This window comes from Globicephala melas, chromosome 6 (assembly GCF_963455315.2).
Source record: "Globicephala melas chromosome 6, mGloMel1.2, whole genome shotgun sequence".
Classification (NCBI taxonomy): Eukaryota; Metazoa; Chordata; class Mammalia; order Artiodactyla; family Delphinidae; genus Globicephala; species Globicephala melas.
Genome location: NC_083319.1, coordinates 56991189 through 57567904, shown reverse-complemented (window position 1 = coordinate 57567904; position 576716 = coordinate 56991189). Strand labels below are relative to the sequence as shown.

The 576716-nt window shown below is 40.2% G+C and overlaps 2 protein-coding genes and 2 pseudogenes across 7 annotated transcripts; 1 reads left to right on the top strand and 3 right to left on the bottom strand.

The window, feature by feature from the left end:
* Nucleotides 1-117956: 117956 nt before the first annotated feature.
* Nucleotides 117957-527918, bottom strand: KDM4C (lysine demethylase 4C). Of its 6 annotated transcripts, none has more exons than XM_030877155.3 (22): nucleotides 527666-527918; nucleotides 488499-488659; nucleotides 482543-482718; nucleotides 470700-470814; nucleotides 445413-445606; nucleotides 424591-424640; nucleotides 411865-411968; nucleotides 407915-408052; nucleotides 316709-316902; nucleotides 313528-313766; nucleotides 310823-311136; nucleotides 307034-307142; nucleotides 286132-286313; nucleotides 284215-284428; nucleotides 282220-282296; nucleotides 264746-264801; nucleotides 262417-262525; nucleotides 205419-205604; nucleotides 179373-179543; nucleotides 134943-135062; nucleotides 131561-131653; nucleotides 117957-119036 (listed from the first exon to the last, which is right to left on the bottom strand). In XM_030877155.3, exons 2-22 carry the CDS (start codon nucleotides 488640-488642, stop codon nucleotides 118860-118862), a joined length of 3162 nt encoding a protein of 1053 aa, XP_030733015.1. In that variant the 5' UTR covers nucleotides 488643-488659; nucleotides 527666-527918; the 3' UTR covers nucleotides 117957-118859. The 6 variants fall into 6 exon arrangements, 5 of the variants coding, with proteins under 5 accessions (XP_030733015.1, XP_030733016.1, XP_060156897.1 ...); XM_030877156.3 differs by having other exon boundaries at nucleotides 310892-311136; nucleotides 527666-527788; XM_060300914.2 differs by lacking the exon at nucleotides 488499-488659 and having other exon boundaries at nucleotides 527666-527788.
* Nucleotides 228827-230554, bottom strand: LOC132597455 (protein SET-like). Its single transcript, XM_060300433.1, is given in 2 exon segments — nucleotides 228827-230120; nucleotides 230494-230554. Coding segments are annotated over 2 exon segments (978 nt in total). The 3' UTR covers nucleotides 228827-229203.
* A 26570-nt stretch (nucleotides 527919-554488) lies between the features above and the next one.
* LOC115863922 (ubiquitin-conjugating enzyme E2 D2 pseudogene) lies at nucleotides 554489-554930 on the top strand (annotated as a pseudogene).
* A 7814-nt stretch (nucleotides 554931-562744) lies between these two features.
* Nucleotides 562745-563294, bottom strand: LOC132597406 (cell division control protein 42 homolog pseudogene; annotated as a pseudogene).
* Between the last annotated feature and the right edge of the window lie 13422 nt (nucleotides 563295-576716).

Genomic DNA, 576716 nt, shown 5'->3' with positions numbered 1-576716 from the left:
AGACACAGACCTACTAGAGAATGGACTCGAAGATACAGGGAGGGGGAAGGGTAAGATGGGACAAAGTGAGAGAGTGGCATGGACATATATACACTACCAAATGTAAAATAGATAGCTAGTGGGAAGCAGCCGCATAGCACGGGGAGATCAGCTCTGTGCTTTGTGACCACCTAGAGGGGTGGGAGGGAGGGAGACGCAAGAGGGAAGAGATTATGGGGATATATGTATAACTGATTCACTCTGTTATAAAGCAGAAACTAACACACCATTGTAAAGCAGTTATACTCCAATAAAGATGTTAAAAAAAAAAAAAACAGGTTGACCATAGCTGAGTCTTTTCAACATTTTACCACAGAAAAGGTCAAACGTATGCCCAACAGAATACTAGAATGAACATGTACTCATCACCCAGCCTCAGCAATTATCAATATATGGCCAAGCTTCTCAATCTATACCCTCACTCACTTCCCCCATGCACACACTATTATTTTGAAACAAATCCCACATATTATTTCAAATGTGAATATTTCATTATGTAGCTATTTAAAAACAGGGCTTTAAAAATATAACTATAATGCCATTATCACATTTTAAAAAGTTAACAATACCTTTATATCAAACATTCAGTTAGTGTTCTCCTATTGTCTCATATATTTTTTTTAGTAGTCGGGTTGTATAAATCAGAATCTAAAAAAGTTCATATACTATATTCTGTTCTTATGTCCCAATATTTCCTGTAAACCAGAAGGCTTGATTATATTTCAATTCAATTTTTTTGGCAAGAAGACTTCATAGGTGGCGCTGTGTACTTCCTATTGCATCACATCAGGCGGTACATAAGCCTGATGTTAACATTGATCAAGGAGTTCAGGTGTTGCCAGCCTCATTCATCCATTACAAAGTTCCCTATCAGCTTTTCAACTAATGGTCTTAGCAGGCATTGATGTTAATTGCTTAGATCAATTATCTCATTAAGGACTGGAATTTTGATATTTAAAATCTATCTCCATTCATTAACTGGAATTTTTCTAAAAAGAAAAACTTTCATCAAATAGTTGGTTGCTCTGAGGTATAGGTTATGCAGGAAAACGAAGTTAAAGTGCCCTTATTTACCTATTTTCAGAATAATGGACTGGTTCCCTAGCTTTCCTCAAAGGTGACTGATTATTTTTTTGTTTATTATAAATTATACATAATATATCTTATGTATTTCAATCCATTCACAGTTATATTCTTTTTGATTCTCAAAGTGTTCCATCTTTGGCCAGTGGAAGTCCTTCAAAGACTTTGGGGATTGTGTTAAAAAGATTCAGGAACCAATGTGTTGGTTTCCTTATTTTCTGATATAAAATGTTCCAGGCTCACCTTATACATTTATTATCCCAAACATGGATTTCTCCACACATCCTGAGGGCTTTTGTTGTGATTGCTGTTGTTTTCTTCTAGAAAAGGCTATGTTTTACCTCTCCCTACCTCCCATTTCTCCTTATTCCACCAGGGTACCCTGGCTAAGGAACAAAGAAGTTCTACAAAGAAGACATCAAGTACCAATCAGCAGCCCTTTGGTGAAGACAGGTGAGTAGGCCTGACACTAAAGTTAATGTCCAGCAGAACTCAATTCCATAAGAATCCAAGCTCTAAGCCTGGGAGGCAGCTTTTGCAGCTATCTTGCTACCACCCTAGGGATGATCCCAACCCAGAAGATAGCAAAGGAGAACTAAAGGCATTTACATCCTTAATGATACAGTTGAACTAATGAATCAACCAACCGGAAGTCACCCTACCTCTGTACCACCTAACGTGGGAGATAATAAACTTCCTTGTTTAGTTCCATTTGAGACAATGTTTTCAGTTAATTAAGACCAAGTCCTGAAAGTATATACATCCTTTAGCTAGCGTGGGGGTCTCTTCCATCAGTTTCCAAGTGAGTCTAACTTCTGTTTGTGTCTCTGCTGCCACCTAACTCAGACTCACCCCCAGCTCTGGCCCAAGTGTCTAAATCTTTTCACTTCTGGTCAATGCCTAGAAAGCCTGGCCCATGTCCTCTCTCTTTACTCCTCCAAAGCAGTATGCTGAGTGAGTAGCAAACTTATGTTGCAGGTTTGAGTTCAAGAGAGAACAGTTATAACATGTGCAGAAACAACTTCAGCTATCCTAGTTCCAAGAAATTTGTTGACCGTTCCCTCCAAGGGGAATTTGTCAATGACTGCTTTCCTTCAAGGAACCTAACCTCCCACCATATTACTGAGCTCCACTCTCTCTCTTCCATTCCTACCTTCTTCTCTTCCAGGTCCTTCTACCACCTCAAGGTGTCAAAGGATAACTCCAAACTTCCTATTACTTTACTCTGCAGAGCAGTTTCCTCATCTATGTTCTAACTTCAATTCCAGGCATGCCCAGAGACCTTGCTTCCAACAACAAAACAGGCTCCTTAAGGCATTTTCCTAAACAAAAAGAATAATTGTGTCTGAAAGAGGAACAAATTTACCTTCCTGTTGGGTCAATCTGCTCAAATTCAGTGAGCTTTTCAAATATCATTGATTTTCTTATGATTAACATTTAAAATAGGAATAATGTTAGCATTGCTAGAAAGCTTTATCAGTGGGTGAGGTTAGTAAAGTTATTTAACCTCTCTGCCTCATTTTTCTCATGTGTGAAATGAAGATAAATAATGACACCTTCCTCACAGCTCATACGGTTGTTGTGGCAATTAAATGAATTAAAATATGCAAAGGGCTTTGAACAGTGTCTGGTGCAGAGTAAGTACTCAATCACTGGTAGCACCTGCCACTGCTGCTTCTGTTGTTAATTTATCAGACATCTTTGATCTAAACAGGGTGTTGGGACATGGTGCCACGGGAAAGATAAGAGCCCTACAAAACAGGGTTATCATGAGAACGGAACGATCTGCAGAACCTAAAACAGCACCTGGGATATAGTGACTGGTAAAGGCAGGCTCTCAATGCTGAGAAGACCGGTACTAGTGTATGTGAAGTACCCACACATGGTAGATCAATAACGTGAGCGCCTAGCATTTCACGCCTCAGGAAGGTTATGAATGACGTTAAGATGGAGGGTTGGGAGAGCTGGTGTTTTAAAAAATCCTGGCAAGGGCTTCCCTGGTGGCGCAGTGGTTGAGAGTCTGCCTGCCGATGCAGGGGACACTGACTCGTGCCCCAGTCCGGGAGGATCCCACACGCCGCGGAGCGGCTGGGCCCGTGAGCCATGGCCGCTGAGCCTGCGCGTCTGGAGCCTGTGCTCCGCAACGGGAGAGGCCACAACAGTGAGAGGCCCGCGCACCGCAAAAAAAAAAAAAAAAAAAAAAAAAAATCCTGGCAAGAGGCCCCATTTTGATTACCATGGAAGATATCATTTGTTCCTGTTGTAACCCTTATTAGTATTACTAGTAGAAGGTAGCAGTGGGGAATTCCCTGGTGTTCCAGTGGTTATGACTGGGCACTTTCACTGCTGAGGGAAAGGGTTCAATCCCTGGTGGGGGGAAATAAGATCCCACAAGCCCCAAGGCGCAGCCAAAAAAACAAACAAAACAAAAAAAGGTAGCAGTAACCTGGAGTGATGGCTGAGCAGTTGCTTATTCCAAGTCCTGTGCTCCTCTTCTGTGGGGAAGGAGAGGTGGACACAACTCAGCCTCTGCCCACAGACAAGCAGGGAGGAAAAGCTCTGGGTCTCACTGCCCACTCCCAACCCCCATGTCCCCCACTTCGCTTGCCAGTGGGGCCCAGGCCAGCCTCTGGGAGCGTGTGCTGGGGATCAGCTTTCATTCCATGACTGCCAGGCCACCACGGTGAGAGGGTCAGCAGCGAGTTTACAGCACTAGGGCCCTGGGACTGGACCACTTTCCACTGCTACAGGGGTGACGAGAACACAGACGACCAGCCTCTCCCTCAGCTCCTTCCCTGTTTTTCCTAGACCCGAATGAGCCAGCAAGCCCCAGAAGCGGCCGCAGGAGTTTAGAATCCACATGGAAGTAAGAAAACCAGAAAACATAACTGAGCCCTAGAGCCCAGACACCAAACATTACCGAAGATGTGGGTCCAGGTGACCGAAGGTGTTAGAATCCTTCAGAAGCAGGGACTGGGCCGCAGGGGTGCGGAATCAGAGAAAGACATTCCAGACCCTTCCCAAGGACGCGCTGAAACTGTATGGCGGCTCCTCGGAGATTGGCCAATTCTAGCCTGCTAGGAGCAAGCGCGTAGCAGCATCACGTGCGCACTGGCGTGGGCCCTGAGCAGCAATTGGGATCAGCTGGGGGCTAATCACAGGCCACCCGTCTCACCTGGTGAGGCAGAGAGCAGCCAGGCCTGCGGTGCATGTGGCGGGCTATCTGAGGAGCAGCTGGGCGATGCGATCCTACCTCTACATAGCAGAAAATAAAACATCGGGAACTTGGGGCAACTAAAACACTGAGAATTGGAGAAAACCTCTGGAGCTGCCTGCTCAGAAACCCAGAGGCCCATTTCTTAGAAACAGAAACCCTATGGAGTTAGTTTGCTTCAGGAATTTCTCAGTCATTTTGCTAAAAATAGACCCAGGCAGGAGAGAGGAAAGCCTGATGCAAGGATCTCTGGCTACTCAGAGGACTGACCGTCAGGTGATAATAGAAGCCTCTTAAGGAAGAAGCTAACTAAATGCGCCTGCACTAAAATGATTACATGGCTATTATCTGCCCACTCAGGGAAAGTGAGAACCACAAAGTTGGGAACATGGCAAGCAGCAGGCTTCATTGTCTTCTGTAAGAAAAGGCTTTTGTTTGGCTCAGTGCTCCATCAAAAACACTAAGTGTTAATGTACTCTGTATAATCTACCTGGCTAGCTAACTAGTTTAATCCATCACACACCATGTGAAAGGATAAAAGCAGGTTGGTAGTGACAAGTTAATAGTAGAGGCAGGAAATAAAATGGAGAAACATACTTTGATTGTATGGACCTGGAATTGTTAGGTGCTGCTATAGATGGACTCTGGTTTTATATAGTGGCCAAAGCAAAACAGATCTAGTAATTTAAAACTTTAAATATGGGTCTTCAATTAAAAATTTTAAAGGCCAGTGGATATATTGCATTCCGATTGAACAATAAAAATTCAATTACAACCAACTCTCAAACATCTACAAGTAGCTCCACCATAACAAATCTTAATTTCATTTTCTCATTGACCTGATTGTCTGCTCTCCCAGCCCAACCCTCCTTGTTACCAAAATCTCTACTTTGCCTCTTTCTTATACCTGAATGAAAGGGATGCCTTTGGAGTAGGAGCATTTAAAATTAAACATCTCCTTTACCTGCTGAGACTGTGGGAGGGGGAGAGCACCAATCTTAGAAGATCTAGAGGTATCTACTCAGGCTGCTATCTCGCTACAGACTGAAAATAACGTCATCCATCCCCAGACTGTGAGGGAAAATTAGGAAGTCTCAGAGAGGCAAGATGGAAAACAAACGAGGCTCTCCAGAACTTCTTGTTAACCGTTATAATGGAGTCTTTTAGGTTCAACTAAACCCAATAACTAAAGCTGGTGTCTTCTTGGTCTCTTTAGTAGCTGTAGAGAACAGAGTCAGGATCCTTATAAATAAATCTTCATGTTAAAACACATGGTTGTCTAGGAATTTATTCTAGCAAGACTCTCTCTCACACACTCACACACACACACACACACACACACACACGATATACATTCAAGATTAATCATTGTAACACATTGGCAACAATCAAAAATGTCCATAAGGAGAGGACTGGCTCAAGTGTGGCACAGCCAGCAACAGGTTGTTTGCAGCTCTAAAGAAAGAAAAATGAATGGCAAAGCTCCCTCTGTACTAATATGAAAAGATCTCCAAATCATATTGCTAAGTTTTTTAAACAAGATACAGAAGGCTATATATGCTATAAAACCAGTTGTGTAAAAACGTGCAGCTACACATACACACACACATATACTTGCTTATATATGCATAAAATATCTCTCCAGAGGTGTGTAAGGGGCTCGAACCTTGGTGGCCTCTAAGACAAGGAACTGAGTGGATGGGACAGGAATGGACTCATTTTTATTATACACTTTCGAACCATTTGAATTTTGAACATGGGAACCTATTACCTATTCAAACACAAATAAATTACATGATTAGCCCCATTAACCTCTGCTCCCAGCTCTTCCACCCCTTGTTTCCTATCAATTTAGTCACTCTGTGTTCTCTGCGTGAACACACACTCTGACCCCCCGGCTTGTCTTCCGTAATCTTCATTTCTGTCTTGTCAATCTGCATCAGGAATCACTTCTCCTTAAAAAGGTGTCTTCATTAACATTCTTCTCTACCTCTAGGTTCCAGACCCAACAATTTAATACCAAATTATCTAGCTGTACCTTTAGTTGCCTCCACCTGAAGGCCTAGAAAAATCTCAGTTCCTCAGCAGAGCCTCAACTTAGCAGTATTTTTATGTCATTGACTTTCGTGGTATTACCTATGTACAATACTCTCTGTAAAATACAGTTGCTTTCTTCTCCAGAGCATGACTTCAGATTCTACATTAACCCTTTGGAGCTGCAAATTGGGGGTTTCCTTCTTGGATTCTCACAGCTCACCCCAAAGCTCCTGGGCTCATCCAGTCCACAGGGAAGTTGTCATGACCAAACCCTAAGCAAGCAGAGAACTGTAGAATTTGACAGGCCACTCCTGCTGTTGCCTCCCACAGCTGTAGGATGCTGCAGAGGAGGGCCGGCCCTGCCAGCTCTATCAGTGCTTTGCATGCCGTGGTGAGTCCTCGCGCTCCCAGTCTCTACTCATTTACTCACTCTCGTTCCTCAGATTAGGACACCCTACCAGAGGCCTCCTAGATCTGCCACATGCTGCGTTGGCTCTGCTCACCACCTCAGACTTCCCTTGGAGGAGCTGTTTTTGATCCCCTGGTATCTTCTGCCAATGGACCAACGAATCAGTTTCCTTAACACGAATCTCAGTAGCAGGGGTTGGAGTCTCAACGCTTCCTGCCCTGAAGGCTCTGGACTCGTGCCAGCTCTCCCCAGTGGTCAGCTCTGCAAACCTGGCCATCCAAAGGAAGCAACCAAAGGTCCTTCTGCCCTCCTTGAACAAGGAGTATGTATTCACCTTCAGTTTGCATAACTAAGAGGCCCCATGCAAATGAAACTTCCCTGAACAAAGTCAAATCCAACGTGATGTGCTGCCTCTACCCCTAGATGTAGCAGGACCTGGCATAAACCTTACCTCTCACTCAGTCCCAACTCTGGCAGTCCACCTAACCTCTGCTTAACAGACATACTTTTTCAAAAACAAATGCAGTTTAGAACAACTAACTAATGATGTCACAGCCTATTACTTTATCACAGAAGGTCATTGACAGTATTGAGTTAGACTTTCCATTTCACAGTTATAAGGAATATCAAGAATGTGCCAGTATACTAGGATGATCTTCATATCAAGGTGATTTGAATCATTCAATAGTCAGTGTGGTAGAGAATAAATAGCTTGGGGGCTTCCCTGGTGGCGCAGTGGTTGAGAGTCCGCCTGCCGATGCAGGGGACACGGGTTCGTGCCCTGGTCCGGGAAGATCCCACATGCCGCGGAGCGGCTGGGCCCGTGAGCCATGGCCGCTGAGCCTGCGTGTCCGGAGCCTGTGCTCCGCAATGGGAGAGGCCACAACAGTGAGAGGCCCGCGTACCACAAAAAAAAAAAAAAAAAAAGAAAGAAATAGCTTGAGCTTTGGCCTCAGATCTGTGTTTGAAAACCATCTTTTCACCTCACTAGCTACAGCCTCAAGCTTCTTAATCCACATGAGCTCCAGTTTTCTCAGCTATAAAATGGGGATTGTTCTGAGGATTAAATGATTCAAAGTATGTGGACTGCCTACTAGCACATCACAGGTACTCACATTAGTTCCTTTCCCCTGAACACCTGCAGCAATAAGGCCAACATAATAATTACTAAATTGGATTATACTGAAGTGATTTCATCTGTTTGAAATAACTATGCAGTTGAAGGCACTGTGTTAGGGCTACAGGAGATTCAGAGAGATGACAGAGGACTCGGTGGCAAACACTGCTGGCTGGTCCCTCCCAACCACCTCCTGCCTTGCCACCATCCCGCATTAAAGCCAGAAGCGATAAATACCCACTTTACCACCCCTTGTTGCAATTGAGAGTGGCCAGGTCATGGCTCTGGCCAAGAGACAATAAGTCAAACTCTACTAGCAGGTTTCTGAGAAATAAAAGGGATAGAAATAGCTGCTGCTTACTTCCTCTTCTTTCTGCCCTTACTGGTGACTTGATGGCTGGTGGGATAGTCGCCCTCTTGCAACCATGAGGTAACAAGCATGAGGAAAAGACCAAGAAAATTGCAACAAAATTTGCTGTGATATAATTAACCAACCCTAGCAACTGCTTTCCTCTGGATATATCATTCTATGAAATAATTCAACCCCTATTTGTTTTAGCCCCTTGGTAAATTTTGCTGCTACTGGTAGCTAAACACAATTATTAATGTTACAGATGTTGCCCTCAAGGAAACCATATTCCAGTGGTAGAAATAAGATATGTTTTCAAATTTCTAAAATACAAAGTAGGAGTTATGAGTATGATTTGACAGAACACAATAAATTATATAAAAGTCACAACCACGTTTATCCAAATAGTTTAAGGAATGTTGGTAGAGGTACTGTATATTTAAGTGTAGTACTTTATTCCATAGTCAGCATTCTAAAACATAAATACATTACTGCATATAGCTGAGCTCTTCAAGAACTACAAATGAAAGACACATTGCCTGGAAAATATCCAATTTTACATACACTTATCTTTTGCCGATATATGAAAACCATAAAGCAAAAGGATTTAGAAGCATTGTAGAGAATCTGACAAAGCCTAAGGTTATAAAAAGTCAGATTTCCAAATTTACTGCACAACATGTATTTGGTTTGCTATTTTCCCAAGCATTTCATTGTTAAACATTGCATAGATATGACAAAGTTTCATATTTGCCTAATACTATAAGTAGAGCAAATACACAAATTGAAGAGGCTGCAGATATCTTCACTTACTGAATTTTTCCATTGCTCTTATGTTAGGTTTAAGTCAAAAGTTTAGAGTATATAGCATGCTTTGCATACACTGTACCAGCAGAGAGCTAAGAATATTTTAGTGGTTCTGTTTTGCAGTAGGTGTACTATTAACGTTATGCTTGAAATACAAGCATATCTTTTTCAATGATTTACTACATAATTCTTGGAATAATGGAAAACACTAACACTAGTCTCGTGTTTTAAAATATTTCAATTAAATTTGCAACCAAAATTGGTATTGCATTACCATCAGAGACCTCACTAGGCCCAGAGGTTACTAAGCTGGGAAGGCGGTGTATTATATTGAAAAGAACACTGAGTTATCTTCAAAAGACTGAAGTTCTAGCTCTGGCTCAGGAAATTGCTAACTGTGCAACTTCTGGGGTGTCACTAACCTCTCTGAGCACCAGTTTTCTCACTGGTAAAATGTTGAGAGTAACACTCGTCTCACGGGGTCATGAGAAAAACCAAATAAGAGAAGAGGTGGTGACTATGCTTTTTAAACTATGAAGTACTCCACAGATGGAGGGTATGAAATCTTCTGGTTCCAATTGCAAATTAGGGCAATCTTGAAAAGTGTGCTAAGTTTTGTGTTCTTTTACTTAATCTAAAATTTATAGGGGCATAGTTTTTTCCAGGAAAATTTGAGGAAACTTCATAAACATAGTATGAGGTAGGAAATCTGTATACTTTTTATTTAGACATTTATTCAACTAACATTTATTGAGTGTTGACTATGGTAGCACTATATAGAGCCCAAGGATATAAAGGTAAATAGGATATACTTTCCTGATGTCCAGAAGCTCAAAGGTCTCACAGGGCTATAACCATACAAACATGTGATTATAATACACGGTAAGGCATATTAATAATCAAAGGTATTCAGAGAGTCGACGATCTTCAAAAGGAGCATCTTGAATCTCTTAGTTACAATCTGAGAGATCAGGGTGGGAACCAGAGAGGAGGAAAAATTGCTGGGTAAAGGCAAATTTGCTCTGTGTCACAGTTTGCTTAGAATCTGCCCTTCAAGCAAGGCTTCTCCAGAAGTTAATTTCAAGAGCTTCTTTGGAGCTTCTCAGATGAGGGTGTAGTCTTGATTGGCTGACTCCCTAATGGCAATACAATCTCTTTAAAAGAAACCATACATGATGAATTACAATAAAATCCTTTTCCCAGTTTTTAGATGGTGATAATTCAGTGGTGCCTTTGACCTGAACTCAGGACTGGACAGCACCATGATCTTTCCAATCCTGAGCTGAAATCTTTCTCCTCAGCATAACACATCCAGCTTACTGGGAAAAAGCTACCTGGCATCACTGTTAAACTAGCAGTACTACAAGATTTTTGCAGAAATCGAAGCACATTGCATTTACTCAATAAACACTTCTTGAAGGCCTATTAGACAGCAGGCATTAGGAACACAGAGCTAGCTGGGACATAAGTTCTTGCCTTCAAAGTTCTTATGATATAGAAACGGTGAGAGCCACATGACCAAATCATTCCAACAAAGCCCTAAAGAGGCTATAAAACAGGGTGCAGCAGAGGTATAAGGGATATAGAGTTGGGATTTCTCAGAAGTTCAGGGAAGGATTTAGGGAGGGGGTGAGTGTTGAAATACGAGTGGGTATTTACCAGATGGACAAAGGGGAAGGATATTCTGGTACCAGTATGAACAAAAGCACAAAGGTGTGGGAAAACCTGGTGTGTTCCACGAACAACACTCATTTCCCCATAGTTGGAGTATCGGGCTATGAGGGGATGCCAGGTAAGACCTGGCATCAAGGTCAGCTTCAACTAAGGAAGCCCTCAGTTGCCAGGCTAAGGACTCTGGACTCAGTGGGGATCTACTGAAGGATTTTAATCTGGTTTTAAGAGAAGATGACTTTTTAAGAGGATGACAGGCCTTGGATCTGCCACAGAAAGGATGCTGACTGCTTGCTTCAGCAGGACAGGAGAGCATTTCCAAGCTACTCATCACTTTCATTGCATCTAACACCTAAGACTCAGAGACCATATTTAAAAATCAAAATTGAGATATCCAATTGATTAGGTTCCCAAGTGCTAAAGAGATGGCTTTTAAAGTGTTTCCATGGCCCAGAAACAGGCAAAGGTAAAGCATCCTCCCAGCTGTTCCCTAAACTGGGAACTTCTCACAGTAACTGACGAGAGTTCAATGCAATCAATCAGAAGTCCAATGAAAAAGACTCTCCCCCTGAGTGTCAACTGAGAACTCAGTCATCACTTATGTCTCTGAGGATACCAGAGACTGTGCCAAGTGGTTTCTAAATTATCAGCTTCTCTGTAAGAAAAGAACGATTTGCAAAAACAGCTCTCAGCACCGAAGCATTCCATCCTTTCAAGGAGAATCTTTCACCAAAGCTCTCTAAGAGCAAAAAGCCTCCGAATCCTGCACCAAAACTTTCAGTGCAAATAGAGGATAGGGCGCAAGTTTAGGTTAGGACTCAGTATGACACATTCTTCTGCTAAGTGGCTTGCAAGAACTCCACACAAGTGGCTAATGTTGAATCAGACAGCAGAATCTGCTGCTTTGTGGTGTCTGGTGGCCCCTAGTGGAGGCTCAAGTTTCCACCTTTCCACCCCCCAACTCAGCTCACCTCCAAAGAGAACTAATAGCTGGTCAGGTTTAAGGGCATTTTAATAGCACTTGTACTAATAATAGGTAGGGCTCTTTACTCCGCCAGTAAACGAGGACACACAACACTCAAGCGTATACAATAATTTGTATAGCAGATATGAATTGTTTTAGGCCACAAACTGAGATGAACAAATAAATGTACCTTTCTTTAGTTTTATATTTCTATCTCAAACCCCCCTTCTTGGTAAGAGAAGCTTCACCTTAGGATAAGCTCAGGCAAACCAGGATTTTCTTTCTATGGTGTTGTCCAGATATTTGTGTCCACATCCCCCCGAATTACGTAGAGATCCTTTGATGAAGAGGAGGTATCGCATCCTCAATTACCATCACCTCTGCACAAGGTCCTTCCCTGGGATGAGTATGCATTGGCTCCAGTCCTTGTCACCTGTATGTCTCTGCCCTGGCATTCCCGGAAGTGTCACATGTCCCTATGTGATGACCACATTCAAGTCCTCTTCTGGCCCACTGTTCTCTCTGATAAGTGAGAGGCCTTCTCTAAGGTAGTATGAGGGCAGAGGGGTGTTTTGTGGTGTTTTCCCATGCCACCCTGGGGCTGTGGGAGATCGGTGGGCCCATCTCAGGTTCTCTTTGCTGAGAGACATGCCATGTGCCAAGCTGGGTGGGACAAGAGAACTGAGAAGCTTGACATTTTCCTGGGCTTCACCTGAGAAGCATGACACAGATCCACTCTATGCTAGAACCCCTACTGAAGAGCTGCACTTCAGTCATTGCCCAGAATCCAACTACCCAGCTCCCTACACCTCTGCTGCCTCGTGCCCAGGAGTCTTTCTCTGGTCTAGACAGGTGGATGAAGCTGGCTCATCTCCCCAGCCTCTTACTTCTGATTCACACAGACCCTAAAGCTTTCCCTCACTTCCATCTCTCATGACTCTTATTTCTGTCACGAGTTTCAAAAAGCCAAGTACTGCTTCTTTGGTCTTTGAGGTTCTCATCTGTTGGAGTACTAAAGCAAGGTCAGCCACTGGCTGACTGGTAAAGAACCAAAGGTCACAGGAATTAACTGCAGGAGAAACACAATAGCTGATATGTCCCAATATTTCATTATTCTACCGCATTGGTTTCTATCATGAAGTTGGAAAAGTGGGATGCTTTGGACCTGCCCCCTCCCAGCATAGGGCCCATCCCAGCCTCTTTCCCTCTGACTGTCTCTATCTGTCTCTCTCTCTCTCTCTCTCTCTCCCCCCTCACTCTGTTGCTCTCTTTCTGTCTTTTACTCTGTCTCATTCTCTCACCCTCTCTGTCTCTCTCTCTCCTGTTTCTCTCCCCCATGCCTTTCCCTCCTACTGTGGGCCACAGGCCCAGGATTCTTGTGAGGAGACGCACATCTACCGCTTCTAATTCTTCCCACCAAACAGGTGAGGTATGAGGGATGACCAACTGGCCTGAAAATGCCTATGGTGGAGGGTCAAATGAGTCAGTTCAGCTCTGATCTTACAGGGGAAAAGAAAACCTTCTGTTATTCTCTTTTCTCTAACCCAGACAAAAGACAGTCTGCATGTGGTCCACCCTAGATCAACTAGAATTTTGCAAGTAGGTTTAAGCCTCAGAAGTTAGTTTGTACTGAGGACATCAGGGAAGTCTCTGTGCAGAAGTCGACATATGACCTTGGTCTTGAGGGATGGGAAGGATCAGGTGGAGAAAATTCCAAGGGGAGGAATCAAGGCCCAGAGCTGGGAACACATGTAGGGAACAAGGGAAAGGGGTAAGTTAAAGATGACCCCAACTTTCTATTTCTGGGTTATCAGGCAGATGGTGAAGCTCTGAACACAACCGAGGCTTCTCAATTAGCATTTATCTTCAGCAGCCATATGTTATATTTTTCTGTATGCATCTTGCCTTCTTGAAAACAGAGATCACCTTTTATTCATTCATTTATTCATGTATCTTCCTTGCAACCTTAAAGAAAATAACCAACATACACTGTGATACCTGAAAATGTGCCACGGAAGATAGCCTTCGTCCCATTCACTGGCTTTTCTCCATTTAGGAGAAAGTTGCCCAAATCGCATATTGTTATATTTTCCTCAAACAATTTTTTAAGCTTTGCAAATTAGAGAAAATCTATGTTGTTTCTTCACTACATATTTTGAACTATAATCTGGGTGAAATTAATATACCTTAAATTATGAGCATTTGACGATTTAACTTTCAAGATATTATTGAAAACCTTCAAAACGTTCTTTTTCAGGGTCCTTGGACTCAATTGCTATTTACCTTATCAACAAGGTAGTTTTTCCTAACATGAAAAAAAGGGACTTCACCTGCTGTAAATAGTTCCTAATAAATTATTTGCCTCCACCTGGAAGTATAGAAGTCTCTAACTGCCAAAGCACGTCCTGATTCTATTTTTCTGATAGTCACAAGACATACAAGAGAGAAGCAAATAAAACTGCCCTTTAGTTTTGTCTGAAACACTACACTACTCTCAGTTTTTCTCATCGTACCAGAAAATTCCCTCCAGCTGAGCTGATTACAGTTCAGCTCAGCAGGTTGGATTGATCCACAGCCCCTTCAGAAACCCTCTCTTCCCATCTTCCCCACCCCCACAATAGGATAAATGCCCACTACCCGAGAGACGGGGGCTAGCTTCTTGCGGGAAATACAGCCCTCAGTTTTATCCTCCTGCTTCTGCTTCTCTATTACCCATGCCATCAATCAAATCAAATACAATAGTATCAAGAACTAGTGCATATTATGTGCAGAGTAATTACTGAGAATTTGGTTAAAGACCACAGTGATTTCTGGAGACCTTTGAAATCCTAGCCCATGGACAGCTGAAGAAACTATCTGAAAGCACCCACCTGACTAAGCTTGCTTACTTGAGAGCATCTGAAAAACTCTTGGTATCTTCAGGAAATATAAAAAAATCATCTGTCTTTCTCAACACAGAATATTTGCCTGCATGGAATTTTAAAATCCAACCCTTGACATTTTTCTGCAAAGTTTCTTTGCCTTTGCTCATTCTCTCCCAATCTTTTCTTTCCCAAGAACCAGGGAGAAACACCGCACAAGGTTGTCTTAAAAGCAAGATGAGCACAATTCCCGTCAGAAATTCTCCGTGGTCCTTCCGTTTGGATTAACCCATTTGTCTCCACCTGAGAGAGAACTTTCTTTTTTCTTTGAATATCCTGAAATCAATTTTTCCCATTCTTTTTCCAGAGCCAGTGAAGCCTGTGGCCCGACCCAAGATCAGGTAGGACTAGAGGGGTAAGAGGCAGCAGCTCCCAGACCAGCTATGTTTCCTCAGAATTTGTATCACCTCTTCATTCAACTTAGACTCACAGATGTTTTAGAGCTGTAAGAGATCTGAGCCCCGTGTAGCCCTATCCTGAGAGCTTCCACCCCCTTCAAGGACTTCTCCCAGACCCAGAAAGCTCAGACAGAAGACGGATGTTGGGTAGATGGGCCACCTGCATCGAATTAGTTCTTACATAGCTCATTTGAGCCCGGGTACTGTGATTTCTGGCTACCTCAATTCCAAACTTGTTTCTCCCATTTCCTCTGCAGCCTACCATCTCTAGCCCCACGTGCTATTTGTCCTACCTTGCTGGCTCTCAGCTTTTCTGCTCCATTTCCTAGATTCCACCCAGCATTTTGCTATGGACTCATTCCTTTCAGTGGATTCCTAACCTGCCAGTAAGCCCATTTTGGTTCGTTCATCCTGAAACTCTCCACATCCTTGATCCAAGGGAGCCCAGCCTCATGGTCTGGTTTTTGGAAAATCAAATCCCTTTGATGCATAAATGAGGAAATTGAAGCCAAAGGTCACGATGATGACCAAGTAAGATGTGAACCCAGCATCCTGCCTCCAAATGTGGGATCACACATTTGTGGGCTCATTCTTCTACATACACTTTAGAATAAATCAATAAAATTACCACTTCATCTTAGTTTGATCTCAACTACTGGTCATCACTGTCATCTCCCCAGCTTCCAAACTGTTTCTTTCTAACAACAACAAAGTCGGAGTATACCCTTCCCCTTCCCCACAGCGTTGCCTAGAACTCAGATCTGATGGCTAGGACAGCCATCCTAGACCCTGAGGATGAGAGCCTCATCCCAGAAATAGCAGAGTGATAATCTAGAAGGAGTCTGATCCCTGGTGATATCAAGGAATCACCAAACTGGACTTCCTGCCTCCAGACTTCTTTCTGGAAGAGAAAAAAATCACATATTTTTATTTTTTTACACTAAATGCAACACACATAGTCCCAGCTAAAACAGGGTCCACACACTAAAGAATGGAAGAGCAAAGAGGTCAAAGGTGCCTAGGTCTCTGATGCTGTCATTAAGCTGACATACCTGCCCTGGTCTTACTTTACTCGGGAGAAAAATAAAGCTTTAAATTATTTAGGGCTTCATGGAGGAGGTAGGGATTGAGCTGGAGTTTCCATAGGAGAAGCTTGTGCACTTGGGCTGCTCCTTGAGCAATGGAAACTCTCCTTTCTCTCTGGGGGGGTTGGGTTGCCACGTTCAAGGCCGTGTGATTCGCTGGCCTTCCTGCTCCCACAGAGGGGCCAGTTTGCTTGAGCTGTCATCCAACACCAGTTTCCTCAAAGAGCCTCTGAAAATGCCTACAACTCTCAAGCCCTAAGCCCGAGTTTGATTCAGTGGTTTCTCTACGTGTTCTGTGTGAGAAAGGACAAGAGAGGACCCTGGGGAAAAGCACAAATCCCCAGGCCTAACCCAGTGATTTACTGGAACCAACCTGGAACTGTTAAAGCAAAACACAAACACAGTTCAGGCTCCATTCTCCCAACTTCTCACCCAGCGCTGGGCCTTTCCAATGTTTACTATTCAGCCATCTGTGAGTATCTTTGTGAAACTAGTTAAAGCCTTTTATGAGACCCTAAACTTCTAGTTACACTAACTTCCCCCCAACATGAATTAGGACTTGAGTCAACAAAAGGCAGACTCCTCGAGGAAGGAGGGTGCTTGTAACAGGGCCGGCCCACTAATCTTTCCCTTCCCATCCCTGGGCGAGCAGGCAGCCCCGAAGCCCGTATAATGGACTCTTTATGTGGTACTAGGTTAGAAAAACGTATTGACAAAGAATCACAGACAAATCATAGCCGTGACCTTTGGTGCTCAAACAAGATTTTCCTCGGGAGTGATTTAATTACCCATGCAGCTCGCTGCCTGCACACATGAGTGGCCTTTCTGCTTTTCCAAAGGCCGCAGCCAGGCCAGTCTGGTTTACCTTTCCTGGGAATGTCTGGGCAAGTGCCGTTCCTACAACGAGGCTCCGTCGTGCCATACACGGATAAACAGCGCATGGCATCCAGCTGGACTCGGCGGGCTTGAAAGATTGCTTCCCAAGCACCTGTTGCCCAAGCCGACCTCGGATCTGATGGTGCCCCAGGCCTAGACTCGACGTTCAGATGCCCGGCACAGATGCCTGTGGCAGGCCTTGTGAGCCCGCAGCAACAGGGCTGGACGTTGACTGCCAGGCATAAAAGTGGGGACCTGGGGCTACAGGATGAGGCCAAATGTGTTTGTCTCTGCCCTTCTCAATCCCTTAGTGCTTCTACTGCCTTTCTTTCATCTAAGCGCTCCTTGGTCCCTTCATTGCTCTGAGCTCAAGCAAAACAGAAGCCAGAAATAAAAGGCCACGTATTACAGAATTCCATTCATATGAGATATCCAGAGTAGGCAAATCTATAACAGCGGAAAGCAGGGTATTGTTTGCCAGGGGCTGGAGGGAAGGGAGAATGCGGAGTGACTGCTTCACGGGTACAGGGTTTCCATTTGGGGTGATGAAAAATTCTGGAGCTAGATAATGGTGATGGTCGCACATCATTGTGAAGGTACTAAGTGCCGTGGAATGGTGCACTTTAAGGTGGTTAGAATGTACATTTTACGTTATGCCTATTTTACCACAATTTTTTAATGTGACTGAAGGGTTGTCCTGGAGGAAGGAAAAAGATGGATATCTGTACGCCGGAGGCCCCAGAAAACAGAACTAAGACCAGTTTCTTGGAGGCAAATTTCAGCTCATGTAAGTAGAGGGGCCTACAGTGAGCCAGGCATCCCTCAGTTCTTATTTCCTTGAAGCCCACAACTCAGTGGGGGATTTTATTATCCTTATTTTATAACTGAGGAAAGGATGGTTCCCACAAACTAGAACTATTTTTCCAAAGATACAGAACTAATAAGAGGTTGAGGTGGGTTTTGAACCCAGGTTTTTCTACTATATAATCTGTATCCTTTTTAATACACTGGTGCCTCTGCAACTTTTCTATCAAAGCACCCCGAATATCCCCCAGGACGTGTGAAATCGTGCGTCAGGGTGAATGGGCAGAGCCCAGAGGAGCTGCCGAGTGTAAGCTCCATGTTTTAACTTACAAAGTCACGCAAATTGTACTTGCTTGCTCTATCATCATATACGAGATTTGTTCTTAAATATTCAAATAAGTTTTTGTCCAAATCTCCTAGCAAAAGTATCCCAAGGAAGAGGGTTCTTGTTGATCCCAGAGCCTCCCATCCCTCTTCCCATACCGCAGGGTTCTGCTAACTGCAGTTTGAGAAGCTGGCACTAAACTGGCTGCTTTCTAAAAGGGAAAGTGGGGAGCAGGGGGAGGGAGGGAGGGGTTCTCTGGCTGGACTCTTTGTGCACAGGGAGGGATGCTGTAAGAACTCACACATGGGAGGGGATGAGGCTGGACCTCAGTGACTAAACGTATTTAGTCACAGACCCATTTTAAGAATCTAATGGAAGCTATTAACCATCTTCTTTATCAAAAATTGCCCAGACCTATAAAGTCTGCATATTATTTTAGGGGGGTTGTAAATCCCCTAAAGTCTAGACCTTAAATTAAGCATCCCTGGGCTACATGGTCTTAGGCAGAAAATGAAACAAACCTAAGATTCCTTTAATCCTAAGAGTCTGTGATCTTGTCCTGAACTGTGTTTCATTCAATCATCACCATTATCAAAATGTATCCAGTCTGTGGCCCATTTTCCTACCACGTTGAGGGACTCAATATATCAGCTGATATTATAAACAAATTCAAGCTTATATGATGCTGAGTTGCTATGTGTCCTTCCTCTCTCTTCCCAGATGACAGTTGGATTTTGCTTCCTTTAGGGATGTTGCAACTTCAGCTGCTTATGGGAAGATGGAAAGCAAGAGGGTCTTGTAATTTCTTCTTGAATCTCTCCAGTTGGGTAGCTGTTTACCTGATATGTATGTAAAGCCAGATCCAGTGTCCAGTTAAAAGACATTTTTGGTTGAGAGACTCAATAAAGCATGACAGTAGGGTTACAGAAGTTACATACAAGAGTGGACTTCGCCATTGCCTGCTTCTCTCAAGAGAGCCTGGTGACATTGACTTGAATGATTTTAAATAATGACTGAGCCTGGATAGGGAAAGAAATTTCACAGGCTTCAAACTGACAGCCAAGAAAATTCTGCCCAGCACTGTCCCTGACTCAGCTGATTAAATAGGACAAGGCAGTCTTCCCTTTTAAGCCTTCTTATCTATACTTGTTGCCCTCTTCTCATTTAGAATACAATCTATACAGGGTAAGTATATTTAGTCATGAACATTGGTAATAAGTGACAGAAATTAAACTCAGACTAACTTCAGTAAGACATGACTATATTGGCTATGTTATGACAGCAATGAGACAGCTCATAGGATAGAAGTAGCATTCTGGCTTGGAAAGGAATCCAGAACTGCTGTCTGGAGGCTCCCTGAGAAACAACCCTCTTCCAGCTAAATGGAGGATGAACAGTGTGATGGAAGAGGTCAGCAGCAGCAGTGAAGACGACAGGATAAGTGCAGAGTTTCATGATGAAGTTGCAGGGCCAGAACCTTGGCCAAAGGAATCTAGAGCAAGGGCAATCAGAAAAAAATGCCAGCTGATTTCAGGAGAAGAGGAACTGTCAGGGCACCAGCATACACGAATGAAGATGGGTACATTGATGAGCAAGATGAAAATGACAAAGAGGATGAGGGAATGGACCAGGAGAGTGATGATTTGAATCCATCTCATAGCAGTCTCAGAAGGACCAATCCACAAGCAGCAACAATGTCACATGGACTTGCCAGTCACCATCTTTGGCCCCATTAGACCCAAAGACAACAGAAGAGAGCTCACTGGTCAAGAAGAGTTGTTAAATGACAAACTCAGTAAGACCTACCATGAATTATAGTACCTAGCAGTTTTCAAAATTCAATGTAGACTGTGATAAAAATATTAGAATACACCGTTACACAAGGTGTCCCCTTCTGTCAAAGATAGTTTAACATGATCAAAGATGTGGGGAGGTGAGTTAAAGGTTTTTAAAAGTTATCTGGATTATTCAGAGTCATTTTTCAGAGTAATCAATCATGGAAGACACTGTTAGTTGCCTCCCTTCTTCTTTTGTAAATCTTGATTTTTTTTTGTGCCCACAGAAAGGAGAGAACCACAATGGGTTTAATGCAACTGTGGTAACTCTAGTTCCCCTTGACATGTGCCTCAACCCTGGTCTCTAGGGTGGGAATGGGCTTTGGAAAGGGTTTTCCCTGATAATAAAGAGAATCACTAGAGGATAGTCCCTCCATCATTCAGGTTGTGTGTCTACATAAGGTGCCTGGAACCAAGGCAGCTGTCTCGTAAACAAGAGAATAGAGGCCTAAGAACAAAGTTAATATGCTGAGCATAACACGCTAAAAGATGGAAAGAGCCTGGATCTTGAATGACATCTGTGAGGCTAGAGAATGATTCTGGAACTGTTTGTGTATTAATAATATAATCATATTCTTATTAGCTTTGTTATAATTATAATCATTCTAATTAATAAAATACTGAACCAGATTTCTGGCTTCTACTCTTTCCTGCCTATAATTATTTGCTGTATAGTAGCCAAAATAGTCCTTTTGAATGAATTTAAAATAGTCCCTTTAAAATTCAAATTTACTATTGTCATCCTCTTGCTTAAAACTCTCCAAAGTCTTCCCTCAGTTTCTAGAACAAAATCTCATCTCCTGGCCAAGGACTGTAAGCCTCACTAGTCTCCAATCTGATCTTACTCTACTTTCTCCTTCTTCTATTTTTTCCACCATCACTTTTTCTTTTTTTTTTCTTTTAACACACTGAAGTTTTCCTCATCAATGTTTCTGTTCTGGCTGTTTCTTCCCTTGGACTTCTTGCTCTCCAAATCTCCACATGGTCAGTTTTTTCTTGTCCTTCAGTGAAGCTTTCCCTGACCACTCAAGCAACATGAGCTATCCTCTCCACCTGGAGTCAGACTTTATCATGTCACCTTCTGTTTTATTTCCTTCACAGCACTTACCACTATTTGCAGTTCTTGTAATTATTCATTTGCTTACTAATCTGTTATCTGTTTTCTCTCCCTTGTACATAAAGACCAAGAGAACAAGGACTTGTCTGTCTTGTTCACCATAATTGCCCCCTCGCTTAGAAATGTGTCTGCAATATCGTAATTCTCAATAATAATAATAGCAATTGTTGGAAGGAAGGAAGGGAGGGAGGGAGGGAGGGAGGAAATGCTATAAGAACCAAAGCCTCAGGGACTGAAATTAGGGACTCAACTATGCTGAAGTTACTTGTCTGACTCTTCTCAGCTTTTGGTGTCTCTGCAGATTGCAAAAAGGATGGCAGCAGCAGCCCTGGAGTCACTTCCTTCCAGCTTATCTTCTCCAACAGAAAGATAATTCCCTCTCCCAATTTACCATTCCTAGGAAAGAATTCTGATGGGCCCTGCTTGGATCATGAATCTACTTATGGACCAATCACTGTGTCCAAAAAATATGGTATTATGACTGGCCAGAACCTGAGTTACAGTCCACAGCCAGAGTTACTGTATCATGATTGATAGCTCACCTGATCCACAGGAGATGGTAAGTGGGTGATGCAGGAAGAGATGGGGAGAGGAAGAGGGGAGAGAGGATACAGAAGAAAAGAAGAAGAAAAGGGAGTTCTCAAAAAAGGGGGAGAGGGGCTTCCCTGGTGGCGCAGTGGTTGAGAGTCTGCCTGCCGATGCAGGGGACACGGGTTCGTGCCCCGGTCTGGGAAGATCCCACATGCCGCGGAGCGGCTGGGCCCGTGAGCCATGGCCACTGAGCCTGCGCGTCCGGAGCCTGTGCTCCGCAACGGGAGAGGCCACAACAGTGAGAGGCCCGCATACCGCAAAAAAAAAAAAAAAGGGGGTGAGGAGGTTCCTGGATAAACAAAATCAATAGATGTTCCTTATAGAAATAAGCAACCTACATAATACTGTGGCCTTACCAAAATATTTTTCTAGTTCTCCAGGTTTAAAACACACTGATCTCTAATTTGCTATATCAGGACTTAGTCCTTGTCTACACAACCAGAGTAACAGAAGAGCAAATTGGAAACTATATGTGCATATGTGGCTTCATGATGGGGGAGGTGGGACAGTAGAATTTCGCTGTCTACTTTGATTTGAAAGCATCTCTTGCTAACCATTGGGCCAAGGTAATGACTTTCCACCACTCCATGCCGTGCTCTACTGTCTATTCAAAGTCCTTTTTACCCCAGTCATCAGGAAAGGATGGCTGCTTCTGGCACAAAGACAGCCTCTATCTCCTCTTTTCAGACAATGATTCAACCATATGAGCAGCCACCATGATCCCCACACAAACGCACAGTCAGGCCAGTACTGTAATGGCACAACAGAGGAAGATCCATTTTGGCGAGGAGAGGCCTGTCATCTATGCTGCCATATAAAGGCACAGTAAACTTGCAAGGAGAAAATTATGTTCTTGGTTCCAAATTGCTCTCTGCTGGTGCATTTTTGAGGGATGATTATATTCATGGAGTTCCTTTCCCCTAATAGGTTTGTTTACAAAAATACTGAGCATGCATTTCACATCAACATAAATAATTCCCCCCATATCTTTGTCATCCAAATTTTGCAGTTAATTAAACTAATTTGTCTGTTTTTGTGAGTTGGAAACTCTTACTGTCATCCTTTCCAATCACTACTTATTTAAATTTCATCCTTGGCCAGTTTCATGATAATGTTTATCTGCTCCAGAGGATTTGAAATGAGAGTAACACACAGGGATTCCATTTAAATTCTTTCTTGAAGCCGAAAAAAGCCAAGAATCAACTGGCCAGTTAGATAACACAATTTCCCTTGCAGGATATTTGCTTAAGATAGCTGGGAGCTAATTTAATTCCAGAGTTGCTTATTTACAGGTTTCTGTGTGGGATTCCCTGCAGTTAACAGTGAACTGGGTAGAAAGATTCTAAAGAAGCATTCTTTGAGACTGTTCTCCAAACATGTTAAGTATGTTTTTTTTTAAGGAAAATGAAAATCTATACAACTTGCTGTCAACATTCCACTCTGGCCACTTCCCAACTAGAAAAACATTCTAAGACCACTTAGCCTCATTGTTTGGCATTTCATTAATCTATTTAGAAAGAAACGTTTCCTTGACTTGACTCCTTTAAAATATTAGCTTCAAGCATTCATCAGCTCTATGTTTACCCTACACAGCCTTGGATTGCCATGGAGAGCAGAAGAGAACCATCCGTAAGACCTAAGGGAGGGAAGACTGTTGCTCTGTTTGGTTTGTCCTATCAATTCCCTGGAGATGCCTCCACAGCAGGATCTAGCCCCTGCCTGCCTCTCCTCTTCAGCTTCCTTAAGCCTCTCTTCTCAACAGCTCCCAACCACCCAGACCACCAAACTCACCCCCAGTTCCCTCAACCCTCCCCCCCCCAATCCCACCCCTGTCTAGCTACAATGACTCTTTTCAGTTTCTCAAATGGGTCTCCTCCTCCCACTCTTCACCTGGCCAACTCCAGCTCGTCCTTCAGGTCTCAACCCAAAGCCACTTCTCTGGGGCCACCCTTCCCTGCACTGACGCTCCAGTCTACACCAGCTTCTACATCAGGTTCCACTGTACTTGCTTGCAGAGCACTCACCTCTCCTCTCTGCCACCTAGCACAGTTCTGATTGATCAGTTATCTGCATAATATTTGCTTAAAGAAAGCCTCTTTCCCCACTAGGTTATAAGTTCCACAAATGGCAAGAACTGGGTCGATACTGTTCAGTGCTGGATCCCAACTCTTGACACAGTGACTGGCACATAGAGAATGTTAAATAAATACTTGTGACTTGATAACAAGTTGAAAGATGTCTGGTAATTCTCTTAAATTCTATGATCCCTTTCACATCAAGGAGTATATGAATCTGTAATTCTGTGCGACATAGAAAGGCTAGAACTGTAACAATAAACCCAGTTAATACTTGAATTAGGAGTAAAAGAAATTGACCCAGTGAGAAGGAGAAAAGGGTAAGAGGGGAATAAACTAATCAGCTTTAGCAGATACCATCGCTCGGCAGTGTATTAGGTGTTTTGGATAGCTTATTTCAATCAATTGTCACAAGAGTCCTTCAGCTCCACTTATCATTCTTCCCATTACTCAGATTAGAAAATTGAGATCACATAGGTAAAAAGTGAGGGGGCTGCTTGAACCCAAAACTTGATCTTTTTACATATACTGTAAGTTAGATCTGTGCTTTTAGTTTTTTGAAAAATGTGTGTAGAGACTGAAAAGAAAAAGAGGAAGTGGGCAGATGACTGATTTGTTTATTTTTTCCCCAATCTGTGTACTCAGCCTGTTTTCTCGTATTACACAGCTCCCACACTCTCTTCTCCCCCTAATTGTGCACCCGTAATACTGCAGACCTCCCTATGAGAGGCTTCTTCCTTGAATTCTTGGTGATAACCTTCACAGTTGATTAGGTGTGGCTTTAATCAGAAACTTTGGTCCTCTCTCTGCACCATTACCCCTTCTCCACTTTTATCTTGGGCCCCCTTCTCAGCTGTGCATGATTTCACACTCATTTATGTGTCTGTTAAGCCATTATCCCCATTTCATGTTCTGAATAGAATTGCACTTTTAATAAATTATAACAATCGGCTTCAATTAACTTTGAGGATAGGTCTCACTTTTTGTTTCCTGCAAAGCCATCTCTGTTCCCGCCTCCTGGAGGAGAGGTAGACAATGTTCTATCCCAGCCAAAAAGAACTCAACCCAAAACAAGACATCACAGAAAAGCAGACAGCATTCAGTGCTGCTGAGACAAGCTCAGAGCAGGCTGGGGGGGGACAGGAATGCAGAGATAAATGCCCTCCTCATGTAGCAGCCACCGTGGCCAGAGGTGAGACCTTCTCCAACTACCCCCAGTCCCTCCAGCCTGTGGCCTTCAGAATCTCTTTGTGGATAGTAGCCTTTCCCTTGAGTCCTGGAAGTCTTCACTTTTCTCTTTTACCACTTTGTTTTTTGGGTTTGTTGGGCTGTATCTATTCTCTAAAAATTCTACCCAAGGAGCAAGGTTAACTCTGCCAAAGTTTCCAAGGCCAGTTATTTAGGACAGGACACATGGATCTTCATAATGAACTCAGGAGTGAGAGTAGCTGAAGCTGAGTTCCAGTTCTTCTCCGGCTGCTCTCTGAGAACTGATGGAGAACAGGCTCAGAGGGACCACAGGCCTTCCAGAAGGGAGACTCCCGATATGTTAAAAACTGAAAAAAATCCCGAAACAAGTTTACCAAAACTGTGACAAATACTAAATATCTGTATTAAACAGATTAACTCTGTAAACATAGCAGGTAATACAATTTCATGGATTTAAAAGATAGATGCTGAGTTTCCTCTTCTGGTAATGAATGACTGAAGAGCTTCTATCAGAGCAACCCACCCAAAAGCATTAGGGTCGGCAGAAGCAGGCAGAAACAGAGGAGTGTTGACACTTGAAAGAAGGGTCTGGCCCTGGTGTGTTCTATGTTTTACATAGTCTTCTGCTAGCCTCAGTAGGCACTGCATAGGATGCTGAACTGGAGGCTACTACAGAACCTAGAAAACGAAGAGGCTTCAAGTAGAAAGACGTGAAGCCTGGGGAGGACTCAGCTAGATCCTGAATCATCTTAATATTCACTTGTCTGGTTCCTGGGCTGGGAGAACATGAAAGCTAGGACCATCCCAACACATACACACGGCTCGGCTTTCTCACAGCATTAAGCCCTCAGGGTAATTGGCCTTCTTGCATGAAGACTTGGGTTCCAAGCATAAAACTGACTGCTAACAAGGCAGAAGCTGCATGGCTCTTTCATAACCTAACTCAAAACTCACAGCATCTCTTCCACTGCATTGTATTTGTTACAAGTGAATCACAAGCCCCCCATCGTCAAGTTCAAGGGGAGGGGAATTCAACTTCACTGTTTTTTTCTTTTTTTTAATCCTTCTCTTGTTTAATCCTTTCAATGAGTTTTAGTTTAATAATGATATCTTACTTCCTTTTTTTTTCTTTTTTTGCGGTACGCAGGCCTCTCACCGCTGTGGCCTCTCCCATTGCGGAGCACAGGCTCTGGACGCGCATGCTCAGCGGCCATGGCTCACGGGCCTAGCTGCTCTGCGGCATGTGGGATCTTCCCGGATTGGGGCACGAACCCGCGTCCCCTGCATCGGCAGGCAGACTCTCAACCACTGCGCCACCAGGGAAGCCCTCAACTTCACTCTTGATAGGGTGTAATAAATTTCCAGAAGAGCAGGTGGGATAAGAGATATTGTCATGACCAGCTTTGGAAAATGCAATTTGTCACAAAAATCAATGACCTCATATTTTCCCATGAGAGGTTGAAAAAGAAAAGAAAAATAAACGCAAAGTAAGTAGAAGGAAGAAAATAATAAAGATAAGAGTAGAAGTAAATAAAAACAGATAAATTAAGTAAAAACATGATTGTTTGGAAAATAATAACAAAATTGATAAATCCCTAACCTGACCAATTAAGAGAAAAAGAGAGAAAACACAAATTTCCTTCAGGAATGAAGGTAAAGGAAGGGATATCATTACTGATCCTACAGACATTAAAAGGACATAAAGGGGATATTATGAACAAGGTAAAGGAAATTTTTTTACAATTTAGATGAAACTGCAAATTCCTCGAGAAATATCTTACAAAAATTATGAAAAATAAAATAGGAATATGAATAGTCCCATTTCTATCCATTAAAGAAACTGAGTCTATTGTCAAAAACTTTCCCACAAAGAAACCTCCAGGCCCATATAATTTTACTGATGAATTCTATCAAAGATTCACAGATTAACTAATATGAATGTTAAACCCTTTCAGAAAATAATAAAAGATTGTTTCTCAACTCATTTTCTGAGGCTTGCATAACTTTGATACAAAGCTTGATGAGAAAATTACAAAAAAGGAAAGAAATTTACAAAATAATAGCCCTCGTGAACATAAACAAAAAATCCTTAGTAAAATATTAGTAAATCAAATACAGCAATACATAAAAATGGTACTATATCATGATCAATTGGAGCTTATTCCAGATATGTAAGTTTGGTCTAACACTGGAAAATCAATGTAATTTTATATTAACAGATTAAGGGAGAAAATTTTATCATTTCAATTGACACACAAAAAAGCATTTGGCAAAATTCAATGCCCATTATGCTAGAATCTCTCAGCAAGTTAGGAGTAGACTCGTATTACACAGCTCCCACACTCTCTTCTCCCCCTAATTGTGCACCCTTTACCGCAACCTTTACCCTTAATTGTGCACCCTAATTGTGTACCCTTTACCTCAACCTTTCCCCCTAATTGTGCACCCTTTACCTCAACCTGTAAAGGGCACTTAAGGAAAAAACAACAGCATTATTATTATAATTAATGATAAAATATTGAACACTTTCCCCACAAAATCAGGAAAAGGGCATTTTTATTATTTCTCTTCAGTATTGTACTGAAGATGCTAGCTAGTACAGTAAGGCAAGAAAACAGAAAGGCATAAAGATCAGAAAGGAAGAAGTAGAACTGTCTATAATCAAAGATGATGTAATTATTTACTTGGAAAATTCTAAGGAATGTACAAATCAACTATTAGAACTACTAAGAGAATTCTGCAAGGTCAACATACAAAAATCAATTGTGTTTTTATATACTGGTAGCCAAAAAGCTGGAAAATAAAATTCCTTAAAATTCTACATCTTCAAAAGACATAAAATACTTAGGAATAAATGTATCAAAGATGTACAAGACATAAAAACTACAAAATATTGCTGACAGAAACTCAAGAGGAAGACTTTACTATTACAGAAAATTTGGAAATATTTAAAAATAATGTTGAAAAATGTATCATGTTCATGAATTGGAAGACTACATTTTTATGATGCCATTTCTTCTCAACTCCCAGTAAATATACCATAGCCGTCTTTTGTAGAAATTAGCAAGCTGATTCTAAAATTTGTATGGAAATGCAAAGTACCTAGAATATCCAAGGTAATCTTGAAAACGAGGAGCAACTTTAGAGGATTAATACTAACCAACTTCAGGGTTTACTCTAAAGCTACAGTAATCAAGACAGTATAGTAATGGCATAAGGATAGAAAAATAGATCAATGCCAGACACTTTAAAATCATTTGATTTCCAACCAAAGCAATCAATGGGGAAAGAAAGTCTTTTTAATAAATGGTCCTAGAACAACTAGATATCAATATGGGGGGAAAATATAGTAGCCTCTATCCCCACTACACACCATCCATAAAAATTAACTTCAAACGGGTTATAAATCCAAATACAGAAGTTAAAACTGTAAATTTTCTATAAGAAAACAGGAAAATACCTTCACAAGTTGTGGATAGACAAAGATTTCTTAAATAGGACACAGAAAGTAATAGCCATTACAAAAATACTGATAAATTAGCATCAAAATTTTAAACATCTGCTCACAAAATTTAACATTAAGCAAACATAGGTAAGCCACAGACTTAAAAAAACATATTTAAAACCTAATGTCTAATGAAGACTTGTATCCAGAATATATAAAGTACACATAGAACTTAATAAAAAGACAAACCAATTTTTTTAAAGAGGGGGAAGGGTATAAGAAATAATAATTAAATGCAATTGGGAACCTAGACAGAATCTTGGAAGAGAAAAAGGACATTAGTAGGGAAACAGGTATATTTGAATAAAATCTATAGTTAGTTAACAGTACGGTGCCAATGTTAATTTCCCAGTTTTGATAATTATGCTATGGTTATATGTGATGTCAGATTAGAAGAAGCCAGATGAGGCATATACAGGAACTCTATACTATTTTTGCAACTTTTCTGTAAGCCTAAAATTAGTTCAAAATAATAAAGTTTTTAAAAACTGAGTAAAGGATTTGAACAGACACTTCACAAAAGAAGCTATGTAAACAGCCAACAGCACATGAAAAAGCTCTCAAGTAATTATTCAATAGAGAAAATCAAATTAACACCCAATTCCAGCTCACAACCAATGAAAATAGCTAAAATCAAAAAGACTGATAACACCAAACAGTAGCAAGGATGCAGAGCAACTGTAAACACTCATACATGTTGGTGGGAGCATAAAATGGTTCAACTACTTTGGGGAATGGTCTGTAGTTTTTTATAAAACTAAACATACACGTATCCTGTCACCCAGTAGTTTTACTCCTACATATATAGCCCACGAAATGAAAGCATACGTCCACAAAAAGATGTGTACTAGAATGTTCACAGTGAATGTATATTCGTAATAGACCCAGACTGAAACTCCAGTTGTCCATCAACAGGAGAACACTAAACAAACTGTTGAATTCAAACACTGTAATACTACTCATAAATTAAAAGAAAAAGACCTACTAATACTTTCAACAGCATGGATGAATCTCAAAAACATTATCCTGAGTGAAAGAAGTCCTACGTGAAAGAATAAATACTTTATCAATCCATTACATGAAGTTTTAAAGCAGGCATAACTAATCTATAGCAAGGGGAAAAAAAATCAGAGCAGTGCTCGCCTCTGGGGGTCATGGAGGTGGTCTTTGACTGGGAAGGGAAACAAGGAATTTTCTGGGTGATGATAACATTCTGTGTTTTAGGGGGGGACACCTGGGTTACCCAAGTGTATGCATTTGTGTTGGTGCACACACCAGCCCCCCATACATGGAAGGTAAAGAGACATGGAAGACAGAGGTGACCACTCCAGATGAGGAAATGGCAGTTCTAAAAAGCAAGGGAACTTACATACCAGTCTTGCCTTGGGTGTCAGAAAGACAAATCTTAAAAGTTTATAAAGAGGCTTTATATGTGTCTGGGTTCAGACACATATACTGTCCAGGTGGTCTCAATGACACCTTACTCCCTCAAAGCTACGTCCTTAAAAATGGTTCCCACTGTGGGAGCAGTGGGCAGAGTGTACATTCCAAGGGTAGAGGTGGGGGTGAGGAGCCTCCCCCTGCCCGGAGTTGGGCTCACAGGTCGACCTGTGGTCACATCCTCTTGTCCTCTCAATGACCTTCTCCAACAATTTGTCAAAACTTACCAGATGGCACACTTAAACTTTGTATATTTCACTGTATGTAAATTTTACCTCAAAAAGGAACCAGAAACAAATATTAAACTCTAGTCAATGATATGCATGCTAAAGTTTGAGTGAAGTATGCTGACACCTTTAACTTACTTTGAAATGCATTTTTAAATGAATTGGTGGATGGATAGAGGGATAGGTAAATCGATATATGATAAAACAAATACGGAAAAATGTTCATGTTTAAATCTAGATTGTGGGGACTTCCCTGGTGGTCCAGTGGTTAAGACTCCACACTCCCAATGCAGGGGGCCTGGCTTTGATCCCTGGTCAGGGCACTAGATCCCGCATGCCGCAACTAAGATCCCACATGCCGCAACTAAAAGATCCTGCACACCGCAACACAGATCCCTCACGCAGTAACGAAGATCCCACGTGCCATAACTAAAGACCCGGCGCAGCCAAATAAATAAATACTTTTTAAAATAATAATAATAAATCTAGATTGTGGACACACGAACGTTCAATGTATAGTTCTTTCAACTTTGCTGAATGTTTGAAATTTTTCAATGCTGGGGATAAAAGATAAAGGCAGAATTTATTTTTTAATGTGAATTCATTTTACACTGCAGATAGTGTTGTACAACAACTTTCGAGTTGAGTGATACAGAGCTACTTCTTTGCATGCTGTGAGTGTGTCAGCATCACTTCATTTACAGAGAGAAATCGCTAACCTCCACTGAGGTTTTTCTAGACACCTTCATTATTCTAAGCACACGGGATGGGTTATCTCATTTAATCTTCACAGCAACCAGCCCCACAACTAACCCATATGGCAACACACTGCAAATTAGAAAAAGGCATTCCTTCCCTGAGAGAAAGACAGAATTCTTTCTGTCTGCCAGAAAACTGTCATTATAACTCCACACATCTACAGTGGGTCCAAGGTGAATGATACCCCTAGGGTTGAGCAGGACATGGCTTACACAACAGTAACTAGCAGATGTGGTAAGAGCTCTGTGAAGCACAATTACCATCCCCAGGGTTAATATTTCGCCAATCCCACAGGAATAGCAGTACAAAATATTGAAATTTTTACTGGTGGTAAAACTCAAAACTTGAGCCCCTCAATGTGTCTGCAGCCACCCTGGTCATTTGGACCTCCCTTAGGACCATCTGGACTCCCACGTTCAGCAACTAAAGGATTAGCAGAGCAGAGGGCCCCAGATCCCCACTCCAGGACATGGCCAGTGTCTACTGTGATTGGTCTAATTGGTCAGTACCTGTGAAGATTATCAGAGTTTAACATTATGCCTTATTATCCTGAATTTACTGATCAGGAAACTGAGGCACAAAAAGATACAGTAACTTACAAGAGATCTCAAAACTAATAAGCTACAGAAACAAAAATTGAACTCAGTAGTCTGACCTCAGACTTGGCCACCATACCTCATCAAAATTCTCAATGGGAGTTCATCCCAAATTGTCCTCCTGACCCACCTTGATCAACCCTGGTGAACAGCTCCATGGACTGCCCTAAAGCAGAATGGCCTTTGAGTGACTGTAAGTAGAAGGCCCCAGGAGAGATACTGAGTGAACTGTCTCCCTTACTAGGACCAGGCAGAAACACTGGAACATAATAACTACCTTGAATCTGGGTTCATTGGTGCCACACCATTGCTCAGGCCATCTCTCAGACCAAAGAGGAACAGAGTAATGCTTGCTGATTCCAACTTAACTTGGAGTGGACGTGCAGCAATCTCCAGGGGACTTGGCTACAAATGGCTATTGACAGTATTTGAAAACCCTGTGGCTTGTCTCCAAAGAGCTCTGGGATCTCAAATGAAAGCGATCCCAGTGGCCCTTCAGGATCTCTTTCCTGGGAGTGGGTGTGTCTAATGAGCCCTAACCTAGCTCTTCCTCACATTAGTTAGGACCAGACCTGATCTAACAGGAGAACACAAGTTGTGATTGCTTTCCTCAGGGACTGCATATTGAGCCACAGGAGATAATTAACACAGAATAACCAACACAAGAGTCTTTTATCTTTTTCAAAACAAGACTATGTAAATTTTTTCAGGACAGCCTTTGTAGTGGTTACTGTTCCTGTCAACCCAGTATTCAATGCCCCTTTCTTATAGTAACAGGCCACAGAGATGGTTTGGGATTCTGGCTGGACCAATCAGAAATCTCCCCTGGGATCTTTTCCTTCTCTGATTACAAAGCCATAGGGTGTAAGTTCAAAGCTTATATACGTCATAGTTCAACTCCACCCAATGGTCCAGTAGTGTGCTCTAGGAGTGAAAGAAAACAACAAGAATGTCATAGAGAAGCAAAGACGGAAATAGAGGAAAACAGAGAGAGATCCCTGAGAGCCTTAGACTTCCTTACTCCAAATAATCCAAAGGGTCAGCTCCTGCCCTTCCCACAATTTGGTTCTGAAAGTCTATACAACCCCTTTTGGCTTAAACTAAGTTGAGTTGGGTTTCTGTCACTTACACTCAGAGAACTCTGTCTTACCAATATAGTTGCACCACACCCCTACAGACATTCAGAATCAACCCGTGAATGTTGGAGGGGTGGAGGGATTAATTCCTGGTAGTATTTAAACTAGAAGTGGGCCTTGAAAGATGATAGAATTTAGATAAGCAAATTGATTAGGTGAGAACAATCCACATCAACTTGAGTAATGGCACCACAACTATAACACAAATAAAAACTCAGCAGCTACCACAATGCCTGGTGAACAGAAAATTCTGGAAAAAATAGTGCTTATTAGAATAATAAGTGAATGAAGGAATGAGTAGCATGGAGGGTAGAAGTACATGCCCACCCACTGCCATGAAGAAACATGCATGCACACACACGCATACACGCATGCACACGGGCACACACACACACACATCAGAAAACTGATAGGGATGGACAAAATACATGAAATAATCCACATGAAAGACAACACAGGCTGTTATTCTATTTAGGGAGGGGAGGCAAATTTTTAAATTAACAACTTTTTAATCAACATAGAAAATAAAGCCTAGGCATGCCATCTTACAGAGAAATCTAACACTTCTATATCTGACTAATCTGTACTTCCGTACCCCCCAATCACATTTTTATTGTTATGCCTATGAATAAACGGATAATTTCATGTAAAAAGAGGAAGTAGCAGAAAGGTTGTGAGCAGGTGGGGAACAGAATGAAAAATATATTTGATGAAGAGCTATCTGCTCTGGAGGGTTGGTAGCTTAGTTAGCATGAGAGGATGCATGTGGGATACTAGTTAGGAGGTGGGCGGGACAGTAATCTAGACCTGTTAGCAATATTACCACAGAGGAAATGATGAAGGCAGGAGATCCTTGAAAGAAAAAAATACCCAATGTTATTGATTAGATGGGTATAAAGGATAAAAGAGAAGGTGGTGGAAAAGATCTTGAGCCCTTATAGCTGAAAGTTCCCACCTAGAATGTCATTATCTTGTCCCAGTATCTTCCAGATAAGAGAGATGGCAAATAAAATTCTATTCTGAAATTCTCCAGAAGTCATGAACCATGGTGCTAGAACAACTGTTACTGTAAAGGACTCTGTGTGTCCTTGTGTTCATAAAAGAGGAGGAGAGCTGAGAATTACTGCTCAGAGCTCCTTTGTGTTCCCCATAACCCAGCAGTAATTTATCATGTGTGCCCAGCTGCCAGCCGGACTGTTTGATTTCCATAGAAACCTTCTATCTCCTACACTGGACCAAAGAGAACCTTGAAAAAGTCCCTTCTGCAGAGCAAAATATGTTCATGCCCAACTAACTGACAGAATAAAAATACAAAATGCCAAGCTTCTGTAGGAAAAATACTCACCTTCGCTTGGACAATGTTCCCCCACTCTGACCCTTTGACCCCTATTCCCTGTACCCATCCAGTCCGGATTGTTGCCTGTGGCAGAAACTGCAGGTAATCCACCCAATTTCCATCTTCTCCCACCATGCTGCCCTTCCCTACTAATGGAACACCTGTAGTCTAACTAAAAGATTACATTTCCCAGCCTCCTTTGGAGCTAATATGCTTAAAAGGAACTGACTCAGGTGGCATGTGACATTTTTGCTCTTCCTCTCTTTCTTATCTCCTGAAAGTCAGAGGAGAAGACAGGAGCTCCAGCAACATCTTAGACCAGGAGGTGACACTGGAAATGGCAACCACATGCTGACAAGACTGGTAGGGCGCCCAGGTCCCTGAAGACAGTGCCATTGCCATAACAACTTGGGGCCGCCTACCATTGGGTATGTATTATCAGACATGTCAGCTCATGGAACCTACCTCTGTTGAGAGGGCCGCTTCATGGATTTGGAAACTGGGTCTCCGAGAGTTTTAAGCAATTTGCCCAAAGTCTCACCTCCTTTCAGTGACTCAAACCCAGTCCCAGACCGTCCAATGCTTTCTGTATCAGAAAGACTTGACTAAAATGTCCTAGAGGTAGCTTTTGGCTGCAGAGCACCATGGATGCATTACAGTTGAGTTTTCCTCTGTCACCACGCCCTGAGTTCCCTCTAGAGGGGTTTTACCACCACATCCAAGTGCTTCCCAGCAAACACCAAATGTCTCTTCTACCCTGTGAGAATGATACATAAACCATACCACCAAGAGATGAGAAGTTGTGAACAGTATTCTGGCTCTACAGTTCTGTGACTAAGCTTTAGAAACCAGGGCAGAACTTCTCCATCCGCATCAGAAAAATGGGAATGCTGAGCCATCTCCTTGGAAGAGAGTTGAGGAGATGCATCACTACAGCATGTGACTGTCCCGTGGACAGGGCCCTGAGGGCCTTTCACCTGAGAGTGAAGATCAAGGAGAATGTGTTCTGGAGGAAGTAATATTGGGCCCAAAATGTACCCGAAAAGCAGTGGGCCTATGCTTCTTGTGCTGCTGTAAATGTGCTCTAGAAGCTTTAAGAAGTTCTCAGAATGCAGGGTGCCCGTGAGGGGGGCCTAACTAATACTTGTCTCCTCAATACCAGCCCTTTTAAGGACTTTGACTTCCCTGGGTCAAAGGATGGTAATTCCTGAAGGGCAAGAGCAAGTTTAGCAATTGCTAGCTACCAGCTGAGGGGAAATTCTGAGGTCCCCGTGGAAGGTCTGTTTGGGGTAAAACTGCCTAATGGGTAGACTGATGTGAGGGAAAACAAACAGATTCAGTGTGTGACCTCAAGATTATTTTTTTATTCCTCATTGGTTTATTCATAATATAATTTTTGGAGTAACTGTACTGTTGCAAGGCACTGTGCCCAGTATTGTGGCACCAACGTGAAAAAGGCCTGGGCCATCCTCAGTCCTCTGAGTCTGCTGGTGTTGAAATTTTACCAATTTCTACATCATGAAGTATAGAAATTTTACCCTGTCCCATGTATGACATAATTTTTAATATTTCCTCTACATACATTTAGAACCACATCAGACAGCATTTTAATTTTTGCTTCAATAGGCAAAGATAATTTAGAAGATTCCAGAGTGGCCAGGCAACACGGAGGGAGGCTAAGAGGGTCTTTGCATACCCATCACCATCCCAAGTTCCTTCACTTTTATCTGCCAAAATGACATATTTTTGAAATACATAATTTTTGTGTGTGAACCTGTCATTGGAAAAAAATGATAAGGAAAACTATTATTAAAAAGGCATTCAGAGGCTTGCCAAAGTGAGGAAATCAAAACCCAGCCCTGGCACCTGACTCAGCCAGGCCCCTACCCCCTACCTCATTCCCTCACTACTTTAAACTTTACACAGCTGTGGGGAAAGGGTGGCCGTTACATGGCCCCACGCAGTCTGCAAAAAGGGCAAGAGACAAACAGCTTCCATTTCATAAAAAATAGAAACTAGAAGTTTGAGGGTGGCTCAACCCTGAGTTCAGAAGTTAGGGGAGCAGTCTCAGACCCTGAATCTTTTCTTGGGGAATAGCTGTCACTGGTCCCCCAAGAACCTGACCCCTTCCTGATGAAGTCTGGCGAGATAGGATCTGCCCCCTATCTCTTCCATAATATTGATGAAAATGAGTAGCAGTCCGGCACCTTGTCCTTTCTCTACCCTTCTAAATACTCTACAGCAGTAGGGAAGCATAGGATGTCCAGCTCTGTGGGTGCGGAGGTGGGCGGAGCTGTCAAGATGGCAACTCTCGCCTTGTTCACCTTCTGCCCCGAAAGAAAGGTGTCTACCAGTGACCTATCTTTGCTATCTCAATACCAATGAGCCTGCAATGAGCCTGCAAGCAGCTCTGTGTGAGTGATACTGGGCTCTAGTCCTACCTGCATTTGTGCCAAGAACTGCAGAAGGTCTGGGAATTTACCCTACTTGCAAGCTATTAAGTTATCCTGCCACAGTTTCATAGATGTAGGCAGAAGACACGAGATTCGAGGATCAGAGATAAAGAACTTTATTACTCACTGCACAGCAAGCAGCATGAGCCCCATGCTTGCATTCTTTCCCCAAGTCACAAGTCCCATGAGGGAGATGCAGAGTAGCCCAGGTGGATACTGTGCATGCAGTGGGTTTACACCACAGCTAAGGCACCCCAATCATAGGAAACCCCCAATCTTATAAAGGGGCTGCTAGAAAACCTGCCCACTCTTTGCCCAGAGGAAGACATTTTTATTATACTGGCCAGAAAACAACGCTGCCATCTGCCCTAGAGGAAGATACTATTTCTATCTTCTAAGGCTGCTTGCTATATAAATACCCTTGAAAACATAGTCCAGAACAAAAGCTGTTATAAGACATGCAGAAATGTGAAGGACCAATGAAGAATGCTCTCCCAGCACTCCTTTGCATACACTCTCATGACACCATATTACTTTGCTTCCTAATTTAAATTTCAGTTTGAAAGTACAACTCACTGTGATTATGTGATGAATGTCTGTCTCTCCAAAAAACTGCAAGGTCATGAAAGTTTTGACTTGCTATTTTCATGCCATCAAGCCCAGATCCTAGTGTAAGTGTCCAGCACAGTGTAGGTACTCAGTGGATCAATGTACAGCCTAACTAGGGGCAACTGGCAAAATGCAAAGTGCCTAGTTTGATGTTTGCTTGTGACATAAAGGTGCATGGGGCTTTAAGTACGGATGTGGAATTTGCATCACTACCTGGCAAAATCTGCACAATCCTGGCTTTCTTCCGTGCTTTTTGGTGTTCTCTCCATCAATGTATCAAAGCGCACAATAATGTTTTTTGAGGGTTACATAGGAAACATTCCTCTCTACTCTGAGCAAGCCATCGCCTAATTAAACAATTTAGATTAAATATGCAAATACAGAAGATCTTTTTTACAAAAAGAATAATTACAAAGGGACTCCAAGAGGATAATTACAAATGGGAAATGTTGAATCTGAATAAAATTTCTATTTTCTTTAATTACTGAAACCCCTTCCTAATGAGAGCCTGAGACCATCTATATTTAAGTACTGTATGCCACAAAGATCTCTCCAGGCATCAGGGAAAATATGATTAAGTTATTGGTGAGGCATTGCCCCCATTGCCTATCCAGGCCTGCAAATTCAGGGACTTCTGGGCTGCAAGGCATAATCCAAACTGTTCCACGGGACCTAATCCTGAACTAGGGTCCCTGAGGAGACTGGCTCCACCCGCTGACCACTGCAGTCAGCGACACAATTGCCCTGCCTTGTTTTTGTAAGCTAAGCAAATTCCCAGTCTTCTGGCTGGAGAGTTGTTTCTACCCAGTTCCTAGGGATCTCACCAGTTTGGGTACTAGAGAAATGAGCTTTCCAGCAATCCTATATGTCAATATTTCTCAAAGTAACATCTGGGGCTCCTAGGAATTGTCTGATGGCTCTGAACACATGTAAAAACAGCAGGTCAGGGGCTTCCCTGGTGGCGCAGTGGTTGAGAGTCTGCCTGCCGATGCAGGGGATGCGGGTTCGTGCCCCGGTCCAGGAGGATCCCACATGCCGCGGAGCGGCTGGGCCCGTGAGCCATGGCCGCTGAGCCTGCGCGTCCAGAGCCTGTGCTCCGCAACGGGAGAGGCCACAACAGTGAGAGGCCCGCGTACCGCAAAAAAAAAAAAAGTATGACAGAGCGGGGCAATGGGGCCCACCTGCTGCTCAATTCAAGAAACTTCCAATATTTACCTGCATCAAAGAGGTCCTTAACAATAATCCATTGAGTGAGTTACTGAGGGTGACTAAAGTTTGGTATCCACAAATCTAAATTAGCAGATCACTAGAGTTTATGAAACACACTAATTCAGCATTCTGAGAAGTCTGGCTGCCAAGCAACACCTTAAAAAGTCACAAAACTTCTCCTGCTAAATCAGTGAGGAGAATGCTCTGGAATCAGGCATTATCAATGCTTCTTTGAGGTGGCAGCAGGGTGTGGTTAAGATTAGACAGCTCTGGAGTCAGCTTACCTGGATTTGAAATCTAGTCTCTCCTGTGATGTGTGACCTGGAGAAGCGACTTGACTTCTCTACGTGCCTTCATTTCCTCGAGTGTAAAGTAGGAAGAATAATAGTACCCACCTCATGGGTTTTGGGTGAACTAAAGGACATAACCCATGCAAAATTCTCTGCACAGTGACTAGTGATGATGTTCAATAAATGAAATTATAAATACGTGACTTTCCAGTTGCCGCTCTTCTTATGTCTTACCCTTATTTTAATATCGTTACTATTAGGTGTCATGTTAGTCCATGCTTTTGTTGTGGAATTGCTGCATAGTTATTTTGCTTTTACATGCTTGCTGTGTTGTTACATCTTGGTCCTGCTCATTTGTTCTAAGGAGTTCTCTTCCCACTGGGAAGAGGGAAAGGGTGGGGTCGAGGGACTCAGGAGGCCATTGCCCCAAGGCTGCCACCCCTATCCTATCTGCCCCACGCTGATGAGTAGCACCAAGCTGCCTGCGGTCCCCTGGTGTGGCCCCCGAGAACAGCCCAGGACAAGAAGCACAGGTGTGACAGGCCAGCAGTGCATACTCGTGGCACATCCACACACACGTTCTTAGGACATGGAACCAAGTGCCAAACGGATGTCAGCACAAGGAGGAAGCAGAGGAAGGTCCTGATAAAGGCCAGAGGAATCAGTGTGACTTTGGCTTCACAGAGATACTGAAAATGCATTCCTTTCTACTTTTGTGCAGGAAGATTCCCTGACACAGCTTTTAGTTCCACAGTCATTCAAACCACCAGCTTAAAACTTAGGCTCAGAAAGGAACAAGTCCTTAGGTTTCCTCCCCTATCTTGCTTCCTGCAAGTTCTCCTTTGCAGGTAAGCACTCAAGAAGACCTCCACATGTTGAGCTGGAGGCCCCAGAGATTTCAAGGTCAGAAAAAACTGGTTTCTATACTTCTGTGCTACTCTCCAGTTATGCGACCTAAGGCAAGTCACTTTACCTTTCTGAACCTCTATCTCCCCATCTGTAAAATGGGAATGACTCCTAGGATTGTCATGAGAATTCATTGGAACGATGCATGTGAAGGCACTTAGCCAACACCTTGCTGACACACTGCAAATGTGATTTTTATGCACGCACAGGCACACGTGCATGCACACAACACTCACGCTCACTCAATAAGTTCCTTCACTTTCATTTGATCATGTGACCCAAACTGGTTCATTCAGGGCTGCTCACATCCATCCTGGGGTGGTGTCCCAGGTTCCCAAGATGCTGGAGAGAGCAGGCAAAACCACGTATGAGACCCTGCAGAACCACATTTTTCTGTCTTACACAGAGCCAGGCTAAGGTGATGAGGCTGACTGTCTAACCAGCCAAACCAGGTGATGAGAAGTCCTTCCTGGGAGTCCTGGGAGGCTGCACACTGTCCTGGTATTGCCACCTCTACCCCAGGAACTTCTGCAACTTTTCTTTCAGAACTGCCTTCATAGCATAGGGCACATTTTTTGGAATACTCCCAGTGATGGTAAACCTTTAACCTTTTGGGGTAGATACAATTTTTTAGAGTTATTTTGAGATAATGGTAGATTTACACACAGTTATAAGAAATAATGCAGAGATATCCTGTCTATACTTTACCCAGTTTCCTCTCAATGGTAACACCTCACAAATCATAGTACAACATCACAACCAGGGTATTGCCATTAAAGATAGAAGACATTTCCATCTCCACAAGAATATCTATCTCAAGTTGCCCTTTTATAGCCACATCTACCTTTCTCCACCCTCATTCTCTCCTGGCAGCCATTTCTATAATTCTGTCATTTCAAGAACGTTATATACATGGAAGCATATAGAATGTAACCTTAGGGACTTCCCTGGTGGCACAGTGGTTAAGAATCCGCCTGCCAATGCAGGGGACACGGGTTCGAGCCCTGGCCCGGGAAGATCCCACTTGCCGTGGAGCAACTAAAGCTCGTACACCACAACTACTGAGCCTGCGCTCTAAAGCCCGTGAGCCACAACTACTGAGCCTGCGGGCCACAACTACTGAAGCCCGTGTGCCTAGATTCCGTGCTCCACAACAAGAGAAGCCAGCGCAATGAGAAGCCCGCACACGGCAACAAAGAGTAGCCCCCGCTCACTGCAACTAGAGAAAGCCTGCACGCAGCAACGAAGACCCACCGCAGCCAAAAATAAACAAATAAATGAAATAAATTAAAAATTAAAAAGAATGTAACCTTTAAGAATGGCTTTTCTCACTCAACAAAATTCCCTACAGATTTATCCAAGTTGTTACATGTATCAATAGCCCACTCTTTTTATTGCTGAGCAACATTCCATTACAAAGATGCACCTCCTCTTGTTTAACCGTTCAGCTACTGAAGGACATCTAGGTTACCTCTAGATACTGACTGTCGTGAATACAGCTACCACTAATATTCATGTACAGATTTTTATGTGAACATAAATTATAATTTCTCTGGGAATAATGCACAAAAGTGCCATTGCTAGGTTGTACAGTAGTTATATATTTAATCGCATTAAAAACTGCCAAAATATTTTCCAGGGTGGCCGTACCATTTTACATTCCCACCAGCAATGTAGTAGTGATCCAGTTTTCCCTGCATACTCACCAGGGACTACTTTTTATTTTAGCCCGTATGAAAGGTATGTAGTAATATCTCACTGTGGTTTTAATTTGCCTTTCCCTAATGGCTAATGATCTTGAACATCTTTTCTGTGCTTATTGCCCTCTGAAGATCTTCTTTGGTGAAATGTCTGTTCATGTCTTTTGCTCATTTTCTAAATGGATTGTTTGGGGCTTTTTAACTGCATGTAATTTTGTATTAAGTAATTTGAGTTAAGTGTTGTGAATCCTGAGTGGTTTCTCTGACTAGGATCGTTCTGTACTCCACAAAACACACCAATATACATACACACACATACAGACGCACACACACAATCAAAAGTGTGTCTATAAATCAGTGAGCCTTCTTTTCTTGTAAGGATCTTAAATGGTTCAGAGCAGTTGCCAAAACATACAGTGCCAAGGTTCTTAACCTGTTGTAATCATGGATCTCTCTGTGAATCTGATGCATATAAAAGACCCTCTCTGCACAAAAGCAGACACACACACAGAATTTTCCTCCAGTTTTACAAGGTTCCAGGGCTGTTGGAGCCAGCAGTGGACCCCGGGTTAAGGAAACCTAATTTAGCGCAACGCCTAAGTGGTTGACCAGAAGTGGCCTTGAAGAACTCCACACTCCCTTGGAAATTATAGCTTCAGAGCAGGTTTAAGACTTCCAGCAATGGACATCAGTCTCTCAGAGGCAAAATCACATTGAGCTCATTACTCAGATGCCTGGGCCTGCCTCTAGATCTGACCCAAAGTCTGTCAAGGAACCCGGAAGTCTGTATTTCACACAGCTCACAGGCTAGGGCTGGGAAGCCCAGACAGAGTCAACAGCCTCAGTATCCACCCTCCTTCACTAACAGGTGACTTGCCTATTTTACTTAAAGGGCTTGGGGAAAGAGATTATACAATCTCCAGAGTGTAACTCTCTCTGCAGTGAAAAAGGAATTTTCCCCTTAGACTCTGACCTAAATATGCTCTGGAGTCCCTCATCTCCTATTCTCAGGACAAATGCATCTTTAAAGTGCCACCAAGGAAACGTCTAAATCCTTAAGGCTATTATGGACACAGCTCTCCAGGACTCTTGATCCTAAACCCAATCCCTGCAAGGTGCTTTCAACTTTCCCCATAACGTTCCCTTTTAAAGTGAGCATTTTGGTTTCTCTCTGCTATAACCTACCCTGTAAAATTCCATCTGTCGGTTAGATCACCCTGCCTGATAACTCTCAGGTTATCTGCACAGATCAGTGAGGTGTGCTGTTTACCTGTACAGATCAGTGGAGTGTGCTGCCTACCTGTACAGATGAGTGGGGTGTGCTATTTACCCACACAGACCAGTGAGCTGCGCTGTCTACGTGTACAGATCAATGGAATGTGCTAGTTGACCTGTCCTGAGCAGTGGAGTGCACTGGTTTACCTGCAGAGATTAGCAGGTGCCCTGGCTTTACCTGCACAGAGCAGTAGCGTGCACTAGCTTAGCATCCACAGTCAGTGAGCATTAAAGGCCAAATCCCAGCTCTGCCCTTAACTAGCTGAGCATCGTTGGGTATGTTTCTTAACCTCTCTGAACTCCAGTTTCCTTATGTGTAAAATGAGAACAATAAAATACCAATACCCTCACACAGAAGGTGAGAAGACTGGCTCTGGGTGGGTTAAACTACCCCTTGGCTTCTATCCCCACAAGGGGATTTTTTGCTTCACTCCTTCTTACTTCCCTGGTGCAGCAAGGTCCCTGTAATGCAACACTGAGCCCTCCTCTCCTATAGTGGTGAGCTCCATACCTCCGTGGCACAGATCAAGTAGGACTCTTGGCAATTCAGCCTCTCAGCCTTCTGTTAATGAATTCCCCAGCCGGACAGAGAACAGAGTCTCAGAGTTGGGCAACAAGATGGTGTACTTACAGCTTAATCATGCCACTCCTCCCAATTGGCCACATCTGCTGCCCCTTTGGCCCAAAGGGAGTTATTTCCTCTGACAGAGCCCAAAGTAGAATCTTGAAACAAGGGAACCAGACTGCTCCAGAAAGCAGAGGTGACTCACATATGCAGATCCCCCATGGACCCCAGCAAGCTCCAGCCACAGGTCCCCATTCACGTGTCATGCTCTGCTGCAGCACTATTCTCCTTGACTTAAATGCAAAATAAGGTTTCCTCTCCTCTGCTCGTGTGCTGAACTCTCTCTAGCTGGGCGCAAGGACTCCTTCACACTCATCAACCACCGTGACATCTCTCAGATGGCAAACCCCTGACGGTGGCTTGAGCGCCTAAAGGCTTGAACTCCAGTGCCCCGCTGCCTGAGTCAAACCTAGCTGTGCCCCCTTCTAGTTAGGGGACTTTAGGAAAGATACTTAACCTTGCTGTGCCTCTATATCCTCATCTATAAAGTGGAAATGATAACAATACCTACCTCATAGAGTTATTAACAGGATTAAGTGGCTAATATGGTGAAGCACTTAGAACAGTGCCAGCATCCAATAAAGCACCACATACATAGTAGTTTACTACTATTACAGTATTTATTATCAGAACTTGACTCCATAGGAAGGGCCCCTGATGAGAAGAGCAGTAATTGGACCAGATTCTCCCCACCTCCCTGTGCTGCTGCAGCTGCCTGTTCAGGTTCATCTTATTCCAGGCCAGCCATTCTGAAGACTCTGGGAAAATTGTCTAGGCTCCCTACCAACCTAATCCAAGGAATCTATCTTCAGTAAGTGGAGAGCTAAGGGGCGGAATCATTTCTGCAGAGTCAGCGAACCCTTATCTACATCATGCTCCCGAGTGAGTCAAAGACCCAAAGGCAGTAAACGTTCTCTTTGCTCAGTTCCACTGAACATTCTAGGTCCTGCTTTGGTATTTTCCCAGGAGCTGTGGCTGGTTTATCCCTGCATTTCTCTATTTGCTGCTACCCCCTCTCCATTTTGCTGCCTGCCAACAGAGTAGGAAATTACAAGCTCTGGAGTGAGAGTGCCGAGCTTCAAATGCTGGTTGTGTTGCTTCTTCTCTGTGCCTCAGTCTCCTCCTCTGTAAAATGTGTGTAAACAATAGTTCCTACATCATACGGTCGTTAGAAAAACTAAATGAAACATTATATGCAAACACTGCAGGTAACGCGCAGTGGCTGGCACACAGGTGGATCCGTCAACGAATGTTGGCTCTTTTTATATATTTTCCCCAATTTTTTCTCAGTTCCATCTACATTATGGTAGCATGGAAGCTCCTGGATTTTGATGCCAATATGAGACAGGATCAATCACATTCCATATCCATTCCGCCAACACACACACACACACACACACACACACACACACACACACACACACACACACACACACACACACACACACACACACACACACACACACACACCACGGCCCAGGACAGCCTATAGAGGCTGGATGACCCCACAGAGAGATGATGCGGAAGAAGGTGCTCAGGAACCCAGTACTCCTCCTTCCTCTGCTCTTGCCTGTTTGGAGCTGGTATTTCTGGGCCTGTGGAGGGGGAGGTAGTCGCTTGCCGAATGGGCTCTCATGATAGGGTCTATATCTCATGTACCCCTCGCAGGAGTGCACATAGCACTGTGACTTAGATAAGCTGCTGTTTTCCAATTTCTTCAGTGCCCACCTGCTGTCTAAGCTAATTTAACAGCCTCCACAGTACTGGGGAGCCGGATGTTCAGATGTTCACAGGAGGCTCACAGCCAACCCAAGTGAGGCAAGTTAGCACGGACACAGCCATACACACAGGCGTTAAATAAAATAAGCACACAGATCACAAACCCTGGATGATGTTCTGCTAACATCCGATTAGCAAACATGCCCCTTGAGGGAAAATCTCCCTTTCCATGTTTTCCTGTAAAGCGATCCATAATGTTAGCGAGGGAATTTGAGACGTTGCTCTGTGTGTGCTTATGGCCACAGCTCTGTGTTCCTGACTGGGAATTGGAGTGTGTGTGTGTGTGTGTGTGTGTGTGTGTGTGTGTGTGTGTGTGTGTGTGTGTGTGTGTGTGTGTGTGTGTGTGTGTGTGTGTGTGTGTGTGTGTGTGTGTGCGCGCGCGCGCACATGTTCCTGTTAGGTGGAGGATTGCTGATGGGCAGTAGGAATAAAAGATGCATGAAAAATACTAATTCTCGAGAAACGGCTTCCGGGAAGATGGCGGAAGAGTAAGACGCGGAGATCACCTTCCTCCCCACAAATACACCAGAAATACATCTACACGTTGAACAACTCCTACAGAACACCTACTGAACGCTGGCAGAAGACCTCAGACCTCCCAAAAGGCAAGAAACCCCCCACGTACCTGGGTAGGGCAAAAGAAAAAAGAATAAACAGAGACAAAAGAATAGGGACGGGACCTGCACCAGTGGGAGGGAGCTGTGAAGGAGGAAAGTTTCCACACACTAGGAAGCCCCTTCGCGGGCGGAGACTGCGGGTGGCGGAGTGGGGGAGCTTCGGAGCCGCAGAGGAGAGCACAGCAACACGGGTGCGGAGGGCAAAGTGGAGAGATTCCCGCACAGAGAATCAGGGCCGACCGGCACTCACCAGCCCGAGAGGCTTGTCTGCTCACCCGCCGGGGCGGGCGGGGCTGGGAGCTGAGGCTTGGGCTAAGGTCGGAGCGCCGGGAGAGGACTGGGTTTGGCAGCGTGAACACAGCCTGCAGGGGGTCAGTGCGCCACGGCTAGCCGGGAGGGAGTCCGGGGAAAAGTCTGGACCTGCCGAAGAGGCAAGAGACTTTTTCTTACCTCTTTGTTTCCTGGTGCACGAGGAGAGGGGATTAATAGCGCCGCTCAAAGGAGCTCCAGAGACGGGCGCAAGCCGCGGCTAAAAGCGCGGACCCCAGAGACGGGCAAGAGACGCTAAGGCTGCTGCTGCCGCCCCCCAAGAAGCCTGTGTGCGAGCACAGGTCACTATTCACACTCCCCTTCCGGGGAGCCTGTGCAGCCCGCCACTGCCACGGTCCCGGGATCCAGGGACAACTCCCCTGGGAGAACACACGGCGCGCCTCAGGCTGCTGCAACGTCACGCCGGCCTCTGCCGCCGCAGGCCCGCCCCGCACTGCGTGCCCCTTCCTCCCCCCCCCGCCCCCCGGCCTGAGTGAGCCAGAGCCCCCGAATCAGCTGCTCCTTTAACCCCGTCCTGTCTGACGAACAGATGCCCTCCGGTGACCTACGCGAAAGGCGGGGCCAAATCCAAAGCTGAGCCCCTGGGAGCTGTGAGAACAAAGAAGAGAAAGGGAAATCTCTCCCAGCAGCCTCAGAAGCAGCGAATTAAAGCTCTACAATCAACTTGATGTACCCTGCATCTGTGGAATACCTGAATAGACAACGAATCATCCCGAATTAAGGAAGTGGGCTTTGAGAACAAGGTTTATGATTTTTTCCCCTTTTCCTCTTTTTGCGAGTGTGTATGTGTATGCTTCTGTGTGAGATTTTGTCTATATAGCTTTGCTTCCACCATTTGTCCTAGGGTTCTATCCGTCCGTTTTTTTTCTTGTTGTTGTTTTTTGGGTTTTTTTTTTTTTTTGCTTAATAATTATTATTTTAATAATTTTATTTTACTTTATCTTCTTTCTTTCTTTCCTTCCTTCCCTCCTTTAGACAACAAATCATGCCAAATTGAGGAGGTAGACTTTGAGAGCAAGATTTATGATTTTTTCCCCCTTTTCCTCTTTTTGTGAGTGTGTATGTGTATGCTTCTGTGTGAGATTTTGTCTGTGTAACTTTGCTTCCACCATTTGTCCTAGGGTTCTATCCGTCCGTTTTTTTGTTTGTTTTACATTTTTTTCTTTTTTTCTCTTAATAATTATTGTTTTATTTTCATAACTTTATTATATTTTATCTTACTTTATTTTATTTTACTTTATCTTCTTTCTTTCTTTTTTTCCTTCCTTCCCTCCTTCCTTCCTTCCTCCCTCCCTCCCTCCCTCCCTTCTATCTTCCTTTCTTTCTTTCTACTTATACTAATTCTTTCTTTCTACTTTTTCTGACTTTTATTTTGAGCCATGTGGATGAAAGGATCTTGGTGCTCTAGCTAGGAGTCAGTGCTGTGCCTCTGAGGTGGGAGAGCCAACTTTAGGACACTGGTCCACAAGACACCTCCCAGCTCCACATAATATCAAATGGCGAAAATCTCCCAGAGATCTCCATCTCAACACCAGCACCCAGCTTCACTCAACGACCAACAAGCTACGGTGCTGGACATTCTATGCCAAACAACTAGCAAGACAGGAACACAACCCCACCCATTAACAGAGAGGCTGCCTTAAATCATAGTAAGTCCACAGAAACCTGAAAACACACCACCAGACGTGGACCTGACCACCAGAAAGACAAGATCCAGCCTCATCCAACAGAACACGGGCACTAGTCCCCTCCACCAGGAAGCCTACACAACCCACTGAACCAACCTTAGCCACTGGGGACAGACACCAAAAACAACGGGAACTATGAACCTGCAGCCTGCAAAAAGGAGACCCCAAACACAGTAAGATAAGCAAAATGAGAAGACAGAAAAACACACAGCAGATGAAGGAGCAAGATAAAAACACACCAGACCTAACAAATGAAGAGGAAATAGGCAGTCTACCTGAAAAAGAATTCAGAATAATGATAGTAAAGATGATCCAAAATCTTGGAAATAGAATAGACAAAATGCAAGAAACATTTAACAAGGACCTAGAAGAACTAAAGATGAAACAAACAACGATGAACAACACAATAAATGAAATTAAAAATACTCTAGATGGGATCAATAGCAGAATAACTGAGGCAGAAGAACGGATAAGTGACCTGGAAGATAAAATAGTGGAAATAACTACTGTAGAGCAGAATAAAGAAAAAAGAATGAAAAGAACTGAGGACAGTCTCAGAGACCTCTGGGACAACATTAAATGCATGAATATTCGAATTATAGGGATTCCAGAAGAAGATGAGTAAAAGAAAGGGATTGAGAAAATATTTGAAGAGATTATAGTTGAAAACTTCCCTAATATGGGCAAGGAAATAGTTAATCAAGTCCAGGAAGCACAGAGAGTCCCATACAGGATAAATCCAAGGAAAAATATGCCAAGACACATAGTAATCAAACTGTCAAAAATTAAATACAAAGAAAACATATTAAAAGCAGCAAGGGAAAAACAACAAATAACACACAAGGGAATCCACATAAGGTTAACAGCTGATCTTTCAGTAAAAACTCTGCAAGCCAGAAGGGACTGGCAGGACATATTTAAAGTGATGAAGGAGAAAAACCTGCAACCAAGATTACTCTACCCAGCAAAGATCTCAGATTTGATGGAGAAATTAAAACTTTTAGAGACAATCAAAAGCTGAGAGAGTTCAGCACCACCAAACCAGCTTTACAACTGCTAAAGGAACATCTCTAGGCAAGAAACACAAGAGAAGAAAAGACCTACAATAACGAACCCAAAACAATTAAGAAAATGAGAATAGGAACATACATATCGATAATTATCTTAAATGTAAATGGACTAAATGCTCCCACCAAAAGACACAGATTGGCTGAATGGATACAAGACCCATATATTTGCTGTCTACAAGAGACCCACTTCAGACCTAGAGACACATACAGACTGAAAGTAAGGGCATGGAAAAAGATATTTCATGCAAATGGAAACCAAAAGAAAGCTGGTGTAACAATTCTCATATCAGACAAAATAGACTTTAAAATAAAGACTATTAGAAGAGACAAAGACGACACTACATAATGGTCAAGCGATCAATCGAAGAAGATGTAACAACTGTAAATATTTATGCAGCCAACATAAGAGCACCCCAATAAATAAGGCAAATGCTAACAGCCATAAAAGGGTAAATCGACAGTAACACATTCATAGTGGGGACTTTAACACCCCACTTTCACCAATGGACAGATCATCCAAAATGAAAATAAATAAGGAAACACAAGCTTTAAATGATACATTAAACAAGATGGACTTAATTGATATTTATAGGACATTCCATCCAAAAACAACAGAATACACATTTTTCTCAAGTGCTCATGGAACATTCTCCAGGATAGATCATATCTGGGGTCACAAATCAAGCCTTGGTAAATTTAAGAAAATTGAAATTGTATCAGGTATCTTTTCTGACCACAACACTATGAGACTAGATATCAATTGCAGGAAAAGATCTGTAAAAAATACAAACACATGGAGGCTAAACAATACACTACTTAATGACTAAGTGATCACTGAAGAAATCAAAGAGGAAATCAAAAAATACCTAGAAACAAATGACAATGGAGACACGATGACCCAAAACCTATGGGATGCAGCAAAAGCAGTTCTAAGAGGGAAGTCTATAGCAATACAATCCTACCTTAAGAAACAGGAAACATCTCGAATAAAGAACCTAAACTTGCACCTAAAGCAATTAGAGAAAGAAGAACAAAAAAAACCCAAAGTTAGCAGAAGGAAAGAAATCATAAAAATCAGATCAGAAATAAATGAAAAAGAAATGAAGGAAATGATAGCAAAGATCAATAAAACTAAAAGCTGGTTCTTTGAGAAGATAAACAAAATTGATAAACCATTAGTCAGACTCATCAAGAAAAATGGGAGAAGACTCAAATCAATAGAATTAGAAATGAAAAAGGAGAAGTAACAACTGACACTGCAGAAATACAAAAGATCATGAGAGATTACTACAAGCAACTCTATGCCAATAAAATGGACATCCTGGAAGAAATGGACAAATTCTTAGAAATGCAGAACCTGCCAAGACTGAATCAGGAAGAAATAGAAAATATGAACAGACTAATCACAAGCACTGAAATTGAAACTGTGATTAAAAATCTTCCAACAAACAAAAGCCCAGGACCAGATGGCTTCATAGGCAAATTCTATCAAACATTTAGAGAAGAGCTCACACCTATCCTTCTCAAACTCTTCCAAAATATAGCAGATGGAGGAACACTCCCAAACTCATTCTATGAGGCCACCATCACCCTGATACGGAAACCAGACAAGTATGTCACAAAGAAAGAAAACTACAGGCCAATATCACTGATGAGCATAGATGCAAAAATCCTCAACAAAATACTAGCAAACAGAATCCAACCGCATATTAAACGGATCATACACCATGATCAAGTGGGGTTTATTCCAGGAATGCAAGGATTCTTTAATATATGCAACTCAATCAATGTGATACACCATATTAACAAATTGAAGGAGAAAAACCATATGATCATCTCAATAGATGCAGAGAAAGCTTTTGACAAAATTCAACACCCATTTATGATAAAAACCCTGCAGAAAGTAGGCATAGAGGTAACTTTCCTCACCATAATAAAGGCCATATATGACAAACCCACAGCCAACATCGTCCTCAATGGTGAAAAACTGAAAGCATTTCCGCTAAGATCAGGAACTAAGACAAGGTTGCCCACTCTCACCACTCTTATTCAACATAGTTTTGGAAGTTTTAGCCACAGCAATCAGAGATGAAAAGGAAATAAAAGGAATCCAAATCGGAAAAGGAGAAGTAAAGCTGTCGATGTTTGCAGATGACATGATACTTTACATAGAGAATCCAAAAGATGCTACCAGACAACTACTAGAGCTAATCAATGAATTTGGTAAAGTAGCAGGATACAAAATTAATGCACAGAAATCTTTGGCATTCATATGCACTAATGATGAAAAATCTGAAAGTGAAATCAAGAAAACACTCCCATTTACCATTGCAACAAAAAGAATAAAATACCTAGGAATAAACCTACCTAAGGAGACAAAAGACCTATATGCAGAAAATTATAAGACACTGATGAAAGAAATTAAAGATGATATAAATAGATGGAGAGATATACCATGTTCTTGGATTGGAAGAATCAACATTGTGAAAATGACTCTACTATCCAAAGCAATCTACAGATTCAATGCAATCCCTATCAAACTACCACTGGCATTTTTCACAGAACTAGAACAAAAAATTTCACAATTTTTATGGAAACACAAAAGACCCCGAATAGCCAAAGCAATCTTGAGAACGAAAAACGGAGCTGGAGGAATCAGGCTTCCTGACTTTGGACTATACTACAAAGCTACAGTAATCAAGACAGTATGGTACTGGCACAAAAACAGAAAGATAGATCAATGGAACAGGATAGAAAGCCCAGAGATAAACCCACGCACATATGGTCACCTTATCTTTGATAAAGGAGGCGGGAATGTACAGTGGAAAGGACAGCCTCTTCAATAAGTGGTGCTGGGAAAACTGGACAGCTACATGTAAAAGTATGAGATTAGATCACTCCCTAACACCATACACAAAAATAAGCTCAAAATGGATTAAAGAGCTAAATGTAAGGCCAGAAACTATCAAACTCTTAGAGGAAAACATAGGTAGAACACTCTATGACATAAATCACAGCAAGATCCTTTTTGACCCACCTCCTAGAGTAATGGAAATAAACCAATGGGACCTAATGAAACTTCAAAGCTTTTGCACAGCAAAGGAAACCATAAACAAGACCAAAAGACAACCCTCAGAATGGGAGAAAATATTTGCAAATGAAGCAACTGACAAAGGATTAATCTCCAAAATTTATAAGCAGCTCATGCCGCTTAATAACAAAAAAAAAACAACCCAATCCAAAAATGGGCAGAAGACCTAAATAGACATTTCCCCAAAGAAGATATACAGACTGCCAACAAACACATGACAGCAAACACATCAACATCATTAATCATTAGAGAAATGCAAATCAAAACTACAATGAGATATCATCTCACACCAGTCAGAATGGCCATCGTCAAAATATCTAGAAACAATAAATGCTGGAGAGGGTGTGGAGAAAAGGGAACCCTCTTGCACTGTTGATGGGAATGTAAATTGATACAGCCACTGTGGAGAACAGTATGGAGGTTCCTTAAAAAAACTATAAATAGAACTACCATATGACCCAGCAATCCCACTACTGGGCATATACCCTGGAAAACCATAATTCAAAAAGAGTCATGTACCAAAATGTTCATTGCAGCTCTATTTACAATAGCCCGGAAATGGAAACAACCTAAGTGTCCATCATCGGATGAATGGATAAAGAAGATGTGGCAGATATATACAATGGAATATTACTCAGCCATGAAAAGAAACGAAATTGAGCTATTTGTAATGAGGTGGATAGACCTAGAGTCTGTCATACAGAGTGAAGTAAGTCAGAAAGAGAAATACAAATACCGTATGCTAACACATATATATGGAATTTAAGGGGAAAAAATGTCATGAAGGACCTAGGGGTAAGACAGGAATAAAGAGACCTACTAGAGAATGGACTTGAGGTTATGGGGAGGGGGAAGGCTGAGCTGTGACAAAGCGAGAGAGAGGCATGGACATTTATACACTACCAAACGTAAGGTAGATAGCTAGTGGGAAGCAGCCGCATAGCATAGGGAGATCAGCTCGGTGCTTTGTGACCGCCTGGAGGGGTGGGATAGGGAGGGTTGGAGGGAGGGAGACGCAAGCGGAAGAGATATGGGAACCTATGTATACGTATAACTGATTAACTTTGTTATAAAGCAGAAACTAACACACCATTGTAAAGCAATTATACTCCAATAAAGATGTAAAAAAATAAATAAAAATACTAATTCTCCTTTGTAACCCATGTAGCATCCCCCAACACTAGTACCTCTTTCTACCACCTGCCCATGGAGATATTTATCACATGAATGTCTAGGAGCCTGTCTTGGGGATATAGAACAGATGATGTGGAGGAAAGTTTAAATGGCTGGTCTGGCCATGAAGTCTTCCCTGCCACTGACGTGCGATTCATTGTCTTCCCTGGGCCAAATATGCATCAGGCTTAGGCTCTATTTTATACTTCCCTGTGACTCTTCTGAAGTCCTTTAGACACAGGTATATTAAGCTCAGTTTTCCTGTTGTCGTACAATGTGTCCCAGGGGGTCCTCTCTTCTTCCTTCTGACTGGAGGAACCTTAAATCTAGTCTTCTACTCAGTTATTTCCTCCTCCCTGGATCCCATGGCAGTGGCTATCTCTTTCCCCCTTTGGGCCACTTGCTGACCTGGCTTATTTGACTCTTTCTTCTGTACGTGCTTCATCTCACCAGTCAGACTGTGAGTTCACAGGAGGCAAAGGCAATGTCCTGAACCACTCTCCTTTCCCTCATAGCATCAGCATAGGCCAGGACACTGAGTAGATGTTCAATGAGTGTAGTGTCCAGTGCGATGACCAGTTCCTCTTACTCTTGTCCTGATGCTTTTGTTTCCAGAAAAGGCACTAACAGTCCTCTGTGTTAGGGACCTGAAAATATATCTCTCATCTTAACACAGTACCCCTCCTTCCCAAGATACCTCAGGGACCTACCTCTCCACCCAGAAGTCATCCCAGTCAGAAGCCAGGCATCACCCTTGAGGTCTCCTGATAACTCAGAAGAACGGCCTAGCTTATGCTGTCCATTGTGGATGAGCAGAGGGCTGATACATATTTCATATAGCACGTCTAACTACAGCCCATGGGGCAGAATTAGCCACAAGTCCCCACCTAGCTGCAAGGGGACAGGAGAATGCAGCGACCAGATAAAATTCTGAGTGACCAACCTTTGCTCAAAATGTCTGTCATATGTCTCTCCACCCCCAGCTCCCCACCCCTGACCAGTCTGTCATCAGTGCCTACTCACTCTACCTTGCCCAGTTTTAGAAAATATGCCCATTTCTTCCATCCCCAAAGACATTGCTTATTTCAGGCCCTCATCACCATTGCCTTCAGTGTTATCCCCAAACCTAAACTCCTCTATCTACAGCAGATACAATGATCTTCTTAAAACACAACCTAATGATGTTGGACCCACCACTTAAAACACCTTAACAGAGCCCTTTGTGTACAGAATACTTCTCTTAGCACGACCCATATGCCCACCTCACAACAGCTCTGCCTACCTGTCCAGTCTCATCTCACAAGGATCAAGAGGAGGCTGAAATCCAGCCCAACCCACTTGCCAAGCCTTAATCTCTAGGGATAGGCTGCATATTTTTGGAAAAGGGGGTGCCCTTTTATCCCTAGGCACCTTTTTCTAATTCAAACACACTATGCTCCCCAGGCTGCATTTGCATTTTTCGATTCCACACAAAGGCTTGTACTGGCTGGCAATATAAATGACTAATGGTTCACCAAATTTCCCCGCCCCCCATTTCTCTCCTCTAGGCATTGACACATGCTACCACTCTGCCAGCAATGCCCATCCCATCCCATACAACCTGCTGGCCTGCTACATTTCTTCATCCTTGAGAACCCTCCTCAGACACGACCTCAGATATTCCCAGTTAGAGTTAATCATTTCTTCCTGGTCTTAGTTTGGATTCCTCCAAAAGCAAGCCCTGAGACAAGAATTGTGTGCAGCGGGTTTATTGGGGGGGATGATCCTAAGAAGTGTAAATAAAAGAATGATGAAAGTGAGATCGTTAAATGAGAAAAGCCAGTAAAATATGTTAATGGGTAGGTTATTGCTGTTGACAACTGCAGCCCATTCCCACTGGGCAGCCTTCGAGGAACCATGAAAAATAGCTCACCAAGAACTGAACACACCATTGTAAAGCAATTATACCCCAATAAAGATGTTAAAAAAAAAAAAAAAGAGTTCCTTAGAAATATTTTTTTTTTCTTAGAAAATATATATTGTGACTCAGGGGTTTAAAGGTGGTGTTTTAGAAAATGTGACCAGTGATTGCTGTGTTGGTGTCAGGTAGCAGTTACTCAGATGCTTACAGATGTTTGTTTATATGCCTGTGTCCCAACCTCCTATCCTAACAGTTTTAGATAAAATTTCTGCTTATCAATATCATCCAATAATCCCTCTATGCTGAATTTTAAGTATGGATTATGGGAGAAGGAATTAAAATAATTTTTTCCCCTTAAAAAAAAAAATGAAGGGATGGGATAGGGAGGGTGGGAGGGAGGGAGATGCAAGAGGGAAGAGATATGGGAACATATGTATAGCTGATTCACTTTGTTATAAAGCACAAACTAACACACCATTGTAAAGCAATTATACTCCAATAAAGATGTTAAAAAAAAAAGAAAGAAACACGGAAGCTGAAGCCTTTATGCACTGCCTCCTCCTCCTCGTTGCTTGAGGGTTGTCCTTGAGAACACGAAGTCCATGACACATCTTGGCTTTCCTGAGGACTGAGCAAGCTCCGTGTTACTGGAAAAAGCCATCAGGTAAAGACGCAGGCATATAAAGTGGCTCTTGGCTCTATCCCCTGGGCAGTCAGCTCCACTCTCTTGAGTTATCCTTCCTTTTCCATCAGAAATAGCTTGTGTTTACAGTTGAGTAGCCTTCTCAGCCTGCTTCCTGCCAGAAGGTTAAAGACTCAGAGTCCTCTTTTCATTTTGAATTATCTCTGTTCATTTCAGTTCAAGTTAAGACAATTCCTTTAAAATTTTATGTTTCTTATGTATCAAATTATATTCCACTCTACTGGGAAAATGGCACATCCAGATTTCTTTCTGAGATAATTCCTTTTCTATCTTGTGCCAAGAAAATATGAGACCCTTAAGAGTCTTAGAAGCTCTGTTTTCAAACAAAGAACATCTAACAGGTACATCAGGATTCTTAGAAGTCCTATTGTTTATCTGAGGTCTACAAGACACACACTTGAGTACTTATTTTTACACTAAGACAATGTTTTACTGCCCTAAATTTGTTCCTTGCCCTGAGAGCATTTCTTTCTTTGAGGTCTTTTTGCTGGATTTTGTTTGAGCCTTCTATATTTCTTCTAAATTCCGCTTGAAAACCTAGTTCCTTTTTAAGCTCATCTCTTTCTAGCTCTACCTTATACATTGTGAAAAGAAACCAGCTGACACATTCAATATTCTTCCTGGAGATCTCCTTACCCAAACCTACCAGTTCATTGGGTATATTTTCTATTTTTCACATGACTCCATACAACAGTGTGGCCAAACTTTTTACCATTACACACTATGGGTTGTTTGCCTTTGCTCCATCCTCCAATAGCAACTTCCTGCCTATCCTCCAAACCTTCACTTCTAGTCTCCTTGAGATCCTGCAAACCTCTGCCAGTCTCAAAACCAATGTCATATGAGTGATACGGAATAAAGGATTGATTACACAGATTAGACCTTACATAACTGTGGAAGAAACCAGTGAAGTACAAATCCAGGAGAGAGAGGATGGCTGGAGGATCAGAGAAAAGTCACTAACAGGTACCGCAAAAGAAACAACAGTGAAGAAGTCTGTGCAGGGCTGTTGGCTCTATACCTGGGGGTGGGTCTGAAGTTGCTATACATAGGTCGGTAGGGTCAGCAATCAGAAAAGCTTGCTATGAAGTGGGGAGAGGGGGAAAACTGGAACCCATAAGGACAAACTTGAACCCACAGGACAAACTAAACCCTCGTGTCTCTCATCACCTCTACCACAAAGACTTGATTCCCTCACCACAAAGATGCACATACAGCCGGGTCAGAAGGCTGAAGGACGAGATTCTATGGGAGCCAGAAGATCTGCAAGCTCAGCTGTCACCCCATGCCAGCAAGGCATGCGCAGATTGGTGACAACATGCATGGGCTGCAGCAGCACCTGGTGCCCTGCCTGGACCTCCAGAGCATACTTGCTGCTGCTTTAATTCTACCTTCCACTCCTCATGCAAATTTCTCTTGTAGTCAACCCTAACCCACAGCCATGCCAGGAAGGAAATCTGGGAACCACAGTTCCAGTTTAGCTGAATTGACAAAGAATAAAATCATCACAAAGGCTTTTAGCTCATGGTTCCTGTCTTAAAGGAAACAATAAATGGTAAATATTTATTTGTATTCTTACCACCTAGCCCAAAGCTTACCACATAGCTATGCCTTGTTCTCTAAAACGTTTCCCCTAACTCAAATTATATCTTTCTTTTCATAAAGAGATAAGAATCTTTTGTACCACCCTAATATTTGGTTAATGTCCCTCTCCATGGGACAGTTTATTGCTTAGAACTAAAGCCTTCTACATACTACTTACTTCAGAAAACAGCAGCATTAAAATTCAAACTTAGCAGTAAAAAGAAAGATGATCTCATGGTGTTACCATTTTCAATGGGACCTGAGTGAGAGGGCAGGATCCACACTTGAACACTTTCTCCTCATTAGCACTTCAGTTCCTGCACTCAGCTCTGAGCCCCACATCCGCTGACCCTACCCAGACAAGGGGAACTGAGTGATGAGGTGATAATGAGGAGAAAATGTCCTGCCCTGTTCTGCATCTGGCTGGTACAAAGCAGGACCAGGGATGAGACTGTATCTGGCTGTTTTAAGATGTTTCCTCATTTGGGCAGCAGCGGGATGAAAATTCATCATCATAATGAAGAAGGGGAGGCTGCAGTAGTAATGACCATAGTGAAGAGTGCAGGTAAAAATGTGCTGGCCTGGGCTCACAGGACAAACTCACATTCTTCTTATGATGTCTTTTATTTTAGAATTGTTATGATAAGTCTTCTAGCATTGCTTTCTGCTACTTAACAACACTGGCTACATGATTGTATTAGGAAGGAAGAAAGGAAGGAAGGAAGGAAGGAAGGAAAGAAGGAAGGAAGGAAGGAAGGAAGGAGGGAGGGAGGGAGGGAGGGAGGGAGGGAGGGAGGGAGAGAGGAAGACAAGGTTCTCCCCAGGAGATAAAAAGAGATCTTTTCATACCCTAAGCCATAAAGAGGCCCAGTTTCATGTTATTTAAGCTCTGTTCCAAACTGATTTTTCAGGAGAAAGTTCACAATTGCTCTTTGGCCACGCTGATTCTCCAAGGCACACAGAATGCCTGCAAGACACAATTGCTTTCCTAGGCCTCAGGCCCAAGACTTGAAAAGAAAGCAACATGTGGAAAAAAAAACTTGCTTTTTCCAAGGTGGCACCCTGTCACAATATAGGGGTTCTGATAGTGAAGAAGAGGGGAGGATGACATTTTGGTGGGCAAACAGCAATCTCTGATACAGCCCTTAGGAAGACTTTAAGAAAGACTCCCTGGTGTCTTTCAGATGGAAGAGGGTCCCCTCCACTGATAGTGCCTCTAGGCCAGTTTCTGGCTCTATTATACCATTCTTTCTCCCACCAGACTTACTGGTGCCTTCTTATTATTCTCTTTCTCTGTCTCCTTCCCACTAACCTCTACCCAAACTTCCCCTCCTTTACTTTCAAGGTGTTCATCCCTTATTTGGCCTCTCAGCAATCAAATGGGGCAGAAACATGATCATGACCCAATTTTTAGATGAGGAAATCAAGGCTCAAAGAAGATAAAGGACTTGCCTAAGGTCACTCCTCTAGTTGGCAGCAGAATCAAGACCAGAGAAACCAGGACTCTGGACTCTTAAGACCTCTGTTCTTCCAACTCTTCTGAAGGGACCCCCATTCACTACTGAGTGTACGTGTGAAGCTACACATTAAAGGAAGGACATACCTTTCTCGTGCCCACAATTCAGCATTGAACTGTGACTTGAATGTGTCTTGACATGGTATTCCTCCAACACTATAAATGCATGTGTCTCTAGGTTTATAAGTTGTGCTACTAAACAGTTATGACCCCATGGACTGTCCACAAGAATAGCCCAATCTTGAAACTCTCGCAAAATTCCCAGATATCTCTAAAAGGAACTATGTTTTGTTTTGTTTTTTTCTGTTTTGACAAATAGCGTGTCTACTGTGAGTGCTTCACTAATTAAAGAATTTATTCACTGTGTTGGCATCTGCCATAACCAAGTTTCAATATTCAGTGATACAAGAAGAAACAAAATGAATAGTAAGTCATGGTCCTGTCCTCAAGGAGTTATAGTTGGGAACATAGTTGGAAAGATGTCTCAGCAAGCCATTATGCAATAAGTACTCTCAATGCCAGAGAAGATTTCAGGTGATGAAGCAAATATTTCTGCAGAGTGTTATTAGAAAAGTCCTCACTGAAGTAATGGAATCTGAATGGAGTCTTGAATGATGGAGAAGATTCTGGGAGAGAGAGGTTAGGATAGATTCCTGCAAGCATCTCTGATAAAAATAACTAAAAAGAGTTTTCTGGTCAGAGCAAACAGCAACTCTAAGCATCTATTCTATGCAAAACTGGAAACAACCTACTATCAATATGAAAAATTCTGAATAAACTGTGGTATAATTATAAAATAAATAAAATATATCCCAATTGTAAAAAAAAGAAAAAGAAAAGGATTCCTGCAAACAGAGAGAATAGCATAATGAAAGGCCAGAGTTTAAAAAAAAGAAAAGCAAACATCGCCATCTGGTAGTGGCATTAGAGTATTGGGAATACAACTGGAAAGTGGAGCCATAATGTGGAAAGCCATGAATGCTAGAGTCCAAGGTTTGGAATTTTTCCTATGGACAATAGGAAGCCATTAAGGGTTTCTGAATAGGGTGATGAAGCTATCAGAGCAGTGTAAAAGCCAAGAAGATAGAAACAGAGACCAATATGATTCCTACAAAAGTGTGGCTTTTTAAATTCTAGCAAGTGTGGGCTTTTAAATTCTAGCAACTATATATTGAGTTTGTGATGGTTAATTTTATGTATCAACTTGACTGGGCTAAGGGCTGCCCAGGTAACTGGTAAAACACTATTTCTGGGTAGGTCTGTGAGTGTTTCCAGAAGAGATTAGCATTTGAATTGGTAGACTAAGTAGATCACCTTCACCATTGTAGGTGGGCATCTTCCAGTCAGTTGAGGGTCTGAATAGAACAAAAAGGCAGAGGAAGTGTGAATTTGCTCTCTACTTGAGCTGGACATCCACCTTCTTTTGCCCTTGAACATTAGTTCTCCTGGTTTCTAGGCCTTCAGACTGCAGTGAGACGTATGTCACAGGCTTCCCCAGTTCTCAGGCCTTTGAGTTTGTACCACTGACTCTCCTGAGCCTCCAGCCTACAGACAGCAGATCATGGGACTTTTTGGCCTCCATAATCATGTGAGCCAATTCTTCATAATAAATCTTTCTATATATCTATATAAATCCTGTTGGTTCTGTTTCTCTGGAGAACTCTAACTAATAAATATTGTAAATGGAGAATAAGCGTAAAATACAGCAATGCTGAAAGTGCTACATAGAGAAAGCCAGATGATCAAGCAGATATGTCCCCAATGGGACTTACCTTGGAAAATCTACCATTATCCAGGGTCCAGGGGCTGATAACTCTCTGCTTTTCAGACTCAGAAACTTGGATCTCATCAGTGTCTAACAGTGGGCTAGATTCAGGAAAACCAAAATTCCATTTATTAATTCACAGTAAAAAAAATAAAGAAAAGAAAAGAAAAGAAATGTCCACCTAAGTAGATCAGGATTTTCAGTTGCAAACCGTAAAACCTATACTAACTAGTTGAAATAAAAAGGAAAATCACTACAGACACTATGAAACTTACAGGATTTCCAGAAACTCAGAGACAGTGAATTAAGCTCAGAGTCTCTACAGCCAAGAAGAAAACCCAGATGCCAACACTGGACCACTTATTGGTCAGTGCCATTGGCATTGTGGATGTAGCACCACAGCTCCCCTGGTGGACACAGAGTGTGAGACATGGAGGGTGGTATGTTGGCCACAAGATTTTACTATTAGGAGCTTTGCTGCTACTACTACTCCAGTCACTTCCTGCCATTTCCTCTGGAAAGGTAGTTTCTGAATGTGACCTCCTTTATGTGGCCCGTTTCCCTGGTGGAACCTGGTTCACATGTCTGGCCTCAGCCTCAGCAGCGGCTTGGAATGCAAGTTTTCTTGCCTCAACTGTTGGAAGGTGCAAATCTCAATGAGAAAAATCACCAAATGTACTATGGGAGTCCAAAAGATATAGGGTGGCCATGATTATGACAAACATCCCTGCACAGCATGACCTGGAGACAGGCTTATCTTGTACCATCAAAAGGTTTTTGTTTGACATTAAGTTAGAGAAAGGGAAGTTATATATAGGACTTGAAGTTTTCCATAGCTCTAATTTTTAGGTTCTAATAACCTGTTGAATTCAGTGCCACAATTTCTTCATTCAATGAGGTATACTGGCATTCACTGGATTGCCCCATACCATGCATGCCCCGCAGCGCTGTGGAAAGGGACACTACCTGCCCTTTGTCAGCCTTCTTCAGTCACAGCAGTCTCTTCCTTTCTTCTTTCCCTCCCAAGTCTGCCTCCCAGGCCATGTCTGTTCTTTTATTTTCCTTTTGCAATCCACAGAGCAAGTATAATCTTTCAGAATTTGGCCTGAAGAAAATCAAGAGCCTTTTTCCTATTAGCATATACATCTCCAGGGCAAAGAACTTGAAATCACCTTCCACATGTCTGAATGACTCCAACTTTGACACCTGCTCTCCCAAACCACCAGTAATAACCCCAATTCCCTGCAAAAGCTATAACTTTAATAAAAAACAGGTCACACATCAGACACCAGTATTACCAGAACGTGCAAACACACACGTACACTCTATCACCAATAACTCATAAAAGAAAATGAAATCTCCAACAGTATCCCCCCACCAGTTTCTCCAAGTAATTCCCTAGGGAGAGGGGAAGGGAGTGTCTAAATGCCCTCAACACTCCAGATGCAATGTGCAATGTTTTTCAGTTGTCATGGATATCGTCCTGATCCACAGAGAGAAGTTGGGACGCATGGTCTTTATCTCATTACTGAAACACAGTTGGAGGATAGGTGATGACGGGGTGATAGAAAAGGTACACATTTGAAGTCACACAAACTTGGGTTCCAGTTCTGGTTCTGTCTTTTACTGGCTGTGTGACATTAGGCAGTTACCTCTTCTAGCTCAGTCTCAGTTTCTTCCTGTAAAATGGGCATGAGATTCCTACCTTGCAGAGCTATTGTAAGAATTAAATAAAAAAATGTATGCAGTGAACCTCATATTGTAGCAAGCACATGGTAACTACTACTAGCACTGTTATTACTAGCTATTACTAGTAATAACTGTTATTACTAGTGCTATTATCATCACCTTTATTATGGAACCAAAGGGTCCTATTAGCTCAGAGTTGAAAACAGAAAAGAGTTTTATCAGACCAATAATAGACGCTCTTATCTGCATACATTTCATCTCAAGGCACTTCTGAAGGTATGCAATACTCAAGTGGTTAATTGTTCTTCACACTCCTGACATATCAAATTACAGCTCAGACTAGGGAGGACCCATTGGTGATTGAGATGATTGGCAGGAGCTCACAAGGGGGGCATCTTTTAGGCCTGAAGGAGGATATGGACAACATGGGTGCTGCATGTCCAGCTGTGAGCTCACCTCTAATAAATGGAAAAGCCATGTCCTTGCCATTTGGATCATGGAAGCATTCAAATTCTGCTGAACACTCTGTATGACAGACTCTAGGTCCATCCACCTCATTACAAATAGCTCAATTTCGTTTCTTTTTATGGCTGAGTAATAGTCCGTTGTATATATGTGCCACATCTTCTTTATCCATTCATCCGATGATGGACACTTAGGTTGTTTCCATCTCCTGGCTATTGTAAATAGAGCTGCAATGAACATTTTGGTACATGACTCTTTTTGAGTGAAGTCAGGAAGAGAAAGACAAATACCGTATGCTAACACATATATATGGAATTTAAGAAAAAAAAATGTCATGAAGAACCTAGGGGTAAGACAGGAATAAAGACACAGACCTACTGGAGAATGGACTTGAGGACATGGGGAGGGGGAAGGGTGAGCTGTGACAAAGTGAGAGAGTGGCATGGACATATATACACTACCAAACGTAAAATAGATAGCTAGTGGGAAGCAGCCGCATAGCACAGGGAGATCAGCTCAGTGCTTTGTGACCACCTAGAGGGGGTGGGGTAGGGAGGGTGGGAGAGAGATGCAAGAGGGAAGAGATATGGGAACATATGTATATGTATAACTGATTCACTTTGTTATAAAGCAGAAACTAACACACCATTGTAAAGCAATTATACTCCAATAAAGATGTAAAAAATTCTGCTGAACATAATGATTAGCCTTCAAGGACAGGTGATGGTTCAGAGAGGAAAAAAGCAGAGCTGCCACTTAGGAACTCTGTGTGTAGCTTGACCTCTTCTCACCTCTTCTCATCCCTCTCACCCCAACTCATTGCTCTCCCCATCTCTCCTTACCCAGACACTCACCTCCTCATTACAAGCAGTCCGGGGGGTTGGTGAGGGGCCCAGTAACTCTCCCCTTCTCTCTGCAGAAACAGTGACTGTATTTCTGCATTGCCCTCTAGAAAGTGAAACTGCATGGCTGAGAGAATCCCATCATCATTCCACTCCCTAATGAGAGGGATTGTCTGCAGGCAGATGAAATTAAATTTTAAGCTCTATTGACCTCAACAACAGGTGCCATTTGGGCAAACCCAAAGGGGGCCATTGAATTGTCAAAAAGATTTGACTTCCTGACACTGCAGCACTGGGTAATAGCCTCTCACCAATTCTGCTGCCAGAAATGTCACCACTGGAGGTCCATTCCACTGGGTTCTTGCCCTGAAATCCTTTAAAAAATGTTAATCCTCGGGGAGAGGAAACAGACAACTCAATCATGCTGAGGTGTTAGTGTAAAGCCTGGGTCCCAATCCTGGCTGAGTTCTTTGGCCAAGTTTCCTCATCTGGAAAATGGAGGAATGCTGAGAATTATAGCTGCCCCCTAGGGTTTGGGGAAGATAAAATGAGAACTTCTAGGGAAGACAGCATAGGACCTCACATTATGAGTGTTTCACAATTCATTCGTCATTTAAGGAATCTTTATTGAGCTTCCTCTCTGGAAAACACTCACGTGCTTGGAAACCACAGAGCCCTCGAAGGTCCTGCATCAGTTACTCTGGGCTGGGCCTGGGAATGTGCACTTTTAACACCCCTCCCAGTAGTTTGCTGAGGCAGGTCAGATCATTATCCTCAGAACTCATCCACCTCCACCAAGGGGCCAATCCCTGGGTCTAGCTAATAGGATTTCAATTTCTCCCAACAATCAGGCCCTGAGTGGGGGAAGAGCTGCTAAGTGGTGGAAGGGGTGAGTAGCAGAGAAGGTCAGGGAAGGAGATGGGAAAAGTGCTAAGCGTCAAATTTGAATCAATTGCAGTTTTACCTCCCCCAGAAGTAGATGGGTGAGGAGAGAGCTGAGTGTTAAAGTGGGTAGGGAACAACCATGGGAACAAGCAGCCTATGCAGAAGAGAACCTGTTCAAAAAAACATGGGGGGAATCCCACACACCAGCCACCGGCCCTGAAATTCCAGTTTAGAGCAACTCAGCTCCGTTCCATTCAGCAGGCAATGAACTGCAGGCATTTGCACTTCTGTGGTGCCTTTCACGCCAGAGCCTCAAAGCCCTTTTCCAACACAAATCTGTTCAGCCTCATAACCTCTCTGAGAGATCTAGCAAAGGGACAGCAGGATCACTTCCCTCCTTACCTCCAGGGCAGCCTCCTGGGTGGTGGGAAGCAGAAGGTAGGAGGCAGAGGCTGCTGAACTGTCACTTAACCAGGTATCTTGACAGCTCAGAGAAGGAGCCACTTGGGATCAGACTTTTCTGGGACACTTCGTCTGAGACGCAGGATTACAGAAATACCCGGGTATCCGCTACTGCCTTTACGGCTTTAGCTTTTTCCTTGTTTAGGCTGAATGGTGTCTGGTGATTTGGCAGACAGTGAGAGTGCCTACCCAATGTCTCCACTCCCTCCTTGTCACAGAACCCCAACTTTTGTCTGGGGTGAAACAGCCCCAGAGGGCAGGCCATGATTCATTTAAGCCAAATTAGCAATCCTCTTCCCATTTTTCCTAGCTTTTCTTGCAGTTATGAGTGACCATATAACTTGTGTTTGGCCAATGAGATGGAAGGGGAAATCTGCTGGGGATGTATTTGTCAGAATTCCCTAGGGTAACGAATTAACTCTACCTTGGTGACCTAACACAACAAAGATTTATTTTTCTCTCACATTGTAATTCTAATGCAGTCGGTGGGGAAATTGCTCACCACTCACTGGGGAATCCAGGCTCATGAAGTGTCCATCCTATTAGAATGAAACAGTCTAAAACTGTGGTCTCCAAGGTCCCCATGAAACAGACAGAAAAAGTTGGAGTTGGGGACACTGGGTCTCAACTGCCTCTGCTGGGAAATAACACCTACCACTTTCTCTCACAGTCCATTGGCCACGCATAGCCACGTGGCACTAATCTGAGGGAGGCCTCAAGTACAGGGTTACACACAGAACATTTGGTGACACTGTTTATGCCACAGAGGCGACTGCATCTCAAAGATGACCTCCAATGACACCTCACATACCCTTGCAGGAAACCCACTTGACAAATGGTAATCTGGTGTGTCTCTCACTTGAAGCTCAAAGTGCCTAATGGGGCTGGCGTTCACGTCAGCTCAGCATCAGTGTATCTACAGAATACGCTACAGCTGTGTGGGTAATATTAAGAACTATAAGAAGAATGGCATGTATGATCAGGCCACTCAAGATGGCTGTTCTCATGCTCTCTGTACACCCCCTGCCTGACCAGTGTCTGCTTCACCTACACCCTACTCACGTGACTGACCTTCCTACATACTTTTCCCTGCCCCAGCTGCTGATTGTTCTAACCTTGAGATCAGAACATCTGAGATGACCCTGATGCACAGAGGCCCATCCTTAAGGAGTTTACGATGTCATCCCCCCATGAGCCACCGCCAACAGCCAGGTGATGGGCAGTGCCAATTCCACCCTGCCCTGAAGATACAGACGCAGCCCAGAGCCACCAGGAGGTCGCACTGCCGAAGGAAGGCAGGAACTCCCAGGTCTTTAGGGTCTTTAGAAACCCCTACTCGTGGGACTGAGTCAGCACCAAGAGGAGGCTGCAGATTTGGGGAGGGCCCTTGGACCTGGCCCGGGTGAGGGTCTTCCCGGGAGCCGGCACTCTCCCTCCCCCTCCCCTCCCCTCCTCTCCTCTCCTTGCTGGCTCAGGCAGGTGATATGCGTCAGCTGTGAAGGCTTCTGCAGCTGCCGGTGTTCGGATGGCTGTCCCGGGGCCCGGCCCCCCGCCCCCCTTCACTCCTCAGTGTTTGTGGAGTCCAGGAGCTAACTCCGCGTCATGCCGCTCCAGCAGTCATGCTCCAGCCAAATGGTGTTCTTCTTGGGGTGGTGGCCAGTCAGCACCTACATTCTCTGGAATCTTCTGAGAGATTCCTGCAACCTCGAGAGATTTTGCAGGCACTTCTATCGTGGGTCTTGCTCCTCTGTGAGGAAAAAGGGTGCCTAATAAACACATTTCTGCTTTAAGGAAGAAAAAAACCCTCCACCATGAGCGCTTATCAGAGGGGGCTGTGAGGGGCGTGAGGGGCGTGCCCCTTTGCTAGTTTCCTTGGTAACCAATGAGCTAACCTGACGTCAATTTCCCCTGTAACTGGTAACCTCCCGCCGCACCTCATTGTGGGAGCCTGCAGCCAGGTTCTGCCCGCCGCTCTCTGCCGCTCGTGGTGGGCGGAGCCTGCCGCCAGGTTCTGCCCGCCGCTCTCTGCCGCTCGTGGTGGGATGTCGCTCCAGGACCTCGCTTCAGACATGTAAGCTCCCCCATCCATTAAAGCGTTACGTCTCTGTCGCCGATTCCGGGCTCTTACTTTGGTCTTGAGGCTGGGCAAACACAGGCCTAGCAGGCCCGCGGGGTGCAGCCTCACAACTGGAGGAGCAGCCAGGAGACTGAGGAAACTCCCGTGAGCTCAGAGATGTTGGGAAGTAAGGGTGGGGAATGGGGCTTGGAAGTTGCAGGGGTAATCTCGAAAGTTGCGGCAGAAATCCCGGGGGGCCGTCCACTAGTATGTGGGGCCCTGTAGTGGCTGTCCTTGATGAATGGGGGCCACCAAGAGAGTTCACAGAACTCTCACAGACACCCCAAGGCTATTGTGGAGATATTGGCCGCCGTTTTAGTGGGAAAACAGTGGCCACAGCTGTGGGCTGGGTGTTGCTCCTTTTTTTCTTTTTTAACTGAAGTGTAGTTTACTTTCTTTTCTTTTTTTTAAAATTTATTTATTTTCTTTTTGACCGCGTTGGGTCGTCGTTGCGGTGCGCGGGCTTCTCATTGCGGTGGCTTCTCTTGTGTCTCGTGGGCTCTAGAGCGCAGGCTCAGTAGTTGTGGTGCACGGGCTTAGTTGCTCCGCGGCATGTGGGATCTTCCTGGACCAGGGCTCGTACCCGTTTGCCGTACATTGGCAGGCGGATTCTTAACCACTGCGCCACCAGGGAACCCCAGTGTAGTTAATTTTCAATGTGTTAGTTTCTGGTGTACAGCAAAGTGATTCAGTTATACATATATATATCCTTTTTCATATTCTTACCCATTATAGTTTATTACAAGATATTGAATGTATTTCCCTGTGCTATACTGTAGGACCTTGTTGTTTATCTGATACATAGTAGTTTGTATCTGCTAATCCCAAACTCCTAATTTACCCCTCCCCCCTTCTCCTTTGGTAACCATAAGTTTGTTTTCTGTGTCTGTGAGTCTGTTTCTGTTTTATAAATAAGTTCATTTGTATCATATTTTAGATTCCACATATAAGTGATATCATATGTTATTTGTTTTTCTTTGTCTGACTTACCTCACTTAGTATGATAGTCTCTAGGTCCACCTATGTTGCTGCAAATGGCATTATTTCATTTATGGCTGAGTAATATTCCATTTTGTGTGTGTGTGTGTATATATATATAATATAAAACATCTTTTTATCTGTTCATCTGTCAGTGGACATTTAGGTTGCTTCCATGTCTTGACTATCATAAATAGTGCTGCTGTGAACATTAGGTACATGTGTTGTTTTGAATTATAGTTTTGTCTGTTTATATGCCCAGGAGTGGGCTCATACGGTAACTCTATTTTTAGTTTTTTAAGGAATCTCCATACTGTTTTCCATAGTGGCTGCACCAATTTACATTCCCACCAACAGTGCAGGAGGGTTCCCTTCTCTCCACACCCTCACCAGCATTTACTATTTGTAAACTTTTTGATGATGGCCATTCTGACCAGTGTGAGGTGGTACCTCGTAGTTTTGATTTGCATTTCTCTAATAATTAGCAATGTTGAGAATCATTTCATGTGCTTATTGGCCACCTGTATGTCTTCTTTGAAGAAATGTCTATTTAGGTCTTCTGTCCATTTTTTGATTGGGTTGTTTTTTTGTTACTGAGTTGTGTGAGCTGTTTGTATATTTTGGAACTTAAGCTCTTGTCGGTCACATCATTTGCAAATATTTTCTCCCAGTTCATAGGTTGTCTTTTTGTATTGTTTATGGTTTCCTTTGCTGTGCAAAAGCTTGTAAGTTTGATTAGGTCCCATTTGTTTATTTTCGCTTTTATTTCTATTGCCTTGGGAGACTGACCTAAGAAAACACTGCTACAATTTATGTCAGAGAATGTTTTCCCTATGTTCTCTTACTGGAGTTTTATGGTGCGCTGTCTTATATTTAAGTCTTTAAGCCATTTTGAGTTTATTTTTGTGTATGGTGTGAGGGAGTGTTCTAATTTCACTGATTTACATGCGGATGTCCAGCTTTCCGAGCACCACTTGCTGAAGGGATTTTCTTTTCCCCATTGTATATTCTTGCCTCCTTTGTTGAAGATTAATTGACTGTAAGTGTGTGGGTTTATTTCTGGGCTCTCTATTCTGTCCCATTGATCCATATGTCTTTTTTGTGCCAATACCACACTGTTTTGGTTACTGTAGCTTTATGGTGTTGTCTGAAGTCTGGGAGGGTTATACATCCAACATTGTTCTTTTTACTCAGGATGGCTTGGCAATTCAGGGTCTTTGTGGTTCCCTATAAATTTTAGAATTATTTGCCATAGTTTTGTGAAAAATGTCATGGGTGATTTGATAGGGATTGCATTAAATCTGTAGATTGCTTTGGGTGTTATTGGCCATTGCTTTGTATATTAAGAAAGACCACAGAGGCTTAGCTAACAGCTGAGGCAAAGATTAACTTGAATGCTGATCCTTGTTCCCCTGAAAGTGAGGCATGTGAATGAATGAGATGTACTGTTTTCTATTACTGTTGTTTGTTTAAACTGAATTAGCTATTTAGAAACTGAAAAAAATTCCTGAAAATGGCCAAGATGGGACTCCTTTGACATTCTAAAACTGGTTTTTGAATATGTCCTTAGAGGAAGTACCTGGGCTTCCTCAGGAACTTTAATCCCTGAGAGTTTTTTTTTTAAAAAAAAAAGAGGCCTTTTAAAGTCTAGCAGGAAAACTGTGTGTCTATGTAGATACATGTATGTCTATATGTACCTTATAAATATAAGGTGTCTCTGCCTCCAAATGGCATTGCCAAGATTGGTTTGTGGATGAGCTCTGTTTAATTGGCTTAAAATAAACTAAGTGCTTATATAAATTCTCAGAAATATAAAATAATTCTCAAAAATATAAAAGAAACAGTCCTGAATGAATTTCAGGTTCACGTGATACGGGAGATATTCAGTACTGAATTGACATCGGGTATTGAAGCTACTTAAGCTTGTTGGTTTGATTTAATATAGACATGTCTTCAGAGTCATCAGTGTTAAGTATAACACTTCTGTTGGACCTAGGTTTACTAGAGGTCAAATAAGACCTTGTTATATTTGTTGCAAATTTTTCAGCAAGGAAAATAACTTGATATGATGAAATTTTAAGTAAATGTAAATGAAATAGGAACTTTTAGGCAAACTCTATAGGCATAATTATGTTTTGGGAATATCTATCAGGTTTTGGTAACTTGAAACTAAACTAAGTTAAATGAAGAAAATTCATTGACTATCTGGGTCATTTCAAATAGGATAAAATATTGGAACATTAATTGCTGGGTGGGTCTAAGTTTACCTAGCTTTGCCTTCTTAGGAGAGGAAGACTAAAGCATCAGTTTTCCAATCAGAAAGTGCTGATATGACAAGCAGTTCACAATTATTTGCTTCTTGGTTTTTGCCAGAGATTAAGGTTTTTAAAGGTTAAGATTACAATCAGTCATAATTCTAATTACTGTGACCAAGTTTCTTTATCGATTACACTGTAATCAGGTGTTTAACCATGACTTTTTAAGTCTTTTGTCATTTATAGACATTTATAGACAGTTATTATTGTACGCTGATACTTTTGCAAAAGTACTTCATCTTCAAGAAGATTCATAGGAAGGACCTTATGACAAATACAGTCCTCTGATAAATTTTAGATTATACTGCTGAACTGGGTGAGAAATTAAAGAATCCTAATGGAATACCTGATGGCTTCATAAAAAGTTAACAGAAAGATTGGTTATTGATTGAATTTTTATGGTTTTTGTCTGGAATATTACTGGCTTTGGTCTCTGTTTTCCAGATATAGGGAAGCCCTTCCTCTCAAGTTAGTTATGACTTACAGCAATTTGTTAAACTATACCTGTGGGTAGAATTGAACATTTTTCTTTTCTCTCTGGCTGGCTCTCCAGAAATTGGAGACTCTTGGGTTCTAAGCAGCTTTATCAGGTGAATGGGAAAGACTGTCTCCTGGCAAGCAGGAATCTCAACATTTTGGGGACTGCTAGAAGAGAGAAATCCACGGAGGCAGAGCCTGATGGCAGGCCTTTGGCATGGCTTTCCTGGCCTTAAGAGGCATTTTGGGAATTCAGTCTGAGACTCCTTCCGAGGAGTTCCACCACAGACAGTTTGGAAGAGCCTATGTGGTCAGTTGACCAAACTCATTTTATAAACAAATTAGTCTCTATTTGGCTGTGTTTGGTGGAGTTGAGGGTGATTTTAGAGAGAAAAAATATTATGTTTCAGTGGATATTAAATTCTAGTTCTGCTAATTGAGGTCTGTATTTATGAAAGTTATTGTGTTAGCCATACTTATGCCCTGATGTTCAGGATGGAAAGAAAATTATCTAGTGAAATTGTCACAGAGTATAACTACTCATGATGTATCACTGTAAGTCTGCTGCTAAAAGCGCATATACAATGTTTGTGTAACAATTTGGTATAAGTGATAAAATGTATAGCCTATAAAATGTTTCCCCATTAACATACCTCTGAGCTTTTTCACAATATCTGATCAGTTTTCCCCCAACATGGATAACTAGGCAAACATAAAAGAGGCCTAGCACCAAGGTACGTCATCTGGACCCAGGGCAGGCAGCGTTCCCCCTTCGAGGGATATTTACTTTGGTCTATCAAAAGATTTACAATCAGAAGGGAAAATGATGGAAAAATCTTCACATATGGAGGTATGGGGAGGTCATTCTGGTTTATACATGATTTAACTTAAACTTTACTGACCAAAGTGGCCTGTTTTGTGGCCTGTCAAATATGCATTTACATCTGCTCTGGCCATTGTGGAGGGGAATGCATTCAAAAGTCAAAGTGGAGTAGCGGTGATTCTGACATCCAAGGTAAAACTAGGTGGCCATTTTAGAGGTTATTTTGGACACGCTCCTGTATTACTGAAAACTTGAGTTTTCTGAACTGTATTGCAGAAGAGGACAAAAACCACAGGCAGGTGTGGTATCATCTCAGAATGTGGGTACTGCTTATATTTTGCTTAATGGTCATGATCTCCCTTGTGCTGTGCCTGTTAGACATCTTACATTTCATCCCTAGTCTGAGCAGAAGAAATCTATTTGAGGACCGAGCAGCAACACTGGCCTCACTGTGAAATGAGTCTGTTTGCTGGGTCTATAGTGAGATGCCGTTGTCGTCCTCCTCGACTTCCACGAAAAATTGACCCGGTTACTGTGACTATGTGGGGTTACTGACCATGAGGGAGAAAGACTCTCACCACCTTCTTTGTCCCACATGCCAACATATCAGAAGGACCCCCATCGGTAAACATTACTGTACAACTGACTGCCCACAAGCCCCCCGGTCTATGCTGTGTGGAATAGAATAGGCTGGCTTTTGGACACACAAGTCCAACAAGTGGGGTTAATTTTTTTTGTTTGGAAAGACCTAATGGGTCCACAACTAATGGCCTGTGACATAACATGGGGTGGTAGCCCTGTACTGTGACTGCTGACTGCTGGCTGGGCCAACAGAATGTTTCTTTTAGAGCCAGGGCCTCCCTGCTGCCACCATGGAGGTGGCTTTGCGTTTGTGAAAACCCAGAGTGGCCTTACCTTCATTATAAACTGGACAGGATGCTGCCATCACTGACTCCCTCTCCATTGACCCAGTAAGTGCTTGGCTCCAGAATTTGCCCACATGCTGGCAAATGACTGTTCCTAACCTACTAGTTATCTTTCAGTTGATACTCTTTAGCTGCTCATGTCTGTATTGTACTTGTGTTATCTGTTTGCAGTGCCCCTCTACATACCTGACCCCAGGGATATCTCAGAAGAGGGGTGGACCAAGATTGTAAGGCTCATGCAGGGTATGTAGGCGTGGAGTGTACGATCAGGCCACCCAAGATGGCTGTTCTCTTGCTCCTTGTACATCCTCTGCTGACCAGTGTCTGCTTCACCTACACCCTACTCACATGACTGACCTTCCTACATAGTTGCCCCTGCCCTAGCTAGCGACTGTTATAGCCTTTAGATCAGAACATCTTCACTGTGATAGCTTATAAGAGAGGTGGTGAGGGGCACATCCCTCTGCTAATCTCAACTACCTGGTAACCAAAGAGCCAACCTGATGTCAATTCCCCCTATACCTGGTAACCTCCCCCTCCCCCCGGCGAGCAAAGACTGCTGCCATGTCCTGCCCACTGTCCACTACACACAGTGGGGTGTCACATCAGGAGTTTGCTTCAGACATGTAAGATTCCCTAGCAATTAAACCATTGATGTCTCTGTTGCCAACTCAGGGCTCTTTCTTTGTTCTTGAAGCTGAGCAAGCACAGGGCTTGTAGGCCTGTGGGGTGCAGCCCAACATGGCACCATGGGAAATGAGCTAGTTACTTCTTTACTCAACGAGGAAGGCATAACATTCCCACGCCTGCCTCTGTGCTGGGCTTGGGAGGCTCAGAGTAAATAAAATGGAGTATATTCTTTCTTGAAGGTCCCCTGGGATTATGAAGAAATCAGGGAGGATTTTCAAAAATCAGCCTACTGACATTACACCAAGTAAACACTGATTATTAATTCCATCCACAGAACAATCTCTGAGACCAGAGACCTATTCAGTAAGAATTCTGGGGGAGGAAATGGAATCAATGACAACTTTAGAGGCTATTTCAAGAAATTTAAGTCTTTGATGAAAAGGGACAATTAAAGCGAAAAAACACTAGCATTTTTGTCACCGTTGAATGCCCAGTTGTTTGGAATCATAAAGCATGGAGAAAACCTATTTTAAGTAAAATTTGCAAAGTTCACCTTCTTCGTGGGAACACTTTAAAAGGCCTAGCAGCACCCATGTTGTCCATATCCTCCTTCAGGCCTAAAAGATGCCCCCCTTGTGAGCTCCTGCCAATCATCTCAATCACCAATGGGTCCTCCCTAGTCTGAGCTGTAATTTGATATGTCAAGAGTGTGAAGAACAATTAACCACTTGAGTATTGCATACCTTCAGAAGTGCCTTGAGATGAAATGTATGCAAATGAGAGCGTCTATTATTGGTCTGATAACCATTCTTTAATTCCAACTTGAAAGAGGAGAGATTTCCAGACATTGTGATACATTTGATCCAACAATATATTCAAACTAGCTTTATATCACTTGGGTGGTAATTTATCTTCTCTGCCTGGAGCAGAAAGAGGTTTCAGTGCAGTAATAATGAATTTATGTCGTTTCTCCCAAGTTGGTGTCTTTCAATTGGAGCACAAACATTCAAAACTGTGTAGTCTTTTTAGCATGGAGTTGCTCTGGGCATGGAGCCGTTCAGAGGATCCTGAGATGAAGGTTGCCACTTTCCCCCACCAACTGTTGTGGGGAGAAGAAGTCACAGTTCATGAGAATGGAAGCCTTTTCTTGATGTCAGTGATATGCAGTGAGAAATAGATGAATAAGAGAGGAGAAAGGGGATGGGAAACTAGTGGGTGACCTAATGGGACATGATGGGGGAAGCTAAAGAGAAGAAGCCAGAAAGCCACATTTGTACTTTCAGAAGATGGAGTCCTCCTTGTTAAAGCTACCATCTAGGTGCTTTCCATTCCTCCTCACATCCCCTTGGATATCTCTGCTTTTCCCAGATTTGCTTTCAACCACACTGCCTGCCAGAAACTAAGCATCTGCCAAAGCCTGACAAGAAAAGGCAAGAGAGTCACGGACCTGGTGGGATAATGCTTGTTTTGTTCGAATAAGGAGGAAAATGTGTTAATAAACACCTGTGACATTTAATGATGTGCCTTCGTTTTGAACACATCATTGCTCGATATTGAATCCATCCATTTTGGTCATAAACAGCAGGACCACGGAACTCTCGCTTTCACCCGTTAATGAATAAATAATAGGGACTTACTTTGCGCGCTGAGAAAGAGGAGAGATTGCAACTCCCCTGCATGCCTTTGCATCTTGTGAACCCTATTCAGCCGCATGGCCTCCCATTCGTCTCTCTGGAAATCCAATTTCCCTCTTGCAGGTTCGTCTGCCAGTTTTCTAATTTTCACATCAAACTGCATATTACTCATTGTCAGGCTGGTTGTTCTTGAAGAGTCGTTAGAGACTTAAACCCTTTACCAGTATTTTCAGTCCAGCCACAGACAGTTGCCAGGCATCACATTTTCCAGAGAAGGTCAAAATTTCAAGCCTGAATTTCTAGGCCCAGGTCAGTGCCAGTGAGAATAATACTTTTTGAAAGATAAATCCAAATTCTTTAATACAGCAAAATGGTCCATCCCAGCATCCCTAGAAATGTGTGATTCATTTCTCCATCCCCAGTACTTTGCACACAATAGACGAATAAATCATTGATAAGAAAATGAATAAACGGTTAAATGAATGGTATATTTTTATATATGCACACACATTTTTGCAAGATTACTTATATATTATATATGTTACACATGTAACAAATCAAACTTTATTGCCTCTAGTATAAATTTGTATTTAACACATGTATACTAACCAAAAATATTTCTCTATTTTAAAAGGATAACTAATTATGCTTTAAATTGTAGCCTTAATTAACATAATTAATTTTAATTTGTATGAATTTGATTCTTAACAATTCATCAGGCTCAGATCCTCCCCAGATCTGCAGCTTCCAAGTCTATACGTTAGGTTCCAGGGTCCTTGTTCATCCCCACATTTCCAAATTCTCAGAGTGATAAAGAGATCAGTGATCTCTTGGTTATTTAGTAGCATGAAGAGATCACTGAAATAACCAAGAGATCACTGAACCCACCTCAACATAATAAAGGCCATATATGACACACCCACAGCAAGCATCTTGCTCAATGGTGAAAAACTGAAAGCATTTCCACTAACATCAGGAACAAGACAAGGACATCCACTCTCACCAATCTTATTCAACATAATTTTGGAAGTCCTAGCCACAGGAATCAGACAAGAAAAAGAAACAAAAGGAATACAAATTGGCAAAGAAGAAGTAAAACTTTCACTTTTTGCCAATGACATGATACTATACATAGAAAATCCTAACAATGCCACCAGAAAACTACTAGAACTAATAAATGAATTTGGCAAGGTTGCAGGATACAAAATTAATGCACAGAAATCTCTTGTATTCTTCTACACCAACAATGAAAAATCAGAAAGAGAACTTAAGGAAACACTCCCATTTACCATTGCAACAAAAAGAATAAAATATCTAGGAATAAACCTGCCTAAGGGGGCAAAAGACTTGTACTCAGAAGACTATAAAACACTGATGAAAGAAATCAAAGATGACATAAACAGATGGAGAAATATACCATGTTCTTGGACTGGAAGAATCAATATTGTGAAAATGACTATACTACCCAAAGCCATCTACAGATTCAATGCAGTCCCTATCAAACTACCAATGGCATTCTTCACAGAGTTAGAACAAAAATTTTACAATTCATATGGAAACACAAAAGACCCCGACTAGCCAAAGCAATCTTGAGAAAGAAAAACGGAGTTGGAAGAATCAGGCTCCCCAACTTCAAACTGTACCACACAGCTACAGTAATCAAGAGAGTATGGTACTGGCACAAAAGCAGAAATATAGATCAGTGATACAGGATAGAATGCCCAGAGATAAACCCACGCACATATGGGCACCTAATTTACAACAAAGGAGGCAAGAACATGCAATGGAGAAAAGACAGCCTCTTCAGTAAGTGGTGTTGGGAATACTAGACAGCTACATGTAAAAGAATGAAATCAGAACACTACCTAACACCATACACAAAAATAAACTCAAAATGGATTAAAGACTTAAATGACCAGACACTATAAAACTTTTAGAGGAAAACATAGGAAGAACACTCTTTGACATAAACCACAGCAAGATCTTTTTTGACCCACCTGCTTGAGTAACGGAAATAAAACCAAAAATAAACAAATGGGACTTAATTAAACTTCAAAGCTTTTGCACAGCAAAGGAAACCGTAAACAAGACGGAAAGACAACCCTTAGACTGGGAGAAAATATTTGCAAATGAAACAACAAAGGATTAATCTCCAAAATATACAAACAGCTCATGGAGCTCACTATCAAAAAAACAAACAATCCAGTTAAAAAAATGGGTGGAAGACCTAAGCAGATATTTCACCAAGGAAGATGGCCAAGAGGCACATGAAAAGATGCCCAACATCACTAATTATTAGAGAAATGCAAATCAAAACTATAATGAGGTATCACCTCATGCTGTTCAGAATGGCCATTATCAAAAAAATCTACAAACAATAAATACTGGAGAGGGTGTGGAGAAAAGGGAACCTTCTTGCACTGTTGGTGGGAATGTAAATTGATACAGCCACTATGGAGAACAGTATGGAGGTTCCTTAAAAAACTAAAAACAGAACTACCATATGACCCAGCAATCCCACTACTGGGCATATAGCCTGAGAAAACCACAATTCAAAAAGAGTCATGTACCACAATGTTCACTGCAGCTTTATTTACAGTATCCGGGACCTAGAAGCAACCTAAGTGTCCATCGACAGATGAATGGATAAAGAAGATGTGGCACGTATATACAATGGAATATTACTCAGCCATAAAAAGAAACGAAATTTAGTTATTTGTAGTGAGGTGGATGGACCTAGAGACTGTCATACAGAGTGAAGGAAGTCAGAAAGAGAAAAACAAATACTGTATACTAACACATATATATAGAATCTAAAAAAAAAAAAAGAAGGTTCTGAAGAACCTAGGGGTAGGACAGGAATAAAGACGCAGACATAGAGAATGGGCTTGAGGAAACCGGGAGGGGTAAGGGTAAGCTGGGACGAAGTGAGAGAGTGGCATGGACATGTATACACTACCAAATGTAAAATAGATAGCTAGTGAGAAGCAGCCGCGTAGCACAGGGAGATCAGCTCGGTGCTTTGTGTCCACCTACGGGGGTGGGATGGGAGAGTGGGATGGAGACGCAAGAGGAAGGAGATATGGGGATATGTATATATATGTATAGCTTTTTCACTTTGATATACACCAGAAGCTAACACACCATTGTAAAGCAATTATACTCCAATAAAGATGTTAAAAATAAAAATAAAATAAAAGTAAGCAAGCAAACAAAAAGGCTGGAGCATCTAGTGTGACTGACTTTGGAGATGAGTGGAAGAAAGTGGAAACAGAAAGGTGGAGGTCGGCCCCTGGGCAGTTCTCTCTGACCAGGTCCCCTCACCTTTTCTTACCTTTGTCTTTCAGATTCCACATAGAATTGACAAGAGCACCCACCGTTGGCTTGGCAGACAGAGAGGTGACTAGGACAGATAGAGCCCTACCCCATGGAGCTTCCCTCTGGTATGGGGTCCAAACAGTAAATAGGCAGTTACATTAGAGCAAGCAGTGGTTCTCAAACTGAGTGAGCACCGGAATCACCTGGAGGCTTGTTAAAGCACAGATTTCAGGGCCTTACACCAGAGTTTCTGATTCAAGGGGCTTGGTTGGGGGGCGCCGAAAATCTGCATTTCTAACAACGTCTAGTGAAGCTGATGCTGCCCGAGGGCCAGACTCTGAGGACCATTGCATTATAGTGTGATTAGTGTCAGGAAGGTGAAAGTATGGGGTGTGATGGGAGCATGTAAAATCTGTGAGCAGACTCAGGTCAGGGAAGGCTTAAGTGGGAATACGCCAGGCAGAGAGAAAAGCACACGGAGAGGAATGACAGCAAAACTGGAGTATCTATGGGAGGCTGCAATCAGTACCATATGGCTGGAGTTCAGACCAAGAGGGGCTCTGGTGACCACGGTATTAAGAAAACAATATCTTCTTCTACTAGGATTTACCAAAATATCTGGTGAAAGCACATTGTAAAAATAGGAAAAGCAAATGTCCATTTCTGTATGAGCCTAGAGGTCTCTTTGCAAAAAAACAACAACAGAACAAAACAGAAACCTTAGGCTGTGGGGATTGTGCTTTCTTCACTCCTGAGATTCAAAATATGGCACCTAATTCCACTCCCTTTGAAAATGAGCCAGACGAATGTCTCAATTCTAACAGAAAGTGATGCTATGTCATTTTTTGAGGTTGGATCATATAAAGGATAGCTTTTTCCTGGGTTTCTCTTTCTCTTGGGTCACTCACTCTACGGAAAGCCAGCTGCTATGTTGTGAGAATGCTGAAGCAGCCTGTGAAGAGGCCCCCATGGGGGAGAAACTGAGACCTCCCACCAGCAACCAGCCCCAACTTGCTAGGCATGTGAGTAAGTCACCTTGGAAGTGATTCTCTAGCTCCAGTCAAACCTTCAGATGACAGCGGCCCTGGCTGACAGCTTGACTGCAATGTCATGAGAGATCCAAGTCAGAACTAAGATACTCCCAACGTTCCTGATCCATGCAACTGTGAAGATAACAAATGTTTATTGCTGTGTTACTAAGTTTTGTAAGTTAAGTTGTATCAAAAAATATCAAGAATCTAGGAATAAATGTAACAATGTATCTAAGAATTCTACAGGGAAAATTATAAATCATTATTAAGAGATATTAAAGAAAACCTAAGAGAATGGAGAGAACTATACGACATTCATAAATATGAAGACAATATTGTCAAGATGTTGATCCTCCTCAAGTTGGTCTATAGGTTTAGTACAGTTCCAGTCAAAAGCCCAGCAAGATTTTCCTTGGAGCTTGATAAGCTGATTGCAATGTTTATATGGAAGAATATGGCCCAAGAGTAATCAAAACCTTTTTGAAACAGACAGCCAAAGAAAGGGACCTCGTGCTAGCAGATATTGAGACTGAATAGGTACCTGGCTTAAAGCCGGTTTAATTTGATTGTGTCTCAATGCTTCTGCCAGGAATTCCAAGCTCTTGCTACAGGATGTGAATCTGGAAGAGTCTAGCCTTGGTAGCTGGTGGCAGCCATTTTATGACTCTGAGAAGAGAAGTTGGTTGAGAATGCCCTTTACAGAGGAGAATGTGAGCCCAAAGGGGAGGAAAAAAGAGAAGTCATTCAGAACTTCTCCTAAAACCAGTTCTACCTCTAGGTTTTCAGTTATACAATATAAACAAACAAACAAACAAAATTCCCTTTTGGCTTAAACAAGTTTGGATAGTCTTCCAGTAGTTGCGACAGTAAGATTCTGATTGATATTCACCCACTTGTCAAATAGCCTGAAATGCCATCATTAGAGATTCAGTCCTTAGCATTTCTACCTCTTCACACTTTTCATCCATTGCAGGGATCAGCAAACTACTGTCTGTGGGCAAAAATATGGCCCACCTCTATTTCTGTAAATAAAGTTTTATTGGAACACAGCCATGCTCATTCATTTACATACTGCCCTTGGCTGCTTTTGTGCTTAAAATGGCAGAGTTGAGCAGCTGTGACAGAGATCCTATGGTTAAAACATTTACTAGCTGGTCCTTTATAGAAAATATGTGCAGACCCCTGTCTAAGAAGTCCTCTGATATCCTGCTCAGTACAGTGTTTTAGAGTTGCCCTGCCTATTTAAATTTAGCCTGCCCAGTTCTGCCTTCTGAAGAGCTGGAGGAGTATGCAGTGTGGAAGAAATTGGTTCCTGAGGGTGACTGCAGGGACATCTCTTGTAATCTTTTAAAATGAGTGCCTAGTGGTATGGGCTAATTCAACAGTTGTCCATCGTTTCAGGTTGGATTTCTTTAGACAAAAGTCTCTGAACTGTGTCCCTGGATCCCTGCTCATCCCCTGCTGCCTGCCCACCCTCACCCCAATCTATTTCTAATTAGCAGCCACTGCTCACTTTCCCTGAGCCTAATGACTGGGGCAGGAAACGTCACTAACAGGATTGGGAAAGCAATTTGTCAGCCTTCCTATCTATTCCACAAGGAATTGCCCAGAGCTGGGGAGAAGGCTGCTTAAGCGCAAAATATGACTCAGGAATGACCAGACAGTTTCAAGATCAAACAGCCCATCCTGTTCATCTGATGCAGAACTGCTTGGAGGAAGCCAGCTTCCTGGGTGGGTGAGAGACTGGGGTGTCGGGTGAGAGATTGGGGCATCCACATCAGTCCATCTCCCCAGTATACAGATGGCAGGAACTGATGAAAAGACCATAGCTGAAGATTTTTCTTTCTTTTTTAAAAGCTGAGTCAGTCATTCATCCCCAGGCATCTCCCTCTCCTCCAGAATTCAGCACAGGCTTTAAAATCTGGCAATACAAGGGAATTTCATGTGATCAAGATGGACTTCTTTGCACAGAAAAGGATATTCAGAAGTTACTTTTTAAAAAATAATATTAAATTTATTCAAGTTAATTGAACCTAATTTTTCCTTAAGCTTTTAAATTCAACTTACAAACATCGTTATTTTATATATAATATCAAGAAACCTGACAATCACTTTTAGGAGCCTTTGGTTAAACTTGGACCCATTTATAAATGTATTTAAGCATTAAACATTTTAAATAGTATTTATAAATTTAATATATTCTCTTTTATTAACTTGTTTTTATTTTTGTTAAAATAACTCATGCACATAACGTCACAAATAGTACAAAAAGCCTTGTAACCAAAAAAGATAGTTTCCTTGCCCCACTGCTCCCACTTCCCCCTTTCCACTTTTCCAGAGGCAGCTACTCTTGACCCTTTCACCCATTCTTTTGGAATATACACTTCTCCATATTTCTAAATAATACGCATCTACTGCTAACTTTGGCAGCTCAGTTTGACTCATTTCTCCTGACCTGTAATAACTGAGGAGGATTGTGCTCTCTCATGCCACCTTCCCCTTTGCTCGTCCAGATCATTGTCTCACTACAGTTATATCGAGATCTTTGGTTGAAGTAATTCTCAGGGGTCACAGTATTTGTCTATATAAATGTAATTCTAAGCTAAGCATTGTATGGCACTATGACTTTTATTTCTTATTTTGTTTTCCCTGAAGTTAACAATTGCTTGCTTTTTTAAAAAATTTGCCTAGAGTTTTTGTTTGTACATTTTGCTAATTTGTCCCATAATTTTCACAAATCTCTCAGTACAGTATTTCATAAATTTTATCATGCCAGGATCTAACACTGCCATTTTTCCCCCTGAGACTGCCCGTCAGGAGAAATTCATTCTCCTTCTACCTGTGCTGGTCTAGGCCTACCACATACAGTCAACCTGTGACTTCTCTTTACTGTCATCCCAGGAATTCCCTTTGTCTTCTCATGAAAAAAATCCCTGTTTCCTGGAGCTCATGTCTCCCTCCTTCTTGGTTTAGTCCCCTGTTTTATTGGAGCATATCCTTCAGTATTTTAGCTGATTTAGAAAGAGGGCATGATGGCCAGTGATGTAGTGATGAGAATCTGTCTACGTCTGGAGTCTTACTGCTACAATTTTTTTTTTTTTTTTTTTTTTTGCGGTATGCGGGCCTCTCACTGCCGCGGCCTCTCCCACTGGGAGCACAGGCTCCGGACACACAGGCCCAGCGGCCATGGCCCACGGGCCCAGCTGCTCCACGGCATGCGGGATCCTCCCGGACCAGGGCACGAACCCGCGTCCCCTGCACCGGCAGGCGGACTGCCAACCACTGCGCCACCAGGGAAGCCCTTATTGCTACAGTTTCAATACAGTGCCTATGTAGAACTCCCTGATACCTCCCTGCACTACTATCTTGGAGATTCCCTCCACCTGTGTCATGTGCTGCACACCAGTTTTCTTGTCCCTGTATAATTTATATAACTGTTTAGAATTATCTCTTCCTATTTAAACCCGAATAATTCTTAAATGTCCCACATTCTAACATGGAGCTGAGTGACCCACTTTCTCACCCTAAAAGAAAATCAAAATATAGGAACTCACCATTTCCAGTTGTTTCCTGATTAGGGCAAATTAATTTCCTCGTTTTGATAATGCACATCCTCCACTAGCTTCCCGAGTATGTGTGTGTGGGAGCTAAATGTTTTTATATTTCTGTTCTTGAAAATACTTTCTTTCTATACTCACACTTAATTGTGGTTTGGGTAGAAAATTCTAGGTTGGAAATTATATGTCTGCCCCCCAAATTTTGAAGTCATTGTTCAGTTGTCTTCTACTTTCCATTATGGCTGTTGCAAAGTTTCATCCCATTTCAAATATAAATTCTTGAAACTTAATTTCTTTCTAGCGGCTATGTATCGCCACAATTCCAATATTCTACGATGCTGTGGCTTGGTGTGGATTATTTTCAACTCTCGTGCTGGCAACCTGATGAGTCCTTTTAATACAGAAACTCCTGTGTTACAGATCTGGAAATTTTTCTTAATCATTTCCTTGATGATTAACTCAGTTATGGTTTTTTTTTTCCCCTTTCTTTCTATTTCTGTTTCTCATCCATTATTTGGATGTTGCTTGTCCTAAATTTGTCCCTTATTATTTTTCTTTTATCCTCTTCTTCCGTCTTATTTTGCTCATTAACTGGAGGAATTCTTCACCTTTATTTCCTAACTCCTTTGATTTCTTTCATTTGTGCTGTCATGTTTTTCATTTCCGAGAGCTCTGTTTTGTTCCCTGAATGTTCCTTTTATCCCATCTTGTTCTTGTTTCATGGGTGCAATATCTGTGCTTATTTTTGATTATTGTAACAATCATGTTTTATGTAAGTGTCCTTCCCTTGTAGAGTCTCTGCTCCCACTCACTGGTTTGTCTGTCTTGGTCTCTGTCTTCCATATTACCACCTTTTCTCAGATGTCTGGCAAACTTCGTTTGTCTGCTCATGTGTAAAAGTGAGTAAAAGAGCAAATTGGAAGTCTTAAGGATATGGGTGGAGTTTGTCAACTTTGAGCTTCACTTAGATGGGTCTAGCTGGGCCATTAATGAGGGATCCTTGATGCCACTGTCTCTAGATCTTTCCTCTTGGGCTGGTGCATTTTCCCAATTTCCTGACTGATGGGTAGAGGCTTAGTGCTCAGTGGTTCTTAGATACCACTGAGGGAAAGACTGGGATGGGGGTGGGAGAAGTAGGAGTGTTGGGGGGGTCTCAGCACGCCACGTGTGTACGTTCATTTCCTCTCCTTTCTTCAGCACAGTCACCTGAGGCTTGGTGTCCTCCAGTCTGGAGCCCCTCTGATTCTGCTCAGAGAAGAAACCTCCACGTTTATTCTGCCAGGGATGGGGAGGGGCACTCACCTAGAGACTTGCAGGGGCTGGGCGTGGTGGGGTGGGATCCAGGGCTCTAACTACTATTAATCAATGTTCTTTTTTGGCCATATGCCCCACCTCCCTCCCCAGTTTCTGCTCTGAGTCTTTTGAGGGTCCTGTGGTTTAGATCAGGATATTCTTGGCGTTCTCCATTTTAGGCTTAAGATTCAGGTTTTTTGTATCTGCTAAGTAAATTAACAGTCATCCATCTGCTTTTTAGCTTCCAGAATTTATTGCCATTGTCTTCTTGCCTTTTCTCCCCATCCTTTTGGGCTTCTATCTTTAAAAAAATAATAATGATGATCCCTTTGCTATTGTTTTAGTGGAGTTGCAAGAAAGAGGGAAGTTACGTGGGTGTTAAATCCACCATTATTACCATCCTATGGCTTTTTCAAGAATGCCAGTTGTCTGACTTAGTTTATAAAACTGACTACTTAACGCTTGTAAAGCCACCAATCAAACTCATAAACTCAGTGAATGTTAATTTTTACATGTCCCAATACTATTTATAAAGTAACTTCAACTTAAGACCATACATTTAAATAATTCACTGAAGCATAAATGAGAAATTAGGATTACCAGACATGTCTTTATTCTAGCAGGCTAAATTATTTTTAAGTTTCGGAAATAACAAAATATTCACAGACTCCTTAATGCAAAAATAATAATGTCTATTTAGTTTTCTTAAGAATTCTACTCTTATTTATATACCTGAGGTGAAAAGATGCTAATTATAAAATCCCAAACAATTTTGGGATCATCTTCCCAAATATTTTTGGACTTGCCATCCATTCTTGCCGTGATTTGTGAGCTACAGGAGAGGGTCCTCATGAGGTGATGACTGGATTTTTGCCATAACACTGAGGGGACACTTAGATTCCCACGTGTCTATGGCAGGGGCCCTTTTCCCATTCTTTCATCTTTTCAGCAAATTTGCTACATCTACTCAAGCTTCTGTATTGATTGAATTCTACATTTCTTAACTTTTAAAAGATTTAAATTGTTTTTATGTGTATCCCTGAAAACCTTTGACTTGGAGGGAATTCTACAATCTTTTTATCTTCTCCCAATTAGGGCTAAGCTTCTTTTAGGAAATAAATAACCTCCAATTACCCTCTTGATCTCCTCATTGATTACAACTTCTGTGGAGTACTTAAAGGCAAAAACTGGAGGAGCTAAGGCAAAAACCAAGCTTTAATATAAAGCAAAGTGCCTGAGGAGATTTGACCTCTGTCGCATACTTTTTTCACACATAACCCCTGGGGGCTCTATTACCAAATGTAAAATGTGTTGGCTGGGCTGTGAATCCACTGGGGCTTCCCCCTGGGGGAATGTGGGAACACATGAAAGGAGGCAAATATGCCTAATTGTAGACCAAATGTGCTCTTAGAGCCAAAGAAGAAAAATGGAAACTACTTCTCATGTCATCTTCATGTGAGCCTCAAAGGAGCTTGATGGAAAATAGCTATATGGACGGCCAAAGGTGGTCAGAAAAGAGCAAGGCTGCCAAGACTGATTTTGAACACTAAGAATGTGCTAGTGATGTTTGCTGGAAGACTGAGGACCCAGGGGGACACTGACACCACATTTTCCATTCACTGGGAAAAAAAAAAAAAGATCTGGCAAAACCAGCTTCAGCCTTTCTACTACAATTTATGGAGATGCTCAAAGTTATGACTGTGTAACTATCAAACCCACAAGCATTTCCTCTGAGGACAACTGATTCCCAGTAACCGTGTTTGTGTCTACTTATGTCCACTCCTCATCTAACAACCCAGCAACTGCCTCAAAACCTTTAATATATATCTTCTCTATATTGTGCTTTTTGCTTTCTCATAATTTTGGTTTATCCCAATTTCAGCTGGTTAATGATCCCTCTTGGTTTGTGAGGTGCATGCTTTCAGCCTTAGATCTTCTCTATTTCAAATTCCTGAGGGCAAAACTCCCACTGCCCCTGCTCTTTCCTATTGGAGTAGAGTTTCTAGCACCACACCATCTCATGGGCCCCTGGCCAGCCAAAGTTTTACCTGCCCTTGGGTCAGATCCCCACTCCTGGTCCAATCAGCTGGAGCAGAGGTGGAAGCATTAATGCTCAGTTAAACATGGTAGGTACTAAGGTTGGGCAGTTTCTTTTGGAAAGAGATATGGATATGACAGAAACCATGATGGACATTTTTTTTTCTTTTTCTTTTTTCTGTATGATGGACATTTTTGGTACACCTGGCTTAAGAGACCTAAGAAGGACAAACTCATTTCCTTGCCCTCTCCCCTTTTCATCAAGAAGAGCATTCAAAAGACTAGGAAATGGGTTCTTTGGGAGCATCTCTAGATGAACCAGAAACAAAGCCTTCTTTATCTGCCTTTAATTATACCCAGGGATGAATAATGGGGGCTCAAGGTTTGTGAAGAGATACCTTTTGGATTTGAAAACACTTGCTTAATTAGAAATTTTGGCCAATGACCATCTTTGTACTTCTTGTTGCTACTCTTTTTGTTTTTTTAATTTTATTGAAGTATAGTTGTTTTACAATGTTATTTTTTTTTGTACAACAGAGTGTCTCAGTTATATATATATATATATTCTTTTTGATATTCTTTTCCATTATAGTTTGTCACAGGATTTTTTTTAATATGGAAAAATATTTGTAGCATGTTGTTAAGGGAAAAGAGGAATTTACAATCCAATATATACAATATAATTCTTACTTCACTTAAATATATGTGCAGATATAATGAAATAGAACAAATACCAAATTATTAATAGTAGTTATCTTTGGGTGATTATATTGTCAGCAATCTTTTACATTCATGCCTAATACCATTTTATGTATTTCTTCAATAAAAAATTAATTGATTTTTGGACATAAAATAATACATATTATTATTTAATGCTCTAGAAACACTTTTTAAAAACACTTTTTAAAAACAATCTGTTTGGGCTTCCTTGGTGGCGTAGTGGTTGAGGGTCCGCCTGCCGGTGTAGGGGATGCGGGTTCTTGCCCGCACCTGGGGGGATCCCACGTGCCGCGGAGTGGCTGGGCCCGTGGGCCATGGCCGCTGGGCCTGCGCGTCCGGAGCCTGTGCTCCGCGACGGGAGGGGCCACAGTGGTGGGAGGCCCGCGTGCTGCAAAAAACCCCCCCAAAACAAAAAACAATCTGTTTGTAATATAGACTCACACCTAATTCATATCTATACCATTTCTTTTTCTTTCGTTTTTTTTAAATTTTTCAAAAATGAAGTATAATTGATTTAAAATGTGTTAATTTCTGCCGTACAACAAAGTGATTCAGTTATATATACATCTTTATATATATTCTCTTCCATTATGGTTTATCATATGATATATATTTCTCTGTGCTATGCAGTAGGACCTTGTTTATCCATTCTACTGATACATATAAAAGCTTACATCTGCTAACCCCAACCTCCCACTCCATTCCTCCCCCAACCTCTTCCCCCTTAGCAACCACCAGTCTGTTCTCTATGTCTGTGATTCTGTTTCTGTTTCATAGATAGGTTCATTTGTATCATACTTTAGATTCCACATATAAGTGATATCATACGGTATTTGTCTTTCTCTTTCTGACTGACTTCATTTAGTATGATAATCTCAACTTGCATCCATGTTGTTGCAAATGGCATTTTTTTCTTTCTTTTTTATGGCAGAGTAGTATTCCACATGTACCACATGTACCACATGTACATGTGGTACACATGTACTACAGCTTCTTTATCCATTCATCTGTCAACGGACATTTAGGTTGTTTCCATGTCTTGACTATTGTGAATAGTGCTGCTATGAACATAGGAATGCATGTATCTTTTTGAATTATAGTTTTGTGTGGATATATGCCCAGGAGTGGGATTGCTGGATCATATGGTAGTTCTATTTTTAGTTTTCTGAGGAACCTCCATACTGTTTTCCACAATGGTTGCACCAACTTATATTCCCACCAACAGAGTAGGAGGGTTCCCTTTTCTCCACACCCTCTCCAGCATTTGTTATATGTAGACCTTTTAGTGATGGCCATTCTGACTGCTGTGAGGTGGTACCTCGTAGTTTTGATTTGCATGTCTCTAATAATTAGCAATGTTGAGCATCTTTTCATGTGCCTGTTGGCCATCTGTATATCATCTTTAGAGAAATGTCTATTTAGGTCTTCTGCCCCTTTTTGTTTTGTTATTGTGTTTGGTCATTTTTTTTGTTTGTTTTTTGGTTATTATGAATCTATTTTTTTATTGGAGTATAGTTGCTTTACAATATTGTGTTTATACTGTACAGCAAAGTGAATCAGCTGTACATATACATATATCCCCTCTTTTTTGGATTTCCTTCTCATTTAGGTCACCACAGAGCATTGAGTAGAGTGCCCTGTGCTATACAGTAGGTTCTCATTAGTCATCTATTTTATAAATAGTATCAATAGTATATATATATGTCAATACCAATCTCCCAATTCATCCCACCACCCCCCTTTCCCCCTTAGTATCCATACGTATGTTCTCTATATCTGTGTCTCTTTTTCTGCTTTGTAAATACGATTGTTTATACCAATTTTTTTCAGATTCTGCATATACGTTAATATACAATATTTTTCTCTTTCTGACTTACTTCACTCTGTATGACAGTCTCTAGTTCCATCCATGTCTCTACAAATGACCCAATTTCATTCCTTTCTATGGCTGAGTAACATTGCATTGTATGTATGTACCACATCTTCTTTATCCATTCCTCTGTTGATGGACATTTAGGTTGCTTCCATGTCCTGGCTATTGTAAATAGTGCTGCAATGAACATTGGGGTGCATGTGTCTTTTTGAATTATGGTGTCCTCTGGGTATATGCCCAGTAGTGGGACTGCTGAGTCATATAGAAGTTCTATTTTTAGTTTTTTAGGGACCCTCCATACTGTTCTCCATAGTCGCTGTATCAGTTTACATTCCCACCAACAATGCATGAGGGTTCCCTTTTCTCCACACCCTCTCCAGCATTTATTGTTTGTAAATTGTTTGTTGATGGCCATTCTGACTGGTGTGAGGTGATACCTCATTATAGTTTTGATTTGCGTTTCTCTAATAATTAGTGATGTTGAGCATCTTTTCATGTGTTTGTTGGCCTTCTGTATGTCTTCTTTGGAGAAATGTCTATTTAGGTGTTCCACCCATTTTTTGATTGGGTTGGTTTTTTTTGATATTAAGCTGCATGAGCTGTTTGTATATTTTGGAGATTAATCCTTTGTCAGTTGCTTTGTTTACAAATATTTTCTCCCATTCTGAGGGTTGTTGTTTCGTCTTGTTTATGGTTTCCTTTGCTATTTATGTCAAAGAGTGTTCTCCCTATGTTTTCCTCTAAGAGTTTTATAGTATGCAGCCTTACATTTAGGTCTTTAATCCATTTTGAGTTTACTTTTGTGTATAGCTTTAGGGAGTGTTCTAATTTCATTCTTTTACATGTAGCTGTCTAGTTTTCCCAGCACCACTAATTGAAGAGGCTGTCTTTTCTCCATTGTATATTCTGGCCCCTTTGTCATAGACTAGGTGACCAGTCACAGAATATTGAATATAGTTCCCTGTGCTATACAGTAGGACCTTGTTGTTTATCCATTCTATATATAATAATTTGTCTCTACTAATCCCAAATGCCCATTCCTTCCCTTCCCTACCCCCCACCTTGGCAACCACAAGTCTGTTCTCTATATCTGTGAATCTGTTTTTGTTTCGTAGGTATGTTGATTTTTATCTCATTTTAGATTCCACATATAAGTGATATAATATGGTATTTGTCTTTCTCTTTCTGACTTACTTCACTTAGTATGATAATCTCTAGGTCCATCCTGCAAATGGCATTATTTCATTCTTTTTCATGGCTGAGTAATATTCCATTGTATATATTTATATATACCATATCTTCTTTATCCATTCCTCTGCCAATGGACATTTAGATTGTTTCCATGTCTTGGCTATTGTGAATAGTGCTTCTATGAACATAGGGGTGCATGTATCTTTTCGAATTGTAGTTTTGTCTGGGTATATGCCCAGAAGTGGGATTGCTGGATCATATGGCAACTCTATTTTTAGTTTTTTGAGGAAGCTTCATACTGTTTTCCACAGTGGCTTCACCAATTTACATTCCCACCAACAGTATAAGAGAGTTCCCTTTTCTCTACACCCTCTCCAGCATTCGTTATTTGTAGACTTTTTAATGATGACCATTCCAACCACTGTGAGGTGGTAACTCATTATAGTTTTGAGTTGCATTTCTCTAATAATTAGCTACATTGAGCATCTTTACATGTGCCTATTGGCGATCTGTATGTTTTCTTTGGAGAAATGTGTATTTAGGTCTTCTGTCCATTTTTTGATGGAATTGTTTGTTTTTTTATTGTTGAGTTATATGAGCTGTTTGTATATTATGGAAATTAAGCCCTTGTTGATCACATGATTTGCAGATATTTTTGTCTTTTCATTTTTATTATGGTTTCCTTTGCTGTGCAAAAGCTTATAAGTTTGATTATGTCCTGTTTGTTTATTTTTTTTTTATTTCTATTGCCTTGGGAGACTGACTTAAGAAAATATTTGTACGATTTATGTCAGAGAATGTTTTGCCAGTGTTGTCTTCTAGGAGTTTTATGGTTTCATAGCTTATGCTTAAGTCTTTAAGCCATTTTGGGTTTATTTTTGTGCATGATGTGAGGGTGTATTCTAACTTCACTGATTTACTTGCAGCTGTCCAACTTTCCCAGCACCACTTGCTAAAGAGACTGTCTTTTTCCCATTTTATATTCTTGCCTCTTTTGTTAAAGATTAATTGACCATAGGTGTGTAGGTTTTTTCCTGGGCTCTCTAGTCTGCTCCATTGATCTGTATGTCTGTTTTTGTGCCAATACCACACTGTCTTGACTACTACAACTTTGTAGTATTGTCTGAAGTCTGGGAGGGTTATGCCTCCTGCTTTGTTCTTTTTCCTCAGGATTGCTTTGGCAATTCTGGGTCTTTTATGCTTCCTTATAAATTTTAGGATTATTTGTTGTAGTTCTGTGAAAGATGTTGGGTGATTTGATAGGGATCACATTAAATCTGTGGATTGCTTTGGGGAGTATGGCCATTTTAACAATATTAATTCTTCCAATTCAGGAGCATGGGATATCTTTACATTTCATTGAATCATCTTTAATTTCCTTTATTAATGTTTTGTAGTTCTCAGCATATAAGTCTTTCACCTCCTTGGTCAGATTTATTCCTAAGTATTTTATTTTTTTGATCCAATTTTAAAAGAGATTGTTTGTTTACATTCCCTTTCTGATACTTCATTCTTAGTGTAAAGAAATGCAACCGATTTCTGTATGTTAATGTTTTAGCCTGCTACCCTGCTGAATTCATTCATCAGTTCTAGTAGTTTTTGTGTGGAGTCTTTAGGGTTTTCTATATATAGTATCATGTCATCTGCATGTAATGACAATTTTACCTCTTTCCTACCAATTTGAATACCTTTTGTTTCTTTTTCTTGTCTGATTGCTGTAAGTAGAACTTCTAATATTGTACTATGTTGAATAGAAGGGGTGAGAGTGGGTATCCTTGTCTTGTTCCAGATTTTAACAGAAAGGCTTTCAGCTTTTCACCATTGAGTATTATACTGGCTGTGGGTTTATCCTAAATAGCTTTTATTATGTTGAGATATCTTCCCTGTATACCCACTTTTGTAAGGGTTTTTATCATGATTGGATGTTGAATTTTATCAAATGCTTTTTCTGCATGTACTGAGATGATCATGTGGTTTTTGTCCGTTCTTTTGTTCATGTGGTGTATCACATTGATTGATTTGCATATGCTGAACCATCCTTGTGACCCTGGGGTTAATCCAACTTGATCATGGTGTATGACCTTTTATGTGTTGTTGGATTCAGTTTGCTAATATTTTGTTGAGAATTTTTGCCTCTATATTCATCAAAGATGTTAGCCTGTAATTTTCTTTTTTGGTAGTATCTTTGGTTTTGGTATCAGGGTGATGGTGGCTTCATAGAATGTCTTTGTGAGTATTCCTTCCTTTTCAACCTTTTGGAAGAGTTTGAGAAGGATCCGTATAGGTTCTTATTTGTATGTTTAGTAGAATTCCCCAGTGAAGCTATCTGGTCCTGGACTTTTGTTTGTAGGGAGTTTGTTTTGTTTTGTTTTCAGATTCTATTTCATTTCTAGTGATTGGTCTGTTCAAGTTATCTACTTGTTGATTCAGTCTTGGTGGGCTGTGTGTTTCTAGAAAGTTGTCCATTTCTTTTAGGTTGTCAAATTTGTTGGCATATAATTGTTCATAGTATTCTCTTATGGTTTTTTGTATGTCTGCAGTATCAGTTGTGATTTCTTCTCTTTCATTTCTTATTTTATTTTGGTCTTCTTTCTTTTCTTGGTGAGCCTGGCCAGATGTTTGTCAATTTTGTTTACACTTCCAAAGAACCAGCTCTTGGTTTTATTGATTTTTTAATTGTTTTTTAATCTCTATTTTATTTATTTCCTCTTTGATCTTTATTATTTCCTTCCTTCTAATGACTTTAAGTTTTGTTTATCTTCTTTTCCTAATTCTTCTTGTTGATACTCTTAAGGGTTTGGGACATATTCTGCTTAGAATAGCTCTGGAAATCCTATAGGAGTGAGGATGGGTCAGAGAACAAAGGAAGGGATCCTGCTTAAGGCTTGTTCCAGTTTTAAAGGAGAGAGAGGAAGCAGAACCTTAAGGTTTCACTCTAAATTAATTTAACTGAGTTTCCTATGGCGGGAGGTAGCAGGATTCAGGCCAGAAGTGTTGCCAGAGTTAACAACTGAGCCATTGGCTAAAACATTCTCTGGTGGGCTCTCCAGAAAGCCAGCAGGTGAGCAGTGAAGTTCATCGTTGTAATGGACATGAGCATGAGTTTTGACCAAGATAAATATCACCATAAATCTATTAATGGAACATCTGTTCTCTGCTGTTTGAGCTAAAGGATGGCATGATGAGATTGGAGCTTGTGCCCCTAGGTCTCTGGGCCAGGGTAGAGAAGTTCTCCTGGCTCTGGCACTTGGCCCAAGGTGTGCACACTGAGCTTCTGACAGACTCCCCTGCAGCTTGTCTTCCCTCCAGCAGACACTAGAGCTCCTGTAGATTGCTCCCAGCACCTCAGTCATTCTTTCACCTGGGCTTCCAGTATTCCCAGGCCCAGTGAAGAATAGGGGATAGAATCCCTCCCTTGTCTTCCAGCACATGCAGCCCATCTTACTGCTATTATCCACAGAAAATAGATAGATAAGGGTATAGAAGTCCTAAAAGATTTAAAATCCTATTAATTATGAGTCTTCATGAGATGTGAATGACACCAACCTGGCTGTTCCTTCATTCACTCACCACACTGCAGTGCCTTTGGTGTCAATCCAGTTTAATGACTCCCATCAGCCGTCAGGGAAGGACACTTGGGGTTAAACATAGACCCATTAGTCCCTCATGGCTTAGGGGCTCTTGTTTACATCTCAGTGATCTCCTCCCCCAAAAGAATAATAAAAACAATAATAATTCACAGGAAGAGAGGGAATACTATTTACTACAGGCTTACTTTCAGACAGATGCTGTGCCAAGCTTTGACACACATATTTTCTTTAATTCTCACAGCACCCCAATGATTTGAATAGTATCTCCATTTTAAAGAGACACAGAGATGGTAATAAGTTTGCCCAAGTTTACACAAGTAAAAAATGGAGCCAGGATTCAATCTCAGGTTTATCTGACTCCACAATGCCTTCGTCTTTGTAAAAATAATATATTCTTTTTAAAATGTCCGTGCCCTAAGGAAAGTATAAAGAAGACAGTGAAAAATCACATGTAATTCCATTGCTCAGATATAATCACTATCAAAATTTGGTGTATCACTATCAAAATTTGGTGTATTTCTTTTTAAACATTTTCCCCCATGCATCCATATAGACGCACACATACACCAAGCACATATTAATTCATATACCAAATAATTTTTGAACATCTGCTATGTTGTAGGTCCTGTTCCACATGCTGGGGTACTCCAAGTCCCCATTCTGGAGGAGGTTACATCGCAGTGGGGGAATCAGAAAATAAACAAATAAATGAATACATTTACGCTATTACATGTGTTACCATGTGTGCCATATACAACTATGCAGGTTGTGCACTGCAGGCCTCTGGAGGGGCCAGTCACATTGCAGCCGAGGTGAATGACCTCCTCAAGTTAGGCACAACTCCTACACCACATAATGGATACTGATAGGAGACAGAAAGCAACATAAAGGAGAGATATTATGTAAGGAATGACAGGTCAGAAAATACCTCTTTGATTAAGGAATATTTGAGAATTACCTACAGAAATAGAGCTAGCTCAGCAGCAATCTGAGAGAAGAGACTTGATTTCAAGCAGGGGAATAGCAAATGCACAGATCCTGAAGCAGGAATGTTCTGGGCATGATCAAGGAACAGCCAAGAAGCTAGTGTAGGTGGGAAGCAGTGGTCATGAGAAAAGGGTAGGAGATGACGTCAGAGAGGTAGCAGGGGCTGGATCACAGGGTCTTGTGAGCATGGTAAGGACTTTAGATTTTATCCTGTGTGATAAAAGTCACTGGAGTGTTGTAAGCAGAGGTGAATGTCTTAAAAGAATGAGTGTGGTTGCTTTTTCGGGAAAGCATAAGAGGAGGCAGTGTGATCAGGTAGGACTGGAAAAAGAACGATATTGGTAACTTAGACTAGAAGAGAGTTGGAGAGTGATGAGAAATAGTCAGATTCAGAAAATGTTCTAAGCTGTTGCTGGCATTTAGAGCAGATTTCAGAGAGTACCAGTGGAATTGGCCGATGCATTGGTGTGAAATGTGAGAGAAACCTAGGAGTCAAGATGACCTGAGTAGATAGAGGGATGCTTTATGGGTTGTAGAGCATGGAAGGAGCAGGTCCAGGGAAAACCAAAGGTTCCATTTGGGGAATTTAGGTTTCAGATGCCTATTAAGCATGCAAGCAGAGATGTGTTGGGACTAGAAATATCATTTTGAAATTCACAGTATATTGTTGGTGTTTAAAACCATAGACCTGGATGAGATCACTTATAGAAGTATAGAAAAGATTCAGGGACTAAACCCTGGAGCAAAGCAACATAAAAGTACATTAAAAAGTGAGGAAAATTAGGGGTATCTGCAAAATCATCTAAGAAAGAACCACCAGAGAGGTAAGGGGAAAACCAGGAGGGTTTGATGTCCCAGAAGCCAAATAAAGGAAGTGTCATAAACAGGTGTGATCAACTGGAACAAGGCTGCTGAAAGGTTAAATAAGATGAGGAGAGGAAATTGAGCATTTGATTGACATAGTAGAGCCAGATTTGGCAATGATGACTTCACAAGAGTAGTTTTGGTGGAGCAGTAGGAACAAAAACATGATCAGAGTGAATTTAAGAAAGAGTGACTGGAGAGGACATAGAGGCAAATATAAATGTTTCAAAAAGTTTTGCTATGAAGGGAAGCAGAGAGATGACATGATAACTGGTAGGAGATGGAGGAGTCAAGAAAGTCTTGATATTTTGTTTCAGTTTTTTGGATAAGTCATAGTGTGGCACATCTTTAAGGTAATGGTAATTATCCAGAGGAGAAGGGGAAAGGATAATGCTAAAAAGAGGACAGAATTACTGGACCCGTGCCCTAGAGGAGATAGAATGAATAGGATTTTTACACAAGGAGAGCAATGCATCTTTTCTAGGCTAATGAACTTTTGTTAATTGTAATAGAAGGGAACATAACAGATATTTGTAATGGGCTCATACTATGCATGCTGTCTTAAAATCTTGATTGGCTCTATTATAATAATATTACTTCATAAATAAATGTAGATCAATACCATGGTCTCACAGTATTTCAGAGCCTGCCTCTTCCATAATTTATTTTACCAATCTCTTCTTCTTGGACATTTAGGTTGTTTCCAATTTTTCACTGTTATAAATAATGACAAACCAGGCTTCTAACCTCTGGTACCCTGACTGCCTTCTTCTTGCAAGTCATCCTGAGCCAGTTCTCAACATGGAGCTGCCCCTGCCCAGGCTCAATCCCCCCTCTAAGACTGAAATTTTGCTCTACATTCAAGATCCAGAGCATGAATGGGAAGAGTCACTTGGTCCCCTGCTAATCATGTCACTTCCCCCACCCAGAGGGATGTGCCCATTCTCTGGCAGGCAGGGCACAAGAGAGTTGAAACAGAAACTGCTCGGCCCCCTCTGGAACTCACAAGTGCTAAAAATCTTGAGGAGTATCATGGAGCCATAGCCTCTGGCCCCAGGAGTTTTGAAAACATTTTAGGCCTAGATATGTTAAATGTTTTCTATTAAGAAACAGAGATTTAGAGATGGGAAAAGTGAAGGAACAGCAAACCTAATAATAGCTTGCTCTTAATTTCTCAGCAAAGCAAAAAGACAAGCTGAAAATCCCACTGGGGTCTGTCTGACTCTAAGCACCCTTCCCACCCTTCTTCCACCCTTTCCATTGCACAAAGCCCTGCCACCATCACCAGCCCTTCGCAAGCTTTCCCAGGCATAACAGCAAAGCATCCCCTTCCTGAGAACAGAGACTACCCTGAGCCAAACCTCCGGGTCGTTCCAGCCTTTTCTCCAATCTTTCACAAGCTCTGTGAAGCCACATAGGCCCTTCCTAGCCCCCCAGTATACCCTGAAATTTCCTGTCTCCTTTTCTTTCCTTACGTCCTTCCTATGTCCAGATGCCCTTCATTGGCTCCACATGCTGGGATCCTACCAACTCTTCAAGACCCGGCTCAGATGCCACCTACTCTAGGAAGCTTCGCCCAGTGTGTCTGGGCTTGCCCACCTCGGAATTCCTGGAATGCTTTACCTGTCCCTGTCTTAACACTATCTTGTTTGGAGACCATTTTTACATATATCTTAGCTCTTCTCCCACCAGACTTGAAACTCCTAGAGGAAAGAGATCATGTCTAAATCATCTAAGTAGCTCTCTCAGCACCTGGCATAAAGTAGGCCCTTGTTAAAGGCTTGAAGTATGGGTGGATAGATGGATGGATGGATGGATGGATGGATGGATGGATGGATGGATGGATGGATGGATGGGTGGGGGAGGGGGGTAAATGAATTCCCTAGCTATCCCTGGCTTAAAAACTTTTTGGATGATGTATTTTGTTCTATTTAAGTTCTAGAACCTGTCATTACTGACATGGTTATGTAGAGCTGCCCCTAAGTGCCTTGAAATTCTCCATTCAATGTCCTTCCACTCCTGTTGCTGTTAGTAACCCAGTTCTTCAAGTCCACCTCCATCCTTTCCCCTTAAAGCTCTTACTCTAGTTTCCCATAATTATCTCACTCAAATATTCCTAGCTGAGAAGTCAGTTAATAGGTACTTAAAATATAGTCTTTGCCCCGGGGAGCTGCATTTTAATAGGATGTTCCAAAAGGCAGAAAGTATATAGATTTCTAGTAATGGAATTTTAGACACCATAATAGGAGGTAGGGAGAAAGCCTGTGTAATTTCATATTCCCTGACCCAAGGCTGGCCCAGTGGCCAGGCTTCCTGCAAGGAAATAGAAATTATCATAAGAAGTCCGCATCACTGCCTCCTGGCCCCACCCTGACTCAGGAACTGAGAACAGAACATCCCAGTGCTAATGTCTCCACTGATAGACCCCTTTGGCTGCGCCTGAACTCTCAGCCGACATCAACTTGGCGCTGCTGAGGCCATAGCCCTCAGGAACAGTTGCCTCAAGAGTTAAAGGGCAAACCACTATGGATAAAATACATAAGATACTAGGATACATTGTACAGAACAGGGAATATAGCCAATATTTAATAATAACTTTAAATGGAGAATAATCTCTAAAAAGTTTGAATCACTATGTTGCATACCTGAAACTAATATGGTAAATCAGCTATACCTCAATTTAAAAAACAAGTTAAAGGGCACTATTATGGCCTAGTCCCTTCTCTAACTAGATGTCTAGAAGCCAAGAGCGGAGCTAGGGCCCTTTCCCACAGACCCACCAAGAGGCAGACAGCCACTCCCCTGCCCTTCTAAGCCTTGTCCCCAGAAGTGGGTCTTCAAAGGGTCCTAGTTGAGTTTCCTGGGCCTGGGAGGGGACAGGGAAAACAGGTGGGGAGACATGAGTTGCTACCCCTAGCAACTGAGTCCCATCCTGTCTCTAAGGTAGTAGTCCCCTTTACCTGAGCCAAGCTGGTCTTCCCAACATCCTACTATGGCAGTCAGAGATCCAAGAGGAATATTTTGAGCACTTGCTCTGAACTGATCTTTGGGTTCAATGAGACTATCAAAAAAAGGGTTCTGAGTGTAAGGATGGCATTAAAGTGCTAATGAACAAAAAAGCAAGGGCTGAGTTCTGAGCCCAGTTCCATCATTACCAGCTCTGTGATCTTGAGCAAAATGCCCAACTGTTATCAGCCTTCATTTGCTATAAAATTATCATAAAACAGTAAGAAATGCAAGGCACCCAGCACTGCCTGGACTTATAGTGTGAGTTCCAATAATGTTAGCAGTTGTTAAGGAGGTTACAGTATGGCTGCTCGAGACATTAGCCATGGCATTTAGGCAATGGACAGAGGAGAGAGAAGTCTCATTCCTAACACACATATACCACCACTACCACCCTACTTTTGAATGTGCAGTCCTACCATTGTCCCTCAGAGCTGGCTCCAGCCACCAGATACATGCTGCTCTCTGGCCTGACATTCAAGACTCTCCAAAGCATGTCCTTGCTTTCAATCCTCATCGTTCTCAACTTTCTTCCGACACCTGATGCTCTAGCCATACCTGACCATGCCCCCACTGTTATCTTTCCTGTCCCTGAGTCCTTGGCTGTCTGTGCATCCACCAGTGTCAACATCCTCCGCATCATTCAAGCCTTAAATCCAAAAGCCTCTCTGATAGATAGCTAGTGGGAAACAGCCCCATAGCACAGGGAGATCAGCTCAGTGCTTTGTGACCACCTGGAGGGGTGGGATAGGGAGGGTGGGAGGGAGATGCCAGAGGGAGGGGATATGGGGATATATGTATATGTATAGCTGATTCACTTTGTTATACAGCAGAAACTAACACACCATTGTAAAGCAATTATACTCCAATAAAGATGTTTAAAAATAAAGAAGCCTCTCTGACCCAAATTAGAATAAAACTTGCCCTCCTCTTAGCTTCCACAACACCTTTAAGGTCAGTGATTCCAGAAGACTCTCTACTTTTTCAACTCTCCCTTTGAAATGCAAGCATATCAAAGGCATAACAATTTTTCTGCCAAGTTTACAATACTCTGGGTATAATAATGCACTGAGAAGGGACACAGGACACAATTAAGCCACCCCTTCTTAGTCATCAAGCCCAGAACACCCTGGCCCTGTGCTTCATTCCCAAGGCAGCAGGTTCAAGCCTTCAGTGACTAGTTCCCAATTACCTGGGGCTTTCCTTGTCTTTCTCCAGTCCCTGGGGAAGCAGAGCTCTTTCTATCTAAACCTTAGATCAGTTCTTCGCCAGGCAGCCTTGGGACAGCCTGGCTATCCTCATACCCATGGGATGCTCCTCGCACTTTCCTGATTTACTTTTCTAGCTTTAAAGTTGCTCACAATATCTGCTTCATTTACTGTTCACATCAGTCTCCGTGTTTCTCAGATTTTTAAAAACATATTATTCTGTCTTTGATACTTAGGCAACCCCATAGCCAGACATCGTTGGGCACTTCTCTGATCAAACCCCACATCCAGGCTGCTAGCTCTTACGTTAACCCCTGCAGAGCTCCCTGCCTTAGGCTTTTGTCAAAGGAAGCCCCAGGCAACTCATCCCCTACACTTCCTGCAGCAGCGGTGTTATTGATGGCCTTGTCTGTCACCTACATCACAGAACGTCTCCTATAAAAGCCCCATGTTAGATATTTCTTTGAGATTTTACTGCTAAGAAAAGCTCTTCCGCCTCCCCTGAGGAACTTTCCATAATTCTCTCTGATCATAAGGACTTTGTAACAGTTCATGCCCCAGTTTGGGTTTTTAGCTGCCAAAAGCTTGGCAGCAGATTTGAAGCCCTGCTAAAGGAACTTGGCTTTCTGTACAATTCCAGGGCTCCTTCCTCTAGGGTTACCTCTTGATATATAGAACAGTTCAGCCTGTTCTGTTTGGGTCCTTTGATTATTTTTGCTTTGAGCTTCCTTGGGTTACAGATTCCATCTGGCCTCCCACCCTGTCACTGGCGGGTTTTCAGCCACCCCAAAACAAAGCCTTCCTCTCTTCTGTACCTCCCTGTTCCTGGGACTTTTTTTTTTTTTTTAACATCTTTATTGGAGTATAATTGCTTTACAATGGTGTGTTAGTTTCTGCTATATAACAAAGTGAATCAGCTATACGTATACATATATCCGCATATCCCCTCCCTCTTGCATCTCCCTCCCACCATCTCTACCCCACCCCTCTAGGTGGTCACAAAGCACTGAGCTGATCTCCCTGTGCTATGGGGCTGCTTCCCACTAGCTATCTATTTTACGTTTGGTAGTGTATATATGTCCATGCCACTCTCTCACTTTGTCCCAGCTTACCCTTCCCCATCCCCGTGTCCTCAAGTCCATTCTCTAGTAGGTCTGCATCTTTATTCCCCTCCTGCCCCTAGGTTCTTCGTGACCTTTTTTTTTTTTTAATATATTCCATATATATGTGTTAGCATACGGTATTTGTTTTTCTCTTTCTGACTTACTTCACTCTGTATGACAGACTCTGGGTCTATCCACCTCACTACAAGTAACTCAATTTCGTTTCTTTTTATGGCTGAGTAATATTCTATTGTACATATGTGCCACATCTTCTTTATCCATTCATCTGTCAATGGACACTTAAGTTGCTTCCATGTCCTGGCTATTGTAAATAGAGCTGAAATGAACATTGTGGTACATGACTCTTTTTGAATTTCCAGTAGTAGGATTGCTGCGTCGTATGGTAGTTCTATTTTTAGTTTTTTAAGGAACCTCCATACTGTTCTCCATAGTGGCTGTATCAATTTACGTTACTACCAACAGCACAAGAGGGTTCCCTTTTCTCCACACTCTCTCCAGCATTTATTCTTTGTAGGATTTTGATGATGGCCATTCTGACAGGTGTGTGGTGATACCTCATTGTAGTTTTGATTTGCATTTCTCTAATGATTAGTGATGCTGAGCATCCTTTCATGTGTTTGTCAGCAATATGTATCTCTTCTCTGGAGAAATGTCTATTTAGATCTTCTGCCCATTTTTGGATTGGGTTGTTTGTTTTCTTGATATTGAGCTGCATGAGCTGCTTGTAAATTCTGGAGATTAATCCTTTGTCAGTTGCTTGATTTGCAAATATTTTCTCCCATTCTGAGGGTTGTCTTTTCGTCTTGTTTATGGTTTCCTTTGCTGTGCAAAAGCTTTTAAGTTTCATTAGGACCCATTTGTGTATTTTTAGTTTTATTTCCATTTTTCTAGGAGGTGAGTCAAAAAGGCTCTTGCTGTGATTTATGTCATAGAGTGTTCTGCCTCTGTTTTCCTCTAAGAGTTTTATAGTGTCCGGTCTTACCTTTAGGTCTTTAATCCATTTTGAGTTTATTTTTGTGTACAGTGTTAAGGAGCATTCTAATTTCATTCTTTTAGATGTAGCTGTCCAGTTTTCCCAGCACCACTTATTGAAGAGGCTGTCTTTTCTCCATTGTATATCCTTGCCTCCTTTATCAAAAATAAGGTGACCATATGTGTATGGGTTTATCTCTCAGCTTTCTATCCTGTTTCATCTGTATTTCTGTTTTTATGTCAGTACCATACTGTCTTGATTACTGTAGCTTTGTCGTATAGTCTGAAGTCAGGGAGCCTGTTTCTTCCAGCTCCATTTTTCTTTCTCAAGATTGCTTTAGCTATTCAGGGTCTTTTGTCTTTCCATACAAATTGTGAAATTTTTTGTCTAGTTCTGTGAAAAATGCCATTGATAGTTTGATAGGGATTGCACTGAATCTGTAGATTGCTTTGGGTAGTAGAGTCATTTTCACAATGTTGATTCTTCCAATCCAAGAACATGGTATATCTCTCCATCTGTTTGTATCATCTTTAATTTCTTTCATCAGTGTCTTATAGTTTTGTGCATACAGGTCTTTTGTCTCCTTAGGTAGATTTATTCCTAGGTATTTTATTCTTTTTGTTGCAGTGGTAAATGGGAATGTTTCCTTAATTTCTCTTTCAGATTTTTCATCATTAGTGTATAGGAATGCAAGAGATTTCTGTGCATTAATTTTGTATCCTGCTACTTTACCAGATTCACTGATTAGCTCTAGTAGTTTTCTGGTAGCATCTTTAAGATTCTCTACGTATAGTATCATGTCATCTTCAAACAGTGACAGTTTTACTTCTCTTCTGATTTGGATTCCTTTTATTTCCTTTTCTTCTCTGATTGCTGTGGCTAAAACTTCCACAACTATGTTGAATAATAGTGGTGAGAGTGGGCAACCTTGTCTTGTTCCTGATCTTAGTGGAAATGGTTTCAGTTTTTCACCATTGAGAACAGCGTTGGCTGTGGGTTTGTCATATCTGGCCTTTATTATGTTGAGATTAGTTCCCTCTATGCCCACTTCTGGAGGGTGTTGAATGGGTGTTGAATTTTTTTGAAAGCTGTTTCTGCATCTATTGAGATTATCATATGGTTTTTCTCCTTCAGTTTGTTACCTGGGCATTTTTGTTTTGAGTTTTCTTCTTCAGGAAGGCAGCATGAGAATTTAGGGATTTCTAGTATTTGAGATGGGAAGAAAAAGAATTAGAAGGTTAGGTGCTTTCCCCCCTTTTTAAAGAAAAATCAGTTTTATTTTTATCAAATGTATACCTGATCATACTTTAGAGACAGTAGTTCTCTATGTCTTGTTAAAAGGCAAAACACAACCAACAACTCTCCACCTCACTATTACCTTCTCCCAGAGGCAATTCTTTTCACCTCTTTTAATTGATTCTTTTGGTATTACTTTATGTAATCTGATTATAGATTAATTCTGCTATTTATATTATTTTCTGCTATTTCTTTGGTTTTTAAGTTTTCAGTATTATTTACTGACTTCTCATTATGGAAGATAAGAATGTAAATCTCATTTGTTACCACCACTATCACCAGCTCTCACCAACCAACACACAACATTTCTTATCTACCTCTATTCCCCGTAAGTCATATGGTAATTTTGGTTAGATCTATTTTAGCTCAGTTATTATGACTATATAAGTGCTATAGCTGAGCCATGTAGTATACTACAATTACTTTTCCTCCCCAGCACAAGTGTTTGTTTTTCCTGAACTCAGTATTTGTAATGTTTGTTTTTTCATTTCCTTGCTTTTCATGCTCTTGATACTAATTCAGATCTGCCCTCCAGTTGTGTATCTCTTTTCTCAATACCTACAAGCACATTAGGAATTCTGTTGTTTTCATCTTCTTGATGAAATCTCTCCCAGAGACTTTTGACCTATTCAAGTCTGGACTGGTTGGTCTCTAGATCTGCTACACAGTGGGAGTAGAAATCCATAATGGCAAAGAGAGGGAACTGTTATCTGAACCTGGTAAGGGCTATAGCCACGGGAGAAGGGTCACCCAATGGGAGTCATGGTCTTAGGTCGAATACAGCCTATGTCAAACTGAAGCCCAGCAGGGAGAAAGCATGGGCAATAAATATTACCATCTTAGTTTCTTCATCCTGATCTCCTGCCAGCATCTCTGTTGGTCGAGCCCAATTGTAAATCACCAGCAAAAGAGCTCAGGTCATGTAGTCCATAGAGGTCAGTCTCTATGGACTGGACCTCTATGTGGAATAGAGAAGGATGGAGAATAAACTGAAGAAGTAAACTAAGAATACTAGCAAACTATGTCTTTCTCTTTTTGGTTAACTCTGTTATTTCTATAGAACCCATTCTCCAGTAACTTTATGAGAAAGGGCATGTGAGGGGTAAATTACTTAAGCGTTTATAAGTGTGAAAAATATCTTTCTGTCTCAAACTAAATTGATTGTTTGGATGGATAAAGAATTCCAGATTGGGAATAATTTTTCTCTTTATTCTCTTGTCCTCTAGATTCTATTATTGCTGTTGAGAAGTTTCCTGCCATTCTAATAGTTGAATCTTTGTATTAAACATGGAAGTTTTTAACTCTTAGTTTTTGTACCCACAATTCTGAAATTCCAAAATGATGACTTTTGTATGTCTCTTTTTCAGCACCAAGTGCTGGGTACTCAGTCTGTCCTCACAATTTAAAATTCCTATCCATAAGTTTTAGTCAATTTTCTTGAATTATTTTCCTAGCAATTTCTTCACCTCTGTTTTCTCTTTTTGGAACTTCAATTGTTTGGGTGCTTAACCTCCAGGACTAGTTCTTTTATTTTTTGATTGTCTTTCCTTTTATCCTTTGTATTGCTCTGTTTCTTAGAGATTTACTTAAATTTATACCAATTTTCAAGAACTCTTTTAGGTTCTCTGAATGTTCCTTTTTTTAGCATCTCGTTCTTCTTTTCTTGGGGCTGTTAGTGGTAGGGTATTTTTGAGGGGGGTGTTTGTTTGTTTTCAAGTTTCTCTAAATAGAGTAAGTTTTCTCCCACTGAGTTTTCTTGTTTGTTTGTTTGGTTTTGTCTCTGTCTTTCATATCAGATGCTCTGGTGATCCCTCACAAAAAAAGAATTTGAAAGCTCAGTGTACACAGGAAGGGATTGGCAACTCTGGGCTTTCCTGTTGGGTAAAATGTCTCGGCCATTTTGGGGGGAATCTCCAATGTCAGAATCTTGAGATCTCTTCTCTTGGGTTAGAGTCCACTCTCCTGTTCGTAGAATATAAGCTTAGTTTCCAGCACATTGGGAACTAAGTGAAGGAAGAAGGTAGAGTCTCAGTCAGTTTGTGAACTTTTATTTAATCCCCCTGTTTCCAGAATGGTTCTGCTCTAAGTTGCGCCTGTTGTCCTCTAGCCCACAGTTCTCTGTCTTATGCTCTACAGAAAGCACACTTTCAGGCTTTCCTTGGGACAGAAAAGAGGCAGTCCCCCCAACACAAGGAACTGGAAAAGGGTCTCCTTAATCTTTGAGCAATTATCCTATCTTCAGTTCTACCTTCACCTCCACTTCTACATGAACATGGAATCACCAATTTCTGAGTCTTTGGGGGGAATTCTGGGGTGTTCATTACATTGTTTCTTAATTTTTACTTAAACAATTTTTCAACAGTTTTTCTATTTTCAGCCCTACCCTCATCCCTACTTTTAAATGTATATGGAATCACTAATTCCTGAACCTTGAGGCAACAGGAGGGTTCTGTGTGCTAAGTTGCATTGCTTCTTGGCTTTCCCCCACTGCCAGCTTAGGACTCAACTTCTTCCCTTGGCTTTTGAGCTTCTAATATTTAAATATTATCTTCTCTCTCATTTCTTTGTCATGTTTTTATGCCATTAAAAACTGTAATTTTATTAAGCTTTAGGGTCAGGACAGAGATAAATGCATGTGTTCATTTCTTCCATCTTCATCTTGGAGTCAGTAATTGCTTCTTGATGGTGGGATCAAAGAAGTGTAAAGAGTTTAAATAAACTTGTCTTGCTTGTGCATTTTTTGTACATGGGGAAGAATGAGAGGAGGCGTTCACACAGGGTTATTTGTTTTATAAGATTCATTACAAACTTATCAAGAGCATACAAATAGCATTACCCTCCATAGAGCTTTATATCATATATTTGAGTTCTGTTTTCCAGTTTTCAAAGCTCTTCCATGTATTCATCTGCTTTGTTCCTTGAAACAAGTCTATGAAGTAGACAGGCAGGTGTTACTATCCCCATCTGACATCTGAGGAAAGTGAAACTCATAGGGGCTGAATGACTTATCCAGAGTAGTAACCCAGGTCTTGGGATACCAAATAGCTGATACTTTTTCCTTTGGCCCATGCTTTTTCCAAGTGGCAATATCCATTTCCTACAAAGTTCCCAGATTGGCCCATGACGGTCTACATTGGCACCATCTGTGGTGGATTAAAGAATCATAAGATTCCTGGACCCCAACACCAAGAGATTATGATTTGTATGTAGGGTATGAAGTGTGAACCAAGTGTCTATGTTTAAATAGCTCCCTAGATGATACAGGCATGTAGATTGATGGAGAAACATTGCCCTAAAGGACCAGGAAGTGGTCTGGCGGGGCTCCCCTAGGCTGCAAGGCATGGATAATGAAATGCCAATTTCCAGAATGTAACAATTTAGCCATCCAGATAGCAGCCATCCCAGGCTGCCACAGCCAAAACTGATAGTTTCTTCCCTTCCACTCCTCTCTGCGACCCTGGGCAGACCTCACTTTTGCCCTCATTACCTGGCCTGCCCACTCACATAATGGAGACTCCCTTGCCAGCTCCCTCCACTGCTCCATTTCAGCTAGTGAGACTTCAGGGACTCAACTTGCTGAGAAAATTAAATTGAAAAACTTCTTCCCTGATAACTTAGGACCTCTTGTGGAACTCAGCTCTCTTAGGAGCCAGAGGGAAATAATAATAAAGAGCTCTACTCGTTATCTGATTGGCGGCCTCAGAAGTGTTATCCCCAGCTCTCATATGGCCTCCTAGCTGGAAAATATAAAATCCAAATACCTTCAGGCCAGAGAGGGAGCAAATGCAGGTATATGCATATGACTGCACAGTAGTGCACAGTAGAAGAGGTGTCTTTTCTAGACCCTCAAGGTCCCTGAGTTGAAGAAGTTTAAAGAATGACAGGAAGAAGGAAGGGAGCTGTATCACAAGAGTCTCGGCATTCTGTTTAACACTGAGAGAAAGAGAGGACTGAGACTATTTGGCAGGCCAGTGAGAGATCACCAGGCACATTTCAACCTGGGAGACAGAGTACCCTTCAGGGAAAGAAGTGCCCTAAGGGAAGAGTTGGTTGCATGAATGTGTAACCAACAGCTCAGCCATTGGAGGGGAGGAATGACTTTGACTATGGTGTGAAGTCCTTACAGTGAACCAGATAGGCATGCCCAGAGTACCTACCACTTCCAGAGCCCTCTTTTTTTTTTTTTTTTGTTTTTGCGGTACGCGGGCCTCTCACTGTTGTGGCCTCTCCCGTTGCGGAGCACAGGCTCCGGATGCGCAGGCTCAGCAGCCATGGCTGACGGGCCCAGCCGCTCCACGGCATGTGGGATCTTCCCGGACCGGGGCACGAACCCGTTTCCCCTGCATCAGCAGGCGGACTCTCAACCACTGTGCCACCAGGGAAGCCCCAGAGCCCTCTTTTAAGGGGTTCCTTCTACATATGCCGTTTTGTTGGTAGCAAAATACCCAAACTCCTAGCCCAGCAAATGGTTTGGAGTGCAAAGCTGACCCAGAGGTAGTCAATAGAGGCTAAAGGAGTATATGAGCTGGCCTGGAACAAGAGCACTCGAACAGGAGAAGGGCAATTAAGTCAATCTCATTCATCAAGAAATTAATTTATTCATCAAATATTCATTGAGCATCAACTGTATATAGACGCTTTATTATTTTTAAATTTTATTTAACAAATGCTTCTACTGAACATAGTCTATGCCACACACTAATAGAAGTACTTTACAGGTATTAATGTATTTAATTCTTATAACAACCCAATAAATTAGCTGCTACTATCATCCACATTTTGAAGGTTAAAAAAAAAGTAAGCTTTCCAGGTTCTACATATATGCATTAATATACAATATTTGTTTTTTGCTTTCTGACTTACTTCCCTCTGTATGACACTCTCTAGATCTATCCAAGCCTCTACAAATGACCCAATTTCATTACTTTTTATGACTGAGTAATATTCCATTGTATATATGTACCACAACTTCTTTATCCATTTGTCTGTCGATGGGCATTTAGGTTGCTTCCATGACCTGGCTCTTGTGAAGAGTGCTGCAGTGCACAATGGGGTGCATGTGTCTTTTTGAATTATGGTTTTCTCTGGGTATATGCCCAGTAATGGGATTTCTGGGTCATATGGTAATTCTATTTTTAATTTTTTAAGGAACCTCCATACTGTTCTCCATAGTGGCTATATCAATTTACATTCCCACCAATAGTGCAAGAGGGTTCCCTTTTCTGCACACCCTCTCCAGCATTTGTTATTTGTAGATTTTCTGATGATGTCCATTCTAACTGGTGTGAGGTAATACCTCCTTGTAGTTTTGATTTGCATTTCTCTAATAATTAGTGATGTTGAGCAGCTTTTCATATGCTTCTTGGCCATCTATATGTCTTCTTTGGAGAAGTGTCTATTTAGGTCTTCTGCCCATTATTGGATTGGGTTGTTTGTTTTTTTAATATTGAGCTGCATGAGCTGTTTATATATTTTGGAGATTAATTCTTTGTCCATTGATTCGTTTGCAAATATTTTCTCCCATTCTGAGGGTTGTCTTTTTGTCTTGGTTGTAGTTTCCTTTACTTTGAAAAAGCTTTTAAGTTTCAATAGGTCCCATTTGTTTATTTTTGTTTTTATTTCCATTACTCTAGGAGGTGGATCCAAAAAGCTCTTGCTGTGATTTATGTCAGAGTGTTCTTCCTATGTTTTCCTCTAAGAGTTTTATAGTGTGCGGTCATACGTTTAGGTCTCTAATCCATTTTGAGTTTATTTTTGTGTATGGTGTTAGGGAGTGTTCTAATTTCATTCTTTTACATGTAGCTGTCCAGTTTCCCAGCACCACTTATTGAAGAGACTGTCTTTTCTCCATGGTATATCCTTGTCTCCTTTGTCATAGATTAGTTGACCATAGGTGTGTGGGTTTATCTCTGGGCTTTCTATCCTGTTCCATTGATTTATATTTCTGTTTTTGTGCCAGTACCATATTGTCTTGATTACTATAGCTTTGTAGTATAGTCTGAAGTCATAGAGTCTGATTCGTCCAGCTCCGTTTTTTTCCCTCAGGACTGCTTTGGCTATTCGGGGTCTTTTGTGTCTCCGTACAAATTTTAAGATTTTTTGTTCTAGTTCTGTAAAGAATGCCATTGGTAATTTTTTAGGGATTGCATTGAAACTGATTGCTTTGGGTAGTGTAGTCATTTTCACAATATTGATTCTTCCAGTCCAAGAACATGGTATATCTCTCCATCTGTTTGTATCATCTTTACTTTCTTTCATCAGTGTCTTATAGTTTTCTGCATACAGGTCTTTTGCCTCCCTTAAGTTTATTCCTAGGTATTTTATTCTTTTTGTTGCAATGGTAAATGGGAGTGTTTCCTTAATTTCTCTTTCAGAATTTTCATCGTTAGTGTATAGGAATGCAAGAGATTCCTGTGCATTAATTTTGTATCCTGTAACTACCAAATTCATTGGTTAGCTCTAGTAGTTTTCTGGTTGCATCTTTCGGATTTTCTATGTATAGTATCATGTCATCAACAAACAGTGACAGTTGTACTTCTTCTTTTCCAATTTGTATTCCTTTTATTTCTTTTTCTTCTCTGATTGCCGTGGCTAGGACTTCCAAAACTATGTGGAATAATAGTGGCGAGAGTGGATATCCTTGTCTTGTTCCTGATCTTAGAGGAAATATTTTCAGTTTTTCATCATTGAGAATGATGTTAGTTTTGGGTTTGTCGTTTATGGCCTTTATTATGTTGAGGTAGGTTCCCTCTATACCCACTTTCTGAAGAGTTTTTATCATAAATGGGTGTTGAATTTTGTCAAAAAGCTTTTTCTGCATCTATTGAGATGATCACATTGTTTTTATTCTTCAATTTGTTAATATGGTGTATCACATTGGTTAATTTGCATATTTTGAAGAATCCTTGCATCCCTGGGATAAATCCCACTTGATCATGGTGTATGATCCTTTTAATGTGTTGTTGGATTCTGTTTGCTAGTACTTTGTTGAGGATTTTTGCATCTATATTCATCAGTGATACTGGTCTGTAATTTTCTTTTTTGTAGGGTCTTTGTCTGGTTTTGGTATCAGGGTGATGGTAGCCTCATAGAATGAGTTTGGGAGTGTTCCTTCCTCTGCAATTTTTTGGAAGAGTTTGAGAAGGATGGGTGTTAGCTCTTCTCTAAATGATTGATAGAAGTCACCTGTGAAGCTGTCTGGTCCTGGACTTTTGTTTGTTGGAAGAATTTTAATCCTAGTTTCAATTTCATTACTTCTGATTGGTCTGTTCATATTTTCTATTTCTTCCTCGTTCAGTCTTGGAAGGTTATACCTTTCTAAGAATTTGTCCATTTCTTCCAGGTTGTCCATTTTATTGTCATAGAGTTGCTTGTAGTAGTCTCTTAGGATGCTTTGTATTTCTGCGGTGTCTGTTGTAACTTCTCCATTTTCATATCTAATTTTATTGATTTGAGTCCTCTCCCTAATTTTCTTGATGAGTCTGGCTAATGGTTTATCAACGTTGTTTATCTTTTCAAAGAACCAGCTTTTAGTTTTATTGATCTTTGCTATTGTTTTCTTTGTTTCTATTTCATTTATTTCTGCTCTGATCTTTATGATTTCTTTCCTTCTGCTGACTTTGGGTTTTGTTTGTTTTTCTCTCTCTGGTTCCTTTAGATGTAAGGTTACATTGTTTATTTGAGATTTTTGTTGTTTCTTGAGGTAGGCTTATATTGCTATAAACTTCCCTGTTAGAACTGCTTTTGCTGCATGCCATAGGTTTTGGATTGTCCTGTTTTCATTGTCATTTGTCTGTAGGTATTTTTTGATTTCCTCTTTAATTTCTTCAGTGATCTCTTGGTTATTTAGTAACGTATTGTCTAGCCTCCTTGTGTTTTTTACATTTTTTCCCCTGTAATTGATTTCTAATCTGATAGTGTTGTGTTCACAAAACATGCTTGATATGATTTCAATTTTCTTAAATTTACTGAGGCTTGATTTGTGACCCAAGATGTGATCTATCCTGGAGAATGTTCCATGTGCACTTGAGAAGAAAGTGTAATCTGCTGTTTTTGGATGGAATGTCCTATAAATATCAATTAAATCTATCTGGTCTATTGTGTCATTTAAAGTTTGTGTTTCCTTATTAATTTTCTGTTTGGATGATCTGTCCATTGGTGTAAACGAGGTGTTAAAGTCCCCCACTATTATTGTGTTACTGTTGATTTCCTCTTTTTTAGCTGTTAGCAGTTGTCTTATGTATTGAGGTGCTTTTATATTGGCTGCATCTATATTTATAATTGTTATATCTTTTTCTTGGATTGATCCCTTGTTCATTATGTAGTGTCCTTCCTTGCCTCTTGTAACATTCTCTACTTTAAAGTTTATTTTATCTGATATGAGTATTGCTACTCCAGCTTTCTCTGGATTTCCATTTGCATGGAATATCTTTTTCCCTCCCCTCACTTTCAGTCTATATGTGTCCCTAGGTTGAAGTGGCTGTCTTGTAGACAGCATATATATGGGTATTGTTTTTGTATCCATTCAGCAAGCCTGTGTCTTTTGGTTGGAGCATTTAATCCGTTCACATTTAACGTAATTATTGATATGTATGTTCCTATGACCATTTTCTTAATTGTTTTGGGTTTGTTTTTGCAGGTCCTTTTCTTCTCTTGTGTTTCCCACATAGAGAAGTTCCTTTAGCATGTGTTGTAGAGTTGGTTTGGTGGTGGTGAATTCTCTTTGCTTTTGCTTGTCTTTAAAGCTTTTGATTTCTCCATTGAATCTGAATGAGATCCTTGCTGGGTAGAGTAATCTTGGTTGTAGTTTCTTCCCTTTCATCACTTTAAATATGTCATTCCAGTCCCTTCTAGCTTGTAGAGTTTCTGCTGAGAAACCAGCTGTTAACCTTATGGGAGTTCCTTGTATGCTATTTGTAGTTTTCCCTTGCTGCTTTCAGTAATTTTTCTTTGCCTTTAATTTTTGCCAGTTTGATTACTGTGTGTCTTGGCATGTTTCTCCTTGGGTTTATCCTGTATGGGACTCTCTGCGCTTCCTGGACTTCGGTGGCCATTTCCTTTCCCATGTGAGGGAAGTTTTTGGCTATAATCTCTTCAAATATGTTCAAGGGTCCTTTGTGTCTCTCTTCTCCTTCTGGGACCCCTATAATGCGAATGTTGTTGCATTTAACTTTGTCCCAGAGGTCTCTTAGTCTGTCTTCATTTCTTTTCATTCTTTTTTCTTTGTTCTGTTCCACAGCAGTGAATTCCACCATTCTGTCTTCCAGGTCACTTATCCGTTCTTCTGACTCAGTTATTCTGCTATTGATTCCTTCTAGTGTAGTTTTCATTTCAGTTATTATATTGCTCATCTCTGTTTGTTTGTTCTTTAATTCTTCTAAGTCTTTGTTAAACATTTCTTGCATCTTCTCGATCTTTGCCTCCTTTCTTTTTCTGAGGTCCTGGATCATCTTTACTATCATTATTCTGAATTCTTTTTTTTGGAAGGTTGCCTATGTCCACTTCAGTTAGTTGTTTTTCTGGGGTTTTATCTTGTTCCTTCATCTGGTATATAGCCCTCTGTCTTTTCATCTTGTCTATCTTTCTGTGAATGTGGTTTCTGTTCCATGGGCTGCAGGATTGTAGTTCTCCTTGCTTCTGCTGTCTGCCCTCTGGTGGATGAGGCTATCTAAGGGCTTGTGCAAGTTTCCTGATGGGAGGGACTGGTGTTGGGTAGAGCTGGACGTTGCTCTGGTGAGCAGAGCTCAGTAAAACTTTAATCTGCTTGTCTGCTGATGGGTGGGGCTGGGTTCCCTCCCTGTTGGTTGTTTGGCCTGAGGCAATCCAGCTCTGGAGCATACCCGGACTGTTTGGTGGGGCTAATGGCAGACTCTGGGAGGGCTTACGACAAGGAGTACTTCCGAGAACTTATGCTGCCAGTGTCCTTGTCCTCACAGTGAGACACAGCCACCCCCACCTCTGCAGGAGAGCCTCCAACACTAGCAGGTAGGTCTGGTTCAGTCTCCCCTGGGGTCACTGCTCCTTCCCCGGGTCCCGATGCGCACAGTACTTTGTGTGTGCCCTCCAAGAATGGAGTCTCTTTTTCCTCCAGTTCTGTCAAAGTCCTGCAATCAAATCCCGCCAACCTTCAAAGTCTGATTCTCTAGGAATTCCTGTTCCTATTGCCGGACCCCCAGGTTGGGAAGCCTGACTTGGGGCTCACAACCTTCACTCCAGTGGGTGGACTTCTGTGGTATAAGTGTTCTCCAGTTTGTGAGTCACCCACCTAGCAGTTATGGGATTTGATTTTATTGTGATTGCACCCCTCCTACCGTCTCATTGTGGCTTCACCCTTGTCTTTGGTTGTGGGGTATCTTTTTGGTGAGTTCCAGTGTCTTCCTGGTGATGATTGTTCAGCAGTTAATTGTGATTCCGGTGCTCTCGCAAGAGAGAGTGAGAGCACGTCCTTCTACTCTGCCATCTTGAACCAATTTCTCTACCAACATTTTTAAGGAATGGTTGTTATTATTCCCACTGTACTGATGGAGAAAGTGAGGTCCAAATGTCAAGAGTTATATGGCAAGTCACAAAGTTATTAAGTGGCAGAAGGAAACTTTGCACTCAGATCATCCCTCCTTACCTTTTGTTTGATGCTACTTAATAACCTCTTTCTTACCTCAAAAGGGAAGGGAGTTCAGGTTGCAAGGACCACATTGGGCTGAAAGAGTGTTTTTACCTTAGTTCTCTGTGATTGGTTCCCATTGGCCAGTTCCCTTTGCTCCCCACCTCCTTGGAGGTTCCAGGCATTTTCTGTTGCCTGGGGAAAAAACTTGGCAAGTCAAAATTCTTCTTAAATTCTAAAAATATTAGTGTCTTATTCAATGAGGGGAGAAAACGAAGAGGCCGAGGAGGCCTAGAGAGTCAGTCTAGAGGAAAATCAAATCAACCACATTTCCCATCCTACTTATTTTCTAACCTGTTTAAATGGGATTCTAATTGCGTAAAACAACTAATTTTTTTCATTAAGCTTCAGTTAAATTCATCTGAAACTCAGGATAATGGCATTGTTATGGAAGAGGTGTATTAAAGATGAAACATAATCTCTCTTGACTCCATTTCCTTTGACAAAATAAAGTTCAGCTACTAATGAGTTTGCAATACAAGATCTCTTTTTAAATGGCAACAAAGGGTGCAAATTTATGAACAGCAGTTTTTATCATCAACAGCCATTTCCTTTGTTACCAAAATATGCAGAAATGATTATGAGGCCCTTTTACTCATTATGGCTTTGATTTGGGGTGGGGGGAAAGCTTGAGATAAATAGCTTCATAATCATATCACAGTGAAGTCACGTGGAGAGCCCACAGAGGGTGGCCTCAAAACCTTGATTCAGGGCATTCTATGGACTAAGCAGACATTTCAATTTCCAGCCTTGCAGGCTTCAACCTCTCCCCTAGAGTCCAAATCTCTGTTTCAGGGCAAACTAGAAACGTTTCTCCCTACATGGTCTATCCCATGCCTTTTTACAGCCTCAAGGAGAAATTGGTTTGCTTTCTTGAGTCATGAAAACAAGGAGCAACCTGTCTAGGTAGCATGAGTCTGCCTTGGTGAATGAGCCTTCCCACCCTCTGGTGACACCTGGGCCTTTCCATGAGTAGCCAGAATGGGATGATGCCACCATTTTACAATTAACCTCAGATGGCAGAGTGTCTTCCCCCGGTCAGCAGTACTGTGACTTTCAAGCCTGGTGATGTTAATTCAGTGCCCAAAGCTAAGACAAATGCCATCAGCCCCTCGCCCAGTGAGAACACACATCTGAGTGGCATTCAGCCAAGCGAGTGGCTGGCATACAACCAGGCTAAATGAGGGCCTGTGACATGCAGGGGATCACAGGAAATACGGAGGTGAATAAGGCCCTGTAAGTAGTGAGTACTACCCAGCAAGTAATGGGTATAAAATAAGAGGGCCACACTCCCTTATCCAAAATCCTTGGGGCTAGATTTATTGTATGTAAGTTCAGAATTTTCAGGATTTTAGAAAGGTAGTTTCATACCAATTATCATATTGCCTAACACCCAACGTGAATTTTCTATTGTGATATGTTTGAATATTCATACTAAATGAGTTAAGAATATAAACAGCCTCAAATCAGTTCAGGGTTAGGTCAGGTTTGCTTCTAAATGATTTATGAGGTATGAAAAAGCTTCTGGGAGCAAAAGAACACCCACCCAGGAGAGGAGAGCACCCCCAGGAGGGAAAGAAAAGAGGACCGAATCATCCATGATACTCCTAGAAGGGAACAAGGTACAGTGAATGGAGAAATGTGACCTCTACTGGAACCCCTGGGACTCCTACCAGGAGGGTGTGAGAGGCCCATCACTGAATGTGGGGCCAGGGATTCATCTTTCTCACAGCAAAAAGGCTGTGCTCTATCATTCCTGGTGGCTGCTGGAGCTGAGGGCCACACTTTCCGCCAGTCTTCTGGTCCTGACCTTCCAGGGCACATCTGCTCTGTAGCCAGGGTGGTCTGTCTTCCACTGAAAAGACTCACAGCACCACAGTCAGAAGCCTGGCAAATGAACAGGAGGCATGTCTCCATTTGGCCAATTGTATCATCTTTTCAAATGAGTGAGTATAGTAAATAATATGTTCAGAAGAATTCTTCATACTCAAGAATGTATACTCATGAAAATATTTTCCTGTGCTTCTCAGTCTCCAGACCCCCTTCGTTTGACTGGGTGGTTGCTTGATGGCTAAACCATGTAGAGGTCATTCTTCCCAAGGGCTGGTAGAAGAACTGGCTCATCTGCAGTGAGCTAGCTCCTTCTTTTTTTTTTTTTTTTTTTTTTTTTTTGCAGTACGCGGGCCTCCCACTGTTGTGGCCTCTCCTGTTGCGGAGCACAGGCTCCGGACGCGCAGGCTCAGCGGCCATGGCTCACGGGCCTAGCCATTCCACGGCATGTGGGATCTTCCCGGGCCGGGGCACGAACCCGTGTCACCCCTGTCCCCTGCATCGGCAGGCGGACTCTCAACCACTGTGCCACCAGGGAGGCCCCAGTATTTCATTATCTCTTTTTTGAACTTAGGATTTGGTAGACTGGAAAGGTCTGTTTCATTGTTCTTTCACGGGTTTTCTCTTGTTCCTTTAATTGGGAGTAGTTTATCTGCTTTTTCATTTTACTTTTATTTCTCTGACTCTGTGAATGTAGGAGAAACAGTTATCTACTGTGGTCTTGAAGGGCTGTTTTTACGGTAGTGTCCCTGAGTAGCCTGCATGAATCTGGTATTTTTGGTGCAAGGGCTTTTTTTAATATGGGTGCCTGCCATGTCTTTCCTCAGTGTGTGCTGGCCATTATCCCCTTGATAGGTGGTGTGATTGGTGTTGTGGTGACCAGAGCCTGCACGAGATGTTGAGCAGGGCCTCTTCTTTGCTCTTTGGCCATCACAGTCCTGTCAGGGGCAGGGTCTGCTCCCCAGTTGTTGGACTGGATTTCAGATCCTTTTTATTTAAAGGTAAAAATAAAATACAGTGTTATCTTGCAGCATATACTCCCCTAATATGATTACTTGTAAGACCTCCAGGTCATTTACAGTAAAAATCACGTTTCAGCCTTGCTTCACGTTGGATGGGTACATGGAGAAGGGGCAGACCCATTCACTCCTACTTGTTTTTGTATTCTGAGTCTTCACGTTTTCATATACCATTACCCAGTAGCAATTTATAATATATTCTGTGAAGCCATGTGATATTTTAGTGGATGCTTCTTCTCAATTTCTCTTAAGATGAACTAAACAAAAGTACCTTAATAAAAGTAAACTGACAAGAATCACATTGTTCTCATTTCAAACACATATAAAGGAACTAAAATGTTGTGAAACATGCCAGGCAGTTTCACTAATCCTCTAACCTCCAGAAAAAGGGCTTGTAATTAGAATTACATAATAACTGTCCAGCCAGAAATTCTTTTTTTAATGCTAGAAGGACTTCACCTGATTTCACGCTACACATACACACTGAAAATATAGTTAGTTTAATGCAAAGAAATTAAAATTACAATTGAGCTGTCACACGGTAAAGTGAAACAGCTTTACTGGTCTGTCGGGTCATAGAGCTAATAATGACTTTATGCAGAATGCAGTGAAACAGAGGTATCTTTCTCAAGAGCCAGAGTGAACTTGTGGCCAGCACTATTTTGCTTAGGCCGTATACAGCTGTACTTGATTATAGGAACATTAGTTAAGTGAGACCATAAAAAACAGCTGTATTTGAAATCACATAGGACTCTGCACATTTTCTCCCTGTGGCAGCCAATCAGAAATCTTGCTGACAGGCAAACTTGTACAAAACAAATGATCCTATTTAGATTAATTCCTCTTAATGCCTTACACAGGCCTACTTTCCTGGCATATTGTGGAGACAGGAGGTCAGTTCCACTCAAAATGTGGAGATAGAAAAGGCAAACTTGATTACTTGATAAAATATATGACTATACTGGCAGAAAATGTGGAGTGCTTAGTCCTTGTAAAAATGTGGCTGATGGGCTCTTCCCCAGCTCAGAGTTCAGCCATGAGGCACTCTGGAAAATGAGCACTCAGCCAGCTAGCAGTCTGCAAAACCAAGTTTTAACTGTGGCTCTGTCACTACTGTTTCATCTTCACTCTCTACCCAGTAACATGATACATCCACACGTTTTGCCGTAAAACTCTGAAATGCCCTCTAATGCCTAGCTCTGGGCTTTGGTCCACGGGATGTTAACCAACATCACAGACAGATCTAAAATTTGCTTACTTGGCTGCCCTCTCTGCCTCTGCCAGTGACCTGAGAACATACCTGGGCTAGCCCACTGAGTCCAGTGGGCTGATGGGGACACATGGAGCAGACGTGTGAGCTGGCCCAGGCCGAGGTCAGCACAGCTGCCTAGCCAAGCCCAGCCTAGATCACCCAACCTGCAGACTCATGAGCAAAAGAAGTGCTTCTCATCACAGGACACAGATTTTGCAGTTGTTTGTTACGCAGCATAACTGTGGCCATAGTTAACTGAAGCATTACTGTGTGACCTTGGGCAAGCCCTCTTCCTTCCTCTCCTCCATTGCTCATCTATAAAGTGATGGGAGGGATTAGAGGATCCATACAGCCCCTTCTAATGAAGCTGAGGACCAAGAAACCTGGGATGAAAAGAGCTCCAGACTCCAGAGGCTCAGATTTCTTCCAGGCCTAAAGATAGAGCTGAGGAAAACACTTCATCAGGCACTGTGGGCAGGTAGAGGGGCTTTGTCCCCAGTGGTATAGCCATAAATGTCTCACAGTATGTCCACAGTTATGTAAACAGTGAGAGAAGAAGTTCTGACAAACCTGGGCCCCAGAATGTCCAGAGAGCCAGCTCTCCCAAAAAAAACTTGTTTTCTATAGGTTTAAACCTAGACAAATAAGCAAGTTAGAAGACAGGATTGGAGAAAATGGAAATCTTTATTTTTAAACACTAGTACATTTCCAAGCTGTTTCAAAAAGGAAAAATCATATTACTTCAAAACTATGCATCAAAGCATATTTATTTTAAACTCTAATCTTACAAACACATAATGAAAGAAACATATATTTTATAAATATCTACTCAGAATATGTATTATGGAAAAAAAGTATTTAAAAATAACAGCCCCAGATCTCCCTCTTTAAATATATAAAATTCCCATACAATTCATAAGAATTCTTTCTCAAGAGCCAAAAACTTCACAAAGGCCAACAATGCAGTTCTCGTCAGACACAATCAAAAGTAAAACGGATATAAAAAAATGTAAAATTTCTGTACAAGGGAAATGCAGATAGCATATGGGTAAATCTCATTACCATCCATGCCATTTGTGTTTTAAAAATGTTTTATAAAAACTGCCATTTAAAACAAATAAGTGAGAGTCCTTCCCTGACTGTGGAAAATATATAAATTATCACCCTCCCACCTGGGAATCGAGGCTCCCACCTGCTAGGGTTGAGGAGAGAAGTCTCCATGTGGTTCCTGAATAGGGACTAAGTAAGCCACACATGGGGATCCACCTCCTCTGGCAGTGGCTTTTTTCGATGGGTGATTCATTATTATTCCCTTCTACTTAGAAAAATTCTTTGGGATCATAGGAGACAACTGCTCAGAAGTAAATGCAAGACTAGGAGACAACTTCAGATTGTGGTATCCGATTAATAATGTGTATTTCGTGGTTTTGGTGACCAAACTCTGGAAAGCCTAATTTTCCACTGTCAGAGACACAGCCCGTCACCTACCCCAGCAAAACACATGGCACAGCCCCAGGCTGTCCCTTCATCGTTCCTCTTCTGGTGCAAGTCATTCTGTTGCCTGCAGCAGTGTAGGTAGACTATTGCCTCTTCTGACACTTCTTCTGGAAAGAGCTCTTCAAAAACGTGCGGTAGACGGGGTCATCCACATATTCGTTCTTAAACCTGGAGCTCAGCACTCTCTGTCTCTTTTTCTCCCCTTGGATTATGTCCGTTCCATAAAATGTGTCTTCAAATCGCATATCAGAGGCTGTGGACTAAGAACAGCCAGTGTTACACTGCAGAAAGGCAGGCACTTGACAGCAAAAGAATGGACAAAGATCTGACTCAGTCAGCAGTGGGGAGGGTGCTGAGGCCCAGGGAGGAGGCCCCACGCAGGGCCCTTGGAGCCTCCCCACCTGCTTCCATCTAGCTCAGTTTTCTTCAGGATCTCCAACCCCCAGGGACCTTCCCCAACACGAGCAGGACTAAAGTCTTCTCATTTAAATCTCCCTCACTCTTCATGCCCCCTCTGGCTCCTGCCCAACCAGGTATGTGACAAAATTGTCCACAGTCATCTCTAATTCATCCCTATTCCTATTTACCTCTGGGCCTCTGTCCCCACCACTTCCCTGAAACTGTCCTTGCTCAAGTCCTAGTTCCTAGGACACTTCTCTCCCCTAAATTTATGTGACTACCCTGTCACCTAACTCTTGCATGAAGCTCTCTGTCATTCTGTAAGCCCTCCTCCTTCTCTGGTTGCTCACCGTGGATGTCTCAGCGGCTCCCCTTTCTTAACTATTTGCTCAACTCTGATGCCCCTGAGGCTTTGTGTGTGGCCTTTTCCTTGCCACATATGCTCCCTGGGCCTGCCTGCCCACACTCACAACTTCAATTTCAACATCAACCGCAAAGATGCTCACATCTCTTGCCCCAGTTCAGACCTCCACCTGTGCTCAGGCCTGCAAACATGTCCAACAACCCAGCAGGCATCTCAAAGTGTTTATACTGGAGGCACTAGTCCAACCTAAAGTGAACTCAAATTCTTCCTTCTCCATCTCTGTCCTTTCTGTACTCAATGCACGGCAGCACCATCCCCATCAATTCTAGCTACACTGATCAGAAACCTGAAAGTTATAAACTTCCCCTTGTCCCTCCCCTGTCCAGGACCCCTCCTACATGTACCTTGAAGCCCTCCATCCTTTCTTCTTTAACCCTACTGACCCCATGGCCCTCACACTTCCTGTCCTAAACCACTGTAACAAATGCTGCACCCCAGTCTATTTTTCACAGAACCACTAGAAGAAAGCTCTCTAAAATCTCTGATTATATGACACCCTTGCTGATAGTCTTTCAATAGCTCTACTGTCTTCAAGATGATGTCTACGTTTCCTAGGCTGGACATACATAATCAGGCATAATCTTACCCCTTGCTTGGATTAGACTGAATTATTTACAATTCCCGGCCACACCTTACTGGTTCATGCCCCTCCATCATTAGATGTATTGTTTCCTTTGCATAGAAAATATTCTATCCTCTCTGCCACTGACAAACGTGAGGTTCCTTCTTTTGGGTTCCTGTAACACTCTACATGTCAGTGCAGTAGAATGAGGGCAGTGGCAGAGATAAGGGGTAGGTAAGTGTCTCCCCATAGGGGGTGCCTTGAACCCCTTCACGGTGAGGATATTAGGGACTATGAACTGAATTTTATACATGTTCCCAACAGCAAGGAAGGTGCCCTGACACAGTCACTGCTCAGTAAGTGATAGCTAGGCAAAGGAATGTGGGCTTTTTCTGTTATGCTCACGTAAAGCTCACTTTTTTAAATTTAACTTTTATTTTATATTGGAGTGTAGCTGATTTACAATGCTGTGTTAGTTTCATGCATACAGCTGATTCAGTTATACGTATACATATAGTCATTCTTTTTCAGATACTTTTCCTATATAGGTTATTACAGAATATTGAGTAGAGTTCCCTGTGCTATACACAGTAGGTCCTTGTTATCTATTTTATATATAGTAATGTGTATATGTTAATCCCAAACTCCTAATTTATCCTCCCCCCCAACATTTCCCGTTTGGTAACCATACTTTTGTTTTCAAAGTCTGTGAGTCTGTTTGTTTTGTAAGTAAGTTCACTTGCACAATTTTTTTTTAGATTCCACATATAAGTGATATCATATGATATTTGTCTTCTCTTTGACTTAGTTCACTTAGTACGATAATCTCTAGGTCCATCCATGTTGCTGCAAATGGCATTATTTCATTCTTCTTATGGCTGAGTAACATTCCATTGTGTGTGTGTGTGTGTGTGTGTGTGTGTATACACCACATCTTCCTTATCCATTCCTCTGTCGAAGGACATTTAGGTTGCTTCCATGTCTTGGCTATTGTAAATAGTGCTGCAATGAACATTTGGGTGCATGTATCTTTGAATTACGGTTTTCTCCAGATATGTGCCCAGGAGTGGGATTGCTGGATCATATGGTAGTTCTATTTTTAGTTTTTTAAAGATCCTCCATACTGTATTCCACAGTGGCTGTATCAATTTACATTCCCACTAACAGTGCAAGAGGGTTCCCTTTCCTCCACACCCTCTCCAGCATTTGTTGTTTGGAGACTTTTTTTTTTTTTTGCTGTACACGGGCCTCTCACTGTTGTGGCCTCTCCCGTTGTGAGCACAGGCTCCGGACGCACAGGCTCAGCAGCCATGGCTCACGGGCCCAGCCGCTCCACGGCATGTAGAATCTTCCTGGACCAGGGCACAAACCTGTGTCCCCTGCATCAGCAGGTGGACTCTCAACCACTGCGCCACCGGGGAAGCCCTGGAGACTTTTTAATGATGGCCATTCTAACTGGTGTGAGGTGATACCTCCTGGTATTTTGATTTGCATTTCTCTAATAATTAGTGATGTTCAGCAGCTTTTCATATGCCTCTTGGCCATCTATATGTCTTCTTTGGAGAAACATCTATTTAGGTCTTCTGCCCATTTTTTGATTGGGTTGTTTGTATTTTTTAATATTGAGCTGCATGAGCTGTTTATATATTTTGGAGATTAATCCTTTGTCTGTTGATTCGTTTGCAAATATTTTCTCCCATTCTGTGGGCTGTCTTTTCATTTTTTTTTTTTTTATGATTTCATTTGCTGTGCAAAGCTTTTAAGTTTAATTAGGTCCCATTTGTTTACTTTGTTTTTATTGTCATTACTCTAGGAGGTGGATTAAAAAAGATCTTGGTGCGATTTGTGTCAAAGAGTGTTCTCTTTATGTTTTCCTCTAAGTTTTATAGTATCGGGCCTTACATTTAGATCTTTAATCCATTTTGTGTTTATTTTTGTGTATGGTGTTAGAGAATATTCTAATTTCATTCTTTTACATGTAGCTGTCCAGTTTTCCAGCACCACTTACTGAAGAGACTGTCTTTCCTCCGTTGTATATTCTTGACACCTTTGTCACAGACTAGGTGACCATAGGTGTGTGGGTTTATCTGTGGACTTTCTATCCTGTTCCATTGATCTATGTTTCTGTTTTTGTGCCAGTACCATGCTCTTTTGATGACTGTAGCTTTGTAGTATAGTCTGAAGTCAGGGAGCCTGATTCCTCCAGCTCTTTTTCTTCCTCAGGATTGCTTTGGCTATTTGGGGTCTTTTGTGTTTCCATACAAATTGTAAACTTTTTTATTCTAATTTTGTGAAATATCCCCTTGGTAATTTCATAGGGATTGCGTTGAATCTGTAGATTGCTGTGGGTAGTACAGTCATTTTGACAATATTGATTCTTCCAATCTAAGAACATTGTATCAATATATCTTTCCATCTGTTTGTGTCATCTTCAGTTTCTTTCATCAACATCCTAATAATAGTTTTCAGAGTACAGGTCTTTTGCCTCCTTAGGTAGGTTTATTCCTAGGTATTTTATTCTTTTTTGATGTGATGGTAAATGGGATTGTTTCCTTAATTTCTCTTTCAGATATTTTGTTGTTACTGTATAGGAATGCAAGAGATTTCTGTGTATTAATTTTGGATTCTGCCACTTTACCAAATTCACTGATGAGCTCTAGTAGTTTTTTGGCAGCGTCTTTAGGATTCTCTATGTATAGTATCATGTCATCTGCAAACTGTGACAGTTTTACTTCTTTTCCAATTTGGATTCTTTTTATTTCTTTTTCTTCTCTGATGGCCCTGCTAGGACTTCCAAAACTATGCTGAATAAAAGTGGTGAGAGTGGATATCCTTGCCTTGTTCCTGATCTTAGAGGACACGCTTTCAGCTTTTCACTGTTGAGAATGATGCTAGCTGTGGGTTTGTCATATATGGCCTTTATTATGTTGAGGTAGGTTTCCTCTATGTCCACTTTATGGAGATTTTTTATCATAAATGGATGTTGAATTTTGCTGAAAGCTTTTCCTGTATCTATTGAGATGATCATATGGTTTTTATTCTTCAGTTTGTTGACGTGCTGTATCACACTGATTGATTTGCGAATATTGAAGAATCCTTGCATCACTGGAGTAAATCCCACTTGATCTTGGATTCGGTTGGCTAGTATTTTGTTCATGATTTTTGCATCTGTGTTCATCAGTGATATTGGCCTGTAATTTTCTTTTTTTGCGGTATCTTTGGTTTTGGTATCAGGGTGATGGCGACCTCACAGAATGAGATTGGGAGTTTTCCTTCCTCTGCAATTTTTTTGGAATAGTTTCCGAGGATAGGTGTTAACTCTTCTCTAAACGTTTGATAGAGTTCATCTGTGAAACCATCTGGTCCTGGACTTTTGTTTGTTAAAAGTCTTAAAATCACAGTTTCAATTTCAGTGATTGGTCTGTTCATATTTTCTATTTTTTCCTGGTTCAGTCTTGGAAGGTTGTACCTTTCTAAAAACTTGTCCATTTCTTCTAGGTTGTCCATTTTATTGGCATATAGTTGTTTGTAGTAGTCTCTTATGATCCTTTGTATTTCTGTGGTGTCAGTTGTAACTTCTCCTTTTTCATTTCTGATTTTATTGATTTGAGCCCTCTCCCTTTTTTTCTTGATGAGTCTGGCTAAAGGTTTATCAATTTTGTTTATCATCTCAAAGAACCAGCTTTTAGTTTCATTGATTTTTGTTGTTGTTTTCTTCATCTCTATCTCATTTATTTCTGCTGATCTTTATGATTTCTTTCCTTCTACTAACTTTGGGTTTTGTTTGTCCTTCTTTCTCTAGGTGCTTTAGCTGTAAGGTTAGGTTGTTGTTAGGTTTGAGATTTTTCTTGTTTCCTGAGGTAAGACTGTATTGCTATAAACTTCTCTTTTGGAACTGCTTTTGCTGTGTCCCATAGGTTTTGGATTGTCATCTCTTTGTTATCATGTGTCTCTAGGTATTTTTTGATTTCCTCTTTGATTTCTTCAGTGATCCACTGGTCGTTTAGTAACATATTGTTTAGGCTCCACGCGTTTGTGTTTTTTGCAGTCTTTTTTATGTGACTGATTTCTAATATCATAGTCTTGTGGTCAGAAAAGAGGCTTGATATGATTTCAATTTTCTTAAATTTACTGAGGCTTGCTTTGTGACCCAGCATGTGATCCATCCTGGAGAATGTTCTATGTGCACTTGAGAAGAATGTGTATTCTGCTGCTTTCAGGTGGAATGTCCTATAAATATCAATTAAGTTCATATGGTCTAATGTGTCATTTAAGGCCTGTGTTTCCTTATTGATTTTCTGTCTGGATAATCTGTCCATTGATGTAAGCGGGGTGTTAAAGTTCCCCACTATTATTGTGTTACTGTCGATTTACCCTTTTATGGCTGTTAGAATTTGCCTTATATATTGACGTGCTCCTATGTTGAGTGCATATATATTTACAATGTTCCATCTTCTTTTTGGATTGATCCCTTGATCATTATGTAGTGTCCTTTTTTGTCTCTTGTAACAGTCTTTATTTTAAAGTTTATTTTGTCTGATATAAGTATTGCTACTCCAGGCTTCTTTTAATTTCCATTTGCATGGAATATCTTTTTCCATCCCCTCACTTTCAGTCTGTTATGTGTCCCTAGATCTGAAGTGGGCTCTTATAGACAGCATATATGCAGGTCTTGTTTTTGTATCCATTCAGCCAGTCTATGTCTTTTGGTTGGAGCATTTAATTCATTTACATTTAAGGTAATTATTGATATATGTGTTCTTATTGCCATTTTGTAAATTGTTTGGGATTTGATTTTGCAAGTCTTTTTTCTTCCCTTCCTCTTTTGTTCCCTTCTCATGTGATTTGATTATCTTTAGTGTTGTATTTGGATTGCTTTTTTCTTTTTTGTGTGTTTTTGTCTATCTATCATAGAGTTTTGGTTTGCAGATCACGTGGGGTTTTGATATAGCAGTCTATATATATACAAGACTGTCTTAAGTTGCTGGTCTCTTAATTTCAAATGCATTTCCAATATCCTGCATTTGTACTATCCTCTGCTCATGACTGCTGGTTTTGATATCATATTTGTGTGTGTGTGGATGATTTCCTACCTTTATTATACGTTTGCCTTTACCAGTGAGCTTTCCCATTCATAATGTTCTTGTTTCTAGTTGTGGTCTTTTCTTTTCTGCCTAGAGAAGTTCCTTTAGCATTTATCGTAAAGCTGGTTGTGGTGCTGAATTCTCTTAGCGTTTGCTTATCTGTAAAACTTTTGATTTCTCCATTGAATCTGAATGAGAGCTTTGCTGGGCAGAGTATTCTTGGTTATAGGTTTTTTCCTTTCATCACTTTAAATATATCATGCCACTCCCTTCTGGCCTGCAGAGTTTCTGCTGAGAAATCAGCTGATAACCTTATGGGATTCCCTTGTATTTTATTTGTTGCTTTTCTCTTGTTGCTTTTCATATTTTCTCTTTGTCTTTAATTTTTGTCAGTTTGATTAATATATGTCTTGGTGTGTTCCTCCTTGGGTTTATCCTGTATGGGAGTCTGCATTTCCTTGGACTTGGGTGACTGTTTCTTTTCTCATATTAGGGAAGTTTTCAGCTATCATCTCTTCAAATATTTTATCAGGTCCTTTCTCTCTTCTCCTTCTGCGACCCCTATAATGTGAAAGTTGGTGCATTTAATGTCCCAGAGGTTTCTGAGACTGTCCTCCTTTCTTTTCATTCTTTTTTTCTTTATTCTGTTCTGCTGGAGTGATTTCCACTACTCTTTCTTCCAGCTCACTTATTAGTTCTTCTGCCTCATTTATTCTGCTATTGTTTCCTTCTAGTGTATTTTTCACTTTGGTTTTTGTATTGTTCATCTCTGTTCTTTAAATCTTCTAGGTCTTTGTTAAATATTTCTTGTATCTTCTCAGTCTGTGCCTTCATTCTTTTTCCAACATCTTGGATCATCGTTACTATCATTACTCTGTATTCTTTTTCATGTAGATTTGCCTATCTCTACTTAGTTGCTCTTCTGGGTTTTTATCTTATTCCTTCTTCTGGAACACATTTCTCAACTGTCTCATTTAGTCTAACTTTCTGTGTTTGTGGTCTCTTTCTGCAGGCTGCATGATTGTAGTTCCTCTTCCTTCTTGTGTCTGTCTCCTGGTGGGTGAGCTTGGTCCAGGGGCTTGTGCAGGATTCCTGGTGGGAGGGACTGGTGGGTGGAGCTGGGTCTTGTCCCTCTGGTGGACAGGGCCATGTCAAGGGGTGTGTTTACAGGTGGCTGTGAGGTCAGTACAAGTTTAGGCAGCCTGTTTGCTGATGGGTGAGGCTGTGTTCCCCCGTTGCTGGTTGTTTGGCCCGAGGTGTCCTAGCACTGGAGTCTGCAGACTATTGGGTGGGGCCAGGCCTTAGTGCCAAAAATGCAACCTCCAAGAGAACCCACACTGATCAGTATTCCCTGGGGCCTCCGCCACCAGAGTCCTTGCCCCCACAGTGAGCCACAGCCAACACCTTCCTCTCCAGGAGACCCTCCAAGACCCTCAGGTAGGTCTAGCCCAGGCTCCTGTGGAGTCACTGCTTTGTGCTGGGTTCCAGTGCACGTTGTGCGTGCCCTCTAAGAGTGAAATCTCTGTTTCCCCCTGTCTTGCGGAACTTCTGCACTCAAGCCCCACTGGCCTTCAAAGCTCAATGCCCTGGGGGCTCTTCCTCCCAATGCCAGACCTTCAGGCTGAGGAGCATGACTTGAGGCTCAGAACTCTCACTCCATCTCATTGTGGCTTCCTCTTTGTCTTTGGATGTAAAATATCTTTTTTGGTAGGTTCCAGTCTTTTTTGTCGATGGTTGTTCACCAGTTAATTGTGATTTTGGTGTTTTCGTGGGAGGAAGTGAGCTGCAGTCCTTCTACCCTGCCATGTTGTTGGAATCGAGGCCCTGCTTTTAGTTTGGATACTTCCTGCTGGTTCCTCAGTGTGTGCTGGCTGTTATCCCCTTGATCTGGGGTGGGCAGGTGTGGTGACCCGTGCTCACTCCTGGTACCCTGGGGTAGTGATCAGCGCCAGCTTGTGGGTCTCCCAGCAGTGGCCTGCGTGCCTGCAAGATGGCAGGGCCAGCGATTGGCACCTGCTCATGGGTCTCTTAGTGGCGGCAGCAGCCCATGCCCACCTCTGGAGCTCACGATGACAGTGGTGGCTCGTGCCTGCCCCCAGAACTCATGTAGGTGGTGTCCTGTTGCCTGAGAGTGCACGCAGGGAAAGGAACTCCTATGGCAAGTCCTGCCCCTCTCCTCTGCATCCCCCAACAATGGTGCCTTGCCTCTCTGGCAGACCCAGGCTTCTTCTGAGTGCATCCTCAGTTGCCACACTCCAGCCTCTTCAGGCTGTCTCCGTGCAGCCAGCGCTGGTCCTCTCCCTGAGTCTGACCTCCAAAGCCCAAGCTTTAGCACCCAGCCCCTGCCTGCCCTGGCAGATGAGCATCTCAGGCTGGGGAGTTCAGGGCAGCAGTACCAACCACCTGTGTAGGTCACTCTCTGTTTTGCCTTCCTCAAACTGGTTGCTGAGCTCTCCTCAGTGGCTCCAAAGCTCCCCCTCCATCCAGGCTGATCTCCCCACCAGTGAGGGGACTTCCCAGGGCGAGGGAACCTTTCCTCCTTCATTGCTCCCTCCCTGGGGCACATGTCCCATCTCAATTCCTCTTTTTTTTTTCTTTTGTCCTGCCTGGTTTACGTGGAGGTTTTTCTGCCTTTTCAGAAATCTGAGGTTTTCTGCCAGTGTTCAGTAGATGTTCTGTGTGAATTGTTCCACTTGTAGATGTGTTTTTGATATATTTGTGGGAGGAGGTGACCTCTAAGTCCTATTTCTCCACCATTTTGATTCCTCCCGCCAGGTAAAGCTTACTTTAAAGTACTATTCTTCCTTCCTAATTTCCTATTTTGCCCCTCGAACGTGTTGTGTTCCCAACTGGTTTTTACTGAGATGACACCAACCGTGTCACGGAGGCCCCCTCCCATGGTAGTGACACAGGCAGGGTCCAGCTTTTAAGGCTTGAAAGCACATGGTCAATCATGAAGAAGAGAGAAACAATGGAACAATTACAAAGAAGCGTGAAAACTAAAAATGGACCCAAGTGCAAAGCTGGGCATGTTCCCTGCTAGTTCATGAGATGGTCATCCAGGGTGATAGACTCCCTCCATGGATTCCCCCAGATGCTCCTAGCTTCACTCAGGAAGAAAAGTAAGAGATTGTGGATGGGCTGGGCACCCTCTGCCATTAGGATAAAACAGTTTGGGTTCATTCATTCTTGGCAAAGCACTTCCTCTGAGTAATCTTTCCCTTTTATAAGTGCTAAAGTTAAAGGAGAAAATAAAACATCTATGAAAGTGCTGCCACTGTGTGAGGACAGCAAAAGTAAGCCTCTTAAATACAATAATAAAACCAGTTTACCAGCAGCACCAGTTAATTATACACCATTGCTATGGTTATTCTGTGAGACCATAAAAGGTAATGGGGCTGTTTCTGAAGTTAGTGGGAAGGAACGCAGCACAGTCACTGAGGCGGACTGCTGACACTTTAGAAAAATTTCTCCCCAAGTCAGCGTATGTCTGGGTGAGCAGAAGTCATTAAAACATGAAGGCCTCCCAGCAGGGGCTGCAACCCACCCCGCCTTAAAAAAAAAAGATTTCTCTAATTATAAAGTATCTTCCATCAATAAGTTTTCCAATCAGATTTGTTTCGTCAACTGGAAAAAAAATAGCAGTCACGGACAGACTAGCCAAGGGCCAGAGGGTTATATACAAACCTTAAGAAAAAGCTGGTTTTCTACAGCAGAAGCACGTAAGTCTTTGATTCAGTAAAAACAGAGGTGGCAAACTGGATTTAGGGACTGTGAGCAAACTGGATTTTGTCTCAAGAAATATTCTACTAGGCTCAACATAACGTAACAGGTTAGATTCAGAGTATCTATGTGATTTATATATATATATATATTTTTTAATTTATTTAATTTATTTATTCATTCATGGCTGTGTTGGGTCTTCGTTTCTATGCAAGGGCTTTCTCTAGTTGCGGCAAGCGAGGGCCACTCTTCATTGCGGTGCGCGGGCCTTTCACTGTCGTGGCCTTTCTTGTTGTGGGGCACAGGCTCCAGACGTGCAGGCTCAGTAGTTGTGGCTCACGGGCTTAGTTGCTCCGTGGCATGTGGGATCTTCCCAGACCAGGGCTTGAACCCGTGTCCCCTGCATTGGCAGGCAGATTCTCAACCACTGCGCCACCAGGGAAGCCCTATATATTTTTTAATTTAAAAATTTTCTATGAGAATTTTTAAAAAGCAGTTCAATTTGGTGTGACTGTTCTGAGAAATCGACCTTAGAAAATTCGTGCTCGAGTAAAGCTACATGGTAAAGCATACTGGTATTGGAGCCAAATCTACTATGGAACAGAGATTGTGATCAGAGCAGAAAGCAAAAAGCTTTCTTTGAATGTGATTAAGAAATGGTATTTGAAATCTATAAGACCCAGCTGGTAGGATGTTTAACCATACGTGGATTAGAAAAATCAAAGACCTGAGAGACTTCCAGAGGGCTACCTACTCCATTTCCCAACCTCTAAATCTTTAGGAGATTATTTTTTTAAAAAAGGGGGGAGGGAATGGGAAGGGACAGAGAATCCATGGAAGATAGGAGAAACAGGATGAGAGGCAGTCACCTCCAGCATCTTGAACAGGAAAGTTTTTCTCAAGAGATTTCAAGACCTAGAACACTGACAAATTATCCAGGTTTTTAGCTCTTTGTTAAGGTTTAACAGATGTCTTTACTATAGGAATATTTTCTTCTCCCTTTCCCTGCTGTTTATTATCTGGGGGTTAATCTGTTTGTTTTCAGGTGTGTGGGTCCCCTACTTGCCACATTTCCTCACTGGGTGGGCAGCAGTGCTGTTACTATCACTCTTCTCTTGACTGTTTCACTTTGAATGACCTTCCCCTCAAGGATGCAGCTGAGAAGGAAAAGTCAGTTTACACCTGATGCACTTAACCCTGTTCTCAGGATCCCACCCGACAGGAGAGGAGCTGAATATACAACTGAACATTTAAGGAAACCCATGTTCTTCCAAAGTAATCTAGAGTCGCTCTATCATTGCATAAAAGTATATCATTAGCATGCAATGAAAACTAAGGATGTCATTTATTCAGAAAAAAATTTTCATTTTAGTCAGAAAAATCCCCTCATTCAAATTTCCTAGTTTAGGACTTATCATTTCACAGATGCACTAGATGCAATTCTAAATGAGTAAAACTGACTTCATTTCAGGGTCCAGTAAATATTTTATGATACAATAATGAAAACTAAGTTATTATGAATTATATTTTTTAACAACTTCAGTTTTGACTATTTCTCCATGTTTATTTGTCTTTTAATGGTATGTACTGGGCTTGAAACTAATATCGTTTTCTTTTGTAAAAAAAAACTGCTTTAGTATTTCCACAACTAGTATTTGGGCTGTGTTTATTCCTTTTGTTATAAAAGTGAGAGTTTAGTTTAATTATAAATTGACACAAACATTAATGAGCTTCTGAGAGGGAAGTTAATACAGATGACCTTGAACAACATGGGTCTGAACTATATATGGGTCCACTTAATACACGGATTTTTTTCAATCATAAACATTATGGTACTACACAATCTGAGTGATTGAATCCATAGATGTGAAACTGTGGGCAGGAAGGGTCTGACTATATAAGTTATATATGACTGTGTGGAGGGTCAGCACTCCAACCCCCCACATTGTTAAAGGGTGAACTGTATACGATAAGGCTATAGGAAACTAGATGTTCGCTATGCTGAGTCCCCTTTAATCTCCTACTGAAAGCTTTCTTTTTTTTTTTTTTGCGGTACGCGGGCCTCTCACTGTCGTGGCCTCTCCCGTTGTGGAGCACAGGCTCAGCAGCCATGGCTCACGGGCCCAGCCGCTCCGTGGCATGTGGGATCTTCCCGGACCGGGGCACAAACCCATGTCCCCTGCATCGGCAGGCAGCCCCTCAACCACTGCACCACCAGGGAAGCCCTGAAAGCTTTCTTTTAACGTTGCTTCCACTAAGAAGATTGTAAATGTCTTGATGGTATCTTTATATGTTCCCAGTTAGCTTGCATAGGACACATATTCAATAACTTTCTGTATGCCAATAGATGTTAACACAAAGAAGCATCATTTGACCTCATTAGAAAGAAAGATGGGGAACTTGCACCGGTTTCCCTGTTTCTGGACAAATTTGAGCTTTGGATTAAACGATTTCAATAAGGGAAAAGTTGCAATGGCTTTCTTCAAAATCAATCCAAAAGCCTAAGTATGTTTCCTGCTGGGCTTGGGAAACAGTGAGAGAGGAGGAGAGATTCACATGGCAGATCCCTCAGAGGGATTATCCAGCACTTACAAAGCGAGCTTTCACTCTCTTGGGTAACTCTTCATCTAAAGTGTAGATGTCCTCTCTCTTCATTGCTATCTGGGATCCATCTTCAAATTCAACCTAGTGAAAAATAAGACATCGAGCATGATCTATTTAAAAAAGAAGAAAGCATTCACCATTCTCTTCAGGGTTCCCGTTAGCTACATAAAAAAGAAAAGAGGATTCAGGCAGAGCCAACAAGAGAACTAGCCAACAGCCAAGGAAGGAAGCAAAGCTCTTCCCTTATCAAACTAAGAACAAAGTATGTTTCCAAACAGGCCAAAATTCTTGAAAATGAGTGTTTTGCAATATGTGATATGAAAACTTTATCCCCCCAAAGCAAAAACAAAGAAAAGTAACTGCTGCTCAAATGATTTCTCAGAACATGAGATTGTGGCCAATTTAGCATTAACACGGGTGGGGCCTGTAAGTACTGATTGTTTCTTTAAGAGGCTCTGACAACATAAGAGGGAGGACTGTTTCTCTTTGAGAAAGAAGTAATGATACATTTACTCTTGTATAATAATCCTCCCAGATAAAATAATTTCTCAAGTTCTTATGGAGCTTTAACTTTCAAAACTCACTTTTGTTAAATTCAAACAAATGGCCAGGAAGAGCTCAGGTTCTCCTTAACCTCACGTGTCAGCCACCTCAATTTGTGAAAATACATTATCATCTAAATGAAAATGTTTAAAACTTTTAAAACTTTGTTTTCAAGCTAATCAAATGGCAGCAAGTAATTTCATTATCCAGTCTTTTCAATATTTTAGGATATTTTGTTAGAGAAAAAGTGACACTGAATAACAAATATAGAGCATCTGGGGGAAATTCATCAAAGGCCCTACTCAAAGTGATCTTGGTTTAGGCTCAATCCCACATGAACTCTTCCAGAAGAAAGCAACAAAAGGGATGCAATCAGGGTAGAATATCTAATATGTTCTAACTCTGACCACTTATGGTATTCTTGAAATCCCTAACTCGTCTGTCTGAATTCTTTACTTTTAAGAAATAAGTATATGCTTGCAATTCTAGTTAAAAGAGAAGTTAAACCATGTAGCTGTGCTATTCATGTTAATTTTAAAAAATCTGCTGAAGTTTAAAAAATACTAAAGATAAAATATATAATTAAACTTCGTATTTATCATCCATGTACTGCTCACGTTTGACTAAGCTCAAACACGGGGCAGAATTAGGTCTCGGTCACAGGAGACTTCTCGCTGCTACTTTCCGGAACGCTGAGATTGGGAAGGTTTTTCTTCCTGGCCTTGTTTCAGCAAAATGCTTTCTGTAACATTTAATTAGGCCAAGGTGTCATTGCAATTTATACAGTTCGATAGCATAGCTAGAACTACCTGTGCCTACCTTTCTTCTGTTTTAGATCATTTGAAAATTCTAAAAGAGAAAAAGGCAATTTTGAAACTAAGAGGGAGTATGGTATGCTGACCAACCATCCCAGTTTGTCCAGGACTGAAGGGGTCTCCCAGGATGCAAGACTTTCAGTGCTAAAGTCAAGGATAGTCCCTTGCAAGCTGGGATAGTTGTTCACCCGACTTGGGACAGAGCCAAGAGTAAATTCTGGCCCTTCCCTTTACCAGCTGTGTGCTCTTGAACAAATTATCACATTCACTGAGCCTTTTTTCCCTCCTTTGTAAAGTAGGAGTCAAAAACATCTATGCTGCAGGACTACTGTGAGGGCCCCCAAAATGCATATACTTAGGATACTTAGCACTGCGCAGTAGGTATTTAGTTCCATTTTTATAAATATCTTTGCTTATTCAGTGGTGAGGCTGAATAGACACAAAACACAAAATGATCTCAAAAGGCCAGTTGGTTTAATGAGGAATTTTAAACTACTTCCTTGAGAGACAGTTTTAATATTAGTCTTAACTTTTTCATTGAGTCTGTAAATATGCTCCCAGTTCTATGTTGATAGGCCATGATAAATTCAGCTGAAGTTAGCACACTGATTGCTTACTAATTAGCCTGAATTTCAACATGTCTTCATTATGATACTTTCCATGTAGCTAATAGCTTTGCTTCATGTAAGATGCTTCACTTTTGCATTTATTGTTTAATTAAATGTAATTATTTTCTTTTGAATGATGTAGTGAACGCTTCTTTTCTAGGAGTCTCCAGTATTACCAGCCTGTCTTGTGATTTTTGCCTAATTTTGGACATTCTGATACAAAAATGCTGCAGCACTTACCCTGCTGTAAATGACCTGAATCTGCAACTTAACACTTTGTCACCAATACAAAGGGGAAATGGCCTTCTCTCTCTCTCTCTCTCACTCACACACACACACACACACACACACACAGGATAGGTACATCCTCCCCTCCCCACCCTGGTGGCTTTTTCTACACCTTAAAAAATGTTCTCCCCTAAGTTGTCCAAACTTCTTTGAACACTTTTAATTACAATTGTGCTCCAGTTTTTAGTGCAGTGTCTTTTAATGTACTCTTCCATTTAAGCCCTAGCCCTTTATCAGTCTTTGAACAATTTCTCTGAGGAAACTGGAGGTCTTATCATTCTCAAGCTGTTTTTAACTTCACAGGCCTGAACCTTCTTGCTTTTTCTCCTTTTACTTCAATCTTCCTGTTTTTACACTACTGCTTAGCTTTAGAATGTTGATTTCTGCCATCGTGTTACTAAAAGTACTATAATTTATTGGTTCTAATAAATTTGTTCCTTTTTAAAGTCTTTCTGAAGGAATATAAATGCACGTGCGCCATCCATGTTGTTTTCCTTATTAGAGCTTAACTCATCCTCATTTCTAATAGGGATACAATTCATTTTTAAATTGTATATATATTCTTTAATAATATGTAGAGTTGTTCAGTGAACAGAATGCCAAAATGATAGCTGCACTTTTCATTAAATGAGCGCTCCTTTACGCTCGGGTGCACAGATGGCCACACCTGTGCCGATGCACCATTGGCCTAGGTTTGCTGAAACGCCTGACGGGGATGATGTCTCTCAGGGAAAAGCTACCCATTCAGGGGCTGCTGGATGATGAACAGCCATCACTGATTTGGCTTACAGTTAGATAATCCAGCCAGTTCGTCTCTCCCCGTATAACAGAAACACAAGAAAGCAGCCCACCATCCAGCTGGTTATCTTTTTGACCTAACTAACTATATTCCTTACAATTAACCTATTCATCAGATGTTACTAGAGTTTCCCAGTATCGAACTTGGTAATAAAAGTCTAATATCTAGGTCATCAAACATCGAATTTTTGCCTTTTTTATAAAACGAGGTGTTCCAAATTCATGTGGCTTCTTGGTCAGCAGTACACTGGCTATACCGTCTGCCCTCTGGCTTCTCCTGTCCATCTCAGCAAGCATCACACCCAGGGCGGCACTCACCTGGTACATGTGGGCAACATTTGATCCGAGATATTTTGCCCCGTAGAGTTTGCCATCAGGCCACTTGACTTGAACGACTTCTCCCTCGGCAGGAGGGCCTAGCCTCACACAGTCTCGGCTCTGCATAATAAATAGTAGTTAGGCTTTTCAAGGCAAATGTCTAAGCGACTGCATTTAGAACGTAGCAAATGAGCAACTCCTGGCAATTAAAAGGAGTTATTGCCTCTGTGTTTTATGGATTATGATCTTGCATGGGTGTTCAGGGGAAGAGCTATAAGCCAAAGGAGTACTTAAAGATTCAGCCCACATCATAAAGTTACAAAGGAACCACCATAATCCAAGAAGGAAAAAACAGCATTTACATTTGCTGTTTGACAAAGAATTGTTCAGAGGGTAAGTAAAATGTGCATAGAAACTGCTCTAGCTGAGAAATAGACGGGCTAATGATTTATAACACCTGACATGTCTACAGCATTTTGCAGCTAACAGAAGCCTTCGACATACATCTCGTTTGATCCTCACAATCGTTCCATGAGGTAGGCAGAGACTACTAATTACCCCCATTTTACTGACAAGGAAACTGAGCCTCTGAGGAGGCTCCTTTCAGTTGTCAGGATCTCTGGAGAAGTGAAGCGGTGTAAGAGACAAAGAACTGAGGACGCCCAGGTGGACCTGGGGGCAGGAGAGAAGCAGACGGTCATCAGAGCTGGCAGGCCCGGACGAAGCAGCAAGGGAAGAATGCAGGAGCCTCCAGAGTGCGGCAGGGGAGGCTGTAAGGCCCGGGTCCTGCTCAGCAGGCCTCTTCTGAAGACCCCTGGACCTTCCCCTACAGGCCTGGTTCTGCCTGCACCTCCCATCCACTGAGTAGTCCACCTCATTCCACAGGTGATCCTGGCGGTGCCACAAGCACTCTTCTCACCTCACTTCTTCCACTCAGCACTGCCTCCTCGGGCAGCAACTCAGAACAAATTTCCCACTAGCTCATCCTGGGAAGGTGCTTTTTAGAGGGGGAGGGGTACAGATATACTTTGCAAACTGAAGTTTGTATGTATTGAGAATGACACAATAAAATTTGAATACAAAGGAGTTAAATACTTGACTACTTTGATAAATTTTTTGCACATTTAGCAATTCATGTTTTGCTAATCCTGGTATTTTACTGATGAGGCCAATCTGACTGATTGAAATGCACACTTGACCAGTTAAGCTTTAAATACAGACTGGGCAGGGTTCTGTGGTTTAAATGAGAGGCACACACAGGAAATATTTAGTTGTTTATGATTAGAAATCCACCATGTATTACTTTTCATTATTAACAGAAATTTTGCATCATAAAGGAGTGGGCCTTTTACTGTTGGGTTCAGAGTATACCTGAGAGGTTCATCTTTCTCACAGCAGACTATGCCTCCATTTAAAGCTATGGGCAAAGAAAAAAAAGTGTGTGCTCAGAGGCTCTGCAGAGTTGACAGTCTGCATCTAACTTAGTCAAATAAAAATAAGTTTCTTCTTGGCCTTCATAATATTTGATCTCAGGCTACACAGAACTGAAAGAGTAGGATGAAGAACTGTATTCTACATATGCCCCTGGAGTTATCATCTCACTTTTCATTTCCCTTCCCTTCCAAAGATGTACATGGTACTAAGAAGATTGGAAGTGTAGCTTCTAAATAGATGCTGTCTCCTAGGACAGGAAGCTACATCAGCTCAGGGATAACTCTGAGCTAAAACCCAGATGGTTTGGTGATGGGAGCAAGGAGAGAACAAGAGTAAGTTTCTTCCTTCTCCTAAAGTTTTATTCCATGTGGAGGAAGCTCCATTAAGGTAATACTCCTAGCTTTTCTTTTTTTTCCCACTCCCTCATTCATTCACTATTTTTTTTAACTTTCATTGGAGGATACTCGATTTACAATGTTCTGTTAGTTTCAGGTGTACAACAAAGTGAATCAGTTACACATATACACATACCCACTCTTTTTCAGATTCTTTTCCCATATAGGCCATTACCGAGTACTGAGTAGACTTCCCTGTGCTATAGAGTAGGTTCTTATTAGTTATCTACTACTATATTTTATATATAGTAGTGTGTATATTGTCAATGCCAGTCTCCCAATTTATCCCTTCCCTGCCAAAGCAATCTACAGATTCAACACAATCCCTATCAAATTTCCAATGGCATTTTACACAGAATTACAACAAAAAATTTTACAGTTTGTCTGGAAACACAAAAGACCACGAATAGCAAAAGCAATCTTGAGAAAGAAAAATGGAGCTGGAGGAATCAGGCTCCCTGACTTCAGACTATACTACAAAGCTACAGCAATCAAGACAGTATGGTACTGGCACAAAAACAGAAATATAGATCAATGGAACAGGATAGAAAACCCAGAGATAAACCCAAGCACATATGGTCACCTTATCTTTGATAAAGGAGGCAAGAATATACAATGGAGAAAAGACAGTCTCTTTGATAAGTGAGGCTGGGAAAACTGAACAGCTACATGTAAACAAACGAAATTAGAACACTCCCTGACACCATACACAAAAACAAACTCAAAATGTATTAAAGATCTAAATGTAAGACCAGACACTATAAAACTCTTAGAGGAAAACACAGGCAGAACACTCTTTGACATAAATCGCAGCAAGATCTTTTTGAATCCACCTCCTAGAGTAATGAAAATAAAAACAAAAATAAACAAATGGGACCTAATGAAACTTTAAAGCTTTCACAGCAAAGGAAACCATAAACAAAACAAAAAGACAACCCTCAGAATGGGAGAACATATCTGCAAATGAAGCAACCAACAAAAGATTAATATCCAAAATATACAAACAGTTCTTGGAGCTCAATATCAAAAAAAAAACCCAATCCAAAAATGGGCAGAAGACCTAAATAGACATTTCTCCAGAGAAGACATACAGATGGCCAACAAACACATGAAAAGATGCTCAACATCACTAATTGTTAGAGAAAGGCAAATCAAAACTACAATGAGGTATCACCTTACACCAGTCAGAATGGCCATCATTAAAAAATCTATAAACAAATGCTGGAGAGGGTGTGAAGAAAAGGGAACCCTCATACACTGTTGGTGGAAATGTAAATTAATACAGCCACTATGGAAAACAGTATGGAGGTTCCTTAAAAAACTAAAAATAGAGATCCCAGGAAGAGGACTGGGGTTGGCTGCGTGAACACAGCCTGAAGGGGGCTAGTGCGCCACAGCTAGCCGGCAGGGAGTCCGGGAAAAAGTCTGGACCTGCCTAAGAGGCAAGAGACCATTGTTTTGGGGTGCGCGAGGAGAGGGGATTCAGAGCACCGCCTAAACAAGCTCCAGAAACAGGTGCGATCCGTGGCTTTCAGCGCAGACACCAGAGACAGGCATGAAACGCTAAGGCTGCTGCTGCAGCCACCAAGAAGCCTGTGTGCAAGCAAAGGTCACTCTCCACACCTCCCCTCCCGGTAGCCTGTGCAGCCCGCCATTGCTAGGGTCCCGTAATCTAGGGACAACCTCCCCGGGGAAAACACACACAGTGCACCTCAGGCTGTTGCAACATCACGCTGGCCTCTGCTGCTGCAGGCTTGCCCTGCATTCTGTACCCCTCCCTCCCCCCAGGCCTGAGTGAGCCAGAGCCCCCTAATCAGCTTCTCCTTTAACCCCGTTGTGTCTGGGCAAAGAACAGATGCCCTCAGGCGACCTACAGGCAGAGGCGGGATCAAATCCAAAACTGAACCTCAGGAGCTGTGCGAACAAAGAAGAGAAAGGGAAATTTCTCCCAGCAGTCTCAGGAGCAGCAGATTAAATCTCCACAATCAACTTGATGTACCCGGCATCTGTGGAATACTTGAATAGACAATGAATCATCCCAAGATTAAAGCGATGGACTTTGTGTGATTTTGTCTGTATAGCTTTGCTTTTACCATTTGTCCTAGGGTTCTGTCTGTCCATTTCTTTGGTTTTTGTTTGGGGTTTTTTTGTATACTTTTTTAGCGCTTGTTATCATTGGTGGATTTGTTTTTTGGTTTGGTTGCTCTTTTCTTTCTTCTATTTTTTATTACTTTTCAATTTTTAAAAAAATTTTAATAATTTAAAAAAATTTTCATTTTAATAACTTTATTTTTTTCTTTCTTTTTTTATCCCTTTTCTTCTGACCCGTGTGACTGACAGAGTATTGGTGCTCTGGCCGGGTATCAAGCCTGAGCCTCTGAGGTGGGAGAGCTGAGTTCAGGACACTGGTCCACCAGAGACCTCCTGGCTCCACATAATATCAAATGGCAAAAGCTTTCCCAGAGATCTCCATCTCAATGCTAAGACCCAATTCCACTCAACAACCAGCAAATTACAGTGCTGGACACCCTACGCCAAGCAACTAGCAAGACAGGAACACAATCCCACCCATTAGCAGAGAGGCTGCCTTAAATCATAGTAAGTCCACAGACACCCAAAACATACCACCAAACATGGTTCTGCCCACCAGAAAGACAAGATCCAGCCTCATCCACCAGAACACAAGCACCAGGAAGCCTACACAACCCACTGAATCAACGTTAGCCACTGGAGGCAGACACCAAAAACAATGGGAAGTATGAACCTGCAGCCTGCAAAAAGGAGACCCCAAACACAGTAAGTTAAGCAAAATGAGAAGACAGAGTAACACAAAGCAGATGAAGGAGCAAGGTAAAAAGCCATCTGACCAAACAAATGAAGAGGAAATAGGCAATCTACCTGAAACAGAATTCAGAGTAATGATAGTAAAGATGATCCAAAATCTTGGAAATAGAATGGACAAAATACAAGAAACGTTTAACAAGGACCTAGAAAAACTAAAGAGCAAACAAACAATGATGAACAACACAATAAATGAAATTAAAAATTCTCTAGAAGGAATCAATAGCAGAAAAACTAAGGAAGAAGAACAGATAAGTGACGTGGAAGATAAAATAGTGGAAATGACTACCACAGAGAAGAAAAAAGAATGAAAAGAATTGAGGACACTCTCAGAGAACTCTGGGAGAACATTAATAAACGCACCAACATTAGAATTATAGGAGGTCCCAGAAAAAGAAGAGAAAAAGAAAAGGACTGAGAACATATTTGAAGAGATTATAGTTGAAAACTTCCCTGATATGGGAAAGGGAATAGTCAATCAGAGAGGGCAGAGTCCACTACAGGGTAAATCCAAGGAGAAACACGCCAAGACACATTAAGCAAACTATCAAAAATTAAATACAAAGAAAAAATATTAAAAGCGGCAAGGGAAGACAACAAATAACATACAAGGGAATTCCCACAAGGTTAACAGCTGATCTTTCAGCAGACACTGTGCAAGCCAGAAGGAACTGGCAGGACATACTTAAAGTGATGAAAGGAAAAAACCTACAACCAAGATTACTGTACCCAGCAAGGATCTCATTCAGATTCGACGGAGAAATTAAAACCTTTACAGACAAGCAAAAGCTAAGAGAATTCAGCACCACCAAACCAGCTTTACAACAAATGCTAAAGGAACTTCTCTAGGCAGGAAACACAAGAGAAGGAAAAGACCTACAATAACAAACCCAAAACAATTAAGAAAATGGTAATAGGAACATACATATCGACAATTACCTTAAATGTAGATGGACTAAATGCTCCAACCAAAAGAAATAGACTGGCTGAATGGATACAAAGACAAGACCTGCATATATGCTGTCTATAAGAGCCCACTTCAGATCTAGGGACACATACACACAAAGTGAGGGCATGGAAAGAGATATTCCATGCAAATGGAAATTAAAAGAAAACTGGAGTAGCAATACTCATATCAGATAAAATAAACTTTAAAATAAAGACTGTTACAAGAGACAAAGAAGGACACTACATAATGATCAAGGGATCAATCCAAGAAGAAGATATAACAATTGTAAATATTTATGCACCCACATAGGAGCACCTCAACATATAAGGCAAATGCTAACAGCCATAAAAGGGGAAATCAACAGTAACACGATAATAGCAGGGGACTTTAGCACCCCACTTTCACCAATGGACAGATCATCTAAAATGAAACTAAATAAGGAAACACAAGCTTTAAACGATACATTAAACAAGATGGACTTAACTGATATTTACAGGACATTCCATCCAAAAATAACAGAATACACTTTATTCTCAAGTGCTCATTGAACATTTTCCAGGATAGATCGTATCTTTCTTGGGTCACAAATCAAGCCTTGGTAAATTTAAGAGAATTGAAATCATATCAAGTATCTTTTCTGACCACAATGCTATGAGACTGGATATCAATTACAGGAAAAAGTCTGTAAAAATTACAAACATGTGGAGGGTAAACAATACACTACTAAATAACAGAGATCACTGAAGAAATCAAAAAATACCTAGAAACAAATGACAAAGAAAACACGACAAGCCAAAACCTATGGGATGCAGCAAAAGCAGTTCTAAGAGGGAAGTTTATAGCAATACAATCCTACCTCAAGAAACAAGAAACAACTCAAATGAACAACCTAACCTTACACCTAAAGCGATTAGAGAAAGAAGAACAAAAAAACCCAAAAGTTAGCAGAAGGAAAGAAATCATAAAGATCAGATCAGAAATAAATGAAAAAGAAATGAAGGAAACAACAGCAAAGATTAATAAAACTAAAAGCTGGTTCTTTGAGAAGATAAACAAAATTGATAAACCATTAGCCAGACTCATCAAGAAAAAAAGGGAGAAGACTCAAATTAACAGAATTAGAAATAAAAACGGAGAAGTAACAACTGACACTGCAGAAATACAAAGGATCAGAAAAACATAATTTAAAGAGTCATGTACCACAGTGTTCACTGCAGCTCTGTTTGCAACAGCCAGGACAAGGAGGCAACGTACGTGTCCATCGACAGATGAATGGATAAAGAAGATTTGGCACATGTGTAGGATGGAATATTACTCAGCCATAAAAAGAAACAAAACTGAGTTATTTGTAGTGAGGTGGATGTACTTAGAGTCTGTCATGCAGAGTGAATAGGTCAGAAAGAGAAAAACAAATACTGTATGCTAACACATATATATGGAATCTAAAAAAAAAAAAAAAAAAAAAGGTCATGAAGAACCTAGGGGCAAGACGGGAATAGACGCAGACCTACTAGAGAATGGACTTGAGGACATGGGGAGGGGGAAGTGTAAGCTGGGACAAAGTGAGAGAGCGGTAGTATATATATGGACATATATACACTACCAAATGTAAAATAGATAGCTAGTGGGAAGCAGTCGCATAGCACAGGGAGATCAGCTAGGTGCTTTGTAACCAGCTAGAGGGGTGGGATAGTGAGGGTGGGAGGGAGTTAGACGCAAGAGGGAAGAGATATGGGGATATTTGTATATGTATAGCTGATTCACTTTGTTATAAAGCAGAAAGTAACACACCATTGTAAAGCAATTATAGTCCAATAAAGATGTTAAAAAAAAAAACTAAAAATAGAACTACCATATGACCCAACAATCCCAATACTGGGCATATACCCTGAGAAAACCATAATTCAAAAAAACAACAACAAACAAACAAAACACATGCACCCCAATGTTCACAGCAGCACTGTTTACAATAGCCAGGACATGGAAGCAACCTAAATGTCCACCAACAGAGGAATGAATAAAGAAGATGTGGTACATATATATAATGGACTATTACTCAGCTATTAAAAAGAACAAAATAATGCCATTTGCAGCAACATGGATGGACCTAGAGATTGTCATACTGAGTGAAATAAGTCAGACAGAGAAAGACAAGTATCATGTGATATCATTTATATGTGGAACCTTAAAAAGGGGTACAAATGAACTTATCTACAGAACAGAAATAGAGTTATAGATGTAGAAAACAAACTCATTCTCCAAGAGAGTAAGGAGTGACAATTATATTGTTGAGTTTTCTGAAGGAGACTGCATTTTCCAAACGATGCACTACAGTGCCTTGGGGCACCACAGCAAACTTACTGGGGTTCTGAAATAGGGATATTTTCAGGGAAAACACAGTTGTCAGACACTGAGCTTATTACTACTATTAAATTGTTTAGACCAAACTAGTAGATGGAACTGTTAGGTATTTCCTTTGGCCTAGGAGCGCTATAAAAAACGTGCTGAGATAGCCAGGGTCTGTAAGCCAAGCAAGGCTGGTAACTTCTGGCTTACCCCTCACCTTCCGTTTCTCTTTGGAGCCCCTCTGCCGGCAGAGAACTTGCTTTCTGCTCTGCTCCTTTCACAGAGAGGATCTGGCGGTGCCCTGTACTACCTTTCTAGGAGGCCTAATTCTCAGGTCCAGTATCAGGAAAATTCTTTGCCCACAGATGGAAGCCACACTCTCCAGCATCTGCTTTATGACAAAGGAGATATGTTAAGTTTTCAAACTCTGACTTCTTTCTCTCTCTAAATTGCTTATCCTCAGTCAGGATGAGACGTTTTCTATTGGGCCCTTCCTCAGTCCCAACAGAGGCAAGTCCAGGCCTCAGGCATTACAAGGCCACAGTCCCCATCTACTCACCCACCACAAGCCACCTCCAAGCAGGAGAGTTATGCCCTTAGTTTCACAGATTTGACCTTCAACAGAGGTTTACTAGCCTTTAAAATGACTACCCCAAACCAATCCTGACCTGCAATTCTACGTACCATAACACCAAGGTGTGGCAATGGCCATAGAAATGTGGCCTGAGGAAAGTATAAAGTATACTTGAGGAATTTATCATAAACATACACCCTTATTAGTAAACTAAATATATGCAACTTTACCAAGTGAGGAACAATTCCTTTTTGAAAAATTCTTTGGAACTAAATGTCTGGGATACAGTTTGACGTCTTGCTTACTGGCAATGAGCGCTTTACTCACAGCAAATCTTAATTTGGCACAGTGACCTCCAAGAGCCCCCCAGCTCAGCCTCTAGTCACAGTGACCTCCCAGAGCCCCCCAGCTCAGCCTCCAGTCACAGTGACCTCCCAGAGCCCCCCAGCTCAGCCTCCAGGCACAGTGACCTCCCAGAGCCCCCCAGCTCAGCCTCCAGGCACAGTGACCTCCCAGAGCCCCCCAGCTCAGCCTCCAGGCACAGTGACCTCCCAGAGCCCCCCAGCTCAGCCTCCAGGCACAGTGACCTCCCAGAGGCCCCCAGCTCAGCCTCCAGGCACAGTGACCCCCAAGAGCCCCCCAGCTCAGCCTCCAGGCACAGTGACCTCCAAGAGCCCCCCAGCTCAGCCTCCAGGCACAGTGACCTCCCAGAGCCCCCCAGCTCAGCCTCCAGGCACAGTGACCTCCCAGAGCCCCCAGCTCAGCCTCCAGGCACAGTGACCTCCAAGAGCCCCCCAGCTCAGCCTCCAGGCACAGTGACCTCCCAGAGCCCCCCAGCTCAGCCTCCAGGCACAGTGACTACCAAGAGCCCCCAGCTCAGCCTCCAGGCACAGTGACCTCCCAGAGCCCCCCAGCTCAGGCACAGTGACTCCCAAGAGCCCCCCAGCTCAGCCTCCAGGCACAGTGACCTCCCAGTGACCCCAGCTCAGCCTCCACCCAGCTGTGCTCTGGATCGGCCACAGTCACTTCACACACTTTCCTGTCAAAATCTAGGGAAGACAGTTCGGTTGGCTTTCTCAATTTCTTGCCTTCAGAACTTTTTTTCTTTATTCATAGTAGAAGAATAAAGAAAAATAACCAATCAAACACATAAAAACATAAAATTTTCCGAGAATCTCCCTTCCTCCTCCACCACCAGGAGGCATTATTCTCAGTCATGATGCCCAATTTCTCACTCTTTGCCAGGTCCTTTAGCTGGAAGTGGATGTACCTGGATTTGCATATAACTTCATTTAGTGAGTATTACTTATTATTTACACCCCAGCTACTTTCCAAATGGACTTAAGGCAGCTCATAGTAAAACACAAGAGTTTATTTCTGTAACATCTACTTTCCTCCATAGAGAAGTGGTTTCAATTCATCAGCTGTCTCAATTCTTGAGTCTGCCAGAAACTTTCTATGACTACATGGCATATAAAGCATTTAAATAGAAATGGGATTAGGAGCACGTGGGCTGATGAAAAGAAGTTGAAAAGTCTGATATTTACGTTTCCCCGACCCCTCCAGCATAGAAGCTGCTGGGTGTCCCCAAAACTGTCACAGTCACTAATCTGATATCTATTTACTGACCACCTGTGTGAGACACTGGAGGAGCCAACAGTGTCCACCTCCCCAAGCTAGGGACAGACAGAGGGTGTCGTGTCCATACCTGGAAGCCTGTCACACTGAGCCCCACAGCTGTGGGCTGGGGACCTCAGGGGTCCCTGCAAGGGCTGGAATCCATGTGGAGTACATGAGCTTTGGCCACCATGATCACTTCAACCAGAACAGAATTTTTGATTTTATAGGTTGGGTTTCTGAGTAGGACTTCATGCAGGGAAAAAAAAAAGTTTCTGTTAAAAATGAGAGGTCTGAAAAAAATGAAATAAAATAAATAAAATATCTGAAGATGAGGGGATTCAGTTTATGGAAAGCAATGGCTTGAAGGGTCTGCCTCTCTCTTAAAGGCCTTCAGCGGCTCACGTCTCCCTGGCTGTGCATGAGGAATCAGACAATAGAGCAGAGCTTCTCAAAGTGCAGTCCCAACTGCTGGGGACACACTTGAAAAATGAAGATTCCAGCCCACACTGCACAGCTCTATGTGACCTGGATGGTTTTTTAAAGCATTATAGAATTTGAGATCTATTCTACCAAAGGATGTAAAATGTTAGAGAGACCTTTCCTGATGCAGTTCTTAGTGTGTTACTGGAGCAAGTAACACTTTGCTGGAAAAGTATATGCATTAAAAACCTTGACTAATGTGTTTTTCTCAGTTGCTGTCTAGACCCTCAGAAGAAGTCTGCCTTCGCCTGACAGAAATACCTGTTTACCCTTTGCTGTACTGCCTCCAGGGATGTGTGAACTCCCCTGAAATCTGCCAGAGCCCTCTCCACAGGGACACTGGTGTCTGCAGCTGCTAGTAAGCCTGTAGCTAGAGTACTACATAGATGATGTAAAAATTAAAGACAGAAATAGTCATCGTAGTCAGGAGTGGAGTTCTGCCTATGATTAAAGGGCTGTGATTAAAGGACTGCGATGACTCACAATCCCAGGTAAGAGGATGGTGTCAGATCACATTCCTGCCAAAGTCAGGGCCAAACTCCTGTACTTGCTCTCCTAACAAAGAGGAGAGCCCAACTGCCAGTCTGACTGTTTGAATTCTGAAGTCACTGTGTTCTTGGTGCCTCTAGGCCCTTTGAAAGGGACCCTCTAGAAGGAGCAGCTGTCCTTGCATGCTGCCTGCTTTCCTCTCTCCCCCAGTTCCCACCTCTACTCCTATCAGGTATAAACCACAGGGCAGGCAGCTCCGTCTATCAGTCCTGCTGCACCAGATGAAGACACGGTATGTGAACTCCCAGTACTTAATCAGCATATAGTTTGGAACCTCTTACAGTCCCCCATGCAGAAAATGCTTAAGTGACCGAGAGCAAACTGATGCCAGCAGCTGCTGGCATTTTAAGGGATAATCACCTGCTCATTACTGGACTCGGGCAGAGATTAACAAGACTGACTGAAAGCCATGTGCTAATCATACTGGCTATCTGTCATCTGGCTTCCCAGCATCTGAACCCCCTTCTCCCCTTCAGAGTCTCCATGGAAGGCAGAGCTCACCTGCCATTACAAGTGCTGAAAGATGCCAGATACTCCCTTGCCCAGCAGCAGGTATGGACCGGGGCCCGGCCAATTAGCTACATCCTGCCAGTAGATGTAGAACCTGTGACCAGAGATGCAGAGAAACGGTGGAGGGGAGAATGCTCTCAGAGGCCGGCAGCAGCAGTGACAGATCCCACGTGCCGATGGCAGAACCCTGGTCCAGGTGGACCGAAAGGGGAGGTGCCTGGTCCTACTCACGTTCCAGCTGAGCAGCCTCCCTCATTCTCACCTGTTTTTTGACTTTGTTTTCCTGCATTTCTGGAGATTCTGCGGGCATCCTTATAACTTTCCACTAAGTTCCTGTAGTGCCTAAATCAGTTACAGTCAGTTTTTTGTTTTGTTTTGTTTTGTTTTGGCCACGTCACAAGGCTTGCGGGATCTTAGATGCCCAACAGGGATCGAACCCGGGTCCCAGGCAGTGAAAGCACCGAGTCCTATCCACTGGGCCGCCAGGGAATTCCTGAGTTACAGTCAGTTTTTGTTGCTCGACACTAACGACCCTGACTGCTAAGGAATGGCTAGTTTGGGTGATGGCAGATCCCGCCTCACAAAGTGAGGAGAAAACCCTTTCATTTAACGATGGAATACAAAAATGGAGGGCTTCCCCGACCACCTAATCCTCGTTCAAAGGGCCTATGAGGAAAACCATCCCCCACAAAGGAAGGGAACATATTCATGTCACCGCCCACCTGTTTACAAGGCACGGCCCTAGATGATTTGTGACTGTCCCCAGGTTTCCAATACTCTCCACAGTCTGAAGATTTACTCTTTGCAATGGGAGCCCTTTACAGGGGACTCTCATGGGGACTACTTTCAAAGGGATGCACCATGTTCACATGGATAAAATTCTGGACTGTTTGTTGAATATAAGTCATAATGATTTGCTATCAACCTTCATGTAGAAATTAACAAAGATAGAAAAACATTTAAAAATTCTTTTTCTTAAAAATAACTTTTTGTTCTGAGCTTCTACTATATCTTCCTTTGGGGAAAATTATAGACTTTTTTTTTTTTTTTAAGACAGAAGAATTTAAAACAACCCATATTTCCACCACCTAGAAGTAAATCCTGTTACCATGTGGATTTTCTCTCTACACTTCTATGCATTTTTTAAAAAAAATTCGGGGCTTCCCTGGTGGTGCAGTGGTTGAGAGTCTGCCTGCCGATGCAAGGGACACGGGTTCGTGCCCTGGTCCGGGAAGATCCCACATGCCGCGGAGCGGCTGGGCCCATGAGCCATGGCCGCTGAGCCTGCACGTCCGGAGCCTGTGCTCCGCAACGCGAGAGGCCACAACAGTGAGAGGCCTGCGTACCGCAAAAAAAAAAAAAAAAAAAAAAAAAAAAATTCGGGCCTCCTGTACAGATAAAATATTTTCCCTCATAGCTACAACCTTTCTTTTCTTTCACATGAGCACACAACTGACCTCTCTCTGAAGAATCAGGCAAGAGTGCTGTTGTGAAGAGCTCACACTGCAGTTCCCACCGTGTTCCTCACTCATCCCATAGCACATCCCATAGGAGGGGAGGGGTCTTTCTATTGTGGTAAAATAGGCAAAGCATAAAACTTGCCTTTTAACCACTTTCAAGTACACATTCTAGTGGCCTTACGTATATTCACAGTGCTGTACAACCATCACCACCCTCCTTTCCAGGAGCTGTTCATCATCCCAAACTGAACTCCATATCCGTTAAACAATAGCTCTCCATCCCCCCATCCCCCTGTCCCTGGTAACCACCACTCTACTCTCTGTCTCTAAGAATTTGGCTATTTATAAGCACCTCATAAGTGACATAATATATTTTCCCTTTTGCATATACATATATAATTTTGTACCTTGCTATTTATCACTTGTAATTAAGAGGATCTTATTAATTATCCTTTGAAAACTCCACTTTACTGAATATATGCAACATTATGGATATTCCACAATTAATTTAAGCACACGCCTACTGTGAGATATGTAGGTCTTTCCAATTTTCCCCATCATGTATAGTACTATTGTATATTTTTCTCCATAAATCTTGGTCCAAGTTACTGTCTATATTCTTAGAATAGACTTGTAGAACCAGGATCACTTGGTGAAAAGGTATATAAACTATTTATAAAGTTAATTTCATCAGCTTTGAAAAATTCACCATCAGACTTACTTTTCTAGTGCAGTAAATCTATTCTTAGCCACTAGAGGAAATTCTGCTTCAGTCAGTCCAAGGTGGGGTCCAGGCTAAATGCCCTCCCAAGCCATCTGATGCTAAGCCACGTTGAGAATCACCGCACAAGAAGATTCTCTCCCAGCATAAACTATACATCCTACCTATAAAGGAAGACCTAATTCCATGCTGTTTCCGCTGACTATAGCTCTTCTACAGTGACAGCCGTCCAACATACCTCTTATCTTTGTTCTGTGCTAGTTGTGAAACACTGTCATTTCAGCCTGGGGGTTAATGGATTCAAGCCAACCTGCTTCCACACTGACAGCCATCATTCCGGGAAAATTCTATGTCTGATATCCAGTTTTCCTTTGTAATAGATTTTTAATTCTTTTTTAAGGGTCACATACACACACACACACACACACACTCCCGCACACACACGCACCCCTTCTCTAAGATACTCTGGTTATCTCTGTTAAGCTGGCGTGACACCCTCCTTATTCCCTCCAACAGCCAAACTCCTTTCCAGCAGCCACACTTCGCCAGTGCCCCGACACTTAACCACACCTATCTTCTAAACAATCGTATCTTCTTCAGAGACTGAACAGTACTGACACTTATTTGGTAAATTCCTGAGGGCCAATTGGTTAGTATACACTTTCCCTTCTGCTATAAGCCAAGAGTGAACACAATTCCTGGTAAAGGTACTGAGATCCCAGAGATGGAGGCGGTCTTATTCTGCTCAAAGTTACTACGGCATTAAGCCTCAGAAGGTATAGTGCTAAAAGAAGTCACATCTTTGTTATTAGAACTAGGTGAGATTCTGGAAAAGCTTCTAAAATCATAGAAAGTATACAAAGTTAGGCAACTTCTTTTGGAATTATCTTTCTGGTTCTTTTGAAGTGAGGAAGCATAAGAGAAGTCAGTACGAGAATCAGGGGTGACACTGGGGAGCTGACCTGACGGCACAGGCCTGTGAGGGACCGACACCGGCAGGCAGAGAGCGCGTGAGGCCTCAGCGAGGCAGCTCTGAAGTGCGGGCCAGGGGTTTTCCGCATCCTCGTAATTGGAGAGTATGAATGGAACCGAAAGAATCATGTATTCACCCTTACCCGCCCTGGAGAGAGGCCTCTCCTCCCTCCTTTCCTGCCTCTTCTCCCTCTCTGGCATACACTGAGTGTCTCCTGGCACCTAGCGCTGAACTCAGCATTGGGAAGACAGAGACAAAAACAGTCCTTTCGGAGTCCTTTCTCCCAAGGAATTCAGAATCCACTGGGGACTCAAATATATACATGAATATCTACAATATGATGTACCGTATGTGATCATAGGTAAGCGGGCAGGGAGGTGGGACCTCTGTGTTCACGACTCATGCTCACTTGACATCAACTGTATCGAGGACCTTCTCCTCAATGTTAAATCCCCTGCCATATAAACTGAATTAGTCACAGAGTCCCCATTCAGGACTCTCCTGCACTCATCCGGCTAGGTCTATCTGAACGCTGTAAGCTGTGCAGAAAGCAGTGACGTAGCCCTTAAAGGCGGACACTGGAGGGAGCTTGCGGCTCCTGCAGCGTTTTGTGGGGATCACTGTTGGAGGCTCTGGCGTGGCAGCTTGATTTTACTGGGGCTCCGTAGCTGGCTATCACACTGACTATGTTGAGTGGTGTAGCCAAGCCAGGAAGACAGAGCTGTAGCCTGACCCTTTCTCTGCCTCTCAAGAGTGTTCTAGAATAATTCCACCAATGATCCCTGGGCTGATTCCCCATCACACCAGTAGCCAAAGAAGGAAATCTTTCCAGTTAAACTCCCCAAAGCCCCAGATATACAAACTACTTGAAAATGGGATTTGTATGTTGAAAGTTTTCTGATACTACTTCTTACATCCTTCTTTTAGTAACCTTTCCTTTTATAAAGGTATGGAACATGTATAATTCCCAAGTATTACTGGGACTCTTATGCTTAGGGACTCTCTTGACCAATGAATTGCCCGAAAATTAGTAGCCTCCACCACCAATAATAATAACCACCACTATAAACATAAACACTACCTGAGTGTTTATTATGTGCTGCTGGGCACTATGCTAACTGCTTCATACAATATATTTCAATAATTCCAACAATCCTAGCATTTATTATTATCTTCATTTTGTGGATAAAGTAACTGGTGTCAACTCCCTTGCCCTGGGTTGCGTGTTTAGTTACGGAGCAGAGATGTATACTAGGTCTGTCTGCTACACAACCAGTTCTTCCCACCTCAGAGAGACAGCCAGCACCGTTCCTAAAGGCTGCCCCTGGGCTGGCTGCATCCACCTGCTGTCTTCCCTATAGACACTAATGCATAAGCTCCCCAGAACTGCAACTCCTCATACTCAAAAAAGGGGAGAAATTCCCATCTAGAGGAGACAGGTCTTTCCCCCTTTTTTAGTTGTTGGCAGAGGCTAAAGCATGAGGGGAACAAAATATTTTATCATGTCAATAAAAATGTATGTTGCAAAAAGAAGAAATGCAGGGCTTGAGGTGAATTTCTCTATAGTGGTTTCTAAAAATAAATGTCAGTTCCAAAAGCTGAACAAAGAAAGATGAAAAGAAGGATAAGGATCAGCGTTGTGGGAGAAAAGGTTGTCCTGTGCTCACATGCCACGCTGGGGGCTCTGAGGTCAGACAGCAGCTCGGGCCACGCCAGCCCCTGCCCACTCCCCTCTGTTCCACAGGGTGTGCACCGCTTCCCAGAGCATGCAGCTGGGCCCAACGACATGGCCCAGGGCAGCGCTTCCAGGCCTGCAGTCATGCCGCCCAGGGTCAAAGAAGAGCTGCTACCGTGCACAAGCGACTTCACCTCTTTATGTCCCAGCTTCCTCAGCAATAAAACGAAAATAATAATACAACCTTGCAGGGTTGTTGGGCAAATGAGAGCTAATATATACTTAAAAGGAGAGGAGAAGAGAAAAGCAAAGCACAGTGGTTGGCAGCTGGTGAGTCTGAAGTGGACTGTGACTGGATTTAATTCATATCAACAGGGAACATCTGGAGGATGCTAGGGAGGGGACAAAAAGCCTTGGGAGAAGGTGATTCTTGGCATTTAAAATCATGAAGAAAGGACCCACTGAGAAGCCAAAAACCTACTATTAAAGATGATCAGACAATGTTATCCTCTTTGAAAATCCAAAACAACCCCATGGGGTAGGAAGGCAGGTGTCATCTCCCATACAGATAAAGAAGCACAGTGACATGCCCCAGCTCACACAGCTAGTAAGTAGACAAGTGGGGCAGCCTTTCACTCAGCACGTAACTTTTGAGCATCTCTTGTGTTCTAGGAATAGTGGGATTAGTAGTGAGAAAAACAGGTGTGGTGTTTTACTTCATGCAACTCTTTAGTGGAAAATGAAGGCCTCAAACTAAAATAATAATAATAAAGATAAGTGCAAGACATGTTTTAGCTTTAATGTCCTTTCATTAACATGCTTCAGGACCACTTTTGATGACGATAGTCTTACAAGACCACGTGTGCCCCAGAACCTGATTCATTCGTAGATCAGACACTGGAAATAAATATGCTTTGTAATCATTTTTGAATTGAAATTTTCTAAGTTCTTGTAAAACAAATACATACTAAAATATCAGTAGTTTCATATGCAATTAAACAGTCAAAAACAAAACAACAAAAAGATAAGTGCAAGAACTATATCATAGAACTTACAGTATAAAGCAGAAGCAGCATTTAACAGAGGGATTATTGGCACGCTACATCCCAGAGAGCCTCAAGATGCCCAAGAGATGGGAGAACTAAAATGAAATTCTGACACAAGATTCTGAAAGAATCGTGATGATAAGGAAAATCGGGAAAAACGAGTCACAATATAGAGAGTTCTCAGAAGGGTTCAGATCTTTTTAAACAAATAACATGTTTTCCTGATTATAAAAATAAAACAGGCTTATATGGAAACTATAAGAAGGTGATAATGTTGAAAATCATAATCACCTATGATTACACCCTCCAGAGATAATCAGTAACGTTTTGATGCATTTCCTTTGAGGATTTTTTCTTTGCATATTTATATTTTTATACATGATTGGGATCATACTGTATATACAGTTCTGAGCCTGATTTCTCCACTTATGATTAAATATCCCTTGAAAACATGATTTTTCATTAAATATCCCTTGAAAACATGATTTTTAATAGCAGCATAAATAATTCATTTAACCTTCCATCTAGCTGCACTGTGTAAGTGTTCAATGTCCAGATTAAGGGAACAACGAGTCGTCACGCTTGCACGGCCAGTTTGGGTTTCGGGCACTGTGTTCTTACACCTGAGACCAGCATTTTGTGTGGAATGCTGTCCCAAAAAATGTCATCTTGAGAGTGTCCTGGAGGAAGAACATTCTGAAAACCACTTTGTATTCATTGAATCATTCATTCCTTCCCACAACAAATATGTATTAAGTGACTGAGGCAGGACGACTGCTTTGTTTGAATTTGAGAAGACTGAGGAGGAACCCGATAGCATGTAAAAGCTGCCACAAAGAGAAAATGCGGGTATTTGGTTTTGATCTAAAGGTCAAGAACTGACTGGTTCCTGGGGTGTTTCAGAGGCAGCATTTAGACTCCACACAAAGAAGCTGATGCTCCCTAGCAGTTACAGCAACAAATTGGAAGTGCGCACCCTGCCACTTGAGTATTCAACAACGGACCTGAGAACCACTCTCCAGGCCTAGGGTAGTAGATACCTTCTGCAGAGAGTGGAATCCGAGGGAGTCACAGAGGAGGGTTCGGGGAAGGGAGAAGGGTGGTTTAAAGGCTGTGGTGGGAGCAGACTGCACACTTAGCCCTTAGCCTGTCTTAGTTATGCAGCAGCCCTGAACTGAGCCAGGGTTACTCAGAACTTCTAGACAAGAAACCCGCTGGCTAAGACAGGCAGACGTTACAGGCAGAGCTAAGATTATGGTTTCTAAATTTCTCAAGCCCTTGTCCAGTGCCCTTCCTCCTACACCAAAATGTTGGGAACAGAGTATGCAAAAAAAACAAAACAAACAAACAAAAACAAGAAAAATCAGACCTAGATGAAAAATAATCTTTTCCCTTAATCTAATCTCAGTCACTCTCTGGCTACACTCCATGAGCTGCTTATAATATCAGCTTCCTCTACGGCCAAAGAAAGGGAGCATCCTTCTGGATCAACACCCCAAGAAGAGGACCTATTCATGCAGCACCGTCTCATCCTCTGGTGGGCACATAGAAGGTTCTCACTTAACAACCAGGAAACTTGCAAACAGGGGAAGCAAAAGCATAGAAGTGATGAAAGGAGCAGGTGTGAGGCCTCTGCCTACCTCTGTGGAAAAGTCTTTTACAAAGCTTTTGCGGTGAAATGTACAACTGCCAAAAGACATCGCGGTGTATAAAAATATGTCAAGGATTAATTACTCTTGGGCTATGGCCTAAGAAGAGCTTGGCCCTCTAGTCTCCAAATGATACTGCAATATACAAGCGGCACGCCATGTTGTCGAGTGAGGCTATGTGCCCAAACCAACGGCCTCACCCAAGCTGGCCCAGCACGTGCTCCCTCACATGCCCACACAGGTAGGTGGTCATCAAGGCCTGGGCTCGGGAAAGGGGCATATGTGTGTGTAAACGAGTGGACCGCTGGGCTGGGGGCACATTCTAATGCTTATAGTCAGAGATGATTATGGATGACCCAATGCGTTTCTTCCCTGCCAGAATCAGAAGACGCCGACGAGATCTTCTAGGCCAGTGTCCCATTTTAAAGAAATGGGCTGAACAATAAGATGACTGGCCCAGAGTCACAACTCACCAAGAGCTGGCTGTTATTTAAGTTAATGTTGCCTTTCACAGCTCAGCAGTGCAAGATTTCAAGCAAATGAGTAACCTCTGGGGAGGATTTTAAACAGAGGATTAAAAAAAAAGAACCAGGAAGGGGTGAAGACAAACTTAAGGATTTGTGAGAATATGATTTGTCAAAAAATGTCAGCCAGTATTATGTTAAATTCAGAAGGAGAGGAGTCCTAAAATGAATATATGTAGAAATGAAGTAATCCAGAATTTCTTCTAAGTTGCAGATGTGCCTAAGCATAGCAATAAAATATGAACAACTCATTCTATAAATGCTTCCCATGGAACTTACTGCTTCTATCTCTGTTAATTTAACATGTCCTTCCTCTCAGATGTAATGCAAATGCATAAACTTAAACAGTCATGTTCATAACAGACTGTCTTATGAAGAACAGGACATGTGTAATTACTACCAGCCTATTTCCACAGAGGCCAGTCTGTCACAAATGGTAGACAGATAAATAAGATGGTTGAGGAGAGGATAATGAATCAATCTATTTACTCAACACTATTAACCTTAAAGAGAAGTCAGAAATTTCAGAAATTCCCCAAATGATTCTTGTGTCGTCAAAAGGCTGTCAAATCAAAATAAGAATTTTGCTGTTTGTAGATTCCCAGAAAAGAATGAAAATGATATACAGATAACATGCTATTGTCAGATTCATCAAAACAAGAGCTTTTAATCCAAAGGCTTAAAAACACATTAGAGGGGGGCAGTGAATTTAGCTTTATTGATCACACTCAAGCCTGGAATGCCTGGTTCAGAATTACATTGAGGATTACGTTGTGCCCTTTTTTCTGATAGTTAATGAACCTTTGAAATAGGAACCTCTCTGTCCTTTTCATGCTAGATATTAATCTTTATTTGAAGCCTGATTCTTGCTAATATCTGATTTGCTTAATGAAAACTAAGCAGTCAGCCAATTAATATTTGAATTATGATATGGTCTTTTTTTCCCATCTCCCTCCAAAAAACAAGGTTTTGTTAGCATTGTCAGTTACTTTCCTTGAAACAGACACCCACAGTTTTGAATTGATGTAGACTGCCATGTAGTAGCAACTGTGAACCAAAAACATGCCAAAGGGAGAATCCCAGGGTACATGGGCAGCTGTAAAGGGGGTGTCAGTGGAGGTGATGCTGGAGCCAGAACAGCTGAGCCTGGCTTTTATAGGTTCAACAAAGAAGGAGAAAGAAGACCCCAGGGATGCTACTATGAAAAAGTAGAAATGGTGGCAGAAGAAGATAAGGGATAAAAGGAGATGGCTTTGCCAGCAAATGGTTTTAAATGTCCTTCACTAACTACCAATCAGCAATAACATTAATAGAATGTGGGATGTGATTCCTAGCTTCTAACAAGTCAGTATGATGCCAGGTGCCTTCAAATAAAGATCTACATGCATATACACACACACAAGGACTATATATGCATTTTTAAAATCCTGGGAGGATATATAAGCAGCAGGTGGGACGGCACCCAGATGTGGGGTGCTCCAGAGACTTGTACTTTTCATCTCACATCCGTCTATATTTCTTGAGGTTTAGCCAGCCATGGGAATGTTATGTAAAACACTGTGCATATGTGATTGTTAAATAGTAGCTTTTAATTCTTATTATTACTGCTAACCACGACATTTTGTCTACCAAAGTAAGTCACTGACCCTTTCCCTTTAAAAATGGTATGTGAAACTCAAAAACGAGGGTGTTCAAGACTCTCCAAGTTCCATCTTAAGAAAATGAGAGCTCTTCCCAGAGCCTACAGCCAAAGGGGAAGGAACATGGAAGGCAGAGGGGAAGTCAAAGTCCCAGAGAGGAGCCCCCAGGCTATGTGTACAGAAACAGGGCTGGGGGTGGGATGGGGGCAAAGTCAGGTAAATGAGTGCTGAGGAGAACTATGGAGTAAGGTAAGTTAGAACGAGCTATACAGTGAGACCAAGGCTACAAATGTGTGATTATGCCCAACTTAAATGTTCGTGTGTCAAGATGGAAGCCCCAACGAGGGTAAACAGGACTCGTCAATTTGGGTGGCCATCCTGTCACACTGAAGAATTACTTGGGCAAATACTATTTTATCAAATGGGTTAGAGTTAGGTAATAGTGTGTATGTTATGATATATCCATTTAAAGATGAAAATGAAGCGACTGTCCATGCCATTTCTGAACTATGGGATGTCTGTTCTCACACTGTGACATGGGGCCTTTCACTCAGCATCCCTTCAGCTCTGTGAGAGACAAACAAAACAAAACAATCCTATGCTTTGCAACCCCAGGGTCCTGGGATGGCCATAAATACAGTAACTGCTCTAGATGGGAAGAGCAGGGAAGAAGGGAGGAGACCTCAACAATGGCCACGTGTATACTGATAACCTTGGTCCTGAAACTTGGGCTTCCTTCCACTTGGCTGAGCAAGCTGGACCCTGCAAGTCGTGCTCACACCTCTTTCTTCCTCGGCCCCAGTATAAGTCCACCATGACTCCTCTGGATTTCACCTCCTAAATGTATTTTAGATCCTTCCACTGCTCCCTAGTCCAAATTACAACACTCCTCCTCTGATCTACTGCAATGCTCTCCTAACTGGCCCCCCAGCATACACTACAGCTTACTCCCCAATTCATCTTCTCCATGACAGCCAAAGAAAATGCTTCGTAACAAATCTCTTCATGTTGACTTCTGCTTAGGACCATCAATGGCTTCCCCCTGCTCTTGGAGTAAAGGTACAACCCTATAACATGGTCGTCAAGGCATAGCCTAGTCTGCCCCTTTCCTCCTCCAGGCCTACCACCTACCTCTCCCAACAGACACACTTGCCTTCTTTCAGCACCCTGACCTGCTCCTTCCTGTCAACAACAGCCTTTACACATTGTTTGCTGGGACACTGTCCTCTGTCCTTTGTCCAGTAACGCATCCTGTAGGTTTTAGCTCAAGTCACACTGATCACACATCTATATAAGGTTTTTTGCTACCTGTTCTTCACACATCTATATAAGGTTTTTTGCTACCTGTTCTTATAGGATTACATTCCTATCACTCCAGGACTTATCTCAATTTGAAGTACATTTTTATTAGTGTGACTGTCCTATGTTACTCTTTCCCATTAGATTATAAATTCTATGAGAGCAAAAACCATTTCAATTTTATTTCTCACCATCATATTTCCAGGGCCCAGCACAATGCCTGGCATGTAGCAGGTGCTCACTGGAAGCAAAATTTTTAGTAAGGCTCCACTTACTGGAGTGTAACATATCCCTTGGCTGGAGAATACATAAATCACCAATGCAGGTACCCAGATGTGGCTTATCAAAGACCTGGAGCTGCAGGGGTTCCTTTTCTACAAGGGTAAGGGCCTCCTGGGGAAGCATCAGCCTTCCACACTGATACGAGCCCCTCTCTCTTGGAGAAGAAAGAGAATTTGAGTACCACACACGCTGCTGCCCATCCTCATCAGACTTCTCCTGCAGGGAACCCACTCTTAGATACTGGTTAAATGGTTGCCCTTCCAAACTCCTGCAAACAAAGACAAAAACAAAATACAAGACGAAACAAACAAAACCCCATTAGAAACGTAACTAATGACATGGGGTAGAGTTTCAACATAAATATAGGAAAGGAGTTTTACTAGTATTGAAATCAATTTTAAAACTATAAATAAAATATTAAATTTCATACCAGTTCTCTTATAGTTCCTATTTTAACAGGGCTTCAGATATTGGCTGCTTAGAATGCAATGACCAGAGTCTGACTTGTTTTGTGCTAGTCACTATTTTTATGGTATAAATCAGATAAACTGTTTAGAAGATTCAATATTATCTGTTACTCCCTCAAAAAAGAGGATATCACATAATAGAATCATTAGTTCAGACTAGTTTTAATTAAAGGCTAATAAAAAGGATAAATATCAGGCTTGTTTTAAAAACAATAACTTATAAGTATTATTCTTATAACTATACTACTAGAGACATGCATAATTTTACCCCCCTCCCTTTTAGCTGAGTTGTTAGCCATTAATCTGCAAAAGGCATCTTTTTCAGGCACAGACCATATCACCATTAATTACGAAAATTTCCAAGTAGTAGAAAACCCTACTTGGATTTGAAAAACCATGCATAAAGCATTATTCAACATATTGTACTATCAATATTATAACATTCAGAAAAAGCTAAAACATTCTTTATGTTTAATGGTACTGGATAAAATAAGCATAGAAGACTTGCAAACATAATATCTTCCATTTCACAGAAGCTAAGAAATCAGATAGGGCAGGGCAATTGATTTGCAGAAACACATACAACCAAGAAAGACTACAAAAGGTCACAAGTTCCAGGTTTTTCACTCACTTCTTAGCAAAGAACGTTTTCTGACTGTGGGAAAGATTAGAAATGGAAGGAAAAATCGCACTCACTCCGTCCTCTCCACATTTCCTCTTCTCCCTTTACTCACACAGCCTGACCTCAAAATATAATTCATTTAATGAAACGAAAGGCAGGATTTATTACTGGTTCTCTCTCACCCATGAAAATCAGCTAAGCTCTTTCAAACAAGGTATGAAAGGGAAATACTAAAATGAAGGCAGTGCCAGTCTACCAATAAATAGACAGTATTGACTTCTTCTGGATATACTTATCAGACAATAATCTAAGTTCACTCCATTACCAAAATAATTTAAACCCCATGGTCAAATAGGAACATAAACTCTGTTGATTTATGAGCCCAATATCTTCTGGGATGTGTCACCAATTTACGTGCTATGTCCCAGTGTGTTCGCACCTGGAGTTGGATAGAGGTGAAGGATAATGTAAAAAGGCCTGTAAACAGGCAGCTCCCTGCTGACTGCTTGCCTCAGGAAGATCTCAGCATTAGCTATATATTTCAGAAATTGCATGCGGAACGTTGTGCTTACAAACGTGCTACAGGAAGGGTCAGCTCTGGACAACTTAAAGCACTTACGAAAGAAACATGCATGATTATACCACACTCAGGGTCACAGTATCTAGGTTTGAGATCAAAATGTAGTCGGAGCAAAGAAAGATTTGAAAGTTTGAGACCTTGCCAATCAAAGGCAGCTAGTGTGCCATTTTCATTTAAAGAAGAAGAGAAGGGTCAACAATGACCGCTGACATTATAAGACTATGATGTGAAGCAACACTGACATCTGGCCATGTATTTATCAAAAGGAATAAAGAATTTTCATTATGCTTATATTTTCAATTCAATGCAAGTTGATTCAGCCCAACTCTGAAATTTAGAAATGTCACTTATATTCACAGTTTCGAGCTGAACATTCATGATGGAACCTGCTAAGACCACAGGTGACTTTTCCCAAGAGTCCTGCTCTCAGGCACACACAGGTACCAGCAGCTGCATTAACACCATGGGTCCCTTAGCCACCTCTTCATGACAGATTCCTCACTCTTGTGGCAGAGGGACAGTACATAACTATCCACTTCATCTGTACCAGTGGTTTCTAATTTTTTTCAGGGCTCGAGGCCTTCTTCTTTAAAGAAGTCTTAGGTAGAAGCCAAACACTGAAGGCTTAGGTTTTCCCAGGGACTACTGCTGGAGCATAGCTCTGCTCTAAGGATAAATATGCTTTACCTGGAAAGGACATGAAACTCACACAATACAAACTTGGACTCAAATTCTAAAACAACTCTTGACATTGACTATGGATTTTAAAATAACATACCAATTGTCTAAGGTATGACTTAGAATAACAAATTTAATACTTGAATGTGTGATGGCTATTAATTTATTTACTCTTTAATTCAACAACTATTTATTATCCACTTACTATAAACCCTGTACTGAGAACTAGGTACATAACAGTAACTCAAACAGATACGGCCCTTGTTTTCAAGATGCTCAAAGTTCAATGGCTTTCATATATCAACTAAGGTAAGTGTTATGACAAACAAGATCAAGTTAAAATGGAAAATCTGGAGTTTAACTTCTTCTTTAAGTAAGCACTTCTTCATTAATTTCCCTTATATTACTAACCAAAAAAAAAAATTTCCTCTGTTTTTCCCTTCCTTCCTTCTTTCTTTCTTTGGAAAAACAAAACATGTCCTGGTTTGAAATACGATCTTGGACTAATCTAAAATCTATCAAGTATTTTTCAGGTCTAAGCACATTAACCATATTCCAGTTCTCTTTGCAGATGGAACCACGTTTTATCTGGTATTTTCTACTCTTCTTTCCTTAAAGGTACAGAAATTATGTTGAAATTAAATTTCTGAAGGCTTATACAATACATATCTCCAAAATACTCTTGATATTAGGTAGACGTGCAAACAAACCATCCATGAGGCTTTCTAGAAGTTCAGAATATTAAAAGAAATAACTAATTTTCCCTTCTGTAGTGCAACTTTGAGAAAATTAGGTGACGGAGCAGAGAAGAACGACGTTTTTTTGAGCACCTACTATGTAAAAGGTGCTGCACTATGATGATTATAGACATTCTCTCAATTAATCCTTACAATTAATTGATTAAGTTAGGTTCTATGGTTTTCATTTTATGGAACTTGGACCTTGGCCTCACACCACACACAAAAATTAACACAAAATGGATTATAGCTCTAAATCTAAGACCTAAAACTATAAAACTTCTAGAAGAGAACATCAGAGAAAAATCTCTGTGGCCTTCAGTTAGGCAAAGATTTCTTAAAATATGACACCAAAAGGATGATCCACAAAGAACAAATTGACACGATGAGCTTCACTGAAATTTAAAACTTTTGCTCTTCAAACACCTTTAAGAAAGTGAGGACAACATACAAACTGCGAGAAAATATTTGCAAATCACATATCTTACAAAAAATTCATGTATAGAATATTTAAAAAACACTTGCAACTCAATTTTTTAAAAAGTGAAACATCAGAATAGGCTTTTCAACAAAGGTGATGTATGAATAGCTAATAACCACTTGAAAAGATGCTCAAAATCATTAGTCATCAGGGAAATAAAAATTAAACTCACATTGAGATACTACTACACACCCACTAGAATGGTTATTATCCAGAAGACTGACAATACCAGGTGTTGGTAAGGGTGTGCAGAAATTATACCCTCACGCATTGCTGGTACAGCCACTCTGTAAAACAGTTTGGCACATTCTTATAAAACCAATCATGTATCTACCATATAACTTAGTAATCTCACTCCTAGATATTTATCCCAGAGAAATGAAAACACATGTCCACACAAAGACTTGAAAGCAAACGTTCATAGAAGCATTATTTATAATAGCCCCCAAACTAGAAATAATCTAATCAACTGGATTTACAGCCATCAACTGACAAATGAGTAAACAAAATATGTTATACAATGAAATATTATTCAGACTTGGAGAAAAAATGCTAAATATTTGGCAAAGGGCTTGTATCTAAAATACACAACTCTTACAAGTCAGTAACCTAGTTCATCTCCTCCCTGAAGTGACCTCCTTCAACCCTCTGGTCCATCACCATTGCTTCCGTCTCTGAACTTACTTTTAGTAAACTTCACTGGGTATTTTTCTCGTAAAATCTTTCAGATCAGCCCCTGGTTGGGGTGACGGGATGTAAGGGGCATCAGTGATGAAAACATAACACAAATGGGCTGAGATGGGGCATGAATTCCCAAAGCTGAGGTGGCCTCATAACAAGAGGTATCTCTTCATCAGCTTGGTCTCTATCACTATAATGTCTCCGTGGCCACTTGACTTGAAAATCCAGGAGCTTCCCAAGAGGTAAAATTGTCATTATATGCAGATGGCATGATACTATATATAGAAAACCCTAAAGACTCCACACAAAAACTACTAGAACTGATAAGCGAATTCAGCAAGGTAGCAGGATACAAGATTAACACACAGAAATTGACTGCATGCCTTTACACTAACAGGGAAATATCAGAAAGGGAATGTAAAAAAAAAAAAAAATCCCTTTTAAAATTGCATCAAAACAAAAAAAACTTAAGAGTAAACCTGAGCAAGGAGGTGAAAGACTTATATGCTGAGAACTATAAACTATTAATAAAGGAAATTGAAGATGATTCCAAAAAAATGGAACGATATCCCATGCTTGTGGATTGGAAAAATTAATATTGTTAAAATAGCCATACTACCCAAAGCAACCTACAGATTTAATGCGATCCCTATCAAATTACCCATGATGTTTTTCACAGAGCTAGAACAAATAATTTTAAAATTTATATGGAACTATAAAAGACCCAGAATTCCCAAAGCAATCCTGAGGAAAAAGAACAAAGCAGGAGGCATAACCCTCTCAGACTTCAGACAATACTACAAAGATAAAGTAATCAAAATAGTGTGGTATTGGCACAACAACAGACAGGTGGGTCAATGGAACAGAATAGAGAGCCCAGAAATAAACCCACACATCTACAGTCAATTAATCTTCAACAAAGGAGGCAAGATTATACAACAGAGAAAAGATTATACAATGGAGAAAAGACAGTCTCTTCAGCAAGCAGTGTTGGAAAAGTTGGACAGCCACATGTAAATCAATGAAGTTAGAACACACCTTCACACCATACAAAAAAATAAACTCAAAATGGCTTAAAGACTTAAATATAAGACATGACACCATAAAACTCCTAGAACATAGGCAAAATATTCTCTGACATAAATCATACCAATGATCAATGGTCAATCTCCCAAGGCAATAAAAGTAAAAGCAAAAATAAACAAATGGTACCTAATCAAACTTAGAAGCTTTTGCACAGCAAAGGAAACCGTAATAAAAATGAAAAGACAACCTAGACTGGGAGAAAATATTTGCAAACGATATGACCAACAAGAACTTAATTTCCAAAATATACAAATAACTCATACAACTCAAGAACAAAAAAACAAATGACCCAATCAAAAAATGGGCAGAAGACCTAAATAGACATTTCTCCAAAGAGGACATACAGGTTGTCAATAGGCATATGAAAAGATGCTCATCATCACTAATTATTAGATAAATGCAAATGAAAACTACAATGAGGTACCACCTCACAGCAGTCAGAATGGCCATCATTTAAAAATCTACAAATAACAAATGCTGGAGAGGGTGTAGAGAAAAGGGAACCCACATACATTGTTGGTAGGAATGTAAATTGGAATTCCACAGTGTTTTCCACTATGGAAAACAGTATGGAGGTTCTGTTAAAAACTAAAAATTGAGCTGCCGTATGATCCAGCAGTCCCACCCCTGGACATATATCTGGACAAAACTATAATTCAAAAAGATACATGCACCCCTATGTCCATAGAAGCACTATTCACAATAGCCAAGACATGGAAACAATCTAAATGTCCATCAACAGATGAATGGATAAAGAAGATGTGGTATATATATATAATGGAATACTATTCAGCCATAAAAAAGAATGAAATAATGCCATTTTCAGCAACATGATGGACCTAGAGATTATCATACTAAGTGAAGTAAGTCATAAAAAGAAAGATAAATACCAAATGATATCATTTGTATGTGGAATCTAAAATATGACACAAATTAACTTATTTATGCAACAGAAATAGACTCAAAGACATAGAGAAGAGACTTGTGGTTGCCAAGGGGGAGGCAGGTGCAGGAGGGATGGAGTGGGAGTTTGGGATTAGCAGATGCAAACTATTATACACAGACTGGATAAACAACAAAGCTGCCTACTGTACAGCACACGCAACTATATTTAATATCCTATGATAAACCATAATGGAAGGAATATAAAAAAGAATGTGTAGAGATAGATAGATAGATAGATAGACAACTGAATCACTTTCCTGTACAACAGAAATTAACACAACATTGTAAATCACCTATACTTCAATAAAATAAATTTTTTTAAAAACTTGGAAAAGAAAATCCATGAGCTTCCCAGAATCCCACAGCATAGACTGTTTCTGATAACAACATTTTTCTTAGTCTTTCAAATCCACTTGGGTATTTTATTTTGCCTCCAGAACACCCAGCATCACTCCTTCACCTATGCTTACACATCTTGAATCCTCCATGGTGCCTAGAACAGCACTGAATACATAGGTCAAAAAGAATGCTATGATTGGATATTCCCAAACACGGGTAGATTTGGATCATGGTGACTGCCACCCTTGGGATTAAGCCCTGTGTTGAAAAGAGACAATAAAGTCCTGGAAATTAATAACACTGCCCCCAAGTTCAATGTAGTTATTTTTATCTTGTTAGAGTGAAGATGAGATGCTATATACCTTTGAGTTCCCTTGGAAAGAAACGGATGGGAAAGAAACACCAAAAACTGTCTCCTGGGAATAAGTTCCTCAAACCAATCACCTTGAGATAATCGCCAAAAGAGAAATAAGAGAAATACTGTCAAGTGAAGGAGGCATGTATCTGAAGAAAAATGTAATTGACACTGTGTCTTCAGGGCTACTAGTTAATATCCTGCATGGGACACCAGGGCAATGACATACTTTTCTTCAGAGGATCACAATGCTGAATGGAAACTGTCAATATGATAGCTACAGAATCATGGGCAGAGATGCATACAGTTTATAAAACAGAAAGTGAGTCCAACTCAAATAAGGGCTTCAACATTCTGTTAGTATGCCCCAGGTTTTAAGGCAAAAAGCCACACCAGAATTACACAAAAGAGAACAAAAATGTACTTACCAGGACCTGGTAAGTACTCACCCCCACCAACTTGAGACAGTTCATGAAACTTATGAAACTAGTTAGAGCCTCGGTGAAGAGCACATAATTTAGAGAGTTGAAGAATCAGATGAAAGCTGACCTTAGGTAGGAGCCCCTGCCCAGCAACTGCAGATTTAGTCCTCAAAGATATAACCAGAGTCTATGCCTCTGAATGGCCTTGAGGTTCTTTGATTATTTTTTCTTAGTAAACTCCTAGCCAGCATAGTAATACTACTCCCCCTTGGTGGGTAGATTCTATTTACTTATCTATCATTAAAATGTGTTTAAATACAGATTGTATTTAACAGATTATCCAATGTAAACTGTGTTCATATAAAGGTGCAGTAATATGCTTTGTAAATACTGTACTGCTGTATGTGTTGTTTGCTTTTTGAAGATGTTTAAAACAGAAGAATTTGAACTGCTAAATTAATGTCTAATTTATTAGCATTATGGACACTGAGTGCTTAAAAAAATTGTGACATTTGTGAGGATTACATACATTAAACCTATAAGCATAGTTAAGATGTCCAAGGAAATTTGATTACTTAAATGTAAAATGGTTAGAATTTGATCTATCAATTTATACATTATATAAACATTAATCAAGGAACAAATGAGTTTGTTTTAAATTTTTATGTAAAAAATTTTAGATTTATAAATAAGAAAATTTGTTAGCTGAATGTGAAGGCTTAAAAAAGTAGATTTTAAACTGAATATTGATTAAAATCAAAGTAATAACAGGTTCTTTTTTTTTACATGTATAAAAGGCTTCCCGGGGACTTCCGGGAAGATGGCGGAAGAGTAAGACGCGGAGATCACCTCCCTCCCCACAGATACACCAGAAATACATCTACGCGTGGAACAACTCCTACGGAGCACCTACTGAACGCTGGCAGAAGACCTCAGACCTCCCAAAAGGCAAGGAACCCCCCACGTACCTGGTTAGGGCAAAAAAAAAACTAAACAGAGACAAAAGGATAGGGACGGGTCCTGCACCAGCGGGAGAGAGCTGTGAAGGAGGAAAAGTGTCCACACACTAGGAAGCCCCTTCGCGGGTGGAGACTTCGGGAGGCGGAGTGGGGGAGCTTGGGAGCCGCGGAGGAGGGCACAGCAACAGGGGTGCGGAGGGCAAAGCGGACAGATTCCAGCGCAGAGGATCGGGCCGACCGGCACTCACCAGCCGAGAGGCTTGTCTGCTCGCCCGCCGGGGCGGGCGGGACTGGGAGCTGAGGCTCCGGCTTTTGTCGGAGCGCCGGGAGAGGGCTGGGGTTGGCGGCGTGAACAGCCTGCAGGGCGCTGGCCGGGAGAGAGTCCCGGGAAAGGTCTGGACCTGCCGAAGAGGCAAGAGACTTTTACGTCCCTCTTTGTTTCCTGGTGCGCGAGGAGAGGGGATTAAGAACGCTGCTTGGGAGAGCTCCAGGGACGGGCGCGAGCCGCGGCTGGAAGTGCGGAGCCCAGAGACGGACATGAGACGCTAGGGCCACTGCTGCCGCCACCAGGAGGCCTGTGTGCGAACACAGGTCACTGGCCACACGCCCTTCCGGGGAGCCTGTGCAGCCCGCCACTGCCGGGTCCCGGGATCCAGGGACAACTCCCCCGGGAGCACGCACGGCGCGCCTCAGGCTGCAACGTCACGCCGGCCTCTGCCGCCGCAGGCCCGCCCCGCACTCCGTGCCCCTCCCTCCCCGCCGGCCTGAGTGCGCCAGAGCCACCGAATCAGCGGCTCTTTTAACCCCATCTTGTCTGAGCAAAGAACAGACGCCCTCCGGCGACCTACACGCACAGGCGGGGCCAAATCCAAAGCTGAGCCCCTGGGAACTGTGAGAACAAAGAGAGAAAGGGAAATCTCTCCCAGCAGCCTCAGAAGCAGCGGATTAAAGCTCCACAATCAACTTGATATACCCTGCATCTGTGGAATACCTGAATAGACAAGGAATCATCCCAAATTAAGGAGCCCTGTGGATGAAAGGCTCTTGGTGCTGCAGCCAGGAGTCAGTGCTGTGCCTCTGAGGTGGGAGAGCCAACGTCAGGACACTCGTCCACAAGAGGCCGCCCAGCTCGACATAATATCAAACAGCAAAAATCTCCGAGAGATCTCCATCTCAACACCAACACCCAGCTTCACTCAACGACCAGCAAGCTACAGTGCTGGACATCCTATGCCAAACAACTAGCAAGACAGGAACACAACCCCACCCATTAGCAGAGAGGCTGCCCAAAATCATAATAAGTCTACAGACACCCCAAAACACACCACCAGACGTGGACCTGCCCACCAGAAAGACAAGATCCAGCCTCATCCACCAGAACACAGGCACTAGTACCCTCCACCAGGAAGCTTACACAACCCACTGAACCAACCTTAGCCACTGGGGACAGACACAAAAAACAACAGGAACTACGAACCTTCAGCCTGCAAAAAAGGAGACCCCAAACACAGTAAGATAAGCAAAATGAAAAGACAGAAAAACACACAGCAGATGACGGAGCAAGATAAAAACCCACCAGACCTAACAAATGAAGAGGAAATAGGCAGTCTACCTGAAAAAGAATTCAGAATAATGATAGTAAGGTTGATCCGAAATCTTGGAGATAGAATGGACAATAGAATGGACAAAATGCAAGAATCAGTTAACAAGGACCTAGAAGAACTAAAGATGAAACAAGCAATGATGAACAACACAATAAATGAAATTAAAAGTACTCTAGATGGGATCAATAGCAGAATAACTGAGGCAGAAGAACGGATAAGTGACCTGGAAGATAAAATAGTGGAAATAACTACTGCAGAGCACAATAAAGAAAAAAGAATGAAAAGAACTGAGGACAGTCTCAGAGACCTCTGGGACAACATTAAACGCACCAATATTTGAATTATAGAGGTTCCAGAAGAAGAAGAGAAAAAGAAAGGGACTGAGAAAATATTTGAAGAGATTATAGTTGAAAACTTCCCTAATATGGGCAAGGAAATAGTTAATCAAGTCCAGGAAGCACAGAGAGTCCCATACAGGATAAATCCAAGGAGAAATACGCCAAGACACATATTAGTCAAACTGTCAAAAATTAAATACAAAGAAAACATATTAAAAGCAGCAAGGGAAAAACAACAAATAACACACAAGGGAATCCCCATAAGGTTAACAGCTGATCTTTCAGCAGAAACTCTGCAAGCCAGAAGGGAGTGGCAGGACATATTGAAACGGCTGAAGGAGAAAAACCTGCAACCAAGACTACTCTACCCAGCAAGGATCTCATTCAGATTTGATGGAGAAATTAAAACCTTTACAGACAAGCAAAAGCTGAGAGAGTTCAGCACCACCAAACCAGCTCTACAACAACTGCTAAAGGAACTTCTCTAGGCAAGAAACACAAAAGAAGGAAAAGACCTACAATAACGAACCCAAAACAATTAAGAAAATGGGAATGGGAACACACATATCGATAATTACCTTAAATGTAAATGGACTAAATGCTCCCACCAAAAGACACAGACTGGCTGAATGGATACAAAAACAAGACCCATATATTTGCTGTCTACAAGAGACCCACTTCAGACCTAGAGACACATACAGACTGAAAGTAAGGGGATGGAAAAAGGTATTTCATGCAAATGGAAACCAAAAGAAAGCTGGAGTAGCAATTCTCATATCAGACAAAATAGACTTTAAAACAAAGACTATTAGAAGAGACAAAGAAGGAGAAGGACACTACATAATGATCAAGGGATCGATCCAAGAGGAAGATATAACAATTGTAAATATTTATGCACCCAACATAGGTGCACCTCAATACATAAGGCAAATACTGACAACCATAAAAGGGGAAATCGACAGTAACACATTCATAGTAGGGGACTTTAACACCCCACTTTCACCAATGGACAGATCATCCAAAATGAAAATAAATAAGGAAACACAAGCTTTAAATGATACATTAAACAAGATGGAGTTAATTGATATTTATAGGACACTCCATCCAAAAACAACAGAATACACATTTTTCTCAAGTGCTCATGGAACATTCTCCAGGATAGATCATATCTTGGGTCACAAATCAAGCCTTGGTAAATTTAAGAAAATTGAAATTGTATCAAGTATCTTTTCCGACCACAATGCTATGAGACTCGATATCAATTACAGGAGAAGATCTGTAAAAAATACAAACACATGGAGGCTAAACAATACACTACTTCATAACGAAGTGATCACTGAAGAAATCAAAGAGGAAATCAAAAAATACCTAGAAACAAATGACAATGGAGACACGACGACTCAAAATCTATGGGATGCAGCAAAAGCAGTTCTAAGAGGGAAGTTTATAGCAATACAATCTTACCTTAAGAAACAGGAAACATCTCGAATAAACAACCTAACCTTGCACCTAAAGCAATTAGAGAAAGAAGAACAAAAAAACCCCAAAGTTAGCAGGGGGAAAGAAATCATAAAAATCAGATCAGAAATAAATGAAATAGAAATGAAGGAAACGATAGCAAAGATCAATAAAACTAAAAGCTGGTTCTTTGAAAGGATAAACAAAGCTGATAAACCATTAGCCAGACTCATCAAGAAAAAAAGGGAGAAGACTCAAATCAAAAGAATTAGAAATGAAAAAGGAGAAGTAACAACTGACACTGCAGAAATACAAAAGATCATGAGAGATTACTACAAGCAACTCTATGCCAATAAAATGGACATCCTGGAAGAAATGGACAAATTCTTAGAAAGGCACAACCTGCCAAGACTGAATCAGGAAGAAATAGAAAATATGAACAGACCAATCACAAGCACTGAAATTGAAACTGTGATTAAAAATCTTCCAACAAGCAAAAGCCCAGGACCAGATGGTTTTACAGGTGAATTCTATCAAACATTTAGAGAAGAGCTATCACCTATCCTTCTCAGACTCTTCCAAAATATAGCAGAGGGAGGAACACTCCCCAACTCATTCTACGAGGCCACCATCACCCTGATACCAAAACCAGACAAGAATGTCACAAAGAAAGAAAACTACAGGCCAACATCACTGATGAACATAGATGCAAAGATCCTCAACAAAATACTAGCAAACAGAATCCAACAGCACATTAAACGGATCATACACCATGATCAAGTGGGGCTTATTCCAGGAATGCAAGGATTCTTCAATATACGCAAGTCAATCAACGTGATACACCATATTAACAAATTGAATGAGAAAAACCATATGATCGTCTCAATAGATGCAGAGAAAGCTTTTGACAAAATTCAACACCAATTTATGATAAAAACCCTGCAGAAAGTAGGCATAGAGGGAACTTTCCTCAACATAATAAAGGCCATATATGGCAAACCCACAGCCAACATCGTCCTCAGTGGTGAAAAACTGAAAGCATTTCCACTAAGATCAGGAACAAGACAAGGTTGCCCACTCTCACCACTCTTATTCAACATAGTTTTGGAAGTTTTAGCCACAGCAATCAGAGAAGAAAAGGAAATAAAAGGAATCCAAATCGGAAAAGAAGAAGTAAAGCTGTCACTGTTTGCAGATGACATGATACTATACATAGAGAATCCTAAAGATGCTACCAGAAAACTACTAGAGCTAATTAATGAATTTGGTAAAGTAGCAGGATACAAAATTAATGCACAGAAATCTCTGGCATTCCTATACACTAAGGATGAAAAATCTGAAAGTGAAATCAAGAAAACACTCCCATTTACCATTGCAACAAAAAGAATAAAATACCTAGGAATAAACCTACCTAAGGAGACAAAAGACCTGTATGCAGAAAATTATAAGACACTGATGAAAGAAATTAAAGATGATACAAATAGATGGAGAGATATACCATGTTCTTGGATTGGAAGAATCAACATTGTGAAAATGACTCTACTACCCAAAGCAATCTACAGATTCAATGCAATCCCTATGAAACTACCACTGGCATTTTTCACAGAACTAGAACAAAAAATTTCACAATTTGTATGGAAACACAAAAGACCCCGAATAGCCAAAGCAATCTTGAGAACGAAAAATGGAGCTGGAGGAATCAGGCTTCCTGACTTCAGACTGTACTACAAAGCTACAGTAATCAAGACAGTATGGTACTGGCACAAAAACAGAAATATAGGTCAATGGAACAGGATAGAAAGCCTAGAGATAAACCCACGCACATATGGTCACCTTATCTTTGACAAAGGAGGCAGAAATGTACAGTGGAAAGGACAGCCTCTTCAATAAGTGGTGCTGGGAAAACTGGACAGCTACATGTAAAAGTATGAGATTAGATCACTCCCTAACACCATACACAAAAATAAGCTCAACATGGATTAAAGACCTAAATGTAAGGCCAGAAACTATCAAACTCTTAGAGTAAAACATAGGCAGAACACTCTATGACATAAATCACAGCAAGGTCCTTTTTGACCCACCTCCTAGAGAAATGAAAATAAAAACAAAAGTAAACAAATGGGACCTAATGAAACTTACAAGCTTTTGCACAGCAAAGGAAACCATTAGGAAAACCAAAAGACAACCCTCAGAATGGGAGAAAATATTTGCAAATGAAGCAACTGACAAAGGATTAATCTCCAAAATTTATAAGCAGCTCATGCAGCTTAATAACAAAAAAACAAACAACCCAATCCAAAAATGGGCAGAAGATCTAAATAGACATTTCTCCAAAGAAGATATACAGAGTGCCAACAAACACATGAAAGAATGCTCAACATCACTAATCATTAGAGAAATGCAAATCAAAACTACAATGAGATATCATCTCACACCAGTCAGAATGGCCATCATCAAAAAATCTAGAAACAATAAATGCTGGAGAGGGTGTGGAGAAAAGGGAACCCTCTTGCACTGTTGGTGGGAATGTAAATTGATACAGCCACTGTGGAGAACAGTATGGAGGTTCCTTAAAAAGCTACAAATAGAACTACCATATGACCCAGCAATCCCACTACTGGGCATATACCCTGAGAAAACCATAATTCAAAAAGAGTCATGTACCAAAATGTTCATTGCAGCTCTATTTACAATAGCCCAGAGATGGAAACGACCTAAGTGTCCATCATCGGATGAATGGATAAAGAAGATGTGGCACATATATACAATGGAATATTACTCAGCCATAAAAAGAGACGAAATTGAGCTATTTGTAATGAGGTGGATAGACCTAGAGTCTGTCATACAGAGTGAATTAAGTCAGAAAGAGAGAGACAAATACCGTATGCTAACACATATATATGGAATTTAAGAAAAAAAAATGTCATGAAAAACCTAGGGGTGAAACAGGAATAAAGACACAGACTTACTAGAGAATGGACTTGAGGCTATGGGGAGGGGAAAGGGTAAACGGTGACAAAGCGATAAAGAGGCGTGGACATATATACACTACCAAACGTAAGGTAGATAGCTAGTGGGAAGCAGCCGCATAGCACAGGGAGATCAGCTCGGTGCTTTGTGACCGCCTGGAGGGGTGGGATAGGGAGGGTGGGAGGGAGGGAGACGCAAGAGGGAAGAGATATGGGAATATATGTATATATATAACTGATTCATTTTGTTGTGAAGCTGAAACTAACACACCATTGTAAAGCAATTATACTCCAATAAAGATGTTAAAAAAATAAAAAATGTTATTGTGATCTAAAAAAAAAAAAAAAAAAAAAAAGGCTTCCCAAGGATGTAAAAATCCACAGGAATTTGGCAAAGCCCTTCACCTCACAGACTCTCAGCTCTACAGCCAAGAAAGAGAAGCAAGGGTGCCCCTCTTGAGCGGTTAAATGCCATGTGGGCCATACCTACAGAATCCTAAACCAGTAAAAGTTCCTGGAGCCTTCTCTGGCAAATTCCATTGATTCTAGAAGAATCAAGACTGGGGGTGGGTGGGGGGAGCATCAGTCTGTAGCACACATAACACAGATGGTCTGGGATGGGGCATGACTTCCATCTGACTTAAAAATCCAGGGTACCTCACAATCTAGGTGCCAACAGGAATCCAAAAACACTTCCCAGGATCCTATAACATAAGATAGAGTTTCTTGGAAAACTTTTTTCTTAGTTTCTCAAACCCCCTCAGATATTTTCTTTTGTATCCTGCACATTCAGAGTCACCCCTACGCCTACACTTGCCAAGTGGGGCCTTGTGGAGGTGCTGAACCCTGAGCAGTTAGGTACAAGGTCTTCTACCACAGCGACACTAAAGTCACAGAGAGCAGACTTCCTGGAAAGGTGCCCCAAAGCACAGAGGCAACAAGCAATGGAATGCAGGGGGCCAACCTACATTCTGCACCTGGCTCTGTCACCTCTAATTTGGGGAACTCGCACAAATCATAGGGTTTTTGTGACTCAGCAATTATCATATCTATGAAATGAGCACGAACTTATTCTGGAGCCGGGTTTGTCATGAAAAGCCAATGAAATAACACTGTATAAACATGCAGAAAAATACATGCACAAATGCAGAGAAATGGGTTACTACAAAGTCTAAAGATGCCAGGACTGCTTTACAGCAAGTGGAAACAATAATCTGACTCAGTGAAATCTCACCTGTACAGATACCCATTTAACCTAACAAGTAGGAATAAAGTTCTAAGGACACATCTTCTAACCAGATTTCATCAAGACCAGAAAAGGGCAGCATAAACTAGATGGGGGAGGAAAAAGGGAAAAAAAAGTTCTACAGACTGAAGTTAATTACCTAAAAATTTTGATTTTGTGCCTACCATGTTAGCTACATGGTAAATTAGCTCATTTAGTCCTTTCAATAACCTCAGAAGGTATAAATTATTATTCCCTTTTTAGTGGGGGAAAAATGGGCTTCAAACAGGTTTGAGCAACCTGCCTATAACTGAGGAAAAAATTAGCTTTAAGAATTTCAGTTTGCACTGTACAGCCCACAAAAACTAAAGGCCATGACAGTCCATCCCTAGAATCCTGAAGTGTACAGTTCTCGTGCTTTTTTCACATTTCAACGGACGCTGAAAAATGTAGCAAGTCTTCATGGAAATTTCAGTGATGGACTCTTGCTGTCGAATTTCTAAATGGTCCTGTTTCTCTTCTCAAGCCCAGTGGTGAATGTTAAGTGCTTGTCCTGAAACTATCCGGATCACACTGCACCATCTTCCTCCCTTGAAATGAGCTCCAAGTGCAGAGGAAGGGAGCAGCCATCATTCTAGGGTCATCATAGGCATGCCAGAGGATCCCAGGTTTTAGCAAAGGGTAATAGGGGGCCCTGGAATCGCCATGCCCCTTGAATTCTCTCCTGTGGGCAACTTTCATCCCCATCAAAATAGTAGGAGACTACAAAAAAATTCATCAGGAAGTGTGTCGCAGTTTCATAGACTGACAGATGGAGGCGTGTAGCAATACATCTTTTGTTACTTCCCTTGACAGCTACAGATTGCATGCTGTGTTTAACTGGGCCGATACACATATCCTGCAGGTGTACTGTTGAGAGAAAAGATTTGGGACATTTTTCTGGCTATCACAGAAATAAAGTACCTAGGTCTGGAAAGAAATTTTCTGGTAGTCCAAAGAATGTTTCTCTCTACAACTCCAGACACTCCCTCTAGTCACATAACCCTAACAAGGGCATTTTAATGCCCAGCAAATTTATTTTCAAACATGGATAGGCCAGCCTGCATTAAAGGTTTCTCTTCTGTTGGGAGCATAACGTGATCATAATCAGTGATTTCTATAAATAAGGGAATGCATTTCTTTACTAAAGCATCAGGCTTCATAAAGGACTATATTTATATGTAAATAAGCACTTTGGGATAATTAAACTTGATGTTCTAGATTTTATTTTCATAGTTAAAAAAACTGAAGTTGTGTTGCACCCTTACGGCAGTTCTAGTTAGCAAGTACCCGCAGCTTAGAGAAGCTAGTTCTCCCCTAGCCAGTCACGCTGACGTCATGTTGCCTTTGATGAAAGGGCCTTCCCAGAAGCACTCACGCCTGATTAAGCACATTGTGTGGATTAGAGAGTTTTCAGACAAACAGAAGAAAAAATCATTTTCTACCCCCCGTTTCAGACGGCACAGGTATATTATCTAACGAAAACAAGATTTCTCTGAGGAATATGGAATACATTTAATGTTTCCACACAAATAATTATTCTGCCACAATCTGCAAGATGCTGAGACAGAGGCAGACATGGTCACATTTTTCTTCTGTCCTGATGAAACTCCCCATTAGGGAACCAAGCAGGGTTCCCATCTCCCAGAAGACAGTTCTGATGTTGATGGATAGCAAAAGTGGAAGCGGGACAATCATAAGAATTAACCCACATGGGCTGAAAAACGGTGATATAAATGTAGTTACATTATATCACGTATGAGAATGAGTATGATTCTTTTTTTTTTGGGAGGGGAGGGGAGCAGAGATAGGTTTATTGCAGGGTCATGCAAGGAGAATGGGTGGCTCATGCTTCCCAAAACCCCTATCTCTCCAAAGGGTTTCAGCAAAGCATTTTTTTAAATATATATATATGATTTATATGTGAACATATTTATAACATACTTAATTATACACATACGTTATGTTTTGAAATATAACATCAAATTCCCCATATCCAACTGAAGTCTAGTTGACATACTATGAGGGCATTTAATCATGTAGCTTTCATTAATTTCGGTGGGAAACACAGACCCCCATCCATCCCTGACAATCCTTTAAATTTTAAAAGCTCGCTTTGTAAAATCCATGACTTCGCCTTTTGGGAACCTGGATGATGAGCAGGACAGAGCACATAGCTAATGGAGCGGATCTACAGAGTGCTGCAAACCGACCAAGACAGCGTGGCTGCTTTACAGAAAGGGAAATTACATTCTGCCTAGGAGTCAGAGCTTCTGACACCACAAGGTAAGCAGTCTCCTAAAACGCCCCAGGACAATACATATGTGATGGTTAATTTTATGCGTCAACTTGACAGGGCCACAGGTGCCCAGATATTAGGTATTTGGTCAAACATTATTCGAGGTGAGTCTGTGAGGGTGTTATTGGATGACTTTAGTATGTGAATTGATAGAGAAAGCAGATGATCCTTCTAGGGCCCATGCAACCAAGTGAAGGCCTGAAGAGAACAAAAAGGCTGACCCTTTCCCAAATAAAGGGGAATTCTTCTTGCCTGACTGGTTTTGAGTTGGGACTCAGTTTTTTCCTGACTCGACTTGAAGCTCTTCCTGGGTCTTGAGCCTGCTGGCCCTTGAACTAGAATTACACTGTCTGCTCTCCTATCTTCAGTCTGCTGACTACGATCTTGGGACTTCTCAGCTTCCAAAATCACCTGAGCCAACTCCTTATAATAAATCATACATATTATACATATGTACTTGTAATATAGTAAACACACACACACAGACACACTACTCGTACTGACTCTATTGCTCTGGAGAACCCTAATATAATATTATAAGGAAAAATAAAACCTTCCCTATGGAGCCACCAAAGGAGGAAAGCTGGGGATGTCTCATTCAGCACCAAGAGAACAAAGAGGAAGAGGCCACAGCAGCCAACAAACGGTGACATTATTAGAAAGTATGTGAAATTTGAAAATACAACATGACAAATATTCCTACTTGGTTGGTGGAAGAGGCCTGGAACAAATAACCAAAAATGTACCAGACAGGAAAGGGCGCTGGGGAATATCGAGGGAGGACAGGCTGGATGAAAGAGAGAAGACCTGCTCCAAGACAACTATGATTCTTTTCCCTGAAAAATATTATCATTCACGCAAATTCATACAGACGCCCCTCTCCAATCTACATGAACTCACGCCACCATGAGCACCGCCTCCCTCCCAGGCTAGAGCTGTGGCCACACACACGTACATGCACACACACGCACACACACACGCCCCACTGCTAAACCGCAAATCCTTATCACATATGCTAAGTAATAGCTAATCAAGCTGTAGAGAATTTTTGCTTTTCCATTCTTGTTGATTTAAATGCCAAGGTGCTTCTGAACAATCTTATAAATTTTAGAGCCTTGTTCTCACAACACCCACAAATACTTTAAACCAAACTTGTGTGGGTTCACAGAGTGGGAACCGAAGTTATCAGAGGGAAGGCTTGTGGATTCAAAAAACTCCTAGGATCACAGCCACTCTTTTCCAACGTACAAGCTGAAGACAGTCCAAGAAAGCTTAAGACCAGCTGGGCGTGTGGAGGCTCGTGAAGTGGAAGGTAATTTAGGATTCGTTAGATACTCTCGTGGATAAAGACCTAACTATTTGCTCAGGTGTTGGGATCAGTGCTCAGAAGTCTGTGTCCCATCCCCAGTATGCTCCCCAACAAAGGTTTCTCTCTTTGGCTGGCTCAGTATTGACAGCCTGCACAAAAGAAGGCTGACTGATTCTGAAATAAGTGTGTAGGCTGGGCAGGGCTGACGAGAGCCTGTGTGTTTCTTTGCCTTTCTTGCCCTCACATACCTCTTTATCTCCCACTCTAAATGCCCCTTCTTCCCAGGGGTTAAGAACAGAGGCTCTGGAGCCCAACTCTGGGACTGAATACGCTTTCTGACACTTAACTAGCTGTGGGTCACCTTGAGAAAGTTATTTACTGCTTTGTGCCTCAGTTTCTGCAGTAGCCAGATGTAGAAAACTCGGCTTGTAAGCGTGTACGGTTGTGAGGATGAAGTGATTCATGCGTGTCAAGCTCCTGAAGCAGTCCTGGCACGTGGTGTATGTCCAGCAGTGTCAGCCCTACTGACCTTGTGGACTCTCTGACTCAGGTCTCCTGACCCCAACAGGTGGGAAGTCGCTTCTGGCTCATTTATAGCATTTAGCGCACTGTCTAGAAAGCACCTATTTACCAGCCTGCCTCCCCCCAGACTGAGCAGGAATCACACCTTCTTTCTCATTATCTCTGCCCGCACCCAGTGTGATGCTTGGCACATAGCAGATACTGCGTGCCTGAAGGGGTGGCCTAGTCTAACAAGGGGAGCATGGCACCTAAGGGCTGCTGCTTATGAAGAGCAATGGCAGTGCAGTAAAGCAAAGCTCCAGGTGGAATTCTGCAAAGAAACGTAACTCACCCTTTTGGTGTATGATCAAGTCCTGGGATTTTTAATTTGTTGAAACTCATCTGCTTTAAAATCTTTCAAATAAGGTAACTTGTGTTTACGTACTTGTCCTTCTTAAAGGCACAGAGAAGTAAGCCTAACAAAGCTAACTGAATCAATGTTTCTTCGGCCCCAGGAGACCAAAATTCTAGAAATATTTATAAGCAACCTCATAAGGTTACATTTAATTATCAGTTGCACATAGTGCATAATTACTACTTTTAAAGAATAACATCTTTCCAAATACAAACAAGGGCATATCATCAACAGACCCAGGACAAGGCAGAAGTTACATTAGTGAGGCCTGGCTCCCCAGATGGACATTCCCCTTAAAAGAAGAAGGGATAACAAGATGACCAGAAGACTAACCCTGGTCTCAGTTATCTGATTTGATCTCAGTTTCAAAAAACCTTCTGCTGAAAGTGCTTTTCTTGTGAAACATCCTGCTCAAAGGCAAGTCCCTGAGACACACAAACAGACAGACTGGCACGCATGTTTCCCACTCTAGACCACAGTTAAGAAACTCGGGAAAAGTCAGGGCCTTTTTCTTGCGTGATTTTTGTTACTCCCATATGAAACATCCACAGATGTTTCTGTCTGATCACAGATGTCACTGTCAGGTCAGATTAATAAAAGCCATATTCTCCAGCTAAGCAGAAAGAAAAAGAATAAAGGGATTCAAATATACAAATACTTTGTAACAGAAAAGAACAGGTGAATTCACATTTTATGTTTCTGACCACACACATTTTTCACTTAGTTAAAAGAATTTGGGAAGATGATTCTAAGTTCATCTACTATTTAGAATAATGACGGCTAAGGAACCTCCTAGAAAACAATACTCTCTGTGGTGGGAAAACAGAACACCTGAAATCAAATATTAAATGAAATGAGTTACTTCAAGAGCCGAAGTAAAGAGTCCCAAGAGGTTCAGCTGGTTTAGTTATACAAAAAGTAAACTGGGGAGCAGGCACCCAGGCCCTTACTCACCACGATATCCTCAGGGAACGTGTCTCTGCTGAAGGAGCCGTCATCAAACACGACCTCATAGAAGGTCTGTGCCGTCACAGCGATCACCCTGCAGCTGTAGTACCGGGTGTTGCGATGCTTCGTGATGACCGTCTGCCCCACAGCGATGCCCTTCTCGCCAGCCTTGGACTTCTAAGGAAGGGGCAGAGAAAGAGGAGAGAAAAGAAACAGGAGAAAAAACAGAAAATAAAAGAAATATTTATTTAGAAAACATCATTGGTGTGGTCATGATATACACTTTTAATTGTTAAACCTTTTATTGGGGAGTAATTTCAAACAGAAGTTGCAAGAATATGAATAATACAAAAACATACATATACTCTTTGACCCTTTACTCAGGTTCATCTATTGTTATTTATTGCTATTGTTAACATTTTACCATTTCCCTTTTTTTGCCTACTCTCTATTTTACATATGTGTATATTTAAGTGTATATATATATATATACATAAATAAAATTGTGTGTGTGTGCATGCCACAAACCATTTGAGAATAAGCTACATATAATCATGGGCTTTAACACCTAAATACATCAGTGTGTATTTTCTAAAAACAGGGATTTTCCTTTATATAACCACAGTACAGTTCCTAACTTTAGTAAATTTAACATGGATGCCATACTTTAATCGACCATGCATAGTCCAATTTTGTCAAGTGAGCCAATCACGATCTTTATGGCCCCCATCCTTTATGTACAGGATGCAGTCTTGAGTCACATACTGCATTTAGTTGCCAAGTCTCTTCGACCTCCTTTAATCTGGAACATTTCCACAGCCTTTCTTTGTCTTTTATGATCGTGATACTTTTGAAGGATACAGCTCTCCCTCCCCCTGCTTTTTCAGTAGAACATATGTCTGATGTTTCCTCATGATTAGATTCAGGTTATACATTCCTGGCCAGAATACCACTACCACAGAGACAATGTTGTATTCTTCTCAGGATATCACATCTGGAGGCACATGTTTGTCCACCTTTCAATGGTGATTTTAATTTTGATCCTGGTCAAAGCGTAGTCCAATTTCTTCATTCTGTAATGACTATTTTTCCCTTCCAACTAATAAGCAATCTGTGGGAGGGACTTTAACACCATGTAAATATCCTGTTCCTCCACATTTCTGCTTAGATTTAGCAACGACTGATGAGTCTTGCTTGATCCAATTTTACTATGATGGTGATGATATGCTGATTTTTCCTGCTCCAGCACTCCCTCCACATTTACTAGTTGGCACCTGGCAGTTATTAAGCAAAAATCTCCTACCTTCCCCCCATCCATCCATCCATCCGTCATCAGTATGGAATTATTAATTCCGCCTACCCAACTGTTTAGAATTCATACTATAATTAATAATTTTGGTGCTCAGATTATCCCAGATTTGGCCAATAGAAGCCTCTTCAATCTGTTTTCCTGTGCCCCTTAAGATGTCTTTTTATTTCTTATCAGTTCCTTACTTTCTGGCCTAACAAGATGTGTCAAGATCATCTTGCCTCAGCCCTGGAATTAACATTTCCCTGAGGAGTGTGGTTCATTTTAGAGGGCAGTGATATTAGAGAATAAGATCCAGGTGCTTAGGTGTGCTTATTCCTACAAAAGCACCATTGTTTCTCGACCCTTTCAGAAGACAGGCCAAAGAAATATATGCATGTAGATATATGTGTGTGTGTGGATATGTATACGTACACACACACACACTATCACACTACAGGTATACATAAACATATGTATAACCATGGAAAACCATGGACTAGGTCTCAGAGTACATGTGTCATGCTATGGAAGCAGAAGGCTTCAGGATGAACGCTTCAGGAAGTGCTTGGCAGAGTGCTGGGCTCAGAGTAAGTACTCCAGAAATGTTAGCTTGCTGTATTTGGGGATTTCTGTTTGTTTTCTTGCTTGCTTTATTTTTCAGAGTAAGGCTGTTGCTCCCCTGTCAGGAGCTCATACAAACCCCATTCCTGCCAGGCAGAGAGGGTAGCCAACATCTTACAAGGAAGTCTGCTCTCAAACATTCAGTCCCTTTTACTCCCCAGCTCCAAGTATCATTCATCACCCTTATTCTTTTGATGCCACAAGCTCTGACCCACTAGGGGGGCCCTGAATCAAGCACTTGGGAAGGTCCAGGACCTTTGCTAAATGGGCCCTAGAAGGCACCGTCTCATGATCCCCAAGACACCAACATTAGTCTGACATGTCACCCCTAACCTACAGAAAGCCAAGATTCACTAAACCCCAGTGTTTTCTGACAGCAGTATTTATAACGTTACTGGGAAATAAAGTGTCATCAATTCAGAATCTTGGTTTAATTAGAGGTTTTACTTATTTTTTCCCTGAATTTCAAAAAAGGCTAAAACACCTTGTAGGAAACATATAAAGTGCTATGCTTAATCTTTTCCTTCTGGAAACCAAAGAAGAAATGCCCAGAGAGTTAATGATTCACTAATTCCTTCAACAGTCATGCGTTGCCAGCCAGTGGGCACCAAGCACCTCCCCTGGTGCTGGGGACTCAAACAAAAACCACTAAGACTTGATTCCTGTTCCCTGGAACAGGCCCACAAAGGTACGTGCCATGAAGTTATCTTACAGGTGGCATGATTCAAGACTGGTGACACTGTAGCATGCCATCTACAGCATGTCTTCATACTCACAGGCAGAATTAGGGGAGGAGAGCAACGAAGCACCAAGTACGGGGCACGAGCAAAAGTCCAGAAGCAGGAAACAGCCCATTCTGTTCTGGGAACAGCAAGAGATCTGCTGTTGTGTGGGAGGGAAGCGGGGAGGAAGGAGAAGACTTGAGAAATGGCCTGGGGCCCAGAGGTCAGGCTATGGGGTAGAGGGGAGTAGAGCAGCTCTTATGCCATCCTAAGGAGTCTATATATTACCCTGTGAGCCTAAGGAAGCCACTGAGAGGACTAAGCATAGAAGAAAAATTATCCAGGTCTGTGTGGCTTTTAGGGGAGAAGGGGCATCTCCATGTGGGAGATGAGGGCCTACTGACAAAGATGCTCATGACTTGGGTAGAGGGCCAACTATCTCCCAAACGTGTTCCTAAGAGTCCTCTCCTTGTAGAGTGAGCTCTGCCATCTAGTTTCTCACATGCCTAACAAAACAAAAGGATATTTTCCTTCTAGAAATCATTCCCTACTGATTGCTAGGTTGGTTGGGAAATTTTTCTGTGCCTTTAGGTGTAGTTAGCTGTGTAAACATTTTGACAAAGGACAAGAGCAAGAAGCCTGTAGTGATTTAAACGTACTTTGCTTGAAGTAGAAATCTTTAACAGCTAGGCCACATATGCCAAAGTAATTCCCTAGTTTCCCACTTCATTCCTCTGCCCAACCCCTTTAAATATATCTAACCTTTCAAAGTAAGAGAACAACTGAGATGTAATAATAAATTCGAGGGAGGGCACAGTCTGCAGCGTTCTGTAACTCCAAAATTGGGCCCATGACTACTGCTTAAGATTGTATCAGGGCTCCCCTGGTGGCGCAGTGGCTGAGAGTCTGCCTGCCAATGCAGGGGACACGGGTTCGAGCCCTGGTCCGGGAATATCCCACATGCCGCAGAGCGACTAAGCCCGTGCGTCACAACTACTGAGCCTGTGCTCTAGAGCCCACCAGCCACAACTACTGAGCCCATGTGCCACAACTACTGAAACCCGTGCACCTAGAGCCCATGCTCCACAACAAGACAACCACTGCAATGAGAAGCCTGCACACCACAATGAAGAGTAGCCCCCACTCACCACAACTAAAGAAAGCCTGCACGCAACAACGAAGATCCAATGCAACCAAAAATTAAAAAATAAAAAAAATAAAAGATTGTATCAGTTACAACTGACCCTAGGAGGCGAAGGTTGCAACTTGTTTGGCTAAACACAGTGGTCCTTAGTGACCTGGACTAGGGCCAAAAAAGGCTTCATGTTGGCAGCATATTTTTGCAAAGGCTGTCCCTCTTTGTCAAACCACCTTAAAAACACTCATAGTCAGAATTGCATGTACTGTATTTTAGTATGATAATAGTTTCATTGTGCATATTTTATTAAAATTGGAATGCACCTGCTAAGGAAACAATGTTTTGGATTTGAATTATAAGCTCAGCTTCCTCCTAGCTGTGTGATCTTGGGGATGTTATATAACCTTTAGCAGCCTCAGTTTGCTCATCTGTAGAAGGGACAATAATACTTACACTAAAGGTTTCCTATAAGAGGAAGTACATAAAATGCGTAGACTCATAGGCAGTTGGTTCTCGGCAACTGTTAACTGGCTTCGTTTTAAGAACTGAAGAACATACGTGAGAACCTAGCCCCAGGTTAATACACCACTCTTCCCTACCGTACCCCAGTAACTAGCATATACAACTGTGCAGCACCCTGGTTTCACGTGACAAGGCTCAATCCAGCTCTAAATAATCACTGTCCTGCTCTTTATCTCATCCCCTTCTGACTCTAATTCTTGTCAAACAGGGGCACATAGCCATGGTTCTTAGGAAGGAAGGCATAAATAATGTGGTCTCCTCCCTCGACCCCCAAGGCTCTCAAAGCCTTTGTTTACAACTCTCTTAAGGCTCTGGTCAAATGTCACTTTCACTGACTATCCCTCCTATAACAGGGCAAAATCCACAGGTCAGTGCCAGGACCTCTTTGTCGTTTTATTTGCGGCACCGAGTACACTGCGTACAACACTGTTGCTGTCAGATGAACAATGAATGAATAAATGAATGGAAAAATGAATGAACAGGAAAAAACTAAATAAATGAACTGTGATGAGGGGTAGAGACACATTTTTTAAATGGGAGAAGATTGATTCTAATTATTCACTGTCCAGAAAAGGGCAAAAAGAAACAAAGGGGAGTTTTAGGAAGAAGTTCCTCTTTCTTAGGGTGGGTAGACATGTATGAAGGTAAGGGGAGGAAATAAAGAGGTTTATAGTGAGATTCACAAGGTCTGGAAAGTAGAAGCAGCCAGTCAAGGGAAAAGAAAAGTGACAAAGACTTGACAGAGAAAAGGTCGATTCTAGACCACAACCATTTTCCTCCTGCTAGGACACGAAATGTATGCAAACTGTGATTGGAAAGATGGCCAGCACACAAATTAAATATACAGCCTTCATCTAAATAAAAATTTTCATAAGCCTCAAGCATGACCATTTCATGGGGAGTACTAAAGAAAACAGATTTTTTTCATAATGTTACTTTAATATGATTTCTGATTTATTTTTGCAGGAAAAGTTTATTGACAAGCATATCCCATAACCGATTATACATCCTCAATAATATTTCCTGTCAGAAAAGCCTAAGAACCTACTGATGTCAAGAATGTCATTTCTGATCAGAGAAGATGGACATTATGCAAGGGGCTCCATCAGATTATAGAAGTGGCTACAGTTTTCTAAGATTAGTGCACAGGCTAAGGCTGGTGAAAGTCACATTTTCTTTAACAGGCACTAAGCAGAAATCAACAGTGGTTTAAGAAAAAACACGACTTAAAGAAAAGCTAGAACCAGTTCAAAATTCTGGGGATGTGGAAAAAAAAAATGTTAACTAAGAAAATGTTACAGACATTTCGCAAAAGCATCAAAGAGTCACTGGTACACATAACACAGATATGTTACCAACACATGTCCATACACGTGAGTTAATTAGACTCTCCCAATAACTCTGTGAAGCAGTTGTTATTTTCATTAAACAGATGAAGTCACTGAGGTACAAGGTCAAGTGACTTTTCCAAGATCTCAGAGCTGGTGAGAGGCTGAAGTGGGGCCCAGAAGCAGATGCTCTCCCACCACAAGTGCCTTGGTATCATCAACCAGGAGAACACACGTGGAAAGAAATCAGAGGAGAAATAAAACTAACCAGGAAGTGAGACTAATGGAATTCAAGCAGTTCCCAGACAAGTTACATTTCTTTCTTTTCTAACTGACTTACTGAGTTAGAACCTCCTCTGTTCTACATACGTTTTGAGGCACTTCATTTAATCTCCCCAGTACAATCACAGAGTTGAATTAGCAACTTGGATTTGGAGCCTATCTGAAGATGAAAAGTGCAGAATGTATAATTGCATATGCTCTCAGTTCTCCTATGTGTACACACATGACACGCATACACACTGCAGTAAATTGCAAAAATGCTCACATACCTTCACACCTTCCTCTTTCCACATTCGTGAAAATGTGAGTTTGCAGCTCCTCCCCTCTAGAGCTGGAGTCTATTTCCCCAACCCTCAAATCTGAGCTAGGCTTGTGGCTTAGCCTGCTTTGCAAATGCAAAGCCTCTTGCACACTTCCGCTGTCTCCCTAGGGACCCCAGATTCTGTCATGTGAACAAATTCAAGTTATCCTGCTGGCAGGTTAGAGACCATATTGACCAAAGCTGAGGCCCTACACATATAAGAGAACCCAGCCAAAAGAAGGCAAGCTGTTCTGCAGCTCACCACAGACAGATGAGGCAACCAGCCTGAAACAGAAGAAGCACCCAACTGAGCCCAGCCTTAACTTCTGACCTACAGAATCAGCAGCTAAAGAGTTGTCATTGTTTTAAGCCACTAAGTTTTGGGGTGGTTTGTCACATACACAACTTAGAAAAAAGAATACGGTGACCCTTGAAAAATGCAAGAGTTAGGGGCGTCAACCACTCCCCGGCCTTGCACAGTTAAAAACCCACATATAACTTTACAGTCGGCACTCCATATCCATGGATTCAATCAATCAAGGATTGTATAGAATTCAGTATATATTTATGGGAAAAAAATCCACATATAGGTGGACCCACACAGTTTAAATCCATGTTGTTCAAGGGTTAAATGTACTAAGAAAATAATATACTAAACTGTTAGCTATATACAATGCTAGGTAATGAAATTTTGTCTATTTGATTCTTTATGTACTTCTGTGTACCTTCCATTATACACAGTTGACCCTTGAACACAGGGGTTAGGGGCACCTTGATCCCCTTCACAGTGAAAATATCTGCATAGCACTATCTCTGCCTCAAAAACAAAAGAACTAGTACATGACTTAACCAAGGGCAGGAAGCTGAAACAGTTTGAATGCAATCAGGACTCTTTTGATGCCACATACTGTGAACTCTAATCAAACACAAATTTTCTCCACACTTAGTTAATTTAAAGATCTAAAAAATGAAAATACAGGTACTATATTTTTTGAAAAAAATCCACGCATAAGTGGACCTGTGCAGTTCAAAGCCATGGTGTTCAAGAGTCAACTGTATTTCTCTAATTATTATCACCACAGCCTTCTGACCATCTGAACCAAGACTAAGGGAGCCAGGAAGCCCATATGCACATGTGCCCAGAAGACCATTGAGAACGGAATGTTTGCTGCCATAGACCCCCTTGGTTAACTTGTGAGCCTGTGGATCCCTACTCAGAATAATGTTTTTAAATCCATAAAACAAGATTATCCTCCGCCCCCCAAAAAATTATATTGAAAAAACCAAATTTGTGGTATAATAGCTATACTTCTTTAATAATGTACTAAATATTAATACCTAGTGGCAGGTCAAACAACTATTAATATCTTAATTTCAAAGTTACAATGGGAATCCAGCAGCCTGTGGAACAAAAACCACATTCACAGAAAGATAGACAAGATGAAAAGGCACAGGGTTATGTACCAGATGAAGGAACAAGATAAAACCCCAGAAAAACAACTAAATGAAGTGGAGATAGGCAACCTTCCAGAAAAAAAATTCAGAATAATGATAGTGAAGATGATCCAGGACCTCGGAAAAAGAATGGAGGCAAAGATTGAGAAGATGCAAGAAATGTTTAACAGAGACCTAGAAGAATTAAAGAACAAACAAACAAAGATGAACAAAACAATAACTGAAATGGAAACTACACTAGAAGGAATCAATAGCAGAATAACTGAGGCAGAAGAATGGACAAGTGAACTGGAAGACAGAATGGTGGAACTCACTGCTGTGGAACAGAATAAAGAAAAAAGAAGGAAAAGAAATGAAGACAGCCTAAGAGTCCTCTGGGACAACATTAAACACAATAACATTCGCACTATAGGGGTCGCAGAAGGAGAAGAGAGAGAGAAAGGACCCGAGAAAATATTTGAAGAGATTATAGTCAAAAACTTCCCTAACATGGGAAAGGAAATAGCCACCGAAGTCCAGGAAGCACAGAGAGTCCCACAGAGGATAAACCCAAGGAGAAACATGCAGAGACACACAGTAATCAAATTGGCAAAAATCAAAGGCAAAGAAAAATTACTGAAAGCAGCAAGGGAACAAGGACAAATAACATACAAGGGCACTCCCATAAGGTTTACAGCTGATTTCTCAGCAGAATCTCTACAAGCCAGAAGGGAGTGGCATGATATACTTAAAGTGATGGAAGAACCTACAACCAAGATTACTCTACCTGGCAAGGATCTCATTCAGATTCGATGGAGAAATCAAAAGCTTTACAGACAAACAAAAGCTAAGAGAATTCAGCACTACCAAACCAGCTCTACAACAAATGCTAAAGGAACTTCTCTAAGTGGGAAACACAAAAGAACAAAAGGACCTGCAAAAACAAACCCAAAACAATTAAGAAAATGGTCATAGGAACATACATATCGATAATTACCTTAAACATGAACGGAATAAATGCTCCAGCCAAAAGACACAGGCTTGCTGAATGCATACAAAAACAAGACCCATATATATGCTGTCTACAAGAGACCCACTTCAGACCAGACTGAAAGTGAGGGGATGGAAAAAGATATTCCATGCAAATGGAAATCCAAAGAAAGCTGGAGTAGCAATACTCATATCAGATAAAATAGACTTTAAAGAATGTTACAAGGGACAAGGAAGGACACTACATAATGATCAAGGGATCAATCAAAGAAGAAGATATAATAATTATAAATATATATGCACCCAACACAGAAGCACCTCAATACATAAGGCAACTGCTAACAGCTATAAAAGAGGACATCAACAGTAACAAAATAATAGTGGGGGACTTTAACACCTCACTTACACCAATGGACAGATCATCCAAAGTGAAAATAAGGAAAGAGAAGCTTTAAATGATACAATTGACCAGATAGATTTAATTGATAGTTATAGAATATTCCATCCAAAAACAGAAGATTACACTTTCTTCTCAAGTGCACATTAAACATTCTCCAGGATAGATCACATCTTGGGTCACAAATCAAGCCTCAGTAAATTTAAGAAAATTGAAATCATATCAAGCATCTTTTCTGACCACAACGCTATGAGATTAGAAATGAATTACAGGGAAAAAAGCATACAAAACACAAACACATGGAGGCTAAACTATACGTTACTAAATAACCAAGAGATCACTGAAGAAATCAAAGAGGAAATCAAAAAATACCTAGAGACAAATGACAATGAAAACTTGATGATCCAAAACCTATGGGATGTAGCAAAAGCAGTTCTCAGAGGGAAGTTTATAGCTATATAAGCCTACCTCAAGAAACATCTCAAATAAACAATCTAACCTTACACCTCAAGGAACTAGAGAAAGAAGAACAAACAAAACCCAAACTTAGTAGAAGGAAAGAAATCATAAAGATCAGAGCAGAAATAAATGAAATAGAAACAAAGAAAACAATAGCAAAGATCAATAAAACTAAAAGCTGATTCTTTGAAAAGATAAAGAACATTGATAAACCATTAGCCAGACTCATCAAGAAAAAGAGGGTGAGAACTCAAATCAATAAAATTAGAAATCAAAGAGGAGAAGTTACAACAGACACCACAGAAATACAAAGCACCCTAAGAAACTACTACAAGCAACTGTATGCCAATAAAATGGACAACCTGGAAGAAATGGACAAATTCTTAGAAAGATATAACCTTCCAAGACTGAACGAGGAAGAAATAGAAAATATGAACAGACGAATCACAAGTAATGAAATTGAAACTGGGATTAAAAATCTTCCATCAAACAAAAGTCCAGGAACAGATGGCACACAGGTGAATTCTATCAAACATTTAGAGAAGAGCTAACACCCATCCTTCTCAAACTCTTCCAAAAAATTGTGGAGAAGGAACACTGCCAAACACATTCTATGAGGCCACCATCACCCTGATACCAAAACCAGACAAAGATACTACAAAAAAAGAAAATTACAGAGCAATATCACTGATGAATATAGATGCAAAAATCCTCAACAAAATACTAGCAAACAGAATCCAACAGAACATGAAAAGGACCATACACCATGATCAAGTGGGATTTACCCCAGGGATGCAAGGATTCTTCAATATATGCAAATCAATGTATATACCATATTAACAAATTGAAGAAGAAAAACCATATGATCATCTCAATAGATGCAGAAAAAGCTTTTGACAAAATTCAACACCCATTTATAACAAAAACTCTCCAGAAAGCGGGCATAGAGGGAACTTACCTCAACATAATAAAGGCCATATATGACAAACCCACAGCAAACATCATTCTCAATGGTGAAAAACTGAAAACATTTCCTCTAAGATCAGGAACAAGACAAGGATGTCCACTCTCACCACTATTATTCCACATAGTTTTGGAAGTCCTACCCACGGCGATCAGAGAAGAAAAATAAATAAGAGGAATATAAATTGGAAAAGAAGAAGTAAAACTGTCACTGTTTGCAGATGACATGATACTATAAATAGAGAATCCTAAAGATGCCACCAGAAAACTACTAGAGCTAATCAATGAATTTGGTAAAGTAGCAGGATACAAAATTAACGCACAGAAATCTCTTGCATTCCTATATACTAATGATGAAAAATCTGAAAGAGAAATTAAGGAAACACTCCCATTTACCACTGCAACAAAAAGAATAAAATACCTAGGAATAAACCTACCTAGGGAGACAAAAGACCTGTATGCAGAAAACTATAAGACACTGATGAAAGAAATTAAAGATGATACAAACAGATGGAGAGATGTACCATGTTTTTGGATTGGAAGAATCAATATTGTGAAAATGACTATACTACCCAAAGCAATCTACAGATTCAATGCAATCCCTATCAAATTACCAATGGCAGTTTTTACGGAACTAGAACAAAAAATCTTAAAATTTGTATGGAGACACAAAAAACCCCGAACAGCCAAAGCAGTCTTGAGGGAAAAAACCAGAGGTGGAGGAATCAGACTTCCTGACTTCAGACTATACTACAAAACTACAGTAATCAAGACAGTATGGTACTGCCACAAACACAGAAATATAGATCAATGGAAGAAGATAAAAGCCCAGAGATAAACCCATGCACCTATAGTCAACTAATCTATGACAAAGGAGGCAAGGATATACAATGGAGAAAAGACAGTCTCTCAATAAGTGGTGCTGGGAAAACTGGACAGCTACATGTAAAAGAATGAAATTAGAACACTCCCTAACACAATACACAAACATAAACTCAAAATGGATTAGGGACCTAAATGTAAGACCGGACGCTATAAAACTCTTAGAGGAAAACATAGAAAGAACACTCTTTGAAATAAATCACAGCAGGATCTTTTTAGATCCACCTCCTAGACTAATGGAAATAAAAACAAAAATAAACAAATGGGACCTAATGAAACTTAAAAACTTTTGCACCACAAAGGAAACCATAAACAAGACGAAAAGACAACCCTCAGAATGGGAGAAAATATTTGCAAACGAATCAACAGACAAAGGATTAATCTCCAAAATATATAAACAGCTCATGCAGCTCAATATTAAAAAACAACCCAATCCAAAAATGGGCAGAAGACCTAAATAGACATTTCTCCAAAGAAGACATACAGATGGCCAAGAAGCATATGAAAAGCTGCTCAACATCACTAATTATTAGAGAAATGCAAATCAAAACTACAATGAGATATCACCTCACACCAGTTAGAATGGGCATCATCAGAAAATCTACAAACAACAAATGCTTGAGAGGGTGTGCAGAAAAGGAAACCCTCTTGCACTGTTGGTGTTGGGAATGTAAATTGATATAGCCACTATGGAGAACAGTAGGGAGGTTCCTTAAAAAACTAAAAATAGAATTACCATATGATCCAGCAATGCCACTGCTGGGCATATACCCAGAGAAAACCATAATTCAGAAAGACACATGCACCCCAGTGTTTATTGCAGCCCTATTTACAATAGCCAGGTCATGGAAGCAACCTAAATGCCCATCGAGTGATGAATGGATAAAGAAGTTGTGGTACATATATACAATGGAATATTACTCAGCCATAAAAATGAATGAAATTGGGTCACTTGTTGAGACATGGATGGATCTAGAGACTGTCATACAGAGTGAAGTAAGTCAGAAAGAGAAAAACAAATATCGTATATTAACGCATATATGTGGAACCTAGAAAAATGGTACAGATGAACCGGTTTGCAGGGCAGAAATTGAGATACAGATGTATAGAACAAACGTATGGACACCAAGGGGGGAAAGCAGCAGGGGGTGAAGTTGGTGGTGTGATGAACTGGGAGATTGGGATTGACATGTACACACTGACGTGTATAAAATGGATGACTAATAAGAACCTGTTGTATAAAAATATAATAATAATAGATAACTTATAAGAACCGGCTGTATAAAAAAAAAGTTACAATGGGCATAGTAATATTTTGAGATCTCTCTTACAATGGTAATGTGATTTCTATTGTGGACAGAGTCACAGGAACTGCTAATGCCACCTTTGCTTATGCTCAAAACTGACAGAACTGTTAAATTCTAGCTGGAATTTAGAAAGAAAATTGCTATATTTTCCCTCATGCTCTAACAGACAAATTTTTCTTGACACTAAATTGTTAAAAAGATTTTATCACCAGGAACATTTAAAGGAACAGCACTCAGCCTTGTAACAACAGTCTTTGTAAAAATCACAACAATGTTATTTATGTCTGGTGCTTGTACATACTGTCAATAAATGGACATAGTAATGAAATGAAACTCAATGAAGGCACCTCTGTGAAGGGTGAAGTTATAGAGGCTAAAGTGGGTAATTTTGGGGTGACGTAAACTGAAACAGGAATCTAACTTAAGCACTGAGATTGGAATATGTACTGCATCCTCAAATATCATTTCTGCCCAGTGACTTTCTGACAGAGAACAGAGAGGAGTTTAGTTCAAACTTGACCTCTAAAGTGAGGGCTCAGAGAGGAGTTCTGTCTGGTAGAGGAAGGAATATTTCTATGCTCTGCAAGATGTATCGGACGTGTGAAGGCTGATGTGCATTCATACCCTGAAGGAGAATCACCCACCATCTGATGAGATGAGTCATGGGTAGAGATGTCATCTTAGGAAAATCCCTGAGTGGATTCTCCATCTGTAATAATGATGTTAATAAAGGGTGCAAATCCAAATACGATAGTATAGGTAGAGGCTCACAGGTACATCCATCATTCATTCAGCAAGGCTGGAGAGTTGAAGGAAAAAGCTAAGCAACTTATCCAGTGAACAGGCCAAAAAGCACATTTCCATGTATATCCAATAACCCTTTTGCCTTCTCAACTTTATTATTTCTCCATAATTTCTATGAATTAATAAACTGAGATATTATTGTATTTTTTTCAAGGTATCCATTTTATTAAAAAATCCTAGAGGTATTAGAGTGAATCAATTAATACAAACTATTATTCTTTTACCAAACTTATGCAGCAAAAATCACTCATCTAAATTTGCCTTGTAATAATGAAAGCTTTCTTTATAAAATTACGAGAGCTAGGTAAAAATGTTTTACCCAGAAAAACCTAAACCCCTGGGGCTTCATGAAGAAACAATTGCTCTTAGAGCACAAATGCACATGCAGGCTCATAAAAATGTCACAAGTATTTAATTTTCGACATGTCTGTTCACGTGTACTTGATTTCTTGTGGGTTTTTAAGTACAAACATATAATACAGTGGGAAATAGTGGTAAGCAGTTTCCCAGCAGATTTAAGGTCTTTTTCAATGTAACGCCTACAGAAGTATAACTAACAGGCTGCAGAAGATACTGAGAAGAAAAAAAATGAATTCTGTTCCATGTGAGTTATTAGCTCACGTCAGAGGTGGTTGGTCTTATTCAGGAGCTAAGTGAAGGGGACTGGGATGGGAGAAGCATCTTCAGATGCTTCACTGTGTTAATGTAGGAAACTCTCAACAGGTAGGCACCACCTGCTTTCTATTCTGAATAGTTTTCAGCAAACATACTTCATAAAGAGCAGACAGGAAAAACCTGATGTGAGCTCCTGCTAACTCATTTCCAATCTCATTACTTGTAAGAGAACATATGAGTCCCTGGATGCCTGGCACTAGAAGCTCTGCTTTGGGCTTTTATATTTCAGATGCTCTTCAGGCCTCTTGGGTAGTAACAGTAAAATGGGGGCGGGGACCCTATAGATTCAACAAAATCTCAATCATTCACACCAGTTGTGTGTGTGTTTAGAAATCAACAAGCCGATTTTTTAATTTATGTAAAAATGCAAAGAACCTAAAATATACAAACAATGCTGGAATGAATTACAATTTAGGGGAAATGAGGAGGAAAAGCGTTCATTCATTCATTTATAAGGTAATGCAATTTTAAAAAATTACCTCAGATGGGACATTTTCAACAGAGAGAAGCAAGGGACATGGGGCATTACTATATGGTATTCCTACCCATAAGGATTTTTGAATCTCAATTACAGCAGGTGAATGGGTTAAAAATAGCTAAAATAGATGCAAAGATTTTCTTAACAAGGTGGCCCAAAGCAAAACAGACTAAGTAAAGGACTTAACAGTTTTTCTGTGTCACCAAGAAGGAAGCCCAGGTAAATAATAAAACCATGTAAACTAATTCAAGGCATGGTCTCAAACTGGAAAAGTGAAGCCAAATCAGCACCATCTAAATGACACACCATGTGCTCTGACTTTGAAGAAAGGGAGGTTCTGTAACTTTAATGACTACTGAACCTCTCTGAAGTTCCTTTTCATCATCTGTAAAATGGATACAATTAGAACACCTGCAACAGAGGGTTACTAAGTGGACCAAATGAGACAATGTACTATTGGGTTGGCCAAAATGTTCCTTCGGTTTTTAAGTAAAAATAAAAGACACATTTTTTCATTTTCACCAAGAACTTTATTGAACAATGTATTCACCATTTTGTTCCACTATCTTCCACCATTTTTCAGGCAGCTTCATAATTCCACCTTCCCAACACTTTTTATCTTTTTGAGCAAATAACTGTTCCAGGCACCTTTTACAGTCTTCCAGGGAACTGAAATTTTTTCCATTAAGAGAATTTTGTGAAGACTGAAATAAATGGAAATCCGAAGGTGCAAAGTCTGGTGAATACGGCAGACGAATCAGAACTTCCCAGCCAAGCTGTAATAGTTTTTGCCTGGTCATCAAAGAAACATGCAGGCTTGCACTATTCTGATGAAAGATTATGCGTTTTCTGTTGACTAATTCTGGAAGCTTTTCGTGGAGTGCTGCTTTCAGCTGGTCTAATTGGGAGCAGTACTTGTTGTAATTAATCGTTTGGTTTTCGGGAATGAGCTCATAATAGAGGACTCCCTTCCAATCCCACCATATACACAACATCACCTTCTCTGGATAAAGACAGGCCTTTGGTGTAGTTGGTGGTGGTTCATTTCACTTGCCCCACGATCTCTTCCATTCCACATTATTGTACAGTATCCAGTTTTGATCACCCGTCACAATTTGTTTTAAAAACAGAATGTTTTTGTTACGTTTAAGTAGAGAATCACAGGCGGAAATAGTCAAGAAGGTTCTTTTGCTTAACTTATGTGGAACCCAAACATCAAAGCAATGAACAGAACCAAGCTGGTGCAAATGATTTTCAATGCTTGAGTCGGATATTTTGAGTATGTTGGCTATCTCCCGCGTAGTATAACGTTGATTGTTCTCAATTAATGCCTTGATTTGATCACTATCAACTTCAACTGGTCTACCCAACCGTGGAGCATCACCCAGTGAGAAATCTCCAGCACGAAACCTCTCAAACCACTTCTGACACGTTTGATCAGTCACAGAACCTTCTCCATAGACTGCACAAATCTTTTTTTGCATTTCAGTTGCGTTTTTACCTTTCGTGAAATAATAAAGCAGAATATGCCAAAAATGTTGCTTTTTTCCTTCCATCTTCAATATTAAAATGGCTGCACAAAAATTCACCAATTTTGATAAGTTTTTTTTTAATGTACGCTGATACGATAGCTGTCACAATACAATCTAACAAAATTGTTTCAAATGAAGTTAAAGACAACTAAGTGCTACTAGAGGCATCTTAAGGAAAAAACTGAACGAACATTTTTTGGCCAACCCAATACTTATGAAAGCATTCAATAAACTTTAAAAGGCACTAAACCAATATTAGCTATTATTAATTTTACTTACCTCATCTACCTTGATATGCTGCTCTCAACAAAAGGGGGAAGTCACCCTGAACAGGAGAGAAAATCAGGGTGGGACAGGCAATTCTGATTCTACAAAGGCACACTACTTACATGAGCATCAGAGAGAAAGAGGGGAGGGAGAGGTAGAGAGAGACAGAGAGATAGAGATTGAGAATGAACAAGTGCAAGCTTCCTAAGCTTCGTTTGAAATTTCAGGAGAAACAGCCATAGGAGCAGTGGCAGAGAAGTCAACCAAAAGCTTTCCACTGCCCATCACAACAACAGCAGAACAGTGCAGATTCTGCCTCACTGGCTCACCAATGTTAATCAAAGAGGACAAATCCACAGTCTTTAACGTCCACTATTAAGCAAGCAAGCCTAATAGCCATCTGTCAGTCTATCAAGTGTTAATTAAATGCATCTATGTGCCCAGAACTGTGCTTGAAAGACAGCTGTGTGGGGTTCCAGTGGAGGCAGGAAGGGCAGGGGAAGGACTGAGCGGCTCTGGAGCAGCCCCTCCTTTCCAGCCCCGTGCCTTGTAGCCCTCCTTTTAATCTCTCTGGGCTCTGCAGCCTTGACAAAAGCTACTTCTTTGCATCTATTAAGGATGCTCTTCTTTTCTCAACATACATGATAAAGATACATGACAACACACTTTAAGGTATAGTTAAAAGTTGTTTAATATATAAGGGTTTGCAAATTTTTAATTTTCTTCTAATTCCTGAGAAATATATGAGAAAAGGGGGACAAAATTAACTAAAAGGCCTACCTAATTCTCAAGGAAAGACAAACGAAATGGAAAATAATCCATGAGCGTATCCGATGCCCACAAAGAAGAGGGTTTTCACTTCTCCCTCCCTCCTGCCCCAAGAAAAAGCTTCTGAGTGACAGGTCAGCCCAGTAATGGCTGAAAGAAAAATTAAAAGAATGTTTCATTGAAAGATGTAGAAACCGGAATTTCTTATGTTCCTTCAGATACTACTCTATAATTTCACTGACCCACTATACCCAGTGTGGGACAAGAAGACAGGGAGGATGCATGAAACCTCACGGTGAAAACAAGCCAACTTCAGATAAGGAATGGTCAAGAAACCATCCCTTTTATACCCAGAAAGAAGTATTTATTTACACGTGAGAAATGTGTCAGAGCCCAAGATGGCTACCAACACTCTGTGGAAAGGGGGGAAGTAGCCCCAGGCTGCCTGGCTTCCTGCCAAGAGACCTCAAGAGGCCTTTCTAGTTAATTCAGAGTTTTATATATCATGTTTGCTGAAAGTGGACACAGAACATAGACCTGGACTTTTAGATAGAAACCTTGGAACTTACCTCATTTAAGTGTCTTTTCTATTGCTTGCAGTTAATAGTCTCATAAAATTATACTCTCATTACATTTTGTCAGTATCTATGGATTTCATTACGACCATGGCACCTAATTACTGTTTTTTAAATGAAGGAATTGAATATCTGCCTCTTATGCTTTACAAGATGTTGGAAAGTCAAATACCCTTTGCTGTTGAGGCACGTTCCATTTATATTTGTCTACTGTATCCATGGTGCTTGACTGTAATACCAATGTTAAAATACGGGATTTAGAATCACTACTTAATTTTCGTAACAAGCTATCAGACAATAATGCAAGCCTTAATTACTTTTTTTAAAAAGGTGTATAAATTTCTGAAAAGCTTAAAATTTCCTGGGAACTGAGAAATATTAATTCTGTGAAAAACTGAGCAAGTGTTTCATATAGAAACACATCTTACCTATGCTAAAAAACGTAGCCACATAAGTGGTTGTTAGAGTGGAAGACTTGATTTTCCTCAGTACATGTGGTCCTTGAAGTTGCCAAGTATCAACCGTCCCATGTAAACATTCCTTCCTGCAGTTGGCCCCTCTGCGGTAGGTCTGCTGACTGGTCCCTGGTTCCATGATGCACTTCGGGGCAGAGAGTGGGGATAACAGGGCCAAGCAGGAAGTACAACACTGACAAGTTTCTCCTGGGGCTTCTGATGAGTCTGCTTTAGTGATTAAAAACCAAACACCTGTACCAAGATGCAGATTTTTTTCCATGAAATTTTCTTGTTTAAATTGGGATCAATTTGCAGTTTTACAAAGGCTGAAAAAAGTTCAGGCAAAATTCTCCTTCCTATAAAGCTACCTTATTCTGCATTTTGAGAGAGAGGAAGACAGCCAAGGCTGTCGAACAAGAGAGCTCCTGGAAATCAAGGCTCCAAAGAGGGTGACTGCTAACACTCACATCAAAAACACTTAAGGCCTCAGTAGCCAACATGGCTTCAGAGTTATTTCAGGGGCTCTTCAGGCCCTTAGGAGCAAGCGCTGTCTATTTGCAAAATAAACAAGGCGTCCCACACAGCCTATGTCCTAACATTTTTCAAATGCATTTGGACGTTTCCGGGAAGCATTTGAAATAATGTTTTTTTACCCAACCAGATTAAAGGATAAAGGCTAAGAAATCAGGGTCTGGAGAAATGCTGTACTTAAAGGCAGAGATATTGTTCTGAGCCCCTGGAAACCCACTCTGCTTTCTGCCCCCAGATGAGGATGTGTCTTTGCTGACCAGAAGTCTGATTCCAGAGCCAGTTGCTTGCAAATTTTTCCTTAAATGGAAAGACCCAGACTGTTAACAGTACATTCTTCCAGAATGGGAATGTAAACCCTTCATATAGAGCAACTATTGACATATGCTAGCAAAATACAGTTTTGATTCAGACCCAGCAGCAGCCAACCCCATGCAGATACTGCCACAACTGGGTAGCCCACTAGGGAACAGTGTGCAGGAGAGGTGGCATACCAAGGCATTTGGCCTTTCTCTGCCTGCATGGTCTCCCCATTCTCATTAGTTTCTGTATCCTTGACTGAATTAAAATTGGAATCTGCAATGGAGGCATCTGTTATCTCTTCCCACAAGTTCAAAAATTCCTTGAAACACTTTAATTAGCATCAGAAAGGGGTCTGGAATCTCTGCAGTTGGTGTCCGAGCTGGGACTGGCACAAAGACCCTTACCAAGTGGCCAGACTTTGAAAAGGAGCTGGAAAATGGGGAGGGACAGAAGGGTAATCTAAAGATGGCTCAACGGAGACAAAAGAGCCTCTGGCCTAGGACCATGAGGTCACTGCAGGGAGCTTGTGGGGAGAGCGTCAGTGTCAGTAGAACTTTTCCTCTATGCCCCACAGCCAGGCCCAGCAGAAGGTAGGATGGCCCTCAGAGAGATTCCCTGGGTCTCTCTAACTACACTAGCTATGAAGGCAATAACAATGGGACTCCAGGGACCGAGGATGTGCTACAGATTCTCTGAAGCCCTTGTTCTACTGTCTGGAAGCCTGGGGGAGAAAAGCTCCAAGATCATTGGCCTCGCCCTTCCCCTGGAAATGTCTATAGAAGGAGGAGCAGGAAATTCAAATGAGGGTTATTAATAGAGTACAGAAGTCTGAAGTGGGATGTATTTAATTTTCTTGATATAATTAAGAAAAACACTGTCTTCACTGGTTCTACCTGACAGAGTGAACAAGGGAAAAATGGGCTCCAATTGTAAATATTCTAAAATGTCTGTGTTAAATATTTCTCCTCCCAGGCAAATCTGGCCTTAACTTTCTTTTTTTTTTTTTTGCGGTACGCGGGCCTCTCAATGTTGTGGCCTCTCCCTTTGCGGAGCACAGGCTCCAGATGCGCAGGCTCAATGGCCACGGCTCACAGGCCCAGCTGCTCCGCGGCATGTGGGATCTTCCCGGACCGGGACACGAACCCGTGCCCCCTACATCGGCAGGCGGACTCTCAACCACTGCACCACCAGGGAAGCCCTGGCCTTAACTTTCTGTCATCTAGGATACATGGATTGAGAACTCAACAAAACACTCCTACTGATAAAAGTGTAAGGGATTTCTTTTTTCAAATGTATGTATGATTTAGAAAGATTGATCAGATTCATCCTTGAATCGCCGTATTGTTTGTTTGTTTGTTTGAACCCTTGCTAAGAACTTTTTACTCCAGACATTTGCTTTGGTCAGAATTCTCTCTGCTTTTCAATAACAGTACAAATTCAGAAGGGCATTTCAAAAATAATTTACACACAAGAAACAAATCATATACAAATACCAGATTATTATGCGCAAGTCTAAGAAGAGCTTGTTATCTGGTCATAGCAAACTTTACTGACTGAACAGAAAGGGAGTTAGCAATATCCAAATTGTTATAGGAAAAACAACAACCACCAAACACTGTCAGTTAAACACAAAGACACGCAGATCTGGGGGGCAGGAAGAGGACTGTGGAAATGGCACCATTCAGATCATTGCTAGATGAGTGTTAGCTAAATCCTGGTTCTCTTTCTTAAAAGCAGGGAAGAGAAACTAGAAGGGGACAGAGTCAAGCCATGGAATGGAGCTCCAAACGAAAGGAGGGAAAAGAAAAGAAAAAACACTGATGGATTCAAACTACAGTTTGAATCAAGAGACAACTGGATAACTGAGAACTGATCACAAGTGAGAGTTTAGTTTGCTTTCAGTGTGGCATTCCGATGCCAGCGAGTTTGCCTGGCTCCGACAGGGTCAACACGTCAACTCAAACTCTCAGCAAACTCAAACTCTATCTGTTTAGAACCAGCACAAATGTTACCTCCTCTGTGAATTCTACCTGGCTGCCCCCGATAGAATTAGTGACTTCCTTCCAAGCACTCCCAAAACATTTTATTCATATCTTTATTTAGCCTACCTTATTATGGAATAGAGCATGGCAGCTAAGAGCCTGGTTCTGTGTCACAGTGCCTGGTTTTGAAACCACATGGTCAAAGTGTGACAGAAGCACCATGAAGAAAATTACAGTCAACTGGTACCTGTTGGATCTCTAAAAGGCTAGAACCCATAATGCTCAAAATGGTCAGTGGGGATTTATAGTGGGAATGAGTATTTGGGGTCTCTCCCTATCAATCCATAATCAACCTGAAACACTGCAGACCCTTTTTATAATTAATGAATTCATAGAAAAGTGTTACTGATTTCTTAATGGTTTTTTTTTTTTTTGGTCACTTGGTGTTTTCTCAATAACTGATACTGAAAGTACAATACACTATATAATATTCTAGGGTTTAGAATTTAGGGGCCTTGATCGTCCATTGCTCCACATGCTGGCAAGGTGATAGTTGTTTCTGCACACCAAGGAAAGGTTTTATTGTTAGTGATGACAGGTATCCTCACCCCATTACCACCCAAAGGTTAGTTATGTAAGCATAGATTAACCAGAAGAGCTGCCTTGCTATAAGCCCTTCACCAGATCCTGGGCAATGCGGGTGTCCCTCCTGTCCTGAGCCACGCATAGTGCCAGCAGGGAAGGAGTTGTGCTAAAGCTTGTCTGGGCAGCTGGCCTGAAGACACAGGTGGGGAAAGAAGTCAGTAAGTGCTGAGCAAGAACTCAAGTTCTATTACAAAGATGAGTGCTAGAATAGAACATGAAGGCAAGCTAGAGGGGCAGAATAACAAGAGAAACTTTCAGAGTGGGTGGGGGGAGGGGGGCATACAGAAGCCAACATGACCACTACCTTCCATTGCCCACACCAAGAACACTGCCTGGAAATAAGGTGCCCATGTAAAATATCTAACACACACGACATAAAAGATGCTCAATAAACACTAGCTCTCTTCTGTCCACTAAGCTCATTCCCTAGCATTAGCGAGTTATTTCAACAAATTTATACCAAGCAGCTTCTATGGAAGGCTGAGTACTAGTTTAAAAGATAAAACACTGGTTAAATTAGTTAATATAATGATCTAGTTAAAATAATAGAAAAAAATTGAAGAAAAGGTACACAAAATAGCAGGAAAAAAATTAACCACTAAGATGTTTACTTCAAGTTCTTCCTCTTTTTTGAATAGGTGACTGTCTCCCTGCTAATAGCCACAACTTAGAAAATTATAAAGGAAGTAAATTTCTCAAATGTCTTTGATAGGAGAGAGTATTAAGATGAAAATGATGTACCTTGTATAGGATTCTATATTAGATAAGCCTTGTTCCTTACAGTGTATTAATGCATAAACTACAAGTGATTCTGGAGCTCCAACATTGCATATATGGAACAAACACTATAAATCTAATATGGAGCTTTATTGAAGTAATTTGCTTGAAAAAGAAATCTGTGCATTCCATCTTCCTCAGTTCTGTTGCCCTTCGTTATTCAGGCATCTCTTCCACTGGACACCTCTCTGGTTTACTCAGGTGTGAGGAGATGGCCCAGTTGTGGCTATACTTTGCAGGAAGTATATAATTTATGAGCAGCTCATTGTTTGCTCTGGAGAAGAAATGTTTTCAAGGCTCCCAGGTTCAAAACCATTTTACTATTTATTGTGTTCTCCGTCTTTTCCTTATAAACATCTGTGCAACATGCACGTAAGTGGGTTAGGAATACATCCAATGGAACCTTCAGAAATAGAGCCAGAAAAGAGGTCACAGTGGCTCATGGCAAAGGATGGTCAAGTACCACAACACCACACACCTAAACACATGTGCACACATACATGCACACACGAATAAAACCTCATATTTGAAAGAAAGTAAGGTGCCAGTCAAAAAATATGTGTGACAAAAACACTGAAAACTGTGAACTAAAATTTAGATTAACAAGGATTAGCTGAACACTTTCTGTAATATGCTCCTTTCTACTTTAAGAATTTGAAAGCTACCTATTCTTCCAAATGCTATCATTCTAATTACAGAGTATGATTACTGTCTACTGGAAAAGTGCATTATAATAAATCAGACAAAATTTTTATACCATTATCCAGAATGACTTTACACCCAAAGCTCAATAACACTGAATAAGCTAGTATATTTTAAATAATTTATGGCATTAAAGGAGTAGAATTTACTTTAAAATGGTCCTTTTGGATGCAAAAAAGCAAATAATGGAAGAAGCAAAAAAAAGGGAAACAAAAACTCTAAAGTAACTATAAATGGAATACTGAAGTAACTGTAGCTTTATACTTCATTTCACCTAAATTGTACAGGCATCCTCTACTCTCTAAAATGCCTGGGTTGGCTCGCCAAGTTAGCCTGAAATTTATCTCAGAGTTTTTTCCACTATGATTCAGTGATTACCCATTACTCCCAAACAATCAAGGCATGGTTAAGAACACAGACAAACTATACTTCCGACTCTTGGGAGTGTGTCTCCTGGCACTCACAGTTTACACAAAGAGAGATACCTGAGTGAAGTTCAATTTTTTTATGCTTGAAAAAGGAAAGGACACTTAACACAGTAAGGGTAATCACAATGCTCTTAGCCAAAGTTGCCAGATTCTATGAATTCCCTCTAGTTAGTTGTCAAACATTTTGGGGAGGAATCTATACTTGAAGTCTAATTAAAGAATAATGGATAAGTATTAGCTAACAGGAATGTATTTTAGAAATCCAGTGCTCATAATGCTTCCCCCTAGAGAGCTTTGCAAATGCAATTTACCATCACTAAAATGTTTTCCTCATAAGGAAAACCTGCCACATGTAATGTAAATTATATGATCTTTTCCCTACCCTTTACAAAGTATACCACGCTTAAAGTAATCTGTAGGGGAGAGCAGTTTCTAAATCACCTCAAAGTCAAATATTTTCCTTTTCATCATCATTTATGAAACACATTGGTAACATAGACCTGACTGAGCCACACATCAGAGTTAAGAGGAATGAGGTCCTGATTGAACACCTGGATCTCTTTAATAGCAACTTCAATATAATCATCAGTAACCACAGAGCTCTGGAATATTAAAAGGGGAATATATGATCCCAAGCAAAGCTTTAGATGAACACCTCTAGCACCACTGGGGGTTTGGGGTTTGGAATTCAACAAATAGTAGAGCAGGGGCTGAAAAGACATTTACATTCCAGCACTTGTCGCTCATTAACTGAATCTATTTGGGCAAAAAACTGAACCTCTCTGAACTTGAGCTTCTTATCCTTGAAGCAGGGATAATATTACTCATGTGGCCCAGTTCATGTAGGATTGTAGCAGCAACAGCAGCAGAAGTAGCAAAACGAGAAAGCAGTAGTACAACTTTCATTTTCTGAGGGCTTACAGTGTCCGGTGGATTGAAAACCACATGGTAAGGTAGGCATGCCATTGTAGACAAGGAAGCTGAGACTCAGAGAGAAGAACTTGCACAAGACTGCACATGTGTTACTGGCAGAATCTAAGTGTGAACACCAACAACTCTGACTCCAGAGGCCATGACCCGGTTCACATCTCAAAATGTATTCACATGTGTCATCTAATGAGGTAATGCTAGTGACTTCACTGTAAATGGCAAAGCGCCACATAATGCAATGTGTTATTAGTGTAATTTTTTTAAGCTGCTAAAGTGTTTTCTGCTGAGTACATATACTATTCTTAGCAAGAGCCCATCAACTCAAGAAACTAAGGAAAAAGCACGAATGAATATGTAACTTGAGACCTAAAACAATGGAAAAGTATGGAAAATGACTTTAAAATAGATGTGACAGTTGGTGATGTCATTTTCTACATTTGCACATTCGCATGCATCCACACAGAGTTCCAACCCACAAACATCAAGCATCTCTCAAGACACCAATGGAAGTTGCCAGAATCATCAAAAAGCCGAGAGATCTGGTGTGTATGCGTCATGGCTCCCCAAGCCCATACCGACGACTTGGCAGGCTGCTCACAGGACGTGATTAGAGACATGGGACAAGCATGTTAGTCTGCAAATACTCTGTGGCCAAGCTTCCCAGGGATAACAAGGGGCAGCACGTTAGCAAAGCTGAGGGTCGATAGGATGCTTTAGAGTCCTCACTGGCAGCCAAAAACAACGATGGTGAACAAGAAAGCTAACCAAGGCATAGCAACTACCTCTGTACTGTCTTAATGATTCTAAGCCTTTGAAACAGAGGAAAGACTCCATTCACCAAGGACAGGTAAACTGAATTACAATTAAATTCACATGTTAGTTAGTTGCAAACGCTCTTTTCCCAGAAATAGGTTCAGTCCTGAGTGAAATGGAAAAGGCAGAAAACGCTGCCCTCTGAACTTCTCTTCTGCATTTCCGCTTTTCTGAGCTTGTCCGCACTGCTCCCAGGGCCTCTATGCTGCCCCTAACTTATCCCATCTCAGACAGCAAGTCCCCAAACATTTGTGATCACCCTCTCCCTCCCTTTACTGTGTTGCTGCTCTTTGTTTTCTCTAGAAGGGATTAAATAAACCCCTAAGGCCAGAGTGTACAGGTGTCTGGATTAAACACTGCAGGATCTCAGGAGATGCTTTCACATCAGTCTCTTCCCAGAAATGCTCTCCCCCTCATCCCAGAGATGTGCAGGACACAACCTGTACAAGCATACTCAGCAGCCCTGTAGACAAACCCCAAACCAGAACAGGCATAAAGAGTTTTATCCATTCATCTGTTCATTCACTCATTCAACTCAATAAATATTTATTGCATCTAGCATGTGCCAGACACTGATGGGTCTTGGGCAAATACTAGTAAATAATAATGTATAATACCTGCCCTCAAGAAACTCACAGTCTAGACACATCATCAATGAGTAACATTACAGAGTAGAACATGCTAGCCCTGGGAGGTGTGCAGGAAGGGATTCATATGCAGTCTTGGCATCGGTAAAGGGAGAGCAGGACTTACCACATTTGGGTTGACTTTATGTCGAAAGCACGTGATGTTCACCACATACGGCCAATCGTCAGGCTCCATCAGCACCCCAGCAGCATGAGCACACGTGACGTGGAATGAGGCTGGGCATCGGCCATAGGAACACTGGATGCAGGCTCCAGAGACCTTCTTAACCCGGTGCCTGCAGAACATGCATTTCTGGAGGGTTAAAACAAAGAAGAGCATCAATTCAAACTCGGTTAACTCAGCCAATTTCCACACTTCACAGCATAATAGCTATTAGAGAGTAAAAAAACTGATTACATCAACAAGGCCTGACCTCCAGGGCCCCTAATGGTGAGAGTGACTGTGACAACATAAGCTGCGTACCTTCAAGGAAACACACAGCTACAGCCGCATACTACCAGACACATGCTGAAATACTCCTTGTGGTAAGGAAAGCCAAGCCCTTTTGCACATGCTTCTCCAGGCACAGAGCTGAGGAAGAGCCCCCCGGGTGCTCCTGTAAATCACCCATGAATGCTGAAGCTTCTTCTCTTTTACCTTCTGCATGCTAGGCCTTTCTGTACATCAAGAGATAGACTATGGGTTTGACAGACAGGCACATACTCTCCTAAGTTAGACGAGGTCTTCAGAAATACCCAAAGAGGGGCTTCCCTGGTGGCGCAGTGGTTGAGAGTCCGCCTGCCGATGCAGGGGACACGGGTTCATTCCCTGGTCCGGGAGGATCCCACGTGCTGTGGAGCGGCTGGGACCGTGAGCCATGGCCGCTGAGCCTGCACGTCTGGAGCCTGTACTCTGCAACCCGTGAGGCCACAACAGTGAGAGGCTCGTGTACCGCAAAAAAAAGAAAAAAAAAAAAACCCAAAGAGCACACAGCTGGGCTCACGTTTCCATTTACAAAGAAACGTAAAGTGTTAAATGGTCCAATGTGGAAACTGCAGGCTCAAGTGCTTAATAATCCAAATCTGAACCCTTCATGACTGAAACAAAAATATGCCTCCCAAAGTGAGGAAATGGAAAATCACCCCAAAGGGCATAATTTTGTTGAATATCTATAGCTGACTATGCCTGGGGAAGAAAGAATGGAAATAAAAACTGCAATAATAATTACCACAATATGAAAGTTAAATTGCATACAATTAGCCCTAAACATTATCAGTACATTTGTTATGAGAGATGGGAAAAAATCAAACAGCTTCACTAAATGCAAGATTTGTGAACTAATACTTGAAGGTTAGGAAAAAACAGTTGTAGAACAACACAGGGTCAGGTTCAGAAAGCAGAAGAAACAGAGTGATCAAAAAGCTCAACTTTTCATTCCTAAGGATAAAGTAAGTCTGCAATCTGATCAAATGATGATGCAAATATTCTTCTTTTATAGGTACATTTTCCTTCCTGGGACAAAAAAGGTACTTATACTCAATGCCTTTTGAGAACTGTAATGTTTTATCAACAGACCTGTAAGAATCAATGTGGACAAAACTTCTAACTCTTCTTTGCCCTCACATCTGATCAGCATCTTCAGTCTGCACCTTAATAGATTCTGCACCTTAATCTTACTCTGATCTCACCTACCCATCTATACCAACTTTCACCATCTCTGTCCATGTTGTCTTGCCCAGTGTAGTAGTGGCCTCCTAACCAGTCTCGCAGTCTTTTATTTCATGCCATTTTGATTCACCTTCCCATAGAACTGAAAAAAGACCCATTACAATACGAACAAAAGCATTATTTAACATTTTGATATCTCTTTGGCAATTCTTGGTATCAGTTTCAATACATTCCTGGTAATTCTTGGTTTACCAGTATCTTTTTGTCAATTCCAACCATTTGAAATATGATGACAGATATAATAGAAAGACCTCATATCAGGAACCCCAGGCATAATCAGATAATCTTTTAAGAGCCTAATCACACCACAAAGAGGTCAGTGTTTGAATAAGTTCAGATATTGACAGATGTATGAAAGGAGAAATTGTTTCCTATTTTACCAATTAAATAGGATTAAGAGTAAGAAAGAGTACTATGACTTAGCTAATTAATGAACTGGTAACTCCCAGCCTCTTCTACCATTAACTTCCTCAATAAACAGAAGTTCTCCAGAAAGAGGGAAGGAGACAGAGAGAATACATTTAAGCCTACTAATAACTCACTCCTTGGAATCTAGTAAGGGAAGTGCCTCCTTTCCCAGGAAGACCAGAGGTAGCCATTTCTAAGGATAAAACCAGTATCCTTAGAAAGTCAACCTGCAGACTATTGTAATGCAATGCTTTGGAAGATGTTTATTCACAGGGTTGAGAAGTTTGGCTTAAACATCTAATAGGTTCTTGCAGAGATGGAGAACTCCACAAAACTTAGTAGGGGAGCCATTCCGTATGCTGTATTACAGTCTACATAGTACTTCCAAACCCCAGTTTCACTTGCTTGCTACTAAACCAATAGTCCTCTACCCTGGCTAAAGCAACTATGGCAATTTAACACCTATACTGCTGGGCTGCGGAATTTAATTCAATAGGGCAAAGATTAGGACATATAAGCCACTTCCTAGAATGTTACAATAGAATTAAGTACTATGAAAAAAGTAGAAACAAAATGCTATACGAAACTAGAATGACCAGTGCAATCAGGTATGCTTGGGGGTAACATAGGGAAGAAGGCTTTAAAGAAATGTAATGAACTGACTGGATCAAGATGGTGGCCTCAGCCCCTGCTACAAATCCACCAGCCCCAAACCCTAAATAAATAGAGATAGGAAAAATAATGAAACCATAACAGCACTGACTAACAAAAAAGAGAGCACTTAATTTCAGGGAGGAGAGCCCCAGCAACAAACTATTAGTAGGTTTCTCTGAGGAGGCAGTTCTGGCAAGGCTAATGTCAAGAGTGGAAGCAAATAATTAAAAGACAAGGGACCCACTGTCAGGCCAGCCCCATGGCCCACCTGCCCCCACTCTTCATCAGCAGGTGAAGTAATCTGATCCGATCTGAATCCGAGTCCTGTGACCTGACCTATCATTTGCCAATAGGACAAGTGAATTCTCGTTTGGGCTAAGGAAAAAAATAGTGCACCCAAGATAAAATACAATCATATACTTTAAAAATCACAAACACTTGAAGGAAAACAATGCCATGAACAAGAGATACTATAATTAATAAATAGAAGAATAGCTGGCCTAAGGAATCAGGTAAGGGGAAACAGAAGACGAGTTTAAAAGAGATGCAGCACGTGTTATGATAGAGATTCCCAAACAGATCCCATCAATTGAAAAACACAAACAGTAACAACCACCAGTTCTAAAATTAAAAATATTATTGCAAAGAAAAAAAAATTAAGATGTGCTGAATTCTGAAAAGGATCCCACTGAAGATCAAATTAGCAACTGGAAGATGGAGCCCAGAGATTGTACAGAACACAGAAGAAAAGATCAAAAAAGAAGGAAAATGGAACACAAATGCTAAGCAGTATTGAAAAGAGATCCAGATGTTCTATTATCTCTCTAAAAGGCATTCTAGGGCTTCCCTGGTGGCGCAGTGATTGAGAGTCCGCCTGCCGATGCAGGGGACATGGGTTCGTGCCCTGGTCTGGGAAGATCCCACATGCCACGTAGCGGCTGGGCCCGTGAGCCATGGCCGCTGAGCCTGCGCATCTGGAGCCTGTGCTCCTAAATGGGAGAGGCAACGGCAGTGAGAGGCCCGTGTACTGAAAAAAAAAAAAAAAAAAAAGGCATTCTAGATGAATAGAAAAAGAGAAAATAACAGAAATTTTCCAGACCTGAAAAAGGCCCAACAAGTAGGGTTAATTTTTTTTTTTAATCACCTAAACACATCTTAGATACATGTTATATTTCCAAATAAAAAGAGAAAATCCCAAAATCTTCCAAAGAATAAAAGAGAAAAATCAGATTACTGTCAGATCTCTAATCTGCAATAGTGGGTGCTAAAAGACAATGAAACAGTCTTCCAATTTATAGAGGAAAATTAAATTTGGTCTATATCCAGCCTAATTTTCATTCAAATGTGAGAGCAAACATAGAGATTATTTTTTCTTTTTCACATTCAAGGATCAGAAGTATGCAATGAAGAAGTAAAGAATAACCAAAATGCTAAATATGTGGATAAATCTAAATGAATATGGACTGTATGAACAATAACAGTAATGTCTTCCGGGTTTGAAAACAGAGAGAGAATTTGAATAGATGACAATTGTAGCATATAAGGAAGAAGTAGTAAAAGTGAAGTTTTAAATGTTCTAAATGTTCTTGAATTGTCTGGGAAAAGGGTAAAAGTACCAATTCACTAATAGTGTGAAAACAAATAGAATAAGGAAAAATAATAAATTCAAACAAAGACATGAAAGGAAAGAAGCAGAAACACAGAACAGGTGGCAGCAAAGGAAAAAGCACGTTATAAATTGGTAGAACTAAACCCAAACATATCAGTAAGTTAACTGTAAACAGACTAAATTTTATCTTATAGACCAAGGGTAGCAGAAGTTTTCTTAAAATGCCAGATAAATATTTTAGGCTTGTGAGCCATACAGTGCCAGTTGCAAGTACTCAACTCTACATTGTGTAGTTGAATTGAACAATGTGGGGCTTAGGGGCACCAACCCCAACCCCTGCGCAGTCAAAAATCATGTAACTTTTGACTCCCCCAAACTTAATTACTAAGAGCCTACTGCTGACCAGAAGCCTTACCCATAACATAAACAGTCGATGAACACGTATTTTGTATGTCATATGTATTATACACGCTATTCTTACAATAAAGTAAACTAGAGAAAAGAAAATGTTATTTAAAAAATCAAAGAAGATAAAATACATCTACAGTACTGTACTATATTTATCCATGCCTAAGTTTATGTCATCTGTTTACAAGATGAATTGTCTGTCAGTACCTACATCAATATTGTCTTATATGATATGAAAAACGGTAGATGTTAAACATATTGCTAACAGTAGGCATCAAAAATGAAAAGATAATGTTAAAAAATTCATATTTATTTACAGGTATAATGATTCATGCATTAATAATGAAGAAGCAGTAATATGACTGCTCTCTGGTAGCCTAATGTAATGGGTGGCACCGTGTGTGGTCTGTGTTTGTGTGTGTAACTTTTGATAAATTTTAACTTTTTATAATAGATCTGTGTATATTTTATGGTAGAAAATGATAAAATAGACTAGTATCTACATATAGTTTATGCATTCATGACATACCTAACATTTTCTTAATTTTTTCCATATTTCTAAACTACATGGTTCATCTGCAAGTTTTTCAAATTGCCACGAATCTCCAAAAAATTTTCCAACATATTTATTGAAAAAAAAAATCCACAGATAAACGGACCCACGTTTCTCAAGGGTCAACTGTAGTGTAAAAGCTGCTACAGATAATTCACAGATGATGGGCGTGGCTGTGTTCCAATAAAACTTTATTTACAACAACAAGCACGTGCCCTAGTGTGCTGACCCCAGCTATAGGCCATGGGCACGTACTTGAAGATAGTGAGCTGTGAAATGATGGAATCAGTATTTAAGTAAGATCACTCTAACAGCAAGGTGGATAAAGAGCAGACTGGTGGGAAATGAAACTGTTAGGAAGCCACAGGAATACTGACGCAAAGGATGATGACGACCTGGACTAGGGAAGTGGCTATTAGGAGGAAGGTAAATGTTAAGTGTTTTTCACTCCTGTTATTCTTTGTTGACAGAAATTCTATATCTTCCTTTAAATAGAGCTACTCACTCAAGGCCAGGGCTGGACAGTCTGTGTGCTGTCGGAAAGAACCTCTTTAGTAGCTGCTTTAGTTTTGAAATAGATGAGGGTTGAGGTGACCAATTTCTCGAGGGATGAGGACTGAAAGGAATGTGTGAACAGTAAGACTGTTGGGCACTTAAAAGCACAGAAAGTTCAGAAAGACAGGGCCATTCTTCCTGCAGTTCCTGTTTGAGATGCCAGTGACCCACTGGGAAAGGGATAAGGAACCAATTTCTGGAAGACGATAAATAAAGGAGGTTTGAGAAGTCAAATGAGGCAGCCTAGAGAGCCATCACTTGGGGTACTTCAGAACAAAGTTGAGGAGGGCTGATGTCCAGGGAGACCAACACAGCAGAGCAGGAAAATGCTGACACAGATGACACTGGAGAGTGACTTTAAGGTGTCATTCACCTTTATGGTTTTCTAGTAAGGATGCCTGGGACATAACAGCTGCTCAATGTTTGTTGAACTAAACTGAATCCAGGCAAGTATATTTTGGTCAAGCTATAGACCTGCTCGCCTGTTTCCTCAACAGTGAAAAAAGACTCCACACGTAACTATGCCACCAGAGATGTTAGAGGGCTTCAGAATCACTGGGAGGCCTGCTTCAAGCACAGGTTGCAGGCGCCACCCCCAGAATTTCAGTGTGTCTGGGCTGGGGCTGTTGAATTTGCATTTCTGACAAGTTGTCAGTAATACTGATGCTGTTGATCCAGGGATCACACTTTGAGAACCACTGGGCTGGTGGGTTAAAGTGTTAAAGGGTGTGGATTATTCTGAGAGGCTCTAGTATCAGGCAATTCAGGAAGTACAATGTTTTTTCATCTATTCTTCTGTGTCAAGGGCTGAGAGAATCCTCAGGCAAGTATGATTTATAGATCACTGTACTTTCTTGGGGGACTGGATTTCCATACTTAGTCCAATGGCATAGGCCATTAAAGCTCCTAATGGGTTGAGGATTTAATGAAGTATCTGGCAATGAGGCTTTGTGTACCATTAGATTCCTTGAGCACACAGCCTGGCAAAGGGCATCAAGAAATGATGAGCTGTGAAGGAGTTACAGGTTCAAAGCACATCCCCTTCCCTTCTTTTTCTTTTAATATGATTTGTGGTATGATTTTATTGTTGTTTTGCCAATTTTATGATTCTTTTTTCTTCCATAAATAAGCTGATAATTTCAAAACAGGCACAAATACTTTTATTTTAATTAGTATTTCCTTATCAGACAAGTAACAAGCTGATATTACCTAATTCCTTTTTCCTTTTGCTCTCCAAAGATGTTTTTTCCAGGTACTCCATGGCAAGCTGACGTTTCCAGCTCCAACAGGGAATACTGTTGGACTCAATGGATGTCACTATTGTTGCAGGCAAGTCAGAGGACTGAGGTTGAAACTTTGATTTTGCTCTACATCCTTAAATATAGGTTTTAAAAGAGAAACCTTTTTTTTTAATTCTACCTGTAAAATTTATGTTCTGCTCATAAATATTCATTAACTCAGTCACTCACGTGCCAATAATGGCCAACACTGGGGGAACGCTGTATGAGGCAGTCTAAGATCTACAGCAAGGAGCTTACAGTCCAGGGGAGGAAACAGACATGTAAACAACTTAGGCAGAAGGAAAAGCAGAACACGAGAGCTGTCATGTGAGAGCAAGATTCAGAAGGAGCAGAGAGAGGAGTAGATTGATACCGAGAGAAATCAGTTTACCCAGAGAGCTAAAGAGCGGCTGGGGAGGAAGGGAGAAGGGAAGGTTGAAAACCGAGGTGTCCACGGTGAACTCACACTGCAGGGTATGGGCTGCTATAGTAAGGGGCAGCAATTAATATGCAGTCTCACACCACTCGGGCCAGACAGAATTGTTCTGATCTCAGTGGTCTAAGCATATTACAAATGGCAGATGTCATGAAATGATACAGCAAAACTCAATTCTGAATACTTGTGCATCAGCTCGTAACATGGTGAGCACTCTGTCGCTCCACACCCCCATCAAGAAAAGTTATTTCTACCCTTCAAGTTCAGAGCATTAAAATAAATGGCTCACGGTGTCAAGTGTGTGGAATTAAATCATTATTTATGATATGTATCAGAAGCCATTTATCTCATTGCTTTTTGTTTAGTGAGATTCACCCCACAAAAGGTGAGAAGCTAAGAAAAAGTCAAGCAGCAGGCTAAAGAGGAAAGGGCAGAGGAATGAGCTCAGCCAGGCCAAGAGACAGAGACAGAAAAACGGGCAGAGGTGGTGGTGATCAGCCAGAAGGCTGCACTTATTCAAAACAAGCAAGGGAGGCTTTGTTGGCCCTGAGAAATATTAAACAAGAATCACAGAAGGATTCTAGAACTGGAAAGGCCATGGCAGTTCATACACAAACTGACAAATTAACAAATGACTCTTGAAAAGCATTATGTCAACAGCCCAGTCACACTTTTTTTTTTTTTAAATTTTGGATCAGCAGAAACACCACCAGGAAGATCACCAAATAGGAATCCTCTGGAAGCACCTTTTAATACCAGTACTAGAACACTGACTGCACACAGTAGGTGCTCAATAAATATCCATTGACCACATGAAGGATCGTTTCCTTATTATATATAACGCGTCAATTCATTCTTTCAGCTATCTCAATATTTATTAAATATCTTCTATATGAAAGGCATTTTGAAAAATGCAAAAGGAGACACAAAAAGATGCCATCCATTTATTCAAGAAGCTTAATTTGGCAAACAAAAAGAGCTGTGACAAAAGTGTTGCCACGGTCATCACGATAAGCAAGATGAAGGGCTACAGATTTGGAAGGAGATGGGGATGGACCAGCAGAACAAAGGTGAAGTTGGCATGTGCACCTGAGCAGTTACCCATCTGTGCCCCTGCTCTTCACCACTCTTCAAGTGAGAAAGAGGGGCAACAAAGAAGGAACTTCATGACAGCCACCCGAGGGACACCAACACAGGACGAGGAAGGAGGTGCGATTCTGCTTGGACGGCTCAGGCCAGGTGGCAGGATTGCTCAGGCAGGTGACCCGTGCACCGCTCTGAACTGAGGGCCATGAGTCACCAAGTCCAGGCACTTCTGGGTCAGTTCCACAGACTGGCTCCCGGGAACTCATAATAAAGTAAAAAGGGGGCTTCTCCAAAGTCAGAAGTTCCCTGTAATTAACTTCTTGGTGTTCAGAGGCTACGTGCAATGCTTCTACACCAGGTCCTATGCTGCCTTGCAGGGTGCTGGGGACGTGCTGCCTGATGGCCGAGCCTGCAGTGGCGGCGGGGACACGGGGTCCCCCGCGTGGCTCAGGGAAGCTGTCTAGCAGGTTTTAGAGAACTGGGGAAGCCAGCAAGAGTGGGCTGCCTTTGAGTTCACCTTGAAGGACTAGCAGGTTTCAGCCAGTCCACATGCAGAGGCATGAGGAGGGAGGGAGGGAGGACATTCTAGATGGATGTAACAAAGCTAAGAGGTTTCTGAGTGGCTTCAGCAACCAAGCAAGTCTCCAGGGCAGCCCAGAAAAATCTCAACAACCTTGGGCTAAGAATGCCTGTTGCCCAGGCATGTCTCTTTGCTCATCCATCTTTTGCTCTTTGAGGGTTTGGACAAATTCTACTCGTCTTGTTATCGAAGGCACCTGGCATGTGTGCAAACTAAATACCTGGGGAGTGCCCTGACCAAACACCACACTCCCCTGTCTTCCCTACGTGGATAGTATTTCACAGTTATTAGAAGCATGGACTGGGAAGTCAGGCAGACCTGGTTTTGAATCCAGCTCAGCACAGGCACAAAGGATAGTCACAGAAACAGCCAAAATAACATGGCCTGAATAAACAGAAATGGTGAGAAGTCATGGGGGCAGCAAGCTAGCCCCTGAACGTCTCCTGCCCTTCTTCCTGACACCCCCTCAGCAGAAAACAGAGCTTCTCCTCTGCAATTACTACCTGGGCTATGCAGAAAAGCCAGACATATAAGCAGCATTTGCAATTAAATTAAATATTAAAGGCAACATCACAATCTCATGTTCAAAGAGGCACTTCACTGATGGTATAAAGCAGCATTTGCTGAATCACGAAATAGGCAATGTTATCTATGCTGAGAAAAATCAATCACTTATCATTTCTACTTCTCTAACAGCCCGTTTGGGTTCTATACTTCATTGCAAGTTTATTTCAGATTTAAAGGGCAAAGGGGGCATACAACTATAGCATACAGAGAGCTTTAGAACAAACCTTATTCCGAGTACTTATTAAGTGTCACTAAACATCTTTCAGCTGATGGGTGGGGAAAGCAAGCCTCCTAAACCACAAAATAAACATTTTGTAAGTACTTTTTATTTGCACTTTTATTTCTTTTTATGTTAATATTAAAGAGCACCTGTTTCCTAGAGGAAATTTCATTTTTTGAAATTATTGTTTACAAGAAATCAAACAGAAATTCTTACTCTCCTTGAATAAAGCATTTAATTGAACCCAGAATTACTGAATTATATACTTACTTAAAAAAAAAAAAAAGGCACTCTGTCCTTTCTGATACAACGAGGTCCAGCACACTGACATGTGCTCTCTAACCTACAAAAATTGACACAAATTTGTGAGGTTACTTATAACTTAGAAGAATTTTTATAGATCGCTCTGAATTAATGCTGGAAATGATAGCATTTTAATCATTTAATTCTCTGTTAAATCTAAAAAGAAACACAATTTTCCTGTTTGTCACAGTTTAGGGAGGCTGGCTTACAAGCTTCCTGCTGTTCCAAGGACAGGCAAAAAAAAAAAATCTTTATTTATTATGAATATCTGATACGACTTGCTATTGGCATTATCAGATCAAGGACTAGGACACATTTTCTATTTATTTCTGGCCTCAAGCCTAAAGGCCTTAAGATATCTGACAAAAAAACAATAAATCAAAGACAAAGACTAATTATCCTTAGCAATATTTGTTTTGAGACAGTGCAAACATCCAACACTATAAAGGTTGCCGGGTTATTTTGTTCAAGGTTTTTTTTAGAGAGGAGTGTATGTTTCTGAAATGCCTGTTTTCTGTATATTTACTGAAATTGCGTTCACTGGTCGGGTCTGAGAGGAAACAGTAAAGGCATCTCTAATCTGCAGAGAAGGAACTGGCTCCCACAAGCCAAGTTTCAACCGCCTCTCTTATCTGACTTCCCATAGGCACTTTTTAACAGTTTAAATGAACATTTATGTACACTTCTGCTACATATATTTATCTTGGTGAATGGTACTTATATGAATGTTTGGAAAAAGGAAAAATAAAGAGATCTCATGATTTTTTTTTGATCACTACACAAACCGAGATGTTGGGGTGTACTTCCTGCTCTAAACACCAGAAGCTGCCCCAAGGCCCCTGAATACATCTGACTCTTGTGAGAAACTGTCACCCATGAATGGTTCTCTCTGTGGCCTGCTGCAACCTCTTTGCCTCTTGTCTTTCAATTATACCAGCAGCAGACCACATTGCGAAAATTTATGCTTAAGTTTAAATACCCCAGCACCATATCTCCAAATAAAACTGAGGAAGCAGTGATGAAAAGCTATTAGCTCAACATTAGCAGACGTGTCACAGGTGGCCTTTCAGAGGAAGACCCTCTCCCTCTCCGTTGGGGAAAACTGTGACCCTGAGAAGAGCCAGGTCAGGGTAAAGCCCCCTGTGTGAACACTGTCCAGTCCACAGCCCATCCCTCCTCCTGCTTCTGGAGGAACAATCACCTAACAGTGAGTTTGGGGATTTGTCTTCTAGATTAGACGAATGTGGGGTTTCAATCTCAAGTGGCCCTTAGGGTCACCGAGAAGTTCTTTTATCTTTCCCAGCGGAGGGAATGGACAAAAGGCGATAAGACAGGCTCTGGTCAAAGGATTAGGATTGAACCCTAACCCTGCCCCCACTGTGGCCTTGCATTGATTTACTAACCAGGATACTGCTTCTGGATTATTTAGGTGGACTTCCTCTGAGGACGAGTAAATGGCCAATATTTTTTTCAATGATCTATTTGTGGGTAATCTTTCCAAGCTTAGCTGCTTCACTGGTCAAGTAAAGATGACAACAGCAACTACTCCTCATGAAGCTGTTCTCAGGGTTCAAAGAAATAACATCTATAAAAGGTTTCTCAGACCCTAGGACATAGTCAGAGCTAAGCAAGGCTGCCCCATCTGTTCCCAAACCTTACCACTCTTGAACCCAAGCCCAAATCCGCACATTCTAAAGACAACTGAGCCTATTCCTTCACCCAGATAATAGGGACCATGAGGCATGAAGGTCCTCAACCGCCCTGACCTCCCCTTCATCTTCAAAGCCACAGTTTCAAAACACTGATGCTCGTAATCATTCAGACACCAGGCAACTATAGATTTCTGCATCTTGTTATTTAATGCATTGATAAAAAAGAAAAAAAACATGTTACCATGTCACAAACTAATTTTTAAAACAATTTAGTAACTGTACTTCAATATTATTGTCTCCTCTGTAATCCTATGTATTTTATTTTTAATATTTTAAAATACTTTTCTGAAGAACTATCCATAGCCTTTACCAAAAACTGCCAAAAGAGTCCATGAAACAAGTTAAGAATCCCTGACACAGAACAATTAAAAATGTCTAAAATCACCATGAATGAACACAGTGATAACAATCACCACATAAGAACAAATATTTCAGTGAATAAGCAAAAATGGAAAACATCGCTCCCACGGGGACCAAGCCTGAGGGGCAGGGGCGGGAGATTCGAAACTAGGGTGGCGTGAAAGACATGTGGATGAAAGGCTCTTGGTGCTGTAGCCAGGAGTCAGTACTGTACCTCTGAGGTGGGAGACCCAGCTTCAGGACACTGGTCCACAAGAGACCTCCCAGCTCCACATAATATCAAATGGCAAAAATCTCCCAGAGATCTCTATCTCAATACCAGCACCCAGCTTCACTCAACAACCAACAAGCTACAGTGATGGACATCCTATGCCAAACAATGAGAAAGACAGGAACACAACCCCACCCATTAGCAGAGAGGCTGCCTAAAATCATAATAAGGCCACAGACACCCCAAAACACACCACCAGACGTGGACCTGCCCACCAAAAAGACAAGATCCAGCCTCATCCATCAGAACACATGCACTAGTCCCCTCCACCAGGAAACCTACACAACCCACTGAACCAACCTTAGCCACTGGGGACAGACACCAAAAACAACGGGAACCACAAACCTGCAGCCTGCAAAAAGGAGACCCCAAACACAGTAAGATAAGCAAAATGAGAAGACAGAAAAAAAACACACAGCAGATGAAGGAGCAAGATAAAAACCCACCAGACCTAACAAATGAAGAGGAAATAGGCAGTCTACCTGAAAAGGACTTCAGAATAATGATAGTAAAGATGATCCAAAATCTTGGAAATAGAATAGACAAAATGCAAGAAACACTTAACAAGGACCTAGAAGAACTAAAGATGAAACAAGCAACAATGAACAACACAATAAATGAAATTAAAAATACTCTAGATGGGATCAATAGCAGAATAACTGAGGCAGAAGAACGGATAAGTGACCTGGAAGATAAAATAGTGGAAATAACTACTGCAGAGCACAATAAAGAAAAAAGAATGAAAAGAACTGAGGACAGTCTCAGAGACCTCTGGGATAACATTAAATGCACGAATATTCGAATTATAGGGGTTCCAGAAGAAGAAGAGAAAAAGAAAGGGACTGAGAAAATATTTGAAGAGATTATAGTTGAAAACTTCCTGAATATGGGCAAGGAAATAGTTAATCAAGTCCGGGAAGCACAGAGAGTCCCATACAGGATAAACCCAAGGAGAAATACGCCAAGACACATATTAATCAAACTGTCAAAAAACTAAATACAAAGAAAATATATTAAAAGCAGCAAGGGAAAAACAACAAATAACACAAAAGGGAATTCCCATAAGGTTAACAGCTGATCTTTCAGCAGAAACTATACAAGCCAGAAGGGACTGGCAGGACATATTTAAAGTGATGAAAGAGAAAAAGCTACAACCAAGATTACTCTACCCAGCAAGGATCTCATTCAGATTTGATGGAGAAATTAAAAACTTTACAGACAAGCAAAAGCTGAGAGAGTTCAGCACCACCAAACCAGCTTTACAACAAATGCTAAAGGAACTTCTCTAGGCAAGAAACACAAGAAAAGGAAAAGACCTACAACAACAAACCCAAAACAATTAAGAAAATGGGAATAGGAACATACATATCGATAATTACCTTAAATATAAATGGACTAATTGCTCCCACCAAAAGACACAGACTGGCTGAATGGGTACAAAAACAAGACCCATATATATGCTGTCTACAAGAGATCCACTTCAGATCTAGAGACACATACAGACTGAAAGTAAGGGGATGGAAAAAGATATTCCATGCAAATGGAAACCAAAAGAAAGCTGGAATAGCAATTCTCATATCAGACAAAATAGACTTTAAAATAAAGACTATTAGAAGAGACAAAGAAGGACACTATATAATGATCAAGGGATCGATCCAAGAAGAAGATATAACAATTGTAAATATTTACGCACCCAACATAGGAGCACCTCAGTACATAAGACAAATACTAACAGGCATAAAAGGGGAAATCGACAGTAACACATTCATAACACCCCACTTTCACCAATGGACAGATCATCCAAAAGGAAAATAAATAAGGAAACACAAGCTTTAAATGATACATTAAATATGATGGACTTAATTGATATTTATAGGACATTCCATCCAAAAACAACAGGATACACATTGTTCTCAAGTGCTCATGGAACATTCTCCAGGATAGATCATATCTTGGGTCACAAATCAAGCCTTGGTAAATTTAAGAAAATTGAAATTGTATCAAGTATCTTTTCCGACCACAACGCTATGAGACTAGATATCAATTACAGGAAAAGAACTGTAAAAAATACAAACACATGGAGGCTAAACAATACACTACTTAATAACAAAGTGATCTCTGAAGAAATCAAAAAGGAAATCAAAAAATACCTAGAAACAAATGACAATGGAGACACAACGACCCAAAACCTATGGGATGCAGCAAAAGCAGTTCTAAGAGGGAAGTTTATAGCAATACAATCCTACCTTAAGAAACAGGAAACATCTCGAATAAACAACCTAAACCTGCACCTAAAGCAATTAGAGAAAGAAAAACAAAAAAACCCCAAGGTTAGCAGAGGAAAGAAATCATAAAAATCAGATCAGAAATAAATGAAAAAGAAATGAAGGAAACGATAGAAAAGATCAATAAAACTAAAAGCTGGTTCTTTGAGAAGATAAACAAAATTGATAAACCATTAGCCAGACTCATCAAGAAAAAAAGAGAGAAGACTCAAATCAATAGAATTAGAAATGAAAAAGGAGAAGTAACAACTGACACTGCAGAAATACAAACAATCATGAGAGATTACTACAAGCAACTCTATGCCAATAAAATGGACAACCTGGAAGAAATGGACAAATTCTTAGAAATGCACAACCTGCCAAGACTGAATCAGGAAGAAATAGAAAATATGAACAGACCAATCACAAGCACTGAGATTGAAACTGTGCTTAAAAATCTTCCAACGAACAAAAGCCCAGGACCAGATGGCTTCACGGGTGAATTCTATCAAACATTTAGAGAAGAGCTATCACCTATCCTTCTCAAACTCTTCCAAAATATAGCAAAGGGAGGAACACTCCCAAACTCATTCTACGAGGCCACCATCACCCTGATACCAAAACCAGACAAGGATGTCACAAAGAAAGAAAACTACAGGCCAACATCACTGATGAACATAGATGCAAAAATCCTCAACAAAATACTAGCAAACAGAATCCAACAGCACATTAAACGGATCGTACACCATGATCAAGTGGGGCTTATTCCAGGAATGCAAGGATTCTTCAATATACGCAAGTCAATCAACGTGATACACCATATTAACAAATTGAATGAGAAAAACCATATGATCGTCTCAATAGATGCAGAGAAAGCTTTTGACAAAATTCAACACCAATTTATGATAAAAACCCTGCAGAAAGTAGGCATAGAGGGAACTTTCCTCACTATAATAAAGGCCATATATGACAAACCCACAGCCAACATCGTCCTCAATGGTGAAAAACTGAATGCATTTCCACTAAGATCAGGAACAAGACAAGGTTGCCCACTCTCACCACTCTTATTCAACATAGTTTTGGAAGTTTTAGCCACAGCAATCAGAGAAGAAAAGGAAATAAAAGGATTCCAAATTGGAAAAGAAGAAGTAAAGCTGTCACTGTTTGCAGATGACACGATACTATACATAGAGAATCCTAAAGATGTTACCAGAAAACTACTAGAGCTAATCAATGAATTTGGTAAAGTAGCAGGATACAAAATTAATGCACAGAAATCTATGGCATTCCTATACACTAATGATAAAACATCTGAAAGTGAAATCAAGAAAACACTCCCATTTACCATTGCAACAAAAAGAATAAAATATCTAGGAATAAACCTACCTAAGGAGACAAAAGACCTGGATGCAGAAAATTATAAGACACTGATGAAAGAAATTAAAGATGATACAAATAGATGGAGAGATATACCATGTTCTTGAATTGGAAGAATCAACATTGTGAAAATGACTCTACTACCCAAAGCAATCTACAGATTCAATGCAACCCCTATCAAACTACCACTGGCATTTTTCACAGAACTAGAACAAAAAGTCTCACAATTTGGATGGAAACACAAAAGACCCCGAACAGCCAAAGCAATCTTGAGAACGAAAAATGGAGCTGGAGGAATCAGGCTCTCTGACTTCAGACTATACTACAAAGCTATAGTAATCAAGACAGTATGGTACTGGCACAAAAATAGAAAGATAGATCAATGGAACAGGATAGAAAGCCCAGAGATAAACCCACACACATATGGTCACCTTATCTTTGATAAAGGAGGCAGGAATGTACAGTGGAGAAAGGACAGCCTCTTCAATAAGTGGTGCTGGGAAAACTGGACAGGTACATGTAGAAGTATGAGATTAGATCACTCCCTAACACCATACACAAAGATAAGCTCAAAATGGATTAAAGACCTAAATGTAAGGCCAGAAACTATCAAACTCTTAGAGGAAAACATAGGCAGAACACTCTATGACATAAATCACAGCAAGATTCTTTTTGACCCATCTCCTAGAGAAATGGAAATAAAAACAAAAATAAACAAATGGGACCTAATGAAACTTCAAAGCTTTTGCACAGCAAAGGAAACCATAAACAAGACCAAAAGACAACCCTCAGAATGGGAGAAAATATCTGCAAATGAAGCAACTGACAAAGGATTAATCTCCAAAATTTACAAGCAGCTCATGCAGCTCAATAACAAAAAAACAAACAACCCAATCCAAAAATGTGCAGAAGACCTAAATAGACATTTCTCCAAAGAAGATATACAGAGTGCCAACAAACACATGAAAGAATGCTCAACATCATTAATCATTAGAGAAATGCAAATCAAAACTACAATGAGATATCATCTCACACCAGTCAGAATGGCCATCATCAAAAAATCTAGAAACAATAAATACTGGAGAGGGTGTGGAGAAAAGGGAACCCTCTTGCACTGCTGGTGGGAATGTAAATTGGTACAGCCACTATGGAGAAGAGTATGGAGGTTCCTTAAAAAACTAAAAATAGAACTACCATATGACCCAGCAATCCCACTACTGGGCATATACCCTGAGAAAACCATAATTCAAAAAGAGTCATGTACCAAAATGTTCATTGCAGCTCTATTTACCTTAGCCTGGACATGGAAGCAACCTAAGTGTCCATCATCGGATGAATGGATAAAGAAGATGCGGCACACTGGGCTTCCCTGGTGGCGCAGTGGTTGAGAGTCCGCCTGCCAATGCAGGGGACACGGGTTCGTGCCCCGGTCCGGGAAGCTCCCACATGCCGCAGAGCGGCTGGGCCCGTGAGCCATGGCTGCTAAACCTGCGCGTCCAGAGCCTGTGCTCCGCAACGGGAGAGGCCACAACAGTGAGAGGCCAGCGTACCGCAAAAAAAAAAAAAGACGATGTGGCACATATATACAATGGAATATTACTCAGCCATAAAAGGAAACAAAATTGAGCTATTTGTAATGAGGTGGATGGACCTAGAGTTTGTCATACAGAGTGAAGTAAGTCAGAAAGAGAAGGAGAAATACCGTATGCTAACACATATATATGGAATTTAAGAAAAAAAATGTCATGAAGAACCTAGGGGTATGACAGGAATAAAGACACAGACCTACTAGAGAACAGACTTGAGGATATGAGGAGGGGGACGGGTAAGCTGTGACAAAGTGAGAGAGTGGCATGGACATATATACACTACCAAATGTAAAATAGATAGCTAGTGGGAAGCAGCAGCATAGCACAGGGAGATCAACTCGGTACTTTGTGGCCACCTAGAGGGGTGGGATAGGGAGGGTGGGAGGGAGGGAGACACAAGAGGGAAGAGATATGGGAACATATGTATTTGTATAACTGATTCACTTTGTTATAAAGCAGAAACTAACACACCATTGTAAAGCAGTTATACTCCAATAAAGATGTAAAAAAAAAATGGAAAACATCATGATTAGATTACTGGAACCCTAGGTTTCTCTTTTTTAAGGTTGTTGTTTTACTGTTTTTACAATAATAATCAAAAAAGGTTAGAGTATAAAAACCATGGTATCTTTAGAGCTTTTTTTTTTTTCTTTCTTAACATTTCAAAATCAGAACTGGCAGATTTGCTTCCACAACGAACCAAAGACACTGTGCACTACCCTCAGTTTCCCTGTTTTTGCAACTAGCCATGAACAGGTCATAAAAAGGTTTATAACGGCAACAGAGGAGTCAAGTAATTCTAACCATGCAGATTTTCTTCATGAAAATAACAATACCTTATCCACATTACCTACAATGTGTTTCTGTCATGAAAAATTGGCTAAACAACGTCAAACAGGTATTAGACTGGCCCAGCAACTGACTCTTCAGCAAAAGGGTGAGAACACTAACTTCTCTGAAAACTTCATGTAGATTAAAAGTAAACATTTTTCAGATGTGGGCCACATCTTGCTTATTCTTGCCATGGCTTTTATGGTGAATTTTTCATTCTCCCTCTATTTCTCAATGGAATTTTCTCAATATTTAAAAATTCCATTTCTGTGAGATCTGTTCAAACATAACAGTGAATTACCAAAGCAGATGTGTGAAAGAACTCTAAGAGACATTTACTGCTTCTATTATGGCTCACTGGCGATCGTAAAACTAAAGTGTGGTCGTCTTCTATCATTCACATTACTTTTTTAAAAGATGAGGATAATCCGGTTCATCCTGAAGTTCACACCCCTATTCCCCTTATGTGTATGCCTGTGTGTGATGAGACAGCCCCTCAGCTGATCCATGGAACAGGGGTCCATCAAGCTTCAGGGAGTAAAAGACAAGCTGCTTTTGTCTAAGTATGTATACATATAAATTTCAGTGCTACAGTTTTGAGGCCAACGTGGTACTTTTCAATGGTAAACGATAAAGAAAAAACAGTATTCTTTGGAATCCCCTTCAAATGACTGTGGTCAAATGAATGCAAAATGAGGAAACAGAAGAGTTCAAGACCTCTAGGTTTTTTTGTACTAAAGGTTAAGATTTGGGGCTCATAATGCTTGCCGGTATCTGAGCAAATTTCAGGCTAACTCACACCCATCCGGCTCCCTGACAGAGGAGAAGCACTGAGGGAGACTGCAGTTTGAGCTCCAGGTCCCCCACTAGGGAGCAGGGTACTTGGGTGAGTTCCCATGTGCACCTGAGCCTCAGTTTCTACAGCTGCGCTTCATAGGATCACCGTGGGAATTAAGGGGGTAATGGATACAGAAGTGCTCTCTAAACACAAAAGACTTTGCAAACATGGCCATTGTTACTGTACCCTTTAAAAGATGAGGAAAAAAAGGAAAAAGAAACAGTAGAATGTGATAATGTATCTGTTCCTTTCCGGTTCCCACAGCAAAAGGCACACGAGCTTGAACGTAGGATACAAATGAGGCAGAAAATCAGATTGCACCAGTTATAAGGGGATTATTCCACTGAGGAACAAAAAGGGTGTGATTTTTCAATAAATCTTCACAGAACAGCGTAGCCCCATTTGCTGAGCCTGTGGCTGAGCCCCGTGGCAGGACAAGCATCAACAACTCTTCTCAAACTAGTCTGTACCAAGTTCCCCTGTTCAGCCTCCCTCAGCAACACGTGATCTTTCGTCCCCCTGCTGATGTCTTCCCAGCTGTGAGCCAGTGTACTCATTCTTCAATCTTGGCTTCCCATTTCAATGGCAAGTGTGATGACCACAGCTTAATTCTTTATCACCAGTGTGTTTTTTTCAGATTTACTTTTAAGAAGTGGGGTGGGGGGGAGAATCTTCTTACTAGATTCAGGGTTTTCATTTTTTGAGTATTTTCATTTTTTCTGCAATAGCCGTGTTTAGTTAACTATTTTTTAAAGCAGGGTCACTGAAATCATACATTTATCCAGTATTCATCAAAATGTAAGAAACTAAACACCTGGATTCACAGATCCTTCTTAAAGTATAGGGAGCATGTATTTCTGCTTTCTTCCAGAGGGAAAACTCTTTTTTTTTTTTAATGATGTTAAGCTTCTTAGGGAAAAAAAAACCAAACTCAACAACATCTATGTTACTGGGGTGGAAAATTTATTCTATTCTATTACTAGACTTGTGTGAAGTTTGGCAAAATGTCACACGGGGTTTCCCTATTAAGTGAATTCTGACCTCCACTTTGGACTTATATAGTGTTAAAACCATTCCTATGAAAGTGACAAACTGCATGTTTCCATTGAAAACCACCCAGTAGCCCCCAGGGAAGAAAGAATAACCTGTTCAGGTTCCCTTGAAATATTCATGAACTCAGCAGAGGATCAGATTAAAAACAGAGCCCCCAAGCAGAGGAGGTTTTGGTTTTTTCCCCAAGTTTTAAGCTTTATGATGGTCTTTTCACAACTTGGCCCACCTGCTCATAAAAATGCTCCTATGCCCCGCCAGGATTATAGTTTATCTTGCAAACTTTTACGTAATGGACAAAAACAAGATGTACAGTTAATTCTTCCCCTTGCAAGTGAAGTGTAGTTATCCGCAGACATATATGAGAAATCATGACAGTGGGTTAATATTGTGGTGTGTGCCTATTTTTTGAAAGTGACAGCTGGGCACACTGGAGATATAACATAGGAAACATAAACCCTTACCACATGAGTCAAAGAAAAATATACTTAGGAACTATCTGTCGGGGGAAAGGGGACACACCACACATCTTAAAGTCAAGTGAAAATGGTGTTATTGTTTTGACTGGTCCACTGTACTGAACCTCCTGTGGCAAGGTTGAATAGAACATCATAAAAAAGCCCTTTCCAAAGCCATCCTCCATTTGACCACACCAGACATTAACACAAGGGAAGCTTAACCCTTCTGAAAACATTTTAAACCCGATCAAATTAAAAGCAGCACCAGAGAGATTATTTTTTCCTAGCAAGAACCCACAAGCAATTTACTTGACTAGAGGAAAAATGCAAAGAAATCCTTTATCACAAAATAGCTTCTTGAATCTTTCTACCAATAAACCTTCCATCCATCCATCCAAGAATGCCTATCCTCCCTGCTGATAACAAGCTGTGGAGATAAATATTTTATTTTTTTCTATAAAACCCCAAATGATGTTTTCAAATAAAATGAAACTACTACATGCCACTGTCAAAAATGGTCCTAGAAGAGGTAAATGTCATTTTAACGGCTGTGTGTTAAAATATTTAGTAGAAAGAATCTACTTGTCAAGTTCCTACAGAAAACTCCAAAGAGACTATAAGCACATCTATCAAATTTTCATCTACCTTGGGGCTGACCTACTGGGGAAACCATAGAAAGCCTGGCCTTGTGCTATGAGGGAGCTGGAGGTTTAGAGTTCTGGACAATAATGAGGTCACAATCAAGTACAAAGATGGGGCCTGATAGAGTTTCTGCAGTGATTCCCCAGTGAAGGCGTACTGGCAATAGGCAGCTGCATTCTGCTTTAAGCCACAATTTGAGCTAAGGAAATGAACCCATGTGATGGACCATCAAACTCCCTTGTGAGAATTCTGACCTCTCACTCCAAACCTAGCAAAGAAACACCCATCAAATATTAGCAAAAGAAAGACCAAGCCAGCAAAACGTGGGAAGGATTTTTTTTTTAAGCCTCATTTAAATAGCTTCCATACCCTACCCTTTGGGAATTATATTAGGTAACTTTTTTAAACAAGGAAAACTTGGTTTTAAGGAGCTTATGGGAACATTTAACTTGGAATGGAAAGGTTATTTGCTCAGTGTTAGGCTAAAAGCCAAAATCCACTTTTAGCCAGAGATGATTTTAATATTATACCTCACAAGAGTATTGTGTCATGTGAGCAGGCGGCAGAGATAAGCAATGTAGCAAAGTTATGACTTCCCCCAAAGACTCATTAAAATGTATTATTAAGTATAAAAAAATTCGGAAAATCCAAGAGGAACCCGTCTGTACTATCTCAGAAACAGTAAAAATTCTTTCCAACTTATCACTTCTTTCACTCTGCCTCCTCTACATATACCACTCAGTAAATACTGGGAAGAACTCGATCCTGATGAAAAAGAGGATGAAGATGAAAAAGAGGATAAAAAATGCCCTAAAGAGCCACTATGATTCCCTGCATATGATTTTTCCTTTAAATGTGCTACAGAGGAATATATGATGAATTCCGGTGACTATGAAAAATAATAAACCTGTGAAGAGGCCATGATATTTTTTAAATTATTCAACCCACAAAACACTTTAAAGTATGTTAAATTAGAAACATTATTTTGAAGAAAAATAGTAACTTTTTCCCACTTTAATTTTTATAATCTGAAATTTTAATAACTCCAATATTTTTCTTTTTCTTCCTGTTTTGGTTGTTAACTCATGTCAAACTGTTTTCCCTTGGGCTTCCCTGGTGGCGCAGTGGTTGAGAGTCCGCCTGCCGATGCAGGGGACACGAGTTCATGCCCCGGTCTGGGAAGATCCCACATGCCGCGGAGCGGCTGGGCCCGTGAGCCATGGCCACTGAACCTGCACGTCCGGAGCCTGTGCTCCGCAACGGAAGAGGCCACAACAGTGGGAGGCCCACATACCGCAAAAAACAAACAAACAAAAAAAACAAGTGTCATCTTAAACTGCAAGGATGTCCATTAAACATCACAATTAAACATGCCAAAGGAGAAGCCATGTTGTCAAAATGCCCACTTAACCCACCCAAACATCTCAAACCCACCCTTTGCTGACCTTCTATAACCCCATTTTTTAAAGTTTTTTTTTTTTAATTAATTAATTAATTAATTTATGGCTGTGTTTGGTCTTCGTTTCTGTGCTAGGGCTTTCTCTAGTGTGGCAAGCGGGGGCCACTCTTCATCGCGGTGCGCGGGCCTCTCTTGTTGTGGAGCACAGGCTCTGGATGCGCAGGCCCAGTGGCCATGGCTCACGGGCCCAGTTTCTCTGTGGCATGTGGGATCTTCCCAGACCAGGGCTCGAACCCGTGTCCCCTGCATTGGCAGGCAGATTCTCAACCACTGCACCACCAGGGAAGCCCTAAGGTTTTTTTTTCTTTTTTTAAACAAGAGAAAGTAGACAGATACATGTTGGTAAATGCTAACTGTCCATATTCACATAGAGACACAGTGTAATCTCTGAGCCCAATATACAGAGAAAGGAGGAAAAAAGCTAGAATTCTATGCACTACTACACAGGGGCCTAGTACCCTCCAGCTTCCAGCAGAGGTAAGGGAGCAGAAGGTTTTTCTTTTTTCCCCCAGAGTATGGTGGTGTTGATTCCATAAAGTTTTTGTTGAGACAGGAAGGGATAAAAATGAATTTGGAACAGAAAGTGGTAGAGATTCTTTTCCCACTGAATTCTGCTCAAGGTATTTCCCCCCAAAATAAGTTGTGAGCCACGGTATAAAGGAGAAAAGAGACCTCAGAAACAGGGCAACTGAGCACAAGAGGAGAAGGAGGAAAAAAAGAAAAAAAAGACTGCAACTTGCTCCCGGGGACTGGAGAAAATTAAAACAGGAAGGTTGGAATCCATCAGTGTTCCATTAGTCATCTTCTCCTCATCTTCCTCTCCTCCCTCCCCCTCATCATCATCTGCGTCTTCTTCACCTTCATCCTCACCCCCTTCTTCATCAATATCTTCCAATCCTTCTTCCTCTTCATCATCATCATCATCATCTTCTCCTTCCCCTTCCTCATCATCCATGTCCGGGACCAAGTAGTACTGTAATGGATTTGGCCAAATATCATCTTTGATGACCTCTCCTAACTCATCTGCACCTGCATCAGAATGATCGGTAAACCAGGTGAAGAAGCTTTCTGGGTCCTCATGCTGTCTCTTCCTGCTGGCTTTATTCTGCGTTTGACTTGAACGTTTTGTCAAATCCTTTCCGGATTTCCATTTGATTTCAGTGGACTTTGAAGATGGATCACCACTCTCATTCAGATGAAATTCTTTGGAGAGAACTTTATTTTCGAAGTAAGGGTTTTCATCAAAATAATAATCTATCCTGTAACCTGACTTAATATCTTCAAATTCTGTCACTTCGACTCTTGTCAAATAATGCAGCGCCTCTTTGTCCTCCTCCCCAAGCAGTGCAGACACTTGTGGATGGTTAGCAAACGTTGCTCCCCCAAAATTTGGGATTTGGGCGATCAATTCCGACCTCTTTTAAAAAATTGGTTGGCGGAGTTTGTTATATTTCTGTTCTACTTTCAGAACCTCCTCACTGGCTTGTTCGTTAAGTCTGTCTATTTCATTTTGTACTTCATCAATATGTTCAACTGCTTCCTGCTGTTCTTTCTGGAGGGGAGGCGGGGGCAGCGGGCACGCTGGCGGCTCTGCTCCCTCACTCAGGCTCCGCGCTCCAGCTCACGGCTGATCTCCCCAGCCACTTCCTCCTCCCACCTCCTCCTCACGGCGAGGGCGGGCCGCCGACAAAGATTTTTCTAAAGTAGCTTGTATAAATACAGATAATGTCACACACTGCTAGTGATATAGTTCCAGTGTCATTTTAATTATATTTTTCCTTAAAAAATAATTCACATTAATAAGCGGATAGGATTGGAGGAGCTCTGTTGCAGCAATGTTTCTCAGTTCTTTTGAACTTTCTCAACTACCATCCATCGCTATCTATCAGCGGACTTCCTTTGGGTAGTCCTTCAGTTTTGCCAAAAGGAATGAAAAGGAGCCACCTGAGTTGCAAATAAGTACCTGCTACCCAGTCATTACATTCATTCCCTTTTTCAACTTCACTAAGACCAGCGTTTTGCATCATTCCTCTGTTTTACGTGCCAGAGGTCTTCCGACACAAGCAGGGCACCACAGTAAGATCAGAGACAGACACGAGCCAAGTGGGAGATGGGCTGTGAGGGGGAGGAGGACAGGAGACTCTGTAGACCTGTAGACAGCCGGTGTGTTCTTGAGCAGATCGACTTCAGGGAAAAGTGTGGATTATCCTTGTACATGCTCTTAGGAAGGATATGCGGGAACGTGGGCATCAGTTCAAAAGTGCCTGCCAGTTGATCCTGTAGTTCATGATCCCAGGGGTCTTCTGGTAGCAGCTACAGTTATCAAAAGTGAAGAGCACTCTGACAGCACCTCGGTCAGGAGCAAGGGCTGAAGAGGGCAGTGCCCAGTGCAACATTTACTTCCCAAGGGCAGAGTGGCAGCTGGCTCAGGGAGGGACTGGAGCTGAGAAGCAGGGTGGGCATCCTTCTCAGAGCAGCCTCTTCCAAAGTGTATTCTCCCAACTTTCCCATCTCCCCCAGCCTCACTTTTCTATAAAGTTTCCACTGAGACACACAGCACAGACTGTGGCTAAAATTGTTCCCATCTGTGACAGAGGCATATTTACTCAACAGAATAATAACTATTCTGATGCTGGTGTTGCAGCAATCAATGTAGGTCAGAGGACACACAATGAAAAATCTTGTGTGGCCTAACTCAGAAATTCACAATTAGGCCAGTGGAGTTTTAAGATACAGAAATATCTACCAATTTTTAAAACTTTTCTGCTTGCTCTTGGGTTCAAATGTACTAAATGTGAATAACTTTTTTAAATGAAAAGTAATAAAAGAAAGAAAAAGAGGAAAGAACGAAGTTCCTCCACTGCATGCTCCATTCACTTTAGGAGGGGTTAATGTATAAGCCCAGCGGGGAGCACCATTTTCTATAAATGCTAAAATTATCTCACCATGCAGTCTGAGAAGAAAAACGCAACAGAAAAAAAATTTTTAAGCCCACACTCCTACGAGCAGAGGAGGAAGTGGGAGCGTAAGCGTGACTCCTGCCTTTCTGCCTCTAGCAGGGGCTAGAGGCACCTGCCAACCAAGGACCCAAAGCTGCTGGAGGGTCAGCCGTCAGGACTCTGCATTTTACAACATAAAAGTCAGGTTAAGCATCAGACCAGAAAGAGCCTACCCTCCCCCCTTTCTGGTTGTTCCCCATAGTTCACCCTACACAACTAGACTTGATTAGAAACAACTTCCAGCACAGCCTCACTGGCTCTTTTGGAACCAGGAAAAGGTGAGAAAAATCCCAGAATAAGAATTTTAGAACTGAAAGGATCGTTTACCTTAGAAATAAGGAAACTGAGGCCTGAAGCAGATGAGCTTGCCCACAATCACACACCCAGGGCTGAGACGCCCCCAAAGGCATCCCTCTCTCCTCTGCCACGCGGCTCAGAGCTGTCCTCCGCTGCTCCTGCCCCACTGGTTCCTTTCTCTTCTCTGACGCACCTCGTTTCTTCCAGCCTCAAGGACCTTGAATATACCACTCCCTTAACTTGCATAACTTCCCCCCACCATCCCTACCTTCATCTTGGCTGCACCTCTCTCACGTTTTAGTTCTTAAATGTCATTCCTTCAGGGTCATCCACTCTTGACGCTCCAAATTAGGTTAGTCTCCCTGATGGACATTGTCATGGGACAATTCCTTTTCATAAACAGTCATTTTTAAATATATCTCTCTTCCTAGACCTAAGAGCTCCAAGAACATTGGAACCAATATGTTCTGGTTCATCCTTATAAGCCCTTACATATAAGCCCTTATAAGTAACGGCTCAGGACCCGGAAGAAGGTAAACACTCATTAAATATTTATAAATAAATTTAATAAATATTTACTACATGTTGGATACTGCTTTGAGGGTAATACATATACTATTCGTTATTTACTTAATTTATTCCTCTGAACTCCATGAGATAGGCAATAGTAATATTTCTATTTTATAGATGTAGAAACAGAGGCACAGAGCAGTTCAGGGACTTCACCAAGATCACACAGCTCATAAGTGGAAGAGTCGTGGCCCTGGGTAACATTTATGGTAGTTGCTTCATAAAGGGTCAATGGAGACCTGCATGAGAACTTAGTGCTTGGAACGGTTTTTAAAGAACAAGCTATGAGAATAGTGGGCCCTGATATGGGACACTAGATGAGCATTTTCCAAAAGAATATGTTAACAGACTTTCTATTAGTCATCTTTCATGCTCCAGCAGCAACAATCTCCAGAGCCTCATGAAATGTTTGTTTCTTGCTCATGTTGAATGCTGGCTGTGACTCTGCTGCAGGTCTTTAATCTGGGCCCCGGGCCGGGGCAGCGCCCCTATCTGAACCACGCTGTTTTCACAGATGGGAACGGAGAGATGGTGACACCACGCAGAGGCTCCTAGAGCTTCAGCCAGCAGCAGCACAGGTCATTACCACTTACATTAAATTAAAAGCCCCAGGCTCCTTATTTTCTTTCCCTAAGTTCCCCAGGGCATTAGAAGCAACCAACCACCTCCATTCAACTCCTTATCTTCACTAAAGTGTTCTATGGCAGCACATACTTGGTCCCTCAGAGTCTTGTCTCCTCTAGGCACTTGATGGCAGGGATCTAAAGCTGATAATCTGAGTAGCTCTCTGCCCCTGCACACCATGCGCTACCAGTTGAATCCTTTCTACAATTCTTCGTAGCTTTTTAGTCTTCTCTTCATATAATGCTTTTACTCTTTCAATCCTCTCCTAAACAAAAATCCTCTTAAGGATCTGGACCCAAATTCTCATAGAGGTACGGTGGAGAGAACTCCCTATCTTTCTTTTGAGAGAAGGGATGATGTAGAAGGAACACAAACTGTCCCACAGTTTTACTGTTTAAATGCTACCGCCCTGTCTCACAAAGAACGTTAACTTCCATTTGCCTCAGGCACTTTACATGCAGTAACTCATGATTCGTTATGTCTCTGGATGTTAGGTATGATTATCTCATTTTACAGGTAGCAAATATTAGACACCTGGAGATTAAATTCCCTGCCTAAGGTTTCGTAGCCAACAGCAGAACCAGGACAAGATCCCTCCTGATGTTCTGCCCTTTGCATAGAAAGGCTCATCTAGGCTTTCTGATGATCTTGAGCTAAAGTTAAGACAGAGCCAGAGTAAACATCAACTCCTCTCTCCCCTGACATACGCAAATGCATACATCCACACATACTAAATATATATATATGTATATGTATATATATATATATATATTTTTTTTTTTTTTTTTTTTGCGGTACGCAGGCCTCTCGCTGTTGTGGCCTCTTCCGTTGCAGAGCACAGGCTCCGGACGCGCGGGCTCAGCGGCCATGGCTCACAGGCCCAGCCGCTCCGTGGCATATGGGATCTTCCCGGACCGGGGCACGAACCTGTGTCCCCTGCATCGGCAGGCGGACTCTCAACCACTGCGCCACCAGGGAAGCCCACTAAATATATTTTATATGTGTGTGTTTTATATAAAATACACACATACAAACATATGTACAAAATACCAACTCGGAACGGGGGGAAATGTTCCTGAACTGTCGAGTACATACTGACTGCTGAACTGAGAGAACTCTACTTATTTGATAAATTATTAAATACTGTGCAGCACTTCTTCAGGAAAACAGACAATAGGGAACTTCAGTCAGGTCTCATCCCTGCTTGAGATGGAACCCTAACAATGGCTAGGAATATAAATATTAAATAAGGAAGGAACACTTAATGGTTGGTGCTCTATTTTATCATTTCTCCTAACTCTGACACTTTCCTTTTATTGCACACAACATGATCACTCATTCTGTTGAATAGAATGAATGTTCCTATTGTCAGCTCTCTGTTTTGCTACTGCAAATCCTTGGCAAAATTGCCCATTTCATTTTTTATCCCCTGTAGATCTTCCTGCCCTCAAGGAAGCAGCTTTAAAGCAGTGTGAGTTCCAGAGCCAAGCGTGACAACCCAGCAGTCTCAAGATGAAGTCTCAAGTCAGCAGACAAGGCTGCCTGCAGTAGCGGGGCTGACTTTTTCAGGAAAAGGACTGCCCGAAGCCCTATGGAGGCCCACTCGGTCCCACAGGCAGGAAGCAGTCAGAGCTCTGTCTCTGCGAATGGCTACACAACAAGTACTATCCTTTCCATCATCACCCTCAGAGAGGACTCAAGTGCAAGGCTCTGGAAGACTCAGTGTGGGTGTGCGGAGTCGCTCTAAATGGGATGCCTCCAGTGTCTATCTTGATCACGGTGTCAGTGACAATGCCTGACTGGGTTCTCCTCCTGACTCCTCCTGAATCTCACCTGCTAGGGAGGCTGAAATGAAACTCAGGTGAGCACACACCAGTCCTAATGGAATGTTGGTCTGAGTCCCTCCCTTTGTGCCATTTTAGTGGGCAAGGTTGGAGGGAAACCTTATAACTGGTCCATTCATTCATCGTTTAAACGTTTTCTGGGTATAGACTCTGGCCCCACATGAGGCTCTGGTGATACAAAGCTGAAGATCACGGTGGTGTCTGCCCTGGAGGAATCACAGAGTCTCCAGAAGGAGGTCTCAGGAGTGTAACTGTGATGACTCCATCCCCAGAGCCACCTTGATGCCATTCACAGGGCCGTAGGCCAGGCCAAGTGGAAGGCACCCAACGTTTAAACATCGTCCCCCAAATACCTCCCACAAAGCCCCTTTAGCCAGCAATTAGCTCTCTGGGTTCCTGCTCTCACGCGGTTTCTAAAGAAGTGTGAGAAACAGGGGATGTTCACCCCGTTCCCTTGAGTTTCTGAGGTAACACATGCCATTCCTTACTAGCCCCTGGCCTACCTTCCACTGTTTGCCCCTCTGAACTCCTCTCCAGTGTTTTAGATACTTGTTTTGCAGATGCTGGAAACACAGAGGATACCTTCCATCAACTCGAAGAGGTCTGTCTTCATACTTCCTCATGCAGAGCAGTTATTCTACTTCCCAGATTTCCCCCTAACCCCTTCAGGCTGTGGACCCATGGGGTGTTCAGTGTTTTTCAACAGCAATGCCAGGTGTGACTCTGGCATTTATGACTGCCAGCATTTTCAGAGTGGATGGATGCCAGAGACACACTCCCGGAGCACTTTTAGTCAACGGGGTAGTGCCTCCTGTGAGATGTGATGAGTGCCTCTGATCCTTTAGAGCTGATCCACCAGGAGGACAAATGCTCAGGCTGCACTCTGCTGTTCCTTGCTTGCAGTGACTTTGACATGCTGTATGGGGCACAAGTAGGAATGTTTCCCTGAAGTTATTTAAAACCCTACAGGTGCCAAGCTTGCCAAATCATAAATTTAGGAAATTGCATTCTGTTAGACTAAGTCCTTCCCTTAGCACTTTAGTCACCTAGTTATCCTTCAATTTCTTTCCTACAAACACTTGGCCCAGGTCCCGAGGTTCATCCCATACCTATGTGTCTCCTCAGTACATAAAAGAGATTCAGGAAAGGAGAGGGAACAATAAAATTTCAGGTTTACTGGCACAGTAAGTGAAGTAATCCCCCTATGCATACACTTTTCTTACAGGAAGCTCACTTACTCAACCTTTCCATTCACCTGCCTGATGAGATCTATACAAATATTTTAAGAGGGTAATTTGGAAGACTTGCAAGAGTACAAGTTGTTCAAGCTGCAGCATTAGTCTCTGTTGTTTGCTTTAGGTTTAGCTCATTTACACAAGTGAATAACTAACTGTCTGTTGCTTAATCAGATCAATCAAGACTCATTTAAACTACTTGCTAACAGTCCTCTTCTATATACCAGCAGTCTTCAATTGTTTTTGCTTACAATTCCCCCAAAAGAGTTTTGGAAAACTGTACCTTTCCTTGCATATGTTAAAGTTAACCCTTATAAATTTTATTTTTTAATTTTAAGATTGGAAAAAAAAAAGTAAAGGAAACCCTTTTCCAGCATAGAATTCCAGGATATAATTATATGCGTGCTTTAAGTATATTTGTCAAACTTTGGGACTGCAAATGAAGCCAAATTTATGTGAAATGTCAGCCATATATATAACCTGACAGACAAAGGTGGTCCTTGTTATCAAACCAATCTGCCAAAACAGATTTAGTTTCTATCAGAAAAAGACTGAATTCATTTTTTAAAATAAAATAAATGTATTAATATGCATCCCCATATCAAGCACCTCATTTCTGAATTCTAATTCTAAGAGGCAATCTTGAGTGTATTAGGGTAAAATATAGGTACAACGATATAATGACTTAAACGTAACAGGAATTTGTTTCTGGCTCACATAACAGTATTGGGCTGGAAAACAGTTCACTGGGCTAACATTCCTCCACAGTCATTTAGGGACAAAAGCGCTGCCATCTCAACGTTTGGGTTCCGGGGTCTCTCTCTGGGTCAACTCCTTTCCAGAAAACAGTAAGGAGGAGGACAGATGGGGGTATTTAGAAGCCAAGCCTGGGAGTCACCCATCATTTTCCTCCCATACCTTTGGCTGAGCTCCTTCCTGCAAGGGAGGCTGTGACGTGGACTAGCTGTGGCCCAAGGAAGAGAAGACCATGGATTTCAGTGAGCAGCTAGTAGATAACGTCACAACCTTTGCAATAAATTTATGACCTAAGCGAAATAATGTGCTATTCTCTTCAGTATTTATTACCTAATCTGTCTTTGCTTTGGTCTCTGAACACTTGCCCTCAGAATCGGCCCCTTTGTTCACCTATCTGAGAGTAATTCATTTATTCTGTAAAGCAAAAGGGGTGGTGAGAAAGGAGAACCAGAAGCTCCTTCCAAGGTTCTCTCTCCTTCACACCAATATGAGGAAACAGGATGTACAAAAGTCCAGGATCTGGAAGTTCATCCTCAAAGAACTATCACTGCATTGTACCTCTGAGACAGTGCTCACATAACCCTAGGGTACATGGACCCCAGTCTGAGAATCACTGATGTATAAAGTATTAGAAAACATAGAGGATCACAGAATTCTAAAGTGCAAAGTACTCGCGCATTTTACAGAGGTGAAAAGTGAGCTAGAGGGAAGATGTCCAAAGTCACTCTTAAAGAGGTTAATGCACATATTCTTTGCTCCAGCAAACTTATTTTTGCCTTTGGTATAAATGGATATTCTAGCTTTCTACTGCATGTTGTGCAGAAAGGAACTAACATAACAGGCCTGTGACTGCTATCCTTTGAGAGTCCTGCTGACAAGGTTGGCCCCTGGAAGGTGTCTGGGAACTTGAATTTCGGGAGAATTCCCTCCATCTCCTGAAAAGAATGGCTCACGGTGCCTAGACTGCACAGTACAAACAATATGGTTTATGCCGAACAATTGCTTCCCTTCTGGGATTCTGGAATTGTGATACGTGCTAGGCAGAGGGTGCCTATGTGATCAGTTTCGAGTAAAAACTCTGGGCACCGACTCTCTAACGAGCCTCTCTGGTTGGCAACATTCTACATGTATTGTCATAACTCATTCCAGGGGGAATTAAGGAGCACTGTGTGCCTCCCTGGGTGAGAACTCTGGAAGCTTGCAGCTGGTTTCCTCCAGTCTCCGCCCCATGTGCCTTTTTTTCCCTTTGCTGAGTTTACTTGGTGTAATCACAGCTGTGAGAACAACTGTATGCTGAGTGCTGTGAGTTCTCGTGAATCACCGAACCTGGGAGTGGTTTGGGGACCGCCAACACACATAGAAATTAGGTTTGACAGAAAAGAATACATTGACCTCAGGATACTAAGAACATAGTAAGTAATAAAAGAAATTTCAGTACATTTTAAATTTATTTTTTGCATATGGAACCTCTAGAAAAGGGTGAAGGCAATTTATATTCGACTTACTTAAGCTACATACTTTTAAAATGACAGATGAAAATAATTTAAAATACAGATATTGGTCTTAGTTAGCAAGCAAAACAAGGATTCCCTGAAAATTACTACCAAAGACATCAGAAGAGAACCTTCCATATTGAACCATTAAGGAGAAAATGAATATGGAATTCTGAACATTACTAAGAAAAAAATGTGTCCAGAATTGAAAGAGAGAGACAGAGAGAGAGAGAGAGAGAGAGAGAGAGTGAGGGAGGGAGGGAGGGAGGGAGGGGGGACTCAGGGTGTCTGTGTTGAAGACAAAGGGAGGAAACCAATGAACACTCTCTCTGCCGTAAGCTGGTCCCATACCCCTCCTACTGGGGTCACTAGACAAAATCCATATAAAAGACCAAGGTGTTCAAATAACATTTTCCCTAATTTTATATTGTACTTTTTTTCCTTTGATTTTTTACAAGCAATACAAAGCTTCTTGCAGAAAAGCTCCAAAGTACACAATAGTATGTATAAAATTATTTTTAATCACCCAATATCCTGCCATCCACAGGCAAGCACAATATGGCATTCAAGTCATTTCCCTGTTCATTAAAAAAAATAATAATTGGGAAACATTCTGTATGCGTAATTTCTCTTAAATTTCCTCCTCATCAAAGTATGGTTATGAAAAAATTATTAGTGACATGGATTAAACAGGCCTGTTGAAGACCTTTTTTCTTCCTTTAACTCTACTAAACATACTCAGATGTCCCTGAGCCCAAGTATCTACTTAGAACCTGAGAAACCCAAGGTGAGAACGTGCCTACGTGCTGCCATGGCTCAGGATGACATTTGACCAAGATACAGAAATGAACACTGAGTACAGATGCTTTTCTCCCTAGAGTGACTGGTCTGGCTGAAAATGTGGACCACACCCTGTGTTGCCTTGATGAGCTGACTTCTCATACAGCTGGGGTCCAGGGCACAGCGATGAGAGACTCAGGAGTCGTGATGCCGTTTAAAGGTGTTCCTGTGAGTCACAGAGCATCGTTTTCTCCATTTGGTACTTTTGCACCACATCACATTCCAGAAGCAGTACAGGCAGCACAGTGGTTGGGATTAAGCTGAGTGGCTGAACACACTCAAATAACCAAACTCCTCTTAGCCTCGGTTTTATCAAATATAAAATGGAAACAATGATATCAACCTCAAAGAGTTATTGTAGGATCACCTAGATAATGCCTGGCACAGAGCAGCCAAAATGAAAAAGAATATTCAACACAAGAACATTGGTATATCTTGCTAACACTAAAATACAGTAAGCTACCCTGTTTCAGGTTTACTAATTTTTAGCGCACGCACAGGGGGTGGGGGTGAGGACAGCTTTTAGTTACCTCCAAAGCAATGCAAATCAAACGACAAAGACTAATCCAAGAGCTGAGCTATGCAACCAACATGTTGAATTCACCAGATTGTAGGTGTTCCACTCTGAATGCTAACAACCTGTCTTCCTACAGCATGTGTGACAATATGAGCCTCAACAACAGGTCCATTCTCAATGTCTGTCACCTCAGTTTCCACATCTGTTTTCAAAAACATATATCACCCAGACAGAACTTTGATGAATGAGTGATAGTTGCACCAAAACTCAAAATGTTCAGCTGCTTTGATGTGCTGCCAGAAGGCAGGGGTCAGGCTGAGAGATACAAAGTGGATTCCCCAGGAAACAAGCCTCTGGCCTGTGCTGTGCGGCAGGATTAACTGCTCGACTTCTGAAAGTCCCATTAAAATGCCTCCATGCTACGAGAGCTGACCCCAGGATGTACCAAAACCATTAACTCAATGCACCTTGGAAAGATTTTGATTCCAATCACAATTTGTCAGGCTATAATAGGATATATGTTAGGCTCAATTACAAAAGAAAAGAGAAATTCCAGGATAGGGAAAGTACACTAGTCCAAAGAAGTAGCTTGGGACTTCCCTGGTGGCACAGTGGTTAAGAATCCGCCTGCCAATGCAGGGGACACGGGTTCAAGCCCTGGTCCGGGAAGATCCCACATGCCGCAGAGCAACTAAGCCCGTGTGCCACAACTACTGAGCCTGCACTCTAGAGCCTGCAAGCCACAACTACTGAAGCCCACGTGCCATAACTACTGAAGCCCGTGCGCCTAGAGCCCGTGCTCCGCAACAAGAGAAGCCACCGCAATGAGAAGCCCGCGCACCGCAACAAAGAGTAGCCCCCGCTCACCACACCTAGAGAAAGGCTGCGCGAAGCGACGAAGACCCAACGCAGCCAAAAATAAATAAATAAATGAATGAATGAAATAAAAAGAAGTAGCTTTAACCACACATTAGGGCAACAAACAAATCTTAAAATAACTGAACACAAAGTCCCAAAGTTCCAGGGAAAAATGACAGGTGACATTTTATCTGAGGAAAAAATCCATGGATATTAGACTCCAGCAGGAGCTCAGGCTATTGTGTCCCCATCCTGGAGCTGATGCTGACTATCCCCATCTAGGATGAGAACCAACTTAAACAAGATTTGGGGGGTGGGGTGCCCACACAACTGTCTCCTTCCTACTGAACTGCAGTTTTCACAGTGAGCCTTCATTATTATTGCTGGTGTAGTTCTGTGTCTACATTCCCAGCCTACCCTAAAAAATTCAGTATATGCTAAGTTTCAAAAGTCTAATATACCAGACATTAATGAATTTTAGGGCAAACAGCAAGGGCTTTAGTGTGATACAGATCAATTTAATCCCAGCTCAACCACTTCCCACATGTATATCTTAAATGAATAGTCATATATCTCAATTTCCTTAAAACCATCTGCATTTCCAGTAAAAATGGGCTGGAATAATGCTTAGCATAAAATGTTACAAAAGCAAGAACTTTGGGCTTTTGTCGTTGCTGTTTTTACTGTTTTTCGTTTCAGTAGGGTGCCCACAACAGGCATGGCAAAGAGGGAACTGAAATCCTAAACACATTCAGAACTGTTGAGGACCACAAGGGTGAGGCACATGATGGCAGTGGCACAGCACCCAGTGCGGGGCACACACATGGTAGATGTCGGTTCCATCCCACAGGCTGTGTTGCTGACTGCACATTTCCATGAGTGGGGACAAGTGAGGGTTGACTTATTTTAAGAATACTAACAAGACAAATCACTGCCCCCAAGAGTTAATTTATCCCCCAAATAAAAAACTTTCAAAAAGACTAAATAAAATATCTAAGAGAAAGGTTATCTCTTTAATTTCTCCAGCAGCTAGCTTATCCATCCCGATAAGTCAGGTCAAACCAACTGAACAGGTCAGCTGAATCTTTTACTAAAGTATTAAAAAATTCAGCATACACAGAAAGAATTACAACTAACTTCCTACGTGCAAAGAGCTAAGCTCTGGGATCTATTTTGGGGGACACTGACAAGGCACCTGAATGTAGAGTTGTTCGGCTGACCATCTGCTCAGTCCATATCACGCTCACCCATCAGAGCTGGGGTGCTTTCCTCCAGGGTGCTTGAGGAGAAAATTGTTTCATATCCCTTCCTTTGCTCAAGAAAGGGGGGATTCTGTTGACCACCTCATATATAAAAAGGAAGGAGACCATCATTCTCAAGGATGCAAATCACCCATTCACCATATATGGTAGAAGATTTTGTCAGAGGTTCTAAGACCTCTGTAAACTCCCAAATTCATGAGAAGCAATAGAGCACATACGTCTCCATGTAGAACATAACATGTGTTCTGACATACAGAGGTGACAAGGTTGTGTCTACATGTCGACACTAGATGGTCAGCTAGGCTCACTCACCAATGCCTTAGACAACAGCCACAGAAGTCTCGGCAAAACTACTAACTACAATGATCTGGCCTTTTAAGGTTATTCTCAAATAAATAAAATTACAAAGGGTGGACAGGTGAAATGTTAATATTGAGTTTAATACAGTGCCTGGCATGCTTCAAAAGAACCAGAATTGTTTTATAATATAAAGGTTATAATCGCTTATATGTGGAACCTAAAAAAAATGATACAAATGAACTTAGTTACAAAACAGAAACAGACTCACAGACTTAGAGAACAAACTTATGGTTACCAGGAGGAAAGGGTGGTGGAGGGTGGGTGGTGGGTAGGGATAGACTGGGAGTGTGGGATTGACATGTACACACTGCTGTATTTAAAATAAAATGCCTTTCCATAAAAAAGAAAAAAGAAAATAGAGATAAAAAGAAATGTATAAAAGCATTTTTAAAAACCAATAAACCTCAAAAAAGATTACTGGGGACTTTTCCAAGACTTGCTCACAAGCATAAAAATAAAGTGGTCAAACCTTAATTGTACATAACTTTCCCTAACCAAAGTTTTCATTCTGGTCAAGTTTCAAGAACAGTGGATATAAAAATTGCTTATGCATTAAAAGATTCAGATGTTAGGGAATAAACGCAACAATGACATCTTTCTCCGCTCTTATAAAGTGAGCTGCACTGCAATCTTTTCATCTGAAGGCAAGATTAGTTTGCAGTTCTGCAGATAGTAAATTCCTATCTAGAGCTGTCTTTTTTAGAAGCTGTCAGTGTTAAAATGCTGTTTCTGGTTAACAAAACCCATGTGCCCACATCACGGTGAGTTAGAGTTCTGAGACACCTGCCACTAGTGGAATTTATTTAGATGATAGATTTACGTCTCTATGTACCTCTCTGAGGCTTTTAGCTGTCTCTGGCATATCAACTGTTTGTCAAAGCCTTCCAACACATCTGACACGAGGCAAGAGTGAACTGGAGGTTGACGGGCCCTGCAAGGCTAATGGCACTGTGTGAGAATATTTTTACATTTAATTTAAGCATACTTCCCCCACTCTCTTGCAACCTATTTCTCCCAAGGACTTAAATAACCCAGACATCATCTTATACTACTGCACACATTTAAAGTCCTCTGAAATGGAAAATGGAAAAAAATGAAAACCAGATAATATACCTGAACTGTGAAGATGGTTTTCATGGAAAATCCTGCCAACATTTAACTTCTGCACATCAGTGTTTGTTTTCAGCCTTTGGGAAGATCAGAAAGCTACCTGACTCCAAGGTGAATATAACTTAGTAGGAAAGAGCATGGGAGATGGGTCAGGAGGCCAGGTTTAACATAGCTCTTCAGTTATAATCTATAAAACATAACCATTTTAAACCTCTGATTTCTCATCTATTAAATAAAAGTTGACCTCATCACTTCATGACAGTTAACTATCGAAACTTATTCAGTGCCAGCCATTGTGCAAATGTAACAAATATCTCATTTAGCCCTCAATGAGATAAAGATTATTATGATGAAGCAGGAGAAACTAAAATTAGTACCTTTCTCAGGACTGATTTTGGCAGTAAGATTTCAGCTATGGAAGTAGCAACCTGAGATCAGAACTTTCTGAATGGAGGGAGATTTATATGAAAAGCCTTTAGAGCAGAAGGCGTGGACATCTTTCTGTGGCCTGGGATGAGGGCCGTCATGGACTCCAGTTCTCACTTCCCCAAACACTCCCCTTTCTACTGTCACCCACATTCTTTCCTTTCACTTCCTCTCCTCCCAGTTTTCTTCACCACATTTCCCCTCTCCCCATACCACTGAGTTCTCATTAGCATCCATAGTCAATCTAGTAACATTAAAAATATGGTTTTACAACCCAATCCAAAAATGGGCAGAAGACCTAAATAGACATTTCTCCAAAGAAGACATACAGATGGCCAAAAAGCACATGAAAAGCTGCTCAACATCACTAATTATTAGAGAAATGCAAATCAAAACTATAATGAGGTATCACCTCACACCAGTTAGAATGGGCATCATCAGAAAACCTACAAACAACAAATGCTGCAGAGGGTGTGGAGAAGAGGAAACCCTCTTGCACTGTTGGTGGGAATGTAAATTGATACAGCCACTATGGAGAACAGTATGGAGGTTCCTTAAAAAACTAAAAATAGAATTACCATATGATCCAGCCATCCCACTACTGGGCATATACCAAGAGAAAACCATAATTCAAAGACACATGCACCCCAATGTTCATTTCAGCACTATTTACAATAGCCAGGTCATGGAAGCAACCTAAATGCCCATCGACAGACGAATGGATAAAGAAGTTGTGGTACATATATACAATGGAATATTACTCAGCCATAAAAAGGAAAGAAATTGAGTCATTTGTTGAGACGTGGATGGACCTAGAGACTGTCATACAGAGTGAAGTAAGTCAGAAAGAGAAAAACAAATATTGTATATTAACGCATGTATGTGGAACCTAGAAAAATGGTACAGATGAACCGGTTTGCAGGGCAGATGTTGAGACACAGATGTAGAGAACAGACGTGTGGACACCATGGGGGGAAAACCGCGGTGGGGTGGGGATGGTGGTGTGCTGAATTGGGCGATTGGGATTGACCTGTATACACTGATGTGTATAAAATTGATGACTAGTAAGAACCTGCAGTATAAAAAAACAAACAAACAAAACAACTAATACTAAACTTTCTTTGGGTTATTTGTATGGAAATATGTTAATATAAATGTTTCAGACATTACATGAAATTTCTAAAAATCTTATATGTTCTGGTATAATGTTATAAGTCATAATTCTAGTTATTTTAAAATGTATATCTCAGAAATAACTAAATTTCCTTGTCAATTGCATTATTATGAACTTTCATCAAATCTTTAACCATGGTCATTTTTAAGTCTTTTGTCATTTACAGACAGTTCTGGGTGTACTCTGATGCTTTTGCAAAAATGTTCCTATAAAAGGGTTTCAGGGCTTCCCTGGTGGTGCAGTGGTTGAGAATCTGCCTGCCAATGCAGGGGACACGGGTTCGAGCCCTGGTCTGGGAGGATCCCACATGCCGTGGAGCGACTAGGCCTGTGAGCCACAGCTACTGAGCCTGCAAGTCTGGAGCCTTTGCTCCGCAAACAAGAGAGGCCGCGATAGTGAGAGGCCTGCGCACCGCGATGAAGAGTGGCCCACGTTTGCCGCAACTAGAGAAAGCCCTCGCACAGAAACGAAGACCCAACACAGCAAAAATATATAAATAAATAAATAAATAAATAAGGGTTTCATCTTCAAGGAATTCATGGAGAAGACTCTGACAAGTACAGGTTTCTGGTAACTGACTATACTGCTGAATTGAATGAATAAGCATTTTCAGAACTCTAATGGAAAACTGATGAATTCATAAAAGTGCTAACAAAAGATCAAGATAAAAAAAATTAATAACATGGGACTGAGTGAACTGATGAGGATGATTATAATTTTTGTGACTTTCTGTTTGAATAAAAAAAAAAAATCCCAGAAGGACTCAGAGGCAAAAAATATACAAATCAATTTTCACTGCAAAGTAAAGGTGCTGTTACAGTGGAGGATTACTGGACTGAATGTCAATATTATGACATAGTATGAGTGTGTTTCGTGTTTGGTAATTGCAATCGTTGTTGCTTATGTTGTGGTCATCCATTTACAATGCTTGGTGTCAGTTTATTTATCTCTTGTAAAAATAAAATACAGTGTGTGTGTGTGTGTGTGTGTGTGTGTGTGTGTGTGTGTGAGAAAAATATATATGGTTTTATACTTAACGTTTTAATTGCGATGTAATTAACATGTAATAAAAGTCACCCTTTAATGTGTATACTTCCACAAATTTCGACAAAAGAATACAGTCACACAACCTCCACCACAAGTAAGATACACAACAGTTCCACCAGCACAAAAAATTCCCTTGTTCCCTCTGCAGTCAGCCTCTCCACCCGGCATGGTCCCTGGCACTAATCTGGATTCTGCCCTCAGAGGTTTATTTCTCACGAGAGTACAATATGAATGGGATTATGCAGTATGGAGCCTTTTGAGTCAGGCTTCTTTTAGCATGATGCATTTAAAAGTCATTCATGTTGATGGTATCAGTAGCTTGTTCCTACTGAGAAGTATTACACTGTATGGACGTACCATGGTTTGTTAATTCAGTCACCAGCTGAAAAACGTTGGGTTGGAGGCAGAGGGATGGGCTGGGAGTTTGGGGTTCATAGATGCAAACTATTACATTTAGAGTGGATAAACAAGGTCCCACTGAATAAGCACAGGGAATCATATCCAATCTCCTGGGATAAACCATAAAGGAGAAGAATACAGAAAAGAATGTATATATGTGTATAACTGAGTCACTTTGCTGTACAGCAGAAATTAACACAACATTGTAAATCAACTATACTTAATAAAAAAATAAAAATAAATAGAAAAAGAAAAACACTGGGTTGTTTCCAGATTTGGGTGATTATGAACAAGCCACTATAACTCTTACAAATTTTTGTGTGAACATAAATTTTCATTCCTGAGATAAATTCCTAGGAGTGGGATTGCTGGATGGTATGGTAAATTGTACGTGTACCTTAATATGAAACTACCAGACTGTTTCCAACATGGCTGTACCATTTTGCGTTCCCACCAGCAATGAAGAAGGGTTCCAGCTGCTACATATCACCATTGGTATCGTCAGTTTCATTGATTTTTAACTATTCCATAGATATGTAGCGGCACCACATTGTGGTTTTACTTGCTTTACCTAATGAATAATGTCATCAAGCATTCTGTCCTCTGGTGAAGGGTAAGATCAAATTTTTGCACAGTTTTAATAGAGTTCTTTTACACATGCTATAAACCATATACATTGCTGCTACTTTTGTTTTACCTCCCTTTTAACTGTTTCTGCAGAACCACATTTCCTTGCAATAAATGACAGCTATAAATGTGATAAGATTACATAGAACTAAAGGCACATACTGTACCAATGTCAATTTCTGGTTTTGATATTGTACTATAGTTACATAACATGTAACCAATAAGGGAAACTGGGTGAAGGGCACACAAGAATCTCTCTACTACCTTCACAACTTCCAGCGAATCTGTAATTATTTAAAAATCAAGAGATTTTTTTTAAAAATTAAACATTTGTGAACTTTATTGATACTTAATTATTTGTAATATTTTATATATGAGAAAATGTTCCAAGCGATAAAAGTAAACTTTAAAACAAACTCAATATTATTTATTAATTTACATTATTAATTAATTAATTATATATTATTGCTTTATTTTCATATCATTGTTACTGTAATGGTATTACTAGGGTAGTGTACTTATAATCACAACAATAAGAAGGAACATTTATTGAGCACTTACTATGGCCAGGCACTGGGTGAAGTACTCTAGATGCCTTATCTTATTTGATACTCACAACAACAAAAGAAAGTACTATTATTGTGATTCTAATTTTACAAATTGTTACTGAGAATGCAAAGAGTGAGCAAAGAGCTTCAGATAGAAACTGGGGGGACATAAACATTCAAGAGTTAGACAAAGGAAGAGGAACCTGCAAAGAAACCTGAGACCAAGAGGCCAAAGAGAGAGAAGGGATATCAAGGACAGCTGTCATGAAAATCAAGGACAGACTTCCAAAGAGGATGACATATTCTCAAGTAATTGGTATGTGGCAGAGCTGAGACATGAACCGAAGGTATCAGGCCCCAACACCCATATGCTTTATTATTGCATTCAGATGCTTTTACACTTGCAGCAAGTGACACACCTGAGGACCACTCAGCACCACCTTTATGCGGTTCAGGTGATTAAGTTCTATTCAAAAAAAAACACCGAACTTTAAAAATGCAGCCTGAAAAATTTCTGAGAGTGACATAGCAAAGGTGTGTGAAGCGTCATGAATGCTGGTAGGTTCATAGTAAGACCAAAGGAAAGGAAAAACATGACTACCCTTAAGACAGGGTTGATATTTTTATAAAACAGATTTTTGTATATGTGTCTGAGTAACATACATATATAGTATGCTACTGAACCACTCTCTTAATTATAACACAGTATGATAAAGCTATATCCTTCCAAGCTGTTTCCGCCATAGAAAAAAGTCAGGAATCATTACTCTACTATGTTAAACATGACCATTTCTGTGGAATGGCATGAAGCTAGAGATGATTTCATTTTGTATTTTATATACTTCAGTTTAAAAAAAAAAATTATGGCAGGCATTGCTTTTATAACTAAAATAACAGGTCTTTGAAAATAAAATTTTAAAATAAGGAACAAGAACCTTATAGGATCTATATATTAAAATTCTAACTTTAAATAAACAAGTCAAAGTTCAATAGTACAGTTTAGCCTTATCTGCTGTGGAGATGCCCTGCGCCTCATATGTCTCAGGCTGATAACCTGAACTCTGAGCTTGGCCTGTCATTTTCTTGGAACGTCTCTGAGAGAAATAGCATGTGATTAAGATGAACGCATCACGCTTGCTTGTTTGCTTTCCCCAGTGCAGGTGGGCTGTCACCCTCTGCACACACAGCAAGCTGAGGTTAAAAGGCTGTCATGTCTTATCTATGCAGACTGTACATTGCAATGGTGCCATAGCTGCGGGGCAGGGCCACCGAATCAGTGTGTGGCGAAGAGCACAGAAACAGTAATACTGTCACAGACAGGAAAGGGAGACTCAACAGTTCTAAGGCTATCACTAAGATAAAGGGAATTTTGAAATTAAATGGTGATTGCCCCTGTCAAAATGAGAAGGCTGAAAATGCGCATATATTAGCTGCTGGGCCTGCCAGGAAAAGCAGTGATTTTCCTGTTGCTGGCTTCTTCATTTTCTAATTATGAAAAGGGATTCTTAGAGAAACGGTACCTGAGAATTAGAAGTATTTAAATTTGATTGTTGTTTCTAAAAACATTTGGGCCACTGATCTCCCCCTTAGTTCTAAGTTGACCTGCCAACTAAAATATTCTGTAATGCTATATTATTATTTGAAAAATGTTTATGAATTGCTTTGAGAAACATAAGAAAAGGATAATACCAGAGGATAATTTTCTCTGGACAGCCTCTTCCTTGAGAAATTTTACAGCAAATTTCTGCAGCAGTATGAGTTTATACCTTTTATTGTGTATTATAAAAGAAGTAATAATAAAAACACAATAACTCAATTCTTTAAAGAAAAAAAATCCAAGATGTGGTATTTGAAACAGTACATATTATGAAGAATGTTTCATTATTCATAAGATATTTCATTTTGTTGTAAGCTATGAATAATTTGAAATTTTATGTTAACAATATACCACCATTTAAAATATTGTTTTTTGAAGATGCTTATTATTTATAAAATGATATCAAACTAATTTCATAATATCTGAAAAAACGTTTTCTTTTGATATTTTAACCTATTTGTTAGAAATTATCTACACTAGATAAATACCCTGACATTAGGAGACAGAAATGCTTATTATACCTCTCTGTAAAGAAATGCCTTAGAAGAATGCTTTAATCTAGCCCTTCCTGTCTGCCTTCCAAAACAACCAAAAACCCAAATGACATTCTTGGAAGATCTGTATCTAAATTCTTCCAGAATATAAACCTCACAAGAGGGATGACCCTGTCCACCTAATGCCACTTGTCACCAGGCACCAAACACTATGATCACCTCCATAAGTCTTTACTGAATAAAAAGATTGATAAATGAAAGAAATGCTCTTTATTCCGCAAGTTTCCTCAAAACCTTTAAAATGACGACAAGCTGGAATCCCCAAATGAACTAATGAAAGATGATTTTATGACATTTCAGGTATATGTTTTGTGGTAGAAATTACTCTAAGTAGATCCCCACAACTGTAAAGAAAGCTGTCACTCATTCAGTGCCCCCGCATCAACAGCTGTCAAGTATAAAGCTGTGACATCATCACAGCCGGGAAAAGACAACTGAATAGATCTGTGGATCATGATTTGTTTTTTGGTTTTTTTTTTTTAAGTACAGTGGCTGACTTATTACATTTCACACCACTTAAGAGTTTTTAGAATTAAATATGGGTCAACAACCACTAAACACATCAACAAGTGACACTCGTTGACATAAATCATACCAAATGGCCAGCATATTATAAGCTGCTATGACACTACCACTGCTTTCATAAATAAAAAATGAGAATTAAACTTTCATAGTTAAATATTTCACCAGACTAGATTGCAAATTTTGACACAGCCAATTTATCATTGTAAAAATCAGACGAGGCTCAGTCGGCTCTGGTCTGACAGCTCATTAGTCTATTAAAATTATACCTTTGCCAGGATGTCATGATTCTTTTACTGAAAAATATCTGCCATTTAGTGAAAAGATTTCACAATTTTTTTGCTTTGTCCAAAGAAAATAAGTGTTTAAAATTGATGAATTTTAAAAATCAATTATGAACAGATGGCTCTAAGAAAAAAATCTTGGAAGTTTTAATTAACCTTAAGCACTATTCCTATAATGAAAAGTGGTCGATTTGACTATTTTTTCCATTTATTTAAAGTAAAATATTTTGTTACTAAAGAAAGGTGGAATGCATTTTATATTCTGAACAGGAAAAAAAAAATCTACGATTTAAAATTTGATCTTAAAGGCAGTTTTATCTCAAAAACTATTAGTGAAAAGATGCTTTTAAACTAAAATTCAACTGAAATTAAAAGGAAAGGCCATTCTGAAGTGAACACGTCCTCATGAGTCTGTGCAAACCCTCATGCTTCTTACTGCAAATCCCCTTTCCCCTGCGGCCACTCATCCTGGCAACGATATCCCCACGTAGGCTGTGTTTTTACTGGTTGCAGGACACATTTATCTTTCATGAGAACCTTGGACTTTCCTTCTTGCTCATTTTTTTGCAAATCCAACTATTCCATTTCTATAGGTTTAGTTTCCATTTTCAATGTTCTTCATTTCCTTTGTTCTGAGAGAAGACAGAAATCAAACTCCCAAGGCTACCACTGTTTTACCTGATTATTACACTTCAGAAAGAGTACAGAGAGGCAGATACAATATTATCACAAACCCAATTCACATCCATACAAAGCACAGTGGCTCACTGTTCCTAAATTTCTGACCAGTAATAGTTACTGAACTTCATATGCTTCTAGTCCTAACAACCTAAGAGCAGCTGGTAAATAGCTACATGCCCACGAGGAGTAGAATTCTGGCACACGTTTCCCCTGTGCTACACCCAGCTGGACTACAAGGACCTCAAATTAAGTATATCCAGGTGTACTTCCCCCTCAACCCTGTCCCCTTCCAGCAATGACGAGCCCTGTGCATGGCATGACCAGTCCCCCAGCTGCTTATGCCAGAACCCCAGCTCCCTCCACACCTAGTCCAAGCCAACCCCGCCTATGATCAGTTCACTTATCTCCATCCCAGGTTCACGCCAAAATCATCTTTCACATGATTACTGAAACTGGCCTCTCTGGCTCCAGTCCTACCCTCTTGAATACATTCTCCCCACCAGAAGCACAACACCCTTCTGAAACACAAATCTGATCATATTATTCCACTGCTTAATGGGCATTAAAGGTTCTTCCACCTGTATGGGATAAAGTACAAAGTCCTCTAGAATGGCACTGTCCAGCAGAAATAAAATGCAAGTCACATGTGCAATTTTTAATTTTTTAGGAGACACCTGTGCCACAGGTGAGGAAGGGGAGAAGAGGGAGTTACTGTTCAATGAGTACAGAGCTTCTGTTTGGAAAGATAAAAAAGTTCTGGAGGTAGAGGGGCATGATGGTTGCACAACAATGTGAATATACTTAATGCCACTGTACACCATGGAATTGTACACCTAAAAAATAACTAAAATGATACATTTTATGTTAAGTATACGTAATCGCAATAAAAAAAGACATGTGAAATTGATTTTAATAATACATCAATACGTCTTAACAAATCCAAAATATTATCATTTTGACATGTAACCAATATAAAAATTATTAATGAGATAGTTCACATGCTTTTTTTTTTCATAGTAAGTCTTTGAAATCTGCTGTGTATTTATACTTACAATATATCTCAATTTGGACGCTCAATTTTCAAGGGTGTTTGAAATGTAAAATGTGGACCTACCAAAACTACAGTTGTACTTCATGTGTTTATGCTGCTTCCATTTTTTAACTTAGCTTGCTGAAATTAAATAAAATCCTAAGTTCAGCTCTTCAGTAACACTAACCACATCCCAAGTGCTCCATAGCCGTCACTGGCCAGAGGCTACCGTACTGGACAGCACAGTGCTACATCATCTGAGGCTTCCCCTTCTCAAGACTCATCTCTCCCTCCTCATACCTCATGCTCCAGCTCTGCTGAAATTTCATTTCCTAGACCTTACGGCTCCCTCCCACTTCCAGGACACCGAGCATCCTGTTCCTCGTCCTGGCTGCTCCTCCAGTGCCCTCTTCTCACCCTTCAGGTCTCAGATGAGGCATTATTAGGCAATGCTTCTTCCAGGAAGCTTGTCTACACCCCTTTACTGCCCTCATACCCCAAATTGAGTAAGATCCTTCACTGCATTCTGGATTTTTACTACAGTAGAACTTTTCATGCTGCTTTGTAGTTGCTTATCTAATTTTCAATAACTTCCATTATTCTGTAATATCTATAAAAGCAGAAATGACGCACATCTATCACCTAACCACACAGCAAGTCCTAAAGAAATATTTACTGAGCAAATGGATGAACAAATGAGATAGCGCAAAGAACCTACTCTCTCCTTATAAATATTTATCCACTCCAATCCTAATTGGCCAAAAGGCAGTTTACAGAGATTTATGCGGCAAGGGGTTGCGTCATTCGCCGATGATGCATTGCATCATTGCATCATGTCATCCTCACAACCACCCTGGTTTACAGATGAGGTTCTGAAAGGTTAAGCTGCATGGCCAAGGTTGCTTAAGTGGTGGAAGCAGGACTCCAACAGTCTTAGTCCAGAGCCTGCACACTCAATCTCAATGTAGCAGAGGCTTAGAATTCATGACCCAAAGGGCAATACAGATGAATGCACAGAACCCTTGATATCTAAATCAATAAATACAAACTGGGCTGGTACCTGTATCTATGAGCTCATCTTAGAAAGTGACATCACTAAATTGTGGGAACATGCCTAAAATATACCACACTGACTTACATTAAATTAATTACAAGTATGAAAAGATTGTCACTTTATATATAACCTTTTTGTTGATTTTTATTTTTTACTTTTTTTTTTTTTTTTTGCGGTACGCGAGCCTCTCACTGTTGTGGCCTCACCCGTTGCGGAGCACAGGCTCCGGACGCGCAGGCTCAGCGGCCATGGCTCACGGGCTCAGCCGCTCCACGGCATGTGGGATCTTCCCGGACCGGGGCACGAACCCGTGTCCCCTGCATCGGCAGGCAGACTCTCAACTCGCCACCAGGGAAGACCTTTTTGTTGATTTTTAAAAGCCGCTTCCAAGGGGATAAATAATTTATACTAAAATATTAGAAAAATAAGTAATTATGGACGCACTGTTTTATAATAATGACTGTACCTTTCAAAAACTATAACCTCTCTGCTGTCAATCACTGTTGACCAAGCGAAACCCTATGGATTGTTTACAGCCATCTAGCAGCTGTCTCGGTTTGGCAAGCATTTGTTGGTATTGACTCAGTCGATGTTGGAATGAAAGGGGTGACCCCATCTCTGGAACCCTGACCCCAACTCACTCAATTAAAAGATTCATCAGTAATCACTACTCACACAGACAAGATCAGAAAAAAAATGGACCATTCAGCAATGTAAGCTAAAAAAAGAGATGACTCTCGCACTATACTCTTTAATCATGAATTATCTGAAGTTCTACTTATCTATTTAATAATGTTTTTAAAATTAGTCCTCAGGAAAAATGAGTTCAAAACGAAAAAATTTAAAGGCTCCAATCAATTTCCTTTCGCCTCACAGTTTTCTTTCGTCAGATAAAGAAAAATCCGTAGTAACAAGATGATATTTCATGCATTTACACATTTTCTCCTATAGACATCTACAGCCTTCAGAAAGTATATTATTTGTAGTCATGCCCATCTGACATTTTCCATTTTACTCAAAAGATTTTATGGTTTGGTATTACAGCAATATACAAATTTGACAGCTTGCAATAGGATCTAGTCCCTGTAGCAAATCATTCTGACAGTTAAGTACTATACAGCTACTAATGTACTTTTTTTTTTTACACCACACTCATTTAAAAATCTTACAAAGCTGGGGACATGTGTATGTTGAAATCCTGAAGAATGTTCTTAATGATATAATAAATTTTATACTGAGCATATTAAATAATAGGACCCTACACACCACACCACGATTCTGTCATTTGTGGTGTCACTTATTCCCCCTTCAGTAGTTCACTATTACCAGCAAATTTTCCCTCAACTGCATTTAAACAATAAACTTGCTCATCATTGTCAATGTTTATTATTTTCTTAGAATTCCTCTTTGTCTTTAAAAATAACTGAAGACGTGAATAAATCAGTACATGAGCTAATGTGGAACATAATGACTTCCGATTGCCTTTACAATGCTACGTTTTTTTTCTTTTAAAGTGGTGAAGGATAATCAGTATGTCTTTGCATCTCCCAAACTGTGGTAACAGAGGCTCTGTCAAATACAACCATGATTTCCTCTACAAAGAAAGCGAAGCTGCTCTGCAACCTTGCTGTAACTGCAACTAAATAGGACTCAGAGTGATCTTACAGCATGAGAGGCAGACCCCATCTCTATCTCTCAGTAATTCTATTTTTAGTATTCAATGCATCTGATAACATAAGCCAGTTAGCAAGGGATCAAGTGCCTTCCTTTAAGAAATAGGAAGGCTGAATGTATTTTTTTCCCCTTAATTCAGCTCTTCAGATGGAATACCACAGTGAAACCACTCTATTCTCAGAATTGATGTACCTTTCAAAACTGTAATCTTTGGCTTTCAAGTTCACTATTATTTGCCTTCAGGTACAAATTTTAAGGTGTATAGAGGCTTCTAAGCAGAATAGTTGGCCTCAGCCAGGTACTGAAAGGTTTGTTAGCTCAGTCATCATTGCAGTGTAAATTCCTTTTCAAAATAATGTTCTTCTCTCGGAGAACACTTGTGCCTGTGCTTGGTTCACTTGTCAAATACAAATCAGAGGTCATCAAATGCCTGGGGGCAACTTTGGCTATTCCAAAAATCATTTCTCCCCCTATTTTGTTGCAGAAATAGGATTTCAAATGTAAAATCCTAGGAATGTCTGCAGACATAGAAATCAGAGGTACCATCCATGCCACTGTGAGGAAGGTTGTGTGGTCAACGAACACCACCAAGTTCTTTATGCACTGACAGCAAGCAAGATAGACGTCATTTGCTTTGACATGTGCAGTTTAATATGTAAATATTCTCACAACACTTCTATTTGAGAACTTTCTCTCCAAAAGGGAAGACTGTTTAAACTAATGGCTGCATTTTGGGTCTGCTGCATTTTCCAAGATTTCTTATAATCCACAAACTTGCCTTGTTGTTTCATTTCTATAAATTCCATAGATGTTTAATTAATTTAATCTTCAAGAAGTGATGAATGTATGTAATAGACATTCACGGCTAAATATCTAACAAATACCAGAATTTCATGCTGATTTACTCCTTTTTCTGGGTGTTTTTTTTTTAATGTTATTCTCTTAAATTTTATAATCAGATCTAAAGACTGGTGATCTGCTTCCTGATGATACTGCTGTCTTCTGTGTGATCATATTATAAAAGCATTGTCCTCTCAAAATTCCTGTTTTAATTCTTCCTGAAAGTTTTTCTGTCTTTTTTTCTATTAACAAAAAAACTTTTTAAAAGACATTCTAATTTCATGTGTGTTTTATATCTCTCTACTTCCTTTTTTGCTGTTATCATTTTTGCACAATTTTGTTTCTCTTCCAGAGATTCAATTATGACCATGACCAACCAATCATATTAGTAGAGAAAACAAGACAGAAAGAAATAAGAAAAGGAAATGACTGAGTACATTTTAAAATCTATACCGCATGGGGGCAATTTTTTCTTTTTGTCCTCAGGCATACCAATAATCTGTGATTTCAAACAAACTGGCTATCCCTGAGCACACCACTCAAGTGCAGAGTAGGAGATGTCCCCGGCATCCTCCTCATTCTTTTTCCTACCAGGTGCCAAAGCTCTGATGTTCTCTGGATGAGCGGAGAAAGTACCAGAGGACATGGGGAAGGGACTGGGGATGACAGGGTTCGCCACAAGTATAATTTTTCGCAAACTGAAAAGTCATTCAGAAGCAAAGAAATTCATTCTAAATGAGTAGGTAAGAAAAAATACTAGGTAATCTAGAACCTGCATTAATAATCAGAAGAATGCTTAAACTGACAGAGAAAATGGTTCTCCCTTTTGAACATGGCTTTGGATACATAGCCTATTCAGGTAACTTTCAGCCATTTCCTTCCTGTTAAAGGATGGTTCTGCTTAATAACCTGGTGCTTTCATTTTTTTAATTAATTAACTTATTTTTTGGCTGTGTTGGGTCTTCATTGTTGTGTGCAGGCTTTCTCTAGTTGCGGCGAGCGGGGGCTACTCTTCATTGTGGTGCGCAGGCTTCTCGTTGTGGTGGCTTCTCTTGTTGCACAGCAGGGGCTCTAGGCGTGCGGGATTCAGTAGTTGTGGCACACGGGCTCAGTTGTGGCTTGTGGGCTTAGCTGCTCCGCGGCATGTGGGATCTTCCCGGACCAGGGCTCGAACCCACGTCCCCTGCATTGGCAGGTAGATTCTTAACCACTGCGCCACCAAGGAAGTCTACCTGGTGCTTTTAGATAGCAACCTCTAGCATTTTTAAGATGGAGCAGAAATTACTTTGTTAACCCCTGAGATAATTATTCTACACAAAAGCAAAATATTGTTAAAGAAAGAAAAGAACAAACTAATTGGATAAATACCACTATAGCCAAATATATTTTTGCAGTATTTTGTTTAGTTTAAAAATAATGAATTTTATTAAAGTATTTTAAATTAACAGCCACATAAATAAAATAAAAGACAATGTCTTGAAAATAACTCCAGTGCCATCACTGATGTCCATTTAATTATCTATGAGTAGAGGCCACACCTATGGTAATAGCAAACAAGGTGGCTGGATGAGATAAAGGTTCTTCACAAAGCACACACTATTTTAGGATCAATATTGAAGAGCGCTGAAAGAGTTGTTTTCCATTTGCTGTCTCTTTTTTTCAATGGTCATTATAAGAGGAAAAATCTGCTAAGGCAAACAAATCCTTTCTTACATCCTCTACAAAAATCTTCCTACACAAATAATTGCACAGAGGAGTATTTCAAAAGCTGCAAGTTGAACCTATGAATAAATAAAAGGCTAACAACAATATTACCAAAATATTCAAATACCTCTGCATCAACTCCAGTATTCCATATTCTAGAAAGACGGCTAATAATAATAAGCATTTCTTATATACAGCTTTCATACTTCAGAAGACATTTTAAACTCATGTTTGCCATAAGTTGTTCTTTAAGACTCTTGCACTTACTAGCTTTTACTAGTGTTGCTTATTACTTATACAGAAAAACACTAACTTGCCCCAAGGGAAAGCAACTCTTTTATATGGCTAAATCAAAACCCGAACTAAAAAACCTGCCCTCTGGAATTCAGCACTTTGAATGCACAGCAGCAAGCAGCACTTTCTGCTCTGCTGTCATCCCTTGGGCTAGAGCAACCCAGTATGCATCACATCTCACACACATACACCCTCTACCATTGGCGCCAGGCTCCGATTAGGCACTTGCTAAAGGAGGTGATTTAAGGGCAACTGGATGAGAAACTGGTACAGCAGCACCACCTGGTGGGCACTGGAGAGAGGCTCAGACTTCCCTTGCTACTGCTTCAGTCAGGTCACTCCCGTTTTCAATCCCCAACTGACCAGAGGTTCCAAGATCAGAACTCTCAGACAACAGGGCAAGGGCTGCATGGCTGTTCAGAGGCTCTCCAAATCACTGCTAGGCTCTATGGCCTAATCACATTGTCCCCCGTGATGCAGATAAGGTAACTAATGCCTTGCTTTAAAGCTGCACGCACAGAGATGTGCATGAATTTACCACTGTGACCTTTAAAGGGTTTTGCCTTTAAAAAAAAAAAAAAAAAAAAGTGATTTGGTATTGTCTGATCAAACCCTCCAGCCACAATAATTTTAAGCCAGAAGCACAAATAGTAAGTAACAATTTGATGCCTTTTATTCATTTCATGAATATTTACTCAGTAAGCACATGTGTACATACACACACATTACAGAACTGTAAATGTTTATGATGCTTGATTAGTAATCAAGGTTGTTCAATTTCTATAAAAACAGGTAATGTTAAAATACTAAATCAGAGTATAAAATTAATAACTGTACAGTAGCAAATATACACATAGGTTGCCAAATTTTATTGCTTCATTCACAAATAAGAAATTCAAACAATTTGCCAAAAAAAAAATCCCTAGGAATGTTTTCTAAAGCAATTAAGAACTTCCATTCTCTCAGTCTCTAACTTACTTCTTTCAACCAAGATATTCTCTTTCTGAAAATGACAAAAATGAACATTTTCTCCTTATGTTTATGTCTTCCCTGTAGACCAGTGGGTTCTCAAATGGGGGTGATTTCACCCCCCAAGGGATATCTGGCATTGGCTACTTTTTCCCAGTTTTATTGAGAAATAATTGACATGCATCACTGTATAAGTTTAAGGCACAGAGCATGATGGTTTGATTTACACATACTGTGAAATGATTACCATTGTATGTCCAGCTAACATCCATCTTCTCATATAGATACAACAAAAAGAAATAAAAAAAGGAAAAAAAGTTACCCTTCTGATGAGAACTCATAGGATTTACTCTCTTGGGAACTTTCCTACATATCCCACAGCAGTCTCAGCTATAGTCATGACGCTGTCATTACAGCCCTAGTGCTTATCTTATAACTAGAAATTTATACCTTTTGGTATCGCCTGTTTGGTCAGGGATGCTGGAATCTATGATACACATGAGAGTCACCCACAACAAACAATTAACTTGTCTAAAAGGTCAAGAGGGCCAAAGTTGAGAAAGCCCAGTCTAGACTATAACACGCTAGAAGACAGGAACAATGTCTTACTCAAAAATGTACACTAAGTATTTGGTGGGGTAAGCTAATAACTGTTTGGTGAAATACATTGACACTGACATCTAATTCTTATATCCCCCCCCCATATCTGTGTAAATAAGAAGGTGGGTGAACAACCTAGCATCCAGAAAAGAGTTGGCTACAGCTCCAGAAAAAAGACTGAAACTGACACTAGGAGACACACATACATCCACTAAACAGACATAGTAAAATAATCCATCTAGACTTAGGTTGGCCTGGATGAAATAGCACAAAACTACTGCTCTGACTTCTAGCTGGATGTGCACTTATTAGCTTAATTAAACTTCAAAAGAATGCTGATGCTAGGAACACTTGATTATATGTTCAGGGCAGAGCATCCTATTTCCTGGAAAGGTGCATTCCACCCACCCCACACACAAGTGATCATTTATAAATTCTGTTATTCAAAGCCAGCCTGAGTCTGATCACCAAGAGACAGTGAGCAAGGCTGGGGCACAGACGCCATACTACAGGAGATGTAAGAGAGTCATGGTGCTTTCCTGAGGATTTCTGGTGAAAAAGTCACCCACGCTTCTTTCTGGCCATTGTCCCCTTTCAAACTATCGCAGTATTTTTGAGTGATTTTTTTTTTTACCCTCCCAAAATGAAGTTTCCCCTTGTATTTTCCCACTTAAGATAACCACTTTGAGCATTCTGATAAACATCATTCCAAAAAACTCGCCATGTGTATAAAATTATATTAAAAACAGAAAAAAAATCTGATCTACAGCCTGCTGTTTTCACTCAAATATGTGTCATGAATATCTGTATGCCAATAAAGAGCTCTCCATTGTCATTTGAAATAGAGTTTAGGTGATCTGAAATTCAGTCAAGACACATTCTTTTATAGAAGGTTTTCCGTCCAATTGTTTAAGGACGGAAAACCTTCTATAAAGAATATGTAACATACACAATCAAGATGGCAACCTTTTACCACTTTCGGATGCAACCATCAGATTTCAGATTTCTGAAATACAGCAAATACAATTTGCTGACTGGCACGGAAATGATCCATGCTGCCCCTCCCTGCTGCTCCCTTAAAACCCCTTTGAGACTGGTGTGAGTGACGACAGATCACTAAGGAAGCCTTCGTGGAGAAGAGAAGCCAGCACATAGGTCCTTAAAGGGAAGCATCAAGAGCAATGACCACTATTCCAAGGGGCGTTCAACTGATAACAGAAATCATCTTTCAGAAGAGAGAACCAAAGGTGGTTGTTAAATGTCGTGTTTGAATTTTTGCAAATATATATTACTTGTAAATCAGAAAAATATTAAAATGTAAGACATTTGTTAGTATTTGTCACACTAAGCATTAAATGTTGGAGGCGTGTCATGAACTCAACATTTTTCTTTATAACCTGCCCTACAGTCCTAATTCTGGCAAATGTTTTTGTTTCTTTTTGGTGGGTTTTTTTTCCCCAATGAAAAATATTTTTATTAGTTTTAATGGAAAAAACTAATGCATTTTGTTCCAATCATAAAGGCCCAAACAATATTCACAGATAGAATATGTATCAATTGAATAATGAAAACAAGTCTATATAAGTAAACAGCAATAGTTGAAAAGCAGTTTGCGCATAAAATGTAATGTGATATAAGGTTTATTGTATTCATTCTTTTTTCTTCTTTCTGCACCAATTTTTTACACAACTTTTCACCCTTCTGGGTGTTACGGTTTTTGCACTCAGAATGCACTTATAAACAAAGTAACAGCACAGTAAAATGAAAGAAAGGGCAATATAAAGGCTAAACATGAGATTTCTTGAAAGCAAATAGAAACAGCAGTCTGAAGAGTCATGGAAGATGACTTCTGCCTCTCTCTCGTGTCAGTGTTTGTTTTCCTTTTTAAACTGGTGAACAAGATATAAGATTTCAAACTTTTTCCTACGGAAGTCCATGAGCTGAACAACCTTACTCTCTTCTGATAGTCACTATGAGCTTTAGGGGGCATTTAAATGGCCCAGTCATTTCCATCTCATTCACAAAACTTCCGTTACCCGAGCCTGAGCATCCTTGATCCCACCACTCATATCTGCCAACAGCAGTCATCAGGCCCATAAAGGGCCACGTATTTTCTAGCTATGTGAAATTCCTGATGGAGCTATAGTGGAAAATAACAGTGTTCACTGAAAGACAGCAGAACAGATTCTAAGTTCCTGAGACAGAAGTCCAGAGACAAAACACCCAGCTCCCCAGTGGGGGAGAGACGACTAATAGCAAAGCAAGTAACACTCGGGTAGAGAGTTACAGCTCAGCCTCTGAAATAGTGGAAAGACCCCACGTTAGACGTAACAAGGACTGAAGAAACGGTAGGGTATTAAGTCCACTTGTAAGACAGGCTTCAGTATTTTAAGGTCAGGCAATTTAACTTTAGGGAAAATTCTCATTAACAGTGAAATATAATAAGGGCCTAAGCTAATGACCTGTTGGCTCACAATTTAACAGAACTCCAAGGTTACATCAATGTTGAGGATGTTAAAGGCCTAAGTTTTCAATGAAAAAAAAATACTCTCTTAACAAAGAGAAACAATGGAAAATAACCAGCCAGAGAATTTGGCAAATTAAATGATTTGTCTCTATCCGTGGGAAAATCCCTTGGGAATAATTAAAGTTTTTGCATTTCTCTGCAAGTCTCTTCTTGGTGAAGAGATGACGAAATAGGTTAGATGCGTTTTGCCAAGTCAAGGCCAACCAAAAAGAGGCAAGAGAGAGAAAAACTAAGCAATTCAAATAAGACATAGTTGGATAGCTCGGGTCAGTTCTAACAAACTTCACTGGATAGCCTATAATTTGAAAATTCACATTAATCCAGGAAATGCAGTATTCCTTTCCCTCACTGAAAACAGAAGCTGAGGAAAGTTATAGGCATACTTAAAATATAACAGGAAAAGAGTGTGTACAGATAAGTAAATTTAGGCTAAAGGGAAAAAAAAGGTAGAATGAAACAACGAAGCTAAGAAAAAAATTACCTTGGAGTGCGTGCATAAATAGAAATATTCGGAACTTGAAATTAACACTAATTTATGAGGGGAAAAAAAAAAGAAGCTTTGCCACTCACCAATTTTAACCTCTGTAAAGGTATTCTGCCTACATCTATCTGTGTCCTTTCTGGAACATTAGTGAACCGGACTTCTGGGACCGCAACGGCGCACATGACATGGGCCCACCTACAGGAAAGGAGACATAAATGTAAACAACCGTTCCCTAAACTTATGTATCCCATACTTCAACCAGAGGATGGCAATTCTCTCGGATGGGAAACACACAGACGAGAAAGAAAGCCCAAAGCCTATATCCATCACAGACTCTTTGAATTTAAAACCTACTGGATGATACCTGGATAGATTCAGTACCATACCTGCCCAACACTGTGACATGAAGAACTAGGTGAAAACCAAAGAATCCTATCATTATATTGTTCTACACGTGACCTGCAAAATACTGAAATGTAGGTTTGCTATTTCATTTGATACTGAAATATAGAGGTGCTTAATATACTTAAGCTAATTATAATTAGTATGTGGCAAAAGATTTGTTCAATTAATAAAAGGTATAAACTGGGTATACCACATAATCTTTTTTACATAATACGAGTATCATGAAGCAAACTAGAACTAATAGCAAAAGTTTTCTAACAGAATTAATACTGATTAAGTCTTTAATTAAATTGTTTCTTATTGCAATCCTACTATAAACAAAGGAACCAAAAGATAAGGAAAAATGAAATTTAGCTTGTTCCCTTGTTTCCTACTAAAAACCTAGAATATCTCCCTTCAAATTCTGAATTACTCCAGAAAAATGACAACGTCCTCATTAACACTATGAAGTCTCTCATAAATCTTATGCCTCAAATAAATATAGAGACTCTTGAGGTTTAAAGAGATTTTGAAAGAATTATCAAATTTGTCAAACTATTTTTAAGTCAAAGCATATTATTTCACTCTAAATATAAGACTCCATCCTGCCTTTAAAGACCACAGGGACAGAGGGTGAGTGTCAACCCCATCAGGGCATTCTTTCGTATCTAGGTAAATACTATACTTCTATAGCAAACACTACTTCTTTGTGTCCTGCCCAAAGGAAGGAAGAGAAGTTCTTGTCACCTCTGTCTTTACAGGAACTGCCTAAGTCATCTCGCAGTCTGCATAACCCGTGTAACATCCTAGAACTAGTCAATGGTTTTTAGCATAGTGCCAATGACATTAACTAAGACTGTGAGAGATGAACATCCAAAATTAAGCAAATATACAGCTTCTTAGACTAAACTTTATCAATGTAGGAATAAGTACCTTCACTCTTCCTTATAAACAATCAGAAACATGCACATGCACATAATTATGCCAACTCCATCATTACATGACAGGACATGACATTACTCCAAGGGTACCAACTCCAGTGCCCATGGGGCCAGGCAAGATGTAACCAAATACACACATACTGGTAAATCATGGTAACCCGAGGAGCGCCTGCCCCATTTAGGCCAAGTTCTCATCCTAGCTTGTTATTGTCATATAGAGATACACAATCATTTATTAAGTAAAGATGAACATCTGGATTTTTATATAAAATCTCTCAACTTTTAAATTAAATTCATAAAGTGGTGTGTCAGTCAAATAAAACATATCTTGGGGCTGGATCTGGCTCTCAAATACCATAATACAACCTATATCTAAACTTTTCTACATGTTTCTATTTCCATAGGAACCTATAATTTGCTTTGGCCCCATTTTAAATATTTAAATCGGGTCATAAAAATAAAATTCACACAAAAATATATTTCAACAACCATAGAAACAAGACTTTCTTTTATGTTCACTTATGACTCTCTTCATATTCTCCAACTGTCCCCTCTAAATTGCAAAATCAATCTTTTCTCCCTGTGTTTCTATTTTAGAATACACACTTTCTTGTTAATTTGCTGGTGTTAAAAGTAAATGGTCTTATTCTAATAGTATAGTATGATTATAATTGATTTTATTTACCTGAAGATAACAGATTTCACTGTTTTCAGGCATATTCTGTTTTTATTACAATGAAAGCATTCATCATATTAAACACAAGGATTCCAAAGGCACCTAGAGGATATGGGCTCTATTCAAACTCTGTTAGTGAAAGAGGGGTTATTCCTCATGATGTCAAGGATTCCTCATGATGTCAAAGACACAGAACAGAAGCTGACTTAGAACACCTTTGCCCAGCAGAGGTGAATGTGCTGTCAGTAATGGTTTCTGGAGACATGCACAGAATCCCCACCTCAGACCTAAACAGCAAAAGCTGTGGAACAACGTGTACAACAATGAGAGGCAAAGCACACTGTCACTCAGAGGTTCAACACTCAAGAGAGAGAAGGAAACGATGAAATTCAACATAATTAACGTACTACTTACTTATTGTTCTTAGTTTCCTTAAGAGCACCCCCTCTCAAATTGCAGAGACAGCACTCCTAGGGCAGAAAAAACACCACACAATTTTTAGAGCCATGTAATAAAAGTCAGTACTGTTTATCAAAATATCCCCGTAAATGCTAATTTTTTATTTTAAAATTAAAATTATCAGGAACTTCATGAAGGACTATCTCTAAACAGTTCAAGAAGGGAGAGGAAAAGAGAGGTAGGAAAGTGAGGGGACACCCAAAAGTGTTCTCAGTGTATGTATCTCCTAGGGGAAACCATCATTATCCTAGTATCATGTTCAATTGCCATTGCTGGGGGAAAGCTGTGACACAGAGAAACTGGTAGGTGGAGAGATAGGTACCAAAACTCTAGAACAGAGGAATACACATACAACTCGGTTCCCTTGAGTTCTGGGAATCCACTCCCGTATACAGGATGGCTAAAAAACGGTATTGGCAGGCTTCATTCTGATATGTGGATAAGAAGGAAGCTCTTTTTAAAAGACACTCTTCAAAAAACTATCTCTTGGGTCTTTCTATGGGCAAATAGTGTTGGAAAAATTGTTCTGATAAACCCAGGCTTTCCAGCCCCAGAAAACAGAGCCATAAAATGTTTTCCTTTATCTTCCCCACATAAGTTTACATTTTTGGCACTTCTATGTGTCTTAGATTGGCACAGACTTTTCATTCCAAGATGACTCCCTTTACTACAAACATACCTTATCATTTCTCATTACAATTTTATGAAAAAGTCCACGAGAAAACAGGGCCAGAAAGTAATGCAATGCCTTTTGTTGACCTAGAATTTTTAATTAAATACCTAAGTAAATTTTTTATTTTCAACCTCAAGCTTGTCCTCCCAATTTACTGCACTAATAGTCTGGGGTTTCTTTTCAATAGTTACAGGTTATTTTGTGGGGCTTTTTTTTTCTTCCAAGCTGTCTATATAAAATTTCTTTATCTGTTCTTTAAGGTGATCTCCCTTAACTGATTTTGACAGCTTTGCTCAGCTTTACAGGGAATCCCTCTAACTTACCTACTATTAATAATGGGGTGTCATACTCCACAGCTTTTCTTTTTCTGAGAACAACACCAAAACCACTGAGGAGGATCAACATAGCTGTAGAACTCTTAACAGGCAGCAAAAAAGGCAAAAAGACTAGAAATGTTCAATGGTTTTACTTGTCTGGAAAGTCTCTGCACATCTATTTGAAATTTCCCTGGTGATTATTAAAGGTTCAGAGTAGCAAAAGCTGCCCTGTGTATATCCATTTGAATCCATGATAAACCCAGCTCAAGAAGATAATTTGATGAAGAACATTCTCTATTGCAAAGCCCTATTCCAGCGGCCCTTGAAAGAACTGGTTTTGATGAAACACACAATGAAAGGAAAATTTCATAATCCAAATATTGAAAATGAGAAATCCAATAATTCACATTATTCAATAATATCCAAATTATTCAATAACAATTTCATAAAATGTTACTGATTTTATTTTTTTCAGTAATTTACCACACTTGCTACAGAGAGAGGATGAAAATGAAAACAAAACAGAGGTCAAATGTTTTCATTGAAACTAACATAAAAAGATGTTAATACGGAAGTGGGAATGCAGGAAAGGAGAGCTGTGGACCGTGAGAAGCGCAGACACTGAGAGAATTAGATGTCTGATTAATGAAACTAGTAGTGAGAAGAAGCCTAAAGGGACGAGTTAGCAGAATGAAATATAGCAAAGCAGCATGGAAGCTGCTTCCATGCACCTGATTAGGGTCATGAACAGGTACACGTGCTGCAGAGCCAAATATAACAGAAGGAAACAGCCTCTAAAGTGGAATCTGTAGACTCAAGGTGTTAAGTGGAGTTGAGAAGACTCCCGCCTGCCACAACATGAAACTTGTTCTTTCTAGGGTCACAAGCGACCTCCATGTCACCAAATGTAATGGATATTTCAAGTCCTTGGTTCGCCTGACCTCTTAGCAGCATTCAACGTTGTCAACTGTGCCTGAAACAGTTTCTCCCTGTGGTTTCCATGACCCGCCACTCTCCTCATCGTCCTTTTCCATCTCTAGTTGATACTCAGTTTCCTTTACAGGCATCTCTTTCATGCTCCTTAAACACTGTAATTTCTGTAGCAGGGCCTATTCACTCCTCTCTCCACACCTGTTTGCCAGGCATTGGATCTACTACCCTGATTCCCAAAAGGCCACTGACTCAAACATCTGTCTCCTGAGATGTCTCACTGACAGCTCCACAGGCATCTCAAATACACGTGCAACACTGAGCTCATGTCTTCTTCCCAAGCCAGTTTCCCAGCAGTGGCATCAACCACCCAGTCTAGCTCAGGCTAGAAGACATAACCAGAAACACTGGAGGAAAATGGCAATGGAACAATATCCATAAAATACTGAAAGAAAAAAGCTGGCAACCTGAAATTCTATTTCCAAGGAAAATATCCTTTGAAAATGAAGATAAGATAAAAATAATCCCATAGAGACAAAAATCTATGAGAATGAATCTACATTATAAAAACCACTAAAAAAAATCTTCAGAATGAAGGACAATGACACCAGCCTGAACCATGAAGTGGCAGGAAAGAATGAAGAGCACCTAAAACGGGTAAATATAAAATAAAGCTTTAGTATCTTCAAATACGCACACACAAACAAAGAGAGCAAGAGAGAGAGACAGAGAGACTATACAAGTTTCATTTAAAAACTTGATTGTTTCACACAAAAATAACAATACTATGGAGTGGAGTCTATGCAGAAGTAAAATGTAAGATAAGACCACAAACAGAAGGCAAGTTAATCAAATTATACCGTTGTAAGGTTCCTACACTGTTCATGAAGTAGGATGATATTATTGGAAGGTGGATTTTGATAATATAAAAATGAAAATTGTAATTTTCAGCAACCACCTATAACAAAGCCCTCAAGAAATTCCCAAATATTAAGTTCGAAGGAATATAAGCTCACAATAAAAACTCAAAAAACATCCAAGAAAATATGGTTACATAAGCAGGAAAAAAAAAAGACAATAGAATTAGATGCACACTGAGCTCAGACAGAAGATGTAAAATAAGCATTTTAACATGTTTAAAAATTAAATATGGGTATTAGGAATGTAAGTGAGAGACTATAAATAAATAACAGATCAGATTTTTAAAAACAATATAAAAATTCTATAACCAAAACAAAATAACCTGAAATTAAAAACTTAGTGATATGTTAAAAGGCAGACTACTCTTGGTTGAAGAGAAAATTAGAAAACAGAAAGTTAGAGCTGGATAAATAACCAAAAATTAATACCACAAACTATTCAAAAATGAATTCAATTGAATGTGTGTGTATGTATTTCTGATTCATAAAAATAAATTTCAATTGATTTACAGACCTAAACTCAAAAACAAAGCAGAACTACAGAAATATTCAAAGAAATTTTAGGCAAATATATTGATGAATTTAGGATAAATATGACTTCTTAATATAACATTTAAAAAACAAAAGACATGTAGACATTAATAAAGTTTGACTACATCAAAATTTTTTAATTCTAAAGGATAAAATACTATATAAATTAATATAAAATAAGATTAAAAATTTACAATAAAAAACAAAGATTGTTATCCAAAAAATAATTTTTAAAAAGCCACACTTTTGAAAAATAGGCAGAAGATTCAAAGACTCTTCATTGCCAATAAATACATGAAAGATACATAATTTCAAGAATAAAGAAAATGAAATAATGAGTGTTAACTTCAGATTTTTAAATCAGAATATCTATAGTCTGGGGGTATGTGAGTTGTTATGATGGCTGTGGAGAGGAATTCAGCATTATCAATCAAAATTTTAAATGTACGTAAATTACAACAAGCAATTCACCTTCTTAGAATCTATCTTAGCTAAACATTTACATCTATGCAGAAGTAGGAATATACAATGACTATCATTTCATTTCTGTTCATAATAGAGAAAACAGTTACCTCTGGGAGGAACTGGAATTGTCAGTTACTTATTTTATTTGTAATGTCTGAATTTTTAAATTAGATTCAGGTTTGAAATTTAAAATAGTGATGAAAAAGATATGGTAAATCCAAAAATTACTGAATTACTAAGAATTACACAATGAAATATTAAGTGAAAACACTAAGGCATGTTTGAATAATCTGTGACACCATTTGGGTCTCCCAAGAACAAAATATAGCATTAGTTTATGCACAGAAAAGATCTGAAAGCCTGATTAACTAAACAGTATGAGTAGTTTTCTGTAAAGAAAAATGAGATTTGAGAATCTGAGAATGTTGGGAATGGGAGACCTTCCTAACAATACTTATTACTCTTACATTAAAAAAAGAAAACTCACAGACACACAAAGAAATTAAACCTTCTTCCATCTGTACCATTTTTATAGGTTCCACATATATGCGTTAATATACGATATTTGTTTTTCTCTTTCTGACTTACTTCACTCTGTATGACAGTCTCTGTATGACACAAAGAGAAAAACAAATATCGTATATTAACACATATATGTGGAACCTAGAAAAATGGTTAGGATGAACCGGTTTGCAGGGCAGAAACAGAGACACAGATATAGAGAACAAACGTATGGACACCAAGGGGGGAAAGTGGCGTGGCAGGGGGGGGATGAATTGGGAGATTGGGATTGACATATATACACTAATATGTATAAAATGGATGACTAATTAGAACCTGCTGTCTTAAAAAATAAATAAAATAAAATTCAAAAAAAACCTTCTTCCATCAAATATGTGTAATTTAAAATTAATGTAATCATGGAGGTTTATCTTTTTTTCCTAAATTTTTTTTACTTAAATGAAAATTTTAAATGGGCATCTGTGATTTCTACTAGTCTTTCAGCGTATGGAAACTTCTTTGCAACCTAACCTGAGGAGATACCAAAATTGTTCAGCCTTGCAGAACAAAACAAATAAATAAAATTCCACAGTGAACACTCATTGCCAGGCTTTTTCTACCTTATGTTTATGAGCATGCCTCTTCTAGAAACAATAACACCCAGTGTAAGATGACTCACTATTATACAGATTTAGATATATTGCTAGTCAACTAATGTTTCCTAAAACAAAACAAAAAAATGCTGAAACGCCTGTTACAAAATGACTACTCTATGAGCAGCTGTTATTCCTGGCTCCCAAGGACAGCATCTAAAGAGCCATTCTATTGTGTAACCCACCCCCAGGCCAGCTAAAAGCTGAATGAAAAAGTATAAATTGAGATATTCTGGACATTGTACCTTTCCTACTTAGGTCCCTTTCCCTCACCTAATACCATTCACAAAATCCCCTTTTAATAATACCAAGTTACTTTTAAAATTTGGTTTCATTAAAAGTCTCCGCTGAGATGAACAGCTAGTATACCAATTTACAACACAATGATTTCTTTACAGCTCAGTTATTAAACTGAAAAAGAGTGTTTATAATCAAAGTGCTGACACAACGTTAACAACAATGGTGAGAAAGGCATTGTTAGAATATGGCTATCACAGTTGTTTGTTATTTGTCCTAGAGGGAAATCATGTTCCAATGGCTCTTCTATAAAACATCAATTAAAGAAATGTCAATACCAACATTCTCAAGCTGCCTTGTAAGGAGCTCTCATTTTAGCTGACATATCCATAAATGACACTAAAGCCAATTTTCAGTGCTATAGAAAAATTACAAGATTGAAGTACCTCCCCACAGCCTTATTTATCTGACGTGTTCATTACAGAAATGCAAAACCATAAAATAGGGCTGTCTGAGCTGGGAAAACAAAGACTAATTAATCACATTAATGGAAAACTAGCTTACAAAGTGCTGATCAACAAAACACGGAAGAACAATTTCTGGAGATGGGGCTCAGTTATCAGGGTTGAAGAGAGGATGGAATCTCATGTTAGGATGCGGCTGACAAGAATTCTGAGTGATTAGGAAATTGAATGACCAGTTTCCTACAGTAATCCTCTGAATGGAAATTTCACAGGGTCCAATAAATTTTATACCAGCAAGTGAGTTCCCTAATTTAGATGCTCACACCTAATTTGTGTTATAAGTGAAAATATATATTCATTCAACAGATATTGGTGAATCACCAATATTGGGTCCTAGGCACTGGGCAACAGCAATGAATGACAAAGACACACTCTGGCTAGGAGAGAAGACAAACTAAATCAGTAGATTATTTAAGGTAAAGGATGTTAAGCACTTGAGAGTGGGCCATGGAGTTCTCTAGGGAAAGGTGATGGCAGCAGATCCTGGCCTTTTCTAATAGGAAAGGTTATCAGAAAGTAAGAGAAAGAATATCTGGTAAGGTTTCATAAGCCATGAAAAAAAAGTCGATGGCCTGAAGCCACTGTAAGGTTTGAATGCACCAAGGACATATAACCTGATTTATATTTTAATCAGACCATCCCAATTGCTGTGTTGACAGACAACAAAGGTTCAAGGGTGAAGAGAAGTTAGCAGGTTACTACCATATCCAGGAAAGAGGTAATGAGCAGATTAGTCTGGATTATGTCAGCCGAGGTGACTAAGAAGTGGACAGGATACTAGATTCATTTTAAAACTAGACAAGACAGGATCTGCTGTCAGACAGATATGAGGTATGAGAAAAAGAAAGCATCAAATCTAACTCTAAAGTTCTTGGCCTCAGCAACTGGAAGGCCTGGAGATACGGAAGCCTGCAGAATATCTAGAATTCAGTTCAGGACAGGGTGAATTTCAGCTATTGGACATGCTAGAGGAGATGCTATCATAAAGTTGGCCACAAGGGTGAGACTGAGCTGGACCAGAAATGCCCAAGCCATCAATGCCTAGATGCTGTTTACAACCATTAAAGCTATGAGATGGGATGAGGTTACCAAATGGGTTAGTGTAGAAAAGAGGCCCACATTTTGAACTCTGGGGAGTGAGAGGAGAAGCAGAAGAGTGCAGGATCCTGGAAGCCAAGTGAGGACTGCTTCAAACAGCAGACAGTGATCAACAGAAGTTTCTAAGAAAAAGTGGGGCAAAGCCTATGACTGGAATAAATTTAAGAGAGAAGTGGGGGAGAAGGGTCGGAGAGAGTGAATAAAGATAAGCCTTTTCAGGAATTTTACTATATATATAGGGGCGTGGAGAAATAGAGTGGGAGCTAGTGGGAAGAAAGATCAGGAGAGGGTTTTTTGGTTTACTTGAAGATGGAAAAAATAACAGTGTGTGGATGATAATGAGAATCATCTGGAGAAGGGATGTGGGCGAGAAAGGGATGAATTACTGTAACTATGATCCTGTGTATAAGAGAGCGGATGGCCTTAGGAGAAGAGATATTATAGATATGAAGCAGGTAGAAACATTAAGATCTCTATTGGCGTCTTCCCATTTCTCCATGAATATGAAGACACTTCATGAGGTGAGGGTGAGGATGGAGAAGATGGGGAAGCTTGAGGAGAAAGAAGATATGAAACAGTCAATCAGGAGAGTAGTAGAGTGAATGAGTGATGGGAATGCAACATGAATTACCCACACCGTTGAGGACCAACCTCCAGTTACAAACTGAAAGCAAGAGCAATCTGCATATGGGGTGTTTCTCCACAGCCATACTCAGCTACAGAGGTGCAGGTACAGAGTAGATAGATAGTTGGATTTACCAGGGTTGAGTTATACCAAGGAAGAGTAACAAAGTCAGAGAGTGGCAAGGGAGCTATGTGCAAGGAAATATAGCAGCTTAAACAGAAGTAAGGACATGAGGGGAGGGAGAGACTGAAAAGTTGGGAGCATTGCTGAATCATACATCACAGTGAGGTGAAAGGATTGCTGGAGTCCCAGAACCAGAGGGTGTGGGCTAGACAGACAGAATGTAGTCAGAGAAAGAGATGCCTGAAAATGAAAGATGGCACTGAAAATACAACATACCTAGTGGAACGCCGAATGGTTAAGAGTGAAAACTAATTACCCTTTCAAAAGGCTGTCTTTCTACTGTACACCCTTTAGTTCTCTGTTACTGCAACAACAAATTACCTCAAATACAGTGGCTTAAAACAACATAAGTATGTACAGTTCAGTAGATCAGAATTCCAAAATGGGTCTCACTGGGCTAAAATCAAGGTGTCAGCAGGTCACTCTCTTCTGGAGGCTCTCAGGGAGAATCTATTTCTTTGCCCTCTGCAGCTTTTAGGGGAGCCCACGTGCCTTGGTCCTAGGCCCTCCTCCTCCATCTTCAAAGCCAGCAACAGCAGGCCACGCACTTCTCACATCACATTACTCTGACCTTTTCTGCCCCCCTCTTCCTCATTTAAGGACCCTTCTGATTGCACTGAATGCACCCAGGTAAACAGAATAATATCCCTATTTGTAAAGCCAGCTGATCAGCAACCTTAATGCTATCTGCTACCATAATTCCCTTTTCATGCAACATAACATACAGGTTCCAGGGTTTAGGATGTAGACATGCCGGCGGCAGGGGGGGGGGGAGATGTTCTCACTACATTTTAACGATTTAAATACTATCATGCAGCCATATGTATGAAAGGACGATAACAGAAGAGGAAATCATACTCTCTGTTTCAAATTACATCCCCCCAACCATTTATCTTTCTAATGTCATTCCTTACAGCAGTATAAAATTTACTTTGAGGTTTGCAGAGCACCTATCTGATAGCAAGCCAGGCATATGCTCGATAGCAAGGAGAAGCACCTCTATAATTTAAGACTGATCAGAGGTAATCTACATGGAACTTCACGGCATTTACATAATAGTATTTCCAGGATCCTAAGCAAAGTACTTGAAACTGAACATACATCTTACTTTGTTAAAACTGTACAACATTTGGCTTTCAAATAAAAACCCAGCTGGTTTATTCTTTCTTCCCAGCATGACCTTCGATAGCAAATAACAAAGTACATGACTTCTTCATCCTGCCACTGGACTAGTTTTTGCCGTTCGTGAGAAACGCCTGCATTGCACTTTTTTTTCCCCCTCCACGCTTCCTAGGGATCTCTTTCCTCATTGCTAAGGAGATGTGCCTTTTAGCCCAGTGACCTCCGGGCATGCACATCCTGGTGTGCAGTGCAGTATGCTATGCTCCCCATAATGTCAGTCATTATTCTTCCTGACTTTACTTGTGCTCTCTGGTTGAAGCACTTAAGATTAATGAGGCATTTGTTCTCAATCAAGAAGCTATTTATGAATATAGTTCCACTTACAAAAAGCTATGTAGATTTCTCTTTCTCTCTCTCCATTACCAAAGTGGGGTAGGGAGGGATTGCGTCTTTTGAGCAAAAGGGAGAAGAATGAACAGAAAAAAAAAAAAAGATTTGTGACTTTTTTAGCCTGTAAGCAGTTCCCTAACATAAAGGCCTCCACATCATAGCTATGCTGTCAGGATAACTGATATCCTCAAATGCGCTGTTCTGTTTGCTCAAAGTAAAATAATTATTACCACCTTGGCCTTTGTGAGCCAAGGTTTAAGTCTGCAGCTGTTCAGGAAAATCTGCCTCCTCAGGAGGGAAAAGGTAATTCTGAACTCAAATGCGTCACCTCAAATGGGAGAGTGTGGTTTGGCTAGCGGCTTCCAGGGACACCTCACTGGAGAGGAGAATTGGCACAAGCAACCACTTGGCTACACACAGCCATGGCATTCAACAAGAATACAGCCTTTCTTTTTCTACTAGTTTTACTGTGTCTGAGGATCAAAGTCAGCCTTTCAGACTGACAGCCTCTCACCACCTGGTCTTGACAGTATCCCATGGAATAAAAAAAAAAAAAAAAAAAAAGAAACACAGCATAAACCACATCACAGGGAGCAGGCGTGCCACCACGACCGCTCAAGGCCACAGCCAATCAGATCTAAACATCAATGGCTCTGATCTACAAAGCCAATTCAGAGCTCCTTGTTAAAGAAAAATGCCAACTCGGTTGTCAATTGGGAAACTAGATTCAGGGGATTATCCAGCTCTGGGAAAAGGTCCTCCAGGCAGAAACTAGAGTCAATATGAAAGAGTAAGGACACTGCTCTACTCAACCACCCAATAACACTAATCAGTCCATATTACACTATTAGTGCTGACTTTATTTTCAATGTAAACAAACAAAAATCATTCAGATACATTGCTCAGAATTAGGCCGGTTGTTCAGCCTTCTTTCCACTCTAAAAACAAGTAACTGAGAAGAGTAAAAAAAAAAAAAAAAGAGTGTAGGCCTGAGAGTGAGAGGCCTGAGTACTGCCATGAATCTGGGCTCTCTTACCATATAGAGGGGTGATCCTGGACAAAGAAGTTACTCTCTCAAACCCCTGGCTCAGTATCTGTAAAATGAAATTTCTGAGATAGATGAAGAATTCTTTAGTCTTTGCTAGTACTAAATTTTATGGAAGCTAGAAAAATTCTATCCTTGCTACTTATATTGGTTTATATTTAAATCAGCAGTTATTCTGAATCTGTAGGTCAAACATTTTAAAATGAAACTATTACTTTTTTTAAAACACAAGACTTCCAAGAGCCAAATGACTGGCAATTCTAACATCTATGATCAGTACCCCTATTTTTATTTGAGGAGTTGCATAGGAGATATAATGGTTGTATTATGCGATAAGGGTGACATAATCCTTAGCCACATACATTTTCTTTAATTATCTCTACCCTAAGAGAATTCCCATGTCAGAGAGAAAGAAGAGAAAGCACTGCCTTCAGATTTAACAGAGTGCGGTTAGGGTTGCTTCGTATCAGTTACGCCCTATCTATAGGACCAGCCTCAATGCAAAGTAGGAGTCAGACTCTACCTATTAGACCACCTTCCTCCATTATTAGCCAGAGTACATAGAGTTATAGGGACTGGGATCTCATCATTCCCAAAGATGAGTTACCAACTTTCCAAGAAGTTGATCATTTTTACCTGAGCCTTAAGGGTAGGGAGTTAAGACTAAGGTATATGGGCTTCCCTGGTGGCGCAGTGGTTAAGAATCTGCCTGCCAATGCAGGGGACATGGGTTCGAGTCCTGGTCCGGGAAGATCCCACATGCCGCAGAGCAACTGAGCCCGTTTGCCACAACTACTGAGCTTACGCTCTAGAGCCCGCGAGCCGCAACTACTGAGGCCGTGAGCCACAACTACTGAGCCCGAGTGCCACAACTACTGAAGCCCGCACGCCTAGAGCCCGTGCTCCCCAACAAGAGAAGCCACCGCAATGAGAAGCCTGCACATCACAACGAAGAGAAGGCCCCATTCGCTTCAACTAGAGAAACCCCATGCGTACAACTAAGACCCAATACAGCCAAAGATAAATAAAAATAAAATAAATTAATTAAAAAAAAATAAAGACTAAGGTATATTCCAAAGATTAAGAGTTCAGATAAATGTGTTCCAACAAATGACATAGATTCTTTAGCTCATAAGCTTTAGCAACACTGTGGGGTTGGGTTTTTTAAAGACCAATACCTCAGGTACTTCCAGATTTTAACTTTGTGATTATGATTCATGCAGAGAAAACACTTCACTTTCTTTCAAAAGCCAAAAAATAGCTATGTGCAGCCTTGGAGGGCATGAATGGCAACCACTACTCAATCTATAGATGCCACTTATTTATAATCAAGCAACAAAAATAAATAAACAAACAGCACCAAAATGTTTATTTTTAATCACTGCAATTGCTTATTCCACTCTTTGTAAGAGGAAAGAAGATGCTAATTCCAAATGATTATCAAGGTATAGCCTGTGCTCATATCTGTTAGTCCATTTAAAAAAAAAACAAATAAGCAAAATAAAGACAGTGAATAGATAGGTGGCCAAGGTGAAAACCTATTTCATGTTTGGGTTTTGATTTCTTAAAACCATTTTGAAAAAACAAAACAAAACAGAATGCTATGTTTGTTATACATATATAGTACAACTTTATTATTCTACAGAGTATAATAAATGCTCTTCAATAGATAATAAATGTGTGCAATTACCTAGTTCATGTATTTCATTATACAGAACGAAAATTCTAACCTTTAAGATGTTTTATTTTAATTTTCCATTTCAAAATCTACCTTTTCATAGCACGGCAATATCCACCCAACAATAAAATATACAACTGTGTATTTTACTGTATTACTTTGCAACGAAAATATTTAAACAAATTCTCCTAAATTAAGAGCAAAGGGATATATTGAAATAAAAAGAAATCCCGAGGATGATGTGCATTGCCACAGATTCCTGAACATCAGATAGATAAAGTTATAGTAAGGCCTTTAAAGTCACTTTTTAAAAAACAATGAAAGTTTCCTGGAACACATAAAATCTACACTGATCCAGCCAATAATTACCAATGTCACTTCCAATTCCTATACTTTTCTGTTACTCATCACCTCTGACCAGGTTAAGAAATACAGGAATAAAGTTAGATTTCTTGAAGTTGCCCAATTCTTAAGGAAAACTAATTAAGGCAAAATGGAAATAAAAAACAACACAGAATCAAGGGATTTTAGGGTGAGAAGAGGCCTTAGATATACATCTCTAGTCGAACCTTCTCACTACGTTGCTTTTAAGTCTTCCTGTAATTAAGATTTTAGATTATAGGTATGTGAGCTACTGTGTCTACCCCTCCCTTCCCCCCAAGAATTACATATGGTGATTAAAAAAGCTCCCTAGTAAGGCATAGCACAAATGATACTTTACTTGGACTTTTTCACACTGACAATGAAAACCTACAGCACAGGCTTAACGCTACCCTGGACAGAAGACTGGCAACTCAAGATTTGCCAGAGTCATAAATCTGAGTATGACGTGACTTCCCATATGTTAAATTACCAATCTTCCCATGAAGTTTTCACTCCCATTTTGGCATTAAAACAAAACCTCACAGTGACCCCCACCGCAAAAGAAACATCCAGATTTCCTGCAAAGAAACAACCACCAAAAAGCTACATTATTCCTAAATTTTAAAAAGAGAAAATCTTACCCATATTCCTCTTTAACCTCTTAACCTGCTTATATTTTATTCTTTAGAATTCCATTTATAAATTCTTCAGAAGATAGTATAGAAAATCCTCCTGTGATTTATTAGCATATTACCTCTTAATACTCCACAGAGTATTCAGCACATAGATTATTATTTTTTACAATAAAAGTATTTAGGTTATCAGTTCATTTCCAGACATTTAACTAACATCCTCCTTCACAATTAGAAGTGAAGCCCTAAAGTAAGTTCAGGAATTTTACAGAAATACTCAGACTCAAAAACAATTTTTCAAAATAGGGATAAAAAAGAAAATGGTAGGGAAAAAAAACCTGAACGAAAGCAATACAAATTCTGTATTTTTACAGTGAGAATATTACATTATATTTTTAATTAGCAGTAACTTGTAGTCATTATAAAATGGAAATCCATAAACAGATTAGACACAAAACTCTAGTAATTTAGGTCAAAAGTGATTAGATTCAAATTAAGACTCAAAATAGCAAGAAATACATTCTAGAATCAGAGTAATGACATTCAACACCTAAAAACAGAACTTGGTAATGTTTGGAATGCACTCTAAAGTGCTACTATAATGAAGGAGTAAAAATGGCTCCAAAATGAATTACATAATCACAAGAGGGTTGGAAACAAACAGAGTTCAAAATAAAATACTCTAATAAACGCAAATATAGCTTTCATACAGATCTATTTATCTGAGCAGTACTGAAATGGGAAAACAGGCACAAAGCAATGATATTTAATTAGAACTATGAGATATACAACCTGAATGTCAGGAGAGACAGGTATGTGGGGAATTATTTCACTGTTTCATTTCACTTCATTTGAATGTGAGCAGGGAGCTAGGATTCTAGAATCCAAGTTAGGGTGTTATTCAAACTTTGTAACTAATCTCTCCCTCTAACACATGCAGGTAAAGCTGCAATACAGCTTGATGTTTCTTATTTTAGATGACATAAGTGGCTAAAGTAAAGAAATAATAGCAAAATGAAACAGAGTGAGGACTAAACCAAAACTGGAAATGGTGAGAGCACTGAAGGTCACAGACCAAGGTCACAGATAAAGGCTCTGCAAGTTCAGAAATGATCCAACACTATACCAGGTGTTAGGGGTGTTATAGAGAAAAACGAGACAAAGTTCTGGCCTCCAGTTACTTAAAAACTAGCAGGGCAGTTTGGTCCGGAGCAACTTCCACGCTTTACAATTGGTAAATAAAAAGACAGCTGGTCTGTGAACATTGATTCCAGCCTTATGTACATTCTCACCCACCAAGCCCAAGTTGAAGCTGACAGAATCTTCTAATGTATGAACTTATTTACTTAGTTATGGTCTGGGACTGGATGAAACAATCACTGACATGCCTTTGCTTCCAAAATTTAAATAATTGATACTTATCTCTATGATATAGTGTTCTTTTTTTCCCAGCTTTATTGAAATATAATTGACATATTGTATAAGTTTAAGTTCTACAATGTGATGATTTGCTATTTCTATATATTGAGAAATAATTACCACAATAAGGTTCATTAACACTTCCATTACCTCACATAATTATCTTTTGTGATTAAATCATTTACGATCTACTCTGCTCTCTGTGGTGAGAGCATTTAAGATCTACTCTGTTGGCAACTTTCAAGTATCTAATAAAGCATTGTTAACTACAGTCACCATGCTATATACTAGATCCTCATAACGTATTCATCTTGTAATTGAAGTTTGTACCCTTTGACCACCTTCACCCATTTCACCCACACCCCCCGCCCCTGCCAATCACCAATCTATGCTCTGTATCTATGAGTTCAGGGTTTTTTTAGATTCCAATAGAAGTAAGAGCATACAGTATTTGCCTTTCCCTGACTTATTTCACTAAGCATAACGCCCTCCAGGTTCATCCATGTTATCACAAATGGCAGGATTTCTTTCCTTTTTTATGGCTGAATAATATTCATTGTACGTGTATGTGTATCGACACACACAAACACACACACACACACAACCTTTTTTTAATCCATTCACCCATCAACAGACACTCTTTTTAAGAAGAATCTTTAAAAAATAGAACTACCACAAACAATTCTCACACATACCTTATGAAAATGAATACAAGGTGTTTCAGGCTACCCTTTTCTTACCCTCAAGATACTCAAAGCACTAATCATAAAAGGAAACAGAATTAACTGAAACAATCACATTTGTTGTATAAATACATATCCCAAGCAAAATATGCTCTTGGAGTGTTTTGTGTTCATGATGAATAAGCCTTACCTTCACAAACCATGTTTAAAAAGAAAATCCCAGGAAATAATTAGTAATTAGAATTAGTAAAATAAAAGCCAGCAATGAAATAGCGTTTGACCTCAGCTGCTTCGTTAGATTTCCATTAGCTTTTTTAGAGCTTCTATTTATCAATAAAAGGAGGTCTAGGACTCCTCTGGAACCTAAAACTAACAGTGTGAGACTGATTCCTAAGAAAGCAAGTTCTAAGTGTACTTTCAAAATGCAATCATTTCAGCCACAAAATCCAAAGAATCATACTTAAGTACTTAGTAAAAAATTAATATTGCAACACTCAATGCCACACTAAATAAGGGTGTTAAAGCCAAAATATCAATATTATCAGTTACTTCTCGGCAACGATTAAAATAAAATTCAGTTATTTCTCAGGAGAAAAATTTAGAAATAGAGCTTCATGGACAAAGTTCACTCAAAACGAATAAACTGAAAAAACAATAGGCTCACTGAGAATTCAGATAATTTCCAATTAGAACTAAGAAATTATGTAGGTCTAAAAAAATCAATGCAAAGCTGTATTTAAGAGCTCCCATTTTTATTGCAAATTAAAAGAGATTTACATGGTATCAATATTAAAATACAAAAGGCACACGGTATTTTCTGAGGGTGCGGAGGGGTTAAGGTTAATAGAAAGATGCTTCAGATCAGTTGCAGAGACTGATTAAGTATTTCCTTCTGTAGACATGCTAAAGGAAAATGACATAATTGATCAGAAGCTGCCTTAGAATCAGGGTGGCTGGCCTAGGCCTGGCCCTGGCTCTGCCATGCAAAGGACAGTAGTACCTTGGGTAACAGGACTGCTCGGTGTGTGAGCACAGGAGCCAAGCAGTAACTGTGGATGGAACAGAGAACTCTTCATGCCTTGGTGAACTGGATTAGAATATCTCTAAATTCTGAATCTATACTTCAGGGTGAATGAGGGGATATCATGAGTAAAACTGACTCTACAAGGCTTTACTTTGGCTCATATAATATGACTAGAACCAGCTTGATAAATAAGAGCTGAATATATTTATTATAGCAGGACTTCATGGCTGTTTTAAAGATGCTGTACATTTATACAGTTTTTGTTAACATAATGAACACACCAAAGGAAATACCAAAATGTTATCTGGGCCCACTAATGAAAAGAATTCTTAAGTTGGAGATGTTACCTCTAATATGAAATCAGATTATTTGGACTATAAAGAGTGTCCATATTTTGCCCCATTTTCCCCTCACTACCCAGAGTGAATGCCAGCTATAAAAATCATACAGAAAGACATTCTCACAGATGCCTTTAATTTATAGTCACCATATGTCTATTTCAACACTGAGAGCTAAACATACATAATCATGACATAAATTTTCCTCATGTAAAGCATTGTCCTTCAGGTTTGTAACTTTGGTTGCAAGGAAATTTACTTCATTAACATTAGAGATCATTAAGGAATAAAGCAAATGCTACGATTATAATCCAAATCAAGCTGAGCATCTGCTCTGAGATCAAGAGTGAGGGATACAGTCTTGAGATCTGATCGGTCTTCACTTTCAAACATGTTCTGATACCTCTTGAAAGAGAATTTTTAAGAAAAGTTAAGGTAGCACATAATCAAATGGCAAAATGGGTGACATGGTGGATTAACAGAATGGAACGTAATGCTTGGATGTAAGCTAAAGTTTCAACAGGGTCTTCAGGAAAAACTGTTTAGGTGAAGAGAAATCTGTGTTCTCCAAGTGGGGAACCATTTGTGGTTGAAGTTTCTATCTCAAGTTCACAGCAATGCCTAGCACAGAACACTCTAAAATTTTCTAAAGTATGAATGTACGAATGAATAAGCGGGGAAGATCTCACGCTAGTGAAATAGTTGTGAATTAGCACAGCTTCCTGAGAGGTCACTGAAGATTCCCACCTTCACTGTTACTTAGAAGACTTATTTTCAAGAATTGCAAAATAGAGCCGGGCAAGAACATAAAGCAATACTTTGGACATGCTCTAATAAACCAGTAGTCTCCACAGGTTCCTGAGCAAACGGTGATGCCTAGAAATGTATTTAACATTTCCACAATGGATATAGAGCTACCAGGTAGGATGATTTGGAAAGAGAAGACAAGAAATACAGGTAACTGTGGAATGGCACACAAAAGCATTGTGTACTACCTTACCTGACCACTAGATTTAAATGGACCCACAGTGGATGGAGTGAGAAAAGGAGCTAAAAGATACTAAAATTAGCCACTTACTGCTGTCCATGCATTTCTTTTGCACCGGGCACATAGCCATCCATCACAGATCTCATGAGAAGGGATACCGTAACAACCTATAAAATAATAGTATGGACCCATTAATTAAAGTCTTTTGCATTTTGACAATATTACACATTTTAGCACTGAACAAATAAAATCGGAACAGCAGCCTACCATACCATTTTTGATTCTCACTGCTTAGAACAAAACATTAGCAAGGCTGGCTCAAAGATACTTTTGGTTCCCATGCCTCATAGCTAATAGGATTATCACTGCCAGAAAAAAATGAGAGTGTGCATCTTAATAGTTACCAGTGCTCACAACAGTTATTATAGAGAATACTGATGATAATACTTAATGTGTGATTAGAAAATTTCTAAATTGTCAATTCTAGTCCTTTACTCATGCAAAACATATTTCAAAATAAGTTGCAATTTATGAAGCAAAATTTGGGTAAGTTTTAAAATGACACAATAAATAAACTGTGACACAATATTTATGCACATAAAATCAGTGCATAAAATTAATGTAATGTAAAACTACATTTCAAAAATTATGTTTAATTAGCTTTAATTTCAGTGATAGGAACAAAGGATGCACAATTCATAGTTAGTGATGAAGAGCTGTCTTCAATTCTATTTGTCCATTCAGTACATGCCTGACTCAAAATAACAATGTAAAGAGATAGCTGATGATATAAATATATGTAGCAATTATACGGTATCAACAAACATGTGTTACTCTGGTTTCCTGAAGAAAGAGTTTTAAAAGATTTAAATGAGTAAAATTTAAAGGAGTAATTTTTAATATCAAATTTCTATAACATTTGACATGGGAAGAGAAAATAACAGAAATGTAATTACCCAAAGAAAAGCCTATCATAGTTACCCAAGACCATAAAGTGTTTAGTTCAGGCACATGTTTATAAAATATTATGGCTAAATTGCATAGCTAGTGCATTCTGGAGTCAAGATTAAATCCAAACTTGTTTGTGAAATGGTGCACTGTCTCTCATATAAATATAATCACGTAGAGTGAATGTGTATATATATGTGTATGTGTGTTACAAACTGACAGAAGCAAATAAGAAGTTTTATATAATTACATTTCAAGCACATGATGTTCAAATTCCTTGGGGAAGATGAAAGTATCTAATAAATAAATGCTAGATAGCCAGGCAAGTTCAACCTTAACACAAGACTGGTATTACTCTGGGGTAAATATAGAAGGTAATACCTTTATTATAAATCATTCATACTACACTGACAGACTCACACCATACATAAGAACGTTAACAGAACATTTGAATTGGTAAGAGTTGGAATATTAAAATGCTTTAAAATAGAATTGCAATGTTTAATAGATCCATTTTATACATTTTAGAGGATTTAAATGGCAGACCAATCTAAAAAAATGTATTTGCCACTTAACCCAATTATGTAAAAACACCAAATTGAGACAGGTGTGGAGCCTAACTTTCTCAGTCTTGGGGGAAAACAACCCTAAGCACTTTTTCCCCCCGGGAAGGCAATGAAGATCTCCCTACCCTTACAAAGAATAAAATTTTAACTCGATAATTAAATTTAACAATAATTCCCCAAATCACCAAAAGAATACTCATTTCTCTTTCAAAAGTAACAAAGGAAAACAGTCATGAATCAACATTAGAGATTAAAACTCAATTTTTACAAACTTTAAGTAAAATTCAAGCACGTGAAAGGAATCCCACAATGACCCCACATTTGGACCCCAAACAAACAAACAAACAGAACCAGACAGATCTGTTCTCCACTGATACCACATAAAATTGGAGGAAAAAGGATGATTACACCTATTCATACTTTCTTAGAAGAAATGTGATAAAGAATGATCTAACCATTAATAATGCCAACAGTACAATGTGATAGATTTGGCAAGTTACAAAGGGGTGAGAAATAGAGACTATGTGAAGCACTGAAAAGCCAGCGATTAATGAGTGATAGACTCATTTACTTGCATGAACCCGTACGCGGCACTTTGCACAGGAAATCAGAAGACTTGTTCCATCCTCTTCCAGGAAGGCGTTAGGTGGAGAATATTCTATATTTTCCTCGCTATAAATAAAACACATCTCTGGAATGAGGGGCTTAGTCTTTCCTCCTGAAGTAACCACTTCATCTAATTTTGTCTCCCATCTAGAATCATTTTCTTCATTGCTGCTATCTGGCTGAAAAACAGAATATTTCCACGTGAGCAAAGAACATGGAAAAGAGCTCAGATCACTTGCTCTGGTCACTCAAATCCCCTAATAGCTGTTCATCCACTAACTTCCAGCTGCTGTACTTCCCCTTGTTCTCCCGGACCCACTATTAGCTCTTTATCAGTGCCGCTCCTCAGGCTCCCATCCAGAAGCTAAGCTGTAGGAATGAGAGGGTATTCTGTACATCTGCTGGTACAGAAATCGATGAGCTACTAAAACTACGTTCTTAAATACATAGTTCATGAAAAGCATCAATTCTTCTGATGAACGTTTTTTGCTTCTTTATTTGCACTAGGTTAACAGATCTGATTTCATTTACTGAAGAATCTTACCTGGTTACACCTGAAGGAGTATCTTCAAAGACCTCAGTTTTAATTTGTACAACAGTATTTAGAGAGTTTTTGAAGGCTTTTGACTCACCACAAAGTTTTAAAACAGCGAGACAGAAAGATCTAGCAAATGTCATTAAATAACAAAGGATAATGTTCAAAAAGAAATCGTCACCTCTCACCAAAATATACAACAAATATTCAGTGTTTATTTGAAACTAATTAATGAACTATCTTATTATCCCCAGAGACCCTATATTAATAAATTTCCCCAAATCTTATAATTTTAGTTGGAATTTTTTAATTATCGGGGAAATATACAGGCAGATTATGATACAGAAGCAAGAATCAATATAAAGGTAAGTTTTTCCAAGAAAATACAGAAAATTAGTGACTAAATGGGAAATAAAAATAAGGTTAATCACTCACCAGTGTCACATTCAAAGACAAGTGAATGAACTACTTCCTCTATTTACAAAGGTCTGAGAATGTGGCACATCACACATATTCATGCTCTGAAACGTCTAACCAGAATTACTAAATGTGGAACTCTAGGAATGATGTGATCTTGAGTAAAATATTTCTGACTCTATCAGTGAAAATATAACCCAGAACACAATGTTCACATCAACAGACTTTAAAATATATTGTATCTAAAAACGGATCTGGTAGTTTTACTCTTACCAGATTCTGAAAGATCATTTTGTCTGTGTTAGTGCTGGAGAATGTGGCCCTCTGTGACCTAAGATGCTATCAGCATAACATATACAAAATGACTTCTGAAAATAATATCATGAATGGCTGGCTGATGAGGGTGAACTGGACAATTCAGTTTGCATTGAGTCCTGCTGTGTCTTCCTGCATGTGTTCTTCCTGCTGTGTCCTCCTGCATGTGTCTTCCTGCTGTGTCTTCCTGCATGTGTTCCACATGGGAAGATGAAGAGAGATATTTTAAATGTGGGCCCAGAGCCGACATGTATATGATTGAGAGTAATATTTTCAAACATAGAGACTAGATCTAAGTTCTCTTTGTAAGCTTCTACTATTCATAAGCTTTAAGCTCTGTGTTTCTTGGTGAAAGGGGTAGAAAGAAAGGTTGGAATTGCCCCTTGACTGAAATAAACCAAGACATTTAAAAATGATAAAGCACTGTCACAGAAAAGTCTCTCAAGTGGCACTCAGGAATTCCATTTGCTGCTCTATGATAGCCATTAGCTACAGAAGTACTAATGTCTTCCTCTTCGTGTGCCTACTAACCCTACAGAGATTCACCTGTGTTTTCAGTCACACAAAGTGCTGCAGTGAAAGGAGACGTGGGCAGGGGCCCCTCCCGCTGGCTACCTTGTAGTAGGGCATGAGCAGAGCACAGATGGCACAGTGCGGCTCCATTCTGCCCATGGCTGCATTATACTCTTGCTCGGCCACAAAGTTTGGGGACTTCGTCTGCCAAAGGTGGACCAGAGGCTTTGCCCAAGACTCGGTTTCTTCCACTTCCTCCTCAATCGATGGAACCTCAGGCAACTCTTAAGAGAAAGGGTGTGAAAACACAGTGAGCAGGGGACTCAGGTTAAAACAATAACCCTGATTATAAAAGAAGCACACACTCCCAAGTACCTGTGATATTAATGTCAGACAGGAAACCTATTTTATCTTTCAAATATATTCCGAGAGGTGAAACAAAATCTTCATCGTCCGCATCATCACCGGAGATCCAACGCCCACACAGACCACCCTCCTTTCCACTCCTTCCCCATCCCTGCCAGGAATCACTGAACCGCTCTCTCCTCTCAACTCCACTCCTTCTGTGTTTCTTGTGCTACCATGATACCTCCCAGGGTAAAAGGGTTTATATGTGTGAGATTATCTTCCAGCTAGCAGTGGAATTTGCTAGCCACTACCTGTCTTACCGATATTTTTAGTTTTCTGACCTAACACTGTGCATGATTTAATAAAAATTTATTAATTATATTTCATTTAATTAACTTTTAGGTTCAAAATGCATGTAAATAACATTTACAGAGCACCTATCATGTGCCAAGCGATATACTGCCATTACATGGGTATAAAAGACGATCCCTACGTCAAATCTCATTTGTTCAATGTGATTTCCCAGAGGGTCAAATCTCTTAAGCATGTATATCTGTTAACATGAAAGAGGCATAGATCTATGCCACAAAAATGACATTTTACAAAAATTTATAGAAGGCCAGAAAAATACAGAAAGACATAACAGGTTAAGAGGAAAAATTCCTCAAGCCCATAGCAGAGGACAGTATATCAAAGCGGGTGGCAGCAACCACAGCTACCTCTAGTACTTGATATCTATATAGCTGTGATACACTCTAAACTTCCTCACCAGCTGTCTCAGGGCTACAAATAAATACTGTAGAGCAATGTCCTCAAGTCCGAGAAGGGGTATACCTATGAACTAATGTGCTCCTGTCCTTGCCTTGTTGACTTACCTGTTTTAGAAAAAGTCAAAGTGGATTTGCTCAAGTGGAAAATAGGAACAGCTAAATTAGGCTGAAAATAATTCAAAAGACATCAAATGCCAACTGAAGCACAAGGGAACGTTCCTGTTTCCATGGCGGTGCTGGTGGTGGTGATGGTATCGGCAGCGGCAGCAGCATTATCATTTACAGTGGAAAATGCTTAGCATTCAGTCAGAGGCGGTGTTTGAAACAAAGGTAAGAACCTTTGCCTACATGTGAAATAAAGTAATCTGACACTAAACGTTAACAGTTTCCACCTCAGTTTCCTTATAATACACAATAGAAGACTTACTGTGAAGACCAAAATTTGACAAATGAAAGATGGGAGTGAAAGTTAACCAGGAACTTGAAATACCAAAAAGTCTAATAGCTAATATCTCCAACATACATACTAAAAATGAGATCTAAACTGAAAAAAAAAAAACCTTGGGTTTGAATAACTTGGACTCTACTTATTGGCTCACAATGAATTTATCGTATCATTTGCTTTATTAAAAAAGATGGAAACTCACAAGGCGGATGATGCTTTTATTCCTTTAGATGGTCATAAGATAAGGTGATGAGTTCTCAAAATATTTTTAGGGATTAAGGAAATATTTAATTCCTAAAAGCCTAGTGAAAATGAACAAGAAGTACGGGAAAAGAACAATTCTTAACAATGGAGCCAGAGAGCAGAAAAGTGTGTGTGCCAAGCCCTCTGGCAGACTTGGTCTAAGACTTGATCTAGGACACACCTTGAACTTGTCCTCAGACTCAACACTGACCTGGTAGAGGACCCTGTTCTACAGCTGTCCTGCCCCCAAATGAGGTCACATTCTGGCCCAAAGAGCATTTGTCTTCTGTTTGGATGCTCTCCAGGCCAGAGTATGCAAAGCAGCATGGCAGGAACACTGTGCAGTCCCAAGTACAGGAACTGTCTGTCCAGAGACCTAGCTTTTTTTTTCCCCCCCCACCGCACCACACGGCTTAACAGGATCTTAGTTCCCTGACCAGAGATTGAACTTGGGGCCACGGCAGTGAAAGCGCTGAGTCCTAACCACTGGACTGCGAGGGAACTCCCCCAAAGACCTAGCTTTAAATTCTAACTCTTTCCGTAAGATAGATTCTCATATGGTGATTATTCCTTTCTCACCTATTTCAGGTTTTTTTTTCCTTTTTAATATTAAAATGAAATAGTAAATGTAAAATTTCTTTTTAAATTCCAAAGTACTAAAATTCTTTGTAAATTCTGAAGTGATTATATAATGCACATGTTATTACGTAAAATCCATCCAATTATCTTATTTTCATATGATCTGTCAATTCCATGCTGAATTTTATGAGAGGGGAAAAAGAGACGGCATTTAATCATAAGTACATGATAATGATTATTCAGATTTTAACTTAGTTTTATTTTTATTTATTTATTTATTTGCGGTACGCGGGCCTCTCACTGTTGTGGCCTCTCCCATTGCGGAGCACAGGCTCTGGACGCGCAGGCTCAGCAGCCATGGCTCACGGGCCTAGCCGCTCCGCGGCATGTGGGATCTGCCTGGACCGCGGCACGAACCCATGTCCCCTGCATCGGCAGGCGGACTCTCAACCACTGCGCCACCAGGGAAGCCCTTAACTTAGTTTTAAAAGTCAGAAACATTGGCACATTCTTGACGGTAAGTATTTTGTCTTCCTGAAATTATCTCATCAAATTATTCACCCCTCCTCTATCTCCAAGAGCTCTTGCTTACCTTTGAACCATGGTATTGTTCAAGAATAGACTAACCTTAGCTATTGCCTTTCCCAGACTCATGATATTCATGTAAACTACAAGCCTTAAATATTCTGGGGGGCAAAGTACTTTCAGGATATCTACATACTCTCATCATCACACAATTCCAAATGAAAATCCTCCCTTTCAGCCTCTAAACACCTTTCCTGTTTCTGGTCTCTTTTTAGTGTACCTTCTTCATCCAGTTACTTTTGAAAAAAATACTTTCTATCTTCCAATATACGGAAGAGGGAAAATGTTTTTTGCATCGTAGCTTCTAAGTGTTTTGATCATTTGGCATCACTATGCCTAGGAATTTCCTCTCCTCCTCCTCTTCTTCAACTATAGTTAACTAATGAACCTCTAAAGGTACACTGTAATCTCGTTGGTATATATTTACTTCCCTATATGATGCATTTTGTAAGATGTCAGGCAATGAAAATAGACCACACTGTTTTAAAGATTTTTTAAATATCAAATTAGTTTTCACAACACCTTTACAAAAGAAGAGGGCAGGGGCAGATATTAAACATACAAGGAGGGAGGAGATATGGGGATATATGTATATGTATAGCTGATTCACTTTGTTATACAGCAGAAACTAATACACCATTGTAAAGCAATTATACTCCAATAAAGATGTTAAAAAAATAGTTACCTATTATATAATATTAAGATATCAATAGTATCAGTAATAATTAACTAGTAATTGTTAACTAGTAATAGTTAACTAGTAATTGATTGATTGATTAATACTGTATTGTATATTTAAAAGTTGCTAACACAGTGGATCTTTTTCTCACCACAAGAAAAAAATTTGTAGCTGTGTGGTGATGTGTGTTAACTAGGCTAATTTTGGTGATCATTCCACAATATATACAAATATCAAATCAAAAAAAAAAACCATACAAGGACATGGACATTGTAAGCATTCAATGAATACCAATGTTTTTATTACTATAATTATCTCTTTTTTTAATATACCAGCACAGCAACATTCAGAAGCTCTGAGTCTCACCCCGAGTGCCACAGTTTGCTATAGAATCAAGAGAGAATGAGGCAAAGGAAAGGTCCCTTGGTGCAAATGCATCAAAGTTTGGGAAATCTGTGAAAATGTTACCAGCATAGAACTCCCTTCTTTCCCAACTGTATTCTCAACAAGAACAAAAGAAGAGCTAATAGTGTAACAGCAGTTCTCAAAGTAAGGTCTGTGTACTCTAGGAGACACACAACACAATTTCATGAGGTCTGTATGGTCAATTTCATAATAACATGAAGGAGCAACTATAATAAAAATTAATTTAAAAAATAAACTGAAAAAATAATAACACGAAGACGTTATTTGCCTGTGTCACACTGCTGACATCTGTAACGGTGAGACAAAAGCAATGAAGGGTAAAACTGTTGGTGCCTTAGCTTGAATCAAGGCAGTGGCACCACTGCAGTCGTTATATTCTTGACTATCTCAAATCTGCAGTTGGCGGTGGGGGGGTGTTCTCTTAACAATGCCTTGATGAAGCAAAAAAAAAAAAAGTATCAATTTTATTAAATGTGCAATAAAATGGGATGTATGCATAAAGCACTTCTGCCGCACCCTGAAGTTCAATGGTTGTCTTGGGAAAAGCACATGTGCAATTAATTGAATCACATGTTGAATGAGCTGCCTTTTTCATGGAACACCATTTTTGAACGAATGACTAACAGACAAGCTATGGTTATTCAGACTTGGGTATCTGGCAGCAATGGAAGTGAACAAAGAAAGCTTTCATTTTAACAAAAAAACTACGGACAGTATTTGTTGACAATGATGAAATTCAAGCTTCTGAGTCAAAATTAGAACTTTGGAAAATTTGTATCCACTTTTGTGAGCTTGACAGCTTCCCAATAATTAAAGCTATTTCTAATGGAATTGATGGTGAAAATAACAAATGTATTTTTTTAATATTATATAAAAAGACCTGTATGACACAGATCTTTGTTTACCAATGCATGACGTTACAAAATCACGCATGCATGGGCATATAAGAGCCACTCAAAGTGCAAGACAGACCAATGAATTTTTAGCTTAATAGAGAACAAAAAGTTCACTGATGGGATTTCAGATTTCATGTTGCAACTAATCTTTAAAAAATCACCATTTGTCAAGTTTTATGGCTATTAAAATACTGTACCCCTTCTAACCATGTATCCCTAGTAAGCTGGACTTTCTTCAAATATACCTCAACCAGAACAACATGGTCCAACAGACTGAATGCAGAGCAGACATGAGAATCCAATTTTTATTAAACCCAATATTAAAGAGCTCTGCAAAAAATGTAAAACAACGCTGTTCTTCTCTTTATTTTTATGGTTTGGGAGAACTGTTATTTTCTTATAAAAATAAATGTAACTCTTTATGCATTTATTATTGTTACTTTAGATTTTTCCATTTTAACTTTCAGCAAATAAGTACAAAACAGAAACAGACTCAGACTTAGAGAACAAACTTACGGTTACGGGGGTGGGCGGGGGGGGGAAGTGGGGCGGGGAGGGATAGACTGGGAGTTTGGGATTGACATGTACACACTGCTATATTTAAAATAAAATGTCTTTCCATAAAAAATTTTTTTTAATTAAAAAAATTTTTTTTTAAAAAGAACAAAAAATAATAATTGTTTTAATAATAGAAAACATGAATAAAGATGAGAGTAATTTGGGGTTTTTAACCTAGAAAATAAAACTAATTGATGAATTCAAGAAAAGAAATGTAACTGTTTATGCATTTATGATTGTTACTTTAAATGTTTCCCTGTTTTAACTTTCAGCAAGTAAGTACCATTAAGGTAAATCCACGGGAAGGAAAAGGGGGCAAAGGGGCAAGGGGGCAAATGGGGTGGGGAGAGAAGAGAAAGGAAGGGAAGGGAAGGGAAGGGAAGGGAAGGGATGGGATGGGAAGGGAAGGGAAGGGAAGGGAAGGGAAGGGAAAGGAGTTCAAGAAAGGAAATGAAAAGAAAGGAGATGAAATGAAACCTCTTTGGGGTCCTCAAAATGATTATGAGCATAAGCAGTCCTGAGGAAAAGACTGAGAATCACTGACTATACATGTGCACTTTCACCCAAAAGTATTAGTATCACGAAGTCACTGTTGAACAACACAGCCCTAATAAAGCTGGTGTAGACTGTGTTCTCACAGTCAAGCAAGAATCTCATCAACGGTTTTCCTCAATCAACGAGTAATGCTTAAGCAAAAAGAAAACAAGTCAATACTGCAAGAAAGCCTTCTTTTCTCATTTCTTCAAGGTCTGCAAGGTTTGCCAGCTATAGCAGGGAAGAAAAAAAAAATTCTATGCCGACACTTAATTATCTTTTTTCTTGGTGGGCCTCTTACCGCATGGCAGAAATCTAGACTCCTGGACTGTTGTATTTACAGAAATACGAGAGGAGATGTGTTTCCTTTGTTAAAGCGGCCTCCTATGAAGGACAGCCAGCCCCCTGACAAGCACTACTGTGGTGGGGGAATGGGGAAAACAGACATGACCCTGGATAAACGTACTGAAGTAAACCACTGAAAACACTGCTGTCATACCAGCAGCACCCTCAATGGCTGCTCTAAAATTTTCCAATCGCCACATCACTAAAAAACAATCAGTAGAACCTACCTGCCTACAAACCAAGCACCAAGCTCCTGGATCACGCACACAGTATCCCAGAATATTAAAAATATTCTTTCTGACTTACACCTAGGAAACCAAGCTTTTGCCTCCAACTCCGAATATTTCTGGCAGAAATAAAAGCTCTTGGAGAAAGGTAATAGAAATAGATATGCATATAGAATCCACTAAGAGTGCTCAAGAAGAAATAAAAGTTAAACCACAATATTTGATTTATACTTGTGACAGCTGGGTACTAAGAGGTCAACCACAACTTCTGCCTCTAAAATTACTTGCAGATAAAATCACAGTAAGTAGCCCCTTACAGGCAGCCTGCTTACAACTCCCCTCCATCCTTCCAATGTATTTTAAATATTTATTTATCTTCTTTATTTATTTCTTTATTTTTTTGGCTGCGTCGGGTCTTAGTTGCAGCATGCAGGATCTTTCGTTGTGGCGCTCGTCTCTTCGTTGCAGCGCTCGGGCTTCTCTCTATAGCTGTGGCGTGTGGGCTCCAGAGCATGTGGGCTCTGTAGTTTGCGGCACACAGGCTCTCTCACTGCAGCGCACGAGCTCAATAGCTGTGGCGCCCGGGCTTAGTTGCCCTGCGGCATGTGGGATCTTAGTTCCCTGATCAGGGATCGAACCTGCGTCCCCTGCATTGGAAGGCAGATTCTTTACTGCTGGACCACCAGGGAGGTCCCTCCAATGTATTTTAAATACTTCTCCAAAATGATCCTCCCAGCTTGCTATTTAAATCATACTCGCTATGATATTGTCACATAAAAAGAAACATTTATTTGGTCTTTTCCTGGTTTCTGGCACAGAACTTCTAAAACCCTTGGAATTTCCTGAATGATATGGGTGAGAGGAACATCACTGGTTAAAATATTAATATTTGGTCTTAGTCCCTAGTTCCCGACACAAGAGCTTCTAAGACCCTTGGAATCACAGAACTGAAAAGTGTCTTTTGTCAGCTAATGAGATGACCGGTGGCTGGGGGCGCCTAGATAGCTTCAGGATTGGGGCTGGTCACCAGAAAGACCAAGGCATGAATACAAAGTCAATGCATGGGTAGAGGGTTAGCACTTCAGCCCCACCTCTGACGTCAGGGGAAGGGAGAGAGGTTGGAGACTGAGTCAATCGCCAAATAGACAGTGATTTAATCAATCGTGTAGCCACAACGGGGCCTCCACAAAACCCCTAAATGACAGGGTTCTGGGATCGAGAGGGTAATGTACCTGCAAAGGGCAAGAAAGTTCTTCACACACCTATCCCCACCTCATACCTTGCCCTGTGCATCCCTTCTTTTTGGCTGTTCCTGAGTTATAAACCAGTAAATGTAAGAAGTGTTTTCCTGGCTTCCCTGAACCATTCTAGCAAATTATCAAACCTGAGGAGGGAACTGTAGGGAATCCCCAGACTTTATAGCCCAATGGTCAGGTGTAAGGACTTGAAATTGGCATCTGAAGTGGGGACAACTGGTGAGACTGGACTGAGTCCTTAACCTGCAGGGGCTGTGCTAACGCTGAGTCATTAGTGTCAGAAAGAAACTAAACTGTAGGACACCAGTTGGCGCCTGGGAAAAGTAAGCCACACCGTTGCTGTCCGAAGTACCCTCGCTTGTAGGACCCGCCCTCTCGTCACGACCATAAACAATGCTGTTTCTCAAAAGATCAGTCTCAAAGGGACAACTAGAAATGTGTCCTGTCCATACATCACTATAAAGTCTGCAAGTCAGCAGTACATCCCATGCTGACCCAGAGACTCCAGAGCAGCAACAAGTGTACTGCAGGGGAAAGAGTCAATCCTGCAGAGCATATGAAGAGAAGGAGGAGGAGGTCCCTAGAAAAGTGGGAGCTCAGGGAATTCAGAAAACTTTCTGGCTCTGAAAAGAAAGTCAGGCTTGCTGCCATTCACTTGAGAATCTTAAGATGTTTGGAGAACCTTCTTGAGACTTCTACTTATACTAATCTAGAGGCATACCCCATTGTTTAGAGAGCAACTTTCCCCTTCAATTAATAACACTTCCCACGGCGTGGTGGGGGCCTCACTAAGACATGATCCCAGGGATTATTATAGATGTACACTGTTAACTTTAATGATTAAGGGTTTATTTTTTTACTTTCTACATAAACAATTTACACTGCTCGTCATATAAAAGCATATACAAGTTTTTAAAGAGGGCAACTAGTAAACAGTGAAACTAAAAAATAATACTTAAAAATATCCGTTTAAGTGATCACAAGATTAAATCTATAACAAACATTATACAGTTAAAGTAATAAATTAGGAAACAAATGTTATAAAAGCCCTGACTTCCCGTGGCCTAGAACAATGGTTATTCAACTATTTTGAGGTAAGCATGGTTACAAGAGTAGAGCTCTGATCCCAACCTATTAGAATAAATTAAAACAATGTTTCATTCATGTAATCTATGTGGTCTTAATGTTTGGTTATAATTCTAAACCTCAATTCCTTCATCTGCCAAATGAGTACACGAGCTACCAGCCGTACAGCTGCTATTCATTAGTAAGACAGACCTAGGGCTTCAACAGATGATGATTCTTTCCCTTCTGGGTCTCCAGCAAATCTCTTCAAAGATCATCCAGAAAATTACTTAAAATATATGCCCTAAACACTAAACTTTTAACATGACAAGACAGGTTGGAACAGAAAGAGCCAATCTAGACAGACACCCAGTTATCTCCTATATAAAAATATTTCAAGATTTATCCTTTCGGGAAAAAAAAGGCCTTTATTCTCCCATTCAGTCAAAAACGTCACTGAGTATATTTATGATAATAAAAAGATTAATAACTTTTCCAGAAGTGTTCAAAAGAATGTGCCCTTCTATGACATAAATCACAGCAAGATCCTTTTTGACACACCTCCTAGAGAAATGGAAATAAAAACAAAAATAAACAAATGGGACCTAATGAAACTTCAAAGCTTTTGCACAGCAAAGGAAAAATAAACAAGGCGAAAAGACAACCGTGAGAATGGGAGAAAATATTTGCAAAGGAAGCAACTGACAAAGGATTAATCTCCAAAATTTACAAGCAGCTCATGTAGCTCAATATCAAAAAAAACAAACAACCCAATCGAAAAACGGGCAGAAGACCTACCCAGACATTTCTCCAAAGAAGATATACAGGTTGCCCACAAACACATGAAAGGATGCTCAACATCACTAATCATTAGAGAAATGCAAATCAAAACTACAATGAGGTATCACCTCACACCAGTCAGAATGGCCATCATCAAAAAATCTACAAACGATAAATGCTGGAGAGGGTGTGGAGAAAAGGGAACCCTCTTGCACTGTTGGTGGGAATGTAAATTGATACAGCCACTATGGAGAACAGTATGGAGGTTCCTTAAAAAATTAAAAGTAGAACTACCATATGACCCAGCAATCCCACTACTGGGCATATACCCTGAGAAAACCATAACTCAAAATGAGTCATGTACCACAATGTTCATTACAGCTCTATTTACAATAGCCAGGACATGGAAGCAACCTAAGTGTCCATCAACAGATAAATGGATAAAGAAGACATGGCACATATATACAATGGAGTATTTCTCAGCCATAAAAAGAAATGAAATTGAGTTATTTGTAGTGAGGTGGATGGACCTAGAGTCTCTCATACAGAGTGAACTAGGTCAGAAAGAGAAAAAACAAATACCGTATGTTAACACATATATATGGAATCTAAAAAAAGAAAAAATGGTTCTGAAGAACCTAGGGGCAGGACAGGAATAAAGACGCAGATGTAGAGAATGGACTTGAGGATATGGGGAGGGGGAAGGGTAAGCTGTGACAAAGTGAGAGAGTGGCATGGACATATATACACTACCAAATGTAAGATAGATAGCTAGTGGGAAGCAGCTGCATAGCACAGGGAGATCAGCTCGGTGCTTTGTGACCACCTAGAGGGGTGGGATAGGGACGGTGGGAGGGAGATGCAAGAGGGAGGAGATATGGGGATGTATGTATGTGTATAGCTGATTCACTCTGATATAAAGTAGAAACTAACACACCATTGTAAAGCAATTATACTCCAATAAAGATGTTAAAAAAAGAGAAGCTGGCATATCTTTGGAAAACTAGCTGACAACATGGCACCAAAAGGAAGTTATTCTGAGAATCAAATCAAAGATAGGTGAAAGACAGCATATGAAACTCATTGTGTACTGGGCAATATGACTGATGCTGGAGATAAGAAACAAAAATCAACAGTCCCTTGCCTTCAAGGAGTTCAAAACTTCCCATGGAAGAACCCTTTAGTTTCTTAAAGTATTTCATTAACAGCCTCTATATTAAAATGGCCAAAACAAGATCTCCAACCAAAGAACAACTGGTATGTTGCACTTTACCTGCAAAAAAAAAAAAAAAAAAAAAAAACTGCTCCTCTTAGCTAAAAGCAGCTCTGGTCATCTGTGTAAAGGACAGCAGGACCCTTAGACACTTTGACCCAAGAACTAACAGAGGTGTCACTTGGCAGATCACACAAAACGGCTGCTATGGAGACAGAGAACTTCATGCAGAGCAGCCACAATGACAACTACTAGAGAAACAAGGGTGTGGACTACACGAGAGGATGTACGGAAATAAGAAGAGGACGAGGCAGCAAACGTTCATTCTGTTGTTCCACATCCAAAGCCATCAGGGGTTCTTCTTGCCGTTCTTCAAACGTGCCACACTAACTGCCTTCCTTTGGGGCCTTTGTACTCACTGTTTTCTCCCAAGAAGAGTCTTACCCCAGATCCTCGGCTAACCCATTTAAAGGCATCATAAAGTATGATTCCTCAAGAAAAGACCTTAACAACTATAGAAATATTTGAGTAATATTCAAATATGTTCATATATCATCACAAACCTTTTCTCTTTTGGTTTCTACTTTTTTATTAGCAAAACAAAAATCCCTACACTTTTCAATCTTGAAAATGTCTCCCCATAACAAAACAAAACCAAACATGAACAGTAAAACAATGTAGAATTTAGAGGTCCATGTGGTATGTATAAAAAAATGTCACCTCATCACTTCCCTAAAACTGGGAAACTAAGAATCAGAAAAAAGAATAAAACAATACTATATCGAATTTAAATGATGATAAAGTGAGCCACTTCCTAACCACTCACTATTTGGGAGCCTTACACATATTACTTAACAACCCTCCCAGAAGTAAAAAGTCTTTTCCTAAAATCCATGACAACGGTCCCCAAATGTCAGCCTGCAAAAAACACTGCCAGCCCAGAGCTAAGTTTTCAATAGTCAGAGACAAAACAAAGAAAATGAAGACCATAAAGTAATTATAAAATTAAATTTTAAAAGCTACATTAACTTTGCAAACTGCATGCTTATTCTCAATATTCATAGTTTCACAGCTAAACAAAAGATAGAACTAAAAATGCCTAAAATGTAGTACAAAACACAGGATAATTCAATGGCCTATAGGGTAAGACATCTTTGTCTCCAGAGAGAAGGGGTTGTGTACAAGTTTAAGGAAATGTAAAGTAATACATGAAGATATATGAAAATCAAATAGCAATTTCATACATTTCAACCTAATACAATAATTTATTTTCCTAAGGAATGGAATGAACCACACAATTATAATATCAAAAGCTGTTCCTCAGATGTTTTCTACAAGACTTTAAGAGTAAAACAAGGCACACATGAATTCAAATAAATCAAAGTCTTGACTCTCATTTTACAATCCCAATGCTTTCAGCACTTATAGACATCTGATCATAAGACTTCATGCCAACCACTTTAAAAAAAGTCTCAAGATTGATTCTGAAAACTACAGAAAGCAACCGTGTAACATGAGTTAAAAAGCTAGCGCATTTTTGTCTAATTCAATCAAACCCTTACCAAGCCACTCCATAATAAGGGCAAGGTGTTTTTTATTTTTATTCCCTGTATTGCAGAAAAGGTCAATGCCCTTGGGACTCCAATGGGCTTTGCTAACAGAAAAATCAAGCTAAACTGAGAACGCCCGTTTATTACAAAGCTAAGTGCTAGATAAAATATCCATTAAATCTGAGTGCCAACAACATCTAATGTTTTATGTCCACATAATGCAGGAAAACACTGGTTGTGACCTATCAACAAACATTCCAAGCCAATCTGCTTAGTAATCTGCTGAAGTTGCTGTTTTATTGCTTAAACAGACAGAAATATAACCGTGCTTATTATGAAAGTATAATATTACCTCAAGCTAATAAGAATTGATGGAACAAAGAAGAGATCGTTATGTAAAAATTAATAACATTTGGAGCATGACATGCAACGATCATAGAACAGCATTTGTTTTTCAAAACTGGCAGAGAAAAGGACTTTTTACAGAGGGGAAACACTGTTGATGAGGAACGTTCTTATACTTCACTATTTTGCTTTTCCAAGAAAGGCTAGCATGAAGCAAGAGGACTACACAGTATCCTCTCCTATTACATATATATATTAGGATTGGGGACCTTACATTTTATTTTATTTTTTTTTGGAGGCAGGGAGTATAGTTGATTTAAAATGTTGTGATAGTTTCTTCCTATTATATTTTGATAGAATTAAAGACCTTTAGAGTCTGAATGAAACTTTGGGATCACTAATCCAACAATTTCATCATACATATGATAAGCCTTAGAAGGTTACATGACTTAGTTTTCCAAGGCCATACAGCCATTAACAGCCAAGGAGAGACTAGAAGGCAGGTGTCAGGTTGCTAACCAGAAACAGAGTCAGGTGCCCATTACCATCTGGCAAAAATGTTTTTGGTATTAAAACAAATTTTTAATTTATTCTAATACTTAGAATAACATTTTTAAAGTTTGAATCAATAAAAGACATCACTATTATATTTAGTCAATATATCCACTTAAATCTTTGAAATAAAAATTTTTTTACAAAATGAAGATTGGCAAACCTATATCAATGCTCTTAGAAAGGAGGGAGTTACAGCATGCCAGGGGCAGGAGGGCATTAATTCTCCAAAACATCTGTCTGCCAAAGACAAAGTAAAACAGCCAATTCAAAGTAATGTCCTTTTGTTTGAGGGATGATTACAAAGAGCCCAAAAGCCAGCTTTTGTACCAACAGAACTAACAGTTACCAAATGACACAGGGTAAAGCTCAGAAAATACCCAGGAAATATCAGGCAATCCCAGAAGAAAACAAAAATCTCTAATAAAGTGAAATTAGTCTTGGGAAAACATGTTTAGCACCAATTTATCATTCACTTGCATTATAACTTTTTTTTTTTTCTTTCTTTGCAGTACGCGGGGCCTCTCACTGTTGTGGCCTCTCCCGTTGCGGAGTACAGGCTCCGGACGCGCAGGCTCAGCAGCCATGGCTCGCGGGCCCAGCCGCTCCGCGGCATGTGGGATCCTCCCGGACCGGGGCATGAACCCGTGTCCCCTGCATCGGCAGGCGGACTCTCAACCACTGCGCCACCAGGGAAGCCCTCAATTGCATTATAAACACGAATGTTTCCACAAAATGAGTGTGAAAAACATTGAGGAATTAATCAGATTTTGTCAGATGTGAGTTCCTGAGATTTTCCTTGCTTAAATGTACTTACATGTACACATTTTATTCTTCAAAATAACTGAAAATGTAGCTTAAATAGGTTACATAATGGCCAAACTCCAAGAATAATCTCTAATTAATGTAGCAATTTCCACCTCTTCCATCTCTATATTTAAATATTTAATCTATTACTAAATGAATTATAATATTAATATAGACAGACTGTCCAAAAAATAAATTGCTGTAACACTGCCTGAAATACACTTTTAATGTAACCCTCAAGGCATGCAGACATTACAGAGATAGGATCAGGATCTAAGCTGTCTTTAATTTCAAAGAGATCCTTAACAGCTCATTATAGTACTGCACTTGCTGAACTGATGATTTAGAAAGAGTTATCCAAGACAGTTCAGATTAAAGAAAATCAGAGCCATAACCAGCGCTTTAATCTGAATCTTGTCAATATTCAAACGTGTAGGTGGCGTCACCTCTGCACTTGGGTAAACAGTACAGATGGGTAATGGCATCTTTCAATTTTTCCGTATAAAATTATAGTTGAAGAGTTACAAGCAAAAATTTGGTCCCAGGGTGATGAGCTCAACATATCACCACATTATTTCAGGGTATTTGAAATGTCAAAAATCCATTCATGAACCTGTAGGTTAGGAGCCCTAATTACTCAAAACCAAGGCTCACATTTTACACAAAAGGAAACTGAGGCCAGAGAGAAGGCTTGCCAGAAGTCGAAAAACTTGTAAGGGACAAAGGTCAGGACTTCAGTCAGCGTCTACTGTCTTTTAGTCAACTAAACTCCTATTCAGGTGGGTTCAAAAGATTCTCCAATTGCTTCTGCTAGATGCCCTGGAGGCACTTTTACTTTAAATTTCTGATTGGAATAAGAGGCATAAATGTGACGGCAGCCCTATGGTTAAGAATTGTTAGGGTGACTTTCTCTTATCCTATCCTCTTTCCCCATCCAAGCTGAGACCCAGCAGCGGGACCTCTTGGCCTCTGCCTGGGCCTATGGTCCATTTTGGTCTTTAGTTTTTCCCTAGCACACCCTTAACTAAGGGCTTAGGCTTTCAGGAGTCCCACTTTATGAGTCTGGGGGATCCTATGAGGTCTTAGCTCTGATTTCCCAGCCTCCACCCTAGTCCCGGCATATTTCCTCCAAACGGCACGGCATTCACTCTCTCCTACCCACCTGAATGTCGTCTCGCCGTGACTCCCCTCTGGATTTCCCTCATTTCTCGAGAGCTCAGCTAGCAGCCTCTTCCTGCTCCTCATGTCACAACACAGACAACAAACATTCATTATGTGCCAGACACTGTTCTGAGTGCCTTACACATAGTCTTTTAACCCTCCTAAGAGCTCCATGTGGCAGAGGCTGCTACAGTCTTCACTTGGTAAGCACAGAGCCAAAGCATGGAGGGTCATGCAGCTAATGGAGCACTGCAGCTGGCTGACCATGACCACAGACGTGGAGAAATAAGACCCTTTATGTTACTTTTGCCTCTCCATGCATGTATAAAGGTTGATTGTTTTATTTATCAATTATTTTTCTGATTCTTTTGTAACTGGAGGATTATCTGGTAATCCAGTACATCACATCCACACTCTCTGTCTCTTTAAAATATTTTTTTGTCCAAATATAAGAGAAATGTATTTATTACAAAAAGTTTTAAAAGTCATCAGCAAAGAAAAGAGAACTAAAATCACCTGATAACAATCTTGTATATTTTCTTATAAACTTTCAACTTAACTTTCTAAGTCTCTAGCAAAACTCCACAGACAGCATTAGTATGTCAACTCAAACTGACACCAACAACCACGGGAATCACTGAGTACAGTATCACTGCGTCAGCCACTGCCACGTTCATGAGGTCTCCTGTGTGTTTGCAGGGATTCTCCTTTACAGGTGCTTTAGAAACAACATTAACCTTATCACTTCACCAAGGGGGTTATGTGCACAGTAAGTACAAAAGCAGTGAAGATACTGTAAGTCAATAGTAGGAAAAGTTGGAAAATTTATACCGGAAACAAATGTAGTAAAAAAAAAAAAAAATTTTAGGTGGGAAACAAACACATACATGACACCCGAAACACTGTAAATCAACTATACTTCAATTTTAAAAAACGCACATATGTGTGCAGGAGAAGTTAAAGACCAAACAATGAACCATAAAGGGCAAGGCAGGGAGATGGATAAAATGCATGTTCAGAATATGGATGTCAATGTACAATGTCTATTAGCCTAAGGTCAGTTCAGGAAAAGTCCTGAGTTTGTGTCAGCACAAACTGCTGCCAATGAAAACTAGTCAGAAAAAGCACACATTAGTGAAAAATTTTTGAATAAGAATGACTTCAAACTGGGAAGGAAATACACATATGCACGCACATGCGCGCGTGCATACACACACACACACACACCCCTACATACACACCCAGGTGCTAGCTAAGCAACTATCCCAATCGTTACTCTGGGGGCCCTCAGGTCTCCAAAGCACTGGCCACATCTGCAACACGTCAGCTTCATATTAACTTTGAGTAGGTTCTAGGATTTGGCACAGTAGAAAGAGGATTCCAACACATTCAGGATACAAAACTGAGTTAGGTGACATATTATATCTACAGCTAATTAAAACCATATGTTCTTCTATACACGTATATACAGAGAGAATACTTCCTGGACAAGATTTTTGGTTTTCCCTTTAACGTGACAGCATACGTTATATCAAAGTATTTCATGGGCTTCCCTAGTGGCACAGTGGTTGAGAGTCTGCCTGTTGACGCAGGGGACACGGGTTCGTGCCCCGGTCCGGGAAGATCCCACATGCCGCGGAGCGGCTAGGCCCGTGAGCCATGGCCGCTGAGCCTGTGCGTCCAGAGCCTGTGATCCGCAACAGGAGAGGCCACAACAGTGGGAGGCCCGCGTACCGCCAAAAAAAAAAAAAAAAAAGTATTTCATTATCTTTTTGAATGGCTGATTTCAAGGTTATTAATCACTAAGGACTTCCTGCTTTTGGATCCACAGGTGAGTTAAGCCACAGACTGACCTTGGACTTGGAGTGGGGAGACAAAAGGAGTGAGAGTGAGGAGACAGACACAGAGAAAAATACTGAAGCACAGCGTAAGATGACGAGTGATATGCTAGAGCTAAGTATAGATGGGATAGGACAGTAGAGGAGAAGTAAGAGGAAGGAGGGGTAAATGGTGAGAAGTAGGTGAGAGTCCCAAGATGGAAAGGTGCATCACAGGGAAAGCATGAAAGCATAAAGCAGCAGACATACTCAGGAGAAAAAACAAACAATTGTCTGAATGGATGGAAAGGAGGATTCACGTTGGGTAGTTGAGGGAAATGAAGCTGCAGAGAGAAGCTGGTACTGGATCATGAACAGCCTTAAAGTCACTTATCCTCAATCGAATCTATAACATTAAGGGAAATATGTGAGAGCCTTTGGGCAGACATCTTCGGCAACCAAAGAAAAAGAATTACTGGGCTTCCCTGGTGGTGCAGTGGTTGAGAGTCCGCCTGACGATGCAGGGGACACGGGTTCATGCCCTGGTCCGGGAAGATCCCACATGCCGCGGAGCGGCTGGGCCCGTGAGCCATGGCCGCTGAGCCTGCGCGTCCGGAGCCTGTACTCCGCAACGGGAGAGGCCACAACAGTGAGAGGCCCGTGTACCGCAGAAAAAAAAAAAAAAAAAAAAAAAAGAATTACTATGGCGGATTTTTGAGCTTCCCGCCCGGCCAGGGTCCATCCTCTCACACTCAGGGCCTTCTGAGGCCAGGCAAGTTGTTATTCTCAGAGCCTCCCTGGCTCACCCGTGCTGCATACACACCCCTTTCCTTACAGACACTCAATCACACAGGTCTGAAATCGGAGAAGGGGAACATGCTGTTATAGTGACACATCACAAGAGGAGAATGGATACATATCCAGAATGTTTCAAAACTAAAACGACCCACCCAAGCACTTCTCTTTCAAGTCTGTTTCAATTCAACATTGTATAATTAGCTTCAAAAACAGAAAAATATACAGAATATTAATCCATGCTTCAGGATCACCTTGATCAGGCAGTGCAGCTGCCTGACTTAAGGGAAAAGGGAACTGAAAAACACTTCAGTTAAAAGAAAACCAGAGACAGATTAGTAATTTCTTTTAAACTACAAATAATGAATATGCAGGGACTTCCCTGTTGGTGCAGTGGTTAAGAATCCACCTGCCAATTCAGGGGACACAGGTTCGAGCCCTGGTCTGGGAAGATCCTACATGCCGTGGAGCAACTGAGCCCGTGTGCCACAACTACTGAGCCCACATGCCACAACTACTGAAGCCTGTGTTCCTAGAGCCCGTGCTCCACAACAAGAGAAGCCACTGCAATGAGAAGCCCCTGCTCACCGCAACTAGAGAAAACCCGCATGCAGCAATGAAGACCCAACACAGCCAAAAATAAATAAATTTATAATAATAATATGTAGTATACATTTGAGAGAGTTTTTCATCCTCCTAAAAAGAATGAATTAGATATTAGTTTTTATGTAAAAATGCTATATACTCTGAAACATCAATTCATTTCTTAGGTATCTCCCCACTCTGCTCCACCACTGTAGACCCTCGTGTTTTTCTGCTAAGTATGGAAAATCTTCCAGGAAAGAACAGGCTAAGAGTCAGGAAATCCTTGCTGATCCTGTAATTACTGGATCTGCCACCAATTAGAATGATCTCTACAGTTTCAGGCCACTTGAGTATCAAAGAGCCACTGCACTGTCCTTTGAGAAGAGCAGCTTAGAGGTAACTCTTATCTCCCACATAAGCTCCCAGAGGTGCTGGATCAATATCTTTCCCCTCTGCTGCTTTTCTGTTAGGGAGTCAAATGCCAGCTTGAATAGAGAAATGCTCATTCACCAACAAGGGACACTGCTGTTTAGAGATGCAATTTCTCAGATGCTCCAATCCTGTCCTGTATACACAATTACTTCTATAAGAGGAGTGCAAAAGGAGCCCAGTAGTTATGGTAGGAAATTCCCAAAAGACGCTAGATTTGGAGTTGTGTGCTCCCAATGAGCACTAATCCCACTCTTCGTCACTTTCTAATAATGACGTCTAATAATGACATAATTATAATCATAATAATGATGATTTTCATTCACTTTTAGATGTACAAGACACAGAGGGAGAAGGCTGAGGTAAAGACATTCAATGCCCAATAAATAAGTAATTTGCTCCAGGACACGGAATATTATCCACTCTTTGTTTGGAAGTCTGTAAAAATCTTTAGCCATCACTGTAATTCTCTGATTTTTCCTCTCAATTCTCAAAAATCCCCAGAGGACCGCAGCAGTCCTTAATATATTAAAATAGAGGGTGAGACTGCTGCAAAAGCTACAATCACCAGTGTTTCAGCAAGATATTTAACCTCAGACTTTGGAGATGTCTTCGTTAAACCAATCCATTTAGAAATTTGGCAAGCTATACTGATCGAAATCAGAACTTCTCTCCATGGAGAAACTCTGGGCCAATTTACGATGATTCACATGGAAATAAACTTCCTAGGAAGATAATGACATAGGAGAAGGCAGTTTTCCTTATGTGTTAGGATAGCCCATTCCCTTCCAAGAAGCTATGCTGTCAGAGGCTATGATGGGGAAGGGTAATGAAAATCCATAAGTAATGTAAATTAAGTATTAATTACTTTATACAGAACAGTCCTTTATCTTGGCACTAAGGGGAAAACGGTTTGTGCTGCATATGATAAAGTTGGAGAAAGAAAAATTGAACATGATGATATATGGAAATAAAGGCAAATATGTTTCATTACTTTTATTACTCAAGGCAGAATTCTACCTTGAATTGGCATTACAGAGACTGCTACTATCATTATCTGATCCCTACACTGAGGATCTCTTTTTCTAACTAAACATGCGGCATAAAAGAAGACAGTGAATAAAAGTTAAAAAAAATCTGCTAAAGATGTGTACTCTGATAAACTGGATTTAAACTAAATGGAAGCCTGAACCCAAGATTCAAGTTATTCCCTTGACAGCATCCTCACAGACTTGATTAACAATTTCCACCAGGAAATGAGAACACCTCAAAGAAGGGCTTTTTACAGAAAACCTGCTTGAACTGATCCTTTTAGAGATGGAAAAAAAGCAGACCCTTATGATGCTATGAGATACTTGTAAGGAAGAAACAGCTGGTCAGAGGTATGATTGAAGACAACAAAAAAACATTTTTGGAAAAAGAGAGGTAAAAGGGGCAACTAGGTAAGACAAACAGACAAATGTTAACATCTAGGAATAGTAACTGGTTGTAAATAAAACTACTTCACACCAAGCCACATCAGTAAAATCTAGTTAATGAGAAAGGATGTTTCATGACACACCAGGTGTAACAGGATATAGAAGTACTGCATCTAGTTTCGTACTCAGATGGTGTTAATAAATTTAAAGGATTCAAGTTAAAAACAAAGGCAATGCAAAGAAACACAAAGCATATTATTTCCGTAATTTGATACCTTGAGAAAAATGATTGTCAGCTCCTTCTGGAGGGTCTCAAGGCAAATGTCAGAAATGACCAATTTACCCCATCATATAAAAAAAGGAAGACTTTAACATGGCTAGATTATGTGAAGCAAGGATGTATCCCTAAAATATAAATTCCAAATAAATTATGTATTACTTATGGTCTCCTTATGGTGTATATATTTGCCACTTGGTGAGATTTCTTCTCTACCAGGCCATTTTTTAGAAAAGTTTGTTACAACAAACTGACAGAATAACTTCTGAGTATTATACAGTCTATACGGAATAAATACTGGAAAACAACACAAGCTCACCTTCATCACTCGTTGCCTGCTGTTTCACCAGAGTCATTGGGGATCTTGCTGGAGGCTTACTAAGTGGATGGCGCCAACTTTTAGCAGTTTTGGTTTCTCCTTCTATTCTCTGGTTACAGAACACAAATGGGGGAGAAACAGCCACCGTTAAAGACTTGTTTTAAAACAAAAAACTATGGTTATGATGATTTACAACAAGTTAATTATGAAGAACTCTTACACTCATTCACCTGCTGAGGAATTAACACTTCGTTAAAGAAATTTAAACCTACAAGTCAAAAGAAATAGGAACCCATTCTATTAATAATTTTACTGACAGGGAAGTCAGTTAACTATTCTTCCACTTCATATTAAAATACTATCTGGAGGGACTTCCCTGGTGGCACAGTGGGTAAGAATCGGCCTACCAGTGCAGGGGACACGGGTTCGAGCCCTGGTCCGGGAAGATCCCACATGCCACAGAGCAACTAAGCCCGTGAGCCACAACTACTGAGTCTGCATGCTGCACCTACTGAAGCTCACGTGCCTAGAGCCTGTGCTCCGCAGCAAGAGAAGCCACAGCAGTGAGAAGCCCATGCACCGCAACGAAGAGTAGCCCTCACTCGCCACAACGCAGCAATGAGAGAAAGTCTGCGCGCAGCAATGAAGACCCAACACAGCCAAAAACAAAATACAAATTTAAAAAAACAAAAACAAAAACACTATCTGGGGACTTCCCTGGTTGTGCAGTGGGTAAGACTCTGCACTCCCAATGCAGGGGGCCCAGGTTCAATCCCTGGTTGGGGAACTGGATCCTGCATGCTGCAACTAAGGAGTCCTCATGCCACAATGAAGATCCCGCATGCTGCAACTAAGACAGGTACAGCCGAAATAGATACCTAAATATTTAAAAAAAAAAACACAAAAACACTATCTGTAGTGCAGGGTATGCTTCTCAAACCTACAATAAACTCAGCAGTTAGCTAGTTTTCAAAAGTTCTTTAAAACTAATTTAAATTTAGGATTATATATTCATAACAAAACAGGACCAAAGCATTTGGTCATGTGTGACTATGTGGCAGGTTATTTTGCTTTCTATCCTCACACAGGAGGAAGTACTGCCAAGGTGAGCCTGTACTCCTCCTTCCATTCAAAAATGAATCGCCACTTCTCTGAGGATCAAACAGGAAATCAAAAGTTGTTGCTGTTGTTTAATATGGCACATTACTGTCATCTTGAAACCACTTAAATTTTACGTAAAATCTTCTGTCTGAGCTGCCCAGACTACATTCTCCTTTCAAAGGTAAAGGAAAAAGTCCTGTGCATCCTGACAACTTCCAGGCAGAAACTACTTCAAGCTTTCTTGCCCATGCAGCAACCCCCCAAAAAAGGCAGGGGTGTGGTTAGAGAAAGAGTTCGAAACTAGTGGGTTTGCATCAACATTTGACTGCAAAAGAAAGGAGTCCCAGGAATTTCCCAGTAAGCTGAAGAAGCAGGGCCCAGAGGGAGAGAAACTATGCTGACATCTGACACCAAAACAGAATTATGAGAAAATGCGTGAGAGCATTCTAATCAAAGCTGGGATCACAAAGTATAATACAGGGTGAGATTTACCTGTAGTTTATAACAGCTAAAAATTAATGTGAGGAATTATAACTTAGTCAACAGTAACAAATATTTACTAAACCCTTACTACATGCCACACTGTTCTAAGAGTGAGCTACAGAAGGTCCCTGCTTCCAAAGAGTACAATATAGATTGGGGGTGGGGGTGGGGGGAGCACAGACAAAAAAAAAGTAGAAAATAAATATTTATGAAGTACTATTAAGCAATAGTAATAAAACAATAAAGCATGACAAAGAATGGAAAGAGATGGGGAGAAGGCTATTTTATATGGGGTCATCAGAGAAGCCCTTTCTGACAAGAAGACATTTGAGTGGAGCCTTGAGTGCAATGAGGAAGCGGTCCATATAGCTCTCTAGGGGAGGAGTATTTTGGACAGCAGGAATAGCAGGTAAGGTTTGAACACATTTGATTTATTCCAGGAAAAGCATGGAGTCCAGTTACAGATAGACAGACACTGTTTAAAAAATAACGCAATGTTTCTTGAGAAGGTTGACTAAAGCTGACTGCTACCAGCATACACGTAGCATCACGCTTAATACTAAGAAACACTGGTCACACTACACAAAAATGAAATGGCTCTGTATCACTTAGAAGGACTGTCTGACACCATGGTATGAGAAAAGAATACCACACAGCCGTTTCTGATGAGAGCAAACCAAGTCCCTCAGCCCTCAACAGCAGCACTTGCTTTCCTAGGCAGTCAGGCTTTGTTCAGAGAAATGATAAAGATGAAGGTTAACGGCACTGAGAATCCAACTGCCTCCATTGAAAGCAAGGAAACAGAAAACTTACTTTCCGTTCCATTCTAGTTTAAAGAAGCTGACCAAATATAAACAGGCATGTGACTTATTCACCATTCTAGAATCCCAATATCTATCCAGCTACAATCGCTATGTGAAATTAAGTTGTAAATTTTATTTACTGGTATGTGAATACTATTTTCAAATTGCTCAGCAACCTTTTCAAATAAATTAGATCATATTTTTCTATTTCTCAGATACTTCTGAGAAATATTTTATAGTTCAGTAGGACAATCATGCATAAAAATGATAAAAGTTATTGGGTGAAATTAGGAAATCATCTATATTTTATTGGACATTTTAAAATTACTTATGAACAGAGTATTCCAAGTTGATGTCTTTATTTACTCTCCCTTGCTACTAAAGCTCCAAAAGGCCTGTGATGAGTTGAAATGACCAGGAGCAGTCCGGAAGTGGGTCTGTTCAGTGGCCGGCACAATTTATCAGCTCCAACATTTGAGGCTTCCCTTACTCATCCACTTGAACTCCTTTATCAAGTTGTGCAGGTCAAAAGAGGTTACCAAATTATGACAATCACTACATGCAGTCGTAGCTTGGCTGATACACTCACAATCTTAAAGTTACAGTGAAAGTTTACGCTGAGAGCATATGATATTAACATCGTACAAGAACATATGAGAAACAGGGAGGCCCTATGCAAAGGGTTAGAATGGGGAGGCTGGAAATCAAGAGGGATCTTGAGTTTTCCAAGAGGCAAAGGCCTGGTTCCCACGGTGGGCAGGACCAGAAGGGTCAGCCTGGTCCTAGATTCAGAGTCCATGAGGAAAGAGTCAGGGAAAAGTATGACCAGATGAGCCTTAATCTTAAAATAGAGGCTGTGGGAAGCCTGCAACCCAGAGGTATTAAGCATTGGCAGAAGGAGGCCAGAGCCCTGCAGCTGAAATTATTTCCAGCCTGGCTACTATTGGAGGTGACAGAACCGCTCTGTATCTTGACTGCATCAATGTCAGTATCATGGTGATATTCTACTATAGTTTTCCAAGAAGACACTATTGGAAAAAAAAAAAAAAGAAAACACTATTGGGGCAAAAGGGATACATAAGACCTTGTTATACTATTTCTTACCACTGCATGTAAATCTACAATTATCTCAAAATAAAGAGTTTAGTGTTAGAAAAAATTTTTAAGTAAGAAAATTAAGCTCCAATATGTGGCCAAAAGTTCCATGTTCTCTGAATTATTACCATGTGAGCCAGACCTCACAGAAGGCTTACCTCCCGGTCATTGAAAGAAATATGATTAAGATCCATAAATGTGAAATGTTATTTCTGCCCTAAAGCAAGATTTTGATGCACAGCATTCTGTTTGCAGAAAGTGCCTTGACAACATAATAAATATGGTAAAAATTGACACTGCCACATACACTGGGGACTTTGAAGCCATTTCTCTCTCCACTGGGGACCTCTGGGACTTCCCCAGGTTCAAGGCCTACCCCATGGCTCTCCACATCACTCTCTTCTCCCTCTGTCAAAGCACTGTTACTCTCCACCACAGAGGAGCACGACTCAGGTGACTTTGGCCATGGAAGCTTGGGTGGCTCTGATTCCTTAGACATAACATGGCCACTAGACATGGAATCGTCAGCATCACTGGGATTTGAAGGCGGAATTGTGGCACAGGTTTGGTCAGCCTCAGTTTTGATTTTCTCTGCCACAGATGTGCTTAGGCAGACGTTTCCTGAGGAGTAAAACAAAAGACTGTTAATAAATCTTACACTGTGTTATTGCTGAGAACTGTTGAACTATTCTCAACTAAATTTCTACCATCAAACTTTCCCTCTAAATTTCCACTAAAGACCTGAGTGGGAAAGGTCACCAAAGCACCATGCAGCCTTCGTAATTGTTAAGGTGGCAAAATAATATACTTACTGACAAAATAAGGGATTTAAAAAGAGGTTCCACTGCAGACCAATGTCAAAAGCCAGGGCAATAACAATAATTACCCAAGCAATAGCAAGTTGAGATCTTTCTAAAAATAAGAACTTAATTCCAATATATGCTACTGACGAAACATTCCAGCTCAGAGGATGTATCTCAAGAACACAGGTAGGGAAGTCCCTGGTGGCGCAGTGGTTAAGAATCCGCCTGCCAATGCAGGGGACACGGGTTCGAGCCCTGGTCTGGGAAGATCCCACATGCCATGGAGCAACTAAGCCTGTGAGCCACAACTGCTGAGCCTGCGCTCTAGAGCCCACAAGCCACAACTACTGAAGCCTGCACGCCTAGAGCCCGTGGCTCCACAACAAGAGAAGCCACCGCAATGAGAAGCCCGTGCACCGCAACAAAGAGTAGCCCCCGCTCGCCGCAACTAGAGAAAACCCATGCGCAGCAACGAAGACCCAACGCAGCCAAAAATAAATTTATATTAAAAAAGAAAAACCACATGTAAAACTGTGAGATCGAATAAAAATTATTTCCTACACTAATCCTGCATCATACAATGACAGCATATGAAAGGAGAAGAATATCACATGCACTTCTCTCCTACAGCCATCTCTATTCACCCTCCTCCCTTCCTTACACATACACGCACACGTGCACACACACAAGCATCATTTCACCTATCACACAGTAGCTCGGATGCTGCACTAGCCAAGTCCTCTATTAGATGCTCTGCCAGGTCTCAAAACCTGGAAGTCCAAATGCAAGAGACCAGGCAGTGACACAAATAATAAACCTGGGTACCCTTAGCTTAAACTACCCAGTAATTTGTAAAGTAGTTAATTTAACCTGGTGTGATTAAAAACAACAACAACAAAAAAAAACTACGGCGAGAGACTATAAAGAAATATCCGTAAGCACTGCATAACTGTTCTCTGTACTGCTTGCTATTCCCTTCCCTACCTTCTTTACTTTCTATTTTCCATGTGTTCATCACAAGTCAATTCAGATATCACTTACTCCAAGAAACCCTGCCAGTCCAGCCTCCTGTCTATTTCAGGTCTTTCCTTGGTATTCCAGGAACACCCTATGCCATCGCTACTAGTGGCACTCAGCACACTAGATAAGAATTATATATTTATTTGTCTAGCTCTCCAATTAAATATAAACTCAGTGAAAAAAAAGTCTATGATTTAAACTCTATTAACATAGATATTTCAAGAGCAAAAGGTAGTAAGAATAGAGAAGCAGCCAAGGATCCGATTAACTAGGACAATGATCAGGACCTTTTCTTTTACTGAGTGCAATAAGAGCAAGAAGATGGGAGGGACAAAACAAACCACGTCTTTTAAATGGATCACTATGACTGCCATATGGAGAACTGACTAGTAGGGGTGACTAGAGTGGACACAGGCAAGACAGGAAGGAAGTAATTTCTGCAACAGTCCAGACAAGAGATAACGTGCCTTGAACAAAGAGGAAGCAAGGGGGTGGCTGGATTGGGGAGAGTCCCACAGTTGAAGGATACAATAGATGAGGGGTATGAGAGAGCGACAGGAATTACCAACAAGCTCGATTAGGAAAAGGACAAAATCTCCAACAACTATTAAAGAAGCAAAGCATTAAAACAATTTCAGAGAAATATGCTATAAAAGCGGGGAAAAGCAAAGCAGTTGAGATTTACAGATGATGGCTTTGGCGCAGAGAAACAGCCAGGGGACTATATACACATTTCACAGGACTGAATAATGTTTGCTGTTCTTCTGTAAAACCTTAATCTTTATTTTCTTCCTAAAATTAAGTCGACGCTAAGAATCTGCAAAGAATTATCTATAATTGGTTTTCTCTATTCCATGTGAATTCGAGAGAGGCTTTCCAAAAAATGTATTGTATATTATAAATTGAGTTGCACTAAAAGTAAATTTTTTTCATTTTAGAATCTTCTTTTTTATTAAACGAAATAGGCACTGCTGGCTGCTTGCCTCAAAATTCCATTACCCGTAGCAGTGGTGCTTCTGATTTTCATAACACTCCCTTGGCCTTTTGATTGAGTTACCGCATAGTTTTAGATAGCTTATTGGTTAAGCTACGTGGAAAAGTAACATATCTGCCCTAGTAAACACAGATTTAAGGCAGATCAACAATCACCTACTACTAATACGTGAAACATAATCAGCTAGTTTCTCACCTGCGAATCTGATATTATCTGATAAATTGTGATCCAGCTGCATCCTGCTAGCAGAGGCCTCTTCCTCTGAAGGTGCTTCTGTATTTGCTAGTTTCACTGCTTCTTCTGGCTTTTCACTGTCCTTGAGCTCATCTGGGTCTGGGTCAGGAGTGGGGCCCTCTGCCCCATCAACTGCAGCTAACACTTCCTCATCTTCCTCATTCTTAGGCCTCTTAGAGTGAGAACTAGTGCACTGGAAGCTTTTAACAAAAGAAGCTATAGTCAGAACACAATATTTCCAATGGACAGGAAAAAACATATATACAAATATTATTTTCACTTAATGAAAAAAGAGAAGAGAAAACTGATTGGTTTTTAAACACATTATACAAAGATAATCTTCACGAGGAATAGATCAAATTGAAATGTTAAGCACAGTTTTAATAACAATTTACTAAAAACTAAAACAACTCTAAATTGTTAAACATTATTGATTATTAAATATTACTGATTATTAAACATTACTGGAAAATCACTTAAAATTTTATAACAATATTAAAGCGAAAAATAAAGTGAAAAATGATGACATAAGGATAAAAGAAAATATTATTTAGATAATGAAGAAAGAAAAAGGAAATGAGGAGATTCCATAAAGCTGTTGTTAAAATTTGAGTAGATTATTTACATTCCAAGGTGAACTGGTGGCTATATTTCCCTGAGTTTCGTACAATTCTGAAATATGCATGAAAAGCATTAAGGTTAAATGCAATTATCATTAGCTAAAGGAATTAAGAGAGGAGGAAGGCAAACCATATGTATTTAACATCTTATATCAATGTATTATTTATTTTCAGAGTGGACGCCATTTTTAAAGTTTTCCTCTTCTAGTATTTTCCAGCAAGTCACTTGATAGCTTTGTTGCAGATGCCTTTTGTATATGACACATTTCTAACACTTTCATTTAAGAAGAATTACAACTGAAATCAAAATGACGTGTACTTCAGAGTACACACACACACACAAGAAAACACATTAGTGTTTTTCTATAGGAAGTCACAGATAAGATAAAGGGGGTAGCCAGGGATAACCTATGTAAATTAGCTTTGGCTGCTGCTGGAAGTAACAGTATTGGTATCATCATCACTTTATTGAGAACCCATGCAGTGGCCTATGTGGAATATCTCTACATTATGAATAGCACAGTACACTTACAATAGGATGGCTGACATCTCTTTGAGATTTCAGTGAATCATTCCCTTCATTAGATTTTCCTAGATATAGCATATTACTTAAGGGAGATCAGCAAACTCGATGATCAAACCACAAAGGTGAGCATAATAAACAAGCCCCTTAACATTAGGCTTTCTAACTGGGTGAGTGAAGACCACTGATTATTTTAACCTACTGAAAGGCATTTCGAATCTGTTCAATGTCATAGATCTATATTCAATGTCAACCCACAAGGACCACTGTGGTTAGTAACTAAGAGACCACATCATACACCTAATTGGAGTACTGTGTTTTCTGTCCATTAAAGAACAATTCTCAAGATGTGCCATTGGCTACTGAACTCAAGACTGACTACTGCCCCTCCTTCCACAGTGAACTTTTTTGGCAATGCGGATTCGCACATTTACAAAACACAGTGACTCTCTAAATCGGTGTTTCCCAAACTCTTCTGAATGCAACCCACAGTAAGTTATACATTTCAGATGATGACACAATACACACATACACATGCTCACACATGTCATGAATTAATACTTACCCTTACCTCATGGGAAGAACTACAATGCATTTTATTCTCTTTTACTTCCTAATTTTAAAATGTTGTTCCTAACCTATTAAATTGCTTTGAAAACTAAAAGTTTGAAAATTCCTGCTGTAGACTATAGGGTGAACTAAGAACACCTGGGTTTTAATTCTGCTACTAACTAATTCTGTGCGTCAAGTATATCTCTTACAAAATGCTGGTTTCACTCCATGTTCTTAAGGTTCCTCCACTCACTAGCATTCTAAAATAGCAGAAAGTAAATTGTCAGGGGGGGTGGGGGGGGAAGAGAGAGAGAGAGTCAGAAAATAGGCAACAGAAGTGTGGACAAAGACTTAAAATTGCAGTGTTATTTGGTTAGTAGCAAAAAACTAGAAACAAGCTACAGGTCCAAATACAGGAGATTAAATACATGCAGGCATTAGAAATTACGTTGTAGCAAATCATTCAGTTACATGAAAAAATATAAAACTGGTCATCAAATTATTAATAAGAGCATGGCCCTAATTTTGGAAATGTATATAATATTATATAATAAATAAAAATATATATGTAAAGGATATATACAAAATGTTAACACTGGTTATCTCTGGATTGTGAGGTTATGGGTGATTTGGGACTCCTTCATTATTCTTTTCCTTATTTTACAAATTTTCTCCAATGCACAAATATTACTTTTACAATCTGAAAGAAAAACAATGAGTAATACTGGAGAGTAAAAATGTAATATAAACCTGGAAAATATAAAAGTCTAAAAAGGTTGCCTGAGGACCTGAGCAACATAACACACACCCTATTTAATGTGTTTTAAGACAGCAAGATGACCACAACAGGCCTAAAGGCTTTTGAAATGGCACTGGCCACAAAAATGGAATGTAGATTAAAGTACACAGGGACAACCACGTTACAGAAACACCACATGCTCTGATTTACATCTTGTGAAAGAATAAAGCCAAGTGTGTATAATGTAGCAAAATATATAGGCATCCCAATGAGAAAAGTAATATCTGAGATGTTTGACAAATGAAAAAGAAAACTACTAAAAGTCAAAATCAGCAGCAAAATTAAAAAGTTGGAAATCGAGTTACTGAAGTTGACAAAAATAAGGATATGAATAGAGGGCACTGATAAATCTTTAAATACATTAATGTAAGGGGTTTAGAAGGTCTAGAATTGTTCTATTTCTCATGCATTGCAACTTTCAAAATATTCTCAAATACAATATACATCTCTGTTTATATTCTATTTATTTGTTACACTTCCAAAGAACTGAAAATACTTTGCGTCAAATTTTTCGTAAGATATTAAGTAAACTGATGGTGAATAAACAGAAATAAAAAAGCAAATAAATAGTCTTTGAGAACATTATGTTCAAGGACCCATTTTAAATGAGTAAGTACAAGTAGGATGGGGTGTGGGCAGGATCATTACCTCCTGGATGCTTTTCTTACTTTCCTCCTCCTCTGCAGCCATGCTTTTACTTCAGGGGTGGATTCTGGAGTAGGCTTCGTGTGATCTATGGTATATATATCCTTTCCTTGTTTCCAAAGCTGGTATCTGTCTGGCTGAAATTTCCTCACAAAGATATCCATTGAAATTTTCACCATGTCTTTCCTGCAGGTGCACTGAAACGCAATGGGGTTGGAGTGCTTTAAACATTTTGCTAACTACAGAAAGTCACACTGAGTTGTCCTTTGAATGTACCATACATGAATACTTAGTCACTACATAATGGAGAATAATGTTTTACATTTTCAAACATTCAGTGAGTAGGGACTTCCCTGGTGGTCCAGTGGGTAAGGCTCCACACTCCCAATGCAGGGGGGCCCGGTTTCGATCCCTGGTCAGGGAACTAGATCCTACATGCATGCTACAACTAAGAAGTCCGCATGCCACAACTAAGTCTGCACGCCACAACTAAAAAAGATCCCACATGCCACAGCAAAGATCCCGCATGTGCCACAACTAAGACCTGGCACAACTGAAAATTAATAAAAATAAATAAATAAAATAAATATTTTTTTTAAAGTTTTAAGAAAAAGTGAGTAATAAACTCAATTTCTTCTGAATGGAGGTGATAACCTGTATATTCACATCTATAAACAGTAGAATAAGATGTTAAAATGCATTGCAGAGGGCTTCCCTGGTGGCGCAGTGGTTGGGAGTCCGCCTGCCGATGCAGGGGACGCGGGTTCCTGCCCCGGTCCGGGAGGATCCCACATGCCGCGGAGCGGCTGGGCCCGTGAGCCATGGCCGCTGGGCCTGCGCGTCCGGAGCCTGTGCTCCGCAGCGGGAGGGGCCGCAGCAGTGAGAGGCCCGCGTGCCGCAGAAGGAGAAGGAAAAAAAGGGGAAAAAAAAAAAAAAAATGCATTGCAGAGTTCTTGGAAACTGTGTACCAAGAACAACTGAAAGGAAAGAGCACACATTTGAAAGCATGCCTGCAACAGAAGGATTACCCTCCCAGCACAAGGGTGCATCAGTGAGCTGAATACTGTAAAGCTGAAAACCTAGGTTGACAATGAATAAAAGTAGCTAATAAATGTGTGGTTAGAATAATTTAACCAATAGGTTGAGATAAATTTTCTCCAAGATATATTTTAATCACATTAATGTTTATTAACAAATATACTCTCACAAAGTAACCAACAATTAGGAGCAAATAAACAGCCTCTTCTACATCATATCACATGAAACACCCACCATCACCACTACAATCATATCCACTAGAAAGAAGGAATAGTGTTAAGATAAGAAGTTCAAAGAAAAGATTATTTTGAATCCACTAGAACTTTGATTCTCATGAATACATAGTTAGAAGTCATATCATATAAAGCAAGTTTCCTATAAAGACCTCACACAGGTTATATTGTGTCTAGGTTAGTACTCCATGCAATGGAACAGATAGAATTCAAATAGTGAAACAGAGATAGTCTCAAAGACGTAACATACCTTAACCATCCCTAACACACCTGGCAACAGACTGGTTGACTCAACAACAGCCTTGAAACAGTAAGTCTTTCAATATTTTGGCAATACAATTATCATCTCCATGCAAATTAATTTAAAATTTCCTAATAATCTCCAGCTTAAAACTTCCTCCAGAGAGTTCCAATCTTGCCTTGAAAGTTCAGGAAAAAGAAAAAAGGAAAAAAAACAAAAAACAAAAAACAGGACACAGCTAACAGTCAGTATGCCTAAAACCAGCTTCTCCAAATACAAACAAAAATTTTATTATAAATGATATGACAATCCTTCTATTCTCCTATATTCACAATCAACATTTCCTAATCCCTCCCTTGCCTTCTACCCCTAGAAATCCAGTCTGTCATCATCTATAATTAGCTCTTCCTCTACCTGCAGAAATCCTTTTACCAGGACACCTTCACTGTCAGATGCTAAAACCTAGCATAACAAAACTAACTAACTTCCCTGCCTGCAGTCTCTCCTAGCACCAATTCATCTTTACAGCTGTCACTTTAATCTCCCTCAAATATCTCATAATCTTTCACTTCGGAGTCCAATAAGGTGTAATACTCTGCTCTGCCTTTAAAATAAAGTCCTGAGCCCAGCATTCAAGGGCTCTAAGCTTGGACTCCACTAGTGAGATTTCCAGGTTTCTCTCCCACTGCAAGTCAACATGAACATTCCTCTTCAACCCAAGGAGCAGAGTCACCATGAGCTTCCTTACCTCAGTGCTTTTGCTCCTACCACAATGCCTTCCTGCTCACCATTCTGCCATCCAAAGAAAATTCATCCTAAACACTGAATGCAAATTGTACCAATTATTCTTCTGAATGGAGTACTATTTATCTACACCACTGCTTTCTATTATTAGTTAAGTACAGGCAAACTTCATTTTAGTGCACTTCGCTTTATCGCGCTTTGCTTTATCGCGCTTTGCTTTATCACGCTTTGCTTTATCACGCTTCACAGATAAAACGCTTTTTACAAATTGAAGGTTTGTGGCAACCCTGCATCAAACAAGTCTATCAATTTTTCCAACAGCATTTATCAACAGCATTTGGTCACTTTGTATCTCTGTGCCACATTTTGGAAATTCTCACAATATTTCAAACTTTTTCATTATAATGGTGATCTGTGATCAGTGATTTTTGATGTTACTATTGCAAAAAGCTTACAACTCACTGAAGGCTCAAATGATGGTTAAGCATCTTTTAGCAATAAAGTATGTTCTAATTAAAGTATGTACATTGTGGGTTTTTTTAGTCATAGTACTACTGCACATAATAGACTGCAGTACAGTGTAAACATAACTTTTATATGCGCTGGGAAACCAAATAATTTGTGTGACTGGCTTTATTGTGGGGAAAGGAACTGAACCCACAATATCTGAGGCATGCCTATAAAGAGAGAGTTCTAAGTTATTTTTACTATAATTAGCTTAGAAATATGGAAAATGAGGATTCTGAGAAATTTAAAGATATTTTGGTTTAAGACGCAACCTTTCACTAAAGGAAGAAATAAGTTTAGACTCACCAGCAGAGACTCTCTTATTTTCGTATAGTGTTACTAATATTTGCTTCATGAAGAAAAAGGAGTGGACAATATAAATGATATAAGTTTCCACAGCAAGAATTTTGTCCTAGATTTTGATTTCCCATTCCTCTCTCCTAGAAGTCTTGAATTTTGTACACATGCAACAAGATTTACCACTCAACTGACTGTTTGACTCAATACAAGAATATGTGTCTTAAATTATAGAAATAGAGAACAAATTAATGGTTGCCAGGGTTAAGGGAGGGGATGATGGTGAGAGGGAACTGGGTTCAGCTATAAAAGGGCAATGTGAGGGATCCTTGCAGTGGTGGAAATATTCTGTATCTTGACTCTATCATTGTCAATTTCCTCTTTTTTGATATTGTAGTATAGTTTTGTAAGAGGTTACCATGGGGGAAAACAGGATAAAGGATACACAGGATCTACCTGTATTATTTTTTGCAACAGCATGTGAATCTACAATTATCTGAAAATAAAAAGTTTAAGAAAAAAATAAACTCTAAGACTTCCTTAAAATAAAACATATGTATGTCTTGCCTTTGATTTTAAGTATTCAGAAATAGAGTCATAAGATACCCAAAATAATGCAAGGGAACAACGCCAGAGTCAAAAATAGTTGAAGTAAACTTCAACAGCACAGAGAAAATCTACTCTTGTCAGTAGTGACAAATAATACACTCATCTTAAAGCCCTAAAGATTAGATGAGATCATTTAATAGAACGTGCTATGTGACTTTATTAGTAGGAACGGAAGACATTAACACTCCCATTTAGAAACAAAGAAATTTACAGACTACATATTGGTACAAAGAGCAATAACCAATAATAGGTAATACTTCTCAAGTAATCTATTTTGGATATGAATTCAAAACACTAATAAGAATGGCTTTTCTTACTGTTTCTTTTAAGAACATTCATACTAGTTATGTAATATGTAATGTATGTAATGGCTAAGTCCAAATTTAAAGGGAATCGTCAGTAGTCTGTTATGCACTGAATTCTTCCATATTTCACCACCCTAAGACTTGTTACACAGAATCATGATTATTTGTTCCTATCTCCCAGGAAATCAAATTCAGGCTCTCCGTTATTTATATTGAAAACCAGCAATCTAATTTCAAGATGAAAATGTTTCTAAAAATCAGCAACTTTCTAAGGCAGCAAATAGTCATATGAATTGTAGAATTGGAAATTTCATATAACCACAATATATGATTAATAAAATAAGAAGTTGATGTTTAATAAAAACCCAAACTGAGCTATTACTTTAACATATTTTCTTTGTGACACACAGGATGGCTAATTATGGGAGGGAAAAAACCTCTCATGTGCAAATGTCTGATAAGGAAGGCTTTGAAGGTATGCAAAAATGTGTGAAATTATCCTGCTTTTCAGTCTATTTGTAACAATTAAATGATAATTAGGAAGGAACTAAGGAAAGAATAGCTTAAAATAAGATAACAAGCCTAATAGCCACTTGATGTGGCTGTTATGGGTTAAATTGTGTCTCCCTCCCCCAACCCCCAAATGGTATATTCAAGTGCTAACCCCCCTCAGAATGCGGACCTTATTTGGAGAAAGGGTTATGGCAGACAGAAGTAATTACATAAGGGGTTACTGGAGTAGGGTGGGACCTTAATCCAATGGGCCTGGTGCCCTTATCAGACAAGAAGAGACACAGACACACAGGGGACAAGGCCTTAAATTGGTCTGACTACAAGAATATAGAGGTTCTTAGTGTTATTAAATTTTGCCTTACTGGGAAAGTTGAAGCAACTGAGGAAGTAAGAATCAGGCTTCCGGTATAACGAGGGGTCTTAAGAGTGAAGGAGAAGTGCACAGAGGTTTTGAAGAATCGAGAGCAACTATGACCTTGCAGGGGATTGAGAGATAATGTGAGAGGACTGGGCCCTTGTCATGGGTGGAACCCACTGCGGTGCACATCCAGCTCCTGGTTGGGTCCTTCCTATCAGACTCAACTCCTCGGCTTCCCCTCTTGAAGAAACAACAGAAACTGAAGGATCAACAGAAGTCAGGCATTTACGAGGGGAAACAGCGTGACCCAAGTGAATCCTGCCAGGTAGGATACTGTAAGGTAGAATAAGGTGAGGGTGGGGGATGAATTCATGTGACTTCTCTACTGTATCCCCCAAAATGGGGCCTCTTATCAATATAAGAGCTTGGTGTTAGATGGCTCCATGTATGTAGTTTCAAGAGACATGAGATACTATCAATCTCAGAATTAAAAACTAATTTTCTGTACATATACAGGAAAATGTTCTCTTTTTTACATACAAAATTCCAATGAATGTCAACCACAGTATATCATAGCCCAAAGAGGATAAATAATGTTTAAATTTTTCTTATAAATTATTAATTTCCCAACAATTATAAAAAGGGACCAATGCATAGATGAAACAGATTTACTGAACAGGACAGTCAAAAAGAGGAAAGGAGCCAATGATGGCAAACTCTTGTTTTGAATATTTATAAGTGTCTGATGAAGCATATATTGCTGTCTGCTGTTGGCACATGAGTAGTGGGTGTATCTTAAAACCTAAGAACACTGTAAGTTACTGTCCTTTATGATAACCACTTTAATTGTACTTAACAATGAAAATGACTCATTTTAAAAACACAAACAAGCATATCAATTCCTATTTCCTTCAAAAATTCAAATCAATAATTGGAAAAGTTAGGTTTTTATCAAAATCTAGTCCCCCTCCAAGAAAATTATTGTTTTTGAAGGTTATCTGTTAATTATCTTCAAGGTACAACCAAATTACTACATTAAATTAGAAATACAGTTAGAAAGAAGCATCCATTTCCTATCCAACACATAGCAAAACTGTCTTACATCTCCAAACACATAAGCTATGAAAATATAGGACTGTGTATCAAATGGGAAAATGCCAAACCTTCAATGGAATCACCATTCATTTGCTTTGAGAACCCAAAAGTTTGTATTACCAGTTGCCCTTTGAAAGAACATCATAAATAAAGAATAAAGGGAAGAGAAATATTCTCCACTTCGTTGTTTTCTAACAACACACTTCCTTTAGCTATGACAACAAGAATTAAGAAGAATGTGTTATTAACATAATTAGACACAACTATTCATTATTGTTTACTCTAAGTAATAACAAAGATACTACTTGGGCATAGCAACCTCTTATTTAACCAAGAATGTGACTGATGGTGATAACTAATTAGAGCCAAAGTCAGTAACTAGGCCTGAAATATAATTATATTCTAAACCATCAAACTACCTTTTATAGTAAATAGATAATTTAGCACTCAGGAAGTTCAGATACCTCATTGGAAAAAAAAAAGGTTTAGACAATTCTAGCACTAGAGCATCAAGAGAAATCTGTGGCCAACTGATCTATGATTTACTCTTTATTCTTCCAGATTTACATCTCTTTCATTCCTTCCTATTCTTTAACCCTTTTTTTCTTTTTTTTGTTTTTGTTTTTAATCCTTTTATCTGTTTTCAACTTAGTCATGTCCAAAACCTAAAAATTCTTCTTTCCCTCTACATGTAAAAAAATAACCTGCTGGTAAATTTGTTAGCATTAAAACAAACTATGTTACTATCAATCCACTAGTACTTTGGAATCTCCATCTTCATTTCACAACTACATAAACATACATCCAATCTACTGCATCATACCAAACTTATAGAAGAGAAAGGACCCAGCTCTTTGGAAAACTGCCACACTGTTAACCCATATTAAATTTGCAGAAGTCCAGGAACCCCAGACTTTTTCTGGTACAATTATACTTAGTTATTTTTCATTTCAAATATGAATGAGAAACAAAATTTTCCAATATGCACTCAAATTTTTAAGGTACTATTTCTGATCAATATTTTCTGGCATTGTGTTCCAATAGAGAAACCACTCAGTTTTTACGGAAATTAATTAATTATTTTAACAGAAACATGGCCTAATTTAAACGGTTGCTAAGAATCATTAAATAAAAACAATTTTAGAAAATAAATGCACTATGCAGTTAATGAAGCCAACATCTATTGACAGGGTATTATTATACTATCTGTAGAAGTATCTAACCTGTTGAGATACAACAAAAATTTTTGAAGGAACTTTCATTCTTTTTACATTCACCATATAATTAAGAATGAATAAAAGTATTTAATGTGTTGACTAACTGTAAAAAAATGTAAAGGAACCTATTTATATTGAAATTATTCCAAATAAATTTTTTTAAAAAGTAGAATATTCTACTCTGTAGTCAATTCATTCTATTATCATAAAATTTTCATTGCCAGTTACAAATCTGAACAGAATTTCACCCTCCTTGGAGTACTCCAAACAGATCAGTATTTCTTAGCTGACTCAAAACTAAGTATACATTAGAAAAAGGGGAATTCAGAATCAGTATAATGAATGTAGATGACTCTAATATACATTGTGCTGAGCTAAAGAAACCAGGCAATTTTAAAGTCCACAATGGTGATGAATCCACCAGATTAATGAATACAACTATGTTTTTAATATGATGAATAAGCAGTAGCCACATTACTCTATCTATATACTTGTTGAACCCTGAACTGACTACAGCTCTTCTACTTATTAGCTGAGTAAAAATGGTAAGTCTTGAGCTCTGAGAATGCTCCCTCATATAAAAATGTCTTCCTGGGTCTCTCACAAAGGTTCAAAAAATTTTAAGTGTAAATACACTTGATCAGCCGAGCTCCTTAAACATGATTATGATTATGATCCTCCCAACCCTCTTCCTCACAAAATACTGAAGGAAACTCAAAATGCTGTTGTAAAGCAATGTAATGCTTTAAAGTTTCAGTCTGGGCTCAAATACTTATATTTTACAGAACTTATTTTCAAAGATGGTAGAGCCATGGGATTCTTCAAATGAGCTAAAGAAATTGCGTGAAATTAATGTAACAGTAGAACAGAAAATGCCCCATTTCTTGCCAGTTCCTATCTATGGAACATATTTAGGTATCCATCACTGTACACCAAATGGGCCTTCTTCATCCCTTGGTCATATGTAATACCCATTATAATACTGATTTTCTTCATCCGTGTACTTATTCAATCATTGCTCATTTGTTCATGTACCCTCTTCATTAATAATTTTGGGAGAAAATTATTATAATTATCTTAATTTATAAGTATTATTTTAATACAAGAAACAGAGTTGTTAAATACTTAAAACTAATTAAGGTGAAAATAATATTTGAACAGCACTTTGATTTCCTGAGTAACATTTCATATAATATCAGTCAAAGACAAGTAATAGGCTATTTCACCAGATCACATGAAGAGTAAACTATATAATTATGTTTACACTGACTGAGCAGGGAGATAAAAGAAATACAATTCTAAGATCAGTATTAATCAACAATGAAAGTATATAAAGAATGCAAAGGTCATTTCTTTTGTCCTTATATCCATTAATGAAGCAAGTTCTGCAGGAGACCTGTACATCCCTTGTTTTTCCCCGGACTGCTCTGCAGAGCTCACATAACCCTGATGTTGTCAGGGTGCACAAAGCATTTAAAGGTTCTGGGGATCCCAGGATACACACCCAGAGAAATTTTCTAAATGTTTTGTTCTCATGGACATAAAGAAGAAAATAGCTTTAAAATATCCCTAATGGGGGCTTCCCTGGTGGTGCAGTGGTTGAGAGTCCGCCTGCCAATGCAGGGGACACGGGTTCATGCCCCGGTCCGGGAAGATCCCACATGCCGCGGAGCGGCTGGGCCCGTGAGCCATGGCCGCTGAGCCTGCATGTCCAGAGCCTGTGCTTCGCAATGGGAGAGGCCACAACAGTGAGAGGCCCGCATACCACAAAAAAATATATATATCCCTAATGGCCAAAAAGATAATCATATTCATAGTAAGAAAGTCTGATACCACTACTAAATTTCTTATTCTCACTTTAATAAATCATTATTGTGAATTATTTCAGATACTTTTGCCATATCTGACCTTCCCCTCCCAGTCTATTTTAAACCATGAAAATGTACATTGTGTCTGTCTTTCTGAGAAGTACATTCTAGTTGTCTAGAGGACTGGAGGCCCTTAAAAATATTTTTTCAATAAATAACCTTTTATAAACGTATGAGGAAACAGAGGCTCAGAGAATTTTACTTAATTTGCCCAATGTCACACTGCTAACAAGTAATACAGCCTTTACCAGATTCAATCTAGAATAACTGCCATACTCTTAACCAATCTACTGTAGACATTCAAAACCAAACCATATTTAACACATTTTAAATGGTTTTAATTTAAATATGGGCCACACTTTTCCATTCTAAACTTCTTTTTCTATGACTCATAACCAAGTTGAAATTGTAGTTGAGAATAAATGCCTGGATGTCATTATTTTAGCTTTTTATGCATGACATCATGCTGTATTGATAGAGTTTATCCAGTCTAGCTAGCAACTTTCTGAAATATGTTTCCTCCGCTCTCCCTACTTTTAATAGATTCAGATTAATTTCTTCTGAATATTTTCAGGCTTCACCATACTTTATAAGGTATATCTCCCTTATAAAGTAAGGCAATTATAAAGCAATTTAAGGTATGAGACTAGAAACTCTATCTTTCTGACCCATGGGAACACTGCTCAAATAGACAATGAAAAACTATGCAAAAAGAAGGGGAATGGGCTCAAATAGCTTGCTCCAAGGGTCTCTAAAAAACTGTAGGAATTATTTTTAGAATTTCTGCTTCTCAACACTTACCGAAGTATCTGATAGAAAGGTTAAGGAAGTTCAGAGTTACAGACATTAAACAATCTACTCCCACTGTGCCATGTAAAACACAGCATGAAATTGAACTCTTTAGTACTGGGGAACAGATGAAGTTATTTTGTTCTGAATTCATGCATTGCATGTCACACACTTTATATGGGTGATAAATTTGGGCAAGATCAGATAAAAAATGGGGCTCTGCAGAGTCCTAGGGATCTAAGTGATTTATGAATATAAATATTTGCTCCTAAGACTCTGTAAGATCATATGCGAGAGAGCCAACAGAAATACATAGAAGTATACAACATATAATCCTCCTCCCAAGATGCTCAGATACACTGACTTTTGAATCTTGCAAATATTTTTTAATGACTAATTGGACACAATTAGAAGTTCATCCTGCTTCTGGAATGAACCTTAGGAAATAAAAAATCCACTCTAATTATCATAATTCATAGATGGGAAACTGAGGCACAAAAATACTAAGTGACTTGCTGGATGGCACAAGGATAGTGAGTGGAAAAAAAAGTTCAAGTGATGCAAGACTCATCCTACTTACCAGCATCTCTGGGATTCTCAGCTTCCCATTCACTGAGCCACTAAGCACATAGGACCATGCTGAGTAACTCAAGGGGTTGAATGCAGAATTAGCCATGCCCCAAGTTTCACGATAGAACACTGGTCATGGTAAGAACCATCTGACTAATGCTGGAGATGTTCACTTCTGTGGAACTGGAGATGAAGGCAACATCCTCTAACCCTTTTCCATCTTTCTTTGTACAGTTCAAACACTATTATCAATGTAGGAAATATGATTAATAAGTAAATACCGTTTTTCTAAAGAGGAGAGGGAGGAGCAAATGAGGAGGAAAATGAATAAAAAGGCCATGTATGCATAACGTAATCCCCAGAATGGAAGCTCTGGATAGTACCACTGTCCCTCAGTATCCTTGGGGGATTGGTTCCAGGACTGCCCTCAGACACCAAAATCTGCAGATGCCTAAGTCCCTTATATAAAATGGTATAGTAAATATTTGCATATAATCTATGTACATCCTCCCACACACTTTAAATTATCTGTAGATTACTTATAATACCTAATACCATGTAGCTGCTATGGGAATAGTTATAAATACAATGTAAATGCTATATAAATAGCTACCAAAGTGGGCAGCAAATTGAAGTTTTGCTTTTTGGAACTTCTAGACTTTTTTCCCTAATATTTTCAATTCATAATTGGTTGAACCCACAGATGCAGAACCCGAGGATTCGGAGAGCTGACCGTATATATCAAGGGTGCTCTCGCTTAGGAGAAACAAAAATAACTTGTTATTTTTCTAATAAATTCTAGGTTACCATATGTTTAAATCCTATATGTCATACTGAATTTTTAATATATTTTTCAGGAAAAAATGAAACCTTTATTTAACAGTCATGTCATAAACACTACCCCACACTCAACGCACTCTGATCACATGTCTCTTGCCACCTAAAAAATTCTCTGGCACTATTTCCAAAACAAGAGACAACCGGATGAAAGCTAACTAGGTCAAAAAATTAATGCCTTTAGGAAGAAGTATAATTTATTTCAGGCTTTCTAATGTTAACAATATGATTGGAAATTTAACATTAAATAATCAAAGGAAAACAAATAATTTTGTTGGAAATAAAATTATTTAAATTGACAACAGATACTTTTTCAGCAATACTTCCTTAGGAAACCACACAGCACTATAAGTAAATAATTCAGCATCTCAGATTCATTTTATCTGGCAATTCCTGCATTCCCATTCAAGTGTGAGAATATGTCTGGCACTGCTATTAGCTTTTCTGTTATTAATTTTGTGAGATGATTTAAAGCAGGGGAAAAAGGTAGATATATTCATTGAACCAGTAGAAAAATAAATAGAAGATAGAAAAACACACAATGGATTTGTGTTTCTTCAATTTCTCTCTGGCCAAATTTAGAAAACCATAAATAGGAAAGTCTATGGAAAAACATTTCTTATAAGAGGATTCATTGTTATTCTAAGAAATTAAGATGGGAAAAACAGGATTTAAATCAGTTTAAGGCCAATAGGGATCCAACATGCAGAACTAACTTCCATGACTATTACTATTATTTGCTTGACTATAGACTCAAAAATAGCAAAAAATGGCTCCAGAGCCCACGAGCCACAACTACTGAGCTCGTGTGCCACAACTACTGAAGCCTGCATGCCAGAGTCTGTGCTCCGCAACAAGGCAAGCCACTGCAATGAGAAACCCGTGCATCACAACGAAGAGTAGCCCCTGCTCGCCTCAACTAGAGAAAAGCCCGCACTCAACAAAGACCCAACACAGCCAAAAATAAAATAAATTTTTAAAACAAGAAATAATGGCTTAAATTTTTTAAAAAATAGCAAAAAATGAAGCTGCATTAAACCAATCTGTGACATGTTAAGGATAAATCATGCCAATGACTTAGCAACACAGAACTTTTAAATATGTAATAAAACTTTTAAAATATGAATAATCTGTGACCAGTAATTTAACAACTGGGAACTTATCCTAAGAAAATAATTATTACTTAATGTACCAGCTTATGTTTAAGAATGTTCATTTCAGCAGTGTTTATCAAAGATCTAAAAAAAGGAAAAAAAAACATTTTCTAGAAACGAGGGTATTCCTTTAAAAACTCATGGTATAACTTACGGAAGAACATTTAGAGATATGGGATTTGGGATTTAGAGATATGGGATTTAGAGATATGGGAAAGCATTACCAGTAGGTGGAGATAACAGGTTACACATGATCATATATGTAATATATACATTTATCTACCTATAATGCACATACATATGTTAGAGACTGATCCATTTCCTTAAATCTGATACTGGGGAGAGCAGTGTGGGGACAGAAGTGGTGGGTACAAGTAGAAGTGGGTATGGCATGAGGAGGGTGCTTGGACTAAAGCTCTACACTTGGAGTGGAAATATCCATAAATAGATGAATCCCTTTCTTAAGTGATGAAGTTTCGCTCTCACTCTTGATCTCTCTAGATTTACCTAAACCAAAAGTATTTCATTTCCTAGCACCTTGTTCTTTTCCTTCATGTCACTTATAACAATTTTTAATCATATGTTTGTATGTTTATTTGGTTAACATCTATTTCCTGCCCTAGAACCTACATTCTGTGAAGACAGGACTCAGATCAGTTTTACCGTCACCAACACATAGTATGTGCTCCATAAATACTAGCTGAATGACTGCCAAACGCTAGAATATTGCCCGTAATGTAAGAAGCAAAACAAAAATGAAAATGAATCTAATGTTGACCTTACTATATTTGAATTATTTACTTGCTTCATTTCTATTTACATAATTTATTTAAAAATTGAATTACTTTATCATTATGTAGAACCTTTCATTAGAAGACCTCAAAGTATTTCATTAGCAAATATGAGGGCTCTGCCTTAATTAATGGAAACATGTCATAAATGTTAAGGAATGCTTTTTTTTTGTCCAGCAAATGACACAGCTACAAACTACAACTCAGATTTCTAACTTTATATCCACTCTCTAAGAATTTGGTTGATACAAATAAAATGTAGAATTGTCATTGTTGCAATGATCATTAACAAGCTCTGGACAAGAGAAGTCCTTCACTACCCCAGGGGCAATGGGTCTACTGATAAAATCTAGAAAGTGATTTGGTAGGATGTGTTCTATTTTTACTCTACAGAAACTCATTAATCAGTCTAAATGTTTAAAAAAAAGAAAGGCTACATAATAAATGCAATTTTAATGATCTACATTCCCTCATATTCACATGTACTTTTAAATATATTTAAATTCAAACTGGACTGAGTCCAGAAAGTAATCATAAACACAGCCGATATCAGCCTCAAATACTGCCAAGTACTAAAGACCACTCCAGTTTAAAACAATTCTATCCAACCAAACTTCTGGTGCCAAAATAAAGCCCCCTATTTGTACAACTTACACAATAATCAGAGTAAAGATTATTCATCTATATGTGTAATAAGAAATTATTTCAGGGCTGTAGTTTCACTTATTTCCTCAGATGTGGCTGCCTACTACAATCTATCACTGTCAAGAAACAAAAAACCAGGAATGTTCTGCCTTCACTAGTGAATAAATACAAGCTGTAGCAGTGACTCTTTAAATCAAAATGCAAAAATCTTTTTCCTCATGGGGTTGGAGAGACCCAACTAAAGGGGAGAGGAAGGTAAAGCACTGGGAATGGCAGGGTTAGGACACTAGTTCATCACTTCAGTTTTGGTTCATTTTACATTCCAAGAACTGTTACTGAGGTCTTCTGGAAGGCAGGGCAGGGGTCAGGGAGGACTTTTTATAGCAATAAACAACTATCACATACCACGTCTGCTCATCCTTTGCCTTTTTACTTTGTCCAAGAACATAGGAAATAAGTTGTAAATGGCTTCCCAGTACTCTAATTCTGTGTGGGAAATCCATTCTGCTGCAAATTGTCCACCTGATCCATACAATCTCTGGCCCAAGACTGCAAATGGCAAGCCTTCCCTTCCAAGTGCAGAAGCACGAAGCCTACCCTACCACAAGCTTTTATCTCCCCTCTCTGTGAAATGAATATGGAAAAGAAAACTAACAGTAGAAGGCCCATTCCTTTAATCAAATATTAAATTACATCCATTCTCAGTTCAATTTAATACCTGTGCTGCTGAAATAATGTCCAGAGTAACAAGCTATGACAGCATTCATTCCGCAAACATTTCAGTGCCTAATATGAGCAAAGAGGTATGATGGGCACAGTTACCAAACTTCATAAATAAGCAGCTACATGGAGGGGGGGCAGAAATCTGGAAAAAGTTTGCAATTCTCACCATTGGTTAAGTTTTGTGAAACTGAATAGGGCTGTTTTTATTTATAATTTACTATTCATTATTTAGTTTGTTCAAAAAATTTTACTGGGCTTCCCTGGTGGCGCAGTGGTTGAGAGTCCATCTGCCGATGCAGGGACACGGGTTCGTGCCCTGGTCCGGGAGGATCCCACATGCCGCAGAGTGGCTGGGCCCGTGAGCCATGGCCGCTGAGCGCTCCGCAACGGGAGAGGCCACAACAGCCCACGTACCGAAGAAAAAAAAAAATTTACTGAAATTGATGTAGCAGGATTAAATCACTAAATTTTATTACGTGGTTCACTCCTAAGACTTTTATTAGGATGTTTTCTGACTAAAAAAAGCACTAAAAACAATTTTCCCCCAGGCCCAGGGCCTGTGTTTTAGGTGCGGCTGGACGGAGCCAATCAAACATTCCATCCCAGTGACAACAGTGACTGGTTCAGGGATCCGCACACGACCTAGGTAGGCCAAGGGGATTCATCTCAGGACTTGTTCCTAGTCTATTAGCCTAGAAAAAGCCAACAGTTATCTATGCCACAACGTGGGGAACAAAAGCCTGAGAAGGAAGCCAAGTGTGATAAAAGAACCAGAGAGAAGAAAGTGCAGTAAGAGGATCCAGACAGATATCTGAAGATATACGTCAAGGAGGTAGTCCATTTTCTTTCTGCGCCAAAAGGAGGTGGAAGGCTACAACTTTTGAGAATGTTGACCCATTAAGATCATCTTAAGACAGAATCTACACACTTAACTAAGTACATGACATATGCAGAAGAAAAGTTAAAATCATCTATGAGCATAGGAAGGATTTTTAAATCTACTGCTCCAGACTGTTACTGGAAATGTACCTACAATTGAAACCAGAGCAATACAATTAGCATTTGACTTACAAGAAAATGATTTTATAGTCAGAATGAAATGAAATGGGTTATCAGGTAAGACAGACATATACTGTGAGCCAGGAACAAGTCATAAAAGTTAAATTAACAAGAAAATCAGTAACAGACCATTATGATAAGAATTTGCCAAAGCAGAAGACTACTTCAAATTTCCACTTTTACATATGTTCGAAACAATTAAGGTCAATTAGCATGTTTAGAATATCAGGCCTAAAGATAAACAGATAAATTAGCCCCATGTTTTTAATCTGGAGACTTGAATCCATATGGCTGTCTAAACCAGTTAAGATTTTAAATGTCACTCACAACACACAAAAAAGCCTTCAACAGGAAAAGTTTATACTCGTATAAATACATTTCTGTCTCTATATCATCAAGAAAGAAACATCAAAATAGCAATTAAGTAGTGTTAAAACAAACAGAAGTTACATATTCCAATGCCCCAGGACCAATATTAAATTTTTAAAAACCCAATGTAAAATACATTATTTTAAAAGCCTGGTCTAAAATACCATCTCACTTTAATACTCAGATCTAAATACTACTTTTAATAATAAAATGTCAGAAATACAGCAACCTGTAACCACAAAGACATAAAATTACTAAGTGCCTGAAAATGAATTATGTATATCAAAGGATAAGGTTAACTTACTGGTATTGAACTACAAAGGCTACTGGAATCCCAAATTTAAAAAAGAACCTTTACTCTGGACTTCTTCCAGCAATTCAAACAAGGTAAATGTGTAAATTTTTTTTTTAACATTCAACTACTTCCTTTTTATATTTTTAATGAAACAGTTTAACTTAATTATTACTTAGCAGCAGCAACATCCAAGAATCTTGTCAATCACAGACCAGAAGTCCTGCCTCTGAGAAGGCCTGACTGAGCAGAACGTGAAACTCCTACAGTGGATGAAGCAGGAAGAACTGTCTCACCAAGAGCGATCAGTTAAATGCAGCAATGGTACTCATGGCTTCTCGTGTCCAATGGCAAATTATTCGTGGTATTTTTTCATTTATGTTTAGTCTCCTAAGTTCTTAAGTATAAGAGGAAGGGGGACCTATCTTATATACCAGTTCTTGGTTTTTAAAAGGTTTTAATTGATTGTAGTAAAAAATAAGAATTCAAGCTGATGGTTATAATAGCAAACATCTCATACTGTGTGCTTTCTATGTGCCAGGCACAGTGATAAATGCAAAGCATTTTCTCATTGCATCGGTACTTATATTAGTTCACTTAGTCTTCACATCCCTATGAGGAACTATTAATAACTCTGTTTTACTAATGTAGGATACAGAGAATCAATGATTTGCCAAAGGTCATGGGACTTTCCTGGTGGCGCAGTAGACAAGACTCCGTGATCCCAATATAGGGGGGCCCGGGTTCAATCCCTGGTCAGGGAACTAGATCCCACATGCATGCTGCAACTAAGAGCTTGCATGTCACAATTAAGGAGGCTGCAGGGTGCAACTAAGGAGCCTGCCGGCCACAACTAAGAGCTGGCGTAACCTAAATAAATAGATAAATATTTTTAAAAATAATAATTTGCGAAAGGTCATGAATTAAGCAAGTGGTAGAATGAAGACTTGAGTCTACATCCTTTCATCATCAGTATCAGTGTTCCTAAAAACGGACAATGTATTGACAGTACAGGATATACAGTGCTGATATTCAGCACCATCCCAGTCCCTCTGAACTCTTCCCTGTATGGAGCTGCCCCAGGCCAAAGGGTTCTGATTTGGCTCTGATATTAAGGAGACTTGCAGAGATTAGAAGGCAGAAGACAGTCCAAAGATTTCAGCAGCAGGCTGCTGGAGAAGTGACAGCAGCAGGCCAGGCTGAGGAACACAGGGGCACAAAGGTCCCGGCTGTTCCTGAGCTCAGGTAACACCATCTTCCCTACACACCCTTTCACTCCTCCAGTCCTTCCAACACTGCTGCAGCCTAGCTCATACTAGGAGCAAACTACTGGGAACAACTGCACATTCATGAACACGTTTTAATTTTGTATATCTTCCTTTGTGAAGAGTCTGTTATATTTTTGGTCCACTTTTTATTGAGATATTTTTGTTGTTTTATTATTGAGCTGTCTGAGTCCTTTATATATCCCAGATACCAGTCATTTATCAAATAGATGTTTTGCAAATGTTTTCTCCTAATTTGTGTCCTTTTAATGATGTCTTTTAATGAGCAGAAGTTTGTCTAACTCATCAATTTTTGCTTTTTATAATTATTGCTATGACTTAAGAAATCTTTTTCTATCCCCAAGTTATAAAGAGATTCTCCTATATTTTCTTCCAAAAGCTTCATATTTCAGTTTTCTCCTTCAGGTCTAGGATCCATCTTGAATTAGTAGTTTTATATGGTGGGGTTCAAGGTTAATTTTTGTCACAAATGTTGAACACTCTTTGTTCCCCCCTGGATCGCTTTGGTGCCACTGACAAAAATTAAATGCCATATAAGTGTGGGTCTATTGTGGATTCTCTCTTCTCTTCTATTGGAGAAGATCTAGATCTATGTGTAGCTATATTCTTCATAAACAATCATCTCCAGATAGGGACAGTTTTACTTCTCTTTTATCTTCATGCCCTTGACTACTTTTTCTTGACTTACTGCAGTGGCCAGAGTCTTCAGTGAAATAACAAACAGAAGTGGTGAGAATGAAACTTCTCACTCTGCGCCAAATCTTAGGGAGGAGCTGTTCAATATTTCGCCATTCTGTATGACATTCATTGTAGGTTTCTTATACCTACTTTATTGACAAAGTTCCCTCTGAGCATTTTTATCTGAAATGAATGTTGCTTTTTCTGCATTTGGTAAAATGATCATATGTTTTTTCTCTTTTATTCTGTTAATGTGATGGGTTAAACTGATTTGATTTTTAAACGTTAAACCAAATTTTTTTGTGATAGTTACCGTTATGTGTCAACTTGACTTGGCCATGGGGTGCCCAGATATTTGGTCAAACATTACTCTGGGTGTGTCTGTGAGGGTGCTTCTAGATGAAATGACCATTTGAATCAGTACAATGAATAAAGCAGATTGCTGTCCCTAATATGAACAGGCGCCATTCAAGCAGGGGAAGGCCTAAATAGAACAAAATGTTTGACCACCCCAGGAATAGGAGGGAACTCCTCCTGCCTGACTGATTGAGCTGGGACAAGGGTTTTGCCCTGCCTCTGCACTAGAACTGAAACATCAGCTATTCCTGCACGTCCAGCTTTCTGACTGCAGATCTTGGGACACCTCAGCCTCCGTAATTGCAGCCAACTGCTTACAATAAATCTCTTTACATATATGCATCCTGTTGGCTCTGGAGAAACCTGAGTAATACTCTTGTGTTCTGGAGATAAATGCCACTTAGTCATCAATTACCCTCACTTTACCACAGTTCAGCTATAACATATCTGTATTAAGAAACATAAAAGGGGTATATGGTTTTAGGTATTTCCCTGCAAATCGCCTTAATTTAAGTTCACACATGCCTATGCTTACACAGACAGAACCACCTTTCTCTTTTATTTCCTACTAATAATTATTCTCTCTTTAATTGATATAATTCCTAAGATGTAGTAATGGAGAAATAAAGCATATAAAGAAGCCTCTTAGAAATTCCCATTTTTCTAAGGTTGGCATTCAAGAAACAGAGATCAAAAGATAAAAAAATCTGGATAGATATAAAAAGACTATTTAGGAGAATAATGCAGGTAGAAGTTAACTTAAGCTAGTCCTTTGATGATCAGGAAAAATTCTGAAATAGAATACTTCTTAGGTCATAAGCAAAAAATAAGCAAGACTTCCTTAGTCAATAAAATACCATCAGAGTTATGTTCTTAGTGTCCAAAGAGCCTAAATTATTAGCTCCAACAGTTTGCAAAAGAAGCTTCTTTTTACCCATTTTTCAAATATTCAAATATTTATTTGGACTGAAGAATAAGTAACTGACCTAGGAACAGCTGAAAAAGTGAGAGCAAGAAAAAGCAGGATAAAAAAGGAGTAGGAATGTGTCAAGGAAACGACAGGCTGATGGCAGCACCATCAAACAAAAGAATGTACAGACTCTGCTTGTGGTGGGGGCGGGTCGGTGTGGTCCTTGAGCCACAAGGAAGACTGAGAGGCAGAAAAGGGGATGCTGCTCTGGAAGAATGTTCAGGAGGACAGACAACAGGGCACATAACAGGGGAAAGAGCAGATCTCATGAATTTAAAAAGCAATGAAACACCTTATGGACTCGTGTTGTCATTTTTCTCCACTGTTTTTGCTACGCTACATTATAAATCTTCCTAGGTACTGCTGCCCCTACTGGAAACATTCTCATCCTCTTGCTATAACCAAGCATATTTATCTAGCTAACATCCTTCATATTTCACCTTAAATTCATACAGACTAGGTCAGTTCCCCCTACTACAAAATAACTCAACATCCTGAATATGTGACACAAATGACATCATAATTAAGTAATTAGTTGTATAATTATTTTATAAATGTCAGTTTCTAAGCCTTGCCTGTAAAAGGACAAAGTTCATGCTTGTCCTGCTCATCACTGTGCCTTTCAACGAAGGGGGCGGGGGTCAATGAATACTTTTTGCATGAATTAATAAATTGAATGAAAAAAATGTGTCCTTTGGATATATTTTCAACAATAAATTAACACTAAAAAAATCATTTGTCTACATTTATTTACTTATTTGTCACTTGTAGAGTGCATGTGCTAAATGCCAGGGACTGTTCTAAGCACATTACATTTAATAATTCAACCCTAGGAGGTTGGCATACTTATTATGCCCATTTAACTCATGAGAACACCAATGCACAGAGAAGTTAAGTAGTTTGCCGAAGGTCTTTGCAAGATTCAAACCCAGGCAGCTTGGTTCTACAATTCATTGCTACGTAATTTTAAGACAATGCTATGAAAACAATGTCCATTAAAGGCTACTTGAAAGAAAAGTATCCTGTAAAATATGTAAGAGGTCTGGGGTTTCACATTTTAGCTCTGCAATTCTCGTATATGTATAGTGAACTATGGAAAATGTCAGTAACTGATTCTTGATGCTGAGTTCTTTTTTTTTTTTTTTTTTGGTAATGAAAAAATTACACCAGATTTTAAGAAGAAATAGATAAATTAAAGTTTTCACATTGCCTATTGCTTTTTACATATTATAATACTAATGCCCAGAGGATTTATTGAAATAGAAACAAATCTACATGAGGGCTGAGGCAATTGTTTAAGCTGAGGTCTTTTTTTTCCCCCTTTAATGGAACAAAGAAATAAGCATCTTATTTTACTGAATCTCTCATTTTGACTATAAAAGATTTATTTTGTAAAAATGTAAATGTTAAAAACGTTTATTTATAGTACATCTTTTTCCTTTAATAAAATCAAACCGATTAAAATGATCATTGAACATATTTCCTTTAAAAAAGTTGCCTTCATATGGTCTAACTATGTGATTACCACAAAAGTTAAAAATCTCAGTTAGCCTTTAACTCATCTGAACATTGATAGATTCGGTATCCAAAGGTCAGTTTGTATTTCTAAAACTAGAAAACTGGATAGGTTATCAATATCTGGTCTTCAAATGCATTAGATATAAATTTTTCTTTAACTACTGCTGTAACTGAGCAGGACCCTACGGGACCTTCCTGGGATCCCCCTCCACTGCCACTGACTCACCCCCTTCCCATCCCATCCTCCACCTGCCTCTTGTTTGTAGAAAAACTTTAGCCTCCCAGACCTTCCCCAGGTTCCAAAGAATAAATTTAATTAAAGTAAGAAAATGCAGAAACAAAGGAAAACAGTCAAGCAAGACAAAATAATAATAGTTTAGCCATTAAACAAAGTCAAAGATGCTTAGTTCCTCCTCAAGGACTATAGATAATATTTTGAGCCATGTCCTTTGAGCTGTTTTGCAGAAACTGAAACCTCCACCAGGTGGAAGTTAACTGTATGCTGATCACAAGCACATAGACCCCAGACCAACTGGAACCGGTATGTTGATGATGTTGACTCAATCACCTCACCACCAACCAATCAGAAGAATGCCCACAAGCTGATCACGTACCCCACAACCCCCCTCCCTCACCCTGTCTTTAAAAACATTTCCCTTAACCCCATTGGAGAGTTCAGGTTTTTTGAGCATTAGCTACCTCGACTCCTTGCTTGGTGCCTGCAATAAACACTACACTTTCCTTCACCACAGCCTGGTGTCAGTAGATTGGCCTTAATGCGCTCGGGCGAGCGGACCCAAGTTTGGTTGCTAACACTGCTAACCTGAGCAAACATAGGAAGGGGTTTATGCTATGAAGTAAGGGCCTCTAATTCAGGATGCTGTTGCAGGTTCAGCTGAGAATTTACTGGGTACAGGACATTTAATCATCATCAGTCCTATCCTTGCTTTTATCAGTCATTCAATTTATTTCATTTTCTTCAAAATCATACCCCATGGAGCTATCTGTGCTCGCCATGACTCCACGTTTCCCCACCACTCAGACATAAGTACATAATAGAGTGAATGTTAGCAAACATAACCTAGCCAGTAGCTTGGTCATGATTTATAATGATTTATAAATGAACTTGAGAGAACAATGGGCATTTCATAGTCTCTGATTAATGCATATACTCAGTAGTGCACAGAAACTGCATTCACAACATCCGTCAAACACCATAGGCCAGTAGGGGAAAAAGCGTAAAATGATGGCAATTTCTATGGAGGAAAGAAATTACATGGAAAAATAACCATGGCAGTGAACAGATTACAGACAAATAACAATGTTAAATACCACCAAAGAGGTTACTAGTTTTTATTTTTGTTTGAGAGGGGCACAGACCTTTACTTTGCCCGTTATGACTGCAAGTTTGAATTCTAATAATAAACATTACTATTATAATTTTTAATTTAAGTCACAATAAGAAGATATGAAAAGACAGCTTATGAATTACCAATAAATTATGCTATATATAAATGCTATGTTCTTTCCGATAAGAAATAGTTAAAATGTAACTTTCTACTGAAAAACAGAAACTTTATAAACTTTTGACAGTTTGTACAATGACTTCTATCTCTGATGGAAAGTAACTGGATACTTTTCAGGAGCTAGACCTAGTAAGTCATTAATAATAAATACCATGTGCTAAACTTGTAAGCAAACCATCTAATTCTTCTTTCTGTGCTTGTACAGGATCTTCCACTCACCAGCCCCTGGTCCATGTGGCATGTATGTAGCTACATGATGGCAGAACTGCACAATGCAATTACCACTAGATAATTATAAAATCATCCTTTGATATTTCCTGGCTATTCAGTACTAGTAATATCTAAACTTTCAAAAAAGAGAAAAAGAATTTTAGATACCTTCTTCAGCAAATTTTTTAGTGCTTGAAAAGGCACAATTCTGATATAACATAAACAGCCAGATGACCTCTCAGATCTCTGATGGGAAGGATTACTTAATCGTTTCTATATCCAAGAACATTCACCTCATGTAACAGCTTTTCATACGAGCTACACAGCTTTTATTATGGCAGTCGAGGCCCTTAGAGTATTTTGCGCCACAGTCACAGCTGCTGTCAAGTCTGCAGTAACCATAATCTTTAGGTCAAGCTTTTATTTCACTATAAAGGGCTTTAAATATGAAAATGTCTGGTGATAAATTAAGTTGACAGGCATTTCTTTTTATTACTTCTCAAAGGAAGACATACATATCTATCCTGTTGCTTCGTGTAAACAACTGATAAGTGTCATCACAATTCGTATAGCCTAACTAGACTACGATTTCACAGAATTAACATACCATGGCTATAAATTACAAGTCATTTACACTCCTTGGAGTTGTCTTATGAACTATAATAGGAACTCATAAATTGAAACAAATCTAGAGAATGATAGTAGCTGCATATATACCTGGTAAATCTGACTGGCATAAAAAATCCACTAAATGGCTTTTCAAGTTGTTCAGACTAAAGATGTGACATCAGGTACAACTGTGCTGTGATAACCACAGGCAAGTCACAGTCACAACGCTTAACATTTATTAAGCAAGTAAAAGTTCAAAAATAACAATACAAGACATATTTTCCGAGAGCCCCTGACAGACGTTATAGCCTAAAATTCAAAAGAAAACGGCAATGATGCAAAGAAACAGACCAAGGTTTTAAAGAGAGAAGGGGCAACCAACATCCTCTCCTCTGTGGTCACATATGGGGAACAGTGCAAGATCGGAGGGTATTTTAAAGGACTGTAAAACCAGGAAGAAAACTTGGGGCTCTCCAGCTCTCATCTTCTCACCTTTTTCTCTTAGAGAAAGAGTTTGGGGTAGGACTATATCAAGCTAAGTCATCTGGTCTTTGGATTCCTGGATATCTCAGAAAGGGAAGAGAAAGTGTGGGAATGACTGTAAATGTCTTATTCCAGGCTTTAGGCTTTGAAAGGGAGGCACAGGAGAGACCCTATGACTTCCCTTTAGGACTCTACAAGACCTTCTACTAAACCCTATTATTTCCTCTCTCCTATCATCATAATGTTATCATAAAGTTACATATGAAAGAAGGCAAATGTATCCTAACCTTTACTGCTGAACTAATCAGGAAAAGAAATAATGATTTCTTACTCAGAGCTATATTATTATTTGTCCCTAACTGCAATAGCAATAATTGATTTCTATTAAAAACACTCTTTTAGTAGTGTTTTGGTAATTGTGTTGGTGTTATGGTTAATAGTTTGGCAAGACTGTAGAGGTGACAGGGTAAGGACAGCATTATGAATCAGTTTTGCAAACACCCAGCTGGATAAAACCAATCTTTGCCCTGCAACGGAAAGATAATCTACAAACAATTAAAAAGAAACCGAAAGGCTACTTTGCTATAGCAAAGCCCCAAACGTTGGTTGCAAAATCAGGATTAGCTGAATGCCACTAATGCTTGTATGTTTACAATTGTTCTCTTTCCCTTGAATGAGTGATACACTTGAAGATCGTACCATCTCACCATCCAACATCTCTGTGGCCCTAAGCATGGATTCTGTAGGTTTCTGATGATAATACTTTTTATTATTGCCACCATAAACATATATACCCGGATTGTATGCATTTTACTGTAGAGGAATGTGAGGGTCAGAAGGGCTAAGGGTTTGTACAAGGTTGTCTAGCCAATAAAGAGTACAGCCAGTGTGTGGGCCCAGCTCTGTGCCTCCAAACCTGAGCACATAGCACCCTGTCATCACCCTGCCTCGCATGACGTGACTCCTCTGTAACATGAACCCATTCCTGGTTCCACTGCACAGACAATAAAGTTGTATCTCTATTAGAGAATACTCACCGCAGCACGGCACCAAGTCTGTAAGACTGAATACCTGGTCAGAGGCATGCATGTCAGGGATCGTTTGCAACACACCACACTTCTGGGCAGGAGCAATGGTTCTGTGCACAGAAGAATGGAATGGCACAGCCTTCTGAGAATCAGCAGTCTCTGTGTTTCATCTCTTACCATGGTGGTGGGATCGTCATCCACAAACATTCTTTGATGATGTGACTACTGCTGCTACTTGGCTGCCATTACCACAGAGGAAAAGTTTTCTCTAATTTCATTATGGTTTTGACCAGCTCTAAATGGCCAAAATGCAGCTCTCTTTTGCCAGGAGACCAAAAATAAAGTCCCATCAGAAAGATTTCAATGATGAATGGAGAGGCAAATGGCAAAAACCTCCATGAAAGCCAAGACATAGATTTCAGTCTTGCAACTACTCATTTGTCAAGAAAATGAATGGTAGGTTTAGTTTGTGCTACTTATTATAAAACATCGTGAAGGATTTGTGATAGAAATAAATATCAAAAGTGATGATGTTGAGAAGTCTGTGTTATGTGATATATTATCTAAAACATTGACTGTAATTAGTAATTTTCTCTTATAAGCATGGCAGGGATGGGAAATTTGCTCATTGATGCCTCTCCTTCTTTAAAATCCTGATTGTTTTTTCTAATGAAGAAGTCATTTGGGATTGCTAGTAACCTGGGAAGGAAACAGAAGGTCCTTTTGCTTGGGGGGAGATGGATACGGTTTTGCTATTCAGCATTTCTTAGGACTTTCTTATGACCATGAAAAAATATGCTAAGATTCTTTATGACCTAGTTTTAAAGGATAGTTTGTTATAAATTTAAAGACTATAACTACAATAAAATCACATGTAGTTGGCCCCATCCTTCCCATTTTACCACAGTATTCTAGAGTTCTCTCACTACATTCTGAAATACCTTTGTGGAATTCTGAAATTCGTTACTTGCATAGTTCTTTGAGGCTGCATCAGTGCTAGAAGAGGAGTTATGAAACATAGCTCTGCACTTCCCCTTAGTTAGTTCTTTACCATGTCGAACAGAAGATGTGTGCATGTTTGGTGTCTAAATACGGAATGCCTATAGATTTTACCCACAAGTTGTATATCCAACGAATTCCTCCACAAGCAGGAAATAAATATGATTAATCAGAAGAATAAAAGGCACTGCTGGATGTTGTTTGAAAGGAATCCTTTATGGGGGGCTGTGAATATTATTGTTTTTGCAGTTTCCGTATTTGAAATATCTTAGGTTAAAAACATTTGAAATTTTTGAGTATGCCAAGTATATGAGTAGATGAAGTAACTGGTATTTGTCTCTTTGTTTACTACTAAATTATAAGTAATTTGTATCATTATTGAAAAATTATCCTGGCTCTTGTCTAGAATGGTTTCATGCTGTGATTTTAGCACAAAGGTACACTTTTTCTTATTTCATGGTCCAAGTACAATTACTTGAGGTAATAGCATTTCTTCCTGTGGATTCATAGCATAGCAGTGTTCCCTGAGAGCAGTGAAAGTGAACTGTGCTTTAAGTGCAATCACTGTGGACCTTTCTTAGCTGAGCCTTATGATTATAACCTCATTCCTCCTGTGTCTAGTTTCCATTTCTCCTCCTTCCTTCTGTTGCTAATATGTAAAAGCTACACTTCAAGTTTCTTAGAACTTATTTGTGCACTTAATATTCTCTCATTCATCAAATATTTGGGGATAAGGTTCCCTCTACTTCTAAAACATGAGCAAGGTACATGGGTAATGCACAACGTTAAGGATTTCTTGAAATTACATATGATTTATTGGACTCTGAAGTCGGCTGACTTGCCTAGATCCTCCTAGCGTTGTAGCTTTAATGTTCTCATGGTCTTTTCTATTTAACTGAAAAACAACGTTAGATGAATGTTTTGTTCAGAAAAACATTTTTAAACAGATATTTCTGATTTGTAGTAAGGAGAAAGGAAATAACATTTAGGTGTAACTACTGAAAAAAAAAAAGTGATGACGGGTGGCATTATGCAGGCATCATCTTCCTCAGCAGCTGTGTGCCAGGGAGAACTTGCACACGTGTTTGCAGGGCACTACAAATAAAAGAGTTTATGCCAAAGTCATTATTTTCTACCTCTAGATGTTGTGGCCTAAAAAATATCACAAACGAGATCTAGGCTTCATGCTAATCAGCCTCACTGCGAAATGAGTCAGCAAAGCCAGCAGGTCCCTTGTCTGTCCAAGTGTGACAGTGCAACGCTCACTGTGAGCGAGGGTACCTCAAAGCAGCCTGACCCTTAAGATACCTTTTCAGAAATACAGCCAAGCCTGAATATGCTGGAAAAGGCTGTGGCTTGACTAGGAACACTGCCACAGAGCATAACAGAGCCCCGGCTGAGTTCTCAGACCAAAGAACAGGATACCACTATGCATGCTTTGGGAAAGGAAAGAAACATTTCTCTGCTACCAACAAGCAAAAGCAGGCCAGCGGGTTCTTTACCAAAGCTGTGTAGACAACACCTGAATATGCAACATCTGAGCCCAGTCAGATCTCACAGAGAAGGGGTCAAAAATCTTTTTCTGAAAAATTCCAGGTAGTAACTATTTTAGGTTCTGTGGACCATATGATCATTGCCACACTGCTCAAATCTGCCATTGTAATACAAAAGCAGCCACAGACAATACACAAACAACTGAGGATGGCTTTGTTTCAACACAACTTTATCACAAAAATGGCAGGGAGCCGTAGCTTGCCAACCACTGACCTGAAAAAAATGTAGTTTCAGAGAAACAGGTGAGGTGGCATTTGACTTTTTGAATGGGCAGCCAACACAAAATCAAAAGACAGGAGTTACCAGCACCCACATCGCCATTTCTGAAAGAACTAAAGGAGGCTCTGGAAACAAGGCATGGAACGAGGTGGTGCAGCTCTGCTATATTTCCAACCTAAGCTAAAGGCAACTGGCTGTAATGTGCTCTTTTATTCACATTATAAAGATTGAGAATAATTTTGTATTAGACAAAAATGTAGCCATATGCCATTCGAAGCTAATGACTTGCCATGGAAATTAAAGTTAATACATCAAATTATGAGACACTTTGAAATAAAGAGTATTTTTCCCCACAACTGAGTTAATTGACTTGGTATTGGCTGGTAAGGTAAATGTGGAAAGAAGCCAAAAGATTACAACTATTTTACAAATAAAAAAAAAAAGGAAGCTGAAAATTTTCCAAGTGCCTAATTTTAAAAGCCATCACGATCATGCCATTAATTAGAAGCCAGTCACACCTGCCTTTCCGGGAAGCATATTTGATAAGGCTGCAGCACAAATTCCATGCAAATCTGCCAGCAACACAAGGAGAGAGCCAAATGAGTCCGTGAATCCAAGACAAGAAATTCCTGCTCAGCTTTTTGGAGAAGAAAACTCTACACTAGGCTCTGTGGGGCCTGAGTCATGGTCCACTGCCCTCCATGAAAAAGAAAGGGTGGGGCTTCCCTGGTGGCGCAGTGGTTGAGAGTCCACCTGCCAATGCAGGGGACGCGGGTTCGTGCCCCGGTCTGGGAGGATCCCACGTGCCGTGGAGCGGCTGGGCCCGTGAGCCATGGCCGCTGAGCCTGCGCGTCCGGAGCCTGTGCTCCGCAACGGGAGAGGCCACAACAGTGAGAGGCCCACGTACCGCAAAAAAAAAAAAAAACAACTGTGTGTCCACTCCTCTCACCCCGTAGTAGAAGAATTACTGCTAAAACATAGAGAGGCATCCAGACATAAGTTCTACATTAGAAGTCCAGACGCTTCCACCATCCAGTTACCAGCACTGCGTCCTTTAAACTTGCAGTGCACTCACCTGTTTCTAAAGGGGAGGCCCAATGATCTAGTACTGAACCACCATCAGTATATGACTGCTCACGCTAGCAAACTAAAAGTTCCCATTCTTCCAAGAGAAATTCCCTGATGCCTCTGGAGGTACTAGAGATGGAAGCAAAGTAATTAGGACCAGAATGCAGTCTTCAATTCTCAAGTTGCCATACTCTGTCCCTGGTCAACTTAACCCAAAATTGAACTGAGTAAGAATTTTCTGATTTTTCCAAGTTCTGAAATCTGTGAAATAGGGAGAGGGTACATGAATTCTGGACCAGAGATTTTGAATGAACTACCCAACAAGAGTTACTGGCTTTGATTCTCCTTTGTTGGACTTACGTACTTTTATGAAATTACTTAGAAACCTAAATCATTTAAAAGTAGATGTTCTTAACCTGGTAAAATATGCTGTTTACAATCAGATAAAAAGCTATGAATCTAAACTTCAGAAAAATACACATAGGAACATATATAAGGATTTTTCATATAATTTTATAGGGCTCCTTGGACCCCTAAGTACTTCAGAAAAGACGAGTAAAGATCATGTCCTGTGCATTTTGTCTAACTTACTTGGCAAGTGTGGCTACCAGAATAGTTCATTATCACATAACATCTTTAATTTTATTCAATATAGAAGACACTGAGGGATTCTATGTGCAGGAATTCCAGAGGGTTCTAAGAAAGCCTAGAGATAAATAAAAGCACAGCCTCACTCTTCGAAGAGCATAAAAACAACTGCACTACGAAGACATTTCCATGACCCAGTGCTAAACAGAGATTCAAACAGACTCCCAGGAGCAAGTCATACTGCATGGGGAAGGGGGCTCATGCTACCTGAAGTAGACACTGAAAGATACACAAGATCAAAAGCGATAGAAAATGAAAGGAGACCGTAGGGAGAGCACAGTTCAGTTAGAAGGGGTACTGCCTGGTCAGTTCAGTGTGGTTATAGAATGAAATGTAGTATTTGAGAATGGAGTAAAAGAAAAGAGCACAGAGGGCCTCTGTGGGAAACACTGTTTACTGATTCCCCAACAGCTACACCTGAAAGTATGTGATACCCACTCAAGAAGTTTGGTAGAAAAAAAGAGGTCGGATAGCAGAACATTAGGAAAATCAGTGTATTTACTATCACCCAGAACTAATCCCATAACAGCACTTGAAAAAAATCCTTAGTTCTCTCAAAGCTCATTAATCACACCTGAGGATCTGCAGGAAAACGTTAGTGTGAATTGGGGAAATGTTTGTATAACATTGCACAGTGAGACTTATTTGAAACGAAATGTTCCTCCCTTAAATACATATTGTTTTCCAAATGAGCTATCAAAATCAATTTTGCATTTCATACTCTAATAAAAGAAAGCTTTACAATCTAGGCAGTTTAGGACTGTCTCCAGAGCAATTTGAAAAACAAAGGGATTGATTAGATTATTGCTTTGCAAGGATTAAATGCTTCTCTGCAAACAGCCAAGTTAATTCAAACCATAGGTCAAAGAAGAACAAATCATGTTTAAATCGCTCAATTTTATCTTCAAAAAATAAAGGCTGGGAGAGCCTTTACTCCACTGTGGATCAAGTTGCTGAGTAAGCAAAAGTGATTAAATAAACAGACTATTATAAGCCGTCAGCTCAATCGAGTGAGAACACTCTGGCTGTCTTAGTGAAAGGAAGATGCTTGATACTTTTCATAATAAATATCCATTCATAAAATGTGCTGAAATGAACAAAAAAGATCTATGGCCAATTCCAGCCATTTCACAGAGAAAAGTTGGCAAGGAAATTTGTAACATCTAAAATACAAAAGTATCAATTAATCATAAAAATGGCTCAGATGATGTGTTACATTTTGTTACATATTATCATATTGGGCACCTTAAGCCATTTATAAAAAGACATGCTATAAAAATGCAAGTGCTAGTCATCTCAAGAAGCAAAATCTTTTAAAAATATGCGTTGGGTCCCCTACCCCAACTACAAAGTTGAAACGTGCTCACTGGAGTAATGTTGAAACATGCCAAAGGATACCATGAGGAAAATAATAACCACCTGGGGAGAACCATATAACCACTTAACGTGATTTTCCTGCATTCACCTTTCCAAACGCACTTCTGTCAGTGGAACAATACTGCACGTGGTGTTTCTTTTAAAATGGTTCCCCAGTGCAGTCATCTCTCAGTCTCCACTGGGGGTACCGGTTCCAGGAAACCCATCCCATCCCCAACACCTCAGATACCAAAACCCACAGAAGCTCAAGTCCCTTATTTAAAATGGGGTATTTTTACATATATCTCCTTCCTCTTGAACCTCCCTCCCCCGCCCAATCCCACACATCTAGGTCATCACAGAGCACCGAGCTGAGCTCCCTGTGCTATACAGCAGGTTACTAGTTAAGTTACTAAACCTATCTAGGTCTTGGTTTCTGCGAAATGGGAATAATAATACCTATTTCATCAGTTAAATGTAGCATAACACACAAAGCACTTAGAGGAAGGCCTGGCACATAGTAGGTGCCACTATTACATTTGCTTTGCTAAATGCTGACAGATTTTGTTGGATGAGCATAAAAGTCCACTGTGTGCAGCACACATCTCGGTGTATACCTGGCCCCAGTTCAAGGCTGGTTTCATAGATCAAATAGGACCCCATGTCCAGAAGTTCCCCACACTTGGTTTAATTCTCTGCTGTCACCATTCTGAAATGCTTAATAAATTTATGAACAAGGGGCCCTGCATTTCATTTGCACTGGACCCTGCAAATTATGTAGCTGGTCCTGCCCTCATTTTTTGTAATTAATCCAAGAGCCCAGGCACCTGTAGGCCACTATCATGTGTACTCATATGGGTAGTTTGCATTTACTCTGGGACATCCTTGAAGTCTGAGCTTTTGTGACAGAAGTTACAAACATATTCCTGTGCATTAGGCTTTGTCAGTATGGTCAGAGTAAAGGAGTTGGGGATCAGCTGGGTTCTACTGCAGTTCTGTGCTTCTCCTAAGATCCAGAGGTGGAGATGGAGATGGAATTATTGCAAGGGATGGCAAATCTGTACTTACTTCTCATATTGTACTGAAGGGATAATGTGTTTCAGACATGCATTTCCAATTATGCAGTAATATTATGTAGAAGTCATAACATTAATAAAAAAGAAATGCATAAAAATAAAATGGGGTATTTTTTTTAATATTTGCATATTACCTACACACATCCTCCCGTATTGTTTAAATCATCTCTAGATTACCTAACACAATGTAAATAAATGCACCAGCAAATTCAAGGTTTGCTTTTTGGAACTTTCTGGAATTTTTTTTTGGATATTTTTGATCTGCAGTTGGTTGAATCTGTGGATGCTGAAGCCACAGATAGGGAGGGCCAACTGTATTCTCCAACATAACAGTACCCTGATTTATGTTACTAATCTTCTAGTGTTACACACAGAGGTGCTGTCAGGTTGTTGTTTTGTTTTACTGTTGTAAATAATGCTATGTTGAACATCTTTACAAATAAAATCTTGCACGTATAACTATTTCTTCATATCTCTTTCCTTAGATCAAATTCTTGGAAGTAAAATGCCAGATCATAGGGTATGCATATTTTTTTAAGTTTTTCAGACATTTTCTCAACTTATTTCATAAAGATTAGTTTATGAAACTAATTAGTCACCAGCAATATGTTTTAAACCAATTCAAGTTCATTCTTATGACCGCTAGTTATTATATTTCTTAAATTATGAACTAAGTAATAGCAAGGCCAATTTTCAAAAATCATATTACTCTACTAATATTAAAAGAATGAAGAGAAGACATCTAAATATACTTAAAATTACAAAACATGTCAATTCTCATAAACTGTATATTAATAACACATCTTTTTTGTTTGTTGGTTGGTTTTTGTTTGTTTTTGTTTTTTTTGCGGTACGCGGGCCTCTCACTGTTGTGGCCTCTCCCGTTGCGGAGCACAGGCTCCGGATGCGCAGGCTCAGCGGCCATGGCTCACAGGCCCAGCCGCTCCGCAGCATGTGGGATCTTCCCGGACCGGGGCACGAACCCGTGTTCCCTGCATCGGCAGGCGGACTCTCAACCACTGCGCCACCAGGGAAGCCCAATAACACGTCTTTTAAATAGTGCTGCTAATTACTGCTTTTATGATTTTATTCCCAATTTACTAACAAAGTATCAAAGTGAAGTAAATCACACAAACTTTTCCTTTGATAATTAATTTGAATGTCTCTATCCTGCATGCTTACTTTATACTTAAATGTATAAAATATGTAAATAATAGTCAAATTCTCAATGTAGTGTGTCTTTCAATGTTATTTCTAAAATTGTATACCTATATGTCACTGTTCTATTATAACCATCTATAGGTTGCACACAGCTTAACACTCAACTAAAATAGTTAATTCCGGTTACAGGAGATACTTAACAGCCTCCACCATACGTAGGCCTTCTTGATGCCAGTTTCCAAGACATCCCTCAATTTCTTAGAAAGCCAACTCCCAATAACAAACAAGATGCAAGAAGTGGTGCCCAAATGTCACGGGCTGTATCAGTGTCCCTATGAGCAACTGAACATAATTAGATCATGGCTGGAAGAAACTGATACTGGGCTTCTGAGTCCGGAAAACAGGGTTTATTGTGGGCTTTTAATTTATAGCTCAAAGGTATATAGGTGGCCTTGGAAGTTTCAAAGTTAACTATCAAGAAATGTGAATCCTCTAGGCTAGAAAAAAACAAAGATACCCAGGACCTGTTGGAAACTGGCACATTAAATAAAACATAATATATTGAGAGAATAAAAGTATAAAACGCCTCTGCTTTCCCTTCAACCCATTAATCCAAAGGTTGAATACAGGATCTTAAAATCCAAAAAGAACATCAGTTTATAATATTCTGATCCCTTTTCTTCATTTAAAAAAAGTGAGGAAAGAGAAAAATGGAAAAGTCATATATATCATCTCTACATTATTGTTTGCCTTTCTACAAGGTCTAATTGTATATACATGTATGTGATATTGTATATTACATATTATATATGATATATATAATATCAGAGCATAATTCTACTGTTAACGTATATCAAATATCTAGTACAATTACTGCTGCATCTCTGCTAAGGAGTTAGCTGAAGCTAATGAATGCTATCTAATAATTGTTGTAGAATTCAGGCAGTTTTGCAAAGTTATTCATATTAAAAAGAAATCAAATTCTGTGTATCTTTGTATGGCGACAGATCGAATCTAGACATCATGGTTATCATTTTGAAATGTATAAAAATATTGAGCCACTATGTTGTATAACAGGAATTAACATAGTATTGTAGGTCAATCACACTTCAAAAATAAACTCAAAAAAAGAGATCAGATTTGTGGTTACCAGAGGCCAGGGGTTGGGGGAAAGCGAATTAGGTGAAGGCAGTCAAAAGGTACAAACTTCCAGTTATAAGATAAAAAAGTACTACGGATGTAACGCACAACATGATAAATATAATTAACATTGCTGTCACATATGAAAGTTGTTAAAAGAGTAAATCCTAAGAGTTCTCATCATGAGGGAAGAAAATTTTTTTTCTATTTCTTTAATTTTATATCTATATGATGTAATAGATGTTCACTAAATTTATTGTGATAACTATTCCATGATGTATGTAAGCCAAATCATTATGCTGTATACCTTAAACTTATACAGTGCTGAATGTCAATGATATCTCAATAAAACTGGAAGAAAAAATTTTAATAAAATAAAAAGTAATCCTTTAGGCAGAAAAAATCAATTTTTGCATAAGTCACAAAACAGTTAACTTTTTTTTAATGCAGCTAGTTAGTAACTCTTAGGATTACAAATTAAAAATACTGATACTACAACTAATATCAGGTAACTTTATTTCCTTTCAGAAGTACCATAAAAATGGGAATTCAATTTATAAAACTAGATTCAAACTAACTGAATAAAAGAAGCTATAGCATCTCTCGTAGAATAAAAACAAAATCAAATTACATTTGGAAGCCTAACAATGAGTACATCCATTACAAATAAGAAACAAATATGGAATGGAGAGACCAATAAAAACAAAATGAAAACTGAAGCACAAATGCAAATGATTATGAAAGTTTACAGCAGTGCCTCTCAGTTCAGGAACGTATTACAGTCTCCTGACAAGCTTGGAAAAAATATCAATGAACAGTCCACACACCCAGAGACTCAGACCTACTCACTCTGGGATGAGGGTCCAAATACTGATTAAAAACTCTCCAGGTAACTCTAATACACAACCATATTAGAAGAAAATAAATAGGTTAGAGATAAACTGGTTAAAAAATGACTTTAAACTTGAAACTAGCACAATATTGTAAATCAACGAGACTTCAATTTTTAAAAAAATTAGTTAAAACAAAATTTCAAACAAACAATTTGAAATGAGAAGACTTGTGAAAAAATTAAGTTTGGTCTCTCCCTCACACTATACAATAAAGTCAATTCTAGATGGTTTAAAGAAAAGAAATTATAAAATTAATAAATGATAATCCTAATTGCTGTGACATACTACAGTAAAGAAAGTCTTTCTGAGCATTAACACCAAATGTGTAATATATGAGTTAAAAAAGAAAATTGGTAGATATGACTGTCTTTAACTAAACAAAGAGCTCACAGAATGCCCCAAGAAAAACACTAGTGGGAAAATAATATTTAAAGGACAAAATGGAAAAAAATTTTTAAAACATAAAATGAATAAAGATGATAAATGTTAACTATCTTATAGAAATGAAAGAAATGCAAATAGAAACAATTTCCATTTTCCCCAATAAAATTAGAACAAACATATAGTGTTCGCATTCAGAGCCATTACAGATACAGAGGAACACAGCTGTAGAAATTATAAGTTGACATTCTTAAGAGAAATGTGGCACAAAATAGTCACTATAAATATTTTCCATAGATTATCCTGGGAAGGACCCAGATACGTATTCACATGGTTATGTGTTGTTTGTTAATTTACAACAGTAAAAGATTTTCATTTGATTCTGTTAAAAGCACTGACCTCTTCCATTTAATTTTTCTTCCCCCACTTCACCTATGCCAGATGGCATCAGAGTGTTGCTGGAGTATTTGGGATCTGGCCAAGAAGCAACTGAGTTGGGGTGCATTTAATTTGAGATTAGAGGTAAAATTTTAAATATAAGTAATGGCAAGGCTTTAGGATTACTTTATTATCAAATTAATGAGGGAAAGTGAAAAAAAAAAGTGTTCTGCTACGGGACATTAAATACTGACATCAACAAAAATAATGTAAAATTCATAAGGTACTATAAAAGAACATCATTGACATACTGGTTAATGAGTGCCATCAATTCAAAGAATACTTTCAATATGCAATTATTCACTGTATACACATGCACACACTCCAGACAAACAAACACCTTGAAAAGCCTGGAAATATTTCAGCTCACATATGAGAAAAAACTAGACAGAGGTTTATCCCAAATACGGACATCAATCCTGAAAATCTGCATGGTCTGCGAATGAGTTGTGACAATAGAGGAAACGTTTTAGAACTAAATAACCGTAAAAAAGTTTTAACTATACTAGAGCAAAAAATTAGTCATCTTTCTATACTCTCTCTAGAAAATGTTACAAAATTGCTAGTATGAAATGGAGATCAATGATAGGCAGCCAAAAAAAGTAAGGAAAAGTGTTAGGGAAAGGCACCATGTACATCTCTGTATAATTTATCAAACGATAAAACTAAAATATGAAATTAAAGTATAATATTGATATAATAGTAAAAGAACTCCACTTTGCATACTGTTTTAAATTTAAAAATACAGTAAGTATAATTTCATTAAATATGGACTATTAAAATTCCTGCATCTATAGTATCAATTACAGCCACCTCATATTCTCCTATCAGTAGGAACCTCTAGCATCCCTGAGCAACACTATGAGATCATGTTTGCCCAGAACATAATTAATTTGTGGCAAGAAAGTCATTAGAAATTGTGTTCATTTACCACAATCAAGTTCATTCGAATGGTACAAATTTTGCCATAAACACCAGTAGAAAAGACACATCTGCATCAAACAAAATATCTTAAAATCTGTGGGTTCTAATTGTGCTGCTTCTGACCTACATGAAATATGACAGTTTATCCCCTTACATGACCAGAAAAAGCTCCTTTAATATCTCTGAGAGCACATATAAAAACACACTTTGCCTGTGATTCAAGACTTTAACATGTAAAAATTTATTTCTATTACCTTGAGGAAATATGAGTATGTACTTCAGATTAAAAGCCAAACTATATTAATAAAACATTATTAGGTTTAAGCCATATTTAAAATCTGAAATGATAATTAAACATGTATATTATTTCTAAGTATTAAAGTCTATCTAATTTCAGATTGATTCTCAGATTATAAATTTAATAGGCACACTATTAACCTTATCAAATAAGTCCTACTTAAAAGCTGATGATTTTGTCGAAGTTAATAAATTTAATCTTGTGCTACCTTCTCCTTAATCATGAGTTCAAGAAACAGACACTTAAGCAAATGAATATTAATACAAAGACATCAATGCTACCTTTAGATGGTTTATAATTCCCAAATCAACTTGAATTTATCCTACCTGAAAAAATATTTACAGCCAGAATGGCAGGTAAAAATGGTCTGTTTATTTTAAGAAGGAAAGTTGGACTGATTCTAACTAATAAAAGATAAATGATATTCACTTTTTATTGTTTACCTAAATGAGCTGACTAAAACAAGAGAAAGCTTCCATATATGGGGTAGGTGTGTGGGTGTGTGTGTGTGTGTGTGTAAGGCAAGAATGAGAAAGAAAAGACCACTCCGTGATCAGGATAGAGCAAGACAAAAACATAATCACTGCACAACTGTGTTGAAACACAGACAAAAATAAGAACACTATACAAACCGCAACCATAACCTAACATCCCCAGTTCCAGCTAATATGAGTAACTGCTACTTCTTTACCAATTACAGCTGTAGCCTACTGTTTCTATTGCCCTAAAAATTAAGATATCAGATCATACAATTTCCCACTTTCTGCCAGCACCCAATCCAAACCAAAACCACTCTTCCATTGAACCCTCCCCCAAAACACCTAAACAAGCCCAAAGTCAATAATTAGCCCCTCCTAGCATACATAATTTCCCATGCTGTGCTGTTTCCTTTGTTGCAAAGAGGCAAAAGGTTCTGCTTTATTTCACTACAAGTGATTTGGTTAGAGGGAATCTACAGAAAGTATATTCAAGCTAATTTTTTATCCAAAAGTAACCCATATGTTTTAGAGAAAAAAAGAACAGAATTTGCACGATGAGAATGAGTGCCAAAATACTTTGAGGGACCTCCCTGGAGGTCCAGTGGTTAAGACTCCACGCTTCCACTGCAGGGGACGCAGGTTCAATCCCTGGGAAGGGAACTAAGATCCCACATGCTGTGTGGTGTGGCCAAAAATTTTAAAAATAAAATAAAATACTTTGATGGCTTTCATATATTTGATTATACCCTAACTTAGGTGAAAAAAGCAAAAAAGACATGAACCAAACTCTTAAAAAGTCACCAAAACTCAGCAAAATAGATTTGCATATCTACTGAACCACAATTTCAAACTAGTAAAAAAGACATCGCCGTCATTGATGTGCATGAAATCCTGCAACTGAAAATCAATTTGCAGAAGGGAGTTTAACACCCCAGCTTTCAGGCACTTAAAGGTTTGACTGTCACTGAAATATTAACCACTTCCTGGTACCACCTAGACCTTCTGAACCTGGCATAAATTCAAATATAAAGATGTTCAATCAATAATAAATTCAGACCACAGAGCCAATTCAACAGCACCTGCTTTGTAGATAATTAATTGTAGATAATTAATTTCATTTTAGAGGATTTCTTAAACATCATAATTTAACAAAATCAATCTTTAAAACAGTGCAGTTTTATCTGATACATAAATTTAAGCTAACCTGAAAGAACACATTATAACATTTTACACTTAGGCCAGGAATGACTGAAAGGATCCAGATAAAAATCAAGTTTAGAATTTAACACTGCTCTCCTGGCAGCCGAGTAAAGGGAAGTGGGTCTCAAACGTTAGCAAGCATGAGAAACACCTGGAGAGTTTGTTTTTAAAAAAAAAAAAAAGAAAACATTTTTCTCAAGTAGTCTCAAGATTCTTCCTGTGCAGTGAGTGATGAAATGAGGCCCAGAAATCTACATTTTTAACAACCATTTCACTTGGTTCTCATACCGAAGGCCATTGGTCTTATACCTATACACACCAATACTTATACACACTGCATGGAAATACCCTTTAGTAGCAGATCAAAGTGTTTCCACCAGGGCAGATAGTTACTTGTACAATTTTTTAACGGTGTGCTCTGTTTTGTCAAAGAAAAAGAACACAAAATTTTTTAATAATTTTTTTCAGATAATGACTTAAAATGTTTATAAATTTCTAAAGAAAAGTAATTTACTTCTCTTAATATTTACGCTCCAAAAATGTCTATAGGTTTTATTCTGATTAAAGGAAAACATGCTCAAATCTTTCAAACTTGGACAACAGAGATAAGCACAAAAGATTAAATATCTCCTGAAATCCTATTACAGAGTTAATCAATGTTTAGCATTTTAGAATATGCTTTTTTTTCTTCTTTCCATGCTTCTATGTTTCTGTCTTGAGCTTTGCTTCATTATATAAAACATTAGGGTAATATCATCAAAAGAAAGGTAGATGGCCACTAAATGGAGGCCTTCGTTTACAAAAGTACACAGTCATATTCATAATAAGGTCCACAGGGCTAAAACAAAGGGGAAAAAAGCAATTAGTTCACAAACCATAAAGAAAGAAGTATCATAACAAAACACAGCGCAGCACACTTTATGCTCAGCTCCTGCCTTCTGGGTACCAGAAAAGTACTGACATGCTATGAAGTTCAAGGCACAAGTGAGAGCTGCCTGATGTAAAAGCAGTAGCCATAAGATTCAGTACCTAACCACCTAAATTACAAGTGTTAGTGCTACTAGATTTGGAAGTAACTAGAGAGGAAAAAATAAAATTCTGAGGACTAGAAACAGAAAAACAGACATGGCAAAACAGACAATAAAAAAGAAGAGGAAAGGAAACCAAATGTAGGTATACATTTGATAAAGATAAACCAGTTTCAGATTCACAGACATAAAGAACAGACCTGTGGTTGCCAAGGGGGGAGGTGGGGGTGAGGAAGGGAGGGATTGGGAGTTTGGGGTTAGCAGATGCAAACTGTTATGTATAGAACATTTAAACAACAAGGTCCTACTGTATTACTGTATAGCACAGGGAAATAGTCAATATCCTCGGATAAACCATAATTGAAAAGAATATAAAAAGAATGTATATGTAAAATGTATATGTTATGTATGTGTGTGTGTATATATATATATATCTGAATCACTTTGCTGTACACCAGAAATTAAAATAACATTGTAAATCAAATATACTTTAAAAAAAAAAGATAAACGAGTTTCACCTTAGTTTAATAATCATTCTACTGTTTCCCTGAAACTCTTAGGCAATTATATTTTCCTCCAAACTCAATATGGTAAAACCTATCCTAAAGAAGATAGAAGCAGAATAACTGCTCTGCCAATTAATATCCACAATCCCCTTAAAAGGGCTCCTTGTCACCTGGACTCTCAGCTGTACTGCTGCAGAGGTCACGGAAGCAGGGCTGGAGGCTGTAGTGCCACGCCACCAAGCTCAGTGGGCAGACGCGGAGAGCTTCAGAGGAGCACAGTACAGGAGTCAGGAAGGCAAACCCACGCAGCACCGAGGGAAAGAGAACAAGCTCCTCTGTGTCTACACAAATATTCACCTTCACTGATTGGGGTGGGGAAGGTTCTTTTATAAAGACTTCTCCTTTCAGAAATTAGAAGGAATACTAATTCATATTTTAGAATTTTCACCACTGCTTAATTTTTCTGTAACTTGGTATGAGCATTATTAATGAGATATTTTATGCACACAGATGTTCATGGCTTTTTTAGTTTAGTCCTAACTGATCACTATCAAGGGCCCCAAACAATCAATTGTCTTTGTTTTTTTAACATCTTTATTGGAGTATAATTGCTTTACAATGGTGTGTTAGTTTCTGCTTTATAACAAAGTGAATCAGCTATACATATACATATATCCACATATCCCCTCCCTCTTGCATCTCCCTCCCACCCTCCCTATTCCACCCCTCTAGGTGGTCACAAAGCACCGAGCTGATCTCCCTGTGCTATGCGGCTGCTTCCCACTAGCTATCTATCTTACATTTGGTAGTGTATATATGTCCATGCCACTCTCTCACTTTGTCCCAGCTTACCCTCTCCCCTCCCCGTGTCCTCAAGTCCATTCTCTATGTCTGCATCTTTATATCTGTCCTGCACCTAGGTTCTTCAGAACCTTTTTTTTTTTTTTTAGATTCCATATATATGTGTTAGCATATGGTATTTGTTTTTCTCTTTCTGACTTACTTCACTCTGTATGACAGACTCTAGGTCCATCCACCTCACTACAAGTAACTCAATTTCATTTCCTTTTATGGCTGAGTAATATTCCATTGTATATATGTGCCACATCTTCTTTATCCATTCATCTGTTGATGGACACTTAGGTTGCTTCTGTATCCTGGTCTTTGTAAATAGAGCTGCAATGAACATTGTGGTACATTACTCTTTTTGAATTATGGTTTTCTCAGGGTATATGCCCAATAGTGGCATTGCTGGGTCATATGGCAGTTCTATTTTAGTTTTTTAAGTAACATCCATACTCTTCTCCATAGTGGCTGTATCAATTTACATTCCCACCAACAGTGCAAGAGGGTTCCCTTTTCTCCACACCCTCTCCAGCATTTATTCAAACAATCAATTTTCAATCTAAGTTTCAAACAGTTAGATTACAATAACACATTCACAATAATAAATTTAACTGTCTGGTCAATTGAAGGAACACTGAAACTGGAAGGGAGCAAATCCAAATAGCCACAGAACCAGGCAAGTAACAATGAGTGCAGTGAGCCAGGTGTCCCCAAAATAACTAGGCAGGCACAGGAGGCAGTACGCCCCAAAATCCTCTGTGTGTGACTGGCAGAAAGCAAGCTGAGAACTAGGGGGAAATGGAGAGAGCCTCCATGGTCTAAAGGAGCAGGCCTCCACCACCAGCCAAATGTTGCCTGGGAGGGAATATGGGGGCAACGTTCTCAAATTGTCCCAGTGTTTAAGAACCTGTAACTCCAGAGTTTATTGTGAAATCTCCTGATATTTAAACATTGGCAATTAACATAATTCAAACATGTAAAGAACACTGTGAGCCACCACTGTGCACACATACACGTAGGCTGGTCATGGCTACATGACTGCTAGGTACAGATTCTTGAACTTTCAGGGGAATCTGGTGGTTTCAGGTTGAGAATGGCTGCGGCATGGAGTGGACAGCCATCTCTGATGGCTCTGCTGCCGTGAGGACTAGTATGAAGCTATCGATGATACACGTGATAACAAGCAAGTCATTCCATTTTCTCTCTCTTGCTTCTCTTGTCTACAGGCATGCTCTGTTCTCCTAATAACACTCAAGGGAAATAGGATTTTTTTTTTTTTAGTTTCTACATTCCATTGTTCCATGAATATGTTCCATTAATAATCTCAGAATGAATTTGTTTTACATAATTTGGGGGCTATTGTGCATTCATTTCTAAAATTTTAATGCTTTAGGAAAATAATCATTTATGATATTAAGCCACAGGAAGCAGAGAAAACTATTCCAGAAGACAGCACAAAGACATTTTTACAGACAGAAGCAGAGGCAAAATTAATTACCAAAGGAACTCTCCTACACCGTTGGTGGGAATGCAAATTGGTACAACCACTGTGGAGAACATTAAGGATGTTCCTTAAAAAAACAAAAAATAGAGTTACCAGATGATCTTGCAATCCCACTCCTGGGTATATATCTGGAGAAAACCATAATTCAAAAAGATACACGCACCCCAATGTTCACTGCAGCACTATTTACAATAGCCAAGAAGTGGAAGCAATCTAAATGTCCATCGACAGATAAATGGATAAAGAAGATGTGGTACATACACACACAAACACACACACACACACACAAAATGGAGTGTTAGCCATAGAAAAGATTGAAATAATGCCATTTGCAGCAACGTGGATGGACCTAGAGATTACCATACTAAGTGAATGAAGTAAGCCAAAGACAATTATCATTTGATATCGCTTATAGGTCGAATCTAAAAAATAAAATAAAATGACATAAATGCACCTATACAAAACAGAAATAGGCCCACAGACCTAGAAAACAAACTTACAGTTACCAAAGGGGAAAGGGTAGGGGAGGGACAAATTAGAAATTTGGGATTAACATACACACTACTACTGATATACATAAAATAGATAACCAATAAGGACCTACTGTATAGCACAGAGAACTGTACTCAATATTTTGTAATAACCTATAAGGAAAAAGAATCTGAAAAAAATAGATTAGATAGGTAGATATGTATGTATAACTGAATCACTTTGCTGTACACCTGAAACTGAGACAACAGTATTAATCAACTATACGTCAATAAAAAAATATTAATTACCACAAAAAAACCCAGAAGGTCAATTTCAAATAGCAAAAATTGCAAATGGAATAAACAAAATGCATCCAATATCCTAGGCTGGACCCATGCTGGACCAAAACAGTAAAGTTTTACACATCTTGACTTAAAACAAAATGAGTAAGGATCCTTCTCTAAGAGTCGGTCCACAGAACAGGAAATTACAACCAACCTATATTTTAGGATAAAATTCATAGAAATATAGTAACTTCATTATTTATCAGCCATTAGTCTCACCTAAAATAAAAATGCATTATTTTAACTGCCCATGATACCATTCATCAGAGAAAGAAGAATAAAATCAATATTCACATCTTCACTAGATTAGTACTTTTTATCAAGTCTTATGAGTTATTGAGCACCGTTCTTCAAAAAAGAAAGGAAAAAGTACTTTCATCCTGGCTACATCAAGATAGTTTATAATTAAACTAACTCAACATTTTAAAAAAAGTTTTTATATGGGATTAAATTTTTAAATCACGAACTGAACAGCAAATATATACAAGGCAGCAATCTAATTTCTGTGAGGAGACAGTAAGTGCCTTCTGAGGAGTGAAACCTGCAAGCCCACTGCTAATGAACGTGTCCAGGAACAGTTCCACAGCTGAGGACCCTCTTGAAGCTGGGCCCGGACATGCAAGTGGACAGAGAGTAAGAAGCCCCTGAGGTGAAGACCCAAGGAAACTGGGTGGAGAAGGATAATGACGACACACAACTCAGTCTGAAAAGAAAGAGACATCTTTACCTCTCAGGCATGAGGAAAAATTCCGAAGGATGGGTACTTTGAGGTTTCAAAATCAAGTAAAAGAATAAATATTTTATAAAGCCTCACTCAATGAAGACAGCTAAAGAGCAACTAAGATGGTAAGAAAGCAATTAATTACTAGGGAAGAAAGGTGGTACAATTATACATCTAGTGATGTATGAATATATATATGCCTATAAAACATGAGTTTTATGATGTTAATGAAATATATAATGGAAATGAAAAGTTATATAAATGTTGGCTATTTTTTCCCAATATTTCAATATAAGTATGAAATTTTAGAGCTGAAATGACTTTAAAGACTATTCCTGCCGTGTGGATAATTGTGAGTCTTTCAAATTCAAGCATTAAATTATTTGCATTAGTATTTATCCCCTAACATTTTGGTCCTATTTTTGTGAGGGTGGAATTGAGAATTGTCACGATTCTCACAAAGACTTTTTAAAAATTATACTCATCTCGCTCTCCAGAGTAGTGACGATAATGGGTAGTAATTGTTCACCTTTTGAAGCTCAAATGATATGCAGGTTGAGAATTGCTATCTCTATGTCTAGAGCACATGTGAGCGAACAAGAAATGTAGTTTCTACACACAGGATAAAGCATAACTCTTTGCCAATTATTTCCTCTGCCAAAATATATTTTATATACATATACATATAGCCGGGAGACAGTGGAAGTCACTTGTTGATCACCATATGATAATATTAAAATGTATCCTTACAAATATGATTAACTTTTAAAACAAAAGAACACATTCATTAAAAACAGGTTGAGGGCTTCCCTGGTGGCGCAGCGGTTGAGAGTCCGCCTGCCGATGCAGGGGACACGGGTTCGTGCCCCGGTCTGGGAAGATCCCACATGCCGCGGAGCGGCTGGGCCCCTGAGCCATGGCCGCTGAGCCTGCGCGTCAGGAGCCTGTGCTCCGCAACGGGAGAGGCCACAACAGTGAGAAGCCCACGTACCACAGAAAAAAAAAAAAAAAAAAAACAGGTTGATACCTATGCATCAATTTTAAAATATCCATTCTGTAGTTCTAAGAAACTATAATCATTGTAATGAGGTATAAATAAATTTAACATCAACACCCTTTAAGGAATGTTTGCAACAAAAATGTAACATCACTGAATTTGACATAAGAAGGAAACCAACTAAATGGCAGAACTGAAAAATCTAAAACAATTTTACTTCGATTAACCGGTTTATGCATTCCCATTAAATGAAACATGAAAGAGCTACCATTTTATTAGTGGTGTATTACTGGAAAATAAATGCTTACATAAGAAAAACCGTCTTTCTTCTTTCCTCAGACTCTCCCTCTTCCCAAAATTTATAAAACCACAAGTTCCACAGAAGTAAAAACCATTCAGAATTATATAAAAGAAGACTAACAAATAATCATCTAAGTCACACACAGCTCTTCGAAGGGCTGTGCAATGTTGTGATGATTTGGAATCTTGTGGTTTCCCAAGGGGAAGCTATAAAAATCAGGGAGACTGAAGACAGTACCAGCTGAAAAACTAAACAGATGGCTTAGCTGACTAAAAAGCCAGCTGTTTTGGAAGATTGTTCTCATTTTAAGTATCTTCCAAGAACAGCTTTATATGGTTGGTTTCAATTTTCCCTTTCCTTTTCAGCCTTCACACAGGAGGAGCAAAGAAAATATTAACTTCCTTTAGAAGAGAACCAAGGACTTACTGTTTCTTTTCATCCTCCTGAAAAGTTTTAAACCTGAGTTTACTCACTTACTAGTAAAACCATCACCTTCCTTACCCAGCTACAGTATTCTCTGGATGATCACAAGCAACCCTCTGAAAATGTGTGTTATGTCATGGGAATGAAGCTATGAAATAAATATTTTTATTTAAAATATACTGTATATCAAATATATACACATGACATATTCAATTTGTGATATAGCAATATATATTAAATTATATATACATACAGATATACATATCATTCATGCAAACATGAAACCTTTGGCTGGAGGAAGGAGGTGGAGGAGATCTGGAGAACACCTTGTGTATGTAACTATTAAATTACCCTGTTCTGTCCCATTTACATGAGATATGTCATCAGTTTGTAAAAGTGTTGAAAGCAGTTGACTAAGATGATAAATTTAAAACATATATTCTGCAGCAGAGAAGGGGAAAGGTGGGGAGGGGTGCTCCCAGGACTCAAAAGACAAAAGTATGACTCTGTAGCTGGCTTTGTGAGGAGGACTCTCAGTGTGGGAGAGCTACATAGGCACAAGAGGTAAGAACTGCTCGCTCTGCTACAAGAAAGGTCAATATCCAATAATATATAGTATTACAATAAAGATTGCTTTAATTCACAAGAATAATCTTATTATGTTACAAGTAAGAAGACTGGGGCGTCCCTGGTGGCGCAGTGGTTAAGAATCTGCCTGCCAGTGCAGGGGACACGGGTTCGAGCCCTGGTCCGGGAATATCCCACAAGCCGTGAAGCAACTAAGCCCGTGAGCCACAACTACTGAGCTCATGAGCTGCAACTACTGAAGCCCGCGTGCCTAAAGCAGGTGCTCCGCAATAAGAGAAGCCACCGCAATGAGGAGCCCGCGCACCACAACGAAGAGTAGCCCCCGCTTGCCACAACTAGAGAAAGCCCGCACGCAGCAACGAAGACCCAACGCAGCCTAAATAAATAAATTATATATATATATTTTTTTTTTTTTAAAAAAAAGCAAGTAAGAAGACTGATACTTGGCATTATCCCCAAAGCAAATCCTAACTGCATGAAATCACCTCTAAGGGAAATGCCCTCCTGAGGGGTACACTGTTATGTACAATCCACAGGAGAATCTGACATGCACCTTTCAATTATTTATGCTTCCACTAACCAAATGGCCATTTATTTTTAAAATCTGATCTGCATTTTCAGGTTTCAGAGTTTCAAACTTTAACTGTGAAACCTAATTTTGCAAGAAAAACAGTGAGAGGAAATAGGAAAGGCTATGTATAGATTGCCAGTTCTAACTTCTTTAGAAAACTATACTGTATATCCTGATCCCATCCTTTCTGGGGTTTTTAGGGAGTCTTTCTTCCTCACCTCCCATGAACATCTCAGGCAGTCTAATTTGAACTCCCATGTTGAGATTCAAAACAAACACACACATAACTGATATTCAATTACTAACACAGAATTTATAAGTGAAACAAATATATTTTAACACTAGAAACACAAAATCAGGGTTACAGTCTTCCACTTAACATCTATTTTTTTTAATAAATTTATTTATTTTAGTTATGTATTTTATTTACTTATTTTTGGCTGTGTTGGGTCTTCACTGCTGTGCACAGTCTTTCTCTAGTTGCGGCGAGCGGGGTGGGGGGGGCTACTCTTCGTTGCGGTGTGCAGGCTTCTCATTGTGGTGGCTTCTCTTGTTGTGGAGCACGGGCTCTAGGTGCATGGGCTTCCGTAGTTGTGGCGCAAGGGCTTAGTTGCTCCGTGGCATGTGGGATCTTCCCAGACCAGGTATCGAACCCGTGTCCCCTGCATTGGCAGGCAGATTCTCAACCACTGCGCCACCAGGGAAACGCTTAACATCTATTTTTACTGATAAATGTTTAAACCCCAAAAGCACATAGAGCTTACAGTGTGAGCTACAAAGATTATATCTCTAAAAAGGTTTGAACCATGAAGCTATCAAGAGCCTTTTGATCAGATATTACAGATGCTGCTGCTTTTGTAAGAATAACTTTAAGTTTTGATGATGATGATGTTTCTTTTTGAAAACCTAGAAAGCTATACAGTTTCCATTTTAAAACCACTTAAGCTATATAGTTAAGAGACCGTTAAGTCTCATAAATACAATGAACAAGGAGAACATCAATAAACTTTTCCTTCTACTCTTTCCTAGTGACTACAGTAATAAATTAGTTGTAGTGTTCCCCTTTTTCTACTTCTCTGATAAAAGTGTCTATGATTTCCACATAGTTTACATAGTAAAATGGCCAAAAGATTTTAAGTAACTATGTGTTTCTGGTTTTAGAATCAGTACGTGAAACCAAGTCAGTAATAACAGACATTTAATCAACATTTCCTCAGTACTAAGCGCTGGGCACTGTGCTAAAATCCTTACGTAAGGCACTTTCACAATAACTCTGGGAGGTAGGTGCTCTTATCTCAGATAAGGAAACTAAAGCATAGAGGAGATAAGTACCTAAATAAGGGCACCCAGTTACTAGGTGGCAGAAATGAGAGTTAAAGGCTGTTACTCTAAAGCCTTTGCTTGTAACCATTATACTCTGTACCTCCCAAAATACTATTCCCACATGGGAGTCTTTCTACAAACTGGCTCCCAGAGAATGAACACTTCCATTTTCTAAATCATCAGAGCAAGGGTCATTCTCACTTATCAGAATGCTAGAGTATGCAACCTGAACCATTCAACTACAGTACCAGGAGCAATCCAGAAAGCTCGAGCGAATGGACTGAATGATTTCCGTTGGGACACCTTCCATTTATATTAAGACAGTAGTATCTAATTTACCGGACTATCAAAAGAGATGATACCTTCACTGAAATGAAAAGTGAAAATATTAAATATCCAATGTCAATGTCTTTTTCTCAAGCCCTGTTATCTATGGATAAATGTATCTATGTGTTGATTTGCTAAGCAAATCAAGTCCACATGAAGCAATACTGTGTATATGCACATGCCTCGTTTTATTGTGCTTCGTTTTTTACAAATTTAAGATTTGAGGCAACCCTGCATCAAGCAAGTCTACTGGCGCCATTTTTCCAACAGCATTTTCTCACTTCATGTCTGTTTCACATTTTGGTAACTCTCCCAATATTTCAAACTTTTTCATTATTATTATGTTTGTTATGATGATCAGTGATCTTTCACATTACTATCATAAAAAGATTATGAGTAGCTGAAGGCTCAGATGACGGTTAGCATTTTTTAACAATAAAGTATGTTAATTAAGGAATGTACATTGTTTTTAGACATACTGCACACTTAATAAACTATAGTGTAAACATAACTCCTATAGGCAGCATTGGGAAACCAAAACGTTTTTGTGGCTTGCTTTATTGTGATATTCACTTTATTGCAGTGGTCTGGAACCAAACCCACAGTATCTTCAAGGTACTCCTATATACACATACCTACAAATCTCCAATATTTATAGCATATGTAGTTTTAAAAATAGATGCAAAGTTACATAATTATGGGGGGGTGGAGTCTTTCTAACAAGTAAAAACAACAAGGTAGTAAGCAATGGAGTTTAAAAAGAAAACACATGAACATCTGGATATCTTGAAATCACAAGGTATCTTTTTTTTTATGTTGTTGGTTTATGAATTTGTTTCTCTTCTCCCTAGGATTTGGATAAACTTCATGTGTTAGAGCTACCTTCTGGCTCTAAAAAATTCTAGTTCTCACTTGAAAGCCAAAATAAATTAAACAAAATTATTTTTTTAATCTAAACAAATTATGTGAAATAAACATAAGTATACTTGTCTGCCAATGTAATTCAATAGGTTTTATTAAACAGGAAGCTGACATTTTAAAATTATTACTGTTTACTATTTTCCATAATGTCTTCAAAAAATTCAACCTTTAAATCTGGAATTTACACTGTTTTTCAGCAGGAATCAGGACTTTCCTATTCAGCAAGTGATTCCCTACAAGAACTTAATGCTGTTCAGTGACAACAGAAATAACACAAACTACAAAGAGATACATTAAAGCAATATATTTACTAGCCTTCCATAATGTCTTTTGTTTTATACCATACTTCCTAATATAAACAAAATCCTGTATGATTTTCATAATAAAAAACGTTTATGAGAAATTGGAAAAGTAGGAATATAGGCAGACTTTAAATATTCGAAATATTTTTAAAATCCTAAATATTAATAATGATCCTCAACTTTGTTATAAAATCTTGTTTTACAAAAAGGATCAGGGCTTCCCTGGTGGCGCAGTGGTTGAGAGTCCGCCTGCCGATGTAGGGGACACGGGTTCGTGCCCCGGTCCGGGAAGATCCCACATGCTGCGTAGCAGCTGGGCCCATGAGCCATGGCGGCTGAGCCTGCGCGTCCGGAGCCTGTGCCGCGCAACAGGAGAGGCCACGGCAGTGAGAGGCCCGCGTACCGCAAAAAAAAAAAAAAAAAAAAAAAAGGATCAGCTCATGTAAGATAGTATAGAACTTTAACTCTAGAAAAAATTATCCAACTCTAATTTCGATAATGAGTTTCACAAAGTGGAAGATCTGGAAAAACTGTAATTCAAAGAACCATTCATTCCAGAAACAAACATGCCAAAATCCTTACCATCGTATTATATTCCTTATTAGACTGTCAAACCTCTATGTTCTTGACTAAAATGTTTACTCCTTTTGAGATTTACACATTGTCTTACATGTGTATTAAAACTATATGTAGGGACTTCCTGGGTGGCTCAGTGGTTAAGAATCTGCCTGCAAATGCAGGGGATATGGGTTCGAGCCCTGGTCCGGGAAGATCCCACATGCCGCGGAGCAACTAAGTCTGTGTGCCACAACTACTGCGCCTGCATTCTAGAGCCCTCGCGCCACAACTACTGAAGCCCGTGTGCCTAGAGCACGTGCTCCACAACAAGAGAAGCCATCACAATGAGAAGCCTGCGTACTGCAACAAAGAGCAGCCCCTGCTCGCCGCAACTAGAGAAAGCCCATGGGCAACGAGGAAGACCCAATGCAGCCAAAAATAAATAAATAAATTAATTAATTAAAAAAAAACCTATATGTAAGTAAATATTAATCAAATTACCATCAAGTTCAATTGTACTGGCAGAATTTTATTTGCCCTTTCAAAGTGTATTATTAACATAGCATTCCCTCTTAAATTCTATGTAAAATTTTAGCCTAAAAGTTATTTGCAGAGAACACTGCTCATCAGAATTACTTTTTTCCATGAGGAAAGTCGACCCTGAATGTGGCCCAAGCCATTCCTTTCCTAAATCTGTTTCATTTCAACCAGTGGTAGCTATGCCCCTCAACCAGCAGTGCATGCAGCAGATAACTAGAATCTGCTTCAAACAGGCAGGAAATGCTGGCATTTATCTTTCCCTTAGGCAAACAGCACCACCTGCAGAATTAAAGAAACCAAGGGATTTGGAACCTGTAGGCATAATTACCTGTCAGAATCTAATAGAGGCTTTCTCAAGTTAACATCCTAATACCTATTGCTCCCACAGGAGAATTCCAGAATGTGCTTTAGAAAAGCTGATTAAATTTATGCTGATGGTCTATTTGATTCCATTTCAATACAGTAATACTTAGCACAGGAGATACATATTTCTTATGGAACTAAAATATTTTAAGATTTTACTACCACAGACATATAAAGGAACTCACTATAACTCCTGCACAATCAAAAAACTAAGAATAAAATAAACTGCTTTTTTCCTTAATTTAGCTCTACAGCTTAAAGGAAAACTTAATAGAGGTCTGCATGAACGGTGACTACAAAGTCTGGTAGTACAGGGCTTCCCTGGTGGCTCAGTGGTTGAGAGTCCGCCTGCCGATGCAGGGGACACGGGTTCGTGTCCCAACATGCCACCGAGCGGCTGGGCCCGTGAGCCATGGCCGCTGAGCCTGCGTGTCTGTGCTCCGCAACAGGAGAGGCCATAACAGTGAGAGGCCCGCGTACCGCAAAAAAATTTAAAAAAAGTCTGGTGGTACAATTGGTACCATCTCCACACAATTGACAGTTTGGGCCAGATGATTCTTTGTGGTGGGGCACTAACCTGTGCACTGTGCATTAGCGGCACCTGTGACCTCTATTCACTAGATGCAAGTGGCCCTAACCCCAGTCATGCCAATCAAAAATGTCCCCAGACATTATCAAATGTCCCCTGTGGACAAGATTATCCCAGGGTTCAGAACTGATGTGTTTTAGTGGAAATGGCCACATGCAGGGTGCAGTCTACCTCTGCTCCTTTGTGTACGCACCAGGGGGAGACATTCCACCTCTCTGCCTCAGTCTCCCCTACTTCAAATACATGTTGTAAGGATTAAAGGAGAAAAGAACTGAATACTGACTACTGCTACTGCTATGACTGTTTTGATTGTACACTTTGCAGCATCTCTCTCTACTTCTGACTCCCTAAGCTACAAATGTGTACTTTTCCAAAAAAAATTTTCTTAAGGATACAAAACTAAGGAATTTTAGAAGTGGGGGAGGGGCATTACTAGGCTTATGGATTACTTAGAGAGTTCTCTTAAAAGCCCAGGCTTGCAGGCTCTAAGAATATGATGCCAAATCCTACTACCTACTTATAGTCTATGCACCAGAGAACCAGGATGATCTACTTGGTCACTGGAACACATCACATACTTTCCCTTCTGTACTCCAACTGTGACTCTTGTCTGATGGGCTACATAACTCCACCACATGTGTACCTCTACACCTGTTAGATCCCAGCATCTTTCATGAAGTATTTTCCTGATGGCATCCGAATCATCTCTCTCTTACCCAGCCACCAAACACTCTGGCGGAACCTCTCTCATACTACTTGTACTCTTCAGGGCACTAATGACTCTGTGATGGCTACAGCCCATCAGGACTCATTTCTCTACGAAACCTCAGGTGCCTTTTTTGTCCTTACTCCTCTGTCCACCCTGCAGGGTCTAGCCAGAGCCCTAGCCACATTATTACTTAAGATTTCTTTTTAATTGCACAGCTACCTTAGAGAATGGATTGCAATTTTCTTATAGGGCAATATACTTCTTACATAGAACTACACAGTAAACACCCTTCTCAGGTAACACTGCCATTAAGATATGACCAGTGCTTACTGACAACCACAGCCCCAACAAGACTAATATTCAAGAGTAATATTCACTCAAACCCAGAGGGAGGGGCTTCCCCGGTGGTACAGTGGTTAAGAATCTGCCTGCCAATGCAGGGGACACGGATCCGGGAAGATCCCACATGCCGTGGAGCAACTAAGCCAGGGGGCCACAACTACTGAGCCTGCACTCTAGAGCCTGAAAGCCACAACTACTGAAGCCCACGCGTCTAGAGCCCGCGCTCCGCAACAAGAGAAGCCACTGCAATGAGAAGCCCGCGCACCGCAACGAAGAGTAGCCCCCACTCGCCACAACTAGAGAAAGCCCACGTGCAGCAGCAAAGACCCAACGCAGCCAAAAATAAATAAATAAAATAAATTTATTTAAAAAAAGAAAAAAAACCCGGAGGGAATGATTATTAAACATGAATTTTAGTTGAGGGCCATTAATTGAGTACAAAAAGTATCCCTGTTAACCAAATGAAGAGCATTTCTTAATAAAACATGATTACTGTGACCTTTTTTTTAAACCTTTTAAACTTTTTAGCAACTCTACTTGTTGTGTATCAGCACATAGATGTTGACCAACATATTTCTCACCAAAATCATTTTGTTCAATACACATCCCTTCAAGCAATTATAAACCTACTGCAGTGAGGTGATAGTAGTTTCACACGGTATGTATGCTGGTGGCGTGGGTTTGGTAGGGGGCTCCCTAAATGAAAAAACAAGGGGAATAACCAGCAATGCCTGCTGCACTCATGACAGGGGGTCAAGGCCTAAGGTATGTGTGGCGAGGTGGGAGACAGAGTACTCCACACACCCAAGAGTCAAGAGGTGAAGCCACCCTGTGTAAATGTCAGTGCTGTCCTGAAGGATTCTGGCAAAAGAAGACAGTAGTCACAGGCAAAGAACAGTGAAACTGCAGCAGTGTACCTTCAACACGTACTCAGAGGATCACAGGCATCAGAATACTCTGAGGTGCTTCCTGCAAAATGTAGGTGCAGAAGAGTAAGACCCAGCTTCCATAGTTTTTACAAGTTCTCCGGTTTCCTATGTACACTAAAATGAAAGGACTACCAGGTTAGAGAGATCATTCTTTTACAACAGAGGAATACTGATTACTTAAGAGGTAGGAAGGAATTATGCTATGCAGAGCCTTCGAAAATATGTTTTTAAATAAATTCAACAGCTGTTTTATTTTTTAGACATTCTCTATATTAGATGCTAAATTAAAAATGGATTTATATGAAAAGGTTATAGAGGGAATTTATAAAAAGCAATTAATATTGATAATTCTGTTAATCTGGACAGATGGGACAGAAGTTATTTTGAGGATGTGAGAAGTCAACTTACATACCTCTAAAACCTACCTGTGGCTTCCCTGGGGAATTTCCCACCAGTGGCTGAATCTGACCTCTAGGAGATCCCAAGAACTGCTGACTCTGAATAATGTGATTTCTGTAGGGAGTCCTGGGAGATAGAGACCCTTTAGCAACGCACCAAGGAGAATGTCTTTCTCCTCTGACAAACTGGAACCAATTAAGTCAAAAGCATCACACTGATCCAATTACACCAGGAACAGTTAAAATGAGACTAATATCCCAAAGACCCTCAGGACTCATCAAGAGTGAGTAACATCCTTCAGGGGCCAATAAAATTAATGACATTTCAGAAATGAGACTCTATGAGCCATAAAAGAAAGAAGTGGCAGAGGGTTGTAGAAATCAAGTCTATTTTAATCCTTAAAAACCGAAGAAGACATGTGAAAGAAAATCTCTACAATTTCTCCAAAATAGGGAAGATGAAACTCTTAAATATCCTCTTTTGGCACCCACAAAATATTCCTCCTTCTCCCATATCCCAAGAGAATACACCTGAATTGCAAACCTGACTGAAGTATCAGTTAGGGTTGCCACACTACTATGTATAAAATAAATAAGCTACAAGGATGTATTGTACAGCGCAGGGAATACAGCCAATATTTTATAACTATAAAAGGAGTGTAATCTTTTAAAATTGTGAATCATTATGATGTACACTTGAAACTTACATAATATTGCTAATCAACTATACCTCAATAATTAGGAAAAAATGGGCTGCTAAGAAGAGTCAACTCAATAGTACAGGAAAAGTTCATGGACCAGTGACTGGGGCACAGTAGCACCTAACCAGAGAAACAGCTTCTGCACTTATTTTATGGTTTACATACACTGTTGCCTTACTGAACTGTTGAAGGGAAAAAGTCAAGCAGGATAAATGTACAATGCTTTGTGAAAAGTAAAGCATTACACTCAAATGTTAGCTGTTATTAACTTGGAAATGGAAGAATAAACATAATTAAAAGAGAACTGACACCCAGGATAGGTAAGTAAATAGTAAAAGGGCAGTTAGTTTTCTTTTCATGAGATGAGTCTCTTTTATTCCTTCAATATTTATTGAACAAAAGGCAAGGGCTAAGCATCTGTCTTCAATGACCTATAAGAGAGATAAGACATAAGCAAACCAAAAAAAGAAATATCTGAGCACTATCGTTAAGGTAAAGATAACTAGGGATTTCACAGTAGAGACAGATTACTTCAAGCTTAGGGTGAGCAGATAGATCTTCACAAAGGAGGAAGCAATTGAAATGGTCTTGAAGTACGTGTGGAGTTTGCATAAAGACCATATTCCAGGTAACAGCACATGCAAAGCAGGGAGATGAAGAAGCACAGGTGTGTGTACAAGGTAACTCAGGCTTGCTAAAGCACAGGCTGTAGGCAGTGCTGGGCCCACAGACAGGCGACAGAAAGCTATAGAGGGCACTTGAACATGGGTGTAAGGAGGCAGAGACTTAGAATACTGGCAACTGGGACTCCTTGTTCAAAATCCTTTCTTTCATAAGGGAACTTCAGAGTTTTGCGTTCTCAGCATAATCCGACAGATTTTAAGAGGGAGGGTCAAGACAAGGGGTAACTAACCATCACCCTCCAAGGTGGTTAAAAAGTAAAAGTTTGAAAAGGAATGGATGGGTAACAAGGCAGTAAGCAAAGTAACTGATCACAGGGGATAAAAAATGAGGGAGGCATCGATAACACAGCCAAAGGCCTCAGTTTTACCTGCCACAAAGAGGTAGTACCATTATTGGAAAAAGAGGACATAGGTCAAGTGAAGTAATAAACTATATAAACTCTATTCCAGGACACTGAAGTCACATTCAAAGTGATCACAGAACCACTGGCTTCAATCTTTATGAAACTATGGGGAGCTAGGACACACAAGTCCAAGTAATGAGAGGAGTGGTGAAGGGTCGAGCCAGTCAGTTGGTACCTACAGAGCTCTGCTCTGGGCACAGTAGATACAAGCACAAACGAGACAGATAAAAGTGCCTGCTCTCAAGGGACTTACATCCTTGTACAGGGAAGACAAATGACCAAATCGATAAAGAACTTAAAGACAGAGAAGAGGGCCAAGGACAGAGCTCCGCGGCCTTCTAATACTTGGAGGCCTCATAAAGGAGGCTAAGAAACAGACAGGAAGTTGGAAGAAAACCAGGTGGGTATGATGTTATGAGGAAAAAGAAGATGGTGTTTCAAGGCTGGGGAGGCTGAGGAGTTGAGTAAAGTGAGGATGGAGACTGACTACTGGCTTTGGCCCAGAGGTAAACTGGATAAAAGCTACTGCGACAGCCCAATATGAGTGTGCTAAAGAAGCCATCAGAGGGGACGAAATAGGGACAGTGAGACTCCTTCCCAGAGTTTGAGGGTGTGGGAGCCAAGATAAGAAAGTTTTTCAAGAAGGGAAGAAGGGCCCCCTGCTACCAAAAGGTCAAATAAGATAAAAACACAGGCTGATTGTTGAGCTGAGGTAAGGTACAGGCCAATGGCTCAAGCAGTTTCAAAGGAGTAGTCAGACAAGACAATGATGAGGGCGCCTTGGAAGGGCCAGAAGCCTCCACGCAGAGGACGGATGATCACCTCAAAGGGAAGCTTCTTGCCTTGGGAGGTAAATCTGATACGTCTCATACTCTAACTAATGTTGTTTATCATCAGTTCCTTTACCATCATCACTTTAGACTCTAGGTCAAAATGATCAAGGGAGTTACTAAATATAAAGCCTGAAGAGTTTATTTTCTTCTAGTAATAATGGTAAAAAGCCTGCACTGATTTTACCAAGAAGCTCTAGTCACCTAATACATTTTCCATCAATCACAGGAGCATTTTTTAAAATGAACACATATTTAATTGCATGTACCAATAATATGGGCACATTTATGAACATGAAAGTGAGCGATAGTTAAAAGGCAACAATGTCACTAAGAATGACCAGATCATCTGAATAGAATTTGCAATACTGAACTACAAATTCTAAATCACTATAATACAGAGTCCCTCAGATAAGTCAAAATATCAGGAACCTTTCAATAATTTGTAAACTGCTGAAAATATTCCAATTGTTTTGGAATTCTGAGCATCCACTTCCCTAGTCCATATCTGTGATAAACAGCGTTTGGAGGCGTTTGATTTGTTTTTCCCAACGTGTGTTCTTAGCACCAGGCCTTATTCACCCTAGAGTGTAGAATGAGATATAAATGAGCGTCTGAAGTTAATACTGGAAAGATCCTGTGGCTTCTCACTTAGAAGGATATAAACAGTTTTATATTGTAACTGCCACTCACAGGAAATAACTTTGATTATGCGAAGAACTGAATATGGCTACAAAATCTTATCAAAGCAAAAAATGAAACAAGCACTCAAAGATTCTACCTTTCACCTAATATTTCTCTCTCCTTCATTTTTACTTTGATCTCTCATTTGTTAATTTTCTCTCTACATCTGCTTCTCTAATACTATCTCATACTTGTTTACAGTTACAAACCCCCCTATATTAGCTAATTTAATTCTCATACCAACACATTTTACAGGCATTCTCACATAAGCAATGAGAAAACTGAAGCTCAAAGACATGAGTGGACCAGTCTATCAAATTCCGACAAGGCCAGTTTTATTTCCCCACCATCACCATAGATGCCTCTCCTAGCTGAAGCCTACAGCTTCAGGAATGTTTTCTCGTAATACCCAATGCTTGACACCCACTTGCCATCACATTGGATAATCTCACAAAGAGGAGAAAAACCTGGTTCATCAACAAAGCACCATCCAAAGGGCGGGGAGGGGACCTGTATTTTCCCTGTTACCAGCTGATCACTAGGTCGTTTGTAAGAGCAAACTGAAGCCATGATGCCCATACAGGATGTCTCTGACCACAAGCTTTTATTGCTCACAATGGCTGTTCTCAGAAAGCTGTTCTCTAGTAATCCAAGGAAGGGGAATTCGGGATCCATTAAGGATCCATCTGCAAAGATCTGCTGCAGTGATTAGTAATAGCAGTACTCCTGCAGGCTAAACTGCAGTTCAACACACACAAAAACACAGTGTCTTGGGCTTCCCTGGTGGCGCAGTGGTTGAGAGTCTGCCTGCCGATGCAGGGGACACGGGTTCGTGCCCCGGTCCGGGAAGATCCCACGTGCCGCGGAGCGGCTGGGCCCGTGAGCCATGGCCGCTGGGCCTGAGCATCCGGAGCCTGTGCTCCGCAACAGGAGAGGCCACAACAGCGAGAGGCCCGCGTACCACACACACACACACACACAAAAAAAAACAGTGCCTTTTCACGTCCCAGTGCCCTCTTATAAAATATAACTTTAGACTTCTCAACAGGTGGTACTACATCATTTCAGCTACCACAAAAATCAAAAATAAAAACAAAACTTGACTTTGAAATTGAATCTCAACAGAAAAAAACCTCAAATCTCAACCGAGATTTGAATTTCAGTTTAAAAACTTAAGTAACTAGCATGTTAATTGCGGGGGGTGGTAAAGATGGACAGAGAAGTGAACTGATGACTCAATGTAAAAGTTTTCCTTAAAAACCTGTTTATAACAGCATTTTCAAAAACAGTGAAAAAGCCTGTGATAAACCATCATTCCACTACAGCAGACCAGGAGAATTCTGGAAGCGAGCTTATCCTGGGCAAAAGAAAGCAACCAAGCACAATTTATTAAAGTTTGTGTCTCTTTTATTTGATCCACATCATATTTTTCTATGGTAACAACCTCCTACAATGCTGTTCACATAATAATTATTCCATCAGAAGCTCCTCCGCGGCTATCGGGTGAGATGTGTCACCAGCAGTGGCAGCCCCGAAATGTTTACATATGATCTTAACAAGCCCCAGCAAAGCACAACTTGGGCACCCACAAAAGCGGCTAAAGAAGAAACAATAAGTGGCCTGAAATTAAGAACCCACACTTTGCAAGCTTCAAAATGGAATACTGAACCCTCAAAAAAGGTTTAGAACGTTAAATAGTAAAAAGAATATAGGTTTCCCTGAATCTTCACTGTCATATACATGGTTCATTTCAGAACCTCAAAGCAGGAAGACTAAGACTCAGTAACACAAAACATCAACATTCTAGCTTTGTTACCAGAATGTGTTTTTAAAGAGTTTAATTTCAACAAATACATATAGTAACCTATCTTGTGTCCATATTAATAGCAAAGCAGAATCCAGAGACCAAAGGAAAGAATAGTTTTCTATGAAGAATGACCTCAAACAATTTCAGTTTTTATGTTTAATAAAAACTCCTCAGACAAAATCCACAGGAGATTCCTGGGTCAACACTGTATGAGTTTGAGTCCCAGCAGAAAACAGGGATAAAATGAAGCTTTGGAATAATTTGAATGAAGGGACAGAACAGGTGGAGGCAGGGTGTAAAGAAAGAAGAGAGGTGAGGGATTGGGTCCAGATGGCGGAGTAGAAGGACGTGCTCTCACTCCTTCTTGCGAGAGCACCGAATCACAGCTAACTGCTGAACAATCATCTACAGAAGACACTGGAACTCACCAAAAAATATACCCCACATCCAAAGACAAAGGAGAGGCCACAATGAGACGGTAGGAGGGGCACAATCACAGTAAAATCTAATCCCATAACTGCTGGGTGGGTGACTCACAGACTGGAGAACACTTATACCACAAAAGTCCACCCACTGGAGTGAAGGTTCTGAGTCCCACGTCAGGCTTCCCAACCTGGGGGTCCGGCAACGGGAGAGGAATTCCTAGAGAATCAGTCTTTGAAGGCTAGCGGGATTTGACTGCAGGACTTCGACAGGACTGGGGGAAACAGAGACTCCACTCTTGGAGGGCACACACAAAGTAGTGTGTGCATCGGGACCCAGGGGAAGGAGCAGTGACCCCAGGGGAGACTGAACCAGACCTACCTGCTAGTGTTGGAGGCTCTCCTGCAGAGGCGGAGTGTGGCTGTGGCTCACCATGGGGACAAGGACACTGGCAGCAGAAGTTCTGGGAAGTACTCCTTGGCGTGAGCCCTCCCAGAGTCCGCCAACAGACCCACCAAAAAGCCGGGTAGGCTCCAGTGTTGGGTTGCCTCAGGCCAAACAAACAACAGGGAGGGAACCCAGCCCCACCCATCAGCAGACAAGCGGATTAAAGTTTTATTGAGCTCTGCCCACCACCAGTCCCTCCCATCAGGAATGAGTGGAACCTAGAAAAATGGTACAGATGAACCAGTTTGCAGGGCAGAAATAGAGACACAGATGTAGAGAACAAACGTAGGACACCAAGGGGGGGGGGATTAATTGGGAGATTGGGATTGACATGTATACACTAATATGTATAAAATGGATAACTAATAAGAACCTGCTGTATAAAAAAATAAATAAAATTAAATTAAAAAAAAAAAAAGAAACAAGAGAGGCAGAGTAGTACCCTGGGCCTGCTAACAGCCAAGTTTTCACTAAAGCTCAGTCTAAAAGGCCTGGAGGAGGGAGCAATGATCAGAACCCAGAAGAGTCCCTGGAGGATGGCCTGAGGCAACCCTGAGGGTGGGCTGTATTCTCCGCGCCCCACCCCCCCAATCTCCTGCCTGTTCCCACTGCCTGCCTCCAACCAGGAACCAAAGGGCTAATTTGATTTTGTTGTGGCCTACAGAGCAGCAGGGTGGAGACCCTGTGCAAAGCAGACCTGGGAGCATAAATCCTGTGCAGTATAGGAAACTAGCCCATGCCCTCAGTGAGTTAAAACAAACAAAAACTCATGCAACCATTAACCATCTCCTCCCTCCTAGTGTTCTGATTCTGAGTTTAAGTATAAAACCTCAGCTTGCATTTCCTCCGGCAGCTGTGTGAAAGAAGATTCTGGATTACCATACCTGAGGTTTGTAAGAAGTGAACACTGTCTTGCCTAAGGCACTGGAGAGAGACATACGCCCCAAAATTACCAAGAAATTTCCAAATATCAGAGGAAAGAAAGGAGTCGCATGCCCCACCTAAAAGGCTAGAGGTGCTAGCAGCACCAGTGTCTTCTCAGACTCTGCTCCTTTTCCTACAGATGAAGACAAAAACAGACGTGCTCAAAGACACAGTGGTACCCCTTTGATTCCCTGCCCCCAAAAAGATAATTCTGGATTTGTAGTCAGTGACACAGAAAGCATTTGAAACAAACAACAAAGATAAGAGCGATTTGCTGTGATTATATGAACATCTTTTTCTTTGATCATTAATTATAAGCAATTAGGCCAGATACCAAACCCACAAGACTCAGAACTTGCCTACTACGTTTGGCTTATTCTGTATTCTGCCACCTGATAGCCCTTAGCACATACACTCAAGAAGACATTTCTTGGAATTCAATGAAAGGTTAAAATTTGCATCCTTTCTTCTGTCACTGTAATCACTCATTCATTCATTCACTCATTCAAATAAACCCAAGAATATAATTCACTAGCAATGTACATTCACACTAAACTTAAAGTGCAGTCGTTGTGGACTACAAAGATTTCAACTGCATTTGTAAGGTAACCACTCAAAAAAAACGTAAGGTCAGTATAAAATGATTCGGCATCACAAAGGGAACAGCACTTCAATAAAAACCACAAATATGAACCACATTACTGGCCCAATTCTCAGTCACATTAATCAGAAAGGAGAGTCAGATGCAACACCAGTGCAACATTTTTTAAAGGAAAATTTTTTGAAGAGTTTAAGAATCTATCTGATTCAAATGCTCTATGATAATAAAAGAGCTAACATGTAACTGTAATCTTGGTCAACAAGTGGAAGAAAAGGGGTTTTCCAAACCCAGTAAAGAGTGCAAATGTTAAATCACACAGGCTTTATCAAATAAATATCCTAAAAAAGGCTAATTTAGAGAGAAGAAAATCCACACCTGAGAATCTAAAGTATATGACAAAGCAAGAAATGAGGGGATTTATTGAGAAATCTCCTTATGAATCTGTCTTTTTGTACCCTCTGTACACAGGCGTACCACTGTGTCTTTGAGCACGTCTGTTTTTGCCTTCATCTGTAGGAAAAGGAGCAGAGCCTGAGAAGACACTGGTGCTGCTGGCACCTCTAGCCTTTTAGGTGGGGCATGCGACTCCTTTAAAATAGAAATATAACTGTGGAAGGGACTTCCCTAGTAGCACAGTGGTTAAGAATCCACCTGCCAATGCAGGGGACACAGGTTTGAGCCCTGGTCCAGGAAGATCCCACATGCCGCGGAGCAACAAAGTCCGTGCGCCACACTACTGAGCCCACGCTATAAAGCCTGCAAGCCACAACTACTGAGCCCACGTGCCACAACTACTCAGCCCACGTGCCACAACTACTGAAGCCCGCGCACCTAGAGCCCATGCTCCGCAACAAGAGAAGCCACCACAATGAGAAGCCTGCGCACCACAACGAAGAGCAGCCCCTGCTTGCCGCAACTAGAAAAAGCCCACACACAGCAACGAAGACCCAACGCAGCCAATAAATAAATAAATTTATTGGGAAAAAAAAAAAGAAGTTGGTGCAAGATGGCCTGAGGTTAAGAGTACGAATGGCCTCAAAAGCAAAAACAATTCATCTGGGATACTGGAATGGGAGGTCAAGTATACAGGCACTGGGGCTGGTAAGTAGGTAGGTGTGCTGGTGGGAATCCATGGAAATTTCTGTTTTCTCACTGAAATGAAAAGCAAGGTAATTAGCAGAGAATGAGGATGGAGAGAGAGGAGAAGAGGAGAGCCAATGGACTAGGAGAATGTGGTTGGATCTCTAAGAAATGAGGTCTTAGATCTGGGAAGAACAGTTGGGACGGCTGTGTACTTGTCCCCAGCCACAGCAGCTGCCCAGGGACAAGCATGGAGAGCAGGAAGATAGTTGGGTGGAATAAGATGGGGATTTTGCCGGCTTCTCTGGTGGCGCAGTGGTTGAGAGTCCGCCTGCCGATGCAGGGGACACGGGTTCATGCCCCGGTCCGGGAAGATCCCACATGCCGCGGAGCGGCTGGGCCCATGAGCCATGGCCGCTGAGCCTGCGCGTCCGGAGCCCGTGCTCTGCAACGGGAGAGGCCACAACAGTGAGAGGCCCGCGTACCGCAAAAAAAAAAAAAAAAAAAAGATGGGGATTTTGCCAGGTGAGTATGACACAGTGAGAGAGGCAAGGGAGAGTATACAACAATGGATCACAGAATATAAGCCTGATAGAGAAGGAAGTAAGAGCATGAGGGTGTGAGTGATCATGAAAAGTAGGATCAATAGATTTAATCTATTGAAGAGAATGCACTGAACATGATTGCTTCAGAGGAAGGTCAATTTCTTTTGTTTTCTATCCCTTTTACCATGCAACCCCCTAACCCACTCAAAGAAATGTGAAAACCCTAAGATAAATGCTGGTTGCTTCAGAGGAAGGTCAATTTCTTTTGTTTTCTATCCCTTTTACCATGCAACCCCCTAACCCCCTCAAAGAAATGTGAAAACCCTAAGACAAATGCTGGTAGGTAGACGAAAGAACACCCATTTTTGCGTACTCTAAACAGCAGGTACAGATAATGTGCTTAACAGTAAGTGTATGAACTCTCATCTGGGAATTTTCAATTTTGCTTATATGTATTATCACAATAAAGTAAAACCTGTCCAGTTTTTCCCAAGTGCTTGCTTTGCTGATAAGAAGAGAAGAGAATAAAGGAAGAGAAGGAAGAAAAGAAAAGAAGGCAGATGGAGAGGCTGTCAGGGCATCCTGCAGAGCTGACATAGCTCCCCTGCTAAGGAGCCTTGGCCAAGCCCACCCCCAGAGCAGGACGGAAGGTGAAGTCCACTGCCCCACACCAGAAAGAGGAAGTGCCAAAGAGCATTCCTCTCCCTGCCTCTCCCCAACCCCGCTGGGGAAGCACTCTGAATGTGACATGTATTCTTCCTCAGCTGGCACAAGGCATGGACTAAAGAAAGATATACTGCATAAAAATCCATCTTACAAACTTGAGCCTAAGACAGTGCATTAGATTCCATAAATGGTGCATTACATTACAAAAAATGTGTGTTTCACCATATGCTTCAAGATCACCAAAACCTGTTTTTTAAACCAATTTGCTTGCATTTAAATTTTAATACTAGGGAAACATTTTTGTGCAGGAATTTTTATTTTTCAATTCCTATCCCTGGGCAGCTAATTTTAAAAGAATATAATCAAGTTATATTACCTAGAAAGAAATCTGAACATTTACTTTTCCCGGTATGAGTGCTGGTGTTTTGTTTATTTGAAAACACAGAACTGAAACTGTCAGTTACTGAACTAAGGCTATATCTCAAGCATTTCAATCTTCATGTCCCATTTCTTTTCAGATGAAGGACAGAGGCAGCCATTATTTTGTTTGCTGTTTCTTTTTGTTTTGTTAAATTTCTCAACATACTGGAAATATCCACTGGTTTGCAACAATATGGAAAAGTTACCGTATGAGAAAAAAACTCCAAGAATAGAATATCACAATTCTTGAAACATCAACAGTAGAAATGTTGGTGAGAAAATGTATTCTTTCCTTCTAATTTCAATAGCAAAATTAGTAGAAAAAGAAAGGGAAAACATCCTATTGAAACTCATAGGGAGCACACACACATCTCCGGGAGCAGCTCAAGGTTCAGAAGACACTAGTACCTGCTATCCTGGTTAGAACCCAGTTAATGGGGAAAGAAACACCCCCTCATCTAAACAGAAATGTCTTTGGAAGTACAGAGAAAGGTAAATATCATGTGATATCACTTATGTGTGGAATCTTAAAAAAAAAAAAAGATAAAAAACAGATGCACAGGCATAGAAAATAAATTTATGGTTACCAAAGGGGTTGTGGGGGGCAGATAAATTAGGAGTCTGGGATTAACAGACACACACTACTATATATAAAACAGATAAACAACAAGGACCGACTGTATTGCACAGGGAACTATATTCAATATCTTGTAATAACCTATAATGGGAAAAAATCTGAAAAAGAATATATATATACATATATCTATATATATATACACATATATATATATAGGTATATGTAAAACAAAAAGAAATGTCATTGGAATACAGAAAAACAGAAATTAGTTAACGCACGAAGCTGTGAATCTCACCAGACACTATAGAAAAGGTTATGTCCAAGAATATTGCCCTTCAGATAGAAAAGTGAACAACTTTGCACATGGGTTTTCTGTACCTTCAACCTACTCTATTTACACATGTGAAAGTGCCTTTCTGTTTTGATCCACTGTTTGGCTGAGGTATTTGCGTTCCTTCTACAGTGAATTCCAGGGCTCTGTGGGCTCCTGTAAGTCTGCTTCAGAGAAGAGCAGCTTGCAGGAGCACTGCCAGGAATGCAAGCACCATGTGCACAACCTGCAGAATAACCTGAAGACAGATATGAGCCCTATTAACCTGCTTGTGGGGTCCGGAATGCTGCCTGCAAGAAGTGACAGCAAAGCTGAGACCCGAGGTGTATAGGGCTCATCAGACTGTGGGGGAGGAGCACCATTCCCTGCTCCGTGCTGTAACGAGGTGCAGGACGGCCAAAAGGGAGGAGCTGGAGTGCAGCAGGAGGAGGAATGGGGCTGGCAGGTCTCAGGATAGCACCTTTCAGGCCCCTCCTCGGCTCTGCCTGCACCTTGAGAAAATCTATTTCCAAAAGTCACCTTCCATCTTCCTGTTTGTCCCAACTTCCTGGGAGAAACCTTAGAAATGGAATGGCTGGCAAGGCATTTCAGGATCAGGTTCCTAACTTACTCATTCACAGCCGTTTAAAGTAGGAACCTAGGGCTTCCCTGATGGCGCAGTGGTTGAGAGTCCGCCTGCAGATGCAGGGGACACGGGTTCATGCCCCGGTCCGGGAAGATCCCACATGCTGCGGAGAGGCTGGGCCCGTGAGCCATGGCCGCTGGGCCTGCGTGTCCGGAGCCTGTGCTTCACAACAGGAGAGGCCACAACAGTGAGAGGCCCGCGTACCGCAAAAAAAAAAAAAAAAAGTAGGAACCTAACCCATAACCCCAGACCAAAGCAGGGGTGAAGCCCTGAAGAAGACTCTCATCGCTAAGACCCCAGGGAGGGCCGGGCGCAGCACTTCCTGTCTCAGTGGACCATGTCCAGCCCCTGCCACTGCCGTCCCTCGGCACCTACCATCCTATGCAGGACCAGAGGCGGCCAGCTACGTCATACGGGTTCATAAACACACCTTTCAAATATCTCCAAAGAAGCCCCACAACCAAAAAAAAAAAAGATTTTTAATTAAGATTCCAGATAAAATAAGTTATTTTAGAGATCCAAGAGATTAGTCAAATCCCCCCCCTTTTGCTTGAAATATGAACGTTTGTATAAAACTGCTAACATTATTAAACAGGCCTGATTTATCTAGCACACGGAGGTAGTGAAATACACCATGAGAAGGGTGGGGATGAATTTCAACTATTTGACACTCTTAATTCCATCCGTCCCTAATATACTTGCTTTCTTTCTTTACTAGGGTACGCGATACATCAAAATCATTAACTAGCTTAATGGCTCACAGTCATCACTAGAAATATTAGATACAGTTATATGCACTCAGGGATTACTGATATTTATGCTTCTGTTTGAAGCTGAAAATAGGTAATTTACCCAAAGCCTCAAATCTAGCAAGTGATGTAACCCCTGATTTATCAGATTCTTCATCTCGGATATTTTCTAAAGCGCCGCTCTTGTCTTTTTACCTCCATTTAAGCACTTCACCAACATGTTTTAATCCTCATTTGTGCCTCTCTGCACTTAAATATTCCCCAACATAAAATGGGGTAGTAATACTACCTATCTCATATAACAGTTGTTAAACTTAGATGAGTTACTGTAAACTTTTATGCCTGACACAGAGTAAACACTCATTGAATTTTAGCCACGGTAATTACTAACGACAAGAATGAGAGGCTCTTTACGGGGTGCCACCTCTCAAACTCGCCTGCTGAAGTACACCTAATGGCAAAGAAGAAAAGCTCGTAGCCTCACGCAATCTGAAGGTACAGACCAAGCAGCATCCCAGATGTGCCAAATTTCCCTAAATTATCCGGTTTTATTTTAGATACCCCTGTAAAGTTCACATTCTGCCTCAAATTATGTCAATATTTGACTTTCTTTTCAACTAATTTGCTATTAAGTAGCATCGAGGGATTAACTGGAGGTGCACCCTATTAAGGACATTAATCCACTATCTCTCAGGTAATGCCAGTGGTACACTTGTTTATTTAGTTTGCAACTTTTTAAAATGTAATTCCAATCTCACCGTCTTTTCCTTCATGGTAACCAGCAATGGTGTCCTGCTTGGAAAGTCCTCCTCAACCCAAAGATCAGATAAATATTCCCCTAAATTTTCTTCTAAAATGTTTAACGTGTGAAATATTTCAGCCATACAGAATTTTGTTTGGATGTGAGATGGAAATCTCAACTTATTTTCCCTCACTTGCCCTCCAACCTCACCCTCTTTTTCTCTGTGGAAATTACCCTAAAATGCTGAAGGTTTTAAAATATAAGTACGAATTTCATTCAATATAAGTACTTGTTTCATTAAATGGTGTACAAAGATTGCTATATAAAAAGTACAAACGGAAACTTACTTTTGAGTTTTAATTTTTTTGTGTGAAAGGATTTTTAATTTTATTTCAAGCTCCTTCTTGCTTTTCTATTTTGATTTATGTTGCTCTTTCATATCTTATAAAATTTACCCAAGGTCTTTTACCTCAATTTTTATTTGCGTTTTTATATTTTTTAATAAAATTATTTATATTTAAGGTATGTTATTTTATATAAAAAAATTGAAGAGCATGCTATCATTTTGGAACAGCATTTAATAGAAGAAATCTTTGAAACATCTCACAGCGGCAAAGATCCATCTACATCTCTGGTGATTTTTCATGACCACCACTGAATACCTTGAGTTTATCAAATTAAATTTCTATCCCCAATGCATTAATGCCCCTGGATGTGCTAGAGCAGAGAGTCATAACACATCCAGATTAATGATCTGTGGGAGTAAAGAAACCTGTTGCATGCTCGAGCCTTTTTGTGTGGACCAAGCGCGTAGAGAGGGCAAGCGTTGATCTTTGCAGCTCTCTGTCCCCTTTCTCCCACCTGCATTTGTACACCTGCTCTCTTAGCCAGAGCCACAGAATAAAGGACAACCTTCCACAAATGTAGAGCCAGAGTTGGACTAAGAACAAACCCTTCTTCCTCTGGGTGTTCACATATCCAGCAAATTAAAGAATTACATTTTTTTACTTATAAATACTCTCAAGTAGAGTTTTGCATTTTTAAAATCTTTCATCGTCTTGCTTTATTTTAAAGAGAAAGAAAGGGATCAGCTGGGGACGGGGGGATGTTTTAGAACAGGTGTCTCAACACTGAATCTTTCTCCCAGATAGTTTCTGTTCCTGATGTATGACAGATAAAAATTTATCCTAGAACTACAGTCCTTTGGTATGTTCTGGACACAGCCAAACGAAAACCAAAGAATAAATATTTTGACCCATTTGAAATCCCTCAGAACATGGATGATAAGAATGCATCCCCATGTTGGGTACCTTCACAGTTTATTCTGAAAGACAGTTAACATGGCATGGCTGGTGTGTATTTCAATGATAGCTGCCCAACAGTGACATGGTATTTTAGATCTGCACCCACCACAGGTGTAATTTCAGAACAAGGAGCCCTGGCTTACAACCAGTTCCTGGGGCAGATCTGGGAAGCAAAATGCAGAAATGCACTGATGGTCACTGCCATGGCACAAAATTTGAGAAGATGGGGATCCCAAACCGCTTTTTAAAGTTTAATAAATGTCAAAACCTCATGAGATATAAGAGACATTTATTACATGCCCTGTGTCGGTCACTATTCCAGAAATTTATATGAATTACCTGACTTAGTTCTTACAACTAACCTATATGACATGGTATTATTATCCCAAATTATACATGTCTTGTCCAAAATGATACTACCTACAAACAACCAACCCAGGATTCAAACCCAGGGAGTCTAAATTAAGTGTCATCTCTTCACATGAAGACTACTTCCTCGCCTAGGAATCTCCTGCGGTTCCTGGTCACGTGTTTTGCTCCTGGTTCTCTGTAAATAAGGGAGCACAACATGACAGGGTCTAGGCTGGATCCTTCCACTGAAGCCCTTTCCCAGCAATACTCCCCAGTTCAAGTCCACCTCATCTTGGGAGAACAGGATCTGCAGGGACTTACACTGCTACTTTGTCAGCATGTAAGTTTCCTCCAAATAAATACATTTGTGCTGAGAGTGTGTGTGTGTGTGTGTGTGTGTGTGTTTGGGGGGGAGGGCATGCTCTCCCTTTGCACAGCAGCCAAACTATACAACATGTAGGAACCAAACCCATGAACAGCTTGCAATAGATTTGGGGGAATTATAACTTCATTTCACAAAAGAAAGCATTTCAATTTGATGATATTTTAGGCTAAATGCTTCCTACACATAAAATGAGCATTTCTTTTAAGAAACAACTAATCTAGAAGGAATAAAAACAAGAGTATAAATACCCCTTCCTACATTAAGTTACATAGATTTTTATCATCTTCTCTTCCATATAAAACATATCTATTACAAATTCATAATCAATAATATCTTCTATATCTCTATATGTCAAATTAGGTCAAATGCTATGAGGGAAACCCACTCATTCCAAAGGACTTTGCAGAAAAAAAATTGTGAAGAGACACTGCTCTCTGCTGGTGAATGATACACACTGTCCGTGAATCTTCACTTTGAGAACAAAATAAAATACATTAATATTTAAGCACCATAGTCCATGAAACAATTTACAGAATCCGCTAGTGAGTTTGGATTATATGGGAATGACAAACACACACCTGGTATATGCCTTAAAAAAAGCCATTATGCAATTTCAGGCTTTTTTACTACAACAAATACAGAACACATATTCTATCTGAAAATAATTTAAATGCAAATTTCCACTTTAATTCTTTCAACAATTGTTTGAATGTGTATCAATGTTGTTTATTTCCATTTTGCAATCAATGAGGAATGTCATCTTAATTACAGATCAAGCAGTAATTACAGGATAAAGTTTTAAACGTTTTAAAAGTACTATAAGGGGCTTCCCTGGTGGCACAGTGATTAAGAATCCGCCTGTCAATGCAGGGGAAACAGGTTCGATCCCTGGCCTGGGAAGATCCCACATGCCACTGAGCAACTAGGCCCGTGCGCCACAACTGCTGAGCCTGCGCTCTAGAGCCTGTGAGCCACAACTACTGAGCCCACGTACCACAACTACTGAAGCCCGCCCACCTAGAGCCCGTGTTCCACAGCAAGAGAAGCCACTGCAAATGAGAAACACGCGCACTGCAATGAAGAGTAGCCCCCACGCGCAGCAACTAGAGAAAGCCCATGCACAGCAACCAAGACCCAACACAGCCAAAAATAAATTAATTAAATTAATTAAAAAAAAAAAAGAGTGGTGACCTCCCAAAACAACACTGCAAGGGCTGAGTCACTTAAAAAAAAAAAAAAAAGTACTATGAGCATGTATAGACACGTATATTTATCACCTCCTCCTTCACAGTGAAATTTTGGTTACAAGCTAAATATCCTGAAGCAGAGAGATTTCAGAATATCTCTACCATGTGCCTATGAGACACATTTAGACATCAGACATTAGGGCTCTCCATACAAAGATACTACTGAAAACTATAAAAAATAAACTTATTGGATATTTTTTAAATAGCACAAAATAATACATGAAAGCAATCTTGTTTAAAAAAAAAAAAAGAAAGAAAAAGAAAAATGTCTCCAACAACACAGAAGTAGAGTGCATAAAAGGTGAGGGTCCCTGCTTTACACACTGCAAATTCATTCCACTGGCCAAAGGCCACCATAATTAACTATATGAATCCTTTCATTTCTTCTTCTATTTACATTTTTTTAAAGATTGTTTTTAAAAACATAGCTTCAGGGCTTCCCTGGTGGCTCAGTGGTTGAGAGTCTGCGTGCCGATGCAGGCGACACGGGTTCGTGCCCCGGTCCGGGAAGATCCCACATGTCACGGAGCGGCTGGGCCCTGTGAGCCATGGCCACTGAGCCTGCGCGTCCGGAGCCCGTGCTCCGCAACGGGAGAGGCCACAACAGTGAGAGGCCCGCGTACCGAGAAAACAAAAACAAAAACACAGCTTCACACTATACAAAGCACACATCAACTAGCGTTTTGTTTTTTACTTAACAATATATTTTGGAGATCTTTGTTGTATCAGTACATACAGATGTTTTCCACTATTTTTAGCAGCTGCACAGTAGAAATGCAGGGCAGTTTTTATTTTTGCCAAACTAACATTTAGAAGCAACTTGATTTTAAAACCCACTTGAGTCTATAACTGTACACAATTAAGTACATAAAAACATGTAATGTCAACCCTTTTCAGTGACTCAAGGAAAAATCTTTAAAAACCAAAAGCTGTACCTATACAGAGGGAAAATGCATATCATATATTTGAGTATTCATATGTTTTTTACAATGCAAAAATATTCTCCTTATAAAGAACTATCAAAATCTCATAAAAATAATAAGCATGTAACCCTAAGAATGACATTCTTTGGCAACCATATAGCATCCCATTGATCTTTCCTCATTATATGACTTCTTTTAAGCCACAGCTAAAATCCCCAACTGAAAATACAAATAACTCTATAAATAGCATCTTTCCTTGAAGTTCAAACTTCCTCATCTTTATTCAATAATCCATACAACTCCAGTGATTAGTTCTGCTGTGGGGCTTAAACCATAACATACAAATGGCATAAAATAGGCTAGCTTTGTCCTCCTTTCACTTAGTTATAAATTTACTCTGAAGGTTCATTAATGAACAGCACAGTCACAAACACCCAAGCTGTCATTATGCTCCTTCCTATTAAATTTACAGAAGCACTTACTCTACTGTCTGCACATCTCTACAAACAGGCTTTGTAAAAACCACACATCTAGATCGGAACTGATCTTTATCAAGTTTCTCCCCCCTTGCAAACTGCCCAGTCCCAAAGAGTTTATCATCCTCTGTTAAATGTATAGCTTAGTGAATGAATGAACATTCAATCTATAGTTGTGTCTTGACTGTGTTGAATACCCATTTCCCTCTGTGTCCTATTTCTGTTTCCCCAAGACTGTAATTTCCTTACTGATTGCTTTTCCAGCGTTTAACTCAAGTCAAGACCACTGTGTTTGGACTAGATTTGATTTCATAGTCATCGCATCTGGGAATGGCAGGCAGAGAAACACTTTCCCTTGACCCCTTGAGACAAGATAACATGTCCTGCTCTGCGAAGATGAATCCAATAAGAAGCATCTACTAGAACCTAGGGGTAAGACGGGAATAAAGACACAGACCTACTAGAGAATGGACTTGAGGATATGGGGAGGGGGAAGGGTAAGCTGTGACAAAGTGAGAGAGTGGCATGGACATATATACACTACCAAACGTAAAATAGATAGCTAGTGGGAAGCAGCTGCATAGCACAGGGAGATCAGCTCGGTGCTTTGTGATCACCTAGAGGGGTGGGATAGGGAGGGTGGGAGGGAGGGAGATGCAAGAGGGAAGAGATATGGGAACATATGTATATGGATAACTGATTCACTTTGTTATAAAGCAGAAACTAACACACCATTGCAAAGCAATTATACTCCAATAAAGATGTTAAAAAAAAAAAAAAAGCATCTATTTAACAGAGGTAGGTCCAGGGAAGAGAGATAAGCAAGGACACAAGTAACAGAATAGAGCTGCCCTAAGAAAGGCTTCATGGGAGAGAAGGGATACTAAGATAAACTTCGAAGGATGTTAGAATTTCTGCAAGCTTTTTCAAGACATCTTTCCACATGTAATCAATAATGTATACAGTGTAAAGCTGTTTAGGGAAAAGAGAGCAATAAAGCAAAGCTGAAGCATAAGAGGGTAAAAACTGGGCAGTGGAGCTGAAAACTGTAGGTCAAGAACCTGGAAACAGTAAAGACCTCCTTATTCAATTGCACAGACAGAGGAACCAGGGGAAAGACATCCTTATCCCTATGAGGTAGATAGGACATAATCTGACCTAAAACCTCAGAGACTCCCACAAAGTGTGACTCTCAATCCTCTGTTGCCCTGCAGTTACTAGCAGTATGAATCTTAATACAAATGACATCTACAATTTGCTGCAGGAACAGAGTGGGAATTAGGAAGGCTACGTCTGTTCCACTGTCAATATTCGGAAAAAAGAAGGTCCAGGTGGGTGTATAGTGGCAGCTAAGAGGAAAAAAGGAACACTGGCTCAATCCTTGGGCCATAAGCAAACATTGACTCCTGTAAATAAAGACACAAAAAATACTCCAATACAATTTAAAAGCAAACAAACTGGGAATAATGTTTGTGGAAAATAAAGCCAAAGGTTCTTATCCTTAATTCATAATAATATTCATAATAATATTTTGAATATTAAAATATGAATAGAAAACATAAGGAATTTTAAAATTTTTAAATTTTAAATTTTAATTTTTAAAATGAAAATAAAAAATAAGGTTATGGATTGACATATATACACTAATATGTATAATACTAATAAGAACCTGCTGTATAAAAATAAAATAAAATAAAATTCAAAAAAATATGATTATGCTTTTTCTTTAAAAAAGGAAAATTATTTTAATAACAATCTCAGTGTTGGCAAAAAATAATTTTTTTGTGACCTGTGAGTAAAAATTCTGGAAACAATCCGACAAACTGTATCCAAAAACTATTTGATTCAATAATTACCCTTCTCTATTACTCAGCTATAAAAAGAAACAAAATTGAGTTATTTGTAGTGAGGTGGAGGGACCTAGAGTCTGTCATACAGAGTGAACTAAGTCAGAAACAGAAAAACAAATACTGTATGCTAACATATATATATGGAATCTTAAAAAAAAAGTGGTTATGAAGAACTTAGGGGCAGGACAGGAATAAAGACGCAGAAGTAGAGAATGGACTTGAGGACACGGGGAGGGGGAAGGGTAAGCTGGGACAAAGTGAGAGAGTGGCATGGACTTAATATACTACCAAATGTAAAACAGATAGCTAGTGGGAAGCAGCCACATAGCACAGGGAGATCAGCTCGGTGCTTTGTGACCACCTAGAGAGGTGGGTTAGGGAGGGTGGGAGGGAGATGCAAGAGGGAGGAGATATGGGGATATATGTATATGTATAGCTGATTCACTTTGATATACAGCAGAAACTAACACACCACTGTAAAGCAATTATACTCCAATAAAGATGTTAAAAAAAAAAGAATCCTTAAACAGAAAAAAAAAATTACCCTTCTAAAATTATATCTCTTGAGAAAAAAGAGAATTGGACAGCAATGAATTCATAAAGCTCTTTACTACACTGTAATCTGTAATACTGAAATGTGTAAATAACCAAACTCCATAACAACAGGTAAACGGTTAAATTAGGGTACATTCATAGGATAAAATACTCAGCTATTTTTTTAAATAAATTTATTTATTTTTGGCTGCGTTGGGTCTTCGTTGCTGCGCACGGGCTTTCCCTAGTTGTGGTGAGCAGGGGCTACTCTTCATTGCGGTGCGCGGGCTTCTCATTTGCCGTGGCTTCTCTTGTTGCGGAGCACGGGCTCTAGGCATGCGGGCTTCAGTAGTTGTGGCATGCGGGCTCAGTAGTTGTGGCTCACAGGCTCTAGAGCACAGGCTCAGTAGTTGTGGCGCACGGGCTTTGTTGCTCTGCAGCATGTGGGATCTTCCTGGACCAGGGCTCGAACCCATGTCCCCTGTATTGGCAGGCGGATTCTTAACCACTGTGCCACCAGGGAAGCCCCTCAGCTATTTTAAATAGTATTTTTGAGAATGCTGAAGTGGCATGAGAAAATATTCAAAACCAATAAAAATATAAGCAAATGTAAAATTATATATTTGATAATATTCCAATTTTTAAAAAATATTTTTATATGCATGACAAAAAGCCTGTTTTAGGGAAGTAGGTCCAAGATCTCATCAAACTGACTATGCACCCACAGTGTTCAGGATAACTGGGGCCTCCTCCCAGAAGTCCATCACAGGTCATTATACAGCAGGTAATTAACAGATGTTGAATTAAACTTAACGCCAGTCTTAAGAAATCTGGTGGACACTGATTAGTGGTTCCAGGCCTTCTGCTTCAGAGACAGACACATTGAAGCAGAAAGCCCAGAACCAGAGTTACACTGAGGACGACTTTGTCCACAGACCCTATTAAGACAATAAGCAGCTAGGAGCTGAACACATGATATCCACTGAAGACAATCCCTTCTGTAGTGGTACCTGTTTGGCTTTATCCTGTGGAATTTCCTTAAATAAGAAGCACCATTTACTTCAAAGCTTAATGATTATAAAGTCTAGGAATTATAAAGTCTGATTCAATCTGCTATCATGTCAATCAGTTCCAGAAGGTAAATGCAGAATATAAACAGGGGGAAAGGGGGATCTCTTAGAATGAACTCAGTCCAAACTGCATTATATCAATCTAATAAAAAGTAAACTCTTATTTTACTTTGTGCTTATTGAAATTCTAGGTTTGTAAACTTCCCAACCTCAAAATGTTTCTTTGAAAACACAGAGAATTGCATCGCCCCAATTTTCCTGGTAAGTAGCTACATCAGTTACTCAGTAACGGAGTATGGACTTCAGATTCTCCACTGCACAACTCAAAGGGTGGATATTTCTAGAAATATGGATCTGAGCTTCCATTTCCTTGTCTTCACTTTCACTTAGGCTGCTCTGACAGGCAGGATCACCGATGAGAACAAACCATAAAGTGGTAAACGGGACCTGTGAAGGAATCTGTGTTCACTTTTCAGTCCAGCCCTGAGTGGCTGAGTACATCACAGACTGACTTAACTTTGCCACAGACACCTTCCATCTCTATTGAGGTGCCACAGACACCTTCCATCTCTACACAAATACATCTGTGTAGTAACTGGGCAAAAAAGCACCATGAATTGATCATAAGGCAACTACACTACAGAAATGCCTTTTAAGACACACTGCTATAGTGTAAACCGTGTACAAATCTGAGAACAGCAGTTTATCTGAGAGGCCTTGGTCAGGCTTACTCAAACTAAACACTTCAGGATCTATGATCCAGCACTTATTCAGAGGTGCTGAGTGTAAACAGCACCAAAATTCAAAAAACCTTCCTAAAATTCTCTCTAATGAAATGTGAAATACTAAAGTATGAAATCACGTTTTCTAAAAATTATGACCATGTACCCAAATGGATGTGGTTTTAGAGACATAATCTAGACATTTCAAAACTTAAACATCAAGTCACTTACTAGAGCCAATGAGAGGGAAAATATGTAACAGAGAAGAGTTTCACACAGGAGCTGAGCAGGGTTTGGATTACTGCTCTCTTGGTTATCTTTCCCCTCATCTCTGCCTTCAATCCCCTGCCAAGACAGCCTCCAATGTGTATCTTTATTGGCAGATTTAATGCTACTTTTGTTCTTCTTCAGCTCTACTCTAGCATCCCCCCAAAACAGAAAAGTTTGCACTTAACTTTTTAAATATAGATTGTATATGCTCTTTGGTTGTTTGCTTTTAAGAATGACATAAAATTAAGAGATATTTTAAGCACCATCTGCTCTCTTGAAACAATGGGCAATAACTTCCTGATTGTCTTACTTCATGTACGTGTTTTAAATCTAGAGTGTCCTTTATGATTATTGCAGTTGGCATTTTCTTATTTTATGTAGCCTTTCTTGCCTATATCTGTACATAGCAACCAGGCTGGGTTTTATCTCCCCTTTCTGCCATTCCTATTTCAATTTCCCATTATCATATAACTGTTGACAAAAGTCATTCAGTTACTTTTTCCTGTCATGTCTTCCAAATTCACTGGGATAATCCTTTATGAGGACACAGAAATGCAATTCTAAAGGAACTTATTAAAATTTATTTAACCAATCCAATCCTTCAAATATGAGGACACAGTTAGAAATGCTGTCATTCAGTAAAACAGAAACTATGATGGCATTAACTATCTCCCAGTATTAACTGCGGTAGAATAAGCTGAGATGCTGGTGTAGGCAGGGCCCGTCAACAAAGACAGGGCTGGAAACGTGCAAGTGCTCCAGGTCCACCTAGCCTTCTGCTCTGCACGGGGGAGGTGGGGGGAGGGAAACAGAGCAATGAACTAAGGCATTCGTTTTCAAAGTCCTAATTTGTTAACGAGATCTGTGCAATGAACTCTTATGCACTACTGTGGTTCTACGATGGCCCACAAAAAAAATCCACGGCAAGCACCTGTCCTACTCTATTGGGATAAGCTAGAAGATTTTTCTAATAAATATTTACACTCTAAATGTTTTACTTGCCGTAAATGAAAGATGTATTAAAAGGAAAGCTGTTTAAAGACATTGGAAAACAATGTGAACAGCATTGATTAACTTTGTGTAAATTTTTTAAAAGATAGAGACAGATATATGCTAATATTTTTGAAAGGATATACAAGGAGTTGTTAAAAGGCTTTACCTTTAAGGAAGGGACTAGAAAGGATGCCATTAAATATTTTTCTGTACTCTAAGTTTTTTGGCCATGGACATATACTAATGTTTTATACATTTTTTTTGTTGTTGTTGTTGTTGCAGTACGCGGGCCTCTCACTGTTGTGGCCTCTCCCGTTGCAGAGCACAGGCTCCGGACGCGCAGGCTCAGTGGCCATGGCTCACAGGCCCAGCCGCTCCGCGGTATGTGGGATCCTCCCAGACCGGGGCATGAACCCGTGTCCCCTGCATCGGCAGGCGGACTCTCAACCACTGTGCCACCAGGGAAGCCCACTAATGTTTTATACATTTTAACAACAGGTAACAATACAAAGAGTCATCATGATTTCCTTTCAAATAATTTTCTGTAAAATTAAAAGGATTCTAGTACATGGCACACCATAATTTACTCAATGATTCCCATATCATTGGACATGATAGTTATAATTCAAGTTTTGCTGATAAAACTAGCACTACAACAATCATCTTTGTAAGTGTACTTTTGCCTGCATTTCCAATTATTTCCTAGGAGTGTAAGAAATGGATCAAAGGGCATGGAGATGTTGAGGAGTATTGATACACATTACCTACCTGCTTTTCAGGATACTTATCCCAATTACACCACCACCAACAGAAGTACAAAGTGATCAAACAAGTACATTCTCAAGAGTAATGGGAGTTTTCCTTATGTCTTTACTAATATGATAAGAAAAAAAAATCCTTCAGTATTACTATGAATACTACTGAAGTCTGAACAATTTTTTAGTTTTCAAAGAAACAGGTTTTCATGCTATTTCAATAGTCATCAGAAGAGTCCAATTTTTTGTTAATTAATACTTAAAATTAAAGGACAGAATACACGTTCCTGAGAACTGGGAATATAAGAAACACTGAATATTATGACTAAGCCGTATAAAAATATAGTTTATGAAAATTTAGAAAGTTGCTGGAAACAACCTATTCTTTTCTCTTAATTCACATATGTATGCAGTATGTAAAAGTCATGTCTGGACGAGAGTCAAACTTAGCAGGAATCTACAATGTCCATGATGGTTTTCTTTCCAAGAATTTACAACACATGGTCTTTCGAATTCAACAGAGGGCCCAAGAGACACAGTATGTTTTTGAACACATAAGCAACAGCTCCTTCAAACGTCTCCTCTTGGCAATCTGGCCCACAGAACTCCAAATGCTGCCCTCATTTTGGCAGAAAGTAAAAGTGAATGAATGTGAGAATTCAGTAGAAATATATAAAGCAATCCATCTGCCCAGCCTGCTGTTAGCACGTATGCTGCAAATACTATCCCCATAGCCACTGTTTCTCAGCACCTCAGGCCTGAACCCCACCAGTCTTCCCCAAATAGTATTAGGGAGTTCCCTGACTTAGAAATGACCATGATGAATGGCTTTTTAAAAATGTACTCAGTGAGAGAGGCATGGTGCTAGGTGCCTGCCCCCATTGTGGCCCCCATCCTGGTGAGGCACCAGTTAAAGCCCTCTTTACAGGTAGGAAAACTATGGCTCACAGATGCAGGTTACACAAGTACCACACACAGAACCAGAATTCTAACACGGCTCTGTGTGATTGGGTTGGGTCTTTGTTTGCTTGCACTCAAATTAGCCATCAAAGCACTTTAACTAAGGAAAGAAATACTCTGGAGATGGAGCAACAAACACTTGTATTTCTGACAGAGTTATGAAAAATAAAACACTGGCCTGCTTTCTCCAGGCTTTGATTTTAAACAGAAGCCTTTCAGCTCTCTAACCTGGTGTCCAAAGCATGGGCTTTAAGCTAGGTCTGGTCCCCTTAAGATCGCAGGCTGGAGACTTCAGTGCTTCCTTGTCCTCATTTAGAGAGACGAGTCTCCCATTACTCTCCTAGGGCAAGCTGGCGGTTTCCTCTATTTCTCCACCAATCCTACCCTCCTTTCTATTTGGCCAAGATTGGCCCACTGATCTGATCCATCATCGCTGGAAAAGGAAACGGGAATTCTCTTAGACCAGCCAGGCCCACCACTGAGCCAAGGTCAATTCCCCAAACTGGAATTCTGCAAGAAAGATGCAGAGGAAACACAATCCTAACCCACCACACATCTATCCAGTCCCCACCACAACTCTGCAAGCCTCCTTACAGATTTAATTTCATTTATTTTTCAGAACAACTTAAAGAGGCTATAATCTCCATTTTACATATGGGAAAAAGGCATTTAAAGAGGTTAATTAAGTACTTGCTCCAATCACACAGTTAGTAAAAGGAAAAGGCAGAATTCAAGTCAGAGCCTGGCCAAGCCTTGAACTTGTCCGCCTTCACTGCACAACAATGCCTCCCTAATATATGAGGAAAATGAAGCTCAGAAGAATTACATACAGCCTGAGAGGGATTCAAGACAGTCTGTTAGTCTCCAAAGTGTCAGCCGCCTCCACTACCCTGTGTCACGTCAGGAGTGATCCTGATGGCAATACTAAGCAGATCATGGAATCTCAGTAACTACTTGAGCTATATTTCTAATGAAGCATCTTGAAGGGAGATATAAGATATAATTAATTTTATAAAGCTAACTTTGATATTATACATGGAACATAAGGCATGCTAAATTTTTCTGCTTTAATGTTTTTCTAGCCTTTTACTAAAAGACTATAAAATAATAGCAATGTTGGTAAAATACATACGTACAATCCTCATCGCCAAAATACTGCTAGTTATGATTATAAAATAGACAGTTCCCCAATATTACGATTTTATTTCTTCATATTTTTAACAACACTAATTTGAAACTTCCCTTACTTAGCTACTTATTCATTGGTCATACTCAAGTATGATAAAAATCAAAATATCAGACAGTAAGAGAAACAAAACACCATCATAAAACTGCACTCAGCATTATAAATAAGCAAGAGGCATACAAGTATCGATATTGCTCTCACTTAAGGACAGCACTTGGCAGGATCAGCAAACTGATCAATACAAATGAAAGACAAAAATAATGCCAGATGGAATTAGCTGTGAGCACTAAATATCACAGATAGAGCCACAAGGAATCAATCAGTGCTCTAAGGTATCATGTTGGAAATCATCCCTCCAGAGTATCTGGAATGTCCAGAAGATACTCTTGCTTTACCTTCCTCGTTGCAGAATGAGGCAAAAAAAAATATTACTAGGCATAGTTTGTAGGGAATAAAAGCATAGTAAATTTAAAATGCTAGGCATGGCTGAAAGAGGGAGAGAACCAAGCACTGGGCTTCTATATGATATCAGACTTTTTTAGGGTCTGCCTAACTGGGGGCACCTTTCCTCTTTGAATTGTCTAACGCTCCGATTCTTCTAACTGCGAAAGTGCGGAAACGTTAAAACAGTAATAGAGATTAATCAGGGGTTTCTTCACCCATTCTTTATTCCCTTTGATATTTAAATATCAACACCCTGTTCAGCTACTACCGTCATTACTTTCAACCTTCTGCTTGAGAAGGGGCTCTGGTGAGAGAGTGTTCCGGGGCTGCAGCCCCCGTGGGAATTTCCAGGCTACAGTTCTGACAAGCGGTTCTGAAGAGAGGTGTGTTCACGCTTTCTATCATCTTGCTCACAGCAGAGGGAGGATAGACTGTGGATCCACAGATTAAAGTCTAATTATTGCCACTGACCTCAGTGAAATCCCATTAAAGCTCTCTTTTGATTCAAAGAGGTCACAGCAAATGATCTAGTAGGCAAGATGCCTACATCAAACTTCAAACTGGGCATCTGCACATGCTGCTTTTGTTCAATCAGCAGAGAACAAGTATCTTGAAGGAAAGGGAACAGTGACCTTGGTTGGCATACCTTATATAAGAAGTCCTAATTCACACTTAGCTCTTCTGTTGAGAAAGAAAAATCACTATGTGGCTAGGCCAAGGGTTCAGACCCCACCTGAGGAATTTTCCCGAGTCCTCCTATAACTAGCTTTTGCCGTAAGTTACAGCATTGAATCAAAAGATTATATAGATCTTTTGAGGGAGGTACTGTGTAAGAACAAACAATTAGCAACCAGATCATAAAGTTATCAAGTGAATCCTTGTTAGGATTAATCACTAGCAAGCGGTCGTCCCCATATTCAAATCCAGCCCCACTAGCTACAAACTGTGCTCTCTTTACCCCTCGCCATGCTGCCTCCTAATCAACATGTGGACATTTCCACCACAGCTTTTGAATAAATTTAGGAACAGGACCACTATTTCAACAGTACAGTCTTAGCAAGGCAAAGTGATTTTCCCAAAGAAAATCAGCTTATTGGTGTGAGAAGAACTGACTTTATTTTAATGGTCCATGTTTCCTTTTTCTTAGGTTGTCCGAAAACCTTCCAAATCGATCATTTCCCTTCCTGCTATGAAATCTTAGGCTTCATCATCTGAATTGACGTGATGAGTTAAGTTGTAAAAATGGATGTCACAAATGGACTGGAAAGCTTTAGGTTCTCAGAAGAAAATTTTTAAATGTGGTAAATTTATACATTACATTTATATATAAATTGCATTTATAATTATTTTGGTCTGTTTGATAGAGCTGCCAGTGAACCTTTAGCTGAAATGTAAAAAAGAAAACATCAACCCAAACAACAAAGGCCTATTTAATTCACTAAAGACCACTGGTTCTCAACCCAAAGCATCCAGCAGACTCACCTAGGGGGATTTTTAAAATGCAAATGCTGTATCCCTTCACCAGAAATTCTTATCCTATTGGTCTGGGTGGGTCCATGCTTTTAAAGCTCCCAGGGTTGAGAACAGCTGCTGTAGACTCTAAATGTGGATCAACTGACCAGACAGAGACCACACATGTCTTGTTTACTACTTTCTTAACTGAAAGCACAGGGCCCAGCACATAACAGGTGCTCTCCCCAAATGACTTTCCATTTACTTTCCTAGCTTCCTTATGGTTTGGGTTGGCCATGAGATATAAAAGTTTTTTCAGGTAGGGTTCAAGGAAAGATTTTCCTCCCAGATAGAGGGACGAGGGTGAGCCACATTTTTGCATTGTCCCCCTCCTTCCTCCTTGGAAGAAACAATGTCTGCAGTAAGCACAGCTATAGTGGCAAGCTTGCTAATAAATACCCTCCCACGGAGGAGAATGAGACAGAAGGAGGGGAAGAGCATGAGACCTCATGACAGTGCTGAGATACACCAACCCTGGGGCCACCTGGCTCCGAATCCCTCAAGCGAGGAAACCACCCCTTACTAGATAAACCATTGCTTGTCTTCTCAGTGGTAGTTGCAGAAGGAGGAAAACACAGTAAACCCTGTGTGGGAGAGAATGAGAAGCTGTGGGGAACCAGGAAATCTGTTTGTTATAAATGCTGGGGGTGCCCAGAGCCCAAATGATTCTCCCATTATCCCTCTGTTCCCTTGAGGGGCTGGCCAACCTGCTTCCCTCAAATACTGCCAAGGTGTTCTTCCCACTACTCTCCTAGAATTCTGGATCACCACTGACCCGAATATTCACTCCCAACTTCTACCGTCTTCTCCAAACGTTTATCTAGGACACAGCCTTTTATGGAATTTTTTACTATGTTTACTGTTATAAACACTGAAAAAAAAAAACAAACAAACATGGAAAAGGCAAAAGAAATGGTAAACAAAAAATTCCCCAAAGCTTCAAAAAGTGCTTCAATAAAATTAGGTCCCTGATAATCATGAAATATGTCAAGGTAGGAGCATAATAAACTTTGTTCTGATTCTCTACATACACACCTTTTTGTCCAGACTGATGCCTCAGGATCCCCCTCACTCCTCAAAATGAAGAAGGAAGTAAAGAACCTTTGTTTTTCCCCAACTTAATCAAAGAGTAGGGTGGTCAAAGCCCGAGAGGTAACGATGGGCTAAAAAAGAATTCATAAGTAGGTTGATCAACAGATCATAAGAATACAGAATAAAGTGTCCACTGGCTTTAAGAACCCAAACAAAAACAAATGCCAGAGAGAATCACCACCACCTGGTGGTGATTGTCAACTACAGCTTACGTGGGACAGGATCATTCTGAAGCCTCATGTATCTTAAAAGCGATCCTACAAATCACATACTTGGCTGGCACCTGTTTAACCCACCACATCCAAGGAGATGAATCCAGAAGGATATGGGGCACTAGGGGGCCAACCTTCTGCCTCTAATCTCAACCTCACCATCCTCATTTTAGGCATCATCCCAACTCCTTGGTTTGAGAAAGGGGGCTAGTAGAGGACAGAAGACATGCATTATCTCTGAGACGGCAAGAAGTAACATGTGTGAAGTGCCCTGCACAACGCCTGGCGGATTGTGAACAATGTCGGCTACTACTATCAAACTAGATGAAAGGAGAATGGCTTAAAGACAAATTAATTTTTCTCAGTATAGGGTACACATTATTCAAAAAGCCAATTTACTTTTTTTTTAACGTATTGAGTTAACTAAAGCCTCAAAAACAGATATTATCTTGATTTCAGGTTAGCAACTAAACATCAGTGTCATAAACCATATACCTAGTTCCATTCAAATCCCATAATCCAGCAAATTTAAATTAGCACTGAATGAAATCAGGCTCCCTATCTCTGAGGACTCAAGCCCCAAATATGTCTCCTGCAGACACAATATATACTAATCAATTGGCTCTCCTAATAGTCTACTTGAAGTCTCAGATTTTCTGAATCCCACAACTCAATACTTCATCAGAACAAAATGGGGACATAATGTGACTATTTTCTTTCTTAATACCTCTTCTTGATACATAAATACTAACTTCCCAGTTAGAGTACAAACTCCTAAGGACATGACTTTGTATGCTTCTTTTTCTCTACATGGTATTTTCTCTTCTTTCCTTTAAGCTCTGTAAAAAAGGCAGAGGAGAGTCACTCATCAGCACTACTATGTTGTACCGCCAGGACCCAGGACATAGAGACAAAGTAGAGGTAAAAAGATAAAGTGCAGAATATAAAATCACTAAACTCCCGAAGTTCATATTTTATATGCCATACCAGACACTTAAAATCAGAATGCCAAGAACTGTTAAATGAGCAATGTGCAACACTGTCTACATTTTCTTTCCTTCACAAGCTGTAAGAATAGAGAAATGTCACTACACTGGTATTCTACAATCCAAAGCATATTAAAATATAACCTGGAGACTCACTGTTAAAATGATTCCTGATTACTTTAATAAAGACCGCCCAAGATTAAAGATTTTTTAGGACAACTGCTACCTGACTTAGGAAAAACCAAATTTAATTTTAGAGAAGGATTGAAATATAAAATAAAATGAACCCATATCATGGTTCTTGCATGAAAGACAATTTAATAGTTGAAATCCCTTCCAGATTAAAAGGAAATCAATTTCAACATTCTATCATCTCTTTTTAAACTTGTTCAAACGTTTGAGAATTCAAATGTCCGAATGCTTTAAAGTTAGATAGTGAAGTAATGCTCTTGGAGTTCATAAGAGAACATTCCCAGCTCTGCAGTGCAATTTTTCAACTTTCTGGCATATCATGTTAATAGATTATCACTTAAAATAAAATTAATGTAAAATATGAGATATCATTTTGGAGTCACCAACTATTACCTTTCCTTCCAAGAAGATAATGTTATTTATCATGCCACAGATAAGTCTCTCATGCGGCACACACTGTCATAAATACACTGCTTCTGATGGTGTAGGCTAGATATGACTGTCCCCCAGACAATGATTCGTTTTTACTCAAGAAAATCAGTACAGTAAATAACTTTTCTTCCCTTAGAGACAATCATAGTGCTGGAGGCTGCTGCAACACAAAAACATAATATCTTCACAAATGTCTCCAAACAGTCAAGCTGAAAATCTAAGCCAAAGTTTCATTTAACAGCCTGTCAGTTTTCTGATGTGAAGCTAATGAATGCAGTGGCAAACAAATCCATCAAACCTAACATCAAAACAACGGCACTTCATCCCACCAAACGGAAAAATGAAATACAACCTGCAGGCCAGCTCTCTGATCCGTCCTAGCTAGGAAGCAGACCTGTGAATGCCACCACAGCTGCTGCACAGAAGTTACCACGGACTCCATTTCACCACAGACAGAAAGAACGTTCCAGGAACAGAAAACATTCATCTCGAATATACAGCAATATCTTAGTTCAACTGCTATGCAATCTGGTAGATATTTTTAAATCTCTACTAGAAAAAAATATACAGTGTTTCACTCTAGATTACTCTGATATTCAAAGCTAGAAAAATGCCTAAAATAACTGGATGATATGTTCCACTCATACTATAGCTTTGCAAATGGAGGTTTATTAAAAGCCCTTCTGCTCTTTATGAAAGCTCCTTGAAGACAAAGAAAACAAGTCCTTTTGTACAATCACGTAGCACAATTTCTGTTCCAGAGAAGAAACTCACTGGGCACTCACCAAAGCTGAACTCTGCCTATAAGTAGGCATATGGGTACGTGGCCACCTGGAACATTCCTCTCAATTTCTTTCAGTGAAAAACCTTAATTCTGATAAATTAAATGGGGGGGGGAATTATACAACTGCTTTCTTAGGTAGGTGGGCCCTCTTAAGGCAAGGCCCTTCTCTTCTGGAGTATCATGCAGGATTTGGCTTGCTATATTTACTAGGTCAAGGCAAAAAAGAGCTGAATGATCCTAAAGAGAAGAGAGGGAAAGATAGAAACAAGAGGAACGGCAAGGCCAAGGGCATTAGCAGGAATTTTTAGAAACAAGGATAGTCAAATTAAGTTGCTATCATGGCTCATTTCTACCTATGTCTGTTACCTAAGACCTTCTCCACAATCTAGGCACAAAAAAAGCCTTATGTGAGAGGTGAGGCAGTTTGGGTAGATAGTATAATAAAGAGCCGTCTGGACTAAGTGCTAGAATACAGGGAACATACCGACAGGCAGTAGAATATCCACATAATAATTATTGTTGTTATTATTATTATTTAGTTGAGAATATCAAAGGTTCAGGAATTTGCTGAAATTTGGAAGACGAGTATTTGGGATCACCACAAATAATGGCATGGAAGTTCTAGTCAATGTTAGCTATACTTTAAACAAAGAGAAGGTTTCATGAACCAATACCACATACCAAAAGGTCAGTAATACATTCAAAGGAAATCCACAGAAACCCCATCTCCTGTCCTGCTCCAGAGATGCCACCAGAGGTCAAGTAGCCAACAACAAAGGAAGCAGTCCTGGATCCCTTGCAGTGCCAACTCTACCCTCACTTCTGGCTCCCATCAAATAGGTCAGCCTCCAAGTGATGAATTCACAGATACATACATGGTGCCTGGTATAAAGCAGACAAGCATTACCTGAAAAAACAGAGCTCTGTCCCCATCTACATTAAGCCACCTGAATGGCTTAAAAGGTTCCTATTAACCAAAGCCTGCTGGCTGTTAAACAAAGACCACCAATAATATCAGTGAACCTGGGGTTATCTTTCCAAAATTATTTTTAAAATTAAAAAATAACCTCTGGGGGACTTCCCTGGTGGTCCAGTGGTTAAGAATCCACCTTCCAATTCAGGGGACGCAGGTTCGATCCCTGGTCAGGGAACTAAGATCCCACATGCCATGGGACAACTAAGCCCACATGCCACAACTACTGAGCCCGCATGCCACAACTACAGAGCCCACGCGCTCTCAAGCCCGCGCACCACAACTAAAGAGAAGCCCGCATGCTGCAACGAAAGATCCCACATGCTGCAACGAGGATCCCGTGTGCCACAACTAAGACCCGATGCAGCCAAATAAATTAAATAAATTAATTTAAAAAAATAACCTCTCGTTAACAGCTCTTGTCTATGTTATGAAATTAGAAATATTGGTTTGTAATATATGAAATATTATCAGTAGAGATCCTTCACTCTGCACCACGTTAATTAATTAATGCCACACCACAGATACTTTATCAGATGATTTTATATACTCAAATCAACATGCGACGGGTAAAGCAGATGTCATTCCCCAGTGCTTCAACTATAAAAAGTATGCCACTATTTTTTAAATTATCCCCCCTAAATGCATAACTCATTATCACTTGTGAAAAATTACTGTTTTTTAAATAGTTATCATTTAGAATGAATTGAAGAAGACAAAGAATTAAGACTAACCAATTTGGCCATCATCAAAGTTAAAAGTCTTTAAGTACAATTCATAATTAATTCACTATACATTACATTTGTCCCCAGCAAAACACAAAAACTGCCCAATTTACAAATTTTCCTAAGATTAAAAATTACACATGTTCACACACACACGTAAATACACACACACACAATACAGTAAATTCATAAGGTTGCCTAAAGAAACAGAACTTGAAAATCAATAAAAATATGTGTCAAATAAGGGATAAAAGACAATAAAATCTTCCCTCAAAATGCCATCACGGCACATTATAACGTAAGCAAACTTAATTTAGAATAGCCCAGAAAAACATTAATACTGAGGAATAAATTTAAGAAAGCCTAAGGATGTTTTAGTGAAACATTCAAAATTGTATCCAAGATTAGTTTCCTATTTTTATGCAGAATAACCAAAATTCATTACACGAATCAAAGTAGATCCTTTTTTTTTTTTTTAATTAATTTATTTTTGGCTCTGCTGGGTTTTCGTTGCTGTGTGCGGGCTTTCTCTAGTTGCGGTGAGCGGGGGCTACTCTTCCTTGCAATGCACGGGCTTCTCATTGCAGTGGCTTCTCTTGTTGTGGAGCATGGGCTCTAGGCGTGCGGGCTTCAGTAGTTGTGGCATGTGGGCTCAGTAGTTGTGGCTCGCGGGCTCTAGAGTGCAGGCTCAGTAGTTGTGGCACACGGGCTTAGTTGCTCCGTGGCATGTGGGATCTTCCTGGACCAGGGCTCGAAACCGTGTCCCCTGCATTGGCAGGCGGATTCTTAACCACTGCGCCACCAGGGAAGTCCCAAAGTAGAGTCTTAATACGTCACCATGTCAGTTATCAGTTGAAGCTCTCTGTGGTAGGTAGAATGCTGACACCCACACCCCCCACCCCCACTTGGTTCCACCCCTAACAGCAAAGATATCCATGTCCTAGTTCCTGCAATCTGTGAATATGTTATTTTTTATGACAAAAAGGATTTTTTGGATTGCTTGCTCTGAAATGTAGGGGACCAAAGCAAGGACCTGAGAGAGGCCTCTAGGAGCAAAGACCTGGTTGACAGGCAGCAAGGAAACAGGAACTCAGTCCTACAACTGCCAGGAACTGAATTCTGCCAACAATCTCACTGAGCAAGGAAGTGGATTCTTCGTCAGAATCTCCAGTAAGGAATGCAGCCCTGCAAGCACCTTGAATTTTGCTGGTTAGACCAATGTTCAACGTATAACCTACAGGACTAGGAAACAGTACAAGAGTATTGTTTGCAACCACTAATTTTATGGTAATTTGCTACAGCTGCAATAGAAAACTAATACATTCTCAGAATAGCACCACCTCACCAAAAGTAAGGAAAGAGTGGAGACAACACCTAGAAACATCTCAAACACATGTAATTACAATTTTAAATTAACCGGCCCAAACTGCATTATAGCCATTGAATATTTTGTACCCAGTAAAAAAAAACCAGAACCAAGACAGTCATATCCCCTGACTAAATTGAATGATATAAATCAACACAGCATGAGTGGATACCCACATAGCTAAGTTATTTTCCTCCCAACAAATCTATGAGGTAGAGAGGGATTTTTAATCTATAGGAAGAAACGAAAAGAAGAAATGACTTTCCTGATGTTCTCTGGCTAGCAAGAAGATGAGCTGGGCCTCAAATCCCTGCCTCTTCCACTACGGGGCTCTGCCTCCTAACAGCCCCACAGGTCTGGGCTCCATCAGCTGAGAGAGACCTCAGAGAGGACCACTCCTGACCTCTCTTACTTGGTCACACTCCACTCCCACTCTGACCACCCAGAAAGGTGGAAATGCACTCAGGACATTTTAGTCTTGGGAAGAAGCCAATACTCAGAATTAGAACTGAAAGTTGTAGTAAACAAGAACCAACTAATTTTTCTGGTGACTGACAGCTGGGATAGCTGACTTATTATGTCAATGATTAAAGATGCAAACCATAAAATAACATACCTTGTTATAACCTCAGGGCTATGACACTGTTTTGATGCAGATACAAGCATTACTTTTCTGCAAAAGCACGGCAGTAGCTGACCAAGGTATGTACACCGGGCTTTCTGTTTTTTTATTAGGTTTACTGTATTATGAAGGATGCGTAAGGGAAAGAAGTAGTTCAGTTCTGCTCCTTTCTAAATTACCCCTCATAAATAAAAATTACTTAGAACAGAGAAAGTCTTCTAGCAGGAGATTTCTTTTATGTCACGAATTCATTCGAATGCTTTCTGAGTTGCTATACTTTTATTTTAATATATTATACAATTTTCTAAATACCTGTGTAAAATAAACCTAGAGTTGTCTTCCCTGAATATATTTCTATCCAAGTTCACTCAATGGTTCCACATGAAAGTTTTATCAATGTAGAATGAATAGTATTTGCCTGGACCATGCAGTGGCCAAGATAAGGCTATACAGGCTGTATGTGCCATTTTCCCCCAAATATATGTCAATTTTACATACTCTGTAGTAAAACACACAGTTTCATTAAGAAACTGCCCTCTGCCAGCCTGTACATCTGCCTTAAAATCCACAGGAAAGGAAGCAATCTAATAGGAGCTACCATCACTTTGAAGATGTCCTCTATTTAACGCTGCAGGGGGGCAATTAATGAAATTTAACACAAGTTGCTTGTGAATGAAAATACACAGTTTGTGAACTAAATTAAATATACTGAGCAGGAGATGCAAATTTTTATACCAAATTTAACATTAAGATATATTACTTGTTAAAATACATTCTATACTATTACTTTCAAAAAATTCATTTCTACACTAAAGGCAGTTTGAATTATTTCTTCTTACCATCCTCCCTTCACCTCTTGTTAACAATTTTACCACTTTCCTCTGTAACTAGTTGTTTTCTAAGCCATGGACTGAACTCTAACATGGAAGGAGCCACATCTACCTAATATGGAGTCACAGGGAGCCACCAGAAAATCTCACGAGAAGACTGGTGGCTTAAGAAAGAAAGCACTGGTTGCTTAAAATTACCTCTCAAAGTAAATTGCTCCACATTAATCTCAAAACAGGAAAACACTGCTACAAATATTAATATAGCCTATGTAAAATAAATATATCTGTCTGGAATAAATTACTATGGTGACAAGCACACAACATCATTGAGGAAAAAAATAAATGCTGCATGTGCTCTTAGCTTTCCCACTATAATAATCAGAATACACATTTAATTTAAGCGTTTGGGGCATAACTTACCAATTTAGCAACCTTCCCATAGTCAATCCATCTGACAGTAGCAAAATTTGTAGATTCTGCACAGTTGAAACCATGATTAAAACCAGCATGGTAGCCATATGGGAAAGTGATCATAAATTCGCCAGCCTCCTGGGTGATCTGCAGGGTAGAAAACATATAATATTTCCCAATTATAAGACTTCCCAAATTGCAAATACAGTTAAAATGTATTTCCTATTAAAAAAAAGAAAAAATATGATGTCCGAGCTATAAAAGAAGTCCCCCCAGATCCTTTACTTAATCCTTTAATGGTTTTTCAGGAGACTTTTAAAAGAATTTTCTAAACAGGGTGTGACCTTCTGGCAATGTAGTTCAATCATTCAGTCCATGATCAAAGAAATTATATTCTATTTGAAGATGTCTTTGTTTTATGTTATTCAAATAAATTTGTTCTTATTAGCATTCAATATGTATATTTTAATACTTTAAAAATTCACATTACTGGAATTATATAACAGGACTATCATAACTGACATTTTTCAAGTTAGAGCTATAAAAACTTTGATAACACACGCTGAATATTATGAATTCTTGTTGCTAAAGAGTTGATAGTATTCACCAAATTATCCTTTCATAATACTTACAAAACATTCAATTGACTTCATTCCATTTAATAGTAAAATTTCTACCAAATAGTTATTCAAATATATGTATAATATATAAGTATGTATGAGTGGGTGAGTGCATTTTCAAATATAATTAAACTAGCTTGGGTAAATAAGCCAGCAGCCCAAAAGCAAAGATGAAAAATGTATTCAGTCCATTCCTAATTTTCAGATTACAGAAATTTGGTTTTTTTATAATCACCAAAGCATACAAAACACACCATGAGCTATAGAAATACAGTGAAGCTAAATTTTTCAGTGTTTTTTTTTTAACTTGTCTACTCAATGCTAGACTATCAAATATATAACTCACTGATTCATTCAGTTACCTTGGTTCATTTCAGTCCTAAAATGTTGATAAATGAATATGTGAGTATGCACTTGTGTGGAAACATACAGGAGATACACTGTATAAATACAGGTGCACACACTGCAATTCAGTTACCATTTTAGGAATGCTAAAATGTTGTGTGTGGAAGTATTTTCTTTCTCAACAATTCTGAAATTTAGCTCATCACCCCCTCCCCTGTGACACCCCAGCAGGTGTTCTATTGCAATGAGTGGCAACCCAGCTGCCACCTGGCAGGAAGAGAATGGCTTATCAGTGTTCAACATGGTTCCAGTTCCATCATTCTGAGCCACGTTGAGAACAAAGCCTGATTCTCTCCTTTCCTGGTCTCACTGAATCTCATTAATTATAATTGTCCTTGGAAACTAGGCACTTCCTTGTACCATGTGATAAAACAAAACTCACTCTGCTCAACTGTTTCTAGCCCTATAAGGTGGAGGAAGAGGGTAAGTCTGTTGTCAGTGGGATAAGGAAAGTAGCTTCACTGCTCCACTGAATTCCACCTACAATCCTTCTCTACTCTCCCTAGAAAACCCTGTTCTTGCCATGTTGAAAAGTACCTGTTCCCATTAAATTGGACCCTAAATGTTATGCCTCTATATAATTTCTAGAAACAGGTCAATCCCAGTTAGCCAAAATATAAGGCAAATTTACTGCCTCTATGTAACAAACTGATATTTAAAAAAAAAAAAAAGATATAGGGGTAGACAAGAACAAGTCCCTTTTATTTTAAGACTAACCAAGCATCATAATTCCATATGGCAAAAAATGTCAGAAAGGGTAGTGTACGTAATCAAAAAGCAGAAATTAGCTATTTGTTAAACATACTTTTTCATATATATGTACGAATATGTACAAATTCACTGAAAGAAGAAGAAAAAAATGTTAGTCCAACTGCAAAATGATTGCCTAAAGAGAGAAGGTTAAACTGAGGAGGAAGATTGTGTTATTATTATATATAACCTGTACTGTGCAAAGCCCCTCATATAGATCATCACTTTTCATCCTCATAGTAGCCCTATTAAGTGGTACTATTATTATCCCCATTTTCCAGATGAAGAGACTGAGGCTCAGAAAAATTATGTAGTTTACCCAAGTGACGGAATCAGAAATGAACTTGGGAAGTATAATTCTGAAGTCTGTGCTACTCTGTCCCAGGTTACATTATCATCATCAGAGAATAAGCTCCTTGAGGAGCACACAATCATCACACACCCTTCATCAAGGTGGAAGGGGAAATGCAGTATTTCATATGAAAAACTGCAACTGCCAATCAGCCCTCTAAATTGCTGGTGTCTCACCATCTGTGGACGAGCACTCATCCTTCCACTTCCCACAAAAGCCACGAAATGTCCCATCCTCAAAAGACCAGATAAGAGCCTGGTGCATCTAGTGATCTACCAAATAGCACTTGAAGAGCCTCGGCCCAGAAAGGAGTGTGAGGCACCTGCCTCCTTCTCCCCAAATTTGAGAAAGAAGCTACAAACTCCAAAGGCCTCCATCCTGGGCAAATGAGCCAATCCCGCAGTCCTGCTACTTCACACAACCTCTCTCCAAAGAACAGCTTGATCAATTCCTATCACCAGCCCAAAACCCGCAGAGGTTTTCCTGCCTTGGAGGACTCCAGTCTACTCCTTCTCCTCTGCCTTCTAATATTTCAACTTAAATAAAAGTGCTTAATCAGGCTTATGCCAACCACCTGAAAGAACGTGCACTGACGATATGTCTGAGACTGGAAAGCCTGATGCCCAGAGGCATCTGCAAGTAAGACAAGGTCCGCCAGAAGGAATGGCCCCTCTGGGGGGGCGCAGCCTCTGACCTCTGTACCTGCAGTAGTGCTGCAGCCCACCCACACTTGTGGACCTTCTCCATAGTGCACATCTTCAAGGCACACTTTTTGTCATGGGTAAAAGTATGTGACTAAACCAGTGTTGAGAGCACCCTCATCACATAAGACAAGTATGTCTCATGCATGACTACTGCACAGCCTGTTTGTGAGAGAGCGGGACCACCTCAAGTTGGAGAATGTTTCTTCGTCCTTGCAAAAATTCTACTTTGAACAAAGCCTGGGCTGGGGGTGGTGGGGGAGGGAGGTGGAAGACAGGACTTTAAGGGCCTGAGATTAAGAAGAGGGAAAGATTTAGTCACAAGTGAAAAGCTTCTAAGGTGGAAAACAGCAAGGATTATGGGAAGACAGTCAAATAAAAAATGAAAAAGGGAGTGGAACTATTTTTTAATGTTTCTGAAGTAGCTAAGGTCTTAATCCTCCTCCAACTGAGAGAGACCTTTTATTTATCTGGTCAAAAGCTTTTTTCATTTCAGTTTCTTCACATAAAAATGCTCATGCTCTGTAATAATTCTGACCCAATTACTACCCACAGACACAAAGAAAGAGGGATCTAGCATGTACAGAGTCTTACAGAACTTAATCTTCAGAAATACCCCAAGAAGCAATATCTGATTATTAAATCATCAGGCAATTTTATCCATAATGAAATCTCAGTTGTATTATGTCTGAATGTGTTTAGAAATAACATACTGGCACCATAATCACTGATTCTAACCAACCAAACTGCTAATAAAAATTGCTCTGATTTCTTTAAAAAAAAGAAAAATAGATCACATACACATAAATTTTGTTGCTCATATAAGAGACTTCAATGGAGGAGAGCTATATATCTTATTCTCTCAAATGTGCTACATTTTACTTTCAGTATTGTTGTAAGTGAGCTAGAACTGCATGAAATCTCTAGTAAATGCATCTTGAAATAAAAGAAACTTCAAATTAATATTTAGGTAAATAACTGTTACCTAAATAAAACATGAATCTGAATTTTTCTCCCCACATCCTAAAAATCCTACCTGAAGTCAAAGATATATTAGTTTATGTTAAATTTGTCTTAAATACGAATACTATACACATTAAATGAATTTTTTAAAGAGTAACACTAATATACCTTGTCAAAGGGAATACCATATTTCTTCAATACTGAGGGAGATATCAGTGTCATCTTGTGGCGAAGAAATGCATCACACCCTTGAGAACTGCTTGGGAAAAAACCTAAATGGAAACAGTAATTATAAGCAGTAATGTGTCAATTAAGATAAAATTTCAAATCTTTTTTTAAGCTTATGTTCTAGTACTCTTATAGAATGACAGCTTTATGTAAATATAGACCAAGTCCACCATCAAAAACCCTGGTACTAAAAACCAGAGTCAGAATTATTAAAAATTAAACAATACATATTTATATAACCAAGGGTTGACCTTTTTTACAAAAAAAAGATCTGCCAAGAGTTGTTTGCATGATATTAAATGACTAAACCTACAAATTCCAATTTGTAACAGATCTGAACTCAATCTACCTATTAACTGATAAATGGACAAAATATTAAGGGAAGGTAGAAGAGGAAAATCTGCATTTTAACAGGGGAATCTCTCATTTTAGACTCCTAGAAGCACTTGTCCCAATGCCTGGCATACAGTATACACAGCAGTTTCCCACCCTTGTTTCTTTCTGATCGATTTTAAATAGTTTAACTGCTTCTAGTTTCCTGAAGTAACTCCCAACCAGGGCCAGTCAAAAGCTTGGAAACCTGTCTCACCAGCCTGTATGGGAACAGTACATACTGTTTTGAGGACTCCTTTAAATGAAGAAGCTAAACATGCAGAAACCCTTTCATTCAACAGTATATTATGCACTGAAACACAGTTGTTTCTCTCCATCTCTGCCTTCAATCCTGCAGTCTGTCTGAGGCAGACTCTCATTAACTCAGTTATGTAAGCTAGAGGAAAATGAATGTGCCTGATACCCTGTTCTTTACCTTCCTCACTCAGAGGGAAAAACCACCACACTGAGAACGGGAAAGCAAGAAGAGAAAGACAAGAGAAACATGGAAGAGACAGAGGAGAATCAGAGAGAGGACCCAGAAGGAACACAGAACTCACCAGGAAAGCATGTGTGATGTAGCTGGGTAAAGTGGGAAGAAGCACAGATGCTGTTTAACTCCTCCACTACCAAAATGAAGGCCACTGGAAATGCTACTTACCTAACTCTGTGGCTCACTACGTATAAACAGCTCAAGAATATGACCAGTCTGATGAAAGAATTACCAGCGCTCATTACCTAATCATGAACCATTTTAACCTCATAGAATAGCAAGGTTTTACAGGAATAGTTTTAAAGTAAACAAGCCTCTATTGATGCCACCATGGAGTACGTGAGGCCACAGATCATCAGAAGGAAACAAATGAAACATCTAAAAAAAAGCCATTAGGGTATAAAGAACCACCTGCAAAGAGCAGTATATTCTGCTTAAGCATCTACACCTGGATTTTTAAGATGAACAGACAGAAATATTTAAAAAGTACAACCAACAGAAACATCAGAAATACTATCATTCGCTACAATACCAATGGGAATAAAAGGAATAATTGTGCCCTATCTGGTCATTTAATGCAGCCCTCCGTTTATGGTTAATATTCATAATACATAAATAGAAAATAACCTTTGAAAGAATGCAGACCTTAGTGAATGGTGAGAAAGTACCATATAATGCAACAGCCGTATCTATACAATAAGATGTCCTGAGCCTACACCACAGAGAGTAAAGCACAGCAGGGCAGTCCCCAAGGACATAACCCATGGAAAAGTTTTAGCAATACAATTTAAATAGATCTATCAAACTTTTCAAATCTGTAACTCTGTGCAGCACTGCATGAATTAAGTTTTAAATTAAAATCAATGAAGAAAGAGGAGTCTACTTAATTTTCTTTTGATATGGATTTGTAATCAGGACCTGAACAATGTGATGACTGGTCGTTAGTTAAACTGGAAAACCACTGAAGGAAGGCAATTTGCCATATGTTAAGAACTTCATATTGGTTCAGAATTTATATTTTCAATAGGTTATCAGAATTATATTTCACATCGCCCTGGAAAACACCTCATAAACCACAAATTATGACATAATGTATGTGTCTCAAAATGAATTTTACCTTAAAATACCTGCAGAAGTACATGGTTCACACTCACCCTCACTCCACCATTTCTTAAAAATATTTTATTCAATATATAAAGAAGCCAATATAACCAGAATACTATTTGATACAAAATGATAATATCTTTTAAAACTCAGAACTATGCTGGCTAAAGGAATGTTAGCAGCTTTCATAACAAGTGAAAAAAACAAATTTGGAATCACATGTATGAAATATAACAAAAATAGATCAGATAGAAAAGATAAAATTTAATTAAAAATTCAATTTAAGACAATGAGTTTTTTGAAAGTCACCAAATAAAGAGAAAACAAGGTATGTGTTAAAATTTTTGCAAGTTAAGTTCTTTAAAATATGCCTTTCAGAACCTTTTTTTTTTCTATTCTAATATTTACTTTCTTAATGTGCTTTTTTTCTAAGTTTTCAATTTGGAAAGAATTTATTTGGAAGAAGTCTGCTCTTAAACTTACCATATTTGAATGTTACTACTGCAACATTCTGTAAGACTTTCCAATTTACCAGTCACATAATTGGAGAATCCACTCTTTCATAATCTTGAAAACCAGGAAGTTCCAATAAAGAAACAGTTCTACACTGACCCCTCAAGTATCTAGTAGTGGACATAGCAGCTAGCAACTTACTACCCCACCTCACATACCCCATGGCCATCAGGTAACATGCCAGGTGTAGAAGAACACACAGAATAAACCTGGCACATCTTTCTGAGCATCTACTTATGTCATGCTAAATTACGTGGTTTATATTTGCATACAAACAAACGTATTAAGGGAGCAAGATGCAAAATCTGCATGAGTGTTGTGGAGTGGTAGGGTTTCACTCTCCTCCCTTGTAGGGATATTTTGGTGGAAGCATTTGAGAGGCAGCCTACTGTGAGGTGCAAACTATGTTACGGGATTTTGTGTAAATCTTGTCCAATCTCCTCTTACAGACACCTAACACACACGCTTACTTGAACACCAAATTTCCTCTCTCATTTACTGCTCACAACATACACCTTCTCATTGCTATTAAATAGCAGACCTAAGTTTTAGATGAAAAAACGTAACTGTTTGAACTATTTGAAGTCACCCTCATCTTGTCCACATGGCTAGCAAAATAAAAGAGAATAACAGTTAAGAATCCCTACAGAGACATGGATTCCTAGCACAAGTCCAACAACTCATATAGCCTTGTCTGGTCCCATAATCTCTCAGCTCCTCAATTTCCCCATTCATATAATCAGGATGCTAGTACTACCTTCCTCAGTGGGGTCTTTTTTTTTTCCCAGCATCAAGATACAATTGACATATAACATCATATAAGATATACAGTATAATGATTTGATATATGTATATATTGTGAAATGATTACCACGTTAAGTTTAATTCACATTCATCACCTAAAAATAGTTATAGCTTTTTGTGTGATGAGTAGCTTTAAGATCTACTCTTTTGGCAACTTTCAATACAGTATTGTTCATTATAGTCACCACAGGGTACAGTACATCCCCCAGAACTTACTAATCTTATAACTGGAAGTTTGTACCTTTAGACCCCCTTCACCCATTTTCCCCACCCCCTGCCTCTGGCAACCACCAAACTGTTCTCTGTACCTATAAGTTTGGTGTTTTAGATTCCACACATAAGTAACATCATACGGTATTTGTCTTTCTGTATCTGACTATTTAACTTAGCGTAAGGACCCCAAGATTCATCCATGTTGAAAGAAATGGCAGGATTTCCTTCTTCTATATGTATAACACTTTGCTTTATTCATTCACCTGTTGATAGACACTTAGGTTGTTTCCATGTCTTAGCTACTATAAATAATGCTGTAATATCAGGGGTGCAGATATATCTTTAGGACAGTGATTTCATTTCCCTCAAATATAGATCTAGAAGTAGAACTGCTGGATCATATGTCAGTTCTACTTTCAATCTTTTTCCACAGTGGCTATCCTCACTGGGTGGATCCTTATGGGAATCCAGTGAGATAATGCACAAAAAACTTAGCCATTATCAAAAAGTGGAAACAACCTAATGTCCATCAACTGAAAAATGGAAGAGCAAAATATGGTATATCCTTACAACGAAATATTAGTCAGCTATAAAAAAATATGAGGTACTGCTATAAGTTATAACATAGATATAACATAGAAGAACACTACATAAAAGAAGGCAGACACAAAAGATCACATATTATATGATTCCATGTATATGAAATATCCATAATATGTAAATACCTAGACAGAAAGCAGACTGCTAATTGCCAGGGGCTGGGAGGGGTGGGAGGAAATATAGCATGACCAATTAAAAAATACAGGGTCGGGACTTCCCTGGTGGCACATTGGTTAAGAATTCGCCTGCCAATGCAGGGCACACAGGTTCAGTCCCTGGTCCAGAAAGATCCCACATGCCTCGGAGCAAATAAGCCTGTGAGCCACAACTGCTCAGCCTGCGCTCTGGAGCCCACGAGCCACAACTACTGAAGCCTGCGTGCCTAGAGTCCATGCTCCGCAACAAGAGAAGCCACCGCAATGAGAAGCCCGCGCACCGCAATGAAGAGTAGTCCCTGCTCACCGCGACTAGAGAAAGCCCGTGTGCAGCAACGAACACCCAACGCAGCCATAAATAAATAAATAAATAAATAAATAAATAAATAAATAAATAAATAAATAAATAAATAAATAAATATAAAATAAAGGGTTTCCTTTTAGGGTGATAAAAATCTCTTGGAACTAGACAGAGGTGATGGTTGCACAATATGAACATACTAAAATGCCATTGTATTGTACACTTCAAAACGGTTAATGGTTTATTTTACATTTTGTGAATTTAAAAAAATAATAAAACTTAGTCTACTTGACACATAGTAACATTCAATGAATAGTGGCCATTATTATTATCCCTGTTACTCATTTCCACCATGTTGACTCTAGTTATCATGTTAGTTCAACAAATCTTCCATTTCCACCATGATAAGGAACATGTACTCCAGCAATCCCAATAGAGCCCTGAAACCCTAAAAGCATCCCACAATAACATTTGCTAAGACTGCCAAAGTCCTGCTGGGAGTTTTATAGCATGAGGATGCACAGAATCACATAAGCCCTCTCAAGAACCAGGTGCTATACACATCCAAGGATGCCCTGTATTCAACGTAAAAGTGATCAGATGTGAGAAGCACTATTCTAAGTGAAAGAAACAAGGTAGAAACGTCTACACATTGTATAATTCCACTTTTATGGCATTCTAGAGATAGAAATCAGATTAGTGGCTGCGAGTGGTTGCTGGTGGGAAGAATTAGTTGCAAAAAGTACAAGAGAACTTTTGGGGGTACTGGAAATGTTCTATATCTTGATAGTGGTGGTAGTTATACCACTGTATATATTTGTCAAAACTCACAAAACTGTCGGGGCTTCCCTGGTGGCGCAGTGGTTCAGGGTCCACCTGCTGATGCAGGGGACGCCGGTTCGTGCCCCGGTCCGGGAAGATCCCACATGCCGCGGAGCGGCTGGGCCCGTGAGCCATGGCTGCTGAGTGTGTGCGTCCGGAGCCTGTGCTCCGCAACGGGAGAGGGCACAACAGCGGGAGGCCCGCGTTCCGCAAAAAAACAAAAACAAAAAAAAACCCTCACAAAACTGTATAGTTAAAGGGGGTGGCTTTTACTGTAAGTGTATTTTACCTCTATTAATCTGACCTAAAAAATTATTAAATGTTTTTAAATTGTTTTAGAAATAGAGCAGATATACTCTAAAAATAGTGTGCTCTTTCCTTCAAATAAGAAGTTTTGCCAACTGTCAACTGGTTTACATTTTCTAATATATTAGCTATTACTAACTATTTTTAAATCCCAATCTCATATGACAAACACATGCTGCTACTATTAAACCAACAAAGTTTTAGCCTTGGAAAAAAACTTTAAAATCAAAGTTTAGTAACATTTTCTATAGATATACAAACACTAGTTTGGAGAAGCTGACGTTAGTTATTAATTGCTTAGGAAAGAAAGGAAAAAGAGAGGAAAGCAGAGGGGAAAGATGGAGAAATCAGACATGTAGAGTGTATGTCCACACTAGCAATAGATTTAAGACAATTTAATTTGAATATAATTGAAATTTACCCAAGTATGCTTTGATAGAGTTTTATACAAGCGTACCTCAGAGATACTGCAGGTTCCGCCTGTTCCAGACCACCGCAATAAAACAAACATTACTGTAAAGCAAGTCACAAGAATTTTTTTGGTTTCCCAGTGCATATGTAATTATGTTTATACTACACTGTAGTCTATTAAATGTGCAATAGAATTATGCCCCAAAAATGTACATACCTTAATTTTTAAATACTTTATTGCTAGAATGCTAACCATCATCTAACACTTTCGTGAGTTGTAATCTTTTCGCAACTCACCAATCACAAAACAAACATAATAATGAAAAAGTTTGAAACGTGAGAATTACCAAAATTCACACAGAGACAAGAAGTGAGCAAATGCTGTTGGAAAAATGGAACCAATAGACCTGCTCAACACAGGGTTACCACATTCAATCTGCAAAAAAAAAAAAAGTGCATTATCTGCAACTCGAAATAAAGCGAAGCACAATAAAATGAGGTAGGCCTGTAATGGTTTTTGCAATATTCATATGACTGATATGAGGCTTAAAAAATATAGTAGCCATATAAACGAATGGTAAGGAAAAGGACATAGGAAAAGAATATGGAAGGAATGCTTCTGTGGGAAATACTTTTACAAAGATGTATTTGATTCACATATGAAATGTCTTAACATGCTTCTTAATGAAAAGAACTAATGAGCTACATTATGTGGGGAGAAACCTGGTATTTTTACCCACATTCCTAGTTAAGAGGTCAACATTAGAGGTTTAAGCTGTAGTTGACCTCTCTGTCCTTCCTACCGTTCGCTGAGCAATTAATAATTGGGTAGAAAGTTATCACATTGCAGGCCTCACTCTGCTCCACGTGTCCTGTAATCCATCAACATCTCTACTGGAGAGACAAAGCTCCATGGAGTTCTCTAGGAGGAGCGCCAGGAGAAATTCATACTGACCGTGGTATCGAGAAGGATGGTGGTTCTCCTAAACAAGTGCCTTATTTTTAACTCTTGAACACAGTGCAGTGAGTAATGGGAAAGTTTTTTCCACTTCAAACTGGTTGGCAGAACACTTAGAGTTAAAACTTCCACCTAATTTAACAGGTATATAGACCATTACACATGGTGTTTTACTGCATTCCTGACACCGCTTTGTTTCAGCTCCAGCTTTTTCCCACCTTGACACGACATATGGACCACACACGCGTAGGTCACCCAGGACACCTCAGGCCAAGCACTTTGGCACAAACAGGTCAGTCAAGCTAAACAGGATTTTCCTGCCTCAGCTTCCCTCCTCCACATCCCCCAGAGAATCAAAGAACTCTTAATTTCCTTCCATAGTAATCTTTCCCTGCTAGCTGGCATTCCCCTCCTGAATTTTCCTCCCCATTCCCTACCTGTCACTTCTCAGAACTGTCTTTCACCACACATTCTAATTACTCTAACGTGGTGTATGTTATGTATTACTGTCCAATGTTTAAAATCCTACTAGGAACATGGTTGGATATAAAATATTCAAAATTAAACATAGTGTGATATTTGACATCAAAATATGAGGAAGTTAAATTTAGGGATTGTTTCACTATTCTTAATGTAACAACTGATAGGAAGATGAAAATAAACATACCCTGACACACCACACATTGATCTCCATGCCTAAAGCATGAGTTAGGCATGAAGGCAGAGGATATATCGCTGGACTTTTTCATTTTTTAGGGCTTAGGGGCCCCCTAAAATTGATTATTCATAATCAAGGATATTTTATTTATTAGCCTTTCAAAACCAAGCATCTTAATATAATATTTTCAGGCCACAATGTAAATGAATGCTTAAGGGAATTATATATTTATCATTTTGAGAGCTGATAAAAGTATATTTCCTAATTCCAAGTCAGAGGTATGAGAACAGGTCAATTTAGAATGTTTATAAAATTAAAATGACTTGTTATTTAATGCTAATCTTCTAGTCTCTTGATAGCAGTGGTTCATGATCTCTTTTGGAGCAAACCCTCTTAATGGATTTGATGATAGCGTCCCAGAAATCCACATATATGCCCAATTTTGAATATAGTTTCAGAGAGTCCACAGACTGCCTGCATCCCACGCACAGACCCTTTGTCCACCTCCTGGAATAGGGATCCCTGCAAATCAGGCTAAGACTCTGTTCCACAGGTTTAAACTCAAGACAACTAGTCATTTAAAAACATACATACACACACACACACCAAAATTAACTGCTTAAAAAAACTTGAACTAAATTAATCCTTCATAACAATGCTTCATCCATTCCTTTTTACTGTCGCTTTTTTAAGAAGTCAAAATGAAAACACTTGCTACAGGTAAATATAAGCCTCCAAAAGAACCAGTGTATTTGACTCTACCATACTGTCACTTAAAACAAAATTCCTGCTGATCATTCACATTTCCAAAATCTGTTGCACAAAGTCCTAACTCACATATTCTTTTCCCAGTAACCAAAATTTTGACCAAAGTAAAGCATCTTCAATTTTTTTAAAATATTAGCACTTTATTAACAATGAGAGACCAATGGAATACAGTTACTCTCAAAAAAATTTAGCTGCTCCCAATTTACTTTAATCCATATCTTCCTTAACTTAATAGAACCACAAAGATAGTCTTATTTCTAAAATAGATGAGATTTAGACATTCTTAAAACTGAAAATCTTCAAAACTGTCATTTATGATTTAATATTATATCTCTATTCTCCTTTATACTTTCCATTCAATTGTATCAAGCCAAAAATTAGGAAGAATGCAACGGCATTACAGGCGAACATAACAAGTATAAAAATTGCAACAATTCACTTGAGATTTTTTATTACATTTATGTCTACGTAATATTGGAAAAAAACCTGTATAGATGAGAAAGCAGCTGAAGGGCAAAATCAAACTCCTGGCTTTATTTAGATGCAGGCATAACGTCTTTCAGATAAAATATTTGTAGGTGCCACAGTCAATCAAAATTTCAATAGAAACCAAAGATGAAAGCATTCATGCATAAAAGGCAAGTGTGATAATTATGATGTTCAGACAAGATAATGGAAAATATCCGAGGCTGCTTTTCATTTTATGTATCAAGTGCTGCCTTGACCTAGACAACCTATAATGCTCCATCTCATTTACTGCATTATTTTATCATTTTAATTACTTAGCAGAACTCAATTAATTTGGTTGGCATCTGGTCAGCAGATAGAAATCCTCCACTGTCCTATAGGGTCTTTTCCCTGAATCATTTCTCAAAATAATGCTGCAATAAGTTTTCAAAAAACATGCAATTGAGTTTAAAGTTCTCGTTCAAACTTCAAGTTTATTAATCTCTTACTGATTAAGCAAATGGCATCCATTTTCCTGGAATGTCATTTTCAGACAGTTTACGTCAAAGTGCTTACAGACAGTTTATAGCAAAAACTTTAGCATGTGAGTCCATACCGTAAAATTTACACTGGCTCCATTTTAAAAGTTCTCTGGCAATGAGTTGAACAGAACATGGTAGAATGATTATCACAGGGACGAGGATAGTTCACAGCATATAGATTTAGCACAAAGTTCATTGCCAGGGTATTTAAGGCTTATGGTAATCATTTTCTAAGCTGTGCTCTAATCTATTATCCAGAACCAGGATTCATCCACCTTAATATTCATGAAAATAGTCCCTAACAAAGTTCAAGATTACAATTACATTGCTATTATTACTATAATGTATTATGTTATAAAAACACTGTCTTTATAGTTATTAGCCTGCCAAAATTATAATAATGTGTATTCTTACAAACGTGATACTCTAACTCTAATTTGGAGGAAAGTAACTTTTAGATATCATTAACAATTTCTGTTCAGAACTGTCAAATCAAAGGACGGTGTTTCTCAGTGTCCCCATTTCATTATTAAATGAAAGCATACATAATGCAGGAACAAAATTCCTTTTCTATTAGAAGGCAACCCTAACATACCAATGAAACTTAGATCAGCACCTGACTGAAAAGACAATGCTCCCTGAGGATTCAATTCTGAATAAAGGCATTCTGAATGAGACTTCTGTCTTATCTTCAGTTGTCACTCAGTGGAACTCCACTTTCCCCTGGAAATAAGTCACTACCAGTCTACATCGTCCTTGGTTAGGGTGGCTAGCAAAACAGAAAAAGAGGGTAACGGGGTGAATATGATTCTCCTCCCTTGCGGGAGCAGATGAGAACAAAGTTGCCTGGCATATCCTTAAGGCAGGGAAGAAAAGTAGAAGGTGCTCTCTGTAGACACAAGTGGTCACAGAGTGAAAGCAATTGATAGAGTTCCCAGAAGAATGACTCAACCTGGCCCTTAAGAAGACAGACAGCGTTGAAGGAGGTGTAACTGCATGAAGGTCGTCAAAAGGTACAAACTTCCAATTATAAGATAAATAAGTACTAGAAATGCAATATATAACATGATAAATACAATTAACACTGCTGAATGTTATATACGAAAGCTGTTAAAAGAGTAAATCCTAAGAGTTTTCATCATAAGGAAAAAAATTTTTTTCCATTTCTTTATTTTTGTATGTATATGAGATGATGCGTGTTCACTAAACTTATTGTGGTAATCATTTCATGATGTATTAAGTCAAATCATTATGCTGAACAGCTTAAACTTATAACGTGCTATATGTCAAGTACATCTCAACAAAACTAGAAGAAGAAAAAAAGAAGATGGACAAAGCCTTAAAAAATAAAAATTCAAGTTCCAGTAAAGTATGTTTAATTTTAACAGTCTAAGAAGGCATACAATATCATGCTCATCCAGTTAGCTGGGGACATTCACCTTCATACTTCAGGCACGCTCAGGCCCAGGGGGCAAATAAAAATGAGGGGGTCAAAAAGAGATTTAACACAACCCTTTGGTGAAATGATATGGCAACATGAAAAGTACTCATAAAACACCTATAGCCCAAGATGCAGCATCAGTACTCCTTGGAATTTATCCCAAGGGTACAACTAAAGGAAGAAAAAATATTATTGGCACAGTGATGTTAAGTACACTATAAAAAAGGGAAAAAATTTGGAAATAACCAAAATAGGTTAAGTGCAATCAGTTGACAAAAAGCTAAGCAGCCAACTAAAATAATCATGAAGATTATGCAACAGGGAAAAATATGCACACATTAATGTGAAAAAATTAAAATTACTCAATGAGAGAAATACTTAAATGCCAATAACTTGAAAAGAATAAAATTAACACAGTGATATTCTACACTGCAAAAATATTGGTTTGGCCAAAAAGTTCATTAGGTCTTTTCCGTAAGATGGCTCTAGTAGCACTTAGTTGTCTTTAACTTCATTCGAAACAATTTTGTTAGATTGTATTGTGACACCTGTCATATCAGGCGTGCATTTAAAAAAAAAGCTTATCAAAACTGGTGAATTTTGTGTAGCTATTTTAATATTGAAGATGGGAAAAAAAGCAAAATTTTCAGCATATTGTGCTTTATTATTTCAAGAAAGCTAAAAACAACTAAAATGCAAATAAAAGATTTGTGCAGTGTATGGAGAAGGTGCTGTGACTGACTGAACGTGTCAAAAGTGGTTTGCGAAGTTTCGTGCTGAAGATTTCTCGCTGGACGATGCTCCACGGTCAGGTAGAACAGTTGAAGTTGATAGTGATCAAATAGAAACATTAATTGAGAACAATCAACGTAATACCATGCAGGAGATAACCGACATACTCAAAATATCCAAATCATTTGCACCAGCTTGGTTATGTTCATCGCTTTGATGTTTGGTTTCCACATAAGTTAAGCAGAAAAGCCTTCTTGACCGTATTTCCGCATGCGATTCTCTACTGAAACCTAACGAAAACGTTTTGTTTTTAAAACAAATTGTGACGAGTGATGAAAAGTGGATACTGTACAATAAAGTGGAATGGAAGAGATCGCGGGGCAAGCAAAATGAAACACCACCAACCACACCAAAGGCCGGTCTTCATCCAAAGAAGGTGATGTTGTGTATAAGGTAGGATTGGAAGGGAGTCCTCTATTATGAGCTTCTTCCGGAAAACCAAACAATTAATTCCAACAAGTACTGCTCCCAATTAGACCAACTGAAAGCAGCACTGGATGAAAAGCGTCCGGAATTAGTCAACAGAAAACGCATAATCTTCCATCAGGATAATGCAAGACCGCGTGTTTCTCTGATGACCAGGCAAAAACTTACAGCTTGGCTGGGAAGTTCTGATTCATCCACGGTGTTCACCAGACGTTGCACCTTCGGATTTCCATTTATTTCAGTCTTTACAAAATTCTCTTAATGAAAAAAATTTCAATTCCTGGGAAGACTGTAAAAGGCACCTGGAACACTTCTTTGCTCAAAAAGATAAAAAGTTTTGGGAAGATGGAATTATGAAGTTGCCCAAAAAATGTCAGAAGGTAATGGAACAAAACAGTGAATATGTTGTTCAATAAAATTCTTGGTGAAAATGAAAAATGTGTCTTTTATTTTTACTTAAAAACCAAAGTAACTTTTTGGCCAACCCAATACCTCAAAAACAAAAAACCTATCTAGATGAGAAACAAAAAGCAAGTTTACCTTGAGCTAGTCTTTCCAGTCGTTTTCCATGCTCTGGGGGTATTGCATACCTAAAATTTTAAACACAAATAAAAATTTTAGATTTATAATTGTTCAGCTAGTATCCTAAGGACATCTATTCCTAAATAATGTCATGTAAAAAAAAAGTCAACCCCAGGGACTTGCCTGGTGGCTCAGTGGTTAAGAATCCGCCTGCCAGTGCAGGGGACATGGGTTCAATCCCTGGTCTGGGAAGATCCCACATGCCACAGAGCAACTAAGCCCACGTGCCACAACTACTGAAGCCTGTGCGCCGAGAGCCTGTGCTCTGCAACAAGAGAAGCCACTGCAGTGAGAAGCCCATGCACCACAACTAAGAGTAGCCTCCGCCCGCCGCAACTAGAGAAAGCCCACACGCAGCAACGAAGACCCAATGCAGCCAAAAATAAAAAACATATAAAAAAATAAATTTATTTTTTAAAAAAAAGGTCAACCCCAAACTCCACTTAGATGAACTAAGCAGAGATTAGAGAACCAAACACAGAACTGTATCTCTTGTACACTAAACAGAAGAAAAATAAACTTAAATCACCTATTTCAATGTCCCAGCTCACCATTCCAACCACATTTTACACATTAGGGAACAAAGGCCCAAGGCCAGCAAACTGCTTGGACATGGGGCACCTGGCCACAGCATGGAGTTTAGAACCTCCCTTGTAACACTCACAGCACCCCAGCGATCCAGGGCTATTTTTGGTTGTATATTTTTTGTTTTGCATTTGGTTAGTTTGGCCTTTGTTTTTAAGCAAAAAAATTTTTTTTAAGTTTTTGTTTTTTTTTATTTATTTTTGTCTGCGTTGGGTCTTCGTTGCTACGTGCGGGCTTTCTCTAGTTGCGGCGAGCGGGGGCTACTCTTTGTGGCAATGTGCGGGCTTCTCATCACGGTGGCTTCTCTTGTTGCAGAGCACAGGCTCTAGGCGCACGCGCTTTAGTAGTTGTGGCTCACGGACTCTAGAGCACAGGCTCAGTGGTTGTGGCGCATGGGCTTAGCTGCTCTGCGGCATGTGGGATCTTCCCGGACCAGGGCTCGAACCCGTGTCCCCTGCATTAGCAGGCGGATACTTAACCACTGCGCCACCAAGGAAGTCCAAAAAAAAAAGTTTTCTTTAAAAATAAAAACCTTTTAAAATGCTTTTTACTGACAAGCAGGATAGAACATGAAATTATTAATAGTAACATTTATATCTCCACCAAACCTTTCTAAGAACACTGTACTTTTCAAATAGATTTTAAATAAAAATTTACCAGCCATAAAAAAGGCAGCTTTGATTTATTTCACAATTATGTGACTTTTAAAATCTTGATTATAGAAAAAAGAATTGTTGGGAATTCCCTGGTGGTCCAGTGGTTAGGACTCGGTGCTCTCACTGCCAGAGCCTGGGTTGGATCCCTGGTTGGGGAACTAAGATCTGCAAGCCATGTGGCATAGCCACAAACAAAAAAAGAAAGAAAGAATTGTTCACCCTTGGAAAACAGAAATTCTTCTTCAAGTATTACTCATTTCTAGTTCCTGGTGTTTTCAAAAGTTACATACTTGATTTTATTTACTGTGAACTTACTAACAAATTTTAAAACAATAATCTCAAGTTAAATGATCATTTCATGTTTTAAATAAGAATATATTACTCTCCAGACCTACATTTGCTGTTTACTAGCTCAATATATATTAAGTACAAGTTACTTTTTTACTAAAATAACTTTTCTCATTTTACTTAACACCACACTTGGTTGCATTTAATGCCACTGATAACATAGGCAGAACTTAATTGGATCCGTTGTAACTAGGCAATTCTCTAAAAGAAAATTCAACCATATATCCTGTTGCTTCAGGCACCGTTAATGAAATTATTCCAACTGAATTGGGAAGATAAAATTTTAGCATAACTAAATGACAATCACCCAACATGTATTTATACACTGGCCACTTCTCAACAATTTTTAATCCCTGGTTTACATTGCCAAATATACCCAGAAAAGGACACACACACACACACATACACATGCATGCCCCAGACAAGCATAACGTACATGCTAACACATGCACGTGTATACACACACATGAGGCATGCACTCATGTAAGGGCTGGACATGGAGATATTTATATATCCAGCTTCACTTTTTTTTAAAAATGGTATCAAAGTTAAAGTTCATTAACCCGAAATTTAACCATCTGCTCACAGAAAACATAAGTAAATATAAATTTATATATAAACATAACTATAAGGATAAAAAATACACTTGACATAGTCTTTCAATTGATCTTCACAACTCTATGACAAAAATCACATAGCCAACACATAGTAAACACATCTCTTAAAAGGGTTCTAGTAAAAATTCTCTGGAGGCTAATCATCAGAAAGATTTTTTCCATACATTATACATGTATCAAAAATTCTTTAAATTAGACACATGACTTGTAAGGCACTGAGTGTGTCCCCTCAATGCAGTTTGACCATTACAGGTGGGCGCCCACCTTCTGTTGTACCCTTCCAAACTACCCTCCATGGTGTGCCAAAGTCATCTTTGCAAACTACAGATCTGTTCATGACAAAACCCTGGGCCTTCAGTGGCTGACTTACCTGAAGGATAGAAGCTGAACTTTTTTTCAGGACACACAGACCTGCTGCGATCCTGACACCTCTTCAGTTGCACCTACTGACCAATGTCCCAATCAAATCCTGCTCTTTGGTTTACCAGACCACTTGAATGTCCTTCCAGTGCCTTTGTTACTTTATACCACCACTACTTTCCATCCCCTATTTCTGGGATTTATACACCCTTACCATCCCTGTCCAGCCAACAAAACCTCCTCTCCTTTTTCTCCACTCAGCTTGAGTCACCCCCAGGGAGAGCTCCACACTCCTCCTTTTGCTCTATCAACCACACAGAAGACAGGTTTCCACCATGGTACTCAGAATTTAATTTTTTTACCTTTCTGCCTCCCTCTCTCCTTTCAACCTCCCTAGGGGCAAGGACCAGTGTCTCTCCTAGAACAAAGCACCAGAAAAGCAGATGCTCAGAAACTGTGTGCTGACTTTTGTGGCTCTCAAAATGATGAATCATGATCCTCACCCTCCAGGGTGGAAGATGTGGAAGGAGAGGAAGGATACAGCAAGAAGAAAAAAATCATGAAAGTGGGAAAGTGGAAGAACAGGTAAGAAATTATATAAGCCAATACCTCATTTCCTAATTACAGGGTCAGCCTGGCATACTCAGGATCAACTCTACCAGTTTCAACTTCCTAATCCGTTCAAATACCTAATTCAATCAAATCTTTCTCCCAGGACTCTCTACTTTTAGTATGGTCTCCCCATTTTGCCTTGCCTTCTCTTCATCCCTCCTGGATCTTACGCTGTGAAGGACAGTGTGCTCAAGGTAGATGGGCAGGACTGGGGCACTTAATTTCCACTTAAATGGCATGGGGCAAAAATAAGGTCCTGATATAACTGCCCTAAAAACTTAGCTCCTATGAATGTAGCAGCCAGCAAAGAAAAGTACCATCTAATTTCTTTATAAAAAGAAAAAAAATGGTAATAAATACCAGTCAACCAGAAAAAAGTTCCAGCTTCATAAGAATGTTAATATTTTTCATCTAAACAATTTAAAAAATCAATATAAGCAACTATCAGAATATAACTGAAACAGAATGCCCTGAACGAGAGCAATCATGGGGGGGATAAAAGCCCTTAAAAACCTGAATCACTCGTATGCTTTTAAGAAGTCTGAAATCCTGCTGCTCTAACATACAAGGTTTTATTAATTTCTGTCTTCTAGTAAATTCTACTACTTCATGGAAACATTAAGCAATTCTCAGCATTTATTTGGAAATAACAGCAGAAAAATACTGCCTACCTGCCCACCCATCTGACCGTTTCCCATCAGCATTTAGACATGCTTATCTCTTCTGCCTCAAAAAAATACCTTCTCTGGGCCCTTCATCCTGCTACCACCCATCTACTTTCTTTTTTTCCCCTTACGCACACCACTTCCAGTACTTGCCTCATTTTATCCCATTCACCCTGGAGTCCAGCTCAGTCTGGATCCTATTCCCATCACACTCAGTATGACTGCTTGGACAAAGGTTGCCACGTTGTTTAGTCTTTACCTACCTTGTCCTCTCTGGAATTTTCAACTAGCTCCTTAAACACTCACTTCTCTTGAGTTTGATGATTTAAGTCATTTCCAGTGCTTTTCTACCTTCTGCTCTTGCCAAACCTACCTTCTGGCTGTCTAACGTTCCCCAGGGCACCATGCTTTAGTGCTTCCACATTCTTCCCCAAGGGAGCCACCTTCCCTCAAGCCTTCAAGATCACCCACATGTTGCTGAACCATATCTCCAACCCATGTGTGTCCCTCTGAGTTCTGCACTTCAAAAACCAGCCAGCTACTGAACAAATCCATTTAGCAGCCCTCAAACACAATCTGTCCAAAGCTTAATCCTCCGGCATCTTCACGACAGACCTGCTTCTTTTACAGAGTTCCTCATCTAACTGCCCAGAAAAATGGAATTTGTCTGTGGTTGTACTCCGCTATCTAATCAATCCCCAAGTTTTATGTGTTCCACCTGTTACTTATACAAGAGAAATCTCATGAACCTGTCTACATTTCTCTATCCTAACTACAACTGCCTTGGTCCATTCTGTCACACACATCATTACAGCAGCCTCTTAGCCAGTCTTCAGCCTTACCCTCTCTAGTCCATGTAGCCAATCAGTTCATGTCACTTCCCTCACTTGTTTAAAATCTATCTGAAGCAGGAACTGGTGACTAAGCAGAGGCAAGCTAGAAGGTCTGTAGGCATAGGGGTTTATTACAGACAATTAGTGACCTCAGTCAGGGAAGTCCTAATTCTATGGCTCTGACCACCTCCTAGCCTTTTCTATGAAAGTATCCTATCACTTCAAAAGACTCACAACAAACAAGATCAAATTTGTGATTTCCCCCTTTAAGTTGGTTATCTCCCCCAGCTTCCCCATTGCAGTTCAGAACTCCATTTGCCCTCAGCATCCTATACTGGAACTATCAGAGTCACCCCTTCTTTAATTTGTCATCCTCTCTGCCCCCACTGCCAGTCACAAGTCCCATCCACTCTACACCTTCAAAACCTCATATCCACCTCCCTGCAGCAAAACCTCAATTCCAACCCTGATCTGCCCCAGCTAGACCATTACCATAACTAAACTCTATCTCCTTGGGCAGCTACAGACCTCATATCACTATCATAGGATAAAAACCTTTATTCCTTACTGCTTGGCTTTCAAGATGCCCCCCCACACACACACACAGTTTAGCCGCAGCCACAAAGAGCAGCAGTCCACTCTCCACAGTTTGGACTATGAATTATTCTATCCCTCACAGGGGTTTTTTGACCTCACTCCTCACCACAAACAGCCCCTCCATTCTGCTTCAAATCCCATCTTCCCAAGCCTTGCCCAGATTCCACCTCCTCCTTGAGGCTTTCTCTGACCACTGGAAATCTCGGCAACCCTACCCCTTTTCGTCCTCCCAGAGCCCTTCCGTTATATTTCTCATGTAGTATTTATCATCTACTACATTCCATAGCTAGCTGCTGCGTGGTGTGCATAAATCACTTCTGTCTGGATAGGCACTGAGTTCTGTGAGGGAGAGAATGCCTACCACCACCCAGAAATTTTCACACAAATTATCCATTTTAACCTACCTTTTATAGTGAGTGTCTGCTTTATAGCCAAGCACTCTGTTCTGTGCCACCATTGCTCAGTTAGGCAGCTAATTCTTAATTCTTTGAGGATATAAATGTGTCTCACACTTCTCTGTGTCCTTTGAAAACCACCAAATAAGATGCCTACCATTGTATACCCTCAAGTACACACTGGTGTGCTGAAATTACTCACTGTTCAATTAACCTTTAGGACAGTGTTTTTGTTTGAGATATAAGGAATATTGCAAACAGTTCTGCTAACATCAAGAAACTATGAATCATTAATGAACTATGGACACACGAATTAGATATTTACAGGGTTGTGTTTTATTTAAAACCAGAGTCTTTTATAACTAAGGGAGAAAAAGATCGAATTTGAAGGCCAAGGAAAACAGAATAACCCCAAGTACATCTTTGGGTGGTTTTCTCATAGACCTAAAATGATGTTATCCTGGTGATTGTAATACAAATACTATCTTTAACTGAATAATATCAGATTGACATTTTGAACTGTCAGTAGGTAAAGCTGTATTTTTCAAAATGTACTAGATCCATTCCTCTGATTCAGGCTTTCTCTATGAACTGGTCTCTGCACTTCTCGTTTCAAGATATGCTCAGTCCATTAGTCTATCAGAAGTGTTTACCAGGGCTTCCCTGGTGGTGCAGTGGTTGAGAGTCCGCCTGCCGATGCAGGGGACATGGGTTCGTGCCCCGGTACGAAAGATCCCACATGCCGCGGAGCGGCTGGGCCCGTGAGCCATGGCCGCTGAGCCTGCGCGTCCGGAGCTTGTGCTCCGCAACGGGAGAGGCCACAACAGTGAGAGGCCCAAGTACAGCAAAAAAAAAAAAAAAAAAAAAAAGAAGTGTTTACCAGCACTACTAAAGGGTAACTCCTATTTCTCAGATCATCCCCCAAGGGCTCCCTAATATCTTTTGGGAGCCCTGGGGCTGTCATAATGTACTTAGAAATCAATGTCCTCAGCTGTCCCGCTACCCCTACCTTTGTCACTGTGCTGTCTCACACAGGCAGCTGCAGAGGTCCCTGGCCACTGGCACCTCCCACCGGCCCACTCCCACCACACACCCCCGCCACCCTGTGACATCAAGGGCAGTCTTACCAAGCCCAGGGCCACAGAGGGGAGATCCCCTTCCATGTCCAGGCCAGGCTCAGGTAGGTCAGTCCTGAAACAGCACTGCCCTCTACTCCGTTCCCCTAACGGAAGCTGTGTGTGAAGTGGCCCTTTCCCCCTCCGTATATTTCCTTTCCTTCTTGCTGTTTTACTCAGTCATTTCCCATGAAGATTCAGGCTCAAGTCCACAAGGATAGTTTTCTGACAAACAACAACTCTAAACTGACCCTCCCCTCTTTTACTGGCATAAGCACATGTGCCTGACTTGCTTTCAATAGTTACTAAAGTGTTGAAGGCTGAGTGAAAAGAATATCTGACCAATAAACATGATTATATCGCTTATCACAGCTACCATTTATCGAGCACTTTTAAGACGCCAAGCCTTGTGCTAAGATCCTTTGATAAAAGTTCTCCTACTAACACCTCCATTTTACTGATGAGGAAACTAAGACTTAGAGGGATTAATTTACTTGAGCAAGGTCGATGACAGAGCTGGAGCCCAACCCCAGATCTGACTCCAAAGCCCAAGACATGCTCTCCAGACCCATATTCCATTCCTGTTTTCTCATCAATCACAGGAAGATGCCAAGAAGAAGGAAGTGACAGGTGCTACCAAGCCCGTCCCTCCCAAGGACATATCCACACCTTTTATAATGATCACTGCAATCACTGTAGGGTGATCCAACTTTTAGGAGAAAAAGTTTTCTGTCTGCTAACAGGCCGAAGTTCCAGTATTCACACAGAATAGTTCTCCCAGCTATCTTTCTTACATTTACCCACTTTTAAAATTCACAATTGGAAAAACAAAAAAAGTCACTAGCCTTTGAAACTAAAGTTATAGTACACACCAGGCAAATGATAATGACATTTTAAATATTGATAAAATGCAGATACAAAGAACAAAGTCATCAAACCACCACTCAAAACTTTTCTTTAGTTCTTGTTATAAAAAACTTCATGAATCAAAAAGTAAAGTGCCTAAATTATACTTCACAAAACTCAATATTTCTGAAGTAATTTACAATATACTTTTTAATCAAGGCATATCCCTGTGCCAAAAAGAAGGCTGAACAGCTACAGATTTTATATGTGTGATTATATTACATTTTCACATTACTGATGATGTTAACAAGTTTTACCATTCGTTCATTTATTAAAGTTTAAGCATTAATATTTTAGATTATGAAGTCTCATTAGTTAACTGTGGAAAACAGAACACCGCTTGCTTCATTTTCAGTTCTGAAAAATAGATGAATGTGAGAAACAGAACACGTGACTGTAAGGGATGCTCTGGTAGGTGCCCAGCCTCTCCTTTTCTGGATGAGGCCCTCAGCACCTTCACCAAAGGGAGGATCCTTGCCCCACATCCCGCTCACCCAGGGTCTCATTCCCTCCCCCAGGATCATGCCCCTGGCGAGGGAGGGGATGGTGGCCCGTATGCAGTGAATGGTCCAAGCCTGAGTATTAAGGCCTGGCCCTCTTGCCTCCATTCGGGGCAATTCTGAAGGGCCCTGCCAGGTCCAGAGCTGCCTCTGAGATCTGCCCAGGGCTCGAAAGCAGTCAACTTTCCCTTCTGCCTAGTCCTGCCTTCCTCCCTCCCCAAGGCCGCTGCTTCCAGCACACAAATCTGAGTCTCAAAGTTGGCTTCCTGAGTGACACAAACTACAACAAACAATTACAAAGAACATATTTGTAAGGAGGTGTCTCTTAAACACCAGTTCTGAAAACAGAAGCTGGGCGTCTCTAACTATGACCCGGAAGACAAAGTGTTTGAACTGAGGCCCTACAGGGACATCATATAAAAAGCCCCTGAGGAAATGAATTCAGCCAGAGCTTGGCCTCACACTTATGCCACCTGTGGCCCATTTCCAGACAGAGCAATTAGATGGGGGGGGAAAAAAAAAAAAAAAGAAGGGCTAGGGCTTCCCTGGTGGCTCAATGGTTGAGAGTCCGCCTGCCAATGCAGGGGACACGGGTTCGTGCCCCGGTCTGGGAAGATCCCACATGCCGCAGAGCGGATAGGCCCGTGAGCCGTGGCAGCTGAGCCTGTGCGTTTGGAGCCTGTGCGCCGCAATGGGAGAGGCCACAACAGTGAGAGGCCCGCGTACCACACACACACACACACACACACACAAGTCTAGCAGCCACATCTGTAGACAATCATAAGTAAGGCAACTGCAGCAAGAAAAAAGGTATTATAAATTATTAGTTGATATCACCCATAAACAACATAAAAGAAATCTTTACGTCTTAATACTGACCTCTCCAAAATACTCAACAGACAACATATTCAGTAGCATAGTGATTTTTCAAGTACTAGATGATCAATTGACTGATTTTCTGTTTTCCGTGGCACCCCCAGGGCCCCAGGGTTTCCTGAGGATACCTCAGGGAAGGAGTTGGTAAGGGAGAGGGTCCCACCAAACACATTTCAGCCAGGTCAGCTCTGCCTTTACTTTCAATTTTATATAAATTGCCCTCCTGAAGAAATTTTCAAATGGAAAGTTTGAGAACCTCTGTGCCAGGCCAGTGTTTTCCAAAGTGAGGACCCATCACAGAAAATTTTTTTCTGGTTTATGCATAAATATTCTGTGTAAGATTTGAATTCATGTAAGATTTAGATTCCAATAAAATTTTGCTAAGAACAAGTGTTCTGCTACTGCTAGAAAATAAAGGGGAGGGTGGGGGTACTAAAAGCTATATTTCTAAACTGTAAGTTTCATGAAGACCATTCTGTCCTATTCACCATGGTATCGCTAGCACTGAGCCCAGTACCTGACTGGTGGGTGGTTCAATAAATATTTAGTGAACAAACAGGAAAGAAACAAAACCAAAAGTCACCGAACACAGATGCAATGTTTTACAGGATCAAGCATTAATAAAACAGAAACAAACTGCTACTTCCAGAAGAATCAAAAATATAGTAACTTCAAAAATTGGTAATAAACAGAAACATGCCCATAAGAAGCTATTTGTCCATATCAAAAATTTTCAAATCCAATATTTTCCCAATGAAAAACAAACTTACCTTATACAGAAATCTTCGGAGGGCAGTATGCTTTCCAAGTGATCATTTATTCAAAGGATAATCGTACCATCCATGAATAAGATAAAGTAGCTTAAAGAGTTCCACTACAATTGGCTTACAGAGTTCTACCACAATTATCTCCAACAAAGTATTGAAGCATTTTCAAGGAGATTTCCTGTGATTGAAGTTTAATCTTCAAGGGAAAACAACCTACACAGCCACTGTACAGTTGGAAACCTCTTTGAAAATTGAGAGGCTTTCAAAAGTGCACGTTACACAAAGCAACCAAGCTACCCAAAGACAACTCGAGCAACGTGCAAAAAACAAACAAACAAAAAAGGTATACAGCCTTAAATTTAAAAAAAAGAAGTATTCACTTATATGTGGATTTCTTTAAAAAAAAAAAAAAAGATACCAATTCACAGAAAAAGAGATCAGACTTGTGGCTACCAGAGGCCAAAGGTGGGGAAACGCGGAACTGGAGGAACGTGGTCAAAAGGTACAAACCTCCAGTTATAAGATAAACAAGTACTAGGGATGCAATGAACAACATGATGACTATAGCCAACAATGCTGTACGATATATAGAAAAGAGAGGTAATCCTATGAGTTCTTATTACAAGAAGAATTTTTTTTCTTCATTTTCTTTTTATTGTCTCTATATGAGAAAATGAATATTAGCTGAAGCTACTGTGGCCATCATTTCAAAATATATGTAAATCAAACCATCATGCTGTATGCTTTAAACTTACACAGTGCTGTATGCCAATTATGTCTCAGTAAAATTGGGGGGGGGCGGGGAGACAGTAAATAGTCACATGTTTCTGCCAACACCTGACATTCCGTAAATGATGTTACTATTTACTCAGGTGGGCTGAGAGAGGTAACTTATAAGAGCGAAGACGGTGACGGCAACCCATCTAATTCAAGCCCTTGTTGATGTATAATGCCTTGCCAAAGAATATTCATTTTTCAAGGAAGATTGTTAAATGGGCTTTTTTTGGTCTCTGGTCAGAAGATCATTTCAGAGATCATACAATTGGATGCTATGTCGTCTCAGAAATATATGCTATAAAATAACATTCCAGAAGCTTCGTGCACGAATCCTTAAATAAAGAAACCACGTATGGAGCCCCCACAAGTAATTAGTCATTTGGAGGAAGGGAAGAAGGGGTGGACACAACATTTGGCTATATTAAATTTGGAGTGTATTGTCTGTGGATTTCTCTTAGGCAAGCTATCAAATCTGTTATTATCGCTGACAAGCAAAATATAGTAGAGGGTCTAAAACTTTCTAACAGGTTTTTGTAACTTCTAAAAACTTCCTATACATCAGGTCAATTCTATACGAGGCATCACACAAGATACATGACTATATTATTTTATAGGCTAATTTTGTAATATTTACCCACAAGAAACCAAGAAGAGTATTATAAAAAGATCAATAAAGACTGAAAGAAGCATGCTGCACAGCCCCCTGGGGGCCTGGTGGTTAGGATTCGGCACTTTCACTGCAGAGCTCCAGGTTCGATCCCCGGTCGGGGAACCATCCTGCATGCCGCACAGCATGGCCAAAATACAAAAAGTAAAAAAATAAAATTAAAAAAAAGCATGATGCTGTAGATATGTGATATACAAGTTAGCAGATCCCAAAAACAGAAGCAGAATCCTGCTTCAATAATTAAACAGGCCTATGAGCCTATGGTGGTGCCTGGCTCGACAAAGGTGCCGTGGTGCTGCCCTCAAGAAGCAGAAAGTCTCCTTGTGGAGACAAGACCAAAACACACAAACCAATGAAAAAAAAGAGTTCTGAAAGAACAGGACATAAAAAAGTGGTAAAACTGACTATCAGAACAGGACATAATAAAGTGGTAAAACTATTAGATATTGTGACTATTTAAGTCACGAGAAAAGAGAGCAATTTTGGTTCAAGTAGTCAGAAAAAAACTTAACAAATTACAGATTCTTTAGTTTCAAGCCCAGTGTAAAGATTTATTTTTGCCAATTGCCTCTACTTTGGGTAAAAGTTACTGATCAATTGCTAGAAATGCTTTTAATAAGTTAAACAAACATACATTTTAATAACTTTAATATTCTAAATATACATATTCATTCCATCTTAGGGAAATATCCCCACAGGACATCTTTTCAAATCTTACAGAAAATAAGTTAAGAGCCAGTTAAAGTAATTGAATCAGCCTTCCTAAAATTTTTAAGCAAATACTTGAACATTTATTTGGGATTTTCTTTGCCTTATATCTGTAGGAGACATCGAGTTTTATTCCCTTTGTGCAGCATAATTCAGGTAATAGCACTCTCCTTCTTAATGGGGAACCATCTCCTCCAAACACAAACGTGTAATTCTAACGGGGGCTGCCATTCTTCGTGCCTCTGCCCTCACTGCCACAGAGGCAGGCCTGTGACCCAAGCCAGGACAATCCTCATACCTTCCTACCCTTGGCCTCAGTGATTTAAACAAGAGATTGGCATAGAATTCAAGCCAGGAGATTCCATGGTCCCTCCCCAAATGGGGCAGCTTTCCTTTCTAGTGATACAGGGAGAAATATACGAGCCAGGGAGAAAAATGAAGGCAACATACAAAGAGAAGTGGGGCCCAGGATCCAACACACGCTGGCAACTTCCAAGGGTTCCAGACGTTTCTGACCATTCATGGCTATGTGAGCCAATTAAATTCTTCCTTTTGGCTAAGCTGATTCATAGTGAGTTTATAGTTCAAGGAGCCAAGACAATTTCAACAAAACATTCTCGATCCAGAGACATCCAATGCAGACATTATTTTTTAAATGGATTAAAAAATGTTCCAAATAACATGAGGAAATGCATGAAAATTAAAGTAAAAATTAGTTGACCCAAAATACTGGAAGAGGAAGGATTGTGTTATAGCCTTCAGAAGTTAGGCTGGTCCCCATCCTAGCAGTTCTTATCTGATAGGTTTGATAGACAAAGCACTCTTAGCTCTCAACAGGAACAGACTTGCTTTTCCCAAAACCTCATTTGAGGGGACTGAAAGTAAGTGTCTAATTGAAGAATCATCACCCATTCCCTAGAGGAAGACAAAATCCTCAAGGTAAAACTCGTTCTTTCTAAAATGTGGGGTTTTCTTTCTGATTTCAAGTAGATTTCCACGGGATGTCTACAGAACAAATCTGAAGCAAACGAAGCTGGACCAGTGGTCTCTCCCACTCTCAACTCCAATGGTTCCCCCATTCAAATAATTGCTATCAATTATAACAAGATTAGAATCTAGCCACATTTTATCCTTCTGAAAATCTATTTTATGCCATAGTTTTGTCCCAAAGTATAAGAGGCTGGTTTCTCTTTTGGTTCTGCAGAAAATCTCATTAAAAGAAAGTTGATGGTATAAACAAGAAAGACAGGCACACTTTCTTCTTGCCTGTTCCTTCACCTTTACTCTTTAAATCTATGAGAAGAGTCAGACAAATAAAAGTTAAAAATCCCTGCTGCAAGACTCACTAAGTGCCAGTCTCAGAGTCCTTAGTTTACAGATGTGGCCAAAAAACACCTACCTGAAACATCTGTTGTCTGGATTACCTGAAATGATTTCTTAAAATGATTAGCACAGTTCCTGGCACACATAAAAGATACACACTAAATGAAATGGAGTCACCAAAGGTAAAGAACATACTTCACCATCCTAGTCAAGACCTACACCTTGAAAAGTAAGCTGACAAAGAATGAACGCATTTGGGGTCACAGAAGTAGCGTTTATAAATCCATTTGTAAGCCTACCTGCAGAAGTGCAATCAAAAAAAAAAAAGCTGCTTTCCTATATGCTCAAGTCAAAGAATAATTTTTATAAAACAAATATTAAGTAATAAATATTTTCTACAAAGTGCTATCTAAAAGGCAATATTAAACAGTCTGAAAAGGAGGAAGAGAAATATGGAGGAAGAAGATAAGTTAAGCAACATAATTTGTGAACTGCTATATCTGCCACAGTAATTAGCAAGGCTAACAGCACTAATGCTTGTTTTCCATGAACTACATAGTATATAAATTTGCATTAACCTTCTGATTTTTCCCTAAGAGTTACGGATTTGATTCAGCAATGACTTTTCATTTAAAGGGTTTTCCAGGGTTCTTGTAGGTGGTGATGGTGGTGGCTTTAAGTGAAAGAGTAGCAACAAGGAAATAGGCATCCTGAAGGAATTTACAAGCCCCTGCTATGCTTATCAGGGGTATCAAAAGTACTTAATTAATATAAGTTTAGATTTCCTGTATGAGAACCCACAGTCGCCAATCAGTTAGTGAAAAGGCATTACAACTCAACACTTCAGGGAAATGAGTGAGATTTATTTTCAAAATCACAAACACTAGACCTCACTGACTTTCCTTAAAAAACTCGGTGCTGAGCAGGGGTCTTCGGGACTCACTGTTTGGACTGCAGGTATGTGTGTGTGCACCAGTGTGGTTGTGTTTATCTCCACGTCAGGCTCAGGTCTAACTAAAATATTATCCATCTGATCATGGATATGATCAGATAATCATGGACATGATATCATATCATGGATATGATAATATTGCTTCCTGTTATCTCTGCACTCTCTTCCTACAAATACACCTAGCAGCTGAGTACAAAATTAATACCATATTTCTGGGGTATAGTTCCAATTTTTTAAACCTTTTAAAATAATATTATCTCAAAATATATACATAGATATGCCTAGAAGTGATCAAAATAACTTATGCAATTAATTTTATTAATACTTCAATTAAAAAATATTTATAAAAGTCTATTTTTCTTTGTTTTATTTTTATTTTATATTGGAGTATAGTTGATTTACAATGCTGTGCCAGTTTCAGGTGCACAGCAAAGTGATTCAGCCATACATATACATATATCTCTTCTTTTTCAGATTCTTCTCCCATATAGGTTATTACAGAACATTGAGTAGAGTTCCCTATGCTACACAGTAGGTATTTTGCTTATTTAGAGGTCAAATTTCTCTAGGAAGAATAATTAATAGCAGAAGCAAACCATTGTTAATTCCAAGAGTATTTTTTCTATACAAACCATCAGAAGGATACAGCTTTTACCATTATTCAATTAGTCTTAACATTTCCAATTAGAATACATTAATGAGTCTAAACTTACTAAACAGATATGTCAACAACAGGAGTTAGTATTGTATGTTGTTAATTCAACGTATCATTAAATAGTATCGAGCTGTCCAATCGCTAAAGTAACATTCCGCTCTGCGTGTTTAAAGGAAAAAACCTCAATAAGGAATTCCTTCAGTAAGACCATTCATTGAACAAATACTTATTGAGTACCCACTGTGTGCCAAGCTCATGCCAGATACCATTGCAGGCACTGGAGACACGCTAGTGAGTCAGACAGTGAGGGACCCCCTTTCTGGGAGCTCACACTGTAATGAAGAAGATGTACAACACACAAGCTCAGGTCAACTCGATGACATATAATTCATTTGTTCTTTTAAAAAGACAGCCCTGAATTCTAAAATTCAGCAATAATCAAATATTTATTTATAAGTAAAGAGCTCCTTCTCTACCCCAGGAAGAAAGGAAAAGGAAAACAGCAAGAAGGGGTAGGGGAGATGGGAGAGAGTGAATGAATGGGGGGCAGGGGGGGAGAAAAGAAGGGACCGGCTGAGACAGACACCCAATGCGAGAATCCGCTCTCGGGCTTGAACCCTGCTTCTAGCTTATCACAATTATACACACTGCCAAATATTCTTTTGCTTAAATTAGGTTTCCGTCATTTAGAACGAAGAATCCTTATTAATACAGAATCTATAAGGTCTTATACATAAGACATGCAATATATATTTGTTAAGTAAACGTATGAAATGTTAACATCCATTGAGCACTTACGATAATGCCAGGAGCTGTGGTATACGCGTGGTATACGCTTTGTATTTTATTTAATCCACACAACTACCTTACAATGTGGGCATCAAACCATGTGAGTATTTTAGGAGAGAAAATGGAGGCATGGGGGTTATGTAATAATTGTCCTGGGTGATATACTAAGTAAAAAAGCAATGCCAGAACTCAAAACATAAGACTCTGGTGCAAAAACCTGTGCTCTTAAATACTACACAGCACTAAACAAATCGATCTAAAGAAAAAGCATGGAACTAAGTTTATATTATACTGAATAATCTGACATTTTCTTATTGCTACATTTAACAAAACCGCACAGCTTACTGAATAAAATTTAGCCAAGTCCAAAATGCTGCGGCCCATCCTTAATTTTTCTAAAAAACATCCAGGAGAAACTTCTTTCCTGATTTTAGACCTTTCATAGCTTAAGGCATGTCCTCTTAAACCTTACCTTTCTCATTCTCTACAGAGTACTAAATCTGAAAGTAACTTATTCATTATGTTTGGACATGATCTCAGAAAGAAAGATTCAAGGCATCATCTAAATTCTATTTCCTCAGCAATTAACCACTACCACATGATGCTTGGGAAAGAAAATTATATTTTGCTTATCCTTGAAACTCCCACTCTATCATATACAGAAATACATCATGCCAAGTTCAGGCTTTAAGTAATTACTATGACCAAAAAATTATTTAGTTTTATAATGTTATTAAGACAATAGTAATTATGAATATTTGTATAGTTCTTTACACTTTACAAAACACTTGTATACACAGTATATCCCTGGACCCTCCTAGAAATCCTATTAAGTAGAAAGAGAATAAATCATGCCTCCGTTTGGCAGTTAAAGAAATTCATGATGAAAGGAGTACAGTGATTTGCCCTAAGTGATTTGCCCTAAGTCATTCAGCTGGTAAGTGACTGGGATTTTAAAACAGGTCTTCTGGCTCCAAAGTCAACATTAATTCCCAGAAAATAAATATGTTACCACTGACTGCCAAAGCAGTTTTCTATCTGCCTACTTCAAGCTTTCTTTTTTCCTTAAACCTTCATGCCAGAAATGTTTAAATAAATCATTAGCTCCTCTAAAGTCTCTTCAGTACGAACCTGTGTTCATGAGCACTTAACTCAGCAAAATCTGCTACATGTTGTGCACAGAAAAGCATGTTTCACGGCTTCTACCTGGAGCCAGGCCTACCAGCAGCTACTCAGAAATCTCTGGAAACTTGGTGCTCTTAACAGTTACATTTGAGACAAGAGTCTTTATAGAACATTTTATATATTTTCTTGTCTGCCCTTGAAAAGACTGATCCAAAACAATTTAAAACTCCCTTGATTCAAAATGAGAATTACTTACAGAGCATCAATCCTATAGTTAGGCCCTGTGTTAAGCGCTGATGATTCAAAGGCAAACACAGCCCTGAACTTCAAAGCAGGCACAGGAAAGGGCCAGCAGGGGTGGTCACAACCCCTTGAAAGGTGCAAAGGCAGATGTCTAAGGTGGGGCAACGCATGGTCCAGGAAGCCTTCAGGCAAAAATCTATGGAATACTCGGGCAGAGGACAGTAGTGCAGTCATGGAAGTAAGGAGAGAATCGTAGGCAGTCTCTGCAATAATCGTACCCAGAACTTGGTGCCTGAGAGAACTGAAGAATAGAAGGAAGTTGAAATTAAATGCCAGTCTGTAAGGCCAGAGAGGAGGAAGACACACTGCCAGGGCCAGACATATTAAGCATGAGAGAGGGCACCCCTGGAGAAGAGTAAAGGTAACTCAACAAGGAGAGGACACCAGGGACTTCCCTGGCAGTCCAGGGGTTAGGACTCCACGCTTCCATGGCAGGGAGCACAGGTTCGAGGAACTAAGATTCTGCAAGCCTTGGGGAGCGGCAAAAAAACAAACAAACGAACAAGGAGAGGGCACCAGAAAAGGAAACCAGTGCAGGCATGTGCGCACACGCAAGCAGAACATTACATCACCTTGTCATCCTCTCATTTTGTAGATTAGGTAAAAATATTCCAATAGTTCTGATCACACATTACAGAATTAGAGCACTGGAGAGCATCCTGATGAGTCTTGTCATTTTGTGAGTGAGGAAACTGGTCACAGAAGTACGGTTCTTTGCCCAAAGCCACACACATCGGTAGTTGAGTAAGGACTAGAGCCCTGATCGCTGCTCCCTGGAGTCTGAGTCTGCCACACACGTTTCAGTGTTCACATGAATTTGTATTGCTTCTACCACCTTTCAAACCTTACTTCAAATATATTATGATGACGACTGAAGTGAATTTTAATGATAATAAAGTTTACCTCAAAATTATTTATGTTGCGCTAATATAATCGTTCCTTAGAGTCATTTATATCACTCTTTTCCTACACTAGTCATCCTAGTAAATGGAATGTAGATTAACTGTCATAATTCACTGCTATGTTTTATTTTTTTATCATTATAAATAATGGCCAAGGTTAAAGATAATAGTGATATTATAAATCTACTCTTAATGCATATAATGGAGTCTATATGCTTAAAAACTAATAGAGTAACTAAATACAGAAAATATAAATACATTCCAGAGAGAAAGAAATACTTTGGAATCCAGCGTACTCATTCTCACTCATAAACAGTGGTGCTCTCTCCCAAAGACACAAGACTATAATCAGTCTTATCCCAGACAGAATATTCTCCTCTAACCAATCTTTAGGTCAGGACAATCCTTGTCCCGGGTGGAGGGGGGCGGGATCACCTTTCTTAATAAGAAAGCAGAGACTTCATGTCAACTCCTCTAATACTAAAACCTCAAATTAATGTCCTAGGCATTGTCATGAATTTCTCCAAACCTACAGGAAAGTTTTGCCACTAACTTTTCAGATTTTTTTTGTTTTTTTTTTTTTTTGATTTTTTTTTTTTTGGCTGCACCACACGTCTTGCAGGATCTTAGTTCTCTGACCGGGGATCCAACCCATGCCCCCTAGAGTGGAAGCACGGAGTCCTAAACACTGGACTGCTGAGGAATTCCCTAACTTTTCATATTTCTTAAGGGAAGTATAGTATATAGTTGCCTATATACTAGATTTCACCAAGATGTTGAATCTACCAATTTCACATAATTTTATCCACAACAAAACAGAGGATCAGAAAGATCATGGGGATAACTATGCAGCTAAAAAACTACCCAGGAGCCTACACATTGTTTAAAGTATGTCTCTGAGTCTCTCAAAGCCAAGTCCCAAAAGTACTAAAGGATGACACTCCAACAGACGCTACAGTGGGTGCTGAAGAACTATGACAGACTCACAGGTTCTAAAGTTTGTGCTCACAGCTGGTCCTCGACAAACACCTTGTAAGGAATTATTTCTTTACCCCATTCTGTCACCAAAGCCTCTCTAGGTCCTAGACCACCTATTAAAAATGTTTACATTTTATTTATTCCATTAAGAGAGCAGAATGCTTAGAATTTCTCAAACAAAATGTGTAAGTAAAACACTGTTAAAAATAAGTTACACAGCTTCTCACTAACTTTTTTCAGATCCTAAAACTCCACAGCAAACCAGAAAATACCTGGATTTCTCTTCTATGTCCTAAGAGCTTTGCCCTTGCTCCTAAAGCTTTCCTGCTGATTAAATGTCATTTTTGATCATTATGAACTTTTGCTATATTTGAATTTGCTGGAGAAAGCTTACAACTTCACTTTGCCAAATGACAAAACCTCAAGGGCAACTAATGGCAAGATGGGGATAGAAATTATACACTGTACTCAACACCTGATCAGCAGGAGAACTTGAAAAGAGGCCATTATCTTTAAACTGGAGGCAAGAAATCTACCGGGCTAACACAAGCACCTGAAGAGCATCCCATCCTGTCCCAGCAGAATACCAGCAGAAACATTATATTCCCTGGCTTGTCAAGTAGATACTTCATAAGCTTCTGTCTCTGAATTATTCTGCATGTATGTGTACTTTACAAAATACAACTGATATTGAAACTCTCTTAAGACTAAAACCCACAAAAACAAGTTCAAACGTGAAACTGGCTGACCACAAAGGACTCCAGGGTGATTGACAGACTAATAATTACAAATGTGTAATTATTTGATGCATTACATATGATGCATTCTACAGAGCAATAAATCTTAAAATCGTTGCTCAGAAAGATGAGGAAAGAGGCTCACAAACACAGGAAATTCCAAGTTAAGAACACATATTCACATTAACTTATTCTTTTCCCCACATCCATCATACAAAGAGCAATAAAAGGCCTCCTGATTCATCCCTCCTCTCCCTCTAGCCACCACATACTAAATGGAACTTGTCATTTATTCAGAGGGGACTAGACCAGAAAATCATTAGGATTACTTGATACTCTACATCCAGGAAGTCAATTTTCACTCCTAACTGCTGCCCGCATACTTTCCAGCAAATCTCAGAGAAGTAAAGATGCCAAACAAATTCTTTTTTTTTTTAATTTATTTATTTTATTTATTATTTATTTTTGGCTGCATTGGGTCTTCATTGCTGCACACGGGCTTTCTCTAGTTGCGGTGAGCAGGGGCTACTCTTCCTTGCAGTGCATGGGCTTCAGTAGTTGTGGCTCGCAGGCTCCAGAGCACAGGCTCAGTAGTTGTGGCTCATGGGCTCTAGAACGCAGGCTCAGTAGTTGTGGCACACGGGCTTAGTTGCTCCGTGGCCTGGGGGATCTTCCCGGACCAGGGCTCGAACCCGTGTCCCCTGCACTGGCAGGCGGATTCTTAACCACTGCGCCACCAGGGAAGTCCCAAACAAATTCTTTGAGACTAAATACCTATCAATTCATGGCCCACAAAAGGGGTCTACAGGCAATTTTAGATATACAAGTCACCATCAGCTTTATGGTTTTGAGCAAAACCCTAGGCAGAGTGGAAGACTCTGTAATAATTAATTGTTACAGTCAAAAAAAACTTTCTTACAGCTCATATAAATCTGAATCCACCAGATAAAGGGAAAAAATTCATCTTCAATGGGTTCATATTGCCCAAATTTCAAAACTCCAAAGCAAATGAATATTAAACATGTAACTTACCAAGACTTGGGCTCTCCAAAGTGGAGATAATTAATGCTGTAGAGGTCCATATCCTCGGTGTGCCACGCAAATGTGGTTTTCCACATGCCAAAATAGAGATAAGGAGTATTTACACCCTCAATAGAAATACCGCACTCTTCCTCAACCACATCCAAGACTGTGTTTAGGTGAGCTATGTTCCATTCATCCACACCCTAGAATCAGAGGAGAGAGGAAAATAAAAGCAAACATTAATAAACTCATAAAGATAACATTTACTGCTCAAAACATCATCTGCCAAAAGTATTACACTGTGTATTTTAATTCACTTAGAAATAAAAAATAAAGCAACAATTATCCAAGGCACGCACGTGCACACACACACACACACACACACACACACACATTTATACAGATCCATGATTAATCATCCAAGATTACTACCAACGTAATGTGGCTCTATATAAACATTAGTATAAAATTGTACCAAACGACAGAGAATTAAGGCCCCACTCCCCATTTGCTGTTAGTAAGAAAAATCATTGATTCAAAGCATGTGATCTGGAGCATGCTTTCCATCATTGGCACACCATTTAGTTTTGGGGGTTTCCTGGTTTTTAGCTTGCTTGTTTATTTGTACATTACTTAAGAAGTCATATTAACATCAGACATCATCTCAAGATACCACTAACAAAATATATCTTCTGTCATCCCTCTCTCATCCCCACCCATTTCAGTTTTGGCATGTGATACATCATTTCCTGAAAATTCAACTCTAATTATTGGGAAAATTCTTAGCACTATTCTAAGCCACAGATCATTATGCTTTTACTGCTTCTTCAACTAAATATTAGCCTCTTATGTTGATGGGAAATTTTAAACAAAGAATAACTGCTAAAAATACTTATCCAAACTCTGGCAAAATTTCTGGAATAGTGTAGTTTTATAACAGTAACCCAACATGACTGGTGATAGAAAGAGACAGAAAAGTTTGAGTCACTGATGTAAAAGTTAAAGTGGCAGGAAAAGATTCCAGTTTTATTAAAACTTACCAATCTCTTATTAATTCAGTGTAATTCACAGCTGCTTACCATTTTTACCAACTATGTATTTTTCCCATATACTTTTCTAATAATCAAATTCTAAATATCAGAGATTAGGTCCATTTTTATGCAATCATGAGTAAATGGCAATGTCTTTAAAACTAGTTCAACCTCTTCATGGTGCTATTAAAGAGGGACATTAAATTTATTTATGTATACCCAAAAGGCCTTCTCCAATAACTATGCCAACAGCCTCCCAGACAACCATGTCTAATAGTTCCCTTATGCACTAAAAACTTTCAGGGCTGTTCTGTTTTCATTCTGGTCTTTAGATGACAATATAATCAGTGTCGTGATCTTACTTCCTTGAGCTTTTGGGTCAGGAAAATTGTTGATGGGGCAGTTAATGAAGTTCTGCCTCAGGTAATATAATTGAAAGTGCCGGGGAAATAATTTAATTCCCAAATTCCCCAAGGTAGCCACTCTATCTACAACTTAAACCCCACAGTAGGAAGTTTGCTACTTGGAAATTGTTCAAAGTAAGTATCCTTTTAGAGAAGATCCTAGGTTCCAACTTACAAGACCTCATAAAAGTTCAATCAAATCATGTAAAATATTTTATCTCACTCTATTTATAGTGATACAATCTCTTAACTCTAGTCCAATCAGACTTCAGTCCAATCACTCTAATAATACAGTCCTATTTAAAAGTCATTTCTGAGGCAATGAATATGAAGTAATAAATGAGTACCATATTATAGGAATCATTTTTAAACTGAATGAGCTTGCAAATTTAGGAACAAACCATCCCTCTGAAATTCCTGCATTTGGAGAAGTCTTATCTTTGTTTCTGACTGATACTATCTTTCAGAAATAACTGAGGCTGAATCCCTTGACATGCCTAGACCTGTGGGTCTAAAGGGATGAGGGAAGAGAAGAATGAGTGATGGCAAAAAGACCCAGATTATGGCTCCGGCTCTGCCACTGCCCAGGGCAAAAATCACCAAGATTTTCTGAGCTTCTAGTCTTTCTTCGTGAAAGCCTGAGGGCTACAGTACCCTCCCAGAGCTGTTCAGAGTACTGAATAGGCTGAAGGACATAAAACCTTTGGAAAAATAAAATTTACTATGGCTTAGAACTGATTAAATAAACGTCTCCACTATTCTCTAGTAAATCTTACTGGAAAGCCTCTACCAAAACAAAAGCCAAAGACATGGTAAGTGATAATAAAGTCCTATGAAACTTACTATTGAAATTCTCCTCATTAATGGGCAAATCATATGTCTGCAGCAGTTTCTTTTGGGCAAGGCCAAGATTGCCATGATGTTTAAGCTTAATTTCTTTTGCTAAAATAAAAAGTCATATAATTTTAATAAAAGAGGTTATTAAAATATTAAGAATAACTGGTATAACAGAGGCTGAGAATAAATCTTACTATTTCCAAATTCCTTCTCCAGTTTCTGCTCTCTACTATTGATTGAACTGGCTAGCTGCCTCCAAGGACAGGTTCTACTCAAACTCTGAAGAGCACCAGGTCTCCTTCAGAGATTCAGACAAGGAGTACACCTCATTTGTCATTTAGGAGAAGTGTGACACCACAGTCTACCTCACTACTCTACACATACATATATACTACATCTATTCAAGACAATTCTGTAACACAGGTAACATTATACCCAAATGAACAAATGGGAAAAAAACCAGTGCTCCTAGAAGAGTGGGAGGCAAAGATAAACCTAAATCTACCTCACTCTAGGCTTTCACTTATAAACTCTACGCTTCCAGTTCTGACCATGTTAAATACAGCATATCATCCTTTTCTCTCAGCATCAATTATCAACAAAGATCCAAGGAACTAAAATTTAGGACAGGCAAACATATAAAACTGCTACCTTCTTCCCACCCAGGCATACAGCCGCCCTACACAAACACTGGCAAAGCCTATAAGAAAAGCTGCTTCACTTGGGAGTTGGTGATAGAATTTAGTGTAAAAGTAGCCTCCAGAAAGACCCCAGCTACAAACAAGCCCCAAAATGACAGGTCGAAATGTGCCAAACCATTCAAAGCTTAAAGCTGTCAAGTCTCTGCAGAAAAGTCTGCACACCAGCCCAAGTTCATAGACAAATGCCTCTTCCCAGATCCCATCCCTTCATATAAACCTCTTCTACACAATGTCCAGCAGTTGCTTATCTGCAATATCTGGAACTCACCTGACCTCCACTGGGCAGACGTTTCCTCCCTGGTCCCACCCCTCCCTTCATCCCAATAACCCAGTGCATTCTAAGCCTGCCCTGCCCTGTTTGTCTATTTACCCTGTATCTGCCTGGTTTTCTGAAATAATTCACCATTGGACCATAATTTGTACACATATGTGTAAAAGAGAAGTTTATCAAGGATCTTTCCTTTCAATCTCTGTATCATCAGCCTATCAAGAATCAGATGGCAATTTGAAAGAACTCCTAAATTTTCATTACCATAGGCACTCAGGAGCTGCTTGAAGACCAGGCTTTGGACTTCGGACTTCACAGAGGAAGTAAGCACCCCCAAACTGGCACCAGCATGAACGACGCATCTATAAACCTATGCAGAAAGACTGTGCCAAGTTTGAGCTCACGCCCTTGAGCTCTGGGCCTGGGGCCCTGAACACAGGCCACATCCAGGCCAGGAGCACCTTCTTCCCGGGACTATGAGCATCCGGGATTCCCTCTTGAGTGAAGGCACTCAGTCACTGCGACACTGAAGGAGGACAGGGCAGCAACATGCCACATTAGAAAACTTACCAGGAAGGAGTCGTTCCCACCTGATACAGAGAAATAACGCAAAAATCATAGCAAACCAATTCTTCCCAAAATAACCTTCTGAGGAACACTACTTCTACAAGAGGCTGTGGTCAAAAAACTCTGGCATCCTTTTCTCCTCCTCTTACAAAGTTACAGTGCCAACAGGCACTCCGAAGGTTCTGAGAGGCCATGCTATAAGGAAGCCTGTTTCACTCTGCTTAACTCCACTTTTCCCAGATGTGATTTGACCACGGGACCTTGTTTACCTAAGACATTAGTATCTTTCCTCAACAATGTCAATATCCAGCCCACATGTGTCTCCTCCCCTGCCCACCGGCCCTGCCCCGACTCCTGCCATCATCCTCAGCACCTTCAACGTTATCCCCGTGGGGCTCTTTCCAAACAATGCTGAGCCTCCATCTCTCTACAGCTTCACTGCCGCACGCCCAGCTCTAAGCTGGACTCAAAGTGACCAGCAATAATTTCTGAAATCTATAAATTTATGGGGAAAAACATCATTTCATTAGAAAATCCAATTATTAAAAAAAGAAGATCCACCTCCTAGGTACTGTAAAATGCTGAGAAAATACTAAAAGAAATTATTAAAGATTCTAACTAAAGTTTTCAGGTACTTTTATTTAGTATTTTTTAAAAGATTATGCTTTCCTCATTTGGCTCTAACCATCACTTTCTATGACCCTTAATGCAGTCCAGCCAACACCTACTGTGTACTGTGATCCAAACAAAAGACCATCCACCCAATTTCCACTTACTTTAAAGCTAGGCTAATGTAAATTACTGCCACCAATTCATATGCCTGTAACAAGCCCTTGAAGTTTCAAAGGTAATGCAAATGAAGAAAGAAAAATAAAACTTGGTTAGTTTTAAAGACTTCAAAATTCAATCCATTTTGCACAGTAATGTGTGAAAATTGCACCTTTCAATAACTAAAACGAAAGCTCTGGTCACATTTTAAAATAGAGGATTTCGTTAGGATCTTTACACAGTAAGAATAAAATTAGACCCATGTGAAATTCAATTTGCTTTAAAGTTAATTACAATGTGTGATGTGATAGCTCCTTTTGTTTCTTCCTTTCCATGAAAATATCACATTCTCTAAACTTTCTACTTTTAAAACAAACCTCTTTTCCTTTTTGCATTTTTACACACCAAAATACCTACAATTTTACAGCAGTGCTTCTTTTCTTTCTGAAAGTCTAGACAATAACCAATGTAGAGCAAATTCTGAAGTAACAAAAAAAATCTGCAACAGAAAGTACCATATAAAAAGACTGTTCACCTTAAAAAGGTAAATATGAGTACGACAAGAAGGAGGGCAGAGAAGAAAAGGGGGGAAATGCCCAGTCAGATAAAAGATTGCAGAGAGCTTGGGACTCCTGCCTTGATTCTGGACCACTGAGGCTTTGAGGTTAATGGTATCCCTAGTTCCAGGCAAAAGCAACTCCAATCCTCTTGGGAGAAAAGCATCCTTCACTTAAACCTGTAAATTCTCCACAAATTAAGATCAAGCCAAAGAATACAACCAAAGATCACTACGCATACAGGGAGTCAAGACCTCACTGCAGAAAGCTAGCAAAAACAACTGACCCTGCACCACCCCAAGGACTGTTGATACCAGAATTTTCAGACACTAAAGAATGTGAAATGTTTAAAGAAATAAAAAATGGAATCACATCGACAAGAAAGTAAAATAAACTATTTGGAATGACCAGTCAGATTTGGGGGGAGAGGTGGACTTCTAGATATGAAAGATATCGGGCTTCCCTGGTGGCACAGTGGTTGAGAGTCCACCTGCCAATGCAGGGGACATGGGTTCGTGCCCCGGTCCGGGAAGATCCCAGATGCCGCGGAGCGGCTGGGCCCGTGAGCCATGGCCGCTGAGCCTGCGCGTCCGGAGCCTGTGCTCCGCAACGGGAGACGCCACAACAGTGAGAGGCCCGCGTACCGCAAAAAAAAAAAAAAAAAAGATATCATTATTAAACTAAAACTCATTGAAAGGATTAAACAAGAGAAGTATAAAATTTAAGACATCAACACACAGTGCAGTACAGAAAGATGAAAAGTAATATCTGAAAGGTAAAGTTAAGCATACGTAGGACAGAATGTCTAAGGTTCATGTATTCAGAGTCCCAGGAGAGAGAAAAATACTAAATTATTGATAAATAAAGTCACTAAAAGAGAAGACTGATGAAACCAATTACATTAAAATTAAAATCTGTTCATTAAAAGACACTGTAAATAAGTCCATCTCTAAAAATTTTGATGTCAACTTTAGTTAACCTTAAATACACTGAGTTGAAGCTACAAAACAGACTTCTCAGACCTTTAGTGATGCTACAGCTTTTGTTTTACAGTTACCAAAACATCAAAATGCCAATTACATTTATTGATTAAAAACTGCTTATAAAGCCTTCATTATTACTCCTACTCTTGAAGACAATAATATTCTATGTGGACAAATATTTGGGCTCATTCTGGCATTCCAATATTCTTAGTCTTTCTAATTTAACTCTTTTCACAGCTATGTTCTGTGTAAAAATAATAATTTCTGTCCATCTTCCTTTTAAAACTAAAACTGTTTTTGTTTGATGTAATATAAAATATGGAATTGATTTTGCAGGGTCACAGACGATTCATGCTTTTGCTATATACCTTTGCACATTATTTTCTTATCAAACTAGTTACCAAGTATTTTTACATGCTTGTAAACAAATATATTTTTACAACATACCTGTATATATGTAAAGTCAAGTATTTAATTCTCGCTGTTCACTTTTAAAACTGACAAAGAAAAAAAGTGAACACTACAGAAACCATGGTAGAACTTTACTTGTTCTGGTCTTGGTTGTCCCATCTTTGGCAAGTCACATGCCTACTCAAGAAACATTCCCAACAGAGTACGATAGGATGAAAATCTAAAATCGCTTTCAACATTCCCTGCTAGATATTGACTATTATATCGAGTATTAGGTGTATAGCATTTAATTGACAATTATATAACTGTAGATGGCTTCTGATTTTGTTTTTAACTCCATGGACTGTGTTTAAATAATTCAAAATTATATTCCTGATTCTGAGATGCTAGGTGGTATTGCACAGTTGTCACTTTACAGAATGTGTACAACAGTCCCATGAAGCTGATGAGGTGTACCCGTGCATAGCTTCAGGTGCTAGAATTAAAACTGACCTGTTATCACACACACACAAAGACACTGAAAATAGAAGAAATAAAAAAGTTTTGGAAAGAACAAGCCACTATTGAAGCAAATAATTCAACAAATGTAATTCAACAACATGACGTAGTTTGGGTATCCAGAAAACATAAAAAATTCCAAATAATAAGGAAAAGTCAAACAATCTAATAGAAAAATAGGCAGAGGAAAAAAGAGAAATCACAAATGGCCAACAAAGATATGAAAAGCTGGGGCTTCCCTGGTGGCACAGTGGTTAAGAATCTCCCTGCCAATGCAAGGGACACGGGTTCGAGCCCTGGCCTGGGAAGATCCCACATGCCGCAGAGCAACTAAGCCCATGTGCCACAACTACTGAGCCTGAGCTCTAGAGCCCGCAAGCCACAACTACTGAGCCCATGTGCCACAACTACTGAAGCCTGTGCACCTAGAGCCCATGCTCTGCAACAAGAGAAGTCACGACAATGAGAAGCCCGCACGCTGCAATGAAGAGTAGCCCTGGCTCACCACAACTAGAGAAAACCCGCACACAGCATCGGAGACCCAACACAGCCAAAAATAAAATAATAAAATAAAATAAATTTAAAAATTAAAAAAAAAAGATAAGAAAAGCTATTCTACGTCATTTGTAGTCAGAGAAATTCACACACTAGATATTTTAAAGCCACAAGACTGACAATAAGTAATAAGATGAACGACATTAAGTGCTGAAGAGGATATATGTCAGCAATAAGGAAACTTTTGGAGGTAAGAGAAGTGTTCTAAGACTGGTTGGTGGTGATGGTTACACAAATATCATTGAATTATACGTTAACATCAGTGAATTTTGTGGTATGTAAATTATACCTCAGTAAACGTGTCTTAAAAATGATTATATAGTGCTGGGGGAGGGTAAATTGGTACAAAGTCTTTGAGAAACAAGGTAACAGTATCTGACAAAGTTGAACACACAGGGAGGCAGCACTTCCATTCTTACATAAGTACTTCAGAGAACTTGTATACAGTGCACCAAAAATCATATACAGGAATGTGTTCATAGCAGCAATATTCATTTTAAAGAGAAAATATCCCCTGACAGGATAATAAAAAATAAAATGTATATGCACATAATGGAATGTTATACAGCAATGGAAATGACTGAACAATAGCTCACACAATAATATGGATAAACTCAGAAAACCTAGTGTTTTGTATAGTCTCGGAAGACTACATAAAGTGATACTACTTTTAATAAGGTCAAAAATAAGCCAAACTAAATATATTGTTTAAAAATATGTGTCTGTGGGCTTCCCTGGTGGCGCAGTGGTTAAGAATCTGCCTGCTGATGCAGGGAACAAGGGTTCAAGCCCTGGTCAGGGAAGATCCCCCATGCCGCGGAGCAACTAAGCCCGTGTGCCACAACTACTGAGCCTGCACTCTAGAGCCCGCAAGCCACAACTATAGAGCCCACCGTGACACAACTACTGGAGCCCGCGCACCTAGAGCTCGTGCTCTGAAACAAGAGAAGCCACTGCAGTGAGAAGCCCATGCACCGCAACGAAGAGTAGCCCCCACTCGCCACAACTAGAGAAAGCACGCACGCAGCAACAAAGACCCAATGCAGCCAAACACAAATAAATTAATTAAATAAATTAATTTTTTTTTAAATGTGTTTGTGCAGAAACAGACTCACAGACATAGAAAACAAACTTATGGTTACCAAAGGGGAAGGAGGAGGGAGATAAATTGAGAATTAGGGATTAAGAGATACACACTACTACATATAAAGTGGATAACCAACAAGGCTCTACTGTATAGCACAGGGAACTATATTCAATATCTTGTAATAACCTACAATGGAAAAGAATCCGAAAAAGAATCAACCATACTTCAACAACAACAACAAAATTTGTTTGAGAAAACTTTTCTTTTTAAGGCAAGAAATCAAACACAAAGTTCAGGCCATCCCTGGGTGATGGGGTGGGGTAGCAGGGAAGGACTGCAGAAAGAGCATCCCATGAGCAGTATTGTTTTTTTTGTTTTTTTCTTTGGGGGGCCCTGCCACATGGCATGCGGGATCTTAGTTCCCTGATCAGGGATTTAACCCATGCCCCCTGCAGTGGAAGCATGGAGACCTAAGCACTAGACCGCCAGGGAATTCCCCATGAGCAGTATTGTTGACACTCTAGCTGTGGGACTGCATGGTGGGTCTGGGGTAGTCAGTGTATCATTGTGCTTTAAAGCATAAGTTGCACATAAAAAATCAGATTATTACATTCCAAAAATATGATAAAGCAAAAGTCATGAAAAAGAGAACATCTCTTGAGTCACATCTCACGGCACCATTTCTGCCCTGGCACCTTGTCTCACTGACACGAAGAGAGCGGTGTATTTCATGAAAATAGCAGGCGCATTTTCTTTAGTAACCCCTAAACAAACATCCTTCATGGCTCTGACGTGACAGACTTTGACAAACGGCAGAAAGTATAAACTGCTGGAATGCAGGTTGGACTTATAAGTAAATGACTATTGCAGAATAGAATTCTTCACGATTCTCTTGGTCGGAGTCAATTACTGAACATCTCATCACAGCCTCAGGATTTCTGTCCCATTTTGCTTTAATATTGCCACCAGTAGCAGCTATTATTCAGTACATACTATGGAGCAGGCCCTATCCTAGGTGTTTTATTTATTCATCTCATTTAATCTTATGAGGTGAATAAATAAAACTATCATCTATTATCAATGCCATTTTATAGATGAGAGAACTTCCCCAGGAGAAGTAAGATAACTTGCCCAAGATCTCCCAGCTCATAACTGTGGAGCCGGGAAGGGTGAGAATGGAAAACTCTAACCGGAGCTGACACTACTGTGCCTGAAGCCTCACTGGCCAAACAATGAGCCAGAAAGTCAATTCTAGACTTTTATATATCAAGGAGGGAAAAACTTCCCTGTATCCCCCCAATGACTGGAAGGGAAAGTCAGTAATTTGGTTATTAGTTTGCTACTTTTCTTTCTTTTAAGTACTACCAATCAAAAAGATGATTTTAAAAAACTGCCTTGGGCCAAGAGCAGGATTCATGGATTCACTCACAGACATGCATTCTATTAAAAAAAAAAAAACCTTACTTAAATAATAAACAGAATTGTTAACTTTATTTTACACATCTATACATGGCCCTTGCAGAAAATCCTAAAAGGAATCTGAACCATAAAAGCCCTATTCTTCTTTAAAGAGGATCCATTATCTCAACATTTAATAAAATAGTAAAATCCCATATCCAGACCCTGACAAGTTATTTTTTTATTTTTTATTTTTTTGCTGTACACGGGCCTCTCACTGTTGTGGCCTCTCCCATTGCAGAGCACAGGCTCCGGATGCGCAGGCTCAGCGGCCATGGCTCACGGGCCCAGCTGCTCTGCAGCATGTGGGGTCTTCCCGGACCGGGGCACGAACCCGTGTCCCCTGCATCGGCAGGCGCACTCTCAACCACTGCGCCACCAGGGAAGCCCTGACAAGTTATTTTTAAATACAGGAAATTAAAAACACAACAATCTTTACTAATGTATTCATATTTTGTAGACTGTTAATCCCCTTGTCTCATTCAACTCTTTAAGGTGTATTATACTGCCGTGTAAAACAGTACTTCAAAATCACTGTGTTTGTTAATAAACTTTTATAACAGAGATTGCCTAAGTACTTAGTATCTATTTTCACCTTCTTTACCAATAGAACCCCATTCAATCGAAAGAACAAAGTAGCTGCAGCTGGATATGTATGGTTCTGGCTAATGAACGTAACTGGACATCACTAGGCAGGGCTTCCAGGAGAAAGCTTTGAAGGGGCTGACTCCCGCAGACATAACTCGATCCCGCAGACATTCAGACACGATCAGCAGCTACCACAAGAGCACAAGGGTAAGAATCTCATCATGAAGACGGCAGAAGAAATTTCTAGTACAGGTCTATGACAACATCATGGAACCAACATGGCCCTGGACTACCTGCCTCAAATTTTTACATGAAAACTGAACAATTTGTTTCAGCCATTTATTTTAAGGTCTCTACTACTGACAGCAAAATAATGTCTAATACATTTCCTCCTTAGTAGCCAAATCCATAGGTCCCCACTTCCCCCATTCCCTAATGGTTTTAAGTAAGAAAGTAATATATCAGAGTCCATGACGCTAATGTGATTCTACTAAAGAAAAAGTAGAAGCCACTTAGCTTTTGAATGGTACCAAAGTATGGGCTGGGCTTGAGCCTCTTGACAACTACCAATGCCAGGAAAATTCAATTTAGATAAAGAATGTACCTCTTTCTCCCTGTTCCTCTATAGGACTCTATCTAGTTATTTGTTTTTTCCACCTTGCTTTATTTCTTCCTCAATGCTACCTCTCACTTAAAGCAATTTTAGATTTAACATACTTGAATAACACCTGGCAGAGGGCTCAAATAATACCCTTTTATTCTTCATGAAGAAAAACAACTTGAGGTATTTCCAATGGTCTCATTTTCATTCCTCACAGTGAAAAATTCTGGATCATATACACAGGCTCAACGTTTTTCCTTCAATAAAAAAGAAAAAACTAACAATTTTCCTGAATTAATATTCTATATTTTCTCATTTGGAACATACGTTTTTAAAAAATCAAATGTATAAACCTGCAAATAAGATCATTTTATCATTTTAGTGATATCTTTCTCTTTAAAAAATTCTTTTTTAGTTAGAACATAATTAGAATCACACTCCTGGAATTCATGGCTCTAACTCTGTTCCAGTGACCCCAAAAGCCCACTGACAGGTGGTGACTTATTTTGAGGAATGGATGCTAGGACGCTGGTGTGTGGGAGCAGCTCCCCAACCTCTCCATCTCAGCCAGACCTACTGCTCTCTTCCCACAGCCAAGTGGATGATTTATGAGGGAAATTGTATACAATACTGGAAATCCTGTGTGGGCATTCAAGATCTTGGAGATACAGCTATACGTAGTTACCTTGGTTTATTCACTTACTATTGGATTGTGAACATTTTCCTAACATTTATTTTATTATATATATCACCTTCTTATCTGTAACAATTTGCATCATTATTTTCCTTTGTGACATATAGGTTGTTTTACATTCTTTGTTATAATATTAAAAAAAAACACTGGAAAATGATTTTGGCACACAGACATCGATCCTTATTTCTAATCATTTCTAAAACAGATTCTAGAAGCAGAAAGGTGTGGATCAATACTTCCTTTCTGACAACAGAATTATTTGAATCTTTCTACTCTATTTATAAATTTCCTCCTTAAAAAAAAAATCAGTTTCCATGTCTGTAAAAAATCATAGTAAAGATGAAATCTAGATGATCTTCATCATCCTTTTTTTTTAAAATGGGGACAGCCCGAAGTAGGAAGGGCTTCAAGTAAACATGCTTTATCAAAGTCCTTTTGTAAATCTGCAGGCAAGGTCAGCTGCAATGCGAACAGAAGAAACTTTTGCTTCTGAAGACACTAAGCATCCCATGAAGACCCTGGCAGATACTAATCCAAGAGAGGAAGAGATAGAGAGCACACAGTGTAGTTCAAAGTTCTAATTATCCATTCTGGTGACAATCTAAAATAGTAGAAAGAGGGACTTTCCTGGTGGCGCAGTGGTTAAGAATCTGCCTGCCAATGCAGGGGACACGGGTTCGAGCCCTGGTCCAGAAAGATCTCACATGCCACAGAGCAACTAAGCCCGTGTGCCACAACTACTGAGCCTGCGTTCTAGAGCCTGCGAGCCACAACTACTGAGCCCGCATGCCACAACTACTGAAGCCCACAAGCCTAGAGCCCATGCTCCGCAACGAGAAGCCACCACAATGAGAAGCCCACGTGCCACAACGAAGACTAGCCCCCGCTCGCCACAACCAGAGAAAGCCTGCATGCAGCAACAAAGACCCAATGCAGCCAAAAATAAATAAGTAAATTTATAAAAATAAAATTAAAAAAATAATAAAATAGTAGAAAGAGAATGGGAAAAAGGATCTCCCAGCTCTGTCACTGGGTGTCATCTTGGATAAACCCTAACATTTTGGTCTGAAGTTCCTCATCTATAAATGTGTTGGCTACATCATGACGTCCAAGACTCTTTCCAGGTGAAATAATCAATGCTTTGATGATCACCAACCAAATTCAGCACTAGAACTCTGGCTTTTCACCTCTGCCTTTCATGTTCTTTCCCCTTCAGTAATTCCCACTTCTGTTTCCCTAACACTTTCCCAAGGATATCTGCCCTTCTAGGCATAGTGATCCTTCAGTACCTCCAGAACTCTCTTAGCATCCTCACTAAGAGAGTTCACATGCCGGATGCCCACAGATGCCCTGAATTCTCACCACAATCTCAGGGGTTGTGCCAGTTCCCAAGAAGCATAACCCCTTTCCATGCCTATGGTACATAGTATTCACAGCACCCACGGGGCACCTAGTCTGCCCTGTATGTGTTATTTATCCCTTAGGGAAACCTTTCACAACTCTCCAGCTACCAAGTTAGCACCCTCCACTGGCAAACGCCTGGTATCCCTAACATTTCTCACACCCTCACAAACTACTCAGCATGGGACTCATATGTGTTTATCAATTTAGCACTTCCAGAGACAAAACTGATTTTCCCCACAGTGATCCCACCTAACCCTATGATGTGCAAGATAGATACTTGAGGGCAGTAGCCATGTACTCTGAGGTCAGCCTGCAACTGGGCTTAACTCTCTTCTATCGACAATTCCCTAGCAATACCCCTCTGAAAATACAGCTTCCAGAACTGCTGAAACATTCTAGATGCAATGTGTCAAGTGAATAGGACTACCATCACCTCCCCTGTCTGGATGGCATAACTTGAGATCATGAGGCTAAGACTGCATTGACTAAAGATCAGCCATAACACGCTGGCAGGTAATGAGCTTTGATTAACTAGAAGCCTTATTTCACAGAAGTAAAATCTAAAAGTCACAATACCAAGCCAACAGCTGTCTCAGCATTAAGACATGTCTAGAATGATGATATTTCCCCTTGGATGTGAAAATTACACATACAGTTAGTGTTCTGGCTTAAAATTATTTCTTATTTCAGGATAAATGATATCCTAACATGATAAAAATGCAAAATGTAAAGGAACTCTGGTGACTCAACAGTTTAAATGTTTTACCTCATTTTGGAAACGCTCAGCCTCAGAAAAATTTGTTGTCCAAGAGCACCATCTGGTGGATGAAGGTATTTAAGCTACCCCAGTGCAGGCAGATAAAAAGTCATCTATAAGGCTAAATGCCAGTAAGACTACAATTTTGGTATGAAAAGATTCCTATGCTTCCGCCAACATATTTCTTATAAAGGGGTTCTTGACAAAATTCTAATATAAAAGGAATCTACAACTCATAAAAACTCATTGTCAATGACTTCACCTTCTTGAAGAAATGTTCCTTATAATAGAGCAAACATTTTTAAGCTGAAAGGAACCTCAGAGAGCTGTTAATTCAATCCCTTTCCTTTACAGACTCTAAGGCAAAGACAGAGCTTTCCTGAAAGTCACAGCTAGGGATGGCAGACCTTGACTATATAAGTAAATAGGTCAAATATTCTGTGCTGTTTAATACAGCCTTCTATTTCAAGAGGCTGTGGAGAAAAGGAAGGAAATGAGGCAGTGTCAGTGGCAAAGTACCACTCTCATGGGTTAGCAATGATCTGCCCACCCCACTGTGCATTGTGGCCCAGCCTCACACTGACCCAGGCAAGACTAATAACTGTCATACCCTTCCTGCCTCCACAGCCCCTAGGGTCCCTCTCCACCTTAGATTAATCAGCTTTCCCCTGTCCAAGAAAGCCATCCTACCAATAAAACTAAGAGATTAAAAAAATGTTAAATTATCCTGTTGAAGAATACCTGTAATCACGGCAAAGCATTCATATGTGTTAAAACGGGAGGGAGAAAAGACAAAACCAAACTATGTTCACCGTGATACCACGGCTGTCAAAAGAAATACAATTATTGAGCACAAAGTAGAGGAGAAACATTGGAAGGGAATACACTCAACTTTTTTGACAGCTCTTGTCCCTGAACGCCAGGATTATGAGTGATTTCAATTTTCTCTGTCATATAATGCTTTCCAACATTTTTTATATTAACATTTATATTAACAAAAAGGTAATTTTTACCTATAAAATTTATGCATTTATAATCATAAACTATAAAGAAAACTTAAAAGGGAAATTAGAAAGAGGACCCCATACACACCCATCCATCCAGTACATGCATAGTTTAAAAAAAAAAATTTTTTTTCCCCAGCTCTCAAGGAGAAATATGCAGTATAAGACATTATATATTTTTGTCTTAAGGTTTGTCACTGTATTTTTCAAACTGTTCTGAATTTTCTATCAATTGTCTGTTAATAAATAACTGGATGACAAAAGCAATAGGCTAGCAAATTAATATTAAAGGAAAATCTTGGAAATACAGTTTAAAATATTTTATATATCTTAAGACGCAGGGACTTGAGTTCACATCCTAAGCCCACTTTCTGCTTGTAAAATTTTGCCTGAGTTATATGTCAGAATTTATGGCATGATGCTCCCCAAATAACTCCATGACTTCTTGTTTGAGAACCTCTGTCTCGTAATGTGATTAGGTCTCTGAGGTTCTTACCAGGGACAGAGTTACCTGAAGGTCAGTAAACAAGAATGGAAACTGTTACCTTGCCTGGAGATCCCTGCATCATCTATGTAGAGTGAGATCAGAGAAGGAATCTTTTGCTAAATATCTTAAGGCAGAGGTTTTCAAAATGTTGTCTGGGGGCCATTGGGAGACCTCCAGATCCCATCAGGATCTGTGGCATCAAAACCATTTTCACAATTATACCAAGACACTGTTCTCCTTTTTCACTCTCATTCTCGCATCAGTGTAAGGTAGAGTTTTCAGGAGGCTATATGATATTACAACAGATTAAATGCAAAAGTAGATATAAGAATCCAGAGGGGTTTTCTATTAAGCTAGACATTAGTAACTTGAAAAAAAATGTAAAATAATGCCACTCCTCTCACTAAACTTTGTGTGTAGGAAAGTACAGTCACTTTTTATAAAAATAGGAATGTTATGTAACATTATTTTTAATGAATTAAATACTTTTAAACATTCTCAGTTTTAATTTCCCAATACAATAAACAAGGATAGATACAACCTACATAAACAAAAGCTCTTTGAGGTCCACAATAAATTATTAGAAATATAAATGGGTGCTGAGACCCGAACTACTGTCTCAGGATACTAGTGTTCAGAAAAACACACACTGAAGATCACTCTGACCCATCCCTCTTCCTCCTTACTCAAAGCACTTTCCAAGCCTCTTGCTATGACCAGTCCATCTGGTAGACCATTATCTGATCACACTTTCTAAAGCATGATTCTGATCCTATCACTTCCCTATTGAAAAATCTCAAACGTTCTTCAAGATGTAGAGAATGATAACCAAAACTACTCAGGAAACTCCATGATCTAGCCTCAGCCTATTTTTCTAATGTCACGCACTCATCAATTCTATCATTATTTAGGTGCATTATTTGAAGCAGATGCTATGACAGGGGCTGGGGCTGGAGAGTCTCTAAGAAATGATACCTGCCGTCACTGGACTCAGAGTTTACTGTGAGAGAAACAGAAATGATATAGGTATCCTTCATTTTCTGTACTAATTTTCCAAATACCGGCTGTAATAACATTTTTTTACCTAAAATTCACTGTCCAAATCAAAAACTCTCTATAATGACTTGTGAACGTCCACCAACAGAATGGTTTCAGTTGTATACAAATCTAGGTAAGATAATATAGACGGCAATTAGGTTGTATCTCAGCTCTTGTCCCAAAAGGATTATGCCTTGTGCCCAGATTAAATGTATTGGGCATCACTGCTATCATCTTCCAATCATTATTGGTGAAAATGTCTTCTGCAAATGTGGAAAAGCCTGAAAAGAAGGTAAGTGAGCATAAGAGTCCTAGAAAAGCCCACACATTAGAAAGACTTGAAGGGGATGGTGTGCAATGAGGGACAGAAGCACCTAAGACATGATCGCGATATGTCCATACCTAACAACATAGCAGTGTTGCTCCTGGAAAGCTTAATCGTGTTACTCGAACCAACACCATATATGAAAAACGAGAAAAACTCCTTGTGCAGCGGACTGATAGCCATTCTCAGTGTAGGAGACCACTGAGTACCAGGCTGGTAGAGGAGAGGGTGGACACCTTCAGTGATCTGGAGGCAGCTGCAAATGGGAGGAACATGATTCAGTGAAGGAGCTGAGTTTCAAAGCAAGACTGGGAGACTTAAGAACAGTGAGAGACTGTACAAGTTGTGGATCATGGGTGAAGCTGCTTCCCCTCACAGTGAGATGTGCTACCTTCCTCCAGTGAACTGCTGAAAACTATCATCGAAGACGGTTACGCACAAGGGGAACGGTCAGTCTCAACGCCATGCCATCTCATAGGTTTATTCAGAAGAAAGAAGTACTTAGACATAAAGCATCCAAAGAAGGCTAAATTACTGTGAAGTAGGAACCTTGCTGATACACTACTATGAAAACATCATCTCAAAGGGGCCACTGCAGACAACAATGCCTGTTAGAATATGAATGAAATATTCAGATCAGAAAGCCTGGACGATGGAGGTGAGGCTTAGGGGAAGAGGTGTCTGTCACCACTCAACAAAGGGAAAATCTTTCAAAGAAGACTCTTGAAAATAGTGTTATCAAGAAGGTAACAGCCAGCTTAAGGAAAGCATGTGGGACTTCATTTTTAAACCTCAATTTAATGAACCATTATCATCATTAAAAGGCTCACCACTATATACATGATAGGTGTTGTTAGAAATGCAGCCCCAAAGAGCACAGAACACAAGCCTGAATGACTTAATGTCACTGTACTAGTGTAAGTAAAAAATGTTGATGCCGATTCTTAGCTCTCACCCACAGAACAAAGAGACGCACTCTGTCTTCAAAGGTCTGTGGAAGCATGGCTATTGGCTATCCCAGAAATGCTCTACCTCCTTTTTTCCCTGCAGATATCTGTTTATTTTCATGTCCCTTAGTCGAACTGAATCAGCCCACACAGTTATATCGCTTTTTTCTACCTGTTCATCTTTTCTCTTTATCTGTCTTCTTTTTGTGTGTTTGTTTCCTGAAGTAACTCCCATGTTTCTTTTATCAGAGGACTTATTTTTTAAATGTACAGTTAGCAAAGGCTAATTAAAGCTTTCTCCTTTTTTTTTTTTTTTTTGGCCGTGGTGCACGGCTTGCGGGATCTCAGTTCCCTGACCAGGGATTGAACCCAGGCCCTTGGCAGTGAAAGGGTGGAGTCCTAACCACTGGACCGCCAGGGAATTCCTTAATTAAAACTTTCTTTATCAGTGGACCAGCCCTTAGTAAAACACAACCAAAAAAAAAAAAAGTTTCAGATCTTAGGACTCTTATGCTTCTATTACTGTTTCCAAGGAATCACCTAGGGCCACCCAGGAATACAGGTGGCTCTATTTCTAAGTTCAGGACCTTCTTTACTTACAGAAGGTCCCTGACATCACCAAATTTCACTTCAAGGTATCAACATAGTCAATCTCATTCTCCAAAAAACATTCAGAATTTCATCTGTATCTCAAAAAAGGTTTTGAGCACCCTTCCCCAAGAGCAAATAATTGTGCCTCTATATTAGGGGTTGGCAAACTTTTTCTGCAAAGGGCAAGACAGTAAATATTTTAGCTTGTGTGGGCTATACAATCTCTGCCACAACTACTCAACTCTCCCATTGTAGTGCAAAAAAGCCAGGCACATATAATATGCAGATGAACAATAAGGCTATGCTCCAATTAAACTTTATTTACAAAGACAAGCAATAGGCAGAATCTGGCTGCCAAGCCAGGCTTTGCATCATACACCCAAAGACTGGGCTTTGCATCATACACCCAAAGACTGGGCTTTGTCACGTCATGCCTTTGAAAGTCTTGGTATTTTGGTTTAAAAACTTGTAACTTGCTTAAATCATGTTACTACTGATACTGCTGCCACAGGCTGCTGCCCATGGTGTTGACTGAGATTTTTAAGTATATCCTAAGGAAATCAAGCTCTGAAAGCAGCAGTCGAATAAAAGAGGGGCCAAGACTCATTCCCTGGAAGCTCCAGGCCCTACTTACTCCCTTTACTATCAAGGCTGATTGTCCTCAAGTAGGCCTTCATGAACACTCTCACTCCTAATTCCTGTGTTGTACCCAAGCCTGGATCAACACTGCAATGGCATCTCTTTTTGCCCTTTAACAGACTTGCCTGGTGCTGCAAGACAAACATCTGAGCAGAAGGGGCCCTCACAGCCCCATCACCGGCCAGGCTGATCTCTCTCCCTCCCACCCCATAGCCACTATTCCAGGTCTGCCTCACCCTCCTCAAGATCAGGCTCACCAAAAAGCCTCCAAATTCAGTAAAAATACAAAGACTATTAAGTGCAGTCTTACCCTCAAATTTACCTAGTTTCATCCCCATTCTTCTCTCTCCTTCCTTTACCTGACTTGAACTTGCTCCTCTAGGCCAATCTCAGATGCCACGTCTCCAACAAAAAGTCTTCCTTCAACACCAAGCTACTATAAGTGCCTCTGCTCTGGGCTCCCTGGAACCCCACACTTGCCTTTACAGCCAAGCTCATTACATCCTACTGCCCCTTTGCCCCTCAAACCTGTGAATTATTGAGAACCAGGGTCCTTATTCATCTTTGCACCGTGCACAAACTGTTTCTCTTACCTTCCCCACAACCTCTCCAAGAACTCCCATCCCCACCAAGAAAAGGTTATGGTTTTTCAACCCTTCTTTTAACATTAAAGGAAAAAGCCATAACTAGAAATTGCGGGGGGGGGAATTGAACTACAATTTGATGACTATAATCCCTTTCAAAATAATGCCGTGAACCATAACAAACCAATTTCCAATACAATTTAAACTGAGCTGAGCAGTTAAACAATGCAAAGATACAATAGTGAAGAGCAAAACAATATATGGGCTTTTATTCAGTGCACATTCATTGTGATAATTTCAAATGTTCCTGACAGTTACAAGTTATTACAGCACTCACTCTTCATCACTCTCCTTAATGCATTCTTTCTCTTGTTACTCTCCAGCTACCTCAAGGGGGCAAATACAAGTTATTTTTCATTTGCTTGAATTTAGTTGTCTTGAGTGTGACTGGTTTCATTTACCAGTAGCAGTTTACAACATCTCTCATATGTCTGTCTTTATGATACAAAAGCATTGAAAACGTCAGCTCAGTTCTCGAGCTACTAAATGCTCCTACAAAAATTCCATAAAATACTATGCCTTGTAGGTCCTACCAAAATGACAGATTCCTGGCTCCAAAACCTATAAATAATGAGAATGTTTTAAAACTGCATGTTTACAAACCAGCAGATTTTGTTCATTGGATTTTAATAACTAAAGTTACTCAAATCTGAAGTCTAAAGTCAATGTTCCCTTGAAGCAATGCCATTGTGTAACTGGTTTTCAAACACAAGTGGTAAATTGATAAGCACTGCAAACCAATGTCCATCACCCTCTGCTGTGCTGTCAAAAATTATGTTATTTTAACTATCAAATGTGTAAAGCCAGTTCAGGGCAGTTTTATGTTGACTGTTCTGAAAATCGTATGCTGCTTCTACCTCTTAATTATATTTGCAAAAAGGAACAAAGAGGGGGCTTCCCTGGTGGTGCAGTGGTTGGGAGTCCGCCTGCCGATGCAGGGGACACGGGTTTGTGCCCCGGTCCGGGAGGATCCCACATGCCGCGGAGCAGCTGAGCCTGTGAGCCGTGGCCGCTGAGCCTGCGCGTCCGGAGCCTGTGCTCCGCAACGGGAGAGGCCACAGCGATGAGAGGCCCGCGTACAGCATTAAAAAAAAAAAAAAAAGGAACAAAGAGCTCAATGATCCCAAGGTATGGTCAGAAAAAAATCTTGGACTGCGTTTTATTTTATTTTTGAGCCCTGAGACGTGTAACCTCTCAGCCCAAGATCCAGATGATTCCTCAGCTCAGTCTTCCTTTTAGAAACCTGCAAACTTGCCAGGATACCACAGGGATGAAACCACAGAGAAGGCACAAAATAAACCATTAGCTCAGGGGAAATTTGTAGGTGACCCAGACCTAGTTGTACACATTTCCACAACTGTGAGACTGACTATACATAATTACTCCCTTAAAACGTGTGGGGAATAAGAGCACCTGGCAGCCAGTCTACTAGCCTCGTAACTTTGAGAAAACACTTTAACTTTGCTGGGCCCCAACTGAAAATACCAACCATATTTGCTTGGCCTCACCCATTTCAATGGAAATCCCAGAGAAGTTGCTTTAATAAGACAAGGTGCAATCTTCTGTAAGGAAGCTTCACTACTAATGGCACTCATTTTCCTAAACATAAGTAACCATAACATGTCAAACTTAAAGAATATACCTGGAGTATAAAGGAATCACTCGGCTGTTCAGCAGAAAGTAACACAACATTGTAAATCAACTATATTTCAATTAAAAGAAAAAAGAATATACTTGGAATTGAAATACCAAAAAAAAAAAAAAAAAGCAAAGACTTAATAGAAGGTACACTCTAAAACTGGCTGGGGTTAGAATACACTAAAATGATCCTCTGGAGACCAATACTGAAAATGCTTCTAAAGCAAAAAAACTGTTAAAATCTCTCAGCATTTGAGATGGGGAAACACACTCACACATACAAGCACATGCATACATATACATACACACACTGACATACACACACTGACATAAAATAAAAGGCCACCCTGTTTGGGAAAAGCATCTTGGGAAGTTGTATAGAAATCAGCGATTTTTAGAAGGTGGCTGCTCTCATCTGCCGATCCTGGACTTCAACTGCAACATTTCCAGCCTGCAGCCAGCCCTGCCCGCTTCACACTATCCCCACAATCTGAATTGGCCCTGGCCAGTCTATCCTGTTACTGTTTGTCCTGAAATCAGTGGGTTTTGTATGCTGATAGACTTGCTCGGTTTGTCTCAAGTCTGAAGTCAAGGGGAGATTCTGTCAGCAGCCAAGGACCTCTGTTCAGTCCTGAAGGGCGGGTTTTTCCTCCAATCCCAGGACTTGTTCCTATACTTGGTGCTCCTAAGTGTATAGTTATACCACCCCTTAGATTGTCTAGTTAGTTAATATATTGTGCAGTGTTAAATACATTGCACCCTTAAAGCTGTTTGCCCATTTTACCTTTATTTCAAAAGTCTGAACATATGGCTAGCATATGCTTGAACTCTTGGTGAAATTTAAATGCTAATAAAATAGGATACCCAAAATTAAATAAATAAATGGCCAAAAGGAAATCATAAAGAGGTTATGTTTGTTTGGCAAGCTTATGAGTAACTTTTTTCTTCATTTTTTCTCTATTTTTCTACATGAGCATCTACAAACTTAAACAAAAATTCTCAACAGAGAGGTTACTTACACTAGTGAAAATACGAAAGGGGGAAGAGAAAGGATGTTTTCCCTTTCTTTAACTTTTATTTTTAGTATTTCAAACATACACATATTCTAAACATCATGTATCCATCATCTAGCTTCATTTAACAATATTTTGCCAATCTTTATTCAACGGAAGTCATACCACTTTATTTCCTGAGGTATTTTAAAAACAAGTCCGGGCTTCCCTGGTGGCTCAGTGCTTGAGAGTCCACCTGCCCATGCAGGGAACACGGGTTCGTGCCCCGGTCCGGGAGGATCCCACATGCCGCGGAGCAGCTGGGCCCGTGAGCCGTGGTCGCTGGGCCTGCGCGTCCAGAGCCTGTGCTCCGCAATGGGAGGGGCCACAGCAATGAGGGGCCCGCGTACCCGCAAATAAATAAATAAATAAATAAATAAATAAATAAATAAATCCCAGGGGTATTCCCTGGTGGTCCAATAGTTAAGACTCGGTGCTTTCACTGCTGTGGCCGGGGTTCAAACCCTGACTGGGGAACTAGGATCCTGCAAGCCACACAGCGCGGCCAAAAAAATTAATTAATTAATTTGAAAAACAAAATAAAGCAAATCCCAGACTGCATGTTATTTCACCTATATATTTTTCAGTGTGTATTGTCAGTTGACAAGGAAAAATATATATAGCCACCATGTCATCATCACGTCTCATAGGACAACAGTAATTCCATAGTATCATCTAATACCCGGCCCATTTTCAAAAATAAGAATGGTCCTTTCAATAACAGTGTTCAACAACTGAAGATCCATGTAGAAAAACTAAAACTGTGCCACTACCTCATATCCAGAAATGTATTATAACGAACTGTAACTCAATAAGAAAAGCATGACAAAAAAGAAAAACGTACAAGAGGCTTGAATAGGCATTTTGATAAAGAGGAAATCCAAACAGCCAATGAGCATAAAAGAAAAAAAATCATGATGTTATTTAAAACCACAAGAACCTGCTACATACTCCCATTTAATTTTAGAATGTCTAATGTCAGGGAGGCTGTGGGGCAATGGAAGTAGCAAACACTGGTATAGAAAGGTGTAAAGTGGAAAATAGTTTTGTTCTAAAACTACCCATGTGTATACCCTATAACCACTCCTTTGGAGGAAAAGTAGGAGACTATAATAGGTAAAGGGGACAGATAGGGGAAACCTAGGGTGCCTGTAATGTTTTCCTTGATGTCAGGGATGGTACATAGGTATTCACCTTACAATAATTCATGAAGCTCTAAGTTTATGTTTTATCCACTTTCCAGCTTGTTTTATATTTCAAAATATAAACAGTTTAAAAATAGTACAATAATTGACTCGGTCAAGGATTATCAATGGAGGCAAATTCACTGGGTGAAAGGCTATTGGGAACAGGATATTCAACTAGCCTCTAAATATTACCCTATAGCAAACTTATTAACTTTAAAGGGGAATCCCTGGCGGGATCCTTCATATAACCTTCAAAGCAGGTTATAAAGAACATTACTGGGAAAATCAGGGATCTTTGAGTATGGTTTCTATATTAGATGACATTATACAAACGTTAAATTGCCTTATAACTGAAAGAAACATGCTGAAATAATTAAGGGTGAATTGTCATGATGTCTGCAACTTACTTTCAAATGTTACAGCATAAGGACAGAGAGACAGAGACACAGACAGAGTGATAGAGAAACAAAAAGCAAATGTGGCAAATATTAACAACTAGTGAATCCATGTGAGGGCATCCAGGTGTTCACTGCATCACTTCAACTTTTTGGTAGGCAAGAAATTTCTCTAAATAAAACAATGGGAGAGGGAATAAAAGGTTTCAAAAAGAAAAGATTTTTTTTAAAAAATATTATTTCAAGTAGTATCGGGGAGGCAAGAAGGATTAGATTACATCAAGCAGATTATGCTCTCATGAAAAATAACTGGAAATATGTAATATGTACTTTTAAAAAAGAAAAAATTCTCACAATTTGTGTGGGGGGGGATAAAAAAGAGAATATAAGAATGTTTTGTTTTGTTTTTGCTTTATACATTCATTCATTCATTCATTTTTGGTTGTGTTGGATCTTTGTTGCTGCACGCAGGGTTTCTCTAGTTGCAGCAAGCGGGGGCTACTCTTTGTTGCGGTGCTCGGGCTTCTCATTGTGGTGGCTTCTCTTGTTGTGGAGCACGGGCTCTAGGTGCACAGGCTTCAGTAGTTGCAGTACACTGCCCCAGTAGTTGTGGCTCGCAGGCTCTAAAGCACAGGCTCAGTAGTTGTGGCGCATGGGCTCAGTTGCTCCACGGCATGTGGGATCTTCCCAGACCAGGGCTCGAACCCGTGTCCCCTGCATTGGCAGGCGGATTCTTAACCACTGTGCCACCAGGGAAGTCCTATAAGCATGTTTAATATAGCTTTTTCAAATGATTAGGGGAAAACTACAGGAAGAACACATATCACAATACTGCTTTTGCCTTAAGATGGTACTATTATGAATAATATTCCCTGTTTTCCAGGTATTTTTATAATGTGCTTTGCTTTTAAAAATTTTGAGTGTGATTTGAAGATCAGCCAGATAACCACATACTATATTACTGTTGAACAGGCTCACATATTTGTACAATTAGCTGGTTTCAATGTAAAAAACAGAAGCAGCAGAAATCATACTGATGTGTATTTATTTCTTCTTGTCCTGTGAAGAATTATGGGTCACACAAAGCACAACAAATGACTGCTTCTCGACCACTGAAAACGGTAACAAAAATAGTAACAAGAAATGATGCTTTACAAAACCCACTGTAATAGAAATATACCTCATCATATATGCTCCCATTAATGTCTGCACCATAGATAGGTGCCACGAAGGTTAAGTTCTTCCAGTACTTGCGCTCCAAATCTTCATAATCCAAGTATCTCGGAGTACAATACCTGGAAAAGGGAGATGAAACAAAGCACAAAACAGTAAGACAATTTTAAGATTTTCCCTACCCATTTGATTTAAATCACTTTCTAAACAAAATTCTTTCAAAATGAAAACACTGCAGCAGCTCATGTTGTCAAATCTGACAAGTAAATATATACATGTGTTTATCATAGATCTCTGAAGACTCTAAGATTCCTAAATAACTATATGAAAACCTCATTTTTTGATGAATAAGAAAAATATTTTTATGAAAGTATCAACAATAGAAAACTACTTAATATTATTTTAGCTTTCAAAATATTTTCTAAAATCTTTAACCAATTATACCATACTAGGACATTTTAGAGATTTACATGTAAAAGACAAACATATAACTTAGAATAAAAGACTTACAAAGACAAAACATATAACTTAGAATATATGTAATTTGTTATATATAATTTAATATTTATTATTAATTATATGTAATTCACTTAAAATTTCTTATATTTTTCTATAGAAAAATTGACAAAGGACAATATCACTAAAAATCCAAGAAAGTAAAACTAAAATAAGATATTTTGCACCTATCAGATTGGCAAATGCTTAATATATAAATGGTGGTAAAGAATGAAACTTCTCTTACACAGCTGGAGTCGGGGTATATACTGGTATCAGAGTACAATTTTTCAATAGCCTTAAAAAATGTCCCTTTGGGCTTCCCTGGTGGCGCAGTGGTTGAGAGTCCGCCTGCCGATGCAGGGGACACGGGTTCGCACCCCGGTCCGGGAAGATCCCACATGCCGCGGAGCGGCTGGGCCCGTGAGCCATGGCCGCTGAGCCTGCGAGTCCGAAGTCTGTGCTCCGCAACGGGAGAGGCCACAACAGTGAGAGGCCCACGTACCACAAAAAAAAAAAAAAAAAAAAAAAATGCCCCTTTGACCCTAAAATTCAACTCTAGAAATTCATCTCAACAACATAGAGATGTATACAATGATATATGACCCAGGATGTTGCTGCAGCATTAACTGAAACCTCAAGCTTACGTCCAGCAATTAGGACTATGTTAAATAAAAGAACACAAAATAAGGCAGATCTTTCTGTATATTGACATTAAAATCTTTCCACAGTGAATAAAGCAGATTACAGAACAGTAAAAATACTATGATCCTATTTACATAACAAAAAGATCTGTAGGGCTTCCCTGGTGGCGCGGTGGTTGAGAGTCTGCCTGCCGATGCAAGGGACACGGGTTCGCGCCCCGGTCCGGGAGGATCCCACATCCCATGAAGCGGCTAGGCCCGTGAGCCATGGCCACTGAGCCGGCGAGTCTGGAGCCTGTGCTCCGCAACGGGAGAGGCCACAACAGTGAGAGGCCCACGTACCGCAAAAAAATAAATTAATTAATTAATTAAAAAAAGATCTGTAACTGTACATTAAATGGCCAGAAAGAAATATACTCTAAACTATTAATACTAATGGTTATCTCTTACATAGGAACTACAGAAAGGTACTTCTCTGTATTATTTGGATTTTGAACAATAATCTTATATTATTACCAAAAAAAAAAACCACAATGTTTCTACAGGAAAAAAAAATTAGCAAAGAAATCAACAAACTGAGAAAGCAATGGAACACACATAGTGAAAAAGGTGTTTAGCAGAAGCAGCAATCCCTATCAAGCCTACTGGACATTTTAGACTGAAGAATTATAGAACAAGCAACACCTACATCTACTGCACTGGGGATGCCAAACTGGTTATCTAAGCAATAAGTGAGAATGCCAAACAGTTTAACAACTGGATTTGAAATAAAGAGTAATTTACAGATTTAATCTCACAGGGCAACCAAAAATAAAAAGGATGGGCGTGAAAGAATCCACTCCACTTCATTCTAATGCTTTGATTAGAGGGTCCCAGTAGTAACAGACATTCCAGGCACAAGCTAAACAAGCTAACCAGAGGTCAGGGTCTGGTGACAAAAAAAGGTAGCAAAGATGCTGTTTATTACGACTTCTAAAGAAACTTCTTAGATTTTAGAAATTAAAAGCCTAAACTGCCTTTCACTATGAGAAGACCTAAAGAATCTATCACCATATACTCACCCAGTCAGGATCAATTTTTAGCAACCCATAACTCTAAGAGAGAAAGCTATAGTTGGGTATTAGCTATTGAGGTTAAAGTCTAAAATCCCTGAATATTTGAAACAAACACTGATACTAAACTTGGAAAAAGGGACCAGTTCACTTACTTGGTACCTGATTCTAATGAAACCTGGCTACAGTTTCCATCCCTAATGGACTGCCAAACAATCACGCCTATTCCACAAATCCAGCATCAACTTGCTCAAAACTGATTCAACCACACTTCCTACCCAGAACCTTTCATTCACTATAGCACAGTTGTTAAGAGATAGGGCTCCAGAACCAGACTGCTTGGATCTAAATCCAGGCTTTGCCATTTATAAGCTACATAACCCAGGACAGGAGACTGAATCTCTCTGGACCTCAGTTACTCCTGTATAAAACAGGGATAATAACAATTGAGCTGTTGTGAAGACTCCATCAGATAATTCTGTAAAGCACTTAGCTCCATGCCTAGAAGAAAGTACAGATCAACAATGTAAGCGATGGGAAGCAGCATATTACTCACCTCCACAAACTTTTATAGTAAAGATATGTTGGAGGTCTCCAGATTTTCTTTGGACTAAGTTATGTTATTAACCAAATGAGCGTGTTATCCTCTCTACCACCAAGCACATTATGTACTGTGTACCTATGCAAGGGCATGTACTGAAGGAGAACAGATGAACAGAAAGACCAGAAAAATGCCTCTTGCCTACCATGAAAATTAGTCCCATCTTAGGACCATTCCATAACTGTTATGAAGACCATGTGATCCTAGTGTAGCTGTGAGTGGACAAGTAGAGCCTTGGTTTGAGGTTTAAAACCCATTTCACTGGCATTTGAAATAAATTTTCATATGAAACTTACAGAGGAAATATAAAAATATAAATTTCAAAGGTAACAACAGGGGCTTCCCTGGTGGCGCAGTGGTTGAGGGTCCGCCTACCGATGCAGGGGACACGGGTTCGTGCCCCGGTCCGGGAAGATCCCACATGCCGCGGAGCGGCTGGGCCCGTGAGCCATGGCCGCTTAGCCTGTGTGTCTGGAGCCTGTGCTCCGCAACGGAAGAGGCCACAACAGTGAGAGGCCCACGTACCGCAAAAAAAAAAAAAAAAAAAAAAAAAAAAAAGTAACAACATTACAAAAATTATAGTGAAATTAATGCAACTCAAAAGATACATCAACTTTGAAAGAAATGACATTTAATCTGGAAATAATCTTTCAGACAATTTCTCATGATAGTCATATTTTGTAACGAAAAAAAAGAGTCCACTTTTTTTTTTTTTTTGACCACTCCACGTGGCATGTGGGATCGTAGTTCCCCAACCAGGGATGGAACCTGTGCCCAGTGAATTGGAAGCATGGGTTCTTAACCACTGGACCACCAGGGAAGTCCCTAGAGTCCACTATTTTTTAAATTATCTTTGAACTTCAGAATATCAAGAAATGTATATTCTGTTAATAAGTAAATCTTTACAATCTGTTTAATAATTTATACTACTTCAAGTATATTTTAGCTTCATGACACTATTTATTTTTTCAATCAACATATATTGAAACAGCACCTACCATGTCCCAGATACTGTACCAAGCACTGGGTACACAGTGGAACACAAAACAGAGACTGTCAGCTGAATGGCTACCTTCAGGAAGAGTCAATCTACAACTAAGCCACCAGAATAAAAAACAGAGATATGAATAAAGTAAGTGCCTAGTAAGATAAATTCCCTCTAAATAGAAAACTGACACCATGCTACGATAATCAAATGGGCTAGAGATGATAATCAAAGTTTCTCCGTGACAAGAGAACACAGGACTTTGAGACTCTGTACTCATCAATACTTTGAATCGCCATGTATTATTAACAATGATTGTCTCTGGGAGTTGAAATTACGCATTTCTATAATGTTTGAATTTTTAAATAAGCATACATTAGTTTTGTAACGTTTCTGACCTTCCTTCAAAATCCATCTCAGTAGCACCTACGAAATGAAATTACACCATTCCAATTAACTACCACAGAAGGTTTACCTTCCTTTGAAACCCCACAGAACTTTCTCATAATAATTATGATGATTTTTAAGGATATTAACCAACATTTTCTAGTAAGTATTATCTGATTATTTCCAAGTACAAACAGTCTCTTGAAATATCAAAGTAGTCAAGTAGAGGTTCCACTAAATGAACTAAGCTATTTAATAGTTTTTTTTAAAATAGATCTTTATTGGAGTATAATTGCTTCACAATACCGTGTTAGTTTCTGTTGCACAAAAAAGCGAATCAGCCATATGCATACACATGTCCCCATATCCCCTCCCTCTTGAGCCTCTCTCCCATCCTCCCTATCCGACCTCTCTAGGTCATCGCAAAGCACCAAGCTGATCTCCCTGTGCTATGCAGCTGCTTCCCACCAGCCAACTATTTTACATTCCATAGTGTATATATGTTGATGCAACTCTCACTTCGCCTCAGCTTCGCCCTCCCACCCCATGTCATCAAGGCCATTCTCTATGTCTACCTCTTTATTCCTGCCCTGCAACTAGGTTCATCAGTACCCTTTTATTTTTTTTAGATTCCATAGTATGCATTAGCATATGGTATTTGTTTTTCTCTTCCTGACTTACTTCACTCTGTATGACAAGCTCTAGGTCCATCCACCTCACTACAAATAACTCAATTTCGTTTCTTTTTATGGTTGAGTAATATTCCATTGTATATATGTGCCACATCTTCTTTATCCATTCATCTGTCAATGGACATTTAGGTTGGTTCCATGTCCTGGCTATTGGAAATAGAGCTGCAATGAACATTGTGGTGCATGTCTCTTTTTGAATTATGGTTTCCTCAGGGTATATGCCCAGTAGTGCGATTGCTGGGTCATATGGTAGTTCTATTTTTAGTTTTTTAAGGAACCTCCATACTGTTTTCCATAGTGGTTATATCAATTTACATTCCCACCAGCAGTGCAGGAGGGTTCCCTTTTCACCATACCCTTTCCCGCATTTATTGTTTCTCGCTTTTTTGATAATGGCCATTCTGACTGCCATGAGCTGATACCTCATTGTAGTTTTTTGTTTTTTGGTTTTTTTGCAGTATGCGGGCCTCTCACTGTTATGGCCTTTCCCGTTGCAGAGCACAGGCTCCAGACACGCAGGCTCAGCGGCCATGGCTCACGGGCACAGCCGCTCTGCGGCATGTGGGATCTTCCCAGACCAGGGCACGAACCCATGTCCCCTGCATCGGCAGGCAGACTCTCAACCACTGCACTACCAGGGAAGCCCCTCATTGTAGTTTTGATTTGCATTTCTCTAATAATTAGTGATGCTGAGCATTTGTTCATGTGCCTCTCAGCCATCTGTATGTCTTCCTTGGTGAAATGCCTATTTAGGTCTTCCACCCATTTTTTAACTGGATTGTTTGGTTTTTTGATATTGAGCTCCATGAGCTGTTTGTATATTTTGGAGATTAATCCTTTGTTGTTTCATTTGCAAATATTTTCTCCCATTCTGAGGGTTGCCTTTTGTCTTGTTTATGGTTTCCTTTGCTGTGTAAAAGCTTTTAAGTTTAATTAAGTCCCATTTGTTTATTTTTGGTTTTATTTCTGTTACTCTAGGAGGTGGGTCAAAAGAGATCTTGCTGTGGTTTATGTCAAAGAGTGTTTTTCCTATGTTTTCCTCTAAAAGTTTTATAGTGTCTGGTCTTACATTTACATCTTTAATCCATTTGGAGTTTATTTTTGTGTATGGCATTAGGTAGTGTTCTAATTTCATTCTTTTACATGTAGCTGCCCAGTTTTCCCTGCACCACTTACTGAGGGTTTATCAATTTTGTTTATCTTCTCAAAGAACCAGCTTTTAGTTTTATTGATCTTTGCTATTGTTTTCTTCGTTTCTATTTCATTTATTTCTGCTCTGATATTTATGATTTCTTTCCTTCTACTGACTTTGGGTTTTCTTTGTTCTTCTTTCTCTAGTTGTTTTAAGGGTAGGGTTAGATTGTTTGAGATTTTTGTTTCTTGAGGTGAGATTGAATTGCTATAAACTTCCCTCTTAGAGCTGCTTGTGCTGCATCCCATAGGTTTTGGGTCATCATGCTTTCATTGTCATTTGTTTCTATGTATTTTTTTATTTCTTCTTTGATTTCTTCAGTGATCTCTTGATTATTTAGTAGTGCACTGTTTAGTCTCCATGTATTTGTGTTTTTCATGGTTTTTTTCCTGTAATTGATTTCCAATCTCATAGCGTTGAGGTCAGAAAAGATGTACGACTTCAATTTTCGGAGGCTTGATATGTGACCCAAGATGTGATCTATCCTGGAGAATGTTCCATGTGCACTGGAGAAGAAAGTGTATTCTGCCACTTTTGGGTGGAATGTTTTATAAATATCAATTAGATCTATCTGGTCTATTGTGTCATTTAAAGTTTGTGTTTCCTTGTTTATTTTCTGTTTGGATGATCTATCCATTGGTGTAAGTGGGGTGTTAAAGTCCCCTACTATTATTGTTTTACTGTTGATTTCTCCTTTCATGGCTGTTAGAATTTGCCTTATGTATTCGGGTGCTCCTATGTTGGGTGCATAAATATTTATAATTGTTATATCTTCTTCTTGGATTGATCCTTTGAACATTATGTAGTGTCCCTCCTTATCTCTTGTAACAGTCTTTATCTTAACGTCTATTTAATCTGAAATGAGTATTGCTACTCCAGCTTTCTTTTCATTTACACTTGCATGGAATATCTTTTTCTATCCCTTCACTTTTAGTGTGTATGTGTCCCTAGGTCTGAAGTGTGTCTCTTGTAAACAGCATATATATGGTCTTGTTTTTGTATCCATTCAGCCAGTCTGTGTCTTTTGGTTGGGGCATTTAGTCCATTTACATTCAAGTTTATTATTGATATGTATGTTCCTATTACCATTTTCTTAATTGTTTTGGGTTTGTTTTTGCGGGTCTTTTTCTTCTCTTGTGTTTCCTGCTTAGAGAAGTTTCTTTAGCATTTGTTGTAAAGCTGGTTTGGTGGTGCTGAATTCTCTTAGCTTTTGTTTGTCTGAAAAGCTTTTGAGGGACCTCCCTGGTGGCGCAGTGGTTAAGAACCCACCTGCCAATGCTGGGGACACGGGTTTGAGTCCTGGTCCAGGAAGATCCCACATGCCACAGCACAACTAAGCCAGTGTGCCACAACTACAGAGCCTGTGCTTTAGAGCCTGCGAGCCACAACTACTGAGCCCACGTGCCACAACTACTGGAGTCCGTGCTCCGTAACAAGAGAAGCCACTGCAATGAAGAAGGAAGGCAGCCAAAAATAAATAAATAAATATTTTAAAAAATAAAATAATTATCTTTAAAAAAAAAAGAAAAGCTTTTGATTTCTCCATTGAATCTGAATGAGATCCTTGCTGGGTAGAGTAATCTCGGTTGTAGGTTTTTCTCTTTCATCACTTTAAATATATCCTGCCACTCCCTTTTGGCCTGCAGAGTTTCCACTGAAAAATCAGCTGATAACCTTATGAGGATTCCTTTGTATGTTATTTTTTGTTTTTCCCTTGTTGCTTTTAATAATTTTTCTTTGAATTTAACTTCTCTTAGTTTGATTAATATGTGTCTTGGTGTGTTTTTCCTAGGGTTTATTCTGTATAGGACTCTCTGTGCTTCCTGGACTTGGGTGACTATTTCTTTTCCCATGTTAGGGAAGTCTTTGACTATAATCTCTTTAAATATTTTCTCAGACCCTTTCTTTTTCTCTTCTTCTTCTGGGACCCCTATAATCCGAATGTTGGTGCATTTAGTGTTGTCCCAGAGGTCTCTGAGATTGTATTCAATTCTTTTCATTCTTTTTTCTTTATTCTGCTCCTCAGCAGTTATTTCCACCATTTTGTCTTCCAGCTCACTTATTCGTTCTTCTGCTTCCGTTATTCTGTTATTGATTCCTTCTAGTGTATTTTTCATTTCAGTTACTGTGTTGTTCACCTGTTTGTTTGTTCTTTAGTTCTTCTAGATCTTTGTTAAACATTTCTTGTATTTTCTCAATCCGTGCTTCCATTCTATTTCTGAGATTCTGGATCATCTTTACTATCATTACTCTGAATTCTTTTTCAGGTAGATTGCCTATTTCCTCTTCATTTATTGGGTCTTGTAGGTTTTTACCTTGCTCCTTCAACTGTGACATATTTTTTTGCCATCTCATTTTTTTTTTTTTTTTAATGAGTGGGATTGTGTTCCTGTTTTACTGGTTGTTTGGCCTGAGCCTTCCAACGCTGGAGTTTGTAGGTTATTGGGTAGAGCTGGGTCTTGGTTGCTGAGATGAGGAACTCTGTGAGACCTCACTTCGATGAATATGCCCTGCTGTCTGAGGTTCTCTGTTAGTTCAGTGGTTCAGACTCAGAGCTCCCACCGCAGGAGCTTCCCCCTGACCCCAGGCTTGCAAATCAAGATCCTGCAAGCCACATGGCCTGGCAAAAAAAAAAAGAGAGAGAGAGAGAAAAATAACAAAGTAAAAAATAAAATTAGACTAGGAAACTAACAGATATGTTAGAAAGAATGTAAAAATAAAAATATAGATGAGTCAACAACCAGAAGGTACATCAGCAACACAACAGTAAAAAAGAGGAGGAAGGAAAGGAAAAAAAAAAAGGGGGCAGGGGAAGGCCTTGGCAGATCTGGGCAGTGGGTGGGGCTAATGCTCAGGACCCACGGGGCTGGAAAAGGCCCTGGGGGCTGTGGGCAGTGGGGCGTAGGCTCAAGGAACAGAAGGGGCCCAGGCATGCCCCCCAGCCCTCCTCTCAGAGGGCAGGGGACCTCTCCTGGGAGCCCAGCAGGCTTCCTGGGCTCGAGTGGGTGGGACAAATGCCCTCCTCTCCTCTCCTGCACCTCTGGTCTGGGATCCGGGAGGGCCTTTCCCACCTGCCTCTCCTGATCTCCCCGGCCTCCCTCCTATGCCCCCAGGGCCAATGCGGCTGGTAGGGTGGGGGGGGGCACCTTGGAGAGCAAGGGACCAGCCTGGGACCTCAGCAGGTTCCCCATGGCTGAGTGGGCGGGGCAATTGCCCTCCATTCCTCTCCAGCTTCTCCCGGAGGGCCCCTCCCACCTGCCTCTCCTGATCTCCCCGGCCTCCCTCCTATGCCCCCAGGGACCCACGTGGCCTGGAGAGGGGTTTTGTAAGCTATTTAATACTTTAAGAATGACTCTGGAAATAGGCACTAGAAAATGGAGAACAGAATATGGTAAACAGTTTGTACTTATAAAAAGTTGGATAGGGACTTCCCTGGTGGCGCAGTGGTTAAGAACCCACCTGCCAATGCTGGGGACACGGGTTTGAGTCCTGGTCCAGGAAGATCCCACATGCCATGGACAACTAAGTCCATGTGCCACAACTACTAAGCCTACTCTCTAGAACTCACGAGTCACAACTACTGAGCCCACATGCCACAAGTACTGAAGCCCGCACACCTAGAGTCCATGCTCCACAACAAAGAAGCCACCGCAATGAGAAGCCCACACCACAACAAAGAGTAGCCCCCTCTTGCCACAACTAGAGAAAGCCCGTGTGCAGCAACGAAGACCCAACGCAGCCAAAAATTAATTAATTAATGAATTAAGTTAAAAGAAAAGAAAATATCTTTCTAACACTGGGTTAGGAAAAAAAAAAGTTGGCTAAAATTGCTTCTGCAATCTTGTTTTAGCATTGAACTTATTAAAGAGTTCTTAAAGAGTATAAAAGCAAACAAGTCTAGTCCAAATAAAAGTTTCACATTCTCAATCAATGAAATCTGAAACAATGAGGCTTTACTAATGCCTATGAAAAAAAACTCAATTGTTATAAAGCAGAAACTAACACACCATTGTAAAGCAATTATACTCCAATAAAGATGTTTAAAAAAAAATTCAAGAGGGACTTGAATTAATTATAAAATGTCTAATTGCTTTGGATTAACCAGAATGCTCCATAATAGGAACTTCACACAGAAAAAAGATTTTTCAAGTACCATCAAGTGCTTACTATGTCAAATATAAATTTTTTTTTAAAGATATCAACTAAATTTATCCAAAGGACTTAATCTCATGAATACCCATCCAGAGAATTTAGACACTGATGTTTTTTGGTTGGATGATTGGTTGGTTGGTTTTGGGGGGGTATTTTTTTTCCAGATTAATATTTTGATCTAAGGCCTTAACCACCACATCAGAAACTTTAAAAAAAAAAAACATTGGGGGGGCAATTTAATAACAATCATAACTGTGATCGTTTCTAAAATATATCCACAAATCCTTTGATACACCTCCCTTCAAGACTTACAGCTTAATTCTCCTCCCCTTAAGTATGGGCTGCATTTGGCTTATAACAAATAGAATATGGCAGAAATGACAGTCAAGAAACAGGTCATGAAAAGACATTGTGTCTTCATCTTGGTAACTCCTGGATCACTTGCTTTGGAAGAAGCCAGCTGCCACAACACAAGGAGCAGTTCATGTGGCAAAGGACTCAGGACTCCAGCCAACTGCCACGTAAGGGGAGCAATCTTGGGAGAAAATCTTCTAGTCACAGTCAAGCCTTCAGGTGACAGCAGCCCCAGCCAACTTGAATGCAACCTCAGGAGAGGCCCTGAGCCACAGCCACCTGGCTGAGCCACTCCCAGATTCCTGACCTTAAGAAACTGAGATGTTAAATGTTTATTGATTTAAGATACTAAGGTTTGGGGTTATTCGTTAGATAGCAGCAGGTGACTAACACAATACTGGTGGCCCTTCAAGTCATTCAAGGATTTTCTTTTTAAATTACTCGTCTTCTAATATATATAACTTATCATTTAAGACTTAAACATTGTCAGGACTTCCCTGGTGGCACAGTGGTTAAGAATCCGCCTGCCAATGCGGAGGACACGGGTTCGAGCCCTGCTCCAGGAAGATCCCACATGTCATGGAGCAACTAAGCCCGTGTGCCACAACCACTGAGCCTGCACTCTAGAGCCCGCGAGCCACAACTACTGAGCCCGCGAGCCACAACTACTGAGCCCACGTGCCACAACTACTGAAGCCCGCGTGCCTGTGCGGGAGTAGTTATACCATGGAAATAGGCAAGAACCACAAATCAGGGTTCCCCCACCTCCCCGGAAACTTGTTGGAGCCCATGCTCTGCAACAAGAGAAGTCACTGCAATAAGAAGCCCACGCACCACAACGAAGAGTAGCCCCCTGCTCAATGCCAACTAGGGAAAGCCCACGCGCAGCAACAAAGACCCAACGCAGCCAAAAATAATTAATTTTTTAAAAAAGAGGAATGCTATTTAAAAAAAAAAAAGACTTAAAGATTGTCACATACAGAAGAAAATTTGCCTAACAAAGATGAATCAAGTGTAGAATCAAAAACTCATGGCAACTAAAAGATAGGAAAAAAACCATTTACAAATATTATGAATGAGATGATAAAACGAGGAACTAGTTTTCCCTAGCAGTAAACTAAAGTAAGTAGGCAGGCAACCACCTGAAAAACAGAAAACAGTAACAGTTAAATGAGGACTGAAAGAGATTGTGCAGAAGACTCCTGCTTTTCACCACAAGCTCCCATCTACTTGGTTACTTACCATGTTCACCTATATCTTCGAAAGAAATAAAAATAGTAAACTGAATCTACTCACTTGCCACTGTTGGCCAGCTGCCTGAACTCCTTCACTGTCATGGCTTTTTTCTGGATGTTGTATTGAGTGAACAGTCCTGACTGCCCTGTGACCATCTGCTGAATTGGCGCTGGAATAAGCAAATTGTCAATGTCATCATAGCACTGCCTTGGCTTCCACTCCTTAGGAGGAATAACCTAAAAGTAAAATAATGAAATATTATTTGGAAAACATTCCAGGTAGTTATTTAGCTTTTCTATTCCAACAGAATACAAGTGAAGAATTTCTCAGCATTTATATGACAAATGTGTAAAAGAACTGTGAAGATTCACATTAAAGGAAATGCTTGCATTCTCCCAAATATTCACCATACTGACATGACTTTTTTAAAACAGCAAAATTTACTGAGTACTTACTATACAAAATACTGTGCTTGTATTAACTTATTTTTTAGTGGCTACTGTTAACCTCTCTGTTTTAAAGGTAAAATTGAGAGACACACAAAAGTAAAATAACTTGCTAGAGTTCAAGTGCTGTTTATAGTACCATGAGAAAAATAAGTATTGGTTTAGTTGATACCTTTTCTTTAAACACCTCTCACACAATATGGCAAATCAGACTGGTGTGCAAGTAAATGTTTAACCAACAACTTTCCAGGGAGGTGGGGGAACCCTGATTTGTGGGTTTTGCCTATTTCCATGGTTGTAACTACTCCCATCATGGCCAATTTGAGCTTACCAATGTGATGTCACTGAACATGGGGTTGGAAAAGATGTGCACTCTCAATTCTCATGTGCCTGTATGAAGTAGCTCAGCACACCATTGCTTTCCCATAGTATTTCAACACTTAATTACTAACAATGGAAAGATCATCAACAGTAAAACCAAAAATACATAATCATATGATCAAAAATTAGAAGGAAGTTACGAATTGAGTTATGAATTTAGTCATGTTATGAATTGAGTCAAGTTATGAATTGAGTCATGGTTTATAGCTGGAATTTATCCACCTTTAGAAGTTATCTTAATTTTTAAAGACAAACTTCTTTTAAAAATTTAATTGCAAAATATAGATAGCACACATACAAAAAATGCATAATCACAAATATGTAGCTTTGTGAGTTATTATAAAGCAAACACCAGAGTACCCACTGCTCAGGTGTGAGAAGTAAGATACTTCTGGCACCCCAGAGATCCTGGTACCCTTTTCCAAATACATCCCCCTCTTACTCAAAAGATGGTCACCATCATGGCACTTACGCTATTAATCTCCTTGCTGGGCTTTATAGTTTCATGTCTGTGTGTAAACCCTGACAACAGTTTTTTAAATGTACAGAAACATAAGCATCCATATATACATACATTCTCTTTTTTTTTTTTTTTTTGCGGTACGCAGGCCTCTCACTGCTGTGGCCTCTCCCATTGCGGAGCACAGGCTCCAGACGCGCAGACTCAGCAGCCATGGCTCACGGGCCCAGCCGCTCTGCGGCATGTGGGATCTTCCCGGACCGGGGCACGAACCCGTGTCCCCTGCATCAGCAGGCAGACTCTCAACCACTACGCCACCAGGGAAGCCCCCTATACATACATTCTTTATCTTTTATATTTTACTCAATTTTTTTGTGAGATTCAAATATGATGACCTAGGTAACTGAAGTTCATTGACTTTCATTCCTACTTAGTACGCCTTCGTATAAATATTTATTTGTAGGGGTGACTACTTGGTGGTCACTTGTTTTTTTTCTAATTATTGGCAACTGCAAACAGCACTATTAATATTGCTGTATGCATCTTCTGCTGCATGTGGGCACACGGTTCTCAAATACATACACGCACAGACCCTCCTAACAGTGAAACTACTGGGACATAGGATATGTACAGATCAAACTTAATCGTTATTACCAAACTTTTGCCAAAGTGGTTGTACGATTTCATACTCCCGCCAGCAATGTGTGAAAGTTCCTGTTGCTCCACATCTTCATCATCACTTTGCATTGTTGATCGTTTAAATTTTAGTCTTTCTGGAAGGTGTGTAATGGTACTCAAGTTGGATTTTATTTGCATTTTCTGATAACTAAAGAAATCTCTTCATATATTCACTGACCCTACAGATATCCTCTTTCGTAAAGTGCTTATTCAATCCTCTTGCTCATTTTACTATGGCACTGTCAGTCTTTTTCTTATTAATGTATAGAGATTCTGTATATAGTCTGGTTATTCTTAGAAGAATGTGTGTGTGTGTGTATTTGCAAATATCTATATGTATGTGTGTGTACATATATCAAATATCTTCTCTTACCCTGTAACTTTCCCTTCAACCTTCTAAACTATATTTTGATAAACATAAGCTCTTAACTTTAATGTAATCCAATTTCTTCATTTTTTTGCCTTGATCTTCTGTTTAAAAAATATGTATTTTCCTACTCTAGGGCATGAATACATTCTATTTTGTTTTCTAAGAGTTTTCTAAGAGTTTTCAGGTTTTGTCTTTCACATTTTATCTACACTGCACCTGCAACTAGCTTTTGTGAAAGCTTTAAGTCAAGCTTCGTCAGATAAGAAAACCTGGAGTCGGGGAAGGAGTGACTTGGCCAATGTTATACACCTGATAAACGACTCTATTAATTCAAAAAAGAGGTGGGGGGAGCAGTCAAGTCTAAAATTAATTTTCATCAGCAATATGGAAATATTATACATTTTATTTTCTCCGAGGTATGTTAGCTTAAAATGAGCTAAAAATACATACTCAGTATCTTAAAAGCATATGGACAATCGCACCAAATGGATATGGATAAACATATTACATTGTCTTGATCACATATTGAAAGGGGAGAGGGCAGTATTTAAGAGTGTTATAAATACTAACTTTTTCTTCATCAGAAATAAATGTGAGTATTCCAAAATATAAAACATAGATTTATCCAGGCTCCTGTTTAGAAATATATCTACAATCAAAATCAATATTATGTTTAGACTTAAATATTTTCCTGTGTTGTGAAAAACAAGGCAGTTTTTCACCCCCAAAAAATTCTGAACCAAATTTTCTTCTCTCAAGTTAAACAAGGAATACATTTACAAAACTCTAAATATTACCTTTGTGAATATTTTGTGCATGTGTTCATTTACTTCAATTAAAATGTTCAGACAGAACTTTAAAACTCTGTAAGCTCAGGCGTATAACAAAAATCTTATTTTTTAACTATAATTTTAAATCTTAACACGTCAGATTTTCTTACATAGGAATCGTAAGCACAACATACTTAGGACTTTATATATATATATATATTTATATATATATATATATTGCATATTACCATCTCCCCGACCCCAGCCTGGGCCCTATACCAGTAAAATTGTCCAGCTACAATCTGTATTTGCACTACTTATCCTGAACTATGTTGCTATTACTATCATCTACCAACTGAGAAAGGAGCAGGAGGAGGAAGGGCGGTGCTTCTCACACTCTTTCTTCACCTTTGGGCACAGACAGCTATCTGCACCCGCTAGGCTACTTGTGAAGCTCTGTATTATGCATAACCTCAGGCCCAGAACAGGCTACGTCCAGAACACTGCTGCCAAAGAATTTAGCCATTGCTCGTATAATAATGCTTCATCATAACCTTTCTCCACAAAAACAGTACAAGTCTTACATTTAAGGACTCTGTCACTTTTCACTTTCGCACCTGGACCACCAACTTTTTAGACAAAAAGTCAGGGTGTCAAACCTCTCACTCTGGAAAAAAAAAGTTAAATCTAAAGTATAAATCTAAAAAAATGTCATCAACCAGACTACCCTGGTGGCGCAGTGGTTAAGAATCCGCCTGCCAATGCAGGGGACACGGGTTCGATCCCTAGAGTCCGGGAAGATCCCCCATGCCGCGGAGCAACTAAGCCCGTGCGCCACAGCTACTGAGCCTGCGCTCTACAGCCCGCGAGCCACAACTACTGAGCCCTCGTGCCTAGAACTCATGCCCCGCAACGAGAAGCCACCGCAGTGAGACGCCTGCGCACCACAATGAAAAGCAGCCCCCGCTCGCGGCAACCAGAGATAGCCCGCGCACAGCAACGAAGACCCAACGCAGCCAAAAATTAATTAATTGATTGATTTTTTTAAAAATGTTATCAAGCAAGACAGACTGTAATCTGAGGCCAAAGTCACTACTGTTGGAATTTCTCAACCACTTTCTTCAAATCATAAATTAAGACCAATTCATTAAATGGTGCATCAACAAAGAATTTCATAGGTGGATCTGTTCCCCAGCGCTAGCCCTCAAAGTAAACTAGCAACATTAATGCAGTTTTGATCTTTACAATTTGGTTTGCTTTGGTGTAGTTTTATACATTTGCTATTGCTGTCACTTCCAGAAAAAGAAGGAAATCAGGTGAAACTGAGTCCATGTGACTTGATGTAAAAGATGGCAAAAATGACTGGGAATAAAACAGTTTATTGTATTCCTAGTATAAGTAAAAGGGAATTGCCACAAGATTGAATAAATGAGTAACTCCAGCTTTGTCAATGAGTCTCACTTAAAAAAAAAGTCTGGACTCAGGTGTGTCTGGTTCAACATTCAGAAAACTAACTGTCGTTCTCATTAACGTCATTCTGTCAGAGAACACCCAAGGCAGCACAGGTGTCCTCTGTGTGCCTGCAGCTCCCTTGTGAGGGTAGTGCCCGCTTCCTCTTCTAAGGTTACTAAACGTGCCCCCAACCACAGAACATTCACTAATCCCAGTGGAACACAGTAAGATATATGTTTTCAGGCAACAAAAGAGGGAGAACAACAGGACAAAGGGCTGCATTCAGAGCCCAGAGTAGAGGACAGACAGTCACCCTAACATCCTTCTGCCCAATAAAGCTCAAAACCTTGCTAACCGGTTCATTTTAAGTTTATGATCAAAATTCTGTGTGTCAAATGGTTCTGAAATATCATTCTCTTCAACTTGATTTTTTTTCCTCCTCAAAGACAACCCAGAAATGTTAAGGTTCCAAAAATGAGATCTTTAAGAGCAAACCTAATGAAAAGATTAAGTAAGGATAGCTCATCTGAGAAATTCACTATAAACCTTTATCTTCCTTTTCTCTCACCCACCCCTAATCAACTTTCACTCAACTTAACATCCCCAAATTTTAAACCTTTTCTAGGAGTGACCTGAACCATACATATCAAATAACAGACTTCAAGGCAGAGATGTCAGAATAGTCCAAGGTTACAAGCAGCTGAGTCCAGATGCAGGAGGAGGACTTGAACACCAACCCCTGCCCTTCTGCAAGTTCTCTCTGAGGCTACTGTCTGTTTTCAATGCTACTGGACCTTCCACGGAGATGGGGTTCCAAGTAGAACCCGTGACGAGCCACAGTAGAGAAGGCTCTGCTGGGGCTCAGGAATTTATGTGGTGATGCCAACAAGTCTACAGAAACCCAGATTATAAACTTAACATTTAGAACAAGAACAAAACAAAGCAAGTAACAATAAAATCTATTCTTGAGGAAAATTTTAAATTGAACTACATTTCCATTATAGAAAGATATACCTATCTCAGGTTAAATTCAAATCTAGATAATCTCTCTTTCAAAGCTCTAACTCTGGGCTTATGGGGGCAACCCTGCAATGCAGTCTTGAGCACCTTAGGGACCACCTTATGTCCCTGAGCACATCACAACTACCCCTGACAAGACTCCCTGCTTCTGCTCTGCCTCCCCCTCAAATTCATTCCTGATGTAGAAGCCTGTGTGATCTTATCAAAATAATGTCACAAAAATAACAAGTAAACAAACAAGCAGCCACCATATCCTCCTCTCCTCTACTTTAAGCCTATCAATGCTTCCCATTGCATTAACTGCATTAATGGATTAACAAGAACAAAGATTTTGCAAATGTCTTCCTTTGGAAGAAACAAGTTTCCACATCAAGAAGACTAAGCATAACTGAAAGGCCAAGTGATCATTTTCTGGCTTAAAAGATCTGAGGATAATCACCTTTGCAAGACCCGCTCGATGGGCTCCTTTAGACTCCATGTATGCGAGGTATTTGTTGAACTCCCGGAATTCCTCCATGCAGGGTCTGAAGGTCATGATCTTACAGCTGGGGTTGAGCGGACTCTCCACCTTGGCCACCTCCATGATGGCTGGAGCAGTCTCTGCAGAGAAGATGATGCGGGCATCAGTGCTGAGTTATTGGGTGGTGAGGTCAGTGGTCATTTCTCCCAAATAGCAGGTAAGCTCCTCCAGCAAAAACTCTTCTAGTTACTTAACCATTCCCTTCTACCACCCTGTTAGGGAGACCCCCTCATCTCTCCCCAGACTCCTGAAAAGAAAAACTGCCTCTAGTTACTCCTCCTCCCAAGCTTCTATTCCTGGCATTAAATCACTGACCTAATTATATTGCTCTCCTCCTCAGAGTCCTTCCTAGAAAGAATGAATTTTCTAGGGACTTCCCTGGTGGCGCAGTGGTTAAGAATCCGCCTGCCAATGCAGGGAACAGGGCTTCGATCCCTGGTCCGGGAAGATCCCACATGCTGCGGAGCAACTCAACCCGTGAGCCACAACTACTGAGCCCGCGTGCCACAACTACAAGCCTGCACGCCTAGAGCCTGTGCTCTGCAACAAGAGAAGCTACCGCAATGAGAAGCCCATTCACTGCAACAAAGAGCAGCCCCCGCTCGCCGCAACTAGAGAACGCCAGCGCACAGCAGCAACGAAGACCCAGTGCAGCCAAAAATTAATTATTTTAAAAAAGAATAAATTTTCTAACTTTGCAAGTTTACAGAAGGTGTTGTTCCTATGCACCAGCTCTGAAACAGACTCTCATCCATGCATCTATGTAAGGGCCTGGTGCCGGCTGAGAGGTTAATGGACAATATTCCACATCCCCAGCACAGGGCTTACTCAGGTGCACTTCTACTCGTCATGACATGCTTTCCTATAACAACTTACAAACTATCCTGTCCGCAAAACCACCGGACACCAGGCTAAAGTACTGGAGACACAGAAAGGGGTAAGGTTGCCTTCCAAGCTCACTGTTTAGAGGCCGAACAAACTTCAATACAAAACTATACACAGGAAGGAGTTCCTGACTCCACCTGAGTTACTCAGAAATAACTTCCCTAGAAAGAGGCAGAGTTAAGCCTTATGAGAAGATGCAGAAGTTTGCCAGATGAGAGAAGGAACACTTTATGTGGTGAAAATATTTGGAAGCTTGCAGGGATGGAGAGGGGAGGTTAGTTTGTCTGGAGCTTAGAAAGAAAAGATTATACAGATCAAAGTAGAAAAGTAGGCAGTAGTAGTGTTGCGAAAACACAAACTTAATCCTGCTGTCTATGAACAGCATGATTCCTTCCACAAACATCTACTGAACACCTACTGTGTGCCAGGCACAGGGAATGCCAAGGTGATAAGGAGCATGGGCAGGCATGCATGCCTCAGGAAGGAGTCCAGCCCCACCCCACTTCCAGATGCAGCAACACTGCCTGGCATCCGACAGCTCAGACAGCAAATCCTCTCGGAACAAAGCTTTCCTTTTCTCATCTTTTTATAATAAATTTAATCTGCTTGACAAAAAGAGAAGTTGGGAAGGGATGGGGTAGATAAAGGGGAAAACATGCAAGGGGATAATAAGAAGTTAAAACAGATCAGGACTACAGATGATGTGATCATCATTTACTGAAGGTTTAAATGAGCGTCTATCTCACAAAGTGCATGTGGGGAGGGAATTCCCTGGTGGTCGAGTGGTTAGGATTAGGTGCTTTCACTCTGGGGCCCCAGGTTTGATCCCTGGTTGGGGAACTAAGATCTCACAAGCCATGCAGCGCGGCCAAAAACAAAAAAACAAAGTGCATGCGAGGAAAATGAGGTACATCAAAATTAAACCCTGCCACCCTTCAGGAATTTATAAATTTGAAAATACTCTGTGTGGAGATATATTAATACACAACAGAAAATATTCTGTATTCTCCCTGTCTCAGAAAGGGGTCATGCAATTTACAAACGTTGCACCTAGAGCTTACCTGGTGGTGCAGTGGTTGAGAGTCCGCCTGCCAATGCAGGGGACACAGGTTCGAGTCCTGATCTGGGAAGATCCCACATGCCGCAGAGCAACTAAGCCCATGCGCCACAACTACTCAGCCTGCGCGTCTGGAGCCCGTGCTCCACAACAAGAGAGGCTGTGACAGTGAGAGGCCCGCGCACCGCGATGAAGAGTGGCCCCCGCTTGCCGCAACTAGAGAAAGCCCTCACACAGAAATGAAGACCCAACACAGCCAAAAACTAAATAATAAATAAATTTATTAAAAAAAAAAAGTTGCACCTCACCAGCCACTTCCCTTCAGGTGCACATGCCTAAATCCATGGGCTGCAGGATAAAAGTCTCACCTCTACACAGGATACACATAACCCTCTAGAAGCGTCCAGATCAGGCCCTTGCAAGAACTATCATGGCCTCGTCCACCACCACAGCCTGCATTACAGTGTATGCTCCAATAATACTCATTGATTTTTTTTGCTTCTCTAAACAAGTACAGCTCTCTACGCCTTTGCCCAAATTATTCTCTCCTGTTGGAGCAGCCTTTACCTGTTTCCTCACCTTTCAAACTCCTGTCCACTGTGGAGATTCCCAACCCTCTGAGGCAGGCCTAGGTGAGCCACCCTGTGTTTCTCGACCTCCCTCTCTGCATTTCTCTTACATCAGCTGCCTGTCCCAATGGCACCTACAACCAAACACTGAAGTCCAAGCTACTCAAGGGAAAGGCAGGATCTCCATCTCTTTAAGCCCTGGCATCCCATCTGGTACCCAGCCTGGCTCATAATATCTGCTACAATAACTATTTGCTAACTGAATGAAGGAATAAATGCCAAAATGTCATCGAAGTATTTACATTAAATGATACCAAATGCAGGAAAAAGGAAAGCATTGGCCCCAAACATGGAAAAGTTACTCAGAAAACAGATTCATTTGACCAGTAATATTACCAGAGTAATAGAATGTAAAAATCTGAGCAGTGAGAAAGGGGAAGAAGTCCCCAGAGCACCTCTTAGAAACATCTGGTACACGGAAGGCAGCCTTACTTTCCCATGGTTGAAGAACAAGGGTGTCCTGCCTCTTCCTCTAGGCAAAGAGCTTGAGAAGCCACTAAAGAAAATTCGGAAATTCAGCTGGTCATTCAACAACTAAGTACTGAGTGCCTGACTGGTGAGTGGACATTCAGAAAGGAATGAAACAAAACCCTAACAGCAGTGGAGTGAAACAGACAATAAATAATAAGTGCTATGAAGAAGTAAGCCAGGGTAGGGGCACAGAGTGCAAGAGGAGGGGTAGCTGCTTCACATGGGGTGGGCAAGGGAAGCCTTTCAGAGGCCTGAAGGAGGAAATAAACCGTGAGATATCTGGAAGAGCATCTGAGGCTGAGCAACAGTAAGGAGCCTCTTGGGCTCTTCAAAGAACAGCAAGAAGTGAGTGTGGTAAGCAAGGTAAGAGAGGACATGGGGCGTGGGGTGAGGGGAGAAAAGGGGTTTGGCTTTTACTCAAAATGAGATAGAAGCGATCTTGAGCTTCTTCCCCCTCTTGTACATCATGTTCTAACATGTGTTTCCCACCATCGGGATGACACTGCTTTCTAAGGTAACTGTTCTGGAGGATGTTAAGCAGAGAAGTGAGCTGACTCATTTTGTGATAGAAGTGAGAAACAGAGGAGTCAAGATTCTGGTCTAAAAAACAGAACAATAGCTCTGATAAGAAACTGAAGCAGGGGCTTCCCTGGTGGCACAGTGGTGAAGAATCCGCCTGCCAATGCAGGGGACACGGGTTCAAGCCCAGGTCAGGGAAGATCCCACATGCCACGGAGCAACTAATTTCATGTGCCACAACTACTGAGCCTGAGCTCTAGAGCCTGCGAGCCACAACTACTCAAGCCCGCGTGCCTAGAGCCCGTGCTCCGCAACAAGAGAAGCCACCACAATGAGAAGCCCACACACCACAGTGAAGAGTAGCCCCCGCTCACCACAACTAGAGAAAGCCCACGCACAGCAACAAAGACCCAACGCAGCCAAAAAATAAATAATAAATAATTTTTTTAAAAAAAAGAAAAACAAGCAATGAGACTGTTAAGATATGCGGCAAATACATAACAATCAGAATTAAACCCTCACCCTTGATCTAGCTTGCTAACTCATCTGAGAAGTAAACTTTGCCTCTTCCTAACGTCACTACTTCCTTCAGTACACAAAACCAGTTCTACCTCCAAATCAGGTACATTTACCAAAGACCTAGATAGCTTATACTTAGACCTTTTCAATCTATAAAGTTAATACATGATCATGATAAAATTTAAAACGTCAAAGTATCTTAAGATTTAATGTTAATCCCACCACCCAAATCTCTGCCAATATGACAGGCAAAAAAGTCTGGTGCAAAGTTTCATTTCTTTGATTACTAGTGATACCGATCATTTTTGGACATTTATAACCATTTTCATTTCATTTTGGGGTTGCCTACATACCTTCTTTACCCTTAAAAGTTAGTTTATAAATGTTCAGTTCCTTGAGTTTTTCCTAATCCACCTTTATCATTATTAAACTTAATCATGTTGCTAGGATCAAATTCCCAGCCCCGCTTCTCTCTTTTACCTTTATTTCTCTGAGCAAAGCAGAAAAGAAGGTTTAAAGTGCTCTTGCAATAATGTTTCCTAGTTGGAGAAAGACATATTTTGCAAGAAACATCTCTATGATTTTCTACTGAAGGTGATGCAATAGACATTTTTTTTTTAACGCTACACCTCTTTACAGACTGAGTCCCCAAAGTGAGTGACAACAGTATCTGTGATGATAACTTTGTTATTTTGCCTCTACAGAGCTGGCCTTCAATGTTTTCGAGACCACTCAAACCAAATAATCATATTTATAGTAAGTACTCTAAGAACTTTTTTAATGAACTACAGATCTTTTTCATTAAGTGGAAACAAAAACAAAAAAATCTAACACGAATTCATACTTAAACAACTCACCCAAACCTATTTCCTGAAAAATTTTACCTTATCATGAAGGGAAAACAACTGCTCTCCTTATTCTAATAATATATCTCTATTTGGTAATAAAAAAGAAACTAAGGCTGAGGCTTTCCTGCTAAATGTCAATCTATAGCCTATATTGCTTTCCTTATATACACCTGTATTTCTGACCTGTGTCCTGTTGTTTAAACAATTTCTGTGAGAAGAGTAAAAACTGATGGCTCTCACCATGGGAGTATTAGCTTCTTAGACAATGCCTGCCACAGAACTGGTCTACACTGAAGAGGACACTTGGGGATCTACTATAAAGCACAGCCCCCCGGGAGATACAGCACTCACCAGTTAAGCAGATAATGCACTTGGCTAGAAAGAAAAGGAGCCAAGGGACAAACACCAGCTGGGCTAGTGTTCGAAGAGAACTCTGTTCCCACCTCCCCCTGGTTCCTCATGAGGACTTACCCAAACTCTGGAGGCCATCCTTTCCAGTCCTCACTTACTTCTCCTTTCCTACAGTGAGATTTTAAAAAGAAATTGAGCAGCCAAGGCCTGGGCAGAGCAGGTGCTATTACCCTGCTCTACTCCAGGTCCCTGTGAGCCAGGTTCACCGGAAGGAGGGCCTAGGCCCTACCTGAGGCAGCTGGAAGTCTGGCCTTTCAGTTCCACCACTGCAGCTCACCCAGCTTGGTTTCACAGGGAGCTAAGTAAGCGTCTGCTTTGCAGGCAACTTCGGTGAGGCATTGTTATGGGTTGAATTGTGTCCCCAATTGTGTCCCCCAAAAGACATGGCAAAAACTAACCCCCAATACCTGTGAATGTGACCTTATTTGGAAACTGGGTCTGTATACATATCATCAAGTTAAGAGAGGTCAAACTCGATTAGGGTGGACCCTAGTCCAACATGACTTTGGTGTCTCCTTATAAAAGGGGAGGAGACTCAAAAACAAACTTATGGTTACCAAAGGGGAAACACAGGGGGGAGGGATAAATCAGGAGCTTGGGATTAACATACACACACTACTATATATAAGATAGATAACCAACAAAGACCTACTGCACAGAACAGGGAACTCTATTCGGTATTCTGTAATAACCTATATGAGAAAAGAATGTGAAAAAGAATGAATATATGTATATGTATAACCAAATCACTTTGCTGTACACCTGAAACTAACACATTACAAATCAACTATAATCCAATAAAATTTTTCTTAAAAAGGTGGGAGGGGAGACAGACCCAGAGAGAAGAACACAGATTGAAGCCATGCAGCTGCAAACCAAGGGATGTCAGCAGGCACAACCAGCCACAAGAAATCACAGAACAGATTCTTCCCAGATCCTTTAGAGAACGCATGGCCCTTCTGACACCTTGATTTTGGCCTTCTAGCCTCCAGAGCCGTGACTGAATAAATCTCTCTCATTTTGAGCCGTATGAGTTTGTGGTAATTTATTACAGCAGCCCTACCAACTAAGACCAGCATCAAAGGCCAGACCGGAGGGAAAGAAGTAGAGAGAGCAACATTCTCCAACCCCAGTTTTATCAACAGTAAAGCTCATGATACTCTGGCCTTCCTTTTGACTCCTTCATCTTTCTCAGTTGGTTCTAGACTTGGGTGGGAAAGGGAGGTGGCAAGCCTCTACATCGGCCATTAGCATCCCTAACCAGGTACTGAACCACAACAAGAACATCTGGCTTTAAAGGCTGCTCTTTCCTGTCATCTGAGGACCCCACAGGCCTGGGGCCCTCAGTTAGAAAGCAAGACAGCAAAGAAAAGCTCTCGGTATGACGTACTGAGAAGGACACACCACCACATATATGGCTATTCCTGCCAAAAATGTAGGTAACCTAAATCTAATCACAAGGAAAAAGCTAAATTAAGTGACATTCTTAAAAATAAGTGGTTTGTACTCTTCAAAAATCTCAGGGCCATCAAAGACAAAGAATGAAAAACAGTTCCAGATTAAAAGATTAATGTAGTATGTGATCCTCAGATCATGGACCAAAAAATTTTTTCTCTTCTCTTTTTTTTTTTTAAGTGACTTAATGGTATTGTTTTTTAATTTTTGAATTTTATTTTATTTATTTTCTTATACAGCAGGTTCTTATTAGTCATCAATTTTATACACGTCAGTGTATGCATGTCAATCCCAATCGCCCAATTCATCACACCACCATCCCCACCCCCTCCACGGCATTCCGCCCTTGGTGTCCTTAACGTTTGTTCTCTACATCTGTGTCTCAACCTCTGCCCTGCAAACTGGTTCATCTGTACCATTTTTCTAGGTGCAACATACATACGTTAATATACAATATTTGTTATTCTCTTTCTGAGTTACTTCACTCTGAATGACAGGCTCTAGATCCATCCACGTCTCTACAAGTGACCCAATTTTGTTCCTTTTTTTTTTTTTTTTGTGGTACGCGGGCCTCTCACTGTTGTGGCCTCTCCCGTTGTGGAGCACAGGCTCCGGACGCGCAGGCCCAGTGGCCGTGGCTCACGGGCCTAGCCGCTCCACGTATTTCGTTCCTTTTTATGGCTGAGTTATATTCCATTGTATATATGTACCACATCTTCTTTATCCATTTGTCTGTCGATGGGCATTTAGGCTGCTTCCATGACCTGGCTATTGTAAATAGTGCTGCAATGAACATCGGGGTGCATGTGTCTTTTTGAATTATGGTTTTCTCTGGGTATATGCCCAGTAGGGGGATTGCTGGATCATATGGTAATTCTATTTTTAGTTTTTTAAGGAACCTCCATACTGTTTTCCATAGTGGCTGTATCAATTTACATTCCCACCAACAGTGCAAGAGGGTTCCCTTTTCTCCACACCCTTCATCTCTTTTACTACAAAGAATATTTGTAGGACAAATGGTGAAATTTGAGTAAGATTCGTAGATGAGATAATAGAACTGTGTCAAGGTTAATTTCTTGATCTTGATAACTGCACTGTGGTTAGAGAATATTCTTGTTTTTAGGAAATATATGATGATGTATTTACAGGTAAAGGGGTATTACAAGTTACTTTCATACGGTTCAGAAAAGAATACGTGTATTATACACACATACACAGAGTAACAGAGAGAAGGTGAGAGTGAGAAAATGATGAGCATGGAACAACTTTAATATTTGGAAAATCTAGATGAAGTGTATGGCAATAACTTTGTCTTTTGGCAAGTTTTCTGTTATTCTGAACTTATTTCAAAATAAAAAGTTCAAAAAATAACAACTAACAGGAGTCAGGTCAAAAGGACGTAGGAACACTTTGGGAGGCAGAAGATAGCCGTGGTGGCCCCATGCATCACGATAGATCCTGAATGGGATGAAAAGGACACCGTACAAACACAGCAACAGCAATGAGAACGTGGATACATACTAACTGGTAATGGGAGCCAAGATTCTCACTCTCGGGGAACGGAGTTCACGAATAAAAAGAGGGAGGAAACTAGAGTTAACTTACGGCACTAGGAGGGAATTTGGAGGTACTGGTATAAACTCACAGTGTGTGTGTGTTATGTGCATATATGTATATGTACATGTACATGTACAGATAATTCCTTAGCTCTGCCCACTGAGAGGCTTGGAGAGCAGTAACACCCCAGTAGCAATGAGTTCTCAAATCTCTGTTGCTAAATACTACCATTCTCCACTAAAAGGAACCAGGGCTTCTTGGATAAAAGTCTGATTCCATGGCAGGGGAAGAAAAACTACAAGGTGGGCCTGGAATATCTTGTGCTAGAAAGTAAGGAAATACTCAAAATAACAATGGGGACAGGTCAAAAGGACAGAAAAGCCAACGTGAAGGGGCTTCCACGGGCTAAATATGGGGGAACTGAGCATAAAAATAATTGATAATAATAGACTATAATCAACTAAATAAAGCAAGAAACCATGAGTCTATAGTGAAATAAATACACTGTAAAATATTTTTAAACCTGTAAGTCTATAATATTCCTTAAAAAAAAAAAAACTGATCAATCACCATTAGAACACATCAACATAATACTCCAAAGATTTAAAATAAAAGAAACAGGGGGACTTCCCCGGTGGCGCAGTGGTTAAGAATCCACCTGCCAATGCAGGGGACACAGGTTCGAGCCCTGGTCCAGGAAGATCCCACATGCCGCAAAGCAACTGAGCCCATGCGCCAAAACTACTGAAGCCCGCGCACCTAGAGCTCGTGCTCCGCAACAAGAGAAGCCACCGCAATGAGAAGCCTGCGCATTGCAACGAAGAGTAGCCCCCGTTCGCCACAACTAGAGAAAGCCCATGCGCAGCAACAAAGACCCAACGCAGTCAAAAATAAATAAATAAATTTAAATTTTTTAAAAAAAGGAAGGGGGACTTCCCTGGTGGTGCAGTGGTCAAGAATCTGCCTGCCAATGCAGGGGACACAGGTTCGAGCCCTGGTCTGGGAAGGTTCCACATGCCGCGGAGCAACTAAGCCTGTGTGCCACAACTACTGAGCCTGTGCTCTAGAGCATGTGAGCCACAACTACTAAGCCCGCATGCCACAATTACTGAAGCCCACATCCTAGAGCCCATGCTCCGCAGCAAGAGTAGCCACTGCAATGAGAAGCCCGCGCACCACAACGAAGAGTAGCCCCCGCTCACTGCAACTAGAGGAAGCCTGAGCACAGCAACAAAGACCCAAAGCAGCCACAAGTAAAATAATAAAAAAGTAAAATAAAATAAAAGGAAGGAATCAAGGCTCTCTCCTTCCTGAACAAATGATATTTTAGGTGAGGAGGAGAATCTGTGACCTCACAATATGTCACTTTGGAATGTGAATTCTTTTGAGCTGAAGGCAATCAAGACCCAGCAGAGTCAAGAAAAATTTTACCTATCCCTTAACTACCTGAAGAATTTAGATTGGAACCCTCGGTCAGAAAGAGAGCTATTACCAGAGATAACTTTTAATCTGAAAGTCCTACCTGTACAATAGAGCAAACATCTACTATCAAACATCTGCTCTTCTTATTGTCCAGTGAATTACCCTCCTCACCTTTGAAGCCCCAGGCCCCTACCCCATTCCTTAGCTCAAGATGGCATATGAGCCTCAACTGCCCAACCTGCCCTTGGGTCTCATAAACTTGGGGCTCCTGTACATATGAAATTAAATCTAGTGTTTTTCTCCTGTTAATCTGCCTACGTCAATTTAATTATTAGACTAAAGAATCTAGAAGGGAAGAAGGGAAGTTTTTTCTGCCAGTACACAGGGTAAGCAAAGAATTAATGGTAGAAAGTTCTTTATAGAAAACTTCCAACTAATAAAAGTAGAAAAAATACAATTCTATGATCACGATTTACCTTTTTTTTTACAATCCCTAATAAAATAATCTACAGAAACATCATCAATAGATGTTAAAATCAAGAGTTGACAAGTTAATGGGAAGTTTTATAATGGAGGAATCACCCTCACAATCGGTGGACTAAGTAGACATGAAGCAATGCAAAATATATAACATCACCTATTAATCATACTGACCCAAAAAAGTAAATCTGAATCTAAACTCGAGCCATAAAATCTAACTACCAGTGGTCAGGAAATACAGGGGCTAGTGAAACAAACTAAACACCACCACAAGAAAGCAATATGTTCAACACTGAATGTGGGATAGTCTATATTCCGAAAGCCAATGGGGGAGGGGGGGTGGGTGGGAGGGGTGGGAACAAGGAACTGCTACAGCATTAAAAAGACATGATAGATATGAATTAAAACTATATGCATCACCAGATACTTACATAGAAAAGCAGTAGAATGATGGAGCAAAGGAGGAAAAAATAAGATTAAAAGAGAAATAGCAAAACTGGAACAAAAAGCGTCTTTTATATGTTTATATGTATATACATATCAATACTCTGTTATAAATCAGAAAATGCCTTAGAAAATTCCTCATTTAAAAGGCATAAAGGGCTTCCCTGGTGGCACAGTGGTTGAGAATCCGCCTGCCAATGCAAGGGACTCGGGTTCTAGCCCTGGTCCAGGAAGATCCCACATGCCGCGGAGCAACTAAGCCTGTGCACCACAACCACTGAGCCTGTGTGCCGCAACTATTGAAGCCTGCACGCCTAAAGCCCATGCTCCACAACAAGAAAAGACACTGCAATGAGAAGCTTGCACACTGCAACAAAGAGTAGCCCCCGCTCGCCGCAATGAGAGAAAAGCCCGCACACAGCAACAAAGACCCAATGCAGGCAAAAATAAAATAAATAAATTTCTAAAAAATAATTTTAAAAATAAAATAAAATAAAAGGCATAGATTAGGGACTTCCCTGGTGGTCCAGTGGGCCACCACTCTCCCAATGCAGGGGGCCTGGGTTCAATCCCTGGTTGGGGAACTAGATCCCACACGCATGCCTCAACTAAGAGTCTGCATGCCACAACTGAAGATCCCACATGCTGCAACTAAGACCCGGCACAGCCTAAATAAATAAATAATAAAAGGCATAAATTAGAACACTGAACTTTTTGGATTTAATACTCAGACTTCTTTTTTCTGTCTGCCATATTACTTTCAACTTACAATGTTCAATGGCTGAGTATCAGAGTTCCTTTATCACCAATCAGATTCCACTAAGTAGGCAATTATTAGAAAATGGATGGCGCGGGGAGGCAAACTTCCATTCAGTTATAGCTTGTGCAACATAATAACCACCTAATTGTTAGAAATCCTATTATCCTTTTCCCTTGGGATGAAGTTTCCATTCATCACTATCAATACAACGACCAGCGACTTCCCTGGTGGTCCAGTGGGTAAGACTCGGCACTTCCAATGCAAGGGGCCCGGGTTCGATCCCTGGTGGGGGAACTAGATCCCACATGCATGCTGCAACTAAGAAGTTCGCATGCTGTGGTGAGGATCCCGTGTGCTGCAACTAAGATGGGCACAGCCAAAATAAATAAACATTAAAAAAACAAAACAAAACAATACAAAGACCAGTAACCATGTTGATAAATTAGGCCATGCCCAACTCCTCAGGTGGAAGCACTAGACAAAACAAAAGTTTACGGTAACAAATGACAGTTACTCCACTTTCTAGCAATTCAACTAAACTGACATCACAGTGGTAATATCAACCAAAGAAAATGGCATCTTACACAAAATCACCATCACAATGGGAGCTGAACTAAATCATTTCGTATATTTCTTTCAAATTGTGACTGTCTTCACTTAAGAGGCAACCAAGTAAAGAGGCAAGACCAGACCTTAAAGTCAAACCAGTCAGATTCTAATCCCTCCCACCTGCCTCCTACACTTAATAGCTGCAGGGCATCAAGAAAATTACTTAAACTACACCTGATTCCCCATCAGTCAAATGAGATAACACCACCTCCTCTACAGCACTGTGATGGGGACTCAATAAGTTGCTAAATATAACACTTTAGTACACTGCCAGGCTATAGTAGACACAGATGTTGGCTTTTAAAAAACAAACAACAAAAAAACCTATTCAAATTAAATCTCTTCTATTAGCTTCTTCCCCACTGCCTACAGACATGCTCAAATCTCTCCCATATAATTTTTAAAGGCTCCCTGTACACCATGGCCCCTCCTACATAGACCTCAGCTACAGCCTTCAGCCTTCTTTACCCAACCCTCATAGACAAAATCCAACAGAGAATAGCCTACACTCATTTTATCTGCTTCATCTATGCAATCTTCAGTCCCACTGCAATCTGACATCTCCATAAACCAGTGCATTGAAATCATTCTGGCAAGGGTTGCCAGTGACTTTCCAATTGCTATATCCAATAGGTTGTTCTTAATCCTCTTACCAACCTCTCTTCAGTCTTTATAACTGGACAAGTCCTCTCCTGCCATAGCTTCTGGGGATGGTGGGACATACACCCATCCCCTTCTCACTCTCTTATCGTCACTCCACTTTCTGGAACTCCTTTCCATGCTCCTCTTCGGCCAAACCCCTCACTATTGATAGACTGCAAGGTTCTTTCTGTGGTTGTCTTCCCTCTACACCAGACACAGACATTATGGCAGGGTTCATCCACATTGGCCTCAACTGTCCTTATCAGTGCCTCAGAAATACACAGCAGGGCTTCCCTGGTGGCGCAGTGGTTAAGAATCCACCTGCCAATGCAGGGGACACGGGTTCAAGCCCTGGTCCGGGAAGATCCCACATGCTGCAGAGCAACTAAGCCCGTGCACCACAACTACTGAGACTGCACTCTAGAGCCCTCGAGCCACAACTACTGAAGCCTGCGTGCCTAGAGCCCGTGCTCTGCAACAAAAGAAGTCACTGCCCTGTGCACCGCAACAAAGAGTAGCCCCCGCTCGCCACAACTAGAGAAAGCCCGCGTGCAGCAACGAAGCCCCAACGCAGCCAAAAATAAATAAATAAATAAAATAAATAAATTTTTAAAAATCATATTAAAAAGCTATTAATGAGATTTAAAAAAAAAGAAATACACAGCAAGAACCTCTCTCCCCTGAATCCAAGTCCAGTAAATCTAAGTGCCTACTGGGCACAGCCATTCAGAGATGATTCTCACACTCAACAGAGACAAAGCTGAATCTAAAACTTAACAGGGATAAAAAGGAACCTTTCCTCCAAAATCTACTTCTCTATCCCAGAGTCTCCATCCTGGTTCATTCAATCCATCCATAGTCTTGCTTGTCTTTTTGTGACCAACACTGACCGGCACTAATCCTCAAAGAGCTTATGTGTAAGAGGGAATACACAGGTGGTTATGATGCCACAGGCCAGGTGCTGCAATAAAGGGAAGCACGGAGCACCATGAGAGCCTTTAGTAGTACAAGAACAGTGGGATCCAACCTTAAAGAATGTAAAGGGAAGGGAGAAGGAAGAACATCTCTTACACAAGCCCTGCCCTCCACTGCAAGGACCACATCAGAATCCAAGGAGCCATCCTGAGCCCTCCCTCACTCTCCACTTCTGTGTGGATGCCAACTGTTTTCTATTCGACTTCCTGAACATCTTTCATATCCATTCTCTAATCTCCATTCCCAATGTTATTATCCTAAGTCAAGCTTTGGTCCTTTCTTTCCTAAACTACTCCAAGAGAGTCTTTGCTGATTTACATACCTTTTGATTTTCCCCTCAATTCTCTTCTATACACTATAAAAAATACAGAACAAACTTTCAAAGCACAAAATTGATCATGCCATCCCTATTTTAAATCCTTTAATAGCTCAGAACCATTTCAGCATGAAAACCATGATCCAGCTCTTGCCTTCTCCCCCAGCCTCAAAGAGCCTTTCAGCCTACTTGAAACCTTTGCTTCATTCTAACCAAAGTTCCCATGGATGCCAGGCTATTTCCCTCCTTTGCTGTACTGTATACAGACATGCATTATGCGTATGACATTAATGAGTACTTCCTGTGAGCTAGATATCTACAAAGTGCATTACTGTGCACTTCCCTATTTAAACCCTAAAGTAACTCCACTGAGATCAGTGACCATGAATATCTCTAATTCACCAATGATGGAAATTAAAATGCTTACCCAAGATCCCATAGTAAGAGCTGAGGATGTGACCTGAGCCTTATCTAAAATTCTATTACCATATTCATAACTACTATGCTATTTCCTTGGCCTTTCCTCAGTTGGCAATCTGGCAAAAACCTATCTTTCAAAGTTTATCTCAAGTATAAACTGCTTTATGAAGCCTTTCCCGACAACACTCCTCACCAACTACCAATGTCATTTTTTTAATGCTCTCCTCACTCTCACTCCATATCCGCAGTCAATCGTCATTCTTCCTGGATTCTGCATTTGCAAATTCACCTATTTGCTAAAATTTATAACCCCAAAATCAATGATTGTGGCACTTGTACGGTTATTCACAAACACACATGGAGTGGTGAAATATGTGAATCACTCTACATGCATGTTCATCCAGCTGAGGTCAAACAAGACAATGATTTGCCTTCTTGTTTCAGCCCTCATACTGTAAACAAGTATCTTTTTTTTTTTTTTTTTTTTTTTGCGATACGCAGGCCTCTTACTGCTGTGGTCTCTCCCGTCGTGGAGCACAGCCTCCGGCCACGCAGGCTCAGCGGCCATGGCTCACGGGCCCAGCCGCTCCGCGGCACGCGGGATCCCCCCGGACCAGGGCACGAACCCGCGTCCCCTGCATCGGCAGGCGGACTCTCAACCACTGCGCCACCAGGGAAGCCCAACAAGTATCCTTTTTGCAGTCTATTTATTGTCAGTGTTTTTCACATTTTTTGTGCTTCTTTTCGGTGATTTAGCTGCTTAAACGAGCCCCCAAGCACAAGTTCCTAAATGCAAGAAAGCTATGATATGCTTTCTGATGAAAATACATGTTACATAGCTTCATTCAGTTATCAGTTACATTGTTGGCATGAGTTCATTGTTTCTTTTTTTTGTTTTTTTATAAATTTATTTATTTTATTTATTTATTTTTGGCTGTGTTGGGTCTTCATTTTGGTGCACGGTTTCTCATTGCGGTGGCTTCTCTTGTTGCGGAGCACAGGCTCTAGGCATGTGGGCTTCAGTAGTTGTGGCACGTGGGCTCAGTAGTTGTGGCTCCCGGGCTCTAGAGTGCAGGCTTAGTAGTTGTGACACACGGGCTTAGTTGCTTAGTTGCATGTGGAATCTTCCTGGACCAGGGCTCGAACGCATGTCCCCTATATTGGCAGGTGGATTCTTAACCACTGTGCCACCAGGGAAGCCCTAGTTCACTGTTAATGAATAATTACATATTAAATAAGGTGTCTTTCAACAGAAGCACACATAACACAAGATCAATATATCACCTTGACAAGCGTTGACAAGCACTGTGATCAAAGACACATAGGAATCTAACCTATATTTCCCCTAGGAGCAACGGTTCAGTATTCACAGTGACTTTATAGAACATAACTACCACAAATAATGAGAACTGACTGTACCTAAGCCCTTTTAATTAGATCACTCAGAAAAAGCCCCTACCTACCCCCTCCCCAGCCCATGGAAGCCATTCTCCTCTCTTCCCCTCAAGAATTTCTCCCACCTACAGCAGTGAGCCAGGCAGCCAATCCTGCAGACTACAACTGACCTGAGCTAGCTCAATCACTCCCCCAGGAACTCACAAGTGGGGAACAGAGGAAGCCATGAGGGGCTGTGGCAGCCACTATCTTCCTTGGGCATTAACAGAAAGGAGATGAGCAGAGAGAGGGGGAGGTGGGTGGGGAGAAAGAGAGAGAGAGATTGATTTGAGAGGGGAAAACTGAAAGGGAAGAAACCAAGCCTGAGCCACCCAGGCATAATGTAAGTCATAAGGTAAATGCCTGAAGAGTCTGCATCTTCAAGAGACTGCAGGGTCTGGGTCTTCCCTGGTGGCGCAGTGGTTGAGAATCCGCCTGCCAATGCAGGGGACACGGGTTCGAGCCCTGGTCTGGGAAGATCCCACAGGCCGGGGAGCAACTAAGCCCGTGTGCCACAACTACTGGGCCAGTGTGCTGCAACTACTGAAGCCCGCGTGCCTAGAGCCTGTGCTCCGCAACAAGAGAAGCCACCACAATGAGAAGCCCACACACCACAACAAAGAGTAGCCCCTGCTCGCTGCAATTAGAGAAAGCCCGTGAGCAGCAACAAAGCCCCAACACAGCCAAAAATAAATAAATAAAATAAATAAATTTATTTAAAAAAAAGAGAGACTGCAGGGTCTGGAGACTTGAAATCTACATTGCAAAAGGCACTCCAGATATGATTTAAATTCTTCCAATAGGAAGACAGTTGAATTCAGAACTGGGCAGAGTGGGGAAAGAGGTGGAAACCCACAAGGCATCCTTTGTGTTGGAACAGATCTAGCATAGGTAGTCTGGATCTTTAACAGTTCTGGCATGATTCCTGACCCCTGGATCACAACTTAGATAGTTAGTCCATGGAACAAACAAATGCAGCAGCAACTTCCTGCTCCCCAGATCTCAGCCAAGGTGCTATGATCCCGTACCCTGATTCTTCAGTTTTCTATTTGTGGCAGAAATGGCAATTCCCAAGGCAGGCCCACCAGCAATGGTGTTTTGGGAGATATCCCAGGAGATACGTCCCTGGGGTCCCAGCCAAGAACCTGTTCTCCAACCTTCAACAACTCCAATATGAAATCTCTTTCTGGTTAAGTTAACCAGGGACGTGTCCACTGTCTGTAATCGAATCATGACTGATAGAATTATCAAATATAAACTAATAGCGGTGAGTAGAAAACAAACCTGGTATACAAATAATCAGTTCCTTGTGTATCTTAATGAAATTAAGCCAAATTACTCAAAATTCATTTTGTAGTAATTGAGTAAAATTACTAACTGAGCCATTTAACAAACTAGCCAGCCACTACAGCTACTTTCTCTTACTGGTCTAGCATAGTAGAAGCTATCAATAGCCTTTTGCTTAATCAATTCACCAAATACTAATGCAATGTCTGTGAAAAACGTCACTGCTGCCCACAACATAGGCGAGGCTAGTAGGCTATACCTATTGTGTCTAAGTATCAGCTGAAATGCATGCTTAGCAATCAACAGTGCTTATTTCCAATCCAGTTTATGCAAACTGTGCCATTATGTGATGTGATTAAATATTATTTAAGTAGATGAAGTGTGAATACAAAAATGTTATTGTTTCTACAAAATTTAAGTATTTTGGAAAAATCCAGTATAGATAAGATGACTTAAAAAAAAAGGGGGGGATGCCAAATGAAGTGTAGGAGCTACAGTAGTAAAAGGTTAGGGGGTAAAGGGATTTGTAAAATCTAGAAGGATTCTGGCTCATATTATTTCAAGTGTCTAAACTCTCACTTTAAAAAAACAGAAACTGAGTGGTACATGCTATATTGGGAGCGTATTGCTTATGCAAAAGAGGAAATGCAAGACTCTAACCTTTACTCAAAGAAAAGGCTTTATCCTGCAACAAAACATAAGCAAATGAATGTATATTTATGTTTTAAGTAGAAATAAAATAATAGATGTATCTTTCTGATTTACATCTTTAAAATAAAAACTACTCAAGAACTTTTGGAAAAACTACTCTATGCCTTTATAATACAGGCATAAAAATAATGCAATGTCAACATTTGTCAAAATATTTCCTTATGGCTAAACAGAGCTATTTCCCTTGTCTGTTCCATAGTGCCAAGCCCTCCATCCCTGATTTAGGGGAAAATCAAATCAATAAGGGAACTTAACTTGAGTTAAAGAAAAACACAAAGCTCTGTGGGTTTACTCTTATGCTATTGTAAATAGTATTTCTTTAACTTTTGCTTTAGAAATAATTTGAAATTTACAGAAAAACTTCAGGAATAGAAAAATAAAAAACAAAAAAAGCCCTCTTACACTTAACCCAGATTCATCAAATTAGTATTTTACCCTATTTGCTTTATCAATTTGTGTTCTCTTTCTCTCCACATACTCACACATACATGTAATTTTTCTGAGCCATTTGAGTAAGTTGCATATATCGTGGCCCTTAACCCTAAAAACTTTAGTGTGTGTTTCCTAAGAATAGAGGTCTTCTCTTACACACAGACACAAGAGTTTTCAACTCCAATAAGTTTAACATAGAGACAATACTGATATCTAATTTCTGTGTTCCAATTTTGTCAAGTGACCCAATAATATCCCTTATAGCATTTTTTTTCGCTCCAGTAGGGAATTCAGTCTAGGATTAGATATTGCATGTAGCTGTCATTTCTCTTTAGTATTCTTAAAACTGGTATATTTCCAGAATCTATTTTTGTCTTCAATGACATTGTCATTTTTGAAGAATACAGTCACTTTTACATTTAAACACAAACATTTAAACAGAATATTTAATTGTTTTAAATACAACATTTCTTATTTCAGTGTATTTTTTTCTTTTGTTGCTGGTATATTAAAATGTCATTAACTTTTTTTTTTTTTTTTTGTCTGCGTTGGGTCTTCGTTGCTGCGTGCGGGCTTCTCATTGCGGTGGCTTCTCTTGTTGTGGAGCATGGGCTCTAGGCACGCGGGCTTCAGTAGTTGTGGCTCCTGGGCTCAAAAGTGCAGGCTCAGTAGTTGTCGCTCGGGCTTAGCTGCTCTACGGCATGTGGGATCTTCCCGGACCAGCGATCGAACCCATGTCCCCTGCATTGGCAGGCGGATTCTTAACCACTGTGCCATGAGGGAAGCCCCATAAAAATGTCATTAACTTTTAAATGATCTCATATCCAGCTACCTTGCTAATAATCTCGTTTCCAAAAATTTGTCTATAGATTATTTAATGATTCTATATTGATCATGTGAAAATCATCTGAGAATAGTAATTTTTTTGTTGTTTCCTTAACAATACTCATTCATTTTATTTCTCTTTCTAATCTTACTGACCTGGCTAGGGCATCCTAGTGCTAAAGAGGAGTGACAGTAGAATGTCTTATTATAAAGGGAATGCTTTTAATCTTTACTCTTCAGAATAATGTTTACTATGTATAGGTTCCCTTTAAAAGGTTAGAAAAGTTCTGTTCTATCCCTTTCTCCAGGTTTTTTGTTTTATTGGGGGGGGCGGGGTTGGTTTGCTTTTAAAAGAATTTTATCAAATGCTTTTTCTATATCTATTAGGATGGGTTTTCTCCTTTACTACTGAGATTAAATATAATTTAAATGTTGAACCAACCTATATTTCTGGAATGCACCCAATCTGATGATAATGTATTGTCAGAGTTGCACACTGTGGAATTATTTGTGTTAATATTTCATTTAAGGTTTCCTATCCTATCTTCATAAGTGAGGCTAGTAATTTTCCTTATTCATATTGTCCTCATCTGGTGCTGGTATTAAGACTTGCTAACCTGGGACTTCCCTGGTGGCACAGTGGTTAAGAATCTGCCTGCCAATGCAGGGGTTCGATCCCTGGTCCGGGAAGATCCCACAGGCCTTGGAGCAACTAAGTCCATGCGCCACAACTACTGAGCCCACATGCTGCAACTACTGAAGCCCGCGCACCTAGAGCCTGTGCTCCGTGCCTGGAAGCCACCACAATGAGAAGCCTGCGCACCGCAATGAAGAGCAGCCCCAGCTCACCGCAACTAGACAAAGCCTGCGTGCAGCAAGCAAGACCCAACGCAGCCAAAAAAAAAAAAAAAAAAAAAAGAAGACATGCTAGCCTGAAAAAATGAGTTGGGAAGTGTTCCTGAAAAGAGGGAAATTTTGAGTTTGTGAGGGTTGAAATTAGGTATAATTTGAATACTTTGTAGAACTAGCTTGCAATACCATCTGAACCTGGTATTCTTTGTGGTAAGACATATAACTACAGAATAAAAACTCTCAGATGGTATATTTCTACAACTTGAATACATTTCAGCATTTATATTTTTCTGGAAAACTGTCCATTCGAATGTATTAGCATAAGTTTTTCATGGTCTCACCTATAGTTTGGTATTCTTTTCAGTCCTAACACTGTTCTTGTCCAATTTTTTTTTCCAAGATGAGGATCTATAGCTCCCATCACTCTCAAAAATGTATCACATAGGACCCCAAAAATAGTTAAGAACCACTGGACTAGATCATGGCCACAGAAGTGGTCTGAGCCGTGGTTCCATCTATACCCAGAGGTATAAGCACGTCATCTTTGTTAATGTTTAGTCTTGGTAACCTTTAAACTTAGGAAATTAAACAAGCTCAGTGTTCCTAAACACTAGTGGGCAGTGGTTCCGTCAGTTCACTAAAAAACAGGAATGAAAGTGTTCTGATTTTTCATAAAGTTACACTTCTTGAAGAATGCTCTTTCTGCTTTGTTGGTGCTTTTTTGAACAGTAAGTTATAGTAAGTTTTCTTTTATAATTTTTACTTTAGAAAATTAAAAGTTGACAAGCCTATGTCAGTCCAGCTTATTTTTTCAAATCTGGGAACCAATAAACTAAATGATCTCTAAGATCCTTCATGAGCCCAGCATTACATGTGAGAGAGGGAAAAGAAGAGAGGGTGGAGGGATGAAAGAAATTGCTTATTTACATTAATAAAAATGGAGTAACTTACTCAAGTTGAAGTTCTTATTTACCTTCCTAGTTTCCGAGTTTTTAACTCTATAGACCCCCAACCTCTACCTAGATAGATGAAACTTCCAAAGGTAACATTCTCAACAAACCATTCTCTTAGTAAAAATGGCTTCCAATTGGAAGCCATTCAAGTGGAATCTGAAATGACATTGGCAAACCACTTTAATTTCCAATTCTTCAGCTTGACATTTAAGATAAGTAATCCCATTATTTTCCTCTAAAGCACACAGATTTTCAGACCTTTCTAACTATCCCTCCTAAATCATTCATTCATTCAAATGACAACCCTCTCTTTCTATAGCTAAATGAGATTAATCAAAGAATTTGCCTGCTAAAATTATTTAACTTCAAGGAACTGGAGGCAATAAGGTGGAAAGAAAAAACTTTATCTTAGCTAGGTAAAGATATGAGAGCAATCTCAAAAATGCTGAACACAAGCACTGACTATTGAAAGAGGCATGCCCACTATAGAAAAGTTAATGGAGGCAGACCACAAAGTCATCCTAAGATTCCTCCCATCAATCCGCAAATATGTGACCAAGCAGAAGCAGAAGACTCTGCATTACTAACAGCAGAGGCAGCTAACATTCAAGAACTTAACATCAAGAGGTTAACAAACTCATTCAAGGTCACACAGCTTTGAAAAGATATTTTCAAATTTTGTTGTGGATAACTAAATGGGCAAGTAGGTGGAAAGGGAGGCTCAGGTGCTTGAAATGTACTTCCATCTGGCTCTAGATGCAGAAGCCAAAAGTAAAAAGAATTCCTCCCAGGATAACTGCCTAACTCAACCAAAATCACATGGAAAACAACATTAATAAAGATTGGCCAACTGGGCTTCCCTGGTGGCACAGTGGTTGAGAGTCCGCCTGCCGATGCAGGGGGCACGGGTTCGTGCCCCGGTCTGGGAAGATCCCACATGCCGCGGAGCGGCTGGGCCCGTGAGCCATGGCCGCTGAGCCTGCGCGTCCGGAGCCCGTGCTCCACAACGGGAGAGGCCACACAGTGAGAGGCCCACGTACCGCAAAAAAAAAAAAAAAAGATCGGCCAACTGACCAGAAATTCCTTCCCCTTTGTCAGATAGCAAAAATCCAGAAGAATGAGGAATCCTAGCAAAACTGACCAATACATGCAGTATGTACTTCAGAGTCAAACTCAAGGTACAAACATAAATGCTACAGGAGTTCCTGGGGAAAAGGCAAGACCACAGATGGCCACTGTGGGGGAAGGCATAAAGAAGACGTGAGTTTGAAGTGGGTCTTAAGTAAATGGGATCAAAAAAGGGTGAGCTATCCTTCTATGGGGGATAGGGAGCACATAATAACAGTGCTAATATAGGAAAATTAACTCATTTAATCCTCCCAAGAGCCCAGCCCTACGAGTTAAGTAGTATTATTAACCTTATTCTGTAAATGGGGAATTGGAAGCACAGAGCGATGTTCTCAAACTTATTGATCTCAGGTCTCCTTTATACTTTTAAAAATTATTGAGGAACCCAATAATAAGAGCTTGTATTTATGTGGGATATATATTTACTAAAACAGAGGAATTGTAAAATTATAAGTTAAAAGATAAATTTTAAATCCCCATACGTATGAAACTTTTAAGATAATTTAAAACTGTACATGGGTCAAAGGCAACAATGGTTCTACCAGAAGGTGAGGGGAGGGATTTTTATCCTGTTTGGAAAACTGGCATTGTGTGGAACCACTGCAGTCCTCTTTGTTTGTCACAACTGGAGGAGTGCTAGTGACACCTAGTGAGGGAGAGGCCAGGGATGCTGCTTAACAGCCCTACAATGCATAGGAAAAGCACCTACAACAAAATAATTATCCAGCCCTAAATGTCAATAGTGCAGAAGTTAAAAACCTTGCTCTAGGGACTTCCCTGGTGGCCCAGTGGCTAAGACTCCACACTCCCAATTCAGGGGGCCCAGGTCTGACCCCTGGTCAGGGAACTAGATCCCACATGCCACAACTAAGAGTTGCATGCCACAACTAAAATATCCCGCATGCCAAAACGAAGATCTCATGTGCCGCAGTGAAAACCCAGCACAGCCAGCCAGCCAGCCAGGTGAATACATACATACATACATACATACAATCCTGCTCTACTGACATTCAGAAAGCAACTCCAATGTCTATCTACAGAAGAATCAATAAATAAATCAGAGTATATTCACCCAATGGAATATTATACAGCAGTGAAAATTAACAAACCAAAGCTACTCCCAACAATACGATGAACCTCAGAAAGTTAAGTCTTGGACTAGTCAAAGTACGTGTCCATTTACAAACCTAGAAAATAAAGTTTAATTTGTTTTTTAAGGATAAATGCATAAAAGATACATCTTTTTTTTTTTTTAAGCAAAGGAATACTGAACATAAAAATAAGGACAAGGTTGGGAATTCTCTGGCCATCCAGTGGTTAGGACTCTGCGTTCTCACTGTCAAGGGCCTGGGTTCGATCCCTGGCCAGGGAACTAAAATCCCATAAGCCACATGGCTCAGAAAAAAAAAAAAAAGCAATAAAAGAAAATCAGGACAAGGCTGCTAAGCAAAGGTAGTTGAGATAGAAGAGCATCACAAAGTTTTTTTTTTTAACATCTTTATTGGAGTATAATTGCTTTACAATGGTGTGTTAGTTTCTGCTTTATAACAAACTGAATCAGTTATACATATACATATATCCCCATATCTCTTCCCTCTTGCGTCTCCCTCCCTCCCCCCCTCCCTATCCCACCCCTCTAGGTGGTCACAAAGCACCGAGCTGACCTCCCTGTGCTATGTGGCTGCTTCCCACTAGCTATCTATTTTACGTTTGGTAGTGCATATATGTCCATGCCACTCTCTCACTTTGTCCCAGCTCACCCTTCCCCCTCCTCGTATCCTCAAGTCCATTCTCTAGTAGGTCTGCATCTTTATTCCCATCTTGCCCCTAGGTTTCTTCATGATCTTTTTTTTTTTTTTTAGATTCCATATATGTGTGTTAGCATACGGTATTTGTTTTTCTCTTTCTGACTTACTTCACTCTGTATGACAGTCTCTAACAAAGTGTTATATCTCGATGAATTCATAGTACTGTACACCACGTCTTTCACATGCCTCAAGTATTACATAAAATCTTTTTTAAACGATGAATCAATATAAGTAGTGAATTCCTGAAAATACCTGGAAATTTTAAATATACTTTAAATTAATACCAAGAATTTTTTTTACTTCTTTGCTGAAACTATTCTTTAATATAAAAACTCTACCAGTAATAAGCAAATAATCACTCCTAGTTTTTATTTTTGGTGACACCATATTTTTTTATATTAAAGGTACCAAAGCAAGACAGACCTGCAAGCCCAATGAACACCCCAACATAGGGCTTGAAACTGTTTTTTTAATTATATACTGTGGCATTATTTTAATTGAAAAAGCCTAGGGCTGGGTTATGTATTTGTATTCAAGCCCTTAAAAAGGAATTAATTTGCTTAGTTCTCCTTCCCTTAGCTTACTCTGTTACACAAACAATAACACAACTATAAATACCTATAAATGTATAGATTAAATGAACAATCAAGTGTGGCTCCTTTGGTGGAAGAACTTAAAATCATCAACTATAACATCAACAATAATTTTAGCATCAAAAGGTAATCTGGGGCTTCCCTGGTGGTGCAGTGGTTGAGAGTCCGCCTGTCGATGCTAGGGGACACGGGTTCGTGCCCCGGTCCGGGAAGATCCCACATGCCGCGGAGCGGCTGGGCCCGTGAGCCATGGCCGCTGACCCTGTGCGTCTGGAGCCTGTGCTCCGCAACGGGAGAGGCCACAACAGTGAGAGGCCCGCGTACAGAAAAAAAAAAAAAAAAGGTAATCTGTGTAGAAATTCATTTGCACACTAGAGAAACTTCCCTGGTGGTCCAGTGGGCTGGACCCCTGGTCAGGGAACTAGATCCCGCACGCATGCCACAACTAAGAGTCCGCATGCTGCAACTAAAGATTCTGTGTGCCGCAACTAAGACACAGCCCAGCCTAGAGAAATATTTAAAAAAAAAATCATTTGCACACTAGAATAAAATTCTTTTCTAGCTATGAGAACTATGCATCCTACTAATACCCTTTAATCTGGTAAGAAATCTTGTCACATAAATGTATCATAATGGCAAGGGGAAAGAAAGTTTACAAACAGCAGTAATTCAAAATAAGAAATCTCTTTATCTAGGAAATAGTTTGCAGTGTTTCATAAAAGCAAGTGATTTCTTACATTGCAATGCAGGAAAGTGTCATGACAGACCTTATGATTCAATTTGTCAAAGGTACAGAGAAGACAAAGAAAAGAAAAAAAATCAGTAAATATAAATGTAGACATACTGCTAAATTCTCTTTTGGAAGAAAGTAAAAAATTAAATTTTCAGTGGAAAGGTACCTGATAAACAGTGATCACAAGACAGAGAAAGCATCACTGTGTCATTAAATCTTCTTTTTAAGAATTTAGAAAATACTAATTTAAAATGACCAATGTTTTCTTTACTGTTGGACTCTACTTTCAAACCTACTATTTTTAACTTGAAGCCAAAAGTAATCTCTAATCTGCATATCAATAAAACATTTAAACTTGGAAAAAAATGTTTTAAAATTTATAAGAATAAAAATCATTTTTAAAACATGGAAACAACCTTCTGATTATGATAGATTTGTGTCTGTCATGAAAAGGGCTAAAAAGGGAAATTCTGATCAATTTTCAATAAATGTGAATTAAGGAAAAAAAACCTTAACTCTCTGTTAATTCCAATTTTTAGGAAAATTACATTAAAATTTGGATCCGGACAGACCCCGAAAATTATGCAATGAATGCCAACTAATATTTCTGCTTGAACAGAAAAAAAGGATTGTTCTCCTATGACCAAGAAGAATTTAGAAACTTGATGCACTTTCTATTATTATGCAGCAGTGTGACAAGGACACACACAACAAAGAAGGCGATTTCAACAGTTTCGAAAACTTGTATTTCACCTGATTGTGAGTTCTGACTAAAAGCTTGCTGGGCTTGGACTGTATCGCTCAGAGTGCTTTGGGAGGAAGAGCCACTTCAGCGGAAGTGCGAGAGCTGCCGTGGACCCACAGCACCTGCTGCGGCTTCTTGGCTACCACCGGCCTGCGGCGCCCTCTGCAGGCGGGCTAGTCAACCAGCACTGCGCCGCCCACACACCAGCTGGATCCCGGAGCCGCGTAGACGCCCAGGGTCTACGCGTCGCCGCCAACCCTACAGTGAAGTCCGCGTAACTTTTACATCTGAGATTACCGAAACCATTTAGACCCATGAGAAAACTCACCAGAGGCCGTGTAAGTTACTCTTAGGTTCTTAGTTTAAAATATTAAAACGACAGCCAAATTTTGAACCACTTTGAGAACATATTTAAGTGCAATTTCATATGCAAACTTGGAAATTATATTCCTAACAATCCACAATCGCATAAGCCATACGCAGTGTCCGCTATACTTGACATGCGAACGCATCTAAAAATATTTTCAGTGTCTACTAGATGAGTTTAATTTTCCTCAGGTTCACAAATATTAAACTAAATTATAATAAACACAAATACAATCATGATACAAAGGAAAAATCATAATCTGTTACCCAATGCTTCTTACTGATTATAAAATATGGTTTAATATATTAAAATATAAGGCCAAACCTTCATTAGTGTTCACAGAAATGAACTCTACCTGGCCTGCATTTGGTTTGTTTGACTCATAATTTTTCTTTGTTGTTAATAGCAAAACAAATGTCTCCATTTTCCTGGTCTTATGGAGGGAGGCCCAGTCCCTCTGCATAAACTCCCTCCACAGTGTGATACTGAGAACTATGCTGACTGACAACTCTTTAAATACCACTATCTTATTAAAATGAACCTTTTAAAGAAAAGAAAAAAAAAAAAAAGACTTGCATTTGTTTGGTTCAGACCCAAACCCTAAATATAACTGACCTCTTTGCTCAACTCTCCTGCTACCACAAAAACAAACAAACCAAAGCCCACTAAATTAAGAATAAATCTACAGCACCAGCCCAGATGGTTGCACAGAATTATGCTCAATTAAGAAACATAACCCAATGTTACTTAAGCTGCTCCTGAACACAAGAAAAAAGAATAATAAGCTTTAAAATCCTTAAGAAGCAAGGCTAAAATGGGTAACAAAACTTGACAATTGGCCCAAGAAAACTGCAAAACAATTTTAAGAGTACTGATGACAATGCTTTTAAAAATGAGCAAGTGGGACTTCCCTGGTGGCAAAGTAGTTACGAATCTGCCTGCCAATGCAGGGGACAGGAGTTCGAGCCCTGGTCCAGGAAGATCCCACATACCACGGAGCAATTAAGCCAGTGCACCACAACTACCGAGCCTGCACTCTAGAGCCTGTGAGCCACAACTACTGAGGCCACGTGCCACAACTACTGAAGCCCACGCGCCTAGAGCCTGTGCTCTGCAATAAGAGAAGCCACCGCAATGAGAAGGCCGCGCACCACAACAAAGAGTAGCCCCCGCTCGCTGCAACTAGAGAAAGCCCACACACAGCAATGAAGACCCAACACAGCCAAAAATAAAAATAAATAAATAAACTTATAAAAAAAAATGAGCAAGCAAAATCCGAAAGCACATTAAAATAATAAACCATGACCAAAAGGTTATTCCAGGAATACAAGAATTGTTCAGTAGTAGTACATGTGTTATACAATTCTTTGTGTATGTGTATTGAGTGTGTGTGTATATATGGATATCTGAACATACGCATATTCCCTAGCTCTGTTCAATGAGAGGGCATGGGAGCAACACCCCAATATCAATAAGCACCTAGATCTTGGCTTCTAAATATTTGAGGTAGGGAACGTTCAAGATGAGCCTGAATCTCTCACTGTGCCTGAAAGGAAGGGAGTGCTCAGAGAATGATGGGACATGTCAAAAGGACAGAGAATGTACCCTGAAGGGTTCCCAGGGGCCAAACCTATGACAATTTAAGCATCAGTATAAATAATATTAACAAATTATAACTCCCTGAATAAAACAGGAAACCATAAATCCAAATTGACAAAAATAAATGAATAAATTGAAAGCCTGATAAGGAACAAGATATGTACATAGTTTTTTGAAACAAAAGAATAACTTTGGAGCAGAGAAGCATAGAAGATTCTGTCTTAATCAAGCAATCAAATCGAACATTACTAGTAACAGAACAAAATGAAGTTGTGTGCTACCTGATAAGATATAATTAAATTACAGCATCACCTCTGTGATATTCCTGCCAAAGATGCCTCAAGAATATAATCATGAGGAGACATCAAACAAAAATGAAGGGATTCTCTAAAATAACTGCCTTGTAATCTTCAAAGGTGTCAATATAATGAAAATCAAAGAAAGACTGAGGACGATTTGAGACTGAATGATGCTAACTTAAGAAACTTGAAAACAAGAAAATGCAATGCATCATTTGGACTGGACACTTTTGCTACAAAGATTGCTATAACAAATGGTGAAACGTAAAAGGTCTAAAGATTAGATGACAGTAATGTATCAATATTATTTAACTTCTTGATTTTAATGTATATACTGTGGTTATGCAGGAAACTGTCTTTATAGGAAACACACACCCAAGTATTGACCAGTGATAGGGTCATAAAGGCAAATTTTTCAAGGAAATAAAAGTTCTTTGTACTATTAATGCAACTTTTCTAAAAGTCTGAGATTGTCCCAAAGTTAAAAAAGAAAATTATTTTTAAAATACAAAGGAATAAATTTAAGAAATGTACAAGATCTGTGTAAAGATATCTTTAAAATATCCTTTATAAGGACTTAAAAGAAGACTTAAATGGAAAGGCATACCACATTTGGGGGCAGGAAAACTCAATATTCTAAAGATATTTCTCTACATTTCTCTATTAAGTTTATTTCCAAAACTATAAATAGGTTTTTTATAACTTGACATATTTAGATATAATGAGGAAAAATAAACAAGAATAACCTGGAAAGCTCTAAAAATATATTATAAAGCTACAACAATTAAAATGTTGAGGTAATGGTACATAAATAGATTGCTGTAATAGGAATCAAAATAACTTTCAGGGGGCTTCCCTGGTGGCGCAGTGGTTGAGAGTCCGCCTGCCGATGCGGGGGACACGGGTTCGTGCCCCGGTCCGGGAGGATCCCACATGCCGCGGAGCGGCTGGGCCTGTGGGCCATGGCCGCTGGGCCTGCGCGTCCGGGGCCTGTGCTCCGCAACGGGAGAGGCCGCAGCGGTGAGAGGCCCGCGTACCGCAATAAAAATAAAAAAAATAACTTTCAATACTGCACTGGTTAAATAAATTATCATACACATACAATGCAATACTGTGTCATCATTTTAAAAAAAGAAGCTCTAGGGACTTCCCTGGTGGCCCAGCGGTTAAGAACCTGTGCTTCCACTGCAGGGGGCATGGGTTCGATCCCTGGTCAGGGAACTAAGATCCCACATGCCATGTGGTACAGCCTTAAAAAAAAAAAAAAAAAAAAGCTCTATATTTATATTTTAAAAATCTCATCCAAGGGGGTGGGAAAAGGGGAAATTAGATGAAAGTAGTCAAAAGGTACAAGTTTTCACTTATAATACTAGGGATATAACATACAACATGATAAACATAATTAACACTGCTGTACGTTACATATGAAAGTTGATAAGGGAGTAAACCCTAAGAGTCTCATCACAGGGAAAATTTTTTTCTATTTCTTTAATGTTGCATCTATATGAGATGATGGATGCTCACTAAACCTACTGTTGTAATCATTTCATGATGTATGTAAGCCAAATCATTATGTTGTACACCTTAAACTTATACAATGCTGTATGTCATTTATACCTCAATAAAACTGAGGGGAGGAGGGGAAGGTCACATGCAAGTTACAGTTAAATGAAAAAAAAAATATTCAAAGCAGTAAGTATAGGTACTACCATTTGTGTAAAAAATGCATACATATGCATATACACACATATGCTTGTACAAAATATCTTATAAAGAATATATAGACTATGTCTGGAAAGCCCCAAAAGAAACAGTTTTAACAATGGTTAACTAATAAGAGGAAATGCCTATCTGATGGCCAAAGGTAAGAATATGTACTTTTTACCCATTTACACCTTCTCAGTTTTATACCTTGTTGTATACCTTGCACTGCCTACTTAAAATAATACTTCTTTAACATATATGTACATAAATAATAAAATAAATTTTTAAAAATAAATAAAATTATCAAAAAGGAATGAAAAATGAATTTCCCTATCTCAGGGCTAGATTCTTCCTGCTAATGAAAGCTGCCTGAATGTTGTAGACTGAGAGTTCTCAGTAAAGTGTCCAAATTTTAGGCGAGGGTTCCTTTTGAAAATTAAATAAAAACAAAATGGATGAGATAAGCTACCAGCAAAAATAAATAAATAAATAAGCCTCATCAGTACCATCAGTCTCCCACTCAAAGGGATGCCCGTGACCTTGCTGAGTATTTGATGGACTCCCAAAACAGAACCAAAGCAACAAGACCGATTTTCAATCAGAGAAACAAAGGGATGTCCTCAGCACTAGAATTTAAACAAATGTCTAGTGCAAAAGAAGAGTTAAAAGGTGGAGATAAAGAAAGAGCCAAAGTGAAGAAATGTGTCTTCTTTAACCTCCTTCAACAGGAAAAACGAACCTGCAGGAAGAATGTCCTAATGAACAGAAGTGAGTACTTCTAAGGGTCAAGAGAAGCCCAGCAGGTGAAAAATACCCCAGTTCAGATTACTCCTCAATGCTACCATCTCCATCTGTGGGACCTGCCTGTCACCAAATAATGTGTACTTTCCCAGGGACCAGACTTTCTAGAAAGAGCCCTGAGGAACAAACATGTATGCTTTGGGTCTGAGTTCTGGTTCTTCCTGTGAGTTTGATTAGGGAGTGACACTGAGGACCTTAGTCCTCCAATGCCTGACATACTCTGAATCACTGGGAAAAGTTCAGATTTCTGAACCTGCAATGCTGAAAATGAGAACAAGAATATGTAATCCCCCAAAAGTGATGTCACTGTCACACACACACTCCAAAAGGTCCTATCTGGCCAACTGTCCTTATTTTGACATCTCTAATTTCAAACTTTTCCCATTCCTTCTCTAGTAAATAGTAAATCAATACTTAAAATATGTATTTTGTACAGTTATCAAATATATTTTCAAATATTTAATTTAATCTACTAAGGCCTGAGTGTTAAAAGCCTAAATAATTTTAAATACAGCTTTGGGAAATTTTACTGATGATTACACATTACAAACTGTTACTATATGTTTCCTTCAATTTGGTTTCTAAGTCCCACTATAACTAGACATTTTCCAAATTTAACAGAAAGGTATCACCTGTATACACCCTAGTTCATCCCAAACCCTCTCCATCCCTTCCACTCATGCCAGACTGCAGGGTTTAATAAGGGCTATTAGGACTTTCTAAATGATCAACCGTAAGTGAATATTCATTATCAACATGCTTGAGCATGCCAGGGAGAGATTTCAGCAAAATAAAAGATAAAAAACAAGGCTTAGTAAACTTTGATAACTTAGAAAAGGAAAAATATGCAGGCTAGGAGCAGATACGTAGAACACTGTGCAGTGCAAGATTACATATCATGAAGGTAGAATGTAAGTCCTGCTTGGACAGAGGTTCCCAAAACACAGTCACTAGAAACCTGGCCTCTAACCACCATTTTAAAGTGTATATTTTTTAAAATTTTATTTATTTATTTGGCTCCATTGGGTCTTCGTTGCTGCGCGCGGGCTTTCTCTAGTTGTGGCAAGCGAGGGCTACTCCTCGTTGCGTTGCGCGGGCTTCTCATTTCTGTGGCTTCTCTTGTGCAGCACGGGCTCTGTGGCATGTGGGCTTCAGTAGGTGTGGTGCGCGGGCTCAGTAGTTGTGGCTTGCGGGCTCTAGAGCGCAGGCTCAGCAGCTGTGGCACACGGTTTTAGCTGCTCCGCGGTATGTGGGATCCTCCCAGACCAGGGCTCGAACCCATGTCCCCTGCATTGGCAGGCGGATTCTTAACCACTGCACCACCAGGGAAGTCCCTAACCACCACTTTAAGAAAGGTGTTATTTTTCCTATTTGCAAATACGTGGTAATGTATAGGAAATTTTTTTTTCAACTGAGCCTTTCTTACTATAAATATAATAATGTTCATTCTCAAAAAACTTTTTTTTAATGAAGGGAAATCAAAATTACCAGTAATCCCACCACCAAGTTAACATTCCAGTGTATTTTTTCTAGACATACACATTTATAAACATGTTTAAACACAACTAGGATCATACAATGTATACAATTTTGTTTATTGCTTTTTTTCATTAAACAAAGAAGGTTTGGAATTACCTAATGTTTTTAAATATTCTTCCAAGTTAGTAATAGCAGAGCATAGAGTTCACTTAAAATAGACCCTGTGCTAGACACTTAGGTTATTTCTAATAATTTAGTTAGCAAAATATATAAGAGATCAATATTTCATGGTGGGGTAAACAGCACCAAGCTTTTTCCTCACAGGAGTTCTGGTAAGTGAACAAATGAGAACCACAGCCCTAAGGATAAGCTCTAGTGATACGCTGAACGTGACACTCATGCCCGGCCAGGCTCCTTAATTCATACCTTCACAAATACTTACTGGTTTGCCTTGATCCCCTTGTTTTCATTTCTGGAATTGTTTGGTTTGTAATAAATTGAGAAAATAAAATTGATGAGCAGCCAGCCTTAAAACACACCTGTAATGAGCTCAAGGAAGCAGGGTGGGAGAGTGCTATTAGTGGCCCCAGAGAAACCTGGAAGAGAAGACCTAAAACGAGTCAGGTTTAGATTTTTCTCAACCTGACCTTAAGCAACCCTCCTTTGAGATCAGGCCAGAACTTCTAAGAATAACTAGCTTTTGGCAACAGCTAATTCTTTAAACGTGTGAGGGGGGTTGGAAGGTGGTATTTAAAGTTATACTTATACTTCCCATCAGGTAAGACTAAGAAAATAGTAATTGTGTTTCGAAAGGGGGGAAGGGGCTAATGGATTGCCTTAGACCTCTGCTATTCAAACTGCCGTCAGCAGTCCTACGTGATTTAGTGGGTTATATCAATATTTTTTATACTATGTTATACAGTATCAGAGTACAGACAATATCAGAGTACAGAACAGGTGGCAAACTATTATTTTGTGAAATTTTTGTTTCAGTTTTATAGTGTGTGTGTGTGGTCCGGATGGGTAAAAGGTACTTCCTACCGTGTGCCTGACTTTAATTTTTTAGTTTCCTTAATTTTTTCATATATGTAAATGTCATTAATTTGTATAACAAAGGTTTACTGAGCACCTATACTATAGTGCTGGTGAGACAGCAGTGTGCTGCTGTGATGTAAATGAATAATAGTTGATCCCTGCCATTGTAGAATTCTTTCAGTTTAGAAACAAACTATCACATAATCACATAAATATAAGATTATAAACTGCTAAGTGTTATGGAAGGAAAAGTTTAGTAAATTAGGATCAGTTATCATTAGGGAAGCTGATTTAGATTGGGGAAAAGGTAGGGGTGACAGGTCAGGATTGTCTGAGAAACTGCATTCAAGCAGAGACCAGAAAGATGTACTTGGAAAGGAAGGGAGTGGGAAGGAAAATCTGCCTGGCAGAAAATGGCACTTTCAGCAAGGGTCTGTAAGGTCTGGGGAAATGAAAAGCCACTGGGCAGCTTCCCCGGTGGCGTAGTGGTTAAGAATCCGCCTGTCAATGCAGGGGACACGGGTTTGAGCCCTGGTCCGGGAAGATCCCACATGCCGCGGAGCAACTAAGCCCATGCGCCACAACTACTGAGCCTGTGTGCGTGCCTAGAGCCGGTGCTCCGCAACAAGGGAAGCCACCTTAATGAGAAGCCCGCTCACCACAGTGAAGAGCAGCCCCCGCTCGCTGCAACTAAAGAAAGCCCATGCAGCAACAAAGACCCGATGCAGCCATAAATAAATTAATAAATTTATTTAATTAAAAAAAAAAGAAAAGCCACTGGACGGAAAGGTAGACCCATCTATTGATAAATAAGGCTTAGTGGGGGAGCTTGGGATAGGAAGAGATAATGCAGGACTTTTAAATGTCCCGAGGGCCATTAGAATGATCCAATTTGCATTTTAAAAGATCACTGGGTAGAGAAGAGATATCAAGGGGATACAGAGGTGGTACCAGGTGGAGACTAGAAGACTGATTTGATTCATATTTAGGAAGCAGAAGTGACAGGTTTGGTGATGGTACAAATGCGAGGGCTGAAGAGCCATGAGGCGTCTGGGATAACCCTCAGGTTTCCCAAGTTAACAAAGAAATGGAGTGAGGTACAAGAAAAACTCAGAGGAGCAGAGTGGAGAGGAAAGATCACAGTTTGGCCTGTTATAGTTAACAGGTAGAGATGCCAAATTAATAACTAAAACTGGATGGAAATATAAAACAAAGAAGTCATCACCAAAACGGTTTTGATGATACATTATTCTGCTCCTTAAATATTTACCCACAGTAATGTATAATACAAACCCAGAAGAATCTAGAATAAATTTTAAAGTCTCACAGAAACAGACTCACAGCCTTAGAAAAACAAACTTATGATTACCAAAGGGGAAAAGTGGGGGGGGGGATAAATTAGGATAAATCAGAGGTTGGGATTAACATGCACACACAACTATATATATCAAATAGATAATCAACAGGGACCTCCTGTAGAGCACAGAGAACTGTACTGAATACTCTGTAGTAAACTCTATGGGGAAAAAATCTGAAAAAAAAATAGGTATATGTATAACTGAGTCACTTTGTTGTACACCTGAAACTAATACAACATTGTAAATCAACTATACTCCAATATAAAATAAAAATTAAATTAAAAAAAATTTTAGTCTCTATGGAACAGCAATTCATAAATACCACAGCAGCTGAAGCCACTGTGTATCTGGAAATACAGAGCAAGAGCAACGGTGTAACTAAACAGTCACATTCAAAACAATCCTCTTTTATGAAATAGTAAGGAATCACTTGTCTATTGTGTTCACAATATGCTCCACATCTAACACAGCGCATGGCACATAGGAGGTGTTATCTATTGAAGACAAGTACCCACTACTAGGCAGAATAAACCACAGCAAAAATAAAACAAATGGCGCAAATAACAAGCAATTCTGCAAGGAAAAACTCGAGTATGAAACATACAAATGTATAAATAAGGACATTTCTCAGAGAAAAAAAGGGAAATGAGTTATTTAGCACAAACTCAGTTCTCATACCCAAATAGATGCTATATTCTGGTCCCTAAGAATCGGCTTAATTTCAAGCTTCTAGGGAAGACCACCCCAGGCAACCTCACTGATCCCTAGAAGTCCCTACATATGAGAAAGAACAGAAATGTAATAAAAGCTTGATGTTGAAAAGCTATAGTAAAATCTCATCTAGGTTATTAAAACAAAACAAAAAAGGTTAAAAATGGCAATTACTAATGACATTTTTTCCTCTAAAGTCTCCTGTTGTCAGATTTTCTAACAAACATGGATTTTAACTGGTTTTTTCTCCTGCTCACAAAGGTCACACTGATACATAGGAGAAAAATCCAAAGATGCACATAAACACGAAGGAGACAAATTAACCATATTCCCATTGCCCAGAAGTAACCACTTTCAGTGTTTCATGTGGAGCTTTTTCTGTGCATACATGGGGATGGAAAGTAAAGAGTGATACACAGCTAGACTTAAGTCTATAAATGAGATTACAGAACACTGCTATGGCAAGTATATAGGACTGAGGAAAGACTAACCTAAAGTGACAACTGAGCTGAGCTATCTGAAGGATGAGATGGAATTAACCAGACAAAGAAGCACAGGCTGCTAGGCAGAGAGAACAAGAATGTGTGCTGGGTACCGAACCCCACCAAGCCAGGCAACTGGGGAGAGGGAGGAGACTGGCTGGGCAAAGCCTTGTTGAGAGGACTCAGGGAAAGAATGAGGTGAGGCCACTGAAAGAGAAGCAAGGTAGATAGACTCCTCAAAGGGAATGTCCCAATTGCTTAGGTGGGAAAAGGATTAGGCCCTACAAGTGTGGACTTAGATGATCAGCATCTTCTCCCAAAGGGTGTAAAGAGTAGGGGCACAGGGGAATCTTTGGGGAGGCGAGGGGGGGGGTGAAGCTGCAGGGAGAAAAAGATAATAATCCGATATTTTAAATTTATATTTTAGGCTCCATAAAGCCTTCTAGACTGATAAGGATAAAGAAAATGTAGTGATTTTAACTATGGTACAACTCCCAAGAAATTCATATTAGAAATGAAGGTAGGGAGAGAAGCATTAACTATTCATAGTACAAAAAAGAAAATATAAATTTTAAAAGACTGAAAGACCTGCATTAGACACTGAGTTTAATGACAGCATGGAATGTACCTGTTTTATCATCATATCTCTAATAAACATACAGCAAATAAATCAATATCAAGGGAATAATCATTATGAGTATTACGTATGAAAAAAGACTGGGCTAACAGAAAGGGACGATCTTAATGACATCCAGACAAGAAAAACACAACACTATACTCAGGACAAAGCCACACACAGAGAATTCTGCCTCTAAGAAGTGGTCTTCATAGTGAAGCACGAAAGAGTCAATAGGCCTCTCAAAGGGGCCTATCAATACTATTATCCCTACCTGCTCATTCACTCATTCAAGAGAAAATGTTTAATCCAGAAATTCCACTACTAGGTGTATACCCAAGAGTTAAAAAAAAAAAAAATGCATACAAAACTAGTTCATGAATGTTCATAGCAGCATCATTCATGACAGTCAAAATGTACAAACAACCCACACGCCCATCAACCAACAAACACATAAAATGTGATATATCCATACAGTGGAATATTATTCAGCCATAAAAATGAATAAAGTACTGAAATATGCTATATATAACATGGATGAACTCTGAATATTATGCTAAGTGAAAAAACTCTAGCCACAAAAGACCAAGTATTATATAAGTACATTTATATGGAAAGTCCAGAACAGGCAAGTCTACTGAGACAGAAAGCAGATTAGTCCCTGCCTGGGGCTGGGGTGAAGACTGGATTTGGAAGAAATGGACAGTAACTGCTAATGGGAAAGTATTTCTTTTTGAGGTGATAAAAATGTGCTAAAATTGATTGTGCTGATGGTTGCACAATTCTATACATATACTAAATACCATGAAAAAAAATCCACTTTAAATAGGTGGATTTTATGGTATGTGAATTATATCTCAATAAAGCTGTTATTAAGAAACAGGGTATTTTGAGCACTGGGGCACTATGGTAAACTGCTGGAAATAGAACAAAGAAGACACACACACACACAAAACCTGTCAGAGCTCTAACATTCTCGTAGAGGAGAAAAGGCAATCAACAGGCAATTAGAAAACGATGCGAAGAGCAAAGAATTCAGACTGTACCCCAGCGGGACCTAACCTAGCCCTGTATGATTACGATGTCTAGAAGAGAACTCAATATACCAGATTTTCGTCCTTAAATTGAAATTTAAGTCTAAGAAGCTTTTTTAAAATTAAGTACCTGTTCAGCCTCCTAAAATCTGCATTCTTACTGAAGGTTAACAGATTCTTCTTTTAAGCATTTGTGCACATGCAATGTTTAAAATATGCTTTTAACTTTACAAAAGCAACAGATTACAGTCTGTTAATAAAATGAAACAAGTCTCCGATTTAAATTGTATTGCCAAGTTCGTAGGGTGCTGTAAAGATTATGTGCAAACTTTTCATAAGACCTTAAATTGGAAGAAAGAGGGCCTAAAAGACCCGAACCGTGTGACACATTCCAAAACAAAGCCTGGGAGTTGGGAGGGGACCCGCAAGGTAGGAGACCTAGACTAATGATCATAAAGAACTGAGTGCTACAAAGTAAAAATGGACCTTTAATATTTAAAGCCACTAATTTTCAAACACGACACTTCGAAATTAGAATATTAGTAACCGTTGCCATAGGAACAGTGACGCTGAGTTTCCCGAGATTAAAAATAAAAAATACTGCAAATTCAAGTGGGTGAAATAGGGCAAAGTTTGGTCCGAACGTAGGTGAACCGAGCCTACCAAAAAACTTCCACAAGGGTTAAGAGTGGACCGGCTGCAACTTTTAACCTACACTTCCGAAGCAGCGCTTGATAAATCACCCAGCAGGGTAATTTACCAACTGCTAAAAAAAAAAAAAAAAAGTTTGCCCTCTCTTCTCCAGGGGGAGGAACCACACAAAAACGCTCCCTGGCATTCGCCCACAACCAAAACCAGACCGTGCAGACGTGCGTGGTTGCAGCTCAAGGGGAGACTGGCTCCGAGTTCACCCGGAAAGCATCCGAATCGAGCCCTGCTGGTTTCATTGGCTGAGCCCCGAGGAAAACCCCAAGCTCGAGCCCGGAGCCCCAGCCTGCCTGGCTCCTTTCTTCACATTCCCACCCCCCGCCACGTCCTATGCCTGGCATTCCACGCGACCCGATCCAACTCATATTTATTAAGCACCCACTGTCTACACCGCATCGTGGCTAGAGGCACTGCAGGAAGAAATGGCCCCACGCCGGAAAAACCAATAGGATAGCCACAGGGGCTAAGGACGGACCCGAGAGAGGAGTTGGCTACCTACGGTGGGGTAGTCTGGAGAGGAGCCCTCACCCTCACCCCGCGGGTCATGAGAGTCCCAGGGAAGAGATGGCCCCGAGGGGCGCACCAGGCCCGGCCTCCGCGGAGTCCACCGCAGACCGGGCTGGGAGGGGAAAGGTAAGGAGTAGGCATCCCCGGACCACCCGCGCGCCCCTTCCAAGGAGCCCGACCCTGACTCCGGCCCCCGGGAGAACGGCGAGCCTGGGGACCGAACCCCCGGAGGGCCGGAGCGGGCTGTCACTGGCTCCCGCCTCCCACCCCAAGACCATGGCCGGCCGCTCTCTCGCCAGCGTGACAGTCGCGGCGGCCGCGGACCTAGCGTCTCTGGCCCGGCGTCTCCGCTCCGCCGGACGCCGGCACCCCCTGCTGCCCCGCGCAGAGCGGGGCAGTGCCAGGAAGACCGCCCGGGCCCCTCCCCCAACGGTCCCCATCCCCCGGACTCCGGAAAAGCAGTTACCTGGCGCGCAAGCGGGGGAGAGGACACGACCCAGAAGAGGAAGGTGAGAAGGCAAACGGTGGCCTCCGGCCCAGGGAGATTCGGGAAATTTGGAAGACTTGTTCCGCACTGGGTGACAGCTGTTCGCTGCGCACGCGCACCCGGACCCAGTCGCCCGATGACTCCGCCGCTCCTCACCCTCCCGTCGAGGGGCAGGGAGACAGCGGCGAAGGCGCGCGCACAGCGCCAGCCGGCTCTCCCTGCGCGAGGGCGCGCGCGCCGTCACGTGACCGCGGGGCCCGGCACTTAGTGGGTCACGTGAACTTCCAAACAGCTTAAAGGTGCCAGGCACCTTCTTGCTTTGGGCTTAATCTTCCGCACTGTTCTTAGCTTAGGCTCCCGCCGCGCTTCGTGTTTTCTGGAGACGGACATGTCCCCTTTTGCCCAGAACGGGAAGACACTTGAGCAGAAGGAAGGAACAGGTGCACAGAACCTTGCCTGGAAGCGCCTACCGGGTTCCCTCAGGGCTGGACCTGATGGAGTCCACGCGCCACACGTCGCCCTGGGTTCCGACGCGGGCCTATGGCGGCCTCCGGAACGCGAACGTCAGAGTGGCGTTGCCCTGGGTGCGGCCTCGGAATGCCCAGCCGAGCCTGGCTAGGATGTCGCTGCTCGCTGCTGGGCAGCAAGGACAGCGTAATACGGCCGGGGCTCCTGAGCCTCCAGACCGAAATGGGAGATCCCGAGTGAGCGAAGGGTGTGTGCCTGCCAACCCTTTAACAAGTAACTCAAGCGAGAAGCTGTGCTGTTAGCCGAGGGGAGTGAAACTGCCCTGTACTGCAGTCACCTACGCGGAACAAGTTCCGCACCGCGCAGGTGTGCTCTTGAGTCCCGAGGCGACCCCCATAGGAATTCGGACGGGGGGGGTCTCTCAAAAACTTGGGGTGACAGTACTATGGCCTGAATTGTAGTAACAGGAAGTGCAGGTACCTCCGGACCCCTCAGACGTACTTAAATTAGCTTGCTACAACTTGTTATTTCTGTGCTGTACCTCTGTCTTCCAAGGTGTCAGAAAGAACCACACAGACCTTACTTAACTAAGGTCTTTGTACTACCAAAGACAGATGGCTGAGCACCAGGTGTTTTGCAAAGCTGAACAATTTTTTTAACTTCCTGTAGAGTTCCCAGCTGGGTCCTTTGTGACGTTTCCTCTAACGTCTTCTCGGCGAAGAAAGATTGGGCAGAACCTTACACTTCTGAGCACACTCGGGCTGTCTCATATGCTGAGTTTTCTACTACAATCCACTGATTTCTGTTTTTTTTTTAATATCTAAACAGGTCCACTTACCGCACCCTGGGAGTCTTTTCTCCCTGGAAGGAGCATTGCGAGGACAGATGAAATATGGGTGATTAAGTAAAGCTAATAGAATTATTGGGTCACCACATTTCATAAGTCATTAAATTAGAATTATTACCCACATAGGTACACGATTGAACTTACCTAATATGTAAACTCAACTGGGACTTTTCCAAATGTGTATACTATGAGGATCCCAACCCTCCTTACAAGTCAATCGGATATGCTAAAACAATAAACGTATAACAGCATTCATTTAGGGCTTACTGTGAACTTGACACTGTTTTAAGAGCCTCACATACATTAACGAAATTAATCCTTATAATCATTCAATGAATAGGTATGATTATTACCTCCTTGTTACAGATATGAAAACCGAAGTATTGAGATTAAGAAATATGTCAACTACTGAGAATCCGCCTGCCGATGCAGGGGACACGGGTTCGTGCCCCGGTCCGGGAAGATCCCACATGCCGCGGAGCGGCTGGGCCCGTGAGCCATGGCCGCTGAGCCTGCGCGTCCGGAGCCTGTGCTCCGCAATGGGAGAGTCCACAACAGTGAGAGGCCCGCATACCGCAAAAAAAGAAAACAAAAAGAAAAAAAAAAAGGAAATATGTCAACTACTAAACACCAGGGTCCTTGGAAGCCATATGCTGTATTAGACGAGGAACCTAGTACACCAAAGCTAAAAGTCTGGAAACCTGAATTCCAGTCCACTCACAATTTGTAGACACATAATACTGCACAAATAACGTTTGTCTAACACAGTAAATCGAGTCTCAGTTTTTTTAATCTGAAAAATGAGGGTGACATATCAGTTTTGCTGACTTTGAGCATTTTTGAACATTAAAGGAGATACTGTACAATGTCAAAACACTTCAAAAGCTGTAAAGCACTGTGTGAATCTATTAACCACTTCACAGTTTTGGAAATTGAAGTGAGCCTATTAGAAGATCAACTGGATTCATGTCACAGAAAATGTTGTGTCCCTAATGTATTGAAATATCTCTGTTGTAAATTACAATGAAAATTAACATTTTAGCCATGTAGTAAATTATTTACGTCCAATTAAAAATGCCAGTTGTAATAAGATGGAGGCTGTATAATGGATAAATAGATTTTCCTTGAAGCTTATGTTATGTGAACTACTGTTCACCTCAGAGACAATACTTATAAATTTCTTAAGATATGTATAACGCAGAAAATTGATAAATTGATACACTACTAAATAATATAGTCTAATTTTGAATATATTGAAGTCCATTAGACTTTTGCAAATATAAATAAATAATAGTAATACTCATTAATGTTTCCATTTATCATTATCATATATGTATGTTACTTCTACAGGTATAATACAAACCAACCAATAACTAGATGTTTAGATGATTTTTTTAAAGTGTCATAGTTAATATGATAGTGAGTACCTAATAAAATTAGAAATTTTGGTACCTGTTCTTCTCTGTGTCCTGTGTTCTGAAGTTCAGATCAATTTATCTCTTACCGGGATTATTACAAAAGTCTCCTAATGATCTCCCTACCTCCAATGCATTCTCCACTCACCCCCTCCCCCTCCAACTCATCTTCTGTACTGCAAGTCAGAATTACCCTCCTAAAATAAAAATTGTGGATCATGATTCCGCACAACTGAAACACTTCACTAATTCCCCATCATTATCAAAGCTTTCCAGTCTTTTTCCACTAGGGAGTCACAATGACCAAGAAGAATATGGTGACCAAGGATGTGGGCTAGACATTGAAGTGAGTCAACTCTCTGTATAAGCTAAATATTCAGTCAGTTTGGATACCATTATGTCTGTGTTTAATATAATAAAAACACCTAAAATTACCAGTTAAAATTTTAATTTCCCCATCAAAATATTTGAATAAAATTAAAGCTTTGGGGAGATATGTCATTTCTTTCCCTAGGGCTTCTAGTTCTCCCTGGGCCATTGTCCTAAACTTGTACATGTGTGTTTGGAAGGGTGGGGTGCTGGGGGAACAAGTGAGGTAGTTTATGTTTTCTTTCACATCAAGGAAAACATTGGGACTTATTTATGACATCAAATCATAACAATAGGGCTTCCCTGGTGGCGCAGTGGTTGAGAGTCTGCCTGCCGATGCAGAGGACACGGGTTCGTGCCCTGGTCTGGGAAGATCCCACATGCCGCGGAGCGGCTGGGCCCGTGAGCCATGGCCGCTGAGCCTGCGCATCCGGAGCCTGTGCTCCACAACGGGAGAGGCCACAACAGTGAGAGGCCCACGTACCGCAAAAAAAAAAAAAAAATCGTAACAATAAAAACCATTCATTTTAGCAAATAAAAACTACATACCTAAGTTGAAGTTGCAAACTCAGTATTTATAGTTGTTTAAATCAATCCTTTTTATTATGTATTACTGTTATTATTTGTACTATGTTTTATGAACAGGTTTTGGATAATGATACAACTATGAACAGGACAGATGTGGCCTTGCTCTCATGGAACACACAATAAAGCCACAATGAGATACCAACATACATCCACAAAAATAAAAACTGACAAACATTGGTGACAATGTGGAGAAATAGAAATACATATACATATGCATCAAGCACATACACAAAAAGGTTTATAGCATTACTTGTGAGGCCCCAAACTGGAAACAACCCAGGTATCTATCAGCAGTTAAGTGGAGATATAAATGTCAATAAATTTCTACAATGGAAAACTATACAGCAATAAAAATAAATGAATTACTGCTACCCAGAACAGAATGACAATCTCACAAAAACAATGGTAAGTGAAAGAAGACAGACCCAAAAGAATACATGCTGTGTTATTCCATTTATTTAACATTAAAAATAGATAGAACTATTCTATGGTGTTAAAAGTCAAAATAATGGGGACTTCCCTGGTGGCGCAGTGGTTGAGAATCCGCCTGCCGATACAGGGGACACGGGTTCGAGCCCTGGTCTGGGAAGATCCCACATGCCACGGAGCAACTAAGCCCGTGCGCCACAACTACTGAGCCCATGTGCCGCAACTACTGAAGCCACCGCAATGAGAAGACCGTGCACTGCAAGGAAGAGTAGACCCTGCTCACCACACTGCTCGCCGCGTGCAGCCACAAAGACCCAACACAGCCAAAAATAAATAAATAAATTTTAAAAATTTATTTTAAAAAAAAAGTCAAAATAATGGTTGCCTTTGAGGAGAAGAAAGGGGTGGAGCAATTGGGAGGGGAGGGGAAAGGAACCTCTGGGGTGTGGCTTATGTTCTATTTTTTAACCTGGATGATAATAATTTTGATAATTCATCAAGCTGTACACTTATGATTTGTGCACTTTTATATAAGTGACATTTAAATTTAAAAGGTTTTTCAAATATTTAGTATGTTAATATTTGTATATTTTTTATAGCAACTTTCTTACCCACCTTTTGACAAATGGACCACCCAGGTTGATTTAACTTGATAAATAAAGGGTAAAACTTCTGAACCTTCCCTTTCCTTTTGAACAAAATTTTTTGTTGATTAGAAAGGGGAAAACTTGAAGGCAAAAACAAGTGAAAAGGAAACTGAGTGTCTTTTTCCTTTGCTCCTATTGACCCTTAAGAATTTCAGTAACTGAAAGAGTTTTCTCTCTACTGTTTCCCTAACTTGGATAGTTTCTTTATCAGGGTTGTCAGTAACTCACAATGAAATACAATAATTTTGTTAGCATAAGTAATTTTTTAGCTTTCTCAGCCATATTATATACATACTGATATTTCAAATCGTTTTTAGTTGCAGGCAAAGAATATACAGGCATACCTTGGAGATAATGTGGGGACTGTTCCAGACCACTGCAATAAAGTGAGCCATATTAATTTTTTGGTTCTGTAGTGTACATAAAACTTATGTTCACACTATACTGTAGTCTATTAAATGTGCAATATCATTATGTCTTAAAAATGTACAGACCTTAATTTAAAAATACTTTATTGGCAAAAAAACACTAACCATCATCTGAGCCTTCAGAAGGTTGTAAACTTTTTACTGGTGGAAGGTCTTGCCTCGGTGTTGACGGCTGCTGACTGATCAGGGTGGTGGTTGCTAAAGCTTGGGGTGGCAGTGGCCATTCCTTTAAATAAGAGCAATAAATTTTGCCACATCAAATGACTCTTCCTTTCACAAATAATTTCTCTGTAGCATGCAAAGCTCTTTGATAGCATTTCGCTCAGAGTAGAACTTCTTTCAAAATTAAAGTCAATCTTCACAAATGCTACTACTGCTTTATCAACTAAGTTTATATACTAATCTAAATCCTTTGTTGTCATTTTAACGATCTCCACAGCATCTTCACCAGGAGTTGATTCCATCTCAAGAAACCACTTTCTTTGCTCATTCATAAGAAGTGACTCCTTATTCATTCAAGTTTCACCGTGAGGTTACAACAATACAGCCACATCTTCAGGCTCCACTTCTAATTCTAGTTCTCTTGCTATTTCCATCACGTCTGCAGCTCCTTTCTCCACTCCCCTCAAAGTCATCCATGAGGGTTGGAATCCAATTCTTCCAAATTCCTTTATTTATTCTATTTATTTATTTTTGGCTGCGTTGGGTCCTCGCTGCTGCGCGCAGGCCCTCTCTCGTTGTAGCGAGTGGGGGCCACTCCTCGCTGCAGGGTGCAAACCTCCCATGGCGGTGGCCTCTTTTTTTGTTGCAGAGCATGGGCTCCAGGCACGCGGGCCCCAGCAGCCGCAGCACGCAGGCTCAGCAGCAGTGGTGCACAGGCCAGCTGCTCCACGGCATGAGGCATCCTCCCGGACCCGGGCTCGAACCCGTGTCCCCTGCACCGGCAGGCAGACTCCCAACCACTGTGCCACCAGGGAAGTCCCCCAAATTCCTTTAATGTTGACCTCTTCCCATGAATCTCAAATGTTCTTAATGTCATCTAGAATGCTCAATCTTTTCCAGAAGATTTTCCATTGACTTTGTCCAGATCCATCAGAGGATAACTATGGCCACTATAGCCTTATGAAATGTATTTCTTAAATAATAAGACTTGAAAGTCAAAATGACTCCTTCATCCATAGGCTGCAGGATGGGTGTTGTGTCAGCAAGCATAAAAACAACACTAATCTTGTTGTACACCTGGATCAGAGCTCTTGGGTGACCAAGTACATTGAGCAGTCAATGAGCAGTAATATTTTGAAAGGAATCTGTTTTTCTGAGCAGTAGGTCTCCACAGTGGGCTTAAAATATTTAGTTAACCATCTTGTAAACAGATGGGCTGCCAATCAGGCTTTGTTGTTCCATTTATAGAGCACAGGCAGAGTAGATTCTGCATAATTCTTAAAGGCCCTAGGACTTTTCCGAATGGTAAATGAGCATTGGCTTCAACTTCAAGTCATCAGCCACATTAGCCCCTAATAAGACAGTCATTCTGCCCTTTGAAGCTTTGAAGCCAGCCATTGACTTCTCCTCTTTAGCTATAAAAGTCCTAGATGGCATCTTCTTCCAATATAAGGCTGTTTCATCTACCTTGAAAATCTGTTGTTTAATGTAGCCACCTTCGTCTTAGCTAGATTTGGATAACTTGCTGCAACTTCTACATCAGCCCTTGCTGCTTCACCTTGCACTTTTATGTTATGGAGATGACTTCTTTCCTTAAACATCATGAACCAACCTCTGCTAGCTTCAAATTTTTCTTTTGTAACTTTCTCACCTCTCTCAGCCTTCATAGAATTGAAGAGAGTTAGGGCCTTGCTCCGGATTAGGCTTTAGTTTAAGGGAATGTTGTGGCTGGTTTGAACTTCTATCTAGATCACTCAGACTTTCTCCATATCAGCAAAAAGGCTGCTTCATTTTCTTATCATTTGTGTGTTCACTTGAGTAGCACTTTTAATTTCCTTCGAGAACTTTTCCTTTGCATTCACAACTTGGCTAAGTACTTTGCTTGAGGCCTAGCTTTGGGCCTATCTTGGCTTTCGGACATGCCTCCCTCACTAAGCTTAATCATTTCTAGCTTTTGATTTAAAGTGAGAGATGTGCAGCCCTTCCTTTCACTTGAACACTTACAGGCCATTGTAGGGTTATGACTTGGTCTAATTTGAACACTGCTGTGTCTCAGGGTATAGAGAGGCCCAAAACAAGGGAGAGAGAGGGGGAACAGTGAAGCAGTCAGAACACACACAACATTTATCAATTGTTTGCCGTCCTATGTGGGTGTGGTTTGTGGTGCCCCAAAACAATTATAACAGTAACATCAACGATCACTGATCACAGATCATCAAAACAAATAAAATAATGAAAATTTTGTGAGAATTCTCACAACATATTGTGAGAATTACCAAAATGCAACATAGAAACAGGAAGTGAGCAAATTTTATTGGAAAAATGGTGACCATAGACTTGCTCAATGCAGGGTTGCCACAAAACTTCAATTTGTAAAAACCACATTATCTGCAAAGCACAATAAAGCGAAGTAAAATAAAGCAAGGTATGGGGCTTCCCTGGTGGTGCAGTGGTTAAGAATCTGCCTGCCAATGCAGGGGACATGGGTTTGAGCCCTGATCCGGGAAGATCCCACATGCTGCGGAGCAACTAAGCCCATGAGCCACAACTACTGAGCCCATGTGCCTAGAGTTCATGCTCTGCAACAAAAGAAGCCACCGCAATGAGAAGCCCGGGCACCGCAACAAAGAGTAGGCCCCCCTCACCACAACTAGAGAAAGCCCGCGTGCAGCAACGAAGACCCAACACAGCCAAAAATAAATAAATTAAATAAATAAAGTTATAAAAAACAAAAACAAGGTATGCCTTGTTATTATTATTTTTTTAATAAAAAGGGGGATGATTTTTAAAATATTTTCTCTCCTTAGTTTGCTGAAATCACTTCTGGTTAGTAAGGAAAGCAGCAGGTCCATTTACGACAGCATATGACAATACCATGTGTGTGTTAACCAACTTCTTTAGTCTGTAAGCCAGAGGTTTAATGGAACAAGGTGTATTGGTTTATATTGTAAACCCAAGAAAAAATTATCTGGAGTAATAAGTCTATCTTACAACATATCTAACCATTAAATACCATATAATTTCCAGTGTATTAAAGTGTATCTGATTTAAACCAATCTATGCAGAAGACCTATTAATTAATTCACTCATTCAAGCTTTATTGAAATATGCTAGGAAATAGTACTCTGGTATGAATTATAGAAACAAAATGTTCTATTTGGTGGAGAAATTATTGTCTCTGCCAAAATGAAAACAAATTCTTTTTTTTATACATACTTTATCTATGTTTCATCGTAAGTTAATACTTATTTTCCATAAAAAATGCTTTGGGGTCTTCAGCAAGTGAAGTGAAGGACTTTTGTTTATATATCTTTTAAGTGCTCACTCCCACTGGGAAAACTGGCATTACCTGCTAAAGTTGAACATATGCATACCCTGTGACCCAGCAATTTCTCCCCTAAGTCTGCATATATATATGCATCAAAATACATGTTAAGAGCAGCATTATTGGTAATTAGCAAAAACATATTACTAAAGATAAAAGGTAGAGGCCAGTGTTTATAGATTTAATAATCATAGAACAGGCCATATATTTCAGGTAGAGGCCAGGTATGCCTCTCTTAGGCCTCAGGTGGAGCCAGAAAGAAAAGGTAGAAGAAAAGTTTCAGGCCCATGAAGTCCCTGTGGTGGGGAAGTGGTCCAAACTGACCAGGAGAAAACAGAGGCCCTGCTGGTAGTAAGCTTGTGATGGGTGAACCTGAGACGGGTTGGGATTTGTATCAGAGTCAACCAAGCCATCCACTGTGGTGGAAGGGGAAGAATTTGGGGCGATACTAATTAGTACCGACTGCATCAGCGTTCCAGTCTAAGCAAATCTCTTCTACTAATGATCACAGAGTACCTGTAATTTCACAGAAGATCCCTCATCACTGAGGAGTACTGTACCCCTCCACCCTCAGGCATGAACTTAAAAGATCCTTTCACTGAAGGAGACATCAGATATTGTATTGCTACTTTTATAGTCTCTGATTATAACAGAAAATAAAGGACTCTGTTTCTTGGAAATGAAATTTGTGTATTAGTTGGAAAGAGACTACAAAATGTTGCTTTAACAATCCCTGGTTTTCAGAGCATTAGCAACTTTTTTTTTTAACTCATTCCTCTATTAATTTCTGTCTCAGAAATGTGGCTTGCTTCATCTCTCTGGCAATAATAGCTCTTTCAGTATCACAAACAAGGATCAAATAGCCATGGGCTTTCTTCTGCAGAACAACGTGTTGCCTTATAAGATATTTTCATACTCTATAGTTTCCCTCTATTTTGTTGAATACACTAATTTTTTTTTTTTTTTTTTTTTGCGGTACGCGGGCCTCTCACTGTTGTGGCCTCTCCCGTTGCGGAGCACAGGCTCCGGATGCACAGGCCCAGCGGCCATGGCTCATGGACCCAGCTGCTCCACGGCATGCGAGATTCTCCCAGACCAGGGCACGAACCCGCGTCTCCTACATCAGCAGGCGGACTCCCAAACACTGCACCGCCAGGGAAGCCCAAATACACTAATTTTAATATTTCCCTTCTGCTGTACCTAACTGTTCCTAATCTTTCTTCTCTGCTCAAATTCTTCCAGTAAGGTATTTTGTCTGATCAATGAGTCCAATTTTCAGCTTGAAGCTTTATATTTTCAAGGGACCTTGCACTGTCTACAATGATCAAGTAACCTGCTCCACCTTCCTTAAGTGCTCTTCCAACCATGCATAATTGACATCTCATCACTCAGATAAAGCTGTAAATGGTTTCTCTACTGAAACTAATGTTAATATAGCTAGCGTCTTCTTTGTTATATTCATTCTGTTACGATAAAATACAAAATATGACCACAAATTTCTCCCATGCTCCTATGCAATGACTTTGCTCTTCCTTCCATCAAGAGGTTATCTATTTCCCCACGCTGTGAATCTGGACTCATCTTGTGACTTGATTTGATCGACAGAATGTGGCAGAAGTGATGTTCTGTGACTTCCAAAGCCAGATCTTAAGAGACATTGCAGATTCTGCTTTTACCCTTTTATGATGCTGCCCTGAGACCATCATGTAAGGAAGCCAGTCTCGCCTGCTAGAGAATAATGGTCACGTGGGAAAGAACCAAAGCTCGCAATGGACAGCACCAACTGTCAGACATGTTAAGTGAGGTCACATTGACCTTCCAGCCCAACTGTCTTTCAGCTGAATGTTTCTGTACCAGTGAGCCCAGGTAAAACCAGCAGATAAACTGTCAACCCACCCAGAGAATCATTTAAAGATAATAATAAATCATTGCTGCTTTAAGCTACTAAGTTTTGGGGTTGTTTATTATGCCACAATAGATAACTGATAGTATTATCTTCTCTGTCTTTAACTTTCTCAACTTGCTGATCCCCTGGGCCTCCATTGTCTAATTCAGAAAATACAATTTCTTTTTTATTTTCTTTTTCTTTTTTTTTGCCCTCAGTTTCAGAATTGACCTGCACATAACTGATCTGTGCAAGATAATTATTCAAAACTTTAGCATCATCAGTTTTATAATCGAGAGATCCTTTCCTCTCATTTGGAGACCTTTGATGTACTTTTAGTTTTTCCTGTTTTGCTCATTTCAACTTCCTCTTCTTGTCACATGACAGAGTACACTTAACTTTCTCTTCAAGTAGTTTTGCTTCATTAAGAACTATCTTGCCAGGACATGGAAGCAACATAAGTGTCCATCAACCAATGAATGGTTAAAGAAGATGTGGCACATATATACAATGGAATATTACTCAGCCATAAAAAGAAACGAAATTGAGTTATTTGTAGTGAGGTGGATGGACCTAGAGTCTGTCATACAGAGTAAAGTAAGTCAGAAAGAGAAAAACAAATACCGTATGCTAACATATATATATGGAATTTAAGAAAAAAAAAGGTCATGAAGAACCTAGGGGCAAGATGGGAATAAAGACACAGACCTACTAGAGAATGGACTTGAGGATATGGGGAGGGGGAAGGGTAAGCTGTGACAAAGTGAGAGAGTGGCATGGACATATATACACTACCAAATGTAAAATAGATATCTAGTGGGAAGCAGCCACATAGCACAGGGAGATCGGCTAGGTGCTTTGTGACCACCTAGAGGGGTGGGTTAGGGAGGGTGGGAGGGAGGGAGACACAAGAGGGAAGAGAGATGGGAACATATGTATATGTATAACTGATTCACTTTGTTATAAAGCAGAAACTAACACACCATTGTAAAGCAATTATACTCCAATGAAGATGTTAAAAAAACAAAACTATCTTATCTTCTCTAAAAGGTATACTAAATTCTTACTCGTCATTTTTCTATAAACTTAAAACTTTTCTACAGATTTCTTTGTATTTTCTTCTTAGTTTACACCATAACAAGTATATTTTTCACTGGAATTAGATTACTTTTTAAATGTTTCCTGATTTTATCTAGCCCCTTCATCAGAGAGGTGCATTCCAATTTTGTTGGCTGTTCTTTCCAAGTGATTTCTTAGCTTGTGAGGCTATTGACATTCCTGTACCTTGTCACGAGCTTCTGGTTTTTTCCTTTCAAGCAAAGTGTATCCTTCTCAGTATGTTGTGTTTAGTTACTTGGAATGTTCTGTTCCTTTTTGAAACGTGCACAGCATCCCAGGGCACCCCTGTAAATTCTGCAGGTCACTGTCTAGCTAACTCCAGCAGCACAGACCCTGGTCTAGGTTCCCCAGGGCCCCTGTCTAAATCGTTCCAGGAAATAAAGGCCCTGTTTCTAAGCTGTGGGTTTTTTTGGAGCAGTGGTTGTCAAAGTTTGTTCCAGGAATTGGCAAGGTTAAAACCATTTTCATTATAATACTTCGACTGTATTGGCCTTTTCTGCTCTCATTCACAGTGAGGTTTTCTGCAGCTACAACTAGGAGTGATTTCAAAACTGCCCTGAAGGCTAATGGAAAGGCACCTGTATTACTGTTTAAATTCTTTGTTTTAAAACCTGATACAATAAATGTCGATGGACAGACCCACAGAGACAATTTTCAAGAGTGTTAAGGGGGTCCTACGACCAATAAGTTTGAGAACCCTAGGCTAAATTTTCCTTAGCTGTCAATTCTTGTCATGCTCCTTGGGCAAGTCCCTCCTTGAGGCGCCCTCTCCTTCCTTGGGGCATTTGACCCAGAAGAGGGGTCCGGAACTGCTGCCGCGGGGCGTCGTCCGCAGCGTGGGCTGCCGACTGAAGCCACCGCTGTGCTGTACCGCTGCCGCGTCGGGGAGACCCGCGGGGTCAAAGGCGAAGGGGCAGCGAGGTGCTGACACGGAAGCAGGAGAAGGAGCGGGCCTTGAGCCTCCACCTCTCTGCCCTCCCGCACCCACCGCCCCCGCAGGCAAAGCTCTTCCGCGTGCTGGTTCCCGCCTGCCTGGCTGAGTGCCCGGAGTTTCCAGCCCGCCCCTGGCACCTCCTCCTCCCTGCAGTCTCCTCCCAGGGTCCCAAGGACTCTGCTGCTGCCCTCCACCCCTTCCCCCGCGCCGAGCACAGGGCTCCAGGTCTGTGTGCCCATGCCTCCTTCGTGAACAATAGAGACAGCTTTGGCAGGGGACTTAGTTTTAGTAAAATAGAAACCAGGAGATTGCGTTGCTGTGGAACAGGCGTTTCTGCAGTAACTCCAGATACGCGGTCCTAAAAAACCTCAACTTCTGTGCAATTGCGGACTTTTGGGCTAATTAGGAATGGGGTAGACCACTTGCAGCCTATCCAGAGCACTAGCAGTCCCACTGCTGGCACAGTTAAAATTCCTCCGGAGTGTTTGGCTGCCACCCTTAGGGGACCTCTGGCCACGTTAGGCGCTAGGGACTTCTGCTTCCTTCTTAGACAAGATAGGTTCTTGAGGGCCTTAAAGACTAATTTCCTCAAAAATTAAAATCTTGGGACTTCCCTGGTGGTCCAGTGGGTAAGACTCTGTGCTCCCAATGCAGGGGGCTCGGGTTTGATCCGTGGTCGGGGGACTAGATCCTGCTTGCAGCAACTAAGACCCGGCGCAGCCAAAATAAATAAATAGGTAAATATTTCTTAAAAAATTAAAATCTTATCTGGGGTATAGCATTCTTTTTTTTTTTTTTTTCGGTACGCGGGCCTCTCACTGTTGTGGCCTCTCCCGTTGTGCAGCAGCACAGGCTCCGGACGCGCAGGCTCAGCGGCCATGTCTCACGGGCCCAGCCGCTCCGCGGCATGTGGGATGTGGGATCCTCCCAGACCGGGGCACGAACCCACGTTCCCTGCATCGGCAGGCAGCCTCTCAACCACTGCGCCACCAGAGAAGCCCAAGGGGTATAGCATTCTTGATCAAATTTTAGTAACACCCAGAGAAATATCTTTACACTTTTTCATCTGCACACACAGCTTCCCAAAATAGTTTAACGTGGGAAAGTGTAGCCAGGTTTTTGCAATCACTAACCCAGACATTTTTTTCTCTAAACAGGGGGTTTCTGTAGTATTTTCATCTTTTTCCTAAGGTCTTCCTGCATTGTAAGTTTTTGTTTTGTTTTGCTTTTTTTCCTTTAATTGCTCCCAAACATTAATGTGCAGAGGAAAATTCCACTTGAACTCATAATTTCCACTGTTATACTGGCATAGGCTTATTTATCAATGTCCTATGAGCTAATTCTTGTTAAAGAAACACCACAGGTATAGAAGAAGAGACTAACATGCTCCCCTTCATGTTTGCCAGATCTTTTGCCAAAGATTCTCCATTCTCACCTCTTGCTTGGCAGACATTAAACTGCTACTACTTTTTTAAGGAGGTCACATGTGAACTAGATCCTGAGTTCTCCTAGGTTTGGAAATAAGTTTTTCCAAAGACTGTCTGTAATGAGACTGCAGAAGTCAGCCCGTCTCCCCACTCCGCCCCACCCTACCCCTTAGAGGTGACATAATGTTGTCTGGTGAAGCCCCATTTTTGGTCAGACTTGGAGACTCTCTTAGCTACTTCCACTTCCACTATTCAGGTTAACAGAGATTAGCTACAGATTCCATATAGAAGGCAGAAAATGTTGTATTATCCCTTGTTCTAACTTCCTGTTATTTAACAACAGCAAACAAATGGACAAAATAAAATAATCATGAGACTAAAGGTGCAAACTGTGGGTAATCCTTGTTGCTCATTAACTCAGTAAATGGATATTCATTGAGTGCCTGCCTCATGCCCTGAGTTGTCAGAGATGCTGGTGATAGTTGCGTACAAGGTAGGTATGGCTTTGCCTAAATGAAGTGCCTCGGTGATGCCACTGAGAAGGCAGGAGCCCCCAGCGCTGACAAAAACCATTTCTGTCGACCTAATTTCATTAGCTCTACTTAAGAGGATTAATTATCTAGCAGATGTATTTAGTCCTCTTGATCCCTTGTTATTTTCATATTGAAGTATTTTAGTGATGTTAAATTTCCTAAATTTGATAGCTGCACTGTAGTTATGTAAAAGAGTATTCTTTTTCTTAAGAAATACAAACTAAAGTTTTCAGGGGAAAGGAGACATGATGTATGCAAATGTTTCAAAAAGTATAAATAATTAATGTGTGCATGTGTATGCATGCATGTGTGTGTGGAGAAAGAGAGAGGAAGCAAATATGGCAAAATGTCAAAAATAGTAAATCTAAGTAAAGGGTATATGGGAATTCTTTGTTCTAGTCTTGTAAATTTTCTGTAAATTTAAAATTAATTCAATATAAAAACAGGAAAAAAACTACCTAATAAGAAATAGGGGGCTTCCCTGGTGGCGCAGTGGTTAAGAATCCGCCTGCCAATGCATGGAACACAGGTTCGAGCCCTGGTCCGGGAAGATCCCACATGCCGCAGAGCAACTAAGCCTGTGCGCCACAACTACTTAGCCTGAGCTCTACAGCCCGCGAGCCACAGCTACTGAAGTCTGCACACCTAGAGCCCGTGCTCCACAACAAGAGAAGCCACCGCAATGAGAAGCCCACGCCCCACAACGAAAAGTAGTCCCCGCTCGCTGCAGCTAGAGAAAGCCCGTGCGCAGCAACAAAGACCCAACTCAGCCAAAAATAAATACATAAATAAATGTATTTTAAAAAAAAAGAAATAGGTATCAATTCACATTCCAACATCTTTTCTAGAAGGAAATTTGAATAGATGTATCAAAATCCTTAAGAATGTGCATTGCCTTTAAGCCAGCAAGTCTACTTCAGGCATTTTTTGCAAGGAATCAATTGGAGGTGAGAGTCATTTATGTGTATGAGACCTTATCCTACCATTATTTTGATAGCTAAAATTTTGAAATATTAAATCCTCACAGTGTTGTTCTGACTAAATAAATTATAGGATTCAATGCTGCCGTTAGAAAGCTTGCTGTTAAAAAATAAAATGTCTTTTTGAGACCAAAAAAACAAACAAACAAAAAGCTTGCTGTTGAGTTTCCCTGGTGGCGCAGTAGTTAAGAATCCACCAGTGCAGGGGACATGGGTTCGAGCCCTGGTCTGGAAAGATCCCACATGCCGTGGAGCAACTAAGCCCATGCGCCATAACTACTGATCCTGCACTCTAGGGCCCACAAGGCACAACTACTGAGCCTGTGTTGCACAACTACTGAAGCCCACGTGCCTAGAGCCTGAGCTCAGAAACAAGCAAAGTCACTGCAATGAGAAGTCCGCACACTGCAACAAAGAGTAGCCCCCTCTCGCTGCAACTAGAGAAACCCCGCGCGTAGCAACGAAGAACCAAAGCAGCCAAAAATAAATAAATAAAATAAATTATTTTTTTAAAAAGCTTGTTGTAGTGTATACTATTTATTGTCATAGAAAACACTGGCCAATATATTACTATGTTAAAGAAAAAAATAACTAAGTTAAAGGAAAAAATAACAGTATATATTCTTATGTTAAAGAAAAAAACAAAATAATATATAATATGTTTTTACCTTTATTTAAAACATTTAAAACGTGTACATATTTACAATGAACAAAATCTTAGAAACAATCTATACAAATTTTAACAATGGTTCCTTTTTTTTTTTTTTTTTTTGCCGTACATGGGCCTCTCACTGTTGTGGCCTCTCCCGTTGCGGGGCACAGGCTCCGAACGCTCAGGCTCAGCGGACATGGCTCACGGGCCCAGCCGCTCCGTGGCATGTGGGATCTTCCCGGACCGGGGCATAAACCCGTGTCCCCTGCATTGGCAGGCGGACTCTCAACCACTGCACCACCAGGGAAGCCCCTACAATGGTTCTTTTTATGTGTTGGGATTACAGAGATTTATGTTTCAAATTAAATTTGTGCTTTTCTACATTTTTCAAACTCTTTGAATTCCATACATATTACTTTGGTAATTAGACAAAAATTAAATCTCCATGATACCCTGTAATATGGGAGTTTGTATTGTAGTTTCATCTTCACACAACTAAAGATATAGCCTTGGGTTTAGGGGGAAAATATTAACATTATTATTATTTCATGTACTAATAGATGTTCAACAAATTTGCATAAAGTTTATTTGTATAAAAAAGACACCGTGGAGGGCTTCCCTGGTGGTGCAGTGGTTGAGAATCTACCTGCCAATGCAGGGGACACGGGTTCAGTCCCTGGCCTAGGAAGATCCCACATGCTGAGGAGCAACTAAGATGCACCACAACTGCTAAGCCTGCACTCTAGGGCCCACGTTCCACAACTACTGAGCCCACGTGCTGCAACTACTAAACCCGCGTGCCACAACTACTGAAGCCCACACGCCTAGAGCCCATGCTCTGCAACGAAGAGTAGCCCCCGCTCACCGCAACTAGAGAAAGCCCGCATGCAGCAACGAAGACCCAACACAGCCAAAAAAAAAGAAAAAGACACCGTGAGTTCAAGTTGAAGGTAAAAAAGAGTAAGCACACTTTGCTCTGTCTCTTCCACTCATCCAGCTAAAAAACCTAGACAGAATGCAGGGAACAGTCTAAGGACTATGAAAAGTAAACAAAAGCAGGTAAATTGGGGAAGACCAGAAATCACAGTACCAGAGAACTGGAGTTGAGTTTACCACTTCCTTCCCCCTTTGGCATCCCCCAACCTAGTCACAGCACAGCTCCAAACCAGGAAGTACATATCTATGTGAACAAAGATAGCTCTAGAAGTCCTCTAGTTCAGGCTGGTGAAGAGGGAAAGTGTTCTCCTGGTAGTGACCAGTGGTGGTGGCAACAGGTACCTAAAACTCTAAGGGAAACTTGCTCTCCAACTGGATGATCTGTGGTCCCAAGAGAATGGGGAAAACAACCTTTGCTTTTTTTTCTCTCCTTCTCTCTGTCTTCCTAGCAATTGATTCTGGATGGGTCAGGGAAAGTGTGCAGCAGAGTAAGGTAAATAAAGCCCCAGTTTTCTGGTGAGAGGACCACAAAGGGAGCCTAGGCAACTGAAGAGTAGTGATGAGGTTACAGAAGAGGATTTTGGAAAAGTGACCTCAAAAAGCTGTTTCTAAATTCCTGAGCTCACCCCTGAGCTGCACATGCATGGATCTGATCCTAAGTAGCGTACTAAAATCTTTGACAACTAAAGTAACAATCCTTTGCCCATGCTTCACACTGGCCACATACAGGACAGATCCAAATAGAGTGCAAAGACTTTAAAAATGGAACCGACATAGAAACCAAAACCCACAGAAGGCTAGATGGAACCTGTGGTCTAAACTAAACTGGGTTAATTGCCTACTAAAGCAAAAAAATCAAAATACTCCGTAGGATTTAAACAAGACACAGAGTCTCACAACATTATATTCAAAATGTCTAGGATACAATCTAAAAGTACTTGACATATGATGAGCCATGAAAATCTCAATGTACATGGGAAAAGACAATGAACAGATGCCAAAACTGAGATCACACAGATGTTAAAATTATCAGATAAAGAATCTAGGATTTCCCTAGTGGCACAGTGGTTAAGAATTCACCTGCCAATGCAGGGGACATGGGTTCGAGCCCTGGTCCAGGAAGATCCCACATGCTGCGAAGCAACTAAGCCTGGGTGCCACAACCACTGAAGCCCACGCACCTAGAGCCCAAGCTCCGCAACAAGAGAAGCCACTACAATGAGAAGCCCGCGCACCTCAACGAAGAGTAGCCCCTGCTTGCCGCAACTAGAGAAAGCCCGCATGCGTCAACAAAGACCCAACACAGCCAAAAAAAAAAAATCTAAAGCAGCTATTATTGGAAGTTCCTGGTAGTCCAGCAGTTAGCACTCGGTGCTTTCACTGCCAGGGCCCGGGTTCAACCCCTGGTTGGGGAAGTAAGATCCCACAAGCTGTGAGGTGCAGCCAAAAAAAAAAGCAGCTATTATTAAAAACCTCCAACAAGAGCAAACACTCTTGAAATGAATGGAAAGACAGAAGCTCTTAGCAAAGAAGTAGCAGATATAAAGAGAAACCAAATAGAAGTTTTAGGGTGTGGGAATTAGGAAGAGGGTGAGAGAATTGGGGAGATGTTGGTCAAAGAATATAAGCTTGCAGTTAGAAGACGTCTAAGTTCTGGGGATCAAATACACAGCATTCTGATTATAGTTAATATAACAATACTGTATTATATACTTGAAAGTTGCTAAGAGACTAGATCTTAGATGTCCTCACCACAAAAAGGAAATGATAATCATGTGGCATAATGGAGGTGTTAGCTAATGCTACAGTGGTAATCATATTGCAGAATGTAAGTGTATCAAATCTACACCTTAAACTTACACAATGTTATATGTCAATTATAGCTCAATGAAAAAAAGAAAGAAAGAAAAAGGTGAAGAGGACACTTTTAGAGACTCTTTTATTGGGTTCTCTTGGGGAGAAGTCATTTCCCAGAGAGCAACAGCCCAAACGTTCAAATAAAAATAATTGAACTGGAGAAAAAGAAAGACAAAAATTAAAAAAAACCAAACACAAAAACAAGCAAACAAACAAAGAAGAATTGTAAGTTATCAAAAGGGTGAAGGTTAAGGCTTCTGAGAATGTATAATGAAATCCGAAGTAAAAGTGAAACATTTTTCCCCAAAGTTTAAACTGCCCTTATGAGATACATATATTTAAACATATTAGAAGGGAGATTTAAACTTTGACAAGATACATATCTAGGTAGACATCTCAGAAGAGCTGAAAATTTAAAGAAGGTAGAGGTAACTTGGGATGGATTCTTTACTAGATTTGATATTTCACTTAAGTACATGTGTATACTTCATAGCTAAAACCAGCTGTGGCTGGCAAACAACTGCCCATCAGCCTAACTGTGTAGTAGAGATGGCTGCAAAACCTTGGGAGAAAGAAATTAGCATTTCAAACGAAGATACTAATACAAAATAAAAAAATGCTAGAAAGTAGTACCATTCTTTAAATAAATTAGGCAAAAAGTTTTTAAAAAATTTTTACAACTGAAAATACAATAACTAAAAAAAAAATCTTACAGAAGCATGTAACAGAAGAGTCAATGAACTTGAGAATAGATCAATAGATATTATCTAAATTGAACAACAGAGGGAAAAAAAAGATCTCCTCCCTGCCAAAAATGAACCTCATGGATCTGTGAACAATACCAAAAGGGCTAACATTCATGTCACTGGAGTTTCAGAAGAAGAGGAAAGAGTGCATTATTGTGTGTGTGTGTTTGTGTGTGTGTATGAAAAACAATGGCTAAAAATTTACCAAATTTGGCAAAAAAAACAATAACCTAGAGATTCAAGAAGGTCAGCAAACCCTAAACAGGAAAATACAAATGAACTTGAATCAAAATCCATTACAATCAAATTGCTGAAAACTAAAGACAAAAAAAATCTTGAAAACAGCCAGAGAATAACAATGCATTGCTTGGGACTTCCCTGGTGGCGCAGTGGTTGAGAATCCACTTGCCAATGCAGGGGACACGGGTTCGAGCCCTGTTCCAAGAAGATCCCATATGCCGTGGAGCAACTAAGCCCATGCGCCGCAACTACTGAGTCTGCTCTCTAGAGCCCATGTGCCACAACTACTGAGCCTGCGCTCTACAGCCCACAAACCACAACTACTGAGCCCACGTGCCACAACTACTGAAGCCCACACTCCTGGAGTCCAAGCTCTGCGACAAGAGAAGCCACCGCAATAAGAAGCCTGCGCACCGCAACAAAAAGTAGACCCCGCTCGCCGCAGCTAGAGAAAGCCCACGCGCAGCAATGAAGACCCGACAACAAAGACCCAATGCAACCAAAAATAAATAAATAAATAAATTTATTACCAAAAAAATGCATTGCTTATAGGTAAACAAAGATTCAAATGACTGTGGAGGCAGAAGGAAGGATAACATTTTTAAAGTGCCAAAGAAAGAGAGATGTCAGCTCAGAATTATATATCCAGTGAAAATACCCTTCAGAAATAGGGATGAAATAAAGACATGCTCAGATAAAAGGAAACTAAGAGAAGTTTTTGTCAAAAAAAAAAAAATTTGCTCTAAAAAGTTGCTAAAGGAAGTTCAGATGCGAGGGAAATAATATCAGAGGGATATTAAACAACATACTTTTAAATAATTCATAGGTCAAAGAGGAAATCTCGAATTAGACAAGATTTTAATTTGAATGAAAATGAAATTTGAATAAAACTGGGAAATATTTTAAACTGAACGAAAATGAAAATATATTACAAAATTGGTAGAATTCAGATAAAGTGGTGTTTAGGGGCGATTTTATAGCATTAAATACCTATATCAGAAAGGAAGAAAGGTTTCATATCAATAATCTAAGACTTAAGAAACTTAAAGAAAATAGAAAAAAACAAAATAAACCCAAAGCAGTCAGAAGAAATCATAACAGCAGAGATAAAATTGAAAATAAAAAACAATACAGAAAATTAATGAAACTAAAAGGTGGTGGTTCTTTGAAAGGATAAAAAACATTGATAAATCTCTAGCAAGACTGAAAACAATAAAAAAGAGGGGATTATTGCTACATAGTGTAAGTTGGTACACTATTTCCAGCATCTCACAAAGTATAAAAGGCAGTATGGAGATGAAAGAGCATGAGCTTTGGAGTTTCCAGACATGGGTACAAATCCTGGTGCTTTTACTAACCAGCTGTGATAGAAAGCCAACTTCTTCACCTTTTAGGTCTTAATTTTTTTATACGTAAAATGAGGTTTGTAATATTTTAACTTAAAGACCAAAAGATAAGATTTAAATTAGATTAAAGTAGGTTAAGAGGGTCCAGTGGTCTAGTGGTTAAGAACCCGCCTTCCAATGCAGGGGACGCAGGTTCGATCCCTGGTCAGGGAACTAAGATCCCACGTGCCAGGGCAACTAAGCCCACGCACCACAGCTAGAGAGAAGCCCACATGCCGCAACTAAGACCTGATGCAGCCAAAAAATATAAATAAATAAATATTAAAAAAAAAAGTAGGTTAAGAACCTGGCACGGAGATTGTGCCCAACAAATGATACTTTCCTACTCAACCTCTCCTGTCAGGAATGACATTTACCAATAATAAGGATAAACAAGAGGGATATGTTTCTTTGTTTTTATTACCAATTATATAAATTCATTATTAGATAGTTTTTATATTTAAAGGTTTCCAATACCACCTTACTATGCTGAGCAAAAGCTCTATTTTGCATATCAATCTTTATATCTATTTAGCATTTATCTATCTCTCTACCTCTCTATATATCTATGGTTAAAACTAAATGGGAAATCAAATTTAATGCTACTTTTGATCATTTTGTTTGATAATTAAAATTTTCAAACCTAGTGTCCACTGAGGGAAGCCCTAGTAGTAATCACAGCATTAATGTGTCCAGTAATATGTAATTTTACAAAGTCCACACTAGATGGCAGATTTTAGACAGTATTTTTTGGGTCACTAATTATTAGGGTTTTTCTACAATCCTGGAGCTTAGCCAGTTGATACCTCCTTCTGATTTCCTTTTTGTGAGTGACAGTTCAGTTATATTGGTAGTTGAGATATTTGGGAACCTTTTTGCCAGAATTAGAAGAGGCAAGTAAAAGGAATGAACAAATACCAATCACTAAAACCCAAACAGCTAGATCCACTTTTACAATATTTATTACTTTTGGGGTTTTTCTGGCCACGCTCCACGGCTTGTGGGGTCTTACTTCCCAGACCAGGGATGGAACCCATGCCCCCTGCAGTGGAAGCGCAGAGTCCTAACCATTGGACCACCAGGGAATTCCCACTATTTATTACTTTTTAAAGAAAAAAAAGTTACATGCTATAAGTTAGTACTACAATTTGGGGGAGAAGGGTACATGAAAGGTAAATATTAGCTGGAAATCTTTCTGAATCATTTTGATGACTTCAATAAATTTTTTAATGCAACAGTCTGTTATTTTATCTCTTCATTTTTTCTTTCCTCTCTACTTTTATTTTAATCATATTTTAACAAGTCTTTAACAAGAACATACTGTGTACAAATAACTCTGTGTAAATGGGGGCTGAGGGAGTTGGATGGAGGGGAGCGGGGACTGGATCTTGCATTCTAAGCAATCCTCTCCCCTTAAGGACACTGTAGTCTTACAGGGAAAATAAGACAACCACAAAAAAACCACAGTACATGGGCTTCCCTGGTGGCACAGTGGTTAAGAATCTGCCTGCCAATGTAGGGGACACGGGTTCAAGCCCTGGTCCAGGAAGATCCCACATGCCGCGGAGCAACTACTGAGCCTGCGCTCTAGAGCCCTTGAGCCACAACTACTGAGCCCGCATGCTGCAACTAATGAAGCCCACGTGTCTAGAGCCCGTGTTCCACAACAAGAGAAGCCACCACAATGAGAAGCCTGCATACCGCAACAAAGAGTAGCCCCCACTTGCAGCAAGTAGAGAAAGCCCACGCGCAGCAACGAAGACCCAACGCAGCCAAAAATAAAAATAAATTTAAAATAAATAAATTAAAAAAAAAAACACAGTACAGGTAGAAAGTGAGACATGCCCATGAAGTGAAGTTTTACCAGATGTAAAGGAAAGGATAATCTTCTTCTGGGATAAGTAGTGAAAAGGGATAAAAATAACATATATTGAGGGCGAATTATATGGCAGGTATTGAGCTAGATGGTTAACATGCATAATTTTTTTTGGCAGCATCCCTGGCATGTGGGATATTAGTTCACCGACCAGGGATCGAGCCTGTGCCATGCCCCCTGCAGTGGAAGTGCATAGTCTTAACCACTTGACCTCCAGGGAAGTCCCGACATGCATGATTTAATTTCATATCACTTTTTACCCTGTTAGACGTTAAAAAAAAAAAATTCCCACTTTTCAGGAGAGGTAACTGAGTCTTGAGGAGAATAAGTAACCAAGGCAAGTTTCCAGTTAGGAAGCAGCAAAATCTAGGGTTGAACCCTGGTCTGTTTGCCTCTAAAAATAGCAGGTGGGAGAGGTAGTATCTGTTACTATTTTTATTTTTGAAAGTGATTTATTGCAGTTTTAAGAAATAGAAACTTTATGTATGTGCATTGTAGGATAGAAGAATTGTAAGAGATTGAAAGGCAGGAAACAGACATTCAGTAGAGCATCAACACAGACGTAGAGGCTGGAGGGAGGGAAATGGTGGGCACTCGAGCAGAGTGGAATGGGCTGCCTGAAGGCTGATCTTAAGTTCTCAGACCTAAAAAATGTTTTTAAAAGAGAAGAAAGAAAGACATTTAAATTTGCACAGGGAGATTTAAAACCTGTGTCAACACATCTGCAGGAGATTATTTCTAGGATTTCTCCATTTGACCTTGGTGTCCTGCTTCTACTGAGCTTCTGTTCTGGGTTTCCCTCCTGCCCCTACATTATGATATGTCCACTCAGAGGTGAATGTACCAGCTCCTCAGAATACTGGTACTAATGTCTATCATTTATTTTCAACACATAGTTTTTGAACCCCTACTATAAGCCTGCCCTAGGTCATAACTGCCAACATAAATCAAATGGAGGCCCTGCCTCATAATTATGTCTTACTTGGGCCTCCCTCAAATGCCCTGTCAAATTATGAGCTCCTTTGAGGTTCATTTGTAATTTCCTGTAGTAGAGCAGAGTGGTTAAGGGAATGATTTGACGTCAGACAGACCTGAGTTCAAGTCTCAGTTCTACTCACTGTGAATTGTGGAAATGTGATCACACAGAGCTTCTGTAAGCCTCGGTTTCCTTCTCTATAAATTGGAGATAATGATAATATAAGTATACATGGGAAACACAGATTGGTTGCTACGTCTACTTTTTTTTGACAAGGAAAAACTATTTAAATTATGCATTCAATTCAATTGGTGTATTTCAAAAAGTGCAATATTTTTCTTCATTATCAATAAAAGGAGTTAGAAGTTAACTTCAAAGAAATAAGGAAATGACAAATTACCTGAAAAGTCACAGTCACATATGCATTCACTGCATCCTAGAGAAGAGGGGCAAGTTAGGTTCACCCACTTTCACGAGTTTCATCAAATACCAGACCTATTCATGGGTGGAAGAGAAAAGGCAAATTTTTTGAAGAAGTATGTTATTAAGTGAGGTATTTGCAATTCCTAAGAGTACCAGGTGGGGAGTATGTTTTCTAAACTAGATCTAGGAAGTACAATATGGACTCAATCTGTCCTCCTCCCCTCCAAAGGCTGTTCACTTATTAATGAATTAAAAAACAAACAAACAACAACAACAAAAAGATTAAAAAACAACAACAATTTCACACATACCACCAAAACAGAAAAATAAAACACTAAGGGGTCCCAGATTACTCTCCAGACAGGAACCAGTGGTTCTAGGCTCAACAGTTCAAGCCCAGAATTCATCTGTTACAAAGGCATCATGAACATGCCTTACTTCCAAACACAAAAATTTTTGTAACAATAAAACCAAAAACTAGTCCTGATCACTTTTCTAACATACTCAAATTTAACTAGTATTTAAACTGAGTCGGGAGAAGAAAGAAATCCATACTTACGGGCCAAGGGTGTGTGCAGAGCATTTGTCCTTGCCCTCATGCAAGGCTGAGACATTCAGCTGCTAAAGAAATAACTAGTCCTTTGTAGTCAGGCAGTTTATTATTTCCATAGACAGCAATAGCAAGATCCGCAAAGGTGCCAGCTCCCTGTGTCCTCTGCCCCACAAGACAGCACTAAAGCAAAAGGGGTCAGATAACAAGGCAACACGGGTGATAAGGAGCTCTGGTTCTGAGGAACCAGTTTTATTTATTTATTTATTAACATTTATTTATTTATTTGGCCGCGCTGGGTCTTAGTTGCAGCACGCGGGATCTTCGTTGCAGCATGTGGGATCTTTTGAGTTGTGACAAGCAAACTCTTAGTTGTGGCATGTGGGATCTAGTTCCCTGACCAGGGATCAAACCCGGGCCCCCTGCATTGGGAGCATGGAGTCTTAGCCACTGGACTATCAGGGAAGTCCCAGGAACCAGTTTTATACTAAGCAGTTTGAGTATTTCCTGCTAAGCAATTTTATGGCATGCAGCTGTACCCTAAAGTGTGGGGGAGAGAGGAGTTTCAAGGCAGAAGCCCTTATATCTTACCAGAATCTGGGAGGCAGTAAGAAATTGTCTCATAACAGCCTCGAGGAAAGATAAAAAGGAGGGTGAGAAATGGCCTTGTAGCAGCTCCTCCCAAGCCTCCCATTCTCTCATGTTCTGAGAGGATTATGGGGCATTTTACCAAGACTTAGGTCTCCTGAGGTGAAGCCTTGTCCATGTGGCCTATATGGATATTTGCAAGGACAACTGCACAGAGCAGTTTCCCTACAACTTCACCCCCTAACCTTTCACATCACCAGTCAAGAACTCTCTTTAGAAACATAGGCCACCCCATCAGATATCCTAGTTATACAAATCCTTTTAATTTGTCCTAGGGAACAGAGATACAACAATCGATTAAACTTAGAGCAATTGCTATAGTCTGTGAATAGGTAAAAAGAAATCGGATCGGGTTCGAGAAAGTTGATCTTGTTCTACTGTCTGGCGTGGCAGCTGTTAACTCCTGCAGTCAGCAGCTGCTGGGAAGTTTCTGAGAGGTCTTAGATTAAGATTCCCTATCGGCCAATGGTCAAGTTGGAAGTGACAGTCTGCCTTAAAAACTAGCCAGGCCGCCCGCCCGCGCGTCCCTCGGTCCCCCTGCAGCAAGCAGTCCCTTCGACCGTCCGACCCAGAGGCGCCGGCCGAGCCCGAGGTCTGGGCTCTTGCTCCCTGGCGGAGGGATCCGCGGCGGCTGAGGAGGCGGCGCTGAGCCTAGACGGAAGAGGCAGCTACCGCGGTGGCGGCGGCGGCTGCGGCGGCGGTGGCGACGGCGGCAGCGGCGACGGCGGCAGCGCATAAAGGGGCAGCCGCCGGGTGATGCGGTGACCTCTGCGGCAGGCTCAGGAGCCGAGTGGGCCACGGCTCCAAGTCCGTCCCGCCGGAGCCGTGCTCCGGAACTCCCCATCTTCTCCTGCCGACCCGCGATCACCGAGGCAGCCTCGCGCGCCCTCTCCCCTTCCCCGTCCCTCCCCTGCCCCTGTTCCCGCCCCGGGGGGCCGCCTCCACCCGCCTCCCGCGATGGCTCTGAAGAGAATCCACAAGGAATTGCACGACCTGGCTCGGGAGCCCCCCCAGCACCGTGTTCAGCAGGTCCCGTTGGAGATGATATGTTCCATTGGCAAGCTACAATAATGAGGCCAAATGACAGTCCCTATCAGGGTGGAGTATTTTTCTTGACAATTCATTTCCCAACAGATTACCTATTCAAACCACCTAAGGTTGCATTTACAACAAGACTTTATCATCCAAATATTAACAGTAATGGCAGCATTTGTCTTGATATTCTACGGTCAAAGTGGTCTCCAGCACTGTTTCAGGAGTACTTTTGTCCATCTGTTCTCTGTTGTGTGATCCCAATCCGGATGATCCTTTAGTGCCTGAGATTGCTCGGATCTACAGAACAGATAGAGAAAAGTACAACAGAATAGCTCGGAGGCTTCCCTGGTGGCGCAGTGGTTGAGAGTCCGCCTGCCGATGCAGGGGACACGGGTTCGTGCCCCGTACATGCCGCGGAGCGGCTGGTCCTGTGAGCCATGGCCGCTGGGCCTGCGCGTCCGGAGCCTGTGCTCCACAACGGGAGAGGCCACAGCAGTGAGGGGCCCGCGTACCGCAAAAAAAAAAAAAAAGCTCGGGAAGGGACACAGAAGTATGCGATGTAATTAAAGAAATTATTGGATAACCTCTGCAAATAAAGATAGGGGAACTCTGAAAGAAAGTCCTTTTGATTTCCACTTGACTGCTTTCTATGAGCCCAGGCCTCACCTTCCCCTGTGCACGTTTACCTGATACAGCAGTGTTGCGTGTTGTACATACTTGGAACAACAAACTAGAAATACTGTACTTCGGTACCAACATTGTCTCCTAGCAGAGAAGTGTGTGTGTGACAAGCCAGTTCTCCAGGCATAACCTAGGTGTGAGACTAAAAGCTTTCCTTATTGACTTAAATTTGGATAACGGCAGAGTGAGGGGTGATGGGTATGGTGTGTGCTTGGATGGGGAAGGAAAGCTCCACTGACCTGTAGGAGATTGTTTTTTAAGTGAAATCCCATTAAACTCAAAACAGTTATGAAAAGCAAGGTGAAGAACATGAAGCTGTTTCTGTATTCATTTTATTCCGAAGGACTTAACGATTTAGGTGAAAGTTATGACCAATCAGATTAAACTCTACCTACATCCTGTATTTTAAGGTCTAAGTTTAACTGGTCAACATTTAAATGGATTGGAGCTATTAGTAAGTAAAGTCTGATGGGCTTTGTTTCCAACTCTTTTACATCTTCCCACCCTTCAACCTTCGTCCTTCAGCCCCTCTTTCTCTCTTCCATATTCTTTGGTTTGTATGTGGTTTCTCAGTTAATACATAGCTAATAGCTCTTATTTTTCTTATGTTTTTAACTGCTTAGGTCTATCTGGATGTAAGGGTGAAAATTCATTCAATGGAAATACTTGTGTATATTTAAAGACCCAATTGCTCCTCTGGAGCTTGTACGTTCAAGAATGATTAATCTATGTAATAAGCTGATTACTACAGTCATTACATAAACAAACAAACAAACAGACAAACTAGCCAGATGCTCTGCAGATCAGAGCTGAAAGAGATGAATGGCCCCAGTCCCATCCCTCTCCAGCAGTTAAGGTTGTCCTGTGCTAGCTACCACACCCAAGTGCTTGGCATCAGTCCCCACAGCAATCATGTCACCCTTTCGCCAGTTGTCGCCATGTCTTATTCACACCATATGCCCAGACTTGTTCCTAGGTGGCTCAGTAGCTTCTTCCTTATACCACCTAGAACATCTACAGTCCTCTGATATGTGGGCAACACCAGAAGCACTTTAGAGTTGTCATCTCACATCCATGATCATTATCATCATTATCCATAACCGCCCAAATCTAGCAAGCTTAGCTGGGCAGCAAAAGGACATGGAGTTAGAATCTCCCACCTCCTGGCTCTTCTTTGATACACACAAATTCCAGTATCCCAGTATCCCAGGACGTAGACTTGGGAGAAAAAGAGTGAATGAGTTAATTACACAGTCCTCGTGCCAAGACCAGCCAGGTCCAGTGCCCCAGACTATGGGAACACAAATTCCCTTTGCTACTTGACTGCGTAGTTGGCAGTTTGGGTATGTGTGCCAGGCTTCCTTTGCCTCAGGTGCTGGAATCACTGGAGCTTATTTTTAGGCCCGGTTCTGACTTGTAGATGGATTGCTGCCCTGTGCAATAGTATATTCAGGTGGCTATGGTCCTTACCTGGGAAGCTCAGGTCAAATCAGCTTGCTTCCATCGATGTTCCTCCTCCAAGAGTCCTTTTCCATAGGCATTCACACAGGTCACAGAGTGCATGGGTCTTGTGCAATCTTATGCCCCGTTTGGCCCCTCTGAGCTGAGACTTGATCATCCAACTTTCCTGCTGCCAAGTACCAGACTACACTGCTAGCCGTAAGTCAATGAAAATGCCATGAGTCAATGAAAATGCAACAAGGCATATTTCGGGAGGCATTTTTAGAGCAAACATCACAACTTAAACTATGCTCAATGAGCAGAGTTCCCTTTTCCATGCATAGTTTTACAGTTTTCTTTAAAGCTGCACAGCTGTACCATTCCAGTACATTCCTGTATAGAGGGCCCCAAGACCACACCCCAGGTTCAGTGATTCGCTAGGAGGACTGACAAAATTCAGCACATAGTTGTATGCACAGCTAAGATTCATTACAGTGAAAGGATACAAAACAAAGTCGGCAAACGAAAAAGGCATATGGTGCAAAGCCTAGAGAAAACCAGGCACAAGCTTCCAAGAGTCCTCTCCCAGTAGAGTCACACAGGACAGCTTAATTCCCCCATCAACAAGTTGTGCCAACACATGTGAAATATTACCTCCTGGAGAAGCTCATTAGAGACAGTGCCCAAGGCTTTTATTGGGAGCTGGTCATATAGGCACCTTCTGCCTAACACATACCAAAATTCCAGACTCCCAGGAGGAAAGCAGGTATCTAGCATAAACCACACTGGTTGTACAAACAGTTTAAGTACAATGAACCACTCTCATCAGTTCTGTGAATGGTGGGAACCCTCCCCAAAACACATCCTAGACACCAGGCCAACCTGTAAGCAGGACTTTCCACTGATAAGCAGGCTCTTGGCCCTTGGCCAAGGCATCTTTACAGCAAAAGTATTATCAGTAGGACCTCCTGCAGCAGGGTGAGAGCAGCCTTTAGTACTGATCTCAGTTATGCCCTTTCGGGGTCCTTTACTTAGCCAATTAAAACAAGTACCACTAACTATACAGATCTATCTGAAAAAGCCAGTTGATATCATCCTTAAGCTTCGATTAACTTTTTTTTTTTTTTTAACCTAGCCCAAGGCATCAATTCAGGCACAGCCACAAAGTTGAAGCTGACCTGAAAGCTTTCCAGGGCTGAGGCAGTATGATAGTTGGGGCACACAGACAAGTACAGTCCCAGAGATTGCAAGTGGTAACCATAGAAACAAAGAGTTCACAAATGTTGGGGCATGCCAAGCAGGACATACATTAGTCAGGCAGCACAGGCTATCAGGGCCCCATGTGGCCTTGTACTGTCAGACCTCCCACTCTGGGTTCTCAGTCCAGTCCAAATTATGCAGTTCAGTCCTTGATTTCAGAGGGACTGACTGAGGCAAGTCAGTTCCAAACAGTTTTACTTGTCTATAACATCAGTTCAACAGCTTCACTAGTGTGGACAACATCTATAGGTGTTCTGCAAGCAAGTGCTGGGGTCACCCCCTGCCATCTCAGTGCTGGTAAGGTGTGAGCCTAGGCTCAGCAACCAGTTTAATTCAGAGAACTCGCAGCTTGAAAGGAACAGTTCTGAAAAACAAAGATCATTAATGCCCTTCCCCCCTGCCTCCCCATCCCCAGGTGCTGGGGTTTTACTTTTTCCTGCATCATTACAAAATCAGTTGTGTCCTGTTCAGCAATGATAACAACATTTTTTCAATTATCCCCTACTCTCATCTAGACCATTCACCTGGGAAAGTTGTATGCAAAAGGCATAAAAGCATTTTCACAGAAAAACATTTTTGTAAAATTTAACCAGAAAGACCCATCATATTCAAAATGGGTCAGAATGAAATCTTAAATTTTTAAAAGATAATTATATTGGGCTTAATAACCTGCCATGCCTTTTGTCCTAATCATTTATCCAGGGAGCAGCCTACAAAAGATCAGTCCCTTTCCGGGGACAGCTGCATTTAATAATCAAACTGCCTTACTAAGGTGTGTATACCAGGAAAAAGGTGAGGGGCATGGAGTCAGGCTATCAGACCGCCATTGCAAACTGCAACTAATTTAGAAAGCTGAATACAAGTCAACAGCAGTGAGACGACCCTGAAATGGGGTCCAGAGTCTGACTTGTTAGTAGTGGGTGGAGGTGTCACACTCCCTAGCTTTTGCAGGAATCCTATTAGGAATGCATTCAGTCTCTGTATCAGAAATATAGAGCTGATCAGCAGCTCAATCTCACACGGCCCCGTCAGAAATAAGCTCTTTTCTGTGGGCATTTGTGACCCAGATGGTCCAGCCAGCATCCATGATGTTTCCACAATTTAGCCCACAGAAGTGTCTTAAATGTGTAACTATTCCAGAACCTAAGTTTTATTTTTTGAGCAGAAATTCGTCAGCTTTTAGTTTGGCACAGCTAGTGCTGAGGCTGAAATAGCCCAGACCAGGTTTCAGCTTAGAGTCAGGTCTAGGCAATTAAGCGTCAGGATTCCAAAAAAGCCAGCAGCTTTTCTTTAGCAGCATATTCAAAGCCCAGATACTACAAGGCCAGAGAGCCATGTTCCAAGTCCAACTGACAAGTGAGGCTTTATGACACCCTTTTTATCTTGTCAGCCTTAGAGTCCAAACAGACCCACCCAAAAATATGCACATCAGGCTGGAAAATCATCAGGCTTTATGGATCAGACATCTGATTTTAGAAAAGCTCATTAGCAACTCAAATCTGCTTTGTAAAACTCCAAAAGTGTATTTCTATCTGGAGAGTGCCTCTCTTTCCATGTTGTTTCATTTTTTTCCAGAAGTTACAATAGGCAAAAAGTATAACAAATATCATCAGTTACAGAGACTGGCTTTGTTTTCAACACTCAAAAAAGAAAAAAAAATTTCAATCCACCCACCAATGGCAAAAAGCAAGTATTTATTTCTGTGTCCCACTAACACTTTTTCTTTGCAGCTTTCCCTGACTGGGATGATCCCTGTAGCATTTATGAAATTATAAGCATATAATATTTTCCATCAATTTTTATCCTACCTCCAGATGCAAAAGCCGCAAAGCACAAAGCTATTTCAACACAGCGCACCCCTCTCAACCTTTAAATGGAAATTTACTCAACCCTCTACCAGTAAATTTAACATTTACAGGATTAACATTAGAGCTACCAAGGAAGCCTTGCAGCTGGAATTGGGGGCAGGAGAGGGAGGATAGGGCTACTGTACCAGTGATGGTAACTAGGCTAAAGAAATGGCCTAGTGTTTTTTTTCCTTTTCCCCCTCTGGTTTGCTCTGCTGCAGCCGTGGGAACTGACCTAACATTTTTTTCCTTCCACTTGGAAAAAAGAGCAATACAAACTTTTAATATTTCTGGGTCATCCAAACTCACCTTTGGGAATTTTGGGGCCCTTCTCCTCCCACATGAAGGAGAGAACAAAATACAAAAAGGCATCACCTTTTCCCCCTCAGTTCAGCACATTTTAGCACAGGCTGCACTTTTGCCCCTCGCTTCAGCCAGCACAGCCAGAAACAGCCAGGAGATCCAGCAAGCCAACTCTCCCGGAGTTGGATCTATCATTTTCAAATTCCACAGGTAACTTCTACCTCTCAGAAAATACTGCTGTTTCATCCCATGAATGACTCAATAGCCAGCATAGTTAGTACTAAAGATGTGTTATCCCTCACTCCTTCACCTTTACTTTCCTCAAGCTGCTTTTGCCATATTTCAGTGAGTCAGAGTTGGGCTAGCAAATCCCATTTCTGACACCAACTGAGTTAGGGGTCCTCAAGACCACCCTCCCCCAAGGTCTGATGATTTACTAGGAGGACGGACAATGTTCAGCATATAGTTGTACTCACAGCTAAGATTTATTACTGTGAAATGATACAAAACAAGACAGCAGATAGAAAAGGCACATGGAACAAGCACATTAGAGCCCAAGGCTTTATTGGGGGACTGGTCATGTAGGCACCTTCTGCCTAACACATACCAAAATTCCAGACTCCCAGGAGGAAATCAGGTATCCAGCACAATCCACACTGGTTGTACAAACATTTTAGGTACAATGAGCCACTCTTATCAGTTCTGTGGATGGGGGGAACCCTCTCCAAATCACATCTCAGACACCGGCAAAAGGCCAACCTTGTAAGCAGAACTTCCTAAGGATAAGCAGGCTCAGATCTGCTATGTTAACTCTTTCCTACACAACCCCATTGACCTTTAACTTAGCTGGCATATCCATGAGGCGTAGGCATCCTTAGGAGCTGTAGTGTACCCAGGCCCCCAAGAAGCCTAAGGTGATAGCATAGATCCTGCATCTGAGATAGCCACATCTTCCTAGTAATTATGTAGCTGTGAGATTCCACTAATGCCCAGTGTGGTAGGTTGAATAACAGCCCCCAGAGATTTCCAGGTTCTAATCCCTGTAACCTATGAGTGTTAATTTATGTGGTAAAAGGGATTTTGCACATGCGATCAAGTTAGGGATCCTGAGATGGGGATTAGCCATTTGGGCCCTAAATGTAATCACAAGTGTCCTTAACAGAAAGAGGCCAGAGGGAGATTTGACTATAGAAGAGGAAGTAGGAGATGTAATGATGGAAGCAAGAGGATGAAATGATGTAAGGAAGGGGTCATGAGCCAAGACCCTCCAGAAACTGGAAAACTCAAGGAAACTGATTCTTCCTTAGAACCTCTAGAAGGAGGGCAGCTGTGCCAACACCTTTATTTCAGTCTACTGAAACGCATTTTGGACTTCTAGCTTTCAGAACTGTAAGATAAGTTTGTGTTGTTTTAAGCTACTAAGTTTGTGGTACTTTGTTACAGCAGCAATAGAAAAGTAATATACCAAGTCTTACTTCTTTCCTGGATATACCATTTCCATTTCATAATGCATGCTTGCTAGGCAATACCCACTTTGTTGACATTTTTATTTTTGACCCATTCCAGAGAATAACATCATGTGCTATTGCTTAGTTAGCTTCTCAGGGTCCACCAGCACTCAACAACAGGCCAATAATTACCCCTCAAATGGAGTATACCAGGCAGTGCTGTTAGAAAAATGCTGTGTCCAAAACCCTAGTGGGCACCACTGCCTAGTGCCACAGATGCAGTCTACTGCAAGCACTGTCAAGCACTGATATTTGAAGCTCAAAAGGCTCATTAGAACTAGCCTGTCGAAATAGGAGGGCAGTCTGTATAGCCTTCTAGATAGTCTCCTTATGTATCTTCTTACTACCACTTCCTTAGTCAGTATAGTTATCTGCTCGTCCCCTCTCCTCCCTTCGCCTGGCATCCTGTCCTGCTCTACTGGTATCACATAACTGGGCTGAAAGATCCAGGTGGGCTCCTAGTTGTATACGCATCCCACTAGCACTGTTTAATTTGTGTCATTTCCCCACTGGGAACATTCCTAATAATCAAGAGAAGTATTATACATACGCAACACATCTGTTCCCACAATACATTCAGAGGTATCAGTTACAACCACTTGGGTGTGTGAACTTCTCACTGAATAAAAGATAATACAGACAAGTTTCAAGGGCCACAATGGTATGGCCTCTTTTGCCATAGATAAGGTCAACTTTTGGCAGGAGTTACACGTCGGACAGGACATGGTTTTTTCTATGACTGCTAGAGGACTTCAGCGTGGTAAATTCACCTTCATTGTCCCCAAACTTGTTTTTTTGGCAAGAAGCCTCTATATTGTCAGTGTTTACTAGTCACACCTGCTGGCAAGCATCTGCTAACATTGCAATAATGCCATCAAGACAGAAACTTTAGATTTGTCAACCAACAGACACTATTTACACAGGAAACACTTTGGACATCAAAAAGCTTTTCTCTAACACTTTATAAGCATTCATAGCACAAAAAAGTAACGTATCATCTAAATTATACATTTTTACAATTAAATTGTAAAAATGGCTCAGAGCCATTAAATTGGCTCAGAGCCTTAATTTTTAATTTGATTTGAACATTGCTTTTAGTCTGATGACAACACCAATGGTGCAGAGTTCTGGAGATACGTTCAAAGCAGCACTCACCTGCAGCTTTTCTTCGGTTCCAGAGTCTCCAAGGCAGTCAGTAGTGTTTTGTCAAATGCAAACTTTAGGTTTTTCTGTGAGAATGCAGAACACTGCATGTATTCGACAGCCTTCAGGTCACAGAACAGCATTTCAGCAGTCTGCGGAGGGAGAGGTTTCTGTGTTCTTGGCAAGCTTCTCGATAATAGAGGGTATCACATTTCTGAGATCAGTTTTGGCTCCAACAAATAAGGAGTCTTCAAACAATGGTGAATTATCTCAGGTACTCACTTTTCTTTCACATTTCCAAATAAGGGCTGAAGACCACTGAAAAAGACTAGAAATATATGTTTGTGGATAGCTGAGGGGTTGTTCTGTCAAATCTTTCTTGTCCTGCAGGATCAAAAAGTCCATAAGTGTATGGCTCTCACCAGTTACTGACTGCATAGTTGTCAGAAACCATGGAACGTATTCAGACATTAACTTACTGTTGTATAGCATACCAAGACACATCTTACCAACAACACCATCACTCACAACACAAATTGTCTGCATTGCTGAAATATTTTTTACTCCACTGGAAATATTCCAAATATAATTCGGTACACGGGCCTCTCACTGTTGTGGCCTCTCCCATTGCGGAGCACAGGTTCCGGATGTGCAGGCTCAGCAGCCATGGCTCACGGGCCCAGCCGCTCTGCGGCATGTGGGATCCTCCCGGACCGGGGCACGAACCCATGTCCCCTGCAACAGCAGGCGGACTCTCAACCACTGCGCCACAAGGGAAGCCCCCACTTTCTGCCAACTTCTGCTTGTCATTCATTCCCATCTCACTGCAACATACCAACTAATATCTGTTTTCCCAAACCTCACTCATAGACTACATCTTGAAAATGACTCCATTCTCCGAGGCGTGGAAGAAAGAAGGCCCAACGGACCTCCCTCTCAAGGCAGACAGTTGTTGGTAGATGCCAGCTGGAAACTCAGCTGGGGCTGCTGGCCAGAAGCCTCAGTTCTCCTCCATATGGGTTTATTTGGGATTCCACACAGCAGCAGCTTAAGTCCAAGGAAGAGCATTCAAAGAGGACAGGCTTTGAGGTAGTCTACCATTGAAGCTAATGCCAAACCTATTCCTTTGATATAAGGATCAGATATGAATTATTTGGTTCAGAAGTGCATGATGCCAGGACAGCTCAAAGAGAAAAATATTGTTTCATAAAATTGTTAAACCTAAATACCAAAGGAAAAGTTATACCTGATTTTGAAACATGTGTTTTAACAACGCAGCCTGAGGAAAGGTGCCAACCAACCTCCACCTTTTAAAGGTGAAGGTGAATGAATTCTTCTGGTCCCAAGATGGGTTGGTAATCAAGACCATGAGGAAAGAACAAACTAAACTGGAGGGTTAAAAGTCTAAAAAATGATGGGGGTCAGTTTAATGTAATTTGTCTTAAGGGCCATAGGGATGACCCATTTTTTACAGGTGGGAGGCCTGCACTACCTTAAGCCTGAGAGATAGCCTACCAGAAAAGAGAAGTGGCAAAAGGCCCGTGGATTTCCACGAATGAGGAAGAGTCCTAAATGACCAGTTGGTGGTGAAGGTCCTCCTGGTGGTGAGATATTTTGGCTGTAGACACTGTAGAAAGTATTGGCCCCAGGAAGGAAAATGAAAAAGCTGGTCACAGGGTCTATAGAATATCCTGGAGGAACTAACTCTAGGGATCGTGGTTTCAGAAAAAGAAGGGCCCAAGAGGTGAGGGACAGGACTGAGTCTGGCACCAAGTGACCTCCACACGCACCAACACTCCGCTGGGCCCCGGCATCCGACCTCCAGAGAACTGCGAGCTTGGGGATCAAAAACCCAGGCAGGAGGGAGGGAGACACAAGAGGGAAGAGATATGGGGATATATGTATATGTATAACTGATTCACTTTGTTATATAGCAGAAACTAACACACCATTGTAAAGCAATTATACTCCAATAAAGATGTTAAAAAAAAAAAAAAAACTTGCCAAAATGTCACCCCCTGCCTCCAAAAGCAGATTAAAGAAGGGAGTGTCCAGAAATCAGGATGAAGAAAACTACTTAGAGAAGCCCCTTCTCCTATCAGTGGACCACCAGGATTTATCTGGGTAATGAAATGATAATAGGCCTTTTTGTCATCTTCTTTTTATAATTTATCCATTTAAATTTCAGTCAACATTTTAAAAATATCCAATCAGAATGACAGGCGTTTCCAGAAGTATCAGTTTTTTAAATCCTCACCCTTTTACAAATGTGAAAACTGAGGCTCAGTATGGCTACCAAGGAATTCTCCTAAATCATTGAAACTGTAAATCTGGGACCTAAGTCTAAATCAGTTTCTCATTTTATCTTGGCTAACTTCTTAAAGTTCTGTTTAAGGACACGGGGAGGGAGAAGGGTAAGCTGGGAGGAAGTGAGAGAGTAGCATGGACATATATACACTACCAAATGTAAAATAGCTAGTGGGAAGCAGCTGCATAGCACAGGGAGATCAGCTCTGTGCTTTGTGACCACCTAGAGGGGTGGGATAGGGAGTGTGGGAGGGAGACGCCGGAGGGAGGGGATATGGGGTTATATGTATACATATAGCTGATTCACTTTATTATACAGCAGAAACTAACACAACATGGTAAAGCAATTATACTCCAATAAAGATGTTAAAAAACAAAACAAAACAAAAACCCGGCAGACTTGCAGCGTTCGCAGCTCGCTGAACGTGACAGCAGGCATACTGCAGCATACGCGAACACGAACGAAAACTGCCACGTCCCAGTGGTCTCCGCACCTCTTGACTGCCTGGTTCCAGATCCTTCACCTGAACCAGGCGCCGGGAAGGAAGAAAACTTGGGCTTGTGTGTCCCGACCTCGGAGAGGAAGGTAGCAGGACAAAATGAACCAGTATCGAGTATGCCATTTGAAAGATTTTTCCAGGGTGGGGGGTGGGGGAGTAGATTGACAGCGCACGCGCATAAAGAGCTGGATGCCGATCCTCCAGACTGCCCATGGCCTCACGTGACCCAAGGAATGCGAGCACCATTAAGCCGGGCCCAAGCGAGTCACGTGCGTCAACTGACTGCCTAAGCCACTCCGATTCTTCCAGGTCCGCTCTGCGCAGCACAGAAGCTAAATCCACAGCCCGGAAGCTTCTTGCACCTTTGGAGCGGGACTTGGGCGTCACAGAACGGGGAGACACTCAGACAGGAAAGAGGAACTGATGCCGTTACCCGCGGGATGCCTTTAGGGAGAGACCTCTGGAGTCAACGCCCTCCCTTGGAAATAGGTTTCCGTGCCCGCGCGCGGGGCATATGGAGCGGGGACATAAGAGGCGTGGCCTTGGTGCTGCGCTGGATCCGAGAGCTCGCGTCGTGTGAAGGGACTCCCTTAAGGCTCACGGCCCTACAGCCTCTGTCAAGTGGGAAGGTACTGGGCGGGCTTAAAAGCCCTTGCTTAGGCCCCTTAAGCAACGACTGAGTTGTAAGCTTCAGGGAGCACAAGTGCCATGTGTTGGAGGCACCGGTGTGGAGCATCTTCTGTCCCTGCTGGTGTGAGCGTTCAGATGGGAAACCTGAACAGGAACATTCACAGGAATGCTTGGACCGAGCCCATCTTGGGCTGAAATTGAGAAATTTGGAAGTGCAGGTGCACCCTGGTTCCATTCACTGTGTCAAAGGCAGCCTTGTTTTTGTACTTAAACACCCTTCAGGGTGTGCAATTTAGGTCTTCTCTGCTGCCAGAGGCAGGTGGCACAACGTGCAAACGTTCAGCAAAGGTGAATTGGATTTTCTCAACTGCCTGAAAGCATCTCACTGCCAGGCCCAATGGGACTTTCTTCTATAGTGTTCTCAACTAAGAAAGATTAGCCCAGTCCTAATGCTGGTCAGTGGATTTGGGCAGACTCTTAATTGCTGTTTCCTATTTCAAGCTATATTATACTTTGGTGAAAAGACTCAATTTCAATGCTACAAAACTCTGATTTCAGCTTATTTGAAAACCTAGTGGTTCTAGTCCCAGGTGTTTTCTTTGTTTTGAGGGGCAGTGAGGATAAAAGGAACGTGATATTGATGGTTATAAGACAAAAATATTGTTTATACACAAAACTTCTGAATTTGCCCTACACTAGCACACAGTTGGGAATATTCCTAACACAGTATACAATATCAGGCTTTAACTCTACTTAGGAGGCAAAGCGACATGACTGATTAGAGGAGCAGTAATATACATAATGATGCTGACATGGATAAACTGTCTATAATTACTGTCTAGATGACTCATCTCCCATGATCCCTCAAAGCCATTTCACTAGATTTTTCCCTCCATCAATCCATAGATCACTTTCTTCTCCCTGACATGCTTTCTTGACTTCCAGGACACCCATTCTCTTGGTTTTCTCCTACTTCACTTCCTGCTCTTTCTCAGTTTTTTGCTGATTCTCTTTAATATTGCACCTGTTCAGGTGTTCCATTGATGGACTGCTGATGTTTGGAAGGTTCATAAAATTAAGACACATAATTCATAAACTTTTTTTATTCTGTAATATTAATTTTTCTTGCCCTTATTTAGCATTACTAATTATGTTATTATAATTAATACTTTAATATTACTTAGGTTCTACTGACAGTAATAATCTAAATCAGGGGTCAGCTAACTACAGCCATGGGCCAAATCTGGTTTACCAACTTTTTGTAAATAAAGTTTCATTTCAATATAGCTATGTCCATTTATTTATGTATTGTTTGTGGCTGGTTTTGAGCTATAACAGCAGAGTTGAGTAGTTGTCCTAGAGACTGACCCACAAAGTTTAAAATACTATTTATTATCTAGAGCTTGGCAGAAAAAGCTTGCCAACCCCTGACCTAAATGACTAAAAATGTAAAATGTAATTGTGTTCTAAGTGTATAGATTTTAATATATTTTCCCCAAGTGTAAATTAAATTACTGTAAACATTTTTTACTTATTTTCACACATTTTTAAGAAGTTACTTTTCTTCTAATGTTTTCCGAATTATCTTCCAAAATTAAAAGGCAAAATGTGTTATAATTAAAGAATATAAAGATTTTAAGTCAAAATTATTTAGAGTTAAACAATCTTAATTTTTGGCAAATGTAATTAAATCTTACTAAATATTGTTATAAAACTAATATGATTTTAGTGTTTGTAGTCCATCCAGTTGCCAATGTTAGTAGTCAGCATCATATTTTGTGTATATTAGGTCTTGACATTCATACAAAGGACTTTAAAGATAATATGAATTGTTTAATATTCTTGTTTCTCAGCCACAGCTGTTGCAGATACTGTGCTAATAACCTAATTCCTGAGTAATTCTGGAACCACTCATTGAAATATAAAGAGAAGCAAGAAATCAATTCTCCACACTGTTAATGTAACTGTGCTATGTAAGAATCCCTTGCATTAATGCTATCTGAAAGGATGTGACAAAGTAATTTGTTACCTTCTCCTACTTAAGTGCTTCTGCTACTCAAAACCTTTCCAGTCTCTGAAGCAATATCCATCTATGACGTTGGCCATGCACAACCGAGGAGGCTTCTTAGCATTTGGACACAATGTCATTTTCTTTTGAGGACACACAGCTAGAGATATGCTGGGGTGTTTATCTCCTGGGGCCTAAAGGGTAGCAGAACATACCACCCCAAAATATGCCACTTTGGCATCAGGATTTTTTTTTGCTGAAGACAATTGAGAAAAAGCAGATATAAGGAAAGCTTTCTGCCCTCCCCCTATTTGCCTAAAAGCAGGACATAAATTCATTAACATGTTCCCCCTCTTCTCTCTACCAGGAAGGACAAAAGTTAATTACTGGAGACAACTCTAGATGCTTTTTCAGCCCAGAGACAGCACCAGAGGAATCTCCATAACACATCTTACCTTCCATTAGTTCCCCCATATATTTGCCTTCCCACAATTTGCTGCCCTAGAAACTCAAAAGTCTTTTCCTTTGCCTTGTCATTTATCTAAAAATTTATTGTTCTTTTTTAAGATGCTACATAGGCCGAGTTCTAACACTCTTTTGAGTTTCTCATCTCCGAGTTGCTCCCATGTGTTTGTGTGATGCATACATTAATAAACTATTTTTTAATAAATTTATTATTTATTTATTTATGGTTGCATTGGGTCTCCGTTGCTGCACACAGGCTTTCTCTAGTTGCGGCCAGCGGGGGCTACTCTTCGTTGTGGAGCGCCGGCTTCTCACTGCAGTGTTTTCTCTTGTTCTGGAGCACGGGCTCTAGGCACGGGCTTCAGTAGTTGTGGCTCACAGGCTCTAGAGCACGGGCTCAGTAGTTGTGGCACACGGGCGTAATTGCTCCGCGGCATGTGGGATATTCCCAGACCAGGGCTCGAACCCGTGTCCCCTGCATTGGCAGGTGGATTCTTAACCACTGCACCACCAGGGAAGCCCAATAATAAACTCTTTGTTTTTCTCTTAGTCTGTCTTGTCAGTCTAAATACAGGGCCCCAGCCAGAGAACCTAAGGTGCCTAGAAGGAAAAGAAAATTTTTTCCTCCCCTATAGGCCTTAGCAGTTTAACATGTTTCTGAAATGTGGTGGCCACTACAGTGCAGGGTCCTCTTGCCCAGGTCAAAGAGTAAATACTGCCTTGTTGGGTACCTATGAAAGCCCTAAGCAGGCCACATCCTTTCAACAGACCATGGAGTACAAATGTAACCATGGTAAAAACATGGCCATTGGAAAAAAATGAAAGCCCATATTAACCTCAGCAACTCCCTTACGCTGCTGTTAAAGTCACCCTGTTCTGACTCACAAGCCTCCACGTTTCCTTCTTCTGGGGATGCCAGGAACTATTTGATGACAGGAATCTTCTACTAAATTGTCTACATATATGACTAATTACTTGATGCATTATCACCAAAAGCCTATAGCCTTTAAGAGGGCATACCATAGAAAGGATGCATTTAGAGTACCCAGCTAATTGCCAAAAGAAGGTATGTGCTCCAAAGGAAGACATATCTTCACATTAAATGGACCCAAGACTTCTCCACATATATTTTAATGAATTTAACTCCTTGCTAACTTTTCAGTAATTGGAAATATAATAGTGTAATTCCACACTATTCAAAGGAAGCCTAAATTAAAGGCCAAGGATCGCAGAACTTGAAATAAAGAATCTCAGTCTAGCTGGAGGCACTTAATAAATACTAAATTTAAACGTGTGTAACTGAAAGCACCTTGTTTTAACATGTAAAGTACATAATATAATTTTCCCCTCTAAAAAAGGGTGTGGAATGCTACAAATGTATTATAGCTTGTTAAATTAAAAATAAATGTGTGGGGACTTCCCTGGTGGCACAGTGGTTAGGAATCTGCCTGCCAATGTAGGGGACATGGGTTCGAGCCCTGGTCCAGGAGAATCCCACAGGCCGCGGAGCAACTAGGCCCGTGCACAACTACTGAGCCTGTGCTCTAGAGCCTGCGAGCCACAACTACTGAGCCTATGTGCTACAACTACTGAAGCCCATGCACCTAGAGCCCATGCTCCACAACAAGAGAAGCCACTGCAATGAGAAGCCCGCGCACCGCAAAGAAGAGTAGCCCCTGCTCGCCGCAACTAGAGAAAGCCCGCGCGCAGCAACAAAGACCCAACGCAGCTATAAATAAATAAATTCATTAATTAAAAAAAAAAATATCTTGCCTGCCTTGAAGGTGGTAGAGCACTAGGCAGAAGAAGCCAGGTTCCTTGAATAAATTCATGGAGTAAGACCCCACCGATCCGTGTTAGACTATAATGTGAACAATAAATAAAACTTTATGGTGCTGAGCCCCCTAAAATTTAGGGTTATTTGCAACACTAGTTTGCATGAATATCACACAATTAATTACAAACTTTATAGAATTGTTGTCAGGAGTAAAGAAAAATAATCTTACCTAAGAACAAAATCTCCTGATCTAGACAGATGGGTGTCAAATCAATGAGTCCTCTTTTCTCTGATAAATGTTTCATTAATGAATCATATTGGTGCTCTAAAGTATTTATTCCAAGCTAGGGAATTTTGTGTTAAAATACTTGTCAAACTTGGAAAGGTGATTAAATACATTACCAAGGAAATTTTTTTGTAAAGTATTTTAAAAATATAATTATTTATTTGCCTGTGCCGGGTCTTTATTTTTTATTTTTTTGCGGTACGCAGGCCTCTCACTGTTGTGGCCTCTCCCGTTGCAGAGCACAGGCTCCGGAAGCGCGGGCTCAAGCGGCCTATCTGCTTATGGGCCTATCTGCTCCACGGCATGTGGGATCTTCCCGAACCGGGGCACGAACCCGTGTCTCCTGCATCGGCAGGCAGACTCTCAACCACTGCACCACCAGGGAAGCCCTGTGCCGGGTCTTAATTGTGGCATGTGGAATCTTTAATTGCAGCATGCGAACTCTTAATTGCAGCATGTGGAATCTAGTTCCCTGACCAAGGATCAAACCCAGGGCCCCTGCATTGGGAGCTTGGAGTCTTAGCCACCAGGGAAGTCCCTGAACCAAGAAAATTTAACATTTTGCTTTAATTTAAAAAATTAATTGTGTGTGTTTCTCTGTTGTGATGAATACTGTTTATACACAAAATTGGGAGTTGAGGGCATAGCTTATTTGATTGATTCCATGCAAGAATTTGGATTCCTGATATAATATGGAATTGCTAAAAGTTTAAATAAATGTAGTGTAAAACATGAAGTTTCAGTTGAAACGTAGTAAAGTTAGAGTGTAACTAAAATACCTCATATATTTTAGGAATTTGCTCTAGTAAAACTCAAGAATAAAACTACCCTAGTGGGTTTTTTTTTAAGAGTTAAAAAAATTAATTTTTGGCTGCATTGGGTCTTTGCTGCATGCGGGCTTTCTCTAGTTGCGGCGAGCGGGGTCTACTCTCCATTGTGGTGCATGGGCTTCTCATTGCGGTGGCTTCTCTTGTGGAGCACGGGCTCTAGGCACGCGGGCTTCAGTAGCTGTGGCACTCAAGCTCTAGAGCACAGGCTCAGTAGTTGTGGCACACAGGCTTAGTTGCTCTGTGGCATGTGGGATCTTCCCAGACCAGGGCTCGAACCCGTGTCCCCTGCATTGGCAGGTGGATTCTTTTTTTTTTTTTAACATCTTTATTGGAGTATAATTGCTTTACAATGTTGTGTTAGTTTCTGCTGTATAACAAAGTGAATCAGCTATATGTGTACATATATCCTTATATCCCCTCCCTCTGGCATCTCCCTCCCACCCTCCCTATCCCACCCCCTAGGTGGTCACAAAGCACTGAGCTCATCTCCCTGTGCTAGTGGCTGCTTCCCACTAGCTATCTGTTTTACATTTGGTAGTGTACATATGTCGATACTACTCTCTTACTTCATCCCAGCTTACCCTTCCCCCTCCCCGTGTCCTCAAGTCCATTCTCTAGTCTGCATCTTTATTTCTGTCCTGGCAGGTGGATTCTTAACCACTGCGCCAACAGGTTAAGTCCCAAGGTTTTTTGTTTGTTTGTTTTGATTTTTGATGTGGACCATTTTTAAAGTTTTTATTGAATTTGTTACAATATTGCTTCTGTTTTATGTTTTGGGTTTTTGGCCACGAGGCATGTGGGATCTTAGCTCCCTGACCAGGGACTGAGCCTGCACCTCCTGCATGGGAAGATGAAGTCTTAACCACTGGACCGCCAGGGAAGTCCCTGGTTTTTTGTTTTTTTTTTAAATCATTACTCTGCACTGTTATTTATTTAGTTATTTATTTGGCCACACCGCACAGCTTGTGAGATCTTTGTTCCCTGACCAGGGATCAAACCCGGGCCCTCAGCAGTGAAAGCACTGAGTCTCAACCACTGGACCACCAGGGAATTCCCCACCCTAGTGTTTTTAACTTAGAATTTTGAGTATTTTGGTTCAGGTCTCAAGAGTACAATTTGTTTTAAGGAAGTGGCCCTGCAGACCGATGTGGGGGGTTGGGTTTCCCTTTCATGCAGTGATTTCCAAACGAAGCTGATTAGGCCTGACAGTTTATGAAAGTAGTAAATGTGGAGTTGCAAGCCTTCCCCTGAATTTCAAAAAGCTTACTAGGCACTGTGGTTTAGATGAAAGTGCATGGCCTGTGAGTATGACATACGTGGGTTCTTTATCCAGCTTGCTCTTTGATATAAAGCCCAGTTACTTCACCTCAATTTCTCATCTGTAAAATGGTGTTAGAAAAACTTAAGTCTTGTTTTTTGTTTTGGCCATACTGTGTGGCTTGTGGGATCTTAGTTCCCAGACCAGGGATCGAATCCGGGCCCTTGGCAGTGAAAGTGCAGAGTCCTAACCACTGGACTGCCAGGGAATTCCCCTTAACTCAAGTTTTAATTGTTAATTATACCTCGATAAAGGTGAGGGGAAAAATACTCAGAGGACTGTTTTAAGACTTACATGAGACAATGTTTGTAGAGTCGGGAACACTGATGATACACAATAAATGGTTCTTCTCTCCTTGCCCTCTCTGCAATAAAAACTACTGGTAACATTTACTAACAATAGGATGGAGAAGGTAGCCTGCATACTATTTTTATTTTTTAATTGCTATTACATCAGTTCAGTATGGGATCGTTTCTTTTAGAAATATTTATCCAAAGTTTTGTTTTGGCAGTATTATATGTATGCAGTTAAACAGATGAGAAACACAATTCTTTTCGTATTGTGTTTCTTTTGGTAACCAAATTATCTTAAAGTCTGGTGCATAATGATAAAACATCAATAAAAACTGTCCTTCAGATACAGAACCACAGGATTGGTATGTCAGGGCATATTCTCAGAAATGAACACTAGATGGCAGCTTTCAGACAAGATTGTCTGGGTCAACCGCCCACTTTTGTTTTCCCCTCCTGACAAAACCCAAGCCTTTTCCGAGTTTTTCTTACCCAGTGGATTCCGCTTCCCCAGGGACCCTCCCTCTTGCCTCCATCAGGACAATAGTTACTAACCTAGAAAAGAAAGCATCTGTAGAGGCTGCTAGAGAGAGAAGATTAAATTTAAAAGAGAGAAACCCAACAAAAAACTAACCTGCAAGCCTTTCGCTCTATTATATTTTATTTTCCTTTTAAAATAATAAACACAAAGTGATTTCATCTTTGTGGTGATTGAGAGGGTGGTGCAGGGGGAGTAGGGAATCTTCTTGAATCAATTCTCAAGAACTCATTATGTTGTTCTTTATAACAGCAAGTAAGTTTTTTTAGCTTGTTCTTTTTCTTTTTTTAAAAAAAACCTCTCTACTCTCTGCCTATTTTTCTTTCATTCATGCCTTAAAGTATTTATTAAGTTATTTACAGTGTACAACTTGGTACTTACATCAGCTTGGTGCTGAGGGTGGGAAATGAGAAAGTATATTGGGATAAGGTCAACCCTCTACCCTTCAGACCACTGCAGTCATAGGGGAAATAAGACAGCGACATAAATGTCAGAGTAAGGGACAATTTCTGGCAGGCACACTTTTGGTACCGCAGCACAAATGAAGTCATATCAAGTGGCATTCTCTTTGTAATCAACAGATTTGTCCTTCTCTTAGGTACATTCAGAAGTTCTACTCAGCTCAGTGTGGCTAGCGCATCCTGGTTCTCTACTTTCTATAGCAACTGCTCTATTTTCCAAAGTCTAGATTTTTTTCCCCAGCACTTGACAGAGCTCACACTGATGGTCTCTTTAATGATTTTTGCTTCATTAATACTGTGGTCTGGACTTCCCTGGTGGTGCAGTGGTTAAGAATCCACCTACCAATGCAGGGGACACAGGTTCAATCACTGGTCCAGGAAGATCCCACATGCCACGGAGTAACTAAGCCCATACGCCACAACTACTGAAGCCCACGCGCATAGAGCCCCTGATCCACAACAAGAGAAGCCACCACAATGAGAAGCCCGTGCACCGCAACAAAGAGTAGCCCCCGGTCGCCACAACTAGAGAAAGTCTGGTGCAGCAATGAAGACCCACTGCAGCCAGAATAAATAAATAAATTAAATTAAATAAATTTATTAAAAAAAAATACTATGGTCTGAATGTTTATGTCCCCCTCCCCAAAATTCATATTTTGAAATCCCAGTGTCTAATGTGATGGTATTAGGATGGGGAGCCCCTGGGAGGGTAAAGCCCTCATGAAGGGTGGAAGATTAATGCTGTTATAAACGAGGCCCCAGAGGGTTTGCCTACCACTTCAACCATGTGAGGACACAGCAAGAAGGCACAGCTATGAACCAGGCAACCATGCTGGCGCCTTGATCTTGGACTTCCCAACCTCCAGAACAGTGAGAAATAAAGTTCTGTTGTTTATAAGCTAGCCAGTCTGTGGCATTTTATTATGGCAGCCCGAATGGACGAAGACAATTAATGACCCTTTCTGTTTCTGCAAATTGTACTGATTTCTTATTTTTTATCTTCTCAGAAACTTGTAACATTTTTCAGATTTCTTCACTAGTTCTTTCTCAAAGTCCATCTTAAATTCATTTACCTCTGCCTTTTGCCTACTTTCTTAGAGCCCTGATCATAATTTTAAACCCAGCCTTCTTAACAGTAAGTTGTATTCTGAAGTGACCATGAATCAAAAGATTCCTCAGCTCCTGTTATCTTCCGTTAATGTTTGGACACATCCTTAGGAATTTCTGTTCTTTTTTTTTTTTTTTCTTTCAAGTGAGGCTTATTTTCAACAACTTGAGACTTCATTATCTTGTATATTCTACTTTTTTATAGAAAGGAACTTTCTCTAGACTAAAATAATACATGCACCAACCCACAACAAGGCCATAATAATGACAGGCTTCAAGGCCACTCTGTGAATGTCAGGCCTCACTGTTAAGTGCTACAGGAAGCTCAGCCTGAGTTGACTGTTTTCTTCTTGGAGACTTTTCACCTGACCTAACTTCCTGTGTAGGTGCCCTAGTGGCTGAATCCTCCTTAACGCTCAATTTGGGGTATGTTCCTTTGACATGGAACGCCCTTTCCCTCCATGCACTGTTTGACCCAGAAAAAGAGTTCCAGAACTGCTATTCCTGTGAGGGTTCTGGGTCAAAGGCGAAGAGGCAGGCAGCAAGAAGAGGGGCAGGCTAGCTCTGTGGGGTACAGCCCACTTCTTTGATCTCTGAGTGCCATGCCCTCCCTCCCTCGCCTCCACCTCTCCTCCACCTCGAATGGCCTACAGCCTCCTCCCAAGTTCCTGCAACTCCCCTGCTTCCCTCCACCTCTACCGCCAGAGCACACCCACTCCTCGGGCCTGGGGCTGTGTGCCTAAACTTCCCTCATGGACAACAGAGATAGAGATAGCTTTACTGGGGGAAAAAACACCTTATTTTTAGTAGAATAGAAACTGGGAGACCTTGGTTTTTCTCTATCCAGAATCAATTTACTTTGCTGTTATTTCCTGCTTCTTGCTTTTCTCGTCTATCTATGTGTTGGTTGGAAGAAGTTCAATCTGTAGTTTTGCATGTGTTAACATAGCTGATTTCTTCCCAATTGGAAATGAGTCTATAGCATTTACTTACCTAATGTGAAATATAACACACATACTGAAAACTACATAGAACATTACACTATTTAAATAATCATAAAACAAAAAAAAAGAAATAATCATAAAACAAAACCCCTTAAACACTATCCACAACTATACTAGTTTTGTAATAACCCCACAACTGCCATCCTCCCTCTAAGATCACAACCCTCTCTCCTCCAGAGATAAATTCCACTCTGATTTCCTTAGGAATCACTTTTTTGCTTTACTTTCCCCCCTCCCCTTTTTTAGTATCATTACCTCAGTGTGCATGCCTAGCAGTGCACTTTGGTTTTGACCGTTATAGAGGGTTACGTACGTAGATTTATACTCTACGTATTTTATTTGTGCTTTGCCTCTTTCCCTCAACATTGTGACATTTATCCATGTTGCATTTACCTGTAATTTGTTCCTATTCATTGATAAATGGCTTTCTATTGTATGAATATAGCA

Coding starts and splice junctions, on each gene's coding strand:
- KDM4C (XM_030877155.3), bottom strand. CDS start 488,642: ATGGAGGTGGCCAAGGTGGAGAGTCCGCTCAACCCCAGCTGTAAGATC. Junction 482,719..488,498: donor ATCGAGCGGGTCTTGCAAAG/GTGATTATCCTC, acceptor TTTTACTTTTAG/GTTATTCCTCCTAAGGAGTG. Junction 282,297..284,214: donor CCGCGTACGGGTTCATGCAA/GTAAATGAGTCT, acceptor ATTATTTTATAG/GTTGTTACGGTATCCCTTCT.